This window comes from Ciconia boyciana, chromosome 2 (genome assembly GCF_034638445.1).
Source record: "Ciconia boyciana chromosome 2, ASM3463844v1, whole genome shotgun sequence".
NCBI lineage: Eukaryota > Metazoa > Chordata > Aves > Ciconiiformes > Ciconiidae > Ciconia > Ciconia boyciana.
Window position 1 is genome coordinate 118,854,865 of NC_132935.1, and position 563,596 is coordinate 119,418,460.

The 563,596-nt window shown below is 39.5% G+C and overlaps 4 protein-coding genes across 19 annotated transcripts; 2 read left to right on the plus strand and 2 right to left on the minus strand.

The window, feature by feature from the left end:
- The first annotated feature begins 727 nt into the window (after window positions 1–727).
- Window positions 728–7,307, plus strand: CCK (cholecystokinin). Its single transcript, XM_072851426.1, has 3 exons — window positions 728–1,109; window positions 2,675–2,932; window positions 7,062–7,307. The coding sequence occupies exons 2-3, from the start codon at window positions 2,677–2,679 to the stop codon at window positions 7,196–7,198; spliced, it is 393 nt and encodes a 130-aa protein (XP_072707527.1). The 5' UTR covers window positions 728–1,109; window positions 2,675–2,676; the 3' UTR covers window positions 7,199–7,307.
- Window positions 7,308–16,468: 9,161 nt separating this feature from the next.
- Window positions 16,469–155,558, minus strand: TRAK1 (trafficking kinesin protein 1). Of its 9 annotated transcripts, XM_072853758.1 has the most exons (18): window positions 130,080–130,095; window positions 127,866–128,018; window positions 105,799–106,091; window positions 90,457–90,651; window positions 58,387–58,463; window positions 54,787–54,903; window positions 48,330–48,430; window positions 47,415–47,523; window positions 45,668–45,746; window positions 45,119–45,249; window positions 44,507–44,581; window positions 43,159–43,296; window positions 41,399–41,475; window positions 39,140–39,376; window positions 37,871–38,187; window positions 33,153–33,482; window positions 26,453–26,512; window positions 24,336–24,415 (listed from the first exon to the last, which is right to left on the minus strand). In XM_072853758.1, the coding sequence occupies exons 2-17, from the start codon at window positions 127,949–127,951 to the stop codon at window positions 26,472–26,474; spliced, it is 2,403 nt and encodes an 800-aa protein (XP_072709859.1). In that variant the 5' UTR covers window positions 127,952–128,018; window positions 130,080–130,095; the 3' UTR covers window positions 24,336–24,415; window positions 26,453–26,471. The 9 variants fall into 9 exon arrangements, with proteins under 9 accessions (XP_072709853.1, XP_072709854.1, XP_072709856.1 ...); XM_072853752.1 differs by lacking the exons at window positions 26,453–26,512; window positions 127,866–128,018; window positions 130,080–130,095 and adding exons at window positions 16,469–19,418; window positions 155,264–155,558 and having other exon boundaries at window positions 24,313–24,415; XM_072853753.1 differs by lacking the exons at window positions 26,453–26,512; window positions 127,866–128,018; window positions 130,080–130,095 and adding exons at window positions 16,469–19,418; window positions 154,718–154,989 and having other exon boundaries at window positions 24,313–24,415.
- Window positions 155,559–163,752: 8,194 nt separating this feature from the next.
- Window positions 163,753–419,848, plus strand: ULK4 (unc-51 like kinase 4). Of its 8 annotated transcripts, none has more exons than XM_072853762.1 (38): window positions 163,753–163,864; window positions 166,795–166,871; window positions 168,039–168,187; window positions 169,392–169,491; window positions 172,486–172,625; window positions 173,997–174,159; window positions 176,893–176,994; window positions 177,845–177,928; window positions 178,891–178,966; window positions 179,590–179,685; window positions 182,764–182,888; window positions 183,019–183,091; window positions 185,523–185,622; window positions 186,120–186,224; window positions 188,835–188,895; window positions 190,877–191,058; window positions 192,493–192,539; window positions 193,359–193,437; window positions 214,163–214,270; window positions 218,694–218,777; window positions 230,223–230,384; window positions 237,178–237,360; window positions 243,249–243,376; window positions 249,872–250,005; window positions 254,097–254,218; window positions 254,544–254,600; window positions 257,875–257,926; window positions 258,011–258,105; window positions 267,582–267,633; window positions 267,700–267,877; window positions 273,569–273,661; window positions 291,259–291,307; window positions 325,932–326,037; window positions 351,304–351,470; window positions 355,049–355,147; window positions 363,394–363,579; window positions 416,313–416,401; window positions 419,470–419,848. In XM_072853762.1, the coding sequence occupies exons 3-38, from the start codon at window positions 168,050–168,052 to the stop codon at window positions 419,552–419,554; spliced, it is 3,900 nt and encodes a 1,299-aa protein (XP_072709863.1). In that variant the 5' UTR covers window positions 163,753–163,864; window positions 166,795–166,871; window positions 168,039–168,049; the 3' UTR covers window positions 419,555–419,848. The 8 variants fall into 8 exon arrangements, with proteins under 8 accessions (XP_072709863.1, XP_072709861.1, XP_072709865.1 ...); XM_072853760.1 differs by lacking the exon at window positions 163,753–163,864 and adding an exon at window positions 163,969–164,159; XM_072853764.1 differs by lacking the exon at window positions 163,753–163,864 and adding an exon at window positions 163,969–164,159 and having other exon boundaries at window positions 267,733–267,877.
- A 1,704-nt stretch (window positions 419,849–421,552) lies between these two features.
- On the minus strand, window positions 421,553–445,547 carry CTNNB1 (catenin beta 1). The gene is made up of 16 exons (XM_072853768.1): window positions 445,298–445,547; window positions 430,067–430,127; window positions 429,344–429,571; window positions 428,953–429,206; window positions 428,626–428,864; window positions 428,340–428,541; window positions 427,862–428,006; window positions 427,300–427,403; window positions 426,873–427,211; window positions 426,463–426,621; window positions 425,391–425,510; window positions 425,088–425,238; window positions 424,875–424,996; window positions 423,601–423,661; window positions 422,615–422,835; window positions 421,553–422,327 (listed from the first exon to the last, which is right to left on the minus strand). The coding sequence occupies exons 2-15, from the start codon at window positions 430,077–430,079 to the stop codon at window positions 422,627–422,629; spliced, it is 2,346 nt and encodes a 781-aa protein (XP_072709869.1). The 5' UTR covers window positions 430,080–430,127; window positions 445,298–445,547; the 3' UTR covers window positions 421,553–422,327; window positions 422,615–422,626.
- Between the last annotated feature and the right edge of the window lie 118,049 nt (window positions 445,548–563,596).

Genomic DNA, 563,596 nt, shown 5'->3' on the forward strand with positions numbered 1-563,596 from the left:
GGCTGGGCTACCCCAGCGAGCCCTCCCGGGCGTGGCAAGCGCCCGTCCCGGCACAGCCTCGCCGCGGCAGCCCGGGCTTGAGCTTTCCTTCCCTCCCCGAAAAGGAGGAGGCGGGAGGGAGGGCGGGTGTCTGAGGCTGCTCCGCGCAGCGCAGAGGGCTGCGGGGACCTGGCGGGCATCGCTGCTGGGCTGCGGGACGGGGCAGCGGTCCCCGCAGCGGCCGGGGAAGACGCGTCGCTCTGGGGGTCGGTGAAGGAGAACCACGTCGAAGGCGTCCCCATCCCCGGCTTTCTGGGGGGGATCATCCTTGGTTTTGTGTTTGTGGGTTGTTTTTTTTTAAATAAAACGACCGCCCCATCTTCCTGAGCAAAGGCGAACGGGAGGGCCCCGGGGAGGGGAGGCTGGAGGCGTTTGTGCCCGCCGGGCTCAGGTCGCAGGAGGCTGCAGCGAGAGGAACCCAAACCCCCAGGCCCCACACCTCCCACCGCCAACAAGCGCGGCCAGGCTGAGCCCGCCTCGCCTGCCGCAGCCCGGGGGGCGGCCCGGCCGGCCGGTGCTGCTGCTGCTGCGGGCGGGAGCCCCGCCAGACGCTTCTCGCCGTGGTAGCTGGGCGGGAGGGTGGGTATACACCCCAGCCAGGAGCACTTTTTTAGTAATATGCAAGCCAGCCTGTGTTTCTAGCTTGTCCGTGCCCAGGGCGAGCGTTTCCCTCCAGAGGGAGCCGAGAGCGCCCGGCGGGGGCCGGACCGTTGGGCAGGGCGAGCCCCTCACGGCGCTCCGGTTTCCTCACAGCGCCGCGGCGGCGCCGGCCGGCAGGAGGGCGGGAAAGGAGCCCCGCTCCCCCCGAGAAGCCGGCACACGGCCACGCACACGGCCACGCACACATACGGACGCACACGCACACCCGGTCCCGGCGGCGGGGGGCGGCGGGAGCGGGGGGCTGAGCGGGCGGCGGCCCCGGCCTGCGTCAGAGCTGTGCAAACACCGCCGCGGCGCCCGCCGCTATTTAAGGAGCCGAGGCTGAGGCGCCCCTAAGTTCCCTGCCTGGGCACACACAGGCCTCGCTCCCTCCCTCCTCGGGTCCGGCCTCGGCAAAGCGCAGCGGAAAGGTAGGAAGCACCTGCCGGTCCCCTCCTCTGACTGCATCGCTGCCGGGGGCGGCGGGGGAAACGGGGGTGGCTGGCGCTTACCCGTGCGGCGGCTCTGAAGGCACCCCGCCGTTTGCGGGAGGAAACGCAGCCGGGTCCGGCCGGGCGGAGAGGAATTGAGGCTGCTCCCGGCCGGGCGCGGGGTACCGCGGAGCGGCGCCGGACGGTCCCCAGCGCGGGGCCAGGGGGTGCGGGGCGCGGGGGTGCCCGGCGGCGTGCCGCCCGGTGCGCGCCCGGGGCAGCCGTCCGTCTGGACCAGCACGCCGTGAACGAAACAACTGCCTGGGACGAGATTGTGTGGTTGGAGTCGTTAGCGTGTACATGAATATATATATGCGTAAAAAATACGGGAATCGGGTCGGTTGAAAAGAGATCCCTGTGGAAAGGATGCAACGCGCCTTTGGTTTCTCCCTACCAAAACCTACGTGGTGCATCACTAATAACCACGCTGGGGTGACGTTTTGAGATTTTTTATTCATCTCCTAACAATACTAACAAAGCGTACTTTATGCATCACAAATGTTTTGCACCTAGTGTACATGGTGGGCAAATAAACCTGATTTTCTCCTCTTTTAAAATTAAAAGGTTACGTTCAGTGTACTGTTCAAAAACTTAAAACGATTCAAAGATTCTCATATAGATGAGATAATTCATGCATATTTATAAATAGAAATTACCCCTATAGCATTAAGTAAAAGGTACCTTGTTTTTCCTAGTAACTGAGAGTAATTTCTGTGTTTCCAGAAAAATACTGTTTCAGCTTATATGATCAAACAACCTAGTAAAATGACATCATTTTGTCTAATACTTGTTTAAGGAAGCAGTAAAAAAAATGTTACACTTGAATTCTCTGTTTTACATGAAGAATATTGTTAAGTTGCACATTATTTCTTGCAGCTTTCAGTTAAACAGCTTTTACTACCTCAGCTTTTAGATCGGATGCTTGGGAAGGGGTGTTAGATTTTGTTTTTTCTTTCCTTGGGACAAGTTTTTGGTTTTTCTTTCTGTGTATGACAAGGTGAAACCTCTTGAACACTAAAGTTCAAACCAACGAAGGGTTGATAGAGTAAAGGTTCTTCAGAGAACTTGTCAAAATTGGGTATTTGTAATAACAGCAGATCTTAGTACAACCGCAAAATAGTACTAATATAGTGTACACAAAATAGTGTTTGAATCCTGAGATTTTTCACAGAGCTGGATACGTCTCCCTTATGTTTTAATGAAATACAGCTTCCGAAGAAGAAAAGCAAATATGAATAGAGTAGATCAGGTAGACATAGCACATACTACAGTAAATTAGTTTTGCTCCTTCCAATGTATCTTCCTCTTACCAACAGTCATTTAACTATTCACGTACGTGTCTGCCAACTTAAGCCAGATCCCGCAGTTAGCTGCATTAAAACCAAAAAACCCACAACCCTAGTTTGCTCAGAAACCAGCACCCCCAATAGAAGATGGGGGTAGGGACAACATACAACGTAGTAAGTCTGGTCATTTTAACAGCCTGTCATTCCTTTTCTCTCCAGCAATGTACAGTGGTATATGCATCTGCGTGTTCCTTGCTGTGCTCTCAGCGAGCTCTTTCGGACAGCAAACTGTGGGCTCGCACAATGGGAATCCACTGGCTGCTGAGCTTGAGCAGAGCTTGACAGAACATCACCGGCACATCCGTGCCCCTTCATCTGCTGGCCCGCTGAAATCTGTGCCACGGCTGGATGGAAGCATCGACCAGAGAGCTAACATCGGCGCCTTGTTGGCCAAGTATCTCCAGCAAGCCAGAAAAGGTACTGGTTATAGCTTACTTACTGTCCTACTTCTGTGTCAGTGGAATTTCCTGCAGGGATACCTAGATGTTAAGATAAGCCTGTCGTCATCTAGTGTGAATTCCTAGAGAGGATAGGATGTAGATTTTGCCTGGTTATTCCTGAAGTAGAGAGCATTCTCTTACTTACTGCAAAAGTCCTCCAAAAAGGATTTGGACATAGCAGCCACTGACTGAGAGCTGCATAGAGGTAACTGAAGAAAATGTAACCTACCTGTCAGGTCATAGTTCAGCTTTTATTTTTAACTTACTATTTTCATAGCCTTATAATTATTTTGGTGTTTTTTCAACATGTTGTATCTCAGATAAAATACAGTAATTGCATTTTTTTTCAAACTTTTTCATTTAGTTAACCTCCTCCCTCCCTTTTTAGAAGTTAGAAGAGCAGGAAAACTTTTCTGAGGCTAAATACAGACCAAATGGCTAACCTCACCTCAGCCAGAAGTACCTGTACCAGGGAAATCTGAGTGTTGGATTTTCTGTGTGTTTGTTCCCAGAGGAAGTTACAAAAGTGTGAAAGGTTTTGAAAGTTCAGAACTCACATTTATGAACACAATAACTAAAAGCAGTGATAAGTAAAAGCACATTTGCTTCAAAACACGTCAATTGCTGTTAGGTTTTTGGTCTCAGGCAGCCTGGGAACACAATCTTGCAGTTACTTAAAACCTCTGTGGCACTGCGTTTGTAACAAGGGCGTGAAGCACCGGTAGAGTAGTGGAATTAAAGGGCTTCATTCTTCTCATGGGATTTATTAGTCACTTGAGGAAACAATTGTATTACATACATGAGCTAGCAAGAGAAACAGTAAAGCTGTCCTTGTTGACATCTTACAGCGTATGTTTTACATAGACACAAACACATGCCGTCTGTGCTACCAGTAAAAATGAAGGATCAAAATCATTTCCCACTGAAACTGCCCCCAGTAAAACATTTTTCCTTTTGAACTGTCTCATCTCTGTGTTGCTTTGTATCTCAATAGAGTAACACCATTGGCAGCCTAATTGCTGTGACCTTTTGACTGCCAACCTCAACAAAAGCCACTACAACCTTGTTTACTTGTGATAGCTTCACTCCAGTCTATCCACCCTACTGCAGGGAAAGAGGACATCTGGGAAGCAAAGAGGGCTCGAGGGGAAGGCAGTAATGAGGATTCCCTGGACATAGAGACATTGAGAAATTAATTCACTCCCAGTCCCAAACTGTGCTTAGGGTAAAATTCAGTTTATGAGTAAGAGCTTTCTCCTCTCCTGTCTCTCCACACAGCCTTATGCAGGTCATTTAACCCTTCCCTCTTGATAGCCTCACTGCTGACCTCTATGCTAGGCATAATCCTATTCTTATTTTTGATGGCGGTCTGCAATTAAGAGATGCCACATGTATTTTATGCACTACATATGCAGACATACACCTTTATCTGTGTACATAGAATAGGGCCAAATCAGAAACAACAGAAAAAGAACCACTTTTAATATAGTCCAAGACGCTTCATCTCATGTTACCAATTTGCACAATATCCATTAAGGAACTTCTTTTAGCAGTTCACATAATCTAACGGAAAGAGAATTCAGATATGAAATGCCATAATTCAGCACTACAGTTAAAGCTTTTACTGACTAAGAATCTTATTGCAGGAGTCCACAAAGCAGAATCCTCGTTACCTTTCCCCAGTGTAGTCATCGTCACCCACCTACATGGAAGCTGAACTCCCCATTCTAGTTTATGTAGCCATTATATTCTCTTAAATATCTGGCTGACGTTTCCAAATAGCTTAACCAGATGAAGTGAAAAAAACACTTTGGATTTAACATGTCTTTTTGGTAAGCATTAGTATGAGGGAGAATTTCCTGCATACATGTTAACTGACATATATAATTAACTCTACAAAGTGACTGTTAGCAGATGATGGGATTCTTGTGACATGACTAGGCTAGTTGGACTCTGGTTTGTAGAGGTACTTGCTAGTTACAGAAGAGAAGATTTATAGGGACAAAACAGTATTTACTTAATTTATAACAATACATACAGTGTTCCCATCAAAATATTATATTCTCATTTAACATAAAGGTTCTGGGCAGCACTTCAGAAATCTCTGCAGAATGCTCACATCTGCTGTATTAGTCACTTTTAACCTATCAAAACCATAGTACTCACTGGGAAATTCTGTCTAGAGGGAAAGAGAGTCTGGGCATTTGCTAGTGTTAGCAGTCATCACTGATGGCATTTGCCCTTGTGATTAATAGAAAGGCTGATTTTGGACAATATTTCTAGTTAAGACAGTGAGAGAGTTAAACTCTCTCAAGAGGTTAGGGCTAGATGGCGGACTCATAGCCAAACTGCTACAATTTTGAATACGTTTGCTGTACATTGATTCTGCAGTATCCACAGGACATCTCCGGTGGTTTGAAGCAAGGTAATTAAGGTGCTGTTACAAAATTAATTTTCCTGTTTGTGACCCCTAGCTTTCAATTAACTTCACTGGCAGGCTTTCAGCATGAATCTGGCACCACGTAGAAGAGATGCTGTAGCTGTCAAGTCAGTGACAACGCACATTTACTATCCTCTAAGGAGCCCTTGGCAGGCCAGACCATAACGACACCAAGGGAACCATTACAGCCCACAGGTCACTGCAGGCTTGGAAGTCTCTTGAATACAAACATCTGAGTGATGGTTCTGCGCTGTCTTAGTCCTGCCTGCTTATAGTGCCAAGAAGACATTCTCATCAACTTAATTACGTATTTTGAATTATGAATGTGAATTTCATGGATTTTGAGTGTTTAATGGTAGACATTCTTTTCTAGAGATAATGAATTTTTTTGCCATTTTGTTTTAGGTAAATGTCTAAAACATGGCTGGTTTCTTTTTTTGGTACCTTTAACTCTCTTATCCCTCTGCAACCACTAACAAAACAATAAAGTTGTTTTTGTTTTTAATGGATCATGTTCATTATAAATCATTATAGGAGGAAAACCTTGAAATGTAAAATCACAGAGTCACCAAGGATTCCTTCAAAACACAAGAAACCATAAGCAAGGCAATTCGTAGATTTGGATTTGTGGGGTTTGATTTGGGCTGCTTTTCCTCTTTGATTGGTTCAAGTATTCCTCAAGTCTGAGTCTGCATTGAATACTGATATATTTAATCTGTTCCTTCCTCACTCAAGGCTTAAGCTCAATCTAATTATTGGCATATGTCAATTTTGGCTGTTTTCAGGGAGTATGGAGAGAAGTAATTTACCTTTCCCTGTATTTTTAGTTACATAATGTGATGATGTCAAAACGGAGGATTTCAGCCCTTTTTTAAAAGCATAAATTCTCCTTGCAAATGGCTTGTGTCTCTTTGATGCCCTAAGCAAGGATGACAGAAAGGCTAAGGCAAGATCAGAGATCAGCATCCAACCCTGCTGTGAAAGGAGTTATGAAAGCTTTGGATAAGCCATGAAAATATCACTGACATAGTAATAACCCCTGTATAATTCCAGCAATAAACATCTCTAGCTATAAATTCCAGCCGCAACTTTCTCAATTTCAGGACTATTCCCAGTTCTCTGCAAAACCTGGGATTCATAACCCTACCCCGCTTGTTACTGAATTTGCACTGTGAGAGCTCCTCTACTTACATTTATGGCTCTTCAAGCCACACGGGACTGTGGCGGAGTCCTGTCTCAGGCCTGAGTCTGCTCTCAAGCAGAGTTATTTTGCCTCCAGAGCAACTCTCGCAGTACCAGCAAGCAAGGGTGTGGTCTTACAGGAAGAGTGAGAAATGGTCTGGACTTTGTTTCTCTCTCTCTCTCTCTCTCTCTCTCTCTCTGGTGAAATAGGAAGGAATAAGGAGAAATGCACCCTTATTCCCTCCCGGCAGCCAGGAGGGAGAAAATGATCTATTTATTTTACAATAAAAATTGTAAATTATGCCCATAATGTTTCTATGACATTTTCCCCAATGACATGACATGGTGTTACATGGTCTGTATTAAGTCAAACATTTTCAACTATTCCATACATCTGCTAATGAGTACAAAACTGATCAGAAAATGGTTGAACCTGAAAAATGTGTCCACTTACTCTCTGCTCTCCCAAACGCTTTTTCTTTAGGTCCCTCTGGAAGGCTCTCAGTTATGGGAAACAGGGTACAAAGCATTGATCCTATGCACAGGATAAATGACAGAGACTACATGGGCTGGATGGATTTTGGACGCCGCAGTGCTGAAGAATACGAATACTCCTCCTAAAGAACAGCAAACTATAGCAACAGAAAAAAAATCACACTCCCATGTCTGTACAGAAAGAGAAAAATTAATTTGTTGTCCTCTTCGAATCAGTGTTTTAAAATATATTATGTATTTGATGTAAATTTGTCTGTAAGACTATACAATGTAATATATACATATGCAGAATTTTCCAGAAAATTTTTTCTTTCTTTTGTTTCTCATACACTGATATTATATTAAAATGATTTCACTTATCCCTTCTTGTCCTGTCACCGCATGTTGCTGGGTGTCTTACTATAAAGAGAGGCAGGAAAATGCCTTCATTCTGCAACATAAATATATTCCATGTGCCAAGTAGTCAGACAAATGAGCCACTTTTTAGGGAAATCTTGTGACAGTCCCAATAGCTGTGAACTCTAAGGGGAACTTGTCCAAATATAAACACAACAGTGCAATGCTGCCAGAAAAGGCCAGCTATCTTCATGGTGACCCCCTTTGTAAAGGATTGAGTTATACACCAAGCCCACGCGTTTGTAGTGAATAGTCAACAGTGCTAAAACTAAAAGAGGAACGACACCAACGTGTTTCATCTTCCTGGCTTATTTATTTTATATTGTGAACTAAATGTGAAAGTTCTGCTGACGGCTGCCAGTCATGGAATAAACAGAGCATTCCCTGCCGTGTGGTGAGCCAAGCATTCATTCGGGGAGGGGGCAAGGAAAGTTCCCTGAACAGAACAGAGGATGATCCTGAGGGCAGCGGGGGGAGGTATCAGAGCAGTCTAGCCACAGCGTGCTAAAAGGAAAGGGGTCGCTCCCGAGGATCACAGAGGCAGCCCGAGTTAGCTATCGCCCACCGCCATGGGGAGAAGGAGGGAGATTGTGCCCAGCCCTTACCAGGCAGAGAGCCCCACACTCGCAGCCGGGCAGTGATCCCTGCTTGTGCAAAACCGGCACCCTGGGGACTCTGTCCGGTGAGTCCCCTCGCAGTCGTTCCTGCCGCTGCAAAAGGTGTTTTACCTGCACTCTCCTCCTTCCCCCCAGGTAGCCCCTCCTGCGGCTCCTGGGTCTGCCTCAGCAGCTGGTTCTCACATTCTAAGGAATTCCCCAAACTGAAAAAGGAGGTGATTTTGCATTGCATCATTCACAGAATTTCTCCTGAATATGTGCATTAACAAGAAAAGGAATGCATTTTTCACATACTGAAAAGCAGGTGCTTGCCAAAGGAAAGAGGCAGGTGAATACCTCTGTAGTGATTTCTACAGCAGTTAATAGGCGAAAACAATGCATAGAAAATAATACACAGAAAATATCTGTACTACACCAAAATTCTACTAAACCCAAGAAGATTGGGAAACAAATCAAAATGGTTACGCCAAGGACTGAACACAGGAACATTTTGAGGAGGTGTTCCCAACAGCAGCTGGGAGAGCAGACAGCACCGCAGAAATCTGCAAGGAAAGACTTTAGAAAATGGTAACAGGGAATTTTCTTCTCTAGCAACACCAAATATCTCTTTTTGTGGATCACATCTTGAAAATGTGGAACTGCTTTTCTGCATGAACTTTTCCTCCTCTTAAGCTCCTTCCAGTCAACCAGTTTCCAAGCCACCTAGTCTGGCTTTTTTCGCTTCCTTTCCAAATGTAATGAGTCCCTTAACACCTGAATTCTCTCCTTAGTTTTGACTATTTCCCACCGGAAAACAGTCCAAAGTGCTCATTTTTCCAAAACTTTCAAACAATAGATTAAAACCTATTAATCTATTGTTTTTAAACTGAGGAAAATACAAATTAATCTAAAAATGCATAGATTAAAATATTTCCCACCAAAGTGATGTATCTTTAAAAGTAACTTGGGAGAAAACCAAGTTTCTACTTTGCTGTCTTTTAACTTAATGACAGGAATGTTCAAACAGCATTTAAAAATGTTTCTATCCCTGGCTTATTTATAGAAGGATGTAATATTGTAATATTGCAGGGGGGTGGGGGGGGTGGTATGTGTGATGTTACAAATCTAGCCTTATTATTGGGGAATGTTGGTCATTAGGAAAAAACCCAAACCTTTTTTTTCCTCCTCTGTCTCATTCCCTCCAGGCAGGGGAATGGAGACAAAGAGGTTTCCTCCCATTACTCTCTCTTCTGAAGGTCTCTGAAGATGTCTATGAAAGTGCGTGGCCCTCAGTGGAGCCAGGCGATGGTTTTGGGGGCTTTTACGGTTTTGGGGGCTTTTACAAGTCGCTCCCCTGCTCCCCCAGGCCAGGGCAGCTTGTTGTTGCCTGCCACACGTAAAATGGTTTCACCACCTGCCTGCTCACAAGGCTCCCAGGGAAGAGGAGCCCCACAGCCCCGTCCTTTGCGCTGCAAAACTCCTGCTCATGGTCCCTGGGGTGGCTGGGGGGGCTTCACTGCCCTTGCAGTTATCAGGGTTGGACTTTCTCTGTCCCCAACAGGTGAGTAACTTCCAAGGCACCATTCCCAGGCATAGAATAATGCTACCCCCCCTGCCAAGCTACCACCACCATTGCCTTTGACCAGCCATTTGCTCATTTCAAATCACAAAAATGCCAATTACAGAAAAAGTAGTTTCACCTGTGAAATCTGCTTTCTCCTTGTGATACAATTGCAAGCAAAGTTTGTCTGGTTTTGAAAGTGATTAAGAGAAAGTGCTATTTTTCTTTGCTAGCCCACCGCCAGCGTGACATTTGTAAGTAATCACATCTGCCACCTTTCCTGGATGCCGGAGAGCTTCAGACAAAGCTTGGTCTAATTTTTTTTACAGTCACTGCACATGCTGGTTTTAATATTTAAGCTGTACCAGTGCTGTAAAATAAACCAGGGGAATAAAGGGACTTGCGGTGGTGACTCACCTGGCATCCAAATGAGAATTGAAAACGTACACCATTTCATCTCATTTGTGTTCCCTGTGTCCAGACTGAAGGCTTTATCCAGTCCGTACGGGTAAGTGGGGGCCCTCTTCTGACTGGGCGTTGATTAACTATCAAACGAAAGTGCGCTTCGCAGATGGCCTGATCCTGCCACTGTTTGCTGTGTTTGCAGATGCTTCTTGGGTCCACCCGTCCCTCTGCCTTTTAGCAGAAAACAGCTTCCTACTAAACCTCACCTGGATTTCAGGCAGGTGGGGAACGGCCCAGCCCTGAGAAATCCGCATGGAGACGCACCCCAAGGCAACGCAAAGCTGCACAGCCACAGCCCTGCTCAGGTGAGGCATCCTCGGGGAGCCGCAGCTCGGGCAGGGAGCGGTTCAGCATTGCAAGTCAGGACCTATAGGCCTAAATTCTGCCAGAGCCCTTCTTTACCACCTAAAACCCAGCTCAGGACTAACACGGTTTTTCAGGTGCTGCTAAGATACAAACTTGTAGCTGCAGGGGACATCTCTTCTTCATTCTTAACGCTCACAGGAGAGCTGGTTTGGGGACAACTGTAGTAGTCATTAAGATAAGAGGAACTGTTGCTCTAGGCACAGCACTGTTCCTGGAGGCAAGGGGGAGCTGGCTGTAAGCTGCTCAGCAACATCCTCCTCCTCCTCAAAACTTCAGTCACCTGCTCCTCTGGGAGCAGGAGAAATTTCCCAGATGGGAAAAGGTTGTAAAGGCTGCCGAGACATCCTTCAGCTCCCAGCCGACCTGGAGGTGCTATTAGAGCTAAACAGGGCAGACAGCAAATCTGGGAAAGTCAAGCAACCCTGGTAGCTGCAAAGTTCACAGAGAACTTTAGTGAAGGGTATTAGGCCAGGGCATTAGTGAAGCCAGCCTCCAAGCTGCTCTGTTTTAACCCAAGGGAAACAGCAGCCCCGGGGATGGAGCCCCTGCAGCTGGGCACGAGACCCGAGTCCAGCAAAGGCTTTGGGCTGAGAAGTGCCCTGCAGATTTCAGCACACGCAGCAGCATGTTGGCACAGCCTCCTGGTGCTTGCCTGGGAGGTGAGTTTCCTAGCGCTGCCAACTCTCTGACATTTAATTTAGCTTTACTCCAATGCATCTTTATGGAAGCACATGCGTAGGGGCTAAATTAACACTGGCAAAATAGCAAATCAATACATTTTTGCATTTAAAGACAGTTTGTTTTCTCCATGCACTTGATTCAATTAGTTCTGCTCCAGCTTTACTAACTTAATTTCAAAACAGGTGCTGGGCAAATCTCTGTGAACAGAGCAGCTTACTGCAAACTCCACATAAATGAGCAGGGAAGAGCCTGTGGCTCTGCCCTTGCAGGGCCATGCATACGGCAGCCATGAAAAGAGGGTAGAAAAGCACTTGCTGCTGCAAGTGCTTCTCCTGGGAGTGAAGGGAAATCCAAGCAGCCATCCAAGAGCGAGGCAGCTCTTCCTGGGAGCTGGGGCAGCGCGTAAGAGAAAGCTCAGCTACATCAATGCTCCTGATCCTGAACAGTCTCATCTGCCCTGGTATTTCATATGCTTTAAACAAAAAGTGCTAAAAACAAAAAAGCAGCATGTGGCTCACAGAGCCCAGTGCTTGGCTATGAGGAGACACTGGAGCTGATGCTGGTTTTCCAAGGTGAATTTGCGTGCCTTCCTGCCTGCCCTTTGCACCACAGTCTCCTCTCATGGCAGTGTGTGCTGCGTTACGGGAATGCGTGTGGATCCTGCTCTGCTCTCCCACGCTTTGCTGCATCACCGGCCCCTCCGTCCTTGCTGCACGTGGGGCAGCAGGCAGGCTGGGCTGGGGACACGCCACAGCCAGATGTTCCCAGCTGCAGCCCAGCTCTGCACGTTTCAGCGAGCTCCAGCACCCCGAGCACAAACCAGGCGGTCCCTCTCCGTGGCCTGAGCGGAGGAATTTGCAAGTCAGACAAAACACGAATGTTATAACGTCCTAGCAGAGCACTGAAAGGCTTTTTGGTGTGTTTGATTTTTGTATCCCGTGAGTTCATTAAAATTCTCTTAAAGAAAGAAAAAAATCTGGCTGTGCACTTGTTAAAGCTTTAATCATTCCTAAATGCCTGTGTCAATTGAACAGCAATTGGATTCAGCACAGCTTGAAGCCTATTTCAGCAGGACAAAAATCTCTATAATCTTTTAAATACAAACATTATCGGCTTCTTGAGTATATGCCATTCTCACATGAAAGCCCACTGCCTACATTACAGCTAAGGACATAGCTAAACACCAATAACTTTCAGGCCTTTTATTATTTTTCTTGCTATTCCATGGTCTCACTTGGCTTGTTAACTGACTTAAAGCAGGTCTGAACGGCGCCCAGCGAGATGCCGTAGCACAGCTGAACAATGCTAATTCTTGAACGTGAATACAAGCTACAGGCAGCAGATCCTGTCTGTACCAGAGGAAGGCAGGACACATCTCACCGACATTGCTGGACTTTTCAATTCGATGTGGGGAGCTGCCAACAAATGTGTTCAGGAAAATGGGAGCAACTGTTAAACAACGTGCACTACAGCGTCACGTTGTGGGGCCATCCAGTGCTTTGGAGACATGCGAAAGGAAGAAGGGAAGAGTCTCAAAAGGATGAAATACCAGTCGTGGCTCTCCAAAGAACATCCTATGTGCCCACAGCCCAGTCTTAGACATAGTTCTCAGCACCTCACCCTCCTCTCACCTGCAACCCAGCTTTCAGAGGCGGATGACCATGTTCCTTGCTGTGGTATAGTGAAGATACATCCAGTAAAGTTTCTGAGATACTTGGATATTGCAAGGATGGAGGACCATTTCAGAGCAGAGGCACCAATTCATCAGCCATTTGGCCTTCTGAGGTTTAGTTTATGCAGTAGTTCTGTTCTGCATTGAAATCATCCGAGTGCATTAAATACATCAGCTGAGTTTCCAGATGGCTCATGCAGTCTGTTACCCTGTGGCATAATTTACTGTCCTGAAAGAGAAACTAAGACACTCTCCAAACACCAGCATTGTTTCCAGAAGCAAAAACTGGGTGTTTCCTCCAAAATCCACTGAAATCACTACGGTGAAGCATCTCACAGAGAACGGTCCTGCACCCTGGCAGACCTCCTACCCTTGCACAATCTCCAGTTGCTCCTTTTGTACCTTGAAGAGTTTGGCCTGACTCAGCTTTGATTTCCTTTGACCTCAGTGGGCCGCACTTATTCCCTCTTTAGTTTTGCTGAGGCCTGCTTTGTCAATGTGGTATTTGATCAGTTTTCCTTTCCCAGGAACGCAACCTTGAAGCCCAGTTCTTCTGTAGGGCCTTCAGTGAATACTAAACCTCTGGATTTTCATGGTTGTATAAAACCCAAGTTTCCCTAGAGTTCCAGGCCTTCAGGAAAGCTGGGTTTATCATTCACCTTCAGACACATGATAGCCTGAAAGCCAGTAGATCCACATGCACTCGCTTATTAAACAGTGTGGCTGTTCACAGGGCTGGCCCAGAAGATGCGTATCTCCAAACAAAGAAGTGAATAAACCCAGCATTACATACATCCTTCTGGATACTTTTTAGGAAGTCAGAAAATAACAACACAACACCAACAACAAACCCCACATATTTATTCTTACCAAAGCCAAAGATTTAGATCACTGCAGGAGCATTCACGCACACCAGCAAGGATGAGCTAGGGGGAAAAAAAGCTATTAATTTGGGAAGGAGAAAAGATGTAAAAAGGGGATACCCAAAAAAGATGCTTCCTGTGTTATACAAAACTCACCCAGGACCCTGAGTGTGACCACAGTGCCACAGCACCCAGTACAGCTCAGCGAGAAGTGACAGCAGCTGAGAGGGCTGTGCAAACAACAGCCAGCACTCCTGCATGACGAGGAGCAGGCAGGGAGGCAAACCCAGGCCCGGGTTGCATGCAGATAGGGCTGCTGCTGCGGGGAGAGAAAAGAGCAAGAAGTGAGCAGAGCATTGCAGAACTGCAATGCTGGCAGTGTCACGGGGATTTTTCGGCCTCCTGGGTCAGAGCCATGTGACAGCACAGAAACAGAGGCTAGAAGCTCATGCAGTGTCAAAGATGAGGGCTGATCCTTGGTTACCCGGTGTGGAGGCCAATGGAGTATTTCACTTTTTCCTTTCTCAGTGAAGAACGCAGGCCTTGGCTGCACCGCAGGCACCACAGCAGCTCCTGCGGCAGACCAGCTCCCACCCTGTGTGGGCAAGCGGTTTCCAAGAGCTCTCCGAGAGCCATGGAAGTGCTGGGAAGCACTGGGGTGCCCTTCTCTGAGAAGCAGAGAGAAGCCAGTGGCTACTGCAGGTACAGCAAGAACTGCCGGGACAGGAGAAATTCCACCACACACAGAGCTTATAAGATCAAGGACAGCAGGCTACCTGGCGTAAGGCAACAGTTTATGCAGAACCAGCAAACATTTGTTTTGCAGTTTGTGAGGGTTTACAATTAGTTTATGTAAGCTGTGAAAGATCAGTTGGACACATCTATACAACCAACACCCCCCTCTAGAAGCAGGTGGGACCCCAGGAGGTGGGTTTCTGCAGGGCCACCCAGCACAGCAGCAGCCAGGCTGGTGTAGAACCATGCAGGGAACTGCGTTACACTTAATTCTCATCACTCACACAACTGCCTTACAAGCCTTCCTAAGTGCAATCAAGTAATTTTACCTTCCCATTTTCTGCTGCACATTCATTTCTTTTGCCTTTCCTGGCTCATACACCACTGCCACTTGTCCCCTGGTTGCACTGTCAATGAGCTCAGGGGCTGAAGCTTCTAACCAAGGCAACAGCCGAAGGGATGCGGGAACTGGACTTGTGGGGCTGCGTCCTCCCTCCCAAAGGCCCAGGAAGGCACCACATGAGGCCACCAGCGCCTGACTTTGTCCATTGCGATATCCAGATAAAACATATAAGCCTGTAAAAAAAGGACTTATCTAGTCTGAATTACTATTTAAAAATCTTATTTTTCTGCTATAATAGGAGAAAATATCTTCCTCAAAATGTTCATGTCTTAATATTACAGTCTTGCAATAAGATAATGCAGGTAGACCCTATGATGGCAAAACTCTCCAGTTTAAGTGGGAGCCCTTCTAGGCTCACGTCTCTGTGAATATTTGCTTTTTAAAGGAGAGTGGGACAGATCAGGTCCAGATGGACCAAACAATAACCTGATATGGTATTTATCACTAACAGAATGCGGTTTTCTCCAAGTAGAACTTTTCTCTTTTTAAATCTTAAGCATCAACTTTCATTACTAGGTCCCACTACAAGTACTTATGAGGGCTTCCCTCCTTGCTCTCTCTTCTACACACATCTGTGACGGTTTCCAGATTTCCTTCCCATCTCACATGTACACACTCTCCCATGAGTTAACTGAATCCCAAATCCTACTCATCCTAAAGCCATCGGCACCCTGTGGACCAGCCTCAGCTGCCCCCCTTCCCTGGAGTGGCACTTGTTCAACTCAGCCTGTCCTCAGGCGTGGAGAGCTGGACGCACTGTGCTAGTCCTCCCCAAATCCCTCCTGTTAACCATTAACTTTCTGATCACGAGCCTCCCCCAGGCTCAGAGTTGGGCAGACAGGAAGAATGAGTCTGTACTCCCTGACATAGTCCCTGGGTGAGCCCAGTGCAGCATGGCATCAGCCTTTCTCGCAGCTGTGTGGCACTGCATCATACTAATGCAAGCCCTCCAAGTTTATTTTGGCATTACTGCTCTCCAGTTCTCTCTGTAGCAAGTATGTGATATAAATGGTATTATTTCCCTCCCAACCTCACACGCGTCCCTCTCCTCAACATATGAGACTGTCTAGTCTTTCTATGATTTCTATGATTTAGTGCCTGACTACCTCCTCCTCCAGGGAGCTCTTTTACCACTACTTAGCTCTCACCACACGTGCAAGATTTTTTTAGTTTCTCATTACCCGGTCTTTAATCAGTGGGCTGTTTCCTCCCTCAGTAACAAAGATACTAGCAAACAGCAGACCTCACTTCTGCCTCTTGGAAGACACAGGATGTTTCCTCCTTACTCTGTGCTTTCACATTTTGTCACTATATATAGTTTTTGCATCATATTAAGCAGGAGAGTTCACACCCCTCTCCTGCTCAAACTACACAAACCACATAACATTGAATTCTTCTTTCTTGGAACTCAAATAAAAACTGCATTCACTTCTATATTTTTTGTTTTGACCTAAGTTTCACCAGTTCCAGCAATCTGAAAATCTCAACACTCTTCAACCACTCCTGTGTCTCAGAATTTAAAAACCAAACCTGGTGATGGCCTCTTATTTTGCTTTGACCGAGAGATGAAAGCAAGGGATCAAGGTGGAATATTTATCACCTTAAAAGAACAGGAAAAAAGTTGAATAATAGAAAACAATGCAACTTTTCTGTTATTTTATTGATATTAGTGAAGAAAAATTTAAATTTCATCTTTCTGATGTGTTACAATTGCTTTCTCCGGTGGGTGGACAGCTCCTACTGCTTATTTAAAGGCTAAATAATACTTCCCGATTGCATGATTAACATCTACACTTTAAGTTCTCATATGGTATTGCTTTCTTCCTCTGGGTATATAAAATGGTCCATTAAGTCCATGATGTTTTTCAGAATCAACTGTTATTCTAGCTACTGTTTTAAGATACATTCAAATAAAAAGATACTTAAATTTACTTGCAATAAGTGCACACATACAACAGCAAAGAGAGCTGATGACATTTTACTAAAACATTTTAAGTTCATAGAATAAATAGAAGTCTTCAAACACATGCAGTAAATGACCGATGTGTTTTTTCTTTCTCAAAAAATATCCTTAGTGTCCATAGCACTACCGCAATAACTACTTCATTCAGAAAAAAAAAAAAAACAAACCACCACCCACCTATCTCTCGTCACAAAGACTAAAAGACAGTTTCATTTATACAAGAAATTATCAGTGCTAATGATTTAGTAACAGTCTGGTACAAACGGCAATTCACGGCAATTACGTGTAGTGTGATTACGGTAACAAACAGGGAGCTTGACTTAGGTCTCACAAGAAGCGCAAGGAAAAGAAAGCAGATGTTAAACCCTCCCCCCTCCACTCCTCTCCATCCCCCTTCCAATAAAATACAGGTCTCAGCTCAGCTCTAGAAACAAGCTCTCTCCAGTCTGCTCCAGTTCCAGGACATTTCAATTCTTTCTAGAAGCACCCAACAGAAGTTTGGGAGAAACAGAGAAAAAAATTGCAATATAAATTAGGATTGCCTAGCTGTAACTAAAGGTTGTGTGATGTCTTTTGTTTCTTTTCTGAAAAAGTGGGCGTTACATGTTTGGTATTAGGAGGTGTTTTTTCAGTTTAAACACACTGTGGAATAAAGCATTTCCCATATTTTTACCTCTGCTAAGGTCCAACTTTGGATGAAGAAGGTTTCCTCTGAGAAAAGAAAACAGAAAATAGGTGGGGAATGTTCTCACCCTGCTTACAAGACCATGGTCCTCAACATGCATGAAACCTGAAGATCAGCATGAGGATTGCAAGTTGCTCTTTCCAGCTTGTACCATTCCGTTACTAAATGTTTTTTGTGGTTCTCTGCTGAGGTTTCAAGGGCGCACCTTTTCCTAATACTGTTTTTGCTACATGTTCTTTTATAACATTCTTATCTGTCAATCTGTTCCGCAACTTTGACTTCTAGGAAGTCACTGCCATGTTTACCTCATGAGTTGTGAAAACTGTTTTCTTTGGGGGCACTGACAAAGTGTGTTTCAGTGGCAGCAACACATAGTAAAGCATTTTCCCTTCCACAATCCAGTGCAGCATTGAAAAACAAAATAAACAAAACAAACAAAAAAAGAAGTCACACAGAGTGTAAGCATGCCAAATGAAACAGCGGTGGTAGGAATATGTCAATATTCCAGGTACCCAGTAGGCCTGCTGACCTCAACACAGTATTAGTTCAAGTTTAGCACCTCCGGCAGGAGGAGAATACGGAACAGAAAAAGAAAAAAAAAGTTTCATCCATTCAGGCATAATAACCAGGCACTCCAATAACTCAGCTCAACTCATCTACCGAAGCAAAATTAAAACTACCACGTTAAACTGAGGGCTTTTTTCAGCATTTAACGAAGCACAAATGCTCCCATGCTTCAAGTGATGTGAGATCTCACAAAACACATTCAATAGCTTCCCATGCACCTTCAACTCAAGTTAGGCTAGCTACAGAATTCACGTTTTCCTAGTCAAGTTATTTTTTGTTGGTTTTGTTCTTTTTTTTTTCAGTGCATCTTAAAAAAAAAACCTTTTCAAAAGGTTAGCAAGTTAACCTTAATACAGCAATCGTAACATAGAGCCTTTTGCACTCAATTGAACAGTAAAATAATCCAATTAGTTACAATAGATCTGGTACATATTTACACATTTTATACAAAGTTTACACATTTCTCCCATTAGGCACAAAGTTGATTTGTCAAACTCAAGAGGCAATGAAGAGGTGGCGGGGAAAGGAAAAGAAGATCGGAGAAAGAATCTGAGTATTTTTATTTAAAAAGACTAGCTGTAAAAATAAAGTCCTTCATCGTAAGCTAGTTTGCTTCGGGAGCTTGGTTCCCATGAGGATCCCCGAAGTGAGAGATGTCGGGCCTTTCATCTGCATGCTGGAACCCACCATGGTGGGGAAGCTCCGATTCCTTCGGATGCCGGTGTTCAGCTGGATGCCCCCGATGGCACTGGTCACGGCAGGGCAGCCCAATGGGAGACCGTCTGGTGCCAGGCCTCCAGGAACAAGGGCCCTCACTGGTCCTTGTGCCCCACAGAGAAGAGGTCCCTGGTCATCAGTTAGAGGAGGAGCTGACGTTTGCCCTGAACTCACAACTTTGGCGATACCAAACCTCTTGACTTTGTCCACGAGATTAAGGTTGGAAACAGACACGTCAGTCTGACTCTCACTGTTCCTGATGTTCTTTTTATTCCTCACCTCTTTCAAGATTGAACTAGCAGGCTTTGAAGCCAAGAAGTTGTCATAAGGTGGGCTGGTGCACTTGAACTCGAAAGATGGAGGGGATGAAGAAGGTGTCTGCATAGGCGAGTTTGGTGGAGTGGAAGGAATGATTGCCATTTTAGGGGGGTACGTGTTCAGGAGGGTGCCTTTGCTAGCTCTGTCCCAGCTCTGCGGATTGTACACTGCTGCCGATATGCCCCTTTCCTTCAGCAGCCACACCAGTCCCAGAGACGTGCTCATCGTCGTCGTGGATTCCCGGAGGTTAGTGAAGGATTCGGCCAAACTCAGACGCCGAGGAGTACAGGGAGTAGCCACCGGAGTGCCTTTCAAATTGCTAATGCTGCCACAAGCTGGAGTAGGTGCTGCGTTAAGGCTGAAAGCAAAACAGCAGGCAAATTATTCTCTCTGCTAAGGAATTAAAACTTACAGCAAGCAAGATTTTTAACCCTGAACAGGGCCAATTATCCATTTTGAGAGTGCACGGGAAACAAGAGTTCCCAGCTCCTTGCAAATGTGATGACAAGTGCAAAAACATCATCTCTTACAAAACACATCTCTCCACTTTGCATACTTCACCACCCAGTCTCATGGGATTAATGCATTCCTCACCACCACCACATTTCTTCTGATAAACCATTAAATTGACAGGTTTGTGATCAACGCCTTCAGTTTTGCTTCTTGATCTACTCGCTGTCGCAACTCCCAGTTGCTTGCATGAGACAAGGAAACTGGGGGACTTGACCAATGGTATAAGCAAGACAGATTTACTTTTTAGTGTCACTTCTGAGCACACAGAACTGCTAGTCCTTCTAGTACTGCTGGGTCATAGCAGAGAGAGTGGCAAGGGAGCAGGGGAACATGTTTGCTACAGAAGCATTTGTAGCAAACCTGCTGGAAGTTGGCATTGTCACCAACATGCACTTCTGTAAGGTCAAACTCTTCTTCCCTTCTTCTGTTGAATTTCCTTTCACTTATGGGGAAGGGGATGGGGGCTCTGACTTTTGATGGAGATGTGCAGTGGTGTGAATAGTCATCAAAAGAGATGAGGAAAAACAGTCAAGCTCTTGGTTGTCAGTTGGTCAATAGGTAACTGATAACTCTGCAGCAAACCAAATATGACAAAGAGCCATTCTACTGTTAATTTGGTAAAATATTAGTTTCTATAGTTTGAAACATGGCTAAATTGCTCCCCACTTCCAGTTCTTTCTTCTCAAACTATGGACAGGCAGTTGACAAGGAAATGTTAAATGGGCAATAATCTGTACATTTAGAACAAGTGGCAGACATTACAGACTTATGTTTAGTGCTATCTTACTGCATTTTGTTTTCTTAAGCATGCTACTGTTAGTTATTAGGGGCTGGGATTTCTTGAGGCATATCAAATAACATTCATTCTGACAGACCATCTTCTCCCCATAAGCTGACCATCTGAATGAACACAGACTCAATGCAGCACCTATTTCCAAAGAATTACCAACACAAAGGAGACGTTCCAAATCCTTTGTGCCACAATACGAGATCTCATGGACACTGAGGCTTGAGTGTTTCTGGCACTACAGTGCCATCCTTAAAAAACTTGTTCCTTATAGATCAGGCTAGCCACAGTATGTTTACCTGTGCATAATTCCCGCTCAAAATTTATGGCAGTCCAAGGTACACCATTCATTGAATAAGGCATGGTGTACTTAGTTATTCCAGAAACAAGGCACGTGGGACATCCATGACACTCCAAATTCATGTCTATCTGGGAGAATCCCAAGGGTTCCACGCACCTTTAAAAAAAGCTTTCCAACTATTTCTAACCATGCTGAAATGATTATTTTTGCCACACATATATATATACACACACACACAAGAAAAAGTGAATTCCATGATAGTATTTCCTAGGCATGGATTCGTCCCCTCTAATGGCATTTAAAGGGTTTTGAACAATGCAACACTTGATGCTAACAGAGAATTAACTGACCTGAGAGCTCACCACTGTTCAAAGAAGGAAATCTTCCCCTTCACCTTGCCAGGTTAGCAAGTAGAAGACACTCAGCAAAGAGTCAGACAAAAACCAGAGCCAATGCAAGAGAGCAGGAAAACTAAGCGGCTGGGAGTGGGGGAGAACAGGGAAAGAGTGGGATCTTCCCTTTTCATGAGAACCACACTGTTGGATCAGCTCAGCTGTAGCACACAACTTAAGTTGGGTTCTCTGTACCAAGAAATGCATCAAAAAGCCACACTGAGACAATCTGGTTGGATTTCCAGGTGTAGAGAAGCCTCAGGCCAATGAATGAATTGCATCCTTTTTGCCCATATGGACGAAAGGGCCTAGATGATGTCTTGACTGGAATTTGCAGTCTCATTTCACCTTACGTTAATGAACTCTGGGAAGCCAAGACTACTGTGAATGTCAGGTTAGACATCCTGGAATGTTTTGTTCTGAGCCAGTTTGTGATGAGCTTAGAACTTCATCTAATGGTATATAGTGATCAGCTGACACGAGTTAATATAACACTACAAGTTTTTGTCCAGTGATCTTCTAAAAGTCAGCATCTTTAAGGCACTCCTTAATTAAGGAAATATTAGCCTGATGTTATGAAGTCTCAAGTCACGTCTTCTTTCCATGGCTAAACAGGATCTGACCAACATGATCTCTACAGTAATTTAGAACCGTACTAACTTCTACTGAAAGCAAGTGAAACTGCCAAAGGTTTTTTACCCTGCAGTTGCAATTCAACAAGAGTAATTCCATATATTCCTACCTGTATGCTGCAATGAAACACGTTTGAGAAAAATAGTATTAAGAGTGGTGGAATTTGCAAAGCAGCCTTGCTAAGTGGCTCTGGAATTGGTCTTCTGGCACCCCCCCGTGTGCTGTGGCTGTCAGTGCATGTGGTAGATGTGCTAAGGCAAGTTCTCCTTACGTCCTCTTCATTCTGCCTGGACTGAATCAGGGGCAGGGCAGAAGGACTCCTCACTGCAGAGCTAAGGAGGCCACACACGCTCATCGCAGCAGCACACACACGCACTCTGAAGGCAAGGCTGAGTGGAAAGGAGAAGTTAGTTCACAATTCTTCTCTTAAACATTGATCAAAGCTGCATCTTCATAGCTCTGATTCCAGTTCTTGGTGGAACTAAAGAGCAGTGACAGCCACTGTGATGCATCTCCCACACTAGCTACACACAGAAGTACAGAAGAAGTCTTGAAAAGCATGAGGGAGGGAAAAGAAAGAGAACTTACTGTGTGAACTGACTTCCTACAGGGTACGACCAAGTACATTTTGGAAACCCAGACATAGGGTCTTAATTATCAGGCTTCTAAGATGTCGTAGTCGCTAGATGAAAACTACAGCACTCCAATGGCTTATTAACTCCAACAGCTTCATTCTTTCAAGCTCCAGATTTCAGTTGCACAGATATTTAGATTAGTATTTCTACTAATTTGTCAGCACAGGTACAGGTACACACTACAGTGCAATTAAAAAAGAAAAAAAAAAAAACAACCAAGACATCCCTGCAACAAAGCAGTTGTTATGTAGGTGTTGCTTTTTTTGTTTGTTTGATCATCTTGGTATTGCCTTAACCAGGAAATATTTTCCCCATCAAACTGACCAACACTGCAGAGCAGCCTGGACACAACCACAGAAACAGACTCAAACTGGCCTCAGCAATTCAGCCCAGTGACAGTTTCAGAGTTAGACTGAGAAAAGAAACAAATAAATGAGCACCTCATTTAGCTAGATGAAATTTAGTCAGGTTAGAGCGTCACCTGGGTTAGAGGCTAGGTTAAAACGCAACCAGGTAGGTGAATATCAAAACTCTTTGGGTTAGCTGGTGCCACACACACTAGCATTCCTTGTACATGACCCTGCCAACACAGACGCTGCTGGCAGTGTTGCTCACCCCCTGCCACGCTGGGTCATAGCGTCTGCCCTATACCTCCTCTCAGCATAACGAGACATAATGCAGTTTCCTCGTCCTCCTCACATGACCTGTGAAGAATCATTTATAGTTGGTAAGGAGGAGCTCCTTAAATATGTCTGCTGAAAACATCATATTGTTTATTTTGCTCTTTGTCCTCCTGAATGAATGATGAACTTGGGCATAGCTAAGGCACCTGAAAATGTACTGAATTTAGCTGTCAGTTATGGCTGATTTGTTAGATTTAGTAACCTACGTAATCAAGGAGTTTATTATGACCACAATTAACAGCAATTCAACAATAAGAAGGAAAAAATAGAACTGCAGCCAAATAGAAGAATCTCTTCAGTAACAGTGTTGAGGGGAGAGGAAGACAAAACAGTAAAGAAAAACCAGCCAGGCCACAACTAACTAACTTTGTTCAGAAAGGGAAGCAGAAAAATTACATTTAATCATCATCCATTTCCTTTCCATCTCACAGGTTTTCATATTTAATACCCTTACTTTTCATGCGTTCCTTAGGTAATCCGTGCTCATCTCATGTCTAAACAATTCTAGACACATTATCTCTGAATGGGGACCTACACAATGGTACACTCCCACACAGGAGCTGGAAGGGGCAGAGAAAGGGATGAGGCATTGTCCTTCTGAACAGAAAAAACGTTCTTTAAATACTGATTTGCTAAGGAAGGAAAGTTCCCTCTTTAGGTATGAAATTCACTCACCCCCTCTGGTTCTCAGATCTTCACCTTCTGTAAGGCTATAGAATTGCCTTCTATATGCATGTATTGCCTATACATGCCAATTGCTATTATTAAGCCAGTTCATTAGTTTCAGCCTGGCTATTACGAACTCATTTCCAACAATTACACCAAGGAACAAAGTAGATGGCTCCCTGTTTTGATCAATGCATATTTCTGCCTCCGTTCCTCATGTACTTCCTGGATTTCTTTACCTGCGCATCCCTTTTTCTTCTGTGCCAAAGATTTAGATTTTTCCTCCCTGGAAAAATCTCTCATATTTTTTGTGACAGACCACATTCTGCACATTCACACATGAGGACTGCAACTAGTTTGGGATCAAGTAGTCAGGTTTGGATATCGGAAGCCAACTTAGTTATGTCTGATCCTGCAATATTTTAACTAGAGACAACAAAATTAACGATATTTTGGTTGGCTAAGACATTACACATGCCTCAAATAAAATCAGGCTGAGGTAACTCAAAATGGGAGGAATAATTTGGGGGTGTGTTGTAATTCACCAATGTGGCTAATGCTTTTGCTTATGCCCTTACTTTGCATGTCCTTACAGGGAAAACTGACAGAGCTGAAGGCTTTGCCGTCACAGGAAACCCTTACCTTGGTGTGACTCGTGTGAGTTCATCAGAAGGGTGCAGAATGCGGCAGGTGGTGAAGGTGAAGGTGGAGTTGGTTTGTGACATGCACTTCCCAGGATGAGGTACTAAATTAAAAAAAAGCAAATTCTTTGCATTTTACACAGAAAAGGGGAAAACCAAACTTCTGTGTGCTGATAAGACAGATGCAAAAAGTGATGAGGTACCTGAGACAAGATCAATGCAAGAAAGGTGAAATACAGAAGTGCTACAGTGTTGTAACAAACACTTGTTCTCCAAAACAAACACATCTAGGACTCCAAGGCCAGTGCTAAAAGGGTCTGCTGCAACTTCCCCATGATCACCATGATCACTACTACTGCAGATAAGTCTTGCTCAGAACAAATTTAGACAAGGCAGTCCTCATCTAAACTAGCAGCTTGCATCAGTGGAAATTACAAGCAGCATTTTCTAGTACCAGCTCAGGAGCACTAAAATTTTCTGAATGCTCATGCATTTCAGCTTTTAGATTGATCCACAAAAAGGTATCCTCATTACTTCTCAGTAATGGATCCAGCTTGCTACAGGAACACAGATTGAAAAAGTTGGGGAGGGGACGGACACATAGTACTGTTTCTCTATCTCTGATTTTCACATCCACAGTAAGGAAAGTGGTAGTTTTTTGGATCCACTACTGTACATCTGTGACACTTCTCTTGTGCGTGTGTTTAGGTTCTTTAAGAATGTATGCCCTCAGCTGCACAACATAGCAGGTTTTTTAAACAGTGTAGTAAAGCATTTTTCCCACAAACATGGCTGTAAAGATGCCACTCTGTCAGTGTATCAGTAATTTGGGAAAGAAGCAATAGCGCTCATAATTTAAAAAATGAAGGACTTAGGCCAATTTCTTTCTTCTTAGTAGAGCTACTTCTGTGGATATACCAACCTGATGTATATTGCAGCTGTGGCCATTGCAAAATAACTACAAAATTTAAGAGCCATGCATCTGAAAAGCTGGTTGAAAAACACCCCGAGTTAAATATTACGTCAAAGATATCATGATTGCATAGGTTCTCTTACTTAGTAACCAAACTTAGCAGTGGTCAAAAGACATGCACAATAAAAACCGTGTGCAGCTCCCTCCCTCTCAGTCCTACCCAACCCTCTGAGCCATTCCCTGATTAAGCCACATTTTAATACCACAGTACACAACTATTCAACACATTGCAAAGGACAGACAGACCAACTAGACCAGACACCATTCTGAACTTCCAGAAATGCTTAGCAGAAGCAAGGCAAGTCTTAATTGTGGCTGTGTTCCCTTTTTCATATATAAAGTATCACAGCTCCAAAACAGTGCGTGCAGTTAGGTAATCCTTCAAGAACACATATAAGCAGTGTGTGAAGGCTAGAGCATGGGGAGTGTGAACAGTGGAAGCAGAAGTGGCTAAGCAAACAATGTGAGGTAACTTCTAGTTAACGCTGGAATGTACTGCTGTACGTTAAAGAAGGATATTTCTAAAAACCCACTGGAGTGTCATGTTAACACACTCAAATATTAGCACAGCATAACATAACAACAAGCTCTACTTCACCTCCAGAGATGGTAATTATGATGCTTCAGGAATCCAGTTGCTTTAGAAATTAGTGTGAGCACTATAAAAGCTATTACAAGGGGACACAGCCTAGCAATCATGATTCTCTCCATATTGTAGAGAGTTAAAAGAAAATCTGGAGAAAGAGCTCAAATAACTGGACATGAAAAAATTCGTTATTTAGAGAGAACAAAGGACTTCAACATAAATCAAGTAGAAACAAAGCAATTATCCCTGGATGATGAATAGAGAACAGAATAAAGCAATGCTGGTTTAAGACTGCAAGCTCAACCCAAAGCACGTAGCTGTAATACAAGAAGTGCATTTTCCCCATTTGTAATATCCGTTGGGCACCCCCTCAGACTGGAAACAGGCACACTGAAGATACATAGCTGCATTAGCAAAAGCAAGACTCATTGCTATTAATGAGTCAGAGATAGGAGAAGGCTGCTAAAAGTAGAGAAATCACTGACTCTAATAAGAGGAAACAAATTGAAATTATCAAAGGAAAAAAAAAATCATTTCCAAGGATGTATTCCACCCTCAAATACCACTAAGAAAGTCCTGTACCAGCTTTATCCTCCATCAGTCAACAATGGGGTGTATCATATTGCTGTAGCATTTTCCATCCTTTGGACACAATACAAAGAGAGTGAGAACCTGTTGCTGTAAATGAACAAAGTTTATAAAAATAGAAACAAAATGATTCATTCCTAACCTAGTCATTTTACATAAGAATATCCTGAGTTAGTATAAATTTGTGAGGAAGTAATATATAAGTTTACAATAAGAGAGACTATCTTCACATGTACATACACCAAAGTATTATTGTAAATATAAACATCTGCTCCACGTGACTGGGGCTGAAACCAAATGTTTTATTTACACCCTCTTTCAAAGAAGTAGATGATTAACAATGAGGCTTCATATCTGTATGAAAAAGAACCTGTACATAATTCAGTGTTTGACAAAATTTACAGAAACATCATGTAATTTTATCCATCAGGAAACCATAAACTAAACAGTATGTGCATTTTTCGCCTAAATTAAAATTCAGGCTAAACCATAGATGGCTGCTGGATCATGTTTTGTCTCTCAGTAATTAATGATTCTTTAGCTTATTAAGCTCTCTCAAACAATTCTTAGGCATTTTGGAAAAAAAGCAAAACATTATACCTGAAAGCAACTCTCCTGTAAGCACAAACATTTGTAAAAACATCTTTTAAAATACTGCAAAAAAGGGCAGGTACTAGTCAAACTGACTGCAGAGAGCTCCATCTTCTGGTGAAACAGACCCTTCCCCACTCCAAACACAAAGCTGATTTTATATAGCTCGGAGCTGTTTCAGATCCAGCTGCAGTACTCAGCTTATGGGCCATTCTGCTAGGTGCAAACAGCAACACAGATGCTTCTAGGACATGATCTTCTGCTCAGGGAACCCTCAAAAGACTGTTTAATCTGGATTTTCAACCAGCTCATGCAGAGAAAGGTACAAAGTTACAGTAGGTAAACTAGTAGCCTGCCCCACCCACAAAAAGGCATCAAGACAAGCTGAGTTTGAGGAAAATTCCAAGAGGCAACTATACTAAAACACCATTAACTTTTGTACCATTGGTTCCAAACTCAAATTCGCTGCTATGCTAGATGAATAGTGAGGAGGCAGAGAGCTCACAGCAGCCAGTAAATATTTGCGTTTTATATAAAATACCTATTCTGGCAAATACAGATTTATGCAAAAAGGAACTTAAAAAAAAAAATCAGAAATCTTCAGAATATGGCTTGATCCAGACTGGCACAAAGTTTTAGCCCAACTCTGAAGCAAGCCACTCCACTCATCATTTCTTTAGCATGTTTTAACAAAAGGAGGAAACCTGGTTCCCTGCTCTTTCAGCAGAGCGAGCAGTGGAATTTGGACATCTCCTTAGCACAGGCCAGTAAGACAGTGATGGAATGACAATCAGGTTGCAGAGTCCTTAGAGCAACAGATGGAGATGGTGTTTTAAAGCATTAGAAGTTTATTTTATTGCTGAATAGAAAAAAAAAAAGCTCTGCCTGCTTTGGAAGAGGATAACAATGAAGGACCATTAAGAGGCACTTTTTTCCTCCAGTGTCATCATTTGCGATACAAGCTATGGACCTCACTTTTGCCAGTCTATGCCACCAACTCCATTCTTTGGTAAGGTGAAATTCCTGAAAACTAGGTCACAAACCTCCATTAGGATCCACAGGACAAGACAGCTCCTTCATGTACTCTCTAAATTCAGCAGAGGTCATCCCCTCCAGGGGACTGAAGGTGAAAGCTCTGATACCCAGTGCTATCTGTACTGAAAAGTCCTGGCTGACAGAACAGGGAGAATATAGGGCATGCTGGAGTTGATGGCTGTGTTATCTACTAAAACAAAATGGAGATGCACGATAAACACAGCAGCTGCAAAATGTGAGCGTGGTGCTCTCCTAAAGGTGTTTAGGTGCCTTCAGATGTCCTTCAGAAAACACAGGTTTCAGGGGTAACTGTGAATGCTCAAAACCTCCAAGAATCCGTATGTCTATGCCAGAAGCATTACTCCTGTTATGTTTCTTAAACAATTTACAATAAAATTATTTTCTCAATATCTGCATTTCCAAACTTTCCATTTATTTTGCCTTTGGAAACAGCAAGACATGAAAAACTGAACCAAGGCAGGTATTCTTTGGACAGTATTTTCTTAGCCTTCTCCTGGCTGAGGACTCCTCCTCATATGTATATAACCATGGAGCACAGATATAAAAAGACTTCAGTGTATTTATGTGGCTTCAACATGATTTTATGCAGGCTAGGATCCCAAATTAAAATTCTAGCATTTTAACAGCACAGATAGCAAATGCTGACAGATTTTTCTTAAAGAAATAATTACTGTGAAATATTCATGCCATTTGAAAATAAAATATATTTAAATATGCATCAATACCTTAGTTCTAAGAAGAGTTACAAAATTTATTGCTTTTCTGTACAATGGTAACGTCTTAGAAGCATGTATAGCAATTCTGCTAAAAACAACTCAAACGTAAGACATTCATTATGTGTTTTTGTGATTTTAGGCATCTATTTGGAAAGATCTCCATGTCATTGTTAAGGTCTAAACACGAAGTACAAGAGGGCTGATCCCGTAATGCTGCACACATGTCTGTTCAAAGCAATCAATCTAACACACACAAGTACTGAAAGACCAGTTCGTGCACCCAAAACTAGCATGCAATTAAGCACACACTGAATCAAGTGTAGCCCTTCCAACTTCAAAATGAGAACATTCACAACATTATTAAGTGCTTTGAATGGCTTGGGGTTTTTTGTTTAAGGGAAACCTGAAAGGCAATGAATTTAAAACAAAACAAAACAAAAAACCAATAACCCCTCCCCCCAAAACAGACTCTATACAGTTTTATAATATACTACAGTTTCTTTCAAAGAATAAAAAAATATATTGAGGCTACTAAAAATTTGTGCTGCAAAAGCTAATGTCCTAGACGGAATCAACAATGCTGTGGCCTCTAACTTCTTTACCATTCCAATTAAGCTGAGAGTCTACTCAAGTGATATACAAATTTCAAACTATTCCTGGGTATTAGGCTAGAACTGCGATTCTGGAATTACAATCCTCCATAAAATTACTGAGGCCACACACAGTATGTAGCTCTGACAGACCAACTGCAGGTCATAAATTACATATATATTAATTTCTTCTGAAATGTTCAGTGCCATAATTGGGATATAATCTGCATATACTTTGAGGAAGTTATTTTACATATCAATGGATACTACAGGCCTCAACATAGGGACAGGAAAATTCAAGGATCATAAAACTGTTTCCTATTTAGTCAGAATGATTTCTGACTCTATCCATCACTCAACAAGAAACAACTGAAACTCTCTTCTGGATACATTTATTTTGGCTACAAGTCATCTTTGGCACTAGCAGCAATGTTTGTTCTCCTGAGCCTGGATGTTAAAATGACTTCTCCTAGGGCTCATCTCGAGCAGCACTCTACATGCTCACAAAATGGCAGTAAAAATAGGACCTCACAGTACTCTGCCAGAGAACATCTCCAGTGAAAAAATGGTAAAATACAACCCTTAAAGCATACATATCAAATGAAGCAGACACCTACCCAAAAGACTAAGATGACTTAGTCAACACCTGTTGGGAACGGTCCTTGTAGGCACTGTATTTCCAAAGACGTTTTGTTCTCAGGTTAGAAGACCTGTAGCTATAGACTGGCACAGTCTATGGCCTGCCAATGACAATTGTAGGGAGATACTTTCTGGCTTTTATGAACCTCTTGAGCTAGATTTTTCCACAATGGAGCTATCCTGGATTACAAGCAAAAACGCTACCGCTAAAGATTGTATCCAAGATATTTATCTCCTTCCCTTTTTATTTTACTTCCATATTGTCTAGCAAGAGCTTATTCTGTACGTTGCTGCCTGGAATCTCCCCTGGAATCATGCAAGCAATGAGGTCATAACCTTGCGCTTGTGACAGCGCTCTAAGGAAATGCATGTCCATACACACCCCTACTTGCATTGCATTTCTTACAGAGAAATCTAGGAGAGGAAGAAAGAATGCTGAGGGTTTTTTTTTCAAGAGGAGCAACAGCTGCACAAAATTTACATACAAAATAAATTGATAAGCTAAGCACACATCTCTGCTCCCAAAAGGTATTCTTCAGTGGGCAGATTGTGGATCCTAAGAAGCACTGTCATATTTGTAAGTGCCTACTCTGAAAACATCCACAATTATCTTCTCCTTGTATACTGCCTGACAAATTGCTTCAACAAAAAGCAGATACAGCAGTATCTTTACTTCATTTGAGCAATGCAACCAATAATGATGTGGTGGCTCGTGGATACTCCTAAATCCTAAGCAGCTGGCAATCTGGAAGAAGGATAAAGAATGGGAAATTGAAGTTTTCAGTGCCTTTGTTTATTCTACACAAAGTTATTCATATTGCCCAATTTCTCTATTTCTGTAACGTATCAAAATTACTCAGCAAGCAATAGATGATGAAATAAGACTACTAGGACAATTTCATAGATTTTATATACTTGGCAACTTGTAAGTAGGGAATACGCTTAAAAACCTTGTCTGAGATGACTAGACTTCTCCCAGGCAAAATCAGCAGTAACTAGGGAATAACCTGTTAATAACAGTGACCTGTATTAAAATTGTAACGGAGAAAGGAAATGGAGAGAAATACTAGTCTTTCTTGCCAGTTTGTAATCATAGTGCAGGTCTACACTTATTTTTCTACTCCAAACAAAGAACTCTCTCAAATCATTACCCACAGATGTTTTACTAATCCGTTCTTAAGAAAACAACCAAAAAACCTAAACTATATCTATATCCCTCTCTCTATATAGTCCATGACAATAAGATTTCCAAATTTTCAACATGTTCCTGTGTTGAATATTCTTACAATTAGAAAATTCTTCGCCCAAAGTGTAACCCGAATAGCTTTTTTTGCACAATTGTTGTATCCTGAGTATATGAAGAACTGCTTGTTCCCTTCTTCTCTGCAGCAACACATTTTGAAATGATTCATCTTTTCTTGAATCTTTTATTCCACAGACCCTAAAAAATGGCAGTTATTTCAGTCTTTGATTGTTTCAGTCCATGTTTCCTAGATCTCCAGCTTTTCTTGCTGTTGTTATTTAGACTCTTCAAAATTATAAACACCTGGATAATATCCAAAACTGTACACAACTCCTGCGAAGGCATTATTTATTTCCATATTAATATTAAAAAGTTAATCTCATTATTCCTGGGCAATAGATCTCATAGAATAAAGACAATTTTTGCCAATGGAAAGGGAAGTTGAAAGGTTCGAATTTCAAGCATTGGAACAGGCTGCCCAGGGAAGTGGCTGAGTCACCATCCCTGGAGCTACTTAAGACATGTAGATGTGGTGCTTAGGGACATGGTTTAGTGACGGACTTGGCAGTGTTAGGTTAACAGTTGGACTCAAGGGTCTTAAGGGTCTTTTCCAAACTAAATGATTCTATGATTCTAAGTTTAATCTTAATACAACTGACTGCAAGAAGTAGCTTATATTCAATAGCTGAAAGCACTGAACTGCTATTTCAGTGAGAGCTGAGGATACTCTGCACTTCACGAAAATAACAGAAATACTGTTGTCTAGCCCTGAGACAATCTAATGTTCCAAAGACCAGTCAAATAATAAATTATGATCTATTCCAGAAAAAGGAGGGGGAAGGAAGTGTCCTCATTTAAAGTAGCTACGTAAAAGCTAGATGTCTGAAGAAAAAGGAGTTCTGGTAGTTTTCTGATTCTGGACTAAATATAATTCTTTACCAGTGGCAAATTGGCAAATCTTAACAAAGACTAACTCTCCTATATAGCTTATTAAAATAAAACCCACCACCCGCCCCAAAAAAACCCCCAACAACAAAAAAGAAACCACACAAACTCAACACACATCTGTAGTCTGAGAACCTGTAGCCTCGTGCAATAATAGACCGCAAATGTCGGTTTAGAGTATCTAATAACTCATGCAGTACTGCGTCACTTAAAAATGTTTAAGTCTTAATATGGTATAAATAGGAAGGATAGAATTTAATAGTGTGGTGAACAGGGAACAAGGGAAATGTGATTATTCTCTGCATAAAAAAATCCTCTTAATTCTTTATCTCAAAGGGAATTTAAAAAACACGTAACTGTATCTGAGGTAACTGAATTAAACTTGCAGAATTACTTTGCTGGATTTTCAAGGCACTTCCATTTGTTTCAGCAAAGGCAACTTAGATGCACCTTTTGTCATCATTTAGTCTTTTTTCCCAAAGTACAAAAATCTAAAGCATGGCATCACCTCTTATGAACAGAAGAATATCTGCACTATAGGCATACAAAATACATATCATCTATACATTATACACACTGAAGAGCGTGCACTAGATACACATACAAGTTGCATACGTGCCACACGGGTTTGTGAACGAACCACTTCCTTTTAGCAGCCTTCTCTTATCAAAACAGAGTAAAATATTGACCACAGATGCTGTTACTGAAAAAAAAGTCAAATTAAAAGAGTATTAAATAAAGGATTTTTGAGCCAATGTTAGAATGGTTATGTTCTAACTATTGCACGCATTAACGTGCGGATGCTACACACAAAGCAATACTATGGATGCTGTTCTGGAGAGATGTGAGAATGGCCCAGTAATCAAAATCCTGTAAAGATGTCAGTTTTACTGGACTTAATGAGTTTCCCTCACCAGACCCCTCATCATCGTCAGTCGCGGACTCCTGCATCTCCTCTGTGAAAGCCTGAGATTGGCGGGGGTTATTCTTGTTGTCTGAAACAGTCACTTGTGCTTGTGACCTCTCACCTGAGGTCTCTGTGTGCTGAACTGGCGTCGAGGTAGTTAGGCCCTTGTAAGAAATGTCACCTGTCTCATCTTCCTCATAGTCATTAAGGCAGTACACTTCGTCCAGGTCCAGGTCCAGTGTCCTGAAGCCCTTAGTGACAACCCCGGGCCTCGGGTCCAGGATCCCGCCCAGGTGAGGCTGAGCCAGCTGCTGCCAGTGGTGCAAAGTGGCAGAACCTTGAAAGGGAACACAAAGACAACCAAAATAAATCAGTAATCAATCCAGGATCTAAAATGCAGAAAATCCCACTTCGTTTATCCAGAAGACCAAAGGTTTGGGAGCTCCAAGCCTTTAACGTTTCTGGGCTTAATATTTCTTGGAAGACAAGCTACAAGGCAAAACTGTTTTACCTACTCTTCTTCATTTCCAGATCAATATGAAATAAACTGATCACATAAGCACTTAGATAGGTAAAGTCTGGTGGTAAGATGTGGCACGCTTGTGCACATGCACATTCCCTCCCCGTTTATATTCTTATCCCCCTAAATTCACAGGATTAAGTAGGAGTAGAAAAAATTAACGTTTATCTGAGTACCATCACAGAAAGCTCTAAGAGGAACATATACCACATACTCCCGCATTAAGCTCACACTAAGAAAGGTGCTAGAAACATGCTAGAATTTACTACTGGTGGCTAACAGGAGGACAGCAGTCACACAGATTACACAGCAATTTCAGCTTTCTACCATACATTAGAAAGCCGTATCAGCTCCAGGCACGTGTAAGCAGATAATACCTCTGACCTATACATCAAGTCTACATACTTGCATGGCCCCTACCTGAGCCCCTATGCTACAGCAAGTCAGCTACTACATAACTAAATGCTACTGTACCTGTAGCTTCGTCCTTGGCAGAAAAATGTTTTGAGTGAGGAAAGAGGCATGTTTTACAGAGAAAAGCATTCAATATTCAGTGTTCAATAGGAGACAATGAGTCAGAAACAGCAATGTATCCGATTAAATTGATATATACATTGAAATGGGCCCACTAAAATTAGGGGAGGATTTATCTGATTCCTCAAGTAGTGATTAAACACTGCTCGCAAGGGCCTAAGTTCTCCTATGTGTCCACCAATCATTACTGTGCTGTAACGTGTGACTTAAAACTATTTATTCCAAGTCCTATGACACAAATAAATCATCTTTGTTTTCATCTCTGCCAGCTCAAATCCGAGCAGTTTTTGTTGTCTTGTCCCTGTCCCCTCTCCCCAAAGCAGAATACTGACTCAGCCAACAAGGTGGCATACAAACTTCTCACCAGTATTCAAAGACCAAGAATGTTCGATATGTTGCATGGTATATGTAAAAATCTAAACCACTGTAATAACTAGGGAAGGGATGGCTCTTATAGACATTATTTTGCATCTGAGAAAAATCCTATGGAATGAGAAAAATTGTCATTTCACAATAAGGATATTGCATTACAGGAAGCTTATTGTAAATAGGAAGTGAACAGGGAAGATGTCCTTTTGTAGAATGACTGGGATCAGAGAGTAGCATTTTAATTAAGTCTATCTCACTCTTTAAAATGTGTAATTTTTAGCTCAGAATAACTGGATCTGCTAGATTACTTTGGATAATGGTCCTATTTTTATTTATTTATTTTTAAAGTAATTTTTGAGGGACTAAAGAGGATTTAGACTGATTGGTACTCTTGAGGCTCACGAAGTAAAAATGATTACAACCCCAAAATAAAGAACTAATGAAGAAAACATCCCTAAAACTTGTATTTATTCCTGAATTGTCACAAAAGTCAAGTTTTTTTGCTTCTACATAAAAGAAATATTCCAGAATGTGGAGAAGTGCCAGGTATTGTCAAGTCTTAAGCAAAGAGTAGAGCTTTGTGGTATGACAATACCCTCAAGTTACAGAAAAACACCGGAAATCAAAATTTCTTTCTGCACAGTATGCAAGTATAAAATCCTGTTGCTATTTAACCTCAATATGCAAGATTCTGAAGATGTAATCTTTTTCACCTTAAAGCTAACCAAAATTTACACTCAGAAAAACTCTGCAGAGTACAAGCATTAAATTGATAATATTTTGAATCATTCCTATGGAAATATATTCACCAGAATATCTACATTTTGAGCTTTAACATTGCTATTGACACTACAAGTTATTAGTTTCTTTTGGAAAATGGAAATCAAAGTGGCCTAAGCTTCATCACAAAAAGGAGGATATCTGAGTTTCTACCCACCTGTGTTACTTTAATCTCGATCTCATAAAATGTGTGAAAGGGAGCTTTACCTTTTCCATACAGAAAATTAACGCTAATGCCGAAAGCAATGCAACAGTTGTCAACTACCTTATGATTTAAAAAAAAAAAAAATTGAAGGGGGGAATACACCACCTTGGCCTATATTCAGTCCCAGGCTCCTACTAGAGTTTTGTAAATTATGCTATCAGAAAAAGCTGGCATGAGGGAATTAGTGTGCAACAGTGGGACTGCCAGGCTGAAGCAAGAAGAATTTTAAAAGCAAAATAAAGTATACGAATAGGGTTTGTTTTTCTATTCCTGATATCTGCATCATTGCATGTATGGTATGGGGGTCAGAGAAAGCTTGGAAACTCATGATGTGTTGCTGCCACAATTGCAACAAAGTGAGTGAAGATATAATCAAGTCCAAGGTTCTAGTTTTCCCGCAGGACACAGGGAGTGCTGTTTCCTGCTTATGGTACAACAAGCTGCAGATGCACAGTTTAAAAACAAAAACCAAACCAAAAAAACCTACCAGACTGTAACTAAAGCAAGTCAAATCAAGCAATCATTCTACTGGACTAAAAAGGTGCTTTTTGGTTTTGTTTTTTAAAGGTGCAAAAGAAGAAGATTAATTTCTTAGTGCTTCTGTCACCCTATTTATTTTACTGTGAGATTTAAAAGATTGCTTTAAAGGAATAGAAGCCACTAACCTGAAATGTATTACAGAACTGGTTTTTTCTTTCCCCATTTTATGGCATGAGGACCCTTAGGAAAACAGTAATAAAAACCAAAGGCACAACTACTGATAACAGTCTGCAGGTACAGCAGACTATTTTGCCCCAGTAGTTTGAAAGTATCCATGAAGTTGAAAAAAAGAAAAAAAAAAGTTAAATCTCATGAAAAATACTCAGGAAAGAAACTAAGCTGAAGTGAGGAACGGACTCAAACACATGTATTTAATAAAAGGTAACAAACACTAAACTTATGAAAGAGGCAGACACAAACATACTACAAATAAGATGTAAAACCAAACATGAGAAGTACTTTTAAAAGGTGCAATAATTTTAAGGAAAAAAATGACCCAGAGAGAACAATGAACAAAACCAGGAAAAAACACCCAGACAGATAGAAAGATGATAAAGACTTTAAGAGTTTATTGGAAGAAAAAAGCAGATATAATGGGATGGTGACAGAAATCTATTACAGTGGTAACAACCAGTAACTGAAACAAAGCTGGATCATCCCTTCCCTCATGTGGTACAAGAATTTTTACGGCCATTTAAAAGCAGTCATGAAAACAAACTACTAAAACCTGCTAAACAGTATGGACTCGTGTGCTATGGCTATAAGTTTCATTTGGATAGGTAGATACAGCACATCACTTTCTTCAGGACACAAGAAGGGTTATTTTTGCTTCTGAATACATGTCATGCTAAATGCTCCTTATAGATGAAATAAATTTGTTCTAAAAAGATGAAAAAGGGAAATTTTGCAATTAAAACACACATAGACAATGTAACATAACACCAGAGTTCTGTTAAAGGAAAAGAGAGAAAGAGAAAACAAAGCTAAATTATGTAACTAGCATATCTGTGAAGTACTGGAGGAAAACAGCTTCATTTTGTTTAAAACCTGAAGGAATTCACTCAACTTTAACTTCCAGCAACAACCTGAAAGGACTGAAGAAAGCCAGGCAGACTAAACTATATGTGCTCTGTCAGCTTTGTTAGACAGACTACAGAACTGCACTTAACTCTGAAATAAAGCCCTAGCCCTGACTACCATCTACCTATATCTTGCCTTCTTCTGAAACAATACATGGAGGAAATTTGACTTAAACAAACCCGCCTCATTTCACACATGAAATCAAAGCCATAGAGACTCATGTGTGGCCAGTCAAACAGCCAATTAAAGTCCAGAGGTAATTTTTAATCACAAAAACAGTCCTATTAGACCAACTGGACTATTTGAAGTAGGTAAACGTCTTTCCAGACACTGATTTGCAGAACTGAGATTTGATGAACTAATACTCTTGTTGTTTAGATTTCAGATAATCAACCACCTTCCTTTTCTTAAGTATGAAATGGCGACATTGGGATTTAGGTTAGATTAAGGCTACACTGCTGATGCATGTGTGGCCTGTCACATTTATTTTACTGCCGTGGCTGGAACTATTTCCTAACACTTTTAAGGCTTGAGGAAAAATGTAGTACTTAGAAGATTTCAAACCAGCAGCGTGGATTACTGTCTCTAAAGTAAAAAGAATATGTATTGCAAAGATTTCCTGCTTTCTGGTGATGGATAAGAGACCACAAAGAGTCACTAAGAAGAACAGATAAAGGCCGAGGCCCTTTGTTATCACCTTCTAGTGGTTTCACAATCTGAAGCTTTTCTGGCAGGTAGGAGCGACTGCTGATCGACATTCCTGAATATCCAGTGAATTCTGAAAATCTGGAGTGAGTTCCCAGCGACATGATGCTCTCTGTGGGGGTAACAGAACCACTATGGAGTTCACCCTTTTCTGCCAGTTCCCGCAACTTCCTTTCCTGCTCTTCTTCAAAGAACTTCCGCTCCGAGAGGTAATTCTCCCGCCTGAGGGACAGTCTACGAAGGGCAGTCTCTAGGTCACTGGAGCCTGGAGTCCCCGGAGTTCCAGGCTTCTTCATCCTGTCTTCATTTCTAAAACACAAAAGGGGACATACACACACACAAAAAAAAAGAGGGGAGGGAGAAAAAAAAATTCTTAGAGATGCTTAAAACTTCCACATGACAGTTTTGAGACATTCACCAGTACCTTTAAATTACTATGTCTGGGAACAACTTGCTACTCATCCAGAGAGTTCAAAGGCAAACACCAATATTTTCATTCTCTTTCATACTAAAACCGTTTTGAATCCTAGTTCCTGCCTGGAAACTCCTGGTTGGAAAAGCTGTGCTTTACTTAACAGCTTCCTCCTACAAGGAGATAAGAAATGCCTACTTGTAGGTCTCTTACTGTTATACAAACTCAAGTAAGCAGGCCACATCTTACAGGACCAACGCTGCAAGGACACCATAATGAGTCACAAGAGTATATTATGCTGACAAATATTCATTGTTTTGAGATATTAAGTTGTTTTTACTGGAAAGTATACACAGCATAGTGTGGAGCTGTACTAGGGGAAAAGACAAGCAGCTAGAAGAGCGAAGTTCTGGTTGGTTTTATTCACAAGTTTTCATATTAGGTAACCTACACATACACTTCATTTATTTATTTTTAGGATCAAAAGAGTTAGCTGTAGCTGCAGCTTAGATGAGAATTCCCTGGCATTAATGTAAAATGGTGAAAATATAATTAGTTTTAAGTGTTGGCCCACAGTTGCAAAGACAAAGCATGGTTTTACATTGTCTGGTGCTGCTGCATCTCAGAACAGGTGTGAGCTGCAGACACTGATACACAGTACTTTCAAAAAGCTTTCCTTTTTAAATAAACTTGAGCTCTCAAGAACTATAACCACAAAGTAAAGTAACTGTTGAAGATGTACGTCACTGTGTTAACTGCACAATGTAGGACAAAAAAGAGGAAAATAGAAACACTTCGCCTTTATGTCAGAAACAAAGCAAAAGCAAAGCCCAGTGCTACAGTACTGACCCGTTGTCAGAGGATTCTGTCTCTAGGATGATGCTATTGGTCTTGTTGTCTATCATAATGTTAGAGATGTCTCCCCCATAGAAACTGGAACGTGGAGTGCTGACACAGCTAGAAATGACTGAGTTCATAGCAGAGGACTGGTTAGAGCCTGGGATATTCATTGGTGACGGAGTCATGGATCTCTGCTTGACAACTTGGTTAACATTTCTCACCGTCTCAAAGACCCGCTTCTGATGACTGGTAAGACATACACACAGTTAATAATCACACAGTGCCTTCTTACCTTAAGAAGGAACAGAGAAACAGGTAACAGCTTGTTAACGACCCTTCCTATTCACAGTTTCACCAATCACCTTGTCTTTATAGTTTCTGTAAAGTAGTATGCATAGAGTCCCATACTCACTACAGTCTGGCCATTACATTCAATCCATCAACACAATACTTCCATCATCCTAGAATATTTTAGACAGAACATTTGAGAATTATGTGCATGGACCCTCTCAAATATTAATAAAAATTAAGTGAAAGAGCATTTCAGTACATCAGCTAAAAATGCCTTAAAGCCATTGTGTGGAAATGAGTTTTTAAAAAACAAAATTGATCTGCGTTCAATTCTTAACTATGAACTGACTAGTTCATTTTAAAAGAGAATTTGAATTTACTCTGAGTATCTCTATGCAAGCAAGTCTTGTATCTTTTCTTTTTGAAACCAATTTCCAAGCCCCTTAAATAGCATTTTAAAAAAAAAGGAAAAAGAAAAAAAATCAGAAATATAATGGACCAAGAGTCTAGAGAGAGGCTGTCTAAGACTGGAAACCTAATTTTTGACCTACTTCTACAGTTCATTCTTTATCACCATTGTCCTGATATCATAACAAACATTGTTCATCTGCTTCAAGCCTAAGACACTTCAGCAGAAATTTCTTGACAAAATCAACTTGCCCTACATCGTGCTACAGAAGTGCCATTGCTGCTTTGTTTTACAGTTCAGCAATGGCTGAACACAAGAACAGCGCATCCCTTCCAGCTTAAAGGTAACACTGCCAGGGTGTAACGATGACAGCATGCCTTATGCTATGTAATTTCATTCAAATTTGTTTCCTTCTGTCCACAAGCGCTCAACAGTTGCAATCTTTGCGTGTAAACTCCAAGTCTATAGCTGTATATCTTTAAGAGGCTGAACCTATGAGCATCTATCGATAAACGGTCCCACAGAGGTTACAGTTACTACTGCTGAGCAAATAAATAAAACCAAGACAACCCATGAAACCAAAAAAAGGGTATCCTTCTTTGGTACATGCATAGAAATATAAAAGACATTCTGAAGAAGTGAAACTATCCTTAAGTTAAGATTACTCTGTAAGGACAAAAGGATTCTATGGGGTTTGAGCATGCTCACATCTTTCTGATCTTACGTTTTTCTAATCAACATTTCTCTCTGTCAAAGCCTCATTTACAATTCTTGGCTCATGCTCAGAGAAGGTTTAAGTATGTGTCAAGCTTTTTGTAAATATACTTAGAAGGTTTCTGGAAAGTGGCTACTGTACCTTCTCTGACTATCCTTTCTTCGTAAACTCTGTTTCTCTAACAGACCCTCTAAATAGGATTAACTTGTTTCAAATTAACCAGCCCATGCTTTGGATAAACCTATTGCAGTACATGTGCAACTGGTGTCAGTAAGGCCATTTCTGCCAAGCTGTATCTATTTATAGCTTTTGGACTGTCACAAGTACTTAACTTGTTTCAAACCACACTCTTGTTTAATTCAACAGAACTTTAGCACAGGTGTAATGGGCATTACACTAAGTACCCAACCACTCTGAATCCCTTTCTGCACTGATGTTCTCCCTGTAAAAACTGGATTAGATCAATAGTTACCTCATAACTTCTATTATAACACCTGAAGAGAGAATCCAAGGAATTGAACTCACCCCCTATTCATTAACTGAAGAAACCTAGCATGGTAACACACAAGAAAACAAAGCTTTTCTCATTCTCAGCACTCAAGAATTACGACAAAAAGTTCATATGACAAGGCAAAAGCTATATATAGGCATTTTCTTTTGGTAACTTTAGCAGAAAAATATAACTACCCCAATAACCAGACAATTTATTTTCCTTTCTCTCTATCATTCACAGTCTGTCAGAAGTATTTCTTTCTAAATCCCTAGCTCAACTATTTCCTGTCTTTTCCTTTCTCATCAAATAATAATTAACTTCAGATATAATCAATTAGGAACCAATTCTTTTCAGTCATACGCCAAGTCAGGAGAGTCGGGTTCATCTAAATGCAGTTCTTTCCTCATTGACCCTTCTATCTCTGCTGCCAAAGAATCCTGTTAAAAATAAGTACAAAAGAAAAACAAATATCATAGCATTAATAGGTTGTCATTGCAGAAAATAATTAATTACTTATATAAAATTATTAATAACTAATAAGGTGTCATTCTAGAAAAAAAGAAAGGTTTAAAAATGAAAATTGACTGGAAAGCTGGAAGACTAATGAATATATTTAAATCACTGACAAATTATGGCTTAGCTTCATACTGCTACAGTACTCATCACCTGAAGACATATAACATCTGTCAAAGATCCTAAAAAAACATCACAGGCAACAACAGAACTCAGGTGCTCCAGCTTCCCAGACTAAATTCCCTACTCTGTAACACCCACCTTTCATGTGTAAAGTTTTGCTTAATTTGTTTTCATCTAAAATAAACAGAAAACATTCTTCCCTTTCATAACATTACCCACTGACCCACAAAGACGACATGGTTCTTGGCATAAAGCATTATATACTTCCCCCATAGGGTTAAAGGTGGCAGGCTGTCAATTTTCCACTGCTGGTCAGTAAGCTTTAGTGTCTAAATGTAGTTGAGTGCAGGGTCTAAGCATCAAACATTCACAAATCTAAATGATCTTTGGTCCTATGATTCAACATTTGAAAATCATTTTTATACAAAACACATAAACCTACCTCAGCACTAGCATACTTTTCCCAGCTTTCAACTGTATTTGTGCAAGTACAACTTGTATTATTAAATGTCTGCACTTTGAATTGGCCTGTGTTCAGTCTCAGAAGGGAACACAAAAAGGCAAGCTAAGCCTTTGTTGACAATTTACGTCTTGTGAGCACAAATATAATCTGTGTTCTTCCTCAGCAGTTAAGATGAGACATGGCTAAAGACAAGGAGGGCCAGATTCTACTGCTTGCTTACATTAATGTAATCCAAAAGAATCTTCACTGATATCATTGCCCTCAGAAGTAATGGAATTATTCTAGAGATACACAGGCAAGCAGAGCCAGGACTGAACTTACCTAGACATTCTTATCCACTCTTTTTTTCTCATTTGGTTGAGGGTACTGCATATTCCCCATGCTTTAAACGTACAATGTCATAATCAAATGAAACTAGGTAAACAAAGTTGATAACACCAGTAACACTGCCATAATTGATGTTGCCATAATGCATATTAGCAACAAATATTCTTTTAATAAACCACTGAATTTTCAGTGACCCTAAAACAAGAATATATGTGTAACCTATTCAAGTACTGAAGAACTAGAATGTATATCATAAGTGACTAGAAGGATGCCATGTTCGGAAACCATTAGTTATGTTACCAGGAAGTTACAACTCCAAGGATATTGGAGAAAAACAGGAAGTTCCTACTGAAAATCAGCCACCACAGTACAGGAGATGCATTAACAAAGATGTACAGAACTGTGTAACAACCTATTAATGATACCCATGATTTACAGCATACGCACAGCTGGCTGCAGGTTGTATATAGAACTGCAGCAAGAACAAGTAACTGCACAGCACCACTGTTTCAGAACCAGGTATGCAAAATTGATCACTTGGTTATTCTTTAGCACTATATAAATACTCATTTCACCCATGCTCATGTCTGGCCTAGCATCCCATCCCTGAACCTGTAAGTCAGATGCAAACATTCACATTTCCTTTGGTTGGTTGTTTTCTGGTGCGCACAGTGTCTTTCTTAAATCTGCTTACCATAGGGAAGAGACCGAGAGAGTGGTACCGACGTGATATGGCATTTGGCATAGTCTTGTTCCTAAGGTTTTTCAGCTCTTCTTGAGCCTCATGAAGCATTTCCATACACTCTGCATACTTGTCTTCCAGCTCCCGCAACTGGAACATACAGAAAACAGTCCAAGACCTTACGGGCTGCACTATCATCCCAAAAAGCCTGCAAATTCTTTTCACACTGGTAAAGGATAATGGTGTAGGGAAGAATACCCCACTTTAAAGGAAAAGAACTCCAAAGAGCAAATATCATTGAAAATAATAAATAACATGGATTAGTAACAGGAAGGGCCAGGAGGGAGGAACTGCTTGCTCCGTTTCCTATCCTACTTACCTACATGAAGCCACGGAGAAGATACAGAGCTAAAAGTATCTTTAGTCTGATCGGGTATAGTGCCTAATTACTGCCATGAGGACCACAGTAGCAAACAGCATGGGGAAAGGACAAGACATTTCACAGTGTTCCAAAGGACTTAGGGATTTTAAGACCAAGACTTACATACATACATATATATATATACACATATAACCTCCAACAGCCTAAGACCATGCCCTATTTTTAGCTTGAGTTTCTCAGGAAACACATCTTATGTAATCACCCTGTCTGCAGATGTCTGTGTACCCTCATAGTTTGAGATCATCAGCCATTTCAACCAAGCTTGGCAAAGGGGCAGAAGTCTGAAATACCACATTCCTACAAGTTTCATAAAAATAAGCTACCTGGTTTAGAAACAGAGAGCCTGTTAATGTCTTTCCCAAGAAAGGGATGGAGAAGCATGAGCTCAATCTTTGTGGAGCACCACAGATACAAAAGGCTCATCAGCAGGAGAAGTTTCTATGGGCATTCCCACCTTCAAAACAACGTATTCCAAATGCAAGACTCATCATAAGGGGATCAAGCTTTCTTCGTTCTCTTTCGTCCATTTTGTTCATGTGAATGTAGCACCCAGAAGACAGCCAGCAATCCTGGACTGTCTTTGGTTATTTGCTGAACAAATACAGTATGAATGAGCTCTTCCATGTTATCTCGCTGTTTAAAATAGGCTTAAACTAGCAGCCTAGAGAAGTCAACCTCTAAAGGGGTTCCTATATAGCCCATAAGCTTCAGTTTTTCAAAATGTGCACTAGTTGAAGGAGAAGAGAACAGCAAGGAAAAGGTTTTGAACTCTACCAGGAACATAAATGTTCCTTCATTCCATATACATAGGCAAAATTATTTAATACTTCTGATCCAGCTTAGAATAAAACTCCCATGGTAAAGTGAACAGCCATTGCCCTACTACTAAATTATTGTAATACTAAGTAATATACTCACCTCTGCTGTGAGCTGTCTCTGGGCATCTTTAGCTGCTCCCAAATGCTGGATAAGTTCCTCATTTTCAACTGCACACTAAAATATACCAATAAAATGTCAGAAATACTGGGATGTTTTGTCCTGCGATGATGTTTGTATCCTACACTGCAGGTAAGTAGGAAAATTCTAACTTTTCTCAAGACCCTTCCTGCACCAATATTAGTCCACAAATGTCAGTTTAAAAACATTTAAACACCACTTTAAAATGTTAACACAAGAACACCCAGCATCAGTCTGTGCCCTGCTAAATGAACCTCCAAGACCCTAAAACTAATGAGTATGTGCCCACTGAAATACTTGTACTGACATTGTCTTACTGAAGTCATTTAGTGCAGAATTTCACATCTGTTTTTAAAATAAACTTAAGAATTGTATTTGATATAGCATATATGCATCTTTTAATAAATTGATGCTTTCTAGTCAAGTATGCTAGATATTAAACATCAAACAAGGTCACCCAGATAAGGAGGGTGGAAAATTTCCTTTAGGGTCTTGTATACAGAGGATTGTAACTTGTCTTCCAGCTACAACAATAGCAAATCACAACAGCAGTCTTGCAACTGGATTCCTTACAGCTTTTGCCTTTTTCTGCAGATCGACTATCTGAGAGAGAAGATGGGTGATTTCTTCCTGCTGCCGGGCAGCATCTTCGGTTTTCTTTGCTAACTCTTCGGAGATATTGGCAATCTGGATGTTTGCATCCCCTTTAAGATAAGCAATTACAGTTAACATTACAAACCCAAAAGCAGAAAAGTAAGCAGAAAGATGTTATTTCAGAACATCACTTGATTCAGCAGAATCCTTCCCCAATACACAGCAAGGTATTTTTGAAAAACAGCAGTAGGACACAAAACCAGAAAGACAAAAAGTGCTCATGCGGCAAAGGAGATTGTACTTTCCCTTAACAATAACTTTTTCTATACAAAACTATTTTAAAACTGAGAAAGATTTAGCTTACAGACAGAATTTTCTGCTGTGAAATTTCAGCCAGAAATTTTCTCCTCACAATCATTTATATAAGGAAAATAAGCACCACAGAAAAACACAACTGACTGATCTCAGTTGTCTTTTTTTTTTTACTGAACAATCTCAAATGAGAAGGGAAAAGAAATAAGGACATACTTAGTTCTTTTACACAGTCATTGACAAGCTGTTGTTCTTTCTCTTCGTAAGTAATTGTTTCAGTCTTCAGCTGACAGGCCTATTCAAGAAATCCACATCAAATATGCTACATTAGCATGTCTGTTCTTCGCCAGTCTATTGATGCATTTCCATCTGTTTCATAAAGACAAGCTTTTCTAATCACGCCTCCAGAGAGATGGTGAGAAACTACAGTTTTTGGCTGTCCTCCCTCATGTTCTGGAAAAAGGGGCCAGGTGAACATTCAGCAGAGACATTACTGCATGGAGAAACTTGCATCATTATCACCAAATCCCCACTAGATGTCACCTGTGTATTTTGTACTTAAAATAAAAAAAAGCCCTGAACATACAAAAGACTAGTATGCAGAGCTTGATCTGGTCACCTGAACAAAGCTAGGTATCATCACAAACTAACTAAATGCTTGGTTTAAATAACTGAATTAAACGTTCAAGTATTTAAAAAACATTCAGATAGTATTTGAAAAGTTCTGGTACTGTAACCGTGTATCTCTCATAAAACCTTAGCGCTACCTCGTTCCCTGCTTTGTGTTTTCTGCTACGATTCTAGGAGTGCCAAGAGGAGCATGGCTACACCCAGCTGATTCTGTCTGGCACCACCTCTGTGGGTCTGTACTCTATTCCCAATGCTGGGGGCATGCACAGACACCCACAGACTGCATCTGTAGAGAGATGCGTAGCTCACAGGTTGCAGATTTGGCTCCATCCTGTGCCTCACTGGCACAGACTGCATCTCCCTGGAAGGGAAGTCAGCACTATGTGGGGTTCTCCTATCAGCTCCTGACACAGTGGCCCTCTCAGTTCTAGCCCTACCTTCATTACTCTCAAACTATTTATTTGCGCATCTTCCTTGCACAGCTTCTGAATGAAGCGTACAGCACTCTCCACTATGTGGTGTCTTGTCCAAAGATGTGACACTACCTATTTGCAATGGGCCCTGCATTTGCAGTAGAAAATGGTAATGATACTCTGTTTTCATAGATTTATTCTTAGCTCAAAAGTATTTCTTCTGCTATACTCTGCTACATGTTTGCAAAATGGTAACATGCTCCCAAAGATTAAAAATTGCATTGAAAATTGATATAAAATTATTCATAGGATATTCAATTATGAAGTGTTATTTCTGACAGACAGGGAACAGTAAATACAATTTTAAAAACTGTGTTGTCTGTGAAAAACAGAAAAAATAAATTTATTTTATTTCTGACTGTTGCTAAACAAACAGTCAGAAATACAAGGCAAGAAAAAACACATTCGACTTAAAATATTAACAGCCTGACTTGAAACACAAATTGAAGATATTTAATGCAAATTTAGACTAGCAATTTTTATTTTGACAAATGCTGAATTTGTACCAGAGAGATCATGCTAGCCTGCAAGCTTCAGATCTACCGTTAACGTCACCCATTTCTACCAGGTCAGCCCTTTGAGACCTGTTTCAAAGTGCAGTGCTCCAAAACCTGCCCATGCTTCTGCACATGCTTTTGGCAAGGAAACTGCTTTGCATGTAGCTTCCATGTTCCAGCCTTTCCTTCATTTAGAAGTATAAAGGATGGTGATTAAACAACTACAAAGAGATCTGTGTCACATGCGGAATTACATACTCTTAATTAGACTCTCTCAACTTTTAATACACACTTCTCAATACCTACATTCTGGCATTTAAATGAACAACTGTATTAAGAAAAACACAAAGGGAGCAATTTCACCTCAGATCTAAGCACAACATTCTCCTCTTCAAGGTCCTTGAGTTTCTTTTGAAGAGAATCCAAATGAAAGTAGTTCTGGACGGAGGAGGAAGATTCATTCCTCTTCAACCTTAAAACGAAAACAACAGTTTTAACTCATTTTTACCTGTATTATGGCCAATCTCACAGGAGAACAGACTGAGCACAGAGGTCCCAAAACAAGTCAGAACCACACAAAATACAGCTTTGTTCACGGCCTTATGTTTGGGCAGCAATGTATTTGCAGTGATTTTTAAAAGAGAACATTTATTTATTATTCCCCACACTTCCTGTGGAAAAGTTATGCAGCCAAAGCTATGAGAAAGGAAACCACCTTACTACAGGGAGCAACCCAATAGCTTCCTGATTAATGCTGCACATGCTTCACCAGAATGCAGCAATAACTTTGCAAGCAAGGGCAGACAGCCCCTCAGAGCCTGCGATGCTGTTCAGCCAGCTAATTGCCCGGAACCCATGCTGTAAGGCATGCTTTATTTCCTTCCCTCTGCCTGGAACTTTTCCATAGTGCCCTCAGGCCCTTCAAGTGCAAAGGTCACACATGTAGCACGCTCTAGCACAGCATGCAAAGGTATGTGGTGTACCGGAGTCCTGTAAGTGTCTGCCTCACCACCACAGTGACCCAGCTCCTGTGAAAGTTACAGCGCTGTGTCAGCAGACTCCCCATGTACTTTCCCCTCCTGACTCCTGTTGGCACCAGTATAGCCAGCTAGTCCAATGCAAATCCTTCCAGCCGGTGCCATGCACAAAGTTCAGAGTCCCATTTATAGTTCCAGACAATACAGGGATCATTTTACTACTTTTCAAAGCTATTAAATTGTCCAAACTACCCCTGCTCGGTACCAGAAGAAGGTTCAATGTTGTAGACTGGTAACTTACGGGGTGGAACAGATGGACTCCGGCTCACTTTCTTCAGCAGCACTGGTATAGAACTGGAGCAGCTCATCTTTCATGGAGAGCTCATGCCGCAACTGAGAAACCTGCACAAAGAGCGAGCTTGCAGATCAGTAAGTTGCTTTTCTGGCACTTTCTTAAGTAAACCCACTATAAATTAGTTAGTTATTCATCCTTCAAGCATCACCTTCAGACTACATCAAGAGGACAAAATTGAACAGACCAGAACTAGTTCCTTTATTTCTTAGACAGAAGGAAAAGGGAACCTTTTAAATTAGCCATTAAATGTTCTTTTTTTAGAAGTTCAAAAATGCAATTATCCACTGCTATTAAAGAAGGTGAAAGAGAAACATGTCCAAGATGAGCAATCCTGATTCACTATTGCATTAGTCTAGATTCACATCCACAGAAATGGATATACTGCAGTGATACTGCAAGAAATTAACGTGGCACAATCAAGACAAACATCACTTTCCATTTTATGTGACGACTGTCACCATCTGGCTTGGATACAGACTTTGCAGACCTCAGATACAGACATTTCTTCCTCACCAAGAGACTTCAGACAAAATTACTAAAGTGCTTGTGTAGTGAGGTTACATTTGCGACTCAGTTGCTTGTTGAGCCGCAGAACACCACCACGCAGTGGCAGGCTGCCATTCTGAGGTTGCTGCAATGGTAGAGGCTACAGTCAGCTTCTGGGTGTAGTTTGGGCTTTTGATGACTCCGAAACATGAGTCTAGTAAAGCAGTATGTGGGAGTCCCGTACTTAGTTCATACATGTATCAAAAAGGAACAAAACATCAAAGAAACAAAAAAATTGGGTGGTTAAGATACCCTGTAATTGTGAGCTCCATAAACTTAAACTTGATTAATTCATACTGTGATTCTCCAAGAAAAGGGTTAAAAGCCCAATTACAGAGTAGCACTTACCCCACTTCACAGCTGCAATTTAAGATTTCAGTGGCAAGAGATTAATTTTTATTTTCCTTGCATAGCTATAAATAGCATAACCAATCAGACAGATCTGTTCCCCTCCACTTGCACTGCAAGACTTGGCGCTCAGTTTTCACTTTCCAATGCACAAATTGCAGAGCACATTTGTTTTTCTTAGACTTCTGCTTTTTGTACTGTAGACATATTTATATTTGTAGTTATTACTGGCAAAAAACCCAGAGAATATCAATAAAATAGGTTTAAGCTGCATTTTCATCAAATAAAAAGCAGACTCAATGCAATAAAGCACTTAAACTGTGCAGAATTTTAAGCAAACAAAGTAATTTACTTTACTAAGGCTATTCTGTGTAATCAGAAGTGCTAAGGCACCAAGTCCTCCTGAGACATTGGTTCTAAGATGCAAGGGGGAAAAAAGCCCCAACCAACCACATTTCAGAAAACCATGAAACAAAATCTGTGCGTTAATTTGGGGAGGTTCACTTTCCCCATTTCAGGGAGGGCTAAAAAGCTGAGCCAAAAATAACAATTTATTTCCCTCCAGCACATTATGGCTCAGCCTCTTTAAGTAGCAAGGATTCAGATACCATCAGTGGGTGGGCACTAGATCATCTCCAGCTTTTGCCACACTTTTTCCTCTATGAATTAAAAAGACTCAGGATACTATTTTTACTGCCATTTCCAAGCATTCCAATTCTCCAAAGGAGGGTGAACAGCCAGAAAGGGAGACCTTTTATGGGAACAGGACCAGAAGCAATTGGGCACAAACTGAAACACAGGAGGCTCCCTCTGAACATCAGGAACAACTTTTTTACTGTGAGGGCAACTGAGCACTGGCACAGGCTGCCCAGAGAGGTTGTGGAGTCTCCATCTTTGGAGATATTCAAACACTGTCTGGACATGGTCCTGAGCAACTGGCCATAGGTAGCTCCGCTTGAGCAGTGGGATTCAGACATGACGACCTCCAAAGGTCACTTCCAACCTCAACCATGCTGTGAAATGTAAAAACAACTCACTGCAGTAACTTCCAGCAACACTTCCCTCTGACATAGCATTTTGTGGTGTGTTGACCCCAGCCAGCAGCTAGGCACCCACGAGCTGAGCACACACTCTGCCCCCACAATCCCCACAGGATGAAGAAGAGAATCAGAAGCACAAAAGCCAGTACAACTCATGGGCTGAGATAAAGACAGTTTAATAAGTAAAGCAAAGTTGCTTGTGCAAAGCAAAGCAAGGAATTTATTCACTATTTTCTATCAGCAGGCAGATGTTCAGCCACTTGGTGGAAAGCAGGGCCTTCGCACATGTAATGGTTACTTGTGAAGACAAACACCGTAACCCAGCTTCTTTCCTCCTTTCCCTGAGCTTTTATTGTTGAGCACAACAACATAAGGTATAGAATATCCCTTTGGTCAGTTCAGGTCAGCTATCCCAGCTGTGTCCCCTCCCAACACCTTGCACAGATGGGACCAGAGTGGGGCAAGGGCAGAAAGAGAGACAGTGTCTTGATGCTGTGCAACCACTGATCAGTAATAGCCAAAACACCGGTTGTTATCAACACCCATTTAGTCACAAATCCAAAACATAGCACGATACAGGCTGCCATGAAGAACATTAGCTCCAACCCAACCAGACCCAGTTCACATTTTTACATTGCAAATCACAGGATTTGTTTTATGAACAGAAAGGACCTCTTCTCCATTTCTCACAGTCCACTGCAACATGTACCCTTTGGAGTAAACGCTACCATGCTACCCCTGCACAATGTACTGTTACCAAGCAATATGGACTGAGCCCTTGTCCCACAAGGGACAAGGGCCATGAACTGTCACCATGCTTGCTTCCCAAGACTTCATCTGTTCAGGCTTTTAATTCACTCCATCACCCTGAAAGCTTCACTCAGCTTCAGAACTATGTCATGAAATAGCTGCACCTATCTTAGAAACAATTTAAGGTAGAAGATAAAAGGATCCTCACATACAGCACAACAGTTTAAAGACATGGGACCTAGCTTGCAGGAACAATCCTTACTGAATCATGAACAACCGTTTCAAGAGTCCAGCTGATTGTTTTCCCGACTGACAGTAGCTAAATGCTTAGCAGGTTGGAATTATTCACTTATAATGAAGACCCAGTTACACTGTATGTAAATAACATGGATGCAAGTACCAAGCCAAAGAGCATTTCTATCTTTCCAACACTACCTTTGACTCCAACAGACCAAAAACAATGTTCCCTTTTTTAAGCCACCATTCCGTATTATAATTCAGCTTTTCCTTTCCTCTCACTTTACACAGAACAAAACCAAATCTGGAAAGACTTTAAAACCCGCTATCATCAAAACACAAACTCTGATATGTGACCTGGAACTAGAACAACAGGACTAAGAGGGTTGTATTACTCAGATGTTACCACAGGTTTGAGGTGGTGTTATTTGAGGACTGGCACTGTGTTTGAAGTGCTGCCTTTTTAGCTTCAGAAACACATGACAAAATCTGAAGAGGGAAAAGAAGCGTAAACTGGGAAGTTTAGAAAGATTAGGAGAAGCTAAAACCTAATGACCTACTCCATTTTGAACACAGTTCACATTGTGACAGTTTACATTGCTTTGATAATGAGTTCAAATTTCAAAGGAATTAAATTGTAGGTAGCACCATCTCAGTGAAAAGGGACATATCTTGAGATTGGAGCTGCAGCATTCTTACTGAACATGGCAATACAACAGCAGGTAGACACACTGTACCTGGGAACTACACTTCTGCTGCTGAGACACCCATCTCTGTAACCAAAACAATTTACAATTAAGAAAGTTTTCTCAATATAATGTTTATGCTTTCAGCATATAATTCTGGAACAGTAAGCTGAGACTGAAGTGTCTGTGCAGACAGTACAGTGCTTGCTTCAGTGCACTCACCTTTTGTTCTCTAGTGCACTACAGGAAAAGTCTCAGTTCCATCAGTTTTTATTGAACATGACCACAGCCCCTTCCTAAACCTAAGCGGCACCTGACAATACAAACTCAAAAGACAAACCCAAGCATCTAATGCTTTTTGCACAGGTCTATATTACTTTCACATGTACCTATGAATGTGGCGTGTTACAAGGACACAGGAAAAACTTGAGCTACTTAATGGGATGGTCACAAGGTTTTGTCAGGACAAGTTTGGTAGGTCAGAGAGACATAAAGCTAAATTATTCATGCCATGACACATATACCAAGAAAACCTTAACATTATACCACATACCAGAAAAAACTTGTCTATATATTACAGAAACCACAGATCCCACAGACAAACCATTTTTAGGCAGTTTTTACAGAATTTAAACAGTACCAATTCAATTCCTTTCTCTTATCTCTTGCCCTTAGAGACAGTTGTCTTAGTTACCATTATATTCAAATATTCAAAATTCAGCATTAATGGAAGATCTGAAACCTACTAAAGAAAGATTTTCAACATACAGAAGTGTCATGGCTTTAAAGCCTGATGAGCTCTGCCTCAAAAGCATCAGTTTCTGAAGGAGTCAAAATGACTGTTAAAGATGGGTGTTGATAGAACATATGGCCCAACATACCAAGCCACCTGGTAAGCAGCTTATTTCTGGTGGCCTTTTTCCTAATGCCACTCCTGAGACCCTCTAAATAAAAATAGACCTGGCAGAGGCATCCCATCGCTGTCCCCCACCTTCCTCAATCAGATCTTCTGTTCTGGATGTATGGCATGAATGCACTGCCCTGGCCAGTCAGTATGCACATGGCTAGTAAATGCCGTATCGACCAATGCACAAATAAATTGGTCTGCCACATAATGGGACTTGGGCAGCAAACAACAGCACTCCTCTGGGACACAAGAGAATTAGTTTTCCTTGCCAAAAAGGGTAAGCCACACCAAGATATGTCTATGTGTGTGCTCCACCACCTTTTATTGCACAACTGGGATCCCTCCATCCATGCTTTATTCACCAACCCATCTTGGATAGAATTCAACACCTCACACCCCTGAGCAGTTTTATTAACAGCCTTTTTAAAAGTTTTTAATCCACTGTGGTTCATTGTTCTCCTGCTCGCCCTACAACTGTGAGATTTCTCTCCCTCTTGCTCAAAGCTACATATGGACAAGATTCACAAACCAAGGTCACTGTCCCAGAGTAGGAGAAACAACATTTTCCTCCAGCTCAGTTCATAAGTCAGTAGAGTTTAGTGACACTTGCAGATCAAGAGGTCTTTTAAAGCATCCTGTACAGTTCCATCCAAGATACATCCATCAAGAATCTGCCAGTACCTATAGCATCCAACTCCCCATTCAGAAGAATACAGTAAGAAAAAACAACCGTATAAATACTTGATTAAAAATTCAATAGTATGTGGAAGACACAAGGTGCTACTTGAAACAATGTAAGTTTTCAGGTATGTTTTATAGATCACACCAATTCAGAAAACACATGCACCACCATATTATATTCTAAATGTGTTCATCAAATGTCTAAAACACTATTACTGCAGTCAAACTCAGTCAAATGTATGTACTGCAGCAGACTACTGACCCATGCTTCAACAGATTCTATTACAGTTCCCTGGAAAGAGATACAGCAAAATCACAAGAAGCTGTAAGTCTTAGTAATCTAGGTAGAAGGTAGCAAGTCTCAGCCTATAACGTTTGCTTCCCAACATAACCCAATGCTTCATAACAGTGACAAGTTCATACATACAGAGCATGTTGAATAAAAATTACCAATCACCAAAATATATCCTGACCCACCTGAACAATGGAAGCTTAACTCAAGTTTATGAAGTGGGCCCAGCTTAGAAAAGGCATAACGCACATGATCTCAGTGAGCATGCACTCCTGAAATCTCCATAAATACAAAAAGGGATTTACCTTATATGTGATACTTATATCATATTCAGTTGGAGAATCAAAGGGAAGCACTCCCAGCATTCAAATGCTATGTTCTAAGAGCCAAAACTCAACTCGGGTATGAATAGAAAAGCATTTGGGAAAGAGCAATTAAACTTCAGTTGGCGAGGAAGAAACAAGTGAGGATTGAGAAAGATTCAGGGGAGAAACAAGAAGGACAAAGAGCTGCACACAAAGGGAGGTAAGAGAAGGGAAAGAGTGGTGAGTGAGATAATCAAAACAGAGGGAAATTATGCATAAAGCAGGAGAACAAGGACACAACAGGTAGAAGAAAACAGTGGGTATAGTGACTCAAAACTAAAAGAGCAGCTGGTTTCAGAGGCAGAGCAAAATACAATGGCTTGAGGGTTCCCCCCCCCCCCAAGTCACCTGATTTGAGCCAACAGGTCAAATGACTTTTTTGGTCACATTTCTATAAGTGTATATGCTATAAAAATGGCTGACCAAACTGCTGCAACAGATTGACCTGCTATGGACAGGATGCCCAAGAAAATTAATTATGGACAAGGTGAAGCTAGAAGGAAAATTCTCCCCATCACTGCAGATATAGCACTCAGGCATAAAAATCTTACCTCTTCCCTGATATGTTCTACTTGCTCCTCCAGGAACTCGTTTCTTTCTGTCAGTGATTTATTCTTCTTTAACAGCGACTGGCCAATCCGAGCAGCTAATTCTAAGTCCCGTTCTTTCTGTGAAGCATTAAGAAAAGAAAGCTAATTTCAAAATTTTTATTCACCAAAGGATCAGAGGGAGGGCAAAATTGTCATGAAAGGGAAGGAACAAGTACTTAAATAATAAAAAGCCTTTTTCTTTCTGTAATGGTTGGTTGGTTTGTTTGGTTTTTTACTAATTTTCTTTTTCTATTCCTGCTTATGTTACACCCACATTATTCAGAAAAGACTGACCCATACAGAGTTATTGAACCATACACGTGAAAGCACAGCTTCAAGGTCTACAGTAAAACAATGTAAGTGAAACCAGATCTGGTTCTCTGTTACAGCTTTGTTGGAGAAACTACTCCATCACCTTGTTACACCATCTGCAGAATGCAATCATAGAGCTTTAGAGATTACATTTGAAAGAATTTTAAAGAAGCACAGTAAAAATAGCAAAGAACGTAGGCATTTCAAAGCATTCTTCAGTTTCTATTTGCTCCACCTTGAAATAAAAGGCAGTAAGCTGTGCAGGAGCAGAAGCCAATTCCACCACAATGAATGCTGAGCTCCTATCTTCTTTGTGTACATACATCCATCAGTGCTTTAGTATAAAAACAAGTCCTATCCCTTTCCTTTTTGCAGATGCCCAAATCTACTTTAAGCGGTTACCCTCATGCCATGCTTGCCCCCTTCTTCCCCTTCTCTACGTGCACAAAATTGGAAATATCTAGACAGTTCACCACATGTACCAATAAAAACTAGAAGCTTATCCTGTCGATGACATGTACCTATACATGCCTCAGCTTCTGCAAAGCTGAGACATGGGGTTGTAATTCACCTGGGACAGGATGAAAAACTGCCTAAAACTTTGCATCATTCATTAAGCATTTCTATTTATCATTTTCTTATTCAATTACTAGATGTTTACAATAGTGGGAAAATGGCGCCAAGGTTAACTTCCTACTTACTTTTAGTTCAACACTGTTTGAGGAAGAGTTTTCTCCCTGTCACTGAAAATACTGTTTGGGGCTTATTCATGATGGCCCCTAACAGCCATCCAGATTTTATGACTAAAAGCTGCCTTGTGTCATGTATACATTAATGACAAGGCCCACAAAACCTACAGCTACTGATCACATGGATTTGAAGCCAATGAATTTGAATTAAGAGGCTTTCGTAGTGGAAAAAAAGGAAGTTATGTAATAATCAGTAAATAAAAAGAGAGGTTATTGATGACTACTATATCTACAAATAGCATTTTCCAAATGGTTTCTGAAGGTCAGGCTTATATTTGCATTGAAAGCTACTGGCACTATCTAGTAATAAAATCTTTATATAATCTTATGTACAATCTTTCAGAACAATGGGTTCCACGAAGTTATCTGAAAAAAAATTTGGTTTATGTATCGAGCCAATTTATTGTTTAGCAATTTGGCTCACTTCATAAATATGAAGTGGAAAAAAATATATTGCTGCAGCTTTGACTCTTTAGAGGAAGAGCTATCTAACAGCAAGGTTTCTAACCTCAAAGTTGAGGAACACTGCAATACAACATAGTATTTCCAGGCTCTTTAATTAACCTCCCTAGACTTCCTACACAATTTTTAGCAATTCAGCTCTAAATCTCAGTTTGGGGCCAGGCCTCTTGCTCGCAGTGATAAGGAACTGATTTATTACAGCAATATATAAGAAAATACTGAAGCCAGACACATTTACACTATTATTAGAAAGGGATGAGAAAGCAGGTTCACAGAGGAATCTGCTCCTATTCTTACCACATACCCAGGCAGGCCTGGTGTCACTCACTTTGCTTAGCTTCAGGGCAATAGGCACAGATTTTCAAAATACCTGCTTGCACGTTGTTCTGAGATCTTCTCTTTCCTGTCTCCCTCCCCGCCCCAAAATGCTGCACCTTTCACCCTGCCAACTTTGCAATACATTCATTTGAAGCTCGCCAACAAGAAGGACAGACAAGGGGTAGGTTTTGAGGTCGTTTTTTGCTTGTATGTGTGAAGGTAGGAGAAGGAGTTACACCTTAATTTCTGCAAACAGATGTAAACTCTTGTGATAACCATCATTTGGGGAACAGAGAAAGGAGCTATAAGAGCACGTCTGCCTAGGAATAGAGTGATTCAATCAGAAATGATGGCCAAATAAAACAAAAAAGCTCACTGGAAGTATTTGTTTTATTAAAGGTTCACCTATTACATGTTCCCCCATTTTTCCTTTGCTATCATCCTGATAGGGAAGTACACCAGAAGCTTTAAAACACTGGCTCAGCAAGTCTTTCTAGCATTGCTCCCATGAGTGTGATTTCTGGATCTATAGACATTTGGCTACACAGACTCAGGGGAGGAAACAGTTTGGCAGAATGCTGCATCATTACTAGGAGCAGCCATGGAAACAAAGGCAAGTAAATCTCAGCCAAACAAGACAAAGGGAACCGGACACAAACAGGCAACACTTACTACAAGTTAATGGATTATTCCAGAACAAGTCTTTCAGGTAAAGCATCAGTTTTAACTGGTATTTCATAGCAAGTTGTTTAAACTAGTTCAGCTCAAAGCACAAAATGCAGGACTTTGTACTGAGATCAGATATATCAAGCATAAGCGGGAGCTGTGAGCATCCCCATGCTTGTTTCCTTGCAAAATTAGAGGAAGAATAGACCACCTAATGTATCTTGGCTAGACAGACCCCATTTTTGACATTGCTACCGCAATAAACAAGCAAATAAATATGAAGGATTAATTACACTCAGCTATGAACTAAGACAATTGTTAACAGTTTTCACCGAACGAATTCTTCACAAACATTATTTGGAAAATCATTGCTCAGGTTTACTGCAGAAAACCAGCCAATTTCAGCCAAACAATTTATCATTATATTTATCGAACATAAGCACCGTAGCTTGACAATTGCTTTTTGCCATTTCTTCAATGTCAAGGATTACAGTAATAACAATTTACATAATAATGGTATATTAAAAAACCAAACCCAAAAAACAAACCAACCAAACATAAGGCAAAGAAGAAAAGGCTTGGAGACAAATGGAGCATTATATATGTTCTAATTTTGTGTCTATGCACTTCTCTGGAAAGACATTATCTGAGATAATAATTATGAATACCAGACAATTTGTGAACTTTTAAAAATTTTATTTTAAAAGAGAATAAATCCATCAATAACGATAGTATTAGCTTTACACGTACTGTAAAAATATGTGTTATTTTAAGATTACCTCCCGCCATTCATTATAGCAAATATTTGGCGAAGAGCAAGTTAAATGGCCTCATCTGAAAAATAAGCACAAGTAATGAATCCACATGACTGAGGTAAACAAATTACCTTTACTTATGTTTACCTTACCAATGAGATAAAGTGTGCATACACTCAGAGTACTTATTCCTCCTCATTTGAGGACAGTCTACCAACAGTCTTTAGTAGTGGTACCATATAATTTCTGTACTACTTTCTCATACTGTGTATGGGTCCTTAAAGAGATGTAATACTTGCCTCTTCAAGAAGACGTGTAACAGCATCTATGTCATTGTATGTTTTAGTCATCTGGCCCACTCTTTCAGCACATAAAACTACGAGGAAATAAAATAAAACATTAATCATACTGGCAACACTATTGGGGAAAAATATCCTTTAAAGGGAGTTTAGGTTTGCATACATTTTCATCTTATATCAACTTTTGGTTAAGTATATCAAAAGCTAAAAAAAATAAAAAATTAAAATCAAAGCTTCAAGTTAAACTGACAATACAAGTGTTTCTCTTTTATAATGAGTATTTGCTTTTGCAGTGGCAGAATAAACCGTTAAAACTGTCTTCTCTGAAGAGCAATGTCTTGAGTTTATAAAAATAATACGGATGAAGTGAAAAGAGATTGTTCTTAGACACATAATTAGGATTCTGTCATGTCATCTAGCCATTGTATTACGTGCAGTAGAATTACTCCATGAATAAGCAACTCGAATACTATTATTAACACTGTTCAACATAAAGATACGACATCATATAAAGTTGGTGATAACAGGGTTCTATGGTATGAGACAGCAAAGTAAATACAAAATGCATGCAAAATAATAAACAATTCTTACAATACCCAGACCACACCACAGTGGCCATAGTATCACTCATAAATATTTACTAAGACTGGATGGGATGATTAATCACCAAGGTGGAACCAGAAGTTTTGTTAGACTGAAGAAAGTAAGCAGAAGGTGATCCTTTAAGAAGCCAGCATAGGTGATCCTTTAAGAAGCTACACTGCCTTATCTAGAAGTGTGCAAGTTTTCTAAAAATCCACCAATAATCAGAGGAAACAACAGCACTTTCTGCTCTACCCTTACATTCTGTTTATTCTCAGCTACACCTATTCCTCAAACCCTGTAATTCTGAAAAAAGGGATTGTTAATAAAGTTGAGTTGATCATATGGACTATTGGTTATCAGGCTGCTGTAGCACAAATTGTTCCTTAGGGGATTTACTCCTGACAATGTCAGTTAAAGCTCAGTCTGACAAGTTGGCTAATGTTGCTCTAATGCGCATTAAGGGGGAGGGAGAGAGAGAGAGACAGATAAGGCCTATGAAATTTAAACAAAATTTTAAAAAATAGTGTATTGAGTACAGTAATATTAACAGGAAACATTTTGTCACCCTAAGGAAACAACGCTACTCAATTTATAAATATACACATACATAAATATACGGTTGATCACCACTAAGGCACATCAATAATATATCAAGTGCAACAGTACTTAGGTATCTGTTGAAACACTGGAGGTTTATTTTTTTCCATACTTGAACATCACAGAGTTGCTTGAACTACAGCAAGAAGTACAATTTGTTTCTGTTTGTTTTCCTGTTTCTGAGGATCAAATCCTGAAAACATTTACAATATTTAGTGACATCGGTAGTGTCAGTGAACTCCAAAGAATGCCATTCAAAAGTATTCAAAAGATAATTATCTGTTAGTTATTACACACATAATTATCTGACACTTATCCAAATAATTAAGTCTGAAAGCAGTAACAGTAAAAAGTTTACACTTCAAAGTAGTAATGACAAAAATTACATAGCAATACAAAGAATAACTATACCACTGCATAAGCAAAAATACAGTGCATCTGTCAATTCAAGCTGTATTAGTGAAAAGCAGACTAATCAGGATTCCTCAGAAAAAAAAACTGAAGTTACTTGCAGAGAACATCAGCTATAGTAAACAAAGGGGCTAAATAGAAGATTTCCATTAAAACTTCAAAGTCAGATGGTGTCATGTCCATAAGACTATTCACAATAAAAAAATTTAACATCACCATAAACCCAGTATTTTCAAACATAGTTTTATTGCATGACTTACGAACTTACTATCAGAAACCCGGACACCAGCAGTTTATTTCCCAAAACAACTGTACACTAAATAGTTCCCTTGGTTACAACATTCCCTCGCTACTATAAAATAATGTTTGAAACTGTCATTACCAAGCTCATTTTAACTCTGTACCTAGCACTAATAATCACCACTGATTTTGACTATGGCAACCTCATACCATCCTAATTCAGGTGAATGTATAACCTTCCTATCATCCAAGCTGATAAAAGGACAGTGCTCCCACAGACAGAATAAAGTCACTCAGCTGGGAGAAAGAGTGATGAAGGTTGATTCGTGTGGCTGCTCACGCAGCTATTCCTTCAGAACTTGCCATTTAATCTTTAACGCGGCAGGGTAACACCAGAGCCTTATCACAACAGACTTATTACTAGCAAAGAAATAGCAACCTAGTCATCAATAGCTTTTATATCTCAAAATTTCCATCAAAGTTCTGTTGGTCCCTGTTAAAACAGAGGTATTCATGTACTACTCTGCCAGTGTGGAAGGGTTTCAAAGCAGAAATGATATCTTATGCATCCTCTTCAACGTCCAAGTGGAAACAAACTTCAACAGACTGCATATAATAAAATGCGTCCTCCAGTCAACCACCTCCTATTGGCACTCAACATGCAACACAGCAGAAGTACAAAGCTACCAACTTCAAGGAAGGTTCTCCTTTTGGAAGGAGGGGAAACTTGCAAAGAGGTGTTGCTCTCCATCCCTCAGAAACCACGGTTTGTAGGGAAGAGAAGGTGAAAAGTGAGGGGAGAGAAAGCAATTCAGAAGAAGCATTTTAAAAACTCAGAACAGCGTCTAAGTATGTAGTTAGTCAGCCTCCACAGATTACAAGATAACATTTGGCCGATTGCTAGTGCAGTGATTTTGATCTCCTTGGTGTCCAAAAAGACTACCAAGTGAAAAAGACACACTATCTTGAATAATAATTTTGAGCTCTGATCAGTGAGGTATGGAGAGGGGGGGGAAAAAAAAAAAAAAAAAACAACAACAACCCCACACCAAAAAACCAAAACCCACAAACTCCACAACTCTAATGGATTTGCATAGTAGGTTTCTAGGCTGCTGCAGTGTCTGATGAATATGAGAGCCTAGTAACACTACCATAAAGATAAAGCAAGAGCAAATGAAGGACAACACTCTGTAATACAAAACCTACAGTGCCAATTTACTAATCTCTTTTTGCTCACTTGCAAATCAGTAGTATTTTTGCTTGAGGGTGATAAGAAGTGCAGTGTCTAAATGCATGCATACAAACATCCAAATCAAAATACACTTTGCACCTCTCCGTTTATGGAGCAGGCTGTTAGACAATAAAGAATAATAATTTAAAAAAAAAAAAACAAAACTCTACAGCAAGTGGAGGAACCATCGAATTCCAGAAACATAGAGCTAGAAAATGTGTTTTGGTAACTGCTTTGAAATGAATGTCACAGATCCAAAACAGGAAACAAAGAACAGAGAAAGCTTCTATCACATTATTTCCATGACAGCATTAAATACAAACTACCGGGGACATATTTACGATTCAAAGTATTTGGCTTTTTAAAAGCCAAACACGCAAATGGACAAATGCTACATAGATCATGTACTTCCTCTGCCTTAAAGTACCTAGTACCATCTTCATACCCTCTCCAAGCTTGCAAATTTTTGGGTACCCACATTTCTGTGTTTCCCAATGTGTGTACAGCTGAAAGGATGTGCTCTGCATTTTGTTCTCATCACCTCCTTAACGCAGCATCTGGCTGGATGCTTCTTTCAGGCTCTGAGCTTCACACTGACTAAAGCACTGGTTCCCAAGCTGAAGATGCTCAAGGAGAAGGGAGGAAAGTATGTACCTTCCTGGATTGCTCCCTGAAAGTCACACAGCCATCTAGTATGCTGCTTAGGGACAAGTATGTTTCCAGGAACAGGAAACACCCATGGAAGGGAAGCGGAGCAAGAATACCACTATTGGGAACTGCTGCAATGAGCCACCACCCACCACACAGGGGATTCAGGTGGAAGAAAAAAAGAAAAAAAAAATCAAAGGAGACAGCAGTCGCAGGTGTCATCAGCCCCTGTATCCATCCCACCACCCACCACACAGGGGATTCAGGTGGAAGAAAAAAAAGAAAAAAAATCATAGGAGCCAGCAGTCACAGGTGTCGTCAGCCCCTGCATCCATCCCTCCTCAAGGCATACCCCCTCTTCATTTTTGAGACCTATCAATCAAGGTCAAGTTAAAGAACTAGAAGAGCGCAACCATGGCTGAAGAGCAAAGCTCCGTGCTCACTGCTCCTCTTCCCATCTATTTCCAACTACTGGGAAACAGAAAGGGTATAGGATGTTATGGTAAAGTTTTGGTAAAGTTTCACTTTTTGGGCAGATAATACTGACCTGTACAGAGTCTGACAGGGAAGGTCCCAGTGCATGGGGATTTCTGTACTACCAAAATTGATTTCCTCAGAAACTACATCAGGATAAGGGAATACTGTTTAGGGAGCATGGAGCACAGATCTCTGGCAATTTTAATATTGATGCTTCTTATTGGCAAGGTGGCAGCAGGGGACAAATTTCTTGCTTTTCTTCATAATAGTTCCCTACACAAAGCCTTTAACTATGGCAAAGCCTACTATACTCTTGATCAGTCATGAGAAGCCCTGCCTCACAAATAGCTTCTGTCTCCCTCCCCTCTGCTCAGAGCTCTGTCCAAACACTGAAGATACAATGGCAAGTTAATCACATCCTAAACGTCGCATGCCAAGACATACAGAACAGACGCAGTAACGCTGACTGACCAGCTGTGCTCCTTACTGCTGGATAGCACTTGGCAAACATTTAGCAATCAGAAACCGTGGCAGACTTGGACTCCTCAGCTCACATTGGTTTAAATTCTGAAAGTACATTTTTGCACTCCAAGGATAAAGCACTTGCTAAAAATCACAACTTTGGTTCTAGAGCCACCGATAGTTATGCTCTGGCACTGGTTACTGCAAGCTCTACATCGACTTGAGCCAAGCACATGAGGAATTCTGAAACTGTGCCATATTATGTATATTCCCTTTCAAATAAACTCAGGAAAATTATACCTAAAATGTGCCGTCAGCTCTGTTACTGACCCAGACTAGGAAGATTTTACATGTTTAAAGGTAAACATGGTAGCTTGTCCTCCACAAAAGAGGAGTTTTTGGCAACCCTGGCTAAGCTGGGGCAGAAGCTTCAGGCCTGCTGTTGCCTGTCACATTTGAGACAGTCCCGAGAAAACATGTTCATCTAAAGAGCTTAAAAATTTTAAAAGACTATTGTCACCAGAGCTTGAAGAATGTGCTTTTGAGGCACAACGTGCTAAGAAGCCCAAATTTTAACACAACACACCAGCAGTTCCTCCAGCCTCCCCCACTACTCCCCAAGCACAGGAGCAGGTCAGTCCCTCCAGAAGGCAGACGGGGAGTTCAGCGGGTGGCTGTGACCGTGGTTAGAGGGATAAAGAGCCATCACAGCATGACAACTGCTTCACAACTGTCAAGTCACACTGTGGGCGAGCTCCATGGAGGAGTCTGGAAGAACATAATGTTGTGAGCAATACACAGTCAGCAAGTACATACTAGCACAGTGAAAAATTAACTACTGTAGGTTCAATAGACAATGCCAATAGATTTTTTTTTTAATGTTAGACTAGCTTACTGTGATTTCAATGGTGTAGTTTGCAAATTAATCTTTTAATATTAGGGTGCAGTTACTGATTCTTCTAGAAGAAGAGATGTTATCTTGCCATTAAGCTATGGTTTGAAGGGTGTTTGTTTACTGCCATTTCTCTCATACAGTATTCAAATAGCTTAGTAAATCCAATATTAAGCCCCACATACAAACCTATGTTATTACTTAATCTCAGGTTTGGGGAAAAAACTCTGCTGTTATTTGTTCTTTAAAGCTGAATGCCCAAATACTCAAGTTGGTAGCCACTTCAAAGTACTTTCTCTAAGCAGGGCATGAACTGCAACAAATTTTCTTTTGATGAATGAAGAATCAAGTTAAAGAAAATTTCAATGAGAATGTCACATGCTTTTCCCTTCTATTAGTATAAACACAGGTCAAATGTAGTAACTTGGAAAACACAGCCACAAAGTGAAACTAAGGAGATAAGGAAAAAAGCCTGGAGAGAACTCACCATCACCTTAATGCATACACCATTTACTGATACAGCTCAGCATAGCTCTTCTCTTAAAAAGTAAAACTCTTCTCACAGGAATTTCGATTACTAGCCATTGAATTACTGTCTTGACATTCTCCTCCATCCATTTATTGTCAAGAAATGTCTGGACTACAGTCCTTGCAACTAATAAATGGACTGAAACCAAGACCCGGACTGTAAATCTTTCAAAAATCCTAAAATGAACTTAGAAGCCTGTATTAAAATCCATGCATTGTCATCTGTCTCCTCCTCTTAAATACATGATCTTTTCCTATTCCAGCTCTTTGGGAGGGATTGGCTGTGCCAAAGCTTTCAAGAATTACTAGTCTCCATTTTCTTTGCTTTAGTGTTTAAAGATCCCAGACTCCTGTACGACTTCCATTCTAGTCAATGTCTTTGTAAGATAAAACAGGTATTTTAAATTTTCTGTAAGTCAGACCCTTGGAGTGCCTGAACTTGAGATTTTAACAGTGATCACAAGACTTTTTTCTAATTAAACGTGGCCTAGATCCTTAGCCTGCATTTACCCAGTACTTCAGAACTTCTAATCTAACTGTTACATGAGTAAACTGAAATAGTAATGACTGGCTGCCATCACAGGTCCTAAACAGGTAATAGTCTTTTCCTGTTCTACTTGCAAAAGCAAGATTCAAAACACAGCCCAGTTTCAGAATTAGCTGACCCAACCAAGGAAAACTGAGGCTGTCCTTTCACAGCTCAGGTTTTTTTATCAACAAAAACTGAGTAAACACTATCAACAGATATCCCTGCTCAAAGTTGCACTGCAGTCAGCTCAAAGACCAGTTTATCAAATTAAAAGTACGTTGCTGTCAGGCAAATTTACAACTCCAAAGCAATGCACTCAGTCTAGGACTGCTCTGCCTAGACCTTTATGAAGGTGCTTCCCATACTCAATCAAGAGAGCCGATTCTGTAACACTGCCAGACATAATGCTAGTTCTGTGACAGAGGCTCTAGAAACATGATTGAGAGCAGTCACAGGATCTAAGTGTTGGGACAGGGAAAAACTTCACTACATCAAAATGACCCTGGAAATAATAGATAAGTAGTGAGTACACATTCTGCTCATGGAATAGGCCAAACAGTTAAGGAGTCTTAATTACACAATTTTTACCCCCTTCTTTTCAATAACTATAAATGGTTCAAGTGAAGCATATTCTCAAGACTTTCCATTTGTCATACCAAATTTATAGCCAGATATGGCTAAAATGTTTCTTTTGTTCAGCATGAAAAGGCTACATGCTGGTGTTTCCATCGGCTTTACTTAGAGAATGGATTGACTCATCCCCAAGACAAATACTATCATTTATAAGTGCACCCACGTGCAAAGATACAGAGAAATACCATATATCATTTTTGTGCATCTGCGTCACTACTACACTGAGTGTGTAGGTGACCTGAATGTATAGGTGGAGGAGAGAAGGCATCTTTAAAAGGCATTTCAAATAAATACTGAGCTTTTGAGGGGAAGATATTGTAGAAAGACAGGGCTAAATTTATCCCAGGTGGAACTCAACTTTTTTTTTCTCTTGAAATCAACAGGAAGAGCTTCGGACTGTACTTAGATCTGCATGAAAGGTAAAGTGAGCAGAAAGAATAAGAACAGCATGATATATGTTTTAGCAACCATTTAATCACTAAAAATATACGAATCAAACATAAAACATCAGTTGGCCTCTCTCAGTAAGTTTCCTCCCCACCTCAATCCCCAGTTTTAAAGTTTCCTTTTACCGGTATTCTCTCCAGCACCTTTCTATTTTGCACAGACACACAAGTTCTCAGCTTCCTTCAGAGACCCACAACAGGAGAGATGGATAGTTTATTCACTGAGTATGACTGAAATCCACGTGGAATATCTGATTCTGAAGAAATCTTTCCTGTAAAGTCCTATACAAAAGGATTCAAAGAGCACGTTACATCCGCTGAGGCTTTGGACCCAGGAACTATCTCCCATGAGGTGAATAAGGGTGTAAATTCACAGCAGGTCACATTCTCTGTGCTAACTATCTTTCAAAGCATCTTTACACCTGCTTTATGATAGTGTATTTGGAAATACCAGCTCTCTACCACAAACCCACCATTTTGGAGTGAAATTTACAGCACATAAAATAACATAAAGGGTGCATTTAGCTTTTGGTACCTGAAGCCCTGAAAAAAATTGCCAGACTGGCTGGAAGCAGCCCTTGAATGGGTATGTTCTCTATACAGCAGGTGCACAGGAGGATTTTCAATGCACATACATTCACATTCACACCCTAACAGGCCAGTTGCCTGCAATACTGCAGGTGCCCATTATTTCCACAAAGTATGATGAGATTTTTGGGTCATTTGTTTTGTTGAAAAGTTAAGTCACAAGACCCAAATTTCTGTTTATGTGATTTCAAGTTCATGGATAAGCACAACATTGTTGTCCTGGTTTTTTTTACTCGTTTTTAGAAGTACCTGTTGGGAATGACAACCTAACACACAGTTTCATAACACACACACATAAGATGTACATATAAAAAATGCACTACATTTCCAAAGAAAGATAATTTCCCAAATCCAGTTTTGTTACAGGAAAAGGTATATTGCATAGCCTACATCTGTCAATCACATGTTTCTACTTTAAAGAAGTGTACATAAATTAAGATTCATCCTATTCATATGAGTATTTTCTTAGTATTTCATCCAAATGTACTGGCTACACATTAAAAAAAATTGTGAAATTTAGTAGATTTAAATCCACAAACATCACTCAAATCACTTCTATGTTGCCACGTTCTACTACCATAAAAGTTTAAAACCAAAAGGTGGAAAGTACCTTCTTCCAAGATATCAAGGCTCTGCCTGTTAAATGTGCGTTCTCTCTTATTTTCCTTTTCGTAGTCATATTCAAAGCTTTCCTCTTCATTTACTGACATTGCTGAAGTTATCCCAGATAGACACGATATGATGCCTTAGTCCCACAGGAGATGGGAAGTCATTCCCTTGGAGGCTGTATTTTTGGGGAGAGCAAAGCAAGGTCTCCGCAAAGCAGGATACCATCTTTCCCCACTCACATGCTCAGCCAGGGAGCTCCTGAGCAACTGAGTATTTGTCCTTAGCACAACAGCTTTGTGTTGTACAGATGGGGTGGAGGAGGGAAGAGACCATCTGTCTAATAATTGCTAGAAGATTTATGTTGTTCCTCATACCAGCTCCGAGGGTAGCCACTTTTTACTCAACCGCTCTACTAGCATATTTCAGACAAAGTAAGTGGGCTGAGAGCCCCCTCCCTGGCACTCCTCATGTCACCAAGGTTCTCTCTCCTCTGCCCCTGCTCCTCCAAGTGAAGTGGTAGCTTCCCACAAGTGTCTCAGCAACACGGAAGTCTGACCGTCACACCCCGAGAAGGGTGTGCACCTTCGCAGAGTTAAATCACCTCTCAGGTTGCCTAATGCTGCCAAGTAACAGATTTCACAGGAGTAGTGAACAGCCAAAGCCTGCACACATGCACACGCTAATCCCATCAAGCGGAGAGATCTTGGAAGTTGGGGCTATTGTATAGTATGGTCTGACTGCAGTATCCACCACACACTAAAACCACTGTGTGAAGAATTGGGCTAGGGGGAAGGGAGTGGGTGTTTGGGGCTTTTTTAATTGCTTTTACAAAAAAGACTACTCTTGTACAAAGCATTTAACTGACATCACATCAGCTGTCAAACACCATGTTTTCTACAGTAATCTTTACTCTTCTGTCTGCTGTGGGAAACAAAATACCTCAAGTCCACATATGGCACCCTCGTGCCTTTTCAAGGGCGCACATATCTCTTCTCTGTTCAACAACAAAGAAAACTCCTTGTGCTCAGACCTCTTGGTTTCCAACAGGTTGTGTTTGCTAAACTGTACTACACACATAGGGTAGGTTAACTTTCTTATTTAACTTTTTGCAGCTATGGATATTTAATACTTGACAAGTTGCCTCCCTTACTTTCAATGGCAAATAGGCACCCCTTGCTGCTTGCAGAAAGCATTCCTATCTGCACCACAAGGCAAAGCGGTTGCAGGGAAAGTGTGGGCAATGCAAGGCAGAGGCAGCTCATCACCCTCTGAGGGGACAACATTGCTAGGGAGGAAGACAAACAAACATAAGCCAGCAGAACATAACAGTTAGGGTCACGTAGGAACAATTTCTCTATTACCATTTCTCTAGTGGTGTGAAAGTATGAGGTAGTACAAGATGGGAAGGAACTAATTTTACACAATGAGTTATTCTGTTTTAAGTTTTAAACTCTTGATATTTATATACAAACAATGTAACAATGTTTATATAAACAATAGCCAAAGGATATGAAATCCACATAAGTGCTTGCTAAGAAAAGGAACACTCATTCCTCAATAAAGAAAGATCTTCCTACTCAAACTTACCAACTTGACCTTTGACTGCCGGAACTTACTGCAATATTCAGCAGCAGCCTCAAGAACTCAGTTGGGGAAAACAGGATTGTCCCTTTCTCCCCTTATCATGACATTAAAAGATGTAATTTTAATAATAATGTAATAGGGATTACTTGTAGTTTCTGATCCCTTAGAGCTTTTCTGCGTCTTCATTTCTCCCCTGTAACAGTGAATCAAAACTCAAAAAAAACCCTTAAAAAAACAGACAGTAAGAGTTTTAAGTACCTGTTTGCCATCCCGTGTCAATTTACCACATTTCAGTAACAGCTAGATAATGGAAATTCAGAGAGTAACCAAAACAATAAGTCATTTTAAAAGAATACAAGAAGCACCTTTTAAAGCTTAGGGCCAGAAAAGTCCACCCCACCAACCCTGTTGACATACTATGGTTTAAATATTGCTGACAAGTGTTCAGCTATAGCTAACCAACTAGCTTATAAAGGAGAGCAGAGCAGTGGCTGACCCACTGAAAACGTGCATGTTTCAGATGCCCAATATACATGACAATATAAGGAGAGTAAATGAATATTCCCACAAGCTGACTTCTGAACTGTGACTCATGCCAACTCATGCCACACAGAAGGACTTTATGACATTCAAAAGCTGAGAGAAAGATAAGCGTTGCAATGCCTATTTTGATATCAGCATATGATAAATGCTGATGCAAATTCATAATGGGTGGAGAAGGAATGTGTACCGCACCCTCACACTATCAACTCATTTTTAGTGGCATTCTGCATTAAGCCCTTTTACTAGTGCATGAGTATTTACTTGCTAAAGATTAAGAGCCAGGTTTCCAACCAAAAAAAAAAGCTAAATTGTATATGGTTCCGAAAGTACACATTCTAATCAGAAACGATTCAAAAAGAGATTTTTAGTATTTTCTGTAAACACATACTCAGGGACTTAAAGAACATACCAGATTGAGCATTAATTTTTATGGGTTGCCACTTCAAGGTAAATTTGGCATATTTGCTGCAATCGCCACTCTGAATTAGTAGCTAAAGACATTTAACTCCTTTCAGGAAGCTTGCTAAATGAGTTGCAATGCTTAAAGCACACAGATGCACTTTTCCTATGTAATCATAGAATTACAGAATCAGTAAGGTTGGAAAAGACCTCTAAGATCATCTAGTCCAACCATCAACACCTCCATGCCTACTAAACCATGTCCCAAAGTGCCACATCTACACATTTTTTTAACTCCTCCAGGGATGGTGACTCTACCACCTCTCTGGGCAGCCTGTTCCAATGCTTGACCACCCTTTCAGTAAAGAAATTTTTCCTAATATCCAATTTAAACCACTCCTGACTCAATTTGAGGCCATTTCCTCTCATCCTATTGCTTGTTACTTGGGGGGAGAGACCGACACCCACCTCACTACAACCTCCTTTCAGGTAGTTGTAGAGAGTGATAAGGTCTCCCCTCAGCCTCCGCTTCTTCAGACTAAACAACCCCAGTTCCCTCAGTCGCTCCTCATAAGACTTGTGCTCTGGACCCTTCACCAGCTTTGTTGCTCTTCTCTGGACATGCTCCAGCAACTCAATGTCCTCTTGTACTGATGGTACACAATGCCTGCACCAAGGTACAAACTGCCTTCAGTAACTTTGCAGTCAAACAGAAAACACACAAACCAGGAGCTAGTTTGAAGAAGGGTGAGGCTGGACACAATACAAACAAACCCTCATATCCTGACTCACTATTTCCAAGGAACTCCAGTACATTCAAATAATTTTAACCTTCCTTTATCAATAAAAATATGTAGACTTGTGCACATTTAAGCACATTAATTTTGACCACAATTAACTAATAACAACAATGCTGCATTTAGAACAAAGTGATTCTGGGTAAGCAAACAAGTCCTAAAAACAGCAGGTGAAACAGCAGCACCCAGATTTAAAAATAGGTTGATAAAGAAATGTGGGTGTTTTGGGGTGCGCTTTTCAGGGAGGGGGGATAAACTGGTCATTGAACATCTGATTTCTATTAAGATGTACAGTCAGAGTTAGATTGTTCAAATGTTTACAGGTTTTGCATGTTTCCCACACTTTCAAAATCCCACCCAAATTATCTTCTCTCACTCAACCAAATGGACAGCACATTACTTTTGCAGAAAGGGAATGAAGCAGGATGAAGTGGGAAAACACTTCTCTGGAAATTTAGCAGCTGAGCAGAATAAAGAGGAAAAATACCTCTATACTGAAAAATAAGCCACATAACCACAACATACACGTAGAAGTAGCTTAGGTCTGACTGGATGAAGAATAGAAAGTTAATAGAAAAACAGAATTGACACGGCAAAAATCAGAAAACTAGGAAAATGCTATCAATGATTACAACCATATTTATCAAATAAAGAGATAAAGGATATAGGAGCAAAACAAGAGCAACCTGAATGAGAATTTTAGCTGCATACCTATAGAGCAATGGCTGTTTCAGAAATTGCATGCCACAGGCATTTGTAACATTCTCATAGATTTAGATGGCATACCCACCGTCAGCATCCAGTTTACATCCAGAGTAACACCAGGGTTACTCTGTCCACAGGGATGGAGACAAAAGGCGCTAATGTAGGAGGGAGACGATGATTCATCATAAATGCCCAACCATCAGCCAAGCTCCTACTGTAAGGGAGAAGGTGTCAAGGGAAGCATATTTTAAGTAAAAAGGTTGACTGTGCCACCCACAGAGCTGGCAGATGTGTGTTTGTGAGGTTACCTGTAACTGTGGTGCACAGAGAAGTAACATGGAGAACCAAGAACTCTCAAAAAACTGCAGCAGGGAATGTGAAATATTCTTCTAATGCTACCTTAAAGGAGGGAGAAAAAAAAAGAGAGGAGAAAAAAAAAGAGAGGAGAAAAAAAAAGAGAGGAGGAAAAAAAAAGAGAGGAGAAAAAAAAAGAGAGGAGAAAAAAAAAGAGAGGAGAAAAAAAAAGAGAGGAGAAAAAAAAAGAGAGGAGAACCAGGAGGACACAGTGTCACATCTGCAAAGGCACACTAAAATAAGCAAGGTAAGGATAAGTAATCATGCTTAAAGTAGCTGAGAGGTCAAGGAGAACAGGCATTAACATTGTTAATTATTGTTCAGCTAAAGAGAAAGTTAGGGAGCTTGCTGATAATTGTTTCAGTGGAGTGGAAAACAGAACAGAGGAGAGGAGCACCAAACAGCAACTGCAAACAGAACAAGAGATGAAAACATTTCAGCGTGAGCAGGAAGAAAATACAGGTAGGGGTTGAAAGTTATAGAGAAAAAGCAAAAGCAGGATAAGGGGTGCTGGAATGACCAAGAGAGTGAGATGAAGTTGCTCAGGCAAACATAAAAGGGGTTAGAAGCTTCAGCACTTGTGACAAACAGGGCACGCAGTCTGATTGGCGGGAGGGAAAAGGAAGACACTATTTTCCCCACAAGAAATTGCCGAAACTCATGGCCAACAAAGGAAGGAGGAAACAGCCAACTGCACATACACAAAGTCATGTGGAATTGTAGGCAATGAGCTCTCAGGCATTAGTATAGAGTTGTTCAGCTAGAAATAAACAAGTAATGGAAGAAACTACAAGAAAAGTAATTTGATCCAAAGTCAACCTGGATTTCTCTAGAAAGCATTGTTCATTGAGAGGCTGAAAAATATTGGCCTAAGAAAGAGGCAGAGGGAGAAGGCTATTCATAAAGATTTCTATGGGTATCTACTTATCTGTTTATTTAGCTGTTTGGGAGTTTGTGGGGTTTTTTGCATTATTTTTTTCAACCAAGTTGCATTGTGTCCTTTTTGTAAGAATCTATTTGTTTTTCTCTAAAAAAACACCTAGATGGACCTATCTTTCGTCGATACTGCTACATACTGCAGTAGAAAGATAGATACTGCTATCTTTTGTGATAAAAGTCTGGAAAAGTGTCACCTTTTCCTCTTTTATCATTGGTTCTGTCAATCTCAAAGGTTGCTATGAAAATAACTACTTTCCTACACAAGTACACACCCAGCTCTTTCCTCCTTGCCATTCCATCTACACAATGTATTTCATTAATGCCAAACAAGGTGACAACTGTCACTTATATTGTAACATATTATACTTGAAAATTTATCTAAAAAGGTAGGATTCACAATTGAATGCACGCATACATCTGAGCTCCAGAGAGTCCATGTACAGCAGAGAAATAAGCTAACTACGCTTCATCTTTTCTTAAAATAGATATTTAAAACAGGTCAGCTGAGCTGCAACTGCCTATCACACTCTACTGAATATAAAAAGCATCCTAGGCAAATGACTCTGGTAACGACAAATACATAGTAGAAAAATCAAACATCAATCAAGAGACAGGCATCTCTGATAATATGCCATCTGCTCTAGGTTTTTGAAAAAGCTCCATTTTCTACTGTACTTTAAAGATGCCTTTTGTCTCCCACTACAATCAGAACATCTTTCTCCATCAACAGGAAATCTCATGCTATTTTAAACCCAAAAGTTAATATGCCAGTATCAAAGGTCAAAGACTATGCCTTCCACCACACCTCTCAAATCCTTCTCTCTCGCACACTTCAACTGTGAGAAACAAAAGCAAGTCAACCCCCATAAGATTCCATTAAACCTGATGAGACTACCATTTACCCGAGAGGCCAAGACAAGACTGACAGTACTACCCGTCCATAATGTAAAAAGTAATATTTTAATTTTAAATAAATTTTAAAAGCATTGTGCCTTACCTACAGGAGAGATTTTCCCTATTGGACTTTAAACCCTGCTTTCCAGACTTTAAACCCTGGTTTGTCTTAGGGGAGAACTCCCCATATACTTCAAGCAGCCAGCCAGCACATACTCTAGCTGACTCTGTAGATCTCAGCTCATGGAAGAAGTATGCTGGGCAGGGGCTCAGCACTCACAAGAAAACTTGTAAGCCCAGAATCAGACCAGCCACTACAGTGCTCCCAAGGCCCTGATCCCACAAGGTATTTAAATGCTTGCCCAACACCTGTTGCTTATTTCATTACCATGGAACTCCCATAGTTTCTCCAGTGCAGCACACACCTTAAGACCAAACTGATGAGCAGATGAGCTCTTAGCTCAGACATTCAGGCATGCCACACTTCTGCATAATGACACTTTATGGTCTTTTCTCTGTCTGGTCAAAGAAGAGCCATAAAAAGAAGGCTATCTGTATTTAACCTGGGAAAAAGATCAGCTACAGCTTTTTATGACAGTACAACTGTTCTATTTTTTAAGCTTCTAAAACGGGGCCAACTCAGCCTGTTACATCATGCAGATTAATCAGATGCTACAGTATTTACTAGGGTTAAACCTAAAGGATAAAGGTTACATAATGGATTCAGTCCAACTTAAAGTGGTCAGATCTTTCAAATAAATATGCACCTTTCCTCTTTGAACACCTGGACAGGAATAATCAACTAAATGTAAGAGAAGTTCAAGTTTAATAAGCTTCTAAAATTGCTTTCCATTCTGAAATCTGGTACAGAGAAACAAATGGGGGCAAATTCCACTCAAAAGACCATAAAAATCCATTCAAATTTTGTCACATGTATCTTTATTCTTCATGTCCCCTCTGATATTGTTATCAAAGCACTATGAAATATCTTTGTGTACTGCATACATACAACATCACCTGGGCCTACACTCCTTAACTGCTTTCTGCTCTTTGCTTCATTATGATCTTGGACTTGCCTCGTTTAAGCTCTCCAACCAGAATAAAATCCATATACAACTACTGGTTTCCCAAAGGCTGCATTTTGTTTTAGAGTTTAACACTGGGTGCCATTGATGAGGAATCTTGATTTTTCCACTCTGCTGAGAGTACAGTTTTAGCCATTCCTTATCCTTCCTCATGTGCCTTCTATCAGAAGTCTTATGAAAACATTCAGTGCTCTGATAAAGACATAATCGCCCAAACAAACATTAGAAAAATTCCAACAGGCCCAGAAGATAGTGCTCGCCAGAGTCTGGAATTTTTCCAATTCAAAAAGTTAACCTGCTCACTTTTAAGAAGCTACAGTTTTAAATATCTTTCACAGACAAAAACCAGAGAGAAATCATGTACTGCCTATTAACACATTAAATATATACATATTACAGCATATTGGTAATGCAGAAAAACCACAAAGACTTAAAACTCAAACCAATACAGAATCTTACAGTAAGTGTATTTAAATTCAGCTGAATTATTACACATACAGTTAGCATTTTAAATATTTCTCCCCCTGCCCAAAGATTGCTCATATAGTGCATATGCTCCTCTGCCACTCCCTTTGAAAAAGAGAAAGCTATACAGCAGAGTCTCTTGTAGCATGCTCACAAGAGATGCTGAGGTGCAACAGAGATGCGGGCATCTCTGCTACACCAGGGTGCTGCCTTTTTCAAGGTACTTCATTTTTAAAACCATTGAGTAACGATGGTCCAGTCTTAAGCTCCAAATTCTGCAACAAGAGATGAGAAAGAAATATTTACCATCTGTGCATTCTTCATAATACCAGTCCAGTTCATAATAATCTGCTTCAATAAATTTCTGCATAGTCAGTACCCTTCAGCAACATAGACGAGACTTCACTTTGCTGCTAAGGTCAAGTGAAATGCAGCCATGCCTTCCTGCCTTTGCAAAATACCATAGCGTAAGGAAGCTCACAGAAAGCTGAAAATGAGCTGCACATCTTCAGTGAGGTTGCAACTAAAATAAAAGGAGGGTGTGGAAGGTGTATGGGGGGGAGGGGGGAAGGGGGAATTAAAAAAATAGAAAAAGGATGCAGACAGGAGAAGCAGATGCCCTGGCGGCTGCTCTAATAAAGAAGCTCTGCACAGGAGCCTTGGATGGGTGTTAACAAAATCATCCTATCAAAAGGCTGATGCGCTGACGTGGGGGACACACACCACCGCCTGGCTGTTTCTAACTCATTCCTTTCCTCCCTAGTCTCCACATCTCTTTCAGTCTAACATGTTGCCATGGAGACGAGCTGGCTCCAAAAGACATGCAGAGATGAAGAAAATGCATTTTGCTGTTTCTGGCTTTACAGACTGGAAGTACCCCTCCATACTGGAAACAAAAATCCTTGCTCAGAAAGATGATACAACTCTCTGCTGACTGCTCATGGAACAACAGCATCATGCCATAGCAATTCACTGGGTACATGCAGTACATTAATAATGAAAATCTAGTCCATTAGTACTCTCCTCCACACTGTTTGATAAAAGCCTGCCTTCCCCATGGAAAATGAAACTACATTACTGCTTTGTTACACTATTCTGGGCTGATATAATACAATCCTTTATGCATCCTGTTATTGCAAAAGTGGCAAACAAAAACATGAAAGAATCAGAAAATCAGGACAGCAATCATTTCCCCTTGCAATAAAGCTAATCTGCTTCTGCTTTTTGCCTTCGCCATGAACCACTGACCCATTTTTTTTTTTTCAAGCATCTAAGCTTCATAGCCAAAAACAAGGAGTTAGGACAAACTTGCACTACTCTATTCCTAAAAATGTTCAAGGTCTTCACACAGAACAGCTTAATGTTCACGTTCAATGTTTTGGAAACAAAAGAAAAGACTTTACTTACATAGGAATTCAGAAAGCATGTCTGAAGCTGTGCAGGTATAGTTACCAGAGGGATTGACATCCATTTTGTTTGTAACTATCACATATTCTTCACCCCTTTCTCCTCCTTTTTTTAGGAAACTGTATTTCTTTGTGAACACCAGTAGAAGCACTGGGATAGATTAAGTTGCAACATATGTTAATAACACAAGGTAGGAGGCCATATTGGGTCTGACCACAGAGGTGTCTGTCTAGCCGAAGACTCCATCTACAAGAACAGCCATAAGCAGGTAAGGGAGAACTAGCCAATGCTTCCCTCAACCGCCCTCCCAACCTCCAAGTTTTTCCAGCTCCAGAGACGGCCTGAAACAGATAGTTTCTACTTTTAGCAATTCTTGAAGGACTTACCCTGTCTATTCTTGAGCCCATGTGTCTTTTTAGCACCTCCAACGTCCTCTTGCAAGGAGTTCCACACATCTACTATTCATGATATAAGAAACCCTCACCTTTCTGCTTTGCAACTCACTTTTACTAACTTCATTATCACTGCAGTAACTTTGAGCTTGGGAATTGCCACATCCCTTTTTATATATTGATAGCTGAAGCACAGATTAACAGATCTGTTCACACATCTGCCACACGTTTGTCAGTGGCAATTGGCCATGCTATTCACTCAACCCTCAAGTTCCAGTCCAGGGCCAAACTCAAATACACCTTTGCCTGCAAGTAAATTATTTCACCGAAAAATAATATGTTTCTAAGTCTGCAAATTAAAAATAAAAAAATTAAAAAAAATCACTATGTTCATCCTACAGTACAGTAACCTATTTGGCAATATGCACAGGATTCCCCTCTACTCAGCACTGGTCAGGCCACACCTGGAGTACTGTGTCTAGTTCTGGGCTGCCCAGTGTAAGAGAGACATGGACATACTGGAGAAAGTCTACTGAAGGGCCATGAAGATGAAGGGACCAAAGCATTTCTTCTATGAGGAGAGGCTGAGAGAGCTGGGACTGTTCTGCCTGGAGAAGAGAAGGCTCAGGGGGACCTCATCAATGTGTATAAATACCTGAAGGGAGGGCGCACAGAGGACAGAGCCAGGCTTTTTCAGTGCTGCGCAGTGACAGGATCAGAGGCAATGGGCACAAACTGGAACACAGGAGGTTCACCCTGAACATAAGAATTTTTTTTTTTTTTTTTTAAATGTGAGGGTGACTGAGGACTGACACAGCCTGCTCTAGGGGACCCTTGATTGAGCAGGGGGGTTGGACCAGATGAGTTGCAGAGGTCCTTTCCAGCCTCAACCTTCTGCTATTCTGTGATTTTGTAGTTCAAGGGCCTCCACCCATTTACTTCATTTGTTTAATTGCCACACACTAAGATTCTTTGACCTTCTTTCATTACACAAAACACTTATTTTTAACTTCCTAGACAGTAGGAACAAGGGCACATAGTTTCAGACCACTGTGAACTTTGAAGATTCACAGAGACTGAAGTGCCAGAGCTCTTCCTCAAATACAGTTCCCCCTTGCCCCTATGAGACGCTCCTGGGCCAGGAAGCAAACTGCAGTCCACGTGTCTCTCAATCACTGGTTTTGTTAAACTTTACTCTTATGTTCCTGTCCGTTCTCCTCCCCAAGCCAGCCTTAGCCACCTGGGGCTGAGGCCTGCAGCTCTCCTACAGGGGTGGCAATCAGTCAGCCTCCAGCTGAGGAGATCCAATGTCTGTACTTCAGTTATTGCTGGTCAACAACTGAGTTGGTGTAATACCTAAATAAAGTTAGTCAACCTGCTCTAGGCTGCAAGCACTGCCATTCTTGGGAGGCTAACTCAAAGCAAAGCAGCACAGCCTTAATCAAGGCACCACCACATTTACTGGCACTTCCCCCCCATTTGTTACTTTTGCATCAAGCTAACCTTAGCCCTCCCGAAATCAAGAGGTACACTGAGATAACAAGGGTCTGAAAAGAAAAACTTACTCTCGTTTTGACAGGGATCGCATTATTTTTGGCTTCATTCTGCTGATTAGATTTTTAGCATCCTCAATAATGATGTGAAAGCAATACAATAAGTGTACATGACCTTCCTTCAGGTTAGTAAATCACAAAGGATTACATAAAAGCCACCAAAAGTCTTTGGACATGCAAAGGTCATACAATTATCTTTAAAAACAAAAAAAAAAAATGTATTTTGAATAGTGCAAGCATTTTTGCCAAATGTGATCATTCTGCCCTCACGCTGTGCCATCTTGAAACAGAGGAATGTGACAAAGCACTCCAGCCCTAGCTCAGTCTTGCAGAATTTCAGTTATGCATACTCATAAGGCAAGAACTGCCCATGTTATTAAATGCAATTAAGGCTACACTGTTAAAATACTGTCAGAGAAAAATAAAGGTTCCTATGGCAACATTAACTCAGTTGCTCTGCATATAAGCTATTTGTTCCACTTGTATTACTTTCGTCCAAAAGGTAATTTCAGTCTGGTAATGCTATTAAACAAGTATTTAAAGTATAAAGAATGAACATTGGCTACCAGCTTAAATTGCTGCAGGGACTCTCTCCTTTTTATTTCCTGACATTTTAAACAAAGGAAATCTTCAACATGCTAGAATTTTCTTCTTACTGTCCTCCCCCCTGCACCCCCCCCCCTTTCAATGAGGCAGGATAAAAATAGTTCAAGGGGGGGTTTGGGGCTTTTTGTTTGTTTTTACCGATACTTTTCTACAGATCTGATTGGAAACATATTGGTGTAATCCAGAAAGGCATTATTTTTCTGTGGAGAAAATAACTTGTGTGGTCAAATGATTTCAGAACTCCTCAAGAAGACTCGGAAATATGGGATAAGTGTATGATCTTCCCAGCATGAAGAGAGAAACCCTGGACAGACAGAATACTATATATACAGGTATCCACGTGCAAGCATCCCTTCAATTATATGAGAAATTGTAGCTTTATTAAGGAGGGGCTGGAAGGGTTGTCAAGTTGAACATAAAGGTCTAACCAGGCCGACAAAGCAGCTGCATACTTGCAGAACCCTCTTTCAACCTCTGCAGCCCTACTTCTCCTTCCTACAGCGATACATTGGATTCAACTTACGTAAAATTTATGTGAATGGTGAATTTTTCTGCTGGACTGCTTCTGCAAACATTAAACCTCTGTGTATTCAAATCTCCATATTACAACACTGCATTTGACTGGAGTATTACTTTGTTAGTTGCCTAAAAAGTTCATATAAAACTTGAGTTTAAGAAAGATTTCAGGTAGTATACCTGTGACTATAAGGGACTTGCTTTTTCCTATTCCAAAGCTAAATACAGTTATTCACATTCATTCGGCTTTCCCTTCCAGCTGCTGGATTTTGTTCTATTTTTCTATGTTTAGTCTTAAAGCAAACAAAAAAACCCACTTTCATTTGTTCTCTACAGAGCAAAATATACAGACTGATAAAGAATTCTGGCAGCCAACGCTGATCAGCCAGACTGAGCACTCTAAGCTTGCTGTTACAAAGAGGTTTTATCAGGCACAAAAGTTGACTTGAAAAGCTCACGAGCCCTCTCCTCCTTCCCTTCTGCTGCAATAAATCTGTGCCATAGGTCAACACTAAACTGGTCTGCCTAAATTAGCCAGGTTATAAAAATCACACAAACCCTCTTCCTTGTTTGAAGAGAGTTTTTGACAAAGATAATTTCAACTACCCCATTTACAAGCATGGCCTCTCAAGAAAGTTGTAGCAGCACACTCAAGAATGCAGTGAACCATGTTGTTAGTGTGCAAAGCAGCAGCAAGTCATCTCTGCTGGCAAATAAAGTATTCAGAGAATGTCATTACATAGTATGTCACTATAAATCATGTGTTTCCATGCTTAGTCATTCTCAGCTTTCTTCTCCAAACCTTTTAGAATTCCGGGAGGATCCTTTGAAACTGAACACTGGCGCTGAATGGAGTACTTCCATGGCAGCTGCAGCAGTGTATTACCTCCCATTTGATGAACTCTGGGTCACATTTCTTCTCTTGGCTACAGCATCACATCAGGATGTTCAGATAATTAAACACCATATCCTTTCACTAGTTTCTACAGTCGCCACCACTCAGGATAAAGTTGCCCATCCCATTAACATCGTCTGGAGTCCTTTTTATCAGAGGAACAGCTGTACCACTACGCAATGCATATTTTTAATAGTCAGGCGTTGCCACAATACTTACTTTGCAAACTGACATTTTTTAAAAGACTTCATAAAAAAAGGAAAGTTATTAAAGAGCATTAAAAAGAAAAGCAAGCATATTTAAAAGCCCAACATTTTCAAGGACAGGCTGGCATACTGTTATTTCTAAATTGGGATCTCACTTACTGAAGTGAATAGTTCGTGGTGTTTCACCTTCTAAAAGAACACTGAACAGGAGTCATCCTGCGACTGCACATTTAGTAAGAGCAAACAACTCTGTCCTAAGTTGCAGAGATCTCTTCCAGTGTAGTATTTGGTTTAGCAAGAAATCACTGTGGCTTGCTTAACCTGAAAAGAGTGGAACCAGAGCGGCAAAAGCATTGTATCAGCAGCTTCCAGAATTGCTATTGAGAAAAATGGGTGCTTCAAATTTGATTGACTCTTCTTCGTCAAAATGGGATTACTATCTAGGGCTTCAAAATGGTACAGGTACTTCCTACAGATAGGAAAGAGCTGGTCCCTTCTGAACACCATAAGGGCACACTGACCTCACCTGGTACAGACAAAAGACTCTTCTGATGCAGAGAAGAGCCTAACTGTTCTCCCACTGAAACAAAATGATTTAACGTGAAACAGAGGCAGACAGATGAAATTAAATTACTTAAGGACAAAAACCTATCTTCCACATGGAAGGATTATTTCTCCCTTCCCCCAGATTATTACTGGCGAGTACTATATTTGCATTTCTATAAAATCAAAATTGATGTGGTCTTCAGCAACCTACCTGCAAAACCAGCTGCATAGTTTAATTAAGGTATCACTGGGCATACTTAAATACTGTAAATGAGACCATGATAGCAAGAGCTGGACATTTAAGAGAATACACCCCTATACAGCATAAAGAAATGAAGAAGAGTAAAGCTTTAAAGAGTCAGATTTTGTAAACTGTTCACCACCTGGAAATAATGTAAACTATAATCTCTGGGGTTTTGTGGTTGTATTTTTTCCTGGAGACAGCAAAAACATTTGTAAAATGTAGTTGAGCTTAACATCATGCTTGATTGGATAGACAAAAATATTACAGTAGCATGGTTATGACCTATTTTTCTAACAAGGAAGGAAAAAAACCCACTGAGAGTCATGATTGCAGCTTCCTGGGAGAGGAAAGGAATGCAAGTTGCATTACACTGAAGGAATATAGAACCAGGGAGCCCAGAACTGGACACAGCACGCTGGGTGTGGCCTCACCAGTGCCAAGTAGAGAGGAAGGATCACCTCCTTCAACCTGCTGGCAATACTCCTCCTAATACAGCCCAGGATACCATTAGCCTTCTTTGCAGCAGGGGCATGTTCCTGGCTGATGTTCAACTTGGGGTCCACCAGGATGCCCCAGGTCCTTTTCTGCAAGGCTGCCTTCCAGCCGGGTGGACCCCAGCACATACTGGTGCATGGGGTTGCTCCTCCCCAGATGCAGGACTTTGCAATTCCCTCTGCTGAATTGCACAGGGCTCTTGACTCATCTCTCCAGCCTGTCAAGGTCCCTTTGAATGGGAGCACAATCCTCTGGTGTCTCAGCCACTCCTCCTGGATCCTGTTTATGTCTTTCATCCTCGCTGACGCTGTGCAACCTGCTGACTTCCTCTCAACTTCTCCACTTGGTGACAGCTCTTCAACAGCAGCACACCTCCTACATAAAAGAAGGCCATCTCTCCCTGTCTCAGGGAGGGGCCCCAGGCACTCCCAGCAGCCTGGGACTTGCAGGGCTGCATCCACCATCTGAAGCTCTGTCTGGGTTAAAGTCTGCCCTGGCAGGGACAGGTGCTCCAAAACTTGGGGAATGCACCCTGTGGCACGTCATATCTGAAGGTTTAGACTGTTCTGAACTCAGATGAGGACCACTTCTTTACACCCTTCCACACAAACTGCTGCATCTGTTGGCTGTCTCTGGGAGCTGTGCTCCAGACCTAGCTGTTACACAGGGCTCTCCCAAGCACCAGCTAAAAAGGTGCTTGACCATCCCTAAGCAGCAGCAGCTGCAACAAAGGCTCCAAGCAGGCAGCAGCTGACAGCTTCTCAGAAGCCCCTAGAGCTTCTTCAGGCCCACATCCCTGTGGCTCCCCTTACCTTGCACTTACCTGGCAGCAGCAGACACCCTCAAGTTTCTCAGAGTGTTCCCAGGAGTCCCCAGATGATCCTGAGCCCTGTTCCCATAAGCTCCCAAGGCAGAATCCAGACTCTTGCACCAAGTGCTGTGTCTGTTCACCGCCTTTGGTAGCTGTGCTCTAGGCCTGGTTCTTATATAGACCTCTCCCTAGCCACCAGCTAAAAGGGTGCTTGACGTTCCCTAATTTGGGGGCAGGGAGATGGAACGTCACTTTGCTGTATCATACATTTGCGCAGCACATTTTAGACTGGCTTAAAAGGCACTCTGCCTCAAGAGTTTAATGAGGCTGGTGAGATGACATTTAATGTATTTGATTATGCTTTAGGGTCAGATCAGTTTTCTTTTATTAATTTGGTAGGGACTGGCTCACTCTTCTGTCTGAAGCATATGAAGAAAATAATGAAAAAGATGTGCTTTGGAGTTTCAGAATGTAAAAGAACAGCTTCAGCCCTAATACACTATTCATTTCCTCCCAAATACTATCTTCATCCAAGTGTGGAAACCCCATTTCCCAACTGCCAACTAAATTTTAAGAATTAATTCTTTACATCACCTACCCTGGGTTACAGCTTAAGTCCCCCCTGCAAAATTGCTAATAAATTAAAATGCTTGGATATTTAAATATTCATCTTTCTGTCAGTGTCATCAAAAACTAATTCAAAATAAGGGCTAAGTAGCCTTGTGTCTGTACTCTTGACTGATGCTGCCCAGCAGATTCTGTGACTGACAGCCTTTGTGGTTGGGGATTGGACTGAGAATCTCAAAAACAAAAAGCCACAGGAAGGCAGAAAAATCTGCTCTAACAAGCCACAGTAGTATAGCTAAGGGCCATTGTTGACTCTTAGCCTGTATGGATCAACACAGAGGGGAACTAATCACATTTCCACCAGCAGGTTATAAACCAGCATCAATCTCAGCATGTAGTCCAAAAACTGCAAGGACATTTTTCCAAGTCATTCAGAAATCAAATGCCCTTCTTGCTTAATTGCTCAGATTTCAGACCTCACATGTTCATCCAGAACAGTTACAATGACAACATTCAGTGTGCAAGCCTTATGAAGCTTAACAGAATAGTATTAAGTCAAAAGCTAGATTTTAAAATTCCAGGCATAACTCTTGTTTTCAAGTCATCTGAATTCCAGTCAAATCCAGTGAGTTGTATAAAAGCAATCTCATAGGAATGAAATAGCCAACTGCAATCAGTATTTTGCCTAAACATTTTGATGTAGGTTGTGGAGGCAGATTTAAGACAAAGGATCCAAACATTCCCTTGGTACATAGTTCTCTTCCCCACTACAAAGAAATCGACTCAATTTACACCAGGCAAGAGCACTACTCCTGTTGTGGTATCTTGCAATGCACATCCTCCATTCTATTAAAAGGAGTTTGGGCGACATAAAACCTTGCTAGAAATGGCAGAACATTACTAGCCTCAGCATGAGAAGGTAGCAGTGTTTGAGAGAAATTTTTACTTAAATAAAGTTTGCCTTCCACAGTGAAAAGAGTACGATGGTACCCAAGATTCTAATAATAGTGATAGAAGTACAGTCCTTGTTACTGCAAAGTACCAAGAAAACAACAATCGAAGTTTTTTCAGAAATAAATATTTTGCAATTGTGAAGATTAAAATATTATCCAACTATCACAACGAATTTAAGAAATCTGAAAGTGGCATTGGAAAAGTGACTTTAGCTCATTTTATAGATCTGTAGCATTATTATCCTTGATTTATCTTGTATTACAACTTACAAAACATTCACATAAGCCTACAAGAACAGTACTAGTAAGCAAAAACATAACATCTGAACACCAAGAAAAACTAGTTTGTAAATTTGGTTTACTGACAGAGAACAGAGATGTGCTCAACAGAGAACCTAGGTTTTCAGTAATTACTGAAATCACCATAGGCACCCATACATCCACACCCCTCGAAAATCTCATTGCTTTTTTATTTTAATAGGTCACATCTTGACTCAGCTGTAACCATTACCCACAGTTAGAAGATTAAGCAGAACAAGTTCAGTAAACTGGAGAACCAGAAAAGAGTCAGTATTACAGTGCACATCACTGTCATACAGCACTTGGGCATCCAAGAAATGAGTGTAGCATAAATACCTGCCCTGTATAGCCTTTTATGTAACAAGTCTTTCTAGTCTGGAACTCAGCAATCAAACTAGTTTAATTTATAGTTTCTCATTATACCCAAACTGCAGAAGATACTTCACTTTACTGAAAACCTTCCCAGACCACAGCTTCCCTACTTTATCTTTGCATTGAAGCTCTCTTCCTCCATCCACACTTGTGCTTAACTTCTAGTACATGTTCAATGCTTGTTTTCATATTTTAAGGAGAAATAATAGAATCCAAGAACAGATGGCATTTCATTAATATCAAGTTACTTTTGAGAACATTTGTACTCCATGCATCCTTTACAGTAGGGTCTAGTATGTCATTATGGTCTATTAAAGATGGATGTACAAACCCAAGGAGACCTAAAGAAGCAATCGACAAAAAATCAGGAACCAAAATGGAGATGTCCATTAAGACAGTGGCCCCATTAAAAGCATTTACACTCTTTTGATTTTGCAATCCAGATAAGATAATTTCTCTTTTCACTCAAAAATGATTGACTGTTTTCCTATATTCAAGTGTTCCCTTGTGATACGCTTCCTATGGTAAAAAGGAAACACAGCCCTCTCTGCCCCCTGAAACAGTACTTGTTCAATCACAGTAAAACAAGTATGTGTGAGCATTAATAGCTACTAATCTACTTTTTAACTGAATGAAAATATATCTGTATACTTTAAAAGCTTGATAATACACCACTCCAAACACCCATCAGGTCTGCAGAAAACCCCATCATTTCAGTGCTTCTACTTTAAAGGACAGCAATGCAGCTGCCTGTTACCTTAAATGCTGAATCCTTCCTGGACGTAATATTTCTCATGGATTCTCTCCGGGGAACAAACACAAACACAGATGAACTCAAACTAGAGAATACTGTCATTACAAGTGATTTAGATTCTTTCACAGATAATGGTTTTGAGACACCTGAATCTATCCAAACAATTACAGAGACTCTCTTATTAAATATAAATGTATTATTCAGAAACTAAAAATCACAGACAAATAGGTATGCAGTATCACAAGTTCCCTATTAACAAACCTGTTTTATAGAAAAGGAGAATACTAGATGGATAATGAGAACGAATTATAAAATGTGCAATGGGTATATGTGAACGTGTAAGTGCATGTGCCTAATACAAAAATCATGTACTATAATTTATACATGATTGTATGAATTGTCATACAAATGACATTTTAAACAGCAAATAAATTCTTTGGAAGTACAGTTCTCAGGGAGAGACAGTCCTTGGAGAATTAAAGCACTGTTTTCCGAGTGCAACTTTAAATTTTGGTTTGGGGTTGCAAATCAATTAGAGCTTTTTACATAACCTTTTTGTCAAATGAGCTTTCTCCCTTTTGTGTTGCCATTCTAAAGCGGGAACAAATGAAGATGATAGTACAGTTTAAAAGGCATTTATTTTCAGAATCAGTTTACTTACTAGGCTTAAGATAGCTACATTTTTTAATCAACTTCACGGCACTTTACAAGACTTAACCAAAAATGTATTTGAGGAATTATTTTCATTTTGAGTAGAGATTTAAAATTTGGTCACTATATTTTAAAGTTCTTTCAAAAGGATAACTACAAATTCAATTGTACATCAATACACATATACTATATATTTATTAAATATGCATATATACACACACTTTTTATATAGATATATAAATTTAGATTAAAATCTAAATATATAATATACATAAATCTAAATATATATATTTTTATATCTAAAGAATTAAATATATATCTATATTTAGAACACCCCACTTTCCTACTTTTGTGGGCCTCAAAATATTTTTAAGTAATCCTAGTACTGAGGTTCAAAGGTTCAGGCATCTACCTTGTTCAAAACTTACAAAATGAGTCAGGACAGAGCTGGAGATATGGAACACAACCAAGACAGAGGATAAAGAGTCATGAGTGTGGTAATTGGCCACAAATGTTTTCAAAACCTAGAGCAGAAGGAAGGAAAAAAGCTGCTCTCAATTACCACCCCCAAAATCAACCTCCACTGCCCTTGGATGGGGGAGTGGGAATGCAATTATAACCAGCGGGAAAACCAGACACGTTCCCCTTCCCAAATTCCAGTTGTTCACACGAGGTACCTGAACACCATGAAGACAATGAGTTACAGTGCAAGACTGTCACTATTGTGTTACCATTCAGACTATTTCCAATCTAAGTAGTTACACTTTAACTGGTGTGGTGATAAGTTATAAAATGTTGTCCTTCCTGATAAGCTCTCTCCCTAAACAACAGGAAGCCTTACAAAAGACGTATTTACCTATATTAATAATGCACAATATTTACATACATTAAAACACGCACAAACATCCCCCTTGTTGTCCAGTATTTCTCAATCTGTGAACATTTCCTGAATAGAGCTACAACATATCCCTCCCTCCTTGTTACATCCTGGTTTTGAAGATGGTTGACACTACAACACACCAGGAACCATAAGCAATCAAAAGACTTTATTTCACACCTAAAAATATTCTGCACTAGCTCAAGTTTTCATATGAATTTTAATTATCTTTGTGCGTCTCTAAGAAGCGTGAAGAAGGTAAAGCAACAATCTGTATGTGTAGTGCATTTTAATTCTGATAGAAGTATTTATTTTGCAGCAAATCCTCTTCTGTTTCAGCAAAATGAATGAATTCTTCCTTCAGTTAAGGAAAGCTTTGATGGATTATGAAATTGCATTTTTGTTATTTATTAAGTTTAACTGCATCCATAGAATTCTTAGATCACAAGGATAAAGTTTTGAAAATACTGGAAATTTGTAAGACTATACTAAAACCTTCCAATAGACAAGTTACAGTATTTGTTGACTCCCTTGTCAAGGTTTTTAAAACAAACTAAACAGGTACAGAAGGAGTGCCTTAACTCCAGGACTGAAAATGACTCATTGTGCAAGCAGCCACACCCTGGAAAAACACTCTCCGAAGTGATGATGGTACAATTTGCAGACTTTTCTGCCAGCTTACTTAAAATAATATTTTTATTTTGACAGTTATTTTTTCCATAAACCAATGTTTACAATCAGTGCCATAATTTCCAAACATGCTGAAGTTTTACGATCTGGCACTTTCATGTATAGATGCATTATATGACTTGTTCATGATAACTGAACAAGGATAAAGTCAGAGATCTCAGTTTCCAGTGTATCAGTCTAAGGCTCAATCCAAATGTGCTTAAACTTCTTAAACTACTGTAGTCAATCAGGAGCTGGTAGAAGGCCAGGATTTACGTAAAGTTGATAAGGGGGATTCAGACCAGAACGTGGAATGTCTAATTAAAACTATTGTCCTTGGGAAGTGAAACACATCCTGGAGAAATATGTAAGCTAATTAAGATGTTTTGGGAACAATCTGAAGCTAGTAGAAGCATGATAAGAAGGACCCTCATGCAAACTGTTCTCATTATAATACTAAAAGTCACACCCCTTGAGCTGGAGACCTTGGCCCAGGTGGAGACCCCTCACCTTTGGGCATGCGTAGAATATTAAAGTAGTACTGTAGCTTTAAGAATAAGACAAAAAAATGTAGACCAATAGAAAACTGCTTTATGTAATTACTTATGCATATGTATAACTAGACTGTACAAATACAGTACCTGTATGAACGAGCCAGGGGCTAGCTTTGTGGAGCTACCACCTAGTACCTGGTCTTCCGCAAAACTTGAAAAAAACATGGTATCTCAGCTCTGTGTGCGTATTGGGTGTTGCACACTGGGTAACGAACTCCATTTATGAGACACACTACTATTTATAGACAAGTGTCTGTATATAAGCAGTAAGGAATAAACTTTTCTTTATAGAAGTTCTTGCTCAGTTCCTCTTCTTTAAGCAGTTTATTTTCCCAATGAAAGCAGAGAGCATACATTGTGGCAGGAATTACACTCAAAATTCTTTCACTCAAGCCAGTTGATTGGATGAAATCTTCAGTCACAGCAACATGGTAAAGTTGCAGCCATTATGCTTGTAAGCTAAAAGCTGGATAAAACTGTTTAAGTACTCAGTCACAGGCAGCTACTGCTATCTGATTCCTCTGTTGTACATAGCTTCATTTTGTATTCATCCCCAACAGTCATGCACCATTGCAAACGGCATGCCCCACCAGCATCTCGGTTGGGAGAGTTAGGATGCTTCCATGTGGATTTTTGCCTTCCTCGCCCCACTAGCAAAACATCTTTCTCATGGTTATTCCAACAGTCCACCCACGTAGACCATCTTATTTGTGAGACAGGACTAATCGCGTTACTAAAGACTTTGGAAACCTGACATTTCAAAACATTTATTTAAGCCAACTGCTGCCATCATTATAACAACACTAACAGACTGATACAAACCAAGAGTTGTAGTACAACTGATTCCATAGATCAACTTCAGCTCGCCTCTCCCTCTTCCCACTGTTTTTGTCTGACTGGGGGGAGGTGGAGAGCATATATAAGTTATCTACTAAAATACTTAATGCCTTCTATTGAAGCATTATAGTCAGAAACTTAGTTTTCATATTCTTAATGCTTTTCTTTACCAACCTTGCTCCTTACAAAGTAAATTCTCCAGATGCTTCAAAATGCAATGAAGCAATTTTTGCAAAGCTTTATGTTGAGCCCTGTAACTCATGCCTTCCGAGCTCCACAGTGCCTCAGTCAGTCTACCTAAATCTATCTACTACTATAATCTATGTAAATCCACTACTATGTAAGTCTAATACTGTAGCTTTAGCCTATAACCTATTGGCTTGATACTCTGCAGACTATTTTAACATGCAACACATGCAGAAGTGCAAGAAAATTGCACCTTCATGTGAAACCATGGAGGGGGAAAAAAAAAAAGGAAGATTCTTTTAATCATTTATTACTCAATAAATCAGCAACTAGACGATGAATCAGAGAATTCTTCTCTACTTGCACAGCTAAGTCAATATCCACAGTGGAAGAACCCAGAGAGACATGAATCCATTCACCATGATAAAAGCATCTACAGGCTCAAACAAAAGAATGAAGAACCAAGAAGGTCACAAGACTACACGCTTTCCCTTCAGGCACAAAAGGTACCTTTTTGTCCAATAGTATGAATATGAACAAAAGAAAGAATGAAGGGACAAACCATCTCAACCAAATGCTCAGTTTGGTTCTTCACAAGTCTTTCCCAGAAGCGTAAGCTGCAGAAAAATGATCTGATGTCATGTTATGATGCTGGCACCCAGTGCCATCAGACAACAGTGCAATGTGTCAGAGAACATGTTCAAAAAGAGCAAACACTGAAACAGGTCTAAGCTTTCTACATTGTATATATACAGAAATTTCAGTCTCTTGCCAGAGAGATCACAAGCAAAAAGTATTTCAGTTTCACCAATATTTGCTAAGGTGGAGAGGTGCATGCACAGATTACAAATGCAATTGCTCTTTTTGATTAAATGCTTCCTTTGTTTTCTATCTACCACAAACTTGAAGACCAGAGCAATAAATCAAACACAGTTCTCTTGCTTTCCTCAGTTCTAACAGAATTGCACAGATACTTCAGAGAAGTAAAAAAATAGCACTTATTTGTTCCTCAGTACAATTTCTGAATTTTTGACTTACGGAAGTATTTCAAGGTCTCTTCTATTTGCTCAGTTGTTAAGTCAATATTCACATCAGGGGAAATGAGAGGTGTATGAAGCCAGTCGTCGTGGTCATAACCATAGATTGTATCTGCTCTTAGCTTATAATGAGGCAGCTGCTCTTCCAGTAGACTGATGATTTCAACTTCAGGAAGATTGGTACTATTGCACACATCTGGTAAGAGAAAGAGGACAATCTCTGTTAGTTACTTTAAATTGAGTACTATACATACAAGCTAGCAAAGATGTCAGTTTGTTTTGGCATCAGCAAGATTTTTCTGCATGTAGAAAACAGCTAGATACTAACTGGTTTAGAAGATAATGACTAGCACAAATGATCCCCAAAGAGCACATTTACTAGCAGAAAATACAAGGGCATGCTCTTAGGGACAAAAAGCCCAACCTCTAGAAGCAAGGACTCTAGAAGCAGGGTGGGGAGAATAGAGAACAAATGAGCATTGACCAAGACAGGGTAGTTACAACCTGGGTACGGAGAAAGGATTAGTGCATACAGGAATTTACATTTTTTATGTTCTACCTGACAGATTATTTTTAGCTTGCAAGCTTTACATATCTCCTTAACTCGGTATTTGACCACAGTTCAGTACCACTGTATTTTTTTGCCTTTGCTGTTGGCAGATTTTTCTCAAGAAAAAGAAATCCAGGATTGCAATAACAAACAGTGTCACAGTTCACACCTAAGATGCACTGGTAAAGTTGGCCACAAGAACTTTTAGGGAACTTTTCAACACTATCTCGACCTGCATTCTGTGATATCAGTCCCTCATGTTCACAAATATGTCAAGTTTACACACAGTTTTAAAAATGGATACCAACAGCCATTAACAACTGCAAAAATGTTGCAATTAAAACTGGATATTTAAATTTAGGACAAGAGGGAGCTGAGAAGTTTTAATACAGAAAACTCCAATTCAACATAAAAACTTCTTCACCGTAAGGATGGTCAAACATGGGAACAGGGGCGCAGAGAGGCTGGGAAATCTCCCATCTTTGGAAAGATTGACAACTCAACTAAACAAGGCCATGAGCACTCACTTGAAAAGACCTGCTTTGAGTAGAAGTCAGAACAGATGCCCTCCAGAGGTACTTTCCAACCTATATTATTCTATAATGAAGAATTTTGTGTGTGTGTGACCACCCAAAACAGGCATGATCATTTTAAATATATACATTTTAATTTCCATATAAAATTAACTACAATGTCTTGCTAAATAATTAAGAAACAGAGCAACACCTGTATGTTTTCTGTAAATACTTAGTGCATCATCCGCATTCCCATTTCCATGCCAGGACAAAAAGAAAAGACCACCACAGCCCCAGCCCCACCACTCCCACCCCCTCCCCCACCCCCCGCAAAATAAGAAAGAGCTATCTAAACCTATTTTGGAAGAGCAAGCACTAAGAAAGGCTGCTCACATGCTGTGCAATGCAGCTCCATCTTTAACCAGTGCCATAACTCTTGCAACTGTTGCTAAGACTCACTGCACAGTAAATAGCAAAGATTGTCAAGGCTCTGAGTGCGCCCATAGGCCTTTACTGCCCTGATGACCAGGGTCATCAGGGACCCCACCCAGGACCCTCTGTGCAGTGGCCCAGGAGCCTCATTTAAACTCAAGCCCCCTGTCCTCCCCTGTGCAGTGCTGTAGGGTAGGTCTGTGCCCAGCTCCGTCCCGGGCTGATGCTGACTCATCGCCTGGGCTTCCTGGCTTGGCTACAGACCTGCTCAGTACCTGGCGTTTGTCTGATGATCACTGGAGAGTCAATTTTAACCGTTACTGCCAGCACCTTTGCCCTGCTCAGGAACAAAGGGACTGGGCTCTGTCAACAAGGATCCTGCCCTTCCCAACCTGTGGTCACACTCAACTGCCAGCAGGGCAGTGAGGCAGCCCTGCTCTCTCTGCTCCCTGATGAAGACACCTATTTTCCTAAGAGACAAACTCTTTGCAGGATTATTGCAGGACTGATGCAGACCTGCAATTCCACTGCAAGCTAGTGGAATTAACCGCTCTCAGGGGAGGGAAGGGAGGGGGGAATGCGGAAGTAACACATACTTTTCTATAGACCATCAATTACCTCTTTCTTTATCTTTCTAATCCAGAAATTGCATTGTCATATGCATCATCCCAAGCACTACAGACAGCAAGAACGTTACTATTCTCTTAGACAACAGGGCAGAGGATACAAAGATGAACTCATACTGTTAATCTCCTGCCTATATCCTTTACAAGATCCTGTTGATTAAAACAAAAATCCACTTGGGAAAGTTGCATTAGACCTTATGGTTCAAGGAGTCTGCTATTACCTATCAGGAGGTATTCTCCACTGCTTTCATCCAGGCTGTTCTGCTAACTCTTGTACATACGTAAGTGTTCTCCAAACCTCACTGCAGAAGTGGATGTGCAAAAGTTAGTAGGATTAGGCACCCACATGTGTAGCAATGCTATTTTTATGGAGCTCCATGCAATGCGAGAGTCAGCCTGCACACATCACTTTAAGAGGTCCTTGCAGCCCTCTCAGAGAACTATGAACTTACACAGAGAAAAAAAGACCCATTTCCCATGTTTCCAAAGCTGAGAACTAACCTGTAACTACAAACCCTTCTTCTTCCCCGGCTACCTTTTTAATTGCTGACAACATCCATCTTAGTGCCTGCAACCATCTGAGTTCAGAAAAGCCAGCTGATTTTCTAAAAAATACCTGTTGATGTCAACTAAACGTTAAAAGATATATGTGTGTGTACATGCATACACATAAAGATTTTTTATGTATCTATATCTACATATACAGAGATATGTAGATTATAGATATATATCTTTGGATTACCTAATTGCTCTCACTGTCAAGAATGTGGGGTTTGGTTTTTTGCTGGGGTTGTTTTTTGGGGGTTATTTTGGCTGAAATGTTAGTTCGCCTCTTGTGACGAATTAAGTTTACACAGCCCGACTGAGGAGGTCTTCTTGGGAAGAAGGAAATAAAAATGTTTGAAAAATTCAAACCCTTAGTGTCTTTCCGCTTTTACTTAGTATTTCAAAAGAAATGGACTGACTTTATAAACGGAAAGTTTCAGGCAAATAATTTTGTGCAGAGAAGTAAAATGGTTTCTGTGTCGTAAAAAGTAGCAGAAAATGGAATGCAAAAGAAGTTACCAATAAAATTTAGGAGGAAAAAATCCCCCACAAAAAACCCAGACCCCAAACATGGACATACACAAAAGAAGCCCATACAGTTTTATTGTGGAAAAGAAATCCACCAGACAGACAGTAAATAACTAAGAATTATAGTAGAATACAAGTCAACCAAGACAATTTTTCTACTCTATCATATAACAAATCTTTTGTGTTTCTGAGCAATTCAAAAGACCTAACAACTGGAAAAAATATTAATGAGGAACTGGCAAGGCAAATTATTATGATGCTATTGTCATCAACTCCTATTGCGATTTTAAAATCTGTATACCAGCAGGAAACAGAGGCAGGCTCTGATGTAATTGCCTATTTAGAAGAATAGGACACTGGAATTACACTTGTGTATGACTAAACTTTAGTTCACCATTTAAATCAGAGCAATATTCTCAGTGCTACAGTTACGCAGTCTTCCCCTTCACTCTTCCTCCTCTCCCTTTCCCGAGGTGCAGGCACTTGTTACGAGCAGGTACGCAGACTAATGCCATCCCCCATCCTGAAACACCAGTTATATTTTATAGAAGACCCCGACTGTGCTTCCAGATATTTTTTATTAATATTTCTGATTAAACTGTGAAGATAACTAAGTTAAATAAGTTCTCTACTCAGAGACATCATTTACATTTTATGATTAAGTTAACTGAAGTCCAGCAGGCATAAAACTGTTGCACCTCCTCTTGTCCTAAATGGTACCTTCATTTTACTGAGGTAAACATAACACCATGAGCCTAAGAATTAATTGATCAGTAATAAAAATGACACAACAAAATACAGTCGAACTATATTCGCATAAGTTGCTCTGTTAAAGATTTTGGGTTTTTTACTCTAAGCGATTTTAAACTTGCAGTTTTCTGGACATCCTTAGCAAACAGAAACTTCTACAAGCAAATTACAAAAACTTAAAATAGCTAAATGAATTATGAACTCACAATTCTTACTCAAGTGTGGGTCATTCCAGGTTCTGCTTTTGGAAGAAAAGAATTCAGAAAAAGATTTTCTAACGCTCTTGCATACTGTAGGAGCCTGCAGCTTTCAGCACTTTGTAGAAATAATTATATATAAACAAAGAAAATTTGTTAATTATTTTCCATATTCTTTTTGCAAGTAATGCATTCTAGTGCTTTGCTATCTTCATAGCTTATATGTGGCACATGTACAAAACACGCTCACGTCTTTTTGCTGCAAAATATCTTCCTCCATGCCCTATTCCTCAGAAGATAAAGAAGTTCCTCAGTCTGCTTTACAGGAGTTTTTGACGTTATTCCTCTGTATGTTTTCTAAATTACATTAAACCAAGTTCTTTCAGAGACTTTGCTTTTTTCTCTGCTGATTTTGTTGCTTCAGTTTCTAATCCACCCTTCCAATAAAGAAGATGCAAAACTGGGCTGAACACTCCAACTGAGCTCTCTTCTGCTTTTTTTTCTTCCTACTTCAGTATCTCCTGGGTAACTATTAATGGATTACTTATTAGCTTGTACCCTATCTTTTCATACATTGCCATTTGACTGACTGGCGTATTTCCCCTTCTCTGAGCATCTTAAACCCCTCCACCACCTCCCTCCTAACTTAAGACAGCCACTAAAGGTTCACTGGTTGTTTCAGCTTGTTTACATTTTCTTAGAGGAATTTTTATTAGACTTGCTGATCTGGATACCTTTGACTATTTCATCTTTTTCATCTGTTCCCTGTCTTCTAGCCAACACCTCTATCCATTTAAAAAGCACAGTAAGTGGGAGAAGCACAGTAAGTGGGAGTAAGCAGGGAGAAGAGGCCTCCATAGTCACTTCCAGGCAAATTCTTTCATTTCCCACAACAGATTTAAAACTTCATAACTTGTCACAACTTTTTGAGGCAGTCGGGGAAAGGGAAGTAGATAAGAGCACAGAAATAAAAATAAGATGAGAGAAACAAGGAAACTCTGGAGAAAGCAGGAAGACTTCTTCAGTCTAATATGGAGCCACCTATTCCTCTCTCTGGTTTTCAGTCCTGTCCCATTTCCCCACACACTCGTTACACTTCCCCTTGATGCTTAGCTCTCTAAAATTTAAAACAGAGAAACTTAAAAACTCTTTGAAAATGGCTGGTCAATAAATAGCAAATTATTTTTTAAAAAAGCACACAATACCTGAAAAGGGTCAATTCCAGTGCTGGCTCCCTACTAGTTAAGTAAAAGGAAAGTTCTGCAGAACGGGGCTACCGCATGGAGGCTAAAGTCCAGCCACATGTAATGCACGAAATTAAAGTTCATCAACTTGAGGCTATGTCATGCTAAACACCAGTGAATCTTGACTGCTGGTTTTGCTTCACATGATACATCTACACACAGAGAACACAAACTGAAAGTCTGTGTCCCTTCTCAGAAGCCAAGGATCAGTTAGCACTTGGCAAATTTTGTATCCCTATATGTAAAATGACATAAAATTCTACCGTACACATACCATCAACACAAGAGAGCATTACATTTTCTACTATTTAAGTAGGAAGTTCCCTGTTAAAAATTCTCAGTATCTCCCCCATTTTTAAAAGTGTAAAGAAATACGCAACTCCATAATGTCATTCCATTCCATTGGGCCAAGAAAATTCTGGAAACTCCTTCTGAGAAAAAAAGTCACCTACTCTAGCTCAACAACCAACCAAGAGGCCATGACTACATTAGGATTCTTCTTTCTCAGCAGACCACAAGCCTAAAGTCTAATCATATTCCAGGGTTGGACGCAAGAAAGATGGTCTTCCTCTAAATGCTTTTCCAGCAGATATTTCCTGGCTGCTTGAAGCAGCCCAATAGCCTCATTTTCCCAATGCTTTCTGTCCATTTAGGCAATCATGGAACAGAATGAACTAGTCATTATCATTGTGAGCAGATCTACATAAAAGTGAAAAGCAAAATGGTAGATACAAAACTTCAACCCTGCAATTAGGCTGCTAGCTAGTCTACTGAAGAGGGAAACATAGCCTGTAGTCATCCATTATTTGAGCTCTAGAGGCCCACACAGAAACAGGCTTCAAGTATTAACTGGGGTCCAGAATTACAAGTATTTCTTGAACATTATTTAACAATTACTCTGCACATACACCTGTAACAGGCAAAACCCCAGAACTCACCATATTCCTATTAAATTTCAGTTCTAGGATGCCTAGAATATGGCTAATTGTACTGAAGTCTTACAAATACTACTGCTGAACTCAGGACTGTACACACACAATGTGTATGTTCTAATGTAAAGTGTCTGATTAGCTTCTGGGCAAAGAAAATTACTTCTAATAAAAAGAAAATTCACTGTCCTCCCAATTCCCTGACTTGCCCATAGGGAAAGATAGTCTTAGCATCCTACATATCATAAAAGTCTCATTGCTGACTGCAAGGTCAAACTGCTGGAAGAAAACCTCTTCAACAAGAAAGCTGTCTCGTACCTTTAAAACTCAGACTCCTCAAACAGCCGTGGCAGCTTCTGTAACTTGACTGGCATGACAGGATTTTGAAATTGCAAGTTTAACCGCACCTTTAACCAAACCTATTTAAGCAATGGTTCTTCTGCCTCTAAACATGGAAAATACTGCACAAAACCCAGTCTTCCACGGGAAAATAAAAGACCCCATGCCAACCTCAGATATTCCCATTCTGGGCTGCCACAGCAAGGCGTCAGCTGACGTATAAGCCAGTACTGCCCACAGTGCTTTCTCTCTTGCACACATAGATCTCAACAGGACTTCCCACCTTGTGTAGGTGGGGCACCACAGGAAAGGCAGGCGGTATTTATGGTAGCCAAATGGGCACACTCAATCATGGAAAAGGAATTCTGCATGAGAAGTCCAGCCCATGGAGAAGAATGAAGCACCCAAACAGGGATTCTCATCATCTTGTCTATATAATACCATGTGTCACTTCAGTTACTGCCATTTCATATTTTAATTCATACAACCAATGCACTTATAAGAGTGAGGATAGTAGTAGAAAGGAGAAAGACTCCAAGAGTTTGCTTTTCTTCCTCTCTCTCACCATCTTTCCCCTAAACAAATCCAGCTTCCTCACTGGAAAAGAAAAAGTCCCTTCTCCCCAAAAGTTTTAAAGGACTTGTGCAAGGGTGGGGAAGCTGCACAGAACATAATCACAACCCTTCCTTTGCTACAAAGGAGAACTGGTATGAAGGATCATATAATTCGATATTAGCCAAAAGAATAATGCTGTGCAGGAAAAATCATTACATTGACCAGACTGCCAGCTGAAGTGGAAGAAAAAATGCTGTTCCTTCAGTTCTGCCACACCAGGCACTAGCTAAGCCTGTCTGTGGAGTGGACAAGCCATAGAACTGTCTTCCCATATAGGTCACTGGGCTCAGCCTACATCTGCATTTTTGGGTACGTAAAGCACTAACATTTCCAGCGTGTTTCCTTCCTTGGTAGGAAACTCTACTTAAATTTGGCAATTGAAAGCATATTGAAGAAGCTGGGAGAAAACTTGGCTTAGCCAAACACACCAAATAAAGACTGAGACAAAGCTGGGAATGTCAGAGCTAACAAAGATAAAACTGATGGAAACTGCAGTTCCAATGCGAGGAATGTCGTTGTTTATTAGGTTAAACTCTCCCTGCTTTGGTTTCATCCTACACACACGTTCTTGCTGGGTATAAAAAGGTGAGACAGATCTTGGTGATGAGAGGCCATTAAACTATTAGGTCCCTACTGTACATTATGCCATAAATTTAAATGAATTTTGCTTCAGTATGGAAACGTTTCTCCCTGCAGATAAATGCAACCATATTCATGCTTTTATTTTTACATTAAACAGAAAATAAAAGGAAACTCCACCACCACGGCTATTCTTTTAGAGCAAGAACAACAGCTATTCATGTATCAAATGCATGCTGGCAACGCTCTGTTCAGCAGCAGTAAGAATAAACACATTCATTAACCATTAGGATCTTCCAGCTGCCAAGACAGACTGAAAATGTCTCCAAAACCCGTTGACAGATCACTGCATACGGAAAACCCTGAAAAGCAATTGTCCTGCTTTTGCTTGTTGTTCAGCCCAGCTACAAAATGTGCCAACCCCTAAACAATGGCTGTCAATGAAGCTTTAGAATCACAAGCAAAACATAAGAATTAATTCTCCTGTAGCTTGCTCTTTACAGATGTTGACTTTAAAGGGAAAATTTGATGTTTCATGATGGACACATACATGTACATTGAAGGAAAAAGTTAAAGCTGCACTTGGTTAGCATGTTATGGAGGTAAATTACGGAACAGAAGTATTTTCACATATTTAAATACACCAATAATCAAATGTAGCTTTTTAGTCTTCCAGTACTATTCAAGTGCACCACCACAGGAAAACAAAGAACACAAAACAAAAAAACACCTCCAAAAAATCCACCAGGCACTTGCCTTCAGGAGTTCTTTCTCCAAAGAACAAACCCAGAACACCAATGAATACTTACTGCTCTCGCGCTTCCCTACCCCAAATAAAGTACACATTTAGGAATGACAAGTGCTTCCCAAAACAAAGGAAATCTAGAAACAAATTTAAAAAAAGTCACACTTCAGTAATTCCCGCAGTTGTTTTCACAGTGACTCTAGAATTGACAGTTTACACTAAAAACCATATACCATACTAGGAAGAAGAGTGTAAGTTAAGCAAGAGGGCTGGATAAGGAGCATAGCAGTAGCAGCAGAATTCTGCTTAGGGTGAAAAAAAACCCCAAACCAACCAAACAAAAAACCACCACCACCAAAACACAAAATTATAATCTTTGAAAGAAAAAAAAAAGTATAACTGGGATACAGACTAAGAGGTAGCATAACTTGTCACAGGAGAGGAATCAGGAAAAAAACTAAGTTACTGGCAAAGGGTAAGAGCTGCAAAACAACCGATGGGATGCGGGGGGGGGGGGGGGGGGGGGGGGCTGTGTGAAGTTGACTGAGAATCCACCAAAAGCCAGCCAGCAAATTCAAACAGAGGCAATGATGCAGCAGACAGAGAATACGATCATTTTGTTAGAGTATGCTAGACAGAACTGAAGTCAGACTCATAGAATAGTTCCAGTCATGCTGAGGGAGCTACCTCATGTTAATAGGGCTAGCATTTCTGGCATGCTTTAGAGAAAGAAAGAGTACTCAGAATTTAGCAATAGCTGCTTATAGGAAGTAGCAGGAAAGAAGAGTGAGAAGAGACCATAATTAGATCAAGCTTACAGGATAAGACTGGTGACAGCAATAGCAAAGTAAATGGACTGAGGTAAGAGCCCACTTTCTCAAAGTTTTAAAGGAGAGAGACTAAGAAAGCTGGGAGAGGAGAAGGCCAGGGTGTGAAAATGATGGAGGTTTTTCAAAATCACAAAGATTAAATCATAAGGGGAAGGAAGAACTGATATTCACCAAATCCTGCATACCTAGAAAAACAAATACTGGCAGAAACCAGTGGGAGATTGGTGTAAGTACCACTGCACACACCCGCTAAAAACCATGAACTTGCGGTTCATGTGGTTCATGACTTTTAGACAAAGTCACAGACAGAGTCCAACACTAAGTAGACACTAAAAGCACTAGGCAGGGACATACCCCCTATATCCCTAGTACAATAGTTCTGCATGACGGGGGTACTTACGCTGAGAATAAACTACTGAGAGTGGCTGCACACGTGCTCTCAGCCTCTGTTGTTGCTGGAGTCAGAAACACAGTCCTGAGCCAGCTGGTCCAACCCAGGAGAGTGTTTCTTATTGTTCTTTGGTTGAGTTCCAGCTCCACCAAGCAATATCTTACACCTCTCCTCTCGCATCAACAAAACTGAGAAAAACATGGACGAAGTACCCCAAAACAGGAACTGAAAAAGAACGAAGTGCTATAGCAAGTTTTTGCTGTGTAGGGAACAACCACTAAAAGAGAAGGGTAACCACAACAGAACTCAGAGAGGTTCAAATACAAGGAAGCAATTAAAAGCTGTTATTTTATCAATACTTTTGTAATCATTTAATGCTTAGAGGACAATGACCCAGCCTGTAACAGGTATCAAACACAACCAGAGCACCCTGTTCAATATTCTCAGAATACCAAGTACGCAAGGTCTGGTGGTATCTCACACACCCAAAACAGGACAGCCACAGATACGGTATTTTGCCATCTTCTGCATAACAAGAGTAAAGCATTCTAGTAACAACCTGTATTAAGAAAATCCTTAAGGAGTTATTTTGGGGCAGTCATGCTTTGTCAGACTTGGAACAGAAGGAATAGAAATTCAGCCTTTCAAACAAAAACATGCACCTTGGTGTGTGGGGGTGGGGGAACTGGAATGGAAATTCTGTAGGCCCTAGGCATGCCCTTTAAAATGGAGTGACTACAGGAAAAATTGTTAGAATTACGTCAGTTATCTGTAGGATCAGTCAGTCATAAAAACTGGCTGACATTGCCATGAAGAGTGGTAACATTTGGTGGAAGAGAACAGAAGCTCTGTTTCATATGAGAACATCATTAAAGCCTGAAAAAGGATAGAGACAGCATGAAAATCCAGAGAAAATTTTCTGCACCCAAATGTCTTTGTTGCTAGGAGATGGCATGAGGCTTGAGAGCAAGAGAAAGTCGGTTTCTCTGGATGTTATGGTTACCCACCACTGCAGCCAGTGCAGTAAGGTAGAAGTTACACTACCTGCAAGGTCAAACAGTATCAACTCTTCCCAGAGATACCTCCAAGCTGAGAGAAAAAGGGATTTCATGGTTTGACCCATAACAGTGATGTAACTTTATTTAAAAAAAAAAAAAATCGACTTGTGTTAATTGCAAGCAAAATAGGGCACAGAACAGGTTATCACCAGAAAGAATTTCCCAGGAACCCTCAGGAAATTGCCCTGAACACAACTGCCAGAGAACAGACTTCTACATGCATTTGGAAAGGGTAATTAGTACAATGAACAAATGAATCATGCAAATTAATGAAGGAGCTAGGCAATTTAAATCACAGTCCATTCATTCTCTCCTTTTTCAGAGAAGGATGAAGGAAACCTACATGGCATATTAAGCAGTTAGCTCTTGAATTACGAAGTATATCATGCCAAAGTCATTGCAAATAGTGAGTCTTCAGACATGAGAAAGCAGACTGAAAGTTAACTTACTGAAGATGGCTAATGATACTGTTATGCATATTTTAAGAGAAACAAAGGGAAAAAAACAAAACAAAAACCCCACAAAAACACTCTGGCAGCCAGACATCTGTCACAAGAGTAAATCTATACTCCAGTGGTATTTCAGACTTCCATCCCCACTATACTGTCCATTTCCAGAAGGACAGGATTTGTCTGACAGCAGCTGATGCTCAAGGAAAAAAGGCAATCAGACTAGGAGGCTTTTATAATTCACAAAATTAGGACTATTGAGCAAGTTAGTGATACTCTGCTTTATTGTGTCGAGATTACAGACCTTCCTGCTTTACAAAAAACGGGATGGGGGTGTTAGACAGAGAAGGAAGCCCCCAACTCCAGTTGCTGTTTCCATCAACACCTGACTGGAAGTATCCAGGTCTACACTGCAATTACAGGAAAGACAGACATCTTTAAAAGCACTTCGATTTGCTTTCTAGCAAAAGGAACACTAGATGGTGCTACATCCATATTCCTATCTTGACACTTTCAGCTGAATGGCAGCAGCAAGAAAAATAAAAGTTCAAAGGTAAAAGAAGGTGGACAACATAGGCGCCTCACACATGTAGTAGCTGAGTACCACTTCCATGTCATACAGTGCTGCCCCACTGTCCACCAACCTCGGGACTTGAGTCTTCTTCAGCCCATTTACCTGCAGGAGCTCCACAAGTGATGGCAGTAGAAAACTGTAAGTGAGGCTACATTGAACTTCTCTTAAATCTTGCTAACAAACACCAAAATGAAGTAATAATTACAAAAAAAAAATCTACTACAGCAGCTACTGAATCCATTTTCAGGTTTAACACTATTCTTGTTTAGAAAATACGTGCTTCACTGGTAACTTTTTTTTTAATAACAACTCCTAAAACATTCACAAACTTTTTTTTAATGGATCAATTGTCCTATTTCATTTGCCCTTCTATGCTCAAATTAGCACAGATTCAGAAGAGTCTACTTGCACAGGCATAACACTTCAGTTATAGCAACTATGACTTTTGGATCGCTTTACTATGAAATTCAGGGGGAAAGAAGTCTTTTAGGGTGCTGTCCCCCACTCAGAGGTAACACTGGCTTAAGGAAACTTTTCATTTTGTCAGCTTTCAACTTTTTGTCACCCAGGCCCACTCCTGCAGTGCTCATTCCTTCAGTTATGCCAACATAACTGCTTTTAGGCCACATAGTAGAACAGATCAGTGGTGTGACCTAGCTAAAAAGTAACCCTCATCGCCCCTCTGCCACAAAAGCGGGGAAGAAATTCTATCCAGAGCAGTTGCCTAAAACACCTCCAGTTGCACTCCCACAGAAATCTGCACAAGCACAATTCTGGGGTGGTTTGGGGACAGGAAGTATTTAAGCCAACCCTGTATGCAAGAAAACATACAGGTGCATCCTCAGCTACCTTACATCTGCTCTCAGGTCCCAGGAGGAAAGACTGTGCTGCTGACAGAGAATGCTGAAGTGCCTCTCTACCACCAGCAAACAGGATAGGAAAAAAAAAAAAGCAAGCAGCAAGAATTTAGAGTTGTTTGAGCAGCAGCCGCCTTCTTGAAAGTTAAATAGCAAAACGTGCACATCATATAAATTGTTCTTAGGCTTAAGTTGTATCAGAGTCAAGTCCAATTACATTACCATTAGCTGGCTACATTTCAGAAAGCATCACCACACAGCACTGTGACTCAGTTTCCCAGTTTTTTCTTAACTGTATTCAAGCCTTTATTGCAAAAATTTTTGCAGAGTACTTTTACAATAAGCTCTAGGTGTTAGTCTTAGACTAAAAGAAAATAGATTACCCTGATTGCTGAATTTGAACATGCCTGCTCTAGGATGAGTCAAGGCTTGGCATCAGAAGAAAAATTATGGTATATGCAGACTTGATATGAGCAATTTCTTTCACACTAAATAGTTTAAAAGTGTAAACAGTGCTAACCTGTCAGTCAGACCTACACAAAGTCTTCATTGTCAATCTGTCTTCTGGCAATCCTTATTCCTCTGCAAGTATTTCTCTTTCTGCTTGTTTCAAGAGTATACACTGCATACCAGCACGTACTACTGACAAGGCAGAGATTTTACAGAGGAAGTATGAGACCAGTTCCTAACTCCCAGGCTATGCCCTTTGACACCTTTAAAAAGCACAGCAAAGAGCTGAAACTCAGAAAAATTCATTTAAAAAGAAAAAAGAAAAACACCCAAAACCCCAAAACCAACCAACTGAAAAACACACCACTATTTCTACTGCAAGTCTTACCATTGTCTCCAGGTCACAAACAGTACAAATTTCCTGCTGCAGAACAGATAATTCATAAAAAAGCCTTATAGGATCAATCAGTAAACCACACTTGGCTGACAACTAAGCAAGAAGAAAGAGATTCAGAACTACACCAGGCTTGAAAGAGTGTGAGGTAGGAAGACATGCACGGACCTCCATTTAACAAAAACTACTTTTAAAAATTAAAAAAGTAAGACAGAGTTTGTCTTGCCTTTCAAGGAACCATAATCAAGAAGGCATCTTGATTCATGAAAGAAGTTGGTTGTCTGGACTTGTAGTCAGAAACAGAAAAACATAAAGTTAACATCTTCCTGTTGACAGGGGAGGGGAGGGGAGACAGGAGACAGCTGACAGAACAACTTGCAAGAAGGATCCTTCTACAAGGGGGCTGGAAAACAGTTATACTACCAGGAATGCACCTATGTAATGTGTAGAGTTTCTAGTCTACCTACCAAGCAAACACCCAGAGGGCTGTCAAAAGAGTGATCCATTTATAAATGAGCTCTAAACCAATGAATACAAGGGAGGAAGGATGAGGAGTTAGTTTCTGTTAACAAAACATTTATTTTATGCAGAAGGGTACCTGACTGAAAGTGACTTCAGTGTTAATCCTGCTGCTTGTCTTCTCAAGGGAACAGGGATGGACATGGAGAGCATCTCTCCCCTTCTTTCTATTTTCTTTTTTCAGAATATCAACCCTTAGCAACTACAGAGCAGTTGGGCTGAGCTAAGCTAAGGCATACTACAAAAGTATCTGTTGATGGTCACCATTAACTAGTTCTCTGACCTACAGACAATTCTAGAAATGGCTGGAAGTAACTCAGGATAAAGGTATCTGACAGTCAATTAGAAGAGCTCCAGTCTTGTTTCTATTTTTCTCAGCCCTCTCATTTGTCCCTCCCGAAAACTCAGCTGACTCCTCAAACATTCCCAAAAGACCTTGGAACTGACATGTTCACTTTAAGCTAAAAGCTGCCTCACAGCTCAGCCAACAAACAGTGCATTTGCAATGGAAACTGCCTGTCATTTCATGACCATATCCATGACTAAACTGCGTTACACTGATTATTCAAACACAAAAAAATTGGGTCAGCTGACCACATCAGTAAAAATCTAATTCTGTTTAAAATACCACACTTAAACACATATTCCATTTATTTGTACAAACTTTGTGATAGAGGCATTTAACCTTTCATATAAGCATGCAGAAGCAGCTGTTCCTCATACATAAACTTTTATAGTTCCAGAACTAATGTGACAAAAATGGAATGGTTTTGAAAAGCAAAAAGACGCACAGTCAAAACATGATGTTACGTACTGTTTCTCCCATCCCCTTCTCCCACAAAGCAATTCTCGTATCAACATAAAAATCTAAATTATGTTGAACATTAGGACAACCATTCCATAATTTTACGCTGCGGTATTTCCTTCCCCTCATTCGTGACTTTCAGTTGGTTTATTTTCCAAACAAACTGCAAATGGTTCAACTTCCCAAGCACGTAAGTATAGTATCCTAGTTTGGTCAAGCCTATTTGCAAGAGCCTTAAACCTTACAAAGTGTTTTCATTGAAAGTCCAGATGCTTGTGAAATCACTTTTTAAACAAGAAAAAAAATGTGCAGAACAGCAGCAACATTGTCCATGAACTAGGTATCTCACCAACAGCTTAAGAACAGAAGCTTAACTATACATTTCCATATCCTTCCCAAGATAAAATATTTGACTACTTACCAGTAATGGTGCAGGCATCTCTGTACTCTCTGCAGTCTGGCACATCATCTTCCACTGCTTCACTTACATAGTGCTCTTCGTGAATGCCTGTGTCACAGGCTAGGACTGCATGATTTGACAGCTCCGAAGGAGGCACAGTGGCGGCCAAAGTGCAGTCGTGCAAAGCTGTGGCGTCCAGCTTGGCAGGTTTCACAGGGTTGTACAAACTGCCATCAGGGGGACCAGCACTGGAGACTGGGTCTGGCTGGCAGAAACAGAACTCTTTCTCTTTGCTAGAGTTGGCTTCAAGAAGTCTGCAAAACACAAAAGAAACAAATGTTCAATTCAAGCCATTCCAAACAGCATAAATCAGAATAGATAATTTTCTTTTCCTTAAACATTAGTTTAACCTGACAAATTCAGCAAATACTGAAAACCAGTCTTCACAGAGCAGCTGCCTATCTTTGCACAGTTATGTCAAGTAGGAAAGTGCTATTCCTTGTACAGTGTTATTTACCAACAGCTGATTAAACATGCAGATTTCTGCCTAACCCAACTTGGGGTAAGTACAGTCCATCCACCTTGGCTCATTCACCAACAACCTTTCTCTCACACCAGCCAAGGGAAAGTTCTATGTAACCCAGCTTGCTGCATGAGCGAAACCATGCAGACAGACTGCACATCACTGGTTGATTACTGATACTTTAGTAACATCATCATTTGAAACTGACTGATGCCAAACAATACAGAAATGATTAGGAGCTTATACTATAACACTGCTAGGCTTATCCTCTCCACTGGGCCACCCTGCACAGCCCGGCCCTTCACTGCCAGCTGGCATCTTTGCTCCCTTTACACTCTGTAAAGGCACAGGAAACAGAAATCAAGGTGCATTAGGTTAAGGGGGTGTCCACTTACTGAGGCTGAAGCACTGGGGAGCAGCAAACAGGGAACAAAGTCCCTCAAAGACAGATATCAGTGTCCCCAGCAAGATTAAATTGGCCAGAGAAGGAAGGAAGAAGAGCACCTCCTATCCAAAAACTTCACCAAACCTTTTTGATAAGGGACTAAAGGCACTGCAATAATTGGTGGTATGGTACTGCTTCTGGTTATCAGCAGTGTAAGAAAAGATGCAAATGCTCATTACTGCTAGGGAAGGAAAATACAGTCACAGGATTGCAGAAAACCAGACTTGGGAAAGGACTTGAAAGGCAGCAAAAAATACTTTATATATGTAGCAGTTACAAGGCATAAGCAGCAGCTGAGGAACAGGCCACACAAGAACACCCAGACTACGTGGGAAAAGCAGAAAGACAACAAGCAAGAAGACAAATGCACTGGTCTGCAAGCAGGTATGGATGCAATTCAATATGCAGCAGCAGAACACGCTATGTCCAATACTTTGTTGAGAACCAGAAATAAAAGTTTTCTGGAGAATCCTATGAAAAAGGTTCTCTTTAATCTCCAGGAACATGTCTAGATAACCTTATTTTGCTGTTAAAGTTATACTCAGGATTTTGGCATCTTATTTTCTGGCATTTCTAGTAAATAACATTATCGCTTCACCAAAGCATGACAGTATTTCTAGAATCTCATTGCAAGACTCAAGGCTCTGTCTCTAAACCATCAAGATACAGATTATGCATTCGAGATCTTCTGGGAGTAAGCTTCAGAGGAACCTCGCAACAAAGTTATGACACTGTACCAGCACCATCTTTTCTCAACCTATTTTTCCCTTTCACCACAGGCAAAAGAACAAAAAAGCAAAATTCTCTCCCCCTCTTAGAGGGTCTCAACAAGGACTTCTTTACACTGAAATCAGAACACCAGAACTGGAAAATGGATGGGTAATATTAACTCTGGGGAAAAAAACTCCTCATATATAAAATGACTTTTCATTAAGTCTTCCTTACTTCCACACATTTGTATTTCTGCACGGTATCACTTAACCTGGAAACAGTTCTCATACCGAGAGGCTCAAAACCTGTATTTTGTAATCATCATAATAGCTACAGGAAAATATTAAATCAGACAATAAATTTATGATACCATACTCTCATACAAATGATACTCTACTGTGGCAGCTACAGGAAGAGAAAGTTTCACACGAATGCTTTAACAGAAAATCCTATGGTTCTCCTGCAGAACATCCACAATTCCTGTGCTACCATAGTACATACTGAAAAGAACAATGGGATTACTTGTACTGATTAGTTTTAAGATGGTCCCCTTTCAAGTGGCTTTTTAGGAATAACAAGAGGGAGATTACTGGTATTAGAAATTAGTTGTTCCAATGAAGTTGGAATCAAAATGCAAATCTTCATTTTCCCCTCTGCATTGAAGATAGAAATGGCTTGAGCTACAAACAAGAAAATATACTGGAAACGCATAGACTGACTGATTAAAAGGGCTCCATTTTGTCTGAGTTGCTACCACACATCTGTGAATAACATTTGTTTTGGGAAACTGTTAGATAAGTCTGTTATGAACAAGGGCATATCTGGGAGTAAGTAACCAAAAGCACTAACAGGACTCTTCAGCTCTTCTTGCCCTCCTCTCCCCTCCTCCCCATGCCCTGCCTTAGCAACTACAGGAAGCCAGCAACATAACAACACTACCAAATGAAATAACACTGATAACCAAAGTGTGATTTGTGTGTAAAAGTCTTCAAGTGAGTTTTGGGAGTCCGAGATCTAGTAACTTTTATGGACACACTGACATTCAACATCTGACATACCTGATCACCTTTACTCATTCACTACTTTATCTCCCACACACTCCTCACCAAAAATACTTTTGGCCAGAACATAACATTGCAAGTTGTGTTAGAAGTTTGTGTTGAATGAGTTTCACCTCTTCCCCTTCAGTTTAACATTCACCACAGTGAGGTACCACGGAACCAGTTCTCCCCCTCATAAGCTGCACTCCAACAGCTTCTGCCTTGTCACTGTTAAGAACAAGTAAATATAGAGAGAGACACATTTAGAAACAGAAAGTCATCCCTGCTCTTCCTTCACACAAGCTGGTTTACTGTTGGCACTTATGGAAACCATAAACAAACAGAGCTTGAAAAAGCAAACAAGCAACAAAAAACACCCCCCAAAAAACCCCCACAAGTCAGTTTGCCTGGTCTGCTGCAGAAACCCGTGTAAGATGCATATGAGAAAGTCAAGTTCTGGATTAAAGAAGAGAATTTACCGTGATCTTAAAATCTTGTATCACAAAGGGAACAAAGCAGGCATAAATGTGTATGCCTGCTCCCTTTCAGACATTTAATATCCTCAATTTCAATAAACACAGTGGAAAAGTGTTGTTCAGACTCTATCTACCAAATCCATAGAAGCACTCTTTGCATGGCTTCTCTTGCAAGGCAAATATTACCACCTAATCCAGGGGCACACACTTTTCCTTTAAACTTTCATTTAAATCTTCCTGTTGCAGAAAAGAAAAAACAAACTACAGCTGAGCAGTATTTACCAGATTGCCAAAACAGCCATGAAGAGAAACAGACATTGTAGCTACCATACCCATGAAATACGAAACCTTAATATTATTCTTTAGTCAGTCTCACCTGCATATACAGTATTCATAAGGAGAAGATGATACAAATTGTTATTGAAGTGCTTTGTGTTTACTCCTTCTGACATCCAAACAAGTATACACTTTATAAGTCAGATTATTACTTTTATTGATGAAAATTCAAGGCATTTCATTCTTTCTACTGTGTATGTCAACAGCAGCCTCCACACAGGATTTAAATAACTCTTCTACCTAATATGGCACAATTCAGCTTTTGCCTCAGTGGCTGTATTGCACCGTTTCTACCAGTCTAAATACAATGACAGTTTGGGGCCAATAAACAGACCTGGGTCTAAAGAAACATTTCATTTGGAATGTTTGAACTTAATTTTTCAGTGTAAAACTGTTTGCAGAAAGAACACAATACTCTTATCATCTAAATGTTTTTAACCAGGTCATTTTACTTTGAAAAACACCCTTATTTGCAAGCTGTTTGTTAAAGGCACTCATTCAAAACTTGCACTTTGTAAGAGCAATGACACAAGCACAAAGACCTGCTCCTGCACACCTCCTCTGTACAATACCCAGACTTTGATCTAACCCAATAAATGCTTAAAATACACTGTTTGCTTGATTACTATATGAAGAGCTTAAATTCTATATACACCAAACCAAACCATACACCATTGTCATCTAATAGTACATCTATACAATAGTTTGGAGTATGACTGCAGTGTATCTAAGAAGTACATTGGGTACTTATTGCAGTGTACCTGTGGTAGCACAGATTACAAAAGCCAAGTCAAAACGGAGTTGTGGTTAGCCAGCACTGCACTCCACTTTCAAAAAAAAAAGTTATCCAGCTGTAAGTAACTAGGCAAAGCAGTTCAAGGCTAACAGACACATTTACATCAGACAACAGCCAAGATTTGAGGGTCTTGAGGTAAAGAAAAAAAAAATCTCCAAATCAGTCACCCATTTCTGGGTTCTGGCCACTAAAAAAAAAAAAGTTCACTGTCTGTTTGCATGGCTTGTGTTTTGAGGGGAGTGGGTTGAGTTTCACACACCTCATGTTTCATACAAATACAAATAAAATAAACCACTTGCTGCTTCACAGCCATTTGAGATAAAGTTTTTCTGCATTCAGGATTAAACACAACTTAACTCTGAATCTAAAGACACAAATGAGTTAAAGTAGTCCTTCTTCCTCCCTCAAAAGCAGTGAAAGACACAGAGCTATTCAGCCATGTGCCTACCCAGAGCCCAGCAATGCCAACAAATACATTATTTGTAACCTTGTAACTTTATTTGCATCATGGTCTTGGATTCCAGCAATTTACTGTAGTCACAAAACAGCTGGAACTCGTACAAATAACATGCTACCGAAGAGCCACAGGCTGCACCCTATGGTGATTATTAAGCTTTGATCAATTTTTAGTTATCTATCTAGCTCAGATTTTGTGCTTCAAATAATACTTTTATTCATTAGTCAAAAATGGCAGCTTGACCACTGCAAACATCTGCGAATTTAAAGAAATACTTCCTTAAAAGAAGGGAAAAAGATCTTTCTAGTGCTTCTGACTAAAATCTTCCCCTTTCTTCCAGGTCATCCTTTTGCTATGCATACTCTTCATACTTCATTTAAGTATTTGGTTTAGACCAATAGCACAGTTTTGAAGCAAAACCGTTTACTGTGAGTTAGCTGGTTTTTCAGAACAACTTTGGTGCACATAAACAATCAATTCCCTTTTGAGTAAGAGAACCTGAAAACTCAGCTCTAAGATGTGCTTCAAATGCAACCTGCTGCCAAACAGGGACATAAGACTTCAAATAACCCTATGGGCTATATCACTGCAAGGTCATCTGGCATGTACCTATAACATTTTTCTCCAGAAAGCTTCAAACTGCACAGGTATTCAGTCCAAGGTGCCAAGCTAAATCTAATCTAAAGTAACCCACCCAAATCAATAATGAAGATTTAAGAAGCTTCAGTGCCAACAGCTTTCACCTACTCATCCACCCCTACTGACCAAAGTATTTGCTAATTTAGACAGAACCTCAGTACCAAGGGATTGAGATGGCCTTCCACTCTTAGCATCTGCCTGGAGCTACAGAGCTCTGATCCTGTATTCTCATTTACTAATTTACTAATGCTCATTTACTAACTACTAACTGATGGTTAAACACTTTAGAGGGTTTCAGGGTGTGCAAATTCCTCCCTTTAATGTACTTGCAAGAGTCCCACCAGAAATGTTCTTCCCTGTTTTGTACATCACTTTGTAAATCCACTGAACACCTCTATTTTACTAAGTCTGCTAAGTTTTACTAAGTTCTTTAAAAAGAACCCTCAAGCTTCTTATTTACATGAAAAAACTTTCTTCAGATGCAAAATGCCCCTTGTAGACACTGGAGCAAGTCAAAGCCAGTTTATATGTCTGTCTAATCTGTGAAATAGATTAACATGGGGGCCTACCCTCAGTAATTCAGAATACAGTCTTCAGTGTGTGTTTTGGAAAATAATCACTGAATTGACCAAAGCAACTTAATAAGACTTGCTTCAAGCATCCAACTTGCTTATTTATTTACTAATTCACATCTTGCATCTACAAAAGTTCGCATTTTTTTAAATTTAAAAACAATTTATTCACTGAGTGGGTGGGCTCAAAAGCCAGTCAAAATGCCTACATCCATTTAAACACACTTTATCAGACCATAAAGAAACAACCATCTGCAAGAAGTCTGGCTTTTACACACACAGATATATATATACATAATCACTATTTAGCTTTTAGGTAAAGACTGAATTTGATCCCAAATAATTTACTGAGTTGTTTTAATCTTGTCCTGTATTATAAACCCTCTTATAAGCCACAGGGTTTTATTTTCCACTCAGGAGCTAGCTTTGAAATATGCAGAATGCTGACTGCTCAGTTAAACCTCTAGTTAGAGGGACATAAACAGTCAAAGTGTCACAGATGAATGACAGAATGTGACAAGCAGTTTATTTACTTTCAAACACTTTACATAAAAACCAAAAGTACTGTATTTCTCATGTTAGAAGAGATCCGTTATTCTTACAGCAAATTAAAGGGACAAGCATCTTTGACAACTCTAGACTACATCCTTATCCAAAGTTTTAAAGCCATTTAAGAACCTTTTAATCAAACAGCTTTCCTAGATTACCCTGGAGCAAACACTGCCTTGCTCTCTTAACAGGGTTTGTGTGTCCAGTGACCCAGGCAGTCACACTAATGCTGTCTGCGACCCCAACATTACACAGACCCTTTTACTCAAGCCTTATTTTACGTTTAAACTATATTCCATGCTTTTTTTCCACACGGGCTTAGGAACTCTGGCCTGGCCAAATGCAATCTTTTCAGAGAAGTATCAACACCCAGTGGTTATGTCACATGCTATGAAGGATCTTCTCAAGTATAGGCCTCCCAAAAGAGGGGCTCTTCTGCCTATGAAACCATTAAAGAATGTTTTCAAGCTGATGATTTGAAGGCTTTCTAGAAAGCCTTCACTTTTTATAAAGCCTCATAACCAACAAGTATTAAGCAGATGAAGGCATCCAAAACCAGAACAATACCTGGCTAACTGCCAGCGGCATGGCAATGTAATTTAGAATAAAAGAGTCACCACTAGAGAACAAAAGCCAGAATAGCAGCAGCAATAACCAAAAAGATGCTTAAACAATAGCATCAATATGTAAAGCATAAAACCTTCATCTCAAGGTCCCCAAAGCTGCTGCTGTGACCTTGTTTGGCCTTATTTGACCATTAAGTCATCAATCAAGACAGGGTCATGTTTTCTCAAAAATTAATGCAAGTCAAAACATCACAAATAAAAAGCCCCATAAAGAAAAGAAAAAAAAAAAGGAAAGAAAAACACCCCACTGTTCTCCACAAACCAAAGTTTCTCACCGCTAAGACTTGGCCTTCAGAAGGAGCCCATCAGTCTCTTCTTCCCTCAGGCCAAGGGAGAGTGGAAACATACTGTAAGACAAGCCTCGGGTTTGACCTTCGCAGCTGTGAGCACACAAGTGTGCTCTCACCCGGCTTTATGTAATGCTGCCCCTTTGAAGTTCCTTGAGGCAAATGTTGCAGCGTTCTATAAATAGTTCTTCCTTGTGTAAGGCTCGCATTACACTGGGAGCTTTTTACAGCTCCCTCTCCTTTTATTTAATGTAGGCCACCAAACTTGCCCTCCCTGCCCCTCCCCCCGTGAATAAATAAAACTGAAAACAGTTAAAAATTAGTGCATCATGCTACTGTCTGGGAGATCTTAGCTAGACATGCTGCGTACCTGTCTTGGAAAGGGAAAGCTGTTCGACCATCACCACTAGTACAGAGTCTGAGAACTGCATGTGCAGTCAAAGAAGGAATTCATCAAGTAACAAAAAGTTCAGAGGTACAGAAATGCAAACTATAAACACCTCATATATGTACTTTCTATTCACACCCATGCACATGCAAGGTGCTCACTGAGGTAGATCAATACAAGAAGGGTTGACAGGGCATGGTCCAATACTTGCTGAAGAGAAGGAAAGGATCTAATGACTTCAAAAACAAAACAAAAAAACAAACCACCAAATCATTTGGAATTAGGCTGCTGTTGTATTTAGCATGTATGAACTCCTGCCTCATACACAGCCAATACACAAGCTAAACTACATGAATGTGAGCTTCATTAACACATATGCTGTCTACCAGCATATCTCCTCATACCACTTTAAAAAAAAAAAAAGAAAGCATGTATCAAAGATTTGTCAAACAGTTCACATATGGTGGAAACTATCGGACCAGCAGCAAACCAGGTCCTCAAATAGCATGGATGGGAACGGTGATAACAGAAACCTAAAAAGTGTGGCTTGTTTATACACCACAAGAGCATGAAACTCCCCACTTTACCTCTCCATAAGCCTCAAAGACTTTCAAAAGATAAGTATTCAGTACTGCTCTTCCACTAGTTCAGAAAAGCTGTGGGATGACCACAATTTCTCTGAAATGCGAAAGAGAAGGTAACACCACTGAGTCTGCACTTGAGTCCTGAGCTCATTTCCTATCCACAGAAAGAACCAACGAGAGCACTTGACCAGAAGCAGAACAGAGAAGAGAGGGACAAATGCACTAGAGACACATGAACTAGCTACTAGTAAAGTGGAAAACAAAACAAAAAAACCCCCAACAACCCTACCGAACAGCACCTGGGCCTAAGACAGCATGCAGTAGGTAAAGACATTCAAATTAAAATACATTACCATTCCAAGCCAAAACCCTGATCAGCCAGCCAAGCCATATCTTGTTTCTCAGGATACCGCTAAAGAGCAAGGGAAAGCAGTGAAAACAGCTGAAAGACCACGCTAGAGTGGTGGTTCCTCCCACCACTACTACTGTTCAAACAAAGATACAATTAACCTAACTGCCAACAAATTAGGGCCAAGAGTTTTAGTCAAGTAACCCTAAACAAAGAAGACTGACTCAAACCAGATATTTATCATGATTTAAAACCTGAGGGGAGGGATTTTAATCTTGTTTTGCATTACTATTGTTTTTCTCCTATTACAGGAGGATTTTCTGAATTTCTCACCCTCCACAATGACTTAAGAGTCTACATAGAGTTGGCATAATTTAAAATTTAAAAAATGCTTTTTTACAGGATTGGAGAAGTGTCATTATTTCAAATTTTAATAGCTGTCCTTCTGAAAACATTTACACAAAACATCACATAACAGAACTAAGACCGCTGCTTTTCTTTACTATTTCTTATTGCACAGAGACAGTGAGAGCATGGGTGAGAGGAACCAGCTGATAGAAAAAAAGGAAGAAAATTCCTTGCAAACTGGCCTAAAAACACCACACACACACAAAAAAAAACCTAAAAAACCCCACACACTATACCTGCTGTGTCCTGATCCACTTACTTTCAGACTGAGTTTATTGCTTTGGACCAAGTTGAATAATCATATAAAAACATGAGAAAGAAAAAAAGAAAAAAAACCAAACAAATGAAAACCCCATCTGTTGAGTAAGAACATCCCATTTTTTGCAGAAAGTAAGAACTTCAAGTTTCCTATTGCTCCTAGAAGCAATTTTAAAGATGACTGTTAGGAAGCTTACCTCCAAGGACAGTCAGACCACCAATTCCTACTCTGAATAAGATGCTAAGAAGATCTGCTTTGGCTCACTAGCATCATTGGCTCTCACTCCCTGGCAGCAAGCCTCCCCACGTGCTCCAGCAACTGGCACTATCCAGTGAGAACCTCCCTCACTCTTCAAGGTTGTCTTACAACCCTAAATGTGCACAGAGTTCCTCCGAACCTATCCCACAATTTCTTAACTGGCTGTTAATATCACTGGGCCTCATATCCATTTTCTTCTGTTGTCTTTAAGTAGTTTTGCATGCGAGCAACACTTTCAACCATATACTGTTACGTCTGAGAGGACATGAGTGAACTGAACCCAGCTCTGTCACAAGCTCTATAATTACAGCCCCTCTCAAGCTTTGGGCTGGAGGGAATGCAGATCACAACCCTTTTCACCAAAGAGAAAGCCAGACCTCCAACACTTGTAGATATGCAGGCCTTACAAGTCACTTTAGGTACCAGTGTTGAGGAGTGACATAACAAGACTACTGCTGAACAACCAGCAATTCTGGGCCTTATACAAAAGCCTTGGTCACATGGACTTCCCAGCAACTGAGACATGAGCTGCTGACAAACGAGGGTACATCTCAATACATACAATGCCGGACTGCAAGACAATACATACAAACGCAGGACTGCTTCCCTTCTGCTTCCCTAGAGGTTAATGGCTACAACAAAAGACAGAAATCTCACAGCCCTTCTCGAAATGCTACAACGTAGTTTAAAAACTGGCACAATTATTCTGTCAAGTCATTTTTCTGCTTATGAAGTTTGTGTGTAAACATCAGGAGTGAAATAGGAAAATAAGAATTTGCTGTTTAAAGGTTGCTCTCTATACCCAGTACATTATCATATACATGCGTCTGTGTTCTTGGGAACCTAGAAATGTTTATCTTAACAACAGGCTGTGGAATTTTAGGAAACTGAGCCAATTATCCATGGCTTAGTGCCATTAAAGTCAAAGTCACCCTAGTAAAGATTTTGGAACAGAGTTTTTAGAAAATTCCAGGGGCATTAACATGAACATGGCAAGAGCAACACTGTGATACAGTCTTTATACACACACACAAAAAAAGTCTCCTTACAAGGGAGAACTACACAAGAGCACAAGCTAAGGGGTAAAAAGGCAAATTAAATGTAATACATGCTATGGTTTTGTTTCATATGCAGACTAAACTATCTTACTTAATTACACAAGGAAGTTGAAATCCAGCATTGTGGCTTTCCCCAAAGGGCCACAAAAATAAAAATCTGAAGTCACTCAATACAGATGAATCAAATGGTTCCAAACAATTTGGAAACTGATTTTGGAAAATAATTGCAATAACCCTTAAACATGGTGCTTCTTGAAGTTGTCCTCAAATAAATTCCTGTATGCATGTACATATTCTCCAAAATGCACAACAGATAGTACTGGACATTGAACTTCACTTACTCATCAGAATCATGGCACAGGCAGTAAGAAAGCACTTAACCAAATTGCCCCCTGCCAGCTCCCACTCTGTTGTAAATCTCTGTTGATGGAGACCTAAAACTACTGTAAGTGCACTAGGCAAGCCGACCTGCTAACCAATCAGTCAATTCAGTTCCCACTTATCAGCATGCCTTATGACTTATTCATCTCTTAGCACCCGGTCAGAAAGCATTCTGAGTATACCAACAGCCTCAGGCAAGCAAACAAGCCAGCTTTCAGTGAAGGGAAACAGTTCTTTGACGAACCTTATTCCTGTATGTCAAGGATTTTTTCCTGTGTGTACTCTACAACTTAATTGGTAGGCTGAAATTTCTCTGAAAACTTTCTCTGAAAGTGAAATTTTTCACTACAGTATCAAAAGCAACCCTTGCTCAGGCAGTAAGAGGAACTGGACAAATTTCGTAAAATATTACAGACGCATGGTAAAGGTGAAAGTACACAGAACAACATGTAGGTTTACAAGGTTGGAAAACACAGCATTTGAAGCGCTTCTTCATTTAACTGAAAAAAATAAAAATATCACTAATGTTCCCCACCCCCAGTTTAAAAGAAAACATCTCTCAATACAAGTGTATTATGATGCTTAGGAATTTCTTCCTTCAAACTCTTTCTTCATGACCTAAATTTGGCAGAGCAAAGGTCCTATCAGCCTCAGAACCACAATTAGGATTAATTTTCCTCAACTCATGCACATACTCTATTACAAGCAAAATTATCATTCCCAATACTCAGTTTCCTTAAAATAACAATAATATTTCCTCAGATTTAAGACCAGATTTCTGGACTTTCGGTACCCACAGTTACATTTGAAGAAGATGATAGACTTTGATGCCATAGGAAAGTAATCACTAAAGCCAAAGTAATTGTCTGACTATTTTAAAGACTTTCACACTTTTTGCTTGTGCATGAAGAAGCAAGCTTCTATCAAGCTAGTTGTGGAAGACTCAGATTTCTACATCAACAAACAAAATGGAAAGCAAGGCCTACAAGTTCAGTCCTGAATATAAACACAGGATTTCCTGAAAGGAACAGACCTCTTTACCTACACTGTAAATTCCCTGTGTAGATTGCTCATTTGACATACAAACTCTTATTTGAGCTAAAACAGGTAAAAAGCAGCCAAGATTTGACAGCTGAAGCCAATAACATTAATGAGTACTTTGAGACTGTGCACCCTCAATTCCATTATTCAGCCTTCATTAATTTTAGGTTCTCTGTCCAATATGTTCTAGCATCAGACCTCAAAGCTTTATCATATCTCTTTTACTGTCAAGAGAGAATATGAAACTCTCCTTGCTATTAAAGAAGGTCTGGGGAGCACTTCTTTGCACCTTAGTGTGGCAGATGGAAAAACTAACTTGCTTGGAAAGGACTGCACATCACATCATTAAAAGAGAGAATTTTTAGAAAAATACTTCTATATTCTACATAGGCACTGACTTCCCTGAAATGAAGTCAACCTATTTAACTCCTTCTACGGTTCATGTAGAAAAGCTTTGATTTAAATTTAGTCATGCTTTAGGCACACGAAAGGGGACATATTACAGTGTACCGGCCTGAGGGCTTGGGATCCAACAGAATTTTCAGCAAGAAATGCTGAACTAACATGAAGAAGCATGCCCAATAGCAGCAGAAATCTCCAGGCTACCACTTGCCCCATACAAATAACAGTTTTGGCTTTGTTTAATGAATTCTTGGTCATCCTTTTGGTCAGAAGAACATAGCAGTCCAAACAGTTCATGCAACAGTTCAAGCAAAAGACAAGACTGTATCCCAAAGAGAAAATTGCAGTATTTCCCCTACCAGGATGCAGGGTATTAAACACTGTAGTTATTCCTACTGCAGAGTAGAGACATGGGTACACTACACCAGTCTTACTTCCCTTGCTGTTCTGGATCCAGACTCGGTTTTCATAAACATACTGTTTATTCATCTGTACCAACTGCAGGGTTCAGCAAAGACACAACCCCCAACTTCTAATAAGAACCATTTTCTGTTCTCAGTAAAATATTCTTCCATCACTTTGAAGTTGTCGCTTTACAATATTCCATTCTTCTTCCATGTGCTGTTATGTCTCTGTAAGGTCCCATGGCCCACAGCAGCGAAGCTCAGTTTTCACACACTTGTCCCTCACCATGGAAACAAAAAAGGAAGAAAAAAAAAAAGTGTGCCCATACCTCATTTATATTATTAAATAAAAATTAATCATCAAAATACCCTAATGATATTCACCATTAGGCTGGAATCTCCATGGCCAAAACAGGAAGCACAGTAAGTTTCCTGTGACTCAAGCCTAGCAATAATTCCCTTGTAAACTTCTGCAGCACCAGCAACTGACATGTCATGGCCAAAAAAAGCCACTGTCCTATAGTTAAAAAAGGCAGCCAGCTTTTAAGCAGTGGTAAGTCTAGCATAGCCCCTCCAAGGTGAATGTCTTGGTAGTGACAAGTTGCACCAGAACCTTCCTAGAGCTCTCTTTCTTTTAAGATATCTACAGGTTTTCATTGTAGGTCTGCAGTTCCACCACTCGTGCCCTTGCTCCAAAGCTCCTGTTCAGTCCAGACTCCACAGCCACCAAAATCCACACCAGCTGCCTGCACAGCCCCTGCCCACAGCCCAAATGCTCTCTGTGCAATTTGAGTAAGGCATGCTGCTACCTTCTCAGCAGGATGAGCCAGTGCTGAAATGCCCCCTTCCTCAGTCTCACTCTGTCTACACTGACTGCAGTAGAAACACAAAGGTTTATTAATAAGCAGGAGGAAAAGGTCGGCAACTTGACTTGGATCCATGGCTAAGATCAGTTGCACAGTATGCCAGAAGGGCCAGATAAGAGACTGGTTTTCCCAGAACATACCATGAAATTGCATGGAAACAACACAGCATACACCTACGTGGTCTCTCACAGAATCCTACTGCCAAATGAGTGTTCGTACAGCCATGTTGATACAAACAGAAGGGTGTTTTACAACCATTGTTGCAAATCAGTCCCACTGATTTCAGATAATCCACGCTAAACCTACAGCGAGGTAGGAAAAAAGCAACATAAAACAAGTTCAGCAGCAGACAACAGATCACTTAACAACTGGCACTACATTTTGGGGGAATTTTTGCAAGTTTTCACCTTCTAACTTTTATATAAGTGTAATTTCATAGGTTTCCGTTCTTCAATCTTTACATTGTGTTCAGACCTCTATTTGGAGATACCAATTTACAGTGCAATTAAGAAACCATACAAAACCCAAACATACAGCTAGCACAAAGAATAATATTTTCTTGCCACTAGACTGCATATATGACTTACTGGCATGGTGTTTAGCTGCAGCAGCAGGTTTCCAAGTTCAGGCCAACTTTTTCCTCTTTCCCCTTGCACAAGTTTATTCTTATAAGAAGCTAGATTTTGCAGTCTTGCATCACAAATATGTCACTGAAGATATATGAATCTGTCCTGCTCAGTTCTTGGAATTTTTTTAGTTATTTTTTTACAATTCTGGTTAAAGTAATGTAAATGCACCTTAGTGCACAGTGGTAGAGTATATTCCTACAGATGAAGGCAGGAAGACAATTTGAGCATGCTCCTTCCTTGCTCCAAACATACCTGCATTCACAGTGCAAAGTAAAAGGCAATTAGGGAGGACACTGGCCACATCATTCTTGTGTTCCCCAGGACAGCCACCAGGCTCAGCGACAGATATGTATGCCATCAGTTTTAAAACCAAACATTTAATGGTTAGCTACCGTAGTACAGTTTGCATTCATTGTCAGCTCCCCTTGCTGCAAGACAAGGGGTGCCACCATGGCCACCAGGTTTTAACCATTATGGTCTGTGTTCTTCCAGATGAATTACAAACAGCTGTAAAAATTAAACTGAACTTTAGCTAGCAAGTTTGCAAATTACCCAGAATACCTCACGTTCTACACAGCACATATGACAGTGGGCAGAAAATACCTGACCCAACAAAGCTGAAGTGCCACATGCAGAATTTTCCTATAAACATCCTACACAGGCCAAGTTGCACCACCAGATTAAGCCCAAAATCCACAAGACTACACATGTAGCACAGGAGTCAGCCATGTACAATAGTCTCAGCAGGAGCAATGGCCACCAGTCAAAATGAAGACAGACGACGTTCAGCATGAACCTATTCTGATTGGCCAGAGGAAAGAAAGACAAACATTTTGGAAGTTATTTTCAACTGAGAGGAAAAAAAAAAAGAAAGTTTTTTCCATATCAGGTGGATGACACTACCCTGGTATGAAGAGATAGTATGGTGGAACATATAAAACCTAACAATAAATAGTAAAAAGAAAGATGGCTAATCTTTCACTTCAGCACGCCCACAAACCTTCGATTGCATGGAATGTTATTTTATGAAACACTGGAGCAACTGACACAGCCTAGCTTGCTTTATCTTTGGTGTCCCCACAGCAATGAAGTACACATCACTGAAATGTTTCTGCTATGTGGCAGCATTCCCAGGTATGCCATTTAGAGAAGTGGCCATTTAGAGAAGCTTCTCAAGCAGCTTTGAATTCCATTTTAAAGTCTCTACCTGCAGATTTTATTTGCAAAGATAAACATGAAAGTGAAGAAAAACACATTCACTCAACCATGCACATGAAGACTGAAACACTGGGAATGACCTTTGACTTTAGCACAAAACAGACATTACAAGTAAGAAAAAGTTGGAAGGGAGGAAGGGGAAAAGCGCAGCAATGTATTTAGGGGAAATCTCACCAGCTATTCTGCCACCAGGAAAAAAAAAGCAGCTTTCCTGCTCCAAGCTCATAATGCAGCACATAAACATGTAAATTGGTGGGCCCTCTTGTGCTTTGTGCTATTTTTCTACCTCAGCTGTCTTTTTGTGCAATAGTTCTGTGAATAAAATAGATCAAATTGAAGCTCATAAGAGGTTTTTTTAAATATCAAATTTTAAATATTAAAAAGCTGCCTATAGCTGAGTATCATGGTCAAATTAAAGGTTCCACAATTTATAACAATTTCCTTTTCCAGTGGCATTGTTGTCTGCATCACCCTTCCCTGGTTACTGTGCAATCAGGAAAAAAAGTCTTGCATATAAGCAAATGCAGTGTACAAATTAATGTAACTCCCACTTCATCCAAACTGTCTCAGGTCAGAGTCTTTCTACTAACGCATAGTGAAGAGCAGCAGCACTTCTCAGATTCACTCTAGTCAAAATGTGTCAGTTTGTTGAGATCCGGGCAGCCTTTGAACATCACCACAGTGAAAAAATAAGTTTCCCCCCCTGCATTTCTACCAATTTTCCCCTCAATAACACAGAGATTATTCCTAGCTGAACACAAGCTAAGAGACCTGAGAAATGTGCTTTTTCTTTGCAAATTACCAGGAAATAACAACATAGTCAAAACCAGACAAAACAGTTGGGAATGAAAGGTACCTTCTTCCCCCTTCCCATTCCAAACCATTGGCAGCTCCCTTTCACAGCTCTCCACCAGGACTCTGTCCCTCCGTGACTCTAAGAGTCTAACCAGACTGCTAAAAATAGCTTCTCAACTACAAGACATGTACATTATCAGCGGAAAACATTTCTGCTAGACCTAATAACAGACCCACAGCTCAGTCTGGTGACATGAGAGACTGAAGAGGCAGACTAAAGAATGGTTTGTCGAGTTAAGGAAGCCTTTACTGCACACCCATCACAGACAGAACGTGTATTTTTCTTTCCCCCAGGGTGACAGATACTTTACAGGCAATCTCAAAAAACTGTACTGAAAGTGTCTTTTTTTGCATTATAAGCAACACTGACTGTAAAATCTGAATATGCTAGAAACACATTGATAATCTGAAGTACACTCTAATATATATGAGTTCACAATTCAGCAGTCTTCCATGATTGTTTCTCTGGAGGTCTTTATAAGCAACATGTAATAACACACGGGACATTTTGTAGGCAAGTACAATGCTCCCAAACACTCAAAGTTATTTTTCTCACTATAAAACAGTAATAAAACAGAGTGATTAAAAGGCTTGCCCAGGTCACTTTTATATGGATAACTGTGTTGTGGGTTCTGCTGCTTCATTGCATGCTATGATCACTACAGGAGAAATGCACATAAGATCCTCCATTACCCAAAGTTTGGAGATACAGAATTAAAGGCCAGTTAAGAGTCTCAAAAAGGTAGGGGAGGCATGTTTCTATCAAACCTTGACAAGGGAGAATAATTCTGATAGCACTTCATGAAATGAAAGAGTACTTCAACACCAAAAATACCCAGTTGTTTGTTCCTTTCTAACTCTAGAACTGAGTTCTCCAGTTTAACAGCAAGAATTTAATGGAATAAGGGATTGGTCTGATGTTCAAAAAAGTTGTACGTAAAAACATTTGGTTTGCATTTTGGGACAAAGCTGTAACAAAACCTACTTCTAATACAAATGAATCTTAAAGATTGAGGCTGTCCTTCACATAGGTGTTCTCTCAAAAACTTGAGATGGTCTTGTCAGTAGCAAAGCAATGCAATATTGTTCAATAAACACAAAATATAAATATTTCCCTCTTTCCCCCTTCAAAAATTTATTTTATGCTAACCAACAGATTTTAATTACTTTTAAACTATGGTAAATGCAAATCTAACAGAGACATGACAAGAAGTAGGTCATCTTCAGACAATGCATAAAATGGCATTTTGCACTGTGTAACTATGCTTAAGTGGCATCCAAAATTTTCAAGATGTCTTAAAAAAAATAAAGTCCTCTTGACTCACAGTATCTGTATTTGAGATTTTTTTTAACTAAAAAGGAACTTGCCATCTCTCAGAAAGACACAGAAAAAGTTAGCAAGACTTTGAAACTTCATACACAGAACTGTCCTCCCTGTATAGACCACCCGCTTCCGCAACTTCCACCACTCACTGCTACCAGAGGACAGTACTATGACTTACTCAAAATGGATGAACAACAGAGTTCTTGTGTCATTACAGCAAAAACTCTGCAACCCACCACAAAGAGCGTTGGTCTGACTCTTATTCCCAACCTTACTCTATATGGTTCATAGACGTTAGCTTTGTTCACAGAGAATTTAAGTAGTGAAACATTCGCCATCAGCTTAAGAAGTTTTAAAAACTGAAGGTGTTCTATTTACTCTGTTTCTGTTTTTGTAAGGATGTCGAGGTATTTTAATTCTTCACATGGAAGATAACAGTAGTTTTCATAATGATACCTCCCAAACTAAATCCCCAGTTATGAAGTCACAGATCCATAAGTACAGTTACATGTCATAAACCGTGACTGCATTCAGGGCTGTAATTTTAAGTTTGGGAGTGATATCAACAACACCTACTCCAGACTTTGAACACATGCTTCAGAAGCATTTTTTCTTGTACAGTTAAAATCCCCAGCTGCTTCCAGACCAACAGTATGATTTTACCCCAAATAAATTCCTGTGCAGAGTTGAAGTGATACTTGAAAGCATCAGTTATTTTACAGTAAAGACTTGGAGTGTGGGTGGGTTTTTTTCCTAAGCTTAATATAGATTTTAGCAAAGCAGAAATTTCCATGGCTACTGTAAACATACAGGGAATCCATTCGTCCATTTGTTTTTCCCATGACACTTCCATCAGAGGGCAAGTCACATCAGTAACACTATGACCTTCCTACTGATGCTATGTTAACAACCACGCCAGAAACAAGAAGTTTTCTGAACAGAGTCAAAAATTGTTGATGTCATAGCTGTAATCTGAAGTTACAGTATTGGGAAACATACAAGTAAACCAGTGCTTAGGCACAACTTAAAAAAAAAGAAAAAGGAAAAAGAGCAGAAATCCCAGTGAACTTGCATCTTTCTTTCAGAGGCAGAGAAGAGCGAAGAATTTGTCTGATCTAAAGACTCTGCCATTACAAGACAAACACTTAAACTCAAGTTTGCTTTCTTTTGTTTTGTTTTACATTGGAAGAAGGGCACTGAGAGGGTGATGCATGTGAATTAACTTACCTGCCTTCCTCTCAACTTTGAGACAAGGATTTTCCCTACCACATTCGTTGTCTCTCTCGCCACTTCAAGAACTTCACTTATGGGAAGAAAAGGAAAAGGCAGGTTCAAAAGTCACCAACACTTCTCAGCAAGCGGAAGGCTATCCTGACCAGAGCCACTACTTGTTTCACCTTCCCAGTCAAAGTTACCAGGAGCAGTATCAAACAAGTTTACTGAAGACTCCACTGAAAACTGGCTAAACCAGAACAAGTGCCAGTACTGGAAGGCCGATTTTCCTTCACTCTCCCTGGCACAGTTTGGTGTAGTTGTGCAGCACTTACCAATATACTGCATTTCCTGAGAATAAAGAGTGGGGTTTAGGGAGGGAAGCAAACAAACAATCTGGCCAGGAATAAATAAAAATAAGCTCAAGGCCTCTTATATCAATACATATCTAAATTAGAGTTTCCACATGATATCTGAGCTATCTATATTAAGCCTCTCCAGCCAGTCTTCCACTAAATTAAGCTCGAGTGGCTTAAAGTTCACATGATTTTTACAGCCTAACTAGGCAGCTATTCTTTCTGCATCTCCTGTATTTAAAGTTTGTCAGCTACATTTTTCAACTTCAGTTCCAGCTCTCTGATGAAACCTTGTATGTGTGAGGTCAAATGACATCAGGAAGCACATTTCATCTCTTTTAGAGAAAAAGGATTTCAGAATAAGGTGGGATCAAAGGGAACAGTATCACAGTTGATGAGGAAATAGTTTCAGTATTAAAAAAAAAATCTAACAACATGGAAACCACAAGGTGAAATACACTCCTATCACTTCTAATCCTCAGGTTTTCCCAGTAATTCCTGTACAGCCTCACGAAGACTAGTAATGATTTAGAGCAGTACAGCTTTCCTTCAAAAGGCTACATATCCACCTCAGTCTTTAATTTTGTATTTGAAACGAGCTGTCTCAGAATAATTCCAACTAAAATCCTAATTAGGAAGGTTAGTAAATGTATTATAAATTAGTCACAATACTTTCAGTTCTATTTAAAGACTTAATTAAGTTATTCTGTTTTCTTGCTAGTCTGCAAAGACTGCAGGTTTTAGTACAGACCTACTCTTTGCTTTTATCCAAGTTCCCTTCACACATTTAGAACCAGACTGCTCACTGAACAAGACCTCCCGACTACAGGGCAGTTTCTAACAGCACCTTTCACATAAGTTTCCTCTGCCTCCAACTTTTCTTTTTAGTATCCATGTTAATGCCATGTTTTGGGACGCAGTTCACCAGAAAGAAACAAAACTGATTTCCATTGCAGTCCGTGCCATAGCAGTACATACATTAAAAGCAAGACCTGTGACACACAAAGGGGGGGTGGGGTTTGAGAAGAAATAAAAGTCTGTTGAAAAATATTTCTGATTTTAACATGTTCCTTCAAAGAGACTTTCTCCCCAAGAACTGAAAATTCCTTAACACCTGTGCAAGGCAGGTGTTCCTCCACAGAGATATATAAAAGAAGTGGGGACAAATGCTGAGCCACTCTGTGATGAATATAAGCACCTCACTGGAAGTAGACTTAACAGAGAGAAACAAGAAGCATGGGTAAGTTAAGCGAACAGGGAGCATACAGACTCTTTGTATTCACTGTACCCTTATGTTCTTTATCAAGGGGCAAGACAAGAATTTACAAGAGGAAAAAGTGAGCCGTATGAACATGAACAAGAAAAATCCATCAGATGTATTTCACTGAAGAACAACTTAGCTTTTTTCAGTCTAATCCCTATGGACAAGGGCTTCTACTAGAATTTAAGTGCCCTCTGGCTGCAATGTAATTCTACCTGAACTAGTGGGGACAGAGAAGGAAGAGAGTAAAAAGAGCTAACAAGAAGGGTATTCTTTCTGCTTGATATGAACTCCATCTCTGTCCAGCTACAATTATGCTCCGATAATTTGCAATGTTACAGATGCTAACAACTCTACGAAAATGTCTCATTTCCTTCCCTTTGCTTTCATACAATAGTCTAAAAACAGCTGTAGCACTGAGATTTTTGAGTGTGTTAAGGATTTTAGGTATTGCAGGTAGTGCCAGCCCAAACCATTTTTAGGAAGTTTTAAAATTTAAAGCTTTTGATTAAGAAACATCAGCTTCCTTCATTCAAGTCAGTCAATCACAGAGCAAGGGACTACTAGTATGGGCATTGTTCCAAAGCTAAAAAGCTCCCAACCATAGAAAGGCCCTTTAAACTATTTTGGCTCCAAGATGAAATGGGTTTTGTAACAAAGAGCATGTGAAAAATAAAGTTAAACTTGACTTCTTGTTTTAACTTTATTAGAAGCAGTTGCAAATTTTTTTTAAAGATTCACTAAATGTACGCATTCTTTTAACAGAGTTCAGACACAGCCAAGATGTGGAGTAGGAAAAAGAATTAGTAAATTATAAAGAGTTGTTCCTCATTTTATTATAGCAGTGAAGATTATTGCATTAAAATGAATTGGTAAGCAAACAAATTCACAGTAACAAGGGGGGGTGGGGGTGGGGGGAGAATCAAATAGCTTTCCCACCTTCCAGCCACCAGAACACAAACACGTAACTCTCCAACAGTAATCAAACATTTCAGAGCCATCAAGGTTTAAAGGAATTATTCTTAAAAAAAAAATCTATTAAGAAAATAGCTCATACCATGCAAAATTCATGCATTAATTTTTAACCATTTTGCTTTTTTCAACAGCAGTTCAGCTCAGCCTTATTTGAGAAAGAGGCCAGGCAGCGTTATGCAGTGCACTAGCTGAAAAACAGTATTCAACTAAACTGCAGAGTAAGGGAATCCAAAAAAGCACTAAAGCAGCATTTGCCATGTTCCCTTCCTTTGTCTGCATTAATTTAAAACATGGCTAGCAATGCCTCTGCACACACACTACATACATACTACATTCAAAACTAAGCTCTACGAGAGACAAACAGTATCAGGGGATTACAGCTCTGTAGCAGCCATTGCTGTACCTGGTTTTCAACTCTTTTTGCTCTTGATCATCTGCATAGCATTCTTCCTTTCTTGAGCCTCCTTTTCCCCTCCACAATTTCACCATTTGGCTAGCAGGCTCGCTTTAAGTGTCACTTCTATTTGCGTTTCCCCCACATGAACAGTTCTTCATGCTGTAAGGTCATTTGAATGCAATTGTAACTTTGGCTCACGCACAAGTTTCCTCGCCCTCTCTTGGCAGAGCAGTTACACAAACTACCAAACTGAGTCAAAGAGAAAGGGTTAGACTAGTCCTCTCTTCAGTCTGCTGCATTAAAGCCTTCATCTTTCAAGTGCTTTTTACAATATCTACATTCTTAACCATGTCCAAAATTTTTAGTTTGAGCACAGAGCAGTATAGACAACTGTATGCAAACATCCTCTGGACAGAATAGATGTTAGCAAATCTTTTCCTCTTAAACATCACATAGAAAATGTAAACAGGGAAGTGTATATCATCATGAAAACACTACAGAATGTTTCCAGAGTCTTCACAAAAGTAGTAAGATTTCTTTATAGAACAAAATAAAGCAGTACATTAAAGCTGCATACATCTCAAAAGTCTAAGGCTTTCTGCTGCAAGTCTTGAAACACTGATGAGAGAACAGAGCTATGAGCTCATCTGGCAATCACAAGTACTCCCACAAATTAAACCCCATTTTGCTGAAATTATCCTCCAAAGGAAAGCCAGTCACAAACTCTGCCCTCCTCAAAACAGCATTTTTATATAGTGCATGAGCTGTCACCTCAGCAAACTTTGAGTTTTAAGGATTTGGAAATAATTTATCATTCCTCAAGAAGACTATCGAGCAATTTCCTTTCTTAATTTCTCCTCCAAGACAGATTGCAACAGTTCTTCTCAGACAACCTCCCGTCCCCTCACATTCAGGACAAGTTTGCAATTGCAGCCACCTCTTCTCCCAGTAGCAATTCTCTTTGTGTACTGATTCAACTCACAGTGTCAAAACAAAGGCTGTGTAAACATTGTCTTCCAAGGGTAAGTTCACACCAATTACAAACTTTTGAGTCTTTGTAGATAGAAATGCAACTCCCTCCCTGCAAAACCTCTCCAAAAACAAATGGTCCTTCAGACAAAATAAAGGATAATGCAATTTTAAACATTTCTCATCTGATCTTGCTTATTAGAAGTTACCTTCCCACTTGTGTCTAACTATCTAGATTTTTTTTAAGTTCAATTGTAATTATTCAAAAGGCTCACACCTACTTCGATGGCTATTTACAGTGCTTCCTATTGCACCAAGCTTTTGGATGCTGACAACCCAACTCTGATCAAAAGAAGATTCCTCATTTTGGAATGACTTCTTACTATATGAATCCTTTACACTCGTGCATGTTTTCAGATTGATTTGCATTCAATCATCCCGCTGTTCTTCAGTTCAACACTGAGCATAACCGTATGCCTGGATACTGTCCAGCCTTTAAGATACATAAACCGTCATTTACTTTATCAGTGGAGCTGCAGATATTCCCAGTGCCTTTTCACACCACTGTTTTCCTGCTTCACAACAGTCCTGACTCATACAGTTTTAAAGTACAAGAAATGTTATGAGTATCAGGCTATGATTACAGAAGACTGAAATTCACCATATGGTGAACAGTGGATTTGATGAGGTGATTTACATTTGCAAATGCAATTCTATTCCCATGTGCACTTCTATACTTCATCTTAAGCCTGAACACAAAGACCTGCAATAGGAAAAATTAAATTTGAGCCTGATAGTGAAGTAACAAGATTTAAAGTAATAACAAATGAAAATATTTCACATAGAACTTTTCACAGAGAACAATATTGTACCTGTCCTATTTCAAAGATGACATCTTCTCCTCCCCAAGTTATTTATACCACTTAGTTCCACTGTTAGGGAGATACATTTTTTCCAGTACTACAGAACTTTAAAAGGCAGAGATACAGAAAAATAATTTTTAAAAAAGTTTCCCTTTCTTCCCCAAGAATGAAAAATAGAAAAAGAGAAGGAAAGAAATACAGCAGTAGGCCTTCAGCAATCAGTATCTATTCAAGACAATCCAGAACTAACATTCGCAGCAATATGCAAATACAGCGCTTTAGTGGTCAGGGAGTGGAATAAAATACTCTGTTAGAGGCTGAAACTTCAGAGAAAAATGTTGCTTTTCACCAACATGCAGAACTAAGAAGAAAGATTTCCTGTTCATACCCTTTGTGTACAAGTTGGGATTTCCACAGATGTTTCCCTGAAATCACAGCACATAAAGTATTTGTGAAAATCCATTTTTTGTTTTAATTTTTCAGTTACAAAGTTTAGTTTTTCTGAGAATTAAGAATTTTTCAACCAACATTTTTCTTTCAGATTTCCCAGTGAGTCCATGTAATTGCCATCTTCCATCTGTCTTGCCCACACATCTTCAGCAGCAGGAAGATTTGCTGACACTATAATCAAGAATGAAACTGACAGTAAGATTATTTATCCTTTGGCAGTCTGTGTCACTGTTAAATATTCAGTGAGACAAATAAGGATTTAACTCTACAGCTGACTGGCTACTAAACCTTGTATAGATTTGCTTGGGTTTATTCTTTGGCAAAGTTTATTCTGAAACACAAGTCATTGCTTTGTATGCAACTGTGGATGTGAATTGCCAGATCAGTGTACCACAGACGTTCAAGGCATTCTACTCCATTCCAATTTAAATAATTGATTTGTTGTTAGATAAAGGAATCACCAACTATTCACCTGACTTTCACAGAGGGAAAGTAGTTTGCATCAAGACACTCTGTTGAGCAGTACCTGGGTAAACTGTTATTGAATGATCACTCCCCCCCCTTTTTTTTTTAATTTAAAAAAACAAAAGGCATGTATAAATCCCAAAGCACGTTTTTCTCAAGATACTTGCAGTACATGCAGTGAGATTAAATTCTCACAGAAGTGCAATCAGCTCTGCTCCTGAAGGATGGGAAGACAAAAAGATAACAATGAAAAACAGCAAATGACAGATTTGGACACCTGAGCGTTACCCCAGATTTGGCAAAATATAAACACAGGACTTCTATAAGCAATAAGCAAATAGTTATTTGTTGCTATTTACACACAGATTTTTATAAAAAAGTCACCTTGCTGATACTAGATGTCTGATACTAGATGTAAGACCTAGATGTCTTTAACTAGATGTCTCCTGCCTACCCGCAAAACATTATGCCACCTCATAGGATCAGTCCAGTACTGCATGATCTACATCATCCATCTACTCACACTACATATCCTGAAGACTGTCTGCTTCATGGTGGTACTGCAGAGGTATTTGAAGTAACTCAAGTCCACAGTCTGGCACATCTATTCTTTGAAAGTCCATTTGCTATGGAATAAAAAAAAAAAAACAAACAAACAAAAAAACCAACCCTCATAATAAGCCCACATACAAAGCACAAAATTTCTTTATGTCCTTTACCTGCAACATATTTCAACTCATTTCTAAACTATTTTATTTGACAAATTTGTAATATAACTTTCATTACCATCTTAACTTCGTGGTGAGGAAGGAAAAGGTCATTGTCGTCTTAAAAATAATCTAAAGAGAAGCTGGAAGAAGGGAGTAGCTTGTCTGTGCTTATTAACTAGTGTTGTTTTACTAGTGCAAGGTAACAAAAGTTTGTCTTTTGTAGTAACTGCTATTAGGCACGGTGGGTGTAAAGATCCAAACCGAAGTGATGGGCCAAGAAAGTTTACAGACAAAACTGTGGATAATTTTTCCAGTGAATATCCCCTACACCGCCCTTTCACACCCACACCAGCAAATATGCGTTCAATCCAAAATCCTTCCCCTGCAGCTTCTCTGAAAACACTGTATGTAGGCAGCCTAAATTATTATTCAGAACTAGAACATTCAGAATGTGTCTCAGCTTTTCAGATACCCAGGCACAGTCAGTAAACAGCAGATTAGTCTCTGAACAAATGGGCAGAGTAGTTGACTGTCTTAATATTAAAAGTATAAAATAAGTTATGTGGCTACTACAGGAAAGCTATAAGCCACAATACAGAAAAAGTTTAAAATTAATTTAGAAAGATTTAAGATCTTGCAAAAATAGGATTGAGCATTGTAACACCAGAACTGTTTCCACTTTCTTCCTAGTCTAATGCACATTTGTTGTCTAGTGTCCAAAAAAAAAGTTAAAAGTAATTCAGTCCCAGAAATAAGAATAAAATAAAAGCAGCTTGTTCCCCAAATAGTCCTTTTCTGCTTTGGCAATCCTGCAACATGAAAAAACAAAAACCAAATCAACAACCACCCCTCCAAACACACACATGGAAGAAAAACACCCAGGCCTTTTACCAATCTGCATAATATAGACAGAAAAAACCCTGACACCAGAAGTAGAAAGCAACAGATCACAAAACATCACTCCATGCCTCAGTTGTATATGCTATCCCTATGGCAGTACCCATTGCACCTCCATCAACAAGTTACACAAAAAGGTCATGCAGCTGAATTCACCTGTTCCAGGCACCAGCAGGGAAAGTTTTACTGAGGTTTAAAAAAAAAAAACAAACAAGAAACCACACACACCAAAAAACCCCCACCAAAACCAAAAAAAGCCCCACACCACCAAAGAAATCCGGAAGTCTCCTCCCCACCTCTGTCCTCCTTCTCTACACACAGTGTGCTCACTACACAAGACACTAGTAGTTGCAAGTGTGTCTCCACACGACGCCCCAAGTAAACAAGTGGTTTCCAGTTTCAATCAACCACTATAGCTCATTCTTCGTATTTAAAGATGGAAAGAACAAGTTCTTCCTTACTCTGGTGCGTGCAAGCTTTCTTCCTTTGAATTACATCAAACAATTCATGCTTAGGTTTTACAACATACACCATCGTGAACAAAGCACTGTTTACATTTAAAAGGAACCTTACCATTCAATATTAATGTGAAGGACAGATGTAGAAGACAGGCAATGATGCTTACTCAGTGTATCTGAATGAAAACGGCTCTTAAGGAAAAGAGGAAAGAAGGAAAGTTTAATGATTATTTAGTAGAGAATTCAGCATACATTTGATAGACTTACACAGGCACCCATGCTAGGGACCTGCAAGGACTGGCTGAGGAACAACAATCAGAGCCAGGTATAGCCAGCCTGTGGTAACAGGCAGCAGCTGCAGAAGGCTTCATCAGGCATTCGGTACATCTGCCTCTATCCCCACGGGAGCCTGCTGCTCCAGATGGCAAACAGGTACTAAGGACTCTATGGCTTTTTTCTGAAACCAGTTTAAAGAAAGATAGACAGCACAAACTGAATAGATTGTCAGCTCATTTTAAATAAGAATTGGTTTGGTGTCATCCTGATTATGCTAAAAGCCCCCAAAACAGTGTCAGGAGGTTGCCATCAGAAGAACAGAGTACACGTGCTATGCCTCCCTCAGGCCCAAATTCCCTCTGCCTCCAAATCTGTTATTAAATACTGCTTGCAACTATTAAAACCAAAACATTTCAGAACAGACATCAGATTAAAAGCAAAGTTAAGTATTCAGTACTTATGCTTTTACCCATAGTTCCACAAAAAATTAAGGTAAGTGTGCTTTTGGAGGCAGGTAACTTACATGAGCACTCAGTTGCTACGTGTATTTTAACATCACTGAAGACAATTCCAACAAGCTCCTGTATGCCTCTGAGCAGCATAACCCTTGGTTCAGCTTGCATCTGCGAATCCAAAACACTAAACTGATCTATTCATTTTTCAAATGTCACCACCTAACCATCAGGATTGAATTTATGTAGCAGTCAAGTCAAACAAGGGTCCAGTTCTGCCCTCAGTTACACTCTAGTACTTCCAGCTAGTACAGCTGTTCTACTTCAGATTTACACAACAGTAACAGTACAATACAGTAGAATACAAACCTGAAAGCTACCAACTAAAAGACAATTTAAACTAACATTTTGTCTAACTGCTTAACTTTAAATTTTTTGGTTGGTTGGGACTCGTAAACACAAAGCCCCCACCAAGAAAAGTAGCCCTATCAGCGAGGCAAGCTAAGCTAAATTACTTGTACTCCAACAATCCTATCTAACCATGCATACCCACAGAACACCTAACCTCTCCATTTTACCGCCCAGTGTTGTGTTCAGATATGGCCCCATTTAATTATGAATTGGATTGCCAAAAAAGAATAGGACAGTTAACTTACTGCTGTTTAATGAGCACGCTCTTGTTAGTTGTGAATACATTCACTGTACTCATTAAATCAGGAGGCACTGGAGTTCTGAATACATCATTAAAAGGATCCAGGAATGCTGCTGCTTTGTTCAGCATGACTACATGCTCTGCTTGACAGTTGGAAAATGAGAAAGAAATGTAAGCCCCTTCCTGTTGGGCCAGCAGATCTAATTTTAAACTAGGAGGAGGGAGAGAGAGTGGGAGATCTGCTTCTTCAGAGTTTCAGTCATTTAGAACACAAATAAGTTTCTCTTTTTATTGCTGACTTGAAGCTCAGTACTGTAAGATATCAACAAAAAGAAGTGTCAAGCTTGGGGGAGGGGAGGATATTAGAAAAAGAAAAAAATCAGAGCCCATCTTTAATACACCCAAGGAGCAGGAGCGTACATTAGTCTACCAACCTGTCAATTAGCAAAATGAACCTTCATAAAACAAATACAGACACGCCCCTAACATGGCAGTTCCCACACTATTTACAATATATTGATTAAGGCTGAAGAGGGAGTGAAATCGGCTAGTAGGCTCCCATACGTTCTCACAGGAGAGATTTAGAATGCATATTCAGTGAGAGGATGAGATTTTCATCTGTCAAGGGTTGATCCATCTACCCACAAAGATATACACCCACATGAGATTCTGCATGTCTAAAGCATTGTAGAGTTACAGAGAAATTAAAACTTAACTGGCAACTGTTTAGCTTGAACCCATTGCATGGAAGTGTTTTCTGCCAAAAGAGGTATGTGAACCAGCATCACTGATGGCATCACTGGAGTTGCAGAGATCCCTGAAGTTGAGATTTAACAAGCACAACTGCTTCCTCTAGCACATCCTTGGGAGGGGAAAATGCATTTCTGAAACATGTTTATAACAAATCCTCTTCTACCTCATGCACGGAAAATTGGACAGGTTGCTAAAGTTCAGAACTGGGGATGGAGGGGGAGAGCTGACCAGGGCTTAATGCTCTCAGTGCAAGACTCAACCACTTTAATCCAAGCAATTATTTTCCAGTCAGAAAGTTGTTGATACTGTAAGCAGCTATATAAATACTGGATTCTAGTCAAACAAGGACTGCCACCTACCAAGGACAGTATAATATCACAAGCACATTTGCCACTGTCTCCTCCCATCATGCAGAGATGACAGTTCATCACCGACCTGGGAAAAACATGGTCTAACCAGTCATGTTAGCACATTAGGACTTTGCTTGCTCCAAGCCTTCAGAGCAAGCCCCTGGAGTTCATCAAGAGCCTGATTTTCTCAGTTTTGCCAAGAAAATAATCTTCAGGAAAAAATCCTTCTGATTAAGCAGTCAGGCTTAATGCAACACGCCCTAACTAATCCTCTTAAGTTTTCTCTGGGTTCTGCACTATAATCTCAGTAACACAGGAGGCACTGTTCTTTTCATAGAAGCTATGTGACTGTGTGGACTGTCACAATCTTATTCAAATAGCAATTGATTCCTCACTGCTATCAATCCAAGTAATCGACACCCAGGTTTCAGCACACAGACCAGCTTACTTTGGATACAATCATACAGCAGTACTCTCAAATGACTGTAAAACAGCACTCATCCACATGAACCACCAAAGGTTTCTGGGGTCATATCCAATGGCTCTCCACACTGCAATAAGTGGAGGCATTTAGTTCTTTTACACTGTATTGTGGGAACAGCCTGAAGAACTATCTGGGTCTCCAATGGTTTAAAACACCACCATTAGTAAAAACTAGAAAGGTTAACAGTTTGAGGACGGGGAGATCAAAAGAGGGAATCACATTTGGACTACATCTAGAGATACATCTCTTGCCAGAAATATGCACCTAGCACTTGACTAGAAAAAAAAAACCAACACAAAAACAAACAAACAAACAAAAACAAAAAAAAACCCAAACAAAAAAAAAACCCCCACCCACACAACACCCTTTAGGTCACCAACATTTTTTCAGTGTCAGATAAAACAATGACAGCAAACAAGTATTCAGATTTTCTGATCTATTGTATGGTCTGTACCTCTAACATCCAGAAAAGAACATGCACACAGAGAAAATGCATGGGAAAAGCATGATAGCCCCAACCAGAACTGCATGTTAGATTATTTATTTTGGATGCTGTTCTCTTCAACCATACTAAAAAGCTCTGTATGAGAGTACTGTCTGATTAGAGTTAGGAAGCTGAGAGACGGACATATAAAAACTTATCAAGTGTTGCATTTTCTTCTCTTTGTGCTTAACAGGGCAACTCATGCAGCATCTCAGCTGGTTTAGCTCAAAAAACACCACACACTTTAATGACAGAAAGGAAAAGATGATGCACAGGGAATTGTTTAAACATTCGTTGTTCTGCTTAGCAACAACATGCTTACATGGTTAAAAAAACCCATAACACAAGAAATACGGAGACATACTTGTTACCCATTATAAATAGTTCACATTCTTCAGCTCCTCATGTACCTTTGGTTTGTCATTTAGTCAGTCTTGCATCTTCCTGGAGATACCTCCCTTTTCTATTTTGTACAACACAGAGCATATCACAAGTCCATAGAATACCAAGCAGCTTGCGATTTATATTTTGAGGATATTTAAACTGGTTAACTGACTTCCAGAGGGGACACAAATTACACATTCAAAACAAGACATACATGCTCTTTTCCTACTATGACAAAAAGAAAGAAAAAACGTGTTTCTCCATGTTATATGCTATATCACCATAACATAATAAGCAGTAGTTCTGTTCACAGATTTTAATCACAACATTATTGATACCTCTTTGCTCTGTGTGTATTACATGTCATCTTATGTCTCACCACATCCATTCAAAATCTTTGCAGGAACAGCTTTACATTATATACATACACAAAAAGTAATACAAGGGCCCTGTCTAAATAGCAGTGTCAAAGAAAACAGAAAACAAATACATGAATGGCAGAACATGTGCACCTACAGACTTGAGTCCTGGCTAGCTCCCCAAGTCCTAATTTTGAAAGCACTTGTATTTATTCTCAAATTATCACTTTTTTCATTCTTCCGTTTCAAATACTTCAAACTGGTTTTTGACACATGCAAGTTAACATAAAATATCTTGCCCAGTTGCATAGGGAAAAAATAAAAATTAAAAAATCTGTTTGTTGCATGGAAAAACAATTTGTCAGACGTTTTCTTTTCCATGTACTCCACTGCACCATATGTGGGGGCTGGAAGAGAGCCTAAGAACATCTGCCACAGACTTTAAAACCCCTAATAATAGCACAGCTGGTGTCCCCAGTCTAATGATCTCAGCACAGACTCACGTGACCACTCCTGACTCTGGCCCCCAACCCAGGCAAAGCGCAGAAACACTCAAAGGTTGGACATGTTCATTCATTCTCAACTCGATTTGCATTTCAGAAAAGAACCAATGCAGAAAGCAAGTTGAAATGCTTATATTTCAAGCAGTTCAACAGTCACTGTTTCCACAGGATTTCCCCGTGCTCCTTTCATTAATTCCAGTTAGCAGAGCACTCCCTATTCCATAAAAAGAAGCTACTCAAGAAAATAACTGCAAGTCTCAGTGATCCAGGGTTAGAAACATAAAATGCTTTAGCTGAGCTTAAGTGTATTACAGAGGTGTTGGGTTCCCCCCCCCCCCCCCACTAAACTCATGGACTATCTTCCATTCTTGTCCATTTAGTTTACTTACAAATATATGTTTCTACCCACTTTCTTTTAAACATGTTAAAAAGCTGGTTTATAGAGGAGAAAACCTTTATTTCAAAGAAGAAGAAAAAGAAGGCAGAAGAGCAAGGAACTCCGGAAATGCAACTATGTTTCAGCTCACACAGAGTCAGCATTGGTAGGTATTTATCACACAGATGTTTTAGAGAAACGTCTGCAATTTCCCATGTCCAAAGGATGTGGCTAGCAAAACAGTATGATGGACTCTGTGAAGGTGGGAACAAAGAAAGCAATGTTTGGGTGGGGGTGAGATGCCTGAGACTTTCATTATGCTTCAGTCTACCCTCTGTCCTCTTTACTCTTTCATCTATGCAAAAACATAGGTAGCTTCAAGCAGTCAACAGGCATGAGTTCAGTTTATACGTAACAAACTGTTCAGTTCACATAACATGCGCAGGTGCACCCATGAAAGGCTAGACCTGACCCAATAACTGACCGTCTCTAGCACAGACAGAAGAGGCAAGCATTCCACAGACAAGTTTAGTCACTAGCAAAGCATGAAGGGGTGGCTACTTTAGCAAATTACTGTATCCACAGTAACAACACACTGAATACTGAGCTCCAAATTCCAAGAACAACCCATTTAATCAGTCTACTATAAAACACCAATATGTGACACTAACATCCTCATCAAAGAGTGTTTTCATTCTCATTTCCCATGAGGCAGAGAGGGGACAAAAACCCAAAAGCAGATAAAGGCACCACTTTGTAAATTCCCACACTGTCCAACAATGTTGGCCCACTTTCAAATAAGAGCCATTTCGCAGATAATCTTTCTTAATTTGCACCACATCACTGAACAACAAAGGGAAAAAGAAGAGAAAATACAGAGCAAGTTACTTTTTAGTCTTATATAAAAGCACTGAAGTTTGAGAAAGGCTAATACACAAGATCAGCCCAGTTACAGTAATCAATTTGGCTGTGACAAACATACTTACAGTCATGCATCAGTTATATGCCTTACTCTTCTGCTAGCCCTCTATCTGATCTGTAACTTCTCTTGTCTCAGAGCTGTAAGATCAAGATACATTTTAGGTAGCCTTTTTTTTCCTCGAGTCTCACAATTATGCTATTAAACTGCACACATGCTCTTATTTCTGACTTCACTATGAAAAAAGTGTATTTTAAGAAACTAGGCAAACTGTCCCACCTTTTCAACCAAAATCTAAACATCAGCAAGAACTAGGTCAAAGGAGAGACAAAAACCTGCAGCAGAAAAGCATCTATAGAAAGAAAAGATATGGCCTCAGATGACATCAGTTTGATCATGAATTCTTAATACCAAAAATTGTACATCACAACTGCCTACAGAAGGCTGTATATGTCATGCTGTAGATTTCTGCAAATAAGGCAAACCCACTTCCTTCCCACCTTAAACTGCAACTGGGGAGCTAACTATGCAATGGCAGCAACAGCTGTGTCACAAGTGTTGACTGTGGCTGTGGCAAAGATCCTGGCTGGCACCAATAATGAATTACACTGCTTTTTAAAAATAAATTTGACATCAGACACATTAAAGAAGTCTTCTGTTGCTGCGCTGTTGCTTGTGTAACAGATACAGTAACTACAAATAAGAGACATCATGCCCTTCAACTTGGCAGAAGAGACTGCTGTTCACAAAACAAGCATAATGTCTCCCAGGCACTAACAATTTGCAGAACTAACAAAGTTCTCCTGCGTAAGCCAGCTCACAACTGCTGGCTCAGAGTGGGCACATAACTACTGTTGTCTCCAGATTTTGTTTCCTTCACTTGCTACAGGCCCAAACTCCTTTTCCCCTTCTCTTGGGTGCCACATGCTATAGCTCCAAGTCCCATGTGACAGAAAGCAGGTAGAGCCAAAGAGTTCTTCTAAGTGGGTTAGTACTTCCACACTTCAAAGAGACAGACCCTAGCCATCTACACTGCAGTCACCCTGAACTGCAGTTGCACTGCTTCATTCAATACAACAATATCTGCATACAATTTACAAGTTCTCAGCCTTACTCTGCTTACAAGATCAAGCTATTGATCAGGAAAAGGCCAGGAATCTTAACCTGCATGCCTTCTAGCCCAACTGCATGCTACGTCCTTCCTCTCAACGATTTGTAATTTATCCAGAAAACAGTTTTCCCTTCCTATTTCAACATGTACCTTATTATGCAGCTGTCCTGACAGAACTTGTATTTTGCTATTCAGGAAACTACAGGCTGGGGTGTAAGATAAATGAGTACGTTAGATGACAAAGACAAACACAATGCAAACACTGTATAACTGCAGAGGACAGTCATTGGTAGGCACAGTTACCACAACCTGTAATAATTCCTGCTTGGCTCAATTCCCACCTTTCTGGAAATAGGCCTCTGACAGTACTGCTGCAACCCAGTCTGTGGAAGATTGGGGGTGGATAGGAGAACTGTTTTAACATTATAAACTAATCACAAAGCTCATAAATAACATCAGATCACAGACATATGTAGCCATAGAGTAGCCTAGAGGCCTTCCAAACCACAATTAAGCTTGGTTAACAAGACAGTCCTCTACCTTACAGACCCTTAATATTCAGACTTACAGTTTGATTCACACCAGCTGAGTGCTTTTATAAAGAGGTGATAGGCTCCAGTGAAAGTCACTTGGCTAAACTTAGCTCAAAGATTAACAAACCCTAGAAGCACACACCATGGAATAACCAGTTATTTCACTATGTCTGAATCTTGTGCCAGTTGATATCCCCCTGTCTTGAATAAATATCAAAGCAATAGTTAACAGAAGTGGATAGCACACTCATATTCTTGCAACTTGGTACTGATTTTTGAGTTGGGCATGCTCTGTAGACATATTTTATCTTGGACAAAATACCCAAAATAGCCTCACTATGCTCAGTTGCATTTACCAGCACTGAGCTGAGATGGGTTAACAGACTAACTCTGCCCTCCTGTTTACACTGTCTCCCAAGCAAACTCCCCCATTTGCAAACCGATCCTTCTAGGTGCAAATGGGAACTGGTCCCAAGATACTGTCAGTGTTACCAAGAAATACATTTGCTCCTTTTCGTCCCTTCTTCTCATTTAAGCTGCATACGTACCTTACCACAAAGTATTATACCCCAGGGCATGATGAAAAAGTGGAAGCATTAGTGTGTGTAGTATTACAAGAGCCATTTGCAAGTGCAGAAGACATAGTTGTTTCATGCTCTCATTTGCCTTGTGGTCATTCAGAAGTACGTAACTACAAAAGCTCCATACAGAGTAAAACAAACATACACTGGGCGGAGCTCACGTCAGCAGAGATCTCTTAACCTGAAGGTCATATTGTCAGCACTGCAAATGTGGAAGCAGCTGCTGACATTTTGACATGGTCCATATATTGCAGCATGCAAGATCCAAGAGACTGTAATTCAGAGACACATTTGAGGTGTCACGGATTCCAGACTCTTCTACCTCCACAACTGAGGTACTGTATATACTGACTATATTCAGTCAGGTGTACTACTGTATCCAACAATAGTAATTTGGGTTTGTTTTGTTTTGTTTGTTTTTAATTAAAAAGCAGATAAGCCCAGAGCTCAATATAGGCGCCCAAGACAAAATACTAGCCATTTTGGATGAAACATCATGTCTTGTAATGTAATGGATCCTTCCAAATTCTACTTCCCCCCCCCAACCCACACCCACCCTCACTATATTCCTTTCTCTTTCTCCACCTTTTTCACTTCAGGCACGCTAAGGGTGATCTTCACATAAAAAACAGTAAGTAACAATCTGTTTAACCGCTGTGATTCAAGTCTGGTTTTGCTGTTCTAGAGTGTAAGTGGTAAACTATGTTGAAGCTAGACTCATTTTATTGGCTCCTGCAATTATTTCCCAAAAGAGCAAAGATAACCCTCAAGACAAAAAAACCCAACCAACCAACCCACCCCTTTAAAATCAGTAATCCACAGCCTCCTGATTTGGACTTTACTCAAGGAACCACGTCTGAGTTGCAGGGCCATATTCTGCTTCTCATAATTGATAGAAACTGATATTTCAGATGTAAATGCCTAACTCCTATTAAAATCTATTCTCCAAGAGGTTAGTGAGTCCACTTGTTCAGAAATGCCTTTTTTCATATCAGTTTTAACAGGCAATTTATGAAGTTTTGTTAGACATGGAATAGTTAGGTAGCATAACTTCTTTTAGCCACCACAGCCATCTCTGGGGTGTATTATAAAATCTGGCATACTGCATAAGTTTTCCTAGACAACAACTTCTCAGTATATTTTGTGAAAAGATATTTAGAAAAGAAATTTAGAAAATTATTTCAATTTTGGTGGGGTTTTTTGTTTTTTGTTTTTGTTGTTTGTTTGGGGTTTTTTTTACGAGCTAAACCTTAAATAAGACCTTCACTTGCATTTTAGCAATTCTGTTAACCTTGTTAATTTCTCTCTTTCAAATGCCTCTGTGTAACTAGTTGCTGCCAGGAACTTTACAAACCATTAACTGACTCCCTGTAAAGAAAAGGAGATTGCCAGTTTCTCTCTTTGAGCTCTTAACAGAGTACATAAAGGAAAATCTGTAATACTTGACATACAAAACAAAGCCAGAGAAACTGTATGGTTAAAAAACCCCAAACAAACAAACCACAAAAGCAGGGAGAAAACCTAGAGAAGATTAGCCAAAACGTCAGCATTCATAAGAGATGCTTGTGAATGTCTTTAAGGCCCTTTAAGAACATCCAACGCCTTAATATTCTGAGATCCCAAGAGTTCAAAATCCTTTCACTTCTCTAGTGGTAACCGACAATACCATTGAGTAATGCAGTGTCCAAAACATTCCTCCCCAAAGTCTATTCTTTAGCTTCATGTATACTCAATTCCAAGTTGCCACACAGCTGTACTATAAGTTTTCTATCACAAAACAAACAACAGTTTCCAGTTAGAAATCAGGGCAATCAGACCCACCAATTTCCATTCAGAAGAGAAATAAATATACCTGTTGTAGGATTCAAATCAGAGCCAGAACAGGCTGAAGCCCTGTAATTTCATGCCTTCCCAATTTCTGGAGTTTGAAATAAGTATTCTATAGCTATTCAGTCTAAGAGTTTGCTAAATAAAAAAAAAAAAAATCTTTTATTGCCCACATTATAACAACTGCTTGCTTATCTTACCTTTTCCAGAGAAAGGTCTGAGGAACAAACAGGAGAACACAGTATTACATCTGCTATAACAAGTCATGTTATAAGCTGATCATTTTCCTGACTATGCAGCCACTCCTATTTCCTCTTACTCATTTATCCTGCTACAATATTATATCATGTCTTTATCTTGAAGTTATCCCCGCTAGCCATAGGATCAAAACAATAGGCTTGCTGCTAGGTGCACTTAGGAATTTCCTCTCAGCCTTCTTGATGAGGCAATTAGTGCTAATTTACCATCTCAGATAACAGAAACAGGACAGGGTATTCAATCTTCCCCGTGCAATTCTGCTAACCAAGTTTACTAAAATGATGTTTGCTACTTTCTTTTATTAAAAAACAAACAAACCCCTGCACACAACTAGTGAATGATACAATATTGATAACATTAGCTCTCATTTTTAAAGAGAGCTATATAACTTAATACACACATGTTAAATACAAGGTGTGATGTTATACACCTAAAGCAAACTAAACACTAATTGACCTTGCCTGCACACTCCGGCCTTGTCTTTGTGCCATCTCTAGCATTGATCTAACTCCCTGAGAAACACAAACCGGCAAAAAACTAAAACCAAAGAAATAAAAATAATTTTTCAAAACATGCTTTCCCAATTTGCCTCCCTGGCTTATTTCCCCATTGGGTAACAGTCAGCATGAAAGATCTGTGGACAATGCAGTACAACACATAGCTGGTGACAAGGCAGGACTATTCCCACCAGAGACGGTAAACTGTGAGACCAGGCTAATCTGGCTGCAAAAGCACAGCCTTCAGGCACATGTTCTCCCAGTCATCTCTAGCTAATATTAGTGTAGGCTGTCCTGAAAGTACACCCTCGCCCTACTGCACACCTACCCTGAAGCCACATATTCCCATCACTCCTTTTTCCTCATACAGACATTAGTGCTTGTACCACTCCACGTCAACGTGATCACCAATGCGATCTGGTTGAAAGGCTAAGCCAAGGGGATGGGGGAGGGAGGATAGGAGAGAACACACAGAGGGTGGTGTAAAGTAGTTTTCAGCTAGATCAGCTCTCTGAGCTGGGCCACAGCATGCCCATACAAGAAGTAACGCATGAGGGAGGGGTGAGGATGGGGAAGGAATACTGCCCGCTTCTGCAGCTTCAGTTACTTGCCAGGAAACCACATTTTTAAGAGTCAAACCACTAAACCAAGGCACTCTGTTGGCTTTACTTGTCACCCAGTTTTAGGCAGTCACTTCCAACTTTTATCTGCAGCTTTGAGGATATTCAAATATTCATTGCCATGAGAACAGCAATCCCTGGTGGGACTCAAATCATCAATATTCCCATTAAGTGCTGTGTATGCTTACCCATGGCACCACAGGACTGAGGGAAACCACTAGGTGAGTGCCCAGAGCCAGAATTTACAGAACCCACACAAGCATTAACCCAAGGGTTGACAGCAATGGCCTCTTCTGGAGATACAAAGAGATGAGGTTTCAGTTTCAGTTTACCCAGGTCAATTCAATAGTCATAGGAAACTGAAGCTGAGAAACTGACCAACAACTGAAGAGCCAAGAGACATTTTTATTCTTGTTGAATTCATACCTGCTGGAAGAGCAGCTGTGCTAGATCTACAAATCCAAGGAATAATCTATTTAGTCAGTTGGCAGAAAGGAAGAAAGGTAATCTTTAATCCCAAGATTTTTTTAAAGGAAAAAAATTAAATATGATGAACAATAAGGACCATTTACAAGTACAGTTTTGTCCACCTGAATTGCAACTTACGTCTAAATACCAGCTGACAAGCCATGTGATTTTTTTTTTAAGGAATCATCAGTTTTACATTAGTAAATATGTGATATTTATTCCAGTTCTTAATTCTTACTGTAAATACTCATATAGATCAACATATGGCTTGTCAGCCAACAACACTACTTTTGGATCCAAACACACACATTTAAGGCCACATTTCATAGAATCATAGAGTGGTTTGAGTTGGAAGGGGCCTTTAAAGATCAACTAGTCCAACTCCCTGCCACAGGCAGGGACATCCTTCATTAGATCAGGTTGCTCAAAGCCTTGTCCAACCTGACCTTGAACACTGCCAATGATGGTGCATCCACAACTCCTCTGTGCATACCATTTAAGGTCGTATCATTAAGATACATTTCCTGCCATCAGGTATCATCATCAACAATTTGGGAACAGGAATAAGATAAAAAATATCCCTCAATGAATGAAATAAGATCATAATAAAATCGTGAATTCTGAATTTCAGAAATCCACTCTGCTCCACTATCCACAGGAGACATATTCAGCATCCATACCCAAAGTGCAGTGGCATCAATCTGCCTGCTCCACCAGGGCTGAGAAGCTTTTCAGTAGAGTTAGGTATCTACCGTGAACTGTTAATTATATGTTTACTCCCTTCGAACTACACTTGGTTATGATCTTTGCCTTTACATACAAACATGCCTAGCTTTAATACATTACTCATTCCACAAAAGCAGTTACCTAAATCTCATTTTTTTTAAAAAAGGCAGCAATACCCCCATGAACAAAACAAAAAAGATTCCTATCCAGACATGTTAAGTCAAAAATCTTATTTCCCTCCTCTCTTTCCTCCTATGCAGTATAACAGTACAGTGGAACATTAATAACAAAACTTTCCATTTTTCTTCCTTTATGTCAACATGCAGCAGGTATCCTCTGAAAGCTGATAAATAGTACAAAATGGGTGCAGTGTTTACTTTTGGAGGGGGGAGGTTAGTAAGTCAGGCTGAAAAAGCTCTGAGACTGACTTACCTACAACAGTCATCAGCAAGCAAAGTGAGATGGCGCTGTGTCTCGGATGTGCTATGTTCCCAGTGTGTGAAAATCCCAGACTCCCATTTTGAACACTGATCTTTTTCATAGCAATACACCACGGCTGGCTTAACATTCCATCAGTTTTACTGAAGGCAAAAAGAACATAGCAGTTTCACTAAAATCACTATTGTAATAGTAGCACCACCTTATCCCGAACAACCCATCTGCCAAACAAGTATTTAAACTTTTGGTAAAATGCACTCAAATTACTTGAGCAAAGCATATGCTCTTCAGAGAAAGGAGAGTCTTCTGGCTTACCTGGAGTTTTTCTGTTGCAGAAGAATTAGTAATGTGCACTATCAACCTTACTACTGCAAATAAAAAAGTGCAGGTGTAGCACTTGTGTCCACTGAGGAGGCTTCCTCATTCAGATCCTCTACCCTGTCAGGTCCTAAACAGCTAATACCACAAAGAGTGTACCAATCCACTGATCCTAAGAGACTGATAGGCTTAAAACAGAGATTCACAAGAGCCATATCTAATCCTAGTACTGGCACTAACTCCTGAATTACCTCAGTCCATGTTTTCATCTTGCTGACCCCATTCGTCCTTTGCAAAGTAAGAGAAGACTGATTTTTGTGACTTGTGAGTGCTTAAACAACTCAATTCATTAGAAGTTTACATTGAATGTTTTGTAGCTTTTGCCATGTAAAAGAACAAAGTATTTAATAAAGTTGTATTTGCCTGAGGTACAGCAGTTCTTAAATGAAATCTCATTTAGTAGATAAAAGCAGTACACGTGACTGTCACGGAGAACTCAATGTTCTCTACAGAAAAAGGATAGCATAACATACATCTAATTGCATGACAGTAGAGACCACTTTGGACTTTGGGACAAGACTGTATTTCTGCCAGATAAGTGCAATATCTAACCTTTCTCGGTCTTTTCATTCTAACGGCTTTGGATGTCTTGCAAAATAAGATTTTTGAGAAAGCCATTATGGAGTAAAATTCTAGGGAACACATACAAGAGTAATCAAAGGTTATAAACATTTTGGACAATCAGAAGAAGCACTTTCAGTTCAGATTGCTTTATATTGGAAATTTATGGCTCTCAGGTCAGCCACAAGTCCCTGGGTCAAACCATAACATGCTTACCTACCACCTGACAAGATTACATAACCCTCAGGAAATACAGCCATAAAGGACTGGTCTTGCTATGACCTTCACACATGCAAGTTTGAAGAATTCATTACAGGACCAAAGCCTCTAAAGAAGGTAATGCTTGTGGTAAACACTGATCTCCACCCCCTCCATAAATTCCTGGAAGTGATCATTACTGTAGTATTACCACAGCAAAACAGAAGTCCACCATTCCTTTCTCAAGGCAGTGCAATTTGTGACTACAGGAGCAGACCTACAGTAAGAAACCATAATACCAGAAAGATTTACTTCCTCCTCATCACTTTACATCAACAGTGCATACCTCCTCAGAAATACAGGTAGTATGATCAGTCACAGCTGCAGAGAAAGAAATACCATTCAAGACAGGTTTAAAGGACAGCCCAAGGACTTTGACATTGCTCCAATGTCTTCCAGTTCTGCTCAAGTTACAGGTACCGTTGGGGCAATAGGTTTACAAGGATTTGAACTGCAAGGTTTCTGCTTACTGCGCAGGAATGGACAGTGCCCCCTTGCAAAGCATATAGATGTGCAGTATCTGATGGTCAAACTAGGCTTTCTGGGACAGGCAATGCTGTTAGTAATAACAAGCTCCACTTATGCAAACATTGAAGAGGACCGTATGTGTAAAAAGTCTCTACTTCCCACAAGCAGCAGACGGATGTAATTTTTAAAAAATACCCCTCTCTTCAAACAAAACTGCACTTCAGTATTGCCTAGGACACCACATTATGGCTGCTGTCAGATGATAATTCATGCAGAGTCCTGACTTGCATGAAACTAAAATCCAATATGACATCACCAGCACCTGCCTTTAAAAAGAATAATTTATGTGAACATACAATATACAGCAGTGCACTGATTGTTTCCAATTTACAGTAATCAACTAATCTCCTCAAAGAGGTGCATGTAACTATTTCAATGTATCCACAGTTTTAATTCTTCCCCTCTAGACTATAAATGTTTCCACTGTATGAACATTTTCCTAACCTTTGGTTTCTATTAAAAGATGGGACAAGTCAACTCAGCATTATTTTAAACTTCATTGAAAACTAATAAGCAGTTTTTCCATGTTTTGTTTGAAGCACTGGAATTATTACATAGGGGAGCAGGGAAGGGGAGGTAGTTCTTATGTTTTTCCTTTAACAGCTGTTAAGATAGGTGGGAAACTAGATGAGAGAGGTGATCCTTCCCCTCTACTTGGCACTGGTGATGCCGCACCTGGGGTACTGTGTCCAGTTCTGGGCTCCCCAGTGTGAGACAGACATGGACATACTGGAAAGAGTCCACTGAATGGCCACTAACACAAAGAAGGGAGACCAGAGCATTCCTCCTGTGAGGAAAGGCTGAGAGAGCTGGGACTGTTCAGCCTGGAGAAGAGAAGGCTCAGGGGGACCTCATCAATGTGTATAAATACCTGAAGGGAAGGTGCACAGAGGATGGAGCCAGGCTCTTTTCAGTGGTGCCCAGTGACAGGACCAGAGGCAATGGGCACAAATTGAAACATAAGAGGTTCTCTTTGAACACCAGGAAACACTTTCTCAGTGTGAGGGTGACCGAGCACTAGCACAGGTTGTCCAGAGGGCTGGTGAAGCCTCCATCCTTGAAGATATTCAGAAGATGTCTGGACACGGTCCTGGGCAACCGGCTGTAGGTGGCCCTGCTTGAGCAGGGGGGTTGGACCAGATGACCTCCAGAAATCCCTTCCAACCTCAACCATGCTGTGATGCACCAAACACAAAGTGGCACAGCTTCCACAGAGCTCCTATCTTCACACAGGACCATAAAGTAAACATTGTTCTTATACAACACATTGCCTGCAAAATCCCAGAAATACAAACTCTTAATCACTTTGTACTTCTCTTCTTTGCACTTTCTCTCTACACCAGTCATTTTCATCCTGGTGTTCACAGATTTCCTTAAAGGGTCTGCAAAAAGAAACTAAGGAAATAACTTTTACATGCTTTACTACACATAAGACTTAAAGGTATGTGCAGACCTCCAGCAAAGTTACAAGAGAGTCACAAATTAAAAGCAGTAGAGGGGGGGGAAAGTGACTGTCTTAATAAAACCTCTCACTTCTACCTTCCAAACCCTTCAGAACATGTCATATAAAAAAAGTTAAAAAAAAAAAAAGGAAAAACAAAGGGAAAAAAAGCATGAACAATTTTCACATCGCTATTTCACTAGGAAAGCAACATTTAATGAAAAATATCTGGATGATTTTTCCACAGGGTGATTATAAACACATATAGTCTTAACTCAGACCAAAATACTTCAGGATGGAGCCATAAGCTCACAGTTCTGGTAATCAAACTAGATCACACTGTTGTTCTTTCTGGTCTTATGGTCTATGAAGAAAAACATTTACCTGCTGATGTTACAAAATCGAAGAAAAGAAAGCTCTGCTGATTTTGTATGAGTTTTAAAAAGAGAAAGCCTTTCCAAAAGAAGTCTGCTAAGAACAAATAAGTGAAGAAGGCAGAAGGAAAAGAGTCTTCTTTTTTTCCTAAGGTTAGTTCACATTACTTTATAAATCTAAAATCATACTGGTTTACACATTAAGTTTTGAGGATTGCATAATTCACAATAGAGACTATAATTTGTGGGCATCTTGCTCAGGAAAGAGCATTCAAATGCAGACTGAACTGAAAGTTAGTATAATGAAAATATTCAAATTTATTCTTAAGTATATTCTCATTCTGTATCATAATGATAGGCAATGTCTGTGTATAGCCTAAGAACATCAACTACTCAGTATTTCTCTCTTCTGTTCATACAGGCATTGGGAGTTAGGAATATTCCATAAGCACACAAATGCATAGCAGATTATTGTCAGCCTCGGCATTAGCATCTCACCTACCAACACACAACTGGTGTTGGTTATACCAGAGCTTAGAGTGCAGCAGTTTCAAAATCAGCTTATGCTCACTGAAGACTTTCCCTCCTGATACCAAAGCCTCAGCCACTTACTCCTATTGCTTCCTTTGCCTCACTGGTAACAGCTGCTCAGCTGCCCAGAGGACGGACAATCTGATTGAAAATTAACCTTAGAAATAGTTCTTGGCTAAGTCACAGAGTTGATTCCCAGCACCATAATACAGAAGGGGATAGAAGAGGGAGTCCACAGACAAGGGAAACTTTGCTCTGCTGGGCAGCAACATGGTCTTATATCAAAACAAGCCAATAATGAAAGTTTGCAAGAGCTTTTAAACCAAACTTCTCACATTCCCTTTCTTCTTTCTATTTTTCTGACTGCTACGGTATTCTGAACTTCTGCTATAAATGCAAGCAAAACCAACACGGCTCTGATATATATTAATCCATCAGAATACTTAAAAAAAACCAAACCACAACACCACACACACAAGGAAATATGACAGTTAAAGAGTAGCAGCGTCATTTTGCTTCACAGCATCTAATGGACTGCAAGGTTAGACAATCCTGTCCAGAGAAACTGTAAGATAAGGCAAAGCATTGACTCCAGTACAGTCACTAACCACTTTAACTAAAGCAAATCTGCCAACATAATTGAATCTAAGAATTATCTCTGAGCTAATCTGTTTGTGCTATCAATAAGCCTCTTAGCTGGACAACGATAAGCAGGATGACTATATAGCACGACTTTTTGCACTGTGATCAATAGGCTCCAATAAAAAGATAAATATTGATGAATCAAAGTTCAAATAAAGGACAGTTTTAGTCAAAGAATATTAGCAGTGAACTCCTGAAATTTATTTAGGAGACATCACATTATTCATTACAAAGTAAAATAAGAGTGCTTGTAAACTCACACAGCTATCTCTGTCAAACCACAGAGTAAGCAAGAAGGCTTTGAATCAGACTCCTGGTACCCTGGAAAGCCTACATTAACAGGAAGTTAATTCTCAAGATTTTTATCTCTCCCAGTAGCACTGATCCCACAACTGAATCCACAAAACTGAGCCCTCCATACAAGTGCAGCATTCCAAGGAGGCAATGGCATTGCTCATGGAGTTTTAATGATACAAACGTGACTCAGAAACATACCTGCACAGCACAGGCATTGTAGATCACAAACCAGTTTTACAGTTCCAGCATTACAAAGCTTCATACATTAAGTGAGCTGTCTACAACTGAGATGCAATAGCTGTCATTTAGTGAGTAGAAAGCATTTCTCCTATTTACTACATTTTTATGATAACTCTGAAAGCCACTTGGTGTGCACTCGCTACTGGAATCTATTCCTTTTAATAGCCCTTATGTAACACACGAGTGACAATCTCATTCACAGCAGAAACAAGGAACAAGACGACCATCACGCAGGAAGATGCCAGTATGCCTTTGGTCATTTGACATGCAATTTAAGTGTATTTATTCTTTAATCTCAATCTTCGTGGCATCACTAAGCTTCCTAAAGAGGCAGAACTGCAGTGTACATCTGGAGACATGGATAGTTCAAATGAAAAGATAACCAGTTATAGCAGCCTATCTATCAACAATAGTTCTCTGACCAACAGGCTAAAACACAGCTCCTCATTCCATATGCTAGTTATCGGGACTTCTCACATCGTACTGGTCTGTCTGTTCTTGCAGTGATACAGGAGTGTTGTGAAATAAGCAGTACATGAAATCAAATGACAGTTTTGTGAGAGTTAAAATGGGGTTGTTCAAAAAGTTACACTGATGAAGTACCCAGCCTAATATTGGAGACTTATTAGAGGAGGCACCCATTTTTGCAAACAGAACAGTCATTACTGGGGCAGGGGGAAAGGTATCCATTTCAAAGTTTGGAACAAAGAACACACCATTTTTGCAAACTAACAAGAAACACTCCACCAACCTTGACTTGAGTACCACTCATAATGTACAACATCCAGACAACACAAAACAAATGATGTCCCACAAATGCTACTTCTGATCCTAGTAGCAGGAGCACTAAACCACCCCAATTCTGGAAATCAAGGAAAATTATTTTAAAGACTTTGTTTGAAATTTATTTCTTTCCAAACATAACTCATACACTGCCTTCCCCCTTATTATCTCCCCTCTCCCAAGGGAATTTTTAAGTAACATAGGAAATTGTTAAGAAGAAAAACACGTACAGCTTTTAGAAAGGGTGAAAGGCTCGTTTTTAACTTCTTGCCTCTTGGTATTGCAGATGTTGCCTCAATAGTACTCATTCTGAGAATTCTTTCTACTGAGCTATTAGAAAAAAAAATATCTTGCATTGAGCTTACTGGATTCAGATACAGTAGGAAGTTTCAGCATTTTTCCTAGTACTAATTTCATATTTATACAGTGACAACAGTAAGAAACAACAGTATTGATCAAGTACACATTTAAAACAAAAATATTTAACCTGCACTCATTTCTACAATACTAATGTCATTCTTCTATCCCAAAGTAGATTGGCTAGAATATTTCAAAACTCAAAAGAAAATCCTCAGAGGATGTGGAAAGGTTAGGATCAAATTACTTCTACAAAAGCAGCTGGTAATCTGTTACAGGAGACAGAATGCGTGAAGCAGGAAGGAGCTCAGGTATGAGCTGCAGCAGAGAGGAACAAAAGGAGTTCCAAACAGTTCCAGGCAAATCTTTTCCATCTGATCTCGCTCTCTGGTACACGCAAGTTCACTTATTCCCACCAACTCTCACGTGCGTTCCACAAACTGATAGAGTGCCAAGTTAACATCCATTAACATACATGGCAAAACTTGCAGATCACATGCTGGTACTGCTTCATTAGTCAGGACTCTGGATTAAACCAGTCAGATGCTCAGATGTTGCAGCAACAACTTCAGATTTCACTGAGATTTTATGCATACACATATCAAACATGGAACACCACATATATAAATGTATGTGCCTAATCATGCTAATGCTTCCTCAGCATACTGGTGTGCTACCCAGTGCTCTAGAACAGGCACCAAGCTCAGTTATGAGCTACAAGATTTTTGTTTGGTTAGGGGTTTTCTTGCACTAGATCCAGAGAGACTCTACTTATTTCTACTACTGTCATCCACCACGCAGTTAAATCCACTGGCAAGTGGAAGTTCATTCATGCAACTGACAGAAAGTTTTGTTTTACTTCAACAGAAATTTAAATTCTATCCACACATACAGCCGTCTGGTCTTCACTTAACTCACTAGCTCACATTAAAAGCTGAAAACTCTTGCCTTCCATTAGGATTTTTACCCTTCTGTTTTTCCTCCCTTATCATGACACTCATTGAAAAACAGAGAAGTAATAGCTATAATCATGGCTTAATATAATTATCTTATGTGCTTCAAAAATAATTTTCTTATCTGTTGTCATCATAGCTTGCTCTGTCTCAATTAAAACAGGTTACAGTGCCTCAGAGAAGGCACAGCTTTGAGAATATGGCTCCTGGGCTGGGGGACAACGCTCCTTCCTCCAGGCTTCTTAAGGAAACTCCAGAAGAGCCCTACTGCTACGAACAACCACATTTAAACACAGTTCAGTTCCAGTACGGTCAGAAGCCAGGGCATTACTTACAGTACATGAAACTGTATAACACACAGCAGTAAAGCATGCACGTATGGAAAACCGGTCATCATAACTGTTTTTTGTTTTGATTTAGTTTGGGGTTTTGCTGTTGCTTTCCCGATTGCAAAAACCATTACACCCACGATTTAATCTCGGTGGACTGAAAGGTTCAAATAAGGTTAAAGATTGCAAGACAGAGAAATGCGTCCACACAGGAGACTTCTCCCAAAGTGTGAGCAAGGGAGAAAAAGAAGCCTGGACTCCCACCCTTGAACAGATGCCCCATTTTCTGAACATTTCCTACTCTTCCCTAATTTTACATGAAAATAAGCTCATCCAAACATGACGTTCAAAATCGTCAGCTGCAAATCAAGAAACTAAGATTTCAAACTTGTGAAAAACCATAATGGAATATTTTAGTCATTTTAAATAGAGGTATAATGCCAAAAGCTATACATAATCCCTGACATTGAAGAAACCAAGTTAATATTTGTATGTCGCTCCCCAATTGCTATGAAAGCTATCTCTATAAGCGGGGGTCCTTCCAACTGACCACAGCAGCAGTTTACCTGTAAATAATTCACAGGCCAAATTTTGCAAGCGATTCTTGACCTTCGGTAAACAATTACACCCAACGGCCTCTTTCCTTTAAGGGGGCGGAAGGGACAAAGGAGCACAGGCACCAAAGCCCCTCCGCTCCGCCCGCCCCCGAGCAAGCCGGCTGTGAAGGTCGCCCCGCTGCCACAAGGCTGCGGGGGCCCGAGGAGGAGGCGCTGCACCTTGCCCAGCCACCCAGTTTCGCTGCCCGGCGAACGAAGCAGGCCTCGCCCGCGCAATGCCACGGCACAGCGCCCAGACCCCCGCCTCCTGCACCCGCTCGCTCACCTGAGGACAAGCGGCGAGCGGGGGCAAAGGCGGCCACACCGGTCGCCCCCTCCCCGGCCGTGGCCGCGCCACACGCCGAACCGTTACACGCCAAACGGCCGCGGCGCCGCGCGGGCACCTCTGCCCGCCCCGCGCACTCACCCCGCTCCGGGCCCCCCAGGCGCGCGCGCCGCCAAGGGCAGCGGGGCGCGGGCGGCGGCGCCCCCGCGGGCCGGGGGAGCCTCGCTGCTGGCGGCGGCCACCTCCGGGCCGCTCCTCCCCTCACGGCTCGCCCTCGGCCCGCGCCGCCGAGGGGCCGCGGCGTGCGGCGCGGGCAGAGCGCTGGGGGTGCTGCGGCCGGCCGGCTGCTGCTGCTTCTCCCTCCTCCTGCCAGCGCCTCATGTGCCCTCCTCCCCCGGTCTCTCCGCGCGGGCCGCCGCCGCTTCAGCTCCCCGCTCTCACACAGCGCCCGGGGACCGCTGCAAACCCCTCCCGCCGGCCGGGCGGCAGCGCACGTGGGGCGGCTGCCGGTCCCTCTCCTCGGCCGCCGTTGGGCGCGGGGCTCCTCCGCTCGCCTTTACCCGCGCCGCCGAACCGGGCCGCGCGGCCTCCTCAGGAGGCGGGGCGGCGCGGACACCTAGGGGGCTGCGGCACCGCCCGCCGCCGGGGGGGCAGCAGGAAGGGGACTGCTGCCGGCGGCCACCTCGGAGGCCGCTGGCTCGGTAGTCGCAGCCCTTCCCCCCGCCCCCCGGCGGCCATTACCTCATGGCCCAGCCCTGCCACGGGGGAGGGGCCGCGCGTCGCCCGGCAACCGGCCCCCTGCCGCGGCTCGGGCCGGTGGGACGGGCAGCCCTGCGCCGGGGCTGCCGGGGCCGGGCCGGGCGAGGGGTGCTCTGCGTAGCGGCAGGCGTTCGTCGGCTGCGCGGACCAGCCTGAAGGTGGCCGCAGGCAGCACTGCTCGCCCCTGTCCCGGGCGGCGGCGGACCGCCCGCCTTAGAAGTAACTCACCGCTGCTTCGGCCAGGGCTGGCCGGGCTGCCCGCGGCCAAACGCTCCCCGACCTTCGGCGCTGTGGCTGCGTGGGGCCCTCTCTGCAGAGCAGCCGGGCCCCGGGGCGGCGGGGCTCCGGGGCTCCCGACGCGGCCGCCTCCCACCGGACGTGGGCGGGCGGCTCCCCGGCTCGGGGAAAATGTAGCTGGGTGGGTAGCGGCCACGCGAAGCGACCCGGGCCGGTCTGGGAGGCGCAGAGGGACCCGCCGGGCGGCGGGGACCGGTCTGCCCGGCCCTTCCTCCCCCCGCCCCGGGCCACGGCGGCTCCCCCCTCGCGGGGAGGGCTGGCGCGGCGCAGAGCCGCTCAGCTGCCCGCCGTGTGCCAGACGAGGGGGCTGTGTTTTTGCCAAGTGTTCGTATTTCTTACGGCCACCTTGGCCGTCTCGCTTTCGAATGACCTGGGCTGGTACAGCCGGCTGACTGCCGCGGCGACCTGTTCCTGGATTTGTAACGGTGCATGCGAGAGCGTGCCCTGAGCTGGGCAAAAAGGCTTGAACAAAACCCCGGCCAAGCACCCAGCCAGGCTGCAGGGACGCTGGTGGACAGAACAACCGACATGGGAATAGGAGAGAGGGTCGCGGTGAAAGTTAGACATTCAAAATATGTGTTTCTTCAAGTTTGGTAGAGGAACAAAGGAGAGGAATCTTGCCCATGCCCTCCTGGAGAGGCAAGTTGCAGTATGAGTGCAAGATGTATTAGATGCCAGAAAATCCCCAAAGGAAAAGACTTGTTATTAATGTCCCACTTGACAGAGAAAAGCTTCAGTCCGGGTTCTCAATAAATCTAATTTAAAAAAAAGAAAAAATAAACTCAGAGGAAAACACTTCTTGTTTCTGCCACTCACAGAACTATTTGTTGCAGGAGCGTTTGATTGGTTTTGTTTACCAGCAAGAGAAGAACAGAATTGTGTCCAAGGTTACATCTGGTAAGACAAAAAAGTTGCAGTCGTGCTGGTGACAGGATTCCGGAAGCGTGGGATGTGTGTTAACCTCAAGCGAGTGTAAATGGATTCAGGGTTTGACCCTGAATAACCCATAAGAAGAAATGATCCAGCCCTTCACAGATGCAAACAAAGAGAATCCCAGATGGGGATGTGCTTGAGTGACAGAAAAGAGAGGAGAAATGTTACAAGGACAACAGAGGATTCACAGGCACCTGACGAACAGGCGTGTCTTTAGAGCAGATCCCCTGGAAGTGACTAAGGGTGCAGTTAGATGTGGTATGTGAGTCAACCTAGAAGCTCGCTGCTCCCCAAAGGAGCAGGCTGCTCTCCCCACTTCTGTGGAGGAGCCAGCCACTCTTGGGCTTTCCAGGGGCTGGCTCTGATGCTAGGATTCCTCAGTGAGTGACTCAGTTTACTAACCTGACAGAGAACTAATTATATTTTTTTCCTTCTCAGTTTTCTGCCAGATTAGTGAACTGAATAGATTCACCCTAAGGTCATAAAAGTATCAGGAGTGAGCACAAAGGAAGAGTTGAAACCATTCATCTGGGTCCTGGAACAGGACCATCCATTTGGTGACACTGCACTCTTAAATCATCTCAGTAATCTCATCTAACTCCTCCCTAAAATAGAAACTTCTTGTTACTGGTAGGAAGTCTAACACCTAGGTATCATTAAAAAGGTTGGTGCCTTCCACTTCGTGCCCTCAGCTGAGTCCTCCCATTGCTTCCTTTGTGCCCAGTCTTGTATAGTTGTGACCCTGGAGTTAGCCAGTGAGCAAGCTAAATCAGGAGGCTTTAGAAAAGGATAGTTTTCTGATTAATTCCTGAAACAGCTAACAATGGAGTCAGATGAGTGACAGAGGTTGCACAAGAGAAGGAACAAGACTGTGCGGTTGCAAACAAGGGATCAAGCCTTTCAGCAGCAGCTGGGCTCTTGTTATAATGTGTAACATGAGCCCAAGACAGCAGTGAGGAGGAAGGGGCTGCACAGTGAAGGAGAAGTACTTTTGAGGAACAGGGTTTGCTCTGTGCTTTACAGAATGTCAATGAGAAGGAAAAAAAAAAAAAAGGCAACGATAGGCTGGTAAGGGATTAAAACAAAATAAAACAAAAAAGCTCTCAGTTCCACAGAAACAGAGGAAGACACACAACAGAGGCATCTTGGAATCAGAGCCCAGGAAGAAAATCCAGTGTTGAAAAAAACAGGAGACAGAAATGATCTGCAGGCAGAAGGAAAACCAAGAAGCAGAGAAGTGAAGATTCACACCAACAACAGAGAGAAACAAGTCTGTGTGACTGGAGACTTCTTGTTGAGAAGAACCAATTGACCTGTCATGTCTGTAAGGAGCAAGGATCTGAGATGTACTGCTGAGACTGAAAAGAGGCTTGTTAGAGTCAGCAGAAGTCCTTCACAGTGGGACAAATGGCAATGACATGCACTATTTATACACAAACACAGTGTGTGGGAGTACCTCAGGGGAGAGAATTTGGGACTACGGGATTGCCAGCCCCTTGCATGTAAGGTGCGTGTCTGTACGCTGGTCATGGGATAGAGTAGCAGTTGTTTGGTGGTTGCTGCACCAAATCCTCCTTAGGATTTTTTGTTGCATGGTGCTATAGTGCACCTAAGCATACTCTGTTGCATTCTTACCGCCGTCGCAATTCATCCACCTAGCAATTTCGAAGCTGGCAATTGACACAGTAATCAGATACTTTTAAAAAGTTTCCTAGATTGCTCTTTTTCTGTTTTCATTATCCTCTCCATTTCCTCTGTCGATTATCACATGATATTTATCACATTCATTCTCAATTTTGCTTCCTTGATTACAACTCTATAAGAGACTTTTTATTTCTGCCCTGCTAAAATAGAAGACGTCTCAAATATACTTTTCAGTGAGCATGCTGTTGGTTTTCTTGCATGCTCCTCACTTGCTCTCTCTAGTCCCTGTAAAACAATCAAACAATACAATATTGCTTTAAAAGCATTTGAAAATTCAGTTTTAGAAATCTCTGGTTAGTTTGCCAGCTGAAGATCCCAATTGCAGCTATGATTGTAGAGCAGATGATTTTAATCTCAGAGAACAAGCTAATTCCAACAGGCATGAACGAATGATCTGAGAAAAAAAATATCACTAAAACATATCCCACAAATGTATTTCTGGTGTGGATTTAAAAAGAAAGGAGTTGTGGTGCTTCCTCTTTTTGTTCATCCTGCTGATACCTGATGTTACTGGCCCCATTTTTCACACTTTTATATCAGCATGGACTAAGAAATGCTGTAAGTCCTTTAAAAGGATCTATGAAGTGTCTGCATTATGCTGCCTGTACAACATCTTTTCTGGTTTAAACGGTGTTTTCTGTAAAGCTATCATTGCTTTTACTTGAATATCAAAACACACAGATTCTTGCAAGTTGTCTGACTGAGCATGTGAAAATTAAAAATGTGAGTAGTTTTGATGGATTTTTCTGGTTGTTTTTTGTTTGTTTGGTTGGTTTCGTTTGGTTTTGCAACAAGGTATGCAATGTTGCCTTTGCTGGAAGAATCAAATCAGCAGAAAAGCTTTTCTTGTTCAGAGCACTATGCTTCCTTCAGGTAGCATCAGCCAGCACCAATGCTTTCTCCTTCTTCAACTGCTTCTCTACTGGAAATTACTTTCCTGTAAAGGGGCTGCATCTTTCAGGAGTAATACCATCTTATGGCATTGGTCTGAAGTCTTACTGCGACTGTCACCTCAGGTGAGCAGACACATAATTTGAAAAAGAACACAAGGAATATGAGAGGCTAAATGAAAAAAGTGAAAGTTTATACACAAGCTAAAGCATAAATACAAGCAGAGGAGACAAATAAAATGAAGATAAAAGGTCTTAAGGAGAAAACTCATCAAAAACGTGCTGCATAGAGGATCATATATAATAATTATGGCAAAATAAAGCATTATTCCAGAGCTTACAGTCTGAAAAAAAACATGAAGAAAGCAAACAGTGACTCAGAGGATGGAGTTTTGCACATATTTGACATTAATGAAATGCAAGTTGGAATAAATAGTTTGTAAAGCTCAGATTAGCATTAGAAGTGAAGACAAGTACACAAACAAAGAGGAAATTACATGCAAGATAGTGGGATAATGATAAATGTGCCAGGCATGCATTTTGCAAGAAAAGGAAAAAAAAAGCATAATCAAGCAAAGCCAAATTAAAATTACACTGTGGAATGATGATAACACCTTCAAGACATTGTGAATTCTAATCAGGATGCAAAGGATATACTGAGTATATGAGCTGAATCTTCAGAATATGCAACATAAAAGCCACTGCTTTCTGCTGAAACAGTGAATTTGTATACTCGATAACAAAGCATTTGACTCTCACATGAGTTCAAACTGCTGAATGTATTGGAAGAAAATGGGATGTCCTCCCAACATGCTATACCTAGAACAGATGAAAGTAATTCAACCGGTACAGCATCTGCTTTACACACTACCTATTGCATTAGAATAAGGAGTAATATGAACACTGAAATACACAGAAAAAGAAAGCATCACTAATAATTTTACATAATCTCAAAATTACATAAGCAGCATGATAGTCACTGAAAAAGCAAGATTTTGACAAGCCTTCCTATATAAGCAAGGCGGTCATCTCGTCATATTTTGGAAGCCAGCAGGTAAGCTTAGGTGTTGAGAATGCTGTTAGTAGTGAACCTTGCAGCAGAAGAGTGTCAGCTCTGCCAGCCAACCTCACAAATCAGCATCAGAGCTGATGATACTCAGGAATGTGATATGAGGAATGCCTGGCAGAGACTGTGGGAGTCCATAGCAATTAACCCCATCTCATTAGCAGATAAAACTCAATACACACACACACACACAAGAGGAAGTTGGTTTTGACTTCAGTATCACATACAGAGCAGTTGCTGACTTCCCAAGGAAACCCAATTATTTTGGGAAGGTAAAAGTAGCTTGTAATATGCCAACCGTTAAAGGTATTAACTCTGAGCGTATTAAAATTTGCAGAGTATCTTACCACACCTCTTTCAAATCTCAGACATATGCAAAGCATTGAGACCATAATGGAGGAAGAGGCAACACAAGCATGCTATACATGCAGTATTGGTGACCTTACAAGTTGATCCAGTGAGGCAAGGTTTGGAGCCCTGTTCTTATAAAAGAAACCAACTAGTAGATTTTGCCTCGCCGGTGAAACAAACACATCGGCAAGGACTGTTTTGCAATAATGTTTCCGCAGTGAAAAGGTCAACTCTATGATTGAGAAAACAAATTTCCAAACAGAAAAATCCCAGAAGCTACCAAAAGAATTTGAAAAATCATTGCTACTCCCAAATGTCAGCAGCATATAATACTGAAATGGTAACATTAGAATTTATTTAATGACTTTGAGAAGGACCAGTGAATACAGCAGCCTTGTACCAGAAAAACAAGGTGACTAAATCATAATATGAGAACCTTAATGTTATCACAGAAATGCAGAAATAAAGAAAAACAAAGTTTCACTCAAACAATTAAAGTATGTGCTAGTTTCAAGAGGAAGTTGGAAAAGAATCTGAGAATAAAAAGCACAAAATAAAGATGTGTTTATGTTCATGTCCATCATTCTGCTAAAATGGTCAAAGACCAGGAAAGTGGCCCTGTGTACCTCCCAGGAATGACAGAACTGTCAAGGCAAACGGAACATAAAAATATTATATATGAGCAACTGAATCATCATACCCAGGACACTGAGAATAGAAACTCTCTTGAGAATAGGGTCAGTCTGGAATAGAAAGGAACACCATGTACTAGCAAGATGGGGTGGAGCATGAGTAATCATGATAGCTGGAAGAAAACCTAGTACCTGTGGCAAAATAAAACAGAAGTGTATAGCATCTTCAACAAGCACTAGAGCAAACTAAAGAACAGATCTTCTTACCAAAGGAAAACAAACCGTGGAAACATACCTTAGTGTTTCTAGTTAGGCTACTAGTCAGACTTTTGGGAACCAGGCAAAATGTCAGAGGTTTCCATAGTACCCATTGAGGGTAGAGCAACGAAGTGTTTAAGCATTCCTGAACTATGTGGTTTCAATCACAAGATCTCAGTTTACCTTAAATTAGATCATATATTTATTTGAGAACAAGAATTTGATTACATCTGACTGTCCCATATAATAGCCAGGCAAATAGCAAGGCTGAGTTTGCTGTACAGATTGCTAAGAGTATTGAAATGGTGCAAACAGTAGAGAGAATATTTTGCATTCTGTTCTTGAATGCTGAAAATATTCCCACAGAAAAGTTTACTGCAGTTGAGTACAATGCTTGAAGTCATGTTCGGTAACAGACTAAAACAGTAAGAAAAAGGCCAAAGAGAAGAGTCTAATTACAGCCCTGGTTTGTATTTAGATTATTTCTTCAAGATAACTCTTGTACTGGAAGCAAGTGACATGTTTGAAGAGAGAATTCCCGATTCTTATACCAAATCAAAGGGAAAATTCCCCATCTGGAGTACATTGAAATTGTGTATCCAGATGGTGAGAAAGATACAGATGTGTAATGAAGTGTGTATCAATAACCAAAAAGTGCCATAGTTCCTAACTAAGAGGTACTGGAAAAAAGAGGGCTATGGGTCAATGTGTCCCCCTGTGTCTGCTATTAATTACACTGTAAATTCTTCATCATGAAGACATTTAATTTGAAAGGCTATGAATCTCTGACTATTTGTTATAAAAGCATTTTTTTGTGTTTCTTTCTGTACTTTGTAATGCTATTGCCACTATTATATGAAGATCTCAAAAGACTTTGGTAATGTTAAAGTTCATACCATCTCATTCCTCCAAAATGGGATATTTACCCCCTTTGCATAAAATCAATCCCTAATCTGGAGTAATTTAACAGAAAGCTGTACATAGGACAAAACACTAGAAATTTGGAAGCAAAGGCAGTAACTGGATAGTTATTGTGGCTTAGTTTTGTCCTCTTGGACAGGGACAACGAAATTAAGTGACTTTTCTAGGATCTGCCATCGAACTGCTGTCAGGACCGGTTCTGCGATTGAGCTAATGTTCTATTTCTTCTTTATATCGGTCACTCTCATCAGAGACAAAGATAAAATACACAGTTTTCTAAAATCTAAATAAATCCCTCTTCAAAGTATACTTTTCTTGTGCTTACTAAAAGAAACTAGGTGACATCTACTTATGCACTCAGTTTATTTATATCTAGTCAACTACTCATTTACATTAAAAAAGGAATGGAAAATTTATTTTGCTTGTGCAGTTTCAAAGCTGTAGCTTCATTGGTAATTACAGATCAGCTCTGTAATCGCTAAAAACGTATGCTGCAAAATGGGACAGGATCTGAAATTGTTAATAAGTGAGCAATTTTGCCATGCATATGCACATGATATTTTTCAATGCTTAGGTATCCAGTCAATTCTATGTGGATATCCAATAAAACAGCAAAAATTATACCTGTGTGCAGCACTGATCTCTTACCAGTTCTGTAAACTCTCTACCAAGCCCCTCAACAGCTGAACTGTGACAGAATGTTTGGCAAGCTGTGTAACTAATGAAGCTTGATTTCCTCCAGATCTGTGCTTTGTGTCTACAGCCTCTGCTGTCTAAGAAGGTATGAAACAAAACTGAAGCACTTCTTGCAGCTGACACCTTTCTAACATCCCTCTCCCAAAGAGAGTGGTTTGGGGTTTTTTTTTCCTTTTTTTCAGTATTAGCAGGGTTGAAATTCATACTGAAATATTTCCTACAGTGGGGGTAAAAAACAAACCTGACCATCTGTTTTCATGCAGCCTAAAGAAACATTGAATCCTTCCTCTTAAGTATACTGTTTCTTTTATCAAATCTGGTTGACTCTGGGTTCAAAACTGTTAGGAGGTCAAGGTGGGACAACAGACAAAACATAATTCCTCACAACTCGCCTTAGGAAGACATACCAAATGTTGTTAAATGTTTTGTCACATAACATAAAAGGATACTTATTTGTCTTGTTCAGGGGCCTTAAAACCACCCAATACGAGACCACCCTAGGATGAAATATAATGCGAAAGCTCCGCTTTACTGCTAAAAATAGAAAACACTTGTTTCAAGGGCTAAATTTTATCATAACAACGTGCACCCCAATGAAAGGTTCACAGATGGCCATAACGGGACTGACGACGCTACGTGTTGCTAGACCTGTGCAGGTTTAATAAAACAGCCCCAACCGCCCAGACTCAAAGCGGGGGGGGCGCTGCCGGAGCCCCCTCTCAGCACGCCAGCCTTCCTCAGGGACGTCCCAGCCCCGCGGGTTCGTTGTCTCCGTCCCGCCGCCGTGCCTCTCCCTCCACGACCGTTAGCCCGGCACTGGCGGTTGCCTGGCAACCGGGCGGCTGCGCCCCTAACGCCCCGCCCTCTCAGGCACGTGCTGTCCCCCCTCACCCCCACCCCAGCGAGGCACCGCCCCCTCTCGTCGCGACCGCGCCCCGCAACATCCGGGAACTCCCCTCCGGCCAGGCCCAGTGGACCCGCTCTGACGTAGCCTCCTCCTGGCCCAATGGCGGCTCCGCTCTGTTTCCGGCGTCTGGCCCCGTCTCCAGGATACGGGCGCGGGGTGGCGACCATCCGAACGGTGCGCGGGGGGGAGAGGGGACAGGCCCGCCTGAGACTGGGCGGTGTGTTCTTGCTAGAGTAAGGGGGAAAAAACAGTTCCCGAGTCACTCTGCCTGTTGTGCCGATGCCCCTCCCGCCGGCTGTATTTTGTGGCGTGCAGGGATGAGTTTCCCGTGGGGACACTTCCAAATCCCTCCTCCCTGCCATTGGGGCATGGGAAACTCCTGCCCGGGGGCGGGGCTCCGGCGATTTCGGTTGATGGCGGCGGCGCGGCGATAGTAACGCTGCCTCCTTGCCCACCCTCCGCCTCACAGGTATGGCTGTCGCTTCCCATCCGCACCCCCCTTCCCGCGGATGGCTGACGGCCGTTAGCTGGCGGGGCGCGCACGTGCCTAACGGTCCGCGGGCGCCCGGCGGCGCGCGAGGCGGGGCCCTCCGCCCCTCCTGTGGGGGGCGCGCGCAGGCGCAGGCAGTCGCCTATCCTCGCCGCCTCGGCGCCGTCCTGCTCCCGCCCTGGTCACGTACTCGCGGCCGTAGTAGTCCTTAGGTCTGAGTGCAGGCTCAGACCTGGCCGGGCTGGTGTGAGGTAACCCCCAACTTCCTTTGGTACCCCAACTGAAGGCCTCCTGAGGGGCAGGAGACCCGCCGGAGGATGACCTGCCTTATGGCACCCTCACCTCTGCTGCAGGTGGGTCAGGAGGCTGCTGTGTCCCAGGGGTTGCAGTGCAGTGCCTCAGGCCTGCTGAGCTGGTCACTCTTGACAGAGCTTTGACTGCAGGAGATCTCAGGTCCTTCATGTGCTGCTGTGTTCAGAGTGTAATGGCCATTCTGTCACCAAGAGAAGGAAGAAATGCTTCTGGAGCCTTGGTGTTGTGGTCCTGCATCCTGCCCAGAGTAAATGCAGTTCCTTTGGCAACTGGAGCCTGCTGCTTTGGGTTCTTCTGTGGAGTTTCAGACCTGTTTCAGGCTTCCACAGCAGCCATCTCATCTTGAGATACTTCTTTTCACCTTTTGTGTCACTTTACTGGATCTCTTTGCACTTTATTTCAAAACCAATGAATGTGCTCCAGCTGTTGAAAGTCTGTCTCATGGGTCATGCTCCATTGGTTTGTGTACTGAAATGATGGTGTAGCCATTACTGTTCAGATTCAGGGGTGCAAGACTAGATGCTTCTCTTTTCCCTGTAGCCTCTTGCAGGGCAGCTAATGGAGACCTTATTTACAAGTACTGCCAGTCATGAGGTAGCAGTGAAGGCTTCCCTGTCCCATTACCGTGACTACTCTGTCCCAATGTCCATTTGCATGGCATTGGTCTTGCTCTTGTCAGATAACTAGATATTTCTGTACTTGTCATTGAGCCTGGCATACATTTGTATGGTTTACTGCATGAGTGGATGCTAATGGCTTTCATATGACCAATATGAAGATACCTTCCATCTGTCTAACGAGTATATGCTTCAATCTTGAGATGAGGTGCACATGTCAGATTTGAAGTATTCTTAGGAAAGAAGGAGGCAGGGAAGGGGCTGTGGTCATGTAAATTTTGGGGATGGGCTGTGGGTTGGCAATCTCTTTTGCTGGATACATTTCTATGGTATTGCTATTCTGGAATATTTGTGTACTAGGGAATGACATTATGGGTTTTTTGGTCTATTTTTAAGCTGCCCAGAAAAAAAAAAAAAGAATGGTTGTAATGATCTACATGAATCGGAAAAGAGAGGTAGGGAAATGGAGACTCCCATCTGTTCTGATGCTATATATTTGTGCCTTATTTTGGGATGTTTGGCAAACTGATTGTTGTATGATTACCTTGTTCTCATAGATAACTGTAGAAAAAAAGGTCTTCCTTCCTATGTTATACTGGCTGTACCTAGCTGTTTGCTTAGTGCTAGGTAAAATCAAACTAATTTACAGTATGTTGTGGTTTAGCCCCAGCCGGCAACTGAGCACCACACAGCTGCTTGCTCAGCCTCCCCCCTAGTGGGATGAGGGATAGAATCAGAAGACCAAAAGTAAGAAAACTCATGGGTTGAGATAAGAACAGTTTAATAATTGAGGGGAAAAAAAATTGTAATGAAAAGGAAAAACAACAAGAGAGTGAGAGAGGAACAAAACCCAGGGAAAAAAAAAAGTGATACAAGCACTCACCACCCACTGACTGATGCCCAGCCAGTCCCTGAGCAGTGATAGCTACTCCCTAGCCAGCTCCCCCCAGTTTATATACTGAGCATGACATCATATGGTATGGAATAGCCCTCTGGCCAGTTTGGGTCACCTGTCCTGGCTGTGCCCCTTCCCAGATTCTTGTGCACCTGGCAGAGCATGGGAAGCTGAAAAGTCCTTGAGTAGTGTAAGCCCTACTTAGCAACAACTAAAAAACATCAGTGTGTTATCAACATTATTCTCATACTAAATCCAAAACACAGTACTATACCCGCTACTAGGAAGAAAATTAACTCTATCCCAGCTGAAACCAGGACAAGTATTAATCTCAAGGCTTTTGAATTGTAAAGATGAGATTCTTTCTTCTTTTGGGAAGAAAACTTCTGTCTTGGATCTTTGGTAAAGGAAATCTTGGAATCGTGAGTTTCCTATGTATGTTGTAAATTCTGGATCATCAGAGTTGTACTGTGGCACCTGGCTCATGTTCTGGCAAGAACTAGTATTTTAGTGACAGGCACTTTGTTGTCTGGTGCTGCCCAATGCTTTGTTGTATTTTCACTTAAGTCCTCTCTGAAAACTTGGGAATTCTTTGGTCTTCATTTTGGTCTTTGATTTGTCACTCTGGGAGTTTTGTGTCTCATGAAAGAGTTAAAATGAAATTGAGTTCGTGGTTTGTGATGAGGCATTTGGCAGCTGTACTGCTTAAGCAGCCCTTCCTCTCCATCCTTGCTGATCATTCCTGTTGCTGCCTTACCCTCTCCAATATGCTGCTTTTCTATGGTTTTAGGATAACTACATTGAGAACCGGTCTTGTTGAAGAAAAAACAACAGTTTTTTAAACAAAATGGAAGAAGTCATGTAGAGGTGAGAGAGAGCAACTCCAAATGGCTTGGAACTAATTAAATCGGTAGTTGGAAGAACTGGGCATTGAATGTGAAACTGTCCTGGGGCTGGAAGAACTTACTACAAGGTGGTCACTGAGGACTAGTTAGCAATATATCCTGTTTGTGGAATATGCCGATACTGGGATTCTGTGTCTCTCTGCTCTTAACCCAGTGGAACAGCTGAGGAGCAGGATGGAAAGCTGATGCAGAACTCTTACTTCATGTATTACAGTTGCTTCAGTATTTTGCTGTCAGTTCTCCCATTGCTCAAAAATTCTTGGAGAAAATAATTACAGAACAAAAGAATTAACTAGACTTCTATGAAAAGCATCTAACTGTTTAAATATACAAATGCTACTTGCTGGGTTTGCAACAAATGACAAATATTTCATTTGTTTCAGTATGTAAATTAAAGCATATAAAATTCTTGAGATAAAAATGATAGGTACAAATATAAATTAAATTCCTGTGGAACTGCCTGATTCCCACAATGCAACATTTGCCAACAAATTTACACAGCTTTTATCTGCAAGGAGTTGTTTCTATCCATGAAAAATTGTTAACACTGAGTCCTATAGCTGGTAAAGCTACATTCAGCTTTAACATTGGTAGGAACACTAATTCACAAAGTCCTGTGTTTTTTCAGTTATGCTGATTAAATCAGTTATTTGGCAGGTTTAAATTACATTGTGAAAAGTTGCAGAGCCATGGCCTGAAGTGCTCTTGGGCAGAAATATCACTCTTATTTGGCAAGGCTTTCAGTATAGAATATATTCATTTGGACAGCAGTTTTATGTAGAACATGCAATTTTAAGTTTGGTAATATGATTTTCATTTACAGATCAAATATTTAGAATTTGTAGCTACTGGCCCATCTGTAACTTTTTGAATGTGTTAAGAGCTTTGGAAGTGGAAAATTCTATCATCTCTTCAAATCTTGGTCACGTTTCCTGAAAGGAGGCCTTCTGTAAAGTAATTATGTTTGGTCTTGCTGGAAGTATATAATCTCTATTTTTAATAATTGGGAGGGTAAATACTATACATCAATGACTGTTAAATCTGAATTCTCCTCCCCACCGCACCCCTTCTTTAAAGGTTTATTTGTTTATGAGACTAATACCATGTTTCTGATCCATTGCCTGTAAAGCATCCTTAAGTATGGAGAACTTCATTCTGTATGAAGAGATCGGAAGAGGAAATAAGACAGTTGTTTATAAAGGAAGAAGAAAGGGGACAATTAATTTTGTTGCCATTCTTTGCACTGATAAATGCAAAAGAGCTGAAATAACAAACTGGGTAAGTAATTTTTCTCCTGCTAAATCTGGGAAAAGATATAGTTTACAAAATCCTTGTAGCACAGGTAATATGAAAGAAAAATACCATGTGCTTCTTTACATGGAGTTTGTCACAATTCGGATCAGCTTCTTAAGATTTTAAAATCTTATACTTTAAAAAGAGTCTTATTTTAATGTATTTATTTCTTAATCTGATTTTATTGTTGTTTAAATCACATGCTTAAACCCACGGCTACAGGCTTACTGTTTCTGTGGTATGTCAGAGAACTTGTAAAAACAGTTACTTGCATGTAGTGGTTTGCTTTATTTTCTTATCAGTTGTGCAAACTCAGTGGTAGTAATACCTTCCAGTAAATAATCAATTTCTTACTTAGCAAGAAGAAATTATTTTTGATGAAGGAATAGTATTTAAGGTAAATCAATTCTGTTTTGTAAAAGCTTGGCAAAGTTTTAAACATATGATACTTTCTGGAAAAGAAACTGTAACTGATACAGTTAGACATTTCAAATATTTTATTTTTCTAGTAGATAAATTATGTTTCCTGTTCCCTCTTATTTTTTTCAGTGATCATTTATTGGGCGATTAATATATCTGCTCAATTTAAACATGTTTCTCTTAGAAGCGTATTTCTTCTAGAAAGCCCTCAGGAGTACCTTACATACAACTCGGACAAGATATAGAGGCTTCTGTAGAGATTAGGCCATGTAGGTGTGATAGAAATATAGATTTCCAGGGACCCTTGAATGATTGCTCTTGCCTGATAAGATTAAGAATGATGGAAACATTTATTTTTATTTCCTCTTACTGTATTCACCATATTGTCTCACACTTGTTTTCTCATTGAAAATAAAGTAGGAATGCAAGTTTGACCCCAAATTCTAATTTACAGTTTGTTGTAGTTTTGGTGATGCAGGAAGGTTAAATAGTGCTTATAATTTTGGGTTGGGGAACTTCCTATATTTTTTTTCTTCTATATTTTTAAAAACAGGTAAGTTGGGCAAGGTCTGTGAGGAAAGTTATCTTTCCTCAACATACATTTAAAACTAAAATATTTGAATTGGAGAATAGTTTTAGTGCACTGGAAAAGGTAAGAGAACAAGTAGTTGATCTAGAGTAAAGTTGTAGTCTCCCTCCCCCTTAAGTCCATATATATTGCTTTTTTGCCTTTTTTCCCCAGTTAAGTATGTTAAAAACTTTGTTCTAGGTTCGTCTGACTCATGAAATCAGACACAAGAATATTGTAACATTTCATGAATGGTATGAAACAAGCAACCATCTCTGGCTGGTAGTGGAATTATGCACAGGTAAGATAAACATTTATGGAGTGAGTATTTGTAAGGGATTTCTTATAACAGTTTCTCCACAACAAATACTTAGATATTTGAAAAAGCTTAATAATTATCTGATTATTAACTTGAGAATCGTATTTATATATAAAAATGGTTTTGCTTTTGGAAACATTTTTATAAATCATTTGAAGTAATATTTCTCCTCTGCTTCACCATATATGTATGTTAAATGTTAAGTGATGTGACATAATGTTGGTTTTTAATAGCTGAAGAGGTAAGGCTAATCAGGGGAACTTAAAAACAAATTGTGAATAGTTGGAGGGTAGCTAAGTAAAAATTACTTGAGAAGTTTTCTAAGGACTGGCAGCTTTGGTGTTCTCTTGTCATTTTATAGCACACAACAATAAAGACAGCAAGGAGTAAATCAAGTTATAATGTACAAATGATTTAATATTGCTCAAATAAATTTTTAAATCGAAGGGTAATTCTGTAGCTAATAGTAAATTATGTAAGTTTTCTTTCTGTTCAGTGGAAGTATTTTGACTTTTATGTTAAGATGTTAATTTTGGAGCTCTGAGAACCGAAAACTGCATGAAGGGATTCACTGAATTTTGATAGGTTTTTATCCATCCATTAAAGAAATCTTCCAAAGCTTTCTCTAATTATGAGGACTGCATGTTTTAAACTCCAGATAGCATGCTTTACTCCACATGGAGAGAAAAGAAGGCCAATTGTGCAAGTGATGCGTGTTAAGATGTTGGCATCTGGAGTTTCATAGTAAAAGTCCATATTACACACAGCCTTTTTTTCTGTCCGGAATTCTGTTTAAAAAGTTACTGAAGAAGAGAAGCTACAAGATCTGGAAAAAAACCCAAGTCATTATTTCAATGATTAAAGGTGAAGTTAGTGGCTCACATGGAGGCTTTGGTCTATTTGCTTAGTCTAATTTATGGGCGCATGTGTAAGTCATCGGACAGGTAGCCTTTTATTAAGTACTGTTTGAACAATTATCCTGTATTTTTACCTTGCAGTATTGCAGTTTGCTGCAAGTAGAGTGTCTTGAAGCTAACTTAATTATAAATAGAATAAGACATGGATTCCTTATTGATTTTGTAGAACCTTGGAAATGGCTTTTGAAATATGGAAGATCTCTCTCACTTGTCTCAAGGTGACAAAGTGAGTTTCTGTTATCAGATGCAGCATACTTCTGTGTTGCTGGTTTTGCTATTTTATTTCCTTTGTGTATTTGGTCATATTAGGGAATTATTCTATATGTAGTCCTCTAAATTACATTATAAAACCCAGTAATTAAACATGATGGAAAATTCTTTACTATAGCTATGTAATATGGGCTTGGTTTTAAAGAAACGACTGATTTGCTAAACAGCATAAAAAAGGCTTAGAAAGAAAACAATTTTAAGATTCAGCAGCATTGAATAATTTGAGGAATACTGTGGTGACAGACCTCTTAGTCTTATTATTGTCTGAAAGAAATTACGGAGCAAACAGAAAAAAGCTCAAGAAAATATAGTATGTGATTTGGAATAAAAGTATAGTATCCTTAGATTAGTATCCTAATCTAGTATCCTTTTCCATGAAAAGCTCTCCTAATCCCTGTGTTCATTCAGGGACTTAAATTTGTGGCTTTTTGTTTTTTAATCTGCATGATTTGGCTAAGATAGAAATAACAGATAACCCAGGAAACCCATAGATAATTCACGAAATACAAACTGTAGTCTCAGGGGAACAGGTTTAGTGCAGGAGTAGTAAAGGACCAAATGAGGTTGAGGAAAGGGATTTTGGGAGAGATGGGAATGTGGAGTTTACGATAGGAGACTGGGACAAGAAGGAGGAGAAAAGACTGTTTGAGCAATGAGCTTGTGGGAAATGAGATTGGAAGTCCAAGTCCTATGAACAGTTAGGACAGGAATGGCTCAAATGGGATGAGTCTGATGACGTACCTGAGAATCAGTGGGATGTGAGGAAGTAGGTGATGGGGGGAGAGATTTTTGCAAGGACAGAGAAACAGTAACAATCAGTGGGGGAAAGCATAGAGAGTGAATGTGAAGCTCAGGGAAGGACACAGGTGATAGAGGATATATGTGAGGGATAATTAGAAGACTTTGTAGGTGTAATCTGATCAGAAACAGAGGAAGGGTTGGTTGGAATTTAGTGGAGAAGGGGAGTGGTGATTTTGGAAGGACAGAGAAGGATCTTATGTTAGGATGAGAAGTCCAGAGAGATATGAGTAGTACTTGCTGGGGCAGGAGGCTGGGAATTGTGTGGAAAACTTGGAAAGTGAAAATTTAGCCCTCGGTATTTTTGTTTTGTTTTTTTTAAAAATTATTTTTTCTTTAAAAACAAAAAAAAAAGAAAGAGAGGAAAGGATGAAAATGAAAGAACTGGGGCACATGAGTCAAGAAAAGGACTGTACAGAAATACTCTGTGTGAAGAACAAACAAAAGAATTTATCTGTTGTATGTTGTCGACTTTGGGACCCCAGAATGTAACCCAGTTTTACTATTTCTGTTGTCTGTGAATTCAGTGGAAAATTGCATGTCGTTAGCTTTAGCACTTGTTCACAGAAGTTGATAGCCTGCTCTTGGTATTGTTTATTCTTTTAACTCATGCAGCAGGGATCTGGTTAAGGAATTTGAATAAACCCATTGGATACTATTACATTGTGATGTGACACAGTTTCTGGGTTTCTTTTTTCCCTTCTGTTTCCTTTGTAAAATAAATCTATATTAAAGTAATTTTGAGGTCATGCACAGAATTTAATTCTAGTCCAAATTCAGATTTTTGTCACGGTATTGGAAATAGTTTTTTTTTTTTTCTGTACATCTTGGATTTTGTAACTATTAGATAATCTCAATAAATATTTTTAATATCTGCTGATAAAGATTTTTTCTTGATATCTTTTGAAGAAGCTTATATAATGTCCTTGGGAATTATTTGTATGGTATCTTCTTTATATGTACTTGCTGACTACGTGTAAACATATTTCAGGTGGTTCTCTAGAATCTGTTATTGCTCAAGATGAACATCTACCTGAAGATGTAGTGAGAGAATTTGGTGTTGATTTGATTACTGGTTTATACCATATTCATAAGCTTGGAATTATCTTTTGTGAACTGACGCCTGGAAAGGTAAGAAGGAGTATTATTTATAGGGGACACTGCATGTGCCTTTGTATGCCATCAGTGTTTAATTCATAACTTCTGTTTTACTGTTTGGAAGAGGCTTACCTCAGGTTGGAGGCCAGTTGAGCTTTAGAATATATGTGAAGACAATGAGACACAAGTCTATAGCTTGAATATTTTATGATCTAATTGATTTATTTCCCTGTTGTATATTTGATACAATGTGATATTCTTTTTGATTTGGTGTACTGCTTTGAATTAATGAAGGATTTTAGTTCTCTGTCCTCAGACATATAACTTTGTTATTATATGTATCCTATCATGCTGCAGAATATTTTGAAGCCATAGAAAATGCTAACGAGGGAGTAAAGTTAACTAAACTTTCTTTGATGTTTAGTTGTTTAGGTTGAACAACCTTCTCTGTTGTTTCCAAATGCCATTTAAATGATCATCTTACTCTTGCATAAAAGTACAAATCTTTCTGTAGTTTCTGATTTTGTGTATGTTTGTGGAACTTATTTATAGTTTTGTCAAAGGCCATGTTAGTTTTTAATTTATGTAGTAACCAGAATATAACTATAACCAAAAATTCTTGCTTAGCAGTAAATGTTTTGGATCTTGATCTGTAAGTGATCAAGTTGCCCTTCTCTGACTTTTCTGTAAAATCTTGCACAATTATACTCAGTTTCTGTCATTTGTGGGTCCAAAAGCACTAAAAAATAAAGCATAATGGAGATGCCTCTCTCTTTTTCCAAAGAAGAATGTTGCTGTAAAGTACTCCTTTGAACACAAAATACAGAGTGCTAAAGTAAGATGGCTTCCCCTCCCCCCCCCCCCCCCCCCCATCTGACTGAATGGGCTATTTCTCCAAACAACTTTTTTGGGATTATGAAGCTTTTAATTACAAGAATAGGCAGTGACCACATAGAGAAAACTCTCATCATCGTTGGACAAAATCTTTGGAATTTTCTGCTAAATAAACTTAGAAAGATTAACTTTTTTCCTTCAAATGAAATGATGTTTCTTTTTACTATGCTTTTGTTTTCCTATACCGTTTTACTCTACTTTTACTTTCTTTTCTATAGTAACATCGTTGTTCATTTAGATTTAGTAATGAGTAAACAGAAGTGCACATTAAACCTCTTAAGGGTTCTGTTGTGAGATTCTGTAATTTTTTGGTTATAAGAAAAAAGACAGTATTGGTGTTGACTTAAAAACTTTTCAGTGTTTTCAGTTACAGTGATCATCTCTATGTACTCAGATGGTTTGAGATTGTGATTTTTTTTTGTTGTTATAAATTATTTTATACTTTGTGTTGGAAATTTCAGCAGTCATCAGTTTAAGTATATGATACTTCGATTATGTTTATTCTTCTAGATTCTGCTGGAAGGGCCTGGCACTTTGAAATTCAGTAATTTTTGCTTGGCTAAAGTGGATGGTGAAAACTTGGAAGAATTTTTTGCTTTAGTTGGATCTGAAGAACGTGAAGGAGATGTCAGTGAAAGCACTCCACAAAGATACCTGAAAAATAGATTTCGAGGTATGATATTTTTACTAGCCAAAATTAACTTTTACCAAAGGGACAGAATGAAAGTTGGAAAAAGCCTTTGTTTGAGGTAATTTGGAGAGAAGACCTTGAAATAAAATAGTTGTTTATCATTCTGTTGGGGCTGACTAAATTTCTAGAGAAACTGAATAATTCTGTTGTGTTATCATTTGTAAAGATTAATGTGTTTGCCTGTGTCTTTGCAACGCAAAGCATGATCTGTACATTTTCTGTAAGCAGGTTTAACATATCCTGCATATGGGGAATTTTTTTTTAAGTAAGCTCAAACCCAAAATTTAGCTTTTAAGGAAGACTGTTCAGAGAGATCATAACTTACAGAGGGAACAGCACCTGCAAGTGAGTAGAAAGAAAATAAACTGTATTTACAAATATATGATAATACTTCTAAGTTTCACAAAGCCAGTTTAACTAAGAGGTGGAAAAAATATACTTCTGTCTGTCATAAAATGTATGACACATTAACAATTCCTGACCTTTCCTGCTTTTTGTAAATAGACTTCAGGTTATTTTTGAATTAAAACTCATATATAGGTGATTATAGACTGTAGTATACTTGTATAACAAACTTCCAACATAACATAACTTGAGGTAGCTTATTTCAAATTTCTTTTTGGAGCTTGACATCAAATCCCTACAGTACAGTTTAATGTACAAACTGTCTGTCTATACTGAGCATGTTTTTGTTATTTTATAAACTGTTCTTGATTTTATTCCTTTGTAGAAAAAAAAATAGAAGCAAAATTTCAAGAATTAAAAAAAACCCAAACCCCAAAACAAACAAACAAAAAACCCAAATTGAGTATATGAATGAGATCTGAAATGTTTCAAGGTAGCTAATTAATTAAAAATATTAATTCTTGTTTTGGATTTGCTGAGGAGGCTTATTTATTAATTGCTATTCGATGAAAACTATGGTGGGAAGAAAAACCTGTGAAATACCTTTGGTCCTTGATGCATTTCACATGTCATCAACTAAGTACAAGTAGTAGAATTAGAAGAACGAGAAGATCAGTAAAACTTTGGAAGTTCAGAGTTCAAACTGGCACTGGCTTTCCTAACCGATGAAATTGTATTTCTGGTATTTAGTTGATACAGGACAGTGTATTTAAAAAAAAAAAGTTTAAAGGAAGTAGTAAAAAGAATCACTTATTTACAACCTTTTGTGCTCCAGATATAAAGTAGTAATTGGAGAATGAAGAAATAACTGATATTGGAAGTACGATATAGAAAAGAAGTGATTTAAAATTAATCCTGTTTTGTCTCAGAAAAATTTGAGCTATGGAATTATTTATGGACTTTAAAAAAAGTCTATGCTGCAGATGCTCTCTGTAAGGTCTAGGACTAAATTCCGTTACTGAATTTTGTGTATACATTTAACATTAAGTACTACGCGGAACTGCTGCTTCTTTCATTAGAGGCTTTGCACTGCTGTACTTTCATTGTCCTTTTTGATGCACATGGTCCAAGTGATTTCTAGTTTGAGGCTCGACTGTTTCGGTATGTTTTACTGAAGAATGGTCATTTCTTTTTAAAGTATGAGAAAGTTACTACGCTCTAGTTTCAACAGGGAGATCCATGCAAATGCAGTAGGCTGCAAATACTATGTTATTTTTCTCATTGAATAAGGAAAATTCAGAAACTTGGTTTTAATCTTCCAAATCTTTTATTAGTTGTCATCTCAGAGCATCTCACAGACCTCTACTTCCAAGATAATGGTGTGTCATAGCAGTTACTGTTATCAGGAACAATGGAATTCTTGGCAATGTTTTATGGGAACAAAGAGAGCTTTCTTAATCCTTTGCTGTCTCCTGCTGAAAGTCCATATTGGAAATACTAAGACCAAGACCAGATCTTTATTCAGGAAGAAATACAAATCTAATCTCTTTCCTGTTGCCTTTCAGAACAGCTGTTCTGATGTGTATGGTTAATGACCTTTTGTCACTTAAATAAAACCCAAGAACAAAAGAATCCAAAATAAGCTTTTTAAAGGACTATGGAATTGACATTCTTGCTGAGTTTGTGTAATTTTTTTAGAGATTTTTGAGAACCAAGTTAGTGTTTAGATGGGAACTGCTATAGAAATAGGAACTGTATATTTCTTTTTCTATATCAAGGCAAAACGGGTTTGTGAATAAGCTGCTATAATTTGATATGTGATGCTTTCATAGTGTTTTAGTGTGAAAATAGCTATAACTAGTATAGACCAGTGATCCAGTTGGCTAGCTACCTTGTTTTTGTAACAGAGTTCTTTCATTTCATGAAGGTTTATGTCTTGGGATAGCTTTTTTTTTTTTTTTTTAAAAAAACCCAACTGACCAGACAAAAAACCCAAACAAACCTGATGCAACATAATTATATCTGTTACTCACATGAGAATTATGTTGGTTTACTGTTCTGCTCAATTTGCTTGGCTCTGGAAGCTGTCAAGGTATATCAAAACATACTTTGCATTAGTCACTATGTTAGAAAAGTATAGCACAAGCCAGCTTTGTTAATAGAAATGGAATAAACACCTCAATAGTATATATAATCCTACATAATTCAGTAAAAGTATAGGAGAGAAGTTCCTTGGAAACTACTTACAGTTTTCTTATACTAAGTGAATGTAATCCCTAACTCACTGAAGTGTGGAGACAGTTTGAAGTGTTGAACAGGATAAATGCTGAATTAATAATCGAAGTGCATTGTACATACTGTATTTTGTAGGCTCTCCGATATACACAGCTCCAGAAGCAATAAAGGGAGATGACTTCTCCAAAGCCAGTGATTTGTGGTCCTTGGGATGTTTACTTTACGAAATGTTCTCAGGTTGTAAGTTTGCGTATCTATTTAGTATCTGTGATAATGGAAACATAGGTCGTGGTCCCAGAGTAAATTCTTGTTAACTTTCTAGTGAAGTTAAGACATAGAAAAACTTAAGACAGGTTTTAAGGATTTCTTGAAGTATATACTAACTGTACTTTAAAAAAAAAAAAGGGGGAGTTTATCAAATAATCAAGTGAAGTCATACTATTAAGTTGTCCTTTTGACTGTGGTCTAAATATTATGATACTAACCAACCTATATTACTTAAATACTATGATTTAAAATTATAGCAGTCCTTGAATTCTGACAGTGTAATGTTTTTAATCTCCTCAGTATTAAACTCTGGGTGCATTAGTTTGACCTTTCAAAGAGAAAACTGTTTCACTAGTATAAAAATAGTCATTGGGTTTCCTGCAGATAAAGTACCTGTTAGCATTGGTGGCAGCTGGAAGAAAAATTTCATCACAAAAGAGAATTACAGTGCAACCTTCTGAAGTTTTAAACAATACGCTGATCTGTTGAATCAACATAGTTACATAGATATTGAGATTTCTGCCTAGACCTTCTCCTGTTGTCTCATTGCTGATTAATACAGGGCTATCACGGTGACCTCCATCAAGCCATCTTTGGTGCCTGTTCTGTCCTTGGTCTCTTTTGCTGTTCATGGTAGAAGAATTTAACCCAAGGTTTTTGTATTTAAATTGACAAGAAAACTTGATAAATACAATTCAGGCTGAGGGTGTTTATTTCTTTGGATATTTCCTTAGGAAAATGAGCTCATTGTATATCATTGCACCTGACAGCCATTTCAAAGTTTGCTTAATCTGTGAAATACACTTCTGTTTGTTCGTAGGAAGACCACCATTCTTCTCAGACAGCTTTTCTGAATTAATTGAAAAGATTTTATATGAAGATCCATTGCCACCTAGACCAGAGGGTAACATTCTGTTATTGTTCAGTGAATCAAATCAGAGTAATACTTACAAAGCTAAAGTTTTGTTTTATGGTATTTCTTCTGAGGCTGACTGCAGGAATTGGTTAGCTGTCCGCAGTGAATGCTAGCATTGCCTTCCTTTGATAAGAACTTTTTCCCTGTTAATGATGAATGCTTATTTACCTTTTGACAGACAGGCATATCATTTAGTGTTAAGAATTAAAAGTAAATCTACCTTCTGGGATGGAATTTTTGATCTCAGTCATTCTGGGCATCAGTGGTATTCATGGAGACACTTAAATATTAGTGGCTCTTTTCAGTCTATAGTAATGTAGTGAAAATGGTGACCTGTAGAATTAAAACTGTTGTTACTTGTTTCAATTCTAAGAGAGATTTTGTTTTCAAAGTGGATAAAGTGCATTTCATAGTTCTGAGCTCTCAGAAGTAGAGTCTTTCTTTAGTTAAGTAAGAATTTTAGAAACCTCTTTTGTATAATATGGTGCAACAATGGTCCTCTTAAAATTATCATGGTTGGGGGAAATTTAATTTCATTTAAGCAGATTTCAACTCCACTTTATTTCTGGCTAATAGTTATATGATAATTGGAGAGTGCTTTTTTTAATGCATAAACAATTTTAATTAGTTTGGAGACCGAACATTGGTAGTTTGTTTGGTTTGTTGGGGTTTTTTGTTTTGGGATTTTTAGGTGGTGTGGTTTGGTTTGGCTTTTTGTTGTTATTTTTTGGGTTGTTTTTGGTTTGTTTGTTTTGGGGTTTTTTTTTGAGGATCCTTTGAAATGCAAAGAGTGTATATTTAGGATTCTTCATACATTCAGATTTTTTCAGATGAAATTACTATTGAATAAAACCTTTTTAGCATGATCTGTAGATAATTATTTGATCTACATTGTGTGATTGTTGTTTTTGCTGCCCAGTACTTATCTTCTCAAGTGCTTCTATTTACAGGTTCTGCTTTTTGCAAACCTTCTGCCGAGTTCATTAATTTGCTTGATGGCTTGCTTCAAAAGGATCCTCAGAAAAGGTAAACTGTCTAATCCGTGACAGTCATTTACATCATCTTTTTTCACCTCTGGAACAAATAATTGCTGTGATACTGTATGTATAGTAATTTGTAGAGCACAAAGAATGCAAAAATCATTTAATCCCTCCTAAAATAACAAATTGTGCTTTTTCTTATATGAAGATATACGGAATTAATGTTTTGATTAGGTATATCTTTGTATTTTTGTAGCTGGTGCTAAATAGATAACTTTGTAACAGAAATGATGGGCAGTTTTAAAATTGGGTGGCTTTGCTTTTCCAGAGCAATCTATTTTACGAGGCTTTGATTTATAGCTAATATATGTTATTTAAAAATATAACTAAGATTATCAGTTATAGGGTAGGTCAGATAATTTAAATGTTGGGACTGGCTATGCAGTTTCCTTCATTGTTAGTCTCATACCTCTTGTGTTGCATGAAGTATCCATTCTGATTTGAGGCAAAAAGTTTGCCCTGTAAGAAAACTTATTTGTTGACCAAATAAAAGTGAACCAAAGGATTAATTGCTCTGTAGTGTCACTGAGTTCAAAACCTAGTCTGTTACATCTCTGTGGAGGTGTACTTTGCCGCTGCTTTTTCAGTTTGTTTGTTGCTTTTCAAAAGGCTGAATTGGACAGACCTACTGCAGCATCCATTCTGGAAAGGATCCCTTAGCCATTGTGGTGGTGATTCTGCAGACAGCCAGGGCACAAGCTCAAGGTACCTAATGTTCAAGGAAGACTTCTTGTGTAGTAAATCTAAGCGAACAAATATTTATATATTTTTATTATGGTTTTCTGTAAATTTTCCTGCTTTTGAATTCTGCTTAGGATTTTCATGTTGTTAACTAATTGATGAATGGAGTTTTACACCATTCAGTGAACAGTTTTGGATGCTTAGGAATTATCCGATTGGTGTATTACACTGTCTGTTTGCTTTTGACAGACTCCTTCTTCCTTCCTGGCTATAGAATGTGTTAAAATTTACTTCTGAACTAACTGCTCTCATTTTTATTTATTTGTTTATATAATAATGATGCACAGGAATTTGGGTTTTTTTGAAAGCTTTTGTAGAATCTTATAAATATGGATCAATTTAATATCTACTGAGATTTTTTTGTTTGTTTTTATGCATTAGGCTTAGAGCATCACAAAGCCTATCAGTACAGCATCTTAGATTTGTGGTTCAGCCTTATATCCCTGCAAATCCAGCTGACCCATATTCTTTGCTTATGACATAAAGCATTAATCTAAGGGTTTTTTTCTAAACTTGTAATACTCTGCACTGCTATATATGCAGAAAACCCCAAACAGTTTGTGAATAATAGGTTCTATGTATTAAAAAGTTAAGCTTCTTCAAAACTTCTGTTACCTTGCTGGTTTTTGTTTTAATTTTGAATTAGGATATTTTGTATTGATTTTGATGTTCTTTTGTTCTAAATATTTGAAACATACTTTAAGTTCCAATCTAGGGAACTTATGTGAACATAGTTTTCTTTTAGAATGCTGAAAGTTTTTGTTCTGTCTATTTAAAAATTCTCTCTTGTGTTAATACCTATTTCTGATACCAGTGCTGCAGTATTTTTGTTATTAACATTTATTCTAGTTTGAGATACAGCTCTTTGTCTTTTAACTTTATTACTGCTTTCACCACTAAGGCAGATAAGAAATCAAGATTTATACCACAAAGTAAGAATTTATTCAAGGATTTAACAAGACTTATGTCGGCCTCCACCACAGTGCTCACCTTTGAGGAATTCTCAGAGAATCAGAAGAACATTAATCTCCTACAAAATATTGGGCTATTTGAATTTATTCTTGAGGGTTTTCTAATGTCTCTGAAATATCTGCTGGGGTATGCACTAATTGACAAATATGACAAGCGTAGGACATGGGCTTGACATACAAAATTCACAGAATCACAGAATCGTATAGGTTGGAAAAGACCTTTAGGATCATCAAGTCCAACCGTAAACCTAACACTACCAAGACCACCACTATACCATGTCCCTAAGCACCTCGTCCAAACGTCTTTTAAATACTTCCAGGGGTGGTGCCTCAACCTCTTCCCTGGGCAGCCTGTTCCAATGCTTGATAACCCTTTCAGTGAAGTAAAATTTCCTAATATCCAGTCTGAACCTCCCCTGGTGCAACTTGAGGCCATTTCCTCTCGTCCTATCACTTGTTACGTGGGAGAAGAGACCAACCCCCACCGCTCTACAACCTCCTTTCAGGTAGTTGTAGAGAGCAATAAGGTCTCCCCTGAGCCTCCTTTTCTCCAGGCTAAACAACCCCAGTTCCCTCAGCTGCTCCTCATAAGACTTGTGCTCTAGACCCTTCACTAGCTTCGTTGCCCTTCTCTGGACACGCTCCAGCACCTCAATGTCTCTCTTGTAGTGAGGGGCCCAAAACTGAACACAGTATTCGAGGTGCAGCCTCACCAGTGCCAAGTACAGGGGGACAATCACTTCCCTAGTCCTGCTGACCACACTATTTTTGATACAAGCCAGGATGCTGTTGGCTGCCTTGGCCACCTGGGCACACTGCTGGCTCATATTCAGGAGGCTGTCAAACAACACCCCCAGGCACTTTTCCGCCAGGCAGCTTTCCAGCCACTCTTCCCCAAGCCTGTAGTGTTGCATGGGGTTGTTGTGACCCAAGTGCAGGACCTTGCACTTAGTCTTGTTGAACCTCATACAATTGCCCCCAGCCCATCAATCCAGCCTGTCCAGGTCCCTCTGCAGAGCCTTCCTACCCTCAAGCAGATTAACACTCCCACACAACTTGGTGTCGTCTGCAAACTTACTGAGGGTGCACTCGATCCCCTCGTCCAGATCATTGATAAAGATATTAAACAGAACTGGCCCCAACACAGAGCCCTGGGGGACACCACTTGTGACCAGCCACCAACTGGGTGGCTCCATTCACCACCACTCTTTAGGCCTGGCCATCCAGCCAGTTCTTTACCCAGCGAAGAGTACACCCATCCAAGCCATGAGCAGCCAGTTTCTCCAGGAAAATGCTGTGGGAAACCATGTCAAAGGCTTTACTGAAGTCTAGATAGACAACATCCACAGCCTTCCCCTCATCCATTAGGCGGGTCACCTTGTCATAGAAGGAGATCAGGTCGGTCAAGCAGGACCTGCCTTTCCTAAACCCGTGCTGGCTGGGCTTGATCCCTTGGTTATCCTAAAAGAAGCTCAGTACTTTTTCTTTTCCGACTGTGAGGCCCATATATATATTTTCTTCACAATGTGGGTTTGATTAATATTTGATATCCTGGAGACCCTTCAGGAAGGTTATATGACCCAGTTCTGTGTGAATAATAGAGGGGTATATTAAAAAACCCCAAACAACCAAAATCAATAAACTTGCAATTAAGTGTGACATGTAAATAATTTTTTAAAAATGCTAGTTTTTATTGATCTAAATCTAGGCTACAGACTTCTTTATTAGAAATGTGTTTGTTGTGACTTTTTCCTGTGTAGATTGAATGGTCTCTAAAGTTTTTAATATTTCTTTATAGCTCTGGTATTATGGCTTAATAATTAATAATTTAGCTTTTTGAGTTTCTTTCCTGCAAGTTCTACTGTGGGAGCTAGAGAATTTTTAATATTCTCCAAGTCATTTGCTGTAAACTTATTTTTCATCATTGCCATTACTAATATAAAAAGTATACAATAGTATGGTGATCTAGAGAATGACAGCTGAATTGTATGCTAATAATTGCAACAAATAATCTATATGACCCTTTTTTTTTTTTTTTAAATCTGTGTCATTAATATCTTTTATTAAACAGCAGTGAAGACACAGAGTCATCTGTGTCTTGGAGTGCCAAAGAGCCAGTGGATACTCATAAAAATCTAGATAACCTGTCATCCTCAAGAACAAATAATAAGCTACCAAGAAATTCTTTCAAAATAGGTAATACTATTCATTATGTTACTTTGAATTATTTTGTGTCCTGTGAATTTTGTCAATCTTACTGACATGCTTATTCCCTATGTTTTATTTATTTTTAACTTCTAAATGCAAGTTCATGTTCTCTTTTCAGTAGAAACTCAGACTGAATTGCGCCCAAAAAGTGCAGTTGGTGGTGAATCAAATGAATCAGTATTTCTTCTCAGGTATGGAAACCTAAAGAACAATTAGACAACCCTTGCAACCCTTTATGTGTTTGGGTCCCCTGCCCTGTCTCTTCAGCCATTTTATTGTTCTGTTTGTAACATTTTGTTAGTCTGTCTCCTTTTGAATTTTCTATCGCCAGTTTAATATTAAGACACCTTTGAAGAGTTGCTACAGCAGTGTATGCAGTTAAAGCAATGCTTTTATGGCTTTATTACACTGGTTTTTGGAAGTAGGCTTTTGATTTCTTAGCTCTCTGTCTAAACAGAAGACTTTCTTTAGAACTTTATTTCCTTCTTACTTCATATATATGAGTATATGCTTTGAATATGCTTACTTTAAATAGACAAGAATAACCATTCAGCTTATGATCCACTAATAAATTCTGCCTGCAGCTTTTCATCACAAGCTACTGGTAACAATCTACTAAGTACTACATAGGTATTAAATAAAAAATAGTGATTGGTTTAACAGTGATTTGTTTTAGTTGAGGCCTGATTCTGAAACTTTGTGCTAGCTTTCAAGCCAAGAAGATTACCTGGTAAAAGAGATTTTGTTCTTGCCTCATCAAGCAGAAATATTCCAGTTTAAATACTCTTTCAAGCTTCTTGCATAACCTGAAATAGTGCTATTGTGATGATAGTGTGTCTACTTTTCCAGTTATTTCAGTTGGTTTTAATGAAGTATTACTTCTTATCTCACTTACAACTACCATCACATCTAAAACCGTGCTATTTAAAATGGTATTTGCTGTTTGATTTAGGAATCTGCTGAGAAGGCTGCAATGGCATTACAGACATTTGGTATAACAACATGTAACCCAAATTATGTCAGGAATGAGAGTGGGAAAAAAATGTATTTTTAAGAACAACATATTTTATTTATGATAAGTACATTTATTTTAATACAAAATTTGAAACATAATACAGAGGGTTTTTTAAATTTATTCTTTTCTGAAATTCACTTTGAATGATTTAATTTCTCAAAGCAACATGTGTTACCTGCTAAAGTTTTAAAACATTAAAGTGGAAGGAAGCTGCTGACCTGGCACTTGGCATCAGAATTTACTCAGCTGCTGAAGTGGTTAATCAGCTTTAGGCAACAGTAGCTTCTTCTACATGTGCAAAGGGAATAGATCTTATTAATTTCAACTAGCTCAATTCAATGATCACTCGTCTTGTTTTAAACTGAGAAACCAGCTGAGAACTGGAAACGTAGGAAAGATTTTCTGTCTCTCCAACACATATGAAAGCAAATCAGGCTTGGAAAAAATATATTTAGCAAATCTACATGTTTTGAAGCATGTGGGAACCTAGAATAATTTGTTCAGCCTCCTATCTAGAAATCATACTTTTTTTGGTTTAGGAAATAAGACTGCTTAAACTTCCAAGCAGATCCTGATACATTTTTTTACCATAGGAATTAGGACATTTTATGTAGTTTTATCTAGCTAGTAGATAATATTTTGGCACCCCTTAATTGTGCCATTGTTTCTGTTGAAAATAGATAAAAGATGCCTTTTTAACAAAATCGGGATAAGAATGAGAACAACTATGGTAGTCATTTGATCATTGATTTTCATGAGTATCTTTTGTTTGGTGTTTGCATTTTTAATTTAGTTGCTTTTTTCTCATAAATAAAACTGATTTGCAGCTAAATGTGTATATTACTTTCTGCTAATCAAGAAAACACATTCATTTGAAGTTGTTGATTAAATTAGTTTCCTGTCCTGACAATTTTAATAATTCTAAAGTTGACTTTAAGAACTTTGATTTAAATTAGTGTGTACTACAAAAAATAAGTTCACTAGCAGCTTTATGAAAATTGCAAATTTGCAGTGTTCTGGTCTTTTCTTTCTTAATTTTCTAATTAGCAAACGAGATTTAAAAAAAAACAACTGAAAAGTAAACCCAGTTCACATTCATACATAAGAACTGGGCAGTTTTAAATTCCCATTAAGTAGCCAAGAGTTGGCAGTCAGAATAGAATAACACAAAAAATTGCAATATTTTGTCAAGTTAATTGTCTTTGTATGTTGTTTGTTATTAGGAATTAAAATAATCATGTTTTAGCATCCAGTTTGGAGAACTGACTGTGGGTGAGAAAATAATCAAATTATATTCATTTAACAACAACAACAAAAAACCCAAGCCAAACAAACAAAAAAATGGAAACAAACCCAAAAAACCCCCAAAACCACTTGGTCCTTTCCATTTCTAATTGACAAACAAATCCTAACCTTGTCAGGACATATTTAAAGACAGGAAGTTCATGTTTAGTTGGTGGAGCAGGCATAGCATCATTTGTGTTTGTCAACTTTGGAAGTTTACTGTATGGCATGAAAGTTTCAAAAGAACAACAAAAAATGTAGTTTGCAATGAAACTTAATCTGTACTCTTTGTTGGTTTTTTATTTTTTTCTTTCTTGTTTAAGTTCTCGTCCCACTCCTAGAACTAGCACTGCAGTAGAAGTAGGTGATGCTACTACTGCCCCAATCCAGAATTCTCCGCAAAGAGATTCATGCTTGAAAAAGGTGAGTATAAAAATAATATTAAGGGATGGTGGTATCTTTATATTTAGAATTTAATCTTGGAGTCTGTGGCAAAGTCACCTTTCATCTCCATCCTTCCATAGTTGTAACAGGAAAGCAGTTCCTATAGTGTGCAAATTTAAAAAAAATAAAAATTTGCAGAACTTCAGATGTAAGAGTTAAGCAAGATGCTTAGTCTCTTTTTTTTTTTTTTTTCCCCAGTGTATAAAAAGGATAATGCTATATTCTTTCTTCTCAGTCAACTTTTTTAAACTTAGCTTGCAAGTTTTTTGACCCGGTATTTTTTCTTCCAACATGTTTCTTTAGGGCCAACTAAAAATTATGCTATCTGCTACTACATAATAAAAAGTAATTTAGAATATGTTGTTTATATGGCCAAACTGTGTGGTATAATGTTGAAATGAAATATTTTGGGACCAAACATAAACTTTCTTTTTTTGTGCAAAACAGTTTTTTAAAAAACTTTGCTCTTGTTCTAGGCTAAAAATATGTGCTCAAGTCAGCAGGATATGGAGTCAACATTGAAAGAGCTCGTTTACACTGAATCTGATCTTATCATAACACCAATCATTGACAATCCAAAGGTACAGCAAAATAAAATATAAGATTCAGGAACTTGTGGGTGAGGCTATTTTTGCAGATAAATCTTTAGTCAGGGTCCTTTCCTGTATTTTATAATTCTCATTTTAAAGCAGTTCCACCCAGTCATCTGGCAAGCTCTAATGTAATTTTTTGGCAGTCTTTTATAATCCTATTGTGTTGCTAATTTGAAGAACTGAGTTATTTTGGGATTGAATACTAATATTAAATAGCACCTTACAAGAAACAGAAACTACTAAATGCTGTGTTCAGTGCTCTTGTAGATTTGTTTTCTGATAACTTGCTATGATATCTATTACTTAAATGAACACAAACCTGAGTGTGTTTTGTTATACTCAAAACAAGGCCATCTATGAAGTCTTCTAGATTAGGAGTTATACCTTTACAGAATAACTAAACTTTAGACATAATAATGTTTCTAATAAATATGAACTTATTTTCTCTGGAAAAGAAGACCTGAAGTTACAAGAAACGTCCATCCAATGTCTGTCATATGATTCTAATGTGATAACAGTTTGTGATGAGTCTCTTGAGCAGAGACTGACACTTGTTTGACAGCAAAGGGAAGACCAAAAAAGAATCAGAGCTCTGCACTGCAGTGACAATGTAATGTGCATGCATGGGCACATGTGTAGTATTGGTAAAAGGAGTGACAGGCAAGAGCCCTGTCGTGGTTTAGCCCCAGCCGGCAACTAAGCACCACGCAGCCACTCACTCACTCCCCCCCAGTGGGATGGGGGAGAGAATCGGAAGAGCAAAAGTAAGAAAACTTGAGGGTTGAGATAAAAACAGTTTAATAGGTAAAGCAAAAGCTGCGCACGCAAGCAAAGCAAGGAATTCCTTCACTACTTCCCATGGGCAGGCAGGTGTTCAGCCATCTCCAGGAAAGCAGGGCTCCATCATGCGTAGTGGTTACTTGGGAAGACAAACGCCATGACTCCTAATGTCCCCCCCTTCCTTCTTCTTCCCCAGCTTTATATACTGAGCATGACGTCATGTGGTATGGAATAGCCCTTTGGTCAGTTTGGATCAACTATCCTGGCTGTGTCCCCTCCCAGCTTCTCCTGCACCTGACAGAGCATGGGAAGCTGAAAAGTCCTTGACTGGTGCAGCAACAACTAAAACATCTCTGTATTATCAAGACTGTTCTCAGCACAAATCCAAAACATAGCCCCATACCAGCCACTATAAAGAAAATTAACTCTATCTCAGCTGAAACCAGGACAAGCCCCTTTAGTCTTCATTTTGTTTCTGTGCAAAAAAATGAAATCATTTTAGCAACTTTACTCAGCAAGTGGCAGATGCAGGGAATGCAATATTTTTCATTAGAAGTGAGCATCTAGCTCATTAAGAATGTCTTACAGCTTTCAGTGCTGTATTGCTTTAGTATAACAATTTTTTTGTTTGTTTTAATGGAATTCCTAACACTCTCAAAAATTAAAAATCATATACAGCTAGATAAAGTAACTACCCAACAATACTGTTTGGAGTGGGGGACATTGTTGCCAGAGGAGAATTTCAAAGGTAATGATTCATTTGAATGCCACCCCTGTAAATTCTCAGTTCTGGCTCAGGGCCCTGACACAAAGCCTTAGTCCTTCACTGCTTCTCTTCTTACAACAAGTATAAGAGATAAGATTAGGTGGAAGTGTACATACTAATGTGCACATGGAGACTAATCTCCTTACCATGCAATGTCAGACACTGAATTAATGCAAAATAGCCCACTAAATTGCAGGGACATGTAATCAGAGTCATTGCATACTTGGCTATCTTCAGACTAAAGGATGATACTGACACCTGGTAAAACTGAAGAGCTTGCAATTTAATCTCCTAGAAAGGGATTTACTAGATGCTGGCAGAATTTTAAAAGCTGATATGTCAGATTATATTGTAAAATTTCCCTGTGTTCCGCAGATCTGTGGAATTGAAGACTTTTTTTTTTAGAAAATAACTCCCTAGTTACACCTAGGCTTCATCTGTCAAAGTGTAAATTATGGTATACAGTTATCTTTTTTGTATGCTTTAGTTACTGAAAATCATACTCAAATGTTCAGTCACTGAGCAGTCATCCAATTTCATGATGTACCAGAAAATGATGTGTTGTGTGGAAAAAAACCCCCATACCTTATGAATGATTAGTTGGTGATAATATTACCTTTTACATTCTAGAATGATCTAGTGTGTATATATATATGTATTTACTGTATGGCAATGAATTGCTAAAACATTTCATGAGCTCTCAGCTTCATAGTTCCTTTCTGTAGCTTTTGAAACCCAAATGCAAGTATTTTTCTGCATACAAACAAGATAAAAATGTAAACTGAAAAAATACTATCATTTTGTATTCCCATTAAAAAAAAATAAATGAAAATACTAACAATTTAATTATATTAAAAACATTGAGTTATATCTCAAATATCTGCTTGGAAGAAATACATACCAGAAAACAATGGAAAATGCTTCATTAATGAGCAGTGGTTTGTATACCCATGCTGTACAATTTTTGCATCTTTGTGTTTTCATGTTCAACTACTTAGAGATTTCCAGAAATGTATAAAAACTAGTTGTAATGTGCGTGTTTATTTTTCCAGATAATGAAGCAAGTGCCAGTTAGATTTGACTTGAAAACTTTGCATATACCAACATATTCAGGTATGGATCTGCTGAAGTTGTTGAAACATAAGTTCTGCATATGATGGTGCAACTTGCTATCACAAGACCTATACCCTCCCTTTGTAGATGATGAGCTGTCACAGTTGGAGAACTCATAACTTTTCTGAAACTGAAGTTGCATATGTCATGTTTTTAGCTAGACCAATTTTGAGTAGACTTTTCAAGTGCTAACAGTTATATGCCCTTCCTTTCTCTTCTGCCTTCTTCAGTTAGAAGCCCATGCTCAAAAGCTTTTAAAATAAGACAGTCAACATTGTTTTAGTGTGGGAAAAACAGCATATTTTTTCCTGTGTTTTTTTTTTTGTAAACAACTGAGATATAACTGAAATATTCGACCAAATAGATTAAAATTTGACAAAGGTAGAGAAGCAAATGAAAAGAGGATCTTAAAATGTGCAGTGTTGATCAGCCGTAATACTAGGCAGCATTGCCAGTCCCACATTTAATCATGAAATGTTATGGGAACCATGTCCCAAAAGGTAGCGTGGAGTTGTTTGGGATTTGGTTTGTTGTTGTTGTTTTTAATGTCTAGGAAGGCTGCTGTTTTTTCTGAAAACAAAAGGTTGCTCATTGTCATGACTGTAATGTTTCTTCCCCTGGAAAATGTCCTCTAGTCTATTTAAGGAAGTATTATTACACTTTACTGTGCTTGAAGAGGGATGTCGGCCAGATACGTAGTCCTTCTAGAATTCTCATAGCACCTCTTTCTAGACATAAAAGTTCCTTTTTTCTTTCTGTAAAGCATGTTTTTTGGAGAGTTGATTTGTTGAAGAAATTTTATAGTTGGAAAGGAACACAATGTCCCACAGTCTCCCAATCAAGATTGTAGTAACAGAAAATATTTTTAATTTGGCTGACATCCTAGGCAAAAATGATCAGATTTAAGTGCCTAAGGGGATGGTAACTTATTTCATATTGCATTTAAGTAGCTAAATTATCACACTGATGTTCTGATATGTTTAACTATTGTTGTCTGTATTTATTTAATATGGGACAGTGTTTTTTGTGGTTGTAACACTGCCAGGGTTGTAGCGCTGTTCTGGACAACTTTCTGATTGTTTTTGAAGATACTGAATTTGATGCTGCTTGTCAATAATGATTAAAGACAGTATGGAAAAATTAAGATAAATACCTGAAATCCAAACCTCTTTTCACCTTTACTCATGTAAATTATAATTGCCTTCCTTAGTAGGTGTTGTTACTAAAGTGTAAAATTGGACTAAAAGACAGAAGACATGCTCTTAAATACTATGTACTGGAGCATATCAGGATGGCAGATAAGTTATTAATAAATAACTAACCAAAACTGAGGGAGTGTATGGCTTCTAGAGTGAAGTTATCCATTGAGACTGATAAGGAAGTCTTTGAAAATTCTGTGTTTATGTACTGTGGTCAGTGAATTGAACCACAGGATTTATGTTAATCATCCTAGTGACTTGACTTCTTTGTATTCCTCCTGAAGTCATCTATGTTCTGATACTGCTAAGGCTTAACTAGATGGATATCTACCTATATGAATAACTGTACATATTTTCAGTTTATTGATTCTGAGGAGATTTCACTGACTTTGATTAGTTTTTTGCCTCAAATTTACTCTAATGAAACTGCACTTTATTATTAAGAATTAGTAATGATTAGGAACAACTACTACCTTTCCTAAATATAATGCCAATAAAAGTTTACTTAAATGAAGTCCAAGGACTTAGCAGGGTTGCACTTTCAAAAACGTTTTGAGGCTTTTATTGCTACATTTTTATGCTTTGTTTCTCTTCTTACTTCTTTTTTGATTTCTGTAATCTTTAGACATGAATTATAACATGTTTGTTTATTTTAAGTACTAAAATTTTAATTAGATTCAAACTTTGGAACTTATTTATTCATGTTGATGTTACTTTCTAGTGTGTTAAAGCAACATCAAAGATCCATTATCTTTAACTACTTGTTTGCTTCTTATGGTTAGCTGAGAAGTTGTCATCTATGAAAGACGTGGACTGGAATGACTTCTTGCAACGAGTATGTTCAATGCTTGATTCCACCGAGAAGAATACAGGAGCAGCACGTTCTAAACTGAACTTACTGTACTACCTGTGTACTGTGGCTGTCAACAAGGAAGTTGCGAACAGGCTAATTAGCTCTCAGCTGGTAAATAATAAAGCTTTTAAGGAATCAACATGGTTTACATACTTGCCATTGTAGCAAAAATCAGCTGCTTTTGTAGTCCAAGAAATCATTGGTATACTGACAAAAATAATATGGCAAATCGAGTACAAAATAATGAAAAAAATTACTAACTTCCACATATTTTTTTTTTTAAAAGCTGAGGGGAAACTATTTTGTTCTTTTAGGTTTCAGATACATTTTCATATAGATTTGTTTTATTAGTAGAAAGGTTGGGGTAGAAACTAACCTTGATTGAGAGTGTGAAATAACATATGATGAAATGTTGGTCTTCGTAAATCATTAAGTGACAGAGTAGACTGAAAAAAGTTCATGTTTGAATTGTTTGAATCAATTTTATTTGGCCATATGTCTGTAAAGAATAGCAAGAAAAACTTTCTAAAGAACATACAGTAAAACTTTCATTAAACACTGCTTCAAAGACTGAGCATGTGCTCTGAAGAGTCTGTTTTAGTGTATACTTAAATGGTGGTTTCACCTTTCAAGAACCATTTTCTACCAAAAAAATTTACTAGTATCCTCTATAGTGGTTTAACATATTTCTCCGAGTATTGTATGTGTGGAAGAGTAATAGACTTATTTTTCCCATTATGTAAAAGCATCACAGAGGCTGTCCTGAGATGTGCACTTTTCAGTTTATTTAATAAAAAGTAAACTACCTTGTTCTCCTACATTTATACTAATACAACTAAGTCATATTCTGACATATGTCATCGTTGGATATAGAGATGAGGGCAAAATTGCACTGCCAGAAAAATTTAATGAAGAACATTGAGGTTGGAAGCAGTGGTAGGCCATAGAATTCTTGTGAAAACAGGAAACAGAATTGCTGGAAGGTATATTCCATTATCATTGGAGAATTTTTTTGGGGACAGTAATCCAATAACTGAATTGTCAATTAACAGAACATTTTAGAAATGAGTTAGTAACTATGCAGTTTGGTTCTTAAGTGGCTGATTATGTGTGTTAACGGTCCATTCATTATTCTAGTATTTGCCAACTACTTTTGTCCATTCTCACAAAATAAATTTCATTTATTAAGTACTTGTTGGGTAATACTCTATGATGATCTCTGTGTTTGTAGATGAAAGTATCAGAGTGTTTTTCCTCTGCATAGTGTTATTCATAACAAAAAAATTTTGTTTCTTTTCAACACACTGATACATATTCAGCAGTTTAGTTTAAGGCAAGAATATAGAAATAAATTGTATTTTTACTCTCAGCTTTTTTAAATCAACGTTTGGACAGTATCTACAGTATTTGTCTATGATAATACTTTTTGCAAATGTTATCCAAATACATTTTTATGAAATTACTGATATTTTGATTTTTTTGTTTATCATTGGGACATAGATCACTGAAAATCACTAATGTTTATTTATCTTCTTTAACCTATAGTTTCCTATATTGATACAGCAGCTGCGTGCAGCTGCCAACTGGGATATGTAAGTAACAATTATTTTAAATTAATTTTTAAAAATACAGAATTATCGCTGAATTTTATTAAAGATATTCTTTAACAGGGTATTTGAAGAGTGTTTTAGCCTGTCAGACTGCTGTACCAGACTAGCAGTATGATGGTGTATGTAACATTGAATTTTTTCAGCATTGAATTAATATATTACTATTTCATAGGACAAAAGATTATAGAAAATCTCTAAAATTTTATCTAGAAGTTATATAATTTAGTATATCAAATAGCGTTACTTAAAATCACTGAATAAACCAATCCATGCCATAATAGTAGTAAAATAACTATAATGGTAGCTTTTAAAATGCCTGTCAGAAATATTTCAATGTGATAGTGCCCTCTGCTGTTTGTTTCATAAATGTTGATTTTATTATTCCAGTTTTTTCTTTAATTAAACATTTAAAACTGATTTGCTGATACATATTTAATTTCTGTTTTGTCAGCTATACTGAAAAGTTTAAAATGATCTATAGGGGTTTTCTGTGTTATAAGAAAACTGAACATGAGCATGAGTGATTAGTAAGACTTTAACAAACTAAAGAATCTTCATTCTTCAGTGCTAAGGGAAATAAATGTCTTTATGCATGAATTTATTGCTAAATTGAGCTGAAATATTGAAATAATTTGATGATACAAAGAAAATAGCAATAAGAACAACATCTGAGCTGTAAATAGCACTTCAAATATACAGATCGCTAAGGGTAGGAAATAAAATATAAACAAGACATAATTGTTTTTGCGATATTTTTGAAATAGTTTTTCTGCACCTACAAAAAATTTATTTGATATGCAGACGTGCCAAAGTTGCTAGAGTGATTGGTTTACTGGCACTACACACATCTGAACTTGGAGAAAATGTACCTGTTTCTGAGGTAACTTTTTTTTTTGGGGGGGGGGGATAGTTTTGTTAAATGCTTTTACTATTTATGTCAAACTTTCACAGCTTTTTTTTAAAAACCCTGCTTTATTTTTTCCTCATATGTGTAAATGGGAATATAATTAATTCAATTAATTAAATGTATAAACTTCTGAGTTTACTCTATGTAGTTATGGTTCTGATCTTTACTAACCTGTGGCAGAACTACCCACCACTGACAAAACTCTAGCCTTTTTCTCTCCTTTTCAGTAAATTAAGTAGTCACCGTCATATTTCTTGTGCGTGTGTGTGTAACAAGAAGAAAGTGTTGACATATTTGGTTATCCTGAATTGTAATTAGTATAAAAATAGTACAAATTATTCTTAGAAATCCTTTTTTCCAAAAAGTAATTGAGATGGGACTAGTTTGAGATTCCCCACAGTTCTTGAAGAATGTATCTAATGAAGGGCAAGTCATTTTCTTTGGAGACGAAAAATTTTTTTAATCCTTTTTTCATTTTGTATGCTCAGTAGTTGACTTAAACATAAGACTGATTAGACAAATTGATCTTACTGTCCTTTTTTGCATGTGACACATGCACACAAATTGTGTAAAATTGACAATCTTCTGTTTAATACCAGTTTAAAGGGTGAATGTGATGTTATTTCTACTTCATGAGGTGAAGTCAGGCTTTGAATGTAATGGGTGTTTGAATGGGAGAAACAAGTGCTAAACACACGTAGCAAATATGCCTCCATACTGTGCAGATCTAGCATGTAGGAACATGTAGTTATTGGTTAATACCTGACTTTTTTGGCAATGCAGCTAAGGATTTTTTTTGTTGTTCTAGGTCCCTCTGGTTTCTTCTTAAAGAATATTAAGAATTATTATGATTATCTTGCTATGTTGCTTAACATTTCAATTCTGTAGTGAAAGCTGAACTCAAAACATTATTGTTATTACCTGGGGTTTTTTGCTTGTTTTATAAAGTTACAAAGTGGGGAAAGAGTCCTTGTGGTTGTCATTGAAGTGGTCGAAGTCTTTCAATATTGACAGTTGCGTGTCAATTGAATTCCAGGTCACAATTAAAATTCGCTTTTGTATGTGGCAGATTTTTCTGATATTTAACTTTTAAATGTTCCAGTGAAAATACCCAAAAGTAATTTTGAGATGTCTATATAACTTTCGGCTTTAGGTGTTTGTTTAGGTGTTTAGCACTAATATATTCAGCGATAGTTAGCTAGCTTCCCAGTTTTCATCGTAGAAAATATGTATCCTAGTCTGCTTTGTGTATGTAAAAGCAATAGATTGAAGTAGTTTTACATTGAGCTATAATACTGTTTTGTTAAAAATGTTTCCATTTTTTTGTTTTTTTCATATGAACATAAAAGTAATTCACAAATGGAATTTAACATTTTTAGAAATATGCATATACTTCAAAAAACCAAGTTACGTCTGAGACCAGTGACATTTAAACTGCAGGACTATAAAGGAGAATTAATTTTCATTATCACTTTCTGGCCCCATTCTTATGTGAATTAAAATTCATTTTTATATACGTTCATTGGGAATATAAGGATTTATTTTTTAAATTAACAGATCTGAGTTATAATACTGTTCAAAAGGCATCTACTGTGCTTGCTGTAATGACATTCATTCCAAGTTTTTTCTCCCGAAGTAATATATCTGAATTTTAAAAATATTTTGGAATGCTTGCACAAAATTAGAATGAGGAAAAAAATTTGAATCCTAATATTTTCATGTCTTCAAATTTATTTTTGCTTATGTAATCTAAAATCAGATAACTGTAGGCAGTACACAAAACTTAATAGTTCATTTATAGGAAAAGTAGGAAGGAGTAATTTAGGAGTTTCTGACCTACAGAGTCGTGTTCCCCTTTGCTCCCCCCCAAAGCAACTAGATGAACCTGTGAGTTTGTTGAACATTCTTGTGAACTGTCAGCTATTGTGTGTTGTATGACGCTTTAAAAAAAACCACAAAACAAACCTTTAAACCAGCACTATATACTGTATTAAAATATAATACTGTAACTTATCCTCTTATATGAGCCAGCTGATGCTCCAGCTGAAGTTTCTTGGTGGCTGCTGTGATTTAGGAAATGTCAAAACCAAGCTGTAGCTAGTCAGAACAACATAATCTAAAATGACTTTCTGTGATCCAGGTCTGACAGACTAAAGATATATGAGTGATCTATCTATTGATAGTTGTTTCTCTATTTTGTTTCCTCCTGCATTCCTAGTAACTTCTAATACTGTTTGCTTTTTTGACCCCTGTTAGACAGGAGTGATCTCTGTAGAAATTTCCTATAGCCCCAAAATTTTGTTCCCAAGTGTGAAAAGACAGTTCAGAGCTTGTGAAGATGCGATTCTGGAATTACTTTTGCCCCCTATGTGTACCATGTGATGTACACGAAGCTTTCTTTCCAGTTTTTATCACTCAGTCACAGTCCCTTTGCAGTTCTTTGTTGCCTCATTATGCACTCATCCAGTTATTTGTGATTTCTTTTGTGCTTTTAAGGTACCGCGGGACCCAACAGAGACTTGCACAGGACACCACTGCTGGCCCTTACATGTTAAAATCTGGCTCTTCATTTCTACCCCCTACTGTCTTTTACCCAGTTCTACATTTATTTAAGGATAGCTCCTCTATCTTTCAGGTTGAATCTGCACCATTAACCTTTTTGTTGTTGTTGTTTAAACAATTTGTTAAATAGTAGTAACATTAAGTCCTGAAGAAGCAGAAAAACTTTAGGAAAGAAAAGAAGCCTCATCGTCATTTTACAGGCTAAAGTAAACTTTCACATGTATGCCAAAAGCCTTTAATTTGGTTTATTGAAGAATTAATGGTTTTCCCTTTTTTAAATTATTTTTTTTAAAGTTCTCATTCAGGTTATCGGTGAACAGCAATTTGTTTCGAATGTAACCACCAGAGGTCACTAAAACGCAAAAATAAAATGCGAGTAAACGACTATTTCACAGACTAGACAAAGATGTAACTGTGGAACTGTGTACTGTCTTTATTCTGCTGATGTGTTCTAACGTGTAGGTTATATTAGAAAAAAATCATAATATATGAATACTTATACCCATGAATTCACTTGCAATTGATCTATTTCCAGTTAAATATATTTTAGAATACTGCATTTATTAGAAAAAAATGAGACTGATCTTAGAATACAATGGGGAAATTGAGCTCTTGTATATTTTTCTTCAAATCACGTTCTTATGTTGAAGACATTTTATGTGTAATTTCTTCTGTCTGGCAGTTGCAATAAAAGTTGTTGATAGGTCACTTTTTTTTCTGACTTACTAATGTATTTTTTTTTTCCATGGAATTGCCCTTTACAAGTCTGAAACATCATTTCCTCTTATTTATTTTTACTTATCATAGGAAGACACCTAAACATTAAAGTTTTATCTTTGTATTTAGGTTTTGAAACTGTTTCTTAAGGAACTAGATTCTATGAAGAAAAGATTCTTTCTTTCTCGGATTCTTGGAAAGAAAAATCTGCTTATTATTCATCTTACAGAAAGAAAAAATGTGCCCAGGTTAGGGAGGCTTGTTTCCATGTATGTCTAATTTGTCTTATTTATCAAAATAAGCTATTTTTCTTTCCTCTCTATGAATAGATTGGGCCTTCTGCCATCTAGGACACAGCTACTCTGACGTGAAGTTTCAGACTCAGTCTTTTATTTTAGTAAGAGATGATAGAGCAACTTCACAGAATGCCTCCATGCTGGGGAGCAGTGTCCTTCTCTGTCTGGTAGGAGACCAGCCTCCTTCACCTGTTGAGTTGCTCTCTGCCTGTCCTTGGAGGCAAAAATCTAGTCCTTTTCCTTACTTCTTTTAAATTAGCGTATTGGGAATATCAGTCTTACACTATGATCTAAGCAGCTGTGCCTGTTTTCACAGACCTGGGTCCACTGCTCTACTGAGTGTTTAAAGGGCTTGGAGAACCTGCTACAGCCTTCACACTGCAAGTTTCTTTGCAAAGCCTTTGGCTTATGGAATTCCATGGCCAAATTGAAAAACTAAATATCCCATGGAGAATGACAGCATATTAGAATATCTCTGTAATACTGAGCTTAGGATGCGATTCCTTTGTCAAAGCAAAGGAATATCCTGACTTCTGTTTTCATCCAAATTGAAACTCCATGTAATTTGAGCCTTTTTATATTTCTGATTTTTTTGAAGTACAATTTGGTGGTTGTTTTCTGCAGTTGCAAAGCAGCTGCATGGTTACAGGTGCAGTTTTATGGCCTGTAAACTCATGTGTAGACTTTAGCTAGTCTGATTGTATCTACTTTGGTGTAGGGCTACAGTTTGTTGTCATTCACATTCTTACAGAATGCCACTTTTAAGTCATGTTCCTAGCTTATCTCTCTAACTCCTCTTTCTAGGTCTATCCACATCTGCCCAGATTGTAAGGAGATTAAGATAAAAATTATTTCATTTGGCCATTTATTCCCAACCTATTTAGTTTTAACACTGTTTTTATTGTAAAATAATTTTTTGAGTCTGCTCATAAATTATAATAATTTTAGTGTATCTTTGTTTCCTCCAAGGGCACTTTCCTTGTTGTGCCCTGATATGTCTTATGTGGAAAAAAAAAAAAGAAAACCAAACACAAAAAACCCCACTCCAACTGAAAAAAAAATAAATCTGTAGGCAGGAGATGGAAGCTGTAGCAGAGTGTGTGCATGAATACTTACACGTGTGCACATACAGAGGTGTCTATTGTTTTGTAAAATGATTATTTTAAAACCTTAAAATTATTTTTCTGGCATAATCAGGATTGTCACTTAATACTTTGGTAACAGTGAGAGGAGATTCCATTTAAGTTTTTTGAGTGAGTTTTAGTAAACTTTCAACCTCTATAATGAATTTCTCCAATTATTTTCAACAACCTGATCCACTGCATATAACTTACATACTTGCCAGGAGCACATGGGAGGATAACAAACAAATAAAAGATCAACATTTTTCAAGTTAATTAGCCTCTGCTGGCAGAAACTCATAGTGTGTTTGAGAAAAGTTCTTCCAAGTTAATAAACAGAAAATGTAACTATAATTAAATTAACAACAATGAATCTGTCAAGCATGGCAGTTCTGGATTGTTGGAGAAAATATTAAGACCTTTTATCATAATTGTAGGAAGATTCTTTCCCCCCCCCTTCAAAAAATTAATTTTGTCAGTCCAGTTAATTGGGCTTGCTTTATGTTTGAAGTCCAAATCAAGTTGGTAGTAGAAAACAAGGAAATTCTCAGCTAGGGAACTGAAAACTTACATTGCTGATTGCAGGATTAAATAACTTCTTGCAATTTCCTTAGATTAATTGCCTGACCAAAGCAAAACCTGTACCCTTTTAAAAGACATTTAATTGACACTGTTTTCATAGTCCATTAAATTTACTCTGTTTTCTTTGAGAGATGAAATAGTACATTTTTCCATTCAAATGACATCAGTGGTGCTGCCAGTGTGTCTCTTTGCAATTGTCCTCAATTTAGTTAGTTCTTATGATAGTAAAAATGCTGTGTTTTTTTTTTCTACAAGTCTGTTATTTTTGGGATAATGAAGACCAATGCCCCTAGGATCCTTTTCTTCAGTGGATAAATATCTACATCTCTGGAAGGTAAAAAACTATCTGGCAGACTTTTGTCTCTGTTTTCAATATTTCATTCAGAATTCTAAGCCTAATTTATATTCCTCCTATATCAGTGTTATAAAACACTGTTGATATTCTCCTTCAGGTACTTCTGTCATAAATACAGTAGTGACCTGGACTACTGTAAGCGTCAGAGAGAAGTTTGTTAAGGGAGAACTAAGGGTAACATAAGTTAGGGGAAAAGACAGACCCTAAATTCACATCCATGTAAAGACTTTAGGAAATCAATGGGCATCCAGATACTGATTCAGAGTTAAGAGGGAAAACAGCTTCCCATCAAATATTTTTATATTTAATTCCCCCCCCCCCCCCCTACTTCTGGGAGTTTTTTGGCAAAGACAGAGAGAAGTGAACACATGTGTAGAGAGTCAGTAGGTGGCTAGATGTGGTGCTTGCTTGAGTTTTGAGAGACTGGTGTGAACCTCTGATCTGCCAGTCTTTCTGCATCCCATATGTATGTCTGAAAGTCACATGCTATTATGCAATGGAGAGAAGAAGTATTTTACTGTATGTACTTACAGCTTTAGAGCAAGAGCATGTATTTTGGGCTTCTCATGTTATATCTGAGTATTCTGATACTCAGATACTCAGAACTTTGGGATATTTGGGTTTTTAATTTCTTTGTTTTGATGAGATTGGGTTTTTTGTGTGGCAGAAATAGGTGTCTCAAAAGTCTGAATTGATGAGTAATCACTATCAGCTGTGATCTTAAGACTGAATAATCAATAGAGTACTGATCTTGATTAGAAGGAGCTTTTCTTTTTAGATTAGGCTCATTTTAACTTGCAGCCGTTCTGTCTTCCAGCTTGATGTGCAAATGCTTGTGCCAGCCCAAAGGAGGAGACAGAGCAAGGTTGAGTCTGTTTTTATTGATGGTGGCACTAGTTTATACTGGCTTAAAATGACCAAAATTATGGTATCAAACTCAGAATGAATATCTGTGTGTAGTAAATAAGAATATGGCATGGACTACTGAAGTGTGCATCCTCATCTTTTTCTTACTCCTCTTCCATAGAAGGCATCTTATAAATATTGTCAGCATGGTCAAAGTTAAATTCCACAGCCAATAAGTCTTTCTGTGTGCATTCCTTTTCTCTGTCATTCATTCACCTGTCTTGTGTTTAATTCAATTACTAGGATTTGATGGAGAAGCAAGAGCTTATTCTTTAAAAAATAAATTTGTACGCCTATTAGTGTAATCAGCCACATTAAAAATCAGAGTGCTCTTAGATTTACACCCTGCTTTTGAAATTTTAGTGTATTAAAAATATCTTTTTCAGGAAAAAAGAATTTGAATTAAAAAAGAAATAGTGTTCTTTTTGGGAACGCTTTGTTTCCTACTTGGGCAATCAGATAGCATTAAGGGTATGAAAGCGTCAAACTGAATATTTTGAATGAAATACTTCTGTAGTTACTGGGTATGACTTTCTATTTCCAATTATAACTTCAAAGTATTTTCTGATTACTGTTTTCCCATCTTTTCTTTTAAATAGCTGTTTCATGGGATTTTTGGTAGATATTATGGAGTTTGTGGCTCAGTGTCCAGTTTTGTTCAAATCCACCCCCCCGCAATATTCCACCAGCCTGGTTTTTAGAGAGGGGACATCCCCACCATCAACTTTTACTGGAATACCATGTCCAGTTCTAGTCCACCTATCTCAAAAAAGGCACTGTAGGAGTTCAAGATGATTTTGAGGAAAAACAACAAGAATCGTTAAGTAAAAGACCCCTGAGGGTACTGAAGAGTGTCAGATTCTTTAGTATAAATATGTCTTTGAATTATCGTCAAACTCTGAGTGATATACAGAAATATATATTGGAATGTTTTTCCTATACTGTAGTTTAAGAATAAAGCCACTTCATGAAGTTGAAAAGTGGCAAATTAAGATCCAATGAGAGGATGTATAATGAGACAAGCACCTTTCCACATGAGAAGGTGAAAGCTGGAAAGTTGGCTAATTTCAGAGAAGTTTTAAGTGTTGATATGGCTAATGGGAGTATCAGACTTAAAATAGCAAGTGCTAGCAAAACATTTCTGAAAGCCTCTAAAGGTGTTTTCTTCGTATTTAATGTCAGTACCTCATTGTTCAGAGTTAGGAAATAATTTTAACTAGGGTGTCCAAGCTCACTTTGAGGGTTTTTTGTACCTTTTTTTAAAAAGCATCTGGAGCTGACCACTTACAAAGCCAAAAAACAGTCTTGATCCATTTGACAGCTGCTTAGCATCTTGTGTTTTTATTGACAAAAATTTGTCTTGTGAAATCATGATTTCTTTCCATATATCTTGATTTTAAACAATGGACTAACACTTTTTTTTAGGATAAAAATATAGTCATATGAAACCTTAACTTACTGTCATGGCTTATAACTGATACACACATTGACTTATGTCAAGTTCTTTTTTATGTTTATTGAATGTGTGGTTTGTAGCTGGGGGAACTCATTTACCTTTAATATTGCTGTGTAACTTTATGTTGGTTATTTCAGAAGTAAACTTACCTGTATGAAGAAAGTAGAACACTAAAATCAACTTCCATTTTGGAGTGAAACATTGGGGAAAAAAAAAGTTATCTTCACTCTTCTGTATACATGCTGTGAAACTGATGTGCAATTCAGGTGTAAGATTGGCATATTTAAGTTGCTTATGTATAGAATAACACATCTTACATCAGAGAACACTTTAAAAGGATTCTTTGTAATTGGTTATAATGATGGAAGCATTTCAGGTCTCACCAGACAGCTTGTAGGACTATTTTCAGCATATATGCTTTCCTATAATCACAGATTTTTGTTGATTCTAACCATTTGATATCTTTGCCTGTCTCTACTGTAGTATTTTTGCAACACAAGCTGTGAAATTTCTGTTTAAAGCATAGTGTGACTTTGTTTTCTGGACCCATGGTCCTTCCCACTGTATTTCTTTTTAAAGTGGGAAATGTTTCTTGTTTCAATTGCTCTGTTTTAAGCTTTTCATTTTTTTAACATTGCATAGTCATTTGCTCTCATACAGTTAGCTATTTGCCTATTACCACAGCTAAAGAACCATAATTATCTCACAAAAAAGCTGTTAAATAATGACTTCTTTAACACTACAACTAGTATTTGAAGCTTAAGATCTCAGTATTTTACCTGTTAGTTTACCTGTTTACATTAAAATGCAGCTGTTTGTCTATTGTATGACATTCTATAATTCAATTTTTTCTTCCATTCTATCCATTATAATGTAAATGTATAGCAAGGAATACAGTTTTAAGTCCTACTTAGTTAAAATATCTTACAGTTGTAGTTAAAAGTAATATTTTTTTTCACTATAAAATAATAACTTTCTAAATTAATATTTATTATACTTTTTAACTTAAATTCTATGGCAATCAAATAAGTTGCCATGTTTTAAGCTGGTTATTCCTCTGTCCTAGATTATTCCCAGGTAGCTTTTACAGATGAGGGACTCCCACTGAAGGGAGTTTTACATGCATGACAACTGTAGAATCAATAATTTCTTTTAATGTTAACGGGAATTATGTTTAGTGAGGACTAAATTTGCTCCAAAAATCTGAGATATATCAACTCTTCTTTTCCACTTCAGAACTGGAACTATGCAAAGAAATTTCTACTATGTAAAACCTAATAAGAAACAGAGCTTGACCCAGTAGTTCTTATAGTTAAAAAAGTAAGATAAGCATAAATGTTAGACTAATAAATAATGCTTATAGTGTCAACATTGAGTTATGTTTTTCCTTCAATTCAGCTGCATAGAAAACTTATATAAATAATTATATATGTTTTAACTTTTCTATCCCTAAGTCTACCAATTCTGTGTTTGCCTGAGAGCAGAGGTTGTTCTTAAGCAGGAGTGTGAGAGAAGAAAGTTAATACTTCATGGATTAGTTTGTGCAAACCATCCTTTCCTAGGGCTGCAAAGAATAAAACCTGGAAGCTTCATTGATTTGGAAGGCAGCTGGAGGATTTTTGAATAGGATTTACCTTTTTGTCATGATGCTACGGTGATAAGCAGTTTCAGGTTAACTTACTTCCAGAGGAAAATTATGATTATGTGAAGTGTACCACGTATCTGAAAGCTACCTTTATTATTTATGTACCGTGCAGTGGGGAGCTTAGTTTTTCAGACTGTTGTACTATGTGGGCTTTTGCTGAACTAATTTTAGTTCGTCCCTTCTCCAGCATCATTTTCTTGAGGCTTTAGAATGTACTTGTGTCCTGTTCTGTGTATGCCTGGAATAATTTTGCCTTTACTGGTTGTATTTGGGAATCTAAACTGCAAATGTTCCCTGTTTTCTTAGAGTTTTTTGACTTTATTCATATACACAGAGAGCAAGATGAACTGAATATGCATTTTAATTTTTTTTCTTAAATTAAAGCCAAAAGAATCAAGACAAGTAAAATCAAATCCTGTATGCGAAATTTAAGGTACCTTGCTGCTATTTTCACAAAAACGTAAGGGTGGTTATCCTGCAGCATTAAAAATTGAAAGATTCAGCCTGTCAGCAGTTCTAAATGAATGTGATGTTAACAAACTGTCAGCCACTTCACCAGTTACCTTTGGGAATATACCCTTAGCTTTCTTGGTAAAGCCTGTACTCTTCAGAGTACTGAGAACTGTTTCACAGAGAGGAAAAAACTCCAAGTATTCTAAAGCCCCAAGAGCACTTACTGCCTGCAGTTCTCTCTATTTAAAATTAGGCTAAATCCGTATGTAGAAAATGCAGTAGGGATACTCGAACAATCTTTACTTTTACAGCTAACAAGCAGATCTGTCAGCTAATGGAGCCTGCTTTCTCATGAATTGATTCGCAGCTGGCTGACTTTTAAACTTAATTACATAAAGGCTACCATTTAGCATATTCACCTGTTCCTTTGTTAGCTATCACAGAGTTTAAACAGAAAATCCTTGGTTTAGGAGGGTGTGTTCTGATACTTAATAATCTCTGAACTTTGTGTAGTGTGTTCAAAATGTTTTCATATATGTATTCTCTGTTTAAAAAGAAATGAGTTTGTATCACAGCCTTTCTGTCACTTTTATGTTGCTATTTTGCTTCTAGAGGTTTCAAAAAAACAATACATCTTTTTTTTTTTAACTCTTGCTTAGTTTGGTAGAAGTGGGGTAAGAGGTTTCAAATGATTGCAGGGAAGGAGACAATGCTAAAATGACTGTCTAAATGCTTCTCTCTTCTTTTTATGCTACCCCAGTTTTCATGAAAACAACACATCGAAGTAAGAGTATAGAATTTTGTACTGTTGTGCATCGTGGGACAGAAAGAGATTAATTTGTCACATGTGTTGTAGATTTAAATTAGGTGTGTTCTTTCACTAGTATTTTTTTGGCATGGATAGGCCAAAGTCTATCCAAGACTTTGGTCTTTGCTTGTAGCATCAATTTTTGTTGTTACTTTCACTGGCATACTATGGGTAAATTTTGTAGAATAGAAAATGAAAATTAAGGTAAATGTCAAAATGAATAGTTTGAAAATAGTATGTTTCTCTCATGTCTTAGATTGACAACAGGACTTGCACTTGCAAATTAATCAAATCACAGACTAGTAACAGGAGAAAAAAAATCTGGCTTTTTCCTCTAAAGCACATACTTACTTGATTGACACAATTAGGCTACAACATGTTTTTGTGATAGAAATTGCATACTGGTGGTAGCTGAAAAGCCTAATTTCCTGCTACCTTCTGATTACAGCACTAAAAGACACTCAAACTAGCCTTAGTGTTAGGCAAGATCAGTTGTATATTGGCTGTAGTCCTAGCTTTTCCTCTGAATACCAGCCCTTTCAGCTATCATCTGGAAAAAAAATGTGATTTTAGCCTGAAACACATTTTAAAAAGAGTTCTGTAGAGAAGAAGGAAATTTCTAGCCAGATGTTGTTTGGTCTGGTTTGCATCTTCGCTGAAGAGAATGAAGGAATTTGCAATAATCAATAAAGGGAACTGATTTCAAGAAAACTTATGGAAAATCCTCAGAGTCTATAGAATTTTTTAAAATATGAGAAATTCTATGTAGAATTAATCAATCTAAAATATCCTACATAGATATTTTATTGATGAATATTGGTTTTCAAGAGTGTCATCAGCTTGGCTTCTAAATCAAGTGGATAACAGGCCCACTGGCTGGAAGCAGAAGAAGATGACGACTTAGAGTAACTTCACATAGAGTTATGAAAAGAATAAAAATCCAGAAACATGATATTCAGAAAAGGCAAGGGTGAATGGTAGAGACCTGCATATAATTATGATAGTTAAATATAGGGAAACAAAGAGGAAGAGAAGGGGAAAAAAAAAAAAAAGAAAAAAGACCTCTTCTTTGGATGCTCCTGCCAAATCTTATTCTGTGAAGGCTGGTTTCTAGTTCCAATTTACATCTTTAGATGTAAACCAGCTCCAGCTGATTTCCACTGACCTCAGTTTTGAAGGCAGAAATCTTTCTAATTCAGGGACCCTTCACTTTTTGGACTCATGAGCAATCTTTTTCATTCCTGCCCTTGGCGAAAATGAAAACAGGATCTTTCTCCTGTTTGAAGCAAGTATTTTTACCTCGTCCTTCCTGTCATTAAAAAGCTTCAAACTTAAGGGCCGGGGTGGAAATCTGATACATTAATGAACATCTGCAACTGAGGTAATGTAATAATACATCTGTCATGACAGACAAGGAGAAGAAACCACTATTTTTTTCTTAAAAATAAACCAAACAACAACAACCAAACAAACCCCAAAGCTTGTAGACAGTTCTTTTAGATGTGTTTTTGATTTGTTAGTACACATAACAGATTTGTAAGTTAATTCCTACTATTTGTGTCTGATCGTATCCCTTTGGCATCTTGAGTTGGTTCCAAAGCAAGTTGCTGGAGCCTCCATTTGAGTTCATGACATCTGGTTGGCTACTCTACCTGTCTGCTAAGACCTCTTCCTACAGCAGTTACAAAAAAGTTGAAAAGGTAAGAGTTTTTGTGATGAATCAATTTTGCATTGTATTCCACCTGGAAAAATGTCATACATCCATCTTATATTGCTCCCTAGTGGTGTTATATTTCTGCATAAATTATGAGATAGGTTGTACATTTGCTTATCTTTTTTTCTACATTCTGGACAGCATTAGTACCATGTCCATAGTCTGATAGTCAGACTTCCCTTCAGTCCTCCTCATTCCATGACCCAGTTTATTTTACTGAACACAAAATTTGCAAAACCTGAATATTTCACTGACTCGGACCCATTCTTCTTGTATCTGTACCCCACAGAAGTGTTTGAGAAAAGTATCTGTTTCCGTCTTGCCACCTGACTTCTCAGTCAAGCCACTTGTTTATTTCAGGATATTTAACCAGCTTTCACTGAGGTGCAGTAGATCACAGGTACATGTAGATCCAACTCCTGATTAAGTACAGTTATCCCTTGTAACGTTTTAACTATTCATATTCTTCTGAGAAGGGAGGTAGGCAACATGCTCGAGATGTTCAGGGAAGGCTGGTCATCTCTTTTTTTTCATGCACCATTTTAAAGATGAGTACTTGGTATAAATATTACTGTAGTTTCTTTTCTGGTTAGTGGCAATATAACCACAGCGTACTTTCTTAGCCTAGTGAGAGTGCTTTTCTTCAAGGAAAGTGAGATTGCTTTAGTCTTACTTGCCCACATTACATGATGTGTGTGTACTCACAAGAAACTGAACCGAAAAGTAATTTCCATTCTGCTTGAGGCATAGACAGTTTTTATCACTGTAAGGGTTTGCAGAATTACAAATGTTTTAATTTTCACTAATACTTGCTGACAGTCATACTAATAGATCAAAGATGGAGTGATATTGTAAATCTATACATTGCCACTTTACATCTTAAGGTATAAAATACTTTCTCTTCTTGAATATGCTGTAATTTTCACTTCTAGACTCCTAAAGCTGCAGGAAAACTTCTAGATATAGCTTGAAATGGGTTGAGTATCTGCTACAGGTAATATATCAACTCCACATACTGTTGTAAATGAAGGTAATGACTGTCTATCCAGATATGAATCTTTCTTCTTTCTTCTCTCGTTATAACTATACTATATCCATCCAGTTTGACAGCTAGTGTAAAAGGTGTAGGTAATTTATTAAATTTAAGATGCCTAAGATGCAGACAGTGTAGGACTTGCAGTTTATTACTATTTACTTCACTGAAAGGGAAAATGTAGGCAGGTTGAAGAAAAAAAATGTACTATAGGTAAGAAGGAGACTTTATTTGTCAGACTATGTAATTAAAATAAATTTGATTTTTCTGTTGTGCATTTTTTCAGGTAATGAACTTTCTTTACCTAAAATTTATACCGCCCTTTAATGTTGAATCAAAGTATTTGGGCAGATTTTTTTTCAAGTCTTATATTTTTCCTTATGAAAGGACGAAAATATTTTAAATCTTGTGCAGATCACTATTGTCAAGATTACAAGTTATCTGTGCACATGACAGAGCAGAAACAGCTTGCCTTCTTCCTTTTAGGACATTTAAAATATGTTCTTAAAATTATATATTAATAAATACTTTATAGTATATAATATTATATGTATTTTATAAAAATACATGTGTATATATATAATTGTGCTTAAGTATAGATGATGAATCACAGCTTCCTGTTTCATAGCTTCTGTTGCAGAGGACATGTGAAGATCTTCTTAAGTTTGGTTAATAGCACAGACACTCTGCCTGTTCAGTATGTGACATATTCTGTGAGCTCCCATTTCCTGCATTTGTATAATATTTAATTACTTAAATGTGTTCAGTGAACAGAGGGAAGTCATAGGGTAAATGTTAGACTGTATGCTCTCTAGAGAAAAAGAGGCCATTATCTGATTGTGGTAAATATAGACTTGTGTTTGAGAGACCATAAGCATTTAAGAATAGTGAGTATCCTCTATAATGTGTGGTAATTATTTAATCTTCAGTGCCTTCTGCCATAGTACCCCCATACATTCTATTAGTCTTTGGATTCTGGTAATTTAATTGTGCTTTTCTTGTTATGAATCTACTTACAGTTACTAAAATTAACCTTTAATAGACAAATTTATCATAATATATGAAGCTAATCAGTATAAAAATCCATGAAACTCATTCCTTTTAAAAAAGATTTAACAATGTTATTGCAAGTCAGTCACAGATCTTATGGCTCAGATTTCTTCAGATGGATCTTCTCTCTTGTTTAGTAAACCAGCTTTTTTTTAAACAAAAACTTGAATTTATTGCAGTGTTGACTAGCTTTTTGGCAGGTTTTGTTAGTGCACAGGAAAGGAAATAACTTTTAGTTTAAATTTTGTTAACTCAGTTTTACCACATTTTCATTCAAATACGAGAAAAGAGTAGGAATTGGAATATCAGGAAAACAACTTCCTCTTCTTATCATTTCTGAATAAAAATAATAACTAGGTCTGCTAGTCCTAAAATCTTGAAGGAGAGTGAGAAACAGTAATTTCTGTTCACCAATATCAAATATTGTTCTTTGATTTAATTTTAATTAATTTTAAATCTTAAATTCTTAATTTTAATGAACAACCAGAAAACCACAGAAGATAAATAATCTACCTGGTATATTTAATGTTAATGGTAGTTTTTAATAACTTCAATTGTGTAGTAAGACAGCCAAACAGATCTTAGTACAAGTGAGTAAAGGAATAGTTTACTAAATACGAAGTTTAATTCATGATTTTATTTAATAAAACATAGGATTCTGAGAATTTTAGGACTGCATACATAAATGTATTTAGATTATAAATTGGTTAATTTTGATGACACGCTAACCATGCTTTGGGAAAATAAATATTACAGGTGCAAAACAAGATTAGTACTGATATTAAATCAGGGTTTTCTGCTGGTTGAGATACATCATTAAAAGTGATAATTTTGAACAACCTGCCTTGATTCTCTGTAGCAGATGTACAATTTGATTTGTATTTTCTTCATCAAGTCCTGCCTGCAAACAAACAAGCAATCTTAACTTAGGTATCATGATGGTTTAATGTCCCTAGCTAGTCTGCTGGTACTATTGTCTGCAGCTCGTGTTATCCCATGGCTCATCAGTTTTGTGTAGTCTAAACACTATTTCATGGTGTGTTCACCCTCAGTCTAAAGAGGCAAAGTTGAGAGGTGTTAACTGAATATGGATAATGTCTGTTAATGCCACAGTGCTGAGGTACTTTTAGTGGTATTGGTTCTACACTGAAAGTAGTTCTCAAAATAAGCATTTCATCACAAAAGCAAGAGTAATTCTGTATAGCTATAGAGAGCAAATCTAATGAAGGATAAAACGCTATCATTATGTGTTCATCATTTAGTACAAAATTGCACTTGAACCAACTTGGCTACTACTTTCTCAAGCTGATATATTAGAAGCTTTAAAACCTGCTGATACATTTATTTCTTCACTTAAATATGAAAGTGAAGCTCTCTCTGGAATGGCAGGCTATTTAAAGTTCCTTAATAACATCTGAAGAAATGTTCTGAAAGCAGTTAAAGAAAACAGTTAATGAACGTAGCATTACATAAAAAAGGGGAGAAGGTCAAAGTTTGTGTAGTAGATCTTTTTGCTTTGATTTGAAGACTACACTTCCATTTTTGTATGACTTCTCTGTACAAAGATTGGAGTTATATTATGAAGCTGTTAAGGTCAGAAGGTGAAGGAAAATGAAGGAAAGTTGAGGATAAAAACTCTTTAGTGCTCTGAGGAAGAGGAAGAAAAAGTGCTGTACTGCCAAATATATCTGTAAACTATTAAAAAAAAAAAAAGTACATTTTATAACTTTTAGGACTGGAAATGGTTGTTTCCTGGGATGATTGTTAATCTCTGTAAACTCCTGATTTTTTTTTTTTTTAAATTACCTGATTCACCTTTCAGTTCCTTATATGCTTTTGTGAATGTCTGTGACGGGATTTTCAGAGAATATTTTCTTGCAAAGTCTGCTAAAATAAGACTAATTTTCACAGATTATTTTCTTTGAGCTTTTGAGGCCTTTGTGTCAATATCTTGCTTCTTTCTATATAGATGCAAATGACTTTAAGATTGGAGACTGGAACCTAGCCTTTACCTGCAAAAATATTATGACTTCAAAAACATAAATTGCATTTAATATTAGCAAAGAATCTAGGAGACAAGAATATTTGTTTAGAGCAACTGATTTTATGCATCTACGAATTTGTCATTGTAAAAAATTTAAACCTTCTAATGAAAGCAGTTCAGAATCCAGCAACATCTATGAGTAGTTTTCTGATAAAGATCTCTAGAAGGTGATGACTTGCAATAAATCCGAAGTGACTTACAAGATGCTGGTAAGCATTGAGGCAGTTTCTTATATCAGGATATTCTGATATTCTGAACTGCAAGTCAGGGATGATAATTAATTTATCTTCTGTTTTTTCAAGATTATGTACGCTTTTACTGGTCCTCTCCTAGAAAGTAACAGAATTTTTGTCTCCTGCCTAGCATACCTCTCAGTTAAAATACTAAGTTATACTGTTTTGCTATGTGTGTGTTCTTTGTGGATAACAACTTTTAAACTTTTTTTTATTGGTGGATATATAGTATATGTGTATTCCATCAAGGATTTAATAATGTATTACGTATTTTTATTGGGGTGTATGCATAATGACAAATTTGCTATCTGCTTTGCAGTGATCAGCAGCCAACGTATGTGTTTTGGCATTTATGTGCATTGCTTTATACAGAATGGGATTTGTGTTCAAAATCACAATTTTCTTCAGCTTTCTGAAAAAAAAGTTCAGAGTAACACTTTCTTTTTAGCTGCTTCTTGCTTAATGACTAGATGGGACTGTGTTTTGCTAGGCCTTTTCAGGTAGTGGGAGGAGAGTGCATGTTTTGAAAGTAGAGAGCCAGGACTATTTCAGATAACCTTTGCCTTCGGCCAAACAATTCTCATGATTTGTGAGAAAACCAGTGTTACTTTGGTGATTGGTTTGGTGCTGGTGGTTTGTTTGGTTTTGGTGGTTTTTGCTTGTTTTGGTTCTTAATTATTTTTTTTCCTGTGCTACCCAAAGTAAAGAGCGTGTGTGTCTCTAACTCTGAAAAACTTCTGCATTACATCCTTCAGTTACCATACGTCTCTTCAAAGGCATGTCACATTAAATCCCTTTCAGGGGAAAGACCGTAGATTGTTTTGCTCTCCCCTTCGGGAGTAAGTACTGAAGTGGCTTTGGCCCACAGTTTTCTAACAAGAGAAACTAAAATTCCTTGGGAGCTTTACTGTGAATTGTTCATATGGATGACAGTATCACCTTTCTATCACTCTAGATCAAACTCCTAACCTTATATACTTCCCTTAGTCTCCTTCTGCATCCCTATTGTCCTTTCATCTACGTCTGTTTCCTCAACTTAAGCTTCCTATTTCCCAAGCTTTTCCTGCTCCTATATTTGTAACACACAAGCTACTCCACTTCCTTGGTTATGTCCAGAAAATGTGTGTGTATCTATTGTTTGCTTCTGAGCTGCATCAATCCTTTGTCTAGCTAGTAGCTACAGCACCAGAAGAAACTTTGGAAGCAAGATCCGCTGCTGTAGCTACAGTGCGGGTATCTGAATGTGGCTATATTTTGTCATCCATCTTTATGCTGGTCCTTTTCTTCCACTTCAGAAAAATGTGCAGTGTGGTATTATAGTCAGCAATAGCATGTGTTCCCTCTCTGTGGCCTCATATTCAACCCAGTCTATAGTCTGTCTCCACAACTCCACCCGTCTCATAATCTCCCATGCTTGAATTGTGTTGGTTAAGAACATGAAGGAGTTAGACAACACTTAATGGCAAACAAATCACAGATTAACCACCACAATTTAACCAGATTTTGTGAACTGCTTGACTTTTCCAGGTCACCAAGTGAGGTGATGCTAGATTTTAAATGTACTATCTGAAATACTAGTCTCTGCTGTACACTGGGCTGTATGAGTATTTCAGCTGTGTTGAAAACCAGTTATCTGAGCCATCTCTCATGGTTCACCTGAAAGGTTCTGTCTACTGTGAGTACTTTTTTCTGTTTAGGGAAAGCTTCTCAACAGAGGCAAAACTGTGAAGCTTATAAGTGTTAGGGTGGTGGGACTCAGTCAGCTGAAGTGAATTGAGCAGTTCCTTGAGTGTGCAATGAAGCTGATGCTCAAGAGAGTTAGACTTGGATCCTCCATGGAAGGAGAAAGGAGCCCACACTGGTGGGCCCGTAATCGGAACTGAAAAATTCCTATCTTTTTGTTGGATTAATTTGAGACTAGTCTGCAGGAATGGCTATCAGGTCCTCCATTTAAACCCTATGCAAAGTCTGAGAATATCTTGGGAAATTGACTACACAAACTAAGTGGTTTCCCAGAACTGCTACTGTTTAGACCCCTTGTGCCTGAGTGCTGCTTGTTTGTATTCAAATAGGACTGTAAATGTTGATTTCCTTGGGATGACTGATAGAAGTCTGTGCTCTGTGTGCTCTATATACAGATAATACTTGCTTAACTGGGAAAAACACCAGTGAATTTTTTTTTTCAGCTCATTAACCCTTCACTATTGTTTAACCATGTTAAAAGTATTTTTAAACTAGAAGAGAATAAAAAGTCTATTACAGTGATCCAGTACTTGTTTCATTATGATTTGATTGGTTAGATGATCTTTGTTGTATAAACATTTGTGGTTCTTATCAGATATTGGTAACAGCATCAATATCTAAGACCTGGACTCAATTACTTTGGGATAGGACTATCACTGAGTTAGTCCTACTTTAAAATATTTTAAAACAAGTTCATTTTTAAAAAGTCCATTGTTCTCTACTAAAGCATAAAATAAATACATGAAATGTTGCAGTGATACTGCTGATAATGTTTTTGCTGTTTACAGGGGAAAGGAAGAGTTCATAAGCAGAAGAATGAAATCAAATTCATGCTCCATTTGTTATACTAAAGGAGATCATAATATAATGGTTTCTATTGCCTTGCTTTCTGTGTAATAGTGAAATATGCAATAAGTATCGTTATTTGCCTGAACTACTATTTTTTTCCTGTTTCCATAGGCTAAGATACTTTACAGCAATGCTTTCTCTGTTTAATAAAAAAAAAGTAGTGCAAGCTACATCACACTTCACATTTAAAGTAATAATTAAAAAGTTGACTGTTTCCAAGGTTTAAAATGGAATAGTATGTGCAATATTACTGTTTATTTAAAGTACAAAGTACATAAAAATAACTTCAGATCTCACTTAGTGTATCATACAAACTATTGGAAATCACTGACTTCACTGACAGTATCTGTTTACAGAGCTTATTTGCTGTATCTTTTAAGTACTTTTAAAAGAAGTATTAGAACTAAATCCTTCCCAATAGTCAAAGGAACTACATAAGGGACATAGGAAGTATATTGAATCCCTATTTGCTGAACTGTCATCTTTTCCTACTCTTGCAAGGCATTAATGTTTTGGAGCAGGGGGTATATGTAGATCCATCTTTCTTAAATTAAAGGAACAACTGGCTTCTATACTGCTATATGCTTGGTAGATATTGAGGTACAGAAAACTAAAATGATATGTCTAGTTCTCCTGTAGTGAGTCACCAGTAAACTCAGAGATCAGGAGACAAAACTTTGAGAGTTCCTATCTCCTGATTTAATATCTATACAAAAGACAGCATTGTTTATTTTTGTTGTTTGTTCTTTTTGTAACCTGATGGTGAGGAGAACTTTTAGATCTTCTGATAGAAACATAGGAACGGTAAGTAGACTTTTTTTTTTTTCCTGGCAGATCTGCTTCTATTGTCCTGAGGGAAAGGGAAGAAGGGATAGCTGACAGTTTGTGACCTAGGCTATTTCCTTATTGCATTTTTCCCCACATTGCATATATAATTGGTTTTGTTATTATTATTTTTTCTTGTCTTTCTATGCTTACTAAATCCTTTGCAAATGGTTCTTTAGCATAAGTGAAGAGTATATCAGTAAGGTGGCATTTCAGATAAAGCTTGTTACCCTTAACAGTACATTTTGCTTGAGAAAAGATTACACATGTTGTTCTATTACTTTCTTTTTTTAAAAAAAATTTTAGGCTATTATACTTTTAACTGAACTCATCAGAGAGAACTTCAGAAATAGCAAATTGAAACAATGCTTTTTACCAGCACTCGGGGAACTTCTTTACCTCATAGCCAGCACGGTAAGACTGTCAAGTGATCCTTGCAAATTTAACAAATGTGAAAAAAATTTCCCACAGAAAAGTAGACAAAAAAAGCAAATTACTTTTTCATTTATATCCTCAACAGTTTCTTGTCCTTGTATATTCTGTGATGCTCTTGCTACTTTAAGAAACATGTTAGTCCAATCATGTACTTCATCTGAGATTTCTTGAAGAATGCAATTTAATTTTAGAGTTTTAACTTCATAAAACAATTTCATCAATCACCATAATGGCTGCTGGCCTCCAAGTGGCAGATCTAAGTGTCAGAACATCTTAGCTAGAGGCTTTGATTAAATAGGATATATCAGTACAGCCGATGATGTAAATAAATTAATATATCTAGTCCATATTAGATCTTATCCTAGCATGGTTGGATTTACAATGATGTGGAAAAGGAAACGGAAAGATCCTGACTAATTTCAAATGGAATTATGGTGATTCCTGACTAGACCTGATTTAAACCTTCAGTCTAGAAATAGTAGATTCACATAAAAAATAAACAAAGGTTATTTGTAGAAAAGAAATACTATTAATAATAGGAACTGAAGATGATGGCTCCTCTAAACCCTCACCTTTCTTTTCCCTTATTCAAAGAGTGAAATACTTTCTTTTACTTATTAGAAACGAAGGTGACTTCAAACAGAAAAAGCCTAGCCCTAGCTTCTCTGAAGCCTTTGTCTGAACTGCATCATCTAATTGCTCTGAATGCTATCATGTCAGTTATCAGTCTGTGAGGTCACTTGATAAAGGAATGAAAATACCAAATGGATCTGTATTTTGGCTTACTGTAGTTATGGCTTTGTGCTGAACTTCCATGTTTTATTGTCCTCATCTCCTAGGTCCTTTGCGTGTTCCACAAAATGAAATGGTTGCCTTGTTTTTTGTAGGTTAGCAAGCATCGTCCTTTTCTGGATAGACAATTGCAAAGTATCTATCAAACACAGAGTCACCGAACTTGTTCTAACACCGAGAAATTATGTTACGGAAAATACGTCCACAGTCACAGTTTATTTTTATGTTTTAATACTTTCTCAGTTTTCCTCAGGGGAAAAAATTTGTACTCAGCATCATCAGACAGATTGCAAACTATATAATTTTTAACCACTAATAAAACCAAATAAACTTAAAACTCCAACTTGAAAATTGTATTTGGCAAGAGCATTTTGCACTGCTTGATTTTATTTTGAAATTAAACTTTAGTGATTGAAACAAGTCTGTTTACACTGGCTCTATAACAGCAAAATGATTTGCATGCACTGATCCTCACAGATTCTTTTATTCTTCTGAAAATATGAACTGACAAATTTGAGTCCATATGTATTTATGAACTTCACAATGTTTGAAGCATGATAACTTGTATTTAAATGACAACTCTATCATGTTTCAGGAAGATCTATAGTGATGGATTGCATTGCTTTGAGTTAAAACTAAGAAATTATTAGAGAATAGGAAGAAATATTTGGAACTACTTTACACATGAACTCAAGGCACTGTGTCTTGGTAAAACTTCAAAAATATCAGTGTGATTTGTATGCTTGGAGATACTTTTTTTTTTTTAAGTTTTTAAAGATAAGTCCTTTATAAAGCTTTTCATTTCTCTATACTATACCTGCTTAACCTCAGAATACTGTAGTGTTGTAGGCATTTTGTTGCTCATTAAACTGCAGAACAGTAGTATTGAATGACCTTGCCAAGATCACACACCAAGTCAATGGTAGTATAAGATGAAACAAGAATACTTATTCCCAATTTATATCTTTAAACAGCAAAGCTTTATGCCTTGACTAATTTAAGAAAAAACTCATAACTGCATCTGATTTGTTAGGAACTGTACACAAAATATTTTTGTTTTTCTTTTTTTCCTTGTTTTCTTCCATTTTGCTGTTCAGCCTCCTTGATTGTTTTATCAAGCTGCTAAATATTTATCATTTAAACTGTAATTTTGGGGGGACATGGCTGATTATTTATTCCCTCTGGGGTTTTGCTAAGTGTTTCTAGGTCCAACCACAATATTAATATTAAATAATGATAAAGATTATTTCTTTTTCATATGAACATTTGGTAAAACATAAATTATCAAACACTTAAAATCAAGTTCAGCTATCTAGGTGCAGCATGATTCATTAGGTTAAATACAGGATCACTGGTTGCACTTCTGTGGCTTAGAAAATACTGGGAAAAAGTCCAGATAATCATAATGGTCCTCTGCAATCCTAAACTCTGATATTATGTGTGTACATGCATATGCGATCCCATAAGTAAAATCTTACACTCCATTCCTGCATTTTTCTTCCAAACAGAAGCCAAGAGCAATGCACAAGTAGCATGAGCAGACCCCAGAGAGGATGTTCTGTTACTCTTAAGTGGATAGCCTTGAGGGAAAACTTTCAAGCTCTATGTAGTATTTCTATACATTTTGTGCTGTTTATGTTATTAGGGTGCAGAACCTAAGGTTTAATCAAAATCAACATGGGGTGTGAGCAAAAAGTAGGAGGATCCCCTAGTGTTTGGTGATGTATTTAAATGTATTAAATGTCTAATTGTGTAGGTGTGTTTGGGTAATTAAGAATGGTGCTAAGTTTCATACAACTTTTGCCCCTTTTTTTTTTTAATTTCTAACTAGAGACTAAACCTTGCAGAAAGTCATTAATCAGTCTGAAGAATGGAAGAACTATTAATGTTTCAGGACTGCACCATTTCTTAAGGCTTTTTATTTTATAGTACGTTTAATATGTGTGGTTACAGAAAAACTTGACAGAATTTGTGATTAAATTAGATTAATAAAATGAGAAACAGATCCATGCCAGTTCCAGCACAGGCTGTCATTTTAAGCATAGGCTGTCATTTTAACTGTCTTGACTCCTAGTCTTGTCCTGCCTTTTCTAGGTGGAGAAGATTCCACTTTTGACTGTTAGAAAGTAACCTACCATCCTTCTTTGAAACTTGGGCTGCATTTTCTTAAACTTATACACTAAGCCTTGGAAGGCAAACTGATTAAACGTCAACATGTTGTTGCTCAGATAAGGTGAAGGAGGTGGAATGTAGTAGGTCTGATGTCTCTGTTGGATGTCAAACCACTTTTATTGTCTGTAAATTACTTCCAAGGAAAATTGTTCCATACATCCTAATGCAAAGTTAGCAGAAATAATGCTTAAAAAAATGGGAGATTTAACAAACTAATTTTCTGTATTGATATATATTGCAAATAAAGTTTTTATTTATTTTCAATAAAGAAGGAAAATTAATTTTAGTAGGCAATTCAGTAATAGTCTTCCCTCCTAATGTGCCATGCTTTAATTAAATGCCTGACATTATCACATCATGTATGTTGAATTAGTGTAGGCCACTCAGAAATCAGGAAATTCAGAAAGTACAATTTGCTTCTGCATCGTTAACCCCCACCTTGCCCATCTTATGCTTTTTATTATAAACAGTTAATTAGAATGCTAAAAATAATGTACTAATATAATCAGTAGGGTTCAAGAAACGTATAATTTCTGAAGGAATTGTTGCTTGTCATCCTTTGTCTACTTATTAAGACAAGCTACATATTGATTTCATGGCATATTGTCTTCATACCATCGAATGCCTATTATTTCTCATTTTCTTTCCTAAAAGAGGCTATATTTTTTTTTTCACTTGGTAACATCTCTATGTTAATCGCCTAGATATGGAGGTTGTTTTAGTTAAATCTTAATGATATACAAGTGTCCTCTTTTAAACTTGAATTTTTACAGTAGGCTACTGGGCGGGGCGAAGTGGAGTTCATTAACTTCTAATGGAAGAATCAAACCCCTGATTCAACTAGTGGTGAATTAGCCTCTCTAACAGGGTGATTTCAAGGAAATACATGTAAAGATCTTGGAACAGTGTTGATATGTACTGAAGGCTATTCCATACACTAAGTTTTATTAAATACTTTATATCTCCCTGTATGACTTTGAATATTTTTTTTCCAAAGTAAGTTTACATTTTTTTTTAGTTGCTAGACAAAACTAATTTTGTTTATTTGGTATAATTAAATCACATTTAAAGAGATTAATAATAATTTTAATAATCAGTTGTCTCTTTCTGAAGTAATCAAAATGATTGAGAGGAATGCAAGAATATTTTTGTGTGTGTGAAATAGAAGGAATCAATGAAACCCAGAAATATTAGGACAAATTCTGTTACGGATTTTGGAGACTATTTAAGCAAGCTAATAAAATATCCATTTCTGTGCTGCACATGAAATAACATTAAATAGTAATACTACCCTGGAATTTAATATATTTTCTAGCATATGTTAATTTGAAAATGTGTATAATATGAACCTTATTAGGAATCTGTTACCCATTTTTAATGTGAGTGAGATTATTGTGATTTTTTGATTTAATCATTTGTGCTGTTGGCTTCATTTCAGGAGGAAAAAAGGGAGCACCCCAGAGAACGCTGCGTTGTTCCCTCGGCTGCTTACACTGTGCTAATGAGGTGTCTTCGGGAAGGGGTAACGCTCTTTCATTGTCCTCAATAGAATTTCTCCACTGTAATAACCCTTTAGGCATTGCGTGAGGATTGTAGCCTGCAGCACTGCAGTACCTTGTCAACCAAGTATTGCTCTTGAATTTAAATAATCATGATAAGACCATGACCTAAGCAGGAGATTAATGCAAAAATACAGTGTTGTTCTCTGTACATTCAACATTTATGTATTGCTGGTTGTTTTTTGGAAATAGGATAGTAAATATAAATTACTGTTAATAAATGTGGAATTTATTAATGTTCTGGCTTTCTTTTGAGAAATGTTCTGACAGTTTGTACTGTCCTCTTGCAATTTGATTTTCATACAGTGTATTTTTGGGCAAGATTTACTTTCTATTTTGAAGTGACTGATGTACAGTTTTTGAAAACTGCATTGTTATCCTACTGGTTTGTTAGCAGTCTTTTGAGGCCAAAAAGTGGTAATTAGTTTTATTCTTGTACGTGTGCTATGCTGTATTCTTCATTTTTTTTGGTGATGACTTAGCTGTGTTAGAAGAAGGGAAGAAAAACATGCGTATAGTTCCAATTTGTAAAATGAAAAAGAATTGAGTAAAGGGTTAGCATTTACTGTTTATATGAGACCACTTGACTTTATTTTTGCCCAAGGCAAAGCTCAAGGCAGAAAACATGTTGGAGGTTGCTGGAGCGGGGAAAGCAGGAGAAATACCTTTTTGCCTTCTTTTTTGAGATCTTTATTGCCTACAGATTGTGATTAATAGAGGAAGAGTCTAGATGCATTTTAACATCTTCAAACCTTCAGGTGATCAAGAACAACTGTGTTTGTATTGTGGACTATTTCCAGCTCATAAATTAGAGTAAGATGTCATTCTAAGGCACATTAGTGAGAAGCTATTTAATTATAAATTTAGTAATGCAAGACTTGCTATTTCTGAATATTCAGTGTAGAGAAACTAAATCAAGACGTCCATAAGACACTGATTTATTTCTATAGAATACAATAATTTCTTAATCCTGAAACATGTCAAAATTTTCTTAATAATTTATCTTGATATATTTTTCTTGAAAAAATTACACAAAATAGAAATATATTTCCCATGCAATAGTTTGAATTAAATTTAATTAAGTGTAAATTTTAAGTTATGTCTAGACTAACCAAGCACAGCTGTGCATTTCTACAGTTTCTGTTTGTGAAGATGCTCGAGGTTTGTAATGGAGTTTAAGTATTCGTGCTTGTTTGTGTGAGTACAGTGCAAATGTACTAATACAAATTGCTCTGCCTCAGTTGTAGCAGCCTCAACTTTCAAGAACAGTACCATTTGAAGAATCAAAAATATTTGTGAATATGTAAAATACTTCACAACATATGGAAATTGAGAGAGAAATTTACCACCCGCTATTATGGATGTTTACAATTTCTTGTGCTACTTTTTTCCTCCACTCTTGTACCAATCCTCTTCTTATCCTCCATAACTTTACCAGCCACCCATCTTTCTTGGAAAATGATGTTGCAGTATCTAAAACTAGATAGTTAAAATCATATTATTGTTAGACATCTGTTTGCAAGAGATTTACTTTTTTAAAGAAAGAATAGTCAGATATAAAATAAGATTTTGTTCCAGATGTTTTAGATGCAGGGGTGGAGGAGGAATGAACAAAGATGGAAAAACAGACAGAGACAGATTTCAAAGTATTCAATTCAATTTATGGTGTCCCTTTTGCATATTTGTTTCAAAACCATGTAAGAGTAGGACTACGGAAGTAGATGCATACAGGATGATAGTATATCAGTCTCTTCAGTCTATCACATTATTTAGTGAAAAAGTAGATTTTGCAAACTTTAGCAGCAAAAGTTATAAAAAAAATTACTTAATGAATTTTTATGAAAACATCTGTGCAGTGTCATCAAACTGACTTAAAATATGACCAAATGTCTTAGAGATTTTTTTTTTTAAACATGTTTGAAGTTGTAAGACTATAGTATACTTTAGGATGGAATGGACCTCTGGAGGTCATCTAATCCAACCTCCTGTTCAAAGCAGGTCTAAATAGATTGCTTAGGGACATGTCTATTTGACTCTTGAATGTCTCTAAGAATGACGGTCCCACAACCTCTTTGGGCAATGCCTGCACCACCCTCATGGTGGAAAAGTTTTTCCTTGTATATGATTGGAGTTTCCCATGTTACAACTTGTGGCTATTGCCTTTTGTCCTACGGCTGTGCACCTCTGAGGACATTTGTCTTCAACTTCTCTTTATCCTTTGATTAGGTAGTTGTAGGCAGCAATAAGATCTTCCCTGAACCTTCTTTTCTCAAGGCTGAACAGCGCCCTCAGCCTTTCCTTGTATGTCATATGCTCCAGCCCTCTGACCAACCTGATTCCTTTCTATGATGGGGACATGACTGGCGCTGTGGACAGGGGAGGGCAGTGGATGTTGTATGCCTTGGACTTTAGGAAGGCCTTTGACACACTCTCCCATACTCCCCTTATCACCAAATTGGTGAGGTATGGACTGGATAAATGGAAGATAAGGTGGGCAGGAAAATTCGCTCAAGTGATTAGTGATGCAAAGACCAGCTGACAGCCAATAACTAGCAGTGTCCCTCAGAGATCAATACTGTTTAATGTCTTCAGTAATGACCAGAGTGACCAGCTGCATTGTATTCTCCAGTTGGATAACACCAAATTGGTGGGGGGAGGAGAGGCATCAATATGCTGGATGTCAGGACTGCTAGTCAGAAGGGCTAGGACAGACTGGAGAAGTGGGCTGATGGGAACCTCATGAAATTAAACAAAAGTGGGAGCAAGGGCTTGCTTCTGGGATGTAATAACCCCCTGAAACAGTACAAGCTCCCTAGGAAGCAGCTCTGCAGAAAGGGACTTGGGGGTACCAATGAAAAGTTGAACATGAGCCAGCATGGGCCTTAGCAGCCCATGTGCCAAGGGCTGTGGCAACACAGGCTGTATTAGCAAGAGAATAGCCAGCAGGTTCAGGGAAGTGATTCTTCCCCTCTTGTTCAGCACAAATGAGACCACATCTGGAGTACCATGTTCAGTGTTGGGCTCCCCAGTACAAGAAAGATGTTGACATTCAAGAGTGAGTCCAGAAGACTGCTACCAAGACGACAACTGGAATAAAAATCCCTAATGTTCAGAATCGCTTCTTAATTCATTGCCAGATAGGTTAAAAAATATGTTTAGTGTTTTCTGGTTACATTCATATAGTCTTTCTCACAGAGGATAAAGCACAACCTATGGTCTCATGTAAAGAAAATCAAGACCAAGTGCCTTCTATCTTTTTGTTTGTAAGGGGAAGCAAATCCTAAGAAAAATTTAGTTTGGACTTTTGGAGGTTATACAGTCCAGTCAAAACATTGCCAACTTCTAGTTGCATTCAACATCAAAGTTATATTAGGTTGCTCAGGGCTTTGTCTACTTAAGCTTTAAGTAACTCCAAGGATGGTTATTCTGCAAACTCTGTGACTGTTTCAGTGTGAGACTGCTATCACTGTGAAGAATATTTTTCCTTAAATCTAATTGGGATTTCCCTTGCTACAACTTGTGTCTATTTCCTCCTGACCTTTCATTGGTACCTCCAGGAAGAGTCTTGTGCCATCTTCTCTGTAGCGATCTGTGAGGTGTTGGAAAACACCCTTTATATCCTTAGGCTGTCTTTTCTTTGGGCTGGACAAACTTACCTCTCTTAGCCTGTCCTTTATCATCATGTGCTCCTGGCCCTCAGTCATCTTGGTGGCCCTTCTCTGGACTAACTGCCGTATGTCAAAGCGCACCTTACAATGGGGAACTAAACTAGGACACAGCAGGCCACACTTTACAGTGGGGAACTAATCTGGGATACAGCAGGCCAGATAGTCTCACGTTTCAGAATACAGGTGAAAAAACACCTTCCTCAGCCAGCTGGCTGCACTGGCATGTAATGCAGCCCAGTATGCAGTTAACCTTTGTTGCCACAAGGGAACACTGCTGATTTGTGTTCAACCTGTTGTGTTGAGTCTCCAGATCCATCTCTGCCCCACTGCTCTGTGGGAGTTATTCCATCCTGGGTGTAAGACTTTGCATTTGACTCTTATGACTTTCAGGAGGTTTCTGTCTTCCCATTTCTTCAGCTTAAAACCCCTCTGTTTGCTGGCCTAACCTTCTATTGATTCAACAAATTGCTCCAAGCTTGTGTCATCCGTGAACATGCTATGATTAACAGTATTGGCCCCAATGTTGACCCTTGATAGTCCCAACTGCCACAGCTGAACTTTGTACTCCTGATCACAACCCTTTGAGTCTGGTAGTCCAACCAGCTTTCTACATACCTTGTAGTCCACTTAAATCCAGGTCTTTGCTATCTGGTTAGATACAGGAAACCATCTGGAGAGCCTTGTCAAAGCTGAAGTAAATTAAATCCACTGGTCTCTGTTAGTCCACTGAGCCAGTTATATTGTGAATGAAGATTGTCATGTTGGTCAGGTGGGTTTTGCTCTTGATAAATCTGTTCTAACTGTTATCAGTCATCTTGCCCTTCCTGTACCTGCAAATAGCTTCCAGGCAAAATTGCTCTGTAATTTTTCCAGGGACAGAGTTAGGGATTCCTCCTCTTGCCCTTTGGAAGGTGGGCCTGCCCTTTGCTTCCCCCTCCCCATGCCCCCAGTTAATGGGAGTATCTCCTGATCACCACAAATTTTTGAAGATGTATGCTCCCTCACAACAATGTTGACTGACTTCCTCAGCACTTTTGGTTGCATCCTTTCTGGTTCAGTGGACTTATGCATGTCCAGTTTGCTTAAATGTCCCCTGCTTCAGTCTTCCTGTCCTGTAGGTATACTTCACTCCCCCAGATTTTGCTATTTGGCACATGAGCATGGAAGGCCTGAGAGCAGTGAAGATTGAGGCAGAGAAGGCACTGACCTCCTGAGCCTTTTCTATGTCCTTTGGCACTGCCTCGTTCAGCAGTGAATTTTCCTTAGTCTTATTTTTGTTACTGATGTACCAATAGAAACCCTTCTTGTTGCTTTTCAAACCTCTCCAGTTTTCAAATCAGTGCTCTTTTCTGCGAACCTAACAGACTGGCTCTAATGTAGTGTGTGTTGGTTTTTGTGTGGGGGTTGTTTTTTTTTTTTTTTTCTTTTTTTAATGAATCAACTTTGCATTGCTCTGGTAGCAGGCATAGAGCTACTTTGTGTGGAAGGTGAGTGGCTCACAATGGTTAGTGGCTGATATGCAGGTGTGGTAGGGAAGTGTGTGAATGACACTTCCTCCCCCCCATCCTGCTGGGAAATAGGAGATAATAGAAATAGTTAAAATGAACAATCTAGAATTTTTTAAGGTCTGACTTAAAACTAAAATGAGGTTCTCTGTCAATTTTATTGCTTGCACTAGTAAAGCACTGGATGTGAAAATCCTGAAAATATTGTCTCAGTTTGCCTTCACTGTGCTTAATGTTCTTTGACTGCAGCTTAAGATCTTAGCTCCTGTATTTATTTATTTTACATTTGTAGCCTGTAGTCTGCTATATATTCAATAAATTTCCCTGATCTAACAATTTATTACGTGTAAGTAAGCTTTGCATTCTTACATTAGTAATTAAGAAATTATAATTAAATTTAAGTAAATCATAAATTTATTTTGATTGTTCTAAGCTTATTTAATTAAATTTTACATCAGTATGTTTTCTGGAGCAAATGTTGGTATATGGCCTCAGTATTTATGAAAATGGCAAACTAACTTTTTGTAATAAATTCTGAATTACCACAGTGTGTTAAGTATATGCATTACAAATACTTGTAGTTTTTATTGACAGTTAAGAAGCTTTATTTGATGTATTTAATAAGAATTCAAGAAAATAAAACCAATTTATGTCATTCAGTGCTATAGTTTATATAGCTTTGAGTTTTGTAAGGTAAATTCGCTGTTCTTCGGTTTCATTATGAACTACTCTGAGGTGTACTTGGATCTCTGGAGTTTTATAAGATTTGTCATTATCAGAGCAGAATTGCCCTCTGAAACAGAACAGTAGAGCAGGAAGGAATTTGAAATGTGCTTGTGTTCCTTTTATTTGCCTATAAAGGAACAAAATGTTCAGAAAATGCTGGTACTGTTGTTTCCACATACCTTCTATGCCTGAGAATCTAACAGCGACAAGTGTATGTATAGGTGAAAGGAGTTTTAGGACAGTGGAGTAGAAGATTGGGAAAGTCTTTTAACTGTAGGGGATCACAAGTTCAGACTTCCTGCACTTCACTCCTGTTACTGTTACCTTGAGATAGAAGTTGATTTTCAACTCGGGCAAAGAACAGGCATGTTCAGTGATGTGTCAAAATAAGGAAATTGGTACACTCATAAATAAGTAAATGATAAGCCCAATTTGACATGTTTAGTAGTGGTATAATTTTGCAGTCTGTCAGAACCCATGTGGTAAATATTCCAATATTTATTTACTAATCTCTTCCAACAACTGTTTCCAACAGTGACAGAAAATTCCTGTTCCAGGCATCTGTATTTGTGTCTAAGTTCAAGGTTCAAATATTTGTGTGCAGTCTCTAAGATAGCAGGGTCCAGGTTTCTACAGCTAAAGTGCTTAGTTCTTACAGTTCCTGTGTTATGCAGTCATGAAAGATACTTTCTGTTTCAGAAAGGATATTCTTATTTAATATTAAGTACCTAATGCTAATGTGGCTACCCTTTTCCTTTAATCCATTTTACTTAGTTTATTCAAAACTCCTTTGCTGAAGTTACCCTTGTCTACTTTACCCCAAATGTATCATCCTATCTCTTATTTGAATCTCCTCATTGACTCTGCATATATTTTTTTGCTTTTCATTACCACATTTAAGGTTCAACCTAATCTTAACTAAGTGAAATCTCACCTTTAGTTTCTGCTTTACATTTGCCCCTCTTTACACTTATGTTGCAGTCAATCCTCTCACCTTTCTGCTTCCACTGTTTTCTCCCTTACGTTTGCCCCTCTCTTCCTTCAGAGCCTCCTTTTAAACATTTTTTTCTGATAGTAGTCTTAGAACTAATAATCGTTCCCATATCCAAACTACTTTTTGATGTGTCTTATTTTTCTTGTCTGATTTGGTCTGGATTATGGTGCTTTGATGGGGTCCTTCACTGAAACTAGGTAGTGAAGTCAGAAACTGTGTGCAAGCCTCCTTTTAAGTCTTCCTGTGTGAAAGCAGAGAGGAACCATTAAAAAAGCTTTCAGGTGTTTGGTATCTGTCCATTTCTGCTTACAAATGGCATGTAAATATAAGGTACACAATTATATACAATTTTAGTAATAACTTCACAGAACCTGGAAAAAATATATAGGCAATGCATTTGCATGGGTAAAGTAATACATACAGTTATAGCTAATTAGCTGTATGTGGCTTTTAAGAGTGTGCATAATCCTCTCACTTTAAAGCATGGTACCTGAAGAATGTATTTGAATTAGAAATAGTAAATGAGGTTACAAAGGATAATTTTCTGTCTCTTGGATGGGCAAGGTACTGTGTAAGCAAGATTTTTAATAAATTAGAGCTTGCCAGTAAGCTATATAGTACACATTTCCCTCTTTCATATGGAATTCTTCCTCTATGAGGGAGCAAGGTATAAATCTGAGGGTTTTGATTCTGAACTGATGAGGAATTTTAATAATAAAATATAACTTTAAAAAACAATTGCCAATATATAATATAAGGCAGTATGTTTTATAATGTATATTCTTAGCCAGAGCAGTTCGTTTACAGTGAATTTGAAGGAGAAAGGAGAATTTGGAGGCGGAGAATCAAATCATAACTATTTTCTCAGAAAGTATAGGACAGCCTATAGTATAAAAGTGATAGTCTGAATCATATATAGTCTTACTTTTATTTCTTCTTTAGGTCTTCTAGTTTACTGATAGAATTGCCTATAGTATAAAAGTGATAGTCTGAATCACACATTACCACTTCAATTTCTTCTTTACACATCATTTTTTTAGTTTACTGACGGAATTGCCTATAGTTTAAAAGTAATGGTCTGAATCATATACATTATCACTTTAATTTCTTCTTTAGATATCAATTCTGTAGTTTACTGACAGAATTTTTAAATTTTTTTCCACAAAAGGTATTTAAAATTTTTATTTCTACATGTTTCTTCTTCTCTGTGAGGGCTTTATATTGCAAATTGTTGCCAAATTAAGATTTCATTCTTACAATCATGAATGCTTAGGATGATACAGCTTTACTTCATTAATTTATGTTTGTAGTTTCTTTTTAATCTGTCTTTTTAGATTAAAGGAAGAAATATATGGGAATTGATATAGAATAATGATGGAATAAAGTGTTACTTCGTGAATCTTTTAGCTTTTCCAATGTTTCTTTATCAGTATTATGCTTTTACTCAAGTGTATGTATCTATACACAGTATAATATAAAAAGATCATAAAATATTTTATCTTAACCTTTAAATTAAATTATGTTATTTTTAGGTAGTATGTTGGTTAGTGTAGTGACTATATCTTCAGTGCCTCCAAAACTTCTAGTGCACTGTTAGGTTTTTAACAACCAATAAAAATATAAAGTAGATTCAGTTATTTCAAAAAATGAAGGTAGATTCTTTGATGACTTTACTTTGATTTGCTTTTTTTTTTTTCCCCACAATTGGAATAGAAAGGCTTCATTAAAAGAAGTTCTCTTAGCAGTTTACATCTATTTACCTTTTGGCATTTGCTTTCTCACTCAGGGCTCGTTTTCACTAAGTATCCATGACTTTTTAACTGGGAACACATACATCTGCAAGTGTTCAACATGACTGAAAATTAGGAGCTTTATTTTTAAGTGCATTTTATAAAAACTAATTGAAATCTAAACCCAGTGAAATTAGAGTATGTGCTTCTTTTTGATACAGTCTATTCATAGATTTATATTTGATGCAGTTCATGATATGGACAGAAGTTAACTGTTACATGAAACTGCTTTACTCATATGTTGAAGATCCATTTCTGTTCACTAACATAGCTTATGTCCTGGTAACATGACAGGATGACTCCTTTAGTTAAGAGGCCAAATATTAGTTTAGGTCAGGCTTCCCTTCCAGAGAGCTAATTAAGCAGAAAATGGTACAAGTCGTGTTACTTAGATGATGCTCAGGAACAGATCCCAGAGGAGCTGAGATGGACAATCTCAGGTGGCAGCAAATGGAATTACTCTGACAGCCTCACTGAGTTTTTAGAGCGCTGTGACAATACATGACCTTTTTTAGCCAACGTACCAGGACTATCTGGTACAGGGCATAACTCATCTCAGCAGTGGCTGAAAGGAAATAAAGCACATCTTCAGGACCAAATTTTGCGAAGAAAAGCTGTAATTGCATCTGGAAATTTGTAACATTCATAATAACTATTATCTGCTATATAATGCTTTGATTATGTTTTATTAATGGGATTATAGTGCATTTATTAAGTGTTTCTGCCTGCTTATAGTAGCAGTGCAGTCCCAATTGGCATTCCTAGTAATCACTTCATATATAAGAGAGATTTAACTTGACTACTAATGTTTCAATTATGGATTTGATTTTAAATGCATATAGTCATTTTGATAAATCCAGGTATTTTTACCTTAACTGTACAAAAAAAAAGACTGAAATTCTGAAGTATAATTCACAGAAAAAGATTAAAAATGAACATTATTTATAAAAAGTTTTGAGAAACTTAATTTTGGTAAACATGTATGTGCATTTGTGTATTTAGGTCTTTAATAGATTGCCATGATACAATATATTGCAGTAATTAAAACTGTAAAAACAAAGAAGCCTAAATCCTCTTTGGTTTCATGGCTGTAAATCAGAAGGAAGACCAAAGAAATCAGTAGAGTTTTATAAAAGAGTGTAACTGGTTTAGATGGGAATTGGCTTTGGTATTTCTTTTAAGTATTTTGAGTAGAGCTGTAGTTCTTTGGGAGAACAGGAAGGATTAGCATGAAAATGATGAATACAGCTTTTTTTTTTAACAGCATTATACTAGAGTTTCCAAATATTTCTACATCAGTGTCTATATTTTAGAATACCTAAGTCAGTAGAAGGAAGAGTGGATACTGAATATATTTTTAATGAAGTATAAGTTCTCCCTTTCTGGAAGGCTTTTGTACTGCTTTCTGAAAGGTTTTATTATCATTGCTCACAGTTGTTGGTGGTTCCGATTGTGAAGATAAATGTCAGAAATCCAAAGGTTAGTAGGATAATGTAGAGATTAGTTTAAGAAAGAAATCAATTAGATATTATGATGAATTATTTGTGAAGCCGGGCTATGAGGTAGACTTGACAAATTAAATTGGTTGTCCTTCTCATATTAAAATTCACTCTTGCTGAACTCATGAATGCTATTTAAGACATTGTTGAAAGACTTCGCTTATTCATAGGTAAAGATTGAGATAAGGTGAGGCAATGCACAGCCAAAAAACCACCAGCAATGAATCTTCCTGTTCTGTTAAGGTAAAGACTCTGCTTTTAAATGAAAGCAGAGTGAAAAAAAAAAAAAAAGACATAATAAAGGAAGGAGGTGAGGGGGAGAAGAGATAGAGAAAGTAGAGATTCTGCTTTTAAGTGATCTGTATTAAGTTAAGCTTCCACTGGAGCCAGTAACAGTTTTCTTGAGAAAGGACTGCTGCCGTGTGTTGTTCATGATGTGATGATGGCTCGTGATTATTCTGACATGATGTTTTTTATTCCATGGAGACACTGTAGTATGAATAGTCTTATGTAGACTTTAAAGGTACACATACAGTGGCTTTCCACAAATGATTTTGCAGATAAAATTATTTGATTAGTATTAAAAATAAGAAGGATTCAGAATTCCTTATGGAAATTTAGGAATTGATATAGTACGTGGGACCCAATGGTTTATCTTAAACACTGGTCAGGATTGTCTGTTTCAGAAGAGGAAGAGAAGGGAGTTATGGAATAACTTGACTTGCAAGAAGGCTTTTTCTTTATCCCAGGGGGTTGTTGGCTCATCTGAATAAAGAGTGTTTAATGTAATTAATTTTATTTTTCCTAATGTAACTGTATATCTCATAATCTTGCTATTCAGAGCCTGTTGTAGTGATGAGTTTTGATACACAGACATTCATTCATAAAGCACTGATCATGGAGCACCTCTAATGTAACAAAACCTTTTCATTTTTTAGTTACTACATTTAATTTGGGGTGATCATTTGGAGCTGAAAGATTTTGTATTAAATTACACTTGTATTAAATTGTCTTTGCAGTAGAAGAGAAAGTGGGGGGAAGTAGGATCTCTAAACATAACTTTGTCATAAGTTGAGGTTTCCTATGAAATGACTTTGGCAAGTATCACAATTAAGAAACAACGCTAAGACAATATACATGGAATAAAACATGGACATAGGCAGTATAGTTTAAAAAGAAATCAGAAACATTTGCATATGAGTTTTCCTTTTCTCTCCTTCCTATAGGAAGACCGGGTAGTGAACCATTTGGCAGCAAAGATCATTGAAAATGTTTGCACTACTCTCTCTTGCCATGCACAAGGATTTATTACAGGAGAAATTGGACCTGTCTTGTGGTACCTTTTCACACATTCTACAGTAGATTCTTTGAAGATAACTGCTGTTTCGGTAAGGAATTTCCTTTCGTGATACAGAAATGTTTTGGGGTTTATTTCAAAAAGCATTCTGAATTGAAACTGAAATGTTTTTGAGCATGTTTTCTGTATGTATGTGTATTTATATTTCAGATTACATTAAAAATATATTTACAAATTTTCTGAAATCGAAAAGCACATGTATTACAGTCCAGTGTTTATGAAAAGTTCTTGTGATTCATCATTTTCTGGAACATATATTTTCTTATGCTGGTGATCATGAGTTATGTTTGAAAAGTTTAATCTTTCAAAGAATCAATTAAATGCTTGCAAAACTGAAATTTCTTTTTTTGTATGATGTTTTACATGAAAAGCATTTAGTCTTTTTATCACAGACTTCCTTAGAAGACATATTTTCTATAAAATTGTCAGGGCTAGTCTTTGCCCTGAATTTGTAAGTTAATATAGGGTGATAATAAGACAAACAGAGCTATGACATGCAAGCAAAATGTTTGGAATAAGAAGATTTATGAGGTAGAAAATACTTAGCAGGGCTGTGAGTTTAATCATATGTCTTGTTGACAGAACAAAAGCCTTACCTACCAATACAGGTAATATTTTAGAAATGAACAATAAGTCGACTTATTTTAAATGAAGTGTGATAACTGGATGCTCATTTCCTGACTAGAGCTCAGGCTCACTAATGAGTTTACTGTTGTCTTCCCAGATGGAAAATGGTAATGTTGCTGCTGCAGCAGTATGCACTTAGACACATCTAGCATTGAGGTAATAAAAGAGAGAGAATTAAAAATATATCTGAAGTGTGGCTGAAGAGATAAATGGTAGAATAAATTCATAATTTTAAAAAATATATGTATTTATTAAACATTTACCTCCGTGTGTATTTGTGGCAGAGTCTCGCATGGGAAAGAAACTGCTCAAATACTGGCAAAATGTATTGGCCTTTTAGAAGAGTAAACTTATTAAATAAAATACATGTTACAGAAGCCTTTGTTCTGTACCACCTGAAATTCTTTGTAAAAACTTAGTCTTAGAACTTTTATGGATAGAGGATTGTCAGTATCTAAAAATGTAAAATATATGTGTGGCCTTTATACAGAGCATTTATAGCTTAAGCCTGCTTGTGAGTCTGGCTGGTAGGCTGCTCTTTCAGAAAGGCTCTTTTTGAGACTTTACCCATTTGATCTGTGAATTTTATGCTTACTTCATGACTGTATATATGGTAAAAGACTGGAGATTAGAGTTATGATTTCCTTTACTTACTGAGTATTTAAACAAGTCTGCTCAACCCTCTCTCCTACCACTAATTTCGCCATAAGAGATGTTTTATATCTTGTACTTTCAGTTCTTGTCAGTCATTAGACTGGGCAGTTGTTATTTGTTTGCTGCTAGATCATAGCTCTTTATTTTTATCTCTTTCAACTTGTCCTGAAATTTTCCTCCTGTTTGCCTGCTATCCACTTGGAGAATTTTTCTTCAGCGTTTATCATTCCCTTGACTCCTCCACCAGACTTCCAGAACTGCTCCACTTCTAGGGTTGGACAGTTACACTTGTTTTGAGTGCCACAGTGAGCAGCATAACCCAGAGAAACAGGCTGTCTGAGCTACATTCAGACACTGAGCAAAGAAAGATCACCAGAGGAAATGTCAGTAGGCCTTTTTTTTTTTTTTTTTTACGCTCTTGAAAAGTCAGTTTCTTCTTGGGCAATATAGTATGCTTGAGGTAGGCAAGAGCTTTTTTTCTGCTCAGTAAGTTGCAGGAGTTATACTTCTGATTCTCAAGCATACATTTGTCAACAGTGCAGGCTCCCTACGGCTTTTTGTAGCAGTGGGCTCAGAGGTCAGTATCATCAGTGCCATATGGCTTGCACGCTTTGCCCTTAGATGAGGTTTCTAGTGAGTATGAGAAGAGAGGGTTGTTGTTTGTCCCTCTCTGTCCTCAGCCTCTTTTGAGATCCCAGGTCATTCAATCCTCCCAAGGCTGTAAGGTTGAGGTGAACCACTGAGAAATCTTTTCTTTGTCATAGTATTTATGCCATGGGTAGCTAGCCTCTCTTAAGCACTACTGGAGTTGCCTTTTTTTCCATAGCATCTGATGAGAAGAAAATCTTCATGCATTGTATTTGGAAGGTAGGAAAAAAATGTTTAGGAGGAAGCTAAAACCTGAAGAGCTTATTGTAGCCTAGTTTACTACTCTTTTTTTTTTCTTTCTTTTTTTCTTTTTGTGTCCATTGACAGCTACCACTACTTACTAGTCAGTGAGGCTTTTTTGCTCAGTTCAGTCGAACAGTGCTGGCATTTGTGTGGTCTCTTCCAAGTGAGGAGATTGAAAGTATCGTAAATTTTGAGCTTGTCAGTTCCTTCTCCTCTTGTCACTGCAGCTGTGATACAGCAACCTGATCTCTGTGGGCTTCTTGCTCAACCAGGGATGTTAAATGCAGTGACATGTATAATAAGTTACCGTATTTATACTGTAGTTCAAAATCGAATCGTCTGGCACTCCTAGGTTGGCACTCTTAAGAGTTGCAATGATTGTTTTTGCCAAGCTCTTACCTCCTGATTTTTTTTTCTTCCCTTTGTAATGCAAATTCAAAGACTTAGTTGAATTTCAGTCCTCAAGAGCTACTCTAGAAGCCCTCTTATAGATGACATATGTTAAGACAAAGAAATGTGTTTTAGGAGGTCATGATAGCTGCAATTACCAGGATTCCCTAGAGAAACTCAGCTGATTTGTGGGACATCCTTTCAAAGGCAGTTGTCAATCTAAGTAAGAAAAATGCGTTTTTATCATTCCATTAACTTTTCTCTGTCAAAGTTCCTTAGCAGTGCATGCTTTAGAGTCGAGGCCAGTGTTTTAAAGAGACAACCAAGTTGTGTGTGCACACTGATTCCTGCTGAGGCAAAAATTTCTTCAACATCTTGTGCACATCTGCAGTATAAATGTAGATATGGACAATATTAGCAAAAAAAACCCCACCCCCTGTTCCCAACTAACATTTTTTTTTCCTTTGAAGGCAGTAGGCTTACTGGAGATCATACATTTCCCTTGGGTAGTTACTGAGGTTTTAGTCATGCTGGAGGTAGGGCTTGCTCCAGACTAACATATTGGAGAGCTTTGAGTGAAAGCAGCAATGAGGAGGACTGCCAGAGTAAGAGACATTCTCTCTTCTACACCCTTGGTCCAACTGCTTTGTTTCTTGTTTTTCTGTTTTTCATGGAAATTATTGCTATCCATGTAGCCGATTCCATCTCCTTCTTCCAGACAGATAATTTCACACAAGTGTGCTTCAGTCTGAATGTGTTACTGGATTTTCCCCTGCACTGTTTTGGGGATTGTGTCCTTTATTAAAAGTCTGAGGTTCAATTATTTTATACTGCATATGAAGTGAATTGGACAAGGAAGCTTCTAAAGTAGGATACACCAAGGTGGTACTCTAATCCTTTTGCTGCTTTGTAGTAAAACACTAAATTAACAAGAGGGTGAACTTACTTGTTGGATTTATTACTCAATGCCTCATGTAAATCATGGTTATGTATTAATACTGCTGGGGTATTTGGGTATATAATCTTAACTTTAGAAAAAAAAAATCAATATTGAAATCTAGCACAGGCAGATCTTTTACCAACTGAAGTTTCTAGAGATTTCAGTAACATACTAATTTTTAAAGTAAAATGCTAATATATTTTCCAGCTATGTTGTACTAGACGATTTCTACGTTCATTAAATTGTTGCTATAGATATGTAGGCATTTTTATTCTGCATGACCACATAAATGGAGATCGTCAGTGTCCTGTTGTATTTTATTATGCAGTCATTCCTGCCTTCTTTGAATGTATCCTGAAGAATTTATTTGAGTGACATCTGTATTTCCATGTAAAAATACATTTTTGTTAAGAAATACGTGTCATATCTTTTACCTATAGCTAGCAGGCTGTGCAAAGTATATCAGCAGTAAGGCACTATGGAATTTTACTTAGGATTATTTCAATCAATAATAAAAATATATCAAGAAGATTCTCTGTCTTCAGTTTCTGGAGTCAAGAAATGACACTTTATCTTGTCCTGCCTGTCAGAGGTGGCAAACGGGGACTGTGTCTCAGTATTTTTGCTCACTTTGGAGTCCAGCATGCCTCAGGTAAATATCACAGATTTTGCCTGTAGGAAAGCTATATCTTTTTATTATTTTGCTAGACTCAGAGAAGAAATAATTCTGTAAGATGTCAAAGTGACATTCTGACAAGCTCAGCAGCAGGAAGAATATTTTCTTTCCAGTATACCGAAAGTTTTCAAAATTTTTTTAAAAATAATTTTTAATTTTGTTTCTAAGAGATGGCTTTTTCTGCTGGAGGAGGAGTAACAAAACATAAGCCACTTAAGTGGAGACTAATTTGGGAAAGCTCCACACAATCTTTTGGGGGGTTGTTTTTGTTTTTCTCTTAAATAATTGGTGCTGAATAGTTTCTTTCAGAGACTTGAGTATTTCAGATACATTAATGCATTCATTCTCAAACGTGAGAGAGTCATGAAGTACATCCTGAAAGGGTGAATGTTACCGAGCCACCGTATGGCATGTAAGACCAGAAGGCAATGGATGGGGCATAGATGATTGTAGAATCATAGAGTATCTTAAGTTGGAAGGGACTGATAATGATCATGATGCTAGGGTTGGAGCTGCTGGGAGAAGAGATGCTGGTTAAGGTGGTGCAGAGAGCAAGGACAGAGAAGCCAATTCCATGAGAGGCTTTGCCAATGCCTTCCTCTCGCTGTGATCGTTTCCTGTTCCAAGACTGCTGCTGAGAGATGATGGTGTGAGCTCTACTCTTACTTCTTCTCATCATTGGTTCCAGTTCCTGCTCCACCACCTTTTGACCTATCTCCATCTGTTCTCTCCAGATACTGGATCTACTGAAGTGACCTAAGATACTTTGTTTTCTATCCCTCATTAAACTCTATCTTCTGCTTTTCTGCTGAAGTGTTGGTTTCACTCATACAGCAGAGCGCTCTGGGACATACAAGCTAATCGGAGTTTAAAGCTTCTCCTCTTGGCTGTTGGTGGGCTGGAGCTTTCCTGCTGTCTCCAAAGCTGCGGTATGATCCTAGAAGACAGCCATGTCTTTCCTACCAGATTTGCCTGGAGGTTATCTGATGGCCTGTGGCTATGGTCACCCTTGTTTGATGAGGTCTGTAGCAGACAGTTAAGGCATTGGCAAGTCTGCATGCACCGTGTTAGCACCAAGGTAGCTCCATGTGGCTTTGACACAGTCTGTCCTAGGTCCCAGCAGTTCACTGGTAACATGACCCTCGAGGATATGTTTAGTGAATGTGCATACCTCCTGCCCACTCATTTTGAGAACTCGGACTAGAGGTGAAGGGCTGGATTGTATCCTTGGGGAAATAGAGCATGTTGTACTAAGAAACTGAGATTGCATGTCTGTGTTTTAAAAAGGAGGGAGGGGGGGGGGATTAAAAGGCTGCAATCGATATGGTTCCTGGACCAGAAAGGACAAGGAAGAACAGAAGCAGAGCAGATGAATGGCATCAATAAAATGTCTGTTTAAAAATCATAAGTTCTTGATTTATTGTCTTTTATGCCTTCCTTTTTTGTTTGTTTTGTTTAGTGTGTTTTGAGTAATGTTTCTAAGGGCACTGTTGAACTGGGCAGTTTCTGAGGCTCTTACGTGGAAAGCTTTTCTCTGATGGTAGTATTCTGTGGGTGTAATTGACTATAGTTTCCCTTAAATGAGGCCTTACTATTGAATGCACACCAAGTAAGCAGCAATTTCTAAATATAGCTCGTCTGAAAACAAAAAAGAAGTGATAATATTGCCTACTTTTTACAGAAGGAAGTCGCCTTCAAGTTTTTTTCCCTAAAACAAATTCAGATTTTCACATGAATCAAATAATTGACATTATCTGTTTTCCTATCCTAACACTACATGAAAGCCAAAGAAAATGAAATTTTAAATGGGTAAAGAGTCTTATTTTCTTTATCTGGAGAGAGTTACAGTATCTTGAGGGTTGCATTTCCAGAGGTATCAAAATGAAAAGCTGTGTTGACTTGGAGATGAATCCACTCTGGAGGTCATTTGATAATATTTGTTATGAAGTAGCTAAGTTAGTATACACTGAGCAGATTTGTGCTCACTTCACTAGAGTACAGTCAGTAGCTGCATTTTCTGTTAGAATTGTTTTAATCACTGATATTTGTAAATCAACCATTTGGAGAACAGTTTGCATGTTCGCTCTACTAAACACCATTCCCTAACAAGTATCTAGATCTAAAGTAGTATGTAGATTTAAAGATAGACTTTAGATAGTGAACTACTACATATCAGATTATCGTCCGTGAGCAGAGAGAACAAAGATGCACACCTTTATAGGTGACCAGAATTTCTGTGGTGTGTGCCATCTCTATTTTCTGCTGCCTGTGCTCCTTTCTAGTACAGTGGTATCTGTTGCTACCTACATTCTGTGCTGATGAAAGACTCAAGCATGGGCTGTGTCACTCCATCATTATTGTTCTCTAGAGGGAAAGAGTGATGTGACTCTGTTTGATGTTGGTGTACCAAATGTTTCAGCTGCGTGGAGTGTATAGCAATACATTTAGAAGAATTCCAGGTCTCTCAAAATAAGTAGCCTTTTCCCCTAATATTTGTCTTATGAATGAAACTATATGAATTCTCTATATTCCTAAACTATTGGAAAAGTCACCACCTGTTTTTATTCTCCATTATTTTTCCTGAGATGATAATCCCATTAAATAACAATGGTTTTGTTTCGTTTGGGTTTTTTTCCACTTTTGTAGGCTTTATGCAGAATTACTCGTTACTCACCCAATGCTTTCCAGAGCGTTATTGAAAAAGTGGGATTAACAGCCGTACTAAATTCCTTGGCAAATGGAATATGCAAAATTCAGCAGTACATGCTCACCATGTTTTCGGCAATGTTGTCATGTGGGATTCATCTACAGAGGCTGATTCAAGAAAAGGTTTGATTTCAGATTAATATTATTCACTGGCATGGAATTTCATTAATGGAAAGTTAAAGTTGGCTCTGCTAGTGTTTTTGTGTTTTCAAAATGCTTAACTCAGTGACACTTGTGTATCTGAATAGCAGGAAATGAGGAATGTATTTGTTTTTATTTGCTTAAAATCTAAATAACGAGGTGTATAGTTTTTCTTTCTCTCTCACAGATCTTCAAGAGCTGGTACTAATGGGTATATAAATTGCTACTGCAGCTAGAATTCAATCAATTCAGAAAACTCTAGCCTGACCATAACTGATAATGGCCCTAAGGAAAAACAATAAGGAATGCATGAGGACAACTATTTGACATAGCTCTCTTAGACATTTAAAAGAGAAAATAATGAGTGTCCTGATTGAATCTAAAGCTGTATTTTATGCTCTCCTTAAAGGACCTTAGGCCAATTTGTAAGTGAAATGTGTTGCAGAAATTAGCATTTTAATAACTTAGGGTTTTCTTTTTAGAGTCACTGAATAAAACTACTGGTTCTGATTTATGTCTAATATAATTTTTGGAAGAGATGATTAAAAGCTTTCTATTTTGATCACCAAATTATTCTGTGCTTAGAGAAATAGTGTTTATTTTTTTGGCAGTATGTCTGCACAATTCATGAACAAAAGTAATCCCCCTCTATCCCCTTACCCCTTGGAAAGGATAAAAATCACAAAGAAAATAGGAACTCCAGCTCGTGTTTTCGTCAGATACTCTGTGGTAATGTATGCTGTAACCTGACAGCCATCTTGACTATAACAATCTATTGGGCTTTAGTTCAGAGAGATTAATTTGATTTCTATACCCATTGTTTTAACAACAATGTTTAAATTAAAAAATGATCTACTGTTTTCCACTCATCTCTTCTTGCCACCTGAAATCACTCATTCTCATCCTAAAAGTCATTTCTGTGCCTTGTCAGAACTGCCGATGTATTTTTGTAAACGTGTCAGATGGCCTTAAACTTTCCACAGGTTCCACTACACAGCACTAACAGGAGGCAAATTGTCCCATAATGTCGCAGTTTCTAGTAGAGCACATTACTGTGAGTTGGTGGTATAGTCAGAGAAGTATGTTCAAAAAATATTCACTTGAACATTTAGCAAAAGAAAGCAATGTGTAACAAGCATATGGCTACAGCATGATGTTTTCTGTGAAGAATTTCTTGTTTATAGAGGACTTACATTGCTGAAAGGACTCCCTTTCTGATACTGCAGTTCTTATGAACCATTTTAATCAAATTTTTGACGTTATAAAAATAATCAACTCTGAAATTCTCCAAGTAGTTACAGGAAAATAGGAAGTATTTTGTTGGCATGCAGTACAGCCATGGCTGAAGTTTTGTGGGTTTAAAATTGCTGCTTAATCATTAATGAATTGTCATAGGTGTTTTGTGAGCAAGTGTTGCAATTTTGCAGGTTAGAAAATTGAAATATAGACAAATATAGACATTCTTTTAACAGCATATATCAAACTAATGATAGAAGTGGGAATAGTACCCAAAGCTGTAACTGAAAAGACATTGTACTTTAAAAACTGGTAAAGAGGGTCTAGTTCTACTGCATTGTGCCCACATTTGGTAACTGTATCTGCCTTACAGCTCAGATAAATCTATATCTCATAGAATGTCTATTTTGCTCAAATTAGATTGTAGGACTTTGGAAGCAGAAACTAGATTTCTGTTTTTCTTGAATGGGATCTAAAAATATAATCCTGCTCCTGAATTGAACTGCCATGTACTATCACATTACATGGAGTAATAATATTTTATTGCTGAAAACTGAATTCAATAATCCATGCACTTTTCAATATTCCGTGAGCATGACACACAAGTCCACCTTACTGAGAGAAGGGAAAAGAAAAAACAAGTGGGTAGTGTGGGCCTACAAAGTATTTTGCCTTCTGTAGAATCCTTGTATACTATAGCTTAAGAGGCAGAAGAACCTGTGTTCTACAAAAGGTAGTGACAAGGTTGTGACTATCTTTTTAATACAGGTGCAAACCAACATATTAAAAGATGCTTAAAGATATAAATTCAAGATGGAGATCACTTCACTTTGTATATGTTATCTGGAAACTCCCTTAGCTTACAAGACTTAAGGCTGCCCTTGTTTTCTACTCCCTTCAAGAACAGCAATAAAACCAAAATAAAAGCCAGAAGACAAAGGAGAAATGCAGTTCTGTGGTCATCTACGCTAGTATAAATCTTCAGAGGACTAAAATAGCTAAAAGGGACTGGTTTTTGTCCCTCTCTGATACAGAGCCTTTCTATTTTAGTTTCTTGTCTTGGAAACAAAAAAAGATGAGATGATGTTCTTAAAATAAAGTGTGGAAAAAGAACTAAAAATCAAAGATCTTTGACACACTATAGCAGTAGATAAAAAAACCCTTGCTAATTACTTTCATCTGGCTGTCAGGATTCACCTTTGAAGGAGTGAAAACCAGTCATATAACTTTTTGAATGCAGTTAGATTCTTCCACAGGTCAGATAATGGGGTGGGGTTTTTTAATTTGTTTCTTTTTTCTCAAGTACTAATAAGTAAAATTACTCAGATAATTACAGTAATACATTGACACAGCTGCATTGTTTCTTCACTTCCCTGCACCACTGGCCATAGCCTCTTTTTATCTCTGTCACATCCAATTATGGCACTGAAAAACTTTATAAATGCGTTATAAACTTTGTCCTCATATTTCAGTTACTTTTTTCAATTGTTTGTCTTTTACCTGAATTTGGACAAGTTAGCTACCTATGATGTTGATGTTTTTGTCAATATCGGTATGAATTAATAAAAAGATATAAATGTCTTTAACAAAATCTTTGTAACTCTAAACTTATAATATTACGGAGGCATTTGCAATGCATAGAAAAGGAATTTGAAAATACACAACAATACAACAGATGATTGCTCTTGCAGTTTCAGTTCTTGTGTAGTAAAATAGTGGTCTAACTGTTTTCCCCTTGTGTAGCCAATTCAAAAACATCATTGCTTTTTGGGATTTGTTTTAAACTCACTTTGCAGTATTACTAAGAGTATCCAATATAAAATCATGATCTTGTTGAAATAGACAGTGCGTTCACTTGCAGTGAAAAAGAGTGTCCTTACCCTGCAGAGTCTCTATCGATACATCAAACAGTTGCAGGGGAGGGAAGAACAATATAAGTGAAACGATGAATAATTAATGTATTAGACAGTATTTCAGCAATTTTTGGCTTTTCTGATATATTGAGTTCTGCAGGTCAGCAAAGATGTGCTTCAGATTTTCTTTGGATAAACTGTTGCTGTTTTGCATTCCTCAGACCAGCTAGAAAAAGCAAATTCCAAAATGTCACATTTATTTCTTAAGCCAGATTACTAGAACATTCCCAGATAAGTCTGATGTAAATGATTTTAATTGTTAATGTTGTCTTAACCCATGGTAACCCCCACATGTAACATTGAAATATTCTTGCTTTCCAGAGCATGAGGACTGAAAATAGTCAGGTGTGCTTTGGCTTGTAGTTGCATGTGTCTTTGTCATGGTGTCCCTATGCTTGGTCTATCAAGTCCATTTACGTTAGCAGGCAGTGTTGCATTATATATACTCTTTTACTAAGTCTGAGGCTTTACAGGGTTTCTTAACGTAAAAACTTTTTTTTGGTTGTTTTCAGTAATTTCATAAAAAAAAAAACCCCACAAAACCCCACTTTATTAAAATTTCAACCTTTGCTTTTAGTGGATTGTAATTTAAGAACCTTACTGCTGCAGGTTCATACTGGAAGAGTTACAAGTCATGCTCCACGAGTTGTTGAAGTGTATAAAGCAGTAAAATTTACATAGCTTATGCTTATTAACCACAAGATTGAGGAACTCTTCTGTTTATGAAGTAAATTACAGAAATACAACAAAACAGTTCTCGAATAATTAAAAACAGTTTGTTTTTCTGGGATGTCTGTAGTTACTGTCTATGCTGACTACTTTTGAAGACAGTGTTAAAATGGTATCAGAGTAAAATCTGATAGTTTGTTGGCCATTTCCTACACTTCTGTTCTTTTTCCAGCCTCTGTAAAGAGGTATAGTTAATTGTTGCAAAGACTGTCTCTAAAAAATTACATTCAGTGTAGATTTTTAGTTTTATGACAATGAAGTTGCCTTTCAGTTATTCTGTCAGCAAAAGAGGGAATTTGAATAATACTTGGTATGTTAAATGTGCATCACACAGCAGGATTTTAAACTGTACACAACATGCAGGCACGTGCTACACACCTCTCTATTCTGTGGTATGTATCACTCCTTTGAGAATCCAGCTCAAATGTTTGAAGGTAGTTTCTGTTGATGAGGCCATTTGTGCTCAGTCTAATTCTTGGATAGAGCCAATTGACTCAGTTTGTAAGTTCTGGCTCGGTTTTTAATTCTGGTTTGGGGTTTTTTGGTGTGTGGGGTGGTTGGTTGTTTTTTTTTTTGAGAGAGAGATTTGGAGTAGCGTTTATGTTTTCAGAAGAAGGCATTCTGATCAAGAGCTGATCCAAAAATACCATTGCTGCTGCCACCAAGGTCATCTTTGAAGATGGATTTTTTTTTTACCAAATAGCCCAATTGGTCTTCATAGAAGAAGAGTACAGATGAGCAGCAGATATTTTTATTCTTCAGAGGCAGAGGATACTCCATATGTTTTTTATGTTTTTTGTCTTTTTTCTTTTTCTTTTTTCTCTTTTGATTCTTCAGGAGTTACAACATATTATTGGACAGAGCATAAATGATCCTCATCTTACGCTTTTTACAAGTCGTAACACCTAATTCTGTTATTCATAATGTGAGAACTCTTTTTTTCCTTCCACTGACTCTCAGCTTTATTCCCTTGGAAACTGAGGCAGTACACATGAAATTTCACATCTTTCCACATGTCAGGCCACGTTCCAGAAACTAGAGAAGAAAATCCTTTCAATATACAGGGCAAAATAGAGAGAGAGAGAGAGAGAAGCAGCAAGCTGTGATTTCAGAATCCAGTCAGCTAACCATTGTTAAACTTTTGAAGGGAATTATTTTGTCGTTATTCTTTATTTCTCACTATCCTTGTTAAACTTTTTAAATTCTTCTTTCATTTGGATTTACAGGAAGGAAGGAGTTAGCAAGGATCTTAGCATCTTATACATTGACTTTATCATAGGAATGGAAAATAGTCAGTGGATTAGGAAACTCATGGCTCCTTAATGCTTGCAGTTTATCCTTTTTCTTTCTTTCCAAGTCCTAATTTGGGTTGTTCCTTGAAAAGGTGTTCTTTACTTCATGAACCCAAAATAAAATTAGTTTAGATAAGTACAATCAGAGAAGGTAGAAACAGTTTGCCATCTATTTGGAGCATCTGTTGTATAATTTAGGGTCTGATGTAGACATGATTGTATTCAACAAAGGTAGTGTTTTTAATCTTCTGCGTATATGGGAATTAATAGGTAAACATTTAATCCTATTTGTGCTGAAATATTTACATCTGCTGAAAATCCTTCAGTCTTCTTTTAAAATAAATATATTAAAATATCCTACATTTATCCTTAAGGTAAGACATTTTAAAATATAAGTTCTATCATATTTTGTAGTTCATTTTGTACCATTTTGGACATAGTACATTAGATAGTGTTTACTTGTTGCAGCTTTTGAGAAGATGTACAAAGCAGCTTTGCACTGGGCCGGTCTGTCTCGGACAGAATTTATTTAGTAGTGTTTTATGGATTTTTTTTTTTTTTTTTAATGAGTGACGTGAAAAATGCCTTACTAATGCACGTGAAAATAAGCAAATTTTAAATGTATACAGTGTTAAAATACAGTGCAAGTAACCTTTTTCCATAAAATAATATTAATCTATTTGTGTTTATTTCCACCAAGGATTTTGTGACTACAATTACTCGTTTACTTGAAAGTCCTTCAACGTTTATTCGAGCAAAAGCCTTTCTGGTCCTGCTACAGGTTTTAGTTAATAACAGGGAGATGTTGCTACTCAGTTGTCAAGCAAGGTAAGGTGATAATGGAAGGTAATTAGAGATGTAATGTTTATTTTCAAAGTCGTACCTGAAATACTTTAAAATGTGTGGTATTTTTGAGCCAGTGTTTTAGGAATGAACTATTTTCTGTGTAGTGTGAATCCTTTAATTCATGAGAACACAAAAAGAGTGTTCTCTTTTGTCTGGGGTCATCAGGCAACACTGAGTTGTTGCTATGGTGGGAAAGCAAAATGAAAAGGTCTGTCATGTACCTTCCTCATCTTGGGGTGTGGTATAATCCATAGTCTTTTCAGTGTAGGCACATTCAAGGTAAAATAATATTTCTTGGCTATATGTGGTGTTGGAGTGATTTATGTAATAACCACTGAATTCCTGTGACTTTTACATGAAATATTTTATTTGTTTCTATGTTTTAAAATACTTTGCAAGAAATGACTTCTCTAAAACTATATTTGACTCACAGTAGAATAGTTATTTGAATTTTTGTGTCTTCTGATGACACAAAAACATTCCTATATCAGACAAGGGGAAATTAAACTCTGTTAGAATGTAAATTGTTACCATGTTTTGGGGGAGATTGGAGAAGTAAGATGGAAGAAATTTTTTTGGGGATTTATATCTTCTACTGTTCATTATGAAGAACAGCAAAATGTAGTGTAAACCCAGTTTTTATGGTATTGGAATAAATCAGGTTTGGAACGGAAAGTAAAAAAAGAATGAGGCTTGTGGGTAGCTGTAAATCTAACTACATTTACAGCAAATATAAGTTTATATCTTATATTGATGTTTGAATAGAATTAAGATGTATACATTGGAGCTAAAAGGCTGGATTGGAAGGAGCAGGTCAGTTATACCATGAAGCCATTGTAAGAGGACATCTTGTGGGGTGCTTTCATTATATATCCCTCCACTCACATACAAATCTGTAGATATCCCAATTTTTGTAGATCATAGAGAGTAAGTATTGAATCCAAGTTTCTTTTTCATGTGTCTTTTTATACTTCCAGAAATGTTTTATCAAGTACTGTGTTCTGGTTAGTGAAAAAATGTCTCTAAGGATTTGTAAGTGACTTTTTGAATGGTTACATTTTTAATGACTGCTGCTATTCATATGCTTGTTATAGCACATAGGACTGAGCTGTGTGTTTGGAGAAATGTCTGACAAAAATCGTGTACTGACAGTAACTACTTGTTTCTTTATACCTAAGGTATTATGTGAAGGAGAACTTCTTTAATAATTTTGATCAACAATTTGATGTCTTTATTTATAATGCTTTCCAATGAGCAGCCTTTCTGAAGAGAATATATTGTGAATTTGGGATGTTATTTTGTATTGTGAATTTTGTCTTTATTCTGCTGTTGTATTGTGATGCTCCAGACAGAGCTGATTAGGGACCAGTACATAATATAACACATTAGGTGAAACAACAGGCAAGCCTTATAGCAGCTTTATTGAACTGATGAACTGTTTTTTCTTAATTTGATATGTTTTCTTCATAATTGTTCTTCAGTGAACAGTATATCTCTTGACAGGATAGATCATCTAGACTAAACCCTTTCTCTTACATCCAGAAAATAAGATGGCTACAGTAGGATGAGAGAGAAGAAATGACCCATTATATGTGGAGGCAGCTACTTGCATAATATCCTGAACTGTGGAAGAATTTTATTAAGCCCAGTAGAGATAATGGATATTCTTTGACTTATACTGTTGAATTCCTATTGGTGTATTTTAGTTAAATGTCTCCAGTTCTGTGACAGAAAAGTTATTTCAAAACTAAGAATAATAAATTCAAAATTGCTAATACAGTAAGCAGTAATCAGTTGGATAACTATTGAAAATGTTTGATATACTCAAATTCTCTTTATGAAGGTGTTTGAGAAATATAAACACTATGTAGTAAAATGTGCATAATCTCTTCTTACTGGTTTGTCTTTAGCAGTTGCAGCTAATGCCTATAACAGGATTTATATTGCTTTAGATTATAAAATCTGTTTATGATAAAGATAATCAATATAAGGCAATTTTTCAGTGTGCATCAGTTAAAGGATACGATGCAGATGATAAAACAGTCAGTTATAACTCTTTCATGGCAACACTGCATATATCTCTACAGCTTCAAGTTAAATGTTGTTCAGTTTGGCATTGGAAAAGGCTTTTGTTTAGATTAGTAATCAAAATTATACATACTTTTGCAGAGTTTTTGTTTTTTTTAAAAAAAATTCTCTGAATCTGTCGTAGGGTATTTTTAATTGTGGTGGGAGTGTGTAATTCAAGAGCTTGACAATGGGTGTCACCGAGGAAATTCCACTAGGACTTTCTGAAGTACTTAGAGATTTTGAGATCTATGGATGAAAAGCATTTATATGTAATATCAAATTAATTTTGAAGTGAATTTTTTCTCACACAACATTGATAAAATTCATCTGTTATTCTTTTTTTCTACCTGTCCCATGGTAGTCCATTACATACCTTTTGTTCTTCCACATGTGATACAACAAAGGAAAATATGAGACCTTTTAGGCTGAAATACCATTTGTTTGCTTACAATATGCAAATTCATTTCTCTTGCTAATCACCCTGAGTTTTCTCGTCTCCTTGTTTTCTCCATGATTTGCAAAGGCAAGCTACCTGTTAATGAGGGGAGGGATACAACCTGAAGTTTTGTTGAGACTTATAATTTCACCCTTTTCTGAACTAGTAGTAGTTTCCAATTAGTCTCACTAAATTATTCTTTCTGGATCTAAATGGTTTCAGAGAATTTCCTAGGTGAATAGAGACTGCCTTTGAGATTGAACTTCCTCCCTAAAGAATTTATTTAAACCTGTTTTTCTACTGTCTGCAGAGGTGGACACTTGTGGGGAGATAGGGTAGTATTACTGACAGACTTTCACAGCCTGCAAAAGCCTAACTATGCACAAAAGCATAACTTTTGAGCAAAATTGTTCTCTGTTATCTGTCCCCACCTCCCATATTTTTTAAATTTTCAGATCTTGTATATGCCCTCAAAGGAAAAGCTTTATCTGGAGACTTATTACAGTCTCATATCTAGCATAGCCTGTTGGCCTTATAAGCCTCTAAGTTTGGTCTAGAAAAATAGTGAGAAAAAGAACAAATGGGAAAACATGGAAGTGGAAGGCAGAGGAGGGAACAATTACAGAAGTCAGTGATTTCAGGAAAAAAAACCAGCAAGCTGGTATCAAACTAAAAAAAGAAAAAAAAAAAGCGTAGACGGGGAGAAATAGGGATTGACTCTCTTACTAGCATGATCTGCCATCCAGTGTTGCATCTCTGTAAAATAAACAATATATCTATATTAAACATCCTTTAAAAGTCTTAATCATTCTGTTAGCAGAGGTTGACTAAAAACGGGTCCTTGAATTGTCGAGATAAATGGATTGTATATGTCCTCAGAGCATGCAAGACATTCTTTAGTTTCTTGGAGGACTGTCATTCTCTGTGAACTTAGTGAACTGAAGGGAGAAGTAGGGAGAAGACTGCTAGTGAGAGACCTGCTTTTAGGTTTGGTCATCTGGAGGCTGCATGCATTTTTCCTCCTGTTGAGGTGCTGGTAAAGTTGTAGCTGAACCTTATTGATGTCTGAAGCTGATTTTAAGGATGCTGAGGGTAAATGTCACTGATAGAAGGGAATGAATGAATTTTAGAAAACAGCTCTTAAAGAGGCTTTGAGAGGTTGCAGGGTCTACCCTTCTGATCCAGGTCAAGGTCTGTTATGCTTGAGAAATATTTTTAATGATTGGTGGAAATTGGTGGGTATTCCATGACCTCTTTTTGACAGCTATTCTAATTGCTAGCTATTCCTAACATTCAAAAATTCTTGTTGTTTTCTCATAGAAATTTCAGTTCTACAGGTTAAGCACAGAAAACACAGAAAACAATGTAGTCTCTTCCCTTTTACAGTGACTTCTGTATATTTGAAGACCATGTCTTAACCGCGTCTCTGCTCAGTCTTCTGAATTTTGACTAAATCTTCTCTTTTTTTCATGTTGATCATCTTTATAAGTGAACAGTTCTTATACTTTTTAAGTTGTAGACCTCAATCCCATTCCTATTACTCAGAACTCTTAACTCACTGCAATTTTCCTTTTTGCTCCACTCTTCACATCTTTCCTCAGTAAACTTGGGTTGTTTTGCTTTTTTGTGTAAAAGCTCACTGATGGCCATATCGTACAATACAGATACTTGAAGAATTTTTTAAAAAATCAAACCTGGCTTCATAGACAGTGGTTTATTCCTCATCATATTTAACTTATTTATAGTAACACGTACATATTTTTTCATGTATTGTTGAGTGCAAGACAAGCATGTGCATTATGAATTGAATAACTGTATTTCCATACACCTAGTTTTGCCCATTAGACAGAACACTGAGATTCTTCAGGTAATAAAAGTAACTGATCAATTGTTCTACATATGACTGAGGAATTTGTCGAAGGAAGATAGAGATACTAATGCTTTCCTGCCTATGTATGGATCTGTACAATTTTCTCGAGACAGTGTTTAGTTGAACACAGGAAAAAATAGTTGTACGTATTTTTAGAAAATCTTTATGTGAAAGGCAATTTTGTGATGGGAAGGACAACACAAAAAGAGAGAACTCATGAATTTACATAAATTTTGTATCTTTCCTCTCAGAATAAATGAACATACTTTGTATGCTTCTGAAATGTGATTAACTAACAGAACGTGCTTTTAAAAAATGAACCCCCTCCCCGCCCCGCAGCAATAAAACCACTCATGTTGAAGTCTATTCAGTCTATTTTAAGTAAAACTTAAACAGATCTAAACATCTTTCCATATAGAATCAGATGATTGTTAAATCACAGAAGTGTTTTCTTAAAGAAAAAAATCCATACAAACTCTGATCTTTTGTCATGTTTTTGTTCAAAGTTAAACAGTTTTTGAGTAAAAATTACTTGGTTGTCTGGAAAGGCTAGAGGGCTTTATACTATTTTAATTTTAAAAATTCATTTTTTTAATATTGAAAAACCAAAGCTTTTTAAAAGAAGTTTCTGCCTGAAGTGTAATATCAGATTTTTAAGTAGTTGTCTTCTACCAGACAAATCAAAATTCCTTGTAATTTAATACAATTTTCAGAGACTGCAAGAAAAATAAAAGATGTCCCTATAGTCTCTGGGAAGTGTAGCTGAGTGTGCTGCATCTGGGCTGTTGCAGAGGTGAAAGGTAGTTACTGAACGGGTCTTTTGATTTATCTCTATCTTTCTCTCTGTAGCACAGTTCAGGAAGGGTAAGGTAAGTTGTAATATTCCATAACAATCATGCCTTGTTTAGAGGCATAATCCTGCAAAATGCAGTCTTAAGTAGTTTTTATTTCATTGAGTAAATTGGCTTTTTGATGGAAATACACACCTCCTAGGATCAAATTTTGTTTTTGTGAGTCCTGCAGTTTTGTTGTGTACACTGAGGCAGTTTAAATAAGTTATTTTCATACTTCTATAAAAGAGTATTGATTTTAAGGAAGGTATTAAAAAAAAATACTGAAGTACATTCTTAAAATCCAGAGCATGGATTTCACTCACCAGTGACTGATGGCTTTTTGCACAGGACCCCCAAGGAGTTCAAATGTGAAACAAAGATGTCAATATTATGCCCCTAAAGGGAAGTATGGCCCTTCTGTCTATTCAAATGAGCATTTTAAAATATTGCCTGAAGCATTCTGTTACAGGTGTATTATTAAAGCAATCTCTTGTAAGTTAGCCAACGGCTAATAAATCAGTTACCATAGTTTACTATGAGAAATGTCATTCTGCAAAGCGGCATAGCTACACAGCATTTATCAATTAGAATGTAAGCTTTGAGTTTGTCTTTAGAATTTAGACATGTCTTTAGACATGTTTAAAATGTCTTTAGAAAGCCAATTGAGTTTGTCTTTAGAAATCTCGAACACCAGATTTCTAGAGAAAGGATGTAAGGCTGGTTTGGACTTTTATCTCTTTCAATATGGCCATTCTAATAAGTGCGAACATTTTGATAGGCTGTAGTATGGTTTATGTAGTATGATTTTTCATGACTGAAAGATTGATCTCTTGTTACATTGACTTAAATTATTCTTGCTTTAGGAATTCTTACCTGTTGAAAATGAGTATCTTTAGTCTTTTGCTCATATTGCGCATATTGGTCATATATTTCAAAATAAAGTGGATTTTAAAATTAGTCTCTAACTCTGCAGAGGGATTCACTCCTTATGTTAGCATCATATATTCATTTAAACTAGTAGAGTTACACTCACTTACAGTAGCTTAAGGGTTTCTTTCCTCTTGTTCCTTGACAGTCATTTGTGTTATTTTTAAAATTGATTTATTTGAAAGGGAAAGTCTAAAATTTCAACAAAATTAAAGCCAAAACTAATGTATCGTCTTGATTGTAACCACAGATACTAGAAATGTCTGGTTCAGTAGTATTTTTGAGATATAGTGTCATTTTTTTGTTATGGGAGGTAATGTTTTGCACTTACTTAAATGTAGACTCGTGATGTATATTGAAAGAGACAGCAGAAAGACCACACCAGGAAAAGAGCAGCAAGGTGGCAGTGAATACCTGTCAAAATGCCTGGATCTTCTCATCTATCACATTGTGCAGGAGCTGCCAGGAATTCTAGGTAAATCCAGTTGGTTAACTGAACAAATTTTACCTTTGCTTACTCCCTTGAGTAACAAATATCTCCTTACATATACAGGTGGAAAGACTGTATTGTCTGATTACATAAACTTTGCATGATATCAGCTTCATGAAGTTTTGGAGTTATGTCATGATCAGATATTTTGTATTGGAATGCATGATTTCCTGTATTAATGTTTTGTATTTGTTGAATGATAAGCCCCATCAACTCAGTCAGGAATGAAGCCCAAATGTGCAATAAGTTTTATCAGTGTTCTAAAGATATTCCAAACATTGAAAAACCTAAGAACAAATTTGCCTAATAAAGCACAGAGCTAGGAGAGATGCAACAGGGCATATCCATGAGTACATGTTAGTCACTTACACTGAAACTTCTGTGTTGAGTATTTGCTTCAGGCAACTTTTCTGGAAAATTTCAGCCTAGATACTTCAGTTGTTCTAGATGTCTGAAACTGATTTGCTCATGCCTAAGGAAAGATGGAAAGCTTTTCTCTGGGAGAACATCACTGCTACCTCAACTCTTCCCTTATACTTAGGAACAAGGACTTGAAGTTTCAGCAAAGTAACTTCTGTGCCAAGGATACGCATTTGGAAAATTTTGTGAATATCTGCTCAAATTTCACTAGTATTTGAGCCTTTGGAATGATAAAAAGCTGCATTGAACTTTGTGCTGTTCGTATACGTTCAAACAGAAATTTGCTTGGGTCTAGCAGCTAAAGTCCTGTCATCACCGAATGTGCTCAAACTTGTCATAGTGGGATGAGGTAGTGGGGAAGAGAGGAGTTGCAGAAGGAACAGTGGAAGGTATGCGTGCAAATAGGACAAAACCTGCAAATTGCAGGGCATAATTTGGACTCATTGGGCAACCAAAGAAACTGGAGCAGAAAGTAATTAGTTTGAGAGTCTCGGGAGTCAGTCAAGAGAAGGTGATGAAACAGGATGCGAATTTTGGCCATTTGTACAAAAATAATAGATAAAATCTTGAAAAATTAAGGAGGATCTGTTGGTGAGATTTAAACATAGGGTTGATATTTAATAAAAGAAAAGTCACAGAAATTACCCTAGATAAGCAAAAACAGTGGGATTGTCTTTCCTGGAAAAAGCTGTGCTATATGTTATATGAGGAAAGATGAGGTTTTTATTTGAAAAAGTTAATTAGGAGTGAGTGAAGGAAGGAAGGGAGTTAGGGAGGAAAGGGAAGAAGGAGGAAGAGAAGTGGGAGGAGGCGGGGAGAGAGGAAGGGAAGAGAGAAGTGAAGGAAGGAAAGAGGAGGGGGGGAGGAGAATGGAAGGAACTGAGTGGAGGGAAGGGTGAAGGGGGGGAAGGGATGGAGAAAGAGAGGGGGAGGGAAAGATGGATGGAAGGAAAAAGGGAGGAAAAAGGAGACAAGAAGGAGAAAATGAGAGATTGGTGTGGCCAGTCTGAATCATCATTAAAATTCTTATTAAAACTTCTGGCGGGTGACATCTCCCACAGAATAGAGTAAGAAAGCTAAATAGGAAGACAAGGGAGGAAATGCTGTGAGTATTCAAGAAAAGAAAGGGAGCAAAACCAACCCAGATTTTGTATGCTTTGTCATTAAATGATAAAACATTTTTTTCATAAAATTATTTTCTGATGAGATGATACCCGATTTATTTTTCATCTTCTCTACATTATCACTAGAAAATTGAAAATGAAATGGTAGCACTGCAAAGGTCAGTATACCTAAATGTCATGCTGCTATTTTAAAAGAAACTTTACTTCATATGACAATGCAAATTTTTGCCTTGCTGCAAATACCTGATCGCTTTTTTCTAAATAAATACCAGGTTTGCATATTGGCTATATTTCAGGATTTTGAAGTCTCAGACTATAAATGTTTGAGGCAGAAATTCACCTTCTACTGTCTGTATGTATTATATGCAACTAATATAGTAGGTCCTGATATTTCCTCTGAACCTGAAAGTACTATACATCGAATATATAGTTACTATCATTATAATACATAGTACATCAATTGCTTTAACATGTATTCTGCTGGGTTTTTTTACTACTGAGGTACAATTTCAATGCATTGTTGACAACTGTTACATCAAGCATAATTTTTACACTTTGTTTTCCTTTCCAAGCTAGATTTGTGTGTTGATTGTTTTTATTAAGATAAAGCTATCTGTCCATATTTGCCCACATTTGTCAGAAGGCTTTTTCTTTTTATTGCTGTAAGTATGACAAAGGAACATGTTCTGCTTGAGGAGGTAAAAGCTGTGGGCTCCTAAGAAAAATAACTAGATTTGCGAAGTGGAACAGTTAAAAGAAGTTTAACTGTTGGTTTAGAATTAATCCTAGCTGGCTTTTTTAATATGCATTTATGTAAGCTCCTTACTGATCCCATCTTCTTCCACCAGATGTAGCTATAAACCAAATAGATTAACAAGTTGTAGAAATTGGCCTTAAAGATACATTTAAACAAATGGAATAAATTGTTAATCTTGTGGATAATTTAAAAAGTTTTCAGTTGTTGTAGGTAAGAAACTAATTTTATTGCTGCATTTATAATATTTAACCTATTTCTAGGAAGTGGATATAAATTGCTTAGATCATGCTAAAAATTGAAGTAACCATATCTGTCTATTATCAACTGCAAAATTGGCAAATGTGATGATTATATAGGCCTTAAAATATAGAAAGAGAGTAGATTGTTCCATAAATTATTTGTTGTGAACCACAGAGAGGTCTTGTTGAATTACAGTATTGTGAGGAATTCAAAACAAAAATGTGTTGAGGAAAAACCAGTATTTTGGTTTCTGTGTTTGGAGAGTTTTAGGCAACACTTTCTTTTTCTTGAGCAGTATATTATAGAATGAGTCAAATCTTTAAGGCTAAGTATTTTTACAACCTACTTCAATGCCAGTCTCTGTCATTTCTGCTTATGTTGAAAATTGAACTCCATGGGAGCAGAAGAAAAGCATTGGTATTATTCAACATGAATAAACTCTGTGACTTACTCTGAAAGGAAGGGCCTTTTCTGGCATGAAAATTGTATAAAATACCGAATCCTGTCCTTTATTTGTTTAATGTCTATGTGATTTCCCTTTTACAGTTTTGTGCAGCTCTCTCATTAGCAGAAAAAAAAAATAGTAAGTGTTCTTTCAAGACAGGATTTGGCTTTTAATATTTTCAGGCTATACGGACAGAATTTTCCTTCTTAGCATATGAGCCGTGACTTTTCTCCTGCTGCTTCTGTTCTTTATCCCATGCAGAAGGGGTCTTGCTTTTCTGAGACAACAGTTAATGTAATACAAATTTAGCATAATGTTCCTTGATTTTGATATATGTCTTCTGAAGTTTGAAGTATAACTTTCACTATTGCAATTAAAATTTTGTTCCCTTATTGTTGTGTCTGAAGTTTGTTACGGAGGCAACTAAGTTCTCTCATTGACCTCTTTTATGAGAACATGAGAATTCCTGTTGCTTTAGGTCACTTGCATCATTGTTAAACTTGTGTATGAGAATGTGTGTGTGCATGGCTGGTGGAGGGATCTTTTGGAAGGGCAGCAGGAGGATGTTTGTTTCTTTCTTCCAGTGGCACTATGCTGCAGGAAAAACATACTGCTTGAGCGTTATGTCACCTACTAATCATGGTGAATTTGGCTCTTGGTTGGCTGGAAGTAATGAGAATTTTGCTTTTTATTTCACTGGAAATAGAATTGTATTCACAGAATTTCGAGTGTGTAATTCCATGCATATGTAGCCACCTAAAGCCAGTCTAAGTCCACCCTGCCAAGAGGTGTAATTTCATTTTTGCTTCTACACCTGCCTTATATTTCTATCCTCAGTGTTTTGCCAGAGGTCACATTTGCATGCCTGTCCCTGTAGCCAGAGCAGGAAATTGGCCTGGCTGGACACTGAGCTAGGAAAGAAAAGTGCTGGATCAGCCTGATTTATCATGGAGTCACATGAACATGACTTCCAGCAGGAGGGAGAAGACGGGATTGAACAGAGGATACTGGAACAGAGATGTTTCATGTCATTTGCAGTTGTTTAGTAAAGCAATTATGTTAGAACAGTCTGAAATGTTGTTTTCTGTAGGTGACGTTCTCACTGCCTTAACTAATGTCTCTGGACGTAAACACCCATCAACGGTTCAGGCCAAACAGCTGAAGATGTGCCTTCCTATGATGCCTGTAGTGCTTCATCTTGTGACATCCCAGGTAGATTTTTTTTTTCTTCCTAAAATTGTTAAACAAAGGACAAACTCTTGCAGTTTCCCAAAATCTAATTTCTGCTGATCACAATCAGAATGGATAAAATAGAACTTTTATTAATGTATAGATATGTTGATGATTATTTCAGCTATATAACAGTGTTAAAGATGTAAGCCTTATTTTTGCACATTGTAAGACAACTCTAATGATAGAAGCAAATACATATTTTGTCCTCCTTTTTTAACATGGCTGTGAAATACATGTTTTACTTTTTCTGGTCGTAAGATATGCATTTAATGTAATTTTTTCAACTTTTTCTAAATCGAAATAGGTATTTCGTCCCCAGATAGTCACAGAAGAGTTTCTTTTCAACTATGGGACCTTACTTGTGAGTATAACCATCTAAGTTAAATCTCGTTTACAGAATATACATATGCATAAAATTTTGGGAATTATTTTAATGTAATAAAATTACTTTAAATTTATAAATTTGAGAGAGAACTTTATTCTGAATATAAAATTTAAGCTTTGATTATATGCAAAACTGTATATATTATCAGAAAATATTTTCTCTAGTAATCTGTTGGGTCAAAGGGAAAATATGCTATCCTGTGTTCAAGTACAGAGAAACTCTGCACATGTCCGATAAACTGAGAATTTCCTGAATGCTTTATTTCAGAGTAAAAAAGTTTAGCTCTACATTACACAGAATATTCTTTCTAGAATTTTGTGCTAGTATTTTATGAGTAGAAATGAAAGATAAATTATAATCTAATCTATATTTCAGGTATTCTCTCCTTTTGTCACCTTTTTCTTCTTGCCAGTACTTTTACACTGTATTTAGTTAATGAAAACCTGAGTACTGTAAGCTACAGAGCTAAGATATTTATCTCATGTTAATATCTACAACCTATTTATGACATTAGCAATAGAAAATGGAACTTTTTAACTGTACCATAGGATATTATAGCAAAAATGTAGTACTGTTGTAATGTAATTTCCTAATATGAAAACAGTTGTTTCTGCTAAATGAGAAAAAAGCATATTCTAAAGTTGCATATCAGAGTTAAGCAAATACTGTTAAGTACATGAGTGTATAAATGACAACTAGGTATTTACTTCCACAATAGCATGAAGAGATGCTTCACCACAAACAGCTCGATTGAAGTTTACTGTTCAGATTCTCTTCTCTTTCTCCTTTGACTCTTGATTCCAAGAAAATGTGGGTTTAATTTAGCTCTACTAAAATATTTGTATTAAAATTAGCATTAGAATGAAGAAAAAAATTTTAAAACTTTAGATGTTGAATTATGAAGCCTTTTATCTCTTTGAAGCAGTTGTAACTAGGCAGTAGATTTATTAATGGTTTTGGATCAACCTTCTACAAGGTGAAAATCTTCTGTCAACAGTATAGGTACAGCGGACCAGGTACAATGTAAGCTTTCTTTTGATGTTACTCCAGCTTGCTTGAACTACTGACTGAGGAAGTTAGGCTAGTTATACTAGCACAGCTTTCCTCACAGATCAAGGAGGAGAAGATTACTTCACTGAATATTTCCTGCATCTTGTCCTTCTGTCTCCATTGAACAAGGCAATTCAGGAACTTACATATACTATTTCAATTTATGCATAAAAAAGGAAGGGGAAGTAGTATATCTGAAAAATTAATATAAAACTTGAATCCATTTTATAGAACTGTGTTATGATATGACTAATGTAATTAATTCTGGAAGAGTAACTATCTATTCTACCAGGCAGTAGTCTACTCTGGAATTTTGTGTTTAGCAACATTCCCACTGACATCTGTAAAGGGACATTCGATCATCAGATTGTACTTTTTCAAGTACTGTGCTATAATTGAGGCCTCTAAGACTTTAAGTCAGTCTTCCAGGTTTTGGGTGGGTTTTTTTGTTGTTGTTGGTTTTTTTGTTTGTTTGGTTTTTTGATTTATTAAAAAATCTTACTCTTAACAGTAAGAAATGATTAGGAGCGGAAAGATGTGTGCTTGGTATCTGGAAGGAAAAGAGTAGTTGTTTTCCTGTAACTGTTGTTCATTGAGATTTTTTTTTTCTTGCTGCTTTGAAGTTATTTCCATCATCACTGTAATTTTCAGTACTGTTGTGCAAAGAAATTGAGAGGGAGTCGGGACAGTCCTTTCATGTTTTTAGCTGTGACTAGAAATACATAGAGGATACACTCTGCACCAAAGGCACAGCTAATAGTAGGCTCCTAGTGGAGTGCATAGGGCACAGACTCACCTGTAGCAGAATACACACACCATTCCTCTCTGTTGCTTCAAAAACCCCAGATAGTTGCTTTTTGTATAAATACATTTTCTTCTTGTGTTTCTAATATAAAATTAAGAAAATAAGCATTAGTAGCCAGAACAATTTTTGCACCAACTATATTGATTTTTCCAAATTGGTCTTGAGACTGTGGTTAGGTGTGAAACTGTCTTAAATGAGCAAACAAAATAATACTCTCTTCCAAAACAAGTTAATTAGATAATAACTAGTAATCTTGTTCAAATGATCAGGAAGATAAAATAAGTGGTTTTTTATAGAAGCAGTTGTTTTTTATGACTGCCTCTGAGATGTGTTTAAATGATGAAATATATAATTAGTTTCTAACTGTATTTTTAATTAGAGAAGAATCCTTCAGATGTTTCTTACATGCTGAGAAAAAGCTAACCCATGTAGACACTTCTGCCAATTTAATATATAATAACAAAATTTTAACTGATAGTGAAATATAAAACAAGTGTCATTTTCTTAATGCTTTAGATCATATGAATAAATAGATATATGTGCAAACTGAAAATGAGTAAGGTATTTATCCATGGTAAATTCTCTGTGTATTAAATACTGTATTAGTAAAAAAGAACGTACTATAAATTCTGCTGAGAATTTTTCCTTCTTTAGCAAATGTTAATAACATGTCTTTTGCATCCCCTGTGACCTAAACAGTCATAAGAGGTGAATAGCATAAGAGGTGAAATAAGAGGTGAAAGCAAGAGAGTGAAATCAAGATTAAAAGGCAAAAGAATAATGGGTCTAATTGCACAATATTTACTTAACCCAGATTATTAATATTTCATTGTCTCTGTTTCTCAAAATGATGACTAATTTATGTGATTTTTAACAGAAAGTTATGCATTTTTGTATGTTCTCCTGTGTGTAACTGTATCCATAGTGTGTATAGTATGCATGGAGATCAAAAAGATGGTACAAATAACAGAAGATTGCATTTTCTGGAGGGGCTTTGGTCTTTTTAGGGAGTTATTTTAGCATAGCAATGTCCAAGCTAGTTCAAAGTCTTAGATATTACAGTTTTCTGTTAACAATAAAGGCATTTAATTATTGTCTCTTTATCTGGAAATGTTACCATCCCTGACATTAGTCAGAGTAATAGTCCTTACTGTACTCTATGTTTAAGTGTCCAGCAGCCTTACAGAGTTGCAAAATTATGTTGTAACAGCTAGATCCTGAATGCTTTCAGTCCTTCATATCTTAATTATTATGACAGTGTTTCCTAATGCAGGTGCATTAACGTTTTGTATTTACACAGTGCCTTAAAGAATTTCATGTTGTAATTATTCAGTGATTACGCTTCTTAATTTTTGTTTCTAAAGTGTTTTAACATAAATGCCTCTTCTTCTGTAGAATTTTATCAGATCGATAGATTCAGGAGAAACAAACTTGGATGGAGCAATAGGTAAGGTAACATATTGCTGTACTTTTATAAGCAGGCATTAACTGTTGCATTTTTATAAAGAAATACAATGATTTTTACTAATAGGGCAAGCTGCATCAGAAGATTTGATTAAGACTACTTTATCAACCTTTGAAGCAGTAACACAGCATCCTGTCTTGTTGACAACCCATTGCTTGACCGTAAGTCTGACAACAAATTAAATAGTTACAGGCTAATTGGCCTAATTCCATTGATAATAGAAAGTTTTGCAGATTTAGAAACTGTTTAAATTATGGCTTAAAATGTATTGTGGTTCTATTTGACAGGAAAAATCCTTATTTATAGAGAGATTTAATTTTCAAAGAAGCAGCAAGGCATTCAGACTCAGTTTACTATATTTAGTTGAGAAGTTAGAGGGAGAATGAGAAGGGCTTAAAGTTTAGAAATAGCAGTTCTTAAAAAGATTTTCGTGTAAATATAACACTTGATTCTGTAAGTCTTTCTTCAGCCTCAAAGCGAGTATGTTGCTATATATAGTGAAAATTTCACCACTTCATTTGTCATTATGCTTTTAACATAGCTTGGAAAGACCACCTCTGAGCGTTGAAGATCCCATTCCATCAATACTCTTCCTGATGAGATCATCATCAAGAGTAACAGTTTATAGCAGTTATAGTGGTTTTTGGGTTTTGTTTTTTTTTTTTTTTTTTTAAGTATAACAGATTGCGTACTAAAAATTGCATTACAATTATCAAACCCACATACTGTAAGCTGCTTACATGACTAAAGATTTGTTTTCTTTGAAGTTTTTCATTAAATGATTTACTTTGAGCTAAGCTAGCTGAAGCCAGAACAGTTATGTTGTGAAATAGTTGTCAGCAAATCAGTAGGTTGGAATGCTTGAATCAGTGATTGACAAATCATTGTAACCTGTACCAGTGCATTTTTGTGCCTGAATTCCTACCAAAAGTGTAACCCACCTTACTGAAGTGACCATTTAATTCAAACTGAAATTTATGTGTTTGTATTGGAATTAGGTTAAGGGCACACTCAACATAGCACTTAAATCAAGAAAGGCATTAGCAAATTGATAAATTCGTAAGAATGAGTGATCTTGGTGATTGTGCTAGATAAGAATGGGTGATCTTAGAAATTAAGTGGTTTTAGAAGCTGAATCCTACTTGGTGTGTGTGTTAGTTGAGTATTTAGATTATAAAGCCTTGATAAGTGAAAATATTAGAATTAATTAAAAAAAATAGGAATTTAAGTTTAATGTTTATTTTCATTAATGCTCACAAAAGAGTGGTATTCAAGAAAATGGTCCTTATGCGCAAAAATCTAACAAATTAATAGTTAGAGGGGAAATAGTACAGAACTAAACAGTTCCATTTACTTTAATATGGCAAAGGATGTTCTAGAAAAAAAATGTAAATGTAGGTGAGGTATGAATACCTATTGGTATCTCCTTACATGCCTGTCAGCCTGCAAGTCATTGTATTATGTCTGTATCATTCCAGAATCACCTCAATTTTTAAAAATAATTGTTTTACTTCTGTGGGTTATCAGTGTGTCTTACATTGAAAGAAATATGTTCCATTTTTTATGAAGGTCCATCAACACTTCCTGAAATTGCAATACCTTGTGTCAGCATGTTAAATAAAATTCCCCTAGCTGTTTAAACTTCAATGGTCTGGGGTTTTTTTCCCTGAAAAAATAGCACCAAGGAGACAGCTCCCCTTTACAACCCTTCTTTCCCTGCTCCCATCCCCACATTCAGCAGAACATTATATTGAATCCTGGGAATGACGATCCTATGGTCTTTTAAGTAAGCCCTGGCTACCCGTAGGTGAGTTTTATGTAAATATCTAAATTTCTGGGGGACAGTTTACTTCATCACATATGTTGAAAGTTTTAGGTGTTTATTTAAAATCATCTGAACACATCAGTTAACCTTATGTAGCTAGAGAAAAAAGCTCCTGCCTGTCCAGTGCTTGTATATTTATGACACAGCACTTCTGTAGAATAGTTTCCTTGATTTAGAATAGGTGTATATTGAAATTTATTCACTAAGAATAATTATATCCTTGTCAATGAACAGCTTTTTTTTTTTAGAAAATAAAATCTATTACTTCACTTGCTCATTTTCATAAGTAACAGTTCCTCCTAATTTAAAAGAGCCCTCCTGACACTCAGCAAATAGCCATTCAGACACAAAATAAAGTGGAGAAATTGCCTTGTATTTGGTATGTTAAATTCAAGAAATTGTCCACTGTAATTAATAATCTCTAACCACATCTGCCACTAGTGGTGCAAACAGTAATTAGTTTAATACTATTTACGAAGTCTAGTGTGCTAATTATACTTCAATGTACAGCATACATTACTTTAGCGGAAAGTGGTACTTCATCTTCTATGATGCATACAGAATATTTTTAGAATTGCTGTTACTCCAGGGATATCTTCTAATTGCTGCTCGCTGAGCATGACTAGAATCTATGAATATAAATGCCAGCACCCAGCGGAACTTGGTGCTTTTTTAAAAAGTTGAAGCAAGACATGTTTGAGCTTCCAGATCAATATTTAAGTATAACAGTGGTTAATAGGAAACTCTTTTACTGGAGATAAATGTGTATCCTAGGCTGATCTCTGAAGCCTGGATTCCTCATTTAGACAAAGTTGGTTACAAACAGCATTTTATGGAGGGGGCAGAGGGAAGGCCAAAACCTTCCTGAGAGGATGCGTTTTTTCCACTACAACTGTGACATTGCTTAAAGTTTCTAATCAGAAATTAAATGTATTTCTAATAAAGTTTAATGAATTTAATAAAAAATGAGGTTATATTACGCAAACAGAACCAGTAAGTTTTTCAGTTCGGTTCTGGTTTTGGTTTAGCTGCAACGGAAATTGTGTAAGTTAATAGGAATTTAAAAGCAACATTCAGGTTCCTTTCCACTTTGAGAAGAAAAGAATTGCTTGTTCTGGGTTTTAGTTCATGTTTGATTTGCCTTTGTATTTGTACCTTGAACAAAGAAAATTGAATAAATCAATTTTTTTGTGATCAAATATCTGATTACCATTAACCTGAAGTCAGTTATTGAGGAGATTAATTTCTGTGGGGACTGACTGTATTATATATTGCTAAGTGCGATAAAGTCAAGGGAAATTAATTGAAAGTGCTCAAATGAAAGCCAGTAGTGAGCAGTAATTTCATTTTGCATGCAGTTGTGTACATTTTTACAAGATATAAACTAAAGACTAACAGTGTGTGACTCAGCAAGTTTTGACAAAACTGTAGATTTCCAGGTACACAGATATGATGATGAAGGCCATCAAGAAGAGTCTCTATAGACTGGAGTGAATATAAACCCCGGTTTCTTAAACTGACACAAGTCCAACTGCCTGTTTCCTCCACGTACCTAAAATGGAAAAATATTTATTAAATTCAGATAGTAAGTGTTATAACAATATTTGTTTTCAAATTTTGGTAAAGGTTTAGATATAATTAACTGGAAGAATTCTGTGCTGACTGTATCATTTGCATTTTTCTTTTCTCTGTTAAGTGTATTTATTTGCCTGAAAAAAGGACGTATGCTAATTCAGAGCACTTTGAGCAGTGATGAGGTTCATGATGGCAGGCAGTTCCTGTGGGAGTCCTTTCTGTACTCTAACTAGCTCCCAAAAATGATCTGTATATGGCACAGATGATCTTTTACCTGAAGCATGATAGTTCTTCTCTGGTTGAGGCAAAAGTTGTCAGCAGTGATTCTCCTCCTCAAGGCTTTAAAACTTATTTTAAAAAATCAGCCTAAAATAAAAGCACCCCGAACATGATGAGTTGCTTGATGGGAAGTCAAGGGAAAAGCAGTATGACATGGAAATCAACTAGTTGACAATATGAGAGTTATTATTTTCACCAAAGATGACAACACAAGGGTTAGAAACTTCTGCAAGTGCTGTCTTCTGCTCATCTTAGTCTTTTCTTGATTCAGCATCAGTGGTGTTCTTCATCCACATTCTGATCTAACCACTGACACCTTAATTTTGTCAGTGTAGGGTATGACTATATGAACATATTGTACAGCATTTCTTCAATCACTTCCCCATTTCAAGGAGATTAAAGTTCTACACCCCATGTGGCTTTCTGTCCATTAAGCTAATCCACAGGACATGAGACTTTTTTTGTGAAACCAGTTCTGTACTAATTGACATATTGAGTCAGTCAATCAGTGCTGTCTCTTCCCAGAAGTAAGAAAAAAAAAGAACCTCAGTGAAGATTCTGAAGTTTTGAAGACTTTAAAAAAAAAAATTACAGAAATGTCATCCCTCTCCCCAATTCATTCTAACATGCATAGATTTTTTTTTCTATTGCATTCTGAGAGATTACTGGCAATATTAAAACATTGAGGAGCATGCTGTGCCTCCAGTAAATGCTTTAAGAAGTGTGAAGGCAGCATGATCTTAATTCCATGGTCACTTTCAGCAATAACTTTGTATGTGGAATTTTAATGAGAATAAATGTCAAGATGATGTTGGATGCTGTGGATCTTAAATGTGACTGGAAAAAAAGGGTTTGGGAGCTGATGGTCTTTGCTTTGGTATGTTCTGCTTTGAATAGTCGATAAGGAGAAGATATTTGTCAGTAGTTAAACTTTAATTTAAAGTTAAACGTATGCACACTGAGAAGAACCAGATATCTCTAGAAAAATCTCTGGGCTTAGTCACTTGCTTAGTCACTTGCAAGTTTGGATACAATAGCTGCATGGAATGGATAGCGTAGTTTCTTTATGTAAGTTTAATTCCTGGGTCTGATTTTTGCTTGAGAACAGCATGGTTCACAAATGCTACTGGACCAGGCTTTAAGCCTGCTTACTTTTTCTGTCTGCCCAGTGTAACACCGAATGTCAAGACTTTGGCCTTAAGCACTGATTGAAGAGCTCTGAAACTCAGTTTTAATCAAGGGAGAGATTTTTTTTTTTAGGTTGGTAATGTTAACCGTATTAAGGTAAGTTCTGTGGCCTTGAGAAGAGGGTTAAGCTATCCATATAAACATAGCCTAAGTTGTAGGGGATAATGGATAAGTTAGGTTATATGCTAGTTCATTAATACATGATGATTGTATGTATATGTTGAATAGTTGAATTCATCCTTGCTGACTACCACAAGTGAATGGAAGTTTAGTTCTCAGTCATCATTCTTAGGGGGTACCTCCTGCTAAATAGGGGTTTAGTGTATTGGATCCTTCCACTGCAGTGTTATAACTCCTTTGCAGTGTTATAACTGCTGTTTAGAGGGTACTTGTGGAGCTTGGACTTTGCTTGGTGAAGTTAAGTAAAGCTGAGGCAGTGTTTGTTTCTAACAAAGCAGGCACATATATTTAGGGTGCTGGCCTTGTGTCTGCATCTCCTGAACAGTGGAGACAAGCAGAGGACTGAAATTACAGTTTTCTCTTTCAAGCTCCTCCTAGTAGCTGGTGAATACTTAACTACTCTGAAACTGTGGCTTGTCTCTCATTCTCTTTTGAGGGTTAAAGTAGCATACAGACTTTGCAGAAGAATTTCTATTAAAATTGTGCCTTGTTTTGAAAAAATCTGATTTTTGTAAGTAATAAAATACTGTAGAAAAGTGAGTACAGCTTTTGCTGGGTGCTCATATCTCACTACTAGAGTTTTCTGTGCAGAAATCAGTGAACGTTGGGGAGACAGATGTTCTGGTTTTGGATAGTATACTTGTATTTCCAAAATGTTTTTGACAAAATCACGCACCAAATATTCTTCAAATCCATCAGTGGTCCTTCCCTCTTACTCTCTGACAGATCAACTTCTAACTAGTTAAAATTTATTAAGTAGAGAATAGAGATCAGTTTTAAAAAATGTAGGTATATTAAGAATGGTGCCTTACAAAGATCTTTGTTGCAACATGTGCTATTTATAACTGATCCAGGAAAGGGAATGAATAGGGAGGTGACAGAACTGACTGATGACACTAAATTATTCACAGTAGTGAAAATTAATACTGACAGAAGAGTTGCAGAAGGTTTCAAGATATTGAGTGAAAGGACAATAAAATGACATGCAATTCAACATGGATAAGTGTCAAGCAATGCACATGGGGAAAATCATTCCAACTATGCATATGCAGTGTCAGGCTCTAAAGTACTTATAACTGTTCTGGAGATCTTTTAGTATCATTTTTCTATGAAAATGATAGCTTTATACTCAGCAGTAATCAGAAAGACAACTAGATTATCAGAAATGACTGGTAAAAGATCAGACAAAAAAGCAGAAAACATCACTATGCCATGGTAAGTCCATGGTGCCCTCAGGCCTTGAATACTGAATGCAGTTGTGGTCATTCACACTCAAAAGGAATGAAGCTTAACAAGAAAAAGTACAGCTGGATGATGTGAGGAGGGACTGAGTAGATAAGAACTTCAGCTTGGAAACAAAAGTCTTGGGAGTATAAAATTATGAATGGCATGGGAAAGATGAATTGGAAATAATTATTCATGGTTTTCATAAAATAAGAATAAGTGGGTATCAAGTTAGCTGGTTTAAAATAAACAAGGAAGTGCCTTTTAATAAGGCATAATTGAAATGTGGAATTCAGTGCCATAGGTATTGCACATGCTAGAAGTATAAATACATTTAAGATAGGATCGGACAAATATATGGGAGAAGAGGCTAGTAAGCATTATTAAATGCAAAAATACAGATACAGCATCAGCTTAGTTTTTTAACTCAAGAGTGACTTTACTAGAAACTCGAGTTGTGCTTTATGCTATTTCTCCTACTCTTTTTCTACTCCTTTCCAATTGTCAGAAACAGGATTACCAGGTTCGAGCTACTTTTTTTTTTTTTTTCTTTTGTGCTGTACATATGTTATAGCTGGGAGATGTGAACATAGTGTGTATGGAAGTTTCTATTATTTCATTGCTATTTTGGGTATTGATAACAGCACAGCTGTGGCAGCATAGCCTTTGAATGCCATCATTACAGAATCATACAGTGGTGGCTTTGTGCAGTTAGGGATTTATCATGAACTGGATGTCAGACTATTTAGAAGATGGTAGAAACTCAGATATATCTGTGATCATATTTAAACTATCTAGTCTGTTAAGGCTTAAAGAAGAATATTTTCCACTTTTTTTTTTTTTAACAATGTTAGTGATAAAGACTGAAACAAGAAAAATATCTGACTACCTTCATGCATATATGGAGATTTCATTCCATGTAGATGTCAGCAGTCATTTAAAAGAAGAAAAAATGAATCCTTGTTTGAGTATTCTTCTATTTGTTTCAATCCCTCTAGAAAATGCCGAAATACTAATACCATGCTTCTGTATACATAACTTACAAAAACTTGTGCAATTCACTGGTGAATTTATTAAAAATATTTTATGTACTGTTACACTTCAGTTTATTTCACCTCAATAATTACTTTCTTAGTTCATATCTTGTTTACAAATTTGTGTACACATTAGTAAAAAAAACAGTGACCCAAATGGCATGGAGAGAAGATGAGCATTGCAGAGTTAGGAAGTATCTGATTTAAGGTTCATGTACAATTTAATACTTCTCCCTTCAGTATGTGCTTTCTTATATGCTCTTGCATCACAAAATAATTTTCCATAGGATTAGTGCTTCATTTAGTTGATCTCCCCACCACACTGAACTGACATGAGGCAAATGCCTGCTATGGAGAATTCCATTCCAAACAGTTTGTTTGCCAAAGTTGAGGTTCATGTTAGAAAAAGGTCAGAAAAAGCTACTACAATTATTTAAGACCTAAAGAATCTTCTTTACAATGACAGTTTAACATATATTTATCTTAGAAAAGACTTATGACTGGCTTAACCACATTCACTAATGTGGAAGGACTTCTGTTAATACTAGATAAAAGAGAAAGAAGATTTGAAGTTTTCGAAATTGACGTTGCATCATACTGCTATATATTGCCATCTTAATCGGTATCAGTCTGAGTCAATGCTGTTGAGCGATTCATAATATTCTGAGTCCCTACATTGCTTCAGACAATCAAGAGCTGCTTTTTTGACTCACTTCTGTCTCACAACTTTAATTTACCACTTAAATGTGCCTCTTCATTTGAGAAGCATTGCAGTAGGTTGAACTGGTTTTTTTGACTGAAAGACCTTAAGTACATATATATATTTTTTTTATCCTACCTCACAGGTATGTTATAACTGATAAATTACCGTTTGTAGGACAGTTTAGAAACCTGCACTAATGGAGTTGTTGGAGTGCAATGTAGTTTTATTATTTATCTTATTGCATATTAACTGAAAAGACCATGAAATATTTCAAAATTAGGAAGTGTTACAAAAGTCACTACATCTATGATACATAACATAGCCTTTATGCCTGTATAGATAATTTGTACTTGCAAGAGTAGTTTGACTGCCATACCTCAAGCAGAGTCCTTTACCTCTTTTATTGAAAGTATGTAACAAGGGCATCTTTTGGTGTTTTTTTCAGAAGTGGAAAAAAAGCTAGACTAAATGAATCCCTTAATGTCAGAGATTCATTTAAAAGAGGCCACCAACTAACAATGAAATAGTTGCTAATTGCTGACTAGAGGCTAACTTCCTTTAATGAACCCTTTTCTTATATACTTTCAGCTTCTATAGATGTTTCTTAATAGTAGCTGCATAAATCTAGAGAAATTCTATCTTCTAATATTAATCACTAAAAGAAAACATGTGGGGGATTATAATACAATCTTGTTACACCAAATCCTGTCTACAGTGTAGTGAAAACCTACACAGTAATTTTGTTTGTATAAATAAATACAAGGACAAGCTGTGTATCCATGATGCATACTTAAAAATTGCAGGGCTGTCCACCCATCCTCTCCCCAAAAACAAATCATGTCCTGTCTAAACAAATTATATTTTATCAATGACTTAAGACTTAGCAATTCATTCTCCTATAGAGAATACTAATAATACACTATTTTTGTAATATTAGGTATGTAAAACTGCGTTATAGCCTAGTTTGCCATAAGTTGATTTCAGATGGAACTAAGCTGACTAGTCCTGTGACAGATGATTAATCTGTAACAATACACTCATGGACAATAAAGAGTTGACTGGATTGGGTTTTTTTATATTTCAAATCTTAAGTCTGTAAATTTAAATTTAAATGGAAGACACTGTATTACCGGAATGGAAGAAGTTAAAATTTTATCAAGACTCTCTACTAAGCTTAAGGATATTGCATTAGAGGTAGTACATCTTTCCTGATGTATTTTAGTTGTATCCAGGTTTGTTTTAGAAGGACATTTCTTCTGAACTCTATTCGATGATTAGTTTATGGATTAAAGCATCAGGATTAATAGATATTCTAATACTCTTTTTTCTTAATATCTTACATCTGCACTGAATTCTGTATTTTAAATTAAAATTCACTCTCAATGAATTATACCAAATTTACTGTTGTTTTCTATATAAAAGTACATTACTGTCTGTAACTTTTTGACAGTTTACCAGAGAAAAGTGAACTTGGTGAACATAAGTGTGATTATGGATGAATGTACATGATTATTCATCCCTTTGATTAAGGGGTCTAGCAGTGGAATAAACATAGATGATAGTGTATCTCTGTTCTATTTTTTCCCCTGTGAATAATCTAAGCCAGATCTTTCTAATTCTCTGTTTTAGGTTGCAGACTGTATCCTCCCACCACTAGTTTCTTTGGTCCACAGTCAGAATGGTAAGTATATGGCCACATCAACTACAGTTTCCATAAATTCCACATTTTGTTTTAATTAGACTCTAGTGTGGTCACATTCTTGGCACCTTTATTTTCAAGTGGAATGGAGACTCTTCAGCTTGCGGTTGCTCTCAGAAACCACATCACTGCTTTTAAGCCACGAGGTCATGGCTGAGGAGAAAGGGGAGAGCCTCGACTCAAACAGCAAGCTTCTGTCTCTCATTAGAGATTCATTGCTGCCTCAGTAAGTATAATATTGCTCCTGTAATGGGGAATAACTTGATACTCAATCCATTTTGACAGCATATTTGTTTTAACTACACTTTTTATGTTTAAATGGCAAAACGAAAAGAGGAATAGCAAATAACTGCTGCCAGAGTTCTCTGCTCAACATCTCTCTCCTAGGTTTATTTAGTACTTTGTCATATACAACACAAACACAACTTCTGTGTAACACGCATTTCTGATACTGTGCCTCTGGCTGCTCTTGGAGTGAAACTAGTTTCCCTGGCTTTTGGGCTGTGATTTAAATACTCCTCTTTGTTCCGCTAATAAAGTCAGAACATTCTAACAGCAACATCTTTTTGTCTATTTTGGATATTGTGCCCTCATGTAAGATGTTCTGAAATCATATGGAATGGCATATAACTTTTCAAAAAGGAATAGTACAGGATGGATTAGTCCTCCATGATCCACCTAGGGGTTATTGCCTCTCAATTGCTGTCCTTTCCTGCTACCCCAAGTAGCAGAAAAACCCTACAGCAGAGTAGATGAAACTACAGCCTGTGGGCCAGATGTGGCCTGGAACTTTATGGTGAATGGTCAAATGAGGCCTGTCATTTCAAAATTACTTGCAGGTGAGCATAAAGACAGTTCTCTTATGCACATGCATACCGTGAGCTGATAACATCTATGAGTAGAGGGAAGGAAAGCACGAACACAGGATGAGTACAGTAAAGATGAGTCATCATTTAACTTTCACATTATTCTAAGTATGTTACAGTGTATTTTAATGTGTGGTCCTCAAAAGTTAGTAACTGTAAATACTTAGCTGCCCTAAGTGAGGAAGTTGTTCCCCACCCCTACGTTAAGTAAGAGGCAGAAGGGTGGAGGAATGGATGCTGGATTATGATCAGAAACAGTGCCTTCCCCAAAACTGAGACTGTCTCTTGCTAATTGACTAATGTTCTTGCAGTTTGAGGACCAAAGTTCTGTCCGTGCAAGATGTGTAATCTTTTCTCTGTGAGAGAGAATGGGAAGGAAATCTTAGAGCTCTATAGAGAAGCTTATTTTTACAGCTTTCTTCACACTATTTTTTTTCACTGGGAAATACAGAATTTATTATTATGAATTAAAATGGGAACTGAAAATATTATTTTAAAAATAGAGTATATGCATTATTAAAAGCTGTCAGACACTTTTCTTCAGATAGGGGAAGAGACCTGGAGTTAAGCAAGACCAAGTTCTGTCCTTGCTCTGAATCTTGCCCTTTGTAGACATGCCCATCTTATAAAACATTTCTCATTGAACTGGGGTGGAAGAGTGTCATGCTAATTCCAGACTAGAAGGAAAACAGCCAGTATACTCCTGTCTCCAAGCTAATTAGTTCAATTGAGTGGCAGGGCTTTTTGGTCTGAGGCTAAATATCCTACTTTGGGGACTTCTGCTGTGCTATCTTGGCATGCATTGCATTGTAGATGTTTAAAAAAGGGTCTTGCAGTAGCTCATAATCTTGGTTCCAGGCTTTAAGTATTTCCTGATTCAGTTGCTTTATCTCACCAGTAGAGATGATGATACTTGTATTTGAAAAGCACTTTGGGATTATCTCAAGAAAATAATTATTGAAGTTTATGATATTTGGAATATATTGGAACTTGGTATGAACAAATTTTACTCTAGCTTAGGAGCATAGTAAAGTATGTAAATCTTCCAGTGATTCAGAAAGAGTTAACTGGTGTCTGTGTATTTAATACATTACTCGAACCTGTGGTTTGAGCCAACCCCTGGTAAATATGTTCACCTGTGGGGAGCAGGTAGTCAATGCAAGAAGGCACAAAGGAAACAGAGTCGGGGAGGGTCTGAGGATTTTCTGCAGAAAAGAAAACTCAAACTCAGTTTTGACTTGAAAGCCTCAAAACTCAGTTTGGAGAAGACTCAAAAAGAAACTAAGAAAAGACCAAAGCAGCTGCTTTGGATGTCAAAAAAGATGCAAAAGGTAAGTTTCGTTCAGCAATGTTCTAGATATGGGTAGGAAAATATTGATGGGAGGTAGGAATGAATCCTCATACACTTTCTACTGTTCTCAAAAGAAGCTTTATCTGAATGCAAAGGGGTCTGGCCTAAATCTAGAGAGAAGGGAGGTCTAAGATGTAGTGTAACCTACTCATGAAGATAACATAAAGCCCTATCCCAAGAAGTAAGAGTTACTTGAAAACTCTGAGATAAAAAGTGAAGAGACAACTAGCCTGTATTTGGAGGCTGAAGAGGTGTTTGCTGATGTTTAGTCTTTCTGATGCTGGACAAAGGATAGGACAGAGTGTGACTCAGCTGGAGGACAGTCAAAAGAGGAGAGGAGGGATGCAATGGCTATTTTTCGTGGGCAGTCTGTGGGGAAGTGGGTATTTCCACCCCTTTTAATTCTGCCTTTTAAGAACTGAGAGCTGTTGAGTATGGAAGAGGGGGACATCTGGGTTTAACATGTGATGTTCTTTTTAAGGAAGGTTATAATGGTACTCATTTGTGTATGTATTTCATTCCTATAAATATCTTCTACAAGTTAATTTGTTTAAATGTAAAACTGACCCAGGAAATAGAATTTTGGTCACAATGCATGAAATATAAATGGTCTTCATTTTGAGTTAAATGGAGGAATACAGTGGTTGCCACTTTTTTTCATCTTCTGCATCATCAATAAAATGGTAGTTCCATTAAATATTTGTGCATGTGTAGATCAGACAGTTAACTTCTTCACAGAATTTTGATCAAATTGAATGAAATTGTGTCATTTAATTTCAGTTCACTGAAAGGTTATTTTCCTGAGCGTTTCATAAACAAAATGAAACTTTCAGCTATAGAAAATGAATACAAGGCCAATGCTTTCTGTTATGTATCCAGATTTTTTTTTAATCAGAATTTGAAACATTAGCTCTTTTTCATTTAATTCTTAATATTCCTAATTATATATCATAATTTGAAATTTGAGCCAGAACCAGCAAAAGGAGGGGAAAGTGTAAATAAAGTTTTATTTAATTTGAAAGATCATGTAGCTTGTTCTTAGTAGACTGCCAAGCCAGTTCTGCAAGTACGAAGTCCAGGATACTTGAGAAAGTTTGTCGATAAAATGTCTTTTTTAAGAGCTTAAGAGAATCCATATCCCCAAATCTCTAGGTCTTCTTGTCACTTTGCTTATAGAAAATATTGACAAAATAACTCCTTGCGGTGTAGTACCTAGAGCTTACAGAACCCTTATAAAATGTTCTCTAAAACTGTTGTTACTAAATTGGTTTGTGTTTTGAAGTGGTAGGGAAATCATTGGAAGAACTTACTCATTTAACAAAGTATCTCAAGCACGGAACATTTTGCCTTCACAGAAGATTCATGTATTCATAGCTCCTAACAGCCTTTTTTCAGGCAATGTGTTTATATTAATTGCTAAGACATTGATTTTAGTAATCTGCATTTTCTCACATGGTATTTGGTTTGATGGATCACTGCACCTTCCCTTAGAAATATCCTTTACTAATGTTATCTTGGGGGGAGCAGGGAATAGAGTTTCAAGTAAAAGGAAATAAAGTGAGACTGTTTTTTATTGAAATCTGAGGAATTAGGATGCTAAGTGTGCAGAATAGTAATAGTATCTCTCAAGTGTAATACATAGAAGGTTTAAAATAATTTAAAGTGGACCTTGTTTAGGGAAGTTATTGATGTGTTTATAATAAAACAAGTATATTGCCAAGTGTCCAATTTTTAAGCTAGCATGGCTGATTCATTCATTATTACTGTTAGGAATTACCATTTTGGAGACCTAAATACATGTCTTATGCAGTGAGCAGCTGACTTCCGGCACTTAAGTCACTTGATAGCATCTTTGCTTGCCTCAAAATTTTAGTCATGGATTCCGCAAAAAAAATGCAAATAGTTCTATTATTATTGGTAGGAATATGTATCGCTCTCATGTAGGGCTTCCAGGATCAGTGTCTACTAATGCATTATAGTATTTTCTTCTGTTATGAAGAAAGGGACTTTTTAATCACCAATGAGAAAGTTTTATTTCAGGAACTGGAATCTGTTATTTGTAAAGGAGAGATTTTAATAATGGAAGACATGAAGCCAACACTGACTTCAAATTGGTTAATTGTGTAGATTCTCCAATGTGGTTTGCAGCTCTGTGGCAGCACATTCAAGCTAATATGTAGTAGCCGTGACACATTGCCCATAGGCTGTGTGCTTGTGTGGGAATGTTAGCCCCTGTGAAGGAGCTCCCCACAGGCTACATCAAGAATGCACAGCTGGTGTGCTTCACCCTCCTCATCTTAGTTGTCCAGATCAGAGACTTGGCCGGAAAGCACCACACCTCCTTCTAGATTTCCTTCCTGTGTAAATCAGAGTGCTGAGGTGTGGTGCCTGGGGAGAGGTGATCCTCATTCCAGTGAAGAGCTAGCATGCAGTAGAGTACCTGCCAACACCCAGGTGGTGGGAAGTGATCCAGATTCCTCAGTTCAGGCAGCACTAGGGATCTCAAGATGTGAAGTAAAATTCTTGGTGATTTGCTTGATTCCACCCCCTCCCCCCATCAGAACCCAAAAAGAAAAAAATGTAGTGGAAGTGTTTTGTTGCACAAAACGTGATAACGTACCACAATTCCTACAAATCATCCTTTCATTTGTACTTGATTAATTCTTCATGGTTTTTGCTTTTACAAATGAAGAGATTTATGCTTCCAATTCTATTACTTCCACATGTTTAGAGTAGCACTATTTGTAATCAAAGACAGTGTTTTGACATGGCTAAGTTGTGGGGTTTTTTTAATGTTTACATCTTTCTCTCTTCCGTCATGGTATCATATTGCCCTCCAGATACATTTTGATTTAAACAAAATAAAAATAGCCCTGTTTGTTGGGTGGGCTTTACAGGATGTTAGCAGCAACAGCAAGATCCGTTTTGGTTTTCAGCAACCTGTTTTCCCTTACCAAGATTTCCATGAGGTGATATTTGTAAATGTTTTATCTTCACTGCCATAGCTCTCAATAAACATTGTTTTGAAGTATTTTTGTATTTTTCTGTCCCATATTACTTGGAGGATAGAAGTATGCTGTAGTTAAAACGATAATTTTTCAAATCTGAAATAAAACATAAAGGTCAATGCAAGTGTTCTATAAGTAAAATACTTCATTTTGAGAATAATCACTGTATAACCAAAATATAGAGCTCAATCATATGTAAGTTGGTTGATGGTCTTCATGAGCCCCAGTAAATCTTCTGCCTAATATTTTGAGGCTTGGTTTCTACTTGCCTCTTGAAGACTAGATTTTTTAATATATAAAGATATATAATATAGATTAAAAATAAATCATATGCATATGGAAAAAATAAGTTTTTATAACTATATATTTTAATATAATTATATCTATAAAATGTGTATGTTTTATAAATATATATGTTACATATTTTATAATTGTGTATCTCTCGCTAAAAAATAATGTGTTATTTTATTAATGCTGCTTTTAAAGTTAATCTGGTGCTGGTTTTAAAATACTGTTTCTAAGTGAGTCTTGTTTATTGCTTTGTACAGTTCCAGACAACATTGTATTTCCATTGTGGTTATTATAAAGTTTGGAAGTGGGAAATGATGTATTTTTAATATCAACTTTTTAACACGCATCTCTTGACTTTTTTTTTTCCACTGTTGCTACCCCTTTTCCCCCTTCCCTTTCAGGTATGAACACATTCTGATGGCTCCAGATCCAGTACCAATGTATGCTCTGAAACTGTTGGTGGCCCTGACTGAACATAGCCCTGCTTCTGTGAGGTGATACAACTGCACATTCTCTGTTTTTCTGGGTTCTTTCTGTTTCAACTAATTTTCTTCCATTAGGAATTAACAATAACTTAGATCTCACTATCATACTACTTTGACTAGCACTTAGGAGATTTAGAAAATCCTTGGAGAGTATTTGTTATAGAACACAATCTTACGTCTTTTGTGGCAATTTTTATGTGATCTTGGTTACTTTAATACGGATTTAGCCAATGAAACACTAGAGACAACATCATAAGAATTTTAACATTAAAATCATCATTAAAAACTTAAAAAAAATTAATACCAAAACATTACCAAAACTGTTGTCCAGCTAAGCATATTTATACTAGGACAAAGATGATGTGTTTGTAAAAGGTTTAGACCAGTCAATTCACTTTAAAGCTGTTCAGTTTTTCTGCAAATATAGCTACCCTTTAAAGTTCCTAAATATGGATTTTAGTGTTTGGTATAGGTACACTCAGGATGTTTAAAAGTATCTTAATGTCTCTTTCTTCTTGTTCCGAAGTTTAGGCTGTGATGGACAAAAAAAAAAAAAAAAAGTGGCATAGAAATTAAACTGCATTTGTTGATAGTAATAAGGAAGCATCTCTCTCACATATGTGTGCACACATGCAGCTACTCCTCTTCCCAGATATGCCCAGAAAATCAGGTTGTTCTTGCACTCACCATTGTCTGTTCATGGTGTCTGATAGTGTTATGGAAAAGAAGTCACTACGTACCATACGGTCTTGCTTTGATTGATTGAAATGAGCACAAAATAAAAAAAACATAAGGAAGGAAATTTAATTTGTTTTCCCCCTGTTTTTATTACAAAAGATTAAAACATCCTCTCTTAATCTTTTATCATGCTACTGTGAACAGTACTTTAATATACTAAGTAGACTAAAAATGAACTAGGAAATAGAGTGGCTTGAGATTTTAAATGGTTTGAATACAGTAAATGTACTTAGTTGTATTTTTATTGTATAGAAGCTGTTTATGGTACTGCAGGTTTTTATGTATTATACAAACAAATAGTACAGCTTTCTATTTTTAGAATTAACCTACAGATATTCTAATACTTTAAGAGTTATAAAAAACATTTCTGTAACTAGAATGCTGGATAGCAGCACTTTTCCTCTGCCTGCTGAATTATCTTTATTTGAGTAATTGCGTGTATTTGCCCTTATGCTCAGTGTAGGTAGATTGTGGATGCACAGTCATCCTCATGGTCTTCTTACAGCAGACAGCACTTCTTTTCTTAATATTATTAAAGAGAAGCTGTGAATGTCCAATGAACTATTAATAATTTTAAACACCAGTGTATGCGGTAGTGTTATTTAAGTACGGGCTACTAGATTAGAGATACTAACACATCTGTAATTGTTCTGTTTCTTACCTGTCTTACTGGCCCTCCTCTTTTACTTTCACTAGATAATTTCTTTGGCTAGATTTCTGAAGGAGTGGAGTTTATGCCGTTCTTTTGGTCTGCTGTCTTCCTGATTCTTTGACTTCCCAATAACTTTAGCTGGAAGTAGCTGATGCATCAAAAGCGTGACAGAGGTGAATAATATATTCATATTTGCACAAACTGCTAGTGAACAAAATGGGAACCAGGTACATGCTATAATGAACACTAGATCACAGTTGATTCTGTTTTGGTTTGATGGCTAATTAATCGGTACGCATGGAGCTCAGAGTTACTCAAGGCGTATGCTCTCTTTTGCCCCTTTCATTAGGCACATAGAAAGTATCTGCGATTATTGTGATGGGAAGTAAATAAGTAACACTGGACACAAATCCTTTGGGATTAAATTTGTTCTTTGTGGAAAAACTCTACTATATTTTAGTACTGATGACAGTGATGTGAGTCACTTTTCATTGAGTCTTTGTGGCTTCTCCAAGCTTACAGTTCGTCCACAATGCCTGGCTTTCAAGGGTGGATGCTTTCTCCTGTGACTTACTTTAAATGAATAAAAATGGTGGTAGCAAAAAGCTTGTAAAATGACAAAATGTTAAATTAGTATTTACCTTATTGTTTCCACGTCTTTCAAAAATAGCTATTACTATTAACCTTATTTTGAAATAAAAAAAAGAGTGAATTGGGAGGAGGATGAGGGCTGCTGTGTTTTATTTAGTTTGTTCCATATGATAGCTTGTTCTCAGACATGTTCACCTAACGCATTCTCTCTTTCTTGCTCTCTCTTTTCTTTAATCCCACCATTTTTCTTGTATCTCACACTTATCTTTCTTCTTCTTCCCATCCCCTCAGTCTTCCTGTGTGCTTCCCCAATAGAGGCGTCAGCATTTGAGCAGTTCTTGGTTTATCACTTGAAAGGAGACAGATGCACTCCAATCTTTTGTTTCATTTTTTTCATAGCTGATACTGTAAATCAGCTAACGTTGTGATATCAGAAGAAAAACATTTGATCTTCTTTTTACCCTTTTTTTGACGCTTCTGTTTTCTATTACAGGTAGTTTGTTCTATATGGCGGAGGCACAGATATTCAAATATTATTATATTTTTAATGTCTTACAAGCTTATGATAGAATACTGCTAATGTAGAATACATATTTTTAATAATTAATATTTTGTAAGAATACAAAAAAATACCTTGTAATCTTTGCCATTGCTCCACTGTTGGGGTCATTTTTAACGTTCTGTATTATGGGAGCTCTTCCACTCTATTGCTTTTCAATTTAGCAGTGGAGAATTCTGGTGATATCCCATTACTGTGCTGCAGAATTAGATCTCTCTCAAACGTAAGCTCCAGCATGTGTAAGATGGTAGCTGTAAAAAAACTTTAATGTGTTTCTGTGAGCACATTAAGTATTTGGACATCTGATCACATGAGCATCCACAGGAAGAAAATCCAGTTTTAGAGAAGGATGAGAGTTTTCTTGTTTGTTTTCACGTTAGTGGGTTAGAGTATAAATGGGTCAGATGTTTCCCTTATATACCTGTTTTTGCATCATGCAACAATTGCTATCTGATACAACCTCACTTAGAGTTTGTTTACTAAGAAAATGGCAGATATTGGAAGGATGAGCTTTGAACAGAATTTGTCCATTAGTTGCCTATTTTATACTTGGCTTAAAGCTACTTGTCTGGCTTTAAGAGTGTTAATCATGTTCTGTTGTGGCTCTCCTAAATACCTATTGCCTTGTTTTTTTCAAGAATTTTTAATGTTTTATGATAAGAAAAATTGTGGACATTAACACCAATGTGAGAATTAATAGCAGAGTTCATCTTTAGCTATTTTGAGACTGATGATTTTTATAAGAAATCACTGATATTAAGGAAACTTGTAGCTTCAGTTAATGATTAATCTCTAGACTACTGGAAATTTGCATTAGGGTTTTTTTCCCTTTGTTAATTACCTTTGGTGGATTGTACTTGTGTAAGGAGTTGTTGGAGGAACTGAACTTCTCGCAGTGGGAGCAAATGTCTGCAGCAGGGCAAGATCTGATTTAACTATGCAAAGTCTGTATTCAAAAAGAGCAGTATCATAAGATAACATGTCCTTTGTATGTTTATCTACGTAATGTACAGGGGTTATATGTACGGATAGAAAGACAGACATAATCTATTCATTAAGGGTTGGGGTTTTTTTGGTTCCTGCTTTGAGTCTTGTACACTGTTTTGTTGTGGTCTGTAATGATCAGATTGCTAGATTTTTCTAGTAATAAGGAGGAGTTGATGTGAATTTCTCAGTTTCTATTAATATAGTATATCAATTAGCTCTTCTTAAATGTTTTGACTATTGTAAGGTATCTTATACAGTGCCTACTCCAGGAAACTTATACTGGATCACGATTCTTAGCTTGGCTCTTGGTCTAATAGATAATGTTATGAAATGTAGCTATATATTTTGCTGTATGCTCTTTTGTGCAGCTACTTGACTTACCTTTTGTCAGAAACTTATAGCATTTGATGACATGCTGAAAATCTGAAAGCTGATCTGAAAGCTAAACTCTCGAAACTATGGAGTCTAATTTTTACAGGTTGCTAAAATAGACATTTTTGGTTGCAAGCAAGGGAGACAGTAAAGGAAATAGAGTGGAGGTGAGGGGAGTGTCAGATATTGCGTCAGGTAATAATCATGAGAGTGGGACACATTCCAGTATTCTGTTATTAAGGTCATTTCCTGAGGGAGAAAAAATAATCTAAAAATTAATGGTGTGACCCTTCTTACATTTATGGTGGATTGAAGGACAGGGGAGCAAATTAAGGAAACTCCTGTCCTTACTGTAAAATTCCCAGACAGACATTAGGCACTGCTCTAGAAGAGGGGAAAAGATGGCAGAAAACAAAATAGGAAGGTGCTGAAAAGCAACAAAAAATCTGCTGGTTCTAAACGCCACAGATCTAGTACATGTGAAGATGATAGATGGATAGACCTTGTACATCGCAGCAGATTGTCTTGGCTAATTAAAGTAACTCTTCATCACAGTGTCTTTGGAATCATCCAAGAATGGTCCAGTTTTCAAACTTCGTTTACGCTACTGTTCGCACCCATGCGTTATCTATTAAAGACCATTAAGGCATCTTTTCGAGTTGGTGTTAGTAATGGATTGATCCTCTTATCATACATCATGATGTTCTACATTAGCATTTGTTTACATTTCAGTGTATTCTGAAATGGTTTATCTAATATCCATGGCCTCGATTTCAAAAACCAAGCAGTAAAAAAACCCCCCAGACTCTTTGGAGTTCAGTGTGGTGCTTTTAATTGGTTTGTGTTGGTAGAATTGTGATTCTGTTTACAAGCATTTGTTAGCATCATGCATAGATTATCTTTGAACCTGCTGTAGTTTCTTTGCCATTATATGAGAGGGCTAGTACTTCAGTGCTTTCCTTTCCTGGTGAATTGATTAATGTGGGCTTATATTAGTTGCTTTAAAAACACTTTGTTCTTCTCATTAGTCATTTTAATTTTCAAGTTTAAGATTGAAGTGGTCACTTTAAAAAGTAGATCTATTTGCTTCTAAATTACTTCTCTGTTTTTATGTGTTTTCTTGTTTTCTGTAATGAATATGAATAAAATAATATGGAGTAGTTCTCATAACAGGTAAGCCTATAGGGCCTAGTCCAACTGAACTGAACAGTAGAATTGCATGTTAGAGGTGTACAACATTAGTGAGAAAATCACAATGCAGATGGATTGAGAGAGATTGTCAGAGGATGATACAGTTTTATTAGAACTTTGGGGAATATTTATGTAGATTTTGAACCTGATTCTGATTACACTAGTTTCACATCTATGAAAATTGAGTTGTAAAAACCCTCATTTTCTTGTTAGAGAAATAATGCTAATATAAAACAGCAAAGAATTCGTACTATCTTTGCTATTCCTATTACTTGGTATAATATTTGCATATATGCTGCTTTATTGAATACACCAGGCAGGAAGACTTACCCAGAAACAGACTCTTGAAATGTTAAGTTGTGTGTCAGCTAATAACACTGTTGTCAAGTCGCACATCATTGTAATTCATATCAAAGGCGGTGGTCAGAGTTCATTATTGCAAGTGAGTTCTCATAGTCTAGTCATGTACTGACTGTAATACTAATCACCATTTTTAATGTAAAACACAACTCCTCAGTGTTACATTTTATAAAAGTTCCCCTTCAGTAAAGAAATTAGCTATTAACCTTATACCTTTAATATTGTTTCCTCTTTCGTGTTGCTGATCAATTGCTGAATGTCTAAGTTTTAAAAATGTGAGGCTACTACTTGATGTTACTGTTAAGTCAATTGTTGAAAAGTGTCATATCGTATGGTTCACATGTTTACTCTTTTAATGTAAACCATTAAACAGAAGGAGAAAATACCATTCATTCTTGGTTATTTTTATTTTCAATACTGAATTTTTGCCATTGTGAATATAAATAGCAAATAAAAAATAAGCAGGTAACGAGGAAGGGTCAGCTGATTAGGGTGCTACGGTTGGAGTTGCAGACTTGAATGAATTCAGTTCTGCCGCAAATCCTCTGTTCAGTGTGAAGCAAATCTAAACCACCATCCAATCCATTGTCTTGTGTTCAACTGTAGGTGCCCAGAGAAGACTATAGGAAGAAGGCAAGCGAGTGGCAATACTTTCTGCAGGCTTTCTCAGCCCCCTCTGAGTTGTTTTCTCGGAAGCCGTATAAGAAGACATGGTGTTCTGTAGATAATAGCTATTGATGAGTAATTTTAATTTCATTTATGTGGGTTCAAAAAGATATTTGGCAAATAATTTTCAGCATTAATAATTATTCCATAGCATAATTACTTGTGTATGAAGATTTATCATCTTTAGGGGTTTTCTTTGGATTTCTTTGTTTACTCTGGCACTTGCCACTTAATTTGATGCCATCAAGTTCTTGCAGTGAAAAAAAGCACATACTACTTCATAAATTTCTGGCATATTGTCTCCTTTAGCTGTACCTGTTGCAATCTGAACAGTCCTGCCTATTTTTTAAGAGCCAGTAGTAGGGGTCCTTATAAAATACATTTTGAAAGCTCAGGAATACTATATCAACCAGCTTTCCTTTGTCCATGTGCTGACTGACTTCTTCAAAGATCTGTCATGGATTTGACCTTTCATCCCTTTAAAATGAATGTCTTCGTTCTTGCTCTGTGTGTGCCCACCAGTTCTGTTCTTCAGAATAGCTTCTGCTCATTTGTTCAGCTTAGAGTGTCTGTAATACCTAGATTTTTCACCCCTCATCTGACTTTTCTCAAAAGTTAGTATCTGATAACATCACATTTTCTGTCTTTTAAATCTCTCCTATGAAAGCAGAGAGTTTTAAACAAGGTACACACTTTGATCTCACTTTGCCAGATGATGAACTGAAAAAATAGGTGACAAAGTCATTTTCTCCTTCTGTGGTCTAATAAACCTCTAATTCTTTTTCTTTTCAATAGGACAGCTTCACAAAGAGAGGTTGGAGCATAACCATCTGTAGGGTGAACATAGCCTACTGACTAGCTAAATTTCCCTGAAGAGAGAAAGCCGGGGTTGAGGAGGTTTGGAACCTGGGTCTCCCTTACACTTCTAAGGAAGACATTTGGTAACCATTAAAACAAAACACAACAAAATCCCCAAACTACCTTTTTTAAAAAGAAAAGAAGAGAAGCAAGTAATGCATGAGGCTGTGAATCCTAAATGGGTATTGATTACTGAACCTGGAAGATAGGAGCATTTTAAACCTTCATATTGGCTAGATCAGCCAGATCCCTGATCAATGTTCTGAATATTGCAAATCCAATTTTAGGCCCATATTCTCCACATATATAAAGATAGATGTTCTTTTTATGCATACTTTTTATGACTAGAAATTCTAGGACCATGAGGACACCTAAATCCTCATGCAGATCCAAGTCAGAAATGCTACTATTCCCAAATGTTTTCTCAACATTTTCTTGCTCATGCTTTTTTTAAATAGATAAATCACGTATTTTAGATAGGTTTTTTTTGTGGGTTTTGTGGGTTTTTTGTTTGTTTGTTGTTTTAATGGAGGAAATATTCAGAGGACTGAAAGATAACCTTGTTATTGTAACACTGAGTAGTGGTGTTCTACCTGCTTACAGTCTTATTAAGTGAATATAGATAAGGTTGTTTTGTAGTTATGTAGTTAATATTTATTAAAAATAATTTTTTTAAAACTTCATTTTTACCTAGATTTTTTCAGCTCAGGATGGATTTGCCCTTGTGTCCTCTTTCTTTCAGTAACAGAAAATGGGCTTGGATTTTTAGCAAGTTCCAAAATATTTACCAGTTTCTTCCCTAGAGACTGCATGGAAAGAACAGTTAGAGGTAATCACACATGCAAGAACTGAAGTTTCTACACAACTGAAACGTTGATCTTCATTTTCAATTCAGATTTTAATCCCATTGTTGAATGGATGGCTTAAGTTCACTTTAATGGCTCTTCTCTCCTTTAGATATTCCTTAATTATTTTTAGAATATCTAAGACATGCTTGATTACAAGTGCTTCTGTGAAGAAAAGGTCTTGCTTTGTGGAAAGTTTGCCAGCCTTCTGTTGTATCACTCTTTCAAATTTCTGCCATTCTTCAGAGATTGTGACAGCCCCTTTGTCATGTAGTAGAATGAAATTTCGTAGGAATTAAGACACTTGAAATCAATGTTAGTTGACTGCCTGAGGAAGCGATCTCTGGTGTGTGAACTCGGACCTTTGCTTTTATTTCACCCACTTCCTTCCATTTGTCCCTGGTCAGCCATTGCTCTATCAGTCCAAAGGTTTTTTAGTTTTGGTTTTATTTTATTTTATTTTATTTTAAATTCAGTAATAATTTTTTTTTTGGAGGGGGGAAATATGTAGAAGGATTTACAATACTGCAGACTGTATTTCAGAACAGCCCCAAACCCACGTAATGTTCTTCATGCTGCTTCCTTGCTTCTTGCTCTGTCATGGTCTGCAGGAAATGTAAAAAGAGAAGAGTCTCAAATGAGTTAGGTTGAAGGTGTAAGGCCTACTTTACCTTCCTTATTTAGTGCATTGAAAACATAGGTCGGTAATTTAGCAGATGGGTGTGTTTATGTTTACACCTTACAGATCACCTTTCAAAAAACCATATGGGTTCAGAAGCTTTCATTAACATTACCTGGCTAACAAAGTGTTGGAAGTCTGAGGTGTAAAGTGAATGCTTTGCCGTCTTGGAAATGTTCCAAGGTTACTAGTAGAGTGTTGATTTTGTTGGTGAATGAAGTACTTTCTCACCCTCATTCTTTCCTTTAACAGATCGTGTTTCTTAGGGATTTCTTAGGGATAAGAATAATAACTAAGATCTTGGTGGATGTAAAAGGCTAATTGCAATCCTTATTTGTGCAAATAGTTCTGCATGAACACTCTCAGGCATGAGAGTGCTTAGCTGTAGAAGGCCAGAAGCAAGAAAAAGTTGCTTGACATACTATTGTGTTTTTCATATCACAGAATCATAGACTATCTCAAGTTGGAACGGACCCATAAGGATCATCAAGTCCAACTCCCTGCTCCTCTCAGGACTACCTAAGACTAAATTGTATGACTAAAAGTTTTTTCGGAACTGTCTATAGCTTTTTCATATATCAAATCAGTTAAAATTATTTAGCAAACAATGATTTTGCATTTAAGGAATTGTATCTACTTAGGGCTGAAATCTCAGTCAGGCTTGACTTTAAAGTTATAAATACACAAATGCTCAAAAAAAAAAAGCGGCTTTGGAAAAGTATCTGAGGTATGGTTGAAATAACTTGTCTAACCACCTATTGATTTGTTCTAGACAGTATTATAATTCTGTGAAACATCAAGATGTATTTTATGTTAAATAAAAATCTGAAAATTAACTTATAAAAACTTTAATGCAATTTTTATTTAATATAAAGTTAAAAAGTAGAAGACGTAGAGAAAGGACTGACATTGTTGTGCTTCCTTGTCTTCAAACAATTCTTTAAAACTCGAGGAAGAATGGAATTGTTTTCCTTATTTTCATGTTGGATACAAAACCAGTCTAAAATATGCAATCACAACCTGGCAAAAGCTTCAGAAAATATTAATCTTCAAGCTTTAACAGCAACAACATCAAAAAAGCTCTGCTAAAAAAAAAATGGTTTAGGATCCTTAACGGAAGTAAGATTTACTAGACTTTCATCAGTTCCATTTGTGATGATTAGTGAACTTCATCCTTAAGCTGAAAAATTTCTTGAGGCATAGTACTTCTTAAAATCAATTTTCAGAGTAAGATACCATGATTGTAATTAAAAGGGTTTCAATTGTATCATTTCTGATACTTCAGGAGATGAGTAGGTTTATCAGAAATTATCATGATCACTTGACCATACTTGAAATTCTTCGTGTTTTAATTAATCTGATATTGAAAGTTTATGAAGAAATATGGTTATTTTTATAGACATCCCCAAGAGCCTGATTGTGAGATGTGTATTTTTAAAGTAAGGTTTGCATTTCTTTTCCACAGCACTCTTAATGATTGCTATATCACTGTTAAGTCCTCATTGCTCTCCATTCTGGTAATACAAACTCTTAACAAAATTTCATTGAGATATGTTATTTTGTCTAAACTAAAACATAGATATACTTCACTGAAATACCAAAATTTGGCATGGATGATTGACATGCTTTGGTTCAGTTGAGCCTGGAACTGGAGTACTTACTAGATCACTTTGAATCAAATTGATCAGGGATTTGGAAATGAGTCTCCTAAGTCAGTCTTTAGCAGAAAGGACAATCATCCAGTTATTTCATCTAAGACTGGACACATTAGTACAGTCCAGTTTTCCTGAAAATGTTTTCTTTCAAAGTGAAATAAAACCAATGTTAAAATGTGTTAAGACAGTTTGAATAGAATAATTTTGAGTGTGTTTGCAAATTGTGGTATAGATTAACCTCAAATTTTGAAAATTGTCCCTAAATGGAGCTTTTGTTCTCTAGTAAATTCTAATTTCTAGTAACTGTCATGTAGAGCTCAGAATACAGTTTTGATTGTTATGCACAATGAGAGGAAAAATAAAATCTGTAAAATGATAATGGAAAGCTGAATTAATCAAAACTACAGTTAGTGTCAGTTTATGGCTTTGTAGATCAGTTTCTGTCATTTTCTGCAAGTTTGTATAATATGTAAATCAATGCATAGTTTTCCTGTTTTGGTTTCTTAGAGATAAGTGGAATAGAAAAATTATCAACCACATATCCATATTGAAACATGTCACTGAACAAACTGAAATAAACTGTGCTGTGTAGGTATTATCACTGGCAATACTGGACTGTTTTTATGTCCCAGAATGGAACCACCTAAAGTTATTATATACAGAAAGCTAGGCTCTATATTTAAAAAAGAAAAGAAAAGAAAAAAAAAAACCAAAAATCTAATCTCAGGAGGAACGTTGCTTTTTTTTTTTTTATTCTGATGGTACTGGTCAACTAGGAATAGCCTGGCATATTACTTTACATTATAGATCCTAGCACTTTGCAGATAGTCCATTCAGAGAAGTAATCTGTCCTTTCTAGAGTGTCAACAGCAATGTGAATTGGAACACTATGGGCTTAAATCTCAAATCGTTGATATCAGGGTAAATGAAGATATGTTATAATCTCAGCAAGGAAGAAAATAGGAGACTATTGAAAAGGGCTTGAATATGTATTTTTAATGTTTTAGATGAAATCAATTATTTTTCAAAGCTAGGAGGAAGCATCGCCTCATAGGTGTGAAGAGACCATGAAGATAACACATAATGGAAATATTAATATAAACTTTTCAAGCAAAATATCCCTCAGGACTTAGTACTCATGGGAAAGAAATACAGTTTTTTAAATCAGATGTTTTTAAGGAGCCAAACATCATATAATTTCTTTTTAAAAGTGAAACAAAGATTATCTACCCCAAAAAGCAGGAAATTGATATACTTCCAGTAAGGCAGAAGTTTTATCTTGCCACTGAATGTGCAGAGCACGGTTGCGGAGGCTGCAGCTTTGTCAGAGAGCTTCAAACATTTTTATTTATGACTATAACCCTTAGTGCCCTGCAAGCTTTTGGTCATAGTGTTTTCTTGTTTTATACCAGGTTGTAGGTCTGTAATATTTGGGGCTGATAACACATACGCTTCATTTCTAATTTTTTTTTTTAAATTTAATATAATTTTCATGCCCTCTTGCAATTCCTGCTTCACTGACTGGGAATCATTTTGTATTATGATTTTATATAAAAAAAGGGGGACATTCTGTCTTAGCATTGTTGGTTAGGTATTCTATACTACTTGTGAATAGGCAAGGGTAAAATTGTAGGAAATAATGGGAAATTGGTGAAAGACAATGTTGTGGTTAGACATATCAAAAGACAAATATTCCTATAAAAATATGAATTTTGAAGCTGGAAACTGAACAGGAATTGAAAATACAAACTCTTCTCCTTCAGTAAGCTTGCTGAGACTGTTGGCAAAATGACTGGGATTGCATTGACACCCTTCCAATAAATGTGTGCAACAGACAGTTTTTGAGCTTATGCTGGGACTGAAAGTAAGCCCCTTTTATTTCACTGCATAATTACTGGAAGTTATTAACAATTCATCTGCTGATACATGATAAAAACAAAACTGCTATGGATCAGTACATTTAATACAAATCTTCATATTATACTTATTGAAAAATATTTTCCTTGAATTTCACATACTTTGACAGTTGTAGCAAATACTCAAGATATTTGAAAGAAGAAATAATCCTACTTCAGGTATTTTTCTTACAGTGGAGTTGTACGTTTATTTTAATGCTGAAATCTTGTTTCTTTGTGTTTATGAATAGCAGTCAGCCTTTCCTTGTTATGTTTCCCATGTTCAATATTAATTATACACTTGTGAAAGATCTTTAAAATATAATCATCAAATAATGGTGATGCATATCTCTCTTACATACAGTTCTTCATTGTTGTGTTTATCTTCCTTTCTGTCTGCTACAAAAAGTAAAGCATTAAATAAAAATCTAATTATTCTGTATTCAATGTAATTTTCTGCCTGCAGAAAGTCCAAAAGTCCTCTCTTCCTTCTTGCCCCCTGGGTCATTTGAAATGTAAACTACAGTAGCTGAGAAGGCTTAGGAGCTGGAATTGAAGAATAACTCTTTTCAAGAAAATTGACTTTAAAATAATTGGACCCCTAAAGATAAGGTTGATAGATCTTCTCACTAATGTATTTTATGGTAGATACCATTGTAAATTGTGCCTTGCTATAATATTTCTTAAAATCAATGGTAAGATCATTGTGTTTACCTTTGAACAGCTACTGAAGGGCATGGTATGAAGGTGTGGCAGTAAGATGACTTTGAAACTTTCCAGTTCAGTGGTGGGTCTTTATTATTTGGGATTCACCCAAAAAGAGTAAATTTATGTGAACTCTTCTCTAATTTATTCAAGGTACCAATGGCCTTGAGAGGCTATTCCAACTTAGAAACTCATATTCCTGAGTTTACTAGCTGTTTGAGAGTGAGTGAGATCGAGCAGTTTCCAGTTGACCATCTCCACCAACTTTCTCTTTCTATGCTGCTAAAGTGGCATGAGGTCATGGGTGTGTTTATTGTAAATGGCATTGGCCATTTTGTGTTTATTCTCTAGCCTTTATTGCAGTTTTTCAGTTTGATAATACAAACATTTGCACACTTGTGGCTTTGATTTTTTTTGTGAATTATCCAGACCAAAAATACAGACATGAACGGCAGCAGACGGCAGTGCATCATGGTGTAAAGAGCATGAATTCCGAAGTCATATGTCAGGGGTCAAAATAAAATTCTGTTTGTATATTAACTCCTGGTTTTTATTGTGAGGTATGTCTTATTTGTTGCATTGCTGGCCTTCTAGAAAAGGTGTTTATTCTGTATAATGAGAAATGAAAGACTAACTAGTAGTGTTTACTCCAAGTGTAGCAATCTGTGAGTTTTTTTATAAAAACTTATGACAATACTATAATATACTGATTTTTGAAAATGAAGTGACTTGAGAGCACAAATCTCAGTGTTTTGGAAAATTCACTGCTCTGTATTTTTACAGAAGAATTTTGCCCTGTTTCCTTTATTTAGGGACCAGGTGCCACTGTACGTATAGTCTACCTACAGGCAAATCCTACCTATAAAGGAGGAAAACAGCAATCTAGACATGTAGAATTGATGGGTTTGTATTTGAGCAGAGAATTTACTAAAAAAGCTTAGTTAAAAAAGCTAAGTAGCTAGTTAAGTAAGAATATTTAATTGTTAGACTATTTTAATTAGAGGAATAAAATGGTGACATTATTAAATTGCTTTGCAAGTGACACAAGATCAGAAGTTTTATTGATTTCACTCTAATTTTTTTTTTTTCTAACTTGGTATAATACCCAGCTTGAACACATACAACTGAAACATCCCATCGCATTTTCATCAGACAAAGAATTCTGTATAGGGAACCAGTACAGATATTCTTAATGCCCAATAAGAAAGGAGTTAGTCTTATGCTCTCTGCTCAAGATTGCTTTCATTAGTGAGTACCAGAATTATTCCTATGAGAAGTGAAGGCAAGGCAGTGTAAATTCATATCCTGGTGTACGGTACTTCCTTTTGCGTGCAAGTGGTGGGACACAAAGCTTAAAGTAAACCAGAAGTCTTGTTGTAAGGCTCTTACTTCAGAGTAGGTGACTGGGATTGGTAAGGTATCACACCTGTGACAAAAAGCCTTTGTTCTGTGTTCAGTGTCTTCCAGTAGGTTTGTATTTTGTAAGAAGGCAATTTAAGATGTCTTAGAAAAACAGATCTTGCATATTTTTTGAAAGCAAAATAGGAGGTGTAATCTCATTCTGTAAATTATTAGAGAGTTAAAAATTCGGACTATGCTGATGGCAAGTCTTATAAAATCAGATGACCAGTTACTTTGAGCCAGTGTTGTTTATTTGGGTGTAGATTTAAATGAGAAGAAAATGCAAGTACTTGATATGTAGAATTATAATTTGCTTATATATACGATTATGATTCTGTATGTTTTCCAAACAGGATAGGACCTGATTTGATATAAATTTTGAAAAAGTCTAGAAAGAACCAAACTACTTTTGATTTAGAATATAGCCATTCTATGAAATAAATTCCATAGCTAAACTCCTCTTTCACCTGCTTTAAGACTTTTCCTTTGTAAAACTTTATAAGATAGCAACAAAGAATGTGATAATGTCACACTCTCTTGCACACATATACACAAAGTTGGGATAAATCAGATTTAAGCTTTGTCTTAATACATTGCTTGATGTGGCTTTATGCTGTAGCTAAGTTATGTGTATAATTTTCTTTAAAGGCTGCAGCTAATTCTTGTTTGAATTATAAAGGTTTGCAGGTGACCTTTAAGAATAGCCATATTGGCTATAGTTTCATCTTAGCTTATTTCAGCAGAAAGTATTGCTGACTTTGTAATGCTGTAACAATTGGGACTGCTTACAGTTTCTGAAACCAATTGTTTCATAATTTACTCTTTACCACAAAAGAGTTTTTCTAGGTTTTGCCTAAACTAGGATTGCTTAGCTATTCTTGGTATTCTATTGTATTTTACTGCCAATGTGTTCTCAGTTTAAATGCTGCTGACATAGCAAAGTAAGCAGCTTTTGCTGGGGTAAGTAATTCCAATATGCCATAAGCATAAGAAGGTTTGTGCTGGCAAAACTTCGTTTTGTCCACGTGATTGCTGTTACATTAGTTGCTCTTTCTGGGAGTCTGTGGTGTTTAAATGACCTTGTTTACATCCAGGATTGTTATACCCACATCAGCAAAATTCTGTTTTACAGGCATGATGTAAGCTTTTAATTTAACTGGTACATTTAGCCCTGGAAAATGAACCTCAAATATAGTAACTCTTCCTATCTGTAATCCTGGGACTTTCTTATGACCCGCCTGTGTCCAAGGCGCCATAACTGTCCGTTTAAGGGTTGTTAGATGGCACAGGAGAGAATAGTGTTCAGGTTCTCCTGACCTCTGTAGGGAACTTGTTGGGATTTCCCTTGCATGTGGATATTTTTTCTATCAACTTAATAAGAAGAGAAATTGTCCTTAAGTTCAGGCTTCTGAACTTAGAAATAATGAGTTTCTTTCCTTATATAAACTCTTCTTTCTCTCTCAGAATGTATGGCGTTTTCTGTTGGTGTAACTTGTGCTTTTACACATTTCTGTATGCAAGAAAAATGGAACAAATTTGGTTGAACGAGGCTGTTACTTAGCTACGTTAAAATGTTCATATAGGTGCATACAATTATATTGTTTTGTTAGGCTTTGACCAATTTAGTGGTTGTATTTTACTTGTCTCTAGGTCTGCATGCTAGTCCTGTACAATGTAATAAATCTTCTTATGCTCAGCCCCCGCTCCCATTCTGACTTCATATAGATTCTATATAATCATCTTTATTACAATTAGGTGAATGCAAAGATCAGAGAAATAGGAAAACAATACAAAATAGGAAACCATTATTTATACTTAATGCGCATATATGACTTCTAAGTAATTCTCAGTTCTTCATAAATATGGTTGTTCTCTTAGCATGGCTTTCATTCCTTATTACTTCATTGTATTTCCTTTACATAACGTGATTTCAGCAAATATGAACAACCAGGGCTCTGATAGGTGACATTAATCTAAATGAAGCATTTTATGATTTTATGACCCTTGGATGTTTGTTCTAGCCCCCTTTCAATTTTCTCATTAAGTTAATTGAAGAGAATGTGCAATTCCTTTTAGTTGCTTCAGTTCACAGTCTAGTGCTTTAGCTTACACTATCCATAAAAATAATACCTTCTCCTCTTTCTTGCTGGACATGAATAAAAACTCTCAAATGGAAACATGTTATTTTAGGAACATATGCGTTCTTTTTAACATATAGTTTACCAAACAGAATTAATCTGATTATTGTTGTACCAGAAGCCAGTATAGGGTACTACACAGTAAAGCTTCAAACGTGAAGCTGAATGCTTTAGTCAAATACAACTCCTGTTTATTCATAGAGAACTATATGATATAATTTGTATTTTTAACTGATATACTACTTGCAAGACAATTTTGTAGTATGTTCCATGCTGAGTTCCCTGAATAAGTGTGCAAAAGCATCTGCCTTATGTTGAGCGTACAGTCATAGTGAACATCCTCAACACTTTCAGACATGCTCTCTGTGCTTGGGTTCTGCATTTATTACGTGGACTTCATAATATAGTCTTATAGCTGTATCACAAGGCTAAAACCTACCTAATGTTTATGAAGCACTTCAGTAATGTTATAAAGACACAAGAGAAAATCTTTGAAACACACAATTTGGTGTTCTAGGTGGTGTTTGGTGAATAGGCATCTAGTACAGTGTGTAAGGAAAAGGGAGAATCATTCTTCAAATTAGACAGTATAATACAGGAAGAGTATGTAATCATATAATTCGTATGTCATTGTAGTGTTTGTGAGAGAAACACATGCTTTACTAATAAAAGTGTTTTGGGTTCTAAGAATAGAAAAGGCTGCATTAAGGTAAGGTATTACTGTTTTTTGAGAATATTCTTATAAATATGTGTATATATATATATATGCTGGTTTGTATCTGATTTTGAAATTCAGGAGAATATAGCTAAATTATTTTGGGTAACCACTCCTCAGTATTGTCAAGAGAAGTGACTGACAGATGTATCATATGAATATGTTAAACCCAAGAAGTTAGTTAATGTAGCATGCTTTAAAAAACACAGCATATTTATAATTTCACTATGTGCATTGAGTCTATTAATTCAAATTATTTAATGGTGCACACTGACTGTTTCATAGTATGTATAGTATTATATTTCTGAATTTTGATTAATTTCTGCCATTTAAAAATATTAATTTAATTACTGTTCCACTCACCTGAATTGCATCAGTGAAGCAGACCTAGAAGTAATTTCCAAAGCAGTATAACATTGGTGTTTCTATTTAATAGCTGAAGTGGAGCTCATCTCTGAGAGCTAGTCAAAGGCTGAGGTTCTGGGTCATGGATTTTGGCAACAACTATTCTACTACTCTGCTTCTTTTGTGAGTTTAGTGTGTTAAATAAGAATTCACTTCCTCTCTTTTAAAATAAATCTTAAAATATGTTTTTACAGCCTTGTGGAAGAAATCCATCTTTTTCCAGTTCTTTTACAAGTCATCTTGGTAAGAAATTTTTTTTTATTTATATAGACACTAATAGATAGGTATCATATCTCCCAAATCATGTCAAACTAGTATGTAAGTTTAATAAGGCATGTTGATAAAATAATAAGATGTTGATAAAATGAAATTGGACAGTTTATCAATACAAAAGAATCTAGTGTAAGCAGACGTGTCTGTGGTTCTCACCAACTATCTACTGTATAAAAAATTTCTTTAAGATAAATACTTTTTTCTTTTTTGAACAAAATAAAAATCTGAAAAATAGAATTAATGAGCTTGATCCTTAATTAGAACTATATATTTGCCCAACCCGAGCAACAAATGCTGAGGAACTTGCATTTTAACCCAAATTTGCATCAAACCCGAGTTTGACTATGATAATGCCAATTCCCACTATTTGCTTTTAGAATTTCTTTCAATATAAAGTATCAAGGATATGATTTTTGGATAGTCACATGCTAAATTTCCATCCCTAAGTAGGATCTGCCACTTACGAAGACCATGAAAAAATGGTGATGGTCTTGTGTCTCTGGAGTGTTGCAAAACAAGTATGTTAATGGAGAAGAAAAATATGTAGGCTAGTTTGGAAGCTGGGTACTGTGCTATCCACTAGCCTTCTCATGGCTAAATTCCACAATCTCGTGTTTATTTTTTTTCAATCTTTTTGTTCATGTTGTATCAGGTAAGTGTCCTGTCATGTAAGCATGCTCCTGATGAATACTAAATACACATTATAAATAAATATGCATAATTTATGCAGTGCTGGCAGATTGCATACTTGGTTTTGTATCATTCTTGAAATTCAATGTTACTCAGGGTAGATGTTAATAAATGTGATTCTGAATCAACTTTGATTTTTCCTTTCTTAGATTTAAGTATTTTAATGTCTCTTCCTTTGCAGTGATTTATTTCACTGCCTATCATTTTAAATCTCTTTAATACCGCACGCCCAGATAAGCCCTTTTTTATTAAAGAACCTCTTTAGTGATGATAGATTTTTCCATAGCATACAGAACACAGGGTTTATGCTATTTTGTGTACGTATATGTACAAATCTCTTCTTGTAATAAGTATTAACAATAAAACCAACTTTTTACAGTGTTTCATAAATAGTTTTGACCTAGTATAAATACTGCTTTTAGGTAGTAACAAAAGAGGAACACAGTAAAATATGAAACTCAAATGTTTCATGTTAATATCGGCAAATATGGAATTAATGTTTGAAACATCTCCAGGTCTTGGAATCTTGAAGTTTAACTGCCTGTATATGCACACACACATACGCACACACACACATATATATACACACATATATGCGTGTGTTAGTGTATAGCTATGAGTATTTGAGCATGGTTATGATCTCAAGAAATACTCTGAGATCTTGAAAAGCTTTTTATAACATATCTATAGTCATGGTATTTAAAATGTTTGTATGTCACGCCATGTAAGTAGGGTAAGGTGGAGTCAGTCATAAATACTCCCTCTTGGCATCCCTGCGCACAGTTTGACCTCATGAGTTCTAGAAATAGTTTTTTGGTGAGTAAAAAGCAGCTAAGCTCAAGATAGTCTTCATGACTAGTGGTCTGTGAAGGTTTCATAGCTCTCTTAAACCTCTATAGCTATCTTGGAGCTTATGGTTAGAGTTGTGAGGAAAAAGCTTATAGCTTTTAGGGAGGAAAAAAAAAAAGAAATCCCCTTTGAATATGCTTTGTTCAGGAAGGACACCTGTAGTGGCTTCAGTTGCCATATATAGCAGTCAAGCTTTAACAGTGCACTGGCTGTCAGCTGTGGTCTTGGTTGGCTTCAAGGGATGTGAGGCCCTAAATAGGTTGCCTCCTTACTGTTCCCCTGTTTTCCCTACAGAAGAGTGAATTCAGCAAAGGAATGTTAGGCAATTGGGAAGGCTCAGGAGCCAGGACTAATCAGACTGGAAGAATTAATTGTTAGGTTGTTTTTCCTCATGAACAGAACAAATTAGCAAACTCCTTCATTATAAGTTTCTGAAATAATTTTCATGGTCATATGAATGAAGGGAGCTGCATATCATTTACTTCCCATTACTGTCCATAAACTAGTCTTTAGCTAGGTTTATACTTCTATTGGTTTCAAGAAACAGCACAGATCAGTAACATCGAGCCCTGTGTTGTTGTACCTAGAATTTTACCAGACCCTAAACTATTGAATTTGAATTACGTTTCAGTCAATACACTATTTCGTACTGTTGGTAAGTTAATGTAGAACTATTACTATCAAGTTAAAGAAATATCATTAGTACTTCATAATTTCCTATGCCGAGACCAAATGTCCAATGTATTTTCTATGTATCACTAAATGTAGCTCATGTTATTTCCGGCGATGCCACTGACAGGACATTGACTCCTTTAGGCTCTGAAAGGAAATAACGTAGGCTCAGAATTGGAAAGTATCTCCAGCAGGAGTCTTCATTTCTAGACTGTGCTACAATCAAAGTGGGATTGAATGTACTAGCTTTATTCTACCTATCACAGCAGTGAGGACACGATGGCTTGATGCCCAGATACTGGGCAATTCACAAGATATAGGTTTTAATGTGACTGTTTGTCACTGTTCACTGATGTAGAGTTGCACTACCTCATACACTGCACTCCCCTGTGTTGTGGTCTAAGCAATAACACTGAGATTTGGCAATTTCTTACCCTCTATCGTGTATGTGGACCAGTTAGATCTCTGAACTCAGCTGAATCATACCAAATGTATCCTTTCATGTAATTTATGACTGTGATTCTGTAAATGTTATAGTTGCCAAACAAAAGGAACTGGATCAGTGAAAAAGGCTGTTACTGTCTACCTAAAAAGTTGTTCTAAGGGAATAGCTATTATTTTTATTTACCCGAGCTAGGTTTTAGTTACTGATCTATTAGTAAGAGGTTTTAAATACAGTTGCCGTTCCCCTGGAAACCCTCAACACTCGTTTATCACTCAACACTTAGTTACATTTAGGAAATGCAAATTAATAGTGTACTTTGTGAATATGTAAAAGACCTGGATACAGTTCTTCGCTGCAAAACTTAAGAGGGGAATTTCATGTTACACCTGAATGCAAATTAATTTCATCAGTACCCTGATGCCAGATTCTAGTGCTAGTGGTTACATAGATTATGAGTACTTCTACAAAGCAATATGAAGGTATGTCTGCAATATGAATAGGCATTTGTCTTGCTATAGTGTCTAATGAGATCAGTGAAGATGTAGTGATGTGTATCTGTGGAAAAAGGGAAACGTGTTGACAATACATGAGTATACTCAGGACAGTAAGTGATTGGAAAACAGGATGAAAGCTGGCATCATAATGTGCAAAATTTAAAAGGTGCAAACTCCTCTTGGTAACAAGATTAAAAATAATGAGCCAAATTCCATGGTGATGTAAATTATGCCAAAAGGTGGGTTTATGTAAGGTATAAATATGAAATGCTGCTGTTGATGAAGTAGAAGGGATTGTAGCAGGAAAAGTTACTGTGGGATATGTTTCATGTTTTACTTTCTTGCTGCCTTTTTCTGCTACATCCTTAGTATTCTGTTTCTAATATATTTTACTATGTCAAACCTGTGATCTATCTGAAATATCAGTATATTAGATACAAAATATTCTTTTTGAGTATTATGTTATAATGCTGGAGTGAGGTTAATAGAGGAGTTGGAAGTGTTTTACTCCCATATTTATAAATTATGGCTATTTGTATTTTAGATTGCTGCCAAGTTTTTGCTGAGTAGCTAGCAATGAAGTTGGTATATATGTTACTTTCTGTGCTACGTTATGTTTTAGAGGGGGCAGGACAGGGACCCTCCACACATCATAAATGTTACCTGGCCTTCCTTTAGGGTTGTCTGAATCTAAGCTATTGCATAGAAAAGAAATTCTGTGTAGTTGGTGAAATTCTATTTTTCTGCTGATAAATTTTAAAACTAAAGCTAATGATGCTTATGATTAGGAGCTCAGTGCTATCCTCTTTTTAAAGCTCAGTAGTCAATTGTGTGCTTATCCTATTAAAATCTCTAGAGTAACTTTTAATCACGCTAGCATCTTACAGACTTCAGTTTTTGCTGTCAAATGTTTTTTGCAACATTCTGTATTTTAATGGTCAGTGATCACATGAAAAATGGCAACATGGATTTAAAAGCATACCCTTTTCATAAAAATGACTTTATAGTAAGGTTGAAAGTTATTGTATTTATAAATGATATCTTATTATTAAATACCATCAACCAATGGTAGATAGTGTCTTAGTGTCTAAACTGTACAATCTAATTTAAAGGTAAAAATATAATCATTATTTTATTTATACTGTTGATCTATCCTTAACACAAGCAAGTCCATATCTTTTATTCACATTTTTTGAAATAATTAAAATTAATTTTAAAATTACAAATTTTAATTTATTTTCCTTTAAATACAGTGGAAAGCTGTTACTATGAAAACACAAAATATGTTTCTTTTTGTAGTCATATTCATATATATTTGTATATTTTTCCTAGTTGTGTCTAGGTTTGAGGTTTTGTACTGTCCCTATGTATTTTTGGACTGCTATATGAGTCCATGTTAAAAAGTTTAATTACATAATTGGACATCTTAAACTAAATGAGCTTGTATACTGTTCATGTTTTTGATTGACTGCAGTAAACCGGTGCTTGATTGCTCAAAAAATGCTTCAAAATCATTGTCATGCTGGCAGACACTGATCCTCTTGGAAGCTGTGCTTTGCTCACTTTGTTGTAATTGCAGTTGAAAATCAAGTTCATTATTGCATTGAGCACTAAGGAAGAGAGTGTGAGCTAGGCATGATTATAAGAAGAATTGTAACAGTTACATCAAAATTAGTTAAATGCGTTCATACTTTAAAAGAAGAAACAAGCCACTCCAGTTTTATTTGGGTAACACCTTCTTTTCAAGAAAGCTAATAATTTTGCAGAAATTTTGTCTAAATAAGGGATACATAGCCATGTATAACTAGATGGCTTTGATTTTTTAAAAAATTAAAAGTAATTTTAACTGAAGCCCTTCAATTAAAAAAAAAAAGTTGTGAGAAAGAAGACGTGTAGCAGCCAAGTGGAATCAGTGGTTGGATTTTATATTTCATTTTGAATTTCAATTGGAAGAAAAAAAATCAAACTACAGGAAATGGTTATGGTCAGAGATTCCACTCATTGTGATCCAGTTAAAGCAACGAAGCCACCCACTTAGAACCATTTAAAAATAATACTTGTTTTCTGACAAGCCTTTCCTGTGAAAATACTATTTAAAAAGGAAAAAACACTGGAGAGGAAAAGCAGGAGCTTCATCATTCCTGTTTTACTTGGTTTCTGTTTTCTACTGGGGACTGCAGTCAAATATCATTCGAGGGAAGAAGGTGTTTTTCTGTTTAGCAGCCACATGGATGATGGGTATAGAGGAACATGTATCACAGGTTATTGCAACAGTTGAAGCATTAGTTTACTTTTGTCTGCTAAACTAAGCGCCTTTTAGTCCAGCGTGGTGCACACTTTGTTGGTTGTCTAGAAGAATGGGGAGCATATTTCTAACTCTTGCAAGTACTTGTAGAACATTCAGGATGGATACTTGAAACAGAAGAGTAGGAGACTCTTGTTCTTATATTCTGTAGAGAGTACAAATTTATGCTGCCAAACTCATCTGCTGGAGAAAATTAGGATAGTGAATATGGCAAATTATATAAGCTGTAGCACTTGGTGCGAACAGGCAGTTGGTCCTCTGTGCTGTAAATGAGCTTTGAGCTAAAGTCCCTCTTTAAGCTCTGTGCTTGCATGAGAAGATTGATACTGGTAGTAACTGATAGCTATCAACATTTCACTCCAGTCTGCTGGCATACTCAATCCTTAATTTAGCCTCAGCCCTCTATTAAAAAAAAAAAAATCAACACAAAGATATCTGGGAATGGTTAAGCAACATATGTTTTAAAGAACAGGAAATAGTATTTATTTTAATAGCTTTGTGTGTGGTATTCCTGTTCCTGGCTGTGTATTCAATGCTGTTATAAAAAAGTTAAATGCAATGACTCGTTTTCGTGTATTTCATCTGCTCATTACTGCTTTTAGGGAAAATCTGCATTTATAAGGTATCTGAAATTAGATTCTCAGAGTGATGATTTTTTTTTTTTTTTGTGTGTGTGTGACTTCTACAGGATGGGCATTAGTTATAGTTAGGAACCTTAAATTTATCCATAATTAATATCTCTATTTTTTTTCTGTTTGTGAAATATGCATATTTCCTAAAATCTACTAGATTTAATAGTCAAATTGTATGCTGTGGCAGTATATGTAAAACTGCTGTGACAGATTAAGAATGTAATCTATGCAGATTTCTGAAAGTGAAAATGCCAAAATCCTATTTTAATGAGTGGTTTATAAAACAAAATAATTGCTTGTTTTGAAAGAGATTTAATATCCAAAGATGGATTAAGGAGAAACTAGTGAAAAAGTGTTAGACTATCTTAGAATTTATATGTTTCGAATGATAAAAAATTATGAGATACAGTTTAAAGAAGACAAATGTAATGCAAATGTAAAAATTACTGTGAGTAGAAGAACGCTTTAGCAATGAGTATGGTCTAAATCTTTTCCAAACTGACAAATTTCTTACCAATGTGTTGAAGTATTTTATCAACATTTAGGAAGGTATTATATTTATTCTCTTTTTAATGCTAAATCAAATGAATAGGAGTGTTTCTAAAGACTGAAGAATATATTATAAAAAGCAGTAGGGTACAGTATGTTAATTTCCAGTTTTCAAGGAATAAAATATGGCTCCTCTGGTAGAAATGTTGTTTTTTTCATTACTCTGTTAACTTGCTTAAACACTTTAGTTTAAGGATGAGATGCCTGAGACTACTTATGTCTTTTAAATTGCTGACTTGAAAACAGTGTATACTTAGAAGGGATAAGCTTGCATATCAGAATGTGTACTCTTGGAAATAAACATATGTAAGTGTAACTGTCTTGAGAATTTTTTAGCAGGAAGAAGAATCTTACTAAAAGATTTTCAGAAATAGATTTTATTTTTTTGTGAGTAATCTTTCAGTCAGGAGTTTCTGGGGAAGTGTTTATATATCTATACATCTGTAAATGTTTGATTAGTGTTGAATCAGGTTGTTAATCTGTTATGGTCAGTAGTTCTCTGCAAATATTAACTCTGTACACAGAGTGAACTCTCAACAGTTTTGTTTTATTGATGTGTAACTATCGTCTTCTTAACTGATGACAACAAAACTATTAGAAGCCAAAATGCATGGTATAAAAGCCATTTCTGATTGTGGTTAATAATGAGAATCCATGGTATGTGATTTGTTTCCCCAGATATTGTTAGATGATATGCAGTGGTTTTCCATATGGATAAAGCAATCAGAATCATGAATATCTCAAGTTGAAAGGGACCCATAATGATCGTCGAGTTCCCCTCCCTGCTCCTTGCAGGACTACCTAAAACTAAACCAGATGACTAAGAGTGTCATCCAGATGCTCCTTGAACTTTGACAGGCTTGGTGCCGTGACCACTTCCCTGGGGAGCCTGTTCCAGTGACCAACCACCCTCTTAGTGAAGAACCTTTTCATAATGTCCAATCTCAACTTCCCCTGATGCAGCTTCATTCCATTTCCTGTGTCCTATCGCTGGTCACCAGAGAGAGGAGATCAGCACCTCCCCTTCCGCTGCCCCCCTTGAGGACGTTGTAGACTGCGATGAGGTCACCCCTCAGCCTTCTCTTCTCCAAGCTGAACAAACCAACTGACCTCAGCTGCTCCTCTTAAGTCTTGTCCTTGAGACCTTTCACCATCTTGGTTGCCCTCCTCTGGACACACTCCAATAGTTTCATGTCCTTACATTGAGGTGCCCAAAACTGCACACAGTACTCAAGGTGGGGCCACACCAGTGCAGTGTAGAGTAGGACAATCACCTGCCTCGACTGGCTACCTATGCTGTTTTTGGTGCACCCCGGGACACGGTTGGCCCTTTTGGCTGCCAGGACACACTGTTGACTCATATTCAACTTGCCATCAACCCAAATCCCCGGATCTCTTTCCGCGAGGCTGCTCTCCAGCCTCTTGTCCCCCAGTGAAAAGGTCAACAAAAGTTTCCTTTGCATAGGCATTTTGCTACGTTAATAGGAGAAAGATATGACTTTTTCAGTATCATTGTAAGTTATGCTGGACTTTCAACATGTTTGCTATAACCACAAAGCTTAAGGCTTGTCTGTGCTGCAGTCAGTGTGTGGCAGCTATTCACAAAGATGTTTCCACCTACCTTTGAGCTAGTAGCTTAGCTAACATTAGTAATGTGGGTACAGCAACAGAGGGCTTGGGAAGTGCAAAGCCTTCTATGATGCCTAATAAATACTTGGGCAGTTAGCTGCTGGAGCCGTCCTGCCTTGGGTCCCCTAGCAAGTTCAAAGCACAGGATGTCTTCACAATGTATGGATATCCTCCCATACTTGCAAAAGGCCAATGTAGTTTGAAGAAATCTTATGGAAAGGACTGGAACTGGAGTGCCACAAGTGATGGGAACATATTCTGGGGACTTGGGGACCACGTGGCAAGCACATGCTGCTCATTTGGAGGGGTGCCATATACCTCTGAGGTGAAGTGTGCCACTTCTTTTGTGTTCTTTTTATGAATATCATGAGCTTGGGATAATGAAGAAACTACTGTATAATTAATACTTTTGCATGTACAAGTTTGAAAAATTTCTAAAAAGTTCCTCTTAACAGCTTTACACAGAGCTGGAATGATTTACTTTCCCTCCATAACCTTGTGAAAATTATTGTTGGGGGTTTTGTGGTGTTTTTCCGAGGGGTATTAGTAGCTGATTTTCAGCTGCTCTTGTAGAGTGGCTTGAGTCAAATAGTTTTGACTGGTTTTAATTCAATTTTCTAATATTGAGAGGTCATAATGGTAGTAGTTAAATGTGTATTTGTTACAAATGACAGAATTTGAGAACGGGGTTTCAGGTTTTCTCATTTACCTGAAGTACATGATTCGTGGGATGAAGAGTGGGCTTGTTGGCAGAGTACTGAGAGAACTGAGAGTGCTGCTTCCCTGTTCCTGCTGATGATCCATATTTCTTCTTGACCCTGGGCAAATTGTATAAGCCTTCTTTTTCAGATGTGCTTAGTGTGCTTCTATCCTTCGTGTGTCCGATGAACACATTTACTCTTACAAAACTATCAGAAATTGGTGCTCATCATTCTGAAACTAGGCCTGTTTAAGGTCCCAGCTGGACCTTATTCAAGCATAATTCTTTAATGAATTTTTCTTATGGTAAGGTAACGTCTAAACTATAAATGTACATCACAGGAATGTAGGGATGATAAATTCATTAGGATTTAGAAGGTATTCAGATTTTGTTATGAGAAGCACTGTACAAATTCTAAATAAATGTGAGTAGCCTATTTTATGACTGTATGTCTGTGTAGATCTATCATCAGTAGGATTGCTAGTGGAAAAATAAAAATATGTGAAGGGAAGCAGAGTCATCCTTTAAATCATTTTAATATTCTAAATTGATATTGTGCATAATAAAATTACTTTTAAAAAGGAAAAAATATTACTAAAGCATATCCTTCTATCACTCTTATCTGGAAAATTATTTTGAACCAGTGCTCCTGTTAGGGGAGGGAATAAAGTTATTTACAAAATCACCTGAAGCTCCACTTCTGAGAGAAAAATTGAGTCCACAGCATTTGTGACAGCATTATGTTCTCTTATAGGAAGGAAATTCAGCTATTTGCATCTTAAAGGAATTGCTTTCTATTGCTAGACACAAATATTTTAGTGTGTATGCTACATAACTATTTTATTATTTTCTATTCAGTGTTAAGGGACGTAAGAAAACTCATGTATAAACAATATTCTTATGTGTTTCTTGCTAGTTTTTTTTATCCTGTCCCAGAAGTCGAAAATTTTACAGATAATCAACATGAGTCTAAAAGACTTTAATAAGGTTTTAAAGCTAGCTATAACATACTGGGGAAAAGGAAATCACAAACAAGTAGTGAAGTGTGTAGGTCTGCTTTGCAGAAATAGTGACCGTGATTACTGCTGATACTAGAACACGTTTCTAAGTTTTATGATGTTGTGACTGTTTTCCATCTCTTTGATCTCACTCTTCATGTTTTATTTTACTGGTCTTCAGTAAGCAAGCAAGCATACTGTCTTTGTGGAGGCTTTTTTCTTTTTTTATAAAATGTTTCTAAAGTAGTCAGAAGTGGATGGTTGTTTTGTGTATTATGGTATAAAGTCTTACAAATTGTCTTTTGAAAGAAAATATTTTTACAGTGCGTTTCAAAGAAAAAGTTATTGCAGAGTAACAATCACTCTTGTGCCTTGTGTGGGCACATCTGTCTTTATCACTTTGTTGCTCTGACTGTCCCAAGAACATTTCACAGTGTTGCTTCAAAGTGACTTACAGCCCAGCTGAGGCCTCTGTTCTTTTTGCTGCTTCTGTTGGTTGGGAGGAACAGCCCAGTGTTACAGGGGTGCATGGTGATGACACAGTTTAAACTCTCTTCAAAACAATTAACAAATAACTATAACCCTGATATTTGTCCAGTGTTATGGTATGGAATGCAGAACTCCCATGATCCCTTCAGGGATTGACTTGGGATCCAACACAACAGTTGTCCAAAAGTCTCCACCCCTGCAAAGGGTGGAGCATCTGCTTATTACTGTATGCTGGCCCTTGGCTGTTGCTCAAAATCCACAAGGTTCCTACTATATCTAGAGGATTGCCTGTTGTCCTTTGGACCTTGCTGGACTCTGGTAGTTGTCACTTCCCTTAATCCCCTCCAATTACAAAGGCTGTAATAGTGCTTATTCTGAACAACTTTTTAAAAAGTTAGTTTTTCTTGGAAGGCTAAACTGGTTAGGAATATCTAGTTTGTTCAAATACCGTGTTCAGAGAAGAATTTTTAATATATTGTAAAACACTGTAATAGTGCTTACCCTGAACCTTTTACATGTTGGAGCAAGCCCAGTGAATATATACCCTGATGATCAGGGGGCCTGGAGCACATGGCAGACACAGAAGGGCTGAGAGAACAGGTTTCATACAACCTTTGCAAAGAAAGCTTGGGGGGCTCTTATTCCTGTCTGTAGCTACCTCATTGGACAGTACAGAGAAGATGAATCCTGACTTGTCTCAGCAGTGTACAATGGAAGCACAAGAGGATGAATGCAAGTTGGAAGATGGGAAATTCCAGCTTGATATAGGAAGAAACTTTGCTGTGTGGAGGGTGGTCAAACACTGGAACAAGGGCCCAGCGAGCAGGTAGCATCTCTATCCTTGGAGACTCAGTTGGATGCAGCCCTGAGTCAGCCTGCTTTGACAGGACTGCTTTGAGCAGGGGATTAGACTAGAGAGCTCCAAAGGTACCTTTAACCATATCTGTTGATATGGTTGATATACAACCAGCTTCTGTGATTTGATTGGCCTAATCCAGTCCATCTTCCTAAAAACCAACCAACCAACCAAAAACTACCCCACAGGTTATCTCCTAGCATGGCAGCCACCATGCACTGTGTCCTACCTATAGTTAGACATGTTAACTCCTCTAAATTAGGATCCAAGGCAGTAGTCTCCCAGGTGAGTTTGGATTTCTGAGCTCTTCATCTATTTCCTGCTTCCTAATTCCTTGTATGCTTTGACCCTTAAGTAAACAAGGTGGATGGACTGAGGTGGCAATGCTTATTCAGCTGGCTTGGCTCCGGTCCCATTTCTCCCTTATCTGAGCCAGCTACATTTTATACTGCATGAGGGTGTTCTTTTCTGAACCAAATCCAAGACAGACTGCAGGTCAGGGTTGGATGGATGGATGGATGAAGTCAGTGAGTGCTTCTGCCAACTTGTTTTGTCTGGCAATACTCTTGGACATTATGCAAGGTACCTTAAATATGAGTCTTACTTTTGTGGTTTTTGAACAGTGTTCTGAACAAATTTTTTAATTAAGTGGTATATATGAGACTTTTGTGATTAGGTGATCTAAATATTGCAGTGGAGAATTCAGGGTGAAAGAGGTAATATTTTCCTAATGATTATATTTTATAGACTTTGTCTGCCATTATATTATATATATAGTAGCATCTCCTACTTTTAGTAGATGCTCCTACTTTTGTATGAGCTGCAAACAGTGCAGCTCTGACCTTTAAGGGAACATGCTAACTTCAGCTTTGCACCTGACAGCTAAAGTTGATGCTATTAGATTTTTCTTGGAAAACTGGAAGAGTTTCCTCTAAAACTAAATGGAAAACAAGTGTACTTAGATGTTAACTAACACCGTTCTTTTTAACTCTGTCACCTTTGGAACAGTTAAGATTTGTAGAATATTTGAAATATGTATTGAGAAAAAAATTTTTTATAGTGTTTAGGAGGAGAATTATATGTAAAAAAAAAAAAAAGGCAAAATTAAGGACTGATTATGAGTTCTCTATTGTAGTTTAAACTATGATATTAAGTATTTTCATTGTTTTTCTCTGCAATTCAGACATCCTATAAAAGCCTGTTGTTTTCTCACACTAAGGATGGCTTGAATCCATGCATAGTTCAAGAGACTTTAAAAAAATATGGAAAGACATGAATTTTCGCCCTGAAAGGGAAATCATATTTCTTTTGTCATTTTATATTGATATATAGCTTTAAATAATAGTCTCCAGTGCTTCATTTTATAGTGTATTCTCCTGTCTAGCCCATTCCATCAGGAATAATTCTGTTAGTGTTCCCCCAGTTTAGTCTGAATGAGAAGAGTTTATGACCTTTTTCTGTGGTCACTGGACATTGTACCAGGAATGTAATTTCAGTCATCAGATCAGTCCATCAGTCTTGGGAACTTAAGGCAGAAGGCTATTGAGCTGATGTTCCTTAATGATGGATGTCACCAGCAACTGGAGTGAGAGAACGGGACTGACCGTCACCACGGACCGCCCTAAAACTTGGGTAGGCACTCACTTGCTGCTCACCTTCTCTCCCCTCTCAGGTTTTCTGCAAATGCAAAGTGTTTGAAGATCTTATAAAGTTCACAGTGCAGAGTTTCTGGATCAAGGTTTTTCCTCCTTTTCAACAGTTTTGGGTTGGGTTTTTTTTTTGGTAGTCATAAAGCTGTTTAGCATTCACATATTCTTTCATCACACTTGATTTGAGCCTTTTTTGATAGAAATTTTGTACATAACCTTCAGGATCTTGTGAGTATCTGTGTAATTAAAATCCTCAAGTTTTTTTGACACCTAATACTACTCACTTCCAGTTTAATTTGCACTCCTTTTCAAAGCAATCGTGAAACCTGTATGCGTTCTGAGGTATTGCACAATGTGTCTGCTGTCAACAGTCCCACCTCTACATACGCAGCAATGCACGATGTGTTGCCATTATCTCTCAGGAATAACATATTGTGGTTAGATAAAAACACAGTCTAATAAAAACATCTACTTAATCCTTAGTCCTGGTCAGAAAAGCAAACTGAATGTTATAGATTATAAGAGGAAGTATTACAATGGTAAGCAGAAAACTATTGTGCCGCATTAATCCATGTGTGGATTTTGGGTTTCCCATCTCAAAAAGGTTATAGCAGAACTGCAGAAAGCGCAAAGAAAAGAGGCACGGATGATCAAAGGTCTGGAATGGCCGCTGTAGAAGAGATTACTCTTCCGCATGCTTTAATCTGGAAGGTGATGATTGAGGGGGAAGTATGATAGCATACAGTCATGAGAGGCTCATACAAGGTGAATAGGGAACAGTATTGCTGTTCACTGTATCTTCTAATGTAAGAACTGTATTATAAAAACTAAAGAAAACTTTCAGTTGGGATATTAAGAACTGACAAAAGGTGATACTGCTTCCTGTAGGGTTAAGTTCAGCTGTGCCATGGGGTCTTGGGTTTACTTGAATTAAAAAAGAGATTGGACAAATTAATGGAAGAAAAATCTATTGAGAGCTATTATGTTCGAAAGAACTGCTTCTGGCTCAAAGTCCTTGGGCTGTGAATTCCTAGAGGCTGGGGAAAGTGTTCTATATACCTGGCTTGTACTTGTAGGGCTTCTTCTGTTGCCAAGTGTTTTAGATAGGTTGTTGGGGTACATAACTTTTCGTTTGAACCGAGTCAGGTTCTGCTTTATATACTGAAAATGCATGCATGGGAACCTTTCTGTATTGTAAGCTTTTAGTGATTAGCTGTAGAAGTTTGTCTTACCACTCCTACTTTTGTATGAGAAACCAGATTATTTTTTATGACTTAAACAGATTGACTTGTTTTCTGATGCAGCAGCTATTTCTTTGAGAAATTAGCAGGTTAGAAGTACACAGTGTTAGTTTTTTGAGTTATGAGGTTAATTTTCAGTCTGTGCTGTTTATTTGGTTGATGCAAATATGTTGGTATTAACGAGTACATGAGTTAAAAATAAACAGTAATTTTGAGAATTCAGAAACAAATTTGGGCATAAAGTTCTTATTTTTAATTGTATGTATTACAAAATAGATAGTATTTAATATCAAGCTCTGTTTCAGTCTTTTGACACCAGCAGCATTTACTTGTGTGAGTGTAGGTGTCTGTATCTCTAATTGTACCTGACTTAAGAAATGTTTTTGGAATTTTCTTCTTGATTAAGGAAGGAATAATTAAAAAAAAATAAATCCATTCCTATTTTGGAGTTGCATCCTGCTCCATCTCAGTGTGAATTATTCAGTAGGCATACCTGGAATTTTTATCATTGTTTCCTAACATAAGTTTTATCCTAGTATTTCTAATTAGGATTTACGTTGTCTTGTTTATATGTCATGAAATATGTATCCTTAAGCAGATAGCATATGCAAAAAGGTATTTTTCACTTACTCAAAAATGCTTTTTTTAGAATACCAAAAGCAATTAGATTCTGTAATTTGGTGTAATGTTGGGTTTTTTTAATGTGTGTGTATGCATTTTTTGCTATAGAGAAACTTGCTGGAAACTGTGGCCACAAAATGGAATATGTACTCTTAGGAGTTTTCATGCTAAAAATTATGTATGATTTTTTTCTTATTTCTAGTTCAAGGAGAATTATTGACAGGTTGTAAAACTTTTAAGTCCTTTTACATTTTTAATTTAATAACTAATATCTATGATAAAACTATGGGGTTAATGGTGCTGGTATAATAATTAATTTATTATGCTAAAATGATTCTGAAGGCTGGATGTTTCAAATAGTATGTCATTTACAAATAAGTAAAATAATATTTTCTACTTAGAAATGTCATTTATAAAAAGTCAAATATTTATCTAAATTACAATTAGAGATTGAGTATTTTTGTGTGTAAATATGTATCTATCTTGCCATGTACTTAAGACATTGCAGTTATGTCTAAAAATCAGGTGATACCTAATCTACTTTCCATGTTAATTCATGTTTGTTTATTTTAATGGGAGTTTGATTCATCTAAGCACTCTTGTTTGCATGAAGAACGTTGGAAACTCTTCTGTTGGAACTGAGTTCTTTGGGCGTTTTTCATGCTTTCTTTGGCTATTGTGGGTTACTTGGACTGCACATGAAATCTGATTTTTGTCATACCTTATTTCCTTTAGGTCTTTTTTTGAAGTATGGTGGTGATCATGTTACTTTTTGTACAGGCAACTAGAAGGGACATAAAAAAGGCTGGACCAGGTCAGATTAAGCGTCTTGACTAGCCTGCTGTTTTTGTATCTCACGGTGGCCACAAGTGGATGTCTAGAAAAAAATTATCAGAAAGAGTAAGCCTATCTGACATGTCCACCACGTACTTTCTCTATATCCAACCACTTTCAACTCAAGACCTTTCTGAGCTGGCTCAGAGTTTCCTCTAAAACTAAATGGAAAACAAGTGTACTTAGATGTTAACTAATACCTTTCGCTTTAACTATGTAACTATGTGTAACTATGTGTTTAGTATACGCAAAGGACATCTTTTCCATGGCCTTGTCCAACCTCCCTTGTAGGCCCACATAAACTGCTTGAATTTCCAGAACCGTGGCAAGGCGCTGCACAGCCTGGCTTTGCATAGAGTGAAGCAGCAGCTCCTTTTGTCTGTTTTGAACATGGCTCCTATCAGATTGATTATTTCTTGTTTCTGTATTCAAGAAATCGGCAAACAATGGATCTTCATCCACTTCTGACACCCTTGATTTTCTAAATCTCAGTGTTCCCTCTCAGTTTGCTAAAACAGTCTTCTGGACTACAAAGCCATCAATATGTAGGTATTTTTAAATGGAAGCTGTTCCACACTTTTGATCGTTCTTGCCACTTTCTCAGAATATTTTCCATTTTCATATATAATTTTTGAGATGTAGGACCAGAGCGGGGTGTTCAAAGGGTGGATGAGCTGTGGGTTTATACAGTGGCATAGTGATGTTCTCTCTCTCTCTCTCTTTTTTTTTTTTTTAATTCTTCCTTCTTTTCTTGACATTTCACTTTGGTTTTTTGACTGCTATCATTGAGCTGTCATTTGTGTGAAACCATCTTTCCTAACCTGAGATTATTAGTTCATATATGAAGTTAGAACTTTTTCCCTACCATGTGCATTACTTTATGTAGATTAAATTTCAGATGCAACTTCAGATACAATCTTTCTCACTCCATTTACACAGATTCCCTGTCTATGAACAAGTTTCAGAGCTCTCAATGTTTAACATAGAACACTTCTACAGGATTTGTATTACATTAAAGCTCTTTTCACTCAGTCATTATAATTGGACAATTTTCACACTTGTTAGAGAAAAAATATTTGGGAGGTGGTTGGGGATGAATAAAGGGATAATTGCACTCCCTTTTAATTAGAGATTTAACTGGTATCATAATCTTCGGAAACCACATTACTTCTGTCACACCCCTTTCCTCCAAATGTTCCTTAGCATTTGCTGCCTTTCTCCCACATTTTAATTTAAATAATGCAGCAAAAGTAGTTAATCTTCTGGATTGGTAGCTGGTTCTGCTGTGAATAAAATTAAACAAATTAAATACTTTATCTTTCATCCTCCATCCTCCCCCACTTTTACCAGTAACTGGTAAATCTCACCTCCTGTTCTTTAGGCTTTTTTTCCTCATTCTCACAGTCTTGAAGTGTCCGCACCTTGGACACATTTCATTTTATTTGTTTTTTCTCCTATAATCAGTTTGTAATTTTGTAGTATTTATATATATATATATATACACACAAACCCACACATATACATATATATAAGTATATGAGTGTGTATATATATATAAAACCATTACATACATACACATGTGACATTATTTATGTTTGAAATCTCCATGTCTTTGTGACCTGATAAGTGTTCTTCTTATTGGATCATGTGACATAAAAAAGAAGAAATGTGCCTAGTCCCAGGAGTTACGTGTCAGTTGATTGTGAGCAGGGGAAGAGGGAGGGGGGAGGACAGCAGCTTTGGGAAGGTGACAGGGCTGCTCTTGTTTGTAACTGCTGTGTGCCCCAGGGCTGGCTGGAGTGCAGCCCTGCAGCCTTCCCTCATTGCCACCCGACTTGGCCAGTCCCTGAATCACAGATCAAGCCAAAGAGCACATGGAGACCTCGTAAAGAGGAGTAAATGCTGCAAATATGTGAAACGCAGGTGCTGCAGAAAGAGTGTGAGTGATGATTCTTCCTAATGTGAGACTTCACAAGTCTAGTACCAAATTGGAAGTTATGGGGAGAAATCCTGACCTTACCATAGTTCATGTGAATTTTATGAGAAATTTTAAATGGGTCGTATAGAAAAAAATCACCATCAATGAAAATGTTCACCTAAAGTGATTAATTTCTACGCTTAAATATTTATTTATTTTTGCTGTAGAAGCAATATTAAAGCACAGTCTCATTCCTCCCAAAGTTTGTGTTTGTCAGGCTGATTAAGACCAGTCTGCCAGTTTACTGTTCCTGCAAATGCAAATACCAAGATAGAGAAAGCATTTAAGGAAAAAATACATACTGAAGTAAAAATACATACTGAGATGCATGCTTTTCAGAACAAGAGTTACTGAACTTGTGACCAGAATTTTACTATGACGTTATCTCTGTTCTGTCAAACGACTGAGGTATATCTTCTGACCTCACCTAAATAAATATTGGTGTAGGAATGTGGCAGTTGCTGACTGTACGTTTATTGACCAGCTGCATTCTGATGACTAAGGTAATAAGCTATTGTGTGCTTCACAATAGAGCTTGTAAAAGAATATTGAATGTCCGTGAACGGTTTCTGGCTGGCAGAGGTTCCACATTATGCTCCTGGACTCTGATCATTTATCTAGAAATTTGTCTGGTTTGGCTTCAGTCATGTATAATACATTCCTTACGTTAATGTCTTCCTGAAGAGTTCATATTGCGGGATGATAATTAGATTTTAGAATGTCAGTCTTCCACAAAGCAAAACAATTTAAATCTTAATATTCTGCTTTTGACTTTCTGTTTTTAACTGTAGTCATTTCCTCATTGTCTTATATGCTTAGTTTCTAAATATATTTTGTTTTATAAAATGTTTTTATAGGCAAGCTTAAAAAAATCATTGCTTTGCTAAAATTGATTTATAGTCAAATATATGCGAAAAGATTAAGCCTACCGTGATTGAATCTTAGCTTACCCACTGTAACTTTCTAATTATAATTATAACAGTAGCATCATCTCAAAGAGTCAGCTGAAATTTTGGTAGTCTTTTTTTCTCTTAGGTTTGTCTTTCAAGTCACCTGTTTGTATTAAAAGGTTCAGTTTCTGCCCCTTGCTTTAAGCAAGTAGTTCTTTACTATTCATGTGGGTACAGGAAGCAAAATTGTGCCCTAGAACTGTTTTGGTTTTTTGTTTGTGGGTTGGTGGTGGTTTTTTTGTTTTTGTTTTGTTTTTGTTTTTTTCTTTTTTGTGGTCCCTTTCAAACTCCTGCCTACCAAATATAGTAACAACCTGTTCAAACATCATGATACTACATACAGTTGCTGACGGTTTTCACTCTGCAGTTTAAATGGTAGCCATACATTGACCCCTATGGCAGATACAGAAGCACTGTTTGGTGGGTGACATTAGTTTTAATTATCCAGTGGTATTTTGTGTGATTTGATATAGAGTTTGGCAATAAAATAGATTGTGTACAAGGACAAAACAGATTTCTTTGAGTTACTTTACTCAAATGAGTAAAGTTTGCACCAAGCAGAAAGGATACGTACAGGGGTCGATAGCTCCTTCCACTACTGCAGAGAGCCAAAGATTATTCTGTAAAGAGTCCAATTAATTTGTTACTGTATATTGTGAAGTTCCACATTTACTTGCCCTGTAGCAAGTTCTGGAGCAGGATTTAAATTCACTGCACGTAGCTATCTTTAGGGCTCACATCTGGATGGCACTGTAGGAGCATATTGCTGAAAGCAAACAGACTAGCAGTTTTGATGGTAACAATGGAGTCTGAGAAAACACTGGATGCCTGAATAAGATTCCATTAAAAAAGGGGGAGCGAGAGGGATGTCTAATGCAGTCCATTTAATGCAGAACTCTCCAGAGAGTGAAGTGGGGATTATGCCTGCTGCCCTTCTTATTAAAGACTAGTATAGGAGATGCTTGTTGGGCGAATGGTATCTCCATAACAGACGCTCTATTACTCATGAATACGTTTCTAATTATATCTTAATGATCTCAGCCACAAATAGGAAAACAAAAATCTTTGTCTCCCTGAGTGGTTACCTTAGTGGCTGCAGGATTGGCAAGGTTTCGATTATCCATCTCCACTCACTAATCCCAGGGGACTTCATTGTGAGAAATGAGACTTGTTTATGATGGTGAATTAAATTGCTGTAAAAGGTTATTTCAACAGACAGTTGGGAAATCATAATAAAATAATTTAGTAAAAATGGGAGCTAGAGTATGCTTAATGAAACATGATTAGATTTAATTTTCTTGCTATTTCAATCATTAAAGGTACATTATCCTTTCTCAGACGTCATTTGGGCTCTTTGCCATGAACCCAGTCTTAGTAACAGACTGAAACTTGCATGTTCCATTAGGATATGAAAATGGCTAATGATACCCTACTCTCCTCTCCCTGGCTTTTGTAAAATTCCTGTTACCAGCTTTTCAGATATATTTTAGCTGTTTTCCTCTTTCATCCTTTTATTCCCTCTCACATCTATTGTACACATTTTTCAGTATGAATAACTATTCAGGGAAGATAGGTTGAACGAAATGAAGTAAAATACTAGTATAGTTACCTTAATAACTGTGAAATGGCTTATTATGAGTAATTAAAAAATTATCTGTTTTAGTTATTACTCAGACCCTGTGTTCTAACAAAGTTCATATTTTAATCAGTTCATGTAAAGCATGTTTCTATGCTGTCTTAATCCAGTGGCCCAATTATTTTGGGGCTTTTGGTAATTTTTTTTTCTTTATTCTTTCCCTTTACAGTGCAATGACACATTGTGTGACGTATATTGGCTAAAATTTCTGTCTGGCCTCTAGTGATAATAAATGTAGTTCTCAATGATATTTTATGCCGCTCTCAGCATCAGAATGCTACTTTGATCTAAAAGTATCCAGCTCCTTTTCAGGCTGTGAGTTCATATGAGAATAAAACTACTTTTTGTTGATAGACAACTTGGGCAGAGCAGCATATCTTGCTGATAGGAACTGGTCATGGCTCCATGGTTTTCAGGACTTGAGTGTGTTGTTTGAGGGAGGAGATATTTGGGTTATTTCAGTGTTATTGCAGTTTGGATGTTTATATTATTGGATGTTTATATTATTGCAGTTTGGATGTAGGTTTCACTGAGAAAGGCTTCTTGTGTTCATGGTGAAATTTCTGCACAAAGTGGCATGGGGGGCAGAGGAGAAAGGCAGACCTCAGGGTAGCCAGTAGCCTATTAATCAGCAATGTCTTAGGGGAAGGGGCCAAGTGCAGATTCATAGTTCAGAATCACCCAGAGGGACTGGCTGACACTGGGTTTCTGAAGCTCAAAATAAGTATTTTGACTACTAGGCAAGATGTTTTACTAGCATCTCTCACCATCTCCTACTGAAGTTACTTCAGTTTGTATATATTAATTTTTTGTTGTAGCAGAGGCTTCTGATGATCTGGACTTTCACTGAAAATGAGGAGAAATAGAAGAACTTCAGTCCTCTACACTTCATGTGAGATAGAGAACTACTGTGGGGTACAGGTACTGTGAGAACCTAGGGAGTGTGTCAGTGCAGACTGGGAACTTTTTTTTTTTTTTTTGAAGTCTGGAACATTTGAGGGAATGGAACATCTAGCTCTGTTTTGAAACAACATAGGCTCTCAAGACATTCATTTTTTAGTGTTGTTAGAATAGTTTCATTTGAATTTTGTATGTCATAGTTAATTTATGAGAAAATGTGTGTGTATATGTATTTTTGTGTGTGTATACGTACTTAATGTATCCTGTCCCCCTTCTAAAGCACTAGACATAAAGTCTCATATAATGTTTAGTATTTGTTTACTACTGAAAAGAGGTACATGGTGGGGGGGGGGGGACAGGTCACTCTTTTGGGGGTTGAAGGCACTATGTTTCCAGTGCCTTCATAGTGTATCTCCTGTGTTTCCAGGAGATAACTTCCTTAACAGTCAGGAAACGCAGGAAGGTTTGAATTGAACCTGTGCTCGGAAAAAAACATGAATTGATGACTGGAATATATCTCTGTCATTAACTAGAATTTATTTTTGTAACCTATACCAATTTTCAAACCTGTATTCCTAAAATTCATTTCTTGAATCATTATGTAGGCACCTGAATAGAAGTGACTTGGGGGGAAGGGCTTGGGTGAGACTATGAAGAAAACTATAATAAATCATTTGAAGATTACCCTGGAAAGATGTGCAATTTAAAAAATGGTGTTCAACATACTGTTAATAATAGTAATAATAAAATGCAAAATAACTTCCTCTGTCTTTGAGAAAGAAGTAAGACTTGTTTAGAAGAGCTTCCTGCTTTGCTGATGTTAGTCATTCTTGATTCTGTCTTTGATCCATCTGTTAGTCTCCTATAAAAATGGAATAAATTATGGGTGAGATCATATGTAGCAGCAAGAGGTATACTTTCTTTTAAGTCATGGCATCTGATATTGCTTTACAAATGCTTATGAGAAGCAGAATTGCTGTCCTTCCATTGTATTCTTGTAGATCTGAGTTAAGACCAGCTTTTAAATCCAAAGTTGTGCCCTTGCTCCTCTTTGAAATGTAGGAGGGGACTTCAGAACAACTGAGAATGAGAGTTTTCAGAAGTGGTGCTTGGTTTGTGCCGGGCAAGTGCACAAAGAGTGCCACAGGGCGTACAGTGGGGTACCAGATGACCCTGTAGTGCTGAGCATATCTGTACCATGAATTTTTCAAACTATCTACTGCTTGGCACTATTGAGATTGCCACCATGGGAGCAAGACTCAGGCCATTCCAAAATTCATTGTGCTATACTTTTTTTTTTTATATACGCTCAGTGAAGTAATTTCCGTTTTCTCTCTTGTCTTCCTAGTTTAATATTCTGGGTGATGAGAACTGTTCATGCTTTATGTCTGTGCCTTTTATTTAATAGTAGCTGCTATGTGAAAATGAGGATGTTGTCACTCAAGTGACTAAATCATAGAATGGTTTGGGTTGAAAGGGACCTTTAAAGATCATGTAGTTCCAAGCCCCCTGCCTTGGGCAGGGACATCTTTCACTAGATCAGGCTGCTCAAAGCCCTGTCCAGCCTGACCTTGAACGCTGCCAGGGATGGGGCATCCACAGCTTCTCTGGGCAACCTGTTCCAGTGTCTCACCACCCTCATGGTAAATAATTTCTTCCTTATATGTAATCTAAATCCACCCTCTTTTAGTTTAGGTACCATCTTAAATTCACAAGAACAGTAATCTGTTGCACATACAAATTTATGATATGCATATACAATGCATATACAAATTTATATTATTATCAACTTCATATTACAAGTATGTTTTGAATAATAATTATTATTATTACTGCCATTCTTGTTGGCTGTCATTTCTTCTCCATTTTACTTCCTTCTCATCAGTTCTGATTCTGGCTTTGCTTTATAGTCTGGCATCACTGGCAGACCACTGCTGGCTAAGGAAACGATTGTCTTCCAGTATCAGTGAATTCCAGTGGCTGGAGGATATAATTCCTGTGACTGATGTTGCATTCATGCTGTCTGTATTTTATAGACCTAAAATGGGGCTGTCACTTCATAAGTATTTTGCTGAAATACATACCTGAATTATGACCTACTAAAGTGAACTTCCTCATGTTCACTTTTTCTAGGGTCACAGGTAGTATTAAAGTAAGTATTAAATGCAAAACAGGAAGAAAACAAATAAAGGAATAAAAGATCATGATGAAAGGAAAAAATGTTATTTCTGTCTTAGGCCAACTTAACCAAGATATGTATGCTGTCTTTGGTTCTGCTGCCACAGGCAGAACTAATTTAAAAGCAAACTCTGTGGAGTCTGGAAATTGCAGCAACATTCTAGAACAATTTAAGCAAGGATAAGGTACTGTGATTTAACTTTGAAATGCTGTCTTTTTAGTCTCTAGATTTATTTATTCTTTTTAATTTTTCATTGTAACTACATGCCGTTCCTTCTGGTAAACAGTAATAAAGCAAAATCACGTTAACTTTGCACAGAATTTGGTTAAAGAATAGGGTTGGTGGCTTGCTTGTTAGACACCAAGTTAGGCTGATGAGTGGATCAGATATTTGTGGGAGATTTTTGGATAACAGTAAGCTTCCTTCCTGTTGTGCCTACAAGAGAAAGCGTGATTCTAGTATTTACATAGAATAAGAAACTGTACTTCCTTTTATTTTTTTCTTTATTTGTTCCAGTTCAGAGGTCGTCTGGCTACTCCTTCCAAATATTCCCAAATGTGACTCTTAATACCAGACTTGTGTCTCTAAGAGCAGTGAGATTTTTGGTGGCTATGAACACTACATTTTTTTTAGGCCTGGATTTCACGAATACTTATTTTTGTAAACTGACATTAAGAGAGGTAGCAAATACTTCAAGTCTTATTTAGCCTAAATATGTGTATCAAATCCACTTAGGAGAGTTTTAATCGCTGTGGCACACACACAGCTAGGACTAGTATGAATTGTAATCTTGCCTTCAAATTCTGAATCTTTGCCCCAGTATCATAGTTCAATTCTGTTCAGAGCATTGATTTTTCACTTTCATGCCAGCTCTTTTTATTCTTGGACTTCATATACACATCTTGGCATAAGAAGAAAACGCATTCATCCTTGAGCTCTTGAATGGATGCCAAGATAACACTGTGATGCATGGGGTATGAAAGTGTGTGTGTGTAATATACATACTGTTTATCAGGGAACATTAACTTGAGATAGAGTTGAGAGTAGAGATTATATACCACTAATTTATAGAAGACGACACTTTACAGAGGTAGTTTACCCATAAATCCTATTTCTATATCTCACAGAGGTATTGTAACATACCTAAAATATTTTTCATTTCCTGGATTTGTAAGTATTTAATAATTTGATTACGGTAAAGGTTTGCTAATGTTCATGGTCCTTAATTAACTGATTAAAAAACCCCCCCAAACCAGCTAACCAAGCATGTACTTGAGTCTGCCATCCATTATAATTTTTTTCTAGTGTTCAGTTGTCCGGAAACAATAGTGCTAAAATGGAGGCGATACCCAATTCTGTAACCTTCTGAAATGTCAGAAGGAAGGGAGGAGGCCGGTGATTTGAAAGGGAGTTGTTATAATTTAAGTATTGGGCCAATCATGGATTGTCTTGTCTTGACCATGAATATCAAGCAAAGAAAAATCATGCCAAATAAAATCTCCCTATATTTCTTTAGAGTATATATGAATTTCACTCGTAAGCAAACAACTTTAGTGTTGAGAGTTAATGTTTATTGAATATAACACCACCAAAAAGCACTGTGATGATGAGGACAGTTATTTAACAATTTTTTGTTTACACTTAATAAACACAGTGTTTTGCTAGATAGAGTTTTCACTTATAGCAATCAGTTCATAATTCCTCTTGTCTTGTTTGCCTAGTGTCATAGTAGAATATAGTTTGCTTAGAGCATAATTGCTTGTCTGTCTAAGCCCAGGACAGGAACATGAAAGAGATGCACTGTCTCTCATGGGGTAATAATGCTGGCTGTATTACTCTTCAGCACTTCTGCCAGTCTGTTCATTGAGGAATATTGTTAGCGCTCCCCTGTTTCCTGCCTTGTGGCTTGGTGCCTTGGTATAAACTAACAGAAGATGTAGCTTGCTGCTATGGGAATAACCTGAGTGGGGAAAGGCTGGGAGATGAATTTGCTAGGACATCCATATGCAGTAGTATGTGTACTTTGAGCTGAGTGAAGTGTTGATAGCTGAGAGAGTCTGATAGTTGAGTATGTTTGTTTTCTAAATGCATATCTCTGGGAAAGTGCAACACTTCTATGAACAGGTGTCCAAGATTGAGATTAACAGGCTGCCTTAAAAAAAAGGTATTAAAAAAGTGAGCATTTCCCACTGTTTTTCAGACTAGTAATTAACTACTTAGATAATCCCTAAAAAACCCTAATAATAGAAAATAAGAAATGATAAATTTATTTAGAAGATCCCAAATGTGATGAGACTATACCATGAATCTAGTAACAGAAGATTCAGCAGATGCTTCCTTTTGATGTAACAGCCTTTCATTGTTTTCAAGTTTAATGTAATTTGAATAAACTAATTATCAACATTCTCTGTTGCATTTACAGGTTGAGTAAAGGTGAATGTGTGAAAAAACAACGTATTCCAAACTAAATAGTATTTTGGGGGTAGAAGGCATAAAGCAAAGGGTAAAAACCAAAAATTAAACATGTAAATTAATTTTTCCTTCTGCTTTCGACAGCATGACTGTGGTGGGTTGACCCTGGCTGGATGCCAGGTGCCCACCAAAGCTGCTCTACCACTCCCCTCCTCAGCTGGATAGAGGAGAGAAAATACAATTAAAAGGCTCATGGGTCAAGATAAAGACAGGGAGAGATCACTTGTCAATTACTGTCACAGGCAAAACAGACTTGACTTGGGGAAATTAGTTTAATTTGTTACCAATCAAATCAGAGTAGGGTAATAAGAAATAAAACCAAATCTTAAAAACACCTTCCCCCCACCCCTCCCTCCTTAACTTTACTCCTGATTTTCTCAACCTCCTCCCCCTGAGCAGTGCAGGGGGACCGGGAATGGGGGTTGGAGTCAGTTCACCACACACTGTTTCTGCTGCTCCTTCTTCCTCAGGGAGGACTCCTCACACTCTTCCCCTGCTCCAGCATGGGGTCCCTGCCATGGGAGACAGTTGTCCATGAACTTCTCCAACATGAGTCCTTCCCATGGGCTGCAGTTCTTCACAAACTGCTCCAGTGTGGGTCCCTTCCACAGGGTGCAGTCCTTCAGGAACAGACTGCTCCAGCGTGGGTCCCCCATGGGGTCCCAAGTCCTGCCAGCAAACCTGCTCCAGTGTGGGCTCCTCTCTCTCCATGGGTCCACAGGTCCTGCCAGGAGCCTGCTCCAGTGGGGGCTCCCCATGGGGTCACAGCTTCCTTTGGGGGCATCCACCTGCTCTGGTGTGGGGTCCTCCACGGGGTGCAGGTGGATATCTGCTCCACCGTGGACCTCCATGGGCTGCAGGGGGACAGCCTGTCTTTACCACAGGCTGCAGGGGAATCTGCTCCGGTGCCTGGAGCACCTCCTCCCCCTCCTGCTTCACTGACCTTGGTGTCTGCAGAGTTGTTGCTCTCACATATTCTCACTCCTCTCTCCTAGCTGCAATTGCACAGGTTCCCTCCCCCCGCCCCCTTCTTAAATATGTTCTCACAAAGGTGATACCGCTGTTGCTGATGGGCTCGGCCTTGGCCAGTGGTGGGTCCGTCTTGGAGCTGGCTGGCATTGGCTCTATTGGATCTTAGGGGAAGCTTCTCACAGAAGCCACCCCCTGTAGCCCCCCCGCTACCAAAACCTTGCCATGCAAACCCAGTACGACTATCTCTCCCCTCAGCCCAACTAAATTATGGTAGGGAAAAAGCATTCTTTCCTTGTTCAGACAGGTTCCATTTCTCTGTGTTTCTTTGTCAGCCCATGGCTTCTAATTCAACACCTTTTTTCTCCAGCGCCACTGAGTTTAAGTCTGTGAGTATGAAGAATAAAACATTCAATTTGAGATTAAGCGGGACAATGGATATTTTTCCCATCTCTTTCTACTTCCTCAGAAAAGTCTAGTCTTTCCTCAGTTGTTTTTTTTTTTAGTTGTCAGGGAAAATGTCAGGAAGGGTGTTTCAATCTGGATCTTGCACACCTCAGTAGGTAGTATAATCAATGAGTCAGTCTCAATTTCTGCTTTTAGCTACTAATTTAGCAACTAGTTAGCTATAGAGAAGGGAGAAGAGATGGAGACCCATTCCTTAACAGTTGATGATGGATTTGGGAATGCAGAGTTAAGGAGACCAATGTTCAAATCCCTGCACAGCCTGATTCCAGCAGAGATTTGAAACTAAATTTTCAGTATCCTAGGTGAGTTCCCTAACTTAGTACCCTATTCAGCATATGTCTCTCTTTATTAATTTAAGCAGAAATTCCATTCTGAACCCTTCAAACCTTTTCCAGTCAAAATTTTTAATATGATCCTTTGGATAAGTCTAATGAATCTATGTTCTCGAAATTAAAAATGTCACCAGCAAATTCCCCAAACTCATCTAAACTTCTTTCCTTGTAGTGGCGAAGTGTCTTTTACATCAAAGCAAAATCCATGTGGAAAAAAAGATGTCAGTTGATTGGTATCTGTCATTCTGAAGTTGTTGAAGAACTAGCTTTTAATTAATGCTGAAAATGCAAGTGTGAGAAGTTAATATTTTGGTATGGAAATTTCTTGGTGTAATGGTTGATTGCAGCTCCCAAGTGACTTTGCAGTTCAAATGCCTCACTGATACTTGAGACTCTCTAAGGCATCTACAGATTTATACTAAATATGAAGTTACTGCTGTAGTGGTATCAATTACTTCTAGAGCTTCATTGCTTCAGAACATACCAGCACGAATGCTTCCAGGGTGCCGGGATCTTCCTTGATATGAGGAAGTTTAATTCTCCAGAGTAAGATATGTATATAGGTTCTTTTCCATAGTGTCTCTTCTGTCTTGAGCAGATTTTTCTTTTAAGGGAGTTTCTGAGTGTTAGTCACAATTAATAGCTTTAATACTCAAGAAGCTAATTGCTTGGATACTTCTTTCTAGGTAATGGGGAAAATTTATGTTTTTATAGGAAGATGCTTCAGTGTCCTCCCTGTGAAGGAGCCTGACTCTACTTGAGATGAGTCTTCTCAGGCTCCCTCTGTTGACAGTAAAGAAAATTTCCATTGAGAATAAGTTCTTTTCCTAAGGTTTCCAGGACCAAAGGAAAAGCTTTGAGGTTTCATTGGTGCCAGAAATTTCGGTGCAATTCTGTAGGAAGAAGAAATGGCATTGCATTTAGAGGTTTGCTGCTGAGTTGCTTTACACTTCATCTGTAACAGTGAATGTAAGATTGCATGGCTGGTTATTGTTTTCTGTGTTGTGCTGCAACAAAATTTATCCTGTCTTTGTCTAAAAATTAGACAAAAAATGGTACATGAATTTCACTGAATTGAACCATTAGTTTCCTGTTGTTGGTTTGTTTTTTTATGGTGGTTTGTGGTTTTGGTTTTGGGGGGTTTTTTTGGTGGTTGGTTTTTTTTTTCCTTTTGATGACTTTGATTCACTGAAAATTGACTAACAGAAACTTCCATGCCAATAGCTGGTTTTTTTAGTCAGATAAATACAAAGCAAAAGCAAGAACAAAAAGGAATTCTTACTCAAAATTCGGGACTTCGGTAGTTTGCACTATAAAAACTATGTTAATTTTAAGAGTGTATTGATATATTGGTATCTTTCCCTTTTCATCATGTATAAAGTAGTATTGATGAAAAGCCTTCGTACGGTTTCCCTCTTAATAACCTTGAAGATTGTCTACCTCTAATTCTGAACAGATTTAACTATTCTTCTCTTTATATAGTTTATAAATCTCATGCTTGCTGACATAGGACAGTTTTGTAATCCTTAACCCTCTACTTAAATTTTCCTTCTTGTATTAGCATGGTTTATTCAACTTCCACAAGTTCGAAACATGAAGTGGTCCTCTTAAAGGAGGAAAAGTAGTTAAGCTATTAATAGGTGGTGTTAAAAATACTGTTCTTGTTCACATGTCTGTTCTTTGAAGTTGTATTCTCACAGGATTTGGGAATAAAATGAGAAGAGAAAGGACATTGGCCTTATTTATATTTTCCATTCTTAATGTATGTTGTATGAAAGACGTACGTGTATGATCTTGACAGAAGCTGGTTTTCTAAAAGTAAAAAAATTCATCTTTTAATTCTACAGAGACAACATTCTTTAGAGCTCTGTTTCTTGTAAATGTCACATCTCCTCCTTATGCCTCATGAGATTCTGACCATTAACACAGATAAATTTGCATGCTCGTCTCCATGATAACAAGGAATTTAGGAAAATGAAAAGGGTGTAACAAATGTGTTCCAGAATAAAAAGAAAGATTGCTAGGTCTCTGAAAATCTGAACTTAGGTATGGCAAGAGAACGCACTTGTAAATTGATATACTTCTCAAATGGATGTACTTCTCAAAAAGTATCTTGTGAAGTTTTGCATCGCCTGCTGCAGTGGATAGGAGAACAAAATCTAAGACTAACACTACCGCTTTCTGTTTGTTGATACTTGACATCCTAGGTTTTTATTAATGGTGTCCTTTCTCCTTCATCAGCCCTTCAAAATTACTACTGTTTCCCTGTCCTCGATTGACTTTGCCTAAGCACTTGGTGACTAAGAGTACAGATTTTCTTTTTTTTTTTTTTTCTTTTCAATATTCCAACAGGAATTTCTGTGAAAGTTGCAAGACTTCTTATCTTCATGTGTATATCTGAATATATCACTATTGTGATACGTCTGAGAAGCATGATTATTCCAGAAATTGGTTGTCAGATTAGTAGTTGCTCCTTATTGTATGACCATACCCAGAGGAAAATATTTGGAAATATTAGCTCTGTTAGAACTGTGCTTTTGAAAAAGGCTGATTTTTGAAAAGCAGAGTAGCAAGAGCCATGGCTGTGCTTACTTCTGACTTAAATCATCAATAAGGAGAATATTATTACCTTAATATTAGAGATCCATATTTATAAGCTTTCAGTTTATGCATAACTGGTCTTATGCATCAAAAGCCGCAAAATGTTAAAGACCAGATTAGCCAACTACATACGTAGCTGGATTAAATTTGTTTCTCAATGGGCTTCCTCTTGTGATTGAAGAACAGTGCGTATGCTGTTGTGAATGTCCCTTGCAGGCTGCATGCTAATAATACCATTTCATACAGCAGGGTTCTACTGTTACGTCCAGAAAAGTTTCTGATCCTCTATTTCACATATACAAAGTAATACAGTATATCAAAATAAACTAGGTTGAATGCAGTATTAAACTGTGCTCTTGTTAAAGGTCCTTGTTAGCATCAATCCTTTGGTTTATTTTATCTCAACTATACTGTGCCAAAGAATCATCATGTAAAAATGGCATCTTTTAGTAAATATAATTTGGATATGGTTCATTTTTATAATTTTCTTCTTTAAATGGATTTAGTGTATGAAAAAATCAAGCCTCCATCTTGTTACAGCCCCTTATTTACCTAACTTGCATTCATAGGTCACATGTAAGCTTGAGAAGGAGAGCCCCGTTATAGTTAAAGTTTAATCACTCTGATTGTATTGAATGAGCTGTAGTACTGTGATATATAGCGGTCCTTAGATTTAATTACAGCATATCTGCAAACATAGCATTTAGTGCATTTTCTTCTGGGTTCTTAGATACATGAGTAGGAGGCATGTATGTGAAGTCTCCCGAATTGGTAACTTCTTATCACAATTGCTATCTCTTTTGTTATCTAAAATGTAATGAAAATACTGTAGTTTGCCTATGCTGTTCTAAGTTCTAATCCACTTAAAGGAAGAGAAATGGCAGCTTTAGCCATAGTATCTTGCCAAGATTCGTACTCCCACTTTGCTAATTCACACCCTCTTACCTAACTGGCTTTAAAAAAATACTTCAACTAATTTCGTTTGTTAATGTACAACCCTTCAAAATTAGAATGAAAAGTTTAATGGCCTAAATACAGTGCAGTCCTATTTGAAAAGCTTGATTTATCTTCTGTGGTTCCTTTTTTTTTTTATACTAGTATTTCCTTGTTATGCCCTTGGTATTTCATAGCTGTCCTTTTTAAATACTGAAGCAATTAGTTTTGAGAAGGCTGATTCTTCAGGGTCCAGTGCTTTCCTGCCTTTCATTTGCCAAAGCCGTACATTTTAATGAAGTTGTTTCATCTGTGTTGCCAAACACTAGAATTTTGCTGCTTCAATTCTAATTATCTCTGCTGGCAAATGCTATGTTTTATTAAAGCTGTCAAGTGCACTGTTCATTAAATGTCCACAGTCTGTGGTGCTGTGCACACAAATTAGATCAGCTTTGCTCCTTGATAGATTATGAAGAAGTTAAATATTTTTATATAAACCTGTAATACCAAGTCTTAACAGTGATCAGTGATGACTTAGATAAGTAAAGCATACCTGTAGCTTCTTGAAACCTAGTATCTTGTCAAAAACCATCTAGGATACATATGTTAAAACTCTAGTAGTACAGCTGAGTATACCGTTTGTAAGATTATTTTATTCATTAAGAAACCATTTTCCTTCCTCAGGATACCTACATTGCATCTTGAATTCTAGTTTATATGCATTTAGGGTAAGATAAGTTCTGTTACACATGCTTTGATGTAAGTAAAAGCATCAGTGCTAGTCTTTCAGTAGAGGGTTGTATAGTGTAATTGATCTCCATTAAAAGCAAAGACGGCTTCATTTTAATGTTACTAACCTGGTGAATGCAAAGGATTGCTATCGTAAGCAACTACCAGCTTCTCTTGTAATTGCGTATCTCAAAAGGGAATTTTACTAGAAGATGTTTACTTCAAATATATGGGGCAGTAATAGAAATATAGTACTTGCAAAGAAAATATTTGAGTCTGCTCTCATTTTGGCACTTGTGGAATTTTTTTGCTTTTATTAATTTTTATATTCTCAATGTATGTATCATTATCTTCAATAACACAAATAGGCATTCTTACTATTTAATGTATTGTTTTCTAAATGTTCTTTAGGAGAATTAATAAGATATTGTGATGATAGACTACCAGATAAACACATTGTCCATCTTCTGAAAAAATGTTTTTCTTACCCTCCAGCTATCTGTAGGAAATAAGTTCAAATTTATTTTTAGTACTATGGCTGTATGGTATCTCTTTTCTGTATTGGTTACCTTATCTTTTGAAGAATGTAGTGTTTATACTTTTCAACATTGCTTTTAGATTTATCAGGCTGTATCTGAAACCTTCAGAGGAACAGATATTTATTGTAGTCTTTATAGAAACCATAAATGACATCTCAAAGTGCTATGTAAAGTAAATAGAACTTTGGGGCTCTTGGATATATATATATTTTTTAGGGTTTGGTAGGAAACTACAGTCCTTCAAAGGCTGTGAGCCACTCTTCCTTGTCTCTTCTCCTTGTGATCCAGTTTAAAGTGCTCTAGTACAAACAGAAAATTCATACAGCCTGAAGTTGAATAGGAGGCTGTGTATGTTTATATATGTATCTGTTAATGTATTCTGTGTTATCATGTATATTTTGTAGTATTTACAGGAAATAATAGCATTTAATTTTAGTTTTTGAGTGCAGAAACAAATCAATGCTCTCAAAGCAGTCTGAGCCTCTGCCTGTCAAAACCTTTCCTTCAGTAGTTAAATGTTTAAAGGAAAACATTTGTTCTTAACATAGCGTGACCCTTTATACCATTGTAACAGAGGACTTTCCAAAGTGGCATTGAAGATGCATTTCACAGTATCCTGAATTTTATTCAACTACTCAAGAAATAAACATCAGGAGTGTCTCACTTGAGAATTTCTTGCAACCAGTTATATGATGTTTCCAGGCAGGGATTCAAATAGTGTGGCTTATCCTAAATGCAGTGCTGATGACTTAGTCCTGGCCCAACCCAGAAAGCGGCTTATAAACTAGAGGTATCACTCCAAATGCCATTCATAGGTTGACTTGAAGTGAATTCTTGGAAGAATAGTAAAATATGTTCTTTGTGATTGCTGATGACTAACAGTCAAGCAGCCTAATTCTGCACCAGCTATGGTATTTAGATGGTCAGTAAGATTATCCTAAAGAAGGATAGATTGCTCCTGTTTTTTTCAAGCATACATCTGAGACAGAAGGTCATAAATACATGAGCAAAGAGGTGTAGAAAATAAACTGTTCTTGACCACTGGTGCTCATCTCCTAAAGGAACTGTCAGGGAGAGAGTTCCTTTGACTGTATTCAAGGGCTGAAGTAATTTTTGTAATCTGAAATACTTAACCCAACTTCAGACCAATGATCTTTTGTCTTGTTCAACTTAAATTTTAACTTTTTTCAAAGGCCTGCTGTCAGACAGGAGATGGATCAGAATAGATGGCATATTCTGTGGCAGTGAAGTAGTTGAGTGATAGCAGTATATTGAGAGATTTGTTGGGAAAGGGAAGCATGGAAGTCACCTAGGTGCATGTGAAAAGTCTACAATACATGAAATATGATAATTTTTTCTTGATGGTGTTATTTTCACTTTGGATTTATGTTTCTATGTGGCTTTGAGTCTGAAAAGTTGGACAAGATATTACCTGAACCTTCTGGGGCGATTTGAAATATATTCAGGCTTACATTTATATCTCGTCTCAGATTTGGAAAACCTTCTCACATTTTTGGCTTCTTGGAAGTTACCTAAGTTATTACTGTCACTAGTGTGAATAAATAAGTATTTTGATTGCACTGCCTTATCCACCCTTTTCAGGTTGAGTCTGCAAGTGTGTTAATGACAACAGAGGAAAATAAACTTCTTTATAAACCCTGACACCTTCCTCTTATCAGTACAGTCTCAGAAAATTGTGAAAAATCACTGAAGCAATCATCAAGCATAAGAAAGACATCATAAGTGATGCAATTTGATACAGAAATAGGTCTTTAATGTGCATGTGAAATTAATTTTATACTTATGAAAGTATACAAACAAAAACAACAAATAGATTTTATGACTTACTGTGGGTTATCAAGCTGAAACCAAAAAGAGTAAAATTAATACCATTAATAAAGGAAATACCATACCAAGGGAAATGTTCGTGGTTCTGAGTATATAGAGATTAGGTTGATAAAGCTCTGTGCCATTTCTAAAAGTCCTAAAATTTTAGACCTAACTAGGAACTCTTTCAGTTCAAAAGAACATGGGAGAACTTCTGGTCCAAGATCTTAGCTTTGGCTCCCTGAAATTGATATTCTCTACTAAGATATTTGGCTGGTTTTCCAGTACTTTAAATGTTGAACTTTAAGGGACTGAGGGAGTATTGCCTTTGTATTACTACATTTTTGGAGGGGAATAGTCGTCTTCTAACCTCGCAAAAGGCAAACTACATTATTTTTATTTGGGGGTTTTTTTTGTTGTTTTTACAGGAACACCAAGACAATATACTTGGGAATACAATGCAAACTGTAATTGCCTTACTGAATAACATGGTCGCTAATAAAAGCACAAACATGATGTCACTCTTTGAAGAAGGTAGGTTGTCTTTATCTTTAGTTATTCTCCTTACTATAGATGTTTCCCAGTCTGTTGTAATATCTGGCACTGTGTGAAACTGTAGACTTGCATGTATTTATATTCTATAGTGGTTGTTAGATAATTCCATTGTAACTGACTGGCACTCCTCATCACTTCATCTACTGATTTGATTACAAATTTAACTTTTTTAGAAAGCTGTTCCTCCAAGAAAATGTGGTTGCAAAAGAATTACTGACTGAAAGTTACATTATGCCCATGAAGAATGGCTTTGGAAAGGAGTGGGCTAGAGCTCTGACCATAACAGTGTGGAGTGCAGGCAGAGAGAGCCTCTGCAAGTTCTTCCTTTTTTCTCACTGCTCAAACCTGTGAAAGGATAAGTTGTACAATATTTCTGCTCTTTTTAAAAAAACTACCTTCTGTTCCAGTCCAGTGATGTAGACTAATGGGGTGGAGCAGAAACTGACTATGGAGTCTTAGTCTACAAACCATTCCATGTCTTCATTTCACTATGTTTTCTTATTAAAGCTCCTTTTATTTAGAAATTGGTTCTGGTTTACAAAATTAAGAGAAAGGTTCTGCTGTTGGAAATCTATATAAATTTAAAAACTTTTTTAGAAATATACACATTGATAGCATTACTTTTGTTTATCATTAATGATAAACGAGTGACAATCCAGCAATACAGATCTAGACTATTGTTTGTACTATTTGTATAGAATAAATCAAACACCTAGACTACTGGCATAGCAGTATATAGCGTACTCCAGGAGTGAAGCCAAGAGTTGAGAGAGAACCTTTTAAAAGTCTCTAGGAAAAGTTTGGGTGGGGTGTGAGGGGGAAATTTCATCAGAGTGTAGCTTTTCTGTAGTCAACACATCATAGAAGGAGCCAGATGAGACATAGTATGATTAATGGTTTAAGTATAAACACTGATGGTGGTGAGCAAATTTAAAGAATTGGATCTGCCTTAGATATGTGATTAAGAAAAAAAATACCAGAACACATACCAGCCTAAAATTCCGTCAAGATTGGTAGTAGTGGCCATGCCCTCATTTTTGTAATTACCTTAGCAGTTAAAGCACTCACCCAGAAAGTGGGAGAGCTGAATTCCTAGTCCTTTTTACTCTGAAGAGATTGAATGGACAATGCCGTCATTCAGGAGACGAACTGGAACTTGACATTGTAGCTAATAACATGCCCCTCTCCTCTGTTCCAAACAGATCCATTCTGAAGTTAGTGGTGTGAGAATAGGGCCAGAAGAAAAGACAAGAGGAAAATATGACTGAATTGCAGAGGGATGGTTCATAGGATTGTGATTCTTTGGCTATTTCTCAGCAAACTGCCTATCACACTTAGAACTGCTTGGGGTTTAGATGTATGTGCTGCTTTTACTGTCTTTGGGCACATCTGCTCTGTGTCGGGCAAAATCCTAAGCTAGCACTAACCTGAGCTGCAACAGGATAACTTATTAAAACTGCACAATGATATGCAAAGAAGTTAGCTCAAGTCCCACAAGCACTGTAACCATGTAATTGGTGTGCCCTACTTGAAGTAATACGCTCTGCCTTTTCTGCATGGCAGATTAGGTGCAAAACTATTTAACATGGCAAAACTGCATCCATTCACTAAATATCTCCTCTTCATTGTTTCACAGAGCAAAGTCTGAGTACTTTTTATGCTTCTAGTAGTATATCAGTGCTCTTTCACTTCTCATCTGCTCCAAAAATAAAATGCATTTCTTCCATCATGCTAGTTTCCAAATTAAGGACGTGGGATAGAAACATTATTAAAGTCTTTTATCTTTTCCTTCTGCGATGTCATAAATGACTCCAGTAATATTTTCAGACTATTAGTGATTGGATAACACTTACTTGGGCTCACTGAACTTCAGCATCCTGACTAGGAAAAACAGCACAGCAGCCAAAAATAAATTACCTCAAGTAAAATGTCCTCATCTTCTCTCATCCCTTTTCCCCATTGGCTAATCTTCATAATACTGAAAACATTAATTTTGGCCAGTGTTTTATTGATTAAGGGCCTAATTGTCAAGTAAAGAACTTCTGAAATTTGGCTTGCAAGAATGTTATGAAGGTATTGATCTTGTAATTGTAGACTGTAAGATTTTCTTTGAATGAAAAAGGGAGTTAAGGAGGACTGGGGGAACTACAGGCCTGTCAGTCTGACCTCGGTGCTGGGGGAGGTTATAGAGCAGATCATCTTGAGTGCCATCACGTGGCACGTACAGGATAACCAGGTGATCAGGCCCAGTCAGCATGGGTTTATGAAAGGCAGGTCCTGCTTGACTAACCTGATCTTCTTCTATGACGAGGTGACCCGCTTAGTGGATGAGGGAAAGGCTGTGGATGTTGTCTACCTAGACTTTAGTAAAGCCTTTGACACCATTTCCCACAGCATTCTACTGGAGAAACTGGCTGCTCATGGCTTGGATGGGCATACTCTTCGCTGGGTAAAAAACTGGCTGGACCTCTGGGCCCAAAGAGTTGTAATGAATAGAGTTAAATCCAGTTGGCGTTCGGTCACAAGTGGTGTTCCCCAGGGCTTGATACTGGGGCCAGTTCTGTTTAATATCTTGATCAATGGTCTGGATGAGGGGGGCGAGTGCACCCTCAGTAAGTTTGCAGACAACACCAAATTGGGAGGGAGTGTTGATCTGCTTGAGGGTAGGAGGGCTCTGCAGAGGGATCTGGACAGGCTGGATCAGTGGGCTGAGGCCAATTGTATGAGGTTCAACAAGGCTAAGTGCCGGGTCCTGCACTTGGGCCACAACAACCCCATGCAATGCTACAGGCTTGGGGAAGAGTGGGTGGAAAGCTGCCTGGCAGAGAAGGACTTGGGGGTGCTGGTCAGTAGCCGCCGGAATATGAGCCAGCAGTGTGCCCAGGTGGCCAAGGCGGCCAACAGCATTCTGGCTTGTATCAGGAATAGTGTGGCCACAGGGCTAGGGAAGTTATTTTTTTCCCCCTGTACTCGGCACTGGTGAGGCTGCACCTCGAATACTGTGTTCAGTTTTGGGCCCTTCACTACAAGAAAGACATTGAGGTCCTGGAGTGTGTCTGAAGAAGAGCAAGGAAGGTGGTGAAGGGTCTAGAGCACAAGTCTTAAGAGGAGCAGCTGAGGGTTGTTTAGCCGGGAGGAAAGGAGGCTCAGGGGAGACCTTCCCGCTCTCTACAACTCTCTGAAAGGAGGTTGTAGCGAGGTGGGTGTCGGTCTCTTCTCCCAAGTAACAGGCGATAGGACAAGAGCAAATGGCCTCAACTTGCGCCAAGGGAGGTTTAGATTTGATATTTGGAAAAATTTCTTCACCGAAAGGGTTGTCAAGCATTGGAAGAGGCTGCCCAGGGAAGCGGTTGAGTCACCACCCCTGGAGGTATTTAAAAGACATGTAGATGTGGTGCTTAGGGACACAGTTTAGTGGTGGACTTGGTGTTAGGTTAATGGATGGACTTGATGATCTTAAAGGTCTTTTCCAACCTAAATGATTCTATGAAAAGTTATTCCATGCAAACTGGAGGGCTGTTTATCCTTTTCATTACTAACTGTAAATATGTAGTGTTCACTACAGGAAAATACCTTAAACTTCCTCTGCCACTATCTTTGATATTCAGATTGTCATTTTTGAATTATTTTTGTGTGATGGAGAAGAACATTATCTAAGAAAATGGAAACTAAGCTCCTCTTGCAGAAAAGGATCCTTGAGTCCAAATAGAAAAGTTGAACATGAGTCAGCAGTGTGCCCTTGCAGCAATAAAGGCAAAAGAGGGCTATGATAAGAAAGTATAACTGGAAGGTTGAGGGAATTGATTATTCTCCTCTATTTGGCACTCGTGAGATTTTTATCTGGAGTACAGTGCCCACTTTTGAGCTCCAAAATATAAGACAGACATTGACAGACAGGAGCAAGTCCAGAGGAGGCCAACCAAGATATTTAGGAGGATGGACTACGTGGTGTGTGCATTTCCAGCCTCTGCCTGTACTATTACATGAATTTATTCCTTTTGAAGTGTAGAACTTTGTATTTGCCTTTGTTAAACTTTAAGAGGTTTCTGGCAGCCCATTTTTTGAGTTCTTCAGCTTCTTGAGCTCTTTCTGAATGTTAGCTCAGCCCTTCATCACATCAGTTGCTCACCCCATTTCAATGTCATCTGCAAACTTGCTGAAAGGTGCATGTTATTCCATCCTATTAACACTCTATGTCCATGCTGTTAATGAAGTCATTCAAAATTCATGAGCTATTCTGCTGCCTAAAAAAAAAAAAAGAAGGCTGAAGACAGAGTATTATGGGTCATTGATTTCCCTTATTTCCCCATTCAGTTTCCCTTATTTCCCCATTACAGTGTGATAATTAATTCATGTATATATGGAGCTTTACAAATTAAAAACCCTAAGTACTTGCTAAACATTATAAGGAACTCGGGTTAGGGGGTCAGTCCTGTCAAGTTTTTTTTTGTTTCCAAGAGGCCAGATGTTAGCAATGAGGGTTTCTTTCAAATTCTGTGTATGCCTTTCTTCAGCTGCCAAGAAGCAGTATTTTTGCAGACAGATCATTCGGAGACCCCCATCACTGTTTCCTTTGGTGCCTGTTAACCTTCAGAACTCTCTCCTACTCAAAGGAGTTGTATTAGGTGACAGAGATTATTTATTTTTTTTTTAATGGGTTGCAGTTTACATGTTGAACTTTCCCCTTTCTCAAGGAAATCTTGCATGATGGCACTTGCTTCATTACTACTTCTATGATTTCATATTAATAACAATGATACGGTTGTGCATTTCAACAACTTGCGTACAGGGTAGATTGCCTAGCATTAATTTCTCTTCTCTCTCCCCTGAACTGTGTCCTTTTGTGTGACAATACATCAGACATGAAATGATAACCACTTGTAATGTTTAAAGGTGGAAATGGAGAATAACATATGCAACTAAAGTCACAGAGGGAATTTAAAATGGCCTGTACTTGCATTATCAGCTATTAAACATTTGTTCTGTTAACATTAATGACAATTTCCACTTAATAATCAGAAGGGAATAATATGATTCAGTTTAATTACTCAGACTGGAATTCAGTAAGGAGACTGGGATTAATATAGCGTCTCTTGTGAATAGTTAAGGTGAGATTCTAAAAAGCCAAGACAATAGTGGTCATTTTTAGCATGGTCTTCTAAGAATGTGAGACTTACCCTCTTTCCCTCTGTCTTGGCTTCTGTCTGCCAGTCTCTTTCTTTTGAAATCATTGGACAATTTTAAGTTAACTTGAGAGAGCATAGAGGTCCAAATATACAAAGTATGTATTTATTCTATCATAATCAATATCTGAGGAAAGGAGAGAGACCCAGGTTAGTGCCATAGCTTAGGGAAAGGCAATAGTATGGGCTTATCAATTAAATGTTCCTGGCTAATGTACAGCCATAGTGCCATACATGACATGCACTATATATATATGTATTTACACATTTACAGAAAGAAAGGAATTTTAATACCTAAAATTTCCAAATTAAAAATTATAAAAAACATTAAATTTGCAACCTATTATCTTGGATCATCCCCATGGAAATTAGGTTGCAAAAAACTGAAAGATGTCATTTCACCTTCAGGTAGGAACTAAAGAATGTAAATGTGAGAGGAGCATCATTCTTGAACAGTTTTCCTTCTTTTATTATAAAGTTATGACATGATCAATGTGGAGCTAACTGGTCTGAGTTTATATCCTGGATTATAATAGTTCTTACTGATGGAGGTGAAGCCTTCTCATCTGTGAATTCTATTTCCGTTAGCATTTATTAAATTAAATTGTAAAGCATAAAACGTATACTCTTATATAGTATCCTGAGGTCTACTAATAGGCCTGTAAAGATCTATTAATTAGTATATCCCCCTGGTCTTTTCTGTATTCACTTCCCGTTTGCTTTTTAGGATATCTGCAGTCTTCTGTTTTAGTTTTATAACTACTGAGTTCAACAGTGCGTTGGTCAATGCCTGAGGAGGGTACCTATGTAATGATCCCACAGGATCAGTCAGTGCATGGGAGCAACTCCCCCTGTAGCACATGCTTATAGTTGGGTGACACAAGACAAAGCAGTGCCAAGGTTTCGGAAATAGGGAAAGGGAGTCATCAGTGACAAGGATGGTGACTTATTACCATGGAGGTAAGCAGGGATATAGGATGCAAATCTGTAGGAAATGGGGTATTGTTAGTTCTACTGGTCATGAAACAACCAGCTATGTATTACTTTCCGCTTGTCATATTAAAAGGTTTAATGTTTGTTGACTGTAAAATGAACACTCAGTTCTAGATGCTAGAATCATCAGCTCTTAAGCAGGTGTTGTAGGAGTACAGTAGAGAATCATCTGTTTCTATAGTTGTTAGGGCAGTCTACTTAAAAGACATATTGTCTGTATTAGACACGTTGTGTCTATTGACAAGCATTGACATAAGGACAAATTTAGGCATAAGATGAAACACAAAGTTGGGTTTGGCTGGTTGATAAATGAGTGGTGTTAGTGTGCAAGACTGCTTAATTACGTGGAAAGTGATGACTAATAAATAGACAAGTGTATCGCAGTACTTAATGTAGAAAACCCTACTCTAGTACAAACTCACAGATACATAAACACTTTATTTTGTCTTCAATTCAGTCTTTTTGTCACCAATTGTTTCATTTCTCGTTGTGTTTCTGGGTTGGTTTGTTTGTTTTACAGATAGTTTGCACAAACTAAAAATAGAAAATGTTGACTCATCTTAATTGTCTGTAGTTAGTAGTGCTTTCAGACTTTGAGTCCTGTTTGTCCCCGGGTCATATTCAAAGGCAAGGAAATTCTTCATTCTAACTGTTGCATCATGTGCATTTTGCTTACAGGAAGAGTTTGGACATGGTATATTAGAGAGTAGAGAAATGTGTTTCAAAAGCTTTAGCTGCTTCATCGGGATCCTCATTCTGAAGAACAAAGCAGGTTGTTAGAAAATAAATCTTACGGGCTGCAATGGATAACTTCTGATAGTCTGTCTGCAGCTATTTATTCATGATAATGCCTCAAATTTATTACACTTATATAAGCAGCTGTTTTCAGAATGTGTAAAAAGTAATTCCAAGTAATTCTGTCTTTAGGAAAGGTTTCCACTGTAATTCATAGCTGATTTAGTAAATTGTTTGCAGCCCAGTATTACTTACTAATGAGTTTATGTTTTTAGCTTTTTTGGAATCTCATTATACTACATAAATGGTTTATAAACTTTTTTTCATGATGGTCTTATAAGGAGACGATGTGTATATATAAAATTCAAATCTAGTCATGTTGAATTGAATGACCTTTTCTAGGCTCTTCTGCTGTGATCTTGTGTTTGGCTACTATCCTGAAGTAACCACCACTAGCAGTGTAAGCAGACATGTTTGGATGTTCAGAAACAGTTTCCATTATGTGGTACAGCAAATTCTAAACTTCATTCTTTGTGTTAATGCTGTTGAATTTCAGGAACTAAAGCAAAAGTGAAATTATGGGTTTTAACACTTAGAACAATAAAACTAGTCTTCAAGTTCTTCTTTAAAAATGCAACAGCTATTAGTAGTACATGGTACTTCAAGCAGTTTGTGTAAAAACTGAGGTTCCTAAGGAAGGACCTTTAGTGGAAATGTAGAATGTCAGCTACAGCAGTTGTTATACCCAATATCATATTAAGAAAGCATGGTAGGTGCTTAAAGCAGGGACAATTATTAAAAAGGAAGAGAACTGCAATAAACTTTGTAGTCAGATCATCATAATTCATTTGCACCTCATGAAAGAAAGATCAGCCTTCATGGGCGAGGTATCCTTATTCATCTTGTGGTCCACTGCTTTGACTTTTAGTCAAATGTCAAGAGATTAATTAGATTTCAAATGTCTTCGTGTGTCGTATTGTTAAAGTCTGTTAAATATTGCATATCCAAAAAGTGGCACTCATGAGACCAACATCCAACTTTAACCTTTTTTTTCCCTAAAAAAAAAAGAAAAAAGTGTCAGTCTTTTACATACACAGATCTTTAACATAATGATAGGTAAATTACAATGAATTCTGAGCTCTCTAGATGGATCCCAAAGGTTTCTAACTTAGCTAAATCTTTGGAGGATATTCTTCTACCTTTCACTTCCTCACAGATAATTGTATTTCGGCTTCAGTCTCCAAAAGACATTTCATTATGCTGCCTGTAGCACTCTTTTTAAGAACAGCTTCTAGCTTCCTAGCCAGCTCTCTCTCACCTGCTAAATTGTCAATGTTCATGAAATTAGGCAGTAGACCACACTAACTTGGCAACTCAGATCTTCCTCCCTGCCGCACCCACCTATGCAGCAGTAGTCTGTAAAACTACTGTAAAACATTGAGGAGGAGTTGGTGTGACGTTGCATGGGACTTTGATTTTAGGAATACAAGTGAGTTGTTGGAGTAGCTGGCTTCCAAGTTGCAGGATTTTCTTCGAAGATGGGGGAAACTAACTAACTCTACGACAGAGATCAAGAAAAGGACCATGGATTAGTCATACAGAAGTCTACTTGCAAGGGAAAGGCAGTAGTTATAAAATCCTATAGAATACCATACTTAAACTAATATGCCCTTAAGAAAACCCCAAACAAACAAAACCCACAAACTTAGTCTGTGAAGAAATCAGACACACATTCAGACTGGTTCTGATGTGTTAATTCCTTAGTATCCCCTATTTATTCCTAGGAGGCAGGAGTTTTCTGCAAAACTGTTGCAGGATACAATATAGGAATATTTGTTCAGTGACTGAAGATAGAAAATATGTTGTTTCATGGCAGTACATTATACCTGCTTATTGTACAGCACCCTAAGCAAATACAAAGCTTAGTTCATATGCAACATATTGTGATTCTGGATGGAAAGATTGACAGGAAGAATAAGTTAGGGAAATCAATATAAGTAAGAACCTAAAAACAATTTTTCTGTATTTAATCAATGTTTAGAAACAAAATATTCTCAGTTAAATAAATGTAAAGTAAGAAACTATTTTAAAATACAGGAAATAAATGCAGGCAGACTTGTATCCTATCTGAGTAGTTGCAGATGTTGCTTCTCTATCATTTGGATGTGATAGGGAAAGTCCCTTCATTAGGAGGTGTACACCTTGCAGCCTCTGCTGTGCGGGACGTAAGCCTTTCACAGCTCCCTGCTAGTACTGTAGTAATTAGTTCATCTCTTGAGCACAAAGATGTCTCTATGAACATCTAAAGATAGTAGTCGTGTGTCACTATGTTCATTTGAGTTACAGCTTATATGAGAAGTCAGTGGTGGTTGAGCCTGAAGAAGTCTGTTCTATGATGTTACGAAGTTCAGAATGTTTTTTAACAGTATTAAGACATGTTTTTCTGACTCAAAATGCCAGTAACTCAGGTGGAAGTGTATAACATCACACAGGTAAACTTAGAAGTCTGGTATCATAAAAGATAAGTGGGAATCATGTCAAAATAGCATGGTAGTGAAGTCTTTGAGGAAAAAATAACCTGTGCCATCCTGTGATATTTAACAATACAGCCATCTGAAAAGGATGAAAATAGAAACGGTAATTGCTGTGAGAAACAGTTACGCCATTCAAGTAGAACCAAGCCTGTTGTTGTTGAGAGCCGTACCCTAAAGGCGCAAAATGTCACAGCATGCTTGCTAAGACTTCAAAGGATAAAATAAGTTAATAAAGGCTCAACAGGTTGTCACATCTTGTCTTGCTAGTGCTGTACGGTAAAAGAGGACTGGCCTTTTTGGTGGCTGGAGTAGGCTTCCTGATATTGTCCCTGTGGCCAGCCAAGCAGATCATCTTGCAGCATAGCTGCCTGATTAAACTAGCTAAGATACCTTATTTTAACACCTAAATGATGGAAGAGAAAGGAGTAGTAATAAAAAATGTTCAAAATATTTTAATTCCATAATATTCTAGTCTGAGAGGCCCTATGCAGAAATTTGACGATATAACTGATCAGCTTAGTTTAATGTTGGGAAGTTAGTTCAATAAATACAGCAATTTCAAAACTTACATATTTCTCACATGCCAACCGTAATAGACATTTTTTATGCTTATCCAATTCTGAGACAAAACTAAGACTTAAGGTTTTGGCTGAGCAATTACACTGAGTGATAATGTTTGGAAGCAGTAAACTCATTTGAAAAATGACATTTTTATGTTAAAATGTAAGGCATTGATTTTGTATCTGAGGATGTGGATATCTGAAGGTTTCCTGATGACAAACTCGGGACTGGGAAAAAGGAAAAAGTTTGCAAAGCCTTATGCTCCTTTTCACCCACTTATCCATAAAAATAATAGTTTTTCTCCCTTCTAGATATTGTCTTTGCATTCATTCTAGATGCTGCTTTTCCTGCAGTCTAATTTAAGCATTATCATTAGACGTTATGCTAGTACTCCCCTGAAGTGCAACCCAAATCATATATTAGGACTAGTGGATTTGTTCAGTTTGAGAGAAAATTAATAACTAGGTAAAAGTGTACCCATCATATTAGCTACTAGTTAACTATTGATGACACAAACTATTTAAGTTGTTACAGATAATAAATTAAAATCTAATTATGACGTCCTTGTGTAGCTTGTCAGATATAATTAGTATGCTAAAAGATGATATTAAGGGATGAAATTAAAAATGTAACTATATATTTGAAAAGAGACCCAGTTTGAACACAGTTACTGTGCCATAGGTTGTAGAGCTATCGTATATTTTCTATTCTAGCTGCTAGAACAGTCTCAGTATGAAAGCAATGTATCACTGCCAATTTGAGGTAAGTGTAAAGTTGCAAAGGTACAAAGTACTATACACAAAATTAAACTACATCAGTCATTACTCTGTCACAGGGGTAATGGTGGTCTTCAGATGCACTTATTTGATCCTACTGAAAGAAGTTCATTTTGTCAATTGCTAAAAACAAGCACAAGTTTTGGCAGGACCAGATCTATGTAGTGGACAGTGTAAATGAAATCTGAGGTTTTTCTCTAGTTTACAGAATGGTTTGGGTTTTTTGTTTTGTTTTAGATGTTTTCAATAGTTGTAGCTCCCAGACAGCCAGATATTTTCCTCTTCTAAGTTATTTTCAGTAAAATTGTGGACTGAACAAATGTGTTCATCTCGCAAAATAATATGTTTAAACTGTTTGTGGACAATTAAACTTTAAAATAATTTTCTCTTTAAAGTGGAAAGTGTATTATATCATAATGGAGAAACTAAAGTTATTTACATTTTTAAAGCCTTTTGAATGTCCCAATTTGTACACAAATATGAAGTAGTAGTCTATATTACTTGAAACTTTTCCTGTGATGTTCATGTTTTTCCACCTAAATATTTTTTATTTTTCAAATTTTACCTAAAATACAACATTTATATGTAGTCTTTATAGTTTGATGTTTTCTTCTGCTATTCAGGATCTAATTTTATAATATTGTTTAGCTTAGTTTTTCCAAACACTGTAAGTTGTATTTTTATGTGCATTTCGTATTTAATAATTGATTTCTATAGATAAGTTTCTTTTGAAGTCTAAAGCCATAGATCCATGTCTACACATGGATTTTCCACTATCTTAAGGCAGTATATATTCAGGTGAGTGTTTGTATTCTCATTAAAGTTATTTAGGCAAATTACCACTCCTTAACTAGTAGGTTTTTCCTATAGCATTTGGTCAATGCCTTGTAGATTTGATATGGTAACTAATTATGTGTATATTTGTATCCATAAGTATTTACATTTTATAGCAATGTATCTGCACATAGTCAGTTTTTGCAAGTCAGCTACTGGGGGAACCTGACTGATGTCCAGTTGAAATCTCCAGCTGAGGGACAGTGGTTATTTAAGCTGCTCTGACAAAAATGAGATGCTCACCTGATGATACCATTTGATTTTTTTAAAAACACATTTCATAAAAGTGATACAAACTTGTCTATCCACCCTTTTAAAAATATATTATTTTTTCTCATTTTAGCTTAAGCTTTTTTCTAATTGGATCAAGATTGTATTTATGTAAGAAGGGTTTATGAAGACAAGTGTGTCAGCAAAGACCTGTGCTCAAGCACATGTGGTGGATTTCAGATCTGAGTTTTAAGCAAATCAGTGTAACTTTTCATTTAAAGAGGCTCTAACTTGATAAATGTTGGGGTTTTTTTGTTTCATAAATAGGATGTAAAGGTTTCCATAGATGTCTCCACATTGTTAGAAGATATTGCATCAGCTAGCTGTTCCTTCTTTTTGGTTGAGAAGAAAGATATGTGCTTCCCTTTGAATTTTTAAGATTAATAAAGGAAGAAATAGGATATCTTTATAAAGTCTAAAGCTCTTTTCTATCTTTTAGGAGATTGTAAAAACCGAGAAGATTTTTTTTTTCCCCACTACCACCCACCTTTTGAAAAGATAAGGAAAAAAAGGGTGGAAATTTCTAGTTCACCTGCATCCATTTAGTTTCAACTTGTCTTATCTTTCCTGAGGGCCATTCTTTCTTTGTTTATCATATTGCAGGTTGCTTACTCAAAAACCTCTCACCCCTATTCCTGTTAGACTTGGCAAAAATCCGGTAAAATGTTGTTAATGGATTTATTCACACTTTTAAAAGATCATATTTCCTAGCTAACTTGCCCAGATTGTGACATACAGCTTTTTAGCCAATGATACCAGCCATGAAATAGGACTTATTTCCTTGGATGACAACAAAACTACTGCTACTATATGTATTAGATAAAGATTGAAAAAACAGTAAAATTATCCATGATGGCTCAACAGGCTTTCCAATACACATTTTTGCTGAATAAACTAGCTGCGTCCTTTTCAAACACAGACGGATATTGTATATTTTGATCCCACCACCCAACCCAGAATGATGTGAAGTGTGGGTTTATGCCATTATTTATCTTACAAGAAAAACACACTCGAACTGTTACTTACTGAACTTACATTTTGTTCAGAAATTACATTGAATGTTGTTGAGTTCAGAGAGCATGTGGTTCAAACGGCAACACAAGATGATGAATTTAGTGGCAGTATTTTGTCTATACTGTGAGGAAAAGTCATAAGCAAGGTAGGGAAAAGGCAGATACAATACCCAAAGGAACAGATTATCAAGACAGGTTTAGGGGTTTTGACAGAAGATATGGAAAGAACAGCATTGCTTACAAGATTTTGCCTGCCCAGGCTATGGGTCAGGCAGTCACTCAGACTGAGTCTGTGCATTAAGGGATCAGCCTGAATACAAAGAAAGATACTCAGTCTGGACTGAGTGCAAGAACTGACTGAGGGCTCTGCCTAGCCCCCTGCCAAAAACCCTGTGTTTGTGAAAGGTGTGCATATGGTCATGCTTGTAACCAGCGACAGTAACACATCCAGAAGGCAGTAAATGACCACTCTTGGCAATAACTTCCTAATTCAGTTCCATCAAGCTGGCCAGTGTTGGTGCTGCCTGTGATGCCCGGTCTCCCAAGCTGAGTTGTAGCCCACTATCCCAGTTCAGTGCAGTATTCTGGCAGGCCAAGTTGTGCAAAATATTTGACCTCTACTTGCTGTGAAATGGCTTGTCTTGAAAACTTAATTGTATACATCTCTCATTTCTGGTGTCTACTTCTTGCAGCTTCCCTCCAGTTCTTGCATAATTTGTTGACAGTCCAGTTTCACAGATCTTAATTCCTCTGGTCTTTCTCATCAGAGCTGCTTTTACTTGGCATAGATCCAGACTTGCTAGATCCACTTTTTGTAGCCTACTTCCAAAGTCCCTCTCCCTTAAAGCACAATCTTCACTAAGCCTAGTCAGTTCTCTCAAAATGTTGATGAACAAAGGCAAAGGACAAGCCTAGTTCAAACAAAGCAGAGCCAAAATTTTGAGCAGATCTCAGCTATTTACAGGTAGCAACTGCATGTTGGTTCCATCTGGAAAAGTGTGCACTCCTGTACTGAAACTCATTGGGCGTCCTTAAAGCCATTTGACATACTAGCTTTCTCTCTGAACCAGAAAAAGTGTTTCTTCACATAAACAGAGGGAAGCCCTATCAAATATGCCCTAATGTCACCATTCTGTAGGATATCTATTGCAATCCTGAATCCTAGATGGAAGCAATGACCTGTGTTGAATCTGTTGCAGAGCATATTATTTTAGAAAATGCTGGGGATATTACTTCATTGTTTCAAGCTACTGTTAAATTTTATCATCCTTGATTTTTGTCTTTTCACTTGAGATAACGTAGAGAAGGAACAAAGGAACATGAGCCTTTCATTGCAAGCTCCCTCTTTCCCCCCACCCCTGTTGTGTATCTTATCAAACAAAAAGATTGAACTTAATTTCTTTGCCTGAATTTGCTTTCTAGAATCAGTGCTCTGAGCATAAGCAGGCTGGAGGAGAAATGTAGGTGCATAGTGGTAGTACCCAAGGCACACGAGAAGTGACACATGAAGCACACCCTGGGACAGGATGGTGGAGGCTCCCTGTGTTGGAGCAAGTTGGTAAAGTTACTGGGACCCCATAGTACATTTATGCCTAATAAACACCTATGCCCAGCAGAGCAGACACGGTAGAGAAAAAGGAAAAGGTACTGTCGTGGTTTAACCCTGGCTGGCAACTAAGCACAACACAGCTGCTTGCTTATTCCTCCCGGCTCCGGTGGGATGGGGGAGAACAGAAGGGTAAAAGTGAGAAAGAAACTTGTGGGTTGAAATAAAATCAATTTAATAATTAAAAAGATATAATAATAAGAATTTTTAAAAAATTGTAAGGAAGAGAGGAAAAAAGAAACAAAGAGAGAGGAAAATAAAACCCAAGAAAGACAAGTGATGCAAATGAAAAAAGTTGCTCACCACCAACCCAACCAATACCCAGCCAGTCTGGGAGCAGCAGCCCTGCCTGCCAACTTCCCCTCCAGTTTTATTGCTGAGCATGACTTCATATGGTGTGGAATATCCCTTTGGCCAGCTGGGGTCAGCTGTCCCAGCTGTGTCCCCTCCCAGATTTTTGTGCACCTCCAACCTACTCGCAGGCAGTGCAGTGTGAGGAGTAGAAAAGGCCTTGACGCTGTGTAAGCACTGCTCAGCAGTAAGTAAAACATCAGTATGCTATCAACACTATTTCAGCACAAATCCAAAACATAGCCCTTTACAAGCTACTATGAAGAAATTCAACTCTATCCCAGCCAAAACTAGTACAGGTACTAAAACAGGGCTTGCATACCAAGTTTCTTTTGCTGTGCTGTTGCAGGTCTTCACAGGGCACCCACTTAACAAAAAAATCCTGGCTCTCTAAATCCTTTTCTGTTCTGTGGTGGCCATCTCTCTCACTGTAGTTGTATCAATGTTCTTAACTTCTTTTTCACCTCTGAAGAAATTAGTTGCCCTTGATCAAAGCAGAATCCAGATTCTCAGTTAAAGCATCAGATCCACAGCAGGATCCAGTTCAGCTTGTTGTTGGGGAGGGTGGTGTAGTTCATTGTTTTTGTTTCAAAACTGAGTGGCTCAGGCCACTAGTAGACCAAACCATTCCATGCGATATCCTTCCATTGCTTACGCAGAAGTTTCCCTAAGAGTCTGAGCCAGTCTGTTGCCGTATACACAGGCTCCACTACTCCCAGCAACAGGTACCTGCATAGAAAATGTACAAGCTGTCATACCCACTGCCAGTAGACCCATCCTTCTATTGTGTGGGTCCTGTTGAGATAGGGGAGACAGGGTATGGAACACAGTATTCAAACACACAAAGGCTTTTACAGTTCTTTAAGAGCCAGGAGTGCCTCTTGATTAAATAAGCTGAGATGTAGCGCCAGCTGTCCTGGCTCAGTGCAATTGTTTGAAGTCAAGATAGTTGGGGCCAAGTAGCTGTGCTGACAGAAGATGAAGGCTTTCTTGATCTAGGTTGTACTAATGATGACCATTAGGTTAAGGCATTTTTGGTACAGCCTGAGGTGACAGCGTGATCACAGTGTGATGGGTTCCAGCTCAAAGATCTTGGTGGTAAGGTTGAAAATCATGGATAGGTCAAAGTAGAACAAGCATCCATGCAAACAAGGTATATGCCTGAGCCACTCTAATAAGAAGGATATAACATCTGAGGTGAAAAGTCTGTGGTTAGATTTTAGAGATTTAATCAGATGTAGCATTATTGGTATGGCCAGATGATAGCAAATTAGAGAGAGAGTCTGCTGGTCAAAGTTATCCTAACACTTACTTAGAAAACAGTTGACCTAGCAGAGTAGGTTTAAGGCTACAGAATTTAATCTGGTCATAGCTGCAAAACCAGATTTATTATAATGTAACATCCTGACCTCTGTTTAAGCCCTTTGATCATGTAAGTGTAAATACACCGAGGCCACCTTGGACAGTTGCAATTACTAGTTGTCAGCTTTCACTTCTGTTGTAAACTTAATTGATGAATAATGCAAGATGTTACAGGAAACTGTGGCATAGATTCGGTTTTATTGTAATAAACAGCAGCAAATTCCACTTAGCGGGTACTCTAGCCTTTGCTTTTGTGCTTTGGTCTAGTTGTAAAAATTGTAAAAGACTGTCACTTGAAAATCCAAGTATTTGTACTCTGTAAGTTTTCATCCTACGGAAGACTGATGTAAATAGACCAAGAGGAGTAGAAATAAATATTTAATATTTTTTCTTACAGAGCATGACTTTTCAGTAGGGAAATGTATAGAGTTTTTGTCCTTATTCTTTGCTGAATATGTGTGGGAACAGTAGTCAGCTGTGTTTTATTTCTGCAATTTAAAACTGTTTGAAAACTTCAGAGAATTTTCTGAAGCCAAGGTTCATTGGTCCTTATCATTTTCAGTCCAGGGACTCTTGAAGGCTTAGCTAGAGCAATTAATGCTGGTAACGTCGTTCAAAGCTGTTGAATGCTGTCAATTTGTGACAACAGTTTAGGGCTGTATCTGCATTCTGAGGCTGTTCATACCTGGTCTGTACAAGTTTTGTCAAAAAGGCAGCTCTCAAAGTTTGAATGTGATCTCTCAAGGATTTTGGTAGAAGGGAAAGTTGATGCCAAAGCAGAAGCATGTTAAGATATTTGAAGTAGATAAACAGGGTTCAATCTTGTGTGACAGGAAGTCTATTATTAAAATGGCAATCTCTTTAGAAGAATTTCTAGTTCTAAATTAAGCCCAGGATATAAATTGCCCCTGTATTTTATCACATGGTAATTGTTGAAGGCTTCATCTTTCTGAGCAGTAAGTCAAAAGTCTTTATTGAATCTTTACTGACTGAATCTTGCTGAATGCAAAGAATTCCTAATCTAACAAAAATAACAGATTTTAATCTAGTGAAGAACTTTTTGTCTAGTTTTAGCCATTAATTTGAGGACTTCACGCAGCATTTGTTTTTTTAAAAAGCATACACTATATATTAATTCAGAACATGCAAGCAGAAATTTTTCCATGTAGCTGTGAAGCAACAACCACTAATATCTCAGGCTAGTTTTAGAGGAGGTTTTAAAGACTGTTGCCCCTCAGAGAGTAAGGTGTCCTGTCAGATATTCTTGTTCCTCATGCAGATCATTAAAACCTGCTGTTTGGAAAATCTCCTAAGTGTCATCTAACTTCTGTCTGACAAAACCAGGAGATTTTATTTTAGTTGACACCCTGTAAGGGATGAAATAGGGTGTATCAGGATCTGACGAAGTATAGCATGCTGTAGAATTACTATGCTTTATAAAATGGAGTACTATCTCCAATGTATCTCTGATATATGGGGGAAAATATCTAGCTGAAAAGCTACTATAAAGTTTACTTAACAGCAATAATAGTCAATCCAGACAATGTGATTTTATCTTATTACAGTCTTGGTTTATTTAATTTTTTATTTTTGGTGATGGAAGGTTTTGCTTGCAAGTACTGCACAGCTGACATATTGAAAGACTGTATCAACAAAAATGCTTAAATCTGTGTGAGAAGAATGCAAGTTAGGTGTTTAATATATGCACAGTTGGGGACAGAAACATTTGAAATGTATACTCTGTGAAGTCACTGTATTACCTCCACCTCCATCCCTCCCCAGGTTTTCCAGCTAGAAGAGTCATTTGAGTGTGTGAGTCTGCTTCAAGCAAAATCAGATGGGTTAATGCAGGTTGCCCGTTTGAACAGTTTAAAGCAGCTAGCACAGCTTGTCAGGGGAGACTAGGGAGTACTCGCATCCTCTTTCTGTCTCACGCACGCACACTCACACAATTGTAGGGGTAATAACGTCCAAGAATTGATCACTAGCAAACAGCTGGGAAGAACTAGTGTTTGCCATCAGCAAAGCTGTTTACAAAATGAATGTCTGTCAGGCAGCCTTAGCATTGTACTCCACTGTATTGTCAGTTACCTCTTGGGATGATAGCACTCGATTTTACATGCATCAAGGGCCTTATGCTCCCTGATTAACAAAAAAGCAGCCTATTTGTGATGTACATAACATATGCATTAGTGACAGAACTGGCAGCACATCTTATGACTCTGTTGGGTACTAAATTTCATCTCTGGAGAGCAAAAGTTTAATTTGAATAAATAATTTAAAAAGAAATGTTTCTTTTATGTTCAGTCCCACAAGCCGCTTGATATGAGCACTTAAAGTTTGTGTGTGCATCTTCAATGAATCCTACCTTTCAGTTATGTTTTTCTCTTATCTTTTGTTAGTAAATGTCCAATTATTCTCAGCTACTTACAGAACATAAGAAGCAGACAGCGTTTCTAGAGACTGTGATGCCAACAGCATGGTATCCAAACAAATCAAATCTGACTGCTGAAATGAGACACTATTAATGCCTTATCAACACTATGAATAGATCCCCTGAACATCATCACAGTCCATGGTTATGTAGTATTCGCTCATATAAATTTTGGATTTTTGTTTTCTGGTAGAACTAGAAAGCATTTGGATGTTCTTATAATTATTTTTGGAAGAAAGTTACCTTCTGATCCTTCATTCTATCCCTGTTGAACAAATTTGTGTTCACGTTCAATGAGTTATACTCCTAGGAATGAGGACCATCTCAGTAAATCTTGTCTAGAGCAAAATCCTCTGCCTTCAAAACTTTGATGCTATGTACCCACGTGTGCTGTGAACTTAGTTTCAAACAGCTTGGATATCTTTTCTGACTTAATTATAGTATGGTTGAGTCAGTCTGACACAAAAACTTGAATTCAGTTGATATTTTGTCACAGAAACCTTAAGGAGATTCTAAGATGGGAAACTCCTTTTTTTTCTTTTTTTCTTTTCTTTTTTTATTTTCAAAAGCAGCAGCAAATCAGGAACTCCAAAGGGATGAGTGATTATACTTTCAGAAATGCTCCTCTTCTGTGCATGTCATTCTAACCACATCTTTTCATACAGAACAACCACAGTCTTGCCTAGTTGGTATAATTTGTTATATTTTACTGTTTTTGTATTGGCCAGTCTGGCATATTCAACAGTGTGACTTCATTATTCCTAAATTGTTCAAGTTGCGTTTTTACTATCTTTTATTACACTCAGATACTTTTTTTTTTAGTGAGAGAATCCCCTTGGTTTTCTATCTTTTAGTTGGTTGTTCTAAACACTTGTTGGTTTTAATCACCTACATGTTTGTTCAATAGATTAAATTTCAGAAGAAAGTAAATTTCTGTGTTGGCAGGATTCTCTTTGGCTGGGAAGAGTTTGATATGGTTCCCTGGGGAGTCGTCAGTTCTGCACTCTTTCTTCACAAGTGAAAGATGCCACCTATAATCTGCCTTCTAACAGTAACCACTAAATGTTGCCAGTCCTGAAAAAGTGTCGTGCTTTGACCGAGTCAAAGCAGAAAAATCTTGCCACTGAGAATGTCAAGTCTGTATTCCTCTCAGGCGTCCACGCTCAAGATAACATAGTACTTCCCAGTCTTTCAACCCAGTTGTAGTAAAGGTGATAACAGGCTTTATTTCCCTGGTTGTCATAATCGTTACCACATCCGTTTTCCTGCGTGTGAGGGCAGGTCTGCCTGCTCGGGCACCATTGGTGAGTGCCCTACCTGCCATGTGTGTAGGAATAGCTGAGCTACAGACTCTTCCCACAAAGGGAAGCTCTGGAGAGCCTTGACCACTGCAGTGTGACAAATTCAAATTAGATTTTTGTTCCTCAAGCCTAGTGATGCTTTTTTCAGTCACAAAATGTCCAGTCACTGTACCAGTACTAGGAATACACTATCCAATATGTGCAAAATTTTCTTCTTTAGATGCTATTCATTTTTAAGATCACAATATAAAATAATTTTCAGGGCATCATTCATGCAATTGATATGTTCAACAGCCCTATCATTTTTTTTCTACTTGAGCTGACATTCATAACTCACGAAATCTTGAAATCAGTGGTGATCTAATTTTCTTTCCTAGTTTTTCTTCCCTCAATAATATTATAGTACTAACACAAATAGTTCCTAAAACATAAACAGTAGCAAGTAATAAACAAAAATAACAATAAAAGCAACGAGCCTCTTTTAAAAATGCCATTGTCCTGAAGATACCATTTGCTTTATGTTGCCTATTTTCAGTTGTTCCAAAGAGAAAACCTTGAGCAGGAGGTCTGTGATGCAAAGAATGCAGATTAAATCCCAGGTTTATGTAGGTAAATAAGGTTTTATGAAGAATCTTTATGACATGATGGATTATCTTAAGTGCTCAGGTACTGAGGAGCTAATTCCTATGTGAAAGATTCTATCAGACTACAGTCCTGTGGTTCTTCTTAGCAATATTTTTATCATTAACATTAAAAAGATTATGAAATAAGTTTTCTAGTTAGTCTGGTGGTATGATTTCTAGTTCCCAATATGTTGTTATTTTGAGTCATTTAAAAAAAAAAATCAAAAACCAAAGCAGGTCCACTCTGTAAGTAAAAGAAGGAAGAAAAGTCTAGTGAATATATATTCGGTAATATCCCTGGGGAGTCAGTTGTGTAGGTGTGATATAAATGGGAAAAACAGCTCTCCGGAGAGCAATGTGTAGAAAGGAACAAAGAGAAACCTTTTTGCCGGGCTGAGGGTTTTGCTGCTGGCTGCTTGGCTGTGTGGTGGCATTGTTGGGAGGAAGTGCACCTGCTCTAACATTTTCTTCAGCTGGAAGCAGACAGGTTTGTTCAATGCTCTAATTGCTGGTAGGCATGAAAGGATTGCCTAGAATATTGCTTCCTAGGCTGTCCTTTGATGTTTCGTGTGATTTGGAAGCGAAGATTTCTATTCCTTTATCCATCTTGCTAATAGGTGAGAATAAAATATCTCCTCTCAGCTTTCATTCCAGAAGGTATCATGGCACATTCTGTCCGATTAGCTGTATCATGGGCCAAAAGACTGCTTTTATCTTTTGAAAAGATTTGTAAAACACAAGCATAGTCATCACAGTCCACATTCATAAAGCACTATCAGTGACACGTTCAGTTCATTGCAGGGGTCTCTGGGCAGGAGAAATACTCTGCTGTGAACACTAGGTTTGTCAAATGCTATAAAACTGTGGCAAGGAATTTTGGATGCAATCCTTTTAATACATATTATGAATCTTTGACTGCAATTAGAACAGGTACTTTGTTTAATTCCAGTTAATTTATAAACACAATAATTCTAATACAAAATCCAAGTTTCACCTTATTTTTGTGCAAAATTTGAATAGCAGGGAACTGCCCTGAGGCTTGATGTTTTGAAGATCCTCCTTTTACAAATAAATACGAGGCATGACTAGTACACTATGAAGTATTGTAGTAAATCTAAACTGTAGCTATAGCTATAAATGATATGATGTCATATATTTTAATTGTTTGCTGACATTTGAAAATTATTAGAGTAACAAAAAAAATCTATAAGTTAATTAATAAGTTTTTACGTAACTCTTTTAATAAGAAGTGCCCAGCTGAAAGAAACTATGATGCATTATGTTAACCCATGAAAACTGTCACTAACACTTTTCTCTTGACAAAGTGGACTGTTACCAACATACTTGGAAGTACCAGAATACTTTAAAATATGTAGCTGTTATCAGTAGAACAATCTTCCTTGATTTAAGCTTTAGCTCTCCGGGTTTAGCTCTCCACTACGATACGGAATTCAGATTCAGATCCACCACTTCCAGAGTTCAGGAGTGCATGGGGTGTACCTTTTGAATCAGAGCCTATTTTACTTTCTAATGAACAGTTGAGAATTACTGCATAAGAAACTTATGTCTGTTAAATATGTCTCAGAAATATATTGTCTGAAGTTTTTAAAGATAAATATTGGTTTAGGCATTATTGGAAATTAAGAAGCATGTGGTTCTTGAAGCACTTGTAAAATCTGGCAGATAATCTTCAATGTATCTTCTGAAACTTAGACATCCATATGCAATTTTTATATTATGATTTACTGAATTATGAATACAGTTTCCTTTTTTTAGAATTGCATCCTCTTTTTTCAGACTATCTGTTGTGGGATTCAATTTTTGGAATGCTGAGACATATCAGCCTTGAACTTTATAGCGATCTTTTGAGTAAATTGGTTACAGTGCTAATGGCCAAGGCCGTTAAATTTCTATTGAATTTTGTCATGGTCACTGTAAATTATACCAGCTTCCCAACTTTCTCTTCTGAGGGCAAAGAATGTGTATTTTGTCTTGTGGTGTAAGCAAGGAGTATATTTACATGTCTACAATTGTGACCTCCAATTTTCATTTTGTTGTGACACAATAAAGTATTTTAAAGAGCATGTCTGGAACTTTATTTACTTGGCAAGAGGTCAGTCTGTTTTATTTTTTTATCTGTGGAACCAAGTGTTTATCAGGTTTCTGTATGAATCATGCAGTGTTTTAGGGAACATTTTGCACCAGTGTTTTATTTTAGATGTCTTTATTATAAAGTTTTGATGTGTTAGATTTTCCAAAGGTATTTTAAGTCCAGGAAAAGTGGGGGGGTTGTGTGTGTTTGTTTGTTTTGTTTTTTCCCAAAATTTCCAAATTTAACATGTATCTTTGTACATATAATTCTGTGTGAGCACGTATCTTCCTATATAAAATCCACTAATTCTGATGTTTTCATTAACTAAGCAAATGTGAATATTCGGGTGTATTTCAGGTGTTCGGAGGCAGGATTGCTAATACACATACCCTTAGGATGTAAATACTTTGAGAGAATAAAATCTAGGTGATTATATTATTCATGCCTTGATGGGTGGGGAGAAGGTCGAGCATTTGGTTCACCTCCCCATTCACAGAACAGCAGGAGTGAGGCAGTTGTGAGACTCAGGCTGGTACAGTCAAGGGAATAAACAAGTCGTTCTCTTCAAAGGTGAAAGGGAAAGGATTGCAGATCAGTGTCATGGATCCTGTTGTTCCGTTCACTACTACTCATTCCCTACTTAGTGCTATAAATGCAGAGAGGACTACTGCCTAAAAAATTCTTGATGATGAGCTATACAATGTCTTCATCTGAAAGTGGTCTTCTCAGTGTTAATCTCCAAGCCACTGTCTTAAGGGTTATATGTAAGCCATCTAGAAATAATAGGGGTGACTCATTCATTTTGATGTGGCTGTGGGTTTTGTGGTCATATACAGGGAAAAACAGAGTGTACTTGGACATATCCCTGCAGGCAATTTTGCAGACCTCTCTTTGATAGGGACCAACTCTTACTGGACTGTTTTCTTAGGTTTATTCTAATTTAGCCTGGTGAAAAAAAGCATAGAATAACCACAAGTTTTGTATTGGGTAGACATGCAATTATGTCTGTTTTTTTTTCTTCTTGGTGGGTATTGGTGACATCAGTTAAGTATGTCTCTGCATGCTATCTCATTTCTGTATGAAATGTTCAGAACTGCAGCAGAAACTGCACTTTAAAAAAGGAGGAGGAAATTAAATGTGCGAGATTAGACTGATATAATTTTGAGAGTTTGGTTTATGCAGACAAAAACCCAGGAAATTCAAAGCTTAGCCTGAGCTGTAGTCCATCAATCAAACTGTTGTGGAAGAATAATGCTAGTAATCATAGAAAACACAAAAAGATGTGAGATAGAAGAAGAGTGCAAGTCTTAATAATCCTGACCCATAACTGTATTCTAAATGAATGTTTTTGTATTTAATTTCCTGAGGAAAGTATTAGGGATGATGAATAGGGGAGGAAAATATTTCATGGAAGTTTAGTTAATTGATGGGGCAGCTTTCAAAGCAAAAATATTTCAACACCCCACAGATTTGACTACTCGCAAAAGCTGAATGGTGTAATTACATATTGTATTCTACAATATCTCACTTTAATCTTGTACTGATGTTTGTAAAAAATATATACAATTACTTCTTAAAGGAGAACTTATAAAAGGAGTCTTTTTACTTCAGTAAAATCAGTGAAATACTTCAGTCATTTTTGACAGTCATGGGGACTAGAAGCTAATATATTAATATACTAGAATGTTACTACATGTGTACACCCAAGTCACAGTATGACTAATTGCCAGTTTAAAAGAAGTTTACAAACATAATTATGTTCTTGGTGAGGAACAAAGTATCTCTCATTCCTTATGAAACTCTGAAAGAAAAAGATTAAGATCAAATATAATTAATTCAGTCATTTTGTATTTGAAAGTAAGAAAGATTCTGAATTGAATCGGAGTTGCCTTGAAATGGATTATATTTTTTCTGATATGTGAAGTGATTTGTGGGTTAAGCAAGCTACAGGAGCTGATGTTATTGAATTCCAAAGAAGCTGAAAAAAAAAGCTTCAAGACAAGAAGGTATTTTCAGGAAACTTTTTACTACCACCAGTCAAACAAATCTTAATAGCATTTATGGTATAGTATTCAGTATTTCATTTATAATGTTCTTCTGAATATATTTTATGTTAAGCATAACACTGTTCAGTTCTACAATTAAAGCATATGGGGAAGGTTGTAATTGGCAGATCAGTTAAGAAAGAAAACTTTAGGCTCCGACCTTCGTGTGTCATTTTGTAACAGCCTGGAGAAATTGCTTAATTCTTGTGACCAGGAGTGTTATGAAGGAGACTTGTGTACCAGCATGCTACAGAAAAGTTTAGGACTCAAAGTATGTCATTATTTAATGAATGTTACATAATTTTGCATGCAGTTAGCAAATTTGATTGTATCAGCTTAGCTCTCTTTATGATCTGCTCCAAACAGAAGAGGAGTTAATTATAATAATGGAGAAAAAGAGGAAATTTAATAAAGATTCATAATGTATGTGAAATTTGTTTGTAGGCTAATCTATTATTTTTAACTGTGCTATCTTCCACATTGTTCTTTTCCTGATAGCCTATTTCTTTTTTTTGTCTCACTTTCTATGTAGGACTGGCTCATCACATCTGTAATCTCCTAATAGAAACTGTGGCTCTGTACTTGGAGGCAGATGATAAAAGCAGCACCAAGACAGCAAATGCACTGCTTCTGTCCTTGCTTGACATTTTGCACTGCATGCTGATGTATACAGCAAACATTGTGCGCCAGACTTTACAGGTATGGAATTTATTTCTTGGGGTCATCACCATCTTAAACAATTTTTTAGATAAATTCTTGTTCCCTAATAATGAAATTCCCACTATTCTGATTTCACTGAATTTTTAGTTTGGTGGAAAGAGAAGAGCACGTATTTTCAACTGCATATCACTGTTTCATGTACTTACGTGGCTAGACTATCCATACTAGCCTCGCTATATGCTGGAAACACAGATCCTAACTGACTCTTTTGTTTCTGTACTCCATAAATAGCTTAATTCAATATTTGCTCGATGATAGTTCAAAGCATTTTTCTTCTGTTAATTTTAAAAGAAAAAGATTACTCCGTAAAAAATAGTATCTTTTTAGTTATAAATCACACATGATTACTGTGCTTGAAAAGCATACGTAACCTCTGCATGTGCACTGACAAAAGTATTTCCTCTCTTAGACTGTTCAATTTGTCTTCCAAGTTTCTGTTTGAACCACTGCAAATCATGGTATTGGTAGGACTTCCTCCTCCAATGAAGACTTCCTCCTCCTTAAAAATGGAGCACAAAAAGATACTGTGCAAAGAAATTGCACATAATGCTCTTAAAAACAAAAGAAAAAGCATTTGTCTTTTTTTAGACATGACGTTAAGCTAGCAATATTTGCTTTGTTTTTAAATGATCTGCCAAATTTCTAAGTTAGTCAATTGGAAGTAACTTCTGTATCTAGGCTGCAAACCACAACACTTACTCTTCCTGGTAGGTTTTTGATGTTCTTGGGATTATCTGCTGAAAAACAGAGAAACCTGTTAGGTTCAACAAATCTGGAGGACAGAGATTCAAAAGATTGCCGCCAAGTTGTATTGAATTTCAGGATATGGCTTCTTTATTCTGAAAAGGTCCTCCTCTGTGGGGGTTTTTTTGTTGTTTTTTGTTGTTGTTTTGGGGTTGTTTTTTTTTTTTAAGATGTTTTAATATATGAAGTGGGTGTTGAAAATTGAGTTTTGGTTGGTTTTTTTTTCCCTACACAGATTTATGTAATCAGTTGTGTTATCAACCAGATATTTCACTGAGAGGTGTTGTTTGTTTTGTTTTGTTTTTTAATTTTTGGAAGAAACTTAATTTAGAACTGATGGTACAATACCTTGTCTTTTTCAAGTCCTCTAATTGCAGGTTCTGTAATGTGTTTCAAATTTTGTAGGCTAATTGCTGATTGTCATATTGTTGGCAGCACTCCATGTAATCACAGAGAGCTAAATTCTGTACTTGTGCTCCATGCAACAGTGGTGAGGCCAATTATACTGCAGGACACATATGAGGAGAGAGGATCTTGCACATGGATTGGTAATATTAGTGAAACTGATGATTTTTATTTAGATACAAAATTAAATCTATACATTCAAAGCCAAATTCTATTCTGGCTTTACATTAATACATCAGTTGATTGATGCACTAAAACTCCAGCTCCAGTTTTGTCCATCTCCAGTCAAAGTAATCTGCTTTGCTCTGGAAGGCTAATGGGTAAAAAGAGGCAGCTGGAAGACTGAGTTTTGAAGCATATCTCTGCCCTCTACCCCTATAAAAATAATTTTATGGTGGTGTTACTTGCCTTGGCATACTTGTCTTGACAATACTCATCACAGGGCACCTGTGGGTTCTACAGCTGCCTTAGTACACATGCCTTATTGAATGATGGCCATTAGTTGGTGACTGCTATTTACCGTGCATCTACATAATATTCCACTATTCATGTGGCACTAAATGCATCTCTCTAGTGATAACAGATATTTTTGGACTGTTTTTATAGGGATCTTCTGAATAAGATACCTTCTAAAACAGAACTTGAAATAGAGAATCAAATTTTCTCATATTATCCATTTTTGAGGCTTAAGTTGATTTTTACAGATGATAATACCTCCACTTGAATCCTTTTTATTTATGCTTTTTATATGTAAAGTGATAACTTTACCCAGCTGCATAGGCAAAACATGACACCACTTTTCCTTTGCATTTCAGTACTATATGGTGAATGGTGCTGATAACTGTGTCCAGCTTCATTCAAGAGTTTGCTCTCTGTGGTCCAAGTACTTGTGTTTTAATGGAAATGGTACAAAACTTCAGATTAATTTGCATATCTGTTTTGGAGCAGTTTCATCATATCATGTTCCACAGGTGATCCACAGTAGCTGAAAGTAATTTGCAATCTTGATTTGAGAAGTGGACTCTTAGTGACTTAATGTAGGTTTAAGCGTGGTGTAGTGTGTATCCTTTATATATATAAAGTATAATTCCTTTAGTGATATTGTTCATTCTCTTTCCAAAGGCACTAAATATGTAAAAGTTAAAGAAAGTAGTCAAACATCCCTGATGGAGAATGTCTGTCTTCTCATCCAAGCACTAACCAGAAAAAGCAGTTGTAAATTTTGCTGAAGTGAAGGTCACGTACTTCCCTTTCTTGGTTAATATAAACACACCATTTTTTTGTCTTCTCTGTACTATGTCTTTTTGCCCTTCTTGGACTTCAGCATTCCAGGTCATTGTGGTGAGTCTCAGTGAGGGACATACCAATGTGTCTTATTACATGGAGAAACAGCTCTTCAGATCTCTTTTATTTCAAGATTCTTTCCAGAAGAAAGGCATTATCTTTTCAACTCATCAATATCAACAGCAGAGCTTCAGCAGTAGTGTCTCTTGTCTCAGGGGACTTGCTCCTGTTTTCACTTAACCAAACAAAAATCCTCAAGTATTACACTTGGATCATGGTTTTAGGATTGAGCTTTAAATGAAACACGATACAAAATTGTTTTTAAATGTGTTCTTTAGACAAAATGTTTACATTTTCCTCTAGCAGTTAGGCTGTATAGGGTTCTGGTCCAAAGCTTCTGTGAGATAATAAAGTTAAATGAAAAATCTTGCAAGCAGACCTTTATGGTGTCCTGGGGCAGGGATGGATCATAAATAGCAGCACTGCCTAGGATTGCAGTGTGTTTTGATGAGGGGGGATGACAATGGTCAGAATTACAAGTAGTAACAGATCATATCACAGACTTTGGTCATTTACGGATTTTATTATTCCTATTTAAAAAATAAATTATTATATTATGAATATTTCAGCATACAAGGTGAGTCAGAAGGGCAAAATTGGATATTATTGCTGAGAATCCTAAATTTTCAGTCACCTTGATTTTCTTGTTTTCAGTTGCCCTTAAAATTGTTCTGATAAAGGAAAAAAAAAAATAGTTGAACTTTAATGTTAAAACAAACATGTCATCTTGAAAGAGAATACAAATACATAAAACATTTATGGCTTTAGAGATATCTTCTGCGTGTACGGTTTACAGCATTTTGCTGAAGAAATGTCATGTAGGTCAGTATATTCAGCCTGTGCAGAATGGGAATGACAGCATGAGTCCCTTTTGCTTTGTGCTTATTGTCACAGATACAGGGAGCGTAACTGCTCATTGGGAGCCCAGGAATATTTAACTAGAAAAGAGTGTACAAGTTGCCTTCCAACTTCTTTTCAAACTTTGACCACCTAATGGACCTAATTTGTTTCTCATAACGCAACAGTCACCAAGGCTGTTTTTTATTTTTTGTCATCTTATTAAGGCACAGAAATCTGGCACAGGAGGGGACACGCAGGCTGCTGAAGACCTTCTGCTTATCAATAAACCCCTGACGGACCTAATTAGCCTGCTTATTCAACTGGTGAGAATTTGCTTGTTTGTAAGCCTTTTCGAATGTTGCTGAAGCTGGAATTATTCAACTGAATTCAACATCTTAGAACTCTGTTTGCTAGTTTTTCATTGTTTATAAGCTCTCAGCTAGTACAAAGGAAGGACTAACAGTTTTTAAGAAATTATAGGTCATAGTGACTTGCAGGTTACAAGTGACATCGGAGTAAGTCTGTCCCAAGCATAGAAGTGGGACAAGGGACAGGTTGCAGATTCACAGTTGGGATACATATGTATAGCCAAATTTTAGCCCTTTAGAATGGACTAGTGATCACTGCAGAGGGAAAGGATGGTATTCAACATTTGAAACAACAAGTACTGCTACCATTAGAAAAGTCAGTAAACTTTAAATTAGTTTGCAATGAGTGATGACTTTTAATATTATTTTCTTGGGTTTGAGCCTTCTGAGTTTTTCTCAAGAGTTTAGTTTTATTTTAACATGATCCTGAGGGATTTATGAGTGGGAATGGTCCCTGGTGATCTGTGAACATCTTTGAAGTCTGTCTGTTTAAAGTCAGTCTTTTCCAAGGTTTACTAGATGTCACAGTGCTGCATTGAAATCTTCACAGTGTTATATCGTGGCCCTGATGCATCCCATCAGCACAACCTCCATCATACTGTGCCGGAGATTTGTCTTGGCTCTGTGTGTAATAGCTTGTAGTAGAGGAATGCTTCTTGAGCCGGACAGGGTTTTTAGAGGCTGCCTCAGCCTTTTATTCAACATAAAGCTATTAAAATGGTACGTGAGAATTTCCTTGTGGCATATCACACTATCCTTTCCAGGTTATTTCACTTAGAGGCATTTCAGATTCAGTTCTCTTCCAGCCTCAAAATTTTTTTTGTATGTGTGGGTTGTTTTTTTTTTTAATTTAAATATAGGTTTTCAGATGTATTATGACATGAATACCTGTGATTCTTTTACCATCTTTAGCACTGTCTGTCATCTTCTGTTTTGGGGAAGAGTGTGATTCCCTTTTTATTAATTTTTGGCATTATACTTGTTGCTAAGTCCTCCTTTGATGGATTTATTTGAACCAGCTATTGACAAAGGCTTTTTGGAAATGTTCACTGAATGACCTAAAATAAAGTGACTGAATTTCAACTATATAATATTTCATCTTTATCAATTGTTTTAATTTATTTTCTATTAATTTTTTTAAATCACTATATATGATAAATAGTAAGACATGAAGAGATTCAAATGTTCCTTTAAAGTGAAACTAGTCATAAATTTAAATTCCATTAACTCTCTAAAGAACAGAAAATTAGAGGCCAAGCTGTACTCAGCCTATACCACCTGGAAGTCTTTTATAGGTTTTTAATTAAAGGATAGGATAATTGTTTAGTTAGCATGTACTGATTAGATTCTGACTTGCCCTTGTATTTCAGAAGCATGGCTGCAAATTACCACTAGGTTTTGCTTTGTTCTGTATTTCTACAGATTCTGGTATGTTTAAAATGCTGATTTAAAATCTGCTGATTTTAACATATGGATAAAGAGTAAAGACCACTGGTGCTGCTTCTTTTTTTGTTTGTTTTTGGCTTTGAATTTTGTTAAAGATTTTGTAAAAGTGAGGGATTTTCTCTTGTAATGTGTATGTGTTGTTCTTTACATACATGTGCTTGATTGGATATATGAAAGTTATTTCAGCTAGGTTTGTTAAATTTTATATCCTTTACCTGTTGCTGTATTAAACATTTCCTGTTAAGGTTGAAGAGTTTGAACAATGGAATAATAATTTTAACATTTAGAATCCACCTGTTTAAAATGTTTTATGCTCTAATCTCTTTAAATAGGACTAGATTCTTTGTGAAGTCTAGTGGGTGTCTCAAGATGTATATGCTCCCTACCCCTCAGAAAGACTCAGGCCTACCTAAGCTTAAGTTCTGTGGAGCTGGCAACAGTAGCTCTCTGTATTCATTGAGCTGTGTGGCTATATAACCCTTTATTACTATTTTGAGGCATTCAGTTTTTTGTGAACTTTATTTTCTGGAGATAATGAAGGTCTTAAATTCTGAACTAACCATCACTTTAAGATACTGAGTTAAAATTATTTTCTCTGGTTTGCTATTTCTACCTATCTTACCATATTTATAGTTTCTTATGTCACTTTGAATAATTGCTTTCCCTTACTGGTATGTGTATCCCTCAAGTAGATGGTTGTTCCGTGCCCCATTGCCTTGTCTATTTATTTATTTTCCTCAAGTTCTACATGTTTATCTCTCTTAATAATCCCTCAAAAATCAATGTGAGTTAAACTTGAAAACGTCAAAAACTTAGAATCAATTTTTCCCTTCTGTAATTGTGATTTAGTCTATCACTTATGGCATAGCAAAGCAAGTGTAGGGAACCTAGATTTCATGTAAATGAAACTTCAGAGTTTTTAAGAACACAAAAGAAGAAATAATTACAAATTCTGTCATGCAGAAAACACTGCAAATATGGATAATTCAATATTTAATCCCATGATCAGTCTGCCCTTAACTGATCAATAAGAGGAGAATAAATTGAGCATTTAGTCTTCTGCTTGGCAGCTTTGTGTTTAAAAGTTAATTACACTTAGCTTTTTTGTGTAATGTTTCTCCGCTTGAACATAAATGTAATTTGATTATAATACTGAAACTTGCAACAATTATAGAAGATATAAAATACCTTCTACTTTTTGATGTACCACTATACTGGGAAAAAAAAAATTAGTGTTTACTTACTTTTGAAATCACTTCAGTGTGGATTTTCAGACACTTTCAGAAACCTTGCCAGTACCTATAAAAAGGAGTATCATTTCTCTGTAGATCCTAGATTTAGACCCTAGGTGTAGAGCTTTCAGTCTTTTCTGCAGCCTACCAGAGTGCTGGGAGACAACTTATCTTGTCTTCTGGTGGTAGGCTTCTTCATTATAGTATTACTAATAAAATTTGCAGTTGATTACTGTGCTCTATATATTACTGTTGAAAGACCAGTTAATCACATGCAAACATGAAGAGGACAAATATGAAGCCTCAGTGCACATGGATGAATGAGATGATCTCCTCTAGGTTCTTTCTGTCTCTACATTGCACTGGCTCTAAGGCTGTGCCCTGACTTCAGTTGCAGAGCACGTGAAGGTATTTGCCAATGAATAATGAAAATGACTGCAGAAGAATGATAACCCTGTAGACTGTAGAATTTTATTTCACATTTCTTAGGAATACAGACAGTTCTGAGGTCAGAGTGGAAGGACATATGTTTATTTCCTGTATTGTATAATGTATTGCTGTTATTGTATTTGAAATGTTATCTGCGAATTATATTTGAAGAATTATCTCCTACAGAGCTACCCTAAAAACCAAAACCCAAATAAACAACCCCCCCCAAAAAACTCCCCAAACAATAACACACCAGAGGAAATAAGAATATATTGTCACAAGCACAGAATTTCAGAATGGGGATTCAGTTTCTTAGCAATTCGTCTAGATTAAAATGACTGAAAATATATTGTTTTTAAAAATATTTTCCCTTGGGTAGGAGGACGACAATTTTGCCCTAAGCCAAAATATAATATTTTACTTTTTCATTTAAGACTGTGCATATTTACTAATAAGAATAGCATAGTAAAGTTAGCAGATTTAATGATGATGTTTTGCTTTTACATTTTGTTTAATGCTTGCAAGATCATCTTCCCTATAGTTCCCAATGGTGCTTCCTTTACAGCACATTCTGTAATCACATTACTGATCTAATGAACATCTATCTCTTATTGTAATAAACTCTCTTTGTATATAACCTCATTAATGCACTGAAATAGTGTCCCCTCCGGGTAATACAGACAGTTTCATTGTAGCTCTAAAATTAGATTCTGTAACAACTCCAACGGTGTGAAAACTGCCACTTCAGCTCAAATGATCACACGTTTCTTGCAATGGTTTGCGATTCATGAACACACTGCAATTCAGCCCAAAATGAAGGCATTTTTGTCAACAGACTGCAGAAATATAGGTGTATAATAACAAGAAATTTCCTGCTTTTTACCACGTTAACCTTAAAATACACAGAGCAGGTTCCATCTAGAAAGGAAGAGAAGTAGAATTTTATGTTATGAGCTTGTTTATAGGAGGTTATAACATGGCCATAAAAATTAAGAAAAAGTAGTACACAGTCTTCATTACACAAAAGTCTTGTCATGAGGCATTATTTTAAAATTTTGAAGTGAAAAATAAATCTACAGTTCTGAGTTAGAGAATGGCAAAAATTATTACTTTAGCTGTTCAGTAACGTATTTTAAGGTGCTGGATTTTTTTCAAGCTATACACTAGCCCAGAATATTAACAGCTGCAAGGAGAAGGAGTACTAACATTTCTACCTTGCTGAAGGGCTGAATCCATAATCCCCTCTAAGACTGATAAAGCAGAAAGAAATGAAAGGCCACTAGAGTTTTTTCATGTAATTATGAAATATTAAGGGGCAGATATTTTCTTAAAGAGTTAGAACTCTGGTTTTTCATGGGTTTCTCCTCCCCTGAAAGAACAAAAACTTAAGTAGCTGCTGTCATGAAAAACTATAAATGCATTTCAAAGACTTGAAATATACTTCTTCACATCAAATGGAATTGTTATGATTAGCTGGAACAGTGTTCTGATTATTTTGCTGATTAAGAGATGAACCATCCATCTATATTCATTGTCTAGCAACATAATTCTGGCTTTGCTGTTCTTATTAGACATGAAATACTATTTACTTGAAAGCTGAATTTTCATTCCTTGGTTTTCTACATTTACAGATATTTATTATATTTTCAGTAATTGCTTTTGTTCATACCAATAATTTTCTTCAGATCCTCTACTCTTTATAACCATTAATGAAAGTACTAACACTGACTGGCAGCCATTGTTAAATTTCAGGTTACCAACTTACAACTTTTGACATCTAAATCACTATTTGTCGGTAGTGAAACAGCAAAATGGTGAAAGTTATAGAGAAAAATGTCCACTGATGTGGACATACTTAAATAGGGACATTGCTGAGAGTTCCTCTTCCACCTTGATTATTGACTGGATAGGCTGTAGGACAGGGATTCTTATCCCCTCCAGAGTAAATACGGTCTTTTCTATTCCCAGCTTGTTTTCCTATTTATCCAAGACCTATGCTGTTATTGTTTTACCCTGCAATTTTCCAGGATGACAGCAACTTGCTCCCCAAACTCTAGAGAGCACTGAAGCTCAAACGGACTCTGGTGAAGCAGAGGAGCAGAAGAGCCTGAAGTACAATAGGTGATGAAGGACTTAATTGGCATTTGTGATTGAATAGGATGATGTCATGGCTGGCAAGTACTGTGAACCCTGGAGTGATACTGGTGGCTAGGTTTGGAGGATGGTCACTGACAGCTTGACATCTGGTGAAGAGCAAGCCTATCTGATGCCAAGACATATTAGATGGAGAGATTCAGGGTCTCCCTTTCTCTTGTTGAGGGACAAAAACTGGCAGCAACAGTGATGAAAGGTTGGGCATGTCAGGAGGACGTAAGCAAAGCTATTGGCCCAAGCCCAGCTCCTCCTCACCTGGGCAAAATGTTGCACTGTCTCACTAACTGGGGACTCCTGCTGAAGACAGCCTTCTTTGGGAATAACGCTAACAGGCTGGATTTGGTAATTTGTTTCCTTGAAAGTCAGGCACCCTCCTGGTGTCAGGAAGAACTGCAAAGGACATGGTGCTTTATGTATTTCTTCACGCAAGGTTGTTGTAGGGGCAGTCCTCTGCAGAGACTGACACCTTTCCACTCCTCTGATATTTAGTGAATATCTCAGAAAAAGACCTTGGGAACTGGGAAGTCTCACTTCCAAGTATGGCTGTTGTGATTACTGATTACACATGGGATTTTGTTCTCATGGAGCTCAGGGAACTAGCCTGCACTGCAATACCTGGGCAAGGACGTATCTGTCCAAATGTTCACTGATTTTTAAATTTTTTTTGTTTGGTTAGCCCACAAACAATATCTGAAAATTGAATATAGTTCTTGTACTGTGATTTTCTTCAAGGAGTGGTTGATATACCTGTCTATGCTGATCTAGTAACAAACTGTAAGTTAGAGTGCTGCTTTTAAAAGGGATAAGAGAGATACGTTAAAGTAGTTTAATTTTGTCTTCCTTTATCTAATAGCTTTTTTTTTTTTTAGTGAAGAAAATACAAGTTGGCTCAAAGCCTCCAGTGAGATCAGTGGAATTTTTTTTTACTTGATAAGGATTGAAGATATAAATGGAGCTATAAAGCTTGTTACTATTTGTAGCTTTTCCTCCTTTTTAGTCTTGCTATTTATGTTGATGATGTTATTAGGTAATTCTGGATGTTGGAAAGGAAACAATCAAATAGGTAGCATTTAGACTGGAATGAAGAAAAAACATACAGCAAAACGGTGGAAGAAATAGCTGCTGTGGTCCTGTCACTTGCATAGCATTAGGTCAAATAGAATGTGATATGTCTTGGGGCTATATATTCAGAGCTTACATCTCAGTTCAGTCTGTTTTAAACAGCCAGCTCTATGAAGCTAATGGAAAACAGGATTGTATTTGCATGCAGATCCCTGGGGAACTGTTTCTTGAATATTTAAGGAGTATATGTCTGATGATATGTTCCCAGATTGCTTTAAAGTAACTATATGGGTTTTCCTTAAAATGAAAAAACTTGGGAAGCTCATACTGCAGATTAAATACGTAATCATTATTGAAATGGTTGGGCATATTATATAAACGGTTGGACAGATTATATAAATCGTTTCCTTTTTATTGTCAGTAAGGATAGTCTGTTAACTGTACTTTAATGTAGCTTCTTTGTATTTAAATAGTATTTTTGGAATTAAAAAACTGAGTAGGAGTGATGAGGTGTTTTTACACTTCTATACCTTATTGGTTAAGACCACCACTGATATATTTTGTTCACTTCATAGACTGTAAGGCCAGAAAAGGCTATTGTAATCATTTAGTCTAGGACCTCATATAACACGAGACCTTCCTAAATTAATTATTCATTATAGTAAAGGGTTTTGTTATTTTTTTAGAAAAAAAAACATTTTTGTGATATATAAGTTGCCTGTGGTGGAGAATCTGTCTCACTTCTAAGAAAGTTGTTTCAGCGATTAATCGCTCTTATTAAAGAAAGAAAGAAGGAAATCAAAGTATTATCGTCCTTGTAATCTGAATTACTTTAGATAAAGTTTTGAGCTATTGTCTCATACCAATCCTTTTTCAGGTAGAGGAATTAACCTATCCTCAGCCTGCTTTTTCTCACATGTAACCGAGAGAATATGATCAAGTGCCCTTTAACCCTCCCTTTGATAAGCTATAGACATTAAATTCCTTCAGTCCTTTGCTGTTATGTTTTCCAATCTATCATCCTCTTGCCTGTTCCCAAGAAACCTCTATGATTTTTTTCACTAGCTTTCATGAACTGTCTGTGCTAAAACTAGGCATTGCGTTCCTGTTGTCATTCCAACAGTGCCAAATACAAGCATAATATAATACCTCTACTCATTATTTCCAGATTGTACTTTCAAGAAAGATAGAAATCATTTTGATAGTGGTGTCATACTACCAGAAGTTCGTTTAAAGATGATTATTAGCCATGCCCCTAGATCTTTTCCATAATTTTGCTTCCCAGGAAAGTTTTTCCATCCCATTGCTAGGGCCTGCTCCAGTGTCTGCTCTTCAAAGGAGTGCAGAAAAGCTGGAATTCAGGAATATATTGAAAATCTGCAAAATGTACCTCCTAATGTGACTACTTAAAATCCATTAATTAGCTAGATAGTCTGTACTCTACCTCAACCAGAAGGCATAGACTTGATTTAGAAATAATTAAATGAAGTTTTATGGTGTGCATTATGTAGAAGATTAGACATCATGGCTATAATGATACTTTCTGCTATTACTACTTCTATTTAAAGCAAAATATACTGTCTGAAAATAACAGAATTGGGAGCAACATTTTCAGTGCCTTTATGATGTTGCTGTAGATAGGCTATTTGATAGAATCATAGTGGAGACGTTATACTGCTGCTTAAGAACAGATATATTTTACTTATATTTTCATCACTTTATTAATCTTAGTTTAATAGAATTTTGAGTCAATCAACCATAAATTATTCTTTCCTGGCACAATGCAAATGTTAATACTCTTCCAAATCCCCAGTCATAAGCAATTTTTTCTGAAATTGGAATTTGATTTTTGTTTGTTCATTTTTTGTTCATTTTTAGCTTCCCAATGAAGATACTGAAATATTTGAGAGTGCCTCACAGTGCTTATCATTGCTGGTTCAGCTGTATGGAGGGAACAGTCAGGAGAGTATGTCTCCAGAAAACATGGACAGCTTTGCTGAAGTACTGAAGTCCAAAAAAGATACACGACAACTGAAGCTTTTGTTGAGAATTATAAAGAGACTGGTGAGTCGGCTTCTAAACATTTTAAAAGTCCATGTGTTTCTTTTATATCATTGGATAATTTTTTGGCTGGTTTTTTCCTCTTAAAGTAAAAAAGAGTATAAAAGAATTCTGAAAACAAAATGTGTGAAGTTAAATTTCCTGTCTTTAAATTTCAGTTACCTTCTCCGGAGAAGATAGCCTTCTACATGTAAAACCTCCTACAAAATGATAGTTGGATTTCTCCTATTTTAGTTAACCATTCAGCTGTTTAAATAACTCATTTATATATTTGTTTAGTACTTCAGCTTTATGAAGTATTGGAACAATTTTCTGAATGCCTTCTGAAAGAAGTAACCTAGTAGCATTAAATAGCTGTTCAGAAACACAGTGCTTGATTTCACGGTAAATAAAATGCCATTTTGTACTTGAAATAGGTTTGTGCATAGGCTGTTGACACCTCATTCTCGCTGAGTGACAGGGACCACTTCTGCTGGAGTGGTTGTAATGCAGAACGTAGAACCCACTGACTGACAAATCAGTGGGTAACGTGCAGGGGCTTAGTTTGGTGATGTTATTGATGGGTAGGGGGTTTCAATTCTGTCATGCTCTGACGTGGTAGCATGACAGTAGTGTTGTGTCTTTCAAGTAGCTTAGGTGGAAAACCTTCTGTATCTGTAACGTTCTCTTGGATAATAGTATGGTTTTTATGTTGAAGTGTCTAGATAAGAAGCTTTGCCTGCATTGTCACCTTGCGTTGGTTGATTACTTCTGCTCTTGGAGAGTAAAGGGTGGAGTTTTCAATTAAAAGAGGGTAACTTCCCCAGTTTAAGAGGCAGAAGACAATCAAATTTTGCAAGTGCAGTGCTGGCTACTAGAGTAAGGCCATAATCAATGGCAGCAGGAATCGTCCTACTTACGGAGCAAAGAGGAAGCAACCCTTTTTTGTCGGGCTTTTGGAGCTGTTCCTGTCCTCTTTCTCCTGCCTGCTGTATTTACATCACAGGAAAGTAAACACCATACTCTTCCTCCCAGTTTTGCTCAGTCCTATCTCTCCCGAAAAGAAGCATGAATATATATAATTGAAATTGAAATGATGTTTAAAATTCATAATTTTTCTCATCCTTGACATCATCTCCCATTTCACTCCTTTATTTTCTCATGCTCTTCCTGAAAAGAGAATTCTAGCAAAGATTTTTTTGAAGACACTTCCTATTGCTTTTTGCTTGTACCTGTGCTTCTCTTTCTATGTAATTGTTGTGCTGCATAGAACAGGTTTTTGCTTTTCCCCAAAAGCAATAAGTGAAAAGAGGCAACAAAGTGTGAGGAAAGGAAAGAGAAATAAGGCTGCAATATACATATCTAGATTATTTGATTTTAGCATAGCTACAGACTTGTTTCCTTTCCCTCCGTTTTGAATACTAATGGTTCAAAAGTTGACCTAGCGTGCAGGATATTTAACACAGAAACTTCTGTTGATTATCTTAAGAGAGCAAAGCTATGCTATCACCTTTTGAATCTTGCAAGTTCCTGTACTTCTAGATCTCTCCTTTGTATACGAGTGATAGTGGTACTTGTTATTTATAATATCAGGAATAGATTTTCTGTAATTATTTTAATGAGATCATAGGATTTCTTTTGAAAGCAGGGTTCATAGATAATTTGACAGATTATTTAATAAATCTTACATTATTTCTCTAAACCTTAAAAAGTCCTGTTCAGAGGAGATTATTATCTTGTCAAAATTGTCATAATCACAAAAGACATTGAAATATAATCATATCTATTTAAGAAGGATTCAGCCCACATCAGCTGTTCATGCTGAATTTTGAAGCCTAGAGCAGTGTTTTTCTTTTCTTTTTTTTTTTTAAATATCTGAGCAATATTTTAATAGAGGGATCGTTAAGTGCACTGATTTCCATTCTTGCCAATCAGTGCTTGTACAGAGCATCTTTCCAATCTGTGGTCACATTAACTTTGTTGTTACAGGCACAGGTATTGCTTACGTAAGACAGGAATATACAAAAATAATTCAATGAGTTTATGCTATAGCTGCCTTTATAGGATGTATGTCTAGAAATAAGGAAAAGGCATAGCAGTATGACTAGTTAATCTTTGTCCAAATGTTTCATGTGACTTGAGTGAGCCAATGGAGACAGGTGTCTCAATTTCAGTCTTCAATTTAAAACATGTCACAGAATATGTTAACGTACAAGATGACCTTACCTTGATGAAATGGAAACTTATATCTATGTGTTGTTTTAATTTAATAATATTAATTCGTTAAGTTTTATCTCCAGTGGTTGGAGGTTTTTGGGTTGGTTGGTTTTTTTTTGGTTTTTTTGTTTTTTTTGTTTTTTTTAATTGACAAAGTTGGAGGTTTGTTTTGAGTTGGGTTTTTTGTTTGTTTTTGTTTGGTTTTTTAATAGTCATTTTTCATTGTCACCTTTGACCAGCAAATTGACTGCAGGGCAATATAAACTTCTTGCAACATTTTCTTCACTGATGTTTGCCCTACAATTTCGTTGTATTAATTTATTAAACAGAAGTAAAGATATAGGCCTGCCTGGGGCTGGGGGAAATATCTTTGTACAGACTTATTAATGGAATCACCATGAACAGCCCTTTATACAGGCTTTATTTTTCTGTAAAAAGAAATCATTAGGAGTGAAAACCAGAAAAAATATACTTTGAGCTAACTTTTGTAACTGTGTAAGTAAGGATCTTTCAAAAGCTTTAAAGAGGCAGCGTTACTGTCGTCTTTCTTTTTTTTTTAAATCACCTCTTAGCTTTCAAAGCTTTTGGCTCTGTCCAGGCCCAGGTTAACCAGTCTTTTTCAAGAATGTTCTCTCAGGGGCATTGATATAATGGACAGAAACTGAATAAAATTATTGAATCAAAGAAACAGGGTTTGGTGGTTTTGGGTTTTTTCCCTTTTAGCCCTTTTACTAACTCTCTTGTTCTGGTTGCTTCATCTTGGGTTAGACAATACTGCTATTCTGATATTCTTCACCTTTTTAGCAGCATTTATGTAACTGATCGGTGACATCAGGGGAGTGATCTTCTCCCATTCTTTGGTTCTGGGAGCCTCTCCTGCCACCCTTTATGGAAATCACTATCTCATCACTTCATGTCTTCTGTGAAGATATAGTGCATCTTATTACAGTCCAGTAAATCATCTAGATTAAAGTATTTCTTTGTGAAGTGGAAGAAATTTTCATTTGGGAAGTGAATAGTTCAATTTTTGCCTGCTTTACTGAGAAGTTTTTCATTTCTCTTTTTCCCCAGAGGAAAAAAATCTACCTGCCATCTCAATTTACCATCTAGTATGTAATGTAAAGGCATCGATTATCACCAGAATTTTTATAGAACTAGCCAATATCTCCACTGGACACATAATCACTGTGGGATTACAGATGGGTACTGACAAATAAAATGTTTCAACTTTCAAAACAAGAGAAGACTCTCTTTATTCTGTCTGGTAATAAGGAAAAATTCCTCTGAGAAAAATGAATAAGCATCCGGCTTTAACAGACAATTCTGCACTCACTGTGGAGAGTGAAATTTTGTTCTGTGACTTTTACCTTAAGTACTTGTCAGAAAGTATATTGAATTTTACCTAAATCACACTCTTTTTTCTTCTGATGGTCTTTCTAGAACCTCATTTTCACTAATTTGTTTATCTTAACTGTCAAAAAGTTGTTCATCCTTTATTTGTGAGCAGCTAAGACATTTAGGATGTCATCTGCATGTCAGATACCCTGTGGGATACATATAAGGATTTTTCAAATTGTATTAGTCTGTGTAGTAAAGATGTTAACGTTAGAATGAGAATACTTGAGCTGTGGCAAAGGTCCATAACTTTCATTAATTTCATTGTAGGACTGTTGAACACTAATCTGCTCTCCCTGCCAGTTTGGGCCACATCGCTGTGTGCCTGCAGGCAGATTTACTGTCCTGTTTCCAATGAACCAAAGCCTGGGGAACCACTGGTCACTATGTCTAAAATATCATTCAAGTCATGTGTCCCTAAGTATTTCTGTCATGTAGATTAGTAACTATATCATCCTGAGTTTTATACAGAGATGTGCTGAGTTCACATCTTTTGAATTGGCACCTGTGTGTTTGTATATTAAAATATATGCATATATTTTTGCTGTGATAGTTCCCAGATTAGGTCCTCTTTATATTAGCCACTGATCATGCATTATGGGGAAGGACATTCAGAGCTTGAAGAGATATACGGTCTGGGCAGCACAAATGTTTGATTTAGGGTAGCAATTCTGCAATCCTTCTCTAAGTCGAACGTCTTGCTGGAGATTTGCTCCTCAGTGGACTCCTGCAAGTACATCTGCAGGGAGCTTGCCTCAAAGAAGATGAAGCAAAATCCCAAGAGATTTTCCCATAGCATCCCTTTCATAGCTTCGGCTCCGAGGATTCAGCGCCACAAAGAGGTGCCTGTGCGGCAATTCCCAGCGGAGCCTGCTTTCCCAGAGTCTTGCAAAGCTGCGGAAACCTGTTGGCATATCTCCTGCAGAGAGAACACAGCTCTCTCAAATAGCCTCAGTTAGCTGGAGAAAAACTTCTTATGTGTCTTTCTCCTAACCTGAATCTTTTAAGCGTGCTTTTAATTCATTTCATTAATTACTAGGGTAACCCATAATATTCCATTGCTCTAAGGAATAAGTGTATAACAGAGATACTTGTTAGACTGTGAATACAATACTCACTTCTGGGTTGCTGGCATGTATAGGTAGACTCACTATAAATGCAAGTGTTGTTATATATATTTTCCTTAAAGTACATATCTTTTTAAAATCCTGATGACTTATATGAACAATTTATATTCTTCATTAGTATTAGTCTCTTATTTTCAAGTTGTTACCAAGCTTGCATCCCTTCTTTATAGACCACCTTTTGTTGGCTTCAGTCTAACAGAATAACGTCCCTGGGTAGGAGGGGGCATTCATTAGACACAAACAACTTAAGATCCCCCCAAGAAGAAAAAGCTAATCAGCATTAAGATACATTATGCAGATCATAAATAGGACAGGTTTCTCAAAATGCTTTGTAGCAAATACATGGGAAGGATCATACCTCTCCACCCTTCCTGCTGTGCAGGGAAGCTCCCTCTGTTTGCACACTCGGACAGGCCTTTGTTTTAGGGTTTTAATGAAATTGGAGAGAGTCCCCAGAGATGAGAGAAGGGGAGGCCTCCAGCACCGGCTGTTGGTTGGCAACCTTCTGCCATGGCACCTCCAGGCTCTGCCATACCATGTGGGGGAATCGCCCTGTCCCCAGGGCTGCGCCCAGGGAGATGTCTCTCCTCCTCCTCCGCTTCTGGGTTTTAATCTAGTCGCAAAGTAAGCTTTTAAGTATAGCTGTTTGAATTTGCATGTGCTTTGACTGAAATACAATCTAATGACACTCCTTTAAAAAAAAAAAAAAAGTTACAATGTCCCTGATGAATATTAGCAGTCGGTAGGGATATTTGTGTGTCGGAATTGCTGGGCCAGGCCCTTCCCTCTGGTCAAAAAGCAATATATTGAGTTTACAGCAAAGAGTTAAGAAAAACTGGTTTAAATTACTCGGAAGGTGAATGCACCTAATCACAACTACTCTAATACAATTTAAACAACAATTAAAGAATGATTTAAATAGACCTAGTATAGCGTAATTTAAAGAAATTCAGCATTTAGCAGGCATAGTTCTCTTGCGGCACAGCCCCTTTGCTTTACACTGTGGTTTACTGAACAGAGAATTGAGCCAATATTGATTAATTTATATGAGTAATTTGGATTTCTTTTTTTTTAAATCTCACTTAAGCTGTATTTTGAACTATGTGTTCAGTTTGTAACGTCCTATGGGCTCTACCAAATTCTCATGTAAATGAAATATTGTACTTTCATCATTAAACCCTGATGAAAGACTTTTTTTTTAAGCTTAGTAAAGCATTTTCAGTAGCACTAAGAAGGAAAACATTTAGTCAATGAAAGTGTGATTTTTGAATAGTCAAAACTAATAGTATCCCAATTTGTTCTCAGACATTCTTCAAGCAATACCAAGTCCTAAAATATGGATTAGTTAGTTTATAATTATTTACCTGATATTAAGAATAACATAGCTTTTCAAAAAGCACTTTTTAAAAGTACTGTTTGAAAATGTTATTTGTATGTCTAGTAATACTTAGGATATCCAGATGTGAGAGGGATACAGTAGTTGATTATCATTCAAGATCTCGTGGCATTCTTTATAGTAGTATACATGGCTAATTTTAACTTGACTAATTACATTCTGTGTTTTGAAATCCAGGACACAAATTTTTGCTGTATAAGTCTGATAAGAATTTTCATTTTTCATCTGAAATAGTTAGATACTGTTTCACCTTAGAGGCATGTGCATATTTATGACCTGTGTGCCTGGCTTATATAGCTTGTGAAGGGCTAAATTCAGGCTCATTTATACTTTGTGTAACTCATGGAGTGTATTCAGGATGCTGAGAAGTAGTACAATATGTTAGCACTGTCCTTGACTTTCTCTTTTTTTGACATTTGCATCCTATGGTTTCTGCTGGAGGAGAGGGAAGAATATTTTGGTATTTAGATTTACACACTTGGTTAGAGCACTGAAAGAATTTTAATAAGCCTTTTCTGTTTCTGATTGGCCTTCCTTTTCATTTACCTCTTTGAATTTTAGAATATCCTTCTTTCAGTTGGCCAAAATTTTTAAGTGCAGCATTCTGAAGTTATATACTGATGGCTTTTTTTCCAGTACTTTTCCTTCTGTCTTATGAAATTAAACAGAACAAGTATCCATGGGTAAGTCTCAGTCACCGATGCACTCCCTGGAATTCTTATCTTCCCCTATCTTGTCACTTTTGATCCTGTCCAGAAGTTCTGTGGCTTGAGCCAGATTGCAGGAAACTTTGCTATTTTTTGACCCAAAGCACTAAATGGTACAGGAATGCTCTGCTTATTTCTTCTCATAGAAAAGGCAAATATTTAAATCTTGATAAGATTGTCAGGCTTATAGGATCACTTATTTCTGGCTGCATCAGAATCCTCTTCTGCTGTGTGAATTTTATACTTCTCTGACTACACTTGCTCTAATTCACTTTACATGGTATAGTTTGTAACCCTGTGTATGTATAACCATAAACACAGTATATTTTCTTTTTGTGTGACTTGGGGTATTCTTAACTCAAAGCATCAAGATATTCCTAACAACTGTGAGAATTAAAATTTTATTTTAATGGGAACTAAGCTGAGATTTTTTTTTTTTTTCAGCTGATCACTGGACTCCATGAGCCTATTCTATTAAAAATATTAGGCTTCATATAACCTGTGGTAAAATCAAAATATTAAGTAGTGATACATAAAGTCAGATGGTGAGGAATTTTTTATGCAATTAACTTACCATCTTGGGTGTTATATAGGAGTTTGTATAGCTTGGAAGCTTTTGTTAAGGAAATATTTACTGGGACTTCTAACTTTTGATGTTATTTAGGTCCCACCTTCTTGCAGCTGGTGATATGTCTGGAATATCCATGGTTATCTTAATCTAGAGGTGCTGTTTTCTTTTATACATTTACACCTCTGCAATGACTAATTTGCTGTCAGTGTTTTTACTGTAACTGTGAAGTGTTTTCTGCATACTGAAGAGAGTTCACTATCCTTTGTCTGGTATTTCCACCACATAGACAAACACCTGCTTTGCTAGCAAATCATATATTGAGTTCTCCCGCTCCCAAACCAGAATTTCAAACAGAGGGCTATTTTAATGGCTTTCCTTCATTTTTCTTTAGTGTTTGTTTGATGCTGACAACTTTCTAATATACAGCTGGATGGCTCCTCCTTTTGCTGCTTTCTGCTTAGTCCTAGCAGCTTTATGTTTAATATTATTCACCTACCCTCATAAGCTACTATGATGTTTAATCTTTGCAAGATATTTCATGGTCCTCAGATAAAGAGTAGTAAATATCAACAACATTTTTCTAAGAGAATCTACCAACACCAATCGAATAGGATTAAATTATTAAAAATATTTTCTCAGCTTGAATGTTAATATCAGATTGCACATATGTCTGGGGTCTGTAGCATTAATAGGAGTGTATGAGCAGTAGTTGCTGCTTTCATTAGTATTATAACTGAATTGCATTAGTGCCTGTAGATCAGGACCTTATTGTGGTAAGCCCAATGCAAGCTCAGTAAAAAGTCATTTCGTGCTCCAGAGAACAATCCAGCTCATTTCCTGTATTCAAAATAAGCTCAAGGAATTGCCTGAAAGTGACTCTCCCAAATAGGAAATAATTTGACACCAAGATGACCGTCCTGGATAAAACAGATCCTTGGGCAGTGTTCAGTTCTGTGCAAGCAGGAATGGGAATTTAACTAGTTGCTCCTGATTATTAATACAAAAGTAGCTTCATTTTATTCCAAATTTAAATTCTTATGGTCACAGGAGTATTTAAAAATACTTAGCCTTCCTCTAATCTTCATGTGAGTCCATTACCAGAAACTAAGAGAGCTTTGAAACATTTTGGTTGCCCATGTTGAAGATGAGATACAGGTACGCATAGAAACCAGGTTTACTGTGACTTTTTCAAACTCATGTTGCAAACCCTTCAAAAAACCTCCCGTTTTTATTACATCTATTCTCTTAAACTCAGTCTCCTTGCTGACAAGTTTACAGAGGGTGAAATAGTCCATTACATTTCAGCATGTAAGTAAAGTTTTAACTACCATGTACCAGGAGGAAATCTAATGTAGGAATTAGATTCCCTACTGGGAAGGAGTGGTCCTTCCTTTGCCTTCTAAATCACCTAGCACTGGACAGTCAGAGTGAAAGGTCTTGACATATGCTCTTCGTTAATGCTTAGTGCTCCCTTATTTTCCTTGCCAATGTTTCTGTCTATTGATTTTTAAAATATATTTCAAGTTCTGCACTTTAATATGGCATCTGACAAACATTATCAGTGTTTCACTTTGTCTAGATCCTTACCCTCTTCGTCTTATAAGGCTGAAGCACTGCTGAGAAGCTGGTGTTTTCAAAAATCTTGCCATGAGCAAATCTGCAGGTTACATAGAGTTTGATTTAATAGCCAGTGTGTGGATGCAGATAAACAGGGAATATAGTTGGAGTGATTAAAGGGATATATTGTAGAGGAAGACAGTCCTTGGCCATCAAGCTGTGAGGATGTGGGACTCTGAGGCACATGAATTAGGCAAAGGAGACAAATAGACTGATAGGGCATTTCAGATACAGGTTGTCTGTCAGATGGAAATTGTGAGTAAAAATATGACATAGATAACAACAAAAGTATGCTGGTCATGATGATGAGACCAAGCAATATGACCATATAAAGCAAAAGGAAGGCAGTGTTTAAGGAGTTAGAGATTGTTGGAAAGATCAAAGATGAAAATTATTTTAGAAGCATCAGTCAAAACATGCATGCAATGAAGGAAAACAAAGCACCCTCAAGCTTTTTCCCTGGATATCTCATGCATCTAATGGTTGGTTGATGTATTCGTAAACAATATGTGCATACTTTTAAAGTTCCCCAACAGAGGGCCCATGCTTACATACTATTCCCTGGCAATGATAACCGTATCTGGGTATTATGAACATGGTGCTGCACTATTTCAGATGAGTCCATGATTCATGTAAGTGTTCTGAAACAAGGTTATGTTTAAAAATAGCATTTGTGTGCATTGAGGTTAGACTTTCAGTAGATTCTGCAATAACTGACCCCCCCTCCCAAATTCAAACAGTGATTCAATCCAGCGTCTTCCGTGATGAAACCTCCGCTTTTTAAATTATGAGTACTCTACTAGTTAAACATTTATAAAGTGCCCAGTGCTGTCACTTCTTCAAACTATTAATATGTAATGTTTTTATCCAAACATCATTATAAATTTATAACAAATTTAATTTGTGGTGATGCAGTGTTCTATGGGCTGTGAATTACTGTCCTAAATTTCATACAGCAGATGCTTTCTCTGGAATGCAATGCCTGGTTGATGAGTTCATATGATGCAGCATAAGAATATCTTATAATTTGCATACCAGCTCTACTCTGCTTATACAGCTTGCTTTTTTAGACCTTTCAGGGGGCACTTTAGGAGCAATGAAGTTGACACACAGTCTTCAGTCTTGTCAAGAGCAGATGATTACCTAAATCCTTTAATATCAATAGAAGAGTACTTCTTCCAGTGAAATGTAGTGTTCCTTTAGAAATGAGTCAACAGATGCATGTAATTTTATAGTATCAAATAGCTCCAATGATTTAAAATTCATTTTTAAGGAAATATACTGGTGTACTTAATTGCGAGAGAACTGTTGTAGAGAATAACCCCAGTATACATTGAACAGTCAAAATGGTATGTTCCATAGTGCATAATACTGTACTTTGTGGATGAAAATCTGATCTTTATGCTGTAAATCCTTGGTAACTGTAATTAATAGACTTATTGCATGTTAGAATTGCATCAGAAGAAGATAGTTGATATCAAAACCTGCCCCTACATGTGCTAAATAAAATGTGTGTATAAAAATCTGCCACGAATACATGATGTGAGGTATATACATGTGATGTGAGGTATGTATACTAAACAGTGGGGTCCACGACACTAATAATCTAAACAAATTACAATATTTGTAACTGCAATCTACCATTGTCCCATTTCATCACTGAAAAAAAGAAGACATAATCAAGGCAGAATACCTTGTGCTCATTCTAACTGAATGCTTCCTTTGTGGCTTTTCATGCAAGACGCCATTGTTTCCAGGGAAGTGCCAGCTCAGGACTCTCTACCTGTCCCCCAGGCAGAGGTTTTCCCTGAGGTGGGCTTGGGGTATAAAGGCAGGATTTCCCAGGGAACCTGGGCCCAGTGCTGCTGGCCCTGAGTGCCGGAGCAGAAAAGCTCTGCAGAGCTTACTGGTAAAGCAGCATTTAGTCAGCCCTAAAATTTGAACTAAGACCCCTCAGTGAGTAGCTGTGTGTTGCTTATTCTTATTAGAGCAAAAGTCTAGACAAAGCAGATTAGAGTTAAAAAGCAAAAACAAGTTAATCTTTTACAATCAAATAATTCCTGTGGAAATGAGTATATTAACACATCCTCATACTGCTACTTTTCTTCAAAGTACTACCAGTATTTAAATACTATAAAAGGTAATTTTTAGCATACTTGATAAAATAACAGGTTTACATAAAGCATAAAAGGAATTGTTGTTTATAAAGATCAGGGCCCTCTTTTGTCATTTTAAACCATTAGTACAGTTTATGTATTTGCAATATAAATGGGGGTATATTCACGTAATGGCACACAGTATTTATTTTCAAAGTCCATAACTATAAGATGGGTAAGAGTAATTTTTGCACCATATATCAGTCAGATATGTGTGGCCCTGACTTTGCTAATATAGCAATATTTCTTTTAGCTTGGTGAGGAAAGTTCTTATTGCTGAAAAGCAGATTACAGCTGTCATTGAAAGATTTAAATAATATGCCCTCAGGATTGCTCGAGTGGACTGTTGCTCCACTGAGGAGCTCTGATGACATCAGAGAGATGCTCATGCAATTTATTCATGCAATTGTAGCTCCAAGATGGAATATATATTACATTTTGAAGGTGATGTTATTTAATAATGAATGATTTTATAGACTCTTCTAGTCTCTGTATCACCTTCACCATTATATTTGTTAGGATCCTTTTCTCAACATGTCTTTTTTATTCTACATTTCCACCTCTACTTACATGTTTTTGATTCTCTCTCCTGAACCAGATGCTCCCAATTTTTCTTGAAACTTACTTTTTTTTTCTTTTAAATGAAGCTGAAAGCTTTGTGGGAATTGATGTTGAAATCTGGAGGAGCAAGAATGTTAAAATGCCTACTCTCATCTTACATTTTGACCACTGCAGGTTTCAACAAGATTCTCTTCCCCTTCTTGCAGCTTCATACTTTAACTTTGCATAACTATTTAAGATCTCAAGAGTACATAATTACATTAGCAAACCCTATGTGCTTGTGTGTATACACCTATTAGGCTTATATACTGTTCTGTAATCCTTTAAAATTTTCTTATTAAATTATAACTTATTTTATTTTTTAGTATTTCCATCTACATAATGGCTAAAAGTTTCTAAAATGACTAGGGTTTGAAATACCTTAATTTTCCAAATTTATTTGCAGAGATTCCAAAGGATATCTGATTTCCTGAAAGTACTAATTACTTACTCCTGAATATCAGGCCTACAAAAAGTTTCTCTGGTTTAGCATCCCAAATAATTAGGTACTTTAAAAAAAATATTTCTCTTGCAAAAGGATTGAAAGAAGAGACCAAAGAATTGACTGGGGAGCAGAAATTCTATAGGATACTAAGTATTTTGGTTTAACAATTTAAATTCCGTTTCAGTTTAAGTTCTTTCAGTTGTACATTTCAAGAAAACAAAATGTAGTGAAATAGGATGCTGTGATATGAGATTAAACTATGTGGGAAGTCTAATAGTCTTCCTAAAAGCAAAGCTAGCACCAGTGGGGTTTTGGTTTTTAAAGCTTATATCTGTGTCTTTTTCCTCACTCCCCTTTTAACAAACTGTTTTAAATGGGAGATGAACCTAGTAATGATGTAATCAAGCTTTTGACCCACAAGTTCAAATGGCTTTGAAACGAGGCAAACGGAATTTTTCCATCTCTACTAGAAAATAATATCAGCCAAACATCAATCTGCCAAGATTGTTTTATACAACTCTTGACTAATACCTTGTAGAATACTTCAAGAACTTAAAAAATGATGATACTTTTAGTTGAACTTGGATGAGAAAGTAGAATGCAAATGTAATCACTCTGACAGTGATTTAATGACTCCGGGACATCTGGGAGTAAGGCAAGATGCAGAGGACAGTGGTAGGATGTGGATTGGAATATGAAAGGAGCAGCATTGACTACTGCTGAATACGTGTATGTGAGAAAGAGAAATAACGATGTCTGGAAATGATTAGACGTGAGAAATATAAAGCAGTGATGAACACTGTCTTGATACCATGGTAGCACTGTGGTTCTGAATCTGTGTAATTCCCAAACAATATGAAACACATTAGATTTTGGGACTACTGAACATACTGATTAGTGTGATATGAATCCTGTGTCCCACTCTGTACAGCCTGTCCCCTCTGTGCTGTTTTGATCCATCTCCCCACCCAACTTACAGGGGTTCAGCTTGCAGCCTCTCTGTTCCAGCGGAGAGGAAGGGAAGAGATTGGAGGTGGTTGCACTCCTCATGTACCTTTCTGTTCCTCTCCCCTCTGATGGACAGGGATGAATCTCCCACTCCTCTGCAAAGAAGCTGGATCAGAGCTGGACTTATGTGTTACAATGTCCATAGCGGGGAATGTGCTCCAGTGAAATTGTGTGCATTCAGGAAGTCTGCAGGGAGAGAGAAGGGGCACCAAAGCCACCATGTATTGTAGTGTCATCATTGGATGAGGTCTTCTAGAGACGTTTTCTAGCCACAATCATGTTACTAGTGAGAATAGAGAAGTTCTGGCAACCTTACTTGAACCCTCATCCAAAAGATGCAATAATATCATATTTAGCAGTATCATGCTAACATCATGTGCATGATGCAAATGCTATTACCCATCAACTTGTTTAAAAGAAAGCAAAGAGTGGTTATGTTTTAAACAGCAAATCAACCAAGGTACGTGAAACAGCTGGACAACAGTTGGTATCACACTAATAACGCAGCTATAGGTGCAGTAGTCTCTGCACCCCCCCAGTCTTCCATCAACCCTGTTGCTCTGCAAGGCAGCTGGTGCAAACACGCTAATCCACACTGTGTGCTTAAGCATGCGGCTTCCTCCATGCAGTAGGGGCTGTGCTCCAGCCGGACCTGATGCCATGCTTGCACTATAGAAAGTGTGTATGTCTGGTCTAAGGGCCATCACATAATGCAAGCATCACCTTTGTGTCTCAAGCTGCATGTTTATATGGTACTCAGTACAGTCTTGATTTTCACTGGAAGCTCAAGATGTGTAACTAGAAGGATTAATCAGACAAAAAGAGTGAAAATGAAAAGAAGCAAGTTTGTAGCACTTGAGTGGCTCAAAGGGCCCTTTCTTCTTAATCATTCCCTGGACAATCATTCTTTTAGATGCTGTATCTTATCACTAGTCAGAGTTAAAATAACTCTGTCAGACTCGTACAAGTGATTTCAGACCAAACAAATGTTTCCTAATGCCAGCTGTAGAACAAAGGACAGAATAGAAGGGAAACCTGTAGCCCATATTTAATTACATATTTCTAGATGTAGGAAAGACCAGCCCTTAAATTCAGTGATGGCGCTGGAGTTGCGCATTTTGGTTTTCAGTTCACCAGTACAACAATCCTGATGAAAAATTTAGGGAAACAGGTTATATATTTCTTAAGTAATTAATATATTGCTAGATCTAATGCTTGAAATATTGAGATGTCTTATGAGAGAGTCATCAGAGCTTTCATATAAAACTAGAAAATCAAATAAAGAAAACTAATATTTTCTGCCACTCAAATGGCTTGCAATGCTCATTATTTTTGTGTTATTTTCCTGACATTAATCTTTTCACTAAAACCATGTGGTTGAAAATAGAGAGATAATTAGCATTAGCCCATTTATGAGAAACTGCTAGTGACAGAAGCTTATTTATTGTTGTGTACAATTAAAATATGATGTGAACACATGAGAATTTACATTAAAACAAGATTGCAGCTTGTCAGCAGTTTCCTTTGTTCAGCTGTGTGTTTATTAGGCTACAGCTGCTCACCTACTTTTATATGACTTTGTAATAATAGTAGCAATGTCTTCATTATTGGAGATGTCTAACCCAGTTTGATTACACAACGTACAAAGCAAAAAAATATATCTGATATAATCTTTGTTAAAGAACTAGATCTGGAAGTAAGATTATATACCAAAAAAAAAAAAAGACCTTCCTGTCTCATCTCTTTATTGGTTTTGGGGGGTTTTTTGTTGGTTTTTTTTTTTTATTCCTTGCAGTAAGTGTTGTTTATGCATAGCACCTAAGGTGATTTATGTAGATCATTTTGCCGTTTTATTTGGATAACTTCAGTGCATCTACAAATAAACAACTTGAGACCTGTCAGAAAAAAAGCATGTGCATTTTTATTCCTAATTCTGTCATTATACAAAGTGATTTCTGCGGTATGATAGTTGGTCTTAGTTTATGCATTTAAGGACCTTTGGGACTCATAGTCCTATTGTTAAGAGGGTCAGCTTCTTTATGTTCCTTGGTGTAGATGCACCATGGGGGGAGGTCACAGTGAAATACCCACACCCTTTTCTGGCTCCTGTAACTGGATGGGTAGTGTTTCAGAGCCTACAAAGAGGAGAGCAAAAGTTTCATCTGTCATTAGTGCCCTGCTGACACACAACATTCTGAAGGAAAACCAGGCAAGATCCAGGGCCCTTATTTCTGTCTGGCCTAGGGATGTGGTCAAGCATAGAGAAGCCATCAGCAAGTCCCAATAAGAAGATGTAAAAGGAATTTCTGGGAACCTTCCAGGAGCTTTCTAAACTGAAAGGTTTTGTGCTTTCAGGAGTAATATAGGGCCATCATGTCTTCAGTGTGCCTAGGGGGCATACCAGCACTATTAACTTCTGTTAAGATGGTTCACATTGTTCTCAAAAACAGTCAGAGAAAATACTGGTCCTATTAATTTCATATATTTTTTGCAGTCACTATGTGCAAGTCTAGCTATCAAGTGAACTTTCTGAGAGATAGGTATCAACTTGAACAGCTTTCTTGCTGGCTGCATGTCTCTTGTAGCTGTCGTTGTATTTCTGTCTAGAGGGTTTTATTTCTCATATTCAGCACTGTGCATAGACATAGAGTCGTAGCCCATGACTTTGAACAGAATCTTAGTTTGGTTTTCTGGAGCAGAAGCAGGATGAATGAATGAACAGGGACTTGGGTCACTATCAAAATTAAGACCTTAAGCGTATGTTTCAGGTTCATTAATGTGAACAGAAAGAATTGTGCTTAAGTGATTTCTTGTGACTGTCCCGACAGGAAGCAAAATTTCCTTTCTTCAGCTTGCTAATGTCTGTAAAAAGGTCCTTTACATCCCCACCACCCCACCACATTTTTTACTTTTGCTACAGATAGAAAAGCAGCAAACTGTTACTTGTTTGGGAGGTGTTCAGATACTACTGGAGCTATGACAGTAGTCAGTCTGGCGTGTACAGCAATTGAATGCTTGCTGCTACCTTCAGTACACACTGTCCAAATTATTCATAATTTTTTGTTTGGGAGTTGATGATGAAAGGGTGTCTCTCTGCTTTTTGTTACTTCTGCTATGAGTTTCTAATGCACCATAAAGTCTCGCTGCCCTGTATGAACATTCAGTTTAAATGCCAAGCGGCACTTACAACTGTGATCTAGATTCATCACTTCTGATTTTAATGACACATTTCTGCTATTTCTTTTAATATAAATGTGATATCATTGACATTGATTTAAATGGGTTATGTTCCCATAAATTATTATTCCATTGCGTAAAATAATTTATGTAAGAATATATTGATATTCTAATGCTAAAATTACGTTGTTTCTAGTTAAGTAATTACAGGTGTCAATAATTTTCTAGAATTATACCACATAATACATAATCATCTCCTTATAGTACTTTCCTAATGTATCTTTAGTCTCCAAACCTGGGCTGAATATATGGGCAGAAACTTCTGAGTGACAGTGTTAGTGATTTGCCCTCTGATGGCATTTTTACCTTTACAGCTTTTGCTCAAATCTGGTTATTAATTTTAAAATGTGGAACAGCTCATAGTGATTATTATACTCTCCTGTGAAGTCACACAGGAAAAAAAGTCACAAATGTTTTGATGTTCTCACATTTGAAAACTGAGGTTTTAAAAAAACCCTTAGTTTTAACATTGTAGAAATTGCTCACTAATGACAGTTTAATCATAGGGTTAAAACTGACTGTGATCTAAAGCAAAGAAGGGAGGAAGAGGAGAGGCAAGAAAAGAACGGATAGAAATATCACTATACGAGAGCATCTGAGCTTAACCTTGGATAGCAGAATTACTTGGGAGGGATTTTTGCTATCCCTTCAGCATATGGAAGTGAGACAAGTATGATAATCAAAAAGTGCAGTTGCACCCTGCAATTTTCAAAAGAAGAAAACAACTAGATAGTGTCATTGAAACCCAGAGAGAATTAGACATAGTTCTTGAAAGCTTGAATTTTAAAGAGTATTAATTAAAATGTGATCTACTATCTTTGACTTCTCAGTTGAATTCATGTACTTTATATTTTTATTTTATTACAGTGATTTATTTTTAACTCTTCAAAATGTACCCCTGTTCTCAAATGTAGCTGATGTTGATTGGTGTGCTTGCACTCAAGTGTACTAGAAAGACAGGTGAGAGAGCAAAATGATACCGTGTTATGAAAAGTTTCATGCATATCTCCCAAGAAACTCAGCCTTCAGTTATGTGTGTGTTTGCAGTGTCACTGAAGAGGGGAGTCTATGCAAATAGGTTTTGTATGCGTGTTTATTCTGGTTCATCATAGTTTTAATCCACTCAATTTCTTACTGTTTGGTTTGGATGAACCATCATATCAAAGCAAAAGTCAGATACTATCCTAAAATTTTTAGGCTTATTGAAGATGCAGGTAAGTAGACTTTGGTTCAAACTTGGGAACTGGTAATGAAACTCAAAGCCAATGTTTATTTTCTTACAGCTCTTGGGGAAACAACAAAGAATATTGATAGAATGTGATGTGAGTCAAATAAATTTTTTGCCGTGGCCATTTATAAAACAAATAATATTTCTTCTTACTGAAGCTGATGGCTGTTAGGTAAACTGTTTTCATGCAAGTATGAAAAGTTTCAAGAAAGGAAATGTATGGTTTTGAGGCAGCTTATATTTTTATCAGTTCACTTCCTTTTTAAATTTGAATGGCAGAATAGTAGTTGTAGTGTTGTAATCCATACTTTTAAAATATTTAAGGTTAAAAAAAATGTTCCCTTTAATCTACCTAATGTAGATACCTTACTGCTGAAGCTTTCAGCCTTGATTTAGCTGTAAAGCTGAACAAAACTTTATGGAAAGAAAATCTTCAGTGTATACATTTGAATTTGGTGAGTCTGACTTCCTAACTTAATGACCTTGATTTTTATTTATGTTCAACTAGCATTGGTTTATTGATCAAAGAAAAAGACTAGGGAGGGAAAAGGATCAGGCCAAATGAAATATAATTGTAGGGAAAGAGTTTTAGCATAAAAAAGAAAGTTTTAATCCTAAATTAAATCTTTTATTTCATTTTTTACTATTTTAAACATTTGTCCTTTACGAAATTCAGTCAAATTTTAAACAAAAATGTTGTTTAAAAATTACATGCTAAGATGCCTTGTACAAAAGGTTAAGGTGCAAAAGACTGTTGGAGAATTTCAAAGCTCAGTTCTTGGCTGGTTTTGTTCCATTGGTGTTATTGCAGTTCTTAAAACAAGGAGAACACACTTCACCAATTAATCTATGTTAATAATTAGGTGGACCTTCAATAACTTTCAAGTCCCTTCCCCTATTTTCTATCGTTAGTCTAAAAAAGGCCACATGTTTCTATATGAACTTCTTTGGGCTTTAACTAGCAGATTCTAAGCAAAATGTATTATTATGTATGTGCTGATATTACTGCAAGTAGAAACTGGAGAGGTCATTGAGTTTCTGGGAGGATGAAATTTCCCCATGTTATCATTTATCCGGTTATCAGAGAAATGTCTGTAAAATGTCTGTATTTAATTGAGGTAATAATTTGAAACCACCTGTCTGCCCCATTCAAGGTAGTAAGCAGACTTGTTCATTCAGCTATTTCACCCTTTTGTAAATCAGTAGAGATGGTTTCTTCTTGCCTTTAAACATAAAATATCAAAGTATTTATCATAGCCTTAAACCTCTTCCAACTCCTACACAAGTGCTGACTAATCCTAACAATAGATGCCGATCCATGGTTCAGTATGCAAGGAAGGACTCTCAGCACTCCTCTAGGACCACCGACTTGCACGTATTTCTTGGGGTGGTGATGTGTTAGAGCTCTCTGTGGGTCACAGCTGGCCTGTTGTTGCTGCAGAGCTTTTTTCAGACTGCTGCAGCTTGGGTATTTCTAAAATTAAATTCTGGTAGAATTCTCTGAAGTACTACTGCTTTGCAGTCTAAGCAGAAACAGCACTTTATAGCAAAATATTATATTGTCTCAGCTTTGAGGAAAGAAGTAGCAAAGGATCTTTTCTAGACTTGGTCAAGACAACTATTATGGGAATACGTGAGCCGGTTTTAGTCTCTGCCTGCAGACACAGAAAACTGTGAAAACAGCATATCCTTGGGAATAGCGGGATTGAATTGTGTGTATCAGCATCCTGTTGCTTGTTCACCATGTACACACGAGAAAGCATGCTTTCAGTTGTGCAGCCTTTCCTTAGGCTTCCTATTTTTGATAGAGACAGACTAGTATAGTTCCAAATCTGACCACAGTCCTTAGAAAAGACTCAATTCAGATGCTTAGGTTTCTAATGCCTTAATGATAGGCTGTCACTACAGCAGAGTGAGGCAGCTTGATTAGTGTGTGGAGCAGACAGAAAACGATGACTGCCTGCTGATTCACTCTGTATTGCTTTGGGTGACAAATAGAGTCTAATTCAAGATTTCAGATTTTTACTTGTAAGACTTCAAATTGGTAAGTCCCAAACCATTGTTGGCTTCTGACCCATCCAAGTTTTATCCTTCTTTGTTAGAAGCAGCCAGTCTTGTCTATTGAAAGCATGCTAATCTGATAGGTTATTTTTGGCCTTGATAACTTCAACCTGCTCCATTTTCTGCTCAGAAAAGTGAAACAGATTTGGTTTTTGTTACTCTCACTTCCAAGCATTTTTTACTTTATTCTTACCTTTAGAGCCTTGTGTTTTTCAAAAGACACTGCCAATTTGAAGCAACAAAATAATTTTAAACTAATATTACATACTGAGGCTTCTGTCAATTGTTCTGATAATGTCAGAATATTTGACTCTGTCATTTTTGGTTGTTTTAGCCAGGATGGCTAGTGATAGAATTGGAAATAAAATTCCCTATTCCAAATCCTATAATGTGACTACAGAAAATAATGCTATATTAAAAAGAAATTTAGAGCAATTTAGATTAAAGGGGGCGGAGGGAGAAGGCATACAAGAAGGTGTTAAATGAGTGTATATAGACTACTGTTCTCTATAGATGCTGTTGGACAGCAAGTGTTCTCAATTCAATTATTGGAATGATTGGCATGCAAGGAGATGAAACTTAGCAGCACTAAATTTTTGTGTACTTTCAATAGGAAATTATAAATAACCATTGAGATCAAACACACAGGTTGATCCAAAGTACCATTATCTCAAGGAAACAGAAATAACGTGGTTTCAATAAACCTGAAAAGGTCAGCAAATGTTAACACTGTCCTCCATACTCTCTTATGATTATACCATATTGGCATCTTTCTGCGGAATGGTATATGACTGTTACAGGGGACAGGTTTTAGTACATATTCTGATGGGATGAAGGGTTAAAAACTATTCCAGAAAAGGCCTTCATCGAATTATATGCACTACAGAACAATAATATTGTTATCTCTTACAAATAGATTTCATGCTGAGATAGCTTCATCATAGTCTGACAATTGAAATGCAAACTAGAGATTAATTTGTATTTTGAGATGTTGTTGCATAAATATTATGAGAAATTTTTTTATCAGGTTTTTTGGTTGCACAGCTCTGTTGTTCTTTTGTACAATTAACCACATAACAATCTTCCAAGATACAGATGCAGCATGAAATAGGCTTTTTTATTTATTTAAGCACTCCCCACATTCACTAGACTAAGAAAGGCTCAACTCATGTAAAGTAGCAAAGTGTCAGTGACACAGCAGAGCTGCACCGGTTTGTGGAAGCCAAAAAAGTCTGCTGTACTAGTGCAAAAAGGCCAGGAGTGGGGACCTTCTACATCCTATTGAAGTTAGTAGACTTTGGGCTTACTCACTGCCTTGCCTGATTAGGCCCACAAGCTCAGCATTCCTAATTTTCAGATGTACAGACAAACTGCTACTTCATAATAATGAGAGAAAGCTATGGCTGCATATATTAAGACTGGTTCCAGTAGAGCTTGCTATATTTAGAAGTGCATTGTGACTTCCATCTACCTCTCATTATTCTGTATCGCAGATGTGTAAACTGAAAATATACAGCAGGTCTAGAATAGTGTTTTAAATATAAAAGGCTTTTACCAGCTGTTGTACTACTCTGGTTGATGAAGCAAAATGGGAATTACAGAAGCCAAGCATTTCAATCAGTATGTCTAAGTTGCATTTTAATAATGGAATACATGTAGGAATTAATAGCGGAGATGTGTTCAGAAGACCAATCTGAAGATTGTCCGTATTGACTTGTGAGGCACCCTGGTTTCCCATGGAAAGAATATAACCACTTAGAGAGATGAGAAGGACGAGACTGAGGCCAGCGAGACCAGCTTAATGGTATATGCATGGGCTGAATCAAATATTGTCAGTACTTAACAAGTAATGCTTCTTCATTTGCACATTGATGTGTTTACAAACAGTGGTTAGTTCCATTTTTATTGGAATTGCTATATTATTATTCTTAACCATGCCCTTAGAAAAACCTTTTTTTTTTTTACAAGAATGAATTCCTCCTTGTGCCAATCCTTTCCACCCACGCACCCTGCGTACGCACACAGTAATTTAGCATGACATTCAGAAAGAAAAAAAACACCATTTACAATCAAGACATCAGCTTATGTTTTAAAATTTAGATTATAGAAGTTCAGTGCCTGAATTTGGATAGAAAATGCCTGGTTTGCATAATAACTTGAAATCTATTTTCCTGCTCTAATATTTGGTTTTAAACTCCATTTAATCATATTTCTTTCTGGAAGCCACTGAAACATTAGTACTTAATTCTGGTCAAAATATTTGGGTTGGTTATTTTCCATCCTCTTGGATTGCAGTTGGATCTCTTGCTGGTCTCTGGGATCCAGAAGATTTTCCCCTGTTCTTGCTTTGCTTTACCGATTATTCAGGCCCTTCTGGTAGAGTTAATAACGGGTGCTGGGAACTAAGTCTGAATCTCAGCAGAGATTGCACTGAATACTGTCTTTAGACCAGCAAGTTAACTTTGGGATTTATTTTTTTAGAGGACATATTTTGTAAGAATTTTTCCAGCCTGTCATAATAGCATCAAAAATGTCCTTCTGTTCAGTCAGCAAGGACTTTGTATGTATGACACACTGTAGCCAAACTGTACTCTTCTCAGAAACATATAATTTAAGATGTCAGGAAATTGTAGGTTAGTGTTTGTAAAAAATCAGGCATGTTAAAGTAACTCTGACAAGCCCCATTGATTCTTAAGATTTTCTTTCTCTCCACAGATAATATTTAGCTATGTAATTACCTTCTTTGGAGAAATAATTTATTTTCATTCCTTTTCCTTCAGTATTTTTTCTTAACTTAGTGTTTCAATGAACAATAATTTCTTTAAAAAGATCAACAATTCTGTAACTTCAGAAGTGAAATACTTGCATGTCTGTGAACAATCTAGTCCGAATACGATACTGCAGGCTTTCCTGCGCCAATACAGACGTCAGAATGTGAATTAGGGGAGGTAGTGCCTGCATCCTGGTTTTCTTATTACAGAAAAATATTACAAAACCAGAATGATTCAAAGACTTGAGGATTTTAGTTACTCAAAAAGATTAGATCTGCGAGGACTGTATTCCTTAGGAAAGTGTAGACTAAGAGACTGTACTGATTTATTTTGAATCCTGAGAAGATGAGAAAGGGTGAGTTATCAGGTTATTTAAATAAAGTAAGACCAGTACAGGGAGATATGTTCATTGCTCTGAAAGGAGATGGGGACTAAAGAAACGCATGTAGATTTCATTTCACTTAGAAAACAGCCGAAATATGTAATAATTTGTCAGGTGTAGCAATCCATACTACTTGCTATTAGTAGTTAAAAGTAAGGATGAGGTAATGATCCAGATTTATTAAACTGAAGTTTAAATTAAGTTTGGAGTGGAGTTCAGATGTGAATGTTCAGAATTTCAACAGCTTTTCTTAGGAGGTCATCTGCCAGAGCCAGAAACAGGTCACAAGATTGTATTTTTAATGGATCGGATTTCATGAACTCCATTGTTTATTTATGACTTCAGATATTTCTGCAAATTGGATCTGAAGTTTCTGTATAATATCTTTTCTAATAGGCTTTTGTCAGGACAGATCAGAAAATAGATATGAGTAACCAAAAGCCAAAGATATGAGTATGTTTGAATAGAAGTAAGGGAAAGATATCCCTCTGCCCCACGAGCAAAATTCATGTCAGAGCAGGGCATAAAGATCACTATTCCGAGGTCTTGTCATGCCACACTTACAAATGTGCCACAGTAACTGGGTTGGCACAGTTGTGGTGCAAACTTCCCTAGTACTGATGTAGCATATGCTGTGAGAAGAAGCTTTTTTGTTGGCAAAGGTACCAGCTGCCTCAAATCTCTCAGTGACATAAGCCCACCTGACAAATTCACTCTCATCTCAGTCTAGCTGTAACATAAAGCATACGGATCCAAATAACCTGCTCCATTGAAAAACAAGCAAACAAATAAACCCCCAAAATCCCACCCAAGAGAGACAAGTGCTTTAAAAAACAGCAGCTAGTGAAAGTTGAAAACAACCAGCATTTAGAAAGATGCTGGTTTAAAAAGACAAACTGTGTTGTATACCTGTAAGAGTGTTGGTGTGGTGCCAAGCCTTTGAAGGGGCCTATCCACCCAGTTCCAACTGCAATGTTGGAGGCAAGGTTTCTTATCCATCTGACATCTCCAAAAATTCTTTTCAGATTGCAACCAAAACTTCCTCCTTTGCTTAATATAAATTGCTGCTGAGCATAAATTGAACTAGCCGTGCTGATTTTGCACTGCCGTGAGTGAAGAACAGTCATGATTAAGTCATCAAGCTGGGAGAACGGTAACACACAGTCTGGTGTACAGCAGTATCTGAAATCACTGTATCTATTTTTGCAGTGACTGTTAGACTGGGATATTACATGAAATTAAAATTTTGATAAAAAAGAATCACAGTTTTTAGCTTCCCCACAAGTCAACAAGTTTATATAAAGACTTCGGGGGAACAGTAGCTTCACAGTTATCTGTTAAGAGGAGTGGAGAAACAAGGTTTTCTGCTAGGAGTTTTCGTAAAATGGGGTGTGATTTCACAAAGTTTCAGCTCTCACCACAGCTGAAAGGGAGTGGGCTCACTCCTCTCCCTGGCTCCTCTCCTCCTTCCCACCCTTACCACCCAGTTCTGCCTGTGCCTCCCGTCAGTTTCCACGCTCATCTGACCAGAAGATGTGCCAGTTCCACTTGCTGACCTGGCAAAGAGCAACTGCCACCCCAGGTAGTTTTCTGCCACTTTAGCAAGCTGAATTAGTTTAATGTGAGATAGATGACTACTAGGACCTGTCTCTTTCTGTAATAGCAAACTCTTAATTTGTGTATCAGGTGATTTAGTAAAGCCGTGCCCTTAGGGTGAGGTTTCACAAGATGCCTGAGCCATTTTAGCAGCTTGCTGCTGTCAAAAGGAAGAATCCCCCAGGTACCTTTCCCACTGCTTTCCCTACCCTTAGCGCTGCCCCCTCTTTCAGCTGGTTCAGCTCACTCAACTGGCAGAAAATGAACCCAGATAAAAAGTGAAGAGCTTTATGTCAGTTTAGCAAGTTAACTGAACTCACAGAGGTATCAGACGAGTGCCCGAGCCAGCGCAACTGTGGACTGGCACTGGGAAGAGTCAGCAGGGAAGAAGAGAGGGGGGCAGCCTCTTTTGGCAGCAGAGGGATGTGAGGCTGGCTCAGCTGGCTTGTGAAACTGCACATTTCTTCAAACAGTAGCACAACCATTTTCTTGTTGTGAAAATGCACGCTGGTATGGAATTCATTTTAAAGATTAAAAAAAATGTATTCTGGCACTCAAAGACACCAGGAGAAGATATACCTTTTTTTCCACAATAAAATGGTTCCAAATGAAAGGTGAAAGAGAATAAACAGAATTGTGTGTTAGAGCTGTTGGGAGCCAAAGACTATCTACACTGTGTGCCGAATAAAGGCATTTTTGTTTGTTAAATTTTTTATGCAGTCTAACACTTCTGCAAGGAATGCTGAGTTTCCAGCAGCTTCTTCCTTGAAATGAAAAAAAAAAAAAAAAAAGGTGTTTCTGTAGCCATTAACACCCTAATTAACACCTTACCTCTTCTTTCAAATGGGCCTGGTAGGGGAGCTGATGGAGCTGTGGCAGCTGGAGGTAAAACTTTCCTGTTGAGTAAGCTTGAAACATTAAAGGGTAAAAATCATAAAGAAAGGGAGAGCTTGGTTAACGTCCTTGGAGGAAAAAGTATAAGATAGTGAAAATAGGACAATGAATAAAAATCAGTATCAAAACACTAGTGGCTGGATCACTGCTGGTATCACTTGGCATTGCTCTGTTGAAGTCAGTACTGCTGCACTGCAGACTTGAAGGAGGTTTGCCAGCAGAGCTATTTGGGGAAACCTCCCCCTCAGCTCCACAGCAAAGAGCCACCTTAACTCGATATTCAAATGAAAAAAGTCACTGGGGCAAGGCAACTTTTTGTCGGGATAACTGTGTCTGTGGGAAGGTTTTTGCCAACATTGTTAATGGTATGGTTTCGCGATTGCTTTAAGCCAGCCTGTGTGTGGGCTGGCGTCAAAAAGGGAGGTCCCAGCCATGTGTTTCTGCCGCCTCTCTGGTGCCAGTATGAGGGTGAGTGGTAAACTGTAAAACTAACCTAGGGAAAAAAGCATGGGAGGGGTTGGCCAGATCGCATCCCTGATTTCTCACCATCTGATTGCACAAATGCCAGCGCTGGCGCGGAGGAGGGCTGGGGAGATGAGGGGGGTGGAAGGGAAAGGCCCCTTCGGCAGCAGCGCTGACTCAGGCTGTTTTACAGTGGTGGAGAACCCGCAGCCTGGGGCGGGGGGAATGGGGATTTTGTTCATTCGGGCTAAATGAATCGTATCATCATAGCGCATTTCAGGATAGAGATTCTGTCCGAGAGGCATTCGGCACTTCAGGAGGTTGGCCCGGGTCTTGCTCCATGTAGGTCAGTGAGGAGTGCGGTCTCTTATTCCCAGCATATCGCTATGGCTACTGCCAGCAAGAACGCAGGATTTCTTAATTAATTCTGCTCTGTGTAATACAGCACACACCTAACCCTCTGATGGAGTACAACCATAGTTTCCAGTTTAACAATGTATCAAGGCGTGTCATTAATATACAGTTACATATGCTAAGTCCTGTCTTATGTAAGCAATAACACACAACAAGGTGTGTTTCTGTCAGCTAGTATGCATACATCTTGGATGTACTGGGGCAGCAGTGTTGCTGAGGGCTATAACACACCCAGGGCGTGGGTGTATTAGCTGACTAATACACATTTTGTAGTGTTATTGCGCTCATTAAATATATTGAAGGAAGAAGTTTTAAAGTAAATTAAAATCTAAATTACAAAGAATCAACCCACTGCATAACTGGAAGTGAGCAAACACATCTCAGAGAAGTAACCAAAACTGCAGAACTACTCCTGCCTTTGAAACTCCCCCTTTTGTGCATCTTCATCGCAGCTAGCAGCCAGGGGTTGTGGTTATTTGGCTGTGGAAACAGCCGGTCCACGTTTGCTGAGCCATTAGTCCCTCTCACATTGCCTTGGGTCACTGTTCAACGCTGTAAAGCACAGCTATAGCTATTGGAAGTCAGGGGCAAGTTCTGTCACAAATATGCTTAAATTGGACCCTCTCCTTTTGCTTGGCAATTGGTAGGGATGGCATGTCAGCAACAGAAAAAACCCCTACTTGTTCCAAATCGCTTCTGCCTTCTGTGCAGAGTCTGGTTTCCCTGATCCTTTTCCTCATCTTGTGTGTTTGCTCATGGAAGAGGGAACAACCTGATGACTTCAGTACTGCATCTGCACTTTCCTCCTCTCTGCTTGGAAGCAGCATGCTTTCCACAGTGTAGTGCAACTTCCCAGAATAGATATCTTCCCAACCAAATGTCTGCCACTGCCTTAAAAACACAGAAGAAAGAAGCATCAGACTTCTTATTGTGATGGAGCTTTTCTCCATCTTCTTCTGTTCACTGCAAAGATGAGATTGTATCATGAAGTTCATCTTTATGTCATTGAGTACAGCTGGAAGTTATTTGAAAAAACTTTCCTTAATGGCTCACCAGCCTGCTCTGTCTACAAATGGTGAAATTGTGGTGGTCTGAGTCCCAACTCTAAAATGACTCCTCATATATATGGGAAAAATGTTAATGCGAATGCCTCATTTTCTGTATATCTTTATCTGAAATCCATTGTTTGAGTTTTTTCATGTATCTTAGGACAGAAATATTTTTACCTTCATATTTGGACCCTTGGAATTTCAGAATGAACAGTTAATTTTTAAATTAAATTAGTAGTTACTTTAATCTCATTTATGGGCAGGTGATTTTGCTAGGAGTTAGGTCAGGTCTTACTGATGAGTCATTTTCAGTTCATTGATGGAGATGTGTAAGCTGTGAGAGTTACAGCTGCACAAGAGAGTGACATGATGCTGCTGGTTTTAGTGCTCTTTGCTTGTTGGGAGTCTGCACTTCTATCTCAGATATTTCTGCTCTGTATTTTGTAGTATGTCTATACCTAGCATCCGATTTCCAGCTCTATAACACTTCATTCTTGCTCAGAGAAGGAACCCATCATTGTGTATTTTAAAAAATACACTCTTTAATGGTTTTTCAGTCCTTTTGCCATTTAAGGCTTTTTATATTTAAAGCTAATGTTGGCGATCTTGTCATGCAAACACCTGTTTTCCTTCAACTCTGAAACTTTCTTTGGCTCAGAGAACATCTGTTAGGTGTTCACTTCTGACTTGATGCTAAAATTATCAAGGCTGGGGTGGCTAACAGATAGCAATGTGGTCACGGATGCCTGTTCGTATTCATTCCACTATTGATATTGTCCTAGAAATGAAAGAACCTACAGTATAACCTTCCATTCCCCCAAAGTAATCAGATCCTCCAACACTCTATTCACGTATTTATTAAAACAAGGTACTGATGAAATGAGGAACTTCAGAGCATAGTATTATATAGACTTTGCCCCTCCTTTGACTAGAGCAAACTAAGAATCATTCTGCTGATGTTAAAGCTGGTGTAAAGGACAGTCAGGAATACAGTCTTTCCAGTAAAAGTGCCAAGGTGCAATTACATATCATTGTATCTTGTGTGGTAGCGATATGCCCGTGCACACAGACAATAGAAGTTGCACCACTGTGCAAAGGACAACGTTTAATTGCCCTGACTTAGTTTATCTGTGGAATTTACAATTTGAATATGTTCTTAGCCTAACTACGAATGTTGTTTTGTTACAGTTAAGCCAGCATTTTGCTTCTCCTCTCCATTACTGGTTAGTTTGTGTTGTTTGGGATTTTTTTTCCCCCATACTTTCTGCCTAGTCTAAGGTCTACTGAAAAACTTTCTGTATCTATACCTCGCCTTGCACGCTGTGGCTCAGTTCTTGCAAGTCAGACCTTTGACCACTGCAACAGTACAAATAAATAATATTAGTGGCTGTTATATCTGTGAATGTGAGCTTCTGCCCAGTTTCTGCTTTTTCCAATGCAGTATTTAGGTGTTTCAGTTGCATAATAAAACACTTTTTTTTTTTTCTTTCCCAGTTGCTGTAAGTATGAGAATAGGTAAACTGGTTTCTTACTGTGAATATGATGCTTTGGAAATTACCACCTTAACTAGTTATACCAGAAGGTTTTGATATGTGCAGGGCTTTGGTGTCTTAGAAGTCTTCCTGAAAAACACAGGTAAAAAAACTTATACCTTTCAGAATGTGCTCTTTTATGATCTTTCATCCTCAGTTAAGAGTCCTTGACAGGGCAAAAATAAAAACTGAACTTCCAATGAATATATAAAGAATTTACCCTAAGCAATTTGACAGTAGTGTTAGAAAAACCCATTGTGGCAAAGTGACAAAAACTGTGCGTCCCAGTGGCAGAAGGTAGAAAGTTATTTCAATTATTTTTCTTCCATCACAGTAAAATTATTGTAAGCAGCTATAAAAGAAGATTAGTTAGCATCTATGTCCTCAGCTTTAGAATCAGAAAATACATCACAGCTGGTGGTAATTGGAACTTGTTTTGACATGGTACAGAATGCCAGTATCTGTGTTGTATGGCACTGTGGCTCAAAAATCAAAATTTACTAAAAGGGTTTATTAAATTTTCCCTGTAAGAATTGTAGTTCAGCTCCTTCATTTATCTTGATAAATTGGAAAGTTGTTCTTTAGACGAACAAATGAATGACTAAAGAAAATTGCTTGCTATTGTTAGGGTAATTTACATACTATAGAACAAGCCACTGATATGGGTAGATTTTTCCTGCCCAGTATAGGTGTAAATCCTTGACCAAAGTTATTACTTGACTTACTCAGTTCTCCCATATGTGATAGTAGTACTAATGGATATGATTTCAAAGAAAAGAAAGTTTCTATTGACTTGATGAGATTCCTATGGATTTAATTTTATTATTTCTAAAAATAAGTAAATCTTGTGCAAAAGTTACAAAGTTTCTGTATTAATTCCAGCTTATTCTATGACCTTAAAACCTATCCAATATCCTAGTAACCCTAGTAACTATTTTTTGTTTAAAATTACTTCGACAAACCCACTGTTACCAAATACATGAGTAACTTGATCCAAAAGGAAAATAATTTTGTTCGAAAGGCTTGTGAAGACTGAACCTCATACGTCTGAGTTTTGCTTGGACAGATTGGTGAGGGATACCCGCTCAGGGCGTGCATCAATAACAGGCGCTTCTGCTACTTAGTCCCAGCTAAGCTGAAGCTACAAGGGAAAAACTCTTAACTCTTAGTAACACGGTATCAGCAAATTGTGCCCCATGATGCTTTCAGAACTCAAGCTCTTGGAGTAGCCTCGCGGGAGAGTGCAGATGTAGCTCAGGCTAGAGGCAACCAGGCTTTCTTCTGGCTTTCCATCAGGAGAGGGACCTCTCTTGACCTCTTTCAAAGGGGAGATTTTTACCCCTGCCCTGTGCTACTTAACCCAGCCATGACTTCTGTTAGAGGGAGCACAAGGTAAGGATGTAGTTTGTGTTCACCTGAGCGATTGATTTGATGTACATCGGTTTCCCCAGTGTTGTACTTCTAATAGCCAGGGATTAGCCTCAGTGCACAGAGCCCCTAAGAGTCTGGATCCACGACTATCCTTGATGAAAAAGGAGAAGTATTACACGCTTCACTTCTTCCATATTTATAGGTCATGGCCTTATACCCTCTCCAAAAAGTCCCTGTTTATCAGGAGCCCCACTGACCTTCACCATATGTCACATAAAGGGCACATGCATTATATGTAGGGCATTGGTGTCTGGTTCCTCCATCATTTATGAGGCATAGCCTCATCATGGCAAGGCCAGTTGAAATGAGAAGGTATAAGTGGATTTGAAACCTTATCTGTAGAATATTTTTGCATTATAGATGTTTGATCACATAGTTAGTAATTTATTATGGGACAACTTAAAAAAAAATTCTGTGTTTGTATTGTGTTCTGTTTATATCACTACAAATACTCCGTAACTAATTGGATAATGCTTGAGAATATGAAATATTCTTTAGTACCTGGGCAATATTCCCATCACAAGCTTGCTCATTGTGTTGATTTTTATTTATCTGAATTTCCTACAAGGGAGGTAAAGTTAGAAGTCCAGGAGAACCGTTGTTCAACTGAGATAACAAAAGGGGAACATTTGTCTGTGTCCCCCATTGGGTCTGCTCAGTGGAGCTGAGTCATCTGAATGGTAGTAGGCAGGATGTCGTCATTACAGCCTTTGTGCACCGCTATTGAAACTGTGGTGGCAACAAACGTATTTAAATATCTGTCACCAGTGTTATTCTAGTTATTCTAGAATATTAATTCTAGAATATGTTATTCTAGTTATTAATTCTAGTTATTCTGTTATTCACCAGTGTTATTCTATTATTTCTTAAATAATATAGAGACAACGAAGAGAAACAAAGCTATCCTGGGAAGTCATTTACTGCAGCACAATGTGTGGGAGAAACTCTGTGGTGATACTAGTGAGAGAGAGCATGCTAAAAGCATGTTAGCCAAAAGACAGCAAAATATTTATTATTTTCCTTTTCCTTGTGGCATAGACAGGGCTTAATATGGCATGTGTGGTTGCTTATTATTGGAGTTTTCTGACTTGTCCCGTTGTATAACGGTTGCCTGTAACTTTGGGATGTTTTGGCTCTGATTTTTCATAATAGGTGTTGGCCTCAGGTTGAAATTTTCCTAAGCTATTCTTGATGAAATTTCCACAGTTTCCTGGAATATTACTAAGAGATATTATGTTATTATTATTATCTGGTCATAGTTTTAAAAATTCTGATGACTTTTTCTTAACTCTGCTTTTCTGAGAAGTTACTGCCTGTGGCAAGAATTTGAATTCTGTTTTGATAATGCGGCTTTTGCCATCCCTTGAAATCCTTTCTTATTTGAAAAGTCTTTTAAAAGCTTAAAACGATTTAAAAAGTGGCAGCTTGTTATATGCTCAGTAAAGATTTCTTCCATATTAGAAGACGAAATATCTGAAAATTCTGTTCTCCCCAAGTATGCTAAAGCTTCTTGCAGCTATGCAGCTGATTGTATGGTCCCTCAACAGCTGCTATTTCCATTTAAACAGTGCGTGCATCATCCCAATTTGAGACTGAGCATGGACCTTATCTTCCCCACTCCTATGAGTAATAAGATTGTAAGTATGCCATGCCTAAAAATAAGTATGTTCCAGTGTAAGGTAAGAGAATGAAGCAAGAGCCTGTACTTCATGATTGTTGCTTTGGGCTAGAGTGAAACAGAGCTACAGAACTGACAGCAGAACTTCAAATTTCCCAGTATATTCTGGGTCACAAGAGCCAATGGTCTGGAAAATGTAAATTTAATGCATGAGCTAATGTTTTCATGTGTGTTGATTTATTGTGATCTGATGTTTTAATTCCCGCTGGCTGGTCTTCTTCATGGTCTCATGGAATCAAATCAACAACTGGGGCAAAATCAAAGTGCTGTCTTTTAGCCAGCTCTTTAAAATGTGCACTCCCTTTCCTACACATATATTTTCTGTGCTCCTCTTTAAAAATCTGCAGCTGAAAACTTAGCTAAATGCTTTCAGCAGTCTTAAAAACTCTCAGAAGTTTCTTAAAATAGGGAACGCGTCTTCCTATAAGATGTATTCAGAACAGTGTGTGCAAAAGAGGGGTATTATAATCAAATAATAGTTCTGCAACTTAAACTACAGAGTTAATTATCAATTACATAATAGCTGAAATTACTACTAGTGTTATGGTAACCAGTGATTTGGGCTTTGCTAATTTATATGACTGCATCTATGCATGTATAGAATTCATATCTAAAAGTCAGTGTTTGTGTCAAGTTCAATGATAAAATATTACTGTCAAGGACACTAACTCTCCTCAAGCTGACAGGTAAATAGAAAATACTGGTTTTCAGAGATCTTTCACCTCTGCCTATCAATTTAGAGGCCATGCAGTGCTTCAGAGACTGCACTGATTTCATTGCTTGACAATCTGTGCTGTGGAATGAGAACGACTGACCAGTTGCCCATGTTACAAACTGCTGGACTGGAATTATTTCTTACTGAAAGGGTATACCAAATGGTATCTGACTGATCTTTCATTTATTCTGGATGAGGTGTGCTATAGTTGTATACATTACTGTTAAGCATAGGTCACGTTTGTTTAGTCCCTCTGAGTTTGAAGGATATTCAATAGCTGAGGGATACACTCCTGGGCAATTGAAGAAATTTGGGTGAGATGGTGGGCAGCTGAGCAGTATGGCAGGGTTGAACCAGTTTTCTTAACTGAAGAGAAGTTGGGCATTTCGAGTTTGCAGCTTGAGAGTTTTGATTAATCATAAGTGCTTCTGAATTTCCATGTGACAGTCTTGTTTTGTTTTGTATTAAATCTACAACTCATAAAAGTAATTCTCAGCTGTTTCAGGCACATCACTACAAAATCTACCCCTTTGTCACGTTGAGCTCAGAATACTTTGACGTGCTTAAAGGCTTCTAAAATACTTTTAACTGATCAAGAAAACTGGCTGTTTGTTACATACTGTGTCTTGCAAATAGTGAATTTGGCATGTGATTTACATTTATGCATAGCTTTCCTTTTTAGAAAAAGCATTTATTGTTTTGAACATATCTTAGGTCATCAGGTACTCCCTCTGTCCGTGTGCAATACTGAAACACCGGTTAAATATGAACATCGTTTTTAATTAGGTTTCCCCAGTGCTGAACTTGCTGCAGTCTGGTCTGTTCTCCATGAGTTTGCCGGTCAGAAGTTGTTGACCTTTAGATTAGGCTGCAAAATCCATCTGTTGCTGCAGGCTTTTGTGAAGAGAGATGTAAAGAAATATTATCTCCTGTCAGTCAGCCGTGTAAACAAACTTGAATATAGGCAGCGGCTCAGTTTCCAAGATCTGAGTTCATTCAAAATAAGGAGGGAGAAGAGAAGCTGTGAACCAGTGCTCCCTATCCACTGGAGAATCCTTTCTCAGCTGTTGTGCCGTAATAAAATGCCGTTGCCCTATTTTAAAATCCCCCTGCTCTCCATGGGAGAAGCTGCTCTGCAGATAACCCCAACCAGTAATCAAATCCTCTTCTGTGATCTAAGATGATGAAGGCCATAACCCCCCTTTGCCAGATATCTCTCCATTGCCATTGCCCATTTGCCCGGATATCCTCCCCAGATATCCTCCCCATTGCCAGCTTCCAGCTTGTTCTTAGGGCAGTCTCACCCATGAGACTTCCTTGTTAACAACCTGGTATTTGCACTTTTTGTTATGTACCCATCAGCTGTCTGTTTCCATATCCTAACCATTTGACATTTCCCCTAATTTAGCACTTTCTGTCCCACAGCCTCCAAGACTGTCTAGAGAACTGACCCTCCTTTTTGCCCCCCAGTGTTGGTTGGCGGCATACTCGTTGGTTTTAGTTTACTGATAAACTAAAAGTTCGTTGCCCTAATGTGTTTTAAATATGGTAATTCCAGTAACTTTTACTCATATAAATGCCACTGACATGTCTGAAGTTTCTGAGTCCAATTTAAAATGAGACTGACAAATAGTTCTCCTAATTACAATGAAATGATGTTCCTACTCCTTCACCTGCATTACGTAAATTATCAATGCCTTTTAATTATGCAAATTTTCTTCCATTAACACGGTAAGCACACCGTTCTCAAGACTATTTTGGTTATGTTCTCAGATATGTTTGCAACATTTTCTAATTTTAGCTTCCTATGTTTTATTAGTCTCTAAACCTGTGATTTCTGCATATCATTGAAATGCTATCATATCCTAGCTTTCCTGCACTTGCATGTCCTATGGCAATAATATTATTCCATTTATCTGATGTCTTTATTAGAAGTTTTTCTTTCATTTAGAAAAAGAAGAAAGGGTTAGATTTTCTTGGCTGTGATCATCTATTGAGAAAACTCCCACAGTCCACACCCATCACAAATTATCCTGTTCTCATAGTTTCGTGAATCTTAGTCCTTTGCACTGCCTCATTATCCTTTTAAAAAGTACATCCCAGTGGTGCTCACATTAAGCAAGAACTAATACACCCACAATTTGTTCTCAGAGTCAAGAGCTAGATATGTTATTATGATATATTATATTTGTGTGCTTGTTATATATATGCTACAAATACATGGGAACATGCTCTTCAAAAACTTTTCTCATTTCTGTTTTCATAAGCAAACTCAGAAACTGCACCATACAAAAAGTGTTACTCTGAGTGTCAGTTTTGAGGAGAGTACCCGTGGTGTGTGAAGTTTTTGGATGGAAATGTAATAAGGGATGGACACAATCAGTAAGAAATGTCTTATCTCCAGGAGCTTTATCTAGGAAATGTTTCAAGAGAAATCATAAGAAATCATTTAAAGGTGATGAGATAGCCTACCTCCAGGTGAGGTGTCCATCAGAGGACTTCCAAATGTCTGCAGTTTTCTATGTGTCTTGGAATGTTTATGTCCATAAACACTGAGGTGCTAAGACTTAAAAGGTCATCGGAAGTCTGCAGTGGTAATTTAGGTTATCGTTTGTGCGATTCTACCGTTACCATTAGTATGTGTTACTTAGCAAGGTCAGTCATCCAGGTTATACTCTGAGGTGTATATTTTTCAAAAAATTGTCTCATAATAGAGACAAAGATGCCGTTCTTCATGGTCATAGACAGTCCTCATAGCTTATCAGTTCATCAAATGAAAAAATACATCAGCTGCAGTGAAGGTAGTCATTCATCACTATTTACAAAGGTTTTGAGAAACTACTGTATCTTTCCATCGAACTTCGTTTTGTAGACTGACACATGAAGTATTCCTCTGAAGACAAGAACAGGGGAAGTCTTGTACTTATACCCCAAAGGTCACTTTTCAGACTTGATTTTTGCTACTGAAAGTTACACAGTTTGGTCATCTCAACCTGTTTTTCATGTATATAGAATTGTATAAAAAAATTAAGGTGTTGCAAAAAGAGATTTTGGAACAATTTGATCAAGAGAGTAGTAACAGGTCAGCTGGTCCCAGTGGTAATTGTCCAAGAAATTGCTGAGCCTGTAATTGTGGTATGCAACCTATCAGGTAAATCAGTGTCTATACTAACATTTTTAAAACAGCTCCAGGGATTATTCTGAGAACTGCAAACAATTAACTCTGACTTCTGTAAGGCTGAACTGTTAGATATGATAATAAGGAACGGATAGGTAAACAGAAAGATAAATATAGCACATTACGTAAGAGTTAATATGATGTCTGTAGAGGGAAGTCATATTTCTCCAGTTCCTCCAAGTGAGTCAATAGTGTGTGAAGAATTGATGTAGTGGACTTGGATTTGGAAAGGCTTTTCTAAACGTTTCTCAGTAGAACTTCCTAAAGCAACTAAGCTGCCATGAGAAAGAGGAAAGTTCTTCTCACAGATTAATAACAGCTTAAATAATAGGAAACAATAAATGGCTAGTTTTACACTATAAATGTAGATTACTGTCATAAGCCTACCAAGATCTTTGCTCTGCAATGTACTCATAAATTGCCTGGAAAAGAGATGAAGAGTGCTTTGACAAAGATTTTTAATAATACAGAATTATTCAAAATTAAGGCTGATTGTGAAAAGTTGCAGACAACTCAAAATATTGATTGAATGGATGACAGAATTGCGGATAACATTAAGTAATGATAAACACTGAAAAATGTATAGAGGGAAAAATAATCCTAATTATACAGGCCTTGGGGCTTGCAGAACATTGGTCCAAGAGAAATGTCCATGAGGCCAGAAATGAGTAAGGATTTCCCCTCTGGCTGGTCAACCCCTTTCATGGACTGCTACCTGGTGTCTGTAATGGTCACGAACTCTTAATTTTGGCCAAGGTCAGCCTACGGTCATTCTTACAATAGCTTGTCAGAGGACATAGGCTTTGTAGAGGCCTTTTGGAAGTTTGGGCTTGCTTGATAGGGAGGAAATTATGTCTTTTCCTCATTGTAAAGTTGCTGGGATGTAGAGAAGGTGTGTGCCAGTCCTTGTGCTGCAGCAACATGAAAAGGGCTAGTTGGTGGAGGGCTGTGGCAAGTTGGCATTTGGTGCAAGATATTTTAGAGCCTAAAGGCACCTGCCTTACCCACCCTAGTGTATTGAATGATAGGAGAAAGAGGATAAAATCTGGGTCCAGAAAGACCACTGGGCCTGAGGCACATTTCTCTGATCACACATCCAGCTCCTTTGGGAGGGGAATTGTAGCATGTGCATACATCTACTCCTTGGAAAAGTAGAAGGGTACCAAGAAGCATGTTAGCAGCCTCCTGGCAGAGGATGACGCCCCTCTTACAGATCCACAGGAAATACAAGAAGAAAGGGCTCTCTGTGTACACCTTTTCTCTCTGGAATCTGTTCATTCTGGCAATTGCCAGGCCTTGTGGGACTGGGCGTCAGCGGTCAGCATGGAGACTGAGAACAGCTGGAGCTGTAGGAGGAGGTTTAGGCAGGGAAGATAAGGCCAAGTGCTGGTGTTGTCTCTTCACCTAGGTGAAGACCTAATGGGAAGGCAGGGGATCGTCCCTTCCTTGGGTGGCAGAAGTCAGACTCAAGACCTTGATTTTCTGGAAAGGTGGTAGCCAAGTACTTGTATCTTCAGAATGGCTTTTTGCCTGGCATCCACTAAAGCAGTCTCTTCCTTCTCACCAACCATATCCCAGAGGACAGTATCCAAGGCTTCCTCAAGGACTCTGTGAGAGGACTGATGATGCTGGTCTTACTCCTTTATATGACTGTCTCTACACACAGGCTATCTCGGGAGATGGGGCTATGGATGCATCAGTGACCTCCTCTAATGATGTGAAGGAGCCCTGCCCCCTGCCATGAATTACGTCTGCTGTCTTTATCCCCTAGGACAAATTTCCAGCACCTGCTCATGGGTGTCTGTGGAGGGATGGCTAGGAAAACCGGGCTTGGGGTGAGCAGGATCTGGGAGGCAGTGCACAAGAGGAAGAGAGTTAGGAAAGGGTCAGCAGGAGAAGAAATGGTACCTTCTCTCAAGGTGCCCTCTTCCACACATTGTGGCATCCCTCTTCACCCCCTGCTAAGGAACCTGTCTCGTGTTTGGTGGTGGCATCGGCTAGCTGTGCATGCCTGCTGTAAGGGGGCATTTTAGAACCTACATGAGCTTTTTGATGGTGCCATGGAGGGAGGGGAGACATCTGTGGATCGTCAACACCTTCCTTTATTTAAAGGGACCATATTCCTTCTTTCTGGACCAAGGGGCAATCTCTCTGGATTTGTCGTGGGACCTAGCACAGGAAGAAGCTGTTTTCCCTGGTAGACCAATGAACTCGGTAAAGGGATCCTTTGAAAGACACAACAAAGAACTCCTCTAGCCTCCCCCATTCCATGCAGTGCCACTAGCACACAAATGGATCTTGCTCTGGTAGCTCTGGTGGGTTCTCCTCCACATGGGTGGTAATTGCTATGGGGCTGTGAGGTAGGTTCCTGCAGGGAGAAGGGGCTTGGGTTATGGGGTGGAAGGAGTACTTTTTGGGAGGAAGGAAAGAGGGAGGAAGACTGAGTAAGGGGAACAGGCTCTGCTCCTGCTGTGGCATTAGTGTGTGCCCAATCCACTGATTCATATGCAATTAAGGTCAGCCCATCTCCTTGTACTGGCTATGGGCTTGGTTTGCATGGTAGCCATTTGAGATAGATAGCCATGTCATGTACCAAGAGCAAAGAGCTTTAGGCCTAAGAGGTGGACTCTCAGTCTGACCCAGTAGTCAGCAAAGAGAAACAGTAATATGTCATACAGCTGATCTGTCACAAATCCCATTAGTAAATCAAGAATCACAGTAATAAGAGTTGCAAATAGTTAATAGACTGAAGTATGTTCAAATAAACAAAACATCCGTAGAACAGCTATGACTAGTAAGTTAATTAAAATGATACATTTACTGTGATTTATGAGTGAAACTAGGGTCTAAATTCACTGAGTACATAAATGATTGGAAATGATTAATTTGCTTTTATTAAATAAGAGGGAGGACTAGAGAGTGCTATGTTCTGAGCAACTGGCATGTGATAATGACTGCTCCTGCAGAAAAGCATAATAGAAAGTTGTCCAAGTCACTCATTAACATCTACCACTGCCCTTTCTGTAAATTATAAGTCATTAAAGCCCAATATAGCTACTGTGGAACTTGAACAGTAATTTTTACCTTACTAAAATGTTTCATTTGGATTTACTGTAGTAGTCTTAGAGGCTGAAACTCTTATTTTGAGCAGGTTGGGGAAAGTAACTGTGATCTAAACCTGATCCAGAAAACTAAAGCCTCGTTTTATATTACTGTATTGAGAGGTAAAAGTTAATTTAAATTGTTTCATTGTCAATTCATTCCTTGGTTTCACTGCAAAGAGTGCCAATTTTGCTGGCAGTTCAGTGCTCTTAAAACATGTATCTTCTAAGAACAGAGTGAGAACATCACCTCATTTCTTACAGATCATCTTACTCATGTCCACCAGTTGGGGGATCTTTGTCTTGGATTGAATTTAAATCATCAGTTTAGATGTGAAAGACTCTCTATCTCATTAGCAATCCCTTGATCCACCCAATTCCCCTGGGTGCTGTTTTAGAATGATAATCCCAATCATTCTTCAAAACTTTATAAGCAATCAGTTTTAAGTGCAACTCTTAGAAGATAAGACTTTTCCTGCTAGTTAGTTCTAAAAAAAAAAAAACAACAAACCCCAAAAAACCCCCAAACCCAAAACAACACAGGTGAGCTAGAGGCTTTGATCAGACAGGTATTCTTTTTAAGTCAGATTTAGTCATTTTAGATTTTGTTTCTGCATGTCTGATACTATGCTAGAAAATAATCCAAATACAATATTAAAAAAGGGTGAAGAGCTTCAAAATGAACCTCCTAGCCAATTTAGATGGGGTTGAGTGCTTGAAATAGTGCAATAAATCTCTTCTTTAATGTACAAAATTATTTTTAACCTGACATAAAGGTAACTTCCAGGTATCTTAACCTTACCAAAAAGGACCATAGATTTGGCTAAACTTCAAAACTCCTTTAAAATTCAAAAGTCCTCTGACAAAGCACTGAGACTTTCTTTAAAAGTCTCAATGTCACTATCTCACTTACGTTAATGGTTTCCTTAATAGGGTGCCACTCATGCTACTTGTTCTCCCTGTTATGTGGTCAGGGCCTTTGTAGGTCTTTGCTGAAAGCTAGATTTGCTGGTGTAAATAGGAATTGAGTTTATTCCTTTTCCTGGAACAGTAATGAGATCATCGCATCAGCTTTGTGTTGTGATGTGATTAAGTTTGCACTGTGACTCAGTTACCTTGTCCTGGAGGACAGAGTTATAGGATTGACAGCCACAGTGGGTACAGGAGCAAAAGGTAGTATCTTGTGGCAAATATCCAGATGCTCATTCTGCATCTGAAAACATTTAAGCCCCATGTTTTTAAAAGAATACGGTGTAAGAGTATATAATGACTTCTTTTTTAACCAGAATCTGTCTGCTTTCATTTTCATAACTGTGTTAATATTTAAATTATTGACCTAATCAGGTTAAGTGTATGGGCTGCAACATCTAATTTTAAGGCACACCTTGTTCATGGTAGTTGTGCAACAGCAAATGCAAAACAATGATGTAATTAGCTGCGCATCAGCAAAAATGTCTGAGGAGTTTTAGCTTGAAACCTCTAAGAGAAAACAAACTGCTTTATTGAGTTAGAAATGCTTTATTTGGAACCTGTGTGTATTTATTATGAATGTGATAATAGTACTTTATCATTTTTTTCCCATAGTCAAAAAGAAAATGAGAGGAAAAAATATCCAGTTCACGTCCCAATTAGATCATAGCCGAAAGCTGGGTTGTCGGTAGCTGTTTTGTACACAGTTCGATACAATTGTCTATTCAACTGAAGCCAAGACTGCAGAAGTGGCGGTGCTGTAAGCTAGGTGTAAGGTTCGCTGCCCAGTCTGTGTGGGTGAAGTTTGTCAGAACCCTTGCATTCATTAGGATTGGCTTTAGTCAGTCGTATCCCTTCCTTGAACGTTAAATTCACCCATGAGATAAAAGCAAAAAGCTGATGCATGTATAAAATAAGAAAATGTTTGTTCTTCTGCTGACACTGGAATATGATGTATTTTGAGATGACAAAAGCTACAAAGGATCATTTTCTCCCTGAAAGATGTGAACTTCCATCTTGAATTATATGATTAACTTGTCTCAGCAAGCATTTCATGGCCAAATAAACACTGCATCACAAAGCTGGTTAACATTCAGCCACAGCAGCTGGACTCATATTTATTAAAATTTTCTCTAGGACTTGCTCTGCACTTTCAGAGAAAAGTCACTTCCCTAATTTTTTCTCTGTAGACATTGACTTCTAGGCTGTTTGTTCAAGATAAGCATCAAAATGAGGATGCAAAGGTCAATCTCTGCTGTATTACAGAGTTACAAAGAGAAACAGTTAGTTTGTCTTTCAGAGAATGTTCTCCTATCCAAATTAAACTGTTTACCTCGTGTAGGAAAAAGGGTTTCTTCTTTGGGAGGTCAGCAGATTTTGTGTTTATGGAAGGACAGACTCTCCTTTTGTTGTGGACTTACTTCTTCACTGAAAGTTTTCTCTTTTCAGCTTTCTACCTCCTTATCTCCACCTTTTAATGACAAAAGTCTGTGAGCTCATGGTTAAGGCTCTGAGATGCTGGATGCAGTGGAGTCTGCTGCCCTGCCTGCCCCACTGCCACCTCCGCTTCACTGTCCTGCCTCTCTGCTGTCCCGACTCAACAGAACTGGAAACACATCTCAGCCCAGTGTTAATGCAGGCCCACCTTCATCAGCTGTTTAAACTAATAGGACAAGTTGTGAACCAGAGCAAGTGAGATATAAAGAGGGAATTTATTCTCCCCTTCATGCTTTCGGGACAAGAACCCCTGGCAATGAAATGGAGCAGACAGTTGGGGCAGTGAATTGTTTGTTTGTTTAAACCATGGCAACTAAACCCAACAAAACCCATTTGTCAAGGGTCTTGGACAACATAACTAATGGATGACATAACTGATCTCAATTTGAATATGTTTTATAAAAATAAGGATGCATTAAAAATAATTGTGCTGGCATCTTTCCTCTGTTGATAGCAATTTCTTGCTCAGAATTTTAACATTTAGCGAGCTTTTAAAATAAGGACATCCATCACAGTGCTGTCAAGGCAAAGGAGTTGAGGGAGCTGTTGCCTGCTCAGTTGGAAATTACTACCTTGCCTGAGACAACACAGCTGACTGTATGGGCACCCCAGTCTTCTACAGCATGGAGTAAAATGGGTTAGTGTAAATCACCAACTGTGGTGGTTCAAGCCAGCCCACTTAACATTGCCGTTTAGTGCATATATACATAGATTTCACATCCTAGCTAAGTGGTTGGTAATTTCTTAAACTGCTTTAACTCAAGTCCTTGTGATTGTTTGACTCTTTACTTAATTGCATGATTTTAATTTAGCTAAAATTTGTTTAACTATGCAATGGAAAAGATAAGCTGGAGTATCTGTGGTAACAGTGCCAGACACAGCCTTCTACGTGGAGAGGATGAACAATTTAAGCAGATATTTTGTAACTTCTACATTCATTTCTTGACACTGTGATATATTCCTCCTTGCCTTGTCCCACTTTGGTGATCACAACCAGGCAGTTGCATTAGGACAAAATTGTCCTTCCCATGCCCACCAGCTGCACAGGCAGCTAGTCTCCTTCCCCTCGCTCCATCTGCTGTGAAGTATTACACAGAGTTGTCATGCGTTGCCCTTCTTTTTATACTGTCAGGGATGAGTTACCAGCTACTTGAGTTTATCCTTAAATAAAATGAGCCTTGGTCTTCCCTGACTTCTTTTATTAACAGTAAAGCAGTACATTGCCATTCATGTCACTAGTTAGTGACATCATGTTGGACTCGCAGTCTTTGTATCTTTTTCTTTTGTTGTTGATAGAAGACTGCCAGGTTGAAGAGCTTGATCCTTTTTGCTCCCTAGCATAATAAGAGCACTTCTTGCATGAGTTGGAAATGTCAGCTGATAAGAAAAGATGAAGATGACTGTACGGCACTGTATTGAGAGGAAAAGGTGATTTATCTTCTCTTTGCAAGTTCCCGCTGTAAATCATATAACCTTGTCTTAGAGCCCTTTTGTTTTGCAGTTGCAGTAAAGAAACTCCGCAGTGTTTATATTCATCTGTATCTTGAAATATTATTATAAAAAACAGTAAGATGGCACTATGTTCGGGACAGCTGCAAGGGTTTCTCTTCTACACAGGCTGCCAGGAGCTGGAACTCAATTAATTGAGAAAAGCATAGGAAAGCTACTTGGGAATCTGTTCCTGCCAGTCACTCGTGAAACTGTGGTAGTCAGCCAAGTGTGGGTATACGCAAGTTGAGGTAGGAAGAGGAAAATCGATATGAAATTGTCAAATCACTAGTTTCTTGATATCACTAAAACGGCTGCTCTTTAATGACACTGACAGAGGGGGGGATCAAATATGGGACCTGCACTTAATTTCAGAGACCAGCAAGAATGAAAAGTCTTTAATCCAGTAGCTGGCATACTGTGAACCCATGTTCCTGGGGGAAGTTTCTTACCCCCTTGTTTGGGACGTTTGCCTTCCAAGACACCCCCCCTCTCCCCCCCCCCCCCCCCGAATGATTAGCACTGTGCTGGTATTTGGGTACTGGGAGCCCAGTATGATTACGAATAGATACAGGAGCTGTCTGAAAAATGATACTATACTACCATAATGAGCAATGAGAAATACGCTCTCCTTTCACACGGACAGATGTTTTGCTTTGGGTTGTACAGTGAAACTGGCAGTTCTGAAACCTGCAACCTGTTTATTCGATTCATAATTCAAAGCAAGTGTAATTCTCAGTGACTATCACTGTTGTTTTCGTTATGGAGTCCTAATTCATTGTTTCTGTGGCCACAAAAGGATTGCCGGACTCATTTGGTGTTTCAGTGCACTGTAATTTTACATAGTGCAATACTGTTGAGATTGCCTAGCTGTGTCATCTGTTGGGCTCATCACTATTACTTCCTTTTGACCTCCTCTCTGTAATTGCACATGGATGACTTACTAGCTGCTGTAAAGATACTTAAATGCAACTGGGCTCATTTAAAAAAAAATGTGAATAGACCAAAATGAGTCTCTCCGAGGTCAGTGAGGACCAACTAGGTAGCTGTTTGCTCTCTGCCAGGCAGTCAGAGCCATCTGTCACATGACAATAAGCAAGCATCGATTTCAGAAGTCCATTTATTTTTATGACAGTTTTTACAATTTTATCGAAATTGAACCATTACATAAAGCATAATTTTCCTCAGAAATTGGTGTTTTATAGACTTATATCCCTGTTCAGTCATTTACATTCCTAGTTGCTTTTTACATAAAGCATAAATATAATGATGCTTTTCTCCCCTAATAAAAAATCATCAGACCTTTTTTTGTCTTTTTTCAGTATGTGAAAGACTATCCATGTTTGGTACTTAAGGAAAAACCTCAAGGGTTCTATGTCCAAGTTTTATGTGTCCATAGAAACCAAATCTATAGGGGCTACAAAGCAACTAATGTTTAATGTTTTAATATTTAGCTCAAAATCATAGTTCATAATTATTTTCTAACAAGATTTTGCTACTCTTTTTATTCTTTAAGTATGTATTTTTCATAATCTGTGTTAGTTCTTAATTTAACTCATCATATTCCTGCTGTTCTTGGAATGGTAAATCTAAAACATTAAGTCAAATTGTACAGACTTGTAGTTGTTGGAGTCTTGTGTTCAAGTCCAGATTATAACCAATGTGAGCATGAGCTTTCCAATTTTGTTTCATCCTCCATGAAAGTTAATCAATGCTGTATAAAGGTTCTGCTCAGGGGAAGCTAGGGATTTTGCATACTAGATCAGACTTGAATTGCATCAGTGAATCTGTATAAGGACATCTTTGACAGCATCTGTTTGCATCACTCTGCCTTTGTCCAGGCATAGTAGTCTTTTATCTTTATTAGGAGCATTTTAAAGCAGGACAAGGCACAACATCAGGTTGGAGGTGGTATTTTTTTGGAGGCTGTAAACTCCAAACTCCAAACTTAAAACTCAAATTCCTCAGTAAACTGCAACTGCTTAGCAGTTCCTAGGGGTTTGTCTAGTTCACCTGAGCATCACAGGCACGGCTGCTCCAGTGTTTGTGTCCTTCGATATAAAAGCGTTTATGAAATTGCTAATTGCTCGGTTGCTTGCATACTTCTCCTGTATGGTAATTGCCATTTGGAGGTCAGCACTTTCCAACATGTTCTGGGTGTCACTGGTTTTCCTAATAGTGAGAAGATGAGTTATGTGTAGTAATGATTCTTACCCTTACAAGTATATAAATATTTGAAATTATTTGAATCGTCATAGCACGAAATATGGCCGTGAAAGATCTAGGTTCAGCTGTACTAGATGAACATGAAAAGAAAAGAAGGCCATTCCTAACCCATGGAGCATATCGATGGAAGTTGGATATAACTCCAAAAAAACTTTGCAGTCAGACTATTTTGTGATTTTACAGGGAGGTATAAGGGATGACAGATGCTGGAATTCAGGGATCTTATTCACAAGTTGAATTATTAGGCCATAAAAGACAGCGGCACTGGAAAAAGAGTTACAGGAGTCAACATTTAAGGGGGATTGGGAGTTACTTGTCAGAAGCTATTTTAGGAGAAAAGCTGATGAAGAGAAAGAGAGACTATGAAGGACATTTGACTATGAGAGATCCAGGGAATGATAAACTTCAGGGGAAATCTAGATATGAGACACCTTTTGCCAGGCAGGACTGCAGTTTACTTTTGCTAAGGAAGTTGTCGTGGACAGCTGGTTCTAATGGATGTGAAGAGGTTGCCCTATCCAGTTCCATTAAGTCAAATATTTTAAACTCAGTAGTTACAGAGGATGGAAACTGTGATAATGGATATTTTCTGGGTTATAAAGACATCTTGTATTTCCTGAAAGTGAGCTGAGAACACTGCTAGCAATAAAAACCAAATCAAAAAATCAAACAAGGCAGAGAGCAGTCTTCTGTTCAATAATTACCCCACAGTTTTATGAATCTTCTCGTATGCTTAGACAATGCCCCTTAGAGTTGGTAATTTTACAACTTTACAACAATCACTGAGCTTGCCTTTGTGTGCGTTATGTATATGCTGAAGGGCAGAGAATAGCCTCAAAGTGGAAAGTGTCAAGAAACGTCCAAAATCAATTAACCATTATATAGCATGTGAGAGACGTTCCTTGTCTCTCTGTGAATAGTCCTCGAGACAGCATGGCTTTCAGACTGCCAGGAAACTGGGACGTTTCCAAGTTACCGGTGGAAATTGCTTTGAACTTAGAATAAACCTGCACACACATACAAATTAGAAGAAAACAAAACATGTTGAATGAAATCTTGGCCTTATCAAAGTCAAAAGGAGTTTGCTGCTGACTTCAGTGGAACAAGAATTTTATCCATAAAGAGGGAAAAAAAAAGGTTTTTGAACTCTAAAATCAGAGCTAAGCTGTCTGATGTAGGCTTTTTTTGTCACAGATACCTGCTTGTTTTCACATGTATTTGCAGGATCTGAAGGCCACAAAGTCTTTGTAATTGTGTGTCTGCAATCCCTGACTGCAGTATGCTTGCCAAAGCACACCTGGAACACTCATGCTTTTGTAACTTTCATTTCTTGTTTTTATGGTCCAGCAACATTGCTCAGGCCTGTTCAAATGAGTTGGCAATTAGTAACATAAATATAACTTGTCTGACTTGATTTGTTCTTCCCACACACACGTTCTGTGTCTGTCTCTCTCCGGCTGAACCATGTGTAGGGAGAAGAGTAGCGAGGAAGCGTGCTGTGATGGGGGGGAATGCCAGGAAGGTTTTTACCATTTTAGAATGAGCTCTCATACGTTATGGAGAGCAAAAATAACTTGTGGCCGTCCTAGTGCTCTGTGAGCACGCTGTCCTCAGGTGTTCCTCTGCTACACTTGCATAGCCTGGCAAGAGTTACCATTAGTTTTCATTAAACAACCTGTAAATTGGTTGCACCGAAGCGCTTTGAAGGGTCCAGTCCCATGTGCCTGCCTAGAGCACGTCTAGCAAAGGCCAGATTAAACACCTCACAAAAGACCACTGTAGATATCTGGGATTTTTTGTTCCTGTTTTTAGTTGGTTTCGGTTTATTTTTTAAAAGATTCCTGTCACGGATATAAAATTGCTCTATTAGCTAGAGTGCTCCACTGGTAAATGGGAGTTCATGTGTAACTTCTCTGACCTGGAGAGCCATGCTGCCTCTTGCCTCCCTGCCAAGTCCCCGTGCTGTGGTGTTATTCTCTCACTGCATGGGAACCATCCGAACCTCCCTGCCTGTCCCCATTCAGTGGAAACTGTGCTACAGCAACAAAAATGTGACCTTCACTTGCCTAGAAAAGGGGAGAGGACTACAGGAGAGCACAGGAGCCCGTAGCCTGGTGTGGGCGCACTGAGAAGAGGGTTGGAGTTGTGGTCTCTGCTGTCTGGACCATGAGTTTTCATTTGTCTGTGTTAGCAGTCTGAGCTCTGGAGAGGAGAGGGAATTCAGATAACTTCGTGTTCAGTGTGCAGGTTTCCATGCCCTTCAGCAACTATGCACTCCCCATGCCCTGTGCAGGTATCTTGGTCTCCACTCGGGATTCCTCTTTGGGGGCTGACACCTATAACGTAATCATTACAGCCTCTACTTTATAGGCTTCAAATGCTTTATTGGGTCTGGCCCTTCATTACGCAAAGGTGGGGCTACATTACTTTGTAAGAGTAAGGAAGTGTGCAGGCCTACGGAAGCGACGGATCTGTTTGATCCGTCATGGGAAGTGATGGATCTGTTTGATATATCTCCTCTGGGCAATGCCAGCTCAATGTGCATGCTTGGAGAGGGATTTATTTTGAAAGAAATATTTATATTTAGTAAGTTTGAACACAGTCAATGGATCTGTTAGTTTTATTTCACATAGATGCTCACCCGAACGAGTCCCTCTTTGCAGTATATTCTTTGTTAGTGTGCTCCTCCATGAAGAAGGAAGGGCTGCATATTTCTGGCCATGTTGCTGTGAGTTGTGAATGACAAACCAAGTGACATGTTTTATTTGATTACTGCAGTGCCTGTGAATAGCTCAGCGCTGACAGCCTGGGAGGAAAAGTACCTTTAAGTGCCCTGGGATAGGCATAAGATTGGCCGCAACACAGGAAGGTTTTCTCTTCCAGTCCAGGCATTGTGCTTCATTTCTGAATTTACCATCCCATTGACTTATTTGCTGGGCTGTCACATCAGCTATAGTGATGTTTTTGACACCACTATATTTTGTGACATTTGTTCCTTAAAAAATGGGAATAAAGTCACACTAAGCAGCTGTGAATAGCCATCAACTTTCAATCACCACCAGCCTGGATGGCATTTGAAACAGCAGCTTTGGGTGGGGATGAAAGGCTCTGTGTCCTACTGACAGTGCCTTCAGCCAGTCAAAGGTGGAAGCAGGAATGAGAAGTCTGAGATGCACATTTAAAATTGCTGGGACAGCACTTACTATGAAGACATTATTTGAAATAACGTCTAGAGGGCAATAGGAGTGCGCTTAATTTTTAATTTTTTTTTTTTATTCCGAAAACTTTATTTTTTAGAATATATTTCATGTCCTACATAGGGTCCCAGTTAGCGCACAGAAAAAAATTGGTGATTGGTTTTACCGCAGTATTACCTGAAGATACAATTCCCATTCACAGAAAAGCCTTCAACTGGGAATAAGTGGTACTTTATTCACCGCATGTGTCGATATTCAAGTGATGCCAACATTGGACCTACGAGTATCCGGTGGTTCTGATAAACCAGCCCACAGCAGCTCCCGTGTTACCTGTGTGGCTGCTCTCAGCCAGTGTCGGTAAAGTTGAGTGAGAACTTGAGCTAACTAATCCTGCAAAGGTAATTAGCTTAATTGTATTCAATTTTGAGGAAAGAGTAAGGAAGCATCACTTTATGAGGTTAAAATATTAAGCATGTTTAGGAAAGAGAAAAAGCCGGTTTGTGAGAGAGAGCATTTATGAAATGCCTTGCTTGTATCTGTCTATACAGGCATGGTGATGGCTTGTGGAAAAGCATCCGTTGAGTGTGGAAATGGTAAACATCTCCAGCAGTTGTTTATTTGAGAAGATAACACTTGAAGGTGTAGCTAAATATGCTCGAGGCCCTTCTTCAACCAAAAAAATTTCAAATAAAAAGCTCCTTATTTTTACCCAATCAATATTTTGCATTATTTCCCAGTTTACTTCACAGACATCAAGCTTACGGTTTACTTGAAACCTCAACAAAGCAGGAGAACTTTCTCTTCAAAAAGGTGAAAGAGTAGTTTACTACTTAGGTTATTTAACTCAGTCATAAATTACAAAATGTGAGTTATGACCAATCAGAGAAAGCAGTTCAATATTATGAAACCAGCCTTAGGAAAAATAATCGTTCTATAGGTTTCCATGCTTTCTTGAAACCTGAATTGCAAATATCACTTCTTAGACCAAGAAGCCAAAACTCCTCAATTTATTAGTGAAGACGATCTTCCAGCGAATGTTGTATAATATATCTTTTCCTGCACTCACCTTTAGCAGCACCATAATACCTGAACAGCTATCCTAAATTTTAGGAAATACTGATCTTTACCTATCAATTATGGTATTCCTTATGGCTCATCCTTGTTTAATAGAATTGAAGAGAGGAAAGCTGCTGAATGGCTATTAGCTTAATAAAGAACATTCATTTTGAAATTCTTGTTAAATTGCAGTGAGTGTACAACTAAACTGAGATTTAACTACATTTTTAATTACAGGAATATCTATTGATTATATCATTGAATATGTGTTGTAGCCAGCCCTAACAAATAGCAATATTACAAGAGATCATTAAACTAGTAGTCAAAGTTCTAAGTGAACAAGAACTAGAACTGGTGTGGATAAAAGATACAGCAATGCTGGGTAGAGGAAAAAGATAATGGAATGAGTGAAAAATACACTTATTTCTAAAAGATTGGTTACTGGTAGTTTTGTGTGCTGTCATAATTTATTTTTATCTATGGAACAAAATGAAGACAAAACCAGAACAATTTTTAAATGAGAAACATGGGTAAAGTTTTATCTTGGGTCTTGAAAGTGAACAGTGATTCAGACAGTATTTCTCATGGGGTTTATGTGAAGCAGGATCTAATCTGTCGCATGCGAGAGACCTTCTGGTGACTCAGCGAGCAATTAGATCTGCTACACAACCTGATATAAAGGGCAAATAAATGCTAGCGGTCAGAGCAGTAACAGCATGAGAGTACTGACAAAAAACCATAGGCAGCTGCAGTCCAGCTGGCTTACAGGGCACTGGCAGCTCGCTCTATATTCAACCTGCAGCTTTCCTTCCACTGCAGCGTTGACCCTGTCCCAGGTCCATGGTGTGGATGCCTGGTGGTAGATAGAAAGCAGTTTTCTGGAGACTGGTGATCAAGAGCGGGTGTGGAAACCCCATCTGCCTGCATAAATCCGTACAGCCGCGTTTTGTCTGTGCAGGTTCTCCATTTGCGCGTGCAGGTGGCACCGCCGGCTGGATGGGTCTGTTCTTCACCAACAGCCCTTGGCTTGTGTGAAGCTGTTAGTTGATGCTCTCAAGAAAATGTGTCCTAAATTTGCTTTAGACTTAATGTAAACAGTCTGCAGGCTCCTCATGATGTTAAAAGCCTGATCCTTTCTCTCTCTGTGGACCCACCTTTACTGCTGAAAATCCTTTCTGAAGGCACTGAAACATTTTATTAGATAGGGGAGCAGCCCCTATGGATGGATATCACAGCAGCCCATTGCTTGTGGCTGAAAGCTGCTCTGAACAGTGAAGAATAATAGGAAAGATGGGGTAGATGATCTCATGGGTCTTTCTGTTCTGTCCGTTACGATTTCTGTGCGTATAAAGCCGTTTTAATCCTTTCCATTCAAATGCATTGTATCCACAGAAGTGTATTCTTAATAATGACACAAGGCATGCTGCAACACGGGCAAGCTTATAGTCAGACCCTATGACTCAGCTGAACGAAGCTGTTTAAATAGAGCATTTTAGAATTAAAACTTTTTCTTGGTACAGATTTCATAGTTGAGCATATTTTGAATGTTCCATCTATGTATAATGCACAAAGGCTAATTTGTTAAAAGACTCTGAGGGTTGTACAGATGTCAGCACCCAAGAGTGAGGATGTATTAGAATTAGAGATATCTGTAACCTTTATTTGACCTCGTAGTTTTATGGAGCATGATCCAGTCTTCAGTGACCTTCCTCCCCCTGCAACCTCTTCCTCTTTCAAGTGTGCAGGATAAACAAGGGGCACGGATGTGGCAAGTGCAAAGAACGTGGCAGCGACTGGTGAGCTGCAGAAGTGAGGGGAAGCATTTGGTAGAGGCACGAGCACTCTTTAGTAATGGAAAGCAATGTCTTGTGGTGAAAGCACTTTTCTCCCTGTATTGCAACTGTATTGCTACTATTATGTGTGGTGGTGTTCTCACATTCAGAACCCAGATTACAAAACATCTTCTATGTCTAACAGGTGACAAATGAAGAAGAATGCATTACTGAAGTATAAACTGAAAGGGTCAGATATAAACCTCAAGAGAGTAAAAAGGTTTAATGACCTGTAATCAGGATTTACCAATGATTTGTACTTAGGTAATGGCATCACTGTTTTTCTCAACACACAGGATACATTTTAGTTTACTTCAGACGGGTCCCTCTTCCCTGTTTCTGCTTAACTACAGGATGTTATGATTATAGATGTAGTGACACTGTTGTTGCAGAATTGCTGCTGATAAATTATGGTGGGATGGCAGCTGTAAATATAGCTTCTCTTGTGATTTAAGAGGGAGTTGTGAAGGCGTATCGCCCAGATGCTTGATCAATGGTAAATAGGGCTAGCCACAGCATGCTAAAGCTTAAAAGTGCTTGCCAGATTTTGGGATTAGAAGTCATCGTTTCAAGCATTAACTCCTCCAGTATTGAAATAATCAGTTGCTCTGGTCCTCCTCTTTTCCTTTCTCTTTGGCCAAGATTTATTTACCTTTGCAAGCAGGAACTGACACACAAATCTTTTTTTCAGTAATTTTTTGAGATACGAGAGCTTCTTCTGCAAGCTGCCAAGCATTCAGTGTCTGTCTGTGCCACAGTGCCGTGCAACTTCATGCCATGTCCCCTGTGACCTTCCCATTCGCCTGCTTAACTGGTCAGGAAATGTGTGGCTGCTTGGAGCTGTGTAGTTATACTGCTTAAGGCTGGGGAAACAATAAACCAGTCATTACAGATTAGCGTGATAACACACACCAACAGCAAAATCAGCTATAATCAGGATTCACTTGACACAAAAGGGCATATAGCTTTGGTCACTCAGTCCCCTGCTCTGTAGGTAACAGTCCTCTACAGGTAATAATCCTAATGACTGATGAGGGGCAAGAAAAATTTCAATATGCAACTGCTAATGTTGCAGTGATTTTAACCTGGCTCCTCTCTGAGAAACTCCACGTGTCGTGATCTGAAGGCTGATACAAACTTGGTTATTTCTTCCCTGAAGCGAGAAATGAAAACGACTGCCTCCCCAAGATCTCCCTGGAATTCAGATTAAATGGGGCTTGTATTTGCATTGGTACTAAGGATGAAATCAGGATTGGCAGACTGTGATGTGTGAATTTGCCCACTTACAGGGACTCAGAACAAGAGTGAATCTCGTTAATTAAGCCAAGACATTTTAGATGGTCTGTGCCTAAAATTCAATCCTGTTCAGTAAAAGGGACTTTCTCTTGGGTCTCTTTAATGTCACATTCCATTTACAATTGTAATAAATGCTATAACTTGTTTCCCTCTCCCCTATCCCACAAAAAATGACAGAGAGGAATTTCTTTCTAAGCCTTTGATAACGGTTCTTTCTTTTTGTTCCAGATAACTTCAAACGAGAAGCGCTCGGAGAGCCTGAAGAATGATGGCGATGCTCTTATCCAGACTCTAGAGAGCCTGGCCCAAACTGCCAGGTGAGTTCCCTCAGGCTTCCAGGAATTTCCAGGGCTGAGAGCACTCGCCTCCTCTTTTGTCTGCGATGGTCTTCTCCTGTAATCGCCTTCTGTGCAGTACAAGCTTCTCAGGTTTCTGTCCCTGGCCCCCCTCCCTAGACTGCTCTCCTCCAAACCCCTCTCATTCAGAGCTTGCCAGTGTTTCTGCCACAGCAGCGGCGTGCTTTGATCCCCAGCTGCAGCGAGCCACAGTGTGCTGCACGGTCCAGCTCAATGTGTGTGCACAGGTGTCAATTTTCTTTTTTTAAAATATATTATTTTATTTTGTTCCAAACACTTGGCCTCTATAACTGGATACCGGTCAGTGTTTCTTGGCAGAGTGGGCTAGATGCACAATGCGATGTTTGTGTCCTGTTTTAAAGTAATTGTGTTTGGTGCACTTGCAAGCTGATTACTTTCAAAGGCACAGCTGAAGAACAGAACTCCTTTTGTTTAAGAATACCTGTGGCTTCTCCGAGAAGGCATGAGACTTTGGGGAATGCCATGGCCTCCTCTGCGAGAACAGAGGTGCTAGTCCCAACAAGTTGGCCAAAACTCAGCTCACCTCCCATAGACTTTCCCTCATCTAATCTCCCTTGGACATATGAATGTATGAATTACTGTTCTCTGCCCCTCAAAACAAATTTTACACTCCTGCCATGGGCTGCTAGGCTACATTTCACTCCTGGTTGAACTCTGGTTGAACTGGTTGATAAATTGTTGAACCTGGTTGAACTGGTTGATAAATTGTAGTTTATAGATCAGTTTTTGAAACACTAAGATAATCTTTTCAGTGCTCTTTGTGCTCCCCAATGCAGGCTTTATATGGGTCAGTTGTTTGGGAAAATTGGCTCTTTGACATTACGGCAGGGTGTAGCCTGTGTTGGAAGGAAGGGGGGATGTGGGCAGATGTGGAGAGGAAATGTTGGGACGTGGTAAGTGTAAGGAGATGCACACTGAGGACTAACCAAACCTGTTGAGAACAGTCTGCATCCCTCTTGCATACTCACCTGCTGACTCATGGGTTTTTGTATGACACATTAAATTATCTGACTGAAATAAAATGTCAGGTCTCCCCAAGGGAGACACTGGCACCTCCATGGAAGATGACAGTGGGGAAAGACAGGGTTTTCTTCTTTTAGAACTAGTTTTCACTTTATTTTGTAGCATTTCAGCATTAGATGCACTAGACAGCTCAGCTGCTGTCTTTGAGTCTGCTTTTCTGGCTTCCTCTGTCTGTTATCTATACATTTCTGTACTCAGAAAACCATATACTACAGAGCCCAGGATAAACAGTACTCTCTCTTATTTGACACAAGATGCTCAGCAGACCAAATTCTAGCTGATGCCAATGATGAGTGTGTGGATACATTAGGGTAAGCCAAGTTCCTTTGCTGCGCTGAGCTCCCACACTGCAGCAGCAACAGGGGAGCCCCCCAAGAGCTCACGGATTTCATTTCCCCTTCTCCCCTTCTTTGGGGAACACGTGTCCCTATCCATTTGCCTCCAGAGGAAACTGGGAGGGATTCAGCCTGGATCTTGGGGCTGGAATGGACTCAGACATAGATAAATTGGCAACAGGCAGGCAGGAGAAGCCTGGGGTTAGCAAGCTTAATCAGCTTTAGCTAAATGGCTGTTTTGTTTATGGAGGTTATGGATGTTCTGCCATCTCCCCAGATTCCCTTATGTGGCATCTTTCCCAGAATATTCCTTGTGACCTAATAAACTTGGTCTCCTCACCTGTGCTTTGAACCCTGTTAAGAAGCCTCTCTGTATCTCATGCAGAACTGGAAACGTTTTAGAGAAGGCTACAACTGAGATCCTGGATCTAGGCCATCCTCTGAGTAGTCTAAACTCCCAGGCCCTTCCGCCCACATACTATCACTGGGCTGAAGTGATTGAGGAGTGTTTTTGCTTTGCTCATTTTTTACAGACAGGTTTCTAATCTTTCGCTCTGCGGGTGCGGCAGGAGGAGGATACCAGCCAAGCAGTCACGTGCCGAGAGGGGCACTGCTTGGACTGCAAGCTGCTTTCGGTGCTCTCCTGCTGCCGTGTAGCAGCCGTGGATTGCCAACTCCTCCTCTGCGATACATCCTCAGCTAGTCGGAACAGGCAGTTTTGAGAGTGACACATAACCAACCCATTCTGCTTAGTAGCTATACGGAATCAAATCTACACTTTAAAATGTGGGATCGTAGCCATTAATTTTTCAGTGACGGCAGTTGCCAAGATTTGTTTCAGATAACTAAATTTTCTGGTTTAAACTGCTGCTCATTAAGACATTGGCTTACATAGTGAAGACTGATCATTTAGATTTCCTGGCTAGCTCTGCGTTGCCGAAAACGTGGAGTGTCGGTAGGTATTTGTCATTAGCAGCAACCGAAGCAGTTGCAGATTGGTCTACTAGTGTCCTTTCTAAGCTAAAGATGAGGGATGGTAGTCTATAAAAAACCCGACTTGTTTCTGTGGACTAGCACTAATGGGTTAGAGCCTCTGTTCCAATGCTAGAAAAAACATGTGTTTCCAGAAGGAAAAATTAGGCAAAATACGTGTAATAAAAACTTAGGTGAGGAAGCAAAGGGGGAAGATCCCACCATTCAATCTCAAGCCTGCAGAGCTGTGTGCGGTGGGGCAGCTGGTCCTCCTTGCAGGAGGTGGGCAACACTGTGAGTGGAACTGCCTCCCTGTGTGGAGCACCGCTGCGTTAAGAGGGCTGTATGTGTGAAAACATATTTTTCTGACAAGCTGGGAGTGTGCATGTGTAGATTCATGGGGGGGCATGCTAAATTATATCTTCTTTTTACAGAGGAGATTGAGTGAGGTAGCAGTTACTGTGAATTAGAGCTGAAATTCATTTTTACACAAGATTTGCTACAGGGCAGAATCACTAGTTGCATGTTGCTGCTTAACAGAAAAGTGGGGTATACAGTGCAGTTAATGGCTCTTAAGAATTTTCCAACATAGATAGATACAGACAGACAAACGTGGGATTTGAACAAAAAGATTTCCCCTGACAATGTCTAATAGATGTTACTGGTTTTAATTCCCAGCTCTCACGCTGATGTTGCTGTTGCTTCCTTGGCATTTGAAATTCTGAGAATGGTGGGACGTGAAAATATCAAGACTACCAAGTGAACCGTTTTTGACCGGCCTACTGAAGTGCGCAAGTTGCGTATGCTGCTCAGCTCCTCGTTCCGCAGGAACATCTTCAGATGAGCAGACGTAACCGATTTAGCAAGCTGAGCTGTAGCTGTGTACAGGCATGTGCCTGACTTACTTAGGGAGGCTTCGGGGAGTTTTGGGGGCGTTTCTTTTTGTTTGTTTGTTTTCTAAACCCCTGTAAGGCTGAAAGCTTGATTACTACTTTACCTTGCTGGCATTATGTGGTATAGCTCAAATATTTGACAGCCAGAGTTTGAAAAGTGTAAATTAAATAAATGGTATAGTTATTTCACAATATAAAGTGTTTCACTATTTTAAGCTGCTGTTAGAAATGTTCATGTATCTTTTTTTTTTGACCAGGTGAATGCCTTGGCTGTTCATTTTAAGGGGGTCACCTTATGCCTATGACTGGCAATATTCTTCATCTCATGCAACCAGAATCAACCCCTGCTATCAATCACAGAGGCTGTGTGTGTATATGTATGTGGCGTGTATGCATGATTGATCTTATCAGGTTTTTACCCAGTAGCATGGGCTTTTTTTGTGAGAATGTGTGCCCCTCCGTTGCCTAGCACTGCACAAAGCTGCATTGGTGGAGTGTCATTCTCAGCCACCAACACTCCTGGCTGGATCTCCTCTTTGAAAATAGGTGAGATGATGAGCCCAGCAGTTTGTCATTTATCCCCAGTAAAAGCTGATACTCTAGGAAGCGTCCTCCAGAGCTAGCAGATGCCACAATGTGTAAAGAAGCTAAATTCCTTTTCTCCCCATGTCCCCTGAGTATAGTGTGGCTAAGTCTGGTACTATGACCACTTCTTCTTTTTTAACATTCATCTTTCTAAGCGACAACAGCATGTTCCTGCCACACCTACCAAACACAGGTGCCTTACTGAGAGTTGCTGCTACAAGCTTGCTCTTGGACAGCCCCATTCTCCAGAGTAAGTGGAGGCAAGCAAACACCCTAGGTAAACAAACTGATTTCATCTTGTATGTTTTACAGGAAGTGTTTTCTTACATTACTTTAAATATCACTATCTCTTTTTCCTGGCTTAACAGCTGGAATTAGAGCTGGAGTTCTAGAAATGGGGAAAAACTAGCTGGTGGCTATTATTTGGTTAAGTGTTTTAAAGTAAAGTAATGGTCTTCTAGTGGGAGTGTGGCTGAGAGGAACAAAGCTGAATTAGAGGGTGAGACTTGCTCGGCTGCAGTTGCAGTGCCTTTGCTCTGCAAGTAAAAGGGGAGCAGTCTGTTTTGTGGTTTCATTCAGCTCTCAGCATCTTGGGATCCTAAGATGATGATCCTTTGCAGCCTCTCATCTTCTGCTGGCAAACTGCTGCACTGAAGTAGAACTGCTGGGGAGTGTTTGCTCTCAGCAGAGGCTAGTGACAGCTGCGCAGTGCAGATGTGCACGGTCTATGAATTAGCCAGCAGTTTGAGAACCACTTTCCCTGCTTCCAACTATACAGGTGCTGCCTCAAGAAAAGGCAATTACACACAGGTTCTATCTCACACAGTGACTGAAGACTGAGGACACCTGAAAATAGGTTTAAGCTACTGGACCAGCTGACAGTTTGTAAGCAAAGGATCTTCATCTGACCCTACTGACAGCACGCAAGTAATACACTGTTCTCACTTCTTGAAGCCCAGAAGTTAAGCATGGCTGGCAGGCCAGGCACGAAGTGTAGCTGCCTCGCATCAGGCTAGACCCAGCCCCATGCTGAGGAACCTGCCAAAGCAAAATGGCAGCAGGTCAAGGGGAAGACTACTGCCTCAGAGGACTGCAGTAGAAAACCTGTGCCATCAGGACTTGAGGCTCTAAAGGGTAAGTGTTCCTTAGTGGGAGGAGAGAGGGGAATGCTTCTTGGCTTCCTCCGCTGAAGTACTGAAGTTCTTGTGCAATGCCAGGACAATTTTCAGAAAACTTGTAAACACACAAATATACTTCATGATCTGAAATAATTTGACACAGAGTGAATTAAAAGTTTACTTTAATTTTGAACCATTTTATAACTGCATTTTTCTCATGAAGCATCTGAATCACAGCAGGCTACAATAACTTTGGGATAAAAGGCAACTGGTAAACTGTCCAATACAAGGTTCTAAATAAACAGTTCTTACTGGCCCCTACCCAGACATATCCCAGATAAAGTTTTTGATCAGAAACATGAAATAGATCCACCTGCTTATTTTAAGCATATTAAAAAGGAAACTAATTGGACCATTTCTATTTGTCTAGTTTTTTTATACAAAAAGGCTACACAATGTTACACTTTATTCAGAATACAGTTAGAGCGATTATGAATTAGTGTTCTACACCTTTACTCAATCCTTAAAAATTAGAAACTGCTGTAGCATATTCACTATAACTTAATACTACAAGAGACTTTAAAAAAAACTAACAACAATTACTGCGAAAAGAAAGGCTACTTCCAAAGCAAGCAAGGTCAGTACCATTACAGAGATTTAAAAAAAATAATAAATTTTTAACAAGCAAGGCTAGGGTTTGATAAATTCCATCTTGCAATTCATTCTTGTGCATTCTTCGTTTCTTGAATCACTCCCAAAATCCATTTGTATTATTACTCCTCGACCAAAAAGGACCAGAACAAAAAGTTTACTTCAATTGTTCCCATAGGAAACTCAGCTTGGTTAGTGTGTCAGGCACTTTCTGAGATACTAGCCCACCCCTCGAGCCCTCTCAGCAACTCTACAGGCCAATCAATGCAAGTTCATTCAGATGATACAGCTGCAAAGAGAAAAAAACAGGTGTCAGTGTTCCTGAGCAAAGGGCTCTTCTCACATATTAAGACTGCGTGAAGCCAGTGCACAAGACATTACAGTTAATTACTTCCACACTTCCCGGCAGAAGTCAGTTTGGAGTGTACTGATCATGTGTTTCCAGAGCATTTATTCACTATGCTGGCACACTGGGACCCAATTGAGCCAATCCCTCCCTGCCAACCAAGTCCTCAGTCCAGTCATCTGTTTTTCTCTTTTTGTTTTGTTTTTAAATTCAAGGTTGGAGCTTCTTACCTAAAGGATGATTTACAGGTCAGTATCGAACCAGGCCAACTGATTACTGTCACCTGGAGGCAGCCCATCCATAAGGTCCTGGGCATGGCCAAGATCTGGCAGACCATCAACTGGGTAGTCAGCACCAGGGTGGTGGCCACCCATTTCATGTTCCATCATAGGGTCCATACCCAAGGCATCCTGACCGTATCCGCCAGAGTGGAAAGAACGGTAGCTAGGATCTAAGAAAGTTAAAGGTGGCAGAGGGAAAAAAAGCATAATGTTAACAGATGTTAGATGCATCAGAAGCTGCAAGTATCAGTGTGTGAGAAGATCTTTGTAGCCATCTAATTTTTTTTCTAGTTCAGCCAAGTTCAAAACGATCTGTTGCCTGCCCTTAATGGCTATTCCATTGTTCAAAACAGCCTTCCAGCCTACGATTCTGCAGACAAAGCACACTGCAGTCAGAAGCATGAGCAGATTCCAGCCAAGCCATTAGTCTGCACAATCAACAGTACTAAAATTCAACAATACTGCAGCAAAACCAGGCTCCAAGACTGTAGACTTGCTTCTGAAAGACTAGTCAAAAATAGCTTAGAATCCTTAGGGATAGGCTTGCATTCAAGTTCTATAGACACTTACAGACTAACACATTCAATACCAGCTTTTGTTTTAAAGAAAAACTGCACGATTGGAATTGTCAAGTCCATTTGTAAAGAATTTAAAAGATTTCTGGAAACAACAGCTCAGCGGGAGATTCTCCCACAAGATTCAGACAAGAGACACCAGTTTTGCACATTCACACAGCTCCCATTTCAGTGCTGCCAGTGGTGTTGCAGAAACTGGTTATTTGAACTGGCAGTTCCCCATCTGCCTGTCAGTTTGCAATACCTTGCTGAAGAGTAACTCACTCTTCACTCATTTGCAGTTCTCCTTTAACACCTTTAAAATCTATGACTTGACTTCATCCAACTTAAGTTTAGTCAAGGGGAACAGGGGAGACATACCATCTGGGCGGTATCCAAGAGGTTCTCCCTGGGCACCAATATCAAGTCCGAGATCTGCTGTCTAGATGTACACAAAAAGTTACAAAACAGTTTTAATGTCAGGTCTTTGGGTCAGCGCTAGCAATTCTGAGTTTAAAAAGTTTTGAAGCTTGCCCCAGATCCCTTTTTAGTAACTCTTCTGCAGTGAGCACTGCAGCATGAACTTCTGCAAACATGAAATGCCTTTTTATCCAAGCATCTGCATCCAATATATAACAGCCAGATTTAGGTATAGGAATCCATAGATCACTGGAAGGAGGGTTCTGTTTGGGAACGAAAAAGATGGGGCAGGTCAAGGAACACTCCTCAGGTACACCTGCCCAACTCCTGCAAGTCAGCTGATCAGATTCCTGAGCCAGCAATAGCATGTTTAAGAGTTCTGAAGGGATCTCCCCCAGTTTGTCCAATTACAGAAGTAATTGCCTGTCCGTAGTATAACTGCATAACTCCAATCTCAAAGAGATATTCTATTTTAGCTTTTTTTTTTTTTTTCACATTACTGTGGTAGATATAGATTTTAGGACAACAGGAAAGTAAGCACTGAAATAGTATAAATCAAGGACTACTGTCCTTTATTTAGTAAATACATACAAGGTAAGACAAGCTAGGCTCCTGAATCTTAAGAATCTGGGGGAAGACAGAGACTTAGTGAAACCTCTCCTCTACCCCATGCACACAGTTTGTTTTCAGTCTCAATTTACCATGGAGCCCTTTAAGCATGAAAAAAAGGCAATGTGTAATAATCAGCCTGCAAACATATTCAAGTCTGAGAGCTCAATTCTAAGGGAGAACACAAGTTGCATCCCCACCCCAAGATTACTAGTCCTACATCGTTTGCATGATAGAAGCCTCACAGGATATGTTTCCTGTTTACGCTTCCCTCATATCACTCATGCCTCAATTTTTGCATTCAGAGTTCATTAGGTTCTGACAAGCAGCACAGAAATGTACAAAGTTCTTCTATACAGCTTTGCACACTAATGAAACATAATGAGAATTATAAACTTTAGCAGCAGTAGAGAATGGAGTCTTCCTGTCTGCAAGGGAAGAAGCAGCTCTAAGGCTGCTTGCCACAGGTTCACTGAACCTGCACACGTAGAGAGAGTAAAGGAGGTACAGCCATGTGTAAAGCTGGACCTGTATCACTGGTGGCATCTACACTTCACTACTGGAAGGAGCGAGGACTTGGAAGCAAGGTGTCCTCAAGAAACCATTAAAACAAAGACGCAACTCACCTCGTTCCAAGCCATTGGCTCAGTCCGGAACAGAGAGCTTGTCAACTCAACCGAAAGTCGCTTCTTATAGTCTTGTGGTTTGTCCTCAGACATTCTGAACAGCACTGCAGCTGCGTATGTTGCTATTGAAAGGAAGAGTGATTTTAGTAGAGGTCAAGTCTTCTAGCAACTTTTCTAACACAAGTATGAAACCTATCTTTTAACTTCACTTACCAACACCCTCATTCCTAGAATGAAGCAGTTCTGTTAAAGGGGCAGTTGCACCTTCAGCTTCAATTGCTTCAGCTGCTTCCTTGTCTTGAGCCAGTTCACAAAGTACACCTGCAGCTACTCTCTGGATGTTCTCAATGGGAGAGTACAACAACTGCAACCAAAACACAAGGGTTTCTTTAGCTCTTCTACTTGAAATGAGCTCTTCAGCACAATCTGACTTAGCAGTTCTACCAAGGAAGTGTAAGAGCCATTTTACTAGTTTTCCTAATATGTACTATAGCATTTTCTTGAGCTCTTGCTTACCTGCACAAATAGTGGAATGGTATTTAGACCCCTGATTACGATTCGATTGTGAACATCACGTGCAAGAATATGCAGGGCTCCAGTGCAGCCCTCGACAATTTCTTCCATACGCACACCCTCCTAGTTAGGGAAAGAAAAGGCATTTTTTTTTTTTTAAGTTGAGATATTGCGTGCTATCTTCTAAAATGACTGCCAAAAAGCTGATCACCCTGTCAACAAATCAACCAGACTTGTCCCCTGCGCACACCCCCTTCCCCCAACAGGGCTCATATCCACTGTCTACTGCTGGCCTTCAAACTTAACAGTCCTGCTAGGACTCGGCCCAGTTTATCGAACTAAATTGACTAATTGAAGCATCTCAGTGGAACTCCTCCCAGTGTTCTCATTTTTATTTCAGTTCATTATAAACTTCATGTCTGACAACACTGGCTTCTTTTCCCCAAACTGCATTAGCTTGGCAGTTCACTAAGTTTGAAACAGTGGTTATCAGTAACGAAGAGGCCCCCTCCTGCCTCTGCAAGTATTAACTACACTCCTGTACTAGTAGGTACTGCTTCCATTTGCCCATGCTAAGGCAACTTCCCCTTTGTTAATGTGTTTAATGGGGCAAAAAAATCAAGACTGATCTTGCCACACTACCCTGGTACTAAACAGGTAACAGGTATGGAGGCTGTACAACTTCTCAGTACTTTTACAGCTCTAAGCACCCTTGAAAATACGCAATAAACTGTGATAGCATTCTTAAACCCATAGTTCCAACAAGGATTAGTTTCCTGGTAGAAAACTTACTTCCCGTGCCAGAGCAGGCAAAACCAGTATCTCTGTGATCTATAGCATTCAGAATTAAATGCTCAAGAGGTTCTTCATAAAATAAGAACCAAGGTTTTGATGTTCTTGTTTATCTAAGAAAAACTTCAGGTCTGCCAAGACAGAACTATCAGCACACCAAGAGAACAACATGAATTAGAGCAAATGATAAGACAACAGCTGTTTAGACCAAACAACACATGGCTGAGGCACACTGACAAATGAAGAGTTTTACACGTAACTTCAGTTACTGGTGACCACTTACCACAAACTGCTGTTGTGTTCCACCCATAGAAGTACGTCGCTGGGTATCTTGATGTGCTCTAACCAGCAACTGAACTAGCCTTGGAATAGCACCTTGTTCACGGAGCGGGGCGTGGTTTGCAGGACAGAGAGCAAGATTGCGGATCAAACCAACAGTAGCCTGCAGTTAAGAAAGGGGGTGGGGAATAAAAGAGCATGATGGGTGTGCTTGCTGTTACTGATTTCTTTTTTTAATCAGTTGATCCCAAATGCTTAAGTCTCTAAAAGACAACTCTTAAGTTGCTCAATTGAAGCAACTTTCCCATCAGACAAATTACATTCCCCAACACCTTGGAAACAAAGTATTTTTCATAGTTGAGGTTACCTTAAAAAAGCACCAGTTTTCAGGCTGAAAGCTTAATTATTATTTACCTTGATCAAAGGCCAGTGTGATGGCGGGTGCAACAGTTTAACCACCACTGGGAGTCCATAATGGAGACGTACTGCATTTTGAGCCATCTCAGCTTCTTGATGTCTGCTGGTGAGGTGACGGAGCGCACAAATAGCAGGTTCTGTGATGTCTTCCCTGTCTCCAGCCCGAAGAACTGTGCGCACAAGAGCCTCAATGCCACCAACCTGGCACACCATCATCTTGTTCTTGTAATTGTTGCAGGTAAGGTTAGAAAGGATGCCAGCAGCACAAGTCACAACATTAATGTCATCTGATCCTAAAAGCTGAACAAGAGTTCCTAGAAGGCCTTCCATTCCCTCCTGCAAAAAAAGAGGGAAGAAAAATTTAGTCTCTCTCCAATTCCACTATGTTGGCTTTTGATCCTGATGTCTTAGAAAAGCCATTTACCTGCTTTGTTGCAGCATCTGACAGATTTCTCAGAGTCCAGAGACAGTTCTGGACAAGACGCTGGCTTGGATCTGTGAGATGGAGTCCCAAAGCTTGCATCCCACCTAGAAGATGGTGCAGATTTGACACCATTACTCAGATGCTCATCTTGTGAACAGTCAGGTCCTTTTCTTCTTTAAAGTCTGAGTGCATATCTCACAAGCTTCTGAATCTTTCTTGGCATTAGTATCATAGCATGGCTAGACCCTAACCCTTCATCACATAAAAGAAAACCCAGAGATTCTTTTTGTGACACTGGACTTTTTAAATGTATGCATATTCTAAGGGGACCATTCTGACAATGCTCAGCCACTAAAGCCATCCAGCTAACAACATAGTAGACTTATTTAAAACAGACTGCCTTTTATACTTCTGTATACTAAAGGCTTCCAAAACTAGTTATGGACTGAAGGACCAATCCAAGTTCAATTTTTGATGCTGGCAGCTTCTGTTCTTGCGTGAAATGTACTGATCCTGCAGTACCGTATAGCTTTTTAAGTTCTCATGGGTACAAGGTACTTACCAGCTTCAACAATAGCAGGTTTATTGCTGGAGCAGACTGACAACACCTTCAGCACCCTACTTGTGGTCCACAATAGTTTCTCGTAAGTATAGGTCCTCATTATATTTACTAGAGCCTGGGGTCCACCACTTGCCAGAATAATCAGCTGAAAGACAGCAAAAATAACATTTATCTGTCACTTTCTGTGCATGTCAGTAGGTAGTAATTGTTGCTGGCTTACACCCATCATAGGTTACAGATCTCTAAAAAACTGTTCACGTCTGCTGGTCAGGTCCGTAAGTTTTGCAGTCTCACTCTAAGCACTACTGCATTTCCGCAAAATAATTCCTCCGTCCCTCACCTCTTGCAAAGTCAGGACCAAATGGCAAAAGCCCAACATGGCTGAAGATTCAGAATAAGGAGGCCAGTACACAGGAACTGTTAGGCCATTCATAGCAAGCTTACTCCTTTTAAGTGCTTCAATAGCAGAGGCACTTACCTTACTTTCTTGATTGCCATACGCTAAAATCTGAAGGCAGTCCGTTGTGATGGCCAGGAATTTGACGTTTGTCTTGTTGAGCAAGGCAACCATTTTCTGCAGCCCCCCAGCTAGACGGACAGCCATTTTGGCTCCTTCCTGATGTAACAGGAGATTGTGAAGAGTTGTAATGGCATAGAACAGCACAGAGTCCACTGGAGACCTACAGAAGGAAAAAACCTCCGGAGTACCTGCACCTACCAGTACCAACTAAAAAACACAAGTACCATCTTAGTAGTCCACATACCCAAGCATTTTAACCAAAGCAGGGATGCCTCCTGATTTGAAGATTGCCAACAAGCCTTCACGGTGATGTGAGAGATTGTGTAGTGTGCCTGCAGTACAACGGGCTGTTTCCACATCGTTTGTATTTTGCATGGTACGTACAATAGCAGATACCATTTGAGGAGATCTCATAATAGCATGGCGAGATGCTTCCTTTTTGGATAACTGATGAACCATAACTGCAGCCTTGTTCACCACCACCTACAGAAATATTTGAAGAAAGCTTTTAGTTTTAAGGTCGTTGAAGAAGCCCCACAAGCAAGCGACACTGAGACAAAGAAATGCTTACCTGGTCCTCATCATTCAACAGTTTGGTCAGTTCTGGGATTGCACGAGTTGCAAGTTCGGCATCGTCTTGGTAGTTTATCAAATTAACAACAGCATGTTTTAACATCTGGGACGGCTCAGCCAGGCGCTGCACATTAGTTGGATGAGCAGCATCAAATTGCGTGGATGGGATTTGCATTCCTTCATCCAGTGTTTCAGGGAACATAGCTGCACGTACTCTCTGAGCTCTAGTCATTGCATACTGGCCATCAATATCTGAAAAACAAGGTAAGTCATTACCTCAAACTAGGAATAAAAAGCTCATCTCCTAGATTAGTAATAATTCGGTATTTAGGTGTCTGTATTGTTAAGCTGTGTGCCTAAGCAAATCAGTGTAATAGAAAAGGCCTTACCAGCAACTTGCTCCTGGGTGAAGGACTGAGAGAATCCCTGCTCCCACTCGTACAGGACTTGTGTTGTGTCCACATCTTCCTCTTCAGGATTTCCCTTGCCACTCAAGGAGGGAGCAGTTGTGGTGGCACCGGAATGGATACCAGAGTCCAGATACGATTGTTGCTGCCAATGACTGACTGCTGCTTTTCTGTCTGGCTCCATTGCCATATCCAACTCCATCAAGTCAGCTGTAAGAAATCGTTGAACAATGAAGTTTAGTTCAATTACTCCAGCACGTATTAATCCAAGAGATGACACAGATTTTAAATGAAAATAAACTGCTATAAACAACTACCTCAACCCAGCAGAGGTAGCACTGCAAGTGAGACAGCAGTTTTAAACTGAGGCTTTACGTCGAACCAGTGCAGACATCTTATAAACCTGACTAACAGGCAGAGCAATCACTGCTATTGTGACTGTCTTACTCTACTGCTTTAAGGTTCCCTTTTCCACGTACTATGATTAGATACTTGACTGTACTTAAGGGACCCAAAATGCTTACGATGACAAACTTGTTTGCAGGTTTGAGTTCCCGTGGTAAGGTATTAATTACTGTAGTAAAGCAGACATTATTCAATCCAAGTTACTTTAAACAGTTAAAAAAGGTGAGTAAGGAGCCAATTTAACTGCTCTTTATTAGAACTGCTAGATTCTAATAATAGAAATTGTGATGCATTATATACCTTGGGTTGCCATGTTCCTTGTTGTGCTCCCAGAAGTCTTTCCTGCTACCTTTCAGAGACCCTAAAAAAGGGCAACGTTAGAACTTATTAAACACTGATCAGAGCTAGTAAGACAGGATTTCATATTAGAACACTAGAATTGCAAACTAAGACTTCACACATCTTGCCACTTCATTACTACAGTGAGTGTATTCAAATGCTAATTAGCAAACCCCCATGGACAGAGAAGCAAAAGAATAAGATGTATCACCCAGACTTTTTCTGGCAGACTGTATGTAAGAAAGATATCTTCTCCTCTTAAAGCTGCAAGAGAAAAAGAATTGAAGACTGACCAGGATAGAGCCATTTTTTACTTCTCTATCCTTGCATAAGATGAAGTCCAGACATTCAATTCCACAGCTTGGACATGCCGCAAAGACAAGGGCTAAATGTCAGACTTCCTCATTTCTCTTGAAGACAGCTACTCTTAAGATACTAGCAAAACCATTTGATACAGGGCTACAACATGGATTTTCGCAAGGAAAGCTGAAATGACCATTTAAGGCAAGCTGCTATTATTTTAGTGGTACAAAGCCTACCTAAAGAGTCATAATTGAACCGCCTCCTTTACTCGTTTCCTGTACCACAAGAAAGGTGTCTTGCTACACAAAATGCTCTTCCTTAAAGTTAAACTGAAAATTCAACCAGCCTTATAAACAAATGCTCTCCTTTAGTTGCACACATTAAGTCACCAAACTCACTTTTTTTTTTTTTGCAGGAAGCCAAGATAATTGGGGGCAGAAGGCTGAAATACGATCAAATGCCCTATCAAAGTCTTCAGTATGCACCTCCATTTGCTATCACCAAGTAGTACAGAAGTAGTCGTACCATAAATCTGTAGCTGCCTCTTCACTAACCCAGAAAGAGAAATTCGAGGCTACAGCTTCACAACGGGTTGCTCAAAGCTGTCATACTTTTATTTCATTTGCTCCCCTTCCCCCCACAGTCCAACACTGTTTTCAGCACAGACACAGAGCTGGTGACAGCCTATTCTGGGAGCTAGCCAAGCAGAAACATTTGTAGTGGTAACTACTGCAGTGAGCAAAACCATCTCTTCCAGCAATCAGCTTTCAATGTGCCTTTAGGTGTTAGAGCTATGCTGATCAAAACATTCCCAGACAATGAAGTAAAGGCAAGCCACTAATCTCTTTAAAGGACAGGTTTGCAGTACTGTGTCAGGAGAACAAAGTCCATTTGACGCTGTATTTGTGTAGAGACAGATTTCCCAGTTTAAGAGTTTCCTTCAGGAGTAGCTTTTAGAAAATCATAATTAAACAGAAGACAGGCCTGCAGTTTAAGAGTCTCACTGAATAGGTTAGGCAACTCTGAGGCAAGCTTATCTTTCACTGCCTCTGAGCCAGCTGCAGGATACTCAAGCAGCTCCTGAGCAAACTCGTTACTTTGCTGTACAAATGGCCAGTGCTATTAGTCCTGACTCTGCACTCCCACTTTTGGCAGCAACCCCTTCCTGGCTCTTTTTAAAATGGACAGTAGATCTGCATCTGCAGCAGATAAGCAGCATTGAGCTGATTTAAAACATAACATAAAGTACCCTGCTATGCCGTTGGAAATGCTTAGGTCCCTAAGCTGGTCCTTCTCCACAGACTGGGAGAGACTGGCCAACGCAGAGTCTACTCCTCACAATCTGCATGGAGGATGCACTGACAATACAACCATTTTTTTTCCCAGTCCCTTGAACACTAGATTCTTCCAACATGCTTTTAGGACTTTGGGAGTAGCAGTGGTAAGGGGAAGCAAAAACTAAGTCATGCTGTCAGTTCACCTTTAATACAAAAAAAATTCTCCTGAGTAGCTAAGTTGGAAGTAGTGTCTATACAAAAGTTTGATAGCTCCCTACAGGTCTTATGCATTACTTTGTCAGCCCTACTAACACCTTCCAAACAGAAAGAAGTGGAATAGCACTAAAAGCAAAATTTGTATCTTTGCTCCCCCTAGTCCTCACTGTAAGTCAGATGTGACATTTCCCATAGAAAACTGGGCAAGATCTAGCTGCTATATGCAATTTGCAATATGCTTAGCACAAAAGAAGATCTATTTTTATTGTAACTTTTCTTGTCCTCTCCTATCAGGAGACTGGTAATAAAAATTATCAAACTAGTTTTGAAGTTAACATACTGGTAGATGAACCAGTCAAGAGCGGTGACTACACTGAGATATTTCCTACCACCTCAGATTCAAATATGCAATGAGGGGCTTAGGAACAACGTATATGATTTCCTTCCACTGTTGAATTCTGCACAAATGAAGGCAGCTGGCTGACAGCAACTGCACTCTGAAAAGGTTGTTTCAGTTTCAACAGCCTGAAGAGATCAGAAGAGTAGCTGTATCATTTGGTACAATCCAACAGACCAGACTAGCCCCTGCACTGCAACACTATTTCAACATAAAGCTGAAGAACATACACGAGTTACCAATGAAGAATACTGAATTAAACGTTCAGAACTGCGTTATCAGTCAGATATTCAGTCTTTGAAATGCTGACCTTAGATCAGCCTGCTAGCAGCACCTGAAAGTTTCTAACATCCTAATTTGCATTTCATAAACCTGTAACCCCCCCAGCAATTCCAGGCAGCATTTTTTATTTAGATGGGAAATTGGTTTTAATCCCAAGAGTTAACTGCAGACTGAAGGTAGCCAGGGAAAAGAGGTACGTTCAGTTTGGTTTTAGGGTTTCCCTAACTGAACGTTCTCCCATGCCTTCCCATTCTCTTCTCATTTTACAAGAGGGTAAACTGAGTCCAGACAAGCTGCTGACTTGTCTTCCTGTGCTTGTCCTTGTCATGACAAGGTTAACTGCTACACTTCAAAGCGAGCAACAACCTCAAACTAGGTACAAGTTTTTGTGCTGTTACCTTTCCTGACAGAAACTGGATCAATACACGCAGGGTGGGGGAGTGGAAACAAAAAACCCCACCCTGCCAGGATAATTAAGCTTGTAGTCTTCAACCATGAACCATATACCAGCTCCTTTAAATCGGGCCCTTATTCAAATTTATTGGAGGACATATGACTAGCGACACTACATTGTCAAGGTCAGTAATACAGATCTTAACCATCAGGAAGAGGCAGAAGTACTCAGTGTACTTTACAAACTTTAGCATAACAGCAAGCTTCTGTAAGCCTCACTATTTTTAAAGGAATTAAAGTCTAAATTTTTATAAATGTCATGTTATACAGAAGTTCATACAGATGTACTACCAGGAGCTATGGGACTGTTAACTTCTTAAAAACCTCCTCCTCCTCCCCCATGACACTATCCACTTGGGTAGCAAGCATGATCATCTTCGGGTTTAAATGGAGGATGCTTTTTAAAATATGTATTAAATCCCTCATATGAAGAGCAAGGCAAGACACTGCACTAGGCTGTACTGTGTACCATCAGTTCCAACCTTACATTTGAATTCTAAATAACTGAGAAAAACAGTTTTGCAAGCTTAGCAGGCTTATGAGCTACTAATTTCAAGTTAATACAGAAGACAACTCAAATGTCTTGGTTTCCAAAGGAATGAAAGAGAAGGAGTATTTTGATGATGAATAAAACTTAGGTATTAACTTCTGATCTTGGTGAACAGTTAAGCACATGCCAAGGAAGTCAACAAGTCTACAGCATTTCTCAAATTTGAACAGTAATTCTGAACAGCCTCAGTAAAACCTAGGTAATTTTCTTTCTAAAGCTGTTAAACTCCATTAAGACACAGAGCACAGTGAATTGTTTACTTCTATTCTGTCTTACAGAGAACAAGAACTAGGAGAATAGCCTATCTAGGGGGGTGAATATTAGCCTGACATTTACCTGCCTGGTATTATCAAGACTACAGTACATTTGCACCTCTGCTGCAGTTTATCTAAGATAAACCCATTTTCATTGTCAGCTAAGCCATTTTGTTAGCCTATGAAACAGCTCATATTTGCAGCTTGTATTAAATAAAAATGTATCCATCTTCTTCCAAGGTTACTACCTTAATCTTAATAGAATCTGCTCATTAAGATTGACTCAGATTACACCTGACTGATCTGATAAGCAGTCCCCCCCTCTTTGTAAAGCAAGTCCAACTTAAAATTTGCAGTCTTCCAGAAATCTTTTGCTTGAGAGCAGCATGTTACTAAACCCTGTATGAGAAATGAAGACTGACATATCCCATCACCATGATCTATTTAAAGGGAACATGTCTACTGACCATGTTTTCATATGTCTCTCTATGTCTCATCTAGGACAGGCCAAGCAACTGCATCTTTAAATTAACCACTGGTGCCAAGTGACACATTTTCTTACATAGAATACGCAGATCTTAGTCTTCTTGTGACAGTTATAGCAGTTAAAAACATGGATTATCTACTCAGAAGTTATTGCAACCACTACCAAGGTGTTACTGGAAGCATTCCTTGGGTCTAATTTTATAACTGGTCTTGTTTCAGGCAGCTGCCTGCCAATGATGCTGCCTGTGTATCTGCTTTACAAAAAGTCAGTAGCCAAAATAGAGGCAACATAAGTTCCACAACTAATAACACCAGATAACTACAGTACTCATTCCTATGGTTCAAAAACAGAAATGTAAGAACTTACTGTAGCAGAAGCTTCCTAATTAATCTTAGTTTTCAAGTGGAGATGTGAGAAATACATTCAATTAAGGATTTTTAAATTAAAAAATCCTTTGATCTTATCCTGGAAGTTGTTATTCTGTTTTCTAGAAAAGGAAGCAAGGGTAGGGGGAACTGTCTAAGTAAGACAATGCTGACAGTGGAAACAAAGAAGCTTTCATGGTATATAAGCTTTCATCCATGAGTGGCTGACCTGTCTCCTTAAGCAGTTTTTGGTCTAACCTACCCAACAGCTATAAGCACTCTTGCAAAAGGCAAGCCTACCTTCTACTGCTTTTAGTCTTATGAAGACATGATCCAACTGAGATAGTCACTTTAATATTCATTAGGAATAGCACTAAACTGATTAACAGGAAGCCTAAAAGAAGTAGAGTTATTTTTCTTCCTTCAAAGAGGGAAGCCTATAATCAGTTTATACCTGCCTACTAACTTTTTTTTTTTAAAGGAAAAGCAAGAGATCTTAGTCTAGCTGAAGAAAACACAACAGCTACAATTTGAGAGGGAGGGAAGGAGGGAGAAGTTACAGGTGACCTATAAGAACAGATTTATAGATTGCCTATCCACAGATGAAAACAAGGATAGTACTTGTAGAAAGTAATGTTCCAGGGTATTTGCATTCAGTTTCCAAGTTAGACAATTCTAGTTTTGGATTAAGAAGGGAGATGATTAACATAGGAAGTTAAAAGGATTGTCATTTGCCTTGCAGGTCTCAATTTAGGAAGCTTTCATTTTGTATCTTCAAAGGTTAAACAAGTTGAAGAATTTTTACCACCAGAAATCTGTTTTAAACTTCTAATTATTCCTTATCCAATTAGGGATAAAGTCCTCTTCTCCCATATCATCCCAGATATTCCAAACACAACTTAACTTTGAGGATTTTTATCTGGCTTCTATTGAGCTCTGGGGCAAAGTATGCCTCCATTCTAGAGGCCCTTCATGTATCAGATGCTTCTGTAAAATTAGTAAGAAGTCCTGAAAGTACAGTTTCAGTGTTGTGTGTTTCAAGGGATTTTAGAAGCTTGCTGTAGGAATGACAGTTGGGGTTTACAATTTTTCCATGCAATGAACAGAAGATACTTTATTTCAAAGTAGGAACAGACAACATGCTTGAGTTTCACTCTGAAGACTTGCATTTTAAAAAATTTAATTATTGTACAAAGGTACCACACAGGATTAAATACAACAGTTTTCCTTAAATAAATTCCATATCCACAAAACAAGTACTGAACAGCATTCCCATACTCTGTCTCAAGTAGCAGCATTTGCAGTCACTTTGTCAGCTCTGAAAGGAACAGCTGTATGCAGTGAGTGGAGATTATTTTGAAGTTAAAGTTATACACAAGCATTAGAGGGCCTTGATTATTGTCAAATTAGTCACTCACCAGTAGTGACTTCTGGATTAAGAAATTCAATTTTTCAAAACCCTCCTCACACCAGCAGTTTAAGGACCTGGATGGACAAAAACTACTGTGAAACTCATTTAAAACTGGCTCTCAACTAACGGTTTAGGGCTGTAAGTTATCACATTAACCAAAGCAATGGGCCACTTGGATGTTTTTGGAGGCAGTAGAGTTAAGGTTTATCTTCTTATCTACACCAGGAATCAGAATATAAAACTTCACATTTTTCATATTAATGTCAGGCTTCCTTCTGCTTTCAGCAAGCTGATATTTAATACTGGGTAAAAATATCTTGTCATAGGCCATCTGAAGATATCCTAAGTAAATGGAAGTAACTTATACAGTTGTGCTGGATTTGGCTGGGATAAAGTTAATTTCCTTCACAGTAGCTAGTATGGGGCTATGTTTTGGATGTGTGCTGGAAACAGTGTTGACAACACAGGGATGTTTTTGTTACTGCTGAGCAGTGCTTGCACAGAGTCAAGGCCTTTTCTGCTTCTCACACCACCCCACCAGCAAGTAGGCTGGGGGTGCATGAGAAGTTGGGTGGGGACACAGCTGGGACAGATGACCCCAGCTGACCAAAGAGATATTCCACACCATAAGACATCATGCTCAGCATATAAAGCTGGGGAAGCAGGAGGAAGGGGGGGACATACAGAGTGATGGCATTTGTCTTCCCAAGTAGCCATTAATGCATGATGGAGCCCTGCTTTCCTGGAGATGGCTGAACACCTGCCTGCCAATGGGAAGTAGTGAATGAATTCCTTGGCTTGCTTTGCTTGCGTGTGTGGCTTTTGCTTCACTTAAGCTGTCTTTATCTCAACCCAAGTTTTCTCACTTTTACCCTTCAATTCTCTCCCCCATCCCACTGGGGGAGAGTGAGCGAGCAGCTGTGTGGTGCTTAGTTGCCAGCTGGGGTTAAACCATGACAACAGTGTAACATCAAAGGGAAACAAGTCAAACCATACAGGCAAGAGAAAACACAGCATGCATTTTCCCAACTCTAAAAGGAAAACACGCCAACCATGGGTTTTCACAGCTCTCAAACTTTCAGGTTAGATGACAGAAACTCATCTGTAGCCTTCACTGCCACCTCAGAAGAAATGCCACAGCAAGAGATAGAACAGCATTACTATATTTAAGTGTTGTGCCAAGATGTAGCAACCTCAACCATTTCAGTAGTTCTACTGAAAACTGAGAGCTACCAACAGTGACAGGAATGTTAACCTGCATGCCACAGCACACACCCACACTAAAATCCAGCTTACTGATCCTAGACTCCAAGAGAACAAACTCATTCATAAACTTTAACTCATGACAAAACTGCTCTGGTCATTTCCTCAAGCAACATTTGCATAACATGTCCCATTAAGGACAAATACTTCACTCCAGTGAAGTACCCTATCCACTCAGTATCCCATGTAATCCATCCAGCTCAAGTTTACCCAAGCTCAAATACTTCAGACAATGCATTCTACTGACACCTGAAGAAAGGTAGAAGATGCCTTGCAAACAGCAATACATTCTATTTTAGATTTAGCTAATCAGATCACAATAAGTTTGACTCTGAACCCAGGATACCCAACAGTCTTAAGTTGTTCTTTAAAATCTCTTAAGACCTGAAAGTTTAAGATCTGTTTCTCCTGTTAAACATCAGGAAATTAAGAAACCTGAATAGTATCTGCTAAACTGACCTTTCTTAAAGGTTAGCAGGTTGCAGCTTCCAGGCTTTAAATATACTTAATAAGTGCTGAAAGAGGCAATAAACTAGCTCAGATAATCCACAGAATTAAAGTGGAAGAGGGGTATTTGACAGCACACACAGAGATCTGCCAATGCTCACTACAAGTTACCTCTGCTTGCAGCCACTGTTTTCTGCTGCTTCATTTCCACTTCATTATTTCTTTTTTCCTTCAGGCATCCCAGTTTGCCATTAACATCAATTGTTCTGGCTTTTCAGCCTTTGTCTTCTGCCTTAGAAATTATCTAAAAATTCCTTTCCATAACAAAGGCAGAAGAGCTTCCCTACACTAGCTTTTGTAAGTTTTTTTAATAAGAGTTCATTTGATGCCACATCACAAAATAAAGTGTTATGTCTGTCTATTTTCAGTCATCTCAGCAATCTAAGAGCAATTAAGAGCACAGAGCAGAGTTTCTATTCACATGCTCATTACCTAAAGCAAACAGCATGCAAATATTTCTGCTCTTGCTAGACTTCTCTAAGAAAGTTGATTACAACTGCTTAATGGAACTGAAGTGCAGGCATCTGGTAGTCCTGACTAGACTTAAAACACTGGGTTAGCTGTATTAAAAGAAGATTTATTCCTCAAAAAATATCTAGTGAAGGAAAGACTCAGGTTACAAGGACGGAAAAGGAGGTTCATCTTTGAATCCGTGCAGCCTTAGGCACACATGGCAGAGGGCAGGGAAAGGGGCCACAAGAACTTTACAACACGGCTGTAAGGCTCCATTCTACCACACTTCACTTCCATTAGGACTGGAGCACTATGGAGTGTTCTGATACCACAGGACACTCACCCTTCCTCCCAAGAGGGACAGCAGGCTAGTAAAGAATCACACTTCCTAGCCAGCTTGCCAATGATCAACTGTGACAACTCATTAAGTTTCAAGTGCACTTGTGACTATAATGTAAGTGCAATAAGATTGACATTTTGTTTTGCTCATCCTAAGTACAGATTGCCACCCAGAACATAGGTAGTTTTAATCCATCACTGAAGAGCAACTTCAGCTGCTGACCAGAAGTTCAGGTAACAAGATGTATCAGAAATGGACTTAGTGAGCTTTCACAGCCAGATGGAATATCTTTCAGCTGCAGGCATTGAGTGTCACTGAAACACAGCACTTTGAGCAACTAACATGGTATTTAGGCACTAACAGCTTGTGCAATTAGTCAGGGTCTTCACAGGTACTAAGGTTTAAGTACCCTTTTAAAAACAACCCATTAGAAGTTTCAATAAAGCAACAGTTAACATTGGTCTGAGAGCCACGGTCAGCCAACAAATACTTGAGATGTCATTTTATAGATAGTTGAGAACCTGGAGGAGAATTCAGAACAAGCACATCAGGTAAGTTACTAAAAAAAGTAACAAAGTTCACCTGGGCACTGATCTGCACAATCATACTAAGAGATGAACTTTCAAACTTTAGAGCCTGCCAGGAAGCACACACGCCCCCACCCCCTCCCTCCCCCCCGAAGCTGGCAATATCATGTAAGGGTTCTCTAATACCTTTAATACATAGTACCTTACTTTTTAGGACAGACTTTTTAGAGAAATTTTGTGGGAAATTACATTTGATAGGACACCTAGAGAGGCCAAAAGGTACTTAGTAGCAGTTACCTACCACCATAATTTCTTACAACTATCAGTGGTGCCCTACAGAATTTTGTTTGATACTGGCCAGAGCCTAAGGCTGCCAGAGTCACATGGCTGGGCATATGTAATGGCATAGGCAACGTAAAGACCACACACACCTTTTCACATAGGCCCATACTCTTTGCTACTTAAATGCACACTTAGTGTAGTATCTGAAATCTCACAGCACTGGATGTTGTCACTTCAGAGAAGTTAGTGTTTAGATCCACAGCACAATTATTCTGCCCTTTACCTAGAGAAACATTCAGGAGTTGCAGGAGGTCTGTCAACACAACCCTTTATATTCAAAATCACAGGCAAGTATACCAGCAGCTTCTAACAAGACCTGCAAACAAAAAAGTGATCTTCTCAAAGAGAGCTACACTTTCTGCACTGAGTATTTGTTTGTCCTCTATAAAAGTCTGGTTGTTTCTGCGAGCTATAAGCAGCAGCAGTGCTCAAGCTGACAGAGAAATTATCAGGTTGTGTTTGAAAGTAATGGTTTAAGAGGGCTTTTCACTGGCAAGTATACTGCAACACTAGCAAAATCTATAACTTTATTAGTAGGCAAGATTGGCTCCAAGTACCTATGTATCCTTCTTCACTGTCCAAGAGAGGAGCTGATGATAATCTTAACATTTGAGATGAGATGTGAGGAATGCTTCAACTACTAGTCAGGTGTTACACATTCAGCTTTAGAACAAAAGTAATATTCTCCACCTATCAATCCTTTGACAGCAGTTTGCAGCTCAGTATTAAAGGACTGGCATGACAGTTTCAATTTTATGAACTTAATGCAAGTTCTTAACAAGATTAGCAACCCAATTACTCTGTGTTAATTGTTTTGACCAACTAAGCACCACCAACTCATGCAAGTAACCTCAAAACAGTTACTAAGTTCAATTCTGTTCATCAATGGGTTTACTTTGAGATCTTTTGGTCACCAGCAAGCATTTCCCATTAGGGTTTCATGCAGCATTCATTATGTTAATGAATCCAACATTCATTATGTTAAAGAGTATCTTCACGACTGGACAAAACATTAAGGGCAGTTTTATTATCACAGCTTAGAAAGTTACCTAACTGTGTCCCACAAATCAGAGGTGGTATCTACAGTATGCATACTCCTGCCTTTCTCAGTTAGGGATGAGCTAGTGTTTCTGAGGTTTAGTTTGCCAGCGGTACTCTCACCTTCTCAACTTGCACTGATTTACAGCTTTTGGTCCATGTGCCCCTACTTTCACTGAGTAAGATGTCTGTAGTAGAGATGGCAATAGCCAGGATCAAACATCATTCTTTAGTCTTACCTAGCCACATACAAAAAAGCTGCCATCGTGACCATTTAGAGATAACCTATGAGAACTTAGACAAACATTATACCACATTTCATTTAACATTAATAAAGTTCAGCAACAAACCACTGCCAGCCCTCAAGCTTCCTGCCCACTTAGTTTTGAGTGTCAAAAAGATACTTAATGGTTCTACAGTCATTTATCACAACCGCATACATCACCAACAAGAAGGTTGACAGCCACTGTATTACAGAAGTACCTTTCCTTCCTGCCTGTGTAGAACTTAAAACATTCAGTTCCACTCAAATACAGCAACAATTTAACAAACAATCTCCCTTCCGAACCAGTAAGTATCTACCATAATCTAGTTTCTTCTTAAACTGCAACTATGTAGCCAGCCCGAACATGGATGTTAAACATTAATCTCCATGGTTTAAGAAACCAGAGTGATTAGTCATAATTGCACTGACACTAATGAAATACTTACGAATCTGAAAGTGGCTGCCTTCACTTGTCTGTCAGAATAACTATGTATTTACAATAAGACATACCAACACTCCAAAAAGTACTGTTTAAGCAACAAACATGCTAATGAAGTCTGACACTGCAAGATGTTTCTTCAACTCACGTTTAATTAAGGCAAACTGACAAGGCAACAGCATTTATCAGCACCTTTAGGATGTTAAGATTTCTGACCACTGGAGGGCACCTGAATCGTTGCCAGGGCAATACAGAACTACTTGCTACAGTTGCTGCAGAGTTGGCAAACTTCTCCAATTTATACAAGTCTATTTAGCACAGTAAGTCAGCCTAGAAATGCTAGTTCCAGCAAATATAATTACAGTGCACACTGTGCATTTGTCAACTCCAGTAAGATCCAGCTAGCTCATACTACCCTTTTAAAAGCAGCAACCTAGAATACTAGATTAACTCTTTCAACCTTTAAGGGAATTAATTTATTCCTTAAACAAGGCTTCAGAGTTGATTTAGTATTAAGTAACAGAGCAAGGACTTTACTTCTGCAATACTAATCCAGCCAGTGTACATTGTTTCCTAAAGCAACTTGGAGCATTACATAAGAACTTTTTGTTAATGAAAGCTGTGAAGTAGGGGTGCAGATGTTGCTTTACAAGGCAACAAAAGCACAGGACACATTTGCTTTCACATCAAGTCAGAGTTAACAGATTCATGAGGGCAGGCTGAGCTACAGGTACACATTTCACCAGCTCACCTTATCAATTTGGTGTTCCATACAGACAGAAATGCCAGAATAAGACTTCCATTAGTTCCCTCCCTTGCACTTGAAGTTACCTGTCAGTGCAAGAAACTTTTCTGGCTCCCTTCTTCTCAAGAGGCAACACAGGCCACACAACACTGGCATATTAAGACGTTATCCTCTTGGGCTAAAGCCTGATCACAGACTACAGCAAGTTTTAACTTGGCATCAAGTGCCAGAAATGGATATTAAAAGTGAACCACAGTCAGGCCACCTTATGGTTAGACTTGCCAACAATTCATTGGTGCATAACATCAAAGCACCCCCAAAGCAAGTCTTCCAATGCTTAACTAGAAAGTCAGCAATAGTGCCCTGCCCATCTGACCAGGATAATGATTTTATCTAAAGAGACAAGAAAAGTCACATTCAATACTTACTGCCAGGGAGTTTGCAGAATTTTGCAAAGTTAATGCAGTGCCATTTCTAAGTTACCGCACAGTCACCCAGCAAGGCAGGGGGCTCAGAGCTTGCAAATGCATGCTGTGAGGACCCAAGAGCAAGTCCCAACTGCCTGCACAGTTTCCCAAAGTTTTATCGGGCTTTGTGAAGTATGATGTTCAAGATAAGTAAGGTCAGTCCTGATTTTCCTGCCACGGTATGCAGTCTACCAGAGTCACAGAACAAGTTTTGCTGCAAGCAACTGCATGATCACCACAACCCCTGTGTTACCAGCTTTAACTATGAATTAACATGAGTGATTTTGATTACTGCTGTATTTGCACACTAGCCTGCCTACTAGACAACGTTTTGCAGAAACATCCTTATCCAGGAGTTTCAGATTGCACAGACTTCAGTTTATAAGACTGAAGCTTACAACAGCCATGTTTCCTGCCCCATTCTTGCTACTTCCCTTTCTACCCCTCAAAATACTGCAAAATTAGTCTAGAAGGCCACTAGTACTAACTTGTTATCTTTATATCTGAATTAACTTTCTGAAGTATTGTGTTCTTTAGAGTTAAAATTGAGTTTTTGGTGATGTTAAGTCATGAAAGACCAACATCTGTTTCACAAAGAAACCGTATGTCTGAAGGGCAACCAGGTTTCATGGCCAAGATTTGATAAGCCAGTTACTGACACACCACATAGTCATAGCAAAATGCTAGTGTTCATAGTAGACTATATACCAAGCCACAAGCCCAGCCTATTTATTGCTTAGGCAAGAAAAAGGAAGCTTGGTTTACTAAGGATGTAACACAACATTTGAAAAACTGACTTTTTCAATCAAGCTTTACTTTGTATTAAAAATCCTTGCTTTTAGAAGCTATTGTGCATTGCATTGTCCTTTCCATCAACATGTTTTTTTACTTATTTCTCCCCAGACTCTTTGAAATTATCAGCCATACAGACCAACATGAACATTCCCACACATATCAGTTTATACATAAACAGAAAATATCTGAACTAAAAGACAAGCAAATATGACATTTCTTTAGAACCACCCCAGAACGGCAAGACACTTGATATGATTTCATACCGAATGCTGAATTTGGAGAGCCTTAAAGCCTCGTCTGAACACTTAAGTAGCCTTATTTTCAACAGTACCAGCCATTAGGCAATCAACACAGTAGCCACATACCTGCAGCTGTCAGCACCTTTTTGTTAAAAGTGCAAGATTAACATTAGGTTCCTGGACTGTCAGTTACTGAAATTCACATTATAACTTGGCCCAATAAACACCAGTAAGTTTTGCCCTTGGTGCTGTTTTAAAGCCTTGCAGTAGTACCTTTTTGTCATTCAGAAGCAAAATAATAATTGGTAAGTTGCTCTCTGGTGTGTCTAAACTTAATATCAAGAAAACCCCGATACTCTTTCAGGTAGTTTTTTCTCATCTTTGCCTTTACTATAGTCTTAACACATAAAGATCCTGTTTTACTAAAACCCCTCCTTGATTTCCGTCCATCGACCTCAGCATACCAGCCCAGCCTCTTTCCATTCACCACTTGCATACTTTGGGGGATGGGAGGACCACAGATGTCTGGAATATACAGAGTGTCAGAACAATGGCTGCTCCATGAGAAAGAGATCAAGAAGAAGTAGCTGATTACTAAGATCAACACTGCTATTCCTAAAGTCACAAGTTGCCCATAGTACCTTCACAGCCTGCCCTTTCTTCCCAGAAGGGATAATCTTCAGTAGTGGTTTTTGGGAAGAGATTCAAAATGAAGCGGCACAATGTCCTAAGTCAAGTTTTAGGTAGGGAAGAATTTAAGGTTTTGTTAGATTTAAGAAACCTCGCTGTCCCAGGAGCAACTGATCACACACAAGAGAGAGCTGAACTAAGCTTTTCGGGAAAAAACACACACATCTGGAGCTCCCTGTTCCACGGGAAATCAGAAACAAGTGCCCTATATCCTACTAGGAGTAACCGCAAGTTGCTTCACACATCTCAGAAGTGCGTTAGTTTGGGAGGCTGGAGTCGCCATCGTCCCCGCCAGTCGGCCACGGAAAGCAGCAGGCGCTTCCCCTTGCAGCATACGAGCCCCCACGCTGCCCAAGTCATTCGCTACGAGACTCTGGTAGCGTGGGTGTTAAAAACTTGATTTGATTGCTCCCAGCTCCGGGGAGCTTCATTTCGGTGACACCCAGAAGAAGCACAACCTCTCCAGCAAATATGCATGCAACTAAGACCAAAAACCCACAAGGCAACAGATTAGTTATCTCCCGCTGACTGCGGTGACCGTGATTAATTATATTCGGTACAAATAAACCCGTCCCCTGCTTTCTTCCCCCTCCTATCACCAACGGTGGTCTGCAGCCCACCGGCGAGTCAGTACCTCCCCCCTTTAAAAAAAAATAAGGGGGGGGGGAGCCACGAAACTACTCCGGCCTCGGCTGCAAACGCAGCCGGGAGCAGAGTCCCACGGAGACCCGGGCGGCAGAGACTCGCCTTCTCCCGCAGACCCGAGCAACCACCCCCTCGCCCCAGGACGAGCTTCCCAAGAGACACCTCGGGAGCCGCAGCTGCCGCCTCCTGCAACCACGCAGCTGTCCGGACCTCCCAAAACACGACCCCCCTCCTCTCCCACCCCCACTCCCACCCAGGCAGCGCCCCCCGCCCCGCTCCGGCCCCGTCCTTCCCGCCTCGCCGCCGGGCACACCCTGGACCCCCCAACGGCCACGGGACGCAGCACCCGCTCCCGCCCGCCCCGGGGCACCGGCGGCCGCTGAGGGAGGGAGGCCCGGCCCGGGCTCGCCCCAAGTTCCTGCCAGAGAAAAGTGGCACTAACGTTGCAGGGAGGCGAGAGCGCAGGGTCCCCCCAGGCTCCGGCTGCTGGTGCTGCTGCCGCCCGGGCGATCCCGGTCCGGTCCGTCTTTCCTTCCTTGCCCCCTCCTCCTCGCTCGGCTCTTTGCTGACGGCGGTGCCCCCGCCGCTGCCCTCCCGGGTGGCGACCGTACGGGGCGGCGGTGTTAGTCCCCCCCTGCCCCGAGCGCCGCTGCTGCTCCCACCACCGAACCGAGCGAGAGGCTTAAAATGGCGTCGCTCACAAGGAGGTTCTTATAGTGAGCGCCGGGCTCGGCTGTATCCTGCCGCCGCGGCCGGGCCCAGCGCGCAGCATTCCACAGGCACCCAGCGCACAGGGCAGGGGGAGGAGAAATAGTGCCCGGCTCCCAGGGCGGAGGGAGACAGAGAGCAGCAGCGGAGGGAAGCGGCTGAGAGCGGGGCCGTGGCGGCGCGGCAGGGGGAGGCGGGGCGGGCAGGGCCGGGCCGGGCCGAGGCGGCGGTGGAGGGGAGCGGCACGGCGGCGTGAGGGGCGGGCGGAGGACAGCGGAGACACCTTATTCCGGAGGTGGGGAAGAAGGACCCGAGGTCCCGGCTGGGAGCGAAGTTGCTGCCTGAGGGTGGAGTAGAGGCGGCGGGGGAGGGGGTGCAGCTGAGGGGATGAGCCCGGGGTCCCAGTTGGGGGGTGGGGGGCGGCGAAAGGCGAGCGCGCCCTGCCCCCCTTTAATTTGGAGTTTCGTTGCCTGGGGATTTTATTTGAGGGGGGGGGTGTGGTTTTTTTTTTTTTTAAACGCACGCCACCAACTGTAGAGAAACTCCGTCCTCCCAAACGCTTCTCGCCGAGTCGGGAGGCTCCTCGGCTGTAGACTCGAGGGAAACCGGCCCCGGCGCTGGGCTGGGGCAGCCCGCTGAGCTGCGCTGCCGCCCCGGCCCGGCCGGGCCCGCCTGGCCGGCGGGGAGCCCGGGGGAGCCCGGGCAGGCGGCGGTGGGGCCCGCTCACGTCGGCGGAAACGCGCTCCGCTCTGCCCTCGCAAATATTTGTCAGGAAGCAGTTGCCAAAGAAAGTATCTCGTTATGCAATTTATTTATTTTTTATGGAAGAAGCGAGCTTCCCCCACATACACGCCTCCTCCTCGCCCGCCCCTCGCCTCTTTAGTGAGTCGTAAAAACAGGAAAATACTATGAATTGCACAAGGTTTTTCGCGGCGTGCAGAGCCCTGTGAAGGCACGTATGTGGCAGCCTCTTCCTCGACGTGCACGGGCTTGCACAGCAGAATGTTTTACAGACTTCTTGCGTGTACCGCCTTGCACTGGCAAAGTGTGTTTAACATACCGGGGGAAAAAAAATACACACACACACCCCCCTCTCCATGAAACAAGGACCATATATACCAACGTGTTTATGTAAAACATCCATTGCTAGTGAAAGATGGATTTATTTTTCTTTTCCGCTGGTATAAATTTGCTTTAGCACTAGCGGATGTTGGGGGTGAATTCTTGGTCCCGTGCTGGAGGGCTTCGTGCAGCCTCTCGTTCCACACCAGCCTCCAGCTTCTGTGGTTCTTGAAGTGGGGAGATGTGCGGTTCACGGAGGGGCCACTTTTATACCTGTTTTTCCACTGATAATACTATTTTAAACGGGCTCTGGGTTTCTACTCAGGAAGTTACACTTAAGATTTTTTTTTTCCCCCCGTTGATTTATTCAGTAATATGTAGCGTTAGACTAAAGGAGCCTCTTCCACAGTGCTACTTGATTTTCATGTCAACTGCTTCTTTTTAATCAGCGCTTTTTAAAACAAGGGATTTCTCCCTATGGGGGAAAAAAAAATATAATGTAGGGCTTGCTGCACACAAAAGGCACCCCAGCCCTTGCAGGTGGACCTGGCAGGGGGCCACAACCCAGTGGGGCAAGTGCAGGGGAGGGGTCCTGAGTCTGCGGGTTAGCTGTCACTACTAAAATGGCTCTAGGAAGGCAATGGTGATAAAGAATCCTTGTTTCCTCCCTGCTCCCTCCTGCCATTGCAGGGCACGCAGCAATCATCCACCTGCCAGCCTCCCTGTGCAGTGGGCAACCTCAGGTCCCCACTAGTAAGGAAATGAAATGCCACCTGAAGTCGGAGGTTCAAGAAATACAGCTTTCCTTGTCGTGCTGTTTTCTCTAAGGACAGTTGCCTGTTTTGACGGTGCTGGCCAAAAGGAGGGCAAGAACGAGGGCAACTGTTGGCAAGAGCTGGAAAAGCAAATGCTGCCGGATCAGGGCCAGCAGGCTGTGAATGCTCATCACCTTCCAGGGGAGTTACTGGGTGCAGCTGTGAGCAGAAGGACCTTGCCGTTCTTGACACCAGAAGTTTGATTCCAGTTTACGATAAAAGTCAGAGAAAGTATTCCTGGAGATTGGTTTGGGCATTAAAAAAAAAGAAGAGGGTGTGGGGGGAAGAGTTAATTTCTTTGTCCACCTCCCTTTCTCAGCTGCGTTCCTCTACAACCTTGGGAAAATCTGCTCTGCCTCGGTTTCACCCTCTGTAAAATGGGAATAGTAATAATGACAGACCCCTCCTTTTAGATCACTGGATCAAAGGTACTATATAAGTTCAAAGTGCTGTTTCTATAGGGCATTATTGCCAAATTCACTATAAGCAATTCCATTGGGTACTTGATAACAACAGTAGAATCAGTCAAACGCCCTTGATGCATTGCATGGTCCCAGATACCTTTCAGAGCCTCTTTGTGTGCCATCCCACCCCCTGAGGTCTGCAGGGATGGGGCTTTTGGAGCCTGGATTTTGCAGGAGCAGGAGGGGTACAGTCTGTGTCTTTGCTTCTGGCCCCTGAACTATGGACCGCTTTTCTTTTTGACCTGATGAGGACAACTGGAACTAGCCCTTTTAAAAACAGGTTTAAAACATACAACTTATATATATATATATATATATAAAATTTCATAAGGCCTTTAGCACATAATGCTGAACTCGTGTTGATTTTTGGTTGTTTTACTCTTGCATGGTTTGTTGTCATTTTAATCTGTATTTGTTTCACTGCAAAATGGTTAGGATGCTTTTGGATCTAGACACATTGCTAATAGAAATTTGATTCATATTAGCTTTGTGATTTTTAGCTATTAGGTAGCTAACCATTTTCTAAAATGTCACCTTTTTTAAAAAAAAAAAACTACCCCAGGAAATCTAGTATCTTAATAGCTGGAACTGTTACAATTACAATTAACTCCAGTTATACTGTTCTTGCAATTATAAAAATGTTTTTAAAATACATTTTGTGTTTCTAGTTTTTCTAAAATACATTGTGTTACGGTCCACTATCAAAACAAGAAGAGTAAATGTTATATCAGATATTACCGTGCGGGGCTTCATGAGTAAATTCACAAACAGTCCGATTATTCTTCCTCTTCTACTTTTTTTCTTCCCCCCCCCCAAGAAGCACTGAGTGTGTATATGCAGCTTCAGAAGTTTCCTTAGAGCTCTTTTATACTTTAATAGGTTTGTTTTGGTGGCTGTTTGCTAGACGAGTATGCTGCAGACATATTTTTTTCAAAAGGTCAAGCAGTCTCCTAACATGTCCATTGTGTATCACTGCAGTAAGAAATCCTCAGTGCAAAGGAGAGCTTCATGGTTAAATTTTAAAAGATAATGATTTAAATCTTTTTGTTAGCCTCTTTTTTTACATCCTTAGCACTGCTTTTGGAGAGTCAACTTTTAACACGGTAGAAAGCAGGAAGCCCATTAATTAAAAATAACAAACAGCTAAAGGTAAACTTAGTTGGTCACCTTTCCTTCTGAAATCCTGGCATTTAGCTATGTTTGTAAGGAACATAGTAACGAATGAGTAGCCATGGCACTAATATAAGGACAAAGCAAAATCACCAATTACGGAAATGTCTAGGGCTCGGGGCCTGAATCTTTGATTTCCCATATGGATCTTAAAAACATATGCATAATTGGCTTCTAACCGTGCATACTCTAGGAACATATTCAAGAATCAACTACAGATATTTTTTCAGACACTGACTAAATATATATTCACTTGTCAGCAAAAAAAATGCATCATTTTGATCCTCTTACAAAAAAATAAAAGGAATGTTCTTCCAGCGAAGTGAAGTTGTAGTGTATTAAAAAAGTCACATATTTTCACTCATACAGGAGTGAAGGGGAAAAGAGAGGAGATGCTTGCAATATTTAAGCACTCTTTGAGATACAAGAGTAATCAATGTAACTTCTGCCTCATACTTGAGAACTACCATTTATTAATACACATCAGAACCATCGCTATGTTAAAGCAAATAGCAGTGCCATTCAGGCTCAGTTTCAGTGAAAAAAAAAGAATTGTTCTTTATGGACAAAGAGAGAGAGAATTAGCCAAACTCAAAATACTGGTCAGATTTCACTTGTCTCAAAAATTGGAGAAAAAATTATGCAAGTCTGTAACTCTGGGTCATTTTGAAGGAAAGAGAGACCCTAAAAATTATTAATAAATTAGTATAGCACATACTGATCAAAATATCTTGTTAACTGGTTGGAATGACATAAATTAGAGTACTCTATAAATGTTGTTTCAAGCATTGGAAATAGAATTGTCATTGGCCACCAATTTGATTTTTAAAAAAAAGTTATTCTTTCCCTCAGTGGTCCTTATTTTGGGGGTATGCAATATACCTTAGTGTTTCCCTCTTTAATTCAGTACATATGAGTGCTTACAACAGTTTAACTTTATATATCAGGTATGTTTCAGAAACTGAAAAAAGTCTCCAGCTGATTTAGCAGCTGAGGCATTACTCATCAGAATATCTGATTACCAGCATATTAAGCAGTGGAACAGAATAAACTTGAAGCATTGCATCTCCCAATACATATATTTTAATTACTACTAGCCAAACATATCAAGATGGCTTTATATTAAAAATTTATTGCATGGTCATGTAAACAGAAATCCCCGATATTGGTCCTTTTCAAAATGTTGTCATTATCAAGTATGCCACAGCAGCTAAGTTTTCCTTTAAAATTTCTGTGTGCGTGTCTCTTAATGATTATGGGTCTCGTACTCCTCATTTAAAACAATTGCAATGGTTGTGTTCAGGCACCCTGGCAGAAAAGCCAGCCAGAAACACAGGCAAAAACAATAACAGTTGCAGAGGTGTGACACCTACCTTCTTCTTCCCTAATCAAACTCCGTCCACATGAAACCCCCTGATTTCTCAGAGTTGTAACCCTTTAATTGTCAATACTCTAAATATATAGCTGTACTTGTATAGAAAGCCATCTTTCAAAAGGTAGTCGATGTATAAATTTTGCCTTTTTTTCAATAGCTTTAGGCCAGATTTCCTTATTCCAAGTAATTGATTCTAATACGTAATCTTAAAACATAAGATAGTAAATTATTAAGACCTGATTTTTCTGTTCAGACCGCTCTTAATTACTGTGCAGTCTGAAAATATGAGAGTATCAGGGTAGGAGTTTCATTTGAACAAATCTCCAAACAGACTGTGCATGGACTAGGGCTTCGGATTTCCTTACGCCGCAGAAAAATTTCCTTTTCCCTTTCTAGCTAAAACCCCTGAGCAGCTGTAAACACCTCTTCCTATCTAAAGGCTTGGCTCCCCTAACGCAGTCTGGTCATCTTAAGAATCCACTGGTCAAATGAATTTCAATGACCGGTAATCAAAATTTCCCTTAAAGCCCACAGCATGGAGGTAGCAGTGATAGCATTTCTGCAGTTACGGCAAGGAAACACTGTATTTCTTAACGTCTTGGTTCTCGATTTCTCACCCGCATGAAATATGGGTAACACCATACTCCAGGCATATATACGACACCATTGAAGAAAGGGCAGGAGTGATGGAGACAACAGCTAGAAACTCCAACGCCACAACGTGATTACAGTATGTTTTCCTTTCCTTGTTCTTTCAATTCACAGTAAATTTCATTCTAGCTCTTAGAAATCATCATTCTTTCCCCCTTTTTATTTCAAAATGGTTGCATATTTTTCATTCACGAAAAGGTTAAAGGCGTTTCCCCATCGCAGGAGGGATTATCTTACCAGAGGATTCTGGGACTGCAGATGTATACTGCGGCAAAATCCTAAATTCATCGGCAAAAAAAAATCATTTTCAGACCCCAGCTACTAAAAATAATAGAATTATAGTAAATCATTGATAAGATTAAAACATAAAGCCATTTTTACGTTCCAAAGTGCTCTAAAACATGAGTCTTTTCTCTTAATTCATTTCTTAAATAATGCAAATTTTAAAGTAGCTTTTCTATCCCAAGCACGCAGCGCCATGAAATCGATAATTTTTGATCTTTTGGTTAGTAGGCAACATGGTGAGCTATTGCAGTGACTGCAGGCAGCAGACATGTTCTTGTCAGCTAAAAATTTTCATATTGTTTTTGAGTCCATGGAGATTTGCGGATGGGATACAGCCAGTTATAGCTTCAGCTTGCACTTTGCTGGGGGGACGTAAACCAGCACTGTTTTAGATGCGTGTATAGATACAGATATATGTTTTAAAAACAAGAAGCATTACTGGATTTTAAACAAAAAATTATGTAAAAAGAATGGCTGGTGTGATTATAATCGCATCATGCAGGGTCCACGGTTTCCATTTAGTGAAATTTCGCAGAGGGCAACTTCTTAAGAACATCCCTGCTGTGCAGAGTGAAAAGCATGAACAAACCAAAGACAGAATTCATCTGTGTTTATATTTTACAGACAATGAAAAACCTACTCTTTGTATGCCTTTTTTTCCACCTTATTATTTCACGAAAACTGCAGCATTTTCCCCGCCCCCACCCGAACACTCACCACCCCAGCACTGCGGTGTTCAGTGTTTCTTTCTTTCTTTTTTTCCACCTCTTCTTCTTCTTTTTTGCTTTCACAAATTCTGCACGCGCCATCTTTGTCTATTGTTACTCTTTTCTAATTTCTCTTGCCCATTCTCTTTCAAATCAGCTAATAAACAGAAGGCTAAATGCCTGATCAATGCTTATGTGTTATATTCTCCCCATCTTTTTCTGTCTGAGAAATAAAATTAAAAAAAAAAACCCAAACCAACACCCCACACCCCAAAATTTCCGTATTACCATAACCTGTTGTATACAGTGGTGATAAAAAACATTATTAACATAATAGCAACAGCTGCAGCCTAAATAGAAGCTATGAGATAATAAATGTGCTACAACAAATTAATTTGCTGCAGGTGCTTGTGCTCTGAACTGCGTAACCCAAGCCATTTCAAGTCTGAATACAATTATTATTCCCCCCACATGCTAAAACAAAGTGCAGAGTGAAATGTCCTCTTATTATAAATATCTTTTCCTGTCCCCCAAACATTTTTACCATCAGCAAAGAGTGGAAGAAAGGATTTTTAAAAGCTTAGTAGAAAGCTGTGGCATTTAAAAATATTTAAAGAGGCTTCAAGTCATGTCCAGGCTTGAAGAGATAATGTCTGTTTATACATTAATTTGCACCTATTGTCTCTTAACCAGAGCCCTATAGGTAACGACGCACCGAAGTATTACATACGTGCAATTGGCAAGGCAGGGGCTGTAAATATCTCATTAGTAACAGATGCATGTTTGTATATGTTGGCGCTTCCGTTTACTTCATTGCAGAGAAAAAAAAATCTCTTTGCAATTTGGCTTGTATAATGTGCAGTGAACTAAGCAGGGATTTTTACTGGTTTTTTTCTGGTAAATATAGTGTTTATGGAAGCCAGTTACTAGCTACCTTACAGGCATGCACCAGTAGCATGTTGCAGCATTCTTCAGACTATGAAGATGGGAAGTTAAATGAAGCCAAGTGATCTCTTTTCATTTGGGCACCATAATGTAAAAATTAACTACATGCTTTTTTCTTTCTCTTCCCCCCCACCCCCCTTTTTTTTACTGCTCACAGACCTAATTGTCTGAAACCTGGTGAAAAGGCAAAATTAAGGGCTCAGTTGTTCTGACTTTAGTACCTTTTTCATTGCCACGGTATACACGGCTTTTTTTTTTTTTTTTTTGCAAAAGTAATTAGAGAACTTGTGTGTTTTAAAAGATTGATTATTCTCACAGAGTAACCTTGAAATGTTCTTTCTGTGATCTTAAAAAAAAAAAAGTATCACGTGTATCCTAAGAGAACTAATCAAACTAATTCCTTGCACAGGACACAGTTCCTCTGTGTTTTGGCTTAGCTTTGCAGCGATCAGAGAAGCTCGACGAACCACTTGTGCTGAAGCAGGGCAGACACGGTGCTGTCCGGGCGGGTGGTGCAGATGGAGAGGTGCACTGAAACCCCACTGATTGTGCAACCCTCGTTGGTGGTGATGAGCGCTTGCTCACATGAGTCGGCCCAGGGAGGTCAATTGGATTACTCATGAGCGAGTGCGACATTGCACAACTCGTCTCTAAGCTAGAATTTGCATGTCTCAAATCCCTTTTACCTGAAGAAGAAAACATATAATCAATTAAGCAAAGATGTATATACTGTGCTAGTGAAAATGGGTTTGTTTTTAATGCTGCTTTTGTATCAAACTCTTGTTTTCTTTCTGGAGCTTCTTCACATCTACTCCAAAGATCTGATTTTTAAGTTGTTATTTGGGCTCAGCTTCCATCTATGTCCATAGCTATTTTCTCAGCGTAACAACTGGGACATGAATTCCTAAATTTGAGGCATTAATCTCCATAATAGTTCATGGTAATGTGTCTCCCAGTCATCATCCAAGTGAGTAAATAGTATAGCATTTCTGCATGTGAAGCACAGGATGAAAATGTGCTTTCGCAAACTTCTGCGCAGGTATTTCCACAGCCCGATGTCTCCTTTCTCCTGAAGTAAAGCTGATGCTACAAATGAGTAGTGCTTTAGGCTCTGTCCCTCAGACCCCACCTAAAGAAATGTGGTGTGCAAGTATTTCAGTGTCATGCTTTTAAGAGGCAGGGTGCTATTCATGTTCTCAAAGGATGTCCATATTTTGCTGGCAGGTGATTTCAATAGGGGAATTGGATCAACATTTCAGAACTTGTTCATCCATCTAACTGGTTCCTGAAGTACCTGAGCACCTGCCTGGCTCAGGTTATCAGGACCACATCACGCCATAGGAAAATGCAAATCAAAACTGGAGAGCCGAAGCAGGACTGAGGAGCAGGTTTTCAGGTTATTTAGGCAGCTAGTGGAGTACTCCATACCGTCCCTTGCTCCTGCTAGCAGGTGCTTTTGGAAATTTGCCGTCTGCCAAGCAAAATGTCTTGTTTGGCATTCAGCAGGAAAACTGGGAGAGAAGCCGTGGTTGACCTAGCCCTACAGAGGAGAAATGCATGTGTCGGAGAACAGTGACTTTACACAACAAAGCATTACATGGCGGGAATCATGGGTGGCTTCATTAAGAAAACATATGCAAATACTTTTGGAAGTATTACACCACCTGATTAATTTAATGGGGGGAAAAAAGTAGATACAACAAGCTGTTTATTTTTCCATTATAAAAAACTCTTCCCTCACCAAAGAACAAAAAGGAAGAGAGGAGACCTGATGGCTGGCTCTGGAGAAAAGCAGATAGTTAAGTGTAAGACCTGTGCAATGCAGGTAGCGTGACTGGTGCCTTTTATTGCTGTGTGTATGACTGCAAAAAAGCAGAGACGATTTTTTTTTTCATGGGATAATGTGACTCAAGATTAAGCTTTATTGTGAATGTTGAATGTGGGTCTAGTCCTGTCAGGTGCTGAGCACCCAATCCAGAAAGCATTTGTTGAGAGTTAAGGAAGGCCAGCGGGACTACCCACATTTAAAAAAAAAAAAGAAATAACAAACAGTGATTGTGTTACCACTTTATTGTATCTGGTAATATCTGCCCTTCTGCGTAATTATAAATGACTTTTTTTTTGTTTGCCTCATCTCAGTTTCTGCAACCTGTGCTTACACAGGTTCTGTTTCTGCAAGTGTATTCTTCAGCACTGGAAACGTGAACATGAATGCATGAGTCTGAAGCACTTTCCTGGGCTGTGCTCATCCACAGACTCACCCGTTCATTTGTGTGGGTTTTACAATAGCGTTTTGTTATTGTTTTGTGTCAATATTTGCTACTGTGCTGGCTCTGCCTTTTCGCTTCCACCCACCTTTCTCCTTGCACGCGCGCTGCCAGAGAAGTGTGGTTTGACTGTAACCATTCCAAGAGATATTGCCATTTACAGCAGCGTCATGGGTATGACTTGTCAGGCAATGTCTGCGGGGCTGGAGGGGAGGCAGCACGTGGAGGCACTGCTATGCGTACCCGGGGGGTCCCTGCAGCCCATCCCCAGCCAGCCCACTCGGTAGCGCAGAGAGGGCCATGCCACATCTCAGGGTGAGGGTGTTGCATGGCTGAAGGTTTTTGGGCTGAGGCATGGGTTCACAATTTCAGAGCTCTTCTTTTGCCCCTCTGTAGGGCTGGACAAGTCAGCTAACTGTCTCTCCTTGCACCAGATTACCTCCAGCACAGAGGGACGGCTTGCAAAGTGTCTTTGGGAGAAGGGCTTAACTCTGGGCACTCAAGCCTCTAGAAGCAGAAGTGGGGACAGGTCTTTGCCAACAGATTTACTTATCCCTGTGCAAGGGCCTGCTGCATGTGAAATACTGTGGGGCAGAGACAAAGCTACTGTGGTTTCTGGGGAAGCCCTAGGTGAGAGGGCTGAGTTGGCACCTGTTTCCTTCTCATAAGCTTCTTCCTTTGCCCTCCCAATGTTGCTGTGTTTGCCATTGCCTTTCTCAACCACCAGGTTCCTGCTCCCATTTAGAAGCCATGCAACTTCTCAAATTATTACTTTTTTGAAGTTGGTTAATGCCACTGCGCAGTGGAGCTGCTCTCCCACATAAACAACTTGGCGAGGCCTCCTGATGTGGTGCACGGGACGAAGGGACTTGAATATGGCTGAGCTTGTGCTGCGGAAGGAAGAAGGAGCTGATGAGGAGGTCTGTCGGGGGAGGGATCTGCAGTGTGAACAGGCAAAAAACCCAACAGGAGAAGGGGGGATGTCAGCTGCCAGCACGGGCTCCTTTGAAGATCTCCGCGCAACCGGAGGGAGGATCAGGTTGCCAGCAAACTCTCTCTTCCCAAAACATCCTGCCCCTAAAAAAAGGAAAGTGGAGCACAGATTGCCAAGGGCCTTTTTCTAGTCGCCCCCTCACCCTGCGAGTCTCCCATCCTGCCACTGCCACCACGGAGCGTCCTGTAACAGGGCAATAGTTGCCCCGATGGCTCTGCTGTAGCTGGACTGAGGGACAGGGGCACATGCCCTGTCCGTGTAACCCACTGCATTTGGGATGCAAAGCATTTTTTTATGCTACTAGAAATAGCCAGCACCTGGGGTTTTATTTGCTTTCAAACCCATTTGTTTCTAATATATTGTCACCCCTGAGTAACTAACGAGTTTCACCCATGTATGTTGTTTTGTAAACTCTTAGGCTGGATTATTCAGCGAGTGACTGTACAAATAGCAGGGTCAAAGATGGGAGAAGGGGTGCTTTTCTACACAGGTGAAAATGGGTGAGAAAGAGTAATGAATTTGTGGCATGAATTTTCAAATTAGTGAAGGCTTGAGCAAGAAAAAAGAAGAAAAGCTTTTGGCATGGACACAGTTAAATATGAGTTTCACATTTTTGAAAAGTACAGGTGATCTGAATCTATTCATTATTTGAAATTCATATCTGGTCCTGTGCAAGAAGTGTAAAAACTGATACTGACTTTTAGGAATGTCCCTCAAGACCTTTATACACCTACATTCTGTTGCTTTTCCTTTCATCCTCTTGTCAGTCAATACTTAACCCTTTTGGATTCTGACCTTTTGATAGTGTGAGGGCTCGGTGTAGAGCTGATCAGATAGGTAAAAGAATATTCTTGCATATTTTCACAAATCAAAGCACCACACTTGGTTTACTGTGATTTGTGGGTTATATTATTACAAGTACACAGGAGCTTGTTCACTGAGGCACTAAGTCTCTCAAAATCTTCCTTAATTTGTTTCACAAACCTTTATTTACTTGAAAATATTTTTTATTCTTTCTTGCATATTAAATCAGAAGTTTAAAAAGCACCCCAAATCAAATCAGCAAGTGTAAAAGTTTCCGTATGATTTGCACAGTCACTGAGCCCCCCTAAATAGTCGGAGCAAACAGTTTGAAAAAGAGCATATGAGGCTGGTTAGTAAGCACTGATATAATTTTAAAAAATCCTCTAACCCAGATGGTAGTAAATGTGTCAAACAATGTCAAAACAAACCCAAATGGTCGTAAATGTGTAAAATAATGACTAAACAGAAATATTCAACCATCTCTACATATCTAAAACATTTCTAAGTACGTACTGGTCTCAGGCTTATAGTAATATCCTTGACTGTCGTCTAGTTTCAGTAGTATAAGGAAATTGCTACAGAAAAGGTGACAATAATACGTCTTGTTGGAACTGAGAACCAAAATGAAGCAGCTGTACATCAGAGAGGAAATCTGAACCAAGAGACTGATAATGAGTGTGGCAAGTATTTTTTCTTGCTTATGGGTGGAAATGCCAGCGAAGTGTCCGTTTGAAGACAAAGCACATAGTAATGCGATCATAAAAATCTCCTAATGGGGACTATGTGATGTACGGTAAATGTATTCCTTTCAATACATTATTCCCTCTACACGCAGCCTTTCAAGGTTGCCTCAAACTGTACAGGGGATATGATAGCATTGGCGTAGCTAGGTGTGGGCAGAGCTGAACCTCCTTTTTCATTAATATTGCTATTATTTGTGCTGTTATTATTTAATACGTATATCACAGCAGCTCCTCAGAAGCTCGGCTAAAAAACGTCACCCCGTTTTTGTAAGGCAGTGTGCAGACATTGCCAAGGCACCGCCGGTGCTCTGAAAAGCCTGCAATTGATGGAAACGAGTGACATTCAGAGGGTGGGGAGACGAGTACCATAATTATAGGTGGGGCTGGTAGTATTACCTGTTATTAAGGGCTTGCCTGACACTTCCCATTTTAAGACCTGTTTTTGGTGGCTTGTAACTACTTAGTAAACTTTAACCATTCGTCTTTCACTAGACTTCCGTCCTTGGCTGCCAGTGCTGCTCAGGCGTTATTAACAGGCTGATTTATTTCATTTAGGCATCATGGCAGGATTGGGGCTGACAGAGGGAGCAGCAGCTTTAAAAAAAAAAATAGAAAGAAATTTTGTCATTTTGCCTTTCACTGTTTATCTGAAATAGCGACTTAAATATTATAATGTCACCCTGTTTCCTTGTATTCCTCCGGCTGTCTGTCTGCATCCATCTGTGAGCTCTTGTCTTAGATTTAAGTTTGTCTTTCTGTTCTGCATTTGTACAGTACCTTACACAGCCAGGTACTGGTCCATGACTGGTACACCTATAAGCTACAGCAGTGCCAAAAAACCCTCTGGTTTTGCACAGGATTAATGCTTTTGAGAGGCAAAGAAATATTCCCTGTCCAGAAATCCTTCACGATCTCTTCCTTATTGATTGTGACTCCTGAATTGCTTACCTTTCCCCTCACGCTTAAAGTGCTGGAAATGTTTCATATTCAAATATGAGTGGCTTTTCTTGTCAACAACAGCTCCTTTTAGTAAATGCTCTTGCTAAAAATAAAAAGGCTGTTTTTCAGCCTCTGTTTAAACAGAGACACAGTGCTGTTGGGGGATCGAGCCGAGCAAAAGCTTATTCCCTCTACCTGTGTGTTTGGAAGCAGCACAGAGGGGAAGGGATTGAGCCACTGAGTTCATGTTTCCACTGGAAATGCAAAACAGAGGGCCAAGATTCATTAAAATTGTTATACTAAGTCAATATGACCTTTCCCTTTGTATTTTGCTTCCTTCGATTGACTTGAAATTGGACTGAGCAGTGAGCACCGTGTTCAAGACTTCGGAATTTCTTCAGCAAAGGTTGATGTTTTCAACTGTAAGGGGATCATTGTTTCAATAGTGATTTTTGTGTTACCCATAAAGCCTCACAGACCATTTCATTCACCTCCTTTGTAGTCAGTATTTTTCACCCCCATTAAACTAAAGAGTTGACAAAATCTAACATAATTTGGCCTTTTAGAATAAATGAAAAAAATCACTGGATTCGCATTACAACACCAAGTTGTTAACATTGTGCTTTCTATACCTGAAGCCTAATCCTGCAAAGTGTTTTGGGTTCTTTTGCTTCAGTTTTAATTTTAATTATGAGCATTTTTATCCCCCAGTAAAGTGAACATCCCTGACATTTGCAGCATCTGTCCCTACATTTAACCAAGTCAATAATGAAAAAGTTTGAAGGCTGAATGTTTGAAGCTGTTGCTATTGGGATTAAGGATGGTTTCCTAAATGCAGACCTATGTTCTCTCCTTGTAACCTGGTTATGGACTGTGTAATCTATGGCACACTTTTAGAGTGTAATCATATGGAAAAGTCCTTGGCCAAAAAAAGCAAGCAAACAAGACTAGATCTCAGCAAACCACAAACGTGCTTCGACATCTGAGTGTGGGCAGACCCAGGAGCTGAAGACTATGCCATGCATCATGCAGAGGGTAATTTTCTGCTGATTTAAAAAAAAAAAGAAAACCAAACAAAAAAACCAAAACCGAAACACTACACCCTCTAACAAATCTGATTTGACCTAAGATCTTAATGTGGCTGTGACTTGTGATTAATTTATTCTTTCCTTCCTGGGTGGCCTCTAGTAGCTTTCAATGATGTAGCAAAACACATCCCCCTACGCTTCTACCCCCATCTTTTAAAAGCAGCCCACACTCCTTCCTCACAGGTCTGCCAGCTGAAAAGGCAAAACTGACTGCTTTTTTCCTTTTCAGACCATACTCTTTACACACATGCACATGCACAGGACTCCTGCAGGGGTCAATGGGAGTATATTATGCAGGGATTGAGAAGAGAATACAACCCTGTCTTGCTGGTGCTTTTCCTAGGATCAGGTGGAAAGATGGTGTTTGCAGGACACAGTTTGCTGGCACCATGCCAGGCTCATGCCAGCTGCTGCAAATGCATGGTAATAAGCCTATTTCTATGCGAAAGAGCTTATTGCTAATAATTTCTGTCAGCTTCTAACTGATTAGTGTTTTGGTTTTTTTTAAATCAGATGTTTACAAGAAGTATTTTATTTTATTTTTTTAATGCAGTGTTTTAATGCAGTGCGAATGGTTATCAGCTCCATCTGACTCATCCAGCCCAGAAACCAACTTAGGTTGGTTTCTAATTATAAAAGCTGAAGTAAAAGATAAAATAAAAAATATTTCCCCAAACAACTTGATTTTTCCTCCTATCTGGAATTAATGTGAGCAAATTTCACAGTGAGAAGCAGAACCTGCAAATAGCCAGGCTGTAGCCATTTGGGCTCTAGGTGTGTGCTGCTGGGAAGGGGCACCAAACGGTGGGTGAACCTGTTGGGAGTCAAGAAGACACAAGTCAAATTCTTTAGAAACCGCCAGCGCTGAAGTGATGATCTCACCATCTGATGCATAGGGGCACTGTTGAAGAGCCATGTTTTGCCAAAGTATCCATCCTGAGCTGTTCTAGTAAGATACAATAACTAGAGGCATGGTGGGAGATCCCGTAAATGTCCCTGTGAGCATTAGACAATCTCTGTTCCTTTTCTTGTGGTGCTACAGGGTTTTTTTTTCCTAAACAATAAGGAGGAAAATAAGGAAAAAGAAATAAGTGGCCGATACCAGTCTGGTTTCCAGGTAACATATATCTGTATCACAAAGCAGGCATCAGAGTTGTCGTAGGCCATCAGAGGCCCCCGGCAGCTAAATTGTTCATAAAGACCAAAACTTACGAGGAGCTGGTCTTTCTTCCATGGCAAGGCTGAGTGGGATGGAAGAACCTGAATTTCTTGCTGATCCCATGTGTGGCTAGACAGGTCTTCACCAGCAATCTCATGTCTTTCATGAGCTTGAAATCCATATTAACATTTTAAAATAACAAGCAATAACTGTGTGAGCTTCCAGGCTTTCCAAAAGCCTATTTATAGCCTCATATGCTGGCAACCAAATTCCTGCGTACACTGCCATCCCCAGCTGATTTTATTAGGTGAGCCTCTGTTGGATCCCCATCCCCAAATGACACTTCCCATTCTAGAGGGGCCCTCAGATAGTTGCATCTTTACTCTCTGGCTCCCCTCCAAACAAAATTTGTAAGAGACAAATCTTTGTTCAAGTGGGAAGTGCCACATTTATTCCTGGTCTGTAGGACGTAAGAGAGCTGGCTTGATTTCTCCATTCAGGCCTGTCTTAAGTCCTTATCGTGCCCGGCAATATAGTATCACACAGGAGGTGAATTCCTTTGGCATCTCACCTAGCATAGCCTATGACTGTCCTCTGAAACATCCAGTTTGGAAGAAAAGTCAACAAAAGCATCTCTGATGCTCCTGTGGGAGTGCCCCCACTTAATCAAATTTTCTGGAATGGGGGAAGAGAAAGGAAAGCTGAGTGGGCTTCATGGACTTACGGACTAGGAGGCCAGAGGTACTGTTGTGTTTAACTCATCTGATCCTCTTCTAGAAGGAACCTAATCTTGATTTTAAAATTGCCAGGGCCAAGGAACCCAGCAAAACCTTTGGGAGGTTCTTCTAGTAGTCAAACATCAGCACTTTTAAAGTCTCGTCTGAACTTGTCCAGTTTCCAGTTGCAGCTTCTGGGTGGTGTTACACCTCTGTCTTCTGTAGCACGCATCCCAGTATGATGCTCTGTTCTTACAGACTGATCAAATCCAGTCCTTCATTTTCTCTGTGATAAAGTCTCACCTTTTACTAAACAAGGCAAATTTTCCACACCTACTCTGCTTTACAGCTTATTGACACCCTTCTAGACCACAAACACCAGGATGGGACAAAGTGGCTGCATCTAGACTGCGCCTGAGATACGTACAAGGTGATGTGGTGGGCTAAAGCTGTTGGGCTTGTTGACCAGCTCCATACATCCACGTGGCAGCCTCTGGGACACCGTGGCATGGGAGGCTGGTGTTCCTCACTGGGAACCCACATTCTGGCAGCCCCTACACCCCATTGGAGATCCCAGGAGGCAAAGGCCAAGGCACATGGCATGGCTGGTCACGGCTGAATGCTGCACATCTGTACGGCTCACCCACACAGATGCAAGTTAGATACCACCAAGGAGTTGTATAGACCCAAGATTTTGGCTCTCTAGCAGTTCCCCAGAAGTGGAGTCACACCCAATAGACAGGTTGGTTTCACAAAATGAGGCTGCAAGGTTGTTAGGATTCACAAACGCGCTTAGGCCTTCACTGGATGAACCAGTGCCAAAATACAAAATGCAGCCTCTGTATCCCAAGGTTCTCCCACCCTTGTCTTAGAGACTTGGTCTTTTGGCCACTGCATCTCAGGGATTCGTACTTACCTGGCTGTTTGCCATGACCAGGCTGTCATTGCTTTCCAGGACAGAGTCCCTGATTCTATAATGACCCCCTACGCTCATAGCTTCTTTACACCTTTACATTGGGGTGCATTAGAAAACATGCTGTTTGCTTACTAATAGCTCGCCCTGCATCAGTGACCTCTCTTCTTTGTTCACTCCCAGTCTTTGTGTCATCTGCCAACTTTATCAGCAAGGATTTTATATTTTCTTCCAGGTCACTGATAAAAATGCAGAGTAGCTCAGATGTTTTTGTTAGCAGAAAGGGCCTGTGGGACTGTCCCTTGCAACTTGTGGGTTCTTAGAAAATTTGGGTTTCTTATTATATCAACCACAAACTCCCCCCAAAGGTAAGCTGCCTAGGAAATGACTCCTATCAATATCCCACTGGTATTCCAGAGCACAGCTCTACTGCACAGGGAGAAGAGATTTACGCATATTGAATTCACTGTTATTACTTTGACAAATAGCATAATCCCTCAGAGCTAGTTCCTGCATAATCACTTCTGTATGTTTTTACTGACCTTAGAAACAGAACTAGAGATAAGAATAGTTGAGAAGATGGAAGACAGCTTACCAGACCCTCCTTTGCTCTGGGCTGATACAGGCTGCCTGGAAACTGTTAAAAGATGTGCTCCAACTTCCAGTGTTTTCTTCAGTTTTGTAGTGACAAGGACACCCTTTTAAAGGTTTGGGTTAAAAGAGGGATGTGTTTTGAAGGCATGCAAAGGAAGAAAATGCATTCTTATTTTGCGGAACAGTCCAAACAGATATCTCTGTGTGTGTTTTAATCACGGTACGGACAAATCTGCCTCTGTGATGCTTTCATGCATCAGATGCTATTCAGAGGGAATCAGGCACGGCTGCAACCCCAAACAGACGGAATAAGTTTAATGATCAACTGAAGTGGGAGCCAACATTATCTCGTTTGAGACGTTTTAATGCCTTATCTTTAAGAGCTTGAATTAAAATTGTGATGACTCCATGTTGCCTGCTCCTTCCGATTAAGCATTTTGCAGAACTGTGTTCACGTTGTGATTACGTATCTGGGAGTATCTATGACTTTTGCCTCCCAGCATGTTCTCAAGAAGCATATGTCTTCACTTATCCAAGTCCTATCAAACCGAAGTTTGTAGAACTAACTATTCTTTATTTTTTTGAGTTCTTCTCCTTCCACTTCTTTCATACATGGGGTTTTTATTTGCCTGGGTTTCTGAATTCTCAGAAGAAGCAAAGTCAGATAGGTGAGATCCGTGTTTTCCTCTAAAGGTGAGGGTTGCCTGCCGTATCACATATGGCTAACTCCAGTGAAGTTTTAGCTAATGAAACTGTGATAGTGTCAAATGCATTTCATGTCTTTCTTTGAGAGGAATATAATGGAGCTAATTGAAGGCTCTGCAGATATTAAAGGCCATTCATGTGTTAGCAATATGGATTCTGTGTGGTGCTGCGTCTTCAGACTTACTGTTGTAAAAGCGTTTGTAACATTTCCAAGGGTTACAGCATGAAGAAATTTGAGCAATTGCATTTACCAGAATCTGTCAACAAGTTAACTGAAAAACAAGATCCAGGTTCTCAGATCAGATGATTGATTTATTTATTACCATAGCATGTTACATGCCCGTATAATATACAGGGCACACACGCAAATCTCTTCTGCTAAAAATGAGATTCAGTAACAACCTATACTTTATTTTTCACACTCCAGCAAGTGTGCACCATCATGCAATTTTATGACTTTGAGAGAGAAATGAAAGCTGAATAACATGTTTAACTTTATTTCAGGTTGTTGAATATCCATATGTGCTTCTCCCCAGTATATACTATGTCTGTTCCACTACCTAAATGCTAACAGACATGGCAGAGCAAGGAGAAACCATTGAGATATCTTGTGCTCCCCGTAAAAAAGTTTATTAAATAACATACTGCTAATTCACACTCTTTAGAGACCACCCAGATATTTCCAGTGCTGTCATATACCTACAACTGTTATTTTTGCAACATATATGCAAATGCATTAAGACTGAGTAAAACTGAACTGTAATTGTTGAAGGCCACACACCAGAATACACTGTATTCTTTTGTTTATTAACTTAAAGAGATCCCAGCCTGACTAAACATTAATTTTTTTTTCAGTGGTTTGCCCATGATTGGTGCCTCAGTGAGGTTCTACTATAATTTAATTTATTATAAGCAATGTCATTTTATCAGTAGCATGCCACATGTATTGCCTGCGCATTTTCTTAAAGTCTAATTAACCTTCAATATCGCATGGGTTAGTTAGTGTTGAAGGCTTGACTGTTGGGGTTGTTTAGCTTGTGTTTTCTTTTAGCACCGACCTTTTCAAATTCCCTTCTAGATAATGGGATATGACTTTTAAATGGAAGATATAGCTTTCAAAATGATTCAACATAATAAGAGATAAAACAACGGAGGAACTGAAAAAGCAAATAGTGCCTCTGACTTAAAAGGAAAACAACTATCAGTGCCCCTAGCAATTGTCTAATTTGGAGACATTTGAGAAAGACAGGTCTTAAGAGGGGAAAAAAAAAAGCCTGAAACTGAACACTGCCGCTTCAGAGTTGTGAATTTCAGCTGGCACAAAGTAAGAAGGGTGCAGATAAAGAGTATCTGATGTAAAGCTTCATGGCACAGCGTTAACCCACCAGCAAATTTGAGCAGAAGGAGTGAGCTCAGGCTGGACCAGCAGTCTGCTTCGTGCGGCTGTGGCAGCTTTGATCCTGCATTGCCAACCCCAATAGGAGGAATTGGCTTATACCGGGGGAAGAACAGTTCTTCTGATTGCAAAAGAAAGCTGGGGTGTGCCCTGCTCTAAATTGTTGTGCTCTGGCCACATCGACTGCTGGGTTCAAACAGTGCAGAAAGACCCACGACTCCCATGGTGTAGTCGGAGCTCTGCCCCGAGCTGTCGTGCCTTCGAAAAGGTCTGGAGGACCCAAACCGAGGCGGTGGTGGACCTTTACCAGTCTCAGGAGTCGTCACTGAGAACTGCTGCGGCTCTGAAAGTAAGATCTGCTTTTGAGGTAGGGTGGGCAGATCATTTTATAAAGAGGGCAGTCTTCAGCACGTGCGAGAAATAGGTATGGTCTCTGCATTTTGTTGCCAAATCTCCAGATTTTAATTACAGTATTTAGTGCTGTTTGTTTAGTACCGCCCCCCCCCCCCCCCCTTTAAGGAAAGATGCCTGGATCTTTTGGTGGTGGAAATACCTGGAAACCATTACCTTAGCACACTCCAAAGGCTCAGATAACAGAAGGCAAATAGAAGAAACACAAGTGTATTTATTTGGGGATTTTAGTCTTATGCATTTAAGCAAATCTGCTGATCATTTGAAACCTCAGTCCTGATCTGTGAAGGCTCAGGGTTGCCAAGACTATTAGCATATGCGCTGAAGAGTTTCAGCTGATAAAGTTGTGAGTGGTGCACTCTCTGGTATCCTCTCCCAAGGGAAAGTCAGGCTCGGGAGATGAGGTTTGACTTCATTTACTTCATGTGACCTTAGACTGCTGCTTAAAACAGTCTGCTCTTTGTTTCTCCAACTGTCAAATGAAGATAATGCTTCTTACCCATTCTTAGGACAGCGCTTTGAAATTTATAAATGAAAATATTATTTATATTCAAGAGGTTCCCAGACAAGCAAAATGAATGATTTCCATAAATGCAATGTATTTCTTCCTTGCATCATTCCAGTCTGGAACGTCACATCTAGTTTCTGGCACTAACACACACTGAGGATGGGTGTGAGAGACAAGTACTTATAATCATTTTATAGATATATAGTCCCTCTCTATAGCAGGCCTCTGTGTGTAATTTTCTGTATATACTGATATGTGTGTGTGTGTGTTTGTACGACAGATGCACAGAAAACCACTTGAAGTGAATGTGAACCTTTCCCATCTCACGTTTGTGGGGCTGACTGCCTTTGTAGCACTCTCAGACAGCAAAGCTGGTAAATATTTTGTGTGACTTTAAAAGGTCAAAAACTCTATCAGTCTGTTGCCTAGTGAAATATATACCTTAAAAACATTACTAGTTAAAAGGATGATGTAATGTTTGTCACAGGGTGATGCCAATGCGCTTACCTTAATACAATGTTAAACTAAGGTCCAGTCTGCATAATTTTGGTTTCTGTTCAAATGGTAATGAAAAATCCCAGTGGACCTCTCTGAAGAGGTGATCAGATGCCCAGGGAGCTCCAGGGAAAATCTCTCTCTTTTTCAAGAACAGCCCATTGCACTGGGCAACAGCACGTCTATGAGAGAGTCTAACATCCAAGATAAGAAGAGATCTATTGCTGCCTGCAAAATAGCAACTGCATCTCCTTCCCTGGTCAATGGACCAGCTTGGAAGCTCACCTCTGCCTTCTGCTGGGGGTCTTCAAGCTCAGAAGATTCACCGACAATCTAAATTTTATTCTTCCATCTCCTCCTGATTCCCTGTATTTCTGTATCTGCAGAGATCTTCAGAGATGCCAGATTTTCTGCTACAGAAATTCCTGGCTGTCTTTGGTTTGGCTGTCGTTGCTCTGAAAGGAAGATCTACTTTTTTGAATGGAATCTGTACACTGTGTTTATCTTCCCACAGCCCTTACTTTAATAAATATCTCAGAAGATAGTTCCTGGGGTTTTTCTCTGTCTTTTGCTCATTCTTTTTCTCCATGCTTATCCTTTTTTCTCTCTGCACTGTTTGCTACCATCATGAAAACTGTGTTTGGCGAGTGAGGATAAGAAGAACATGAGAAAGGAGAGTGGTAGTGCCAAACGAATATGGCAGAAATATACATTGTTGAGGAAAACTGTTTTCTTCATTGCTGTTTGTAAAGTACCTTGTCTGTTCTTGGCTTTTTACAAACAAATAGTAAGAATACTTTATATTGGGAAGATGATGGGATAAAGGGAGAGAAAATATGACAGAAATAGTTAAGGATGAATACTGGGAAAGTTGTTACCACCTCTCATACTAAATGTGTGTTTGGTAATAAGAAACACAAACATTTGCAGATGTCCCTGAAGGAGAAACAGAGCATGGAAACTCTTCTTGTCAGGTTGGTGCAGGTTCGCTGACCCAAACTTGATCCAAACTTGTGTAGATCTCAGTTCAGATCCCTCCATAAAGCTAATCTTTGCAGCAAGCCCCGTAGGATGCTGGCTGCTGGGCCTGACTCTGTCCAGGGCTGGCACTTTCCAAGCAGCTACAAGGCTGCAGTGACAGCATGATATTTACTACAGGAAGGGCTGTGGAAAACCAAAAAACATTCACTGCGCTGTTTCCATTTCACAGGGAGGACCTTCTTCTTTACAGAAGCAAAGTTTCCCAGTATAGGTAATTTCACAGCTGAGAGACACTATCATGTTGCCTTAAAGTGGTTAAAAAGTAAGCGAGAGGATCTATCGCCTTTTTTTCCTAGCCTGTTTTGGAAAGCAGTAATTTAATATGGATGTGTTTTTTTGGGGTGGGGGGCAGGGAGAGGAGAATAAATTTGCACTGAGAGGAGGGACAATGAATAAATATGACATGGCTTCTCCTTGGGAGCCCAGGCTAAGGAAAGTACCTGTGCTCAGCTCTGGAGAAAAGCAGGACTGCTGTCGTCGTGTGGGGACCGCAACAGGAGCAACAAGAGAAACGTACACTTAAAACTTGCTGCTAAACACACCGGATGGGGAGCCAAACCAGCTCACATCCCCTATCAGTAATTTATAACCAAGTCTGCACAGCGTGGAGAACCAATTGCTTGAAATCAATAGGGATTTAATGACCTACGAAGGGAAAATAAACCATTCTGCCAAAACGCAGAAGGTGCTAACAAAGCCTGCTTGAGCGCTGGAGAAGAGAGGGCGTCCTGGGGGAGGCGGTGAGCATCCTGTGGTGGGGTGCAATGGGACTGCGGGGTCAGCACAGGAGCCCTACTTGGCCAATACCCACCGTCACTGCTGAATGTCTGCAGTATCAGAGGGTGGCAGATCCGTCCGTCAGAGGATCTGAACTTTTTTCCCTGACCGAAGTGGTGATGATCCACCTCCTGATAGAAGCCCTGGGCCTGGGTAAGGAGGAAGGGGAAAATGCTACTTGAAGAGGGCACGGCAGAGAAACTCTGTGAAAGCAGCAGTCCCAGGGAGGTTTTAGTGGACTTAAACCCAGCACAAGGCTGATCTAAACAGTATTTCTAGCAGATCCGAAGAGTCTCCCCAGCACTACCATTAGAGACTGCAGCTCAGGATTACTGACTGATTTCTTGTTTATACTGTGTAATGTTTCACTGCCCCAGCCAGGCAGAGGTGGGACTGTAAGATATTTAGCACTGGAGTCATTATGAGGCCCTGAGGTGTACTTCAGGAATTATCTGGGCTTTGGCCAAATAACACATTAGACAGTGGTGCATATTTATTACCAGGTTGTCTTGTAACTCCTTGTCTCTCGTTAAAGTTTCTAAGTCAGTGCAAGTAGAAATAAGAGAGACCCACTAAGCCATCTAGTCCATCTCCTGTCCAGTGCAGGATTGCTCTCTTGAGTACAGTTGCTTGTGCTTTGCAAGCATAGTTTTAAATGTATCAAGAGATGCATCACTTCATTTATGAGAGTAATCAATACCCTAACAGACCTGTCAATAAGTTTTCATTTTCTTTTACATTTTTGCCTTTAAAAATATCATCCTGTTGCAAGTTATGCCCACTGGTGTTAATAACCCTTCCGACATACATAGATGTCTATTGGAACTTCCCCTGTTCACTGCTTAGCCGATACATATATCTTTAGGGCCAGACTTTTACACACTTGCCCATAATATTTTGCTTTGTAAGTAGGCCTGTTAAAACGTAGGGGAAAAGGATGGGATAAGAATTAAAGTGCTACTCCGTGGGAATAAAAGGTGCCCCACTCCACCCCTAAACTATTTTAATCTTTCCTTAAAAGTCAGCCCAGACAGCCCCTTAGACACTATTGTTGCTCTCCACTGAACCTGCCCTTTTAGATGCTAATTAGGTACCCAGGAGTGAATTTAGTATTCCTAGTGTGGTCACACCAAAGCCATATGGAGTGGAATCTTTTCTTCCCTTTTCCAGGAGGTGATGTCTTTGAATCTGCGGCCAAAAATCTCCCTTTCTCTTTTTTTGCTCAGTCGCATTTAATGCACTCTCTACTATCACCCTCAGGCTTCTTTCAGCTTTACTTTCCTCATTTTCCCTTCTGAGGAATAACTGAGTTTTGGATTATTTTCCCTAGATGTCTAGGCTTGAATTTCTTCAAGTTGAGAGTCCTTCTGTTATTTTCTCCCCATAGGTCATATCATGTCATCAGTTATTAAGCACAATCCTAAATGTGGATTATAAGTTATAGATTTCATTTTCATTGATTTTCAAGGGGGAGGAAGGAATTGACAATTACCAACACGCCTGAATTTAAATTCCATCCCTCTGCCATCAGCAGCAGAAATAATGGGAATTCTATTTGTTACAGCTTAGTGTACAATATGTTATTTCAGATCAGATATTTTCACAAATATTTACAGCTTAGAAATTGAAAATCTTCTCCTTAATAATCCAGAAAAGAGATCCTTTAAACCTTTATTCACAGCCAAATGAGAGGTAGAAGATGGCATATTTAGGGTGTACAATAATTAAGTCTCAAGGAAACAAGTATGGGAGTACTCTTTAGGACAGGTGTAGGATTGACTGGGAGAAAACTGTAGTCTAGTAATTGCAATTCATTCTCAATTCAGGATGCTACATTTGGCTATGCTGTATGTAATGTATTTTAAACTAAATTTACGACTGATGTAAACTGAAATATGAATCCGATTGAATTATACATTCTCTAATGGGTGAAGCAATTTTGTCCAATTCTTGCAAAAGTTGAAATAAGGTACACAGATGTTGTTGGTTACAAAAGTACTGCAGAAAAAGAAAGTGTCTGTCATGCAGGGAAAAATGCTCCACTCATTTGTACCTAGAGGGAAAATTCATTAAAGTTGCCCTTGTGAAGTTGAACAGTTTACTGTTTTGCCTGGATATATTGAAACACAATAATCCGCGTTTCAGCTCCATTTTAAAAGGCAGAGATGTTCCTGGCACCAAAATTTCTTCTACTACAGATTAATTCATTGGATTGGATTGCCTTTTCTCATGTAATCAAACTGATACATATCCTAAGTTCCTATGCAAAGGCATTATATGAAGATGGAAGGATGTAAATTCACTTGAAGGAGACAACTGAATTAACTGCATCAGCAAGCAAACCACACAGTGACTGTTTATAATCTCTGTGCACACATCGCCCAGTATGGAGCATTCCCCAGCATTAAGAATCAAATGGTGGGGGGGAAATGCTAGAAAAGCTATGGGATGTTTGAAATGGTCAATTGATGTCAGTTCTGCTTGAGCATTTTGTGAAATAAACATTTATACTTTAGTGGATGGTGCTGTTAATTACTTGTCATTCCTATGCAGAAATAACTAAAATAAATCCAGAATTTACAAGGAAATCGCATAGTTACACTTAGGTTATGCTAGACCTTGGTAAATTTTTGGTGCAAACTTATTCACCGAAAAGTGTGGGTTTGTGTGAAATGATTTTAAATTGCCAGCCTTAATTGGGCCTTTTTCTTCTATGGTAAGCAAAACTGATACAAAATCTGAATGCATCCAGACGTGGCTTCTCAAAAAGTTGATTCAAATCCAAATGTTCTTCAATAGCCATAGTAAGCAGCCAGAATCGGGCATAAATTTTCTCAAAACAACTCTGTGTAACTTTAACAACTGTAACGGGGGATCTCCAGAGTGCTACTCTGTTCCCATGACACAGAGGCACATCCCTTCCTTCTTCAGTCGTGGCTAAAGGCAGTATTCCCCAGACGGACATGGAGATTTGACTGTAAGAGTTTTCATTGTTTGAGACAAATCTGCCTTTCTTCGTTGATCCAGCTCATCTCACACCCCCGTCCTTACACAAACTCAAGACCAAATATGTAAAGATACCCTCAGACTTAGTTTTCTTTGCCTCAGGCATCTTCAGCGTTTCATGGGGCATTCCCATATCCTCAGCCAAGTGCTTTGCTGGGGTCCAGTCTACCATGACGGCATTGCGTTTGGCTGGACCTGTTGTGACCATGGCATGACTGAACCCAACTCAAGCCCAACCCAAGCCCGAGTGGGGTGGTAAGAGGAGAGCTGCTCCCTTGTCCCAGCTGCCCTGGGTGGGTGCCCTGTGCAACTGTGTTGGGGACCACCATGGAGGGGTTGGAGGCACCTGCACACCCATAGGCCGTGGAGGGACACACACTTGGCCATTGTCTACAGCACTTTCAACACTGTCAGTTAGCTTTCTTCCCAGGAGAGTTAAATAAGACTGCTGAAAAGAGTTGACCATCAACAGGTATTTTATTCTAAGACTCCCAACAAAGGCCTTCCTCCCCCCCAGTTCTTTCTATAGAGGAGGCCTTGCACAGATGTCTGGGTGAAGACTTAAACTAGACACAGTTTCAGGAATGAATTTACTTTTCTTTTTCTCTAAGCACAGTCAGTCTGAGATGATGAAATACTGTGGGAATGCTACTGTGGGAATAATCTGTTATATCACTCAAAAAATTGCAGTTCCTGACTTAACTAGCTCACATGGCTTGAGATATGTAACACTGACCATTACAGAAAACCTGATAATAAAGGGTAATGATACAACACAAACCCTTAAATTAACACAAGCTAATGCAGAAACAGACTCACTAGGATGCTGTGTCTCAGTTTTAAGGAAATTCTCCCAGAGATGGGAGGTACTAGAGTCTGTCCTTTAATTTGCCCTACTTTGTCTGATTCCTCCTCTTTCATATGCTAACTTCCATTCCTTTCCAGGAGTATAGACAATTTTGCATATTCAAAACTTTTGGAAAAGTATCCAAATCTTTTTATATTTATCCAGACCAGATCTAACACGGAAGTTTCCAAGCAGTGATGAACCTAATAACCAATAGAGCTAAGTAATAATTAGCAGCAATAATAAAAAATATATTGCAATAAGAAAACTGTAATAATAAAATAAAAATCCAAGCTTGATCTGGGGAAATGGAAAGAACATTTAAAATCCAAAAGTGAGTTCCATAATAAAAGTACTCTATGCCACTCTGTAGTAATGATTCCAAAAGATACGGCAGCATTCAAAAGCATGGAGCACTTGGCCTGAGTTAGCATTTTTTAAAGCAGTTGGCAGAAGTGTCCTTGAAGAGTAAGCCCGGTGCTTGGAAACACAGAGGAGTGCTACTGTGGACATCGCGGATGGGAGCGCATGGGAGAAGGGTCTGATAGAGGACGGGAATGACACATCTGAACTGGAGTGATTTGGGGTAAAACCATCGGGACACACACACACACCTTGCAGAACAGGGACAGCAGCCTCTGGATGCAGTACCCACCACTAGTGTGGGTTTGGCTGTGCCTTCAGCAGTTGGTGCTGTGGCTCATAGCAGAGCTCTGCTGGGAGCCCGTGGGAGCTTGGCCCACCGTCATGGGCTGGGCTGGGTACCCAGCTGGGAGGAGTGGGAGGCTACCTGCTGAGTGCTGCTGTAGAGCCCACATCACACTCACTTTTATTTATCGGTAAGCAGCAGTGGCTGGAAGTAAAATACTGTGAACTTTTTAATTAGCCTTTTACACATATTTTGTTCCCCTGCATGAGCAGGGGACTTTGGCATTAGACAATTATCCCTCTGGGACAGAAGTAATGGGGGGAAGCGTGTACCTACACCTCAGCCACTCCAGTTTGTACCTCATTGTACATTTAGTTCAAGCCACCGAGAAGGGAGGGTTCATCCTAAGGTGCTAGACTGTACAGTGTCTAAATTATAATGGCTGAGGCTCAGACACCAGTTCCCTCCTGTCGACTTTGTTGTCAGGAGATCGTAGCCCAGCAGACAGGTGGTAACAAACAGCTGGGAGGCAATAACAACATTTACTCAATGAATGTGAATGAGCACCCTACTTTATTTAAAGTTGCTGTCTGCTGACATCAGGACAATGCCATAAGGCAGTGACTCCTGCAGAGGTTTCAGATCAGATGTGCGGAAGTGGAGCTTGCACAGGTCCATCTTTCAGTCCATGCTGAGATGTCACTAGGGTTTAACGTCCTGCTTGTAGGGACCACCTTACGGGTCCAGGGCCCTGCATCTCATCAACTGTATTCTTCAGTTTTTCTCATCAGTATCTTGGGACTGTGAGTTGGTCAAAATGTCAACTGACAAAAAGGAGACCAAGATTCGGTTCATCAGTTAAAACAAATCAGTGAAGGGCTTTGTGATCTACCAACATTCTTAGTGTAGTGGGTAAGACCTGTTAGATCAGTACTGCTCTCTGGCCACTTTTCCTATTAATACTTTGACTTCCAAGAATGCAATAGTGCAAAGGATTTTAAGCACATGCTCAAGTTTCAAGACAGTCCAAGGGAGCTAAGAAAATGCTTAAATGTTTCCACAAATACGTAGTTTGGCATCATCCTACAGCCTCAGTTTTATTCACATAGCATGATGGGAAGCAGATTGATTTTGTCCTTATGCAGTGTTCATGAGAAAAGACTGAATTTTGAAAATATGATGGCTGGCAATGTGGATGGAGTCCTGGAGTTACCTGGAGATGGGTACATACAAAGTGAAACCATTAAAAATAATTTTTGTGACAATCAATTGCCCATCAGAGTGGAAGGCTTACTTAATTATTAAAAGACATGGAAGCTAGCAGTATCAGAAAATAGCTATACAGGTATATATGTATATGTAGCATGGACACGAGCCACATAATTTATAGCCCTGATGTTTGGAAAGATCGGGATGTTCAGCTCAGAGACTTTGGACTGACTCCCTGGGATGTCAGCGGAGCCTGTTCCTCGACGCTGTGGGGTGTCCTATTTGGCCACCTCTTGAGTTTGGGCTCAGCAATTACCTAAGGATAGACCATAATCTTATAGGGACAGGGTAAGACTTTCTGCACATGGAGAAGAGGCCAAGCTATTTTATATCTGCAGCCATAGATCGCATGAAGCCTTAGGTTTCCCTTTGGAATGAGTGAGAGAGAAAGAAAAAATTCAGCTAGGCACTTTGGTTTTAAAGAGGCCTTCTTTCCTAACTACACCAACCACTACCTCCTTTGGCACCAGTGCTATAGTACTGTAACCAGAGAAGCAGTTACTGAGTAAGTTTAGTGCTGTCTGCATTTTTTCAGCAAGCCAAATGTTTTTTCTGGCTGCATGGTAAATAAAGATCAGAAGTATACCAAGCAAAGAAAAGTGTGTGTATTTCCAGAAAGAGTATTTGTAAGTAACAGATCTTCATTTTGACTATTCTCTATAAATTTAAGATCGTGAGTACTGAAGTACTGAAATATTCTAGTTTCCTCAATAACACAAGTCAGTTAAAATGATTCAATGAGTTTGTCTTCCTTTAGCCACTTGCAAACTTCAGGAAGAAAACAACTGGAATTCCTTTGAATACAAAATCACATCATGTAATTTAGCGGCTAAATGCTGATATATATTTATTAGTTTAGGAACCCATTTCTTGCATTTTTTTTTACCATGAGCTCTGCAAGTATCCAAAGTCTTCCTTGACATTTCTCCATTTTGTGCAACCACCTGAACTGGGCGGGGGTGAAGTCGTCCTGTGCACATTTGTGTTACATTGGCCAAAGTGCCCAAAGCAAGCACGCTTTTTTCTGGCTTGGGTTTCATTACCTTCCCGAGCTGACCTTCTGGAGACGTCTGTTTAAGTGAACTTGAGCCAATGAAACATCAGGCAACAGACTGAAAATCTTGCTTTAATTGAGTCATCATGCCAAGTACACGGGAAGCCTGGTGACAATGACAGAGTGCTGTGCGGTGATTTGGAGGGTTAGCTGTTTCACCAGCTCCAGGCACCCCAGACCCAGATGAACTCATTGAACTTGAGGTACAGAGCCACCCCATATGTGAGCAATAGAATACAGAGGTTTTGCTGTGCAAGAGATGTCCAACCGTCTGCCACGTGCCCAATGGATCTGATGGATCCCACAGCTGTGTGACTGCTCATAAGCAACTGTTGTGTGCCTGCATAGCAGTAATTTTCCCAGAAAAATTGGTACCTCCTGCCTGAAACTGTGTGCATGTGTGGGGTGGGGGCGGTAGATTCCCATTAAATGGGAGCGTGTATCACCCAAAGGCAGAGGCTTGGCAGATCTCCAGATGCAGAGCCTCAGAAGTTATGAACTAAACTCTGCCAGAGCCCTGGGGGAGCTCTTTTTGAGAAAACAGTGAACAATCAGACCCAAATCCCAAGAAGACGGTTATCCCCTCTGGAGGCAAACCAAAGAAAATGTTCACACCAGCTCTTCTGCATAAAACCAGGGTTTTGGTGTTATTCTACTGACAGTGTAGTTGGTTGCCTGGCTGGAAAAGTAGATGAAGAAGGAGCTCTGCATCTTCGTTTTCTCATGCAAGTTTTGTTTCCAGAATTGCGGTGATAATAGGAACATCTTCAAAATCTCTGCTGAAACCAAGGACTATATAGGCAGAAATTAAGCACAGCTGTGCCTAGTAAACAGTATTTAATAACAGCTCTATAAGACTCCATGAATTGGGATCTTTTTATAAGTGATGCTGCAGCCATGTATGGGACTAATTTGGAGAACCAGATGCAGGACACGTGTGGCTACCCAGCACTCATGATAGACATGGTAGATTTTGTAACCTCCTGGACATTCCTGATATTTCTTTTTCTGTCCTTAGGCTTCCTACATTTGTTCACTGCATACACATACCCTCCTAGACTGAAGTGCTGCATGTGCTGAAGTTAGTGGCAATTTTGCCAATGACTTTTGTGGGACTGAGGTTTAATACCTGGTGTACGAAATACTTTCATACCTGGTGTATAAAATAATTTCATACTCTGTAGACTCTCTCACTTTGATATATTGGAAAATGAGCAACATTTACTGTCTCTGAGAACTAAGACTGGCACGTTTTCTAGGTATGGTCTAGAGTTAGCATGCAAGCTATAATTAAAAAAACCCATGATGCACTGATCACCAAAGAAGCATTTGTTTATTTTGCCTACAGTGCAAGTTGTCCATTTCAATATTGGTCTATCTATAATTACATTAATATAAATTAAGCTGGAGTGTCTGTGCTTTACGCAACTGAGGGCTGCACTTGAGTTTGAGCAGAGCCAGACGGATGAATCTAATTTATTTAACAGATCAGTCAGATCGCAACTGGCCTTGTAATACAAAGGTGATAACCAGAGATGCCAAAAAGAGCTAGCCACCTACGGACTCGGATCAGACGGGACCTTCTGCGTGGGGCCCTGCAGTGCACCAATGACACCTGCGCTTCAAAGGCAACCCACAGAAGAAAAGTGAGCCTGTGACCTTTAGTTCTTCACAATGAGCAAAGAAGCCCAAGAGATGGCTGTTGGGCTTTCTTAACTCCATTTGATATTGTATTAGGAATATGCAAATCATTAGGCCCTGAACTGGTCAGATTTGCTGTTTCTCTGTTTTGTCTAGAAGCCCTCTGGAGGAATTATTCTGGAGTTAGAGCTTTGTCACCTTTTCTGAAGGGCCAGGTGTACACGGGAAGAGCTGCGCTGGTAGGGCATACGCTTTCAGCAGCAGTGTGCTTCTGGACCCGGGCGCAAGTGAAACAAGTTGAGCCAGTAAAGCACAGCCCTGCTGGCGTGTCTGGCCCTGGCGCACCAGGCATGGATGGAGGTCAGCTGCCCGACCGGTTTCATGTCCCCAACGGACATTGCTGAGTCAACAAAGCTCTGCCGGGTGGACCCGGCCAAAGTCATTTTGCCGTTCTCCTGCAAGGCATTTTAGTTACAGAGGTAATGACAAAACCAAAAGAAGCAGCAACAAGCGCTCTGACTAGAGAAATGCCTGTTCCTGACTATGTTTACTTGCACTTCCCTACCTGTGTCCCTGCGACATTATAATCCTGCCAGTTCTCTGGTGTCCACAGAGTATTTTCTGGGGAACAGAAGTGATAAGGCTCAAGCTTCTAATGCAAGTAAGAGAAAAAGGAAATTTACAAATATGTCTAAACTTAAAAATTATAAACTATAAATGGAGAAATAGGCAAAAGCCTATTGCATCTTTTCTCCTTGGGCATCTTTAACAATATCGGGGGAGAGCAGCTTTAATATACGCTGGGACCATCCACACTGTGGGCACCAATCCAGACCCCAACGGTGCAGTAATTTTGTTCTGACCTAAGTAGGGTCCCAATTCTGCTTGTCTGCAGGAGAGGCTGTATTTCTCGCTGCTACCACCACCAGTGATGTTACTGGCTCTTGCAGCACCATCGTCCTTGCTCACCCACTGCTTATGCTCCTGATCCTCCACCCTTCCTTTAGCTTTGCAGCTACCACAGTACCCCAGCACAGAGCAGGGGCTGGCACTGGAGAACTCGCCCTGCTAGCAGCAATGCAGCAAGGAAAGGCAAGAAGAAAAACGATATTCACAACCTGAGTCGGCACATCCTTCTTGCTTACCGTCCATCTGCACAAGCCATTGCTGAAGGATGATGCAGGAGTGGGATCGAGTGCTCAGCGAGGGCAGGGGGATAGGGCTGCTCAGGATACAGCCCAGGAAAGAAATCCTGAGGAAACTGCAGCCTCAGCTCTCTCAGAAAGGAGCATGTGAGGGCATGCAGTCTTGCCAAGTAGGAGTGCTGCTCGTTTTCACATGAGCAGCCAGTTTTGGGGTCAGTTTTCTCATAGTTTTCCCTATGGCGATAGCAGTGAATGCATCCTGAGTGCCGAGGAGCTGCAGCATTAGTTGCTGTCTCTTCCTTGACGAAAATACTAGTGTGTGACCTGCATACTACAGAGGAATTGGCAATTTTAGATCATTACTGGGGAAAAACATGGCAGAGTTTAACTTGTCTCACCGTAGTGCTAGTGTCTCCTGGAGCAGTGAAGGAAGAAAAGGCTTGACACCACACTGAATCCACTTTTGTCTTAGCAGGGTACTGGCTGCATCTGTTTGAAAGGCTTGCATTGTATCACTGTTCTTTGTTATCAGGTTTCCCATGGTGGTCAGTGTTACATATCTTACATTGTTTGAGCTAATTAAGCCGGGGAATCAGGGAAAGCACATTTCCGGCGGGGATTTATTGCCAAAAGATATTTCAGCTGAAGGGGAAAAAAAGGAAATCTCCCTTTACGTCCAGCATTCCTGAGCTGTTTCATAATATTCAGCGTTCAGCTTCATGGAAATAAACTGACAATAATGTCAAGAAGTTTGAACTTGAGTAGTTTTCCTCTGTTTTGCTGAATTTAAAAGTACTGTAAGGAAAGTAGGGGATCTGTGTAGCCACAAAAGTAAAAATATTTGAATCATCTGGGTTGGAAACAGAGTTAGAAATGTTTGTTAACAATCTACACGCAAATGATTGTTCTCAAGGTGCTTTGTGCCGCTCTATTATTTGCACCCGCTTTTACGTTTCTTTACAAGAGAAATGCAAGTGGCAGTGTTTTAAGTCTTCACTGGTATCTATTTAGGATGCTGGCAGAGGCAGAGGGGCACAGTTCGCTATTGTCTGCACCCGGTGTGGTTGTTCACAGCAGCGCGAAGGGGTGCTCAAAGCAGCTGGCAGCAGGACGGGCTGAGCCCTGCCTACGTGCCTGGCACATCAGCGCCAGAGCGCATTTTCCAACACCTTCAGCTGCCTGGCAAGTGAAGGGCATCAAGGGCAGAGCCTTGACTGCAACACGGTTGTCGGCCCAGCCGAAAAGGGAAACTCTGCTCTTACGTATGGGATGTCGTATATAGGTTCATTGTGAGGAAATCCTGTGTGTGAACAAAGCCCTGCTTTTCTTCCAGATAATATTAATAATCACCGTAGATGGGATTGGTGATGATGAGTTTCTTCATTTTCACCAGTAGGTCTAAAAGGCTTTGCGGAAAGAAGTGAGGATGATTATCCTCTGCCTGCCAAGGGAAACCTGAGCAACTGGGGAGCACTGCTGGTTATTAAAGGCATCCAGTGTTTCAGATGAGAAGGTCCTGTTTTCAACTTTGTGTAACTTTTGTCAAGCTTTGGCTGTTCAGCATGAAATTGTCTTCAGGTGTCTTCTGAAGCATGGTTTGTTGGTTTTTGGGTTTTTGGGGGGTTTTTTTGATAGGTAGTTTCAGCTGAAACATTTCAGCTCTCCCAAACATAATGAAAAAAAGGGTTTTCACCCATGGAAGAAGAAAAGGCTGGCAACTTTATCTTTAGAAAGCGTTGGCAGTACCCCTCATTTGAAGCAGGGACTGAAAGTCTGATGTCACCATACTGTCAAAGAAAATTTACCTAGTTTCTAAGCCTCTGGGAAGTTGCAGTTTGCACGTGCTCGCCACAGACAAGTGCTTTAGCCAAACTCCCCTCATATTTGGCCTGCAGTGAGCAGGCTAGAGTGCAACCTATCTTTGCTATCAGTTAATCCTTTAGGTCAAGCGAGAAGAGCCTCGGATTGAAGAGGTTCCAGCTTTGCTGATGACAAATACAGGTGTCATTGTGAAGCTGAATGAAAACACTTCAGTCTTTCTTAATTTTTTTTTTCAAAATAAGAAATTACATGCCGAAGCAGTTAAAAAGATTGTGTTAAGATGGAAAAAACAGAGACTCAAAGTCAAATAGGAAAAATTCCACAGTTAAGGTTCTCTTCGTAATCCCACGCCAGTGCCTTTGTGCAGATTTTATTATTATGATCCATCTTTAATTAAATGATGATGCTAATTTTGTCCCCTAAGTCCCCATCCTCATGTAGTGCACAGGATGATTCTGCTGTTAAAATTAATGAAGACTGTATTATGAAGAAAGCCCTTGGCTGTAGGGTCCTCACCCCAAGTGCTCCTGTAGCTGGAAGGCGTGGAGCCCATGAGGCTGCAGGTTACAAGAAGGGAGAAGATTACATGGTGCCTTAGGAATTCAACTACTGGATAGCATACGGTCTGTCACTGCATCCGTATATGATGCTGACCAAGTCACTTAAAGCAGGTTTTTCACTGGTGGATGCTAGATGCAAATCTGTCACTTCCAGTGCACCTGCCTCAGCACCCAGAGGCTCCTGACCCTGCTGCTGCTTTTCCCAGGCAAGACACCGGGTAAGCAGTGCTGCAAGAGGGGATCTTCACCAGCAGGCCAGAGCTCCCTGCCCAGTCCCCTACGGTTTTTCCTGAAAGTAAATGAGCTAGACTAAAGTGCAGAGCAGATTGATACCGAGCTTGCATTCAGATAAGTATGACACGTGTATCAAGTGTTCGTGGGTGGAAACCCGTCCTGGTGCATGCAATAAACTTTGGGAGGGAAGGAGGTGGGGAGAAAGGTGGTGTGGAGCTTGCTGCAATGCTTCCTTCTGTGGTTGCACCGAAAAACAGATCACATGGATAGACCCTTTGAGTGACCTGCTGAGCTCATAGAAAGTAGGAGGACAAGCCATCTGAAAGTGCCCCTGGAGATCGGGAGAAAGATGAATGTACATAAGGAACACAAAGTCTGTGAAATCAAACCATTAAAAAACATCTCTGAGCTGGTCATCTTCTCTCACCTCCTTTCTACTATGAGGAAAGGCAAGGCAAGAGGAAGGGGAAGAAGGGAAAGAGCACTGAATATTTTCTTTTATTCCACAGAAGCTCAGGTGCTTGTTACAGCTTGTTACAAAATTTATAACGTACAAAAAGGATCTCCTAATGTTTTTGGACTGTTTCTCCCCTCGATCTCCGTTCCCCACTCCTATTATATTGAAGTCCATGAAGAGTCCAGTGATGAGTGCCGGACACTTGGAGAACAAGCAGCAACGGCAGTGATGCTGCCTTCTCTCAGCAGCATGCGGGCGAGAGAGAAAATCGTGTCCTTATCGCCTCCCCTGGCACAGCAATCTGAGTGCCAAGAGCAGAGCAATCTCCTGGGCTGAGAGCAAATGAGGAGCAGCAGCAGCGCGACGTTTTCCTGAGGCCATGGTTTGAGACGGAGTTGCTGCAGCCTTAATAGAGGCTGCAACAGCCATGGCAAACGTGACCCGCTCCATTATTGAATTGTGTGGTGCTGTTTTGCTTTTGCATTTAATATTGGTAATTATGCAATTTCTAGACAACTTCCTTGTCATAACCAGGGCAGCAATGCTGACAAAACAGGCTTTAAATAAGCACTTGTCAAAGTAACAGCTATTTTTGTTTGCCCTATTTAGCAGTGTTTAAGGTCTACAGTGGAAATCTCAGACAATTTTAAATACATGGTGCAGTTACTTTATCACTGCATCACAATATTCAAAATCCCTGAAGCCTGGAAAATAAAACTGCTTTAACAGAACCTTTTGGTGGTTCCTGCCTGCACGTAAAGGTCATAGCTTTTGCAAGAGCTGCTTGAGAGCCAGGAAGCACAGACAAGCTTAGGGTTCAGGCTGTAAGGACTGTTGGGCAGAAAAGATTCAATATCCTGCTTTTTCCCATCCCTGAGCCCTCCAGAGGTTTCTCCAGGGGAAAAGAAAGAACAAAAACACCAACGCAAGACTTAGCAGTCCTGCTGTTCCTCAGGTAAGATCCAAACAGAAAGCAATCTCAAAGCCTCTTGGTTCATAATTCAGAAAAGACAAGAAATCCTTTTTCCCTTCCTTCATGAGCCCTGTCTGAGGCAATGGTCTCCAGGCTCCTCAGGCACTGGGCTGCCTTGTTTGCCTGCTGCTGGGAGCAGGGAGCACCGGTACAGCTTCAGCACGTGGCGAGAGGTTTCCTACCCAAGGTGCTGTGAAGGGGCAACTGCAAGGCCTCACCTGACCATGCAGCAAAGTAGGGATGTGCACAACCCAAAACACATGCAGGCTCACTCTTCAGGTAGGGAAAGGAAGGCTAGACGGCCAGTGACATGAGTGTGACAGTCACTGAGGAGTGCTTCCTTTAGGAAATAAAACTGCCAGCCAAGCACAAAAGGATTGCAGAGTAACACATGGGAGCAATTGCATACTGGTTTATTTAGGCTATTCCTTTTTTTTTTTTTCCCTCTGTCTCCAGACTATGAACTTCCTAGCCTGTCTATTCCCAGAAAGTTTGTGATGTGTTTCCAGAGAGTTTCTGGAGCTCTGCTAGGACAGTAGCCTCATGCAGTTACCTTAAAAAAGCTCTGGGGAGGAGGAAAAGGGTTCAAGAGGATCCTTCCTACCTTTATGCAGAGGACAACAGGAGTAACGGCATTTGGGGGTCCTGTGTTTTGAGCAACACTCTCGCCTTCCCCTCCTTCCCATCTCTACTAGCGGATGCCAGAGAGACAGCCAAAACAAACATAACACATGGGAAATGGTCTGTGAATCCAAAACAAAAGAGGTTTTCTTTTATCAGCTGTTTCCTGTTGTCAAAGAATAAATTACTGCTTTAACAGTGTTTTTTTTAGTGCAGTGTGCATAGAAATGGTAAATTATTTAACTTTTTGAGCAGAACTGAATTTTATTACATGTATTAAAATAATCCTTGTATTAAAATAATATCATCTATGTCTATTGTCCCCACTGCATTCCCCCTCTTCTCTGGTGCAGGGGATAAAAAAAGATAAGTCAGTAGCTTAGCAGGTTAGGCAAAAAATGCTTTAAATTATCGTAGTTTAACGGCACCTGCCTTATTCCACCGAGCCTGTTCTGCTCCGCTGCTGGAAGCGTGCAGAGAGGCTGGTGTGGATGCAGGGTGACCCCGCGTTCCCGGAAATCCCCGGCTGCTTTGCTGCGGCTCTCTATCTCCTGACTCCTAAATGAGCTCCTGCAGCACCGGTCACCCACCGCTCCAGCGGGTGAGCTAAGAAGCCGAAAATAGCCTCTTTTCTGATAATACAGGGCTCTGCTCATAAAGGCGACATTCTGGCATCCCAGATAAGATGTACACAGCCTCCTCTGGTTACGTTTTCAGCCTCCCGAGCTTTTCTCTGCCGGGCGGAAGGGCTCATGCGGCGCTTTTCCTTATATGCGGGTGCTGCTGAAAACGCCTTTCCAGGAGATGCTATCGGTGGGATTGGATGGGTCTGATGAAATCGTGGTCGCCAGGATGAGGACTGTGAAGCGGGGCGGGTTTGCTTTGCTCAGCGCAGCACTGACAGGCGTGACCAGGGCTATGTAACGGAGCAGCCCAGAGCTACAAGGGGTGAGCAGCCCCTTGGTGAAGACAAGGGTGTTTCCAAGCTGTGGCTCAGGGCCTGCTGTGGGTAGGGGAAGCGCTTGCTGCTGTCCCACCTGCAGGTCCAGGTTTTATAGCATTTGGGTGCTATGAAAGGGGGTGAGCTGTGAGAAAAGCAAATAGTCCCCAAAAAGTGTGGGAACCACAGGTTTACTGGGCAGAAATCCCTGGCCTAGGGAGGCAGACATGATCTCTGAGATGTGACAGTCACACTGTCTGACAAGCATTAAGATATATTCAGCTTGGATTAATTGCTGGCTGTAGATACACCATGAACAGGCCCTGGCTTTTGGAGCACTCACAAGGGTGTATTTTGTAGGCAGAATGCCGTGCTCCCCTTTGGCACCTGTATTTGTATTTATATGAAACTCTGATACTTGTGCACGGATACCCCATCTAACATCACCGGCTGGGCAGGGGCACTTCTCTGAGTCCTGGCTGGCTCGTTTCTGAGTGAGAAGAGGTACAGAGCCTGGTTACGTGAGAATATAACAAGTATATTCCAGAGTAGGGAAAACAGTGGGCAACCAGGGGTAGACAATGCCTTCCTTCAGTAACCAGGTCAGACCTGCACCCTGGGATTAGGTACTCTGCCTCCAGAAACGGTGCTAATTAGGAAACACTCGGGAAAGTGGAATTTCCTGCTACTCTGGCAGCTCCTCCTCTTGCAACGAGAGCCTCTGCGCTTCGCTTGGCACGCCGAAAACGGACACTAGCACGGCCCGTCCCCTCCATTGTACCTTCACAGGGGAAAAAAACTTGGGAAATGTGCTGTAGTGCTCTCTGGGGAAACCTGCCGCAGTCGTGTGAAACACGTGTCACCTGTGCTGCTTCAGCACTCATCTCTTTTAGGTCAGAAACTGCCATGGCATCATCATACATCTGAAGTGCTGCAGAATATTCTGGACAAGATGAAGGTGTTTTAATTGTATGCTGACGCCTGGTTTTTAGCTGAGGGATTTAGCATATGTTTGCATACATGATGTTAAATTCTAGTGTAAATAAGGCATAGATATGAGCTGATAACCACGTTCTAGGGTAAAATATGACTAGAAACACTGGTTGTTTTAAGATTTGATAATCATATAGTCTAGCAAGCATGAATTAGGACATAGTCAACCTGCCTAAAGTATTAGCAGCAGACATATCTTGAACAGACCCTTACTTTTGGAGCATTTACAAGGTAGTAAGCGATTTTTGTGGAGCAACATACTCTTGGTCATGAAAATGATACACCCAAATCTGATTCTTTAGGATGTGTTATCCTCTGATTTCTATCAGAATAGCCCAAGAAAACCCAAGGTAAGCAGCAAGCTTTTCTGAAATACAGCTTTGTAAATGCTATCTTAAGCTTTTTTCCAGGATGCGTGTCATCAAACGCATGGACTTGTATAAAACCCCAGAGGTATGTTATTGGACGTCTCACTTAGAGGCGAGGAGCTTACCACACTGCTGAATGGTCTGCCAAGACTCCCAGTAGCTCTGTGAGATGCTTCCCTACATCAAGTGATGGCCCATCCAAGGGTTTTTGTTTGAAATTTCAGTAGGGGTGGATTTCTCAAGCCCACTGAAAGCTGTGCTCAAGGTGAAAGGATCTGTTTAATGCTGCTACGTTGGTCACTGGAGCGCCAGTGTTCACAGTGTGATGCCACTGTTTCCTGAGGGTTGGGGCAGGTGCTTAGCAGGGTGATGAGCACCAATACTGTGCTTATGGGGGTTGGAATAACAATGTGTGTGGCTCCAGTGTCATTAAATGAGCAGGCCTAGAGACATTATGGAGCATTTTGCTTCTTCTGAGTTTGTTCCACATGTTTTTGGCTCAGAAAGGCTCCTATTTCTTTCTACTTGTATCAACCCATGAGCACTAATAGGAAATAGGAGTCTAAATGCTCTGTTGGGTCTGGGCCTGCAGTACCTGTCAGATGTCTATCTGGATATTTTTGCTTTTGCTATTCATTGATTTTCCTTTCTTTCACCTAGGATTTCTTTGGAAATGGGATCTTCTCAAATCCTGGATGTGCTGTGCTCAGGAGGGAAGGGTGTTGCAGATGTTGCCTCCAGTGGGAGCAGGTGGGGAAGGACTCGGCAGTTCCCCTCTACCTCCTTGCAATGGCGTTGATCTGACCAGCAAAATGAACAGGAATCCCCATGTCTTCAGGAAAATCACCATGATTTTTTTTAACCAAAAGTTGAGTCTGCCTATTCCCATGACTCACGCGAGCCCCACCAGCCTGCAAGCTTGTAATCCCAGTGCTTCTCTCAATAGATGCAGCCAGATGTACATGCAGGGAAGCTCTTCGTAGGGACGGTGCCTCAATGACCACGGAGAAGAGGTGTTTTTACTAGATCAGCTAAAGAAGAAAAATTTTTCTCCTCCTTCCCTAACACACTTTTATGACACTTTTTTTTTTTCTCCCGCCTGTGCCTGAAATCCCCATGTCTTATCACAAGTGAAAAGGGAGCCCCTTGTAAAACATTTATAAACTTTGTAAATGCTATCTTAAGCTTTTTTCCAGGAGGCATGTCATCAAATGCATGGACCCGTATAAAACCTCTGAGGGAGCAGAAGGCCAAAGGTGGGACTGTCTTGACTTGAGATATTAGACACTTATTGATGATGTTTATCACTTCACAGCACAGAGAGGAAATGCTAAGTAAAAATTCTTATTTTTTAATAAGGAAATGTCTAGACTCCATTCTTTTTAGTCCTGAATCTAATAATATAACATTAGCTGCTTGTTCTTGGCAGTTAAGTCCTCCCCTGAAACAACATATTTATAGCTCTGCAACCCCTTAAAAAACAGTGGGCCAAACAAGTTATTGAATCAGCCTGAGTGCTGTGGTTTTAACTGGGGATCCTTTCAGTTAAATAAGAACGCACCAGGATTTGTGGTTCCCCCAAGGAGCAAGACGCCAGGGAAACGATCTGCCCAGGACTGCACAAACTGGGAGGGAGAGCTCCGGAGACTTGCCAAAACGGAGAACAAGAGCTAGAATCTCTCTCCTTCCCTCTTGAGCCATGTTTTTGTTTCAAAGGCGGTACTATCCTTTCTCAGCTGGGTGTTTAGAGTCTGGTTTGAAACAATTATGGTCATTCACATGAAGCACTTTATTTCGCATTTAAGACTCTGTAGCAATAGTGATTGAGAATTCATGTCTCCGAGGCATGGGGTAAATGAGTGCAAATAAAACATCTCACCACTGCTGTTCAAAGATGTAGCCTTTTATTTATTTTCACAAGGGTAGAGTGTCACGTTATTTTTTAGAGTGTCTCCATCTTGCGAGGTTACTGCGTGCAAAATTCAGGAAGGCTTTTGTTGCAGGGCTAGGATCAGCCGTAACCCTGCAGTGAACTGGTGGATCAGCTGATGCAAAATACTTCTACTTAGCCTAAGTATATGTGCTACTGGCAGCACGTAAAGGATTGGTCTCTAGACCCCATTCTGAGCAAGGTCAGCCTGACAAATGAACAGATTCTCCTTGTGTGTTAAATACTAATCAAAAAGAAGGGAAATAAATATTTCAGCCCATCTCAGGTATAATATGCAAAAATTGATATACTAGCCAAAACCCTGAGGTCTCAATTCCTGAGCTGTACTGGAGAGCTAATTGAGAAGCCTTGCAAGCTTGTCAGTATTTTCTTCCTGCCAGGCTGGCTGTGTGCCACATATGGTAAAAGACAGGGCAACCTGAAGGCTTGGTCCAAAGAGCTGATGTTACCTGGTACCGAGGTGTGCAGCCCGGTGGGTCCCATCTCTGCAACATGGGTGTGCTGCACACCCACTGCCCTCTGCACTGAGCACCAGCACGAGGAAAGGGCAGACCCATGGCTCTGCTCCTTGCCCCTTTCCTCATCCACACCCCAATACTCCTGGAAACATGGTCTTCAGCAGCTCTCCCTCCCTCCTGGGCTGTGACAGCCGGGAGGAAGCAAGGCAGGGACTGTGGCTCTCTCCCAGAAAACTTTTTCCTTACGTTTCCTTCCCTTTGATGGGTGGGATCCTTTCAGCCTAACCCATCTCCACAAAAGGTGGCTGTTGAAACCAGAGAAGGGAAAAAAAAAAGATGACCTGCTAGGTCTAGGGCCAAAAATAGGTATTTGGTAACAGCTCCCCAAATTCCTCCAAGGGGCAAATAAATGCCCCACTGGCAAACCTTCTTTTTCCCTCCACTGTATTTACTGACCAGCCAAAATTTCATGGCTATTAAACATGGGCATTTCTGAAAAGGAAAGGTCAGCTCACCTAGTGCTTTCTACAAGCCATCCTGATGTCTTGATGACATCAGATGAGGATGCTGTTAGATGGAAGCTTCTTTCAGCATGGAGAAGACAGGACTGGAGAGATGAGGCCTTTTCTTAACAGCAATCGGTGATTTTTGCCAGAGGATGTATTGCTTGTCTCTCAGTCCCATGAAAAGCTGTGGCTTTTTATTTTTAGTCTGGATGTTGGCTATTGGCAATCATGATTGCAGTCTCTCAGAGCACTGCTTCGGGTGACGTTCATCTGGAGAATGTTGAAACATAGGGGAAATAATTATAAGCAGCAGCTGCAAGACATTTTTCACCCCAAAGGACACAGAAAAAAGCCAGCACAACTTTGAACCATGAGGGTTCAGCTGAGGATAGGAGCCAACTCCTTCATCAAGCTAGCACAAATCCCACCAGCAGACAGATCTGTGCAGTGTGGCGATTTCTGAGTAAGCAGTCTTGATCTGCTGTCTCAACAGCGGATTTGGACTGGGATCAGCTCCCTGCTCCTGACAACGGGCCGGGTGTGCCTCCCCTGCCAAACTGCCCTCTGCGGCTGGAGCAGCACCGTGGCCTTGCAAAGCCATGGTAGCTCTCCTGGTCTCATAGCCTGGGCCCAGTGCAGGTGGGAGCTAATACATCCTCCCAAGGAACGGGAGTAGTGAAACTGCAGTTGCGCCTGAAATTTTCTCTACTCTGTTTCCATCTATGTGGGCGCTGATGGGAGGGAAGAGAGCTGGATTGAGCTACTTGGGAGTCTTCTGGCATCAGGAGTGTTCCTTCCTTGCAAACTGGATGTTATTCCTCTGCTGCTGCAGAGTCACAGATAGCCCACCGTGATGCAAAATGAGCAGGGCGAGCTCCGTGCTGGGACTGAGAGGTGCCACCCAAATGTCCACTTAAACCAGGTTTTGAACTTAGCACTGGAGAATAATTTAGGTCAGAAAGGACCTTCTTGTCCAGTCCCCTGCTCAAAGCAGGGCTAACTTCAAAGGGAGAGCAGGTCTGAATGGTCTGCGTTGGGATGCAAAGGGCTGCTGCATGCCTGCTCGCGAGCCATGGGGGGCGAGGGCTGCCTGGTCCACCTCTGCCACAGGCAGGCTGCTGAATGACAGCAATAGGATGTGTTTGAATTCGCCCTTGAAAAATACTTGTTAATTTGGATACCACAGAGACTAGAAAAAGACTTTGCCAGGGCCTTTCCTGTCTCTTGCATTATTGTAGTCCTCTTTGCCTGGCTACTGTTCAAATCATACCCACCAAAGCTTTGCTGATGCTACTCAGATTAAAGCCAAATAATGAAGGACCAAGCTACCCGATCAACCCACCATGTCTCCCTGCTCTGCTGGGGCTGTTGAGACCTGCAGAGCAGGATCTGGGGCCACGCACCCAGTGAAAAGGAGACTTGATGGAACTTGAGATGGCTGCAGCCCTCTCAGTGTACTTGGGGGTTTACAAGAAAAGTCAGCGGTAGAAGATGCATGCAGCTTAAAGGCTTTTTTTTTCAGTTTAAGGATGTGTATAGCTAGCTAGTTAGTCAGCTATCCATCCAGCCATCCTAGGCTGTTATTTTTCACAAAGACCCAGACATATGTGTTTATACACATACATACATACATATGTCAGCATTTTTTGTAACCTAGCATTTATAGGATGCAAGACACCTCCCAAAGCTAAATCTGACATAATAAACCATCTATACATTCAGAAACATTCATGGCATACATTAGAATATGCATAAAGGCTTTTGCTATTTCTGCTGTTGGAAACAAATTCATCCCACATGAGTCTGATCACACTATTTTGCACTCACCTGTGGGCATTTGTGGTGCATATGCTTTGCCCTGAACCGCTGTAGGATTCTTTCCCGCTCATTGGTATCAACTGCAGGAGAACTTGGAGTGCTGGGGTGAATGGGGGGAATTGCAGACGAAGGCACTGAAGCTTTACTGGCACTCAGGCAATCTCATCTCTGTCTCCCCTAAAGCAATCAGGTCCCAGCTTGAGCTAAAGCATAGCCATGCAAGCAAGCACAGGTTCAAAGTGCAAATGAATACGTGCTTGAGGGCTCCCTGTGGGGATGGAAGGTGAGCAAAAACAAATGTAGAGACATGGTAAACATACCCAGCCTGTCTGGATAGAAGAACAGGTTTGCATAGGATGGGGAGCTGGGAGAACATATCACCTTCTGCTTTCTGAACTCTGGCAAGTCCTCTGAGTTTCCACCCTTCTTACAGACAAAAAGCATATATCTAATTGAGATGGGAGGGTGTTTTATATAATTAATATTTGTTAAGTGTTTTGACTTAGACATAGCCTAATTCACTCTTCTCCAAGGCTTTCACTGAGGTGCAGGAGGAACATTGTGTTAATGTCAGTGAATGAGAAACTACCACTCTCACATCAAATCTAGACTCTTCCTCTGAATCTTATGTGTTGTCTGTATGTGTACACACACACACACACACACACACAATCTCTCATGCATATATATCTGGTCTCCTAGCAGCAGGCACATGGAATCAAAAGGACAGTGAAAAAACTGGGAAGGGGAATTCTGTTGCTGTGGGTAAACTAAGGCTTCCATGGGGTGAAGATGGATATTTTGAGTTTTCCCAGATGTAGGTCCATTCAAAAAAGCACAAAAGAGAGTACCTATTTGAGATGAACAAGTTTTTCTATAGAGACAGATGGGTCTTGTTATACGATTCCTTTTCAAATGGAGGCTCCAGCGTGAAGACATTTTGGGACCCCAGGTCCTTTGAGGGGGAAAGAGAGAGTTCCTGATCAGACCAGCAATGACTCCCTGTTGCATTCAAATGTTGACTGTGAAAAGCAAAGTGAGTGAAGTTTTGCTTTGCTTGACTGAGCTTTACCATACCAGTTATTGTTTTGAAAAGTGAAGAGATACCTACTACATCTCCTGGGAAAGTGAGAAGCAGCTTGCTTCGGAAGAGACTGCTATTACAGCGAAGTTCTCAGCTTAGTTCTCTATTTTCGGCTTTATGTATTCACGTCTGCTTGAATTTCCCCTGCAATAACAGCTTTGTGATTAAATGACTAGAATAAATGGTTTCAGAGTGTCTGGGGATGAGCAGAAATGTAATTATTCATTTATTGATAGATAGTGAGGTAGGTATTGATTTATATAGGATATTAAAAGCTCTGGAACAGGGGAATGAAATATTATTAGTATTTTAAAAGAGGAAATATTGCCACCTTGTTTTCTACTTTTAAGCACCTGTGGGGAGAATACTACTCGCTAATGTTAGACCATTTGATTGCTTTGAATTATTTAGGGATCTTCAGTATAGGCTGATGCAAGTGTAAAAGCTTGCCTATGATAAGTCAAATTTGTTAAAAAACCCTATATGTTCTTCCTTATGATCCTTTATTGTTAGTCACCTATGGTATATATGTCACCTATACTCGCCTAAAGGAAATACAGCCAAGCAGGGAGTTCAATTAAGAAATCTATATGTCTTCCTACCTATATATCTGTTTGTCTCTCTCTCCCCTACTCTGTGGATGATATTACAATTGCTAGACATTACATTTTTATAATCTTTATTTCAAGCTAGGCTCTCATAAGCATCCTATTTTGGGCGAAATATGTCATTATTCCTGTTACAGTAGAGCGCTAGCTTTATAAAGGGAAGGCCGAGAAAATTCAGTTAATACATGAGTGAGTTCCTGCAGAGCGAAAGCAGTGAAGCCCAGGGAGGGACTCAGCTGTGTGGGTTTCTGAAGCCTAATAACAGCCGAGCTCTTGTAGTCAGTCCTTCAGTGGAGAAGCGAAGAGGGTCTCTCTTCTCTACTTAGTCCTTTATTTTCACAAAACCCGCAGGGATGAGATATTTCTGAAACTTCACCCCTCTGTCAATGTGCCTGAAAACAAAAGGCTTCAAGAGTTACCAGGGGAGACTAACGGACGGGCGCTCAGGCAGGCTGAGTGAGCCTAATTTGCGTAGGAAAGCAGCCTAAAAACGAATCAATAATCCTTGAACCGTGCGTGCAAGAGCAACTGTAGCATACCCTAGAGGAGGAGGAGGAAGAGGGCTGCCATGGCACACACTTACCCCATCCCACCTCCAAAACTCGCCAGCACACCTCCTGGTGTGCGGGAAGGTGCACATGGCCTATGGCATCTTCAAGGACACCCTGTGACCGGCAGGGATCTCCAGCACATCCTTCCTTCATCGCACTGTCCTCCCTGCTCACTCGATGGCCTCCGTAACCCCTTCCTCATTCTCCTCCGGCCATTCCCCTCCGGAGCGTTTCCTTTCAAAATTACTGGTAACTCCTTCTGGCAGGGGTTTTTCCCCTTTTGCTAAAAACCCCTTTTTTTAAGGTTTCCGGGTCTTTTCCAGATCTTTCGCAGTGTGGCTACGGTTCACCACAGAGCTTGCTTTGTTGGCAACCTTTTGCAATGTTTTATCTTTTTTGTTGCTGCAAAACAAAATGCTTCTCATACTTGTGTCCTCTGGTGATGGGTACATTTCAAATACATCGCTGACGTGTTCGGAGGTGTAAAGGGAGACATTTCTATCCACACGGCATATTAGCATTGACAGATAGGGGCCATAACTGCCTACCAACATAAGTGTGCCAGAGCTTTCCTCCTGGACAGCATTAATGTTCAGTAAGGCGTCTTTTCATCCCTTTTAGCTTTCTCTTCAGGCCTTCAATTAGGGTTGCTCAAAACTTTTTTTTTTGGTAGAAAGTGGGCTATCAAATACATGCAGGTCTCAAAAACCAAAATGTTTGCTTTCTATAGACAATATTCACTGTTCCTCAAGGGGGAAAGAAAACATAGGGCTCAGAGCTAAGATGAAGTGAGTGCCTCCTAGCCTGAAATAAGAATATCTGCACAGCTTAAATAACTATTTTAAGGCCCAATCTGTGCTTCTATTCCCACCAGTTTTGTCAAACCAGTGCTAACATACCTGGGGACAAACACTGCTGCTCAGGTTGAAGACTGGTGTATTTTCATTTAGTGTAAGGTACTGCCCAACCCACCCAACCATCAGACTCACAGCCCGAGTTACCTTGTGCCAGCCCAGTTGTGGTAACCAACTTGGACCATCGTAAATGCCAGGCAAAGAACATCTGCTTAAACATCCTCCATTAACATGCTTTGTTTTGAGAGCAGCAGCCATGCCTCTGTGCCCTCGAGGAACTGAAGTATGAGAATCCTAACCATAAGTCAAGTCCCAACGATCATAAGCTAACCAGCGCAAGCTAAATATGAAATATACAGCCCTTTGCACTCTTTTAAATAAATCTGCTTAAAACCACACCCTTGGGGACTATCTACATGAGAAATCTACTTCACAGCCCATGCGTGATACGATGGGGTAGTTTTGGCTGAGCTAAACAGGGTCCAGCTGCAGTGGGCAAGAGGGGCAAAGCCCTGCAGCACTTCAGGCCACCTCCCATGGGTACGAGGTTTAGTGTGGGACAAAGTGGCTGCTGGAGGTCTCTCCCCCTGTTGAGGGAACTTAGGTGATTTCTTGAAGTCTCTTTTTCTTTGTTTACAGATTGCATCACGCAGCCAGGAAGCCAAACCCAGTGCTGCACGGGAATACAGGCACTAAATATTGGATGATCAAATACTCAAGATAACATGGCTGTGAGCAACTCATGAAGAAAACATGAACTCACGGATGTTCATGAAAACTGTGAAGTTGGCAATTACGAACCAAGAAATTCAAGGCACTCGTGTCAATTGTAGATCAGTTGTAACCAAATTATAGGGCTGTAACAAGTCAGACTCCTAAGTACAATGTTAATGTTGGTTTTTCACCACTGATGCAGGAACATCATCAATTTCTCTGATGTGTTAGCATACCTTAGGATGCATTGGCCTAGATGACTCCTGGAAATTTTCAGAACAAGATTTGTCTCCATTTTATCTCAAGACCTAATGCATACACACTAAAAATTTTGGCAAAAAGTGAAAAGACTTTGCAGTGAAATACTTTCTGTAGGAATAAAGAGCAGAATAATTTTGGAATTCTCTTCAAAATGCTCTTGGTGCTGCACATCACCCTTCCAGAAGTAAGATTCCATAAACATTCCCATGGAAATAAATTTATTTCAAAACTATTAGTAGTACATAATTCTCCCTCCAATTTAATGCAGGTGAATATAAAAATGCAGGTGTAATATTTGATATATCAGCTCTCTGTCTATCTACCTAGTAAGCACATTCTCTGGAAACATGAGTAACTTCTGTATCTACACTGCACACTAAGTCTCTGTGTACATTTCGATTCAAATGTTTCCATCTTAACCTTCCTTTTTGTTTGCAAGTCCGTGATACTGATGTTTTCCATTTTCTATCTTTTCCCTTGTTTTAAAGGTATGTCAACAGAAAAAAATAGTCAGCTCCCTTAATGTATAGTGCAGCTCCATCTCTGATTCAAGTTCATTAATAAAAAATAAAGATTTGTGATTATTTCAGATGAGTGCCTAACAATACCTTGTATGTGCTACTTTTGCACATAATTAAGAACTCATTTCTCACATCTTGTTTCTTACAGATGTAAATAAAATACCCTTCCTCCCCTCCTCAAAATGTTTTAGAATATACTTTCTTTACACAGGCTTTCACATTTTTTCCAATATCTTACATTCCTATGACCTAAATACTCTCCAGAAAGGCACTATGTCTAAGGTCAATGAAACAGGAAAATGAAACCCTGAGAGCAGCCACAGAAATTGCCTTTACACTCACCACTTCTTCCAGCAGCAATGGTTAAGTTTAGCAGCAATCTATTATTAAACGGACCAGGACACTTCAGTCCAGAGAGAGATGACTGGGGCCAAGGTGGACTACAACAGAGTGCTATAAAACCACAAATGGCTGGAGAAGGTATAAACAGGAGGATTATTTACTATTCTTGACAGTGAAAATGGGATACCCAGTGAATTAATCAAGGAGTGGATTTAAAACAAATCGAAAGAAGTCACCAGCAGAGTCTTACGCTGGGAAGTCATTGCCACAGGATATTTCCATAGCAAAGGTATAAACAGGTTCAAAAGTTTATTGCATAAATTTGGGGGATAAGATTGGTTAAACATGATAAACATAAACACAACCATGAATGTCAGGGAGAAAATGAACAAAGAATGGGTATTTACTCTTTCTCGGTGTTTTACTTGGTGTCCAGTAGCTCAGGATTGTTTTTTTGGTTGACCAGGCCATAAATTTCTAACAAACACATGCAATTAAGCTGTGGAGCTGATTGCTAGAGGATGCCAGGAAGGCCAAAAGCGAAATGTGATCAAAAAGTGATCGGACAGATTGAGATCAGAAAAGACTCTTGAGGGATGTTAAATACAACAATATGAAGACATCCTTCAGCTCAGCCTGTCAGAAGCTGGAAGCCTATGCCAGAGGAAGGATGAATCTGAATTTGCCCTTTTCTTGCACGTTTCCTGAAGCATCTGCTCTCGCCGGCTGCCAGAGACAGCTTTCTGGGTGATTTGGTCTGACCCCGCTGGATGTTTTGTAGGTTTGTATCCAAATGATCAGTAGTAAAGTGGCATTTGGATCATCCTCAAAACAGAAGTGATACTGAAAGGCAGGGAAACAACAGAGGTAGTTTACAATCCTCCCGCAGCCACGGCTTGTTTGCAGGCTCGGAGGGATGACAGCACATCTCTGTGTGTGTTATAAGCCTAATGGATCTAGTCACTGAACTCCACAAAAATCTCAATTTACCTGCTTTTGGGGTTTTTTTAACTGAAAGTTTTAGCTGCAAGAATTATACAGAGGTGGCGAGTGTTGCTACAGCTGGGTTAAACCTTTGTGAAAAAGAGAGTTTAGAGGCATCTTTCATTTAAAATGGCTGTAAGAGGCATTAAGCATGTGTCCTTGTCCTCCCCCCTGCTCCCCACAAAGGCAGAGTGGGTATTTTTTCAGGGATTCAGCTGCTCTGCACGGCAGCGTCTGGGCTGGATGTTGTTTCAGGGGTGTGGTGAGCATGTTCGTTGCTGTAGGAAAAAAAAAGCGAAGGTGTACAGGGAATAACAGAGCTCACAGAAGCAGAAGAAAGTCTGAACAGAGTCTGATGATTATGTGGTTTTGCCAGAATATTGGAGTCAGTTTTGGGTCAGGGTGTTGACCAAAGGAGGTTTGGAGTGAAGGGTAGGGAAATGACCTCTTTTTTTTTTTTGGTTCCTCCTGTGCTTAAAGAAGCAGGGTTTTGTACAGCCTTCCAAATAAACAGAATTGCAGCAGAGATACCTGACTGCATCACCCATTTCTCCTCCTAACTGGAATAAGCTAGAAGAGTTTGAATTTTCATTAACCACTCAGCCTAGAGGGATAATAAGGCATTTTACAGAAACGAGAGACACATGCAGGATGGCCCAATTCCGTTTGCAGTGTGATGCGTGGTGTTTCCACTTATTGCGAGGAGATTTGACTTCTTATTTTTTTGGTGCCTGAGTTTCCAGCAGTGAAAGGGAGACATTCGGGATGGCACGAAGCTGCACTGAGAAATACTCCCCGGTTTGCAAGCAAGCTCTGTGAAACGGCGTCCATGCATTTTTCAAGAGGACCCTCATAACCGCAAATCAGCCTCGAGTCCATTTTAAAGTGTTGCAGGCAAAGTCTTAATTTGTGTTATTTTAGCTACTGTTCTCTCCCTGGATCACCCAAATTCTGTGCTCATGAGTCTGTTTGCAGAACAGCCACGCCAGGCTCTGGCTGGGGACGGGGGGAGGAGAGGGGTGATGGGGCTGGTTACCCAGTGCAGCAAAGCAAACCTCCATACACCCAAGAGCATCCCACAGAGGTTAGAGAGGGGGTGCTTCAAAAAGGTAACCGCTGCAAAGCAGCAGTTTAGGAGTTCTGCCATATGAGTAATTTTATTTCTGCAAATAGGAAGGGGGAAAAAAGCCCTACCTAGCTTTGTAACCCAGACAGAGTCACTGTCTCTCCCTAGTTCTGGGCTTTTCTTTTTTTTCTTCTAGTATGTAATGGGAAAGCATGTTAAGCCCAGAGCTCAGACGTGGGAGTCTGTGAGACAATGGCAGCTCCAAGACGGTAAGTGGAGGTGACAAGTTCCCGGCAATATTAAACATTAACACTGAATATTTTGTTGGTATTTAACGACGGGACGTTTCACGTTACTGAGCAGAAACAGAACATCCCCCCTCACCCCCACTATTTTGTTCTTTACTCCTCTGCTCTGTACGTTCAGAAGGCAGGGATGCGAGATGCCAGCTCCTGCAGGGTTGAAGTGGCTTTATATAAACTAACAGAGAGGGTGAGCTTATGAAGTGGAGACAGGATCTAATTCTGTACTCTGCTGAGACTGTGACTTGAAGATGGGGAATACTTTGTGTACGAGGTGGGCGTGCTTATGTGTGTGTATATATATATGTATGAAGCTGAACACAGGTGAAATCCCACTCATTTAGAAATTGGATGGTGGCAAGCAGCTGAGAGGGAAAGGTGGAATTTTAAAGTGATCTTTTAAAATGTTTATATATATTTTGTTGCTGCTGGAAATGTCTGTTTGCACCTCAGGGAGGTTCCTGAACTTCCCACGTCGGGGAGCAGCTGGCCCAGAAGGGCAAATTCATTTCTGCTGCAAGGCAGTAGGAGTTTTATTGGGGAAGCAGCTGCCCTGAAGCACCCGCTGCTCTCCGTCTCTGCAACCGGAGTGAAAGCAAAGTCTAGAGCCACTCCGCGGGTCTGCCTGGGTGCTCCTGGTGTTTGCCAGCCTACAGCTGCGGTCCTGGCGCAGAGCAATCACCAAACCTGCAATGGCTTTCGGCACCCACTTAACATGCAATTCCGATTGACCGATACATTTTGGGAGTACCCATTACAGCGGTGTAATTGCCGCCCTGACTGGGAGCCAGGTTAGACCACAGAGAGAAGCGGTTTCCGTCAGTGGCCCCAGCACTGGGCGAGGGTGTGGTGGGAGCGCTGGGAGCACCGTGCGGGAACACATCCTGCTTCCTCTCCCACGCGCTCTCTCCCGCTGCGAGCATCCCATGCTGCATGGGGTGACGAGGAGCCAGGAGAGGAAACATTCCCCTTATGTAACAGGAAATGTAAACAAGGGTATATTTACCAACAGCACTGTCTCCAAACACCCAGGCTGTGCTATTCCTCTGAGAGACACGTCCTGGAGGACCAGCTCTGCTGCTGGTGGGAGCTGCCGTGCTTCTGCTGAGCTCAGTCGCTGTTGCCTGATAGCATCTGAGGAGCTGGTTCTCACATGTTGAAAAAGACAGATGCAAATGCACACACCCTTGCAGATCCCCATCGACAGGCTCCCAAACTGCTGTCAGGATGGCCTGGGGAGAATGGCATTGCTTACTCACCCAAATGCCCCTGAGGACTCCTCCCTCATCCACTCCCCGATCCTGCAAGAAGCTGCTCTCTCTTCTGTCCACTAATATTTTTCCTCCAGGACCTGCCATCCACTGGCCCCAAGCCCTTTGTATGAGACGTACTTCTGCCTGACCAGCAACATTTGCAAGGTGCCTATGCTGGTGGCCTGTGCTCAGCTTTGGGGGCAGCAACATGAGAGTCGTGAACCAGAACAAGCTCCAATTTTACGGGCAAGGCTGATTTCTGTTTGACTTTGCACAACATACAAAGATGGATGCACTGGAGTTTGCACTGACCAAGTCAACTTGTTTCTGAATCCCCACCTCAAAAGTCGTCAGCTCATTTCTGTCTCACAGGCTTCTGTGCATGCAATACATGCCCCTAGGACTTTGTGTGCATTGCCTTTAGGCAAAGGGCAGAGCAGAATATCTCCAGTGTGCACATCAGGAAGACCTCCATGGGTTCAGGCTATGCAAGAGAAATGCTTCTTACGCCCCTGAGAGACATGGAGAGAGGGTGGGGTGAGGGAAAGGGAAGGGAACCTGCTGGCATGTTGTGCTGTGCAAGATCTGCACATTCACTGGAAACAAAGGACAGCAGGGCCTGAATTTCCATTTCCTCTGCCCTGGCAACTGTGCAGCTCTGTAGCTTGGTGGAGCTAGTCCCCGTCTAGGGGTGTGTTACTGCAATCGGGATCCAGCCCACTGCAAATCACATCCTCTCCAACTTGCCTTCTGTGGTCTTTAATTCACCTTTCCATTTACACTGTTGTAAATCAAGATTAACCCCATTAAGTCAATGGGCACGTACTAGCATAAAAGCAGTGTAAGTGGGAGGCGAATCAGATCCAGTCTCTTTATGGGGATGTTATCTGATTATTTACTGTGCTGTTAAGTAACAAGTGCTATCCATAGCAAACTTAATAGCAAACAGTAATGTGGTGCTGGTGAGATCCACAGCAATTTACTGTTATTATTTGTACATTTTACAACATCTTAGGAGAACAATTTAGGGTTTTTTAAGTAAGCATGTTTGTGCTCTCTCTTGAATACAAAAGATCATTGTTACCCTGTTTTGTTTCTCACAGATTTGTTTGTCTTCTGGTTCCTTTCGGGGGGAATGAGAGCTCTGTTCTGAGAGTGAGCGAGCTTTTTGAGAAGCAGCACAAAAACACTTACGCCTTCAGGGAGTGCTGAAGAGTGGTGATGCCAGGTGATGCCTGTGGCACACTGGGGACAGCAGATACCTTTCCTGGCACATTTTTGTTGTGGAGCATCGGTCTGATTCTGCGGTGGCCACAGCCTGAATAAAAAGGGGTGGCCTTTGGGATACTTGGCAAAGATGTAAGGACACAATAAATGGGGACATACAGCTCAGGCTTCCTTCCTCCTCACACTTACCATGGCCTGTAGCTCTGTGTCTTGCTACGCTGTGGCAGCATGTCTTGGTTTACTGATGGGCAGGGGACAAGATGCCCCTGTCTACGGGGAAGCAACAACCAGTGCATCCCAAAAGTGCTCATGGGGGGTGACCCCACGGTGGGGTCCCTGAATGGGAGTGGCAGTGGGGGCAGCTACCATCCTTATTGCCGGCAGGGTAAAAGCACAGGCAGGGACAGAGGACCTGGCCCTGGGGATGGGGTCAGAGCACTGCAGAGCTGAGACTCAGGGCTTGTCCACACAGGACACAGCTGTAAACAAAAGGCAGCGGTTAACCCGGCAGTGGTTAATGTGTCCATTAGTGCACACTAAAAGTGCACAGTCACTAGCAAAGGGTTGAATCACTCAAATACTTTTAAAATTAAATGCTTTCAAAAAACATATCCTTTCTTTCCTTTTTAACCTGAGAGGTTAGAGGGCAGACTCTGAAACATCAGCACTGGCCCCTCGAGGCCTGAGCTGCTGGGCATTCCCCCCCTGGGCGCCCCTGCTGCTGCCCAGCTACATGCTAAGCTGGATTGAGAAACTGGTTTTGGTTAAAAATTAATCCAGATAACAGCTATGATTAGTTACCTGCTGCATCAGTCCCCTGTGTGGAAGAACTGACGCTGGCTTCCTCAGAGCCTGGAGCAGAGCTGTGCTGCTCCTCGCCCCTCTCGCTGCTCCCTAGGTGCCCGCGCCTTTGCAAGTGAAATGTCTTCCTCTGGATGCAGTGGACCCTCACATCTCCCCAAGAGTTACTCTCGTAGAAAGCACAAGGTCAAATACATGCAGTTTTGCTGTTTCTTCACTGCCTTCCTGCATGTTTGTCTATAGAAGGGCTCGTTTGCCGGATCGGCAGTTCGGCGTTTGCCCTCTGAAAACAAGAGGGAAGAAGTGATGGCACAGGCCATCGTGTTGCCACTCATGCTCTGCCTCCTCAGACTCATTGCACGAAGCTAACTGGGTCATTTGCTTTCGGTAGCAAGGTTGTTTTTCTTCCCCCTCAAGTAAAACTGGCTTTTATGTAAATAATTTTTGGACCAGCTGCACTGAACTAATTATCTGGGTCATTCAAATTTCTGCTTCTGGAAGTAATTATGGCCTTTGGGAGTATACTGTATAATACCAATTTATGATTGGAGACTGAGAGTCTTCCTTATCTGCATGAATAGTATAAAGCAAAGTTAGCAAATCTTCCTTACATCCTCAGGGCCACAGAGCGCTCCTCTCCCGTGCACAGAACTCCCATTTGGTCTAATAAGCATCTCCCTTCTCCCCTTTCTCCATATGCACATACCGAGGACTCTCATTCTGGATATACATCAGCAGGCTCTGGTCTGCCGTTTGGGACAGTGCTCCAGCAACCTTATCTACTTTTTTTTTGCCTGAAGCTTTATACCCCATTAGCTCTTAAATGGGGCATCAGTGAAAAACAAGGAGGAAACTTTGTAGAGAGGGGCAAGCATATGTGAGGCGATGCACAGTTGGGAAGTCTGGGTCCACTGACATCCATTAAGGAAGGAAGGAGTTTACACAGAGACATTGGTGTCCTAGATTTTGTTGGCAAGAGGCTTTGAGATTGCAAGTTTGTAAGCTGCCTTCACAGGCTGTCCTGCACTGCTGGCAAAGGGGACTTTGGCCGGAAGAGGAGGGTGAGAGGTGATAGCAGTTCATGCCACATCTCATCTTGGAGTGGCTCAGGGCCATTATCTGCCCCAAAGTGGGTAGAGCAGCCTTGGGGCTGCTCTCAGCTGGGCAGTGCTGCATAACAAGGAGCACAGAGCTGGTGTACAGCTGCTGCTGATCTCTTGATTCCATGGCCAGCTCCCGTGCGGAGGAAAGCTCCTTTAGCTCTGCACATTAGGCTTTCACTAAGAACAAGGACCAAAAGCTCGGAACTAAAATAAAGCTGTGTAACAGCAGGGCAGGAGAAGACATTAGCCTAGAGACACAGCCAAAATCAATTCACAGAATGGGTAGAACATGAATAAATGTTAACTATCATCTGCCTTATTTTTAAAAAATTGAAATTATAAGATTCATATAAAATATAAAATCAGCAATAATATGGCATATTTGTATATCACTAGACATAAAGACAAAAATGAACACAGACTCAGAGTATTTCAAGCTTCCTGAGTTCATCTTCGATTCATACCTGCACCTCTCAACAACGTCTCCTTTGACATAGACTCCTTAACCATCCTTTATTCTTTTTTTTCCCAACTAGTTTATCCCTTTTGTAACTAAACTCATAAGTTTATCCCTTTTGTAACTAAACCATAAGGCAATAAAAAGGAGGAGGGCACCAAACATGAGATTTGCTCCTATCCCAGTGCTCAACTTCTTGTGCATTGCAGCCTCCTATAGTCGGTGTCCAGCTTCACTCTTTCAGCAGAAGGATCTGCCTGCTCTTCTGTGCTCCTTCTGAGCCCAGAGCCACAGGGTACTGGCCACAGTTAAGCATTCTTAGGCATTGCTACAGTAAATATGATTAATTATAACAGCAAGCAATAATGCTTCCTAACTCACAAAAGTTACTGTAATTAGCTGTCCCATTTACATGCCACAAATATTAAAAATGAAATTAAATGAAAAAGAAATTATAACCTTCTGTAAGATTATCAGAAATGGACAACATTTTTCAACTAAAATTTTTTTTTCTAGTGGGCCGTGGTTAAAGGAGGGGATGAAAAATGTAGATTTGCCAGTTACAAAGTTACATTTTATACTTACTGATTGAGTTTTCCTAAATTGTTTGGTCTTCAAAAAGTAACCACCCTAAAAAAATCCAACATCCCACTAGATTATTTAGGAAGCAGCATTTGTATTTTCTGATTCAAAACTATTTTTTATTTGAAATTTTCCTTTAATGTGCAGCTAAGCAAGTTTTAAAACACTTGACAGTGTTTTAAACAAAACTGAAACTACCATGTCAAGTAAGGAAAAACTCCATCTGATCCAAACTGAATATATGTGATTTTATGATTCACCAGAAAGTGTTGAGTTTTTTCTTTTTCAGCATGATTGAAAGCAACTCCTCTCTTGCTTTCTCCTGATTTTTGGGACTGGCAGTGAGCCAAAACCTCATTTGCCTAGCTGTAGAAAGCATCGTTAGTCATCAACATGGTTAGATGGGGAATAGCTGGAAAGTTAGGTGCTCCAGAGATCAATATTAGACCTGATCTTATTTAACATTCTCACTAATGATCTGAGAGCGTATGTGTACTCTATATTAATGGTATTCATTGATGCCACTCAGATTCAGAAGGGTTGTGAACCCCAGTGGGGAGAATGGGAGATTGAATAAATGGACAGAAAATTAATATCCTTTCAAATTGATCCAATTAAGGATGTTCGTTTTGAAAAATGCCAGTTAATAGAGCTAAGGAAAATAGCCCAAAATGCAGATTAGCTAAAGAGAAATACTCAGCAATGGTGTTCAGAAAAATACTGGATATTGCGTGGCCACAAACTGGAAAGAGCCTGGAGTGCAATGTAAGGGCAAAATGCATCTCACCTGTTTGGGCTGAACAGCTACTACAAATGACTTCAAAAAGAAGTAAGACAAACTCATGGGAAAAAGCTCCATCAAAGGTTTTCACACTCAAAGCTCCTGACGTGAGTGCCAGCTCAGGAGGTGTCTACAGACTGCCAGATGCCACCAGGGAAGGCTCTTATTTCTTTACTTACCCTTTTTATGTGCTTCCTCAATTCATCTGTTGCTGGCCATCATTAGGGACACCATCATAAGACCCTTTTGGTTTAGTCCAGCATGGCTGCTCATATTTCCCTGTGGACATCCCCATTTCCTGCAAGCTGAAGGTCCCTCCTCAATAGGGGATCGGTAAAATGATGCTCAGCTGGGCAGCCCAACACAAGAGAGGAGCAGCACCAGAGATGAGTGGAAGCACGTGGATGAAGTAACCTGTGGCCAACAGCAGGCCAAATTACAGAAGAAAATTCCTGACAGTGGGAGCTGCCAGGGCTGCAGGAAGAAATCCTGTCCCTACATGTCCAGATCATTTCAGGAATCATATAGAAGTGGAAGTGATATTTTGTTGGCTGTTGTACGGGAGAAACATCTTCTACTATAGCAAGTAACTGGCAAATGGGTCTAGTAGGTCTTCTCCATATTTAACCCCTCCACCAGTTGTCTTCTACCTTTGATCTTGCTAGAAATCAATGAGCTGGCCTAATCAATGAGAACAGTGCATATAGATTGAAGGCAGCTCTACGTGAGTCTTTGAAGCTCCCAAATGTCAACTAAAACATCGTAAAAACTTTTCCAAGAGTATTTATTGGCACATCATTTATAACAAGACTAGTATAGAGAGTCAAAGACACAGATCACAATGTCTGCAAACAGACGTGTCTGGAGCACTTATGTAAGTCCTGAGGTAGGGCAGGAGTCAATATTTATTATGGATTTATAAATGATAGCTGAGAACACGGATCAATTTTCCAGTGAGCATGGGAGGAGTGTTCGCTCACCTTTTCTTAGTTTTCATGCCTCCAGGACTGCTTGAGCAGCTTTAAACAATGTTCAGATGAGGGTTCTTTCCTCGCTTTTCATTTTTTATTTCTTAGTTACTTCAAAATATCCTCCTCTTCCTTTCTCTGGCATTTAAACCAAACCGAAACCTCTCCATCTCAAACGGGTTGCTCTGATTTTCCCCCTGATCTCTGACTCACTGAATAACCTTGTGTGCCTCTGATGGCTGCCCCTCCATCTCCTTCCCAGGAGCTGACCGCAATGCCACTGTTAGCACTGCCTGCCAGGAAACTCCGTAAAAGATGTCCCTAAAACAGCACCAACATCCCCACTCAGGGCAGATACACCCTGGGGGACAGGCTGCATGTTAAGTGGTAGCAGCGGGGACCAAAGTGCTCTCCAGGGCACAGCCACATCTGCTGTCCTCCCAGTGGGGCCAAAGTTTGCTGGGACAACCTATTCATACCTGGGGCGGGTAAACAGGAACAAAGAAGAAAATTAAAACATTCACTGAAAAGACAGGAACATGTCCTTAGCCCAAATCCTTACACAGTTTTTGCACTGACCCATTTCATTTGGAGCTGTGATTTTCTTTTATGGCTGGGGTCTAACCAATGCCAATACTACTGGGATGCCCTTTGATGCCAAGCCCCATTACAGCTCAGTAGGTTTCAAGCCAGTATAGTACATGTGGTACAAAATCCATGTATAGAGCACATGGAAGGGCTAGAGAGAGCACATCACTTACAAAGCAGTTTGATGTGAACAGAGAGAGTCCTTACAGGCTGCAACATGCACCACTGGTGAGACTGGGCAGCGAGCACCTGATTTACACATCACAGACTTTGCATGCCAGCCTGTCCTCCTGAATTTGGCCCTTTCCTAAAAACTAAGAGTGGGCCATGCCCCAGAAAACGTAGGCAGCCCTGTCCGAATAGAAACCTTCTGCTAGAGCCAAATTCAGCAGAAGGAAGCATGCATGAGAGTTTGGACTTGCATTCACTGATCAGACAGTTTGGATAGCAACGTCTGCAACCCTGCAGCTTGTGCCTGTCCTTCTGCCAGCATTACTGCCCTGACACCGTCAGCATGAGTCCCACCGGTGCTCTCGCTCTCAGCTTGGTGTTTTAGCCCAAACTCACCCTCCTCAGGAGTTTGCATTTACATGCTAGGGCTGAACCTGGGTGGCTGCAATGCAGGCACAGGAGCTGATGTGCAGATGCTGTTGCAGGGTTGGTACCTCCTTGCAGAGGTGTGGGGACAGCTGGGGGCTGGGACATCTCACACCCCTGCAGCATGATCTGCTAAAGCCCATCCACCAGAGCCCTGCAGTGCTCTTCTTCAGGTGAATCCTCCTGTCTTTTTCCGCTGCAGACTCTGCATTGCATGTGCAAAACTTCCACTCCTATAGAGAGAGGCTCCCAGCATGGGAAGCGTGCCAGAGATCTGCAAGGATGGACAGGAGAGGAGAGCTTTGCCTGAAAGGCTGCATCCTCCCTGTGCCCTGCATCCACTGCTCTGGCTTCTTCTGTTTTTCTGCAGCAGTCACTGGGGACAGTTTCGAAATTGCAAGAGGTCCCCAGATTGCTTAGAACTAGCAGTAGGTCTTTATCATCATTAATCTTTCATAAATCTTAAGCCTAAAATAAATGGTGTGACAGCTCTGAATGTCAGAAATCATGGGCTGTGGCAGTTTTGTTCACAGACATTGTATATGTGTGTTTAAGAATGTGGTTGGCAAACCTCCTCTATTATTTCTTCTGGCTGCACATTGTTTGTACTTTTCTTCCTGTTTTTGAAAACAGAAATTATTGTCTCAGTGGCTAGATAAAATACTTCTCTTACAAAAGAAAGCATTGGTTGAAGAGAAGCACTTTCTTAATTTTTTTTTTTTTACAACAGAGGAGAAGAAGATAAATTTCTGGGACCTCTCATATTAATATTTTATGAACTACCTGAGAAAAGGTTTAAAGAACAAATGGCTGAAAATGGGAGATAATGTGGTGCAGTGGACTAAAGGCACCCTGGGAGTTAGTTAGTTCAGGCTGTCTTCTTCCACTCATCCATTACAAACCAGGTAGGGCCAGCTCTTAATAGCCAGAGTCTCTGCGGCCAGTACTTGGAGTTATTGAAGCCACCCACAAATCAAAGAAATTAGCTCAGTCATTGTCCCTTTGGAATTGGAGAAATTTGGTGACGAGGCTAAATCCTTATGAAGTGAGCTGCAATTACTCATAGGAGCAAGCACACCAAGGCCGGCGAGACTCCTGGCGTGAGCGAGGGCTGACCACACGAGCAGGTGCTGCAGACCCAGGAGGGACATGCCTGTCGGGGAACTTCAGTGCAGCACGGGCACCCCCCTTCTCCAGAAGTGCTTGGCAGAGCCGTTGAGGCAAATTGAAAGCCAGGGTGCATGCGACCTGAATTGCCAGCCCAGTAAGGGCAGGGAGGTGACATGAGTTACCAAAGTCATTCCCTGGATCCATCGCTAAATCAGGAATATAGTAGAGTTTAAAAATATAGAGGATATATAGAGAAAAAATACAGAGGGCTATGTGGATTGATCTGTAGTTGTTTTTATTGTAAGACCCCTGTGTTACCGAGGGGTCCTGTTTTACACCCTGTGAGGGCAGACCAGAGCAGGTGGAAATTCTCCAGCTCCTACAGCAGCCAAGGGAGGAGCTGAGTGAAGTCTCCTATCAGGTTTATTTTTCTTTTCTGAAATATTTCACTCATCTACTATGACTTTAGTTGATGCACCTAACTTACCTAGCCCACATCCCTTAAACCCAAACTTCTCCTAAGGACACAGCTTATTGCTATCATTATTGTCCATTGCATTGATATTGACAGTAGTCAGTATGGCTGCTATTGTCACCTATCGTGATATATCAATCACTCTCCCGGGGGAGCTGAAGTGCCCAGAACACCACCTTCTCACTGAGATCTGTGCACAGCAGTTGGCATCAGAATGGCAGCTGCATGCCACAAACATTGACAGAGGTCTTTTGTTGTTGTTGTTGTTGTTAATTAAAAGACTGAAACATTTAAAGGCAAGCTGAAAGCAAAGAGTGTAGGTTGTGGCACCAAATCACAAACATAACTCATCAGTGCAATAAGCCAAGAAATACGCATTTGTAGAGCAAAGTTTTACTGTACATAATCTCCCTCTGGCTTCCTGATGTCAGGGGTGAAGTGCACGGACATCCGCTTCTTTAGCTTGTGCCCAGATGGCGAGGCATGGCAGCTCATCTGCAATAGCCGTTAAAAGAGGCTCTTTCACCTGCTGTGTCAGGGAATCAGCTCTGGCTATGAGATGAGCCAAGCTCAATCAGTGTCCTCAGCTGATGTGAACTCTTGCCACTTCACTGAAGCCAAAGGACGAGGCAGCTTTGCATGAGCTGAGAATCCAGCTCCATCCACCTCCAAATTTCTTACAATGATTTGTAATAACAGCAATGGGAAATTCCCATAGTCAGAGGGGAAATACTCACTTCTCTACCTCTTCCAGTGCCCAGCAGGCACTAGCAGCTCTCTTTGTTGGGCCAGAAAGAAAGGTAGTCATTTAAACAAAAAATATCTATGATAATGATGTGCTTTTTCAGTTTGCAGACTTCGCTCTCCAGTGCTGACTGAAGGACTGTATGCTCTATTGTCAAACACTGGGAAAATTCCAGGACCACCTGCACTGAGTTTTGATGGTGATTTCCTGGTGCTCCCCCAAGACAAGAAGCTCTGGGGAGGTGCTTCAGCTTGCAGTGGGACTGCACCCCAGATGTGCAATGCTCCTGAAGTTCGGATGAGTCTTCCTTCTTCTCCCGCACTCTTCACCGGGTGCTCCAGCTGCACAGAAATGTTGGGTGAGGAGCACCCAAGAGTCCATAGAAAGGCTGATGCATCTCTACAGGCCAAGAGAGAGGAAAAATTTGACATCTTTCCCCTCTTGGGTGGCTGGAGATGGAAGGCAGCATTCACTGTAGATAGCAGGTGAATGATGATTTCCAAAGGAAGTGCATGGGAAGGTCACAGAGCAAAATCAGATATTATTTCCATCACAGAGAGAGATTAAGAGGATCCAACATTTCCTTCCTCAGCTTATCCTCTCTCCACAAATGCAAGAGCTGTTTTGTCTTTTTTTTAGTTGTTGTGACAGTAAATCCCTAACACCAAAACTCTGGAAAATAAACACTCTGCCTCTTGGGAAATTTCCATGACAATCATTCCTTCACTTTCCCTGTGCTGTTGGCTGTGGTTTGAGGTGACATCTATCCTGGTGGCAGTGGTGTGGCCCTGCCCTTCTCCAGCTCAGTTCTGATTGCAATGCCACATCAAGCAACCCAGGGACCAGCAGCTTCTGTGAAAATATTCCCAGTGACTTCAAAGGACTTTGGATCCAGCCTCACACAGTGGTCAAACACTAGACATACCGGGGCAACCAAAGCAGCCATTACTCACAGATGCAGCTGTAGGCACACATAAAGATAGCAGAGACACATGCCTAATGCATTTGGGCTCGGATTGCCCCAAACAATGCAATGGTTTTTTTGAATGTGAAGGTTTTAGTCCTTCACAGCATCCCCTTATCTGAACCTATTCTACCAGGAATTTACCTGGTTTATTCCAGGCTCAAACTGGGATAAATAACCAGCAAGAGCCTCCTTGCCTCCAGAAGCAATTGGAAACTCTCTGCCCGCTTGTGTTGCTATGCAGCTGAGGAGAGACCCAAACAGCAAAACACAGTATCAATGGGTTCCTGATATGCTGATGAGCCTGTGCACCAACAAACTAGAGTTGCCTGCATGGGTGCATACGTTGTACATTCAGATACACATATGCATAGAAATATACATATACATACATGTATGTGCATCTTGGGGCATTTAAAATAATCTGCTATGTAAATCATATGGTTCATATCTTATTACCAAAATACAGGTCTAAAGCAGTTATTGTGCCTTGCGAAGGATCTTCATTATAATAGTTTCACAGGGGCATCGCTCAGAGAAGCTGGTGGAATGACAGCCTGATGCTGAGACAGTGAGAAGCGTTTGCAGCAAGTCAGCGCCTCAGAAGCAGACCCTGCCCCTGTGCAAGCAGCACAGAAAGCCATGGAGTCACACCACTATACGCCAACTGAAGGTACAGTCTCTGTTGTCCAGCAAAGGGGCTGGCATGGGGCCCTTCCCCTCTGACTCGGCTATAGCTCAGGCTGGACAGGAGATCCCATGCAGGAAAGCTACTGTGGGATCCTAAAAATGCTGCAAGCCCCTTTGTAAAAGGTAATAAATAGTATGCATTCATCAGCTACATAACACATTTGTGATTTTGAGAGTTTCAGAAGTGAAGAACTATAGTAAACCTGGAGACATGTTCAATCTAGCTTTATTATGGAAGAGGTGGCAGTAGCTCCATAGGTTTTAGACTCTGAGGAATTCGGCTTAGCATCCTGGTGGAGCCAAAATGTAATAGATTCCTTTATCTATTTATTTTCAGGCTAGAAAGTTCTCTTCAAGTTTTCAGGGAACTTTTGGAAGGCATTTTGGTCACTGGCAAGTAGAAAAAGAAACAAATGTTAAAAACCAGCCACCCTTTCACTCTTTCACTCTGACGCAAAACTGTGGTGTATCAAAACACTTCTCTGCTATATAGCTATGCACCCGGGAATTTTATGCAGAGTTGTTCTCCTTGGGGGAAAATATGAGGTTGGGGTTTAGGTCTGCATTACAGTGCAATCTTAGGGAATGAGATATGTGCGTTGCATCATTGTACATTTTGAAATTTATGAAGAGAGGGAAAAAGAAGACAGTAAACATAATGTGCAGACTCGGGTGTGTTAAATGTTTTAATGATTTTTTTAAACTTGTGGTGTACTGTCTAATAACAGTTTCTAGTGTGCAGGTGCTACCAGATATTGCCAATAAAGTTGCAAAGCAGTTTCTCTTTTCCTCTTTTGCTGTCAAAGGGAACAGTTTTGTCCATTGCTTTCCCATTAAGCTAAAATTTTCCATCCAGTGTCTCCCATGTTTTGCTGGTTTTGTTTGTTTCTAAGTATCAGCAAAATTCCTTCAGCTTTCAAATTTGACATAGGAGGACTGAATAGAGCATTTTTCTTACTGGGTGGTAAGAACTCCTCCTTTCCTTGTGTCTTAGGAAACAGGGCGTGCTGACAGATATCTCCACTAATGTGTTTAAACTTCAGTATGGAAATGTTGGTTCCTTTCAAATGCATCAGCAGGTAGGGGGACTCAAAGAATTAGCCTGGGGAGGAGTCAATTTTAATATGATTTTAGATCCAGCTGATTTTCCTAGTCTATTCTCCCCAGGAGAGGTGGCAAATGCCATCCCGGGCATGAAGTCCAGGCCAGGAGTCAGGAGCCTTTTGCTCTGTTCCCAGCTGCCACAGCCCCCTGTGTGAACCTGGCAAAGTCAATTAACCTCCCTATTAATTTTTTGTATGTAAAATGCAGATGCTTTTAAAAAGGAGTGACTGAGCCAAACTCCAGACACATTCATGGAAAGACAACTGTTGACTTCAAGATCAGGCTTATAAGTCTCACAGGTGAGACGTGATTCAATAATGTTTGCAAAGATCTCTGATGTTCTCAAATGGAGGATGATCTGAGCAGGTAAAGAATTTCAGTGACAAGTCCTAATGAACACACACCTATTAATCCTCTCCACCCCCTCTTTTCATTTCAAAGTAGCAACAAGAATGAGATTTAAAGTATTTATTGAGTGGTTGAGAAAGCCAACCTTTGACTCTGTGCCTTAGAGCAGTGCCTGGGGCAGGCAGTAATTCTGCAGAAAGGCACTGATAGCATGTCTTCTTATTGCTTAAGAAAGGTGCTTTTCCAATTTGCTTTGTTCACTGGGTTGCTGTACCAGACTCGAGAATCATGGCTATAAATACAACGAGCTATATATAAATACACACATACATACACACACACACAGACTGTGACTCAGACACATTACCAGCACACTATAGTCCAAGTCAGTAGAATTGAAAAAAAAGAAGGGAAAAAAGAGAGTTCAATATTTTTAATAAATAGGGCCTGATCCCAAAGTCACTTCAGCAGGTTTTATTCATATGAGTATTCAGACCCACTGAGAATAGCATGGATCATAGGCACAGCAATTTGCGCTAGACCTGTAAATTGAACTGTCTAGTCAGTGGGGTTTGGACTTGCATATCATATTGATATTTTCAAGATAAGAAAATGGACTGAGATTGTAGAAATTGTATGCAAATTTTCAGACCTGAAAAGTTTTGTTATTTATTGATTGAGGGTGGAATTTCCTGGTGTGCAGAGTTATTGCATTTGGACTATACACACATTCAATCCGTCTACAGTCCTTGAACTGAGTCTGAGGAATTTGGGGAGGTTTCCTGCACCTTGAAGAATTCCAGAGAATTTGGAAATACTCACTGAACTGCCTCCAGGAAACTGGATCTGCGTCTCATCCACCACACCATGGGGCTGGGTGGTAGATGAACTTCAAGTTTCTGCACCTGGGGTAATATGTAATGCTTCTCTTTCCTGCCTTGCTTTAGATTAATTTCTATAGTTAGGGGCTTGGTGTACATATTTGTGATTATACATTATATATATATACCATCAATCTCCCAGTATATAATTAAAACCAATGTTTTTTACCAATGTGTCTGGCAATAAAACTCTACGTGAGAATAGCAACAGGAAATGGATATTAAGAGCTATAAATACATTCAAAATAAACCAATTTAACAATATGAATGCATTTCTGAAGCTATATTCCTGATCTTGCAGTTAAACTGTCACACAAAACACAGTGGGCCACATCCATTATTTGACAATGTTTCTGAAATACAAACAGTTTTACAATTTTTACAAAAGAGGGCTTTTTTTTTTTTTTTTTTTACAAGAGAGGGCTTTTTTACAGTTTTACAAAAGAGGGCTTTAAACTAAAGTTGCCAGGGGAGGGGAACCTCAATCCATCCCACTCCTACCAGTTTGATGCCAGTGCCAGCAATAGGTACCCAGAGCCTGGAGAAGGATCACAGATCAGCAGGAGAGCACCTGAGGAGCGGCACAAAGGAATTCCAGCCTCTCCAGCCAGTAAGTCAGCTTCACTGGGGGCCCAACTTAAATGACTCTATGCAAACACACATAGCATGGGCAATAAACAAGAGGAGTTAGAGATGTGCGCACGCCTGCAGGGCTATGATCTTATTGGCATCGTGGAGACCTGCTGGGATGGTTCCTATGACTGGAGTGTTGGAATGGAAGGATACAGGCTCTTTAGGAAGGACAGGCAGGGGAGATGAGGAGGGGGTGTCACCCTCTATGTCAATGACCAGCTGAGGTGCATGGAGGTCCACCTGGGGATGGATGAGGAGCCGACCGAGAGCTTATGGGTCAGGATTAAAGGGAGGGCAGGGACAGGTGACATTATGTTGGGGGTCTGCTACAGGCCACTTGACCAGGAAAACGGAGCGGATGAGGCCCTCTATAGACAGATAGGAGCAGCCTCATGTTCACAAGCCCTGGTCCTCATGGGGGACTTCAACCACCCTGACATCTGTTGGAGGGACAACACAGCAGGGCATAAGCAATCCGCAAGGCTCCTGGAATGCGTTGATGATAACTTCCTTCTCCAAGTGACAGAGGAGCCAATGAGGAGAGGTGTTATGCTGGACCTTGTTCTCACCAACAAGGAGGGGTTGGTGGGGAATGTGAAGCTCAAGGGCAGCCTTGGCTGCAGTGACCATGAAATGGTGGAGTTCAAGATCCTTAGGGCACCGAGGAGGGAGCACAGCAAGCTCACTACCCTGGACTTCAGGAGAGCAGACTTTGGCCTCTTCAGGGATCTGCTTGGTAGAGTATGATGGGATAAAGCCCTGGAGGGAAGAGGGGCCCAAGAAAGCTGATTGATATTCAAGGATCACCTCCTCCAAGCTCAGGAGCGATGCAGCCCAACAAAGAGGAAGTCAAGCAAAAACGCCAGAAGTCCTGCATGGATGAACAAGGAGCTCCTAGACAAACTCAAACACAAAAAGGAAGCCTATGGATGGTAGAAGCAAGGACAGGTAGCCCAGGAGAAATACAGAGAAATTGTCCGAGCAGCCAGGGATCAGGTTAGGAAAGTTAAAGCCCTGATAGAATTAAATCTAGTCAAGGACATCAAGGGCAAGAAGAAAAGCTTCTATAGGTATGTCAGTGATAAAAGGAAGACTAGGGAAAATGTGGCCTCTCTCCAGAAGGAAATAGGAGACCTGGTTACCCGGGATATGGAGAAGGCTGAGATACTCAACAACTTTTTTGTCTCAGTCTTCACTGGTAAATGCTCAAGCCACACCACCCAAGTCGTAGAAGGCAAAGGCAGGGACTGGGAGAATGAAGAACCACCCACTGTAGAAGATCAGGTTTGAGACCATCTAAGGAACCTGAAGGTGCACAAGTCCATGGGACCTGCTGAGATGCATCCATGGGTCGTGAGGGAACTGGCAGATGAAGTTGCTAAGCCACTATCCATCATATTTGAGAAGTCATGGCAGTTCCCACGTGGAAGTTCTGAGTGACCAGAAAAGGGGAAACATAATGCCCATTTTTAAAAAGAGAAAAAAGGAGGATCCAGGGAACTACAGGCCGGTCAGTCTCACCTCTGTGCCCAGCAAGATCATGGAGCAGATCCTCCTGGAAACTATGCTAAGGCACATGGAAAATAAGGACGTGATTGGTGACAGCCAACATGGCTTCACTAAGGGCAAATCATGCCTAACAAATTTTGTGTCCTTCTGTGACAGGGCTACAGCATTGGTGGATAACGGAAGAGCAACTGACATCATCTATCTGGACTTGTGCAAAGCATTTGACGCTGTCCTGCACGACATCCTTGTCTCTAAATTGGAGAGACATGGATGTGACGGATGGACCACATGGTGGATAAGGAATTGGCTGGATGGTTGCACTCGAAGAGTTGCAGTCAATGACTTGATGTCCAAGTGGAGACCAGTGACGAGTGGCGTTCCTCAGGGCTCGGTATTGGGACTGGCGCTGTTTAACATCTTTATCGGTGACATGGACAGTGGGATTGACTGCACCCTCAGCAAGTTTGCCAATGACATCAAGCTGTGTGGTGCGGTCAACACTCTGGAGGGAAGGGATGCCATCCAGAGGGACCTTGACAGGCTTGAGAGGTGGGCCCATGCGAACCTCAGGAAGTTCAACAAAGCCAAGTGCAAGGTCCTGCACATGGGTCAGGGAAGCCCAAGCACAAATGAAGGCTAGGTGGAGAATGGATTGAGAGCAGCCCTGAGGAGAAGGACTTGGGGGTGTTGGTTGATGAGAAGCTGAAGGTGACCCGCCAATGTGTGCTTGCAGCTCAGAAAGCCAACCGTATCCTGGGCTCCATCAAAAGAAGCATGACCAGCAGGTTGAGGGAGGTGATTTTCCCCCTCTACTCCACTCTCATGACACCCCACCTGGAGTACTGCATTCACCTCTGGGGCCCCCAACATAAGAAGGACATGGACCTGTTGGAGCGAGTCCAGAGGAGGGCCATGAAGATGATTAGAGGGCTGGAGCACCTCTCCTACAAAGACAGGCTGAGAGAGTTGGGGTTGTTCAGCCTGGAGAAGAGGAGGCTCCAGAGAGACCTTATAGCAACCTTCCAGTACCTGAAGGGGGCCTACAAGAAAGCTGTAGTCCTCTCCAGGGACTTTTTACAAGGGCATGTAGTGATAGGACAAGGGGTAATGACTTCAAACTGAAAGAGGGTAGATTTAGATCAGATATAAGGAAGAAATTCTTCACTATGAGGGTGGCAAGGCACTGGAACAGGTTACCCAGAGAAGTTGTAGATGCCCCATCCCTGGAAGTGTTCAAGACCAGGCTGGATGGGGCTTTGAGCAACCTGATCTAGTGGAAGGTGTCGCTGCCCATGGCAGGGAGGTTGGAACTAGATGATCTTTAAGGTCCCTTCCAACCCAAACCATTCTATGATTTTCTATACAAACTTACTGTGATTTTTCTTTCAGAATGAGCAAATGGAGTTGCTGGTTTTGGCCCTCAAAAGGCTGTTTAGGAGAAGCAGAACTTATCATACTTTATGAACAACAGGAGGAAAGTCAATCAATAACACTCTTCTGCTCTCCAGTTTGAGAGCCCTCAGATACACATTGTCAGTTGAAGTTACAAATAGATGTTTCTGAGGGAAAAAAAATCTGTCTTTAAAGTGGAGCAAAGAGGTCCAAATTCTGTTCTCAGTTATACCATAGTGAATCAGGAATGACTTCACTGACTATACATAGCATCAAGACATTAAGGTCAACCGTTTTTCTCCTAGTTTTCCTTAGTGAAGTGGACTGCAAAATTTGGCTTCACTTCTCTGTATTCCAAGTTATATCTGAATCTTTCAGCAACAAAAAAAAGTATATATTTATTGCTTGTACAAATCTATTTGCAATACAGCTCCGGGAGAGCAAGAGAAGTACTAACTAGGTGGTAAATACCTGTTCTCCTTTCTGAGGAGAGATGGACACAAAACCTGCGGTGTAATGGGGAACCACCCAGCAAAGAATCGTTTTGCCAAAGAGCAAAGAAAAGCAGAAAATCCATAAACTCTGGTGGCCACTGTCTTGGAGGGTGTGTTAGATGTTAAAATGGAATATTTGTTTTTTAAAATAAGCTTGGTGACCACATGCAGGCTTCTGACAGACCTTTTAAGCAGCATTGCCACAAAACCATAGTCTGCCTATGTTGAATATATAGGCTACAGTGCATACCATGGTAATCACCACAGCATTGCCATACCCTCTCTGATTGATCGTGTTATTGCAGTGGCCCACAAGCCATAAGTGCAGTGTCTGTAAGGCCCAAATGATAGCTTTCAGGCTGTACTGGCTGCCTGAAATGACTTGCCTTTTCTAAAGACCTCAGAGAGCTCCAGGGTAAGGACAGCTGAGCCCTCGTTCCCCAACCCTTTGCCCCCAATGAGAAGAAAAACCTAAGAATTTGGCACAATAGGCCACTGCCCATTTATGATTTATGAGCAGATTTATGAGCCATTGGCTAAGGGTGGACTCATGGGTGAAAGTCATCATCCAAAGGTGCCTTATCAATGAGAGCAAAAATGAGACCTTCATTGGTTTTGAACTTAGACTCTAGAACCAGCTACAGGTCTGAGGAAGTGAGTAATATATCAATAGTATAACTTTAGGTGAGACTGAAATAAGTGATACTCTGTGGCGTGATAGATATATTAGAGAAGGTGAATCTTTTTCTATTTCTTCCCACTTTTTTCTGTCTTGACAAATGCATGGCGAGAGAGAATCCATGTTGCTTAGCAACTCCTTAGGATGCAGAAAGAAATCAGTCAATACAATTCTGAATTAAAGCTGCAATGACCCACAGAAATTTTTCTAGAGAAAACCAAGAATAGCTATATGTTCTCCGTCTTTTTCCTGAAGTCACATTAGCTCATGAGTCAAACTCTTTAAAATGAAGAATCATGGAAATAGATAGGTCTTTCTGAGGTGGGAGAAGGGGGCTAATTTATTGCAGGAGTCTGAAAAGCAGGAACTAATTTTGAATTCTAGCAATGCTCATTATTTTAGTTAAGGTTGAATGTGAATTTAGCCATTTTGGCACATGAATCATTTGTGAGCTAGTCATGATTTCAGTCATGAGACATGCTGGATTAATTCCTCCACTTGTTTAAATTGTCATTGATTACATTGGTAGTGCATCCATAGCAGCTGAAGCAACTGGCGTTGCGCCAATAACAACCAAAGACATAGTTTGCTTGCACATAAGCATATGCATCAAGCCCTCAGCAGAGCACTTGCATCAGACCCTGAACAGCTGAGCTAAAGTATGGTACTTTTAGTCTTAGCCCGTGAGTGAGCATACAAGTCAGGGAGTCACATTTTTGGTACTGGATGGTTGACTGAGCATTTTAAGAATGTGTTTGTTCACCAAACACAACAGGCATTTCTGCAAAAATCAGCAAGATGATCAGGATTTGTGAACCATCAATGCTAACAGGTTTCTGAGTATTCAAAAACAGTAATAAACATGACTTCCTAGAAGTCCAAGAGAGATAAATTTAGTTCCTTTACTCACAGTAATATTTATAGACCTATTTATTTGTTTTTACTATTTGACCAGAACTCATTTGAATTTTCAGTAGCACAGGATTTGGTCAAAGTGGTAAAATAACAGAGGAAAATGAGTACGTGAGGAAACTAGTGTTGTTTTGTTACAACAACAAATTGCAAAGCACACCTCTGACTTTGCAGTCACTCTTTGGAAATTGCAACATTCAAGGGATAAGACAAACCAGTCTTATCATCACTTCTTAGACCAGCAATTGCTTCTTGTTCAGCGAAAGAAACAGACAGGAGAAAGCTTTTTCTCTCCTTTTTCTTTTTCTCTTTGGGACATTATTAATAATTACTAAGATGACTGCTACTACAGTAATGCTTGTGGCCCCCGTTGCATAACAATATATTAATAACTCTTCTAGTTTCTTGTGCATTCCCTAGACAGCCACAGTGTCAGGGCTGCTGTATGCATGTAACACCACCCATCGGCTTCAAGGAGTGTGCAGAGCAGCTGGTGAGGCCACCTTGGCATGATCAGCAGAGAGCCAGCACCTGAATATGGTTTCAGTGCTGCAGCTGGGTTACAGGGGTGGACCCTGTGTGCTTTGCAAGGTCCTTTTGAAGTTCATAAAAGAATCTGCAAAGGTCTATGTTCATGTCGACCAGATTCTGCCTAGCAAAACCTCCCCCAAACCCCTGTTTAAAAATACCCTTGCCCCTGCCTTGCCTTTGGTGACATAAGTAAGGAACACCCTGTATGTGTAATCATCTCAGATGTCTATATCCATACTACTGAGTGTTTGTCCTCTTTATTCACAATTTTCTTTCCTGTAACTTTTACTTGTGTGTACTGTGAAAGATTACATCTTGCTATATCTGACAATAAAACATAAACTATATATGGTGTTAAACTGATACACAGTGTACCACAGAATAACATGCGGAATATTTTGTACTGTTTTATAGTACATCTGTCATGTTTATATCACACAAAGGGTTATGATATATAGAAAGGTCACTTCTGCTATATATGCATGCTATGCATACAGCTATATATAATGCAGAAATATGTTATGACATTAGTAGAAATACAATGTGATCTAAACTTGAGACAAATAATTTGTCCTTGGTATCTATCAATATTAAAACAGTTCTGTAAGTGTAGCAGAAGAGGAGTGAGATATTTCAGTCTATTTCCATGTTTGCAGACCTTTGCAGGCCTGTCAATACAAAAAGGTGCCTTTCCCATCAGTTCTTGAGACAGATCCATGAGAGACAGAATCCCTTGCAATACCATAAAGGATCCCAGGTGAAAAAGTTGAGCTTTTGTAGTAATTGTTTCTGGTTTTGCTAAAACCAGTGATTTATTCTGTTCTCCTCTCTTATCTCCATGTTATGTAAATAACATTGTCTCATTTTTAGTGAAGCAAACCTATTACGATTGCGTACAAAACCAAGGGTTTTGGCCATATAACTTTAAGACTTTTCTGCCTTCTAGCATTTTGAAGGAATTTGCTGTTCACAGGGACTGTAGTGTGTAAACTTCTTACCCATGTGTGTTCAGCGTAAAGCAATTAATCTTACAGCACTCCATGGCATTCAGCTTGCTGCCCTCCAGGTAACTCGCACTCTGCACGCCAGGACATGGCGGCACCGCCAGTCAAACCTATGTGCTTTTGGGAAGCAATAATGGCCAGCCAAAGGATGAGGGCCTTTGGGCTACGAATTGCTGTCAACATGTGCAGTGTGCCTGCAGTGCCGCATCTGACATGCACAAGGTAATTTGATGGAGGACAGATGCCTTTGATGAGTCACTTAATGGTATTGGTGGCTTTGGAGATGATTCTCACTGGTGTATATAGAAACTGGCAGGAGACCCAGGGACAAACAAGGACATCAGGGATTCGCCTCTAATACACTGAAAATGTGTGGTGTAGTCATACCCTGAGGAGCATAGGAGCTGCCCTGTAATTCAGCCTTCTGCTTTCATGGAGGAAATAGACCCAAGTGGTGGCAAACTATCTGCAGCAGGGTGAAGATTCTGCTTAGCCACAGGGCAGCAGGGCAGCAGGATTCCACTTGCACAACTTCAGCAGTCTAAAAGAATCATAGAACAGAATAATAGAATGGTTTGGATTGGAAGGGACCTTTAAAGGTCATCTAATCCAACCTCCCTGCAATGAGCAAGGACATCTTCAACTAGATCAGGTTGCTCAGAGCCCTGTCCAACCTGACCTTGAATATTTCCAGGGATGGGGCATCTACCACCTCTCTGGGCAACCTGTGCCAGTGTTTCACCACCCTCGTCGTAAAAAATTTCTTCCTTAAGTCTAGTCTGAATCTACCCTCTTTTAGTTTAAAACCATTACCCCTTGTCCTATTGCTACAGGCCCTACTAAAAAGTCTGTCTCCTTCTTTCTTATAAGCCTCCTTTAAGTATTGAAAGGCTGCATTAAGGTCTCCTTGGAGCTTTCTCTTCTCCAGGCTGAACAACCCCAACTCTCTCAGCCTTTCCTCATAGGAGAGGTGTTCCAGCCCTCTGATCAGCTAGTCTACACTACTTCTGTAGCCTCCCTTTATAACCAATGGAGGGAGAGGGAGGAATCTGCTGGGGTCAATCCATCTCGTTACAAGGCAGGTGATTAAAAGGATGGCAGGGAGGCTAAACTGTCCCCTGAAGCTGTCACCTCCCACCACTGGCTATGGAAGGAGCTGAGACTGGGTATCTGGCAGCTTTTGTGTCACTGACGCAAGGTGGGAGAGGAGTATTCCTGGGGGGAGAGATGAAGTCAGTCTAGGATTCATCCCAGGCATACTTGTCACTGACCATACTCTTCTCCTTGGGAGACCAAGACTGCCTTTGCTGTGACAGAGGAAACACAAGAGAATTGCAAAGCGCTGCGGTCAGTGAGCAATCCACGGGAAGTTAGTCTCATCCCCATGGGATCCATGTGCTAACTTACACGCACCCACTCATGTACACACACTGCTCCACAGCAGGACCAGGGTGTTCACGCCGCTTTTGGGTCCCAGCCAAGACGGTGCTCTGCAACCCTTCTCAGGATGGGCCAGCGTGGGCAGACTGCTCACTCTGGGGTTTTCCAAGGGATGCATGGGGAGATATTTCCTTCCTTAAAACTATTTCACATGTCCTCCAGGGCTGCATGGAGTTAAGCTGAGGGAGACACCGGCAGCTGGGGGAATGTCATACCAGCTTCCCTGTCTGTGCTTCCTCACCTTTCCCTTCACTGTTAGGGCAGGAGGGGTAAGGGAAGGGAAGACCAGAGGCTGCAAATCAGCCAGTGAGCTATGTCGGTATTCCTTTCTTGGTGCTGAAATGAATGATGCTTAGTCTTTTAGTTAATTTGAAGGGACCACATCTGGAAGCACTTTACATAGCCTCAGCCTCTGTGGCAATTTGCCTGAGTAAGCACCTCAAGATTTAGCCAATAGAGAATGTGCACTGCATAGCTCATTAAGAGCCTAATCAGTCTCCTCTGGGTCGAATTCAAGTGGCTATTAAAATCAATGTATTTATTTGCCAGGAAGGGTGCTAAAGAGGTCGTAAGATGTATATGAAATGTGTCCTGGAAAAATGACATTGTGGTAACAGTATGAGAAAGAGCCTGAGCTGGCTTAGACGCATCCTAATCCCTTGCTCCTATTAGATGTGGGGATTTCTGCACCAGGGAAGAGGGAACACGAAGGGTGTCAGCTAGAGGAATGATGAAAATATCTCACAGTCAAGTGACAAGAAGCCCGTGGCACATCAAATAGCAGAGGAGGACTACACAGATAACAGCTGGCTGACAGGGGAACCGTTTCCTCTGATTGGAGGCTGTCTCCAAGGAACATGGACCAACTCTTTGCTTACTGACCTTGAAAATGGAAATAATTTCAGAGGCAGCCTTCTCCCATTTGTGGAAGTTTAAGCACATTTGTTTCTATCAAATGAATTTGAATGCAAGTTGCTGTGACATCATGGGGAAAGGATCATTTCTCATTTATCAGCATGTCTGTTTTGGTATAAATGACAGAGCAGCTTAAAAAAAAATGTTTTTAATGTATGACTTTGCCTTGCATAAAATATGATGAAAGGGGCTGAGGACAGAGACAAGATTGTGAGGAACTGGGGGAGGGAGCATCCTCTGGGCAAACGTCATGCAATGCCCGATGGCTGGGGATGTGCCGGGAGCCGGGAGGGAAGGATGCGTTTCACAAGGAAAAGATTCAGTTGCAGGAGAATAAGAGGACATCCTTGCTTGGCACTCTGCCCACACATGTAAGCAGACGTGGTGCAAAGGCAAGTATCTGTCTCCCTACATGGCCGTCTTCAATCTCCCTTCCCTCTTACTAACAAATCTTATGAAAGCAAACTCTTCCCAGAACGAACGACTGTTTTCCCAAACAGTGAACTTTTCTGTTGCAAAGTCAACAAAGTCCTGCAGGAATTCTTGGAAAATCTCCAGAGACGTGCAAAAAAAGCCAGTAATTTGTTGTCTATCATGGCATTCTTTCAGGCCCCACAGAGGCTACTGGGAGCTGAGGGCAGTCTGTATGTCAGCAAGTCCCCATAATCCAAGGGGTTACTGACCCGCTACACCACTTAGACACACAGAAGCCTATGGGGCCAGATGGGATCCACCCAAGGGTACTGAGGGAGCTGGCAAAAGTGCTCACCAAGCCACTTGCAATCCTTTATCAGCAGTCCTGGCTAACCGGGGAGGTCCCAGTTGACTGGAGGTTAGCAAATGTGATGCCCATCTACAAGAAGGGCTGGAAGGAGGATCCAGGGAACTACAGGCCTGTCAGTCTGACCTTGGTGCCAGGGAAGGTTATGGAGCAGATCATCTTGAGTGCCATCACACGGCACGTACAGGACAACCAGGTGATCAGGCCCAGTCAGCATGGGTTTATGAAAGGCAGGTCCTGCTTGACCAACCTGATCTCCTTCTATGGCAAGGTGACCCGCTTAGTGGATGAGGGAAAGGCTGTGGATGTTGTCTACCTAGACTTTAGTAAAGCCTTTGACACTGTTTCCCCCAGCATTCTCCTGGAGAAAAGGAGACTGAGGGGAGACCTTCCTGCTCTCTACAACTCCCTGAAAGGAGGCTGTAGCCAGGTGGGGGTCGGTCTCTTCTGCCAAGAAACAGGCGATAGGACAAGAGGAAACAGCTTCAAGTTGCGCCAGAGGAGCTTTAGATTGGTTGTTAGGAAACATTTCTTCACCAAAAGGCTTGTCAAGCATTGGAAGAGGCTGCCCAGGGAAGTGGTTGAGGCACCACCCCTGGAGGTCTTTCAAAGACCTGTTGTTGTGGTGCTTAGGGACATGGTTTAGTGGTGGACTTGGCAGTGTTGGGTTAACGGTTGGATTCGATGATCTCAAAGGTCTTTTCCAACCTAAACGATTCTATGATTCTAAGTCAGAGCTCCTCTGCAGATTTTCTCAACATCATAGAGCTGGGTCATTTTAATTTACTGGCTTATTCTTTATACTTTCATTTTAGTGCCAGCTACTACTGCAAGAAGGCGGCAAGATGATTGAAACATCCGGTTTGGTTTATTAAAATGAACTGCTCTCCTCCACTGATGGGGAGGTCACCTTGCAAGTACCAGAGGGTAGGAACAGGCACATACTGCTGACTAGCTGCTGGCTCTGCAGGTTTACACTCTAATTTCCCCCATGGTAATTTCCTTGGTTGCTATGTCAAGCAGGATTTGCAGAACCACCAGCTAGGTCCTGATTCTGGACCAGCTGCAATGCAGAGGCTGAACCAGCTTTAGCCGCCTTTGTTCTGAAGTCTTAGAGAAGCTGAGCATGGGGCACACAGCCGATATGGTGGCCTGGCTCCATTTCTTGATGAATGTCTTCACTGCAGTTGCTGGTCACAAAAAACCTCTAAGCCTGGCTTATGTTAACATCAGGAAAGTAGATTTAGTGGTAAAGGTAAATTAGATTTTACTTCCACTTGGCCAGTTTATTTTGTAGGGAGAACTGAAGCTGACCATACCTATGGATTTGTTTCTCTTCTGCTCCTATCCCACTTTCAGCTGTATTTCCAGGTCTAACTCCCTCTTTTTCTTGCATGGAGTTACCTGCTCAGTTTTTGCTGCACAGCATTGAAATCAGCATGATACCCCCAAAGCATCCTCATCTAGGGAGGTTTACCTTGGCTATAAGTCACCTGAGGGTGGAAGGTGCCGTGGGCTGGGGAGGAGCCCCAGCACCAGGAGGCTAAGGGAAAAGGAGCTTTGGGAGAGCTGCTGCTAGCAGGGAGCACCCACAAAACAGGCCACCTCCTGTGCTCCCGGGGCAGCTGAGAGAGGGAAAGGAAGATGCAGCTTAGGTACATTGGCTACATCTGTGCACCATGCAAAGCTGGAGGAGGAAAGGCGAAATCAATGCTGGGAGGTGATGGATGGGCTGCTTAGTGTGATGGCAGCAGAAAGTGGCCTCTCTGAGGCCGGCCGCTGCCTGCGCCAGACGACGTCGGGGTCTCTTGTCCCCCATGCCCTGGCAGGTTGCCAGCAGACAAGGTGGGGAAGAAGCGGGGAGAGGATCACACCACCGTGGGGAAGGAGGTGTATAAATAGTGCCTGTTTGGAAGGCCAGGTGTGTCCGTCTGATTCGAGCCAAGCATAACAGGAGGGAGTAAGGAGTGCGCGTTCCTCTCCAGACCCGGTTCCTGAAATTCATTTCCTCCTATGTGTTTCTGTTATTATGGGTGGGCGGATTAGGGAGGAAGGAAGGAAGAAAAGAAAGCAAAAATCTTTGTTTTATTCTTGGATCTCACACCCCTGAGTCTTTGTTTACTTTGTACCTGCTCACTTGTGCATTGTTTGTCCTGCGTATGTGTAATGGCCGAGCCACTCTAAGCCCTTGCTTCTGCTGGAGGGGGCGTTTTGCTCCACTGTCTCCCACTCCTCTTCCTCACTCTGCCTGTCCCTGCTGCCAGGTGCACGAGCTCCTCCATCCCCCTAGTCGCAGGATCATTGGACCTTTCACTGAACCGAATCAGCTCACTTACTTGGCAGAAACCTTCTTTTACTGGGTTAGTGAATTGAACTGGTGCAGAGCTAGTTCAGACAGGCAAGGCAGAGAGACGGGGGAAGAAGGCAGCAAGAAGGGGGGAAAGCATTGGAGGACACAGACTTTTCGTCTTTGGCTTTGGTGACCTGCTATATTGGTTCCCACTCTTGCGTGTAATTTAATCACCAGCTGATATCTTGGCACACTGTTGTTTTCCATACTCTCAGGAGGCACCTCCATTTCACACATCACCCCTTCAGCCTGGAATAAAGCTTCAGCTCCCATGGACTTCTAGCTTTCTACTGCAAAGCTGGCCTTGAATTGAACTCTCTGACAGAGCATATCTGGCCAGTGCTGTGGTCACATTTATGGTCATTCCTTCTGCCAACATTTTTTACAGCATGCTAGGCTGTTATGATGAACCCCTTTCAAAACAAGGACGTGGCAACAGAAGGTTTTCCTTGTTATCCTGGAGGCAGACCCAGATATCGCAGGTGCTCTTTCTGGCTGCCTGGTCCTTCAGCATAAAACCAGTGCTGGTATCTGTTCACTCCTGGGAAAACACGGATGGTGTCAGAGAGCCTGGCAGCTAAACAGCCTGGTGGGGAGCATCGTTTTGCTTACAGTGCCCAGGTAGGTGGTTTCTTGTGAGCCACCCTGCTCCTGCCATTGCTTGCCCATGGATGCAGGGGACATGTACCTGTGACCACTGGGGACAGGAGGGGTGGGATGGAGGGGTGGGTTGCCAGCAGGGCTGAGGGGGCAAATGTCTATCCCGGTCATTGTGGCTTTGCTGCCCAGCGTGTGCATCACACGCACAACCACCTTCCTGGCCACGGGGTGCCCCGGTGCCTGGCTCACCCTAGAGACACCTGGCATTGCCCTGCTGCATGGGGGAGCACAAGCCCAGAGCCACGTTCCCCTAACTGCGTGTCCGGGGCCAGCTCCGACTGCCAGCCATCGGCTGCAGCTGAGCATGGTCTCCTCTACCCCATGCACCTCTGGCTTTGGGTGATGGGGGTTGTCCATGCCGGCCGAAACCCTGCCTCCCTGCCAGACAAAGGCATGTTTGCAGGCTCACTGCCACTTGATTTGTTCTCCTTCCTCTGCTCTCTCTTTCCTCCAACTTTCTGAAATGGGAACATTATTTGAAAAACGGGCAACGCAGAAGGAGGCCGCGCGGCCCCGCAAACGCAGTGTCAGGCAGAACAAAATAAACGCCCGAGGAGGTGCTTCCGAGACACTTTGAAAGAAACTGGAGCATACATGTTCTTCTTCTCCCTCTGTTTTTGTCACGTCTCTGTAATACAGTGGACATTTTCCCGGCTGCTCAGCAGGGCTGACAGCGTGTTGTCAGGATGGGGCTGTGTCCTAAATAGAAACTCTGCAGGTTTGGAAAGTTCCCTTCCTCTAATTGGAACCGACTCGCAGAGGTGAAGAAAAGCTGCAAAATTGTTTTAAGCTATGAGCAATTATAACAACCCTTACAGTGCCAGTGACACTAAGAGGATTTGTACTGGATTATACCTAACGTTAACATGATCTAATGCCGCATGAATATCGCAGCCTGCAGCAGGCCCAGCTCTTGGAGACGGGTTCCTTGTTCTTCAAAGTCATCTGGGGTTTGGGGAAGGAGGGGAACGGAACTGCATGTGGAGGGTTTTGGTGCAATGTCATGTCTTGTTTAACCCTCTCAAACAGGCAGTGTTAAAGTAACAGCAGAAGGCAAACTGGATTTTAAGGAGAGCTAGCCAGCCTCCTGCTATTTGGCACTTGCCCCACTGGGCAGAGAGGTACTGTAGAGGCTTCGCAGTAAGGTGACATGACGGTGCCACACCGGCCGCGGTGCCAGGGCACACCTGGTGACCACATTGTGAATCCCTCTCCTATCACCAGGATGCATCGCATTGTCTGAGGCAGCTTTAAAAAGTGTTTTAAAATAATCCTTCCTTTTATAATGGCTTGGAGACACTTCAGCTGGTGCAAGCAGAGGAAAAAGGGGATCAATTGCGGTATGCCCTCAAATGCAGAGATTTCAGCAACGCGATGCTCTGGCGGAGCAGGCTGGTAGGGCTGTAATGCAGCTAGCGATCGTGAGAAGCGTGGTGTATAGGAAAGGAAGGGAGGAAGGGACAGTGCAGGAGCTGAGTCTGCAGGCTGGGGCATTGGAGAATACCTGCTCTGCTACTGACTTATTATAGGGCTTGCAGGGAGTTGTTTAATCTCTCTGTAGATCAGTTCCTCAACTAACAGAATTAAAGCAATAACATTTTGCTCAGTGGAAAGGGATAAAGAGAAACCTGCATTGGTGTGAGGCACTCAAACCCTCGAGCAATTGAGGAGGGCAAAGATGGAAGGCAGGTAGAAAGGAAAGGAAGCCACTGAGTGAAAACAGACACATACTGGCCTTGAAGGTTTTTCTTCTGGTCTTGGATTTTGCTAGTGAAATCAGCAGAGCCAGCAAAAGTTCTCTGGGGACTTAAACTTCAGGTATGGCTGAAGGTCACAGAGTACAGATTGTGCTTGGGAACTACCCAAGATTTGCCTTGTAGCAGTGAGGGAGCACCTGATCAAATGGATGCAAAAATTCTTCTCAGCCTCAACTTAGTGCATGATGGAGGGGATTAATGGGGGTGAAAATGGCTTTATATCCAAAATGGGAAGCCCCTCCCTGCTAGTGCTAGTGAGCTCTGCAGTGCTGAGCTCTGCAGCAGAGGCGAGGAATGAGGCCAAGAGGTCTAAATTACATTGCTGTATATACTGTCTTTGAATTTGGCCCTGACAGTAGGCTAGGTCGGCCACGCTTCTTAGTAGCACCATAATTTGACTGATGAATAGAGGAATTTCATATCAAGCCCGTAGGAGATTTTATACCGCTAATATCTTATATTTATTTTGCAGAGACATGTCAAATAGAAGCATACCTATGCGATGTTGACCTGTAATCCATTCCACTGAAATCCATCCAGGGAGTAAGTTCAGACCCCAAAACAGGATATGGCAAATATCAGACAACTAACATCAAGGAGTGTGGCTCACATTGTCTGTTGCCTCCCAGTTCTCCTACAGCCCATCTCACTACAAGCCCCATGCACCATACGAATCCCAATTAAGCACTCTTCTGAAAGTTTAGGCACAATGCTGTTATTCCAAATTGTCAAAAACTATAAGCTAAAATAAGCACCCGCAGGTAGATGAACTTAGCTTAAAAAGTAATGTATTAGCAAAGCAGAAGCAGCATGAATTAGAAGGAAGGTGAGAGATTTGGGCATTTGAGCCACCAGTTGTGAAGGGTAACAATCTATTGTTTAAATGGGAACTGAGATCTCTTATGATCGGGTGTTTCTAGGAGAACATCAGCAAATATTGTGCAGGACAGCATAACGTCATGAGAGCCAGCAATATTTTAAACCTATTTCAAAAGGAGATTATGCAGCTGGCAGAAGAATAAGGTTATATTATATAGAAAAGGTTTTCAAAGAATTGTAGGCGATTCTACGCTTCTCACAACTTTACAAAAAAAAAAAAAACCAACCCCAAACAAAGCCCAATCTGAAATATTTTGGCCAAAAGAGGCAAACAATTTATACTGATTCCCAAAGTCTTGTGGAAGTTGTAGGTTGGGTGCTTCATGCTTTCATTCCGCTCTGTCATTAACCTCCTAGCTAGGATTTCATCTTCTATAATGCAGCATGCAGCCCCTCAGGAAGCAGGAGAAGGACCATTATGGAGAGCAGACAAAGAAGAGAGGGGAGTTGTGGGGCTGAGGAAAACCGTGGGAGATGAAATCTGTTGGAAAACTTGCCACCAGCTCCTAGGCGTTGGGATGAATTTGACCCACTGTGAAGTTTCTCAGAACTAGTGCTAATATCCTGGGCTTGCAGTACTTAGGCAGTAATTATCACCTATAAAATAGGTGCTAATGTAGATTTTCACATTCAGAGGGCCAGCTGCTAAGCTGGTAGAAATGGGTCTACCTCTGTGAACTCCACTAGAGCTAGACTGGTTCATGCCAGATGACAATGTTCCCCAGAATTTTTAAGACTCCAATTAATCTTAAAATCAAAATAAAGAGAAGACAGAGTGCACAGTGATCCCTTCACTTTAACAGGAAATTTAAATTTGGAGGTGTCTGAAGTTCTACCCGATGAATGATTAAGCTGTGAGAGGCCAGTAGCATGCAGCATCACACACCGGTCATTTTATAATAATTTTCTGGAAAGAAACTAACAGAAAATGATGGTGACCTGGCAGAATATGGCAACAAGTTTTCAGGCTGTACCCTTCCATCTTGTCAGGATGCTGTTTTCCTTCATTCTGTAAAGTACTCAGATTGGTATGATGCAGCTTTTTAAAATGGCATCCCAAAGAGAAGATCTACTAATCTATAAGGGAAAAAAAAAAAAACAGTTTGTGATTTTAAAGTGTCAGGGACTTTTTTTGTATAGGTACACACAGGTGCCAGGTCAAAGTGCCACTTTCTTGTAACTATAGTACAGCATACATTTCCCCAGTAACACGCTGGTTGTTAGTTGAACCTCATAGCAAAGAATCAATAAAGTCAAGGCAATTTCCTTAACATGCCATTTGTAAGAGATTATGGAAGGGAGGTGGGAGAAGTGTTTTCCTTAGTGGCTAATGCTTTACTAAAGTTCAAATGAGGCAATATATAGTAAAATAAATTCAATCTATATTTTCTCTTCTTTCAATTTTAGTGGGGACTAAATGAAATGGAACTGTGTTGATTCTACCCGGTTCAATATATCTTCACTTTCTAATAACCAAGGTCATTTTTAGCTTCATGGAAAAAAGAAGCCTAATATAAAATACCCAGACTGAACAAACACATATTCGCACTTTTTCAAAAGCCAGGTAGATGACTGATATTTTATGTAATTCATTTCATGGCACACAGCTGAATGTTTTTTTATAGATAGTGTTTAACCTTGCCAATTTTGCTCTGAGATAATCACTCCTTTGAGGATAAAATCTCACATTTAACATTAGAAGAAAAAAGAACCCCCACCCACTAAAATCTGCAGTATACAACAAATAACGGGGAAGTTACTTAGCCAGAAAGATAACGATTAGAGCAGTTTTCACTGCTGACTCTGTGATTAGCTGGTGGTTGTTATAATATTAATCAGAAATACAGTGATAACTGCTTAGACTACGTTTTGATACAGCCAGTGAGCAATGACAAAATGCTTAGACATCTTACAATAATGTAATTCTGCCCTGACTAATGGAAGTGGCAAATAGATTCATAAAAATCCCCTATATTTAGCACTGGAGCTATTCTCTGAGCGTGGGAGCTTTGCTTGTGGTTCTCTGGAGTTTATGATCAGGAATATTAATAGCGCCAGCTTCTCATGGAAAGGATGCAAACCCTGGAAGAAACCTCTGAAACGTCCAAGGGAAGGACATCAGTGGCAAAAGTCTGCAGTCAACACAGTGCCCATTTGCTCTGTGAGCCCTGATGCTCCCCTGGAGACTGCTTTTGGGAGAGGAACAGTGCAGAAGGTCAATGCAAAGTGAAATTTTACCTGGAGGGAGGAAAAAATATGTATAAGCCCAGATTCATCCTATCATGTTGTAGGCATGTAGTTGAGTGGCTAAGTCTGGAGTGCTGTCAGACCTTGCTTCCCGTTACAATCAAGGCAGAGAGAGACAGGCACCTCCCGAGGGCAGCTCAGCCCACCTACGATGCGAATCACCCTCAGGACAGCCTGTGTTTCACCCCAGATGCTGGAAACCAAGTGCTTGACATGCTGTGAGATGAATCCTGGCCTGGACATGTGAGGATGGGACAAGCTGGCTCTGACGGAGAGCCTCCAGCCAGGAAAGAACCAAACATAAATCAAACGCTCATCTCAATTACTGAAATGAAAGATTTCGTTAACTTTTAAAGATATTTCGCTCTTGCCTCCACCCTTCCCTTTCAGGCACATGCTTGGGACCATTACTGGAAGCACTGTTCATTAAGTAAGACCCTGGCCTTACTGCATTTCCAGGTCAACCGGAAACAAGCAGTACTGGGGCTCCTGGAGGAGCTTGACTCTTCCATAGGTTTTCTTCTCAGATTGTGCAGGCTACAAGAGATTCTGGAAAATATCCAGCCAGGACCAGACTCGGGGTTCTTGATCTAAACAGTCAAAGAGGCTTTTTAACCCACTTGTTCAGCTAAGAGTTTTCACTATCAGGATTGCCGGCTTGGGCCAGAGGTGACCAGATGCAATGGGGGAGTATAGAAGCATCGTACGCCTTAAAGCCTGCTTTAAATAAGCCCTATTTTAGGGACATAATATGCAGCATAAGGCTTTGGAGAGGCTTTACGCATGGGGACAAATTGTCCTTAGATGGCAAAAGCAATATTCAGAAATTAATGTGGGGATTCCACATTTTGTTTTTTAATTCATTTAAGCTTCCCTCTTATTGAAACTCCATCTCAAATCCATCCAGAAGTAGCAACTAACTTTCAAAAATACATTGCAAATAAAAGCCCCCAAAAGACAAGCCTTGTCTTAAGACATCACTTTAAAGCATCCATAAGATCTCTGGCAAAATTTCTTTGTCTACGAAAGATTAATTTTTTTTTAGGAAATCTATCTCTGCTTTTTTATTCTAATCTGTTTGACATAGATTTCATTGCACAAAAAGATTTTAAGAGCACTTTCCTCTTCAAAGTATGCTTCATTTTGCCACTACATAAATCAGAAGTGTGGCCTATTTTTCTTAAGTTTACTAACCCAAACAGCAAAGACCCACGTTCCTCTGGAACTACTCATGTAGAGTAAATAATTAGACCTTGATCTGATGAAGGCACTTAACAGCAGGTTTATTTTTAACTCCATGAGTGCAGCCATTGAATTCAAAGGGATTGTTTGGATGTTTAAGTTGAGTGCATATTTAAGTGCATTGCTGATCAGAGTGTCCTAATCCTTAAACTGTGCCACTGATTGTGGCGGGGCCACTGGCACAGGGTGATGTCAGGAGGCCAAGGGCAGCAGGACTGCAACCGTGGCTTGTTGAAATCACGGGAAGCTATTTTTTACCCCTCGGACACAAGGACCCTCTCCAGAGCCACAGAGGCTGTGGTTGGGTTTTGTTTTGGTGGGTTTGGGTTTTTGCTGGAGTTTTTTCCCTTCTAATTTAGAAAAAACTTCTAATTCCCTTCTAATTTTTCCATATCTTCCCCATTCCATGGAAATACTACCTCAGCCACATGAAATGGAGAATACTCATCCTACCCCCCATAAAATGCCTGGAAAACATGACCAGGGAACAATCAGCAAATAAACTGCCAAGCCCTGCAATTCTTCACTCTTGTGCCTAATCGCAAAAGGAGGCTAATTAAGACCAACAGCACACTCCTCGCTGAGCAAAGATTACTTATCAGCTTAATTTGATACTTTTACAGACAGCTAACATATGGTTTCCTCCTCTTCCCCCTGCCCCTTCCTGCACTAGAGTTTAAATAGGGCTGAAGTGGTGCATAGGACTTCTGCTCTTCCTCGCTGCTGGGCTGGGTTTCATCTCACATGGGAAAGAATTGGTGCTATCGGGCTCGAGGACCTGATCTTACCAAGAGGAGCTTGCTTTTCCTCAGAGCAGACCCATATGCCTTTTTCTTCCTAACAGATGTACTACCAGAAAAACAGATTGGTGAAATGGATCCTGTTCCTTAAAGGTGAACTGAAATGCTTATCTACTGTGTGTAAAAAACAAAGTCTGCTTCTTTGAACCACACACTTTGTAGGGTGCATATTCGATGCAGCCACACTACGATCATCCTTGGAAACATGACTAGCTGGATGAGAAAGAGATTTATGGGCACAATTTTTCAGAGCTACAGTAGCTCAGAATTATTGAGTTTCACTATTCAGGGCAGCGTGAGAGGCCACCCTAAGTCTGATGCAATTTAAACCACTCCATAGATCATGCTGGACATCCTCTAATATGTATCATTACAGCCTTACTGAACCTGATAGACGTTAGCTGGGAGGAGGACAAGGTGTATTCTATTGCATATGCTACGAGCCTGTCCTCTTTCACTGCACCATGTCCTCAGCTGATGCAGATCAGCATAGCTCTGGTGCAGTTAATGGGTTTTGTGCCAGCTTTCACCATTTGAGGATCTGGACAATCATGTTTATTGCAGCAGCTCAAAGGTTTAGTCTTTTGTTTTTAACAACACCTCTGCTCTGCCTGTGTGACTGCAAGCAAGTCCCCTGTGACTCAAGCTCCCCTTCTTCCATGGGGTCAGGTCTACCTCTCCACCTCCCAGGATACAGCCCTGGCTGCAGGCTGCTCCCTGTCCTCAGGTATGAACAGCTGGGAAACCCTCAGCAAATCAGCGCCAAATCCTGAAAATCAGGCTGCATGAGAGACTATGATACAACTACGCCACTCAGTAATGGGCACTATGTGAGAACTGAAGTTATCACAAATGGGTGGATGCGGTATCAATCCCAAGTAGGTCTCATCATACATGTCAGAGAGAGACAAAGTTTTCCCTATGTTTCCTAACACACTTTTGAACTAACATAGGTGATTCAGGCAAAACACAGGTACCAAATCCTGTATTTGGTACAATACCCAAATCCAACATGGACCCCAAACAGGGTGCACGCTGTTGCTCCTTCCACAGCACTTTCCTTCTGCTCCTTCTGTTTCTGAGGTCTTAGGTTTCAAATGTGACAAGAACTTTTAAGAATTTTGGAGTCCTCATTATAAAACCATTTTTCAGGTTTTGGCTTACATGAGATGCATTCACCATGATCAGCTTCAGGTACTTCTGGGCAAGTCAGAGTTTCTCATAGATGTATAAATAAATATTTTTTGTAGTACACCCATGATTGATCATCATCTCCATTTATGTATTTATGACTGTGACAGTTACAGAGCTTGCACAAGAAGATACATTTTTTAATGATGTTTACACTCATTTCGGCAATCATAGTTATATATAGCTACATATTTGAAAGTCCTAAATAAACAGGTTACAGCTCACATAGAAGTAAAATGAAATGAAAATATAAACTAGACTCAAATGCATCATCTGAAGACTTAGCCCTTAACAAATCCCTGGCATGTTTGGTACATCTGATAGGAAAGTATACATTTTAAGGACATTATATATTTGAGTATACATATGTAAAAAAATATAAATAGGTGTGTATCTATTAGATATAAAAATATATAATGCAACATACAACAATACACACCTGTCTGTACACACATGTGCAAGCACAGGCATGTACCCATGCATGCATGTCCACACATTTGGTACCATAATACTTTTGAATCCTTGCATCTGGAAGGTCTGTGTTACAATAACACTTGGGAGCCTAAAATAACATAGCTGCCATGCTAGTGCAAGCCGGAGGAGCTGCTAGCACTGCAAGTCGTCTCAGAAAAGGGAGCTGCAAGAGCAGCAGAGAAACCCATGGGCTGTGCTGAGGGTGAGGGGCTGGGGAAAGTCCTTTGGTGTACGTTGCCATTCACCGCATGATGCACGGGAGGGGTGAGGGGACTTGGTGACACACTGAGAGCCCATACCTTTATCTGGTGTGCAAATACTACACACACACACACACAGCTGTGGCAAAATGACCACAGCTTGATAGCATGGCCTGCGCATATGCTTGAAATGCGTACCCTAGATGGGACAAACAGCCTTGCACGCTGCTTTTTGCACCACAAGGCTCCCAAGGGAGCAAAGGGACAGAGGTGTTCAGGGAGCTGGGCAAGGGCGCCCACAGGCATTTGGGTTCTGTAGAGAGGGCTGCAAAGAGGGGCTCACTCTGGCGAAGCTGCAAGCATGGTTTACAAGGTGAAGCAAGGAGAAGGGAGATGGCTGGTGTGGCATCACGCCACGTTCTCTGTTGTGTTTCTAAACCACGAGGCAGAAGGTGTTAGCTAAAGATGGGACTTGATCGAGCACTGACTCTGGGCGTGCGAGCCATCCGGCTCCAGGTCTGCATTCGGTAGCCGGGACCATGTTCAGAAATCATTCAATTAATGTCCACAAAGGTTGCAGTTCTTCACCTCTCAGTCACCTTGAGGGAAGCACAAGCTCCACTGAAGCCGACGGGAGTCTGTTGCGGCCTTCACTGAGGAAAGGCAGCCCTCATGTCTCCTCCCTGCCAGCTTCCCCTGCCTCGCACCTACACCCAGCATCACGTAGGATCTGCATGCAGCTCGCTGCCTTGCCTCTGCCAAGATCCTGCTGCCAGCTCCTGCTCTGATGACTGCTAGCACAGCACAGCACGGCACGGCATGGCATGGCACGGCACAGTACAGCATGGTATGGCATGGCATGGTACCGGGCAATGGATGCTGCTCTTTGCAGAGCTTCCTGCCCCACTCCCTTCCCTCTTCCCCTGCCAGCAGTTGCAGCCAGCACCTCCCTTCCTGAGTCTAAAGGAAAACTATTTTTGCAGCCGTACTTAGCTGGACTTGCTACAAATATTCCCAAGGACGCTAAGTTTTTCCTCGGCTGTTTTCCGATAATCTGAAGGGATGTTGCAGCTGTTACCCCTCGATGCCCGGGACCTCGTGCAGGCAGTGATGGAGACTGTTCCCCTCACAACCCCTCACTAGCACGGCTGCAGGTGCTGATCCTCAACCACAAATGCAGTCTGTGGTATCTCCCCAGACACCCTCCTTCTCCACAAGGCTGGTTGCTCACACTGCCTGGAAACCAAAGCCTCAGGCCCATGGTCTTTATTCTTATCCCCACAACTGTGGTGTGTATCATTGCAGTATAAATGACACAGGTGAGAGTCTGGGAGCAGCTGGATCCTGAAAGCCAGATTTACAGCACTTGCTGTGGAGGTTATTTTTTCAGCACTCAGCAGCTCCACCGGTAGCCTGGGTGGTGTCCAGGCCTGGTGGGAAAACATAGCTGCTGATGCTGATGCTGATGCTGATGTTGATGTTGATGCTGATGCTGATGCTGAAGCAGGAGCTGAGCTCTGCCGAAAAGCCAGGCCCAGCTGAGAGCCATCGAATGGCATGAAATTGTAACTTAAGGCTCGCAAGTGGGATTGCATGTTCTAGACCCAATTTCTTTCACCTTATTCAAGCAAGAAGACCCATGAAAATGAAAAGAACTGGCTGTGTGTGCACATGCATTTTCCTTTTTTGATCAACAACCTCTTTGCTGATACACCTAGTAGAGTGTTTGAAATCCCTATAAATGTTAGATGCCCATGATAAAAGACAGTGCCCTTATTTGGCCCGCAGCCATTTTCCATGTTTATTTGCTTATTTATTTCAGTTAAGTGCAACACACCAGTTGATGCGCAACACCCATGTGCCGCAATACAGCTCCGGGTTGCCTTGGCAACGGGTGGAAAGGGTTTTGAAGAGCCAGAGAGGCCCATGCTAATGAAAACAAGCATTCAGGGGGCCTCTCCTCCAGGTGGGCGAGAAGAGGCTCCCCGCTGGGCTCCCTCGCCCAGCCCGCTTTCAAATAGTCTGGTGCTTTAAACAAAAACTACAAAAAACAACAACAACAAAAAAAGCCCACCACCCAGCCGCCTCTGCTTTTTTTCCCATGCTAAAATGCAACTACTGATTAAAAGTTCTGAGACTGTTCTTTGAAGCCTTTCATTAATAGGTTTCCTTTATGAATCCAAATTAGACGGTCAACGCATTTTCCTTCAAAAAAAAAAGAAAAGAGAGAGAACTATTATGGAAATGTTTGTTGTTGCTGCTGCTGCTGGCTTTTACATGTTTAATCTCCCACATGTGCATCCATGCCAGATGGCACTGCCCGTAAGATGGGAGATAATCTTTGCACACCATCTTCACCAGGTTGACACTGGTCCCCGGGCTGCTGCAGGCTGTGGCTCTCATTTGGACATGGTGGAAACCATGGGCTTTGTCATGGGCTCTGTGGGATGGGGCTGACCCTGCCTGGGCTCAGCACCCACAGTTCCCACTGAAAGTCCCAGGTGAGGGTGCGGAGAGGGTGAGTTATTCACAGAGGTCTTGTAGGAGTGAGGCTGTGATACTGAATGCATGGGGACATCTCCCCACTCGAGGAAGTGGGTCTTCTGGAAAGACATCTGGGCACCCATGCTCAGGAAATTGAACTGGCATGAGGAATATCTGACCCTATTCAATTGTCTGTTTTGGAAACATGAGGAAAAGGGTAATGAATGATTCTAGGAGCTGAGCAGGAGTATAGCCACCAGCTTCAGTGAGATTCACGTGTGTCCCTCTTCCCTTACGGCTTGTCCAGAAACTGCCGGGTATTCCCAAGGGCCACCCTGCTGACTGTCTCAATGAGGTGATGCCATGGGATGTGCAAAGAGGTAAGCATGTAAATATGGTGATGACATGAAAGGGGAAACATCCAATGAAGTCCCGAACATAGGTTGACGGTTGCTTTAGGCTGGTGATGGTGGATAAGGGAGTGAAGAGCTTTTGGACATCAATGCCAGCAGAAGGGCACTGTATGATAATCTGGGGCAATAGATTTCTGTTCCTATTTCTGTTTCCATGTGAGCTTTTCTTGTGCAGGGCAGAACGCATTCTTCTGTGGACAATTATAACCAGCACTTTTTAAATGCACAGTTGGGCTCACAGTCCAAAGTCTGAATTTGTGGCACAAAATTATAGGAAAGAGAGAAGTGGCAGCTGGGAGTGAAGCAGACCTCTGTAACAATGATACTGAAGCAAGAGTGTGCAGCAGGCCAGCAAGGAGGTACCCACAGAAAGCCACGGAGGGAGATGCCCAGCTTCCCCTCCATGAGCAGTGTTGTTTGCACACAGCTTGCAGTGACATGGCAGGCAGCTCCTCCAGCAGAAGACCTCTTCCACCTCCTCAGAAGCAATGGGAGGTGACTGCCTATTTGGGCTTGTGAAAAGTCACAAGCTCCAAAGAAAAGAAATTGGGATAACTGTCCCTTTCAAAAAATCTGAAACCAACCCAGATCATGTGAGGCTGGGGACAAAATCCCAAGAGTTGATGGCATAGCTTCCAGTGTTAAGCAAAATATATGTATTTTTTTTGGTAGGACTCCTCACTGCTTGTAGGTGACTCGGTGCCAGAAACTGACTCATGTTGAAACAGCATTACAGCAAGACAAAGAAACTGTGTAATACACCACCAGGGTTTCGGTCTGATAATACTCTCATGGAGGGAGTGTTTTACTCTGCCCTGAACTGCAGTGAAGCTTATCACCAAGAGCAGTGACGTACTGGTCAGTTCGTTAATCTAAGCAAAGGGGAGTAAGGCTGGAAATGTTTATAAGTGATTTCCCTCTGCTGAGGAAGGAGATAAGAATAACTATGACAACGCTCCTAAAACATTTGTTGAATGTTTCAATTTAAAATGAAGCATACAAAAAAAAAAACCAACAAGGCAGTGCCTGAATGGGGGGTGGGGGGTCTAGAGAAAATCCTGCTCCGTGTAGATGCCTCCCCAGGAAAAGCAACATTGCAGCTAAAATGTCCACAAGTAGTTTTAGGGTGCCTGAAGTCTTTGGATTGCCAAGCAGCAGCAGGGCTCCTTTCTGGAGGGAGGATGTTCAAAACTCTGGAAAACAAGTCTCTTTCAGGAACACAAAAACCTGCGGATCCTCAAAACATGAATTTACATTTGAGATTACAGGCAACTGTGATTTCAGTGGCAGTAAATTAGAGCCCATGAAAAACTGTCCCTGAATTGGGACATTTCTGGAAATTTTTATAATCCCCATCTGAGCTGGCTCTGAAATAGGCCAAGAAACAAATTCATCAAACCACATGGGGTGCCTGCAAGAAAGCAGGGAAGGTTGACTGAAGTGATAGCAAGGACATTTGCAGTGTGTCATACGTTTCATTTTGCAGGTGCCACTGTTATATCTCTGCAAACTTCTTGTGTCCTCAGTGCGATCCCAGGAGCTGTGGTCCCGTGTTCTGCACCAGCATGAGGGCTTGCACCACTCCAGCCAAGCACACAGCCCTCTGCCAGGCTGGGAAATGAGGCCGTGAGCTGCTGCTGCTCTTGCTGTTGGGAGGGCATGGAGCAGGGCTGACCCATCTACTGCCCTGCCAAATCTGTGCGAGACCCTGAATTGTTCCTGGCTTGGCTTATGCTCCAAGGCTGCCCCACATGAATAACCCCACGCTGTGCAGGCTTGCTCATGGGCTTAGGTGAACAGCCAAGATCTGTGTTTACTTTTTTTGGGTATGGCAAAGACATCTAATTGCACCCACAGTGTATTTCAGTGCAGAACTATTTAACGCTTATGTTACAGAATCTAAAGCATGATTTGCTCCTTGTGGCTCCTAAAATCTGCAATATAGCCCTGCCAATGAAAACATAGAGACTTGGCTATGCAAGAAAACAGCTAGCTCAGCAAAAACGATGGCCTGTTGTTGTATTTGCAATGAAAAAGCAGAAAAACATCCACTACCCACAGAAATGCTGCTCCATTTTGTTCTTGAAAGTGGCAATTTAGAATTAAAGGCAGCTGAATTACATGGGCAACATGGGAAGAATTTGTTTTATGTGGAACCCGCTATACATACGTAACTTCGCTGTAAGATTTCTATATTGATCGCGGTAACCTGCCCAGGTCACCTTGCTCTAACCAGTTATGGGGATAATCTGACAGTCTAGTGGCATACTCATTTTATCTGCAGTGCTCTGCACAAGTACTCATAAACCATCCACTACTATAAAGCATCTGTTCTAATGCCCTTAGTCATTGCTGTAGACTATGTCCCTAGATTGCACCATCATTTAAAACAGAGAGAAAGGACATAAAGACCTGGATATGTCTCATTTGTGCTCACCATGGAAATTATTTGAAACTATTGTTTTCACAGTTGTTTTTTTTTTTCATGGAAAGCACCACAGACTTAATGGCATGCAGCTTCGCTGGTGAGAAAATCCTAGGTGTCTACTTCATGATATATAAATGGCAAGGTATTTGATTTGTGTCACCTGTAATGTGTTTCATCTAGGTAGCTTAACACTGATGTTATTGGGTGTACAATACGACTGGACAGGAACCCCATTTGATATTAATGTCGGGAAGCTTGCTGGAAACATGCTGGGTCAGATACGTCCCTGCACAGAGACACATAAATTGGCAGTAATAGTCCTTGAAGTGGAGGAGAAATATCTTCTTCTAATAGTCCATGAAGTGGAGGAGAAATATCTTCTTCTAATGTCAGAATGTTTAGGAAGGGTACAATATGTAGCTGTGCAAACGTGCATGTAAGAGCCTAGCACAGAACTGGAATTGCTATTTTCCCCTTCTCGTTGGGGACTCACTCTAGCAGTACCCTCCACCTAGAAAGGGTCTTGGAGGTAGCCTTCGGCTGAATGAGAGGTCCATGGGTTCATGCACTCCCCTTTACTATGATTTCTATGTACCTACATATCACCAGGGGAGAGCTACAGCCACTGTAGCTACATGGTAAATCTCTTTTACAGCACAGGCAGTGGTATGGTACAAACACTACTTATTTAGACCTCACAACACTGATTTGCATTAGGTAAATTCATGCAAACTATGGCTTGCTTCTTATTCCCTTTTGCATGGTTGGTTGTCCCTGCAGGAAGGAGCAAGCTCTGTGCTCAGTAAGTTTGGGGTGGAACCTGGTCATTGCAGAAGATGGGTGATAATGGGTGGATGGGATATGGTTTTGTTCTTCCCAGGTCTTGCCTCTTCCTCACAGCTTCCAGACACTTGCTTGTATTCTTTTGGCAGTGATATCAGCATTATCCAGCCCAAGGTTTAAAAACATTGTGAATGCGATATTTCCCCAAATCAAAACATGGGCAGTAAATTAGATTAAATGAAATAAATGGAAGGTTCATTTCTCCTCAGTACTAAAGGAATGCCATGTCCAGGCTGGAGCACCGGGTTTCAAGAAAGATGTGAAAAAAATGGAGAGAGAGGATAGTCTTAATAATCAAAGGTCTTGAAAACATGACTTGTGAGGAAAAGCTGGAAAAAACACTTGTACTCCACTGCCGTGGCAGGTAGAACAGGAAGAAATGGGTTTAAATTGCAGCAGGGACAGTTTATGCTAGATATTAGAAAGCATTTTGTAATAGCAGGGCTGCTGTTAAGTGCTGGAGTAGATTGTCTGGGCAGGTGGTGCTGTCCTCAGCGTGGAAGGTGCTTTTGAGCAGCTTGGACAAACATGCATTGGAAATGACACCAACATAGCTAACCTGGCCTTGAAGAAGCCAGACTGACTGCAAATGAAGTTGACTATTCAACAGGGAAGGAGCTGATCAAAGTGTAATAAACAGGCTGTGATTTCAGTATTTCAGCAAGAAGCAAGCTTCTGAGGGGCAAGCCTGGGTTGTGTACATCCATTGTGTACATCCATTGCATACATCCAGGCTCGCCTGGGCTCAGAGTCTCCCCAGGTCCTGTGTGCAATTTATGTGTCAGAAAAAGCCAGCCCGGCTTGTGGGATGCACCTCTTCCTATTGATGGAGGGCATGGATGCTGGTGTTTTCCTGCCCGGTACTTCCTTTGGCATGTCACGGGTTTTTCTGCAAGCTAATTGCATGCAATAGCTTGTGCTACGGTATGCAAGGTTCACTGTCCATGGAAAGAATCTTCATTTAAACTAATAATGTGGAGCATCAGTGTGAGCTGACACTCACTTTTAATTACTGTTGGCCAATTCCCCCCATGCTGAAGCAAGTCTAACCTGCTCTGCACCACAGGAGTCAGCAAGAGGGTAAGAGAACTCCTTGGGATGCCATTTGATGAATTGACCGAGGGACTGCCCTTCTGGAAATAACCCCAGGTGTCCTGAGACGGGACGGAGACCCCTTCTCCTTCCTCCTCATCCTCTCATCCCTGAGGTGTTGGGAGGAAGAGTGACCAAAGGACCAGAGGAAGACAAAACCAAACCTATGGATGGCAACCACTTCTGCACCCTCCCCTGACCCTCACCTCCTCCGGAGATGCCTTCCCATGTGAGCTCTGGGGTCACCAGGGAATATGGGACATAACATTTCTAGGATAGGACAGGTATGAAAAACCCACAGGGATAAACTCTGCTAAATTAATTTTGATTGTGTCCCCTGTGAAGTCCCCCTCAAGCACCGGGTGAGGTGACGGATGAGAAGAGCAGAGTGACCCGTGATGTCCTGCACCCGCTTCTGACTCTGGTCACGCAGCCTGTGTTTAAATTTTCTCCTCACCACCCTGCAGTGTGTAGCTAAACTTAGCTCTCAGCCACTGCAGATCCCAGGTAGGCCACAGCAGCACTTAATTCAAAAGAAAGACTGTTTCTTGTACAGGCTGGTGCTCAAAATATCATCAGAAGAAGATGAAATAAATTACTTATTAATTCCTGGTCACCATATTATAAGGAAATTACTGTGGCACCAGAAAGATTCAGAGAAGAATTGAGAAGGTTAATTTGAAAACTAAGACATGAGGCTTGTGAGGCTAAAAAGAACTGGTTTATATGGACCGGAATTTAAAAAAAAAAAAGAGAGAGAGAGAAATGGGTTTTCTTAAAAGAATACTAATTGAAGTATGTAAAAATCCTAATGGCTAATTTCAGCTGTGGTTCATACTTTCATTCCATCGCAGATAAGCACAAATGGAAATAAGTAAAAAGAAATTGAGGGCAGTGTCAAGAAGCACTTCCTTACACAAGCAGTAATTGGAGAGTGAGGTGACCTGTGAGACAATGTCATGAGACAAAAACATGGTGTAATTAAAAAAGCGCTTAGATGCAGTACGAGGAGAAAGGATGAATGAACTTTGGCAGAAAATGCTTTTCGCAGCCCCTCAGCCAGCCCACCAGAACACGTACTTGGACTCCTACAGTCACGTTGGTTTGAACCACACTAAGTTCTACCACAAAACCCAGGAAAGTGGAAACGAGTCTTCTAGGCTGTGGCTTCTGATTGCACTGAAGATGTTAATATTGATGTAATGGGACTGACGTTAATAATTTCTCATCATTGATGAGAAATGGATGGTTTTCTGAAACACAGACCCGTGCAGCACGTGGGTAGAGGACATCTTAAGCCATCTTGCCAGAGAGAGGTCGATGTCAGCCCCATCTCCAACTCTGCCACCAGGGAGGTGGAGTGGACAGGGGAGAAGAGATGAAGCCACACCACTCCTTACCGCTGAATCACTGGCGATGGGAAAGCTGTCAGCTTCAGGTGCACACTAATAGCATGTTTGTGCTCCCTCTGATTCATGCAAGCAGTGAGTTAAACTCTTCCCCCAGGCAAAGGGGACTTGCTCTGCAGCGAGGCACTGCACCCCTGCCTGGGGGCTCGGGGGGAAGCGGGGCGATGTCCCTCCTGCCCCTACACACACATGCACATGTGCCCGCACATGGTGCACAAAGGGCTTTTGGAAAGCACAGCCTGGCTCCCAGCTGTTGTCTCTGCACTGTTACCCTGAATACTGCTCCCGGCCCGATCTTGCCACCTTTGCTCCCACTGAAGCTATTACAACATGTTGCGCTTTTACTGTACACAGCTGCTTCCCTGCGAGCTCTTCAAATCGTGAGGATTAAATTGCACCAGTATGGAAACCAAGGGAACATTTATCACTGGCGAAAGACGGCAAGGATTTTTCTAAATCAGAGATTTTCTTACAGTAGAACTTTTGTTACTGGAGCAGTTCTATAATAATATCACTACTGTTTCAGTATTTTTATAACAGTGCTGCTGGGAAGAGCAGCTCTTTTAATACAAATGCTGTCATTTAGAATTGCTGCTATGGTAGAAATCTTAAATTAAGCACTGTCCTTTATACAAAATACAGCACCACCTGCTTGAACAGAGAGCTGATAAAACACTGTATTTTTTCCATGCGTCACATTAAATTACCCAGCAATATAAAAGAAATGGAAGTACACAAAAGTCAGGGCTTTTTTCTGAAATGGCTTCACCCGTATCTTCTCCTTCCAAACACAATGTGCTGGGTGGGGGGCAGAGATAGACTGAACAGACTCTTCAGACAAAATTCCTTCAAAAAGACCAATTTTTATGTCACAACTACATGCAGAACCACAGTTCTGGTGTCCTTTCAATTCAGATCCATAACATGTCCCCAGCTGCACAAAATGTCTATGAACCACAGGTCTGGGAAAAGGACTTCTAGTATAGCTGTACAGTGAAGTTCTCCTACCGAAGCCAAAAGTTCATTTGCAATATGGCTTATACCAGTTTCGCTAGTGAATAATTTGCTGGCTGATATAGCTAGATCATTCTGTGGGGTTTTTAAATTTGTTTTGTTTTGTTTTTCTGTGTGGTAGGGAAGTGTCATTGTTTTAGCATTAGACAGGGAGTTGGGGAATATCTCGATTGCTTGCCAGGCTGGCCAGGGTGTCCTGGAAAGCCCCTTGGAAAGGCAGCGTACCTCCTGCCCAGCCCACACCTGGCTTTCTTTTCCACCGAAACCAGGGTACATGGTGACTGAGGAGAGCTCAAAACTCAGACTGGTATGCAGCAAGGACACAGCTTGACTCTGCACCCAGATGCCAGAGCAGAGCCCCAGACAAGCTGATGGAGGCTGAAGCACAAGACAGAGGCAATATCTAATCCCCTCATGTCCGCCGCGTGTAACCTCACGGCCAGGCACTCCATGCACTGCTGTCAGAGGTCGTCCTCTGCATGCTGGGTCATGAGAGTTCGGGCTGGGAAAAATACAAACCACAATACCAAGTCTTGTGCCTGAGTGTCTTTGAACCATTTTTGAGGTCCTCTTGCCACCTACAGATTATTCCCGCAAAGGAAACATGCTCATGACACATTCCCAAGCATTACACCATTACATAGTATTTATTCTTCTGCATGTCAGATAATTGGCAAAGCGTACTGATGACATTCATTTCTTCCATGGGGAAGTGTGCATTAAGACTCCTGTGATGGGGTATATAAAGCTTGACTTAGATACAGAGAATTTTGGAGGAGGTGCTGACAATACACTAATTAATTTACAATTACGTTCCTTCAGAGAGCCTCCTGGCACTTTCCAAATACTGTTTAGAGCACATACCTCTTCTATGAGACAAGTATAATGACTATGGAAGTCAAAAAACAAGGACAGAGAGGTTTAAGTAACTTGCCCGAAGCCCTGCAGGAAGGCACTGTCAGAGGTTACCATAGAAATAAGTCTTGTGCTATAACCATCTGTTCACAATGGGTTGAGTTTTCAGAAGAATGCTCGAGATTTATTTATATTTCACAGAAGTGTATTATTTTTGCTACATTAGGTATCTGCTACTTGGGAGAAAGCAAGGATTTGGTAGTGATTAATGATTCCTTAGTTACTGTGAAACGTATGAGAGGTTGACATTAAGAGGTGACAAAATGGAGTTGCCATTACAAATCAAACCCTGATCCAACAAAGTCTTTCAAAATGGTAAGTTTTGCCTCACTGGAGTCACTGAAGTTTCCAGAAGACATCAAGTATGTGCACACATCCCTGCAGGGTCCAGTCCCAGTCTCTGAGGGTGTGCCTTGTAACACCCCAGCTACTGGAAGTGCGAGAACCACAGCAACCTCCAAAAACTGCTAAAACTGCAGTCAGTTCTCCCAAATGTGGCACTAGGAGTATGCCCATTATGGTAATGGTGCCTAGAGATCTGGTATCTGTCAGACATCTAGTCCCCATCACATTAGGCATTGCACAAACACATTAAAATGACAATCACAAATAGCTGATGATGCAAGTGGCAACAGCAACATATGTATTGAACTGTAATTAATAAAATATTGGAATACCCTCTTTAAAACCCTCTTTATCAAAGTTTCATAGCTTCCTTCTTCCAAGAATCCTAGCAAAATACCAAACAAAATACCAATTAAAATAAACAAGTAAACAAACCCCAAACCTAGAGCACTAGATTACAGATACCATAACACTGCACTTTGCCAGTTTGAGTCTTGCCCCATCCCACCCGCATTGCCCTGTTGGCCCATTTTCTGTCACAGTTCTGGTATTTCATCTGGCAGATGAACCCTTCCTCTAGGGCTTTGGGAGAGAAAGAGACAACTCCCATTTATTTGTTCCATTGTCCTCCAGTACGGAAAGAGACTGACAAGAATCGACAACTTCATATATTCAATGCCATCTGGCAATGTGAAAATGATTACCTGGTAATTTTTTCATTTACAGAAAAAAGGTTGTGTTTTAACAAATCCCAGCCACTATATTCCTGGAGGTTATGGTGCTTTTTGAGAGATAATGGTGAAGAGGCTTTTAAAGCTAAATTGCATCACTTGAGGATTGTCCCCGTCCCAGCACATGATATTGAGCAGGTATTGGTAAAATAATGGTAATTGCCTTGGTAAGGTCTTTGAGGCAAGCTGTACCCATTAGGGCCTGGAGAGACATCAGTGGTGTTTTTTTAATTTTGCACAACAAGGTTAGACAATAGGGGTTTTTTTGTCACTGATACCTTGAGGTGGGTTTGCACTGATAACATTTTCTACATTTCCAGATCAAATAGGCTCTGTTAAAATGACTTGAAGGGTTGTGTTAGCAAGGATCACTTGTTGCCAGTCTATTCATAGACTGTTGGTCCATACTGCCATGATTAATATACTCAAGTGAGTAACTATATTGGATCAGCAGGACTGAGTGTCCTCAGCAAGAATAAAGAGTTTAAGCACAACTAAGCTGTGTAAATGAATTATATCCTGATTGCCAAGAGGCTAAGAAAACTCTCCATAACTTTGTAAATTTTCGGTAAATTTTGCTTTTCTTAAAAATGTCCAAACATTAACTATTAGACTTAAAATTTTTACTTGCTTGGACTGTGAATTAAAGCATTTTCTCATGAGAAATAATTAATTGTTAATTGTTCTTGCTCTTTTTTTAGCCTTATCTCATGGAATAAGTTGTCATTATGAGAGATCAAAAAGCTCATTTTTCTCAGGAAAGCCTAGATTCCAGGACATATTGAAAACCTGATTGTAAACTGGATATTTGGCAATTGTAAGAAAGCAGGGCCTCTTTTGTATGAAAGATAATCAAGCAGCAATATCACTTCAATACCCCAGATAAAACCGATTGTCTGCTTTATAGGTATCTACCAGATGAGAGGTCAGCTTTGGCTGATTCAAGCCATACAGGTATTTCTTTTCTTTTTTTAGTAATACTTTCTCGTAAACAGAACTTCATCAGACTAAAACAGCTCTCTGTTTTTGTGTGGCTGCTCTGTTTTCCCCTAAGCAAATTCTTCACATGCCCAGAAGGAATCTTGTTTCCAACATCTGGGAGTGCTTTAGAGGCTTTCATTATTTATATGCCAAGATAATATCTCTTGCACATGAATGTGCTACTGTTCCCATTGATTAGATGTTTGCTGATTAGTGCCAACTGCAGTGGGGGGCTGTAGCGTGGATGCTATTCTCTGGCCCTCAATTTACATCACAAACTATGGGTCTCCAAACGCTCATCTGACCTTCAGGAATTCATTAGACTTTGACTGCTACTGACTTGGGAAGACTATGAAGTGAGGAGTTAGGGGAAAAAAAAAAACAAACTGGCATTTAAAATTAAGGTTAAAGACACACCAAAAGGAAACAGTAGAAAATAGTGATTTAAATGGGAAAAAAAATAGAGGGAGAGGCTGAAGAATGAGAAAGGACAATTTCTTCAGCATTTGATAGCTAGGAGTTGTCTAGCTTGTCCCAGAGTGAGCTTGCAAGGACCACACGCACCCATCTCCCCAGGGTCCCCATGGCTCCCCCCAGCCTCTTCCCCATCCTCACAGCCTCTGGCCAGACCTGGCCCCTGGCTCGAAAGTGCTCGTCTCAGCAGAGACAGAGCGGAAACAGGGAGAGGAAAATGCTGATAGGGCCAAAAGCTACCATGCAAAGAGCAGCTTTGAAACCATAGCAGGAAGCTTTGCAATAAAAATGAATGCACGTATTCAAAACAAGAGAGAAAGCACGGCTTCCCTATCATTTCCTCATCGCTTTGTTAGGAAACGTTTCTCAAGCGCTGCGCTGCAGCAAACCACCTGCAATTATATTAAGAAAATGAATTAAAATATCACAGAATGCTAAGACATTTCTGAGCACGTAGGAATTAGCAGGTCTTTGATGAGCTTACCGAGTTCCTGAGAAAAGACTAGTTTGCATCTCATCATGGACAACTGGCAGTGCTGGTAGCATGCTGCTATATAATCTGCCAGGTTAGTGGCCACGATAGCCCTGCTACCATGAGGAGGTCTGTGGCCATAGACCTGGATCTTCACAGCCCAACTCAAGTAACTCACCAGAGCAGACATCACTGCAAAATTGTTGCCTGTGTGTCAAGAATGACTGGATAAATATGCTTGTTTGAACCCCTCAGCAATAAATGCCTATTTAATTTTTCTTTTGCAGCCAGCAGCAGTGATATATAGTGCACACTGTATTTGCAGAAGGGCTGTCCACATTTACTCAGATTAGTTTCCTTTTTTTTTTTTTGTAGGTGACTTATGATGCTTGACTCACTTTTTGGTATGTCATGCATCTTTAGAAGCAATATTGACAATTCATAAATATTTCCAAGGTTGATGCCTCAGCACGGATACTGTATGGTTCCTTCTGAAGCTATTTATAGGAGTACTCAACGTTTTTGTTTGCTCGTTTTCGCTATTGCTGACAAGGACTCAATCCCAAACAACTCAGTACACTTTACACTCTCCATGTAATTGTTACTATGACCTAACCAACAACTTGATTCGTTTGATTTTAAAGTTTCTAGGCATTTAAAGACTATATGTTTTAGGTACTTTTCATCATATACAGATGCCCAGCAATGGAAAAACAGACATCAGCTCCTCAGCTGGCATACACTGGGGTAACTCTATTATGGTCACTGGAGCCATGCTAATTTACAGCAGTTGCGGATCTAGCTTGCTTCCAGAGCGTGCATTGATTTTACTATAACTCTTTATTTCCTGGTTTTCAGCCATTTAAATGTAAGTGCATTTGACATTTTGGGAGGGTACAAGGCATTGCTGTGTCAGTCTTGATGCTGTGTTAATGATGCTTTTGGGCAATGAATAATAATCTTGGGGTAGCTTGGAAATTAAACTCCTGATTTTATTCTTATAGTCTACTGGATTAGCAATTAAATTTCAGGTCACTGAAATACCTAAAGGGTCTGGGAGTGTAGGGGGTTCTGACTTAAAAAATTAATAAACAGTGTTGAGGAAAATAATTTTGGTCAGCAACGGGGCAATTGCGATGGCTTTTGTGCTGGAGAAAGACTAAGGAGCTCCCTGCTCATCTGCACCTCTGTGGTGACAATGTGACTGCTGAATTTTTTTGGTTTAAGTGTAAGTCCTCTCTTTTTTCCCCAGGATGTATATTCTAACCCGAACTACGTCACTGATCTCCCCCTCTCCATAGCTGCCGACAGATGCAGGCTGCGCTTCTCACTGATGTCCTCACCTCCACAGGGGCCATTACTGTTCTTGGGCAGCCATTCACTTGCCTTCCAGCATCATGACACCGACTGACAGAGCGTGCTGTCACCTGTGCCTTTGGAATAAAATTGTCACTCAAAATCCTTGTAACGAATTGATGAAGGTTCCATATAAGAGAAATTCTCAGCAGTGACTATAAAACACCATTTAGGCAGATTTAGAGCTCTCTAGCCGGATTCGTATGAAATAGGAGCTGGTGGTGTTTCAGGGGCTTTGAACACATGCCAGTTTGCAGCTCAGCGGGGGCTGATGGGCTCTCAGCAGCTCTGCGCAGGGCTCTCCCTGGCTCCCCTGCCACGGCCCTGCAAAGAAGCCAGGGCGTGAGCCCTGGCAGTGCTTGGGAAGCCTTTGCCACTGCAAGGTGTGCAAATGGAGTCTTACTTCACTTTGGCGAGTGTGTGAGATGTGTCTTACAGGTGGGTGTTTGAAATCCAAGGTCTACCTATTTGGTGCCGATACACCAAGCTTTGTCCATGGTTGATAAGAACTGAGGGTTGGCTTCAAATCCAGCTTCACTAAAAGTGACTGCAGATATCATCTAAAGAGTTTAGAGATAAAAGCTGCTAAGGCCATGAGAGATATTGCTATTAAAGGGAGGTTTTGACATGTATCTAAAAAAGAGCATATCCCTAATTATTTGTTCTTTCCCTCATTTCATACTTGCCAAGTGACAGATCTGAACATGTGCACAAGAACTAATGTATTACTGTGTGAGTTATTTCAGAGCTTCCTTTTTAACATTACTAATTGACCCACTGATGGATGCTTACTTTCCTTACTTTATCACTGTAATGTTGTTCTAGCTAATTCCCTGCTGAAGCAGCAGAGCTACCCATTAAGCAAGCGCTATGAGCTGATAAGGAACAGCAATGTGATTTATGCATTGCATCAGGAAACAGGGACAAATATTGGCATCAAGGTGACTTATTTCCCTCTGAAGCCCATAGCAAAAAGGTCCTCAGCAGGGAGCACCAGACTTCAGTTCAGTGTTTTGCCACAAGCAGAGCTAAACACTTATTTTCTACTCTAAGCGATATTCTGTTCAGTGCAGAGGATGCAAGCAAGAAAGCAAAAGACCAAGGGTAGCCAGCAATGCTGTGCATCTGCAATTCAAAATGGTAGGTACAGGGCAAGGAGAGAAAGCCACTTATAAAGACTTGTATGTGAGTCTTGGTCCTTGGGTGCTTGCAGGAGGAGCCTTGGGCATCGCAGATGAGGGCTAGATGGGAGCACAGTCAGAGGAAAGCTGCTGCTGTGTCTGGAGCAGGGGGAAGTCATGGTCAGTGGGTCACTCCAGGCTGCATAGCTGGGTACCAGGTAGGCTACAAGGTCCCACAAAGGCCCCAGGGCACTGGCAGCAGGACAACCACAGTAAGAAGGTGTAAATTAATTAATACTCTCTGTCTCAGCATTTCCTCATCTTGGCGTGAGGGGAGTATTTGTCTCAGGGCTAGGAAGAGGTCTGCCCTTTCTTGTGTATGGGAACACTAACCTTGTCGACTGCAAACTATCATATGCACTCGCAGAGAACTAGGGAGGTGGTTAAAAGAGAAACCAGACTGGGCAATAAAAAAACATAACAGACTATATTTTTTTCTGTCTTGTGACGTGGCAGGCAATGATTCATAATTTTTTATTTGGGCACTGACAACTTTCTTTCCCTCACTCCATAGACATCATGACAACCAGCTTCTTAGAGCCACAGGCCCATTTTATCTGGTATTCCACCCAAATCTTTACAGGAACATAACATAAGAATAGGTGTTCAGAGCCAGACCTGATGTGTGTCTGCCCCAGCATCCTGTCTCTGACAGCAACCACTAGCAAGCACCTAAAAAAAGAATATAATAAATAAATGGGCATCTGTAAAGGATCTTCTCCCACTAGCAAGCTCCAGCTTCTGGAATTCTGTCATTTAGTGAGGCCCTGAGCTACAGGCCATATCCACATTACTGTGTTTAATGGTTCTTGGTGGCCCTTTCTTCCACAATTTTTTTAATTGCTTACAGAGATGGTTTTGCTTTTGGCCTCCGCAGCATCCTGAGTTCCATAATATAATAGTGTGCTTTGTGAAAGACCACATCCTGCTTAATTTCAAAGAATAGATGAGATCAGGTACATTCAGAATACGGTAGCTGGAGCATTACAGACCTTCTAGGTTTACAGTGCTGCACAGTACTAGACCGAAACTCAGATGACAGATCCCTACAGTTGCCTATACACCTGACTTCGTATGTTCTTCTTCATATGATACTGCGGGATGTAGAGGTCCATAAGCAGCTTTAAAAAGAGGGAAGCAACTAGCACTCTGGTAGGCTCCTCTCATAAAAAACATCTCATAGATGAACATGGAAGATGGGAGTGAAACAAAGTGTGTCTTAATCCTGCCTCCACATCCTAGAGTAGCTCCCTTTAAGGTTATGTCAACTTGCTTAAAGCAGAATTTTATAAGTCCTAGAGAAGCCAATGTTTCCTTGTCTGATTTTCAAATTGCTGAATTAGACTATGTCCTGCTGATGTTAGTAGCAATCTGGCACCTATTCTGTTTCTGTGCTTTTGAAAATCCCTTGTGACATCCATGTCCACCTTTTAGGCATAGACTACCTGAAAGCTAAGCCCTTATTCTTAACTGCTTTTATGTGGTTTGTAATGCTTCATTTTTCTGTAGGATCCGTTTTATGAGCAGCTCAAGCTGAAGTTCACAGCAGCCGGACAGATGTGAGCTGCCAAAGGAATATATGAACTGATCCTAGAATTGGGGCGAAGGATCCAGAACGGCGAATGGGGGTCAGGGCCAGAGCAGGACTTGTCCATGGGGTGCAGGAAGGGGGATGGTCCCTGGATGCAGACTCAGGGATATGGGGTTTCTGGAGCTCAGCCTTTGAATGGGGGAAAGGCAGAAAGAAGGGCCATATTGGGAAGGCACCAGAGTAGGGAGCAAAGCTTCAATACAGTGGATGTCAAGCTTGGGAACAGGCTGTGATTTTTAACTTCTGGCTCTACCATGACAGACCAAACCCTCTCCAGCACTGCCCTACCACCACAGACACTCACAGCTCTGAGTCACCGCTGTGCACCGTGTCTGAGGGCGGATACCAAAAAAGGTAAAACAGAGAAATGCTAACACTTTCAGGTGGGTGAAACGTTTCCTTAAGCTCTTTGGGCGTCAGTATTCTAACCTGTAAGGGAGAGACATCCCAACTCAGCAGCTCACAATATTATTGTGAAATGCAGACAATTAATGCTTGGAAAGTTTCATGAGCTATTGAAAGCACCATATAAATGCTAAATATTATTATTGAATTACAGTATGATTGAAACAAATTGATTTGTTAGGAAAGTTTCAGTGAATCATATTCATAACAAATTCCATTTAATTTACAACAGTGAGTCATTAACTGGCTCTTCTGCTGATTTATTTATACATCCTGCTGAAAAGATAACTGATTTTAAGAATCAGATCTTAAGATAACTGGTCCTCAGAACTGTGGGATCAAGCATTTTGTAAAAAGTGTGGTAGTATCAATCCATATTTAGCTATCCCATTTCCATCATATTTAATCCTCACAAAGGTTGTGCAAAGCACCTGCAATAAAACGTGCCCTTTTTTGAGTGCTCTGAGCTTGCCCAAAAATACAGTGCTTCTCCTAAAGACCAGTGCTTCATTAAACTTGGTCCAAAATTAAATGTAACATTTTCTGATTCTCTGCAGGCTTCACTATGCAGGATGATTAGAAGCTATGAAGTACTGAGTACTGGAAACCCAAATTGCTCCTGGATTGAAACCACACTTAAATGTGAGTGCTCACTTCAGGGGAATTATTCAAACCACAGGATGGAATAGCTCAGGATGGCGACATGTCTTTGGTGCTGCTGTGCCTCAGTTTCCCCCTCTGCAGCAGAGCGGCAGGGCTATGTCTCTGTCAGTACAGAAAATATCATTTGGATGTTTGGATGACAGCATGCAGTGTCTCAGTGAGCTACGGCAGCTTGCATCACACCCTCATTATTAACAGACATGCATTAATGACCCACTCCGAAGCAAAACCCTGCCAAGGGACAGGGGACCAACATTTAACCACTGCAGGAAATTTCAGAGAGAGAGCTTCTTTTGGAGGTAACAGGAGGACTTTTTCTATGGATGCTGCAGTGAGGGAGTAGAGCAGAAAGAGGGTGAACCCTGGTTAGCCAGATGAAGGGGAGAGGGGATTGCATGCACGAGGTGGCTGGGTCACAGGAGGGAGGGGACAGGGGCAGGAAGGACAAGAAGGATGAAGTTGTGTTGTGAAGAGCTTGGCAGAGCACAGTTACATGTTTGAGCTGGGTTCAGGGAAGAAGCATCTCACATCTTCACAGAGAATTTGCCTATTCCTAATTAAAAGCAGTAAATCAGGGCTCGGCAAATGGAAAAAGGTGAAATAAGCTGGGGCGAGAAAATTTATGCAGAGGGCTGTCAAGAGACTATTAAAGAAAAGAGGAAATTTTCAGGTAAAACTAGATGCAGCAGGACAACAGATGCCCTGATCACCACAAGCAATGAACATAAAAACAGTGTAGCCCCACGCAACATGGCTTGATGGTTTGGTGCTACGAATGTCAAAATGCTATCATGACACCAAGGAGGTCTCAGTCCTGTTGGACCTTTTAGTTAGGGTTACTGGGGTTTGAAGGGCTGGGAAAAGGGTCTCTCTCCTCCCTGAACCTTTCAGCCAACGTGTTGAAATGACAGAGGAGGACCTGAGACTATAGATTTCATCCCACGGTAGAGGCAGTGAGGCAGAACATCCTCTTCATCTTCTCCTACACTAAAGATAAAAGATCTCCTGCACATGGGCTGTCCTCTCCCCCCACCTCCCCGGGCCTGCAGAGCCCCTAAGGGTACCTCCCCCCCAGCCCCCAGGTATGGGGTAGCTGGTTGGGTGCCGGCGAGATGGGACAGGGTCACTGTGGGACGGCACCATGCAGTCTGGCATGGGGTAGGATGCAAGATTAGGACCACATATACTGTAATAGACAATATCAGAATCTAATAGTTTTGTTACGGTTGGTGTTGCTTTCACTTAGGACCGTGGCACTATCTGGCAGAGGTATATTGCCCACCATTAACACAAGGGTTTCTAAAATTAAAATAAGAGGAAGGCAAGTACTGGCAATTCACAAGAATTTTATACTTTTTTTCTCCAAACCTGAAAGAAACCCAGTGATACTTCTGAAATAACAGGAATGAGACAGTTAAAGTGTTGTACAAAGGCTGCCTTTAAAACTTCCTTTTTATTTTCTGATCATCATTTTTGATCTTCTTCAATCAAATGGAGCATCACTTAGGAACTGATGAAAAGAGAACCTTCATCTGGTTATTAACTCCTTGATGAAAGACCTGTAAAAAGTGCATTGTTCATTTACGGGACTTTGGAAAATACAGAAAATTAACTAAATTCTTTATGAGATACATGGCTTCTTGCAAGTTATAATTGGGCACACACATTGGAAAAGCAGACCAGTTACGACTGCAAAGATGGGAACAGTGTCATGCAGTTGCCATTAAAATAAACGGGTTACTAGACTCTTCATTCCCTTCTTCACTGCATGTATAAACTCCCCCTCTAAATGACACTGATCTGAGAGGTAGAAGAGGCAGCTAGAGCTAAAGTAGGCTAGCTAAATTTGTCTGTCCTAATAGATATCAAATCAACTATTTTTTTTTTAAGATACCAAATCAACTTTTTTTCTAAGTTATGACAAAATTTTACACAAAGGAAAGGTCATCTTTGACCAGAAAAAAATTAGCTTTTCTTGGGAAAAACGGGCACCCTAAAAGAGTGAACTGGCAATGCTGTTCCAGTGCTATCCTTGTGTGCCTTGTGGTCTCTGATTTCTCTCTCCAGTCTCACAGCAGGGCTACACTTCCTATGATGCTTTATAGCATAGTCAGGGAATGACTCGGTGCTTATTGCTGGGTCTCTCCTACCTAAGTCATGCTTTGCCCTCCGGTTCCTGCCCAGAAAGAACAAGGCAGGAGGTCCGGGACCTCCACGGAGGAGGACACAGATGGATGCAGGTGGAGCAGAGCCCCAGTCGTGGCAGCGGAAGGTCCTGCTGGTTGATCACATTCGCTCCCCACCAGCGCATGGTCAGTGGAAACCCTCCATGGCCACATCCCCAGAGAGGCAGGGGGGGTGTCATGATGCTGTGGTAGGTGCAGGACCACTGGGTTATACGGGTACTCCACAGGATGCTCCTCCATCACCTCTGAGTGCTATCACCTTGTCCTGGAAGCCCTTTCTTTCTGCCCTTTCCCTGCCCAAGCCTCTGCCCTCAGGCAGGACCCAGCTGGCAGTCTGGGGGAAGTGGGGAGGTAGAAAGCATTCCCTTTTGCAGAGGATTGCATGCCTCATCCTGTGCAGCTGTTGCTCTCCAAAGGCTTGGTTTTTGGAGAGAGAACCCAAGAACCCACAGGAGATGATGAGTGCAGGAAAGAGGGAGGACGGGTCCCAGTTCTCTGCCGAAGTCTCGAGGTCAGAGCTGGGCAAACATTTCTCTTCACCTTATTCAAGGACAACAAAAAAACAAAGCTTAGGCAAAAATGTTTGTGCAACAGCATCATGTGTCAGAGTGTTTCAGTTCCTCCCTCTTGGCAAAAAGGGAGAAAACCAGAAAAACTTTAGTCTTTTCCTCCATATCGGCAAAAGGGGATATTTCAATTTTTTTTGTTTCAAGCTCATGCTTAGGTTAGAAGGATACTTAAATCAAAATAAATGTAGCCTGCTGTTGCTACCATGAAAATGTTTTATTTTTAGTTGAGTTAAACATTTGACCCAAATTTTGACCCAAATCACATTTTTTCTTTTTTCCCATATGAGAAATCAAAATAGAACTAAAAATTCATTTCAGGTATTTCAGAAACAAAACCTTTTTTAAATCCCTTTGTTGGACCAGTGTACTATGAAACAAACAAACAAACAACAAAAAAGCAAACTCACAATCATTAGTGATAGCCCCAACAGGGAAGGAATACTAGGCCTTCATTTAAGGCAGTTTTGACTTTTATTTCAGTGATGTTTTGGATTTCTATGGATCTTGGAGATTTAACCATTTCCAATCTTGTTGGAAACAAAGGTCTTATGTTTAAGTAGCTGCATTTGTGATGGACTGCACTTCCATACCTAAGCATTTGAATTGCTCTCACTGTGCCTAGGTTGGAAAGCCAGGTGGTTTGTCAAATGGCTGTATGAATTTTCTAGTTTCAAGAAAATTTCAGTAAGATCTTCTGGGTGATAGCCTCTGCAGTGATGCTGGGATGGCAAACATCTGTATTCTGATCAAATTCCTCCTGCCCTGGCCATGCATTCAGCCAGACTGAACAGTCCCTTTGAGGAGAGTACAGAGTTAAAAATAAGATCCTTGAGAAATGAAAAGCTTATAAATGCTTAAATGCTTTTTTAATAAAAGGAAATTGCTGCAGGAAGTGATTCCTTATATCCCAGGCTCTGCCAATTGTTTCCAATCTGTGCAGCTTGGGGTAGCTATTTTCTCGCTAAGTTGTATTAATGTGTTTGTTGTTGCTGCTTTTCCTTTTAAACTAATCTTCAGGTTAACTTGGGTTCTGCTGTTTAACTTGTGGCTTGTTTGTCGTAAAAGCTTTTTTGTGTGGCTCCTTTCACAACTCTGATCTCTCACAGTAGCACGTAGTCATCTCCTCACTTCTTATTCTTCACTGGACAGTTGGCTGATTAGCAGGAGGCAGTGCTCTGAAATGGTTCTCCCCTCCCATTTGCCCAATCACTTATCCTTCCCTGAACCCAAAGACCCTGAGGAGACCTGGTCCTTCACCCTGTGGATCTGAGCCCTTCCATGCAGAGCCACCTCTGCACAAACCCGTGTGCCGAGACCCAGCTGCTGGGAGCAGTTCATCGCATGGCCAACGGCATAAGAAATGGGGGACACGCCTGAGCAGCATCCTGCAGTTGGCAGTTTAGGGGCTATGTAAGATCAAGGTTTGATTTGGACTGCCAGGCTTTAACATCTGGCTTTACAGTTGGCTTCCTCCAGTGAAGTTGTCTGACCTTCATACTTTCTGCCTCCAGAGAATCCTGTGGCAATGAATCCCATGGATTAAAATATGCATTGTGTGAAATCGCACATCCTCTGATTTTTCTTAAAGGCTGCGCTGATATGAGCACTGAGAGCTTGCAAAAGTCTTCTACTGCCTGAGTCAACTTCTGTCAGCTCTGCCACGCTGACAAGGTTTGTACCTGGACACTTGCAAGTACAGGTGCCTTTTTTGATGACGTACAAACAGATGCACATGCAATCAGATACCAAGAAGTCTTGGCACAGTCACACAGGACATGAGGGATGAGGAAGAAACAGAGATTTTGGGGGTAATGTTCTATTTTATGGAGCACCTCAAAAAAGAGGTTGGATCATGACCCTGCATGGACTGTCATGAATGGTGGAACAGTTTGGGAACTGATGTTTTATAGGCTCTGTTGTCATGTTACATTCTGCAGTCTCACAAAAACCTCAACCCAAGCAGACAAATGGCTTATAATAACTTTTTAACTGGCAAAAACTTAAAGCCAGTAGGTGGTGACTACACGAAAAAGAGGGAAACTCTTCCAAAACGTTTGTAAAAATAATAACTTGATTCAATGCACTGAAGAAACCAAAGCATGTCACCACCAGTATTGATGACAAACTCCTTCCCTCATGCTAGAGATTGGTACTGTGTTACAGCCCGGACTTGTCTCTCTGGTCCTACTGAAGCTGGTCCTGAGAACCAGGATGGACAAACTTCAGTCCTCAGTCAGTGACAGGCGTCATTTCCAACTCTTTCAACAGCTTCAAACGTCAACCATTTTTAATAACCTCTATTACTAAAAATAGTTTCCTGGTTTCCTTGAAAAGACAGCTTTCTGTCCCTTGGTGGTTGAAGTCAAAGGGACTATTCACATGAGTGAAGGTTGTGTACTGTCCCTTTGGTTTATAGCTAGATACTGTCTGTCAGGTAGTCCCAGTGCACAACAGCGAGTGTACAACCCCCTGCATGGGAGACTCACCGAAAGAACAGGGTACATGTGTAAGTACCACAAACCAGAATCATCTCTACAGCATTATAAAGAAGGAAATATGAAACAGCGTGTCAAAAATGGGATGTGGACCACAAACACCCTGTTCTATAGTTGAATGCCAAAGGTTGATTTGCATGCAGCATTTTAAATAATTAAACAGCAAAATGGTGTTGCCATCTGCCAACGTCCATCTGGTGGAGGGAACACAAAGCCCTGAATGAGAAGCCAGCACCGAGCAAGATCCACTCGCTAACAGGGAAGATCCCAGCAAGCAGCTCACGGATGCCTTGCGGTGCTGTCATCTCTTCTGCTCAGAAATAGCTGGCAGCCCTGATAGCCCCTGTTTAAATAAGGTTGCTGGTAGAGCATGAAGCTTTCCCAGTACAGGCAGAGAAGTGGCTTTGTAGCATGTCCACATAGTAGATGTTGCAATAAATATTTTGTCATCAGAAACACTATAATGGCATTTGTAAATGCACGGACATGCCTAGCTTCAATACCCTTGTTCAGGTCTGGCTAGACTCATTCCTGCACTGTAAAAAAAGTAATAGCAGCCAGAGAGAGGTCTAGAAGGTGATGATAATGTTCAGAGACATGGAAGGGTCTCTGTGAGGAAGGATTCAGAAGGTTCAGACTGTATTTTACACAAGAGAAAAATAAGAGGTGATATGACAGAGGTAGGCAAAGAATGAAAAGTGCAGAGAAGGCAACCTGGCCATTCCACGTTAGCCTTTCAAATACCCTTTCAAATGAGAGCGAGCAGCAGCCTGATGAAATTAAAAATACATTTTATACACATCAAAGGAAATGCTGGGGCTGGTTCATGGCTAGTTGTGAATGTGGCACAAAGCAGATTCATTGAACTAGAAAATTGCAGTACAGTATTTTTTCTTGATCTTTTTTAAATTTTTGGAGCCCATTGTTTTTAGTAATTTTATAGGGTTCCAAGACATTTATACAAGTATTTACAGTATGCACAGCTGCATAAGCATAGGTATTGAACTGTAGAGGATATTGTCTCTCCTGCTATACTCTGCTACAGAGCCAGAAATGTTCACTATAGGCTGATGCAGGCATCCTTATTAGTTGTAGATAGGATGGGGAAGAACCAGATCTTCCACCTCACAGCAGACCCCATCACGAACTGGAGTTACAATTGTGGTAGTGACCCTCTGGACAAGCAGTATCGTAGCCATACATCTAAGAAGGTTGATGTCGTCAGAGCACCCTCATCCTCCCTTAGTAGCGCTCCCACAGAGCTTCATTCCTACAGAGCATTGAACAATACTAGCTGATGCCAGAAGTCAACGGGAACTGAGGGCACTTGCTCTTTTGCAAAAACAGGCTCATCTCTTTCAAAAGCCAGAATAATACAGTGCTATTACTGGCAGCGATAAGGAGGAAGCTTATTCTAGGGAAGAATACATTTTCACTGTGCGCTGCCCCCACTATTATTTGTGTTGCAATAATGCCACAGTGCGTCAGTCACTGTGTAGATGGGCATATGGAAACAGATATCTCTGGACTAGATAGCATCACTTCTTATTGAAATCTGCCAGCTGAACGCATTTTCCCACATCACAGTGACACTGGCTTCATCCAGTTTCAGATTTCCATCTTATAAACCCAGCGGCCTAACACTGGGAGGTACTACCGACTGCAAACAGATGGAAAAGTGGATGCGGCAAGGAAGTCTTCGAGGTTATCTGTGGGGAACAGGGATGGCTTTCCTGCTACAGATGCCCAAAGAATGTATTTAATTTTGTCAGTACATTTGGCCCCAGCCCTCACTGCTGCTAGCAATATTTTGCATAAGGGTGATGAAGACATCTAGATCAATGGACTCCCCTCAGCTGCCAGACCATTTAAAAGTATGAAGTGGTATTTCCATTTGGGACTCTCATTATTTATGACAGGTAGCATCTCAAACTGTGTCCTCCTTCTGGCTCTGTGTTGCTGTCCGTGGCTGAGATGGACAGAATGGTACTTTTGGGGGATTCAATTTTCTTGATCGTTGTACATGCATAGCCAAAGGAAACGGTCAGGTGGAAGCAAGCCAAGTCCCCAGTAAACTACTTTGTAGCAGGCATACCACGTTTTTCCCTCGGAATTTAATTTTTTATTGCGGGGGAAGGATGTAGGCAATCTTTTCCTAAACAGACAAGAAGAGTTTTCATTGGCAAGTGGGCAAGCACTTTGCTGAGGATATTTGAGAGAAGCCACATGCTGGTCTCTGCTCCTGTGCAGGCAGGGGGGCTTGTAAGGAGTGACATTACTGAAGCAGTGTCAGAGCTGGCTGTTGGGCTTCAGGAACCACAGCACCTTCACCACTCTGTCCCACTGTTATACACACATATTTACACATCCAAACTGTAGTTTTCTGCTGGAGTGTTGCTTTTTGCCCAGCACCTGAATGGGCAGAACTGGAGGAGACGGATGACATTTTTCTCAAAGTTTTGATGTTTTTGCTGTTCAAGCAGGAGTTTTCTCAGTGAGAAAAGTTAGCTTTGCTATGGCCTCCTTTTTCTGTTTCTGGAATCCCAGGACTTTTAAGGACAGAGGGAACTTCTCGATAGAAAATAGAGTCAAGAGTATTACTTTTGCATTTGTGTTATTTCGTGCAAAAATGTAATTTCTTATTTCCAGAAAACAACAGCAAAAAGTGTTGTCATGTTACGGTAATTTCCTGTTGTTAATTGAGGTTCAGTTGGAGCACAGGTGGTAGCTGATCTCGACCCAAGCAACTTCTCTCCGAGCTTTCTGGTATCTTGGTCTCCGATTGTCACTGCTGAAGACGAGCAGACTCCTTCCTCCATGGAGCGAACGTCGCTCCTGGTGCTGTAGGAGATGCAGTTTATGTCCCTTGCACTAACTGAAGTGAGCTTGCTCTGACGTATTTTAAATCATTATAATAGTATTTGGCACTTTCCATTTAAAAGGCAAGTGCTAAAATAAATTGAGGCAACTTCTTATTTAGATACTAGGAAGTTGCAGGATAAGGGAGGAAAAAAGCACAACAAAACTAAACAACCCAAACCAGCCAGAATCCAAATCTGTGTTTAAAATCTCCCCTATCTATTTAAGTTACTGTACCAGTTCAGCTCAATATCTAAAACAAAGAAAATGAATTATGGAACAGTACGAGGAGAGCTTGTTAATTTTCCCACTGATGCGCTGTGAAATGAAAGCTTTATTCTAAGAATATCATATCCTCAGGGCTCTGTCTGGGGAGACACTGACAAATACAAATGTCCTTACAGTTTTTCTTTATTCTTGCTTTATGGTGTATTCCAGACAGATTTCCAAAATTATATATAATAATATATAATCTGTAGTTGTGGTTTGGTGGAGTTCAAGGCTGTGATTTTCCAGGACATAACTATGCCCTGTTTGAAAATGGAAGATCAAGTGCACATAATGAAAGGCAGATCAAATTCTAGAAGAATTTGCTTATTTCTTAATCAATATTAATATATGTGACTTTAATTTCAGCATCTTTTCTCCTGTTATGTACCAAGGGAACATTAACAACAACAGCAGCTTTACATTTTTATAGAGCCTTTCATCAAGAAGGATTCAAAATTGCTTTACAAACCTCGGACAAAATTCTTCTTTGATCAGCACTGAGAATCTCTTAATCCGTGGTGCAAATCTCTGTTGCACTTTCTGTGCCTTTTTCTGCACATAGGACTTTCATTGATTTCTGCAGGAATTGTGTGTGTGAAACAAGTGCAGAATATGTAATGGAAATCTGCACTGCAGATAAAAAGGAAAAAAAAATGTACATGTATGGATTCATTGCCCATCACAGAAGTGCACCACTGCAACTAGTGGACCCTAGTCGCCTTCTGTATGTGTTAAAAAAAAGGTACAGTCTTGGTTTGCTAACTAAGAACATACTCTGTGGTGTTGCAGAATAGGGTCTTCCTTAAAGAAAGAAAAGTAAGAATATTCACTCCTGTACACAAATTTACTTCTTTGTCACAGGGAGCCTTCCCTGCCAGGTCCTTTAAATCTCTTCCTAAAAGCAAAGGGTCAGATTTGACTGCCAGTTACTGGTGGGCAGCCACTCAGAGGTGAGTGCTGTGGGTACAAGCAGCTTTTAACCCTCCAGCCCCTTCCATGGCAAACACTCTTGGACCCTGCCTATTGCAAATGACAGGAGAAGGTGCCCAAAATTGCCAGAGCTTCCGTACTGTGTGTGTGCAAATCTTGCTGAGCTGAATGCTAGCTTGGAAATCTCGCAAAGTCTCTCAGGAGATTGCTGAGAAAATGTTAGATTTAGAGATGCCCTCCATGTTTCAGTTTTCTAGTCTGCAGCTAAATGAGGAGGTGCAGAGAGGATGCAGCAAACTGAGTTTCCTGAACAAATTCCAAGTTTGATTTGGGCAAAAACATGAGTTATCTCTGTCTGATGAAGCTCTTTCATCCTTAGAGCTAATGTGTTTCTGATTAGAGTTTACAAATGCTAAGGAACACTCTCCTTTTTAATCATCAGAAAATGATGAGCAGCATCCCACTGAGATGAGTGGAGAACCCAAAGTTACCATTAATTCTGCAGACACTTCTATTCAGTAATCAAGATTTCAATCCTTGTGGTGAACCCATAAATCTCTGGCCCTGTCATGTCCTATTTTACTAGGACACTCTGTTTCTCATGAGAAGAACCATACTTTTTAATGAGAAAATCATTCAGAATTAAATGTCCCCTAGGGATGCTATTTGATGAAGTAAAATGCCTCACTTGCAAAGACAGGTATAATAATGTGATGAGGGATCTTTTAACTACTTCATCTGAAAAAAAGAGAGAATATTGGCTACACCAATGTGAACAATATTGGTCCATTTCCAAATAAAGTTTGTAGTCTATGGCATCACATTGATTTATCTTACCTGATGAGCTGTCCCAATGAATTTAGTCCTATCTGTTTAAAGCCTTTAAAGACTTAAAGCCTTCCAAAGAGTGGAGGTTGCTGTTTAAGTGATTACTTTCCTTACATTTCCTCCTGCTGGTACATCTATATCTGAGTTTGCATTCATGTTTTTAAGATGTGTTAGCTAACAGGATTGCCAATTAGCATGCACACCATTAGCAGCAAAAGTTCGTGTTCTATCACTGGTGCTAATCGCATGTGTTAGAAACATGATTGTGCAGTGTAAATGCGATCCTATCCAAAATTGGTTTCCTTTTAATTGCCAGCGTAAAAGAGCCCTAATTATACACTGTAAATTTAAAGGGGGCTGGAATTCATTAGGATCTCAGAAGGAACCCTTCTTTAAGTGTCTCTGGAAACCCCAGGTCCAGTAAAGTCAAAGTGAAGGTGTATATGTTGAGCCCACCCTCCAGCCGCAGACTAAGAGGCATCAGTGCAATGTACCGCTGTGGCTTTGCTCCTGTCCCAGAGTCCTCACACCAACTTCTGAAACTCTGCCTCGAACTCTTCGGCTTGCTTGCCACTTAGAGGGGAGAGTTCAGTGGTGTTTGAAGGTAGCTAGTGAAAATCTTAAGTAACATGATGCAAATAATTAAAATTAGCGATAAATTGGTGCTTTTCATCTTCAAAGTGCTTTACAAACATTAATTAGTAGGGTTCAGC

Excerpts from the sequence above, each read along its gene's own strand:
- CCK (XM_072851426.1), top strand. The coding sequence starts at position 2,677 with ATGTACAGTGGTATATGCATCTGCGTGTTCCTTGCTGTGCTCTCAGCG. Across the intron at positions 2,933-7,061 it reads TCTCCAGCAAGCCAGAAAAG|GTCCCTCTGGAAGGCTCTCA; the intron begins GTACTGGTTATA and ends CTTTTTCTTTAG.
- TRAK1 (XM_072853750.1), bottom strand. The coding sequence starts at position 127,951 with ATGGTGAAATTGTGGAGGGGAAAAGGAGGCTCAAGAAAGGAAGAATGC. Across the intron at positions 106,092-127,865 it reads CAAAAAGAGTTGAAAACCAG|ACTTCTTGAAGCCAACTCTA; the intron begins GTACAGCAATGG and ends TGTGTTTTGCAG. Across the intron at positions 43,297-44,506 it reads AGAGACAGCTCACAGCAGAG|TTGCGGGAGCTGGAAGACAA; the intron begins GTGAGTATATTA and ends TGTATGTTCCAG.
- ULK4 (XM_072853762.1), top strand. The coding sequence starts at position 168,050 with ATGGAGAACTTCATTCTGTATGAAGAGATCGGAAGAGGAAATAAGACA. Across the intron at positions 218,778-230,222 it reads TGAGGTGTCTTCGGGAAGGG|GAAGACCGGGTAGTGAACCA; the intron begins GTAACGCTCTTT and ends TCCTTCCTATAG. Across the intron at positions 326,038-351,303 it reads GATGTCACTCTTTGAAGAAG|GACTGGCTCATCACATCTGT; the intron begins GTAGGTTGTCTT and ends CTTTCTATGTAG.
- CTNNB1 (XM_072853768.1), bottom strand. Across the intron at positions 428,542-428,625 it reads GCTTTGGTTAAAATGCTTGG|GTCTCCAGTGGACTCTGTGC; the intron begins GTATGTGGACTA and ends TTCCTTCTGTAG. Across the intron at positions 425,239-425,390 it reads CCATTCCACTATTTGTGCAG|TTGTTGTACTCTCCCATTGA; the intron begins GTAAGCAAGAGC and ends TTTTGGTTGCAG.